Source organism: Camelus bactrianus, chromosome 20, assembly GCF_048773025.1.
Source record: "Camelus bactrianus isolate YW-2024 breed Bactrian camel chromosome 20, ASM4877302v1, whole genome shotgun sequence".
In the NCBI taxonomy this organism is placed as follows: domain Eukaryota; kingdom Metazoa; phylum Chordata; class Mammalia; order Artiodactyla; family Camelidae; genus Camelus; species Camelus bactrianus.
In genome coordinates, this window is record NC_133558.1 from 10,371,486 (window position 1) to 10,941,107 (window position 569,622).

At 43.1% G+C, this 569,622-nt stretch overlaps 3 protein-coding genes and 2 long non-coding RNA genes across 9 annotated transcripts; 4 read left to right on the forward strand and 1 right to left on the reverse strand.

Annotated features, from left to right (window-relative positions):
• Window positions 1-38,697: 38,697 nt before the first annotated feature.
• LOC123614062 (uncharacterized) lies at window positions 38,698-44,011 on the forward strand. The gene is made up of 3 exons (XR_006721529.2): window positions 38,698-39,062; window positions 42,850-42,970; window positions 43,740-44,011. It is a non-coding gene; the product is annotated as an uncharacterized LOC123614062 (long non-coding RNA).
• Window positions 44,012-115,069: 71,058 nt separating this feature from the next.
• MYLIP (myosin regulatory light chain interacting protein) lies at window positions 115,070-206,375 on the forward strand. 3 transcript variants are annotated; one of them, XR_012500975.1, is made up of 13 exons: window positions 115,070-115,375; window positions 116,471-116,661; window positions 128,921-129,106; window positions 129,794-129,991; window positions 130,481-130,645; window positions 131,543-131,963; window positions 133,320-133,763; window positions 135,064-135,224; window positions 193,037-193,168; window positions 193,395-193,507; window positions 194,223-194,318; window positions 199,090-199,263; window positions 206,028-206,375. XR_012500975.1 is itself a non-coding variant. In XM_074348134.1 (7 exons), exons 1-7 carry the CDS (start codon window positions 115,289-115,291, stop codon window positions 133,407-133,409), a joined length of 1,338 nt encoding a protein of 445 aa, XP_074204235.1. In that variant the 5' UTR covers window positions 115,070-115,288; the 3' UTR covers window positions 133,410-134,867. The 3 variants fall into 3 exon arrangements, 1 of the variants encoding a protein (XP_074204235.1); XR_012500976.1 differs by lacking the exons at window positions 193,037-193,168; window positions 193,395-193,507; window positions 194,223-194,318 and having other exon boundaries at window positions 206,028-206,369; XM_074348134.1 differs by lacking the exons at window positions 135,064-135,224; window positions 193,037-193,168; window positions 193,395-193,507; ... (1 more) ...; window positions 199,090-199,263; window positions 206,028-206,375 and having other exon boundaries at window positions 133,320-134,867.
• Window positions 206,376-206,549: 174 nt separating this feature from the next.
• GMPR (guanosine monophosphate reductase) lies at window positions 206,550-247,332 on the forward strand. Of its 2 annotated transcripts, none has more exons than XM_010945692.3 (9): window positions 206,550-206,727; window positions 215,518-215,637; window positions 218,177-218,260; window positions 220,966-221,139; window positions 229,312-229,393; window positions 232,938-233,044; window positions 237,618-237,660; window positions 240,340-240,499; window positions 243,746-247,332. In XM_010945692.3, the coding sequence occupies exons 1-9, from the start codon at window positions 206,641-206,643 to the stop codon at window positions 243,924-243,926; spliced, it is 1,038 nt and encodes a 345-aa protein (XP_010943994.1). In that variant the 5' UTR covers window positions 206,550-206,640; the 3' UTR covers window positions 243,927-247,332. The 2 variants fall into 2 exon arrangements, with proteins under 2 accessions (XP_010943994.1, XP_074204237.1); XM_074348136.1 differs by lacking the exon at window positions 206,550-206,727 and adding an exon at window positions 214,966-214,989.
• On the reverse strand, window positions 246,955-464,529 carry ATXN1 (ataxin 1). Of its 2 annotated transcripts, XM_010945690.3 has the most exons (5): window positions 464,400-464,529; window positions 416,218-416,279; window positions 382,518-382,646; window positions 268,473-270,537; window positions 246,955-254,732 (listed from the first exon to the last, which is right to left on the reverse strand). In XM_010945690.3, the coding sequence occupies exons 4-5, from the start codon at window positions 270,375-270,377 to the stop codon at window positions 254,202-254,204; spliced, it is 2,436 nt and encodes an 811-aa protein (XP_010943992.2). In that variant the 5' UTR covers window positions 270,378-270,537; window positions 382,518-382,646; window positions 416,218-416,279; window positions 464,400-464,529; the 3' UTR covers window positions 246,955-254,201. The 2 variants fall into 2 exon arrangements, with proteins under 2 accessions (XP_010943992.2, XP_074204234.1); XM_074348133.1 differs by lacking the exon at window positions 416,218-416,279.
• LOC141574130 (uncharacterized) lies at window positions 447,286-448,144 on the forward strand. Its single transcript, XR_012500819.1, has 2 exons — window positions 447,286-447,420; window positions 447,542-448,144. It is a non-coding gene; the product is annotated as an uncharacterized LOC141574130 (long non-coding RNA).
• Window positions 464,530-569,622: the final 105,093 nt, after the last annotated feature.

A 569,622-nucleotide genomic window follows, 5' to 3' on the forward strand; every position in this document is an offset into this window, starting at 1 on the left:
ACACAGCTTGGAATAGGATGGGATCCTTTACCAATATGGAGGCCTCTGCGACCCAATTCATAGGTAGATACTTGGCTTGCTTTATCCAGTGAATGGGATGGCTTTTGCACTGGCCTCTCTGACAAGTCTTCTCTGGACCATTGTTCTTGTTATTTTTGTGACAAGTTCAGTGGGGGTTAGGCTTGTAATTTGGATAAAGTAGTTCTGGATCAAGATCAAATCTTGGCCTCATTAGCAATATAACCTGTTCCACCAATGTAAGTGGTTAGTGGAATTTGTCCAAGAGCAGGTGAAGTTGGTACTTTCTATTTTATAGACTCCACTGAGGCCCCAGAGGCCTCAAAATACCTTTCCTTTTGTATCACTTTGGCTCATCTTGCCCCTCTAACAATTTCTGTTGTGTGACTCCACCAGGTTGCGGTAATTTAAGGTTAGCCTAGGAAATGAATACAGACTGTAAGGAGAGGCTGGCCTTGATGCAGGGGTAGAGAGTTTCCACGGAACTAGAAAGCAGGGTGCCATCATCCTTGATGGCTGTAGGTCAAAGGCAGGAGCCACCAACAGCTCCATGTGGGTAAGTTTTCAGGGCTGGGGTTCATTCCTCCAGGGAGACGCTCCTGCAAACCAGCCAGAGTTCTGCTCAGGCTCCGGGCTTCAGCTTCAGGAAGAGCCTGAGATCTCTGAGCAGGGCCACCCAGTTTACAAAGGACCAGGTGCTTGGACGGGAGCCTAAAGAAAGAGGAGGTGGCCCAACTTGATCTATTGCACAACTGTGCTCAGGGCCATTTCCCTAACAGAAGACAACAGGTCAGCTCTTTTTTTTTTTTTTGCAAAATCTAGGAGTTAATTGACCCAATGCCAGATCCTGGCCTGTTTGATCTTGCACTACTCTCCTTAGGTTAACTCACATTCTCCACTCTGATTTTCCCATCTCCAGAGGTACCTACCTCTCTGTTGATGGCCTGCCAGGAATATGGTTCAGGAAGCCAACTCAGGTATCTTTTGTCTACTAATTTTACTAGGTGCCAAATAAACGTTAGTTCAGAGATTTTTATTTTTCATGCAGAAATGGATGTCCTTTGAAGTGAACGCTGTAGTGCATTCTCCAGAATCCCTCTAAGGACCAAGGCACTTATTCTTCCAGCTGCTGGGAATGCTGGCTGCTGAGAGCTCACGGGGGTCCCTCCCCAGGGATCACCTTGCCTGCAGCAAGCTGCCTTGCTCAAAGTTATTTAACGAGTAGTCAGTGCAGGAGTACAAAGGCTCACGACCCGGGCCTCAGGTCAGGAAGTCATCTCGGAAGGGTCATCCCTTCAGAGCTCCCCGCGGGATGGGCTGAGGCCTTTGATGCAGCTGCACCACTGTTCGACTTCTCCTTCTGTCCACTCTCGCTTCCCTCATCTTCATGCAGGTCTGGCTCCTGAGAGCACTCCCCAGTGAATACCCCTCGCACACAAATCTTAGTCTGTTTTCCAGGGAACCTGGTCTATGACAGCTTTCAACTTGATAATATGTAGGGGAGAATATTGACCACACTTACAGGTATCGATATAGAATCTGAAATGCATGTAGTCAAAGGCAGGAAAACAAAATTCTAGCCTGTCTCTGCATCGTCTCTGCCCTCATCCTAGTGGCTGGGTCTTTAAGGTTCTACCGCTCCTCAGGGGGCTTACGAGTTCCCAGCACAGTGCAGCTGCTCAGTAAGTATTCACTGAATAGGGTAATGAAAGAATGTTCCTGGAATTCAGCTTGGTCCTGGGATGAGCTAAATAGGTCTTTCAAAGAGTTTTCTTTTCCTCTGTGTGATGAGAAGAGTCATCTTCGGAGGGCGTATTAATTTCCTACCAGTGCTATAATAAAAGGACACAAACCCAATGGCTTAAACACTGGAAATTCATTGTCTCATAATTCTGGAGGTCGGAAGTCTGAAATCAAGGTGTCAGCAGGACCTGCTTCCTCTGAAGGCTTTCGGAAAGGATGGGTTCCATGGCTCTCCTCTAGCTTCTGGTGGTTTGCTGGCAATCCTTGGGATTTGTTGGCTTCTAGACACATAACCCTCATCTTTGCCTTCATGTCCCCATGGTGTTCCCCCTATGTGTGTGTCTACACGTCCAAATTTCCCATTTATAAGGACGCTGGATATTGAATTAGGGGCCCATTCTACCCCAATATGACCTCACCTTGACTAATCATATCTTCAATGACCCTATTTCCAAACAAGCTCAAATTAGGACTTCAGCCTATGGATTTGGGGGGGACACAAGTCAATTATCTTCTACAGAAGTTCTATTTTTTTTGGATCTGGAATCTCAGATTTTCCACCAGTCCCTGTGTTAGAAATGCTGGGGCTGCAGAGGGACTAGGGGAGAGAAAATGTAACTTGCAGCAGTGGGGTCTGAGTCAGAGGGAGTTGGGTTTTAGTAAGCAGAGGAGTGAGATCTCTGAAAAGCCTCATCTTAGCCACCAGGGCCTGGCTGGGTTGGGAACAGTTTTCATGCACTTGGTTTTTGGACGCAAGCACATGAAAGATGTACCATCCTTTAACCGATGCAGGTACTCCACCTTTAAGGAGAGGAGTGTAACTCCTCACTCCTTAAGTGGGAGCTGCACATAGTGATTTCCTGCTGGCGTCTACTGTGCAGAAAGAGGAAAGAATAACTTTACAGTAGAGAAACCTGACAAACACCACTTCAGCAGGTGACCAATGTGGTGATAAGTCATGTTGATCGTAGGTACCACGACATGATGTGATGAAAATGGGACTTCACCTCCGTGTCCTTTCTCCCCAAAACACATAACACCAGTCTCATCATGAGAAAAACATCAGACATCCCGCAACCGAGGGACAGTCTACAGAATACCTGACCAATATGCCTCAAAACTGTCAAGATCATCAAAAACAGGAAAAGTCTGGGAAACTTACAGCCAACAGAAGAAGCCTCAGGCAAGATGATGATGAAGTGTTAATGGTGTCCTAGACGGGATCCTGGAACCGAAAGAGGACAGTAGGCAAAAACTAAGGAAATATGAATAATTATGGGTTTTAGTTACTATTAATGTATCAATATTGGTTAATTAATTACAAAAATGTACCATACTAATCTAAGAGGTTCATAATAGAGAAGCTGGGTAAGGGGTATATACAGACTCCATTTTCACAACTCTTCTGTAAAAATTCTAAAGAAAACTTCTAAATCTTCTAAAATAAAAACTTTTTAAAAACTGAATTTAAACAGTACCATCCTAAACTTCCAGTCGAAGGTGAGTAAGTACTAGGGATATAGTGCACAACATAATGACTACAGTTAATGCTGCTGTCCATCGTATATGAAAACTGTTTAGAGAATAAATCCTGAAAGTTCTCATCACAAGGAAAAATTTTTTTCTTTTTTTCCTTTTTACTATATCTATATGAGATGATGGATGGTAACTAAACTTATTGTGGTAACCATTTCACAATATATGCAAGTCAAATCGTGATGTTTTACTCCTTAAACTTATATAGTGATGTATATTAATTATATCTCAATAAAACTGGGAGGAGGGGGAGTACCATCCTTTGATTATGTTCTCTAAGTACTGAAAAGTCAATCCTGTGTTGAAAGGTTTACCTTTACTTTCACTGGACTTTGACTCTTTTGAGCATATCCTTAGCCATACACTAAAGTCTAATGGTGATACCATGTCTTTGTCACTAGTCTCTATCTTTAAGTTAGTGCTACCTACATATTTGAGATTCCCTCACGAGACATGTCTTTGTGCATCTAATCCAGGCTTCTGCAACTTTCTCTCTTCCAAATGTCTCAAGTTATCCACCTTGACTGCATATGGAATCACCTGGGAAGGTTTTGCAAACCTATTGCCCAGGCTCCACCCAGCTCCCAGGTGATCCAATGGGCAGCCCAGGTTGAGAACCATCCCCATGTGCTAGTCTCCCTTGGATGTGATCTATGTTATAGGTAGTTCCTACCTGTCCCACTAACCACAGTTCCACCTTTTACTCCTACTTTAAAAACTAGGTAATTTTGCATTTCAAAAACTTTAATAAAGGTTTTCTTTTTCGTTCTCTCTCTTTTTTTTTTTTTGGCAAACAGTTTTGTCTCACAGCTACTCAAGAGCAGAAGGCAGGAAAACGGTTGTTTATTCTCAGGGATAATATTTAAAAGCAAGCAGGCACACTGGCCAATTGGTGAAGGTAGATAATCAGTCAGTGGCATGGGTCGAATATTAGCCCTGTTGATTCCTCCCTCATCTCTGTTTAACTAGAGGAGATGCTATGGAGGGAAAAGAAAGAAATATGATTCTCTGTGCTCTTGGCTTGCTTAGAGTAACAGGAGGACTGAGGTCCCTGAGAAACAAAACCAGAGGTTTTAGCTCTTTTCTGCCCTAATGTTAGCAGAGGGGGACAACAGGTGGGACTTTGAGAAGGAAGCAAGATGGCGGTTACTCCATCTTGAATTAATTTGCTCCAGGTTTTACCCCTAAGATTATGATTTGTGACCTTCTGATGCTTTCCTGAAGTTATCGCCTCTGGGAAACATATCCAAGCCCCACCTTCACCCTGTAACAGAATCAAGGCTGAATCCAACGAAGATTCCGCCTGTTCCCTTCGCCAGCATGACACGAGGATAAAGAGGTTCAGAGCTCAGGTCTTTCATTTTTTTAACCTGGACCTTGGGAGCCAAAGCACAGACCTGCCCAGGTTTATCTTCCTCCATTACTGGTCAATTGTTTTGACCTCTTGACTTTGCATCTGGCCAAGAATCCACAGGCAGCTCCAGGGTTACTTCCTTGAGCAAATGTTGATCTAACCTTTTGGGTTAGACTGTTATGAAATCCATTCCGTCAGAAACTAAGTTGTTAAAAGAGGGAGAACTTTGTTTTTGTTTATTGTTTGTTATTCAGAGAGTATTTACAGGAAACCTCTCTATCACTCTGCCACACGAATCAACCCACCTGTTGCCACTTTCACAAGCTAGGACCGGAGGAAAGATAGTCTTTGTTTTAGAAAGAAGGTTCTAGAACTCAGCAAGATGGCAGAATAGAAAGATGCTTGTAGCTCACCCTCTCCCACAAATACACCAAAACTCACATCTACGGACCTACTCAGCCAACCAGAGCACGTGCTGAACTCCGACAGAACATCGCCCTCTTTGAAAGACAAAGACGCCAAAAATCTGGTAGGAGAAAAAGAAAAAAGAAAGAAGAAAAAGCAAAACAGTGCAGGACTGGTACCGTGGGGAGGGAGCAGCAAAGGAGGACTGGTGCTCATTTGCTGGGTCTCCCCTCTCCAATGGAGAGGCCAGCGGGATGGAGGGGGAGCCTCCGAGGCTCAGATCTGCCCCGAGCACCCCTTGACCAACAAAACTGAGTTAAATGGGCACAAAAGGTCCCTGCGACACCCAGCCCGAGATGCAAGCCAGCAGCTGGGGCCGGGACAGGGCACCCGAGCTGGGCAGAGGGCTGGGGCGGCTGCACTGAGGCAGCCCCAGGAGACTGCAGGGGGCTGCGCGCTGTGGCTGGGAGGGGATACGGAGCAGAACAACCTCGGTTCCCCATAAATTGCAAAAAAAAAAAAAGCAAAGCAACACAGGCTGGTGTGCCCTGGAGGGGAGGGGCACCGTAGCCTTTGTCTCCTCAGACAAAGATGCGCCGCCATTACTGGTGCATCTCGCGAGAAGAAAGGCGGGGCTCAGCCACAGCCACTGTCTCCTCCTGTGCACAGCGCCCGGGTGGGGGCGGGGCCAAGACCTGAATCCGCACCTGAGGCTCCGCAACCTCCTGTGCAGGAGTGAGACTTGTTTACAACCTGAGGCAGACAGGATCTTTCTGACCTGGCATCTCAGAGAACTTGCGCCACCAAGACAAACAAGGAGCTGAGATTTGGTATGGAGCAGGGGCGGGCCATTCCACGGTCTTCCCCGACCCTGCCTTCGGTGTGTCCACCAGAGATGGAGCGGGCAGCGCCAGGAAAGAGCAGGCGGCCACCCCCCTTCCTGGCAGGAACGCAGCACCTGACCATGGTGCTGGGAGGTGGCGCGATCTGCCCACCTGCCTCCTCCTGAGCGCAGCATCTGACTGCAGCATCAGGAGGGGGAGTGACCAGCCCACCCACTGGGAAAGAGCTCAGCTCCCGACTCAGTGTTAGGAGGGGGCTCGATCTGCTAGCCAATAGCCACTGGGAGCAGCACAGACGAGGGCGCCAACAGAAGGCCTCTGGAAACAGCAAGCTGAGTTCATGAAACAGGGCAGAGACACAAAGACCTCTCGATAAAATCATTAAAAGTACACCGTCTCCAGGAGAACTAGATATCTGATATTCCTTAAGCCACAGTGCCAGAGAGATATGAGCAATATGAAGAAGCAGAGGAACCACTCCCAATTAAAAGATCAAGAGAAATCCCCTGAAAGCACGATCGGAAATAGACATTGATGGACTACTAGATCAAGATTTCAAAAAAGGACTGATCAAAGTAATGAAGGAACTAAAAGAAATAGTGTTTAGAGATATAAAATTTGTCAAAAATGAAATAGAAGCTATAAAGAAGAACCAAGTAGAATTAGTAAACTCATTTGCTGAGATGAGAGCTGACCTAAAGGCTGTACAAAGCAGACTAGATAATGCAGAGGAACGAGTAAGTGACCTAGAAGAGAGGACAACAGAAAGCACCCAATCAGAACAGCTGAGAGAAAAACAAATAAAAAACAATGAAAACAATATAAGGGACCTATGGGATAATATAAAGCGTGCCAACCTACGCATAATAGGGATTCCAGAAGGGGAAGAAAGAACAAAGGGGATTGAAAAGGTCTTTGAAGAAATCATGACTGAAAACTTCCCAAACCTAAAGAAGGAATCAGATACCCAAGTACAGAAGGTTCAGAGGGTCCCAAACAGGAAGAACCCAAACAGACTCACACTAAGACATATCATAATCAAGATGGCCAGAGTCAAGAATAAAGGATCCTAAAGGCAGCAAGAGAAAAACAAAGAGTGAGTTACAAAGGAACCCCCATAAGGCTCTCAGCTGATTTCTCTACACAAACACTACAGGCCAGAAGGGAGTGGCAAGATACATTCAAAGTCCTGAATGAAAAAAAGATGTAGCCTAGGATACTCTATCCAGCAAGGCTATCCTTTAGAATAGAAGGAGAGATAAAGAACTTCACAGACAAGCAAAAACTAAAAGAGTTTAGCAACACTAAACCCATGCTAAAAGAAATATTGACAGGTCTACTCTAAATAGAAAAGAAGCAGGATGGTACAAAAATAAGAAACTTATAACTGGAAAGGAGATAACTGCCATGAATTACAAAAAGAATAAACACAAAATTGTAAAAGAAGACATCTAAATCATTAAGAGTGGGAGAGGGAAGCAAGGAAAGCCACTGTGGAAAACAGTATGGAGATTCCTCAAAAGACTAGGAATAGACTTACCATAGGACCTAGGAATCCCGCTCCTGGGCATATATCCAGAAGGAACCCTACTTCAAAATGACACCTGCATCCCAGTGTTCATAGCAGCACTATTTACAATAGCCAAGACATGGAAGCAGCCTAGATGTCCATCAACAGATGACTGAGTAAAGAAGAGGTGGTATATTTATACGATGGAATACTATTCAGCCACAAAAACCGACAACATAATACCATTTGCAGCAACATGGATGTTCCTGGAGAATGTCATTCAAAGTGAAGTAAGCCAGAAAGAGAAAGAAAGATACCATATGAGATTGCTTATATGAGGAATCTAAAAAACAAACAAAGCGTAAATACAAAACAGAAATAGACTCATAGACATAGAATACAAACTTGTGGTTGCCAAGGGGGCGGGGGGTGGGAAGGAACAGACTGGGATTTTAAAATGCAGAATAAACAAGATTATACTGTATAGCACAGGGAAAAATATACAAGATCTTGTGGTAGCTCATAGCGAAAAAAAATGTGACAATGAATATATACATGTTCATGTATGACTGAAAAATTGTGCTCTACACTAGAATTTGACACAACATTGTAAAATAACTATTACTCAATAAAAAAAAGTAAAAAAAAAAAGAAGGTTCTAATACCCTATTCCTGTTTTTAAATTTCTTTTTACATGCTTTCCTGTCCATTAATTCTGATATAAAATATTTATAGTAAGTAACAAAAACAAAAATTAATTTTGTCTGCATAGTGCCTTTCCTTTCATTTCAAAGGTTTTTAAATGAATCACATATATTCACAAGCTTGTTTTGTTCATTTCCTTTTTCCTTCCAGTCTTTTAAAAAATATTTTGATAAGCTAAAAACATATTTCTAACACTAAATATCTTTAAAACTTTAAAGGCCCAAAACAAAATACAATAACACAAGAAGCAAAGATGATATTTAGTTCAAATAAACACATCCTACTTTTTAAAAATTGAAGTGGTGTTCATTGTAATCTACATAACTGGTTTAACTGCATTTTCCAATAGTTTTACTGCCTGAATGCATCTGCTGACAACAGTTAATTCTGTCAAATATTATTACCCCAAAGTTTCCTTTTGTAGTTTCTAATTCGGTTTAATTTGGAGAAAGAATATTCGCCATAGATAGAACAACAATGAAAGATCATATTTTAGTAAAGCTTTATTTTATAATAAGTGCCACTTTATTTTATAATAAGTGTTTCAGCAAATTCCTCGTTACTTGTAATCTTTTTACTATCACTCGTTAATGAGTTTATGCAAAGCAGTAAGACTTTCGTAAATGATTCATTATTCACTTAAAAATTTTCGGGCTTTCTTAGTGTTTATCATAATGAATCTTTAAAATCTTTTAAAATAAAATCTTTATTTTATTGAAAACAAATTTAACCAAAGAATAGCTTTGCTTATTTTGAGTTGCATGTTGCAAAATTGCCATGATACTGACTTGATGAGATTTCCTTTTCTGATTATTTTTTAAATTAGGAAAGTAATATTTGCTCCTGTGTTTTGGAAGATTCAAACAGCTCCCCATTCATTCTCTTCTATTAAAGTTTTTTCTAATGTTTCTTTTTGGAAGTATAACCCATACAGAAAAATGTCCTAAGTGTACAACTCAGTGAATTAATAACAAAGCAAACACCCCACTGAACAACCATGAAGATCAAGGTGAAAAACATTACAGCAACCCAGAAATCACCCCTCCCAATTGCTGCCCCCTCTTCCTCCTCAAACACAACCATGCTCTGACTTCTAACACTAGAGATGATTTTTTTCTACGTTGTACTTTATGTAAATGGAGCCACACTATATGAATTCCTGTCTTTCTGACTTCTTCATTCAACATCAATGTTCTTGAGATGCATTTGTATCATCGTGTACGGCTAATGACATCCACTATTTGTGTGTTCATCTCACAAGTAAGCCGTCCTACTACTGATAGATAGTTTGGTTGTTTCCAGTTTCGGGCTTGGGATGGTTAATTTTGTATGTCATTTTTGACTGGGCTTCAAGAGGCCCAGATATTTGGCCAAACATTTTGGATATTTCTGTGAGGATGTTTTTGGATGAAATTAAGATTTAAAGCTGTCGACTGAGTCTACAGATTGCCCTCCTAACATGTATGGACCCAGTCCAAACAATTTAAGGCCTGAATAGAACAAAAAGGCTGACCCTCCCCTGAGTAAGAGAGAATTTCTCCTGCCTGACTACCTTCAAACTGGGACATCAGCTTTTTCCTGCCTTCAGACTCAAACTGAAACGTCAGCTCTTCCTGGATCTCAAGCCTGTCAGCGTTTGGACCAGAATTACATCATCAGCTGTCCTGGGTCTCCAGCCTGCAGATCTTGGGACTTGCCAACCCCCATAGCCACGTGAGCTAATTCTTTACAGTAAAATCTCTTTATAGATACAGCCTGTTGGTTCTCTGGGGAACCCTGACTAATCCAGAGCTCTTATTCATAATATCACTGAACATTTTTGAACGTGTCTTTTGGTGCACATGTGCATTCATTTCTCTTAGCTACATGTCTAGGAAGAGAACTGCTAGGTTAAAAGGTAAGCATGTATTCACCTTTAGTAGATACTGGCCAACAGTTTTCCAAAAGTGATCATGCTAGCTCTCCACCAGTCGAGCATAAGAACTCCCCTGGTTCCACACTCAGGCCAACTTTGGGGTTGGTCTTGGGGTTGTCAGTCTTCCAAATTTTAGCAATTCTGTTGGCTGTGTCAGGTATTGCACTTTGGGTTTAACCTGCATTTCGTTGATAACTAATGCGGTTGAACTCCTTTTCATGTATTTATTGGACATTTAGTTATTCCCTTTTGTGAAGTGTCTGTTCAAATCTCTCATCTATTTTTCTCTTTGGTCGTCTTTTTCCTTGATAAGTATGATGAAGTTTTTACACCCACGTATTGACCACCTTTGCTCAAAGTTGTTTCAGTGTTCACTTTAGTTAAAGGTAGTATTTTTGACTCATAATGAAAGATGAAAATTTTAGCCCACCTGTGCTGTCTCAAATGCTCTTCCTCTACCTCACAATTTGCATTATAATTGTTCTAGTTTTTGTCTTAAAATTTTACATACACTTAAAACTTCTATTTTGTGATCAAATTTAGAATCTACTGATTCCTATGTAAAATAAGTCACCTAGAAAGGTCCTTCGCTCACATTAGACATTCAGCTAACACTTGCTGAAAAAAAGGAGAGGGGGATTAAGAGGCTAGAGAAGATAATTACATCCATATTTCTCTCCCAGTCTTCTATACACTGATGCCAGTAATATCATTTTGTTTACATTTTCAGGGTTTATAATGTTTACATTGAGTTCTATATTATGGTTGCCTTCCACATTGTATCCATAGGTTGATTTTTAAAAATTCAAGACTAATGAAAAGCAATACTATCATTATGATCACAACCATCACTGTGATGGATTCCATTTCCCCAAAATGGCTGCAACAGTATTTCCAGCCCCACATGTTCCTTTAGAATCACTCTCCCATCAAGAGGTGGAGTCTGTCCCCACTGCCCTGGAACTTCAGTAGCCTCTGTTGGCTGTCTTGCCTAACAGAGTCCAGGGGAAGCGATGCTCTGTGGCATCTACTACTTAGCAGTCTAAGTCATAAAGGCAACAAAGCTTCCGAGCTTCTGCCTGGTTCTTTCTTGGAACATATGCCTTTGGAACCTTGAGCCATTATGAAAGAAGTCTGACTACCTTGAAGCTGCCATGCTGAAGAAACCACGTGGGTAGGGCTACCTCTACATAGAGAGAGACACCAAAGAATTCGCAGTCCTCATCTGTCAGCCCTCTCATCTTTCCAGCTCAGGGACCAGACATGTGAGGGAGGGAGCCTCCAGGATGACCCCAGGCCCAGCTGCCATCTGACTGCAACCTCACAAGATGCAATAAGCCAGAACCACCTGGCTGAGCCACTTCCAAATTCCCTGCCCACAGAAAGGATGAGAGATCATGATTGTTGTTGTTTTAAGCCATAAGTTCTGGAGTGATTTGTTATGCAGCAATAAGATAACCAGAACAATCACTTACTGTAAAATCAGTTAGGGTGATTGGATGCATAGAAAAAATGAAGATAGTTTTATTTCATTAAACTTGTCTCACTCAAATTCTAACTATTAAAATCAAATCAATGTTCTCTCCTTTTCTCTGTAGCTCCTCAAAATGATGTATATTTTAGTTTGTCTCATACCTGAGAAAAGGTTTTTTTGGTACAGATTTTTAAATTTTTTTGTTTTTTCCCCTGGCATTCTTTTTCCTTGTTAACAAAAGAGATGATTGCTTTATCTTTCATATTGAAATCTATTTTCTTCTTGAAGACATTTTTCAAAGAGTCCTTTGACTTTTTTGAACTCACTGTCTCCTGGATTTGCTGCACAATTGTCAAACTGAGATTTCATTTCAGTATTCTCTAGATTAGTACCTTATGTTTTTGAATCTCATGCTGTCCTTCCTCTTGGGTTCCTTGTATGTTCTGTGAGAACACACACTTAAGAAATTTGTTAAGGATGCATGGAACATAGAGTTTCTGCATCACTGTGTATCTGTAATCTCAGTTTTACCCTCATGCTTGATTGTCTAGACTCCAAATCCTTCTCCCTCAGTAGCTGAGACATTACGTGGTCTTCTAGCGTTCAGTGTTGCTAGAGGTCTGCTGTCCATCTTATATTTGTTCTTTGGTGATATCTTACTTTTCTCTCTGGAAAACTTTGGGATTTTTCTCTTTAGCCCTAGTATTCTACAGTTTCTACAGATGTGCATGTACAACCGAGGGTCATTTTATTCAAATTCTTGACATTTGTTGGGCTTTTTCAGTTTGTAGACCTGAGTCTTTTCTCAAATCAAAGCACTTTATTATGATAGATAAACAAAATTATACTGCATAGCACAGGGAAATATATACAAGATCTTACAGTAGCTCTCAGGGGAAAAAAAGTGACAATGAATATATATATGTTCATGTATAATTGAAAAATTGGGTTGTACACTGGAATTTATGCAACATTGTAAAATCATTATAAATCAATAAAAAATGTTAAAAAAAAAGAAAAAAAAATTCACCCTATAAACACTAAAACAGAACTGAGTGGTAATTACATTTCTTTCAGCCCTCACCAGACCAAAAAAAAGAAAAAAAGCACTTTATTATGTTTTTTTTATTACATTCTCTCTTTCATTGTTTTTATTTTTTTAACTTTTTAAATTGATCTCTTCCATTGTTTTTAGAACTACTTTTCTTTTCTTTTCTTTTTTTACAACTGCTTTTAAATGCTGAGTCTTTTAAAAAACCTCTTTTTACTGACTTAATTTTTCTCTTCAATTATCCACGTCTTTTTCTTTTTTATCTGGCTCCCTGGGATGTGTCTTCACTTTTATGAATCATATCCCTAATTCCATTCCACTATTTAGCTCTTTCACATAATCCTTGAAAATTCTGATAATCATTCAAATTTCTAGCATTTTTTTCTTGTTCTCTGACTGATCCACTTTACCCCCATAGCAGTCAGTACTTTCTTTAAGGATGCAATAGCCTCTTAAATCTCTGTGAAGATAATTAGATATTTTGTAAGGTATCTCTCACTGTTTTTGCTGTTTCCTCAGAAGCCAGTCTGTGTTCATCTGTCTTCATCTTGCTTCTTGTTGATTTTCCTCTAGTGCCTGGTGATCCTTTGTTGACCGTTCATACGTATGAAGAACGATGTTGATTAATATAGGTTGGTTGAGTGGATTTCACCAACAAGTGTGTTTACTCTGAATGGGAAAGCTGACTGTAGCCCTGTGTAAATGGATGGATTTGCCACAGTCAAGCTTCCATTTAGCCGGCAAGTTCAGGACCATCACAATTGCCCAAGGAGGAAGAGGAAGAGCTTATCCAGGGGTGGAACTCCACTTTGGAGTGGAGCTGGATTTACGTTTATTGAGGAGGCTGTAAAGCCCCCACAGGTTGGATTGTACTTCTGCCTCCACCCAAGTTCCCATTCCCTTCAGGAAGATCTTCTACTGTTTTCAGGATGCAGTCATTTATGCTCCAGGTGAGGGTAAAGAGCTGCTCTGTATGTGGAGTGGGGAGGGAAGGCCTGAGTGGACCAGCTGGTCTGTGGTTTATCTGTTATGTAGTTAGCTCCTCTGATCACTGCCCCAGGACCATGTTTGTTCTCTCTACCCATGGGCCCCAAGCCTGGAGCCTCTAGGTGAGGATCACAGCTGAAGACTTATCACTTGTGTGTTTTGGCTTGTGCATCACTCTGCTCTAGTACATTGATACGGTCTCATCTGCTCTCTGACTCCCAGACCTTTATCTAAGTCATTGAAATTTCTGCTGATGACATCCTATTGGTTTTCAGCATTCTAATAAACTTATTCATTCTTTTTTTAAATTGAAGTGTAGTTTATTTACAATATTGTGATAGTTTCTGGTATACAGCAAAGTGATTCAGTTATACATATATATATATTCTTTTTTGTATTTTTTTCCATTATGGTTTATTACAGGATATTGAATATGGTTCCCTGTGCTATATACCTTGTTGTTTATCTATTTTATATATAGTAGTTTCTAACTGAAAATCCCAAACTCCTAATTTATCCCTCCTCTATCCCCTTCCCCCTTTGGTAACCATAAGTTTGTTTTCTGTATCTGTGGGTCTGTTTCTGTTTTGTAAATAAATTCATCTGTGACATATTTTAGATTCCACATATAAGTGATATCATATGGTATCTGTCTTTCTCTTCCTGACTTACTTCACTTAGTATGATAATCTCTAGGTCCATCCATGTTGCTGCAAATGGTATTACCTCATTTTTTATGGCTGAGTAGGATGCTTCCATCTCTTGGCTATTGTAAATGGTGCTGCTATGAACATCAGGATGCTTGTGTCTTTTAAAGTTAGAATTTCCTCTGAGTATATGTCCAGGAGTGGGGTTGCTGGATCATATGGCAACTCTATTTTAGTTTTTAAAGGAACCTCCATACTGTTTTCCATAGTGGCTGTATCAACTTACATCCCTACCAACAGTGTAGGAGGGTTCCCTTTTCTCCACACCCTCTCCAGCATTTGTTATTTGTAGACTTTTTAATGATGGCCATTCTGACCAGTGTGAGGTGGTACCTCATTGTAGTTTTGATTAGCATTTCTCTAATAATTAGTGATGCTGAGCATTTTTTTCATGTAACTATCGCCATCTGTATCAGACTTATTCATTCTTTATGTATCTTTATTGACATTTCAATAGGATCTTGGGAGAAAGGATAGGCAAATACACATGCTCTGTCTGTCTTTTTGAACTGAGATTGTACTTATAGGCCTAAAATATTTTATTCAGTCAATAAAGCATTTCTACATTTTTCTAAAACAGAAAGAGAGGGTATAATTATACTGAATTTTTTCATGGAAAACCTGCAGGTCCAAAAAGTCAGAAGCATTATCTTGTCCATTATTACCTTCCCAATAATTAGAGTATCATAGTAATTAAAAGCCTGGTCTATGAGTCAGACAACCTACAGTAGACCTTGGTTACTCCACTTACTAGCTAGGTGAAAATGTGCAATTACTTAAACTCTTTGGACCTCAGTTTTCTTGTGTATAGAATGGGGATAATGATACCTTCTTCATGGGTGTTGTGATAATTCAAGTACTTAGCACAGTGCCTGGCACGTAGTAATGTCTTGGTGGTACCCAGCAGCTACAGTAATAGCACTAACATCCCATTTATGAGACGTTCTCCCTGTTATTCTAACTTCTCTTGGACACTGTTGTTCTAACTGATCAGAGTTATGAGACCTTTTTTGGGTTTGAGCTTTGTTTGGATGACCTTCAATCCCTGCCGTGGGTTTAATCTCCAAATTGCAGGGAGCATGGTGAAGATAACAGTACAAATTGAATACAGATGATGGAACAGCATGAACATAATAATAGTTTCCTATGTTTTTGTAGCAAAGATTTTCCAGCATTTATTTCATGTATTCTTTCAAAACATTATGATATATGTAGTTTAGGTATTTATTGAACATTTATCCGATACACTTTTTTTTGGAGCAAGTTAACTTTCTGGGTGTTAACTTTCTTTTGTGGAAGAGAGTAATAGTATTCCCAATTATCAGGATTTTCAAAAGACCCACTGATAGCAAACGTATTTCTCTGAATAATGGGGCTTTTGTTTTAAATGATAGATACTTAGTTTTAGTAGCTAAGAGAGGCATGCTTTGGTAAACATAGAGTAAAAGGCACTGTCCTACCCTGAGAGTTTAAACTTTTTGAACTCTCTCTTTTTTTTTTTTTTAAATAGGCCAATCCTACACAGAGCTCCAGTATATGAAATAGATGAAAATGGTGCTTTCCTGGTTGAAGAGGATCTGGGGACGAGAACTCTGCCCATTGGGCAGCCCTTTTCAGCTGCTGCCAACATGGTGGCTGCAGGGTCACATATTCACCCTCTTGGGCTCTAAGAAACAGAATTTGAAAACACTGATCTGACTTATTCCAAGGACAAGTTTTCCAGTTTCTATGAAAAAGCTACCATTTTTATGTGCCTTCTTTATGTGCCCAATCAATGTCCACAGCAGTTTTAATCCTCCTAATAACTGCTCCTGGAAGACACTTATTATCCCATTATTAAGTAAGGAAATCAAAGTTTAAAGACATGAATAACTTACACAACATCCTGCAGTTAATAAACAGAGGACTGGCTTTTTACTTAAGACTGGCCCCAAATTCTGTCTTTCTTCTGCCTCAGAATGAACAAGAAAATCTCTAAGCTCCTTTCTAATGATAAAATTTCATAAGTTCAAGATATCTTCAAAGAAAAGAGTACAAAACATTGATTAAAACAATGAACCCTGAGCCAAAACCCTGACAGAGAAGGAACTATAAGTACAAACAAAACATAAAATTTGAGCAGAGATTGAGAAGTCATTTTTAAGTAAATAGCTTTCTTTAGTCCATTGGCTGTTCCTAAATTTATTATAACAAGAAATGTCATTTTAGATGTTTCGCTCCCCAGGATCTTTGCTGTGTTTCCTCATTTTCAAAAAGAACCCTCATTGCTTACTTATTTTCCTGTTCGTGGCTACTGGGGTCCTGTTTAGTGTGTGGTTGATGATTTACTTTTGCACCTATTCTGTTCTTTACTGAATTTTCTGGGCTCTCACATGTGCAAGGCAATGCACTAAATGCCCAGAGGCATAATCCCTGGCCTTGAGGCACTTATCATCAGGTCAGAATAAGGGAGACATACCTGTGTGAGACAGCAAGGAACAAACACTACATACACCAGCAAGAAGCACAGAGATTATGGTAGGAATGCAGAGGTGGGAGAGGTCACTGTGCTCTGGTCCAGTCAAGACAGGCTTTGTGGAGGGAAAGGCACTTTAACTGAGCCTCTGGGATAGGTAGGGCTTTGCACAAGAGAGTGGAGGTAAGGATAATTCCAGGTAGGAAAACAGGCAACCAGGAGGACCACCTGGCTGGAGAAGAGGGCTGGTGTCTGCCAGCAGCACTGCCTCCTGGCAAGAGCGGAGGTGCTTTCTGCTGACCCTACTTCACTGTGGGAACGTAGGACCGGTAATAGCACCTCATTCCCTATGAGCTGATCTTGAGTCTTTGGACAAATAAAAACTAGTGTCTTATAAAAAGGGAGAAAAGAGTGCTTCCACATATGATGCTTTCCACCTTGTGTCTGCATTTCGGGGCAGGAATTGTGTGGGTCAAAATCCTCCTGAAAAAACACTTTGGGATTATATGAGTTTCCTAGAGCTGCCATATAAAAGTACCACACACTGGATTGGCTTAAAATGACAGAAATGTGTCCTCTCACAGTTCTGGAGGCCAGAAGTCTGAAATCAAGGTATTGGCAGGGCCAAGATCCCTCTGAAACCTGCAGGGGAGAGTCCTTCCTCCCTCTTCGAAGCTTCTGGTGGTTTGCTGGCCACCCTTGCCATTCCTTGGTTTTTCAGCTACAGCACTTTAGTCTCTATTGCATGGCTAAGTCTTCTTCTTGTACATTTCTGTTTGCTTCTTTTAAGCTGTAGTGGGCAAAAGCCCCCATCCCTGACTCCAGTGTGACCTCATCTTAACTAACTACATCTGTAGCAACCCTATTTCCAAATAAGGTCACACTTTGAGGCACAGGGTGTTAGGGTTTCAACACATCTTCTCGGGGGACACAAGTTAATGCGTAACAGGGATGAGCAGGATGATTGTGGATCTCTAAGAGAAGGGTTTTGGCTGAAGAGGAGGGGAGAGAGTTTGAGAGCCCATTAACATCTGCCTCATAGACTGGTCTTCTGGAGGGGCCCCCATGGACCTGTGTTTGGCTCCTTGGAGAAAATAGTTTCAGGTGAAACTGAAAGGGTTCTTTCCTCAGAAATCTCTGTAAAACTTTGGGGCTGTGAAGCAGTGAATGAAGCACAAAAGCTGCGAGAAGGAGACAGGGGAGGGGAAGCGAGCAGGGGGGAACGGACTCCCAAGTGGCTCAGAGTACTTGTTTGGCAGTACTCAAGATTGTCATTAGCACAACTTTGTGATGACAGAGCAGAATGGAGACATTACACAGACTACCATACAACATCACCTCAATGCTCATGAGATTGCCCAGCCAAACAGGAAGAATCTGGAATTTGTAGAAAAGAGAATATTTGAAAGAAGTTAGCTGTCACTTGGTGCAAGAGTAACATACCATATCTGCTACCATAGCTGATGACATAATTGGATATTAGTTCAACTTGAACCCAGTGGCCAAGTTGCAAAACCAGTCCTGGTGGAAAAATGCCTTATTGTCAGGGTGTCCATAGAAAGGACTTGGTAGGAGAATGATCCTGAACAACCGTGCACTCACGTGTCCTGTTTTAAAATCCCTGATGGATAGAGAACCTCAACTTCCTGCAGGCACATCCCAAAATCTTTCAGAATAATCACTGAGGCTTAGGGGGAAGGTTCCATAATCACTATGCAGAGACAAGCCTAAGAGGGATGTGCTGCTGAGTGTCTCCCTGCTTTGGACAAGGACTCTTTGTTCCCACCCCCTGTCCTCCCACCATTGGTATCTGGAGTGTGGTAGGTCCTTATTTCTTGCCAAATACACAGAACCTGATTTCAACAAAAATAAAACAGAGTGTGTACAGAAAGGCAACAACAAAGAGAAAAATCAGTAAATGGTGGCATTTAGCCTCAAATGTAGATAACTATTGTCCTCTCATTAAAAATGTAGTAAGAATGGGTAGAAAGACAAATAGAATGAAATTAAAAGTCCAGAAAGAGACAGAATACATTTAAGGTATGATAAAGGTGGTATCTCAAATAAAGGGGGAAGTTGCACTTCTTAATAAAAGATGTTGGGACAACTGAAAAATCATTTGGAAAAAATATGAAATTGGATCCATACATCATACAGAATATCAGGAAAAACTCCAAATGGTTAGAGATCTCAATGTAACAAATGAAACCCATTTATTTTTCTAAGAAAACGGGTAAATTTCCACTTAGCAGTTGGAAAGCCTTCCTATGACTCACTGTTCAGAAGAAATAAAGGAACAGATTGACAAACTTGTCCAAGCATTAATACAGTATTTTGTGTGACAAAAACACACGACAAATGACAAATTTGGGGGACTATCTGCAACCTACTTCAATAAGAGACTAAGCTCCCAAACAGTTAAAACACTCTTTAAAGAAATCATCATTCACAACAACAACAAAAGAAAAAATTGATGTAAAAATGGTCAAAGTGCACAGGCAGACAATCCATGAGAAAATAAAGGAGGTGGCCTTTAAAAATATGAAAAACAAGGTTCAATCAAGAAGAGAAATTTAGATTAAAATTGTACTGAGCTATTTCTCACCTATCAGATTGGTGGAAACTCCAAGAGCTGAACAATACATTCTGTTGGCTGGGCTTAAAGCATCTGGCACTTTACATATTGCAGGTGGGAGTGCACAATGGTGCAGCCTCTATGGAGAGGAGTTTAGCAACAGCTAACCAAATTACATATGTATGTACCTTGTGACCCAGCTTCTTGGAAACTGCCTGAAATACACCTGCCTCCACCAATATGAAACATATTTGCGTAAAGCCATTAAACACAGAATTATTTTGTAATAGCAAAGGATTAGAAATACAAATCTCCATCAGTGAAAACCAATGAGGTTAATAAACTAGTAGTAAGGGTCTAGTACACAATGGCGTGCTTGGCAGCCACATAAAAAGAATATAAAAAGAATGAGAGAGTTCTATAGACATGGAGTGTTCTCCAGGATACACTGCTAAGTCAAAAACTGTGCAAACAGCTATGCTTATGTATAAAATCAGAGAAAATAAGATTATAAATATACATATACAAATATATTACTTACGCATTCATGCATGTATGTGTGCATATGTGTTCTAGTTCTTTTGTAGAAAGAAATACTAGAAGAATAAGCCAGAAACTATGGTCACCTATAACAGATGTGAGGAGGAGTCTGGGGAAGGATAGGAATGGAATGGATAGGAATGGAAATGAGACATCTCTGAGAAAGGCTTTTTATATTGTTTTGATTTTGATTTTGAACCATGAAGATGTGTTATACAGTGAAAAATTAAATTAGGCAAAAGGGAAAAAACTAACAGGTCCCTAGACAATCATCAGAACCATCAGAATTCAGACAAACAACCATCAGAAATCAGAGATTCTTGAGTTGAAATTTTCTCTATAAAATGGCAATACCACACAACCCCTCTGGCACCACAGCAACCCCTGGAAATAGTAATAAATATGGAGGATGAGAACTCAGCCCAGGTGCCCCACAACAGGCATAACAGGGATTGCCTGGAAAGAAGCAAAGACTGCTGGCTCTGGAGTCATGGAAAACTTGGGTTGAATCTGCCATCTGGCATTTCCTGGAAGGTGAGTTTAAGGAAGCAATTTATAAATGTCCATCAGCAGATGACTGGATAGAGAAGTTGTGGGTTGTGTATATAATGGGACATTATTTTGAGCCTCTTCCTCATCTGTAAAGGAGCTGCAATAACAGCTTTCACATGGGTCCTGTAAGGATTAAGTGAAATATTGCACAACATAGTCCCTGGCTCACACAGTATTAGTCTCATCTTCCCTCTTTGTGGAAGGTCTCTAAATCCTAGGGACAAGAGGTGACCATGAGGCCAGGAAGCCTGTAGCCCACAGAGGAGATGGACTCAGGAAGGAGTGCACTTTGCTTTACGGCACACCTCTGATTAGGTGCTGGTCTCCCAGACCCACTGGAAACAGAAAGGTCTCCTGGAGGGCCTGCAGAGTATGGGGCCCCAGGAACACTTGTCCAGGGACCCAGAATTTCAACCCAGTCACTTCTGACCTCCACTGTCTGCTTCCTTTTTCCTCTGCAGTGTGGTTTCCCTTCCTTCATGAAATTATCCAGAAATTGCTGTGAAGGAGTTTCAATTCCTTTGTTTTCTTTTGACCTTTGACTGAGAAAAGTGATTCAAATTCTGCAACAGGGGAAGAAATAAGCTTTGAAAAGTGCCTGCAGGAGATTTGATAATCTTTGAGCAAGTTTGGATGCTACTAGGGACCAGACCTGGGATTATTTGTTTATTCATATAATTTTGTCTCAGGAAGAAGCAGAGACACAGATTAACCTCCCATTTCCTGGGACTGTTAAGATCTGTGCAATTGAGGGTCCAAGAAGGGCTGGGGATGCTGATGGAAATCAAGGGGCCCCTGGTCTTGGTTCCAAAGTCAAGTTGCTTCTAGTAGATAATGATTCAGGTATGACAATCAATTTCTGAGTCTGACTGACAAGGGAAAAAGAAAAGACAAACCCCAAAACAATGTTTGGTTAAATCAGTCTTGAAGCCAGACTGAATGATTGATTGAGCATTCATTCATTCATTCATTCACTTCACTCATCAAATAAACATGTTATTGAGTACCTGTTACACAAGCTTACATGCTAGTTGGGGAAGATAGAAATTGAGAAACCTGATTAAGGTACTTGCCATGGTCTAGAGAATTAAAATCAGAAGGGATTTCAGATTCTTACGTGTGGAAAGGATCTTAAAGGTCATTTCACATTACTCTTCATGTAGCCAATGAAGCAACTAAGGACCAGAACAGTCCTACCCAAAGCCATACAGCTGATTAATAGAACAGCCAGGAAAAGGGTCTCTTAACTCCAAGTCCAGTGCTATTTCCATCACAACTTGCTGGTTCAGAGAACAATTTTCAAGTGTATGAGAGAGAGAGAGGGGAAAAAAAAGGCTGGAAAATACATATTTATTTGATATGGTGAAGCAGGTGAGTTGAGACTTAATTCTCCTCCTTAAAATTCTGTAAGAAGAGAATTCTTTGAAGACAGGTGCTGGGTGGGTAGGGAAAATGTATTTAATTAATTATTCCAGGATCCAGTCACAAATACGGGCTTCTTGGAATAACATCCATTATGATCCTGAAGGAAGGCTTCGGCGTGCTTCGCTGCACTAATGAAAGATGAGTCACCTTACCATCTTACATTCTGGCTTCCTCTTCAAAATATGTCCCTTTGAATAAAAAGGCCTAGCTGTCGTGGTTGAACTCAGAGTCACTTGGTCTCCATGGCAACCACAGCGAATCCCCACAAGTTACCAGAAAAGGGCACTTGACACCTTGAAGCACAACAGACAGACCCTTTGTATTATAGTCACTTCTCTCACCGCTAGAAGGGAAGGAGACACCATCAAACACACATTCCACAGCTGCAGGATAAAAACCTCTCTGCACCTGATTCTTGAAGCTGTTGCCAAGTTCAAGAGTCACTCATGAATATCACTACTTGTAAGCTGACAATTTCAGATGGCTCTCTGACACTCTCCTCCACTACCCTTAGGCCAAGCCCAAACAGAATTGGACCTACTTATAATTTAGATCTATCAGAAATTGCTTCAGCTGCATAAGACAGACCATCCAAATGAGCAGTGGCTTAAACACACAAGGTTTTGCTCCTTCACTTAAAAAGTCTGGAGATAAGCAATGTGATGCATCTATAGCTACTCAGCAAAACCTTAAGGGAAACAAGGCTTCCTCCAGTAAACTGCTCCACCATCCATCCCTAGCATATAACTTTCTTCCTCGTGGTGCAAAAGTGACCACAACCTCACTCTGGTGGCAGGTGGCAGGGTGATGTAATGAATGCGTGCCAACTACCTTTCTAGGCGGTTCCACTGCAGTTGCTACACAACTTTTGTATTAACGTTTCCTTGACCAACACTTAATTACTTGGTTACATCTGGAACCACAAGGGAGGTAGGACAATATAGTCTTGATTCCTGATACCTTTGTGCCCTTTTAAAAGGCAAAGGTTCTATTAGAAGGATGGAGCGGAGCCATCCATCCCTGGTATAACATGAAATCTAGGTCCCTTGAAGAGCTTGGATGCCTCTCAGCACAAACTATAACTCAATTTTGGCTCCCAGCTGGTCCACAAGCTCTGGTCCACAAGCCCAGTGGTTAAAATGGTCTTCATATAATCATGAGCTAATGATGATCTGATGAGAGAATTGGTGGAGGGTTTACTTCTTAGTGTGTAGAAGCAGCGATGTCATGAAGGTACCAGGCAGGGGGGCCTCGGGGCTTCAGTGCATGACTAGAACTCATGGGCAGACAGGTCCCCAGGTGGATGTGTGCTCCTGTTCTCTCAGCATCCTGAGGACCAGCATACTCGGGCTGGGGCACACCTGGATACAACGTGATACCACTCCTCCCCCATGGACACGCTGCTGAACCCAGAGTCTGAGTTTGGGGAACAGCTGTTGAGGGGAGGCTGGGAAAGCTGGGGACTCCAGGACCTGGAGGCTCAGACCCCTGGAGGCTCAGGTGCATGGAGACTGGATTCAGGTACAGCGTCTTCTGCCCGGTTATTTATGGGATAATCTTGCTTTTCTCTCCCCAGGATTACAGAGGGTCATATTTTCAGCGTTTACAGCTTCAAGAAGGGATGGCCACAGCAGAATAATTTTGAATAAGATTTTTCAGCCTTTGAGTTCAAAATAGATTTTCGAACTCCCAGCAGATATAAGAGGTTGTCAGAAAGGGCTTTTGTGTCTCCGTGCCTGGCTCCTGGGTATTAAAAGAAAGTGTTTCTGCCATAAGCAACAGATTTGGAGAAAATGCCTGATCCTATGACATAAGAGCCAATGTGCTCAGCTCTTAAGTTTCAGTTCTGTCTGGGGACAAGGGGACAAGGAACATCAGGGAGAATAAGAGAGAAGCAGTGATGGGGGTCTGCACCCGGCTAACTCTGGCCCAGTTTGGAAGGCAGGGGGACATGGATCCCCTACATCAGTTTGAGCATTTTGTTCCCTGAATTTCCCTTGGGGCTCTGAGTGGTGGTAGGCACCCATGGTGTCTTCTGTTTCACTGTGACATAGGAGAGAGGGATGACAGCATGGGACACCTTGGGAGATGGGCCCAAGGTGCTTCCTCATAAGTCCCCTGGAGACCTATGGGGCACAGGGGCTGCAATGTTTTCTCAGAGGTCACAAAGGATGTGGCCAAGTGACAGAGGACTTGGGGCCAGTGCACTAAGGACAAGGGAATACATGCTGCATGTACCCAAGCCAGCCGACAAGGTCCACTGACCCCCTCAATGCCTCGCCTTTCCATAATGGTCTCAGAATTCAGACGGCACCCCGAAAAGATGGAGGTGCAAGTTCTGAGCTGACAGAGTTTAAAGCTGAAATGACTCAGAGAACTCTGACTTACCAAGCCATTTCTGCCATCAGGAAACTTCAGGCTCAAGACAAAAACTAAGTAGAGTTATGAAAGAACAAAGAATGCTCCATGTTTGGCACTTCTGAGTTTGTGGCCTGAGAAATTTGATCTTGCAACAAAATTGTTTATCAATCAGCTTGTTAAAAAAAAAATTGGGCTTTATTTCAAATCACCTGAATGAAACAGTAAGAGAAAAATGTTATTTCTGGGAGGGTCTCATGTGAGTGAATAGAGTTATTGGGAGGTTTCTTACAAATTTTTATGAATAACTTTTTTCTGCTAATCAAATTTAATCAAGTACTATTTAATTAGGCATTATTCATATTTTTGGATAAATAATTGGATAGAAACCTAATCAAATGATTATGGGCATAGTACCTGGTGGGGAGTCTTAGCAGTGGTTCTCTTATAGCACCTCACATCCTCACTGAATTTCATTCTCTAGCCATGGAAAAAATAGGCTATCTGTGAATGCCTTCAGTGGAGGGTCTTCCCTGGGCTCCTGTTCTGGTCACTTAATTAGGGATGATTCCACCTGCTGGCTGAGACCCTTGGAGTCACTATATCACCTGTCTTAATCTTTAATTTTGGGGGATATTCATGCTTTCTGCGAGGAAATGTTGTAGGAATTAACATAAATTTCAACACCTGGCACATAGTAGGTGCTCACTTATTTCCTCCCTTTCTTGATACCTCTTCTGAACTGGAAGAGAATGGCTAAGAGTTTCCTCTACCCTCCAAATCCCGTTGGAATTTTTGAGTGTAATCTGCTGAAGTTCTGCTATAACCAGTGACTTACTTTGAGGTCATCCACAAAACTGTGTATTCATAAATGATTCTTTATTTTTAAGAGACCTGAATATTTGACTTTTCTTTAGTAGGAATATTGGAAAGCCTTGTTTTTTGTCCAAGGGGAAAAGGATTCATCAGTCAGATAAGTGTGCCCAAGCTAACTGATGTCCAAGAGCCCACTGTTTCAATGGTAAGTATTGAATTATGTTAGACAAAGATCAGAACGCTGCCTCTTACTTCCCAATGGATGCTAAAAATAGCTGGGATACTGCGATTTCATTATCTGGAGCAGGGGTGAGGAGACTAAAAAAAAAAAAACCTAGCTGAGGGCCACTCAAAGTCAATCAAGGTCCATTTAAATAAATAGCAACTAAATGTGGTGGGCTTATACAAAGAAAGAGGAAAAACAGAAATCAGTTTTAGATTGGCTATTAAAATAAAGGACACAGAACATAAAACTCTATTCAACAAATACAGCAAAATATAAAACCATACACTGTAAGATTTTGATTATCAGGAGCCCTTTAGAAAGGAGCTGATAGCTGACTCTTCTATATAGCTCAGAATTTACATTTTCAAGCAATGAATTTTTAAGACTTTAAATGGAAATCTCTCTAAAATAGACCACACTTTTATACATTCTTAAACAGAGTATGAATAACATAATTTAACCTGTTCCTGACTTGGGATCAGGCTGTTCCCAGCAGGACTCCTGTCCTGCCAGATGCTTGAGATGTGTTTCCAGGAGGAGCTCTGCAATCTCCTTGGAGGTTGTGGGGCCCAGGGCACCTGGAGCCCTCTGGCCAGACTCTTTTTGCCTCGAGCAGCTTAGTGGTTTATCTCAGTTTTCTATACAAATATTATCACTTTCTATGTGTGTCCTGGTATGAAAAATGCTGAGAAGTACTGGTGTTAGGTGGCTAAACTGGATTGCAAGGGGCCATGTTCAGGGGTGTGGACGGCTTATGCCTTCCCTGACCTGCTATCTCCTGGCAATGCTTTGTTCTTGTCACAGTAACAGGGTCATCCATGTGACTGGGTGGTTGAAGAGTTCACTGTCACCAAGCCACTGACTCAATCCTCTATGAGACAACCAAGTTAGTCCTAATATGTGAGAACTGTTAAAAATTAAGCTCATTCAGAAAAAGGAAAACTCTTACACTGTTGGTGGAAATGTAAATTGGTGCAGCCACAATGGAGAACAGTATGGAGGTTCCTTAAAAAACTAAAAATAGAGCTACCTATAGGATCCAGAAATCCCACTCCTGGGCATATCTCCAGAGGAAACTGTAACTTGAAAAGATACATGCACCCCAATGTTCATAGCAGCACTATCTACAATAGCCAAGACATGGAAACAACCTAAATGTCCACTGACAGATGAATGGATAAAGAAGACGTGGTATATTTATACAATGGAATTTTACTCAGCCATTAAAAACAGTGAAATAATGCCATTTACAGCACCATGAATGGAACTAGAGATTATCATATTAAGTGAAGTAAGTCATACAGAGAAAGACAAATATCATATGATATCACTTATATGTGGAATTTAAAAAAAGGGATACAAATGAACTTATTTACAAACGGGAAATGGACTCATAGGCATAGAAAACAAACTTATGGTTACCAAAGGGGGAAGGGGTGGGAGGGGAGGAATAAATTAGGAGTTTGGGATTAACACATACACACTACTATACATAAAATAGATAAACAACAAGAACCTACTGTAAAGCATAGGGAACTATATTCAGTATCTTGTAATAGCCTATAATGGAAAAGAATCTGGAAAAGTATGTATATGTATACATAGAACTGAATCACTTTGCTGTGCATCTGAAACTAAAACAACACATTCATTCCACATGAGTTTATTGAGCAAAGACACTAGTACCAACTCTGAAGACATAAAGATGAGGGACATTGGACCCCTACCCAAGTGACCTTGAGAGGGAGACAGTGTGCGATGTGGTGGAGGAAAGCTCGACAGAAGTCTGGCCTTCATAGGGGATGCCTGTCCTTCGTTTATCTCACGGCCCAAACGGGAGATGAACATAACATGGTAGCAACACCCCATGGCATGTCTGAGTTCCCAGGTCAGAGTTCCATGTGGTATAATGAGTTGTTACATGATTGAAGTATGCTGGGTTCCTGCAGTTGCTAATCCTGACGTCCTACCTGCGGGCCTTCTAGTCCAAGTGTCTGGAGGCCTCCGGGTGTCTCTCACGTTTTGCCGCAGAGGCAGGAGAGCACATTTAATGCCCGGTCCCTGTCCCGCCGCAGCTGTAGACGTGAAGTCAGGGAGAAAGAAGGGCACAGTTCAGCAGTCTTCCTCTGAGCCTGACACCCAAGGTGGGCTTGTTATCTTTGCTCTTCCTTCCACTGAAACAGTTTGTTAAGCTTGAAAACTCCACACTGAGTGAAGTTGAGATTTTTGTTGCGAAGTGTTTGGAATGGAACAGATTGATCCAATTGGGCTTTAAAAAACAAAAAACTTAGCCAACCATTAGGAATAATAACTTTTGACCTATAAGAATGAGAGGAAACCAAACACGCAAACAAACCACATCCAGTGATGGCATCCTAAGTGCCTTGTTTTGCAAATCCAGGGACATTTTCAGCTTCAAAAGGGAATATGTTTATGTACGATTTGAAAGTTGTGGTTTCCTTCTTAAGTAAAATGCTTTGAGATTTTGTTTAGATAAGAATTAGGAGGGCTTGTTCTTCTGAAGACCTAAACTCTTTAGATTTAAGCTGGGGTTTCCCCTCTCTATCCCATAAGGACAAATAATGTTGAGCATTTGTTGGGGACTGTGCCAACTACTTACATGAATTATCTCTTGCAAATCTGAAATTCAGGGCATTATTGAGTCAAATTTTATATTGCTTTAGTGTTTCTTGAAAACATATTATTGCATGATAAAAGATTCAAGAGATACAAGAGAAAGAGAAATGGGCTATCTCTTGATATGCATGTGGCATCACTGTTTTCCTGGTGATTATCTGAAGTTCAAGATTATCCTTACAAATATGATCACTGCTCCTCTAAGACCAAGTATATTTTGAAGAGTTCACATGATCCAAGGACAGAAGCTATATTTGTTATGAATTTGGATTCTTTTTTTGTAATTTATAGAACCCAATAATGTATCAGCAATGAACTCAGGTCTCCCATGTTGAGAAAAATGTTACTTTGGCTGTGAGGTTTCATGAGGCAAAGATTTTTAGACACCCTGAGCAAAATTTTCTGATTTTTCCAGTAAAGGTTCCTGTTTGCCAGGAAAGGTTCAGATGTCTGGAACATCTGAAGTACAGGTGCTCCTGGATTAGTGAATATTCCATCTATTCAAGTAACTCAAGGGTTGTGTTGAAAACAGGAAGGCTCCTCAGAGGCCCGGACACCAGAAAGCAATGGCAGGGCTCTGCCTTTCCTTCTCCCAGGGCAGCCCGCTTACGGGGCTCCAGTCACACTGGCCTCCTTCAAATCACACGCCAAGCCTTCTCATGCCTCAGGGCCTTTGTACCTGCTGTGCCTGCTGCCTGGAAGACTTCCCTACCCCAGTCCTTTTTAAGCCTGATTATCCTCATTTCCCAGGTCTTACCTCAAAAATCAAGATGCTTTCCCTAGCTCCCTTATCTAGGGTAGAACACCCCAAGTGAAAACATTTATTCTAATCTATAATTATCTTATATCTTCACTTGTTTACCACCTGACTCCTTTCATCTCCACATAAGATTCATGACAGCAAGACCTGGGTCTTGTTCACTGCTGTAACCCCACTGCCAAGCATGGTGCTCAGCAAAGAGTCATTGCTCAGTGTGGAGTGAGTGAGTGAATGAACAAATGAATGAGTAAATTAATTAATGAATAAATCAGTAACATCGAATTTAGCTCTATTAACAAAATGAGGTATTATGAGATATCACATAAGCCTTCCTTACATTTATATTGTCATCTCTTTGAAAGATGTCCCCACTGAACATACAGCCTGTAACTGGGAGACTACATACAAGGGTGAAAATGGGCTAGGGCATAAGAAGTAGAAATAGCAAGATGGAGATACACAATTTGCCTCTTAAGAAGTATAAGGAAAGTCCGTTTGCCTCAAATACTCTTTAAGTCTGAAAATGTTTCATCTATCAACATCTTGTCACTCATCACTGTTTCCACTCCAGATATGATTTCTCCTGAGAAAATAGAAATGTCCACCCACATTCCTGATTGCCTCACACGTCCCATAAAAATTGGGGGTGGACAAGCAGGGGAGAAAGTATATTTAGGGAGGTGTTAAAAAAAACCCTTCTTTTAGGACCCTAATTCCACGATCTGTTTAAGGGGGAGAATCCTGTCTTAAGCCACAGGCCTCTGAATCTGTAGAAGTCTGCAGCTAACATGGTAAGCTGTTGGCTACTAGGAAATGAAGCAAACACATACAATGCTAACTTGCTGGATGGAGGAAGGAGGACATTTATTATGAGCAGCCTAGAGTTGCCTGCAGGCTCTGAGAGATTGCTAGAATCTGGGCTTCCGGAGGAGGGAGAAAAGATTGGAGGAGTCTGAAAGAAGAAAATAAATTTCTCTGGTCGTGAGACCTTCCCCCAGAGACTAAGAGCCTGAGACGGAGGGCAGGGGTTAGAGGGAAGGGACTGGAGCTGCAGTTGTTCTGGGGTCGGTGCTTCTAACCCCACTTGCAGCAAAGCTGTTGAGATTCTCCAAGGTTTAAGAATAGGAGAAGTGCTGCAGCCCAGAGTTTAAAGTGGCCTCAACTGTGTGTGGAGAAAGGTGTTGATGAGCTTATAGTTCCTTGTGTCAACCTACGAGTAAGCGGGAAGCTAATGCCCCGTGGCCGAGACCTGTCTCCAGGTCTTGGGGAGCTGGAAGCTGGGAAGAACGAGTCTGGGTTCTTCTCAGTGCATATGGCACAAGCATATCGGTGACAGGCCAGGGGAAATCCCTGCATGGCCACAGGCACCATGAGTGGGTTCAGTTCCGTTCGGTTTTCCCTGAACCCCTGACTCTGCACATGGCAGTGTGGACCAGGTGTTCTAACCCAGACGCCTGATCTGCAGCACTGTTCTAACCCAGGAGCCTGGGTGGTGCCACCTCATGGCCTCCTCAGGGTGGGGCGTGTAGTTTTCACTGATGAAGGAACTGAGGCTCAGGCAGATGGAGGCCCTTGCTTAGGGTTACGCAGTGGTGGACCAAAAACTCGAGCCCAGCTTTCGTGACACAGGAGAGAATCTTAAAGGAAGATAGTTATGCCGAAAGAGGAGGTGGAAGGATTCTAAGCTTCCAAAAAGCCTTGCTTCACAACATTGCTGGTGGTGGTGACTCTTCACCCTGACTACGACTTAAGAATCACCTGGAGCGCCTTTAAAACCCCCAGGGCCCAGGCCTTACCCTGGGCCAATTAAGACAGAGTCGCTGGAGCTGAGTCCGGGCATCAGCACTTTTTAAAGCAGCTCAGATGGTGCCATCGTGCATCCAAGGTTGAGAAGCCCTGTTTAACGGCAAGCTCGGGGACAGCTGTTGAAAATAAAAATACAACAATTTAGGAACACTGTCTAAAATTAAAAAATACTGTTAATTTGCTCCTTCTTCTTTGGTCAATCCAGGTTGTTTTCCAAGATAAAAACCTGGGTTAAGTGGGTGTAAAAGCAGGAAGAAAACTTAAAATAAATGACTAAGTGAGAAATAAAAGCCATGAATAATGTAAAAAGGAGAAGAGCTGGAACAAGTAGGGCAGGAAGCAAAGCCAAGGAAATAGAATAGGGGAGGTCACTCAGGGAGGCTCTGCGGGTCTGAATACCAATGGAAGAAGGAAAGCTAGCGAGCGGGTCCTGTCTTTTTGAAATTTCGGTGCAATGAGCATCTTGAATTCCAGAGGGAGATCAGCCTTTACAGATGATTGACAAGCTCCAGCCACAGACGGCCAGAGCCTCCCGGGAAGGGCAGCCACGGCTCAGCATGTCCAGGACTAAGCAGGAATGCTATAAAAAGCAGTAGAAATTCAGTAACACTAGCCTCAGGCCTTCGCTGAGCTCAAAGGTGGGGCGTGGGGAAAAGTGTATCAGAATTCATGGGGACAAAGACGGGAGAGGAGCCTTGTTCAGTTAGAAGAGCTCTGGAAGCACTCCTGCCCTCTCCCTTCTCTTGTCTCCTCCATCCCTCCACCGAGAATCACTGTCCCAACAAGGGCTCACCTATGTGACCAGCTCCCCTGGAGCCCCACACAATCAGGACATTGTTTGCACTTTCCAGGTGGCTCCCTGAATGACCCAGCTGGTAAGGGTAGCAGCGAATGGTTTCAAATCATTGTCCCTTGATGACCGACTTTAGCCTCAGTTGTGGTTCCATCAAAACCTCCCAAGGGGAGGATCACTAGTCATTGCCCTTTGATCAACAGTAAATCCTCTACAATTTGCTTCTGACAGATTCCCAGCAAGCTGAGACTGTGAATGAAGTTTTGTAAACTCCAGATATTTTATTAAGCTGCAATCACTTACTTGCTTTATGCTTTCAGGATAATCCTCTTAGCGCACTGAAGGGAGGAGTTCACAATGTAAGATTCATTTGTTTGAACTGGTGATTCTTCATCGTTATTAATTGTGGTTGAAAGTTGAGAAGGTACCTGCGATTGCCAGGTGTGGGAGGACAACTGGAAGTCACTGAGTTTCATAAATGACCTTGATGGAATCGTAGCTGAGCTGGGGCAGGACAGCCAGGTGCATATTTGGATCAACTTTGTCCTCAGGTATTGCAGGAGTTATGTGGATGCAGTTCCCTACCTCAACCTATCTGACCTGCAAAAAGCCTTCTTGAGAAGATAGAGGAGTTTAGATTGAGAAGTACTTGCTACACTATCTGATGACCTTGTCTATGAATCTAGAGTATGTAAACAGTTACTACCTGAATCTGGCTGAAACAGAAAAGTCAGCATGAAAGGTTTTTCCTACTTCCTTGGTATACTTTCGTTCAGTGCCAAGTGGCATTTTTCCCTGCTGTTAGAAAATGGTATTGTTATGGACTGAAAGTTCACATCCCCCACAGGTTCATATGTTGAAATCCTATCCCCAAATAGGATGGTATTAGGAGGCAGGGTGTTTGGAGGGCAATTAGGATTAGAGGCAGTCGAGGGGCTGGAGCCCTTAAGGATGGGATTAGCGTCTTCTAAGGGTCATGAGAGAGCTTGCCTCCTCTCTCTGCTCTCTGCCGTGTGAGGATACCACGAGAAGTCAGCATTCCAGAAGAGGAGCCTCATCAGAACCCAACCATGCTGGCACCCTGATCGCAGACTTCCAGGCTCCAGAGCTGTGAGAAATACATTTCTGTTGTTTGTAAACCACCCAGTCTATGGAGCAGCCTGAACTAAGACAGGTATGCTCTAGAATGTTCTCAAAGCATTGACTGGAAAGGCAGATATTATTATCAAAATGTGGCTAAAGATATCTACAACCTCAATGATTCACAGTGTTACTATGATTTCCTGAAGAAGGAAAAAAAGCTCCAAATTGGCAGATTGGCATAAATGGTGCATAATGAGATATCTTTTTGATTGCCTGGCTTAGGAAATGGGTGCCTTCGATGTGAGTGTGTGTAAACGTGCTTTTGACACCTGTGTGTAAATGCGTAAAGCAAATATTGTGGCCCAGCAGCAATTGTCATAAACACAAAAATTCCTACACATTTAGCATCACAACTCTACGAAACTAATCATAATGTTCCCATTGAACCTTCTAAAATAAGACGCAATCTCTTTTGCCCGCACAGAATTAGTCAAGCACCTCATCTATGTGATTACATCTCTGGCAGAAACTTCCTTTGGGCCTAACCCACTTATTTAAGCTGGCCCGTGTTGTATACTCATTAATGGGAAAGGGGTATCTTGTACCTCTTAAAAGCACAACAGGGCTGGGAAAAGGAGAAATAATCACAAGCCATTTGATTGGCTGCCAGGAGAAAAGTAAACCATGGACTCATGCATGTGTCACTGACCCCTGGGCTTGTCCAGAAGAGCACAGCAAGTAACATGCTTACTGATTAGAAGTTCCGGACCCCTGAAGCTGCCCAACCCAAAGTCAAGCCACATTCTGAGAGTCCCACTGATAGCTTCGAAGTAGATTCCAGCCTTAAAGAGAAATAGTACGAGTTGGCAACCTTTTTGGTAAAGGGGCAGAGAGTAAACATTTTAGACTTTGCCAACCATACAGTCTCTATCACAGCTCCTCAGCTCTGCCCCTGTAGCACAAAACTAGCCCTACACAATATGTAAACAAATGGTCGTGGTTGTGTTCCAATAAAACTTTATTTACAAAAGCAAGCCATGTACCAGATTTGGCTAAGGGTCATAGTCTGCAAAACCCCTCCCCATCTGTATTTTTGAGAGAGGTATGGATAAGTGGAAGGTGGACATGTTCACCAATCACAGAGTACACTTTGTAGAGGCAGCCTAGGGTAGTGGTTATGAAGCCTGAATTTATATCCCAGCTCTACCGCTTCCTAGCTGGACGACCTTGAGCACATTTACTAAACTGCTCTGTTCCTCAGTTTATCCATCTATACAGTGAAGATAATAATAGAACTTAGTGCTGTAGCTTAGGTAGGAAAGAGCCCTGTGTCTTCAGCATGTAGGAGTCCAGGTGGATGGAAGGTGAAGGGTTGGTCTTAACAAGAAGTAGGTGATGAAAAGACTGTGCTCACACAAGTTGGTTCTTGTTTCTAGGATTTATCAGCAAGTGCTTATGTAACAGTCTCTGGCATGGATCAGGAGCTGTAAGAATAAGCCTCTGGCCACTCCCAGAAGCTAGAGTAATGATCCAGAGTGGGAAGAGGAGGAAATAGCCATGCCTCCTACCTAACCTGACAAAGCACCCATGCTACTAACGAACAATAATCTTCAGAGACATTTTGAGACAATAGCATATATCCCAACCAAAATGCTTTTGGTTGCAACAAACAGAAACAAAACCAACTGAAAGAGGCTTAAATTATCAGAAAATTTAAGTAGTATCTCACAAAAGAAAATGTCCAAGGCTGCTAAATTCATTGGTTAGGAAAAAGGTCATCGAGGATCCGGACCCTATTCTGCCAGCCTGCGTGGATCATCCTTGTCTCCTGCTCACTCCCCTGTGGCTGAAGACGGCTGCTGCTTCTTTGTGCATCACACACAGATACAACCACATCCAGAGGAAGAAAAGACCATGTCCTCATGGGTGTCTCTTTTCAGAGTAAGGAAACATTTCCCAGAAGCACCCCCAGAACTTCTCTCTCAATTCATTGGTCACAATGGACTACAGCTCAGTCCTAAACAGTCCATGGGCAAGAGAAGTAGGACCACTGAGGTTGGCTTAGGTGGGTTAGGATTTGCCCCTGGAGTTGGGCTGGGATTGGGGTCAACTTCCCCTGATTCACACAAAGAAGGAATAGATTCCAAACCAAATTTGGAGCTCTGACAACAAGGAAGTAGGTGGAATGTTGCCTGGCAATCAACAGTAGGATTTTAGAGACATCACGAAAGCCCACCTGATACTCCTTTACTTCCTGCAACTTCCCCCCCGCCATCTGCAGGTGGTTAAAACCCCTTTAAATGTCCAAGGCCTGTTAACCCACAATTTCAAATGAAAAGCACAAAAATATGAATGTGGCTGAAAAATAGTGGGAGTTGGATGTTTGCCCTTAAATTGGGATGTATATCTCCCCTACCACTCTCTGAGCTCATTATGGGCAGGAGACTACTATTCATTGTGTCCCCAGGAAGCAGCATAGGCTGACACTTATTTGCTGTCTTGCCAAGCTTCCCAGGTGCACATCTTGGTAGGAACCGTGATGAGACACACTCAGCTCAGGCATGCATCCCAGACACGAGTCTGGCTTATCCTGGTCTAAACGGTTCCACCCCAGGCTGGGGTACCTTTTCTTGGTCCCCGTTCTTGACAACATTTTTTTGAGAGGATTTACCCAAATCTAATGAGACTGTCTCACATATATATACCTGCCCTTTAATCTTGCTCTGTCTTTTCTCCTGTGTTTTTAGTTATAGCCTCTCCATTTTCCTTTCCAGCGTCAAGTTCCGGAAGATACTTCTCTGCTTTATCATTAACCAAATAACAGTCTACAGATTAATATCTATTATTGTTATACCACTACAGTCTTGCTTGTGGTTGGATTTATCATTTCCATCTTTTTTTCTTAGGTTCACATTTCCTGCTTTCCCCATGAATTGTTTCCTCTCCTGAGACCTGCAATCCCCATTGTTTTGTTTTTGCTAATTATCATCTTATCTTTCATAAAGGAACATCCATCAAACTCACATTTCCATCAACATGCAAAAGATAATCTGTGTGTTCACAAATACAAAAGAGGCAGTCCCAGATTTATAAATGTCTCATACAAATGGCCAACTTGTATGTATACCACCCCTCTACTCCCCATCACATCCTTCAGTACATAGAAACTAGGGACTGCGACACACGTAAATTCAGCAAGTGCTGGCAGAAGCCTACCAAGTAGAAACCTAATGTTCTTGTCCCTTCTACAGCTGATCCTATCTTGTACCCATGCAGATGGACGCTGATATTTACTTAACTTTAAAGGGCTTATAATGTCCACAAAGGAATCTGACACCCAAATTAAAGTTGTATCCTTAGTTCACCTCACTGTGCAGCAGTATTGCAAAATATTTGGCAACATTAATTCCCATCTGGCCACCTCCACAATAGCTAACCACAGCAGGAGAACTTAGAGAAATGAATTCCAGGCATGCCTCATGATTTATTTGCTGTGTGAATTTAAGCAAAAGCCTTAGCTTTCGATATAGATTTGATTTGCAAAATAGGCTTCAGAAGAATAAAGTGGATGTAACTTCCACTGAGGTGTGACAGGCCATCTCAGGCTTCTTGGAGTCTGCTGTAGTTTTTGTGGACTCATGAGATTGGGTTATATTTTGCAAACTGTGTCTCATAGTGTTTATGTATACTATACGTGCAATGTAGGATCTTCTTTACTCCACTGTGGAGATTAATGTATAGGCTGTGACTGTCTACTCCCAGTGGAACATGCTTTCTGTTCTGGAAACAAAGAGAGAATGAGTTGATCAGACACGGGGTGTCAGAGCCTTTTTAAAGGCACAGAGACCAGTGGTAAGAATGAGTTTATGGGGATACTTAGTACCAGTCCCTAAGGGAGCAGCTACAGACAGCCTTTGAAGCTGCTTAAGGACTGGCAACATCGCAGACTGCTGTAATCACACCGGTAGTTGCACTAGATCAGCCTACTGCCGTTCTGGGCACACAGACGATGGATAAGAACCATCTGTTGAACTGAGCTGAAGCTTAAGAAGAAGGACTGAGGCTTAGTGCATGTAAGAGAGGAGGAGCGTCTAACCCTTTTTCAGAAATGAATTAAATCTCAGTGCTCTGTCTTCTATCCTCTTTAGAGTTTGAAGTCTATTTTCCTAAGGTCAGTGCTTAAAGGGGGAGGAATGGGTAGCGGAAGAAGATTAAGGAGGTGGTTATAAAGATACTAGCTCACATTTACTGGGAACTTACTATAGACCGAATATTATGATGATGCTTTACCAGGACATCAGGGGAATAAAAGAAAACTCTGGACCCATGTGCTTTTAACTAACTCTGTTCTTTAATTATGAAAATTAATTCCTAATATATCTTCATTGTATTCCAATCTACCCAGGCATTTTAAAATAAAGCAGAGGCATTTTACTTTGTTCTTATACTTGGAAACTCATGATGAAACAATAATGAGGGATTGCATTATGCCAATGAAATGAAGGCTGGGGATACAGCCGGGCTGATGTTAATTTATAAAGAAAAAAAAATGGCCAAATTTTAGCATGATCTTGGACATTAATCACAGTAGCCTTGAAAATAACTTATTCCAACCAGCCTGCCATTCTCCTCTGAGGAAGGAAGAAGCAGTGTGCTCGGGGCTGAAAAGGAGAGAAGGGCTTACCCATTCATTTATTTATTGAACAAAATTTTATTGGTTCTTATTAAGTGTCATGTGCTGTACTAAGCACAGAAGATATAACAATGGATAAAACAAAATCCCTCCTCCCAAGGGGCTCACGTCTAGAAAGGAACACAGAGAGGTAAGCAATCAATGTCAATCGAGTGTGAAAAAATTTAAACGGAGGAACTGTCAAGTATAAGGAGACGGTAAGAGGAGCATCTGGTCTCGTCTTAGGGAGGAAAGGGAGAGAAGAAGAAGGCACCTAAAGCAAAGTCCTAAAGGATGAGTTAGCAGGAAGCCAGGAGCAGGGGCAGGAACATTCCCGAGACAGGAAAGAAACCACCCCAAGATCATGGCTGGAGATAGGAAGAAACAAAAACCATAGTGGAGTCACGTGGTGAAGTAGGATGCTGATGTGGGCATTTGGGCCACATTCCTAAGGGCAATAGGACAATAACCATTAATCCAAGTGGTATAAATAATTGAAAAGACCACCAAAAGAACTAGGACATCAGACACATCAACTATATGTGGATCCCACCACTTTAGGCTCATGACTTGCACTTGTCCGTAGCGGACCATGTCAATCAAATAAAATGAACACTAAAAGCTAACATTTAATGATACGTGCACTTGTATAGAAGCACAGGCCTGTTTACCACTGAGCTGCACGCAACTGAGCTTAAATAACTACAATCAATAGCACTTTTACAGAGTTAAGCCAATTTTCTTTTCTCACTCTGTTAGCTCCTAAATATCTATTATCAATGAAATGTCATCTGTTGTTCTTTAGCTCATGCTCATGTGATTATACCCAAGTTAAGAGACAGAAATCCAGTAATACTATTTCCCTGGATCTCGATTCTTCTCATCGCTTCACATGCTCCGTGTTGAAATAATCTACGTGTGAGTGAATCAAACAAGGGAAGTACTGGACGGTTAAACAGCAGTAGCCTAATACAGCAGGAAGAAGACCGATTTTGAAACTACAATATTTTGGGGAGGGGTATTTTTACAGTGAGACATAAAAACAACCACAGAGTAAAAGGCTTCTAAGGAAAGGCCAGAGACCATCAGGATGCATGAAAACATGAGGGCTTATGTGGTCATTGATGCGACTTCGGCTGCTGTCATTTTATATCAGGTTTCTCTTTTCTTTTTGTGAGTGTTTTTACACCAAGGGGAGTATAGCAACAGAATAAATGGTGCAGTTCATAGCAATTATGAACAGAAATAATAAATCAATGAAAGTACAGTAGGCGAAGGCTTTACTTTAAAGATTACCATCTCAACAGTTGCAAGCACGGAAAGAGAAATCTTTGAAATTTGCACGCTGACAAGTACCAGCTCACTTAGGCTGATGGGAGCTACAATGTGACAAGTGGTAGGTCAGCAGATGAATGAGCCCTAGAGGGACTGCAGAAGCCCAGGGCCCAGGCCAACACCAGGACAGGCTTTCTCCCACCACCCCTAGTTATGGGTTCCATCATTATCCTGCTGGTGGGGGAAGGGGAGGGATGGATTGTCAGCAGTTCGACAACACAAGAGTTGTATCTGAACATTATTTCAAGTTTGCTATGTGTCTCCTTGTGCATGGCAGGATAATGTTCTCAGTCTCCTTCATCTGCTCTGTTTTTTTCCATCCCTGGCAATCTAAGATTATGCAATGAATGGCAATTAACGTCAGCAAGAATAAAATTTTCTTGTCCTTTTGAATATTCTTGCTTAAAACACGGACTGCAGACCTGCAACACTGGTATCACTTGGGTACTTGTCAGAAATGCAGAATCTCAGGCCCTACCCCAGACCTACTGAATCAGAACCTGTATTTTAACAAGAAACCAGGTGTCCCAATGCCATGGATGAGCCACTCTAAAGAATCTGAAACACCTTATGGGACTCTAAGAAGCCATCACCATCCTCCAGAAGGAGCCAGGAATGAAATGTTCACAACCTTCATGACAAGGGGCACCTGTAGGACGGAGCCAGGACACTGGGAAGAGAGAAGTCGGGCAGAAACAGAAAAATGGAGGGAGAGGAACGTAAAGGGCTGTCAGGAGCACACTGAAGCTGCCTTTGAATGAGCTGGGAGGTGACTTAGTGGGGTAAGTAATGTGTTTTATGCTCTGGACTCTTCTTATTTGTAACCAGCCTCTTGTAGAATTGTATTGCCTCTGTGTATGCTATTTTATGTTATTATGAGGCATAATGACTTACCTTTTGCATTTTCTGAGGGTAACTATTTTGTCTTGTTTTAAAATGCTAGTTTGGTAGTAAGAGCCCATACTTTGCTGGCTTTCTGTGCTCCCTGCTGCAGCAGGACCCAAGCTTTCTGCAATGTTTGCCCCAAAACTATTTGGGACACTTTCCCAAGGGAATTGAACATGTGCTCCCAAACTGCTACCATGTGGCATGTGTAGGACCTCCTAGTCTTTTCTGGGTAGACCCGCCTTCACTGGGGAGAGTTGCCAATGTTGAGCATGGTTACTGCTTCTGCTGGGTTCCACTGTGCTTGGAGGGCTGTGGCCCATGCTGACTGGACCCTTCCCCCACCACCGCTAGAGAGCTGGATCCCCGAGGGCCAGGAAACTGGTGAAGAGGGCGTACACTTGGAGAGTTACCAAAGCGTCTAACCCTGACACATGACAGAATTTTCAGTTTTCACCCTAAATCCCTCTGAAACCGCCGCTGAACTTGGCCTGTGGGCATCCCTGTTACACTGAGACTTTGTAAGTGGGTCAAGTTTATTGAGTTAGATTGAGTTCATGAGTTCTTTCCTTATTCTCACACGTGCACAGGCTTACGATGGGGACTCCCCGCCCCGCAATCCATCATCAATGCTCAGGTATTTCTTAATCCATGCAATTCTACAAAACTGAAGCTAAAGCTGGGACCACCCCACGACTACCTACAAACCATAGTAGAGAAGAATTCATGCCTCAGCATGGATTCAGCTCTCCTAAATGAAGCATTTTTTTAGATGCACTAAAATTTGTAAAAGGCACCATGGAATTCCATAGAGCTTTCCTTTGCTATTATGCCAGGGCCACCTCTCCCACTCAAGCCCTCTCCTTATGTCCCTCTCTCTTCCTTGCAGTGGGTTCAGGGACTCTCTGGCTTTCCTCTCTTCCTGGCAGAAGCAAGCAGCCTTGCTCTCCCTTCAAGACTGACTACTAAGAGAGGAGTAGTTCCCACAAATATTCCAAGTTCTTGCTGTACCTAAAAACTAACACACAAACCGTGTACATTTTGGGTTTCATTGCCAATCCCTTTACAAAACAGATCAGGGAAAATGAAACCTAAAACCATAGGGAAGCTTTAAATTATATAATCTTACACTGTTCTTTCCATTTTACTCTCTGGATAATAAGAATAGTAACAATAATAATAACTGAGATCTATTGGGCCTTTACTGTGTGCTACTTTCTTATGAGCATATCTAAATTGAACATCACAGTTGAAGTTGGGTCTCTGATTAACTCCATTTTGCCAAGGAGAAAACTAAGGTTCATGGAGATTAAAACCCTTAGCTAACATCCCACAGCTGGTCAGTGGCAGATCCACAGTCACGTTATTAACCTTCATGCTATAATGGTTTTCTACATCGTCTTTCTTCTGATTCACTTCTGAAACGGCATCTGGACGCTCTAATAAACTTCCCATGTTTCTATTCAACAGAGTCGTATTCAGTAAAGTTCTTCACCATCCTCTCCCACCCTCATCAGCTTCTAGCAGGAGAAGTTTATCAGGAACCAACAGCAGCGTCCCAGGAGCTATTGATACATCTTTCATTTATAAAATAGAGTCTGTGTTAAATTCATTTGGAAAGCATTGAGTTAAACAAAACTTGAGAGATTACTTTTCTGATGGCGACTATTGTATTCATGTGTAATTCACTAAAACCATGGTTTTTCCCTTCCTGAACCCTAACTAATACTGTGCAGAGCACGTGACAAAGAGATCCACGCTTCTCAAACTTTAAAATGCAGGCACGAGACCTGGGAGTTTGTTAAAATGAAGATTCTGGCTCCGCGAGTCTGGGACAGGGCTGAGAGTCTGCATTTGAACAAGCTTCCAGGTGATGGTTGATGATGTTCGTCTGAGGACCACGCCTAGAATAGTGAGGCTCTGGAATACAGTTTCATCAGTGGTGCTCACGGAAGACATGCCAGCAAAAGGCTGACATTGTGGAACCTCACCTGCAAGTACAACTGAGTCAGAATTACAGATGTTCCCTTGTCTCAAAGGAGCTTTTGACATCTCCAAGGTCCTCTACTGCTCCTCATTCTTCCCTCTGGATAATTCTCCACTACAGCTCAGTGACTGTTTAGAAGAGACACCTGAATATATATACTTGAAACTCTTGCCTGACATAGATGACATTTATAAAAGTCTTTTGTCATCTCTAAGCCACTGTATAGTTTTTTAAAATTAGTTTTATACATATTAGTTATATATAATATAAAATTAGTTATGTATATGACTAATACATAGTTTTAAAAACTAGTTTTATATAATATATGACTAGTTTTTTACACACCCTGACTTCTCTAAGGTTCTAAGTCCACAGTCTTATAATTGTTCATACTTTGTAAGGCACAAAATGAAAAACAGCATTTTATTTCAACTAAAATTTTGCTATTTATAACTGAAAACCAAATGGCCCTGGAAGGAGAGATTCGGGAGTATGCTGCTAGGAACATTCAGTTCTTAAATATAATAAAGCCCCTGTTTAAAAATAAAACTTAAATTAATGCAACTAGAAAAATTGTATGGCTAAACATGATTCCTGCTTCTAAAAGCTGTTCTAATCATGTCAACCAACAGATTATATTAAAATAGATATAATCTGAATACATTAAAAATTGTAAAAAGATCAGGACACCTGTTATCTTGATTTTGGTAATCAGATTATTACTTGAATTTCATTTCAGTTATTTTTTTCTCCCAAGTTTAAATGTGAGTACAAATATCTGTTCTTGTTTTTTCCTCTTGAGTATCCCGTGGAAGTGAAATCAAAGTGATGTAAAGTTCACCCTTTCTGTCACCTCTGGTCTTACAATCTGATAGACAAAGCATATATTTCTTTTCTCAGTTCTGAGACTACTGAACCCCAATAGACAAGAGTCAACTGTAAATACTTAACTAGAGCTCTAGGAGAAAACATCTCAACTCAGAATTAGTGATCTGGCTTTAAAATTAGGGGGCAGGAGAAAACTGACACTTAGCAGCTCCATTCTTGCTATCCCTACCCCACTCCTCTTTATTGGCTTATCTAGGAGCAAAACACCCTGGGTCCATGGCCAGCTAAGAGATGAGCCTCGTTGCTATGATCTTTTTCTAGGACACGTATCTGGAAGGCCAGTGGGGTGGGTCTTTTAATCAGTAAGCTGACATTTACATGAAGTCAGAGTGTCTCAGCTGTAACAAAAAGCTGTTCTTCACTACGTTTAGGGATGGCTGGCTGGCCTTATTCCATTTTCCTATGCCGAGTGCAGAGCTGTAACTCTATTAACATTTTCATTTCAGTTGAATTAGTGATCTTGTTCTTGACCTTGTACTCAGAGACCTGAACAATGGGGGGTTAATTTAGCTGAGAATATAGCATTTTGTTGTATTCATAACTAATACATTAGCAGACTTGAGTGGCGGGAAATATGAAAAGCTAAAAGAACATAGGAGCATGTCTGAGCACCTAGAGAAAGCCAGAATTAAAAATAATTTGGGGAACTGGGCTGGGTCTTATTAAACATATGTGATGTTTCCCAGTTGGGAAAAAACAGCTGCTGGGAAAGTGAGTTTCGAAGATATTTCAGTCTCACTGAAAAGCACTTAATTTAGTGAGAGTCTAACTATGCCTCTTATCTTCACCGAACTTTATTTCTATTCTAGTGGTCCTCAAGACTATACACACATATGATACTATGTAAAAGCTGTCTGTTCAGCTTCAACATCATGCTACATTCTTCTCCCGCTCCAGCTTTACTGAGATATAATCGACATGCATCATCATGTAAGTTTTAAGGTATACAATGTGATGATTTATACATATATATATAAACATATATATAAATACTTAGCACAATTAGGTTAGTTAACATATCTATCACCTCACAAAGTTACTTCTGTGTGTGTGTGCAGTGAGAACTTTTAAGATTTACTCTCTTAGCAAGCTTCGGATAAACGATACAATATTTAACTATAGTCATCATGCTGTACTTTATCTTCAGGACTTACTCATCTTGTAGCTGGAAGTTTGAACTACGCTACATTTTTTGGTGATTTTTATAGAGTATGGATTTTTCAATGTTGATAAAGATCTTTTAGATGATTCCCTTAAAGATTTTTTTTAACATACAAAACATTGAAACTTTCTTGACATAATAAAAGGCTGAAAGTCAAAGGTAAAATATTTCCCTAGTATAATTATGGCGCCATGTTTTTTGCACTATGGAGGGACATGCAGGGTAGGCAGAAGACTAGGATGTTGGCTCTTGAAGGGACTTCAGCGCTCATCTCAACCCTCCCATTTCACAGGTGAGAAACTGAGGCCTGGAGAGTGTTCATAACTTGCCAGAATCACATCCAGTTCTCATGACAATTCAGTAATTTTTATGCACTGTAATTATATCATATAATTGATTATATAACCATTATTTTAACAAGTTTAAACAAACATTATAATTAATACTTATACAATTAAATGATTTGCTTTATATTCTTTGAGAAGGATTAAAAACTGAAAAATGTATTATTACACAAAGCCTCTTTCCTCTCCCCAGGAATCAGACTCAACCTAATGGATCCTGATTTGTTGGTTTCCCCTCATGTTCAAAGCAACAGGAAATGTCCAGCTGCTTAGATAATAAAGCGTCATAGTTGTTTTAGAAAAACAGTTTACTTAATAAGCTTACCAGAAGCCTTTCAAAACTGAGATATTATCTGCATAAATAAACTATTTTGCTAAAAAAAATTTAAAATAAGGGATTATTGGGTTTCTATTTATCATGGCTCTGTATCTCTCAGGATTCTGGAAAAATAAAATATATGTCTTTCTTCCCAAATCCAGAGATAAAATTTCACTTGAATTTTCTTTCATGAAAAGAAAGAAGATTCAAAGCAATCCCAATCAGAAGCCCAATAGGCACTGTTTGATTTCCTTTTGTTTCATACAAAAAACTAACACACTGACTCTAAAATTTATTTATAAATGTTGAGGGCCACAAGTAGTCAAGGAAAGCCTTAAGAAAAACAAAGTGGAAGAACTTGCTTTACCAGACACCAAAACTTAGTACAAAATGGCAAAAGACAGCATGGAATTGTTACTGTGGTAGACGACCCAATGGAACAGAAAAGAATCCCCAAACAGTTCACGTGTATATGGTCACTTGATTTTTCACAAAGCTGACAAGGCGGAAGAGTGGGGAAAGGATGATCTTTTCAATAAATGATGCCAGCTGAAGTCCACATGGGAAAAAAAAAATGTGACTTCTGTCGTAGACCAAAATCCATTCTAGATAGATTATTAACTAAGGTAAAAGTACAACAGTAAAGCTTTTAGAAGATGCTGAATATAGAGATCTCTTAAACTAAATGCCAATAGGACAACTGTAAAAAAGAGCATTGTTGGACTTCTTTAAAAATAGGAGCATACGTCCTTCAAAAGGTACAATTGAGAGAGTTAAAGGCAACTGAGAAGAAAAAGTAGATCTGTGTGCTATCTTCAGCACACACAGAATTTCCACAGTTCAATGAGAAGAAAATAAACAACCATGCATGAATGTTCAGCTACACATTATTTCATTTCAAGAGTAAATCCATTTCTCCTCAGAATATTTTGAGCTCACTTTGGGCACAGTGTTTCCTACTCTTAGGAAACTCCCTACTCCTCAGGTTAAGCAGTAGATTCAAATAAAGAATGTGAGAGCCAGTAGATACGAAGAAATGGAACTTCAGTTACTTCGAATCTGTTATTCCGTGTGACCTCTTGGAGTTTTCATGTATGTTTACCATCAAAAAACAGAAACAAAAATACAGAGACACAAGGGAACACTGAAAGGGGTTGGATGTGGCTCTAACCTCAGTGATGGTGATGGTATGAGGGGACATGGCCAAATGCATCAAATTGTACACCTTTGGTAAGTGCGGTTCTTTATAAATCAATTACATCTCAACAAGGTTGGTAAAAAAAAAAAAAAAGCCTAAAACTCTCGTTTATCAGGGTTATCATCTCAAGTGGCAAAACCATAAAGAAAAGGAAGGAAGTGGTTACCATAGAGGGTAGGGTAGTGGACCACTTTGGTGGGCCTAAGTGGGCTTCTGGGAGGCTGAGAAGTTCATTCCTGGTTACACAGGTATGTGTTTTATGATAACTCACTGAACTGTACATTTGTATACAGTGCTCTGTTTTTATGTCTAGTTCACAATAAAAACTTTTTTTTTTAAAGTTAATGGGAAATGACAAAGAGAGAAAGTAAATCTCTCTAGACTTCTCTCTCAAGAAGCTTGCTTGAAGATTCTGCCCCAGCCTCTCGAGTGAATCAAACAGGCTGCATGAACTTATGCTAATGACATGTTATAGGCCAATTGGTTCAAGGGTGGTTCTTCTGGCAAACATAAATACCACAATAGTGGAAAACATTAGCCCTTCTGTGACGAAGTGCCTTAAGGAAAATTACAGATCATGTAACAAACCCTGGAATACAGCCCTGCCACCACCTCACTCTGGCTCCAGAATTCTTCCAGACCAGGTCTTTGTTCTCTCTCTGCTCCTCATTCCCCAACTCTCTGTCCATGTTGGCCTCATACTTTGTTCATTTCCTGCCTTGCCCCTTGGACAGATGGTTTTGAATTGCCTGGCCAGCCTCCGGCCCTGTGTCCTCTCTCAAGTCACAATTCTGCTGTTGCTTTCCAGCTCAGATGGGAATGTTTACACTACCCACAAAAGAGAGGTGCAGAAGGTGTGCCCAGTGTAATCAAAACCTTGCAGCTGTAGAGGTGCTTCGTGTGCAGGTCCTCACTTGGAAAACATATGAATCATGCATAAGATGCAAGTATTCTGGTCTAATGGGTTAGATATCTTGGGCTTGACTGGGTATCCTTTAAAACTATTAGCTCATAAAAATATTTTTAAATAACAAAACATTTTAAGGGAAATGTTCACCAATCAAATCACATTGCTGGAGCATTTTACAGGTTGATTCCCACTTCCAGCAGTTGAATGTATTAAGCATATGGTCTAATGTTATTATTTATGTTCTAGGAGAGTCAAGAAGAGGTAGCATATTTGACACAACATTGTAAAATGATTATAAACCAATAAAAAATGTTAGAAAAAAGAGGTAACATAAGCAGTAACTTTACCTGGAAATGTGCATGCTATAATAAAAGTCCATATAAATCATCTTAAATCCTGCATATAAATTTTTAATTCATTTCATTGGAAATCTTTGCATTTTCCTATAAATAAAAAAGGTATCGTTTTATTTTCCCATGTCAACAGGCACTTCCTCTGCATGGAAAGAATCACTTATTCTGGAATAGGTACTTAAAAATTCTGAAATAGTTAGAGTTGATGTTTTAATAATTGACAAATGAGCACAATGTTCTAGGCGGGTGTAACTCATTGTCTGATGTTTCATTTTAATCCAATTTTCAGCTGACTTATGCTCTTCTGGTATAGTCGAGCGGAAAAATGAAAGAATCCTTCTCCCTGGAAAGCTAAATATTTTAGTCAGGTTGAAAAAGTATGTGCATGAGCCCCATAACAGTAGTAATGAACGATGAAGGCCATTCTCCAAGGATTTGGTATAGCACGGTCATTTTTCAACGCTATTATTTTTCTGTCATGTCTTTAAAAAAAAAAAAAAACCCAGCCCATTGCCTTTTCATGTTATTACGTGTGACTTATTTTTCCCCCTCAAGATTTCTGGTTTGTTGCTATAGCAAAAGTAATGATGAAGTTTTGCCTAATGTTCTTTTGCTCTTGAATCTCAAATAAGGAACTCTGTGGCACTGCCTACATCCCTCGCAGTGACCACCCAGGCCTTCTTTATGCAAGAGAAAAAGTCGTCCCCAATCTTTAGCCAATCCATTTATTTGGGGGACAGTAATTTCACCAGTCAGCAACAATTTCACCATTTCTTCAACCCATTTCCATTGGGATAGAGAAGAAAGTTTCGAACTGACGTTATGTGGTACCACCTAAGCATCTTTCTCCGAAATTCAGTCAACGATCTCTGCAGAGCGTGTAGGGAAGCTTTAACTAACAAGAGTATATTACATTCGTTCATGATACAAACATTTATCATTGCCTACCATTAGCCAGGTACTAGGTACCAAGGATACAATGTGGAAAAGACAGACACAGTCTCCACCCTCATGTCACACCCAGAAAAGTTCACATGCCCCAAGTGTTGAGAAAAGCACAGGGTACTACTGGAGCACCAGGAGGGTTACTGGATCCCATTTTAGGGAACCAGAGAAGGCTTCCTGAAAGAAATGATAGTTAAGAGAGACATAAACTATGAATAGAAATTAGCGGCAAAAAAAAAAAACACACCAAAAAAAAAACAAAGAACCCTAGAGACAATATCAGTTACTTCAACAGGAGCATGCATTTCAGAGGAGGTGTAGAGAAGGCAGTGTGCCAGGATAAGGTTAGAGAGAATGCAGGAGCTGGAGGGCCAGATTTTGAAAGATCTTTTAAGCTGAGATAAAAACTTTGGGTTTGACTATCTGTCCAATGGGTAGAAAAACATCGGAATGTTTTCAGCATGTGCAGTTCTGATACCAGAAGTGGCTTCAGAGGAACAGAATCTTAAGGATGAGTTCTCTAAACTGGCGACTGTTCCTTTTCAATCCCACTGGAGTCTTCTAGAGCTGTCTAGAGCTGCTGGAAGAATTTTAGTGCTTGTAGGATTGTGGGGCACCCACTGAGCTGATGAACAGCACAAAGAACTGTGGGGTAGAGGCTGACATGGCTTTGGAATTAACTGTGTTTCACTCAACTGGGAATTTTCCTCCCATGCACTCAGGTTGAGAGTGAATTTGGAGGGAGGAAACTAATATTTAGGCTGCTCCGTACTGGAAAAGGTCAGGGCAGTCGTCGAGTTGTTCTTCCTGAAGCATCACTCGTAGTTGGTAAAAATAACATCAGCATTGCTCAGTAGAGAAAGGGTCGTTTGTAAGGCTTGTTTCTCAGCCTCCTGGTTTTCCACGCTGTGCAGGTTAGGGAGGCAGGTCACTGTTCAGGAAGCAAGGTGCAGGACCACTTCTATGGCACATAGTGGGTACAAACTCAAGAGAATTGTGTTCTTCATCACAATTTAGGCTTTAATTGAACACAAATTTCAGTGCAGGCCCTCATCACATCCTCATGACCGTAGGATTGAAAGAGACTCCTTACTGGCTCCTTCCTCCAGGCCACCCCCACTCCAGAGCATCAGCTCCCTACAGCATCAGTTCTGTTATGTTTCTCCACTGCTCAAAAACTACCAGTGGCCCTTCAGTGACTAAAACAGTGGTTCTCAGCTCTAACTGCACTTTAGAGTCACCTGGAGAGAATTTTTAAATACCAGTGGCCAGACTACTTGAATCAAGGATACAGACTGAATGCTTGTGTCATCTCCACAAATTCATATGCTGATATCCTAACCACCAATGGGATGGTATTAAAGAGTAGAGCCTTCAGAGGATGATTAGGTCATGAGGATGGAGCCCTAATGATCAGGATTAGTGCCCTTAAGAAGGAGACTCAAAGAGCTCTCTTGCCCACGTGAGGACACAGAAAGATGAGATGGTTGTCTATGAACCAGGAAACTCTCACCTAATCTGCCAGTGCCTTGACCTTGGACTTTCCAGCCTTCAGAACTGTGAGAAATAATTGTTCATTATTGAAGTCACCTGGGACATGCTATTTTTGTTATAGCAGTCCAAATGGAGTAAGACAATCAGCATCTCAGTATTTTTTCATATCTCCTCAGCTTATTTTAACATGCAGAAGGGTTAAGAATTACTGACCTGCATGATAGAATGTAAACTCCTTTGTTTGGTATTCAAAATCATCCAGAATCTGGTCCTCACATACATCTCAAATCTTACCTCAGTGACCCTGCATGTATCTCACAGAGCCCCACCTCTGAGCTATGGGTCCTGAGCGTACATTCCTGGGAAGGCTCCCCTCTCCCGTCTGCTTGTCTGCCTCCTCTCCAAGTCCTTCACCAAAACCCAATGCCACTCAGAGCCTGCAGCCTCCTGAGACCTCCCCTTTTGACTTCTTAGCATGTTGTTTTCTAAAAATATGCTTTCTCAAATACAACTTTATGATAAGTCATGATGGTGGCTTGTGTGATGATTGATATGTCATCTTATTTACTTTAGCCTATTTGTATGATTCTTGTACCCAACTCAATTCTTGAACATTCTCTCAGGGCACAAGGTCTTATACATGGTAGGTCAGTGAATAGTTGTTGAATTAAAGAAATGAATAAACACAATGACAACAATAATTGCAATGCTTTTTTAAAAAAATTCCTCAGATCAACTGTAGCTAGGGAGAGTATGAAGGAAGAGTTAACAGAGCAGGTCTGGTTGCTTAGTTCTGCTGTCTCCAGAAGAATCTGGAACCATGACTGACCCTTGACAAACCTCTGGGAATGTGGCTCTCAGAATATCCTTCCTGTTGTGATTGATGATTCTGTTTCGTACACCTACAGTGTCAACCCATGCCATGCTAGCCAGTCAGGTGGCTTTTCACAAACATCAAGATTGATGACATGTGCCTGGTTTTATTGTTGGGGTCCTGAGTTGCCATGGCTGGATGCAAAGCAGGAGATGCCTATGTGATCAGCTCCCCCAGACTCACAGGGGCTTCCTTGGGCAGAGACCTACCACACATGACCCTATGTTTCACTGCTAGAGAGGGGATACCAGTGCAGTCTCAGAAGGGAAATGACACACAAGCCTGAGCCTGGACTCTCTGGACACCAAAGATGCAAACCTCTTTCCTGCTGCTTTTGCTCTGTATCATTGCTATAATAAGCCTGATCCATGAATATAACATTTTTTGAATGAAAGAATAGGTGAATGACATGAATGCAATGAAGAATGAAATGAAACGGCCATCCAACACATGTGATGTCTATTTTTCAGTGCAGAATGGATAGATCTGTATTGAGAAACTTTTACTATAAACTGTAGAATCCACTCTAGCAAAGCGGGACTCCACTTGGGAAAATATTTAACATATATGATCAGATAAAAATTAACGAATGCCTGAGCCTTTCAAATCTTGGATACCTCTTTTCTTACTTAGCTCTGAAGAGACATTTCTTGGAGACAAATTTTTCTCATCAAATTGTTTGCCAAGGAGCCAGACTTCCCTATTGCCTCTTCTGCTTACCTATTGTGTATCCAGAACACTTTTCTACCCAGGATAAAAGGATGCTGCAGTTTCATGCCACATCCTCCATCATAAGGCGAGTCAGACATATGCCAGCATGTGAGTTACCTGACTGCTGGTGCAGATGGGGAATGGTTTAAATAAGAAAGGATAGAAATGAGTTTCATAGTATTTACTGATGAAGGCTAATGTTAACTGTAATGGGGAAAAACAGGTAGCTATCCTTTGAAATCTGGATTCTGTTCATACTTTTGACAGGGAGGATGTGGCAGGAGAGGAAGTGGAGCTGGTGATGGTCTGACTGGCATGACCTTTGGGAATGAAGAGGTGAGAGGTGAAGGAGAGCAAATGTAAATGTTCAGAGCCCTTTGTAAGATGCTTACTGATGCTCGTAATCGATGCTGATTTAAGTTTTTTTAAAAAATCTTTCTCTAAATCCCTCTGTCCTCTGTTTTAAGAAGCTGTAGCAGACATTTCCTCCTGAGGTTGACATTTTTATCAGAAGAGAAAGCCTTGGGACTTTGATAATAGCTGATCACAGGGATCCTGGATAACCAGCATGGGCTTCCCTCCTTGATTCTGCTCTAATTAGGTGATCACAGCCGTCTCTCTTGACATGTCTGCGCGGGGCTGGAGATACTTGGCAATGAACCTGTCAGTCATGCAGAGAGCACAAATGGGCTGGGTTACAGAGGCAGCCAGAGCCTTGCCTTTATGTCACATTATTTATTTGGAAATTGGTCCACAGGCATGAAAAGGAGGGTATAAACCACTGTAAACATATACTATATATAAACCTTGCCATATTTTATTCTAGGTTAGAAGATCTGAAATTTGAGTTATTTTATAGTAATAAAAGTGCAGGAAAATTTCACATAAACCCAGGGATACTAAAGAAAGCTATGAATAATAAACCGGGGTAAGTCAATACTGTTTTGATGTGCTCAAGTAACTTCCTACTTAAAAGAATTTTGTGATGAATATTTTTGTAATACAAGAAAACCTGTATGTTTCTCTGCAATCTAAATTGTTTCATAATTTTGATTTTTCTGGAAGTTGTATAAACCAAGCTACTGTTGGATAAAAGGCATTGAATTTTGAGTTGTGGTGGTTGCCCCTTTGTCTTGCTCTCTGGGCTATTTAAGCCATGATGACATACCTGAATGACCACAGATCAGGGACTCTTTTTTTATACTTAGCGCTAATGGTATGAGGCTCAGTTGTACTACAGCAGTGCCCTATGCAGTGAGGAGGCACAAATCTAAAGCCATCTGAGCATGAATCACTGACTCCTCTCTCCCTCCTGTGTCCTGCTCAATACAGGACTTTTGGTGTGTCTCCTACAGAGCTGCAGGTCAGGGACCCAAGAACGTTCCTTCATTGGGAGCTCTAGTGGGGAAAAAGGATTGTTTGACGGCCAAGACATCTTTGGCTCTAAAGCACACATTCTATAATCAGACCCAGTCTTTTCAGAAAACCAGGGACAGGGCACCCAAATGCAAGCCCACACCTTGCAAGGCTTGAGGTTTTCAAAGAAAGCAGGGAATAATGACTGTGAACGAGCCAGCACTGTGCTCAGTGTGGAATCCAGTTCCTCCCACTTAGTCCGCAGAGCATCACTGTGGACAGATGTTACTCTACCTCTTTGTTACAAGGCAGGAAATTGAGAGCCTCCGAGGTTAAACTATGTGCCCACAGTCATAGGCGGCAAGTAGTAGAGTCACAGTTCTCGCCTGGGGGTCTGGCTCCCGAGTAAATGCTCTAAAATGTTATGACCTCACCGGAGTTGCCACATGAATTCCAGCTCCGTGCTGAGCTGTTATGTCCTCCTGCATCCCTTTTCAGCTTTCTAGATCCTTTTCACGTAAGGACCCTAAATGCCTAGACTTGCTGATCATATATATTTGTATCTTTATGTATGTATTCCTGCATCCTTCTAGAATATGCTGCAAAGGAATGCTTATTTGTTTGCCAATTTATTACCCCTGACTTTAGACAACATTTTTAGGCCCGATAACAGTCTTCTTTTCCATCTGTCTTGAGGCAACGAGATGGAGAGGGAGAGTTCCCTCTGAGAGTTCCCGATGATTCCTGTCATAACTCATAAGCTCCACTGGGACAGAAAGCCCTCACTGGCTTTTCAAAACTTCTGAATTAGGCTTTAAAAAGAGCACTGGGGTCCAAGCACAAACAGCAAATCTTCCTTACAATTCTAATTTTAGACCAAACAGTTCTACAGTACCAGAGCACAGTAACGCCCAAACCCAAAGTTTGTTGTTAATTTTGATCACCCCAGGGAGTATCATTGTTCCAGCCACAAAGAACCCAGTTTACCACCGTTACTGAATGGTAATACAGGGTGTACATAAACAAAATTTATGTGAAAATAAGCTGCAAATAGTCTCAAAATACTTACTGTCAATCACTGGGGATGGAATACTGATCCTCACAACATAGCAGAGAAATAAGACAATACCATATAATACCATATAGCACCATATATAAGTGCAAAGACTTTTTCTCTTAGTCTTTTTCTTTTTTCTTCTCTTTCCCCTACTATCTACTACCCATGCTCCTGAATCTGTTATGCACCCTGTATCTTTAGACTCACAGCTGGCTTTCATGGGCCACGCAGTCTGATTTCCTATGAAGATCTGTTTTTCCAGAGTAGCAAAAATAAACCTGTCCCCATTTTATCTCACATAACAAAACTTAATCTTCTTGAGTTCTACTTCCTCAAAACGATTGATGGGCTCATCCAAAGGTGTTAATTCTTATGAAATCTTAACAATCATTTATATGTTAACAATCACTTGTAGTATCTTGACTCCTAGGAGCAAGACTTGAGCTGACAAAGACAATAGGTATTGAGAGACATGAACATACTGGTAAGAAGCTGAAATTTGTATAATTGTTTGCTTGGGCTTTTTATTTTTAACAACCTTATTTGGCATAATTTCTGTACAGTAAACTACACATATTTCAGATATATAATTTGATGAGTTTTGATAGATGTAAACACCTATGAAACCACCGCCACAATCAGGATAGCTAACATTTCCATCACTCCCCAAGAGGTGCAAATTTCGAACTCCTGATTTATCCCTTCCCACCCTCTTTACCCCTTGCTTGGGCTTTTTAACATGAGATTTCCAACCATGTCACATTTTCCAATTTGGAATACTCACTTATCTAGGCCTTCTAGAGACTTCTCTGATCTGTATATAACTTAAGAGGAGAATTTTATTTTCCTCCATAAAGATTGATTTTGTTAGTCAAAGGCATCAGCAGCAAGTTTGAATTTGCATTTTAAATTTAGTGTGATTTATTTCCAGTGAGAAGTGGATCACTGCTGCAGTTAGTCTAGGAGTGACAAGGGGACTAATAATTTATATTGAAAGACTATTAGAAATGTGAGCTTCCGTATAAAGGAAGATTGGCACACTTGACTTCATAATTTAAAACCTCTATATGACAAAAGACTCCCTAAACACAATGATGTGACAAACAGCAGACCTGGAGAAAAATCTTGGAACACATGTAAACAAAGGGTTAGCATCCAGGCTTCATGAGAAACTCCTTGCACTCAATAAGCAAAGGGCAAACAACCTAATTTACACAGGGAAAAGAATAAAAACCCCTCAGAGAAAAATACAAACGATGAATAAGCACACGAGAAGAAGCCTAATCTCAGAATCAAAGATGTGCAAACTTTCTGCTTATCAGATTGGCAAGGTTACTAAGATTAATATTTAGTGTTACTGCTGGCAAAGATCAGTGCCAGTGTCAAGTGGGAGAGTCAACTAGCCTCGCTTCCCTGTCGAGTGATTCGCCAATGTTTATCAAAAAGATAAGGGTCTTTTGGACTCAGCAAGTCTTCCAGGGATCTATTTGGCATAAATATGTACAAGAGTGGACAAACATGTATGTTCAAAAATCTTAATTGCAGCATTCAAATGATGAAGTGTTGGAAACAATCAACACTGGCCAGCAGAGGAATGGATAAATACATTAAGGTACACCCACACCACACAGGCAAAGCAGCTGAAAACTGAGAGTGTATGTGCATGGAAGGATGCGACCTGCTTTATTGTTTTAAAGTTCCAGGGCAATATATACACTATTCCCATATTTGCAAATAACAACAAACAGCAGAATCACGTACGTGGATGTAAGTGTGGGTGTGTGTTCATAGAAAAATGCTGGGGATGATCCAACCGTTAGCAGTGACCTCCAGGGAAGAGCTTGGGATTGGGACAAGGGAATATTTTTATTTTTTTACTTTATTAACTTCTAAGTCACATTTTAAAAATTACTTGAAAAAAAAAGAAAAAAGAAAAGCATGGGAATCCAAACTCATGTTATTATTCATCCTAAAGAACAAACAGACTGACAATTGCTACTAACTCCACATATGTGTTCCAAAGACTTCAGTTAACCAACAAAATCCTTATATCTGGAACGCACTCTGAAATGTTGTATTTATTTTTCTGATTTTTAAAAAATGACCATATCTTTCTGTATCCTTCAAGTTTTAGTCATTTATGGCCACTTCCCCCTTCCCCCACAAAAAAAAATCTCCTTTCCCAGGTTGTCCTGTATATTACAAAGTAACTGTGGTGCTCATCAACTGAACTTAATAACTGAGGATAATTGTGTAGTCACATTAATAAAATTATTTGCTTTCTTGGCAAAAAAAAATTTACTTTCATTATTAACATACTATTAAAAAGTTCTAGAATTTTCTTATAAAATAGTGTGCCAGATGACACAGATTCCATTATAGTACTGTTATGTTTTAGAATTCATATCTCCTTTCAAATGTTCCTGTTGATAATGCACATTTGCCCAAATTTCCCACTGATTATTTAAAATTCCGGAAAGTGCACTGCACTGAAAGTCAGGACATTCAAGTTCTAGTTTCTGTTCTATTATGACCTCATTGCTACAGGTATTAGCTTTTCAAAAGTTTGCTTTATGCCACTTCGGTTTTACAAAAGACCTACTTATCATCTGCTCTGGCTAAGGGAAAGAAATCCAAAGAGGATTTTCGCTTTTAGGAAAACAGGTGAAGAACGAAAATAGTTTTAGCCTCGGTTTTGAACGGAAGTTGTTACAGAGGCAGTGTGCACCTCCCCTCAACCCTCCCCAGCAGGAACAGCACCAAGCGCCTTCCTCAGAGCTCAACATCTCCGCATCCAGCCAGGATAGCTTCGACTTGTGTCTGTGAGCATCTGTGCCTTATCTCCGTTTACTCTCTGCATCCGTTAGCAAGATGCGTCCTAAGGTAATTGCTTCTTTGCTTTACACCATTTCGGCTTGCGAAAGGTTTCACAGGAACACTCTACTTTTGGGTAGTTGGGGAAACATGTATCTCTTTGCAGACCAGTCATTTCACATTTCCGTATCTTTGAAAAAGAAATTTGGGTACCATCTGTCATTTCCTAACTCTGCTCCCCACTGACTCAAGGGCTCTTCTCCTCCCAAAGATCTACCACCGACCACCCTGCTTTTCAACCAGAGCAATTCTGTTTCTCTGTTTTACTTACTTACTTATTCATTCATTCATTCACCTAAGATTTTTGTCTGATTTCTGAGCAAAAAATTATTGGAAAATATCCAGAAGAGATTATTTTAAGGCTCCTTTCAGAACAAACACTTCTTCAGTCTATGAAATCCAGGCTCTGGTCAGGAATGCAGACCCTTTGGTCAATCCTTAAATTATTCCAGCCTGAAACCGCCTGTTCTCCCCCAGAAACACAGACCTTCTTTATTTTTTCTAGAATGTGAAGTTGAGCTTTATAGGCACTAATGGAGATGAATGAGAAAGATTAACATGCATGTGTCAGGAAGCAAGAAGCAATGCAGACTGCTGGGATTCCCCCTCCCCTCTTCCTTCAAACCACCACTGGGTCAGTTGGCATTACTCCTGGCATGATGATTTTGCTTTTGCTTATGAACATGTTCAGAAATAACAGCTGGCAGAGAGCTCTGAGAATACATTCATTAGGGAGTTGTAATTCAGGCTTTACAGTTAAAGGTCAGACCAGAAACCAGCACCAGCTCTTAATAAGCAGCTGTGGGAGGAGAGAGTCAGGACTTGATCTTCACTCTCAGCACCAGTGAAACTGAGGACCTGTGTTCAGAGTCAGCTCCATTCAGCCCAGTAAGCTGGGTAAAATTTAACAACTGAATGGACTTTTCTTTGACTTGGGTGAAAAAACAAAATTGAGAACTTCTAGAGAGTTCCAAGTGGATGTAGACATAGCAGGGTTAGAGAAAATGTTACTGTACTGCTTCCACCTGTCAAATCCTTTCAAGACATAAGATACAGACACGACAGTGAGTCTCTGACATCCCTGCCTGCATCACGAGGTAAGGGCCCATGAAACTGTTGGCCAAAGTGAAAGGCCAAAAAATAGGGTCAAAATAGAGCACTCATGTGTCACATTCTCATTTCACAGCCCCAACATAATCTGTGAAGCCACCTTAGAAGTGGAACAAATAGGTTATTTATTCTATCATTCTGTTTTTCCTATAGGAAAGTCTTAGGAACATGCTCAAAATATCACACACAAAACCGACTTGACTCCAACACATTGAATTCCCTAGTTCCCTCTCAATACCTCTCTATATCCCACACGTCACCGAACCTCATTCTTATTCTTTGGGTTTGTGTTATTGAAGGGACGACTCTGTCCCCCATTTGTCTTATATCCCCTCAGAAGCCCAAATGAAATGCTAAATATAGCTAAATGTAAGTTACACCCAAATAAAAGACAAAAGAAAAGAAAAAGAAGGAAGGAAAAAGAAGAATCTTACTGAGATAATTGACACCCAAAGAGAATACCAACTAGATTTTTGAGAGGGAACCAGTCGAAATGACCCTAAAAAAAAATACGGGAAACTAATAAATAATAATACCCAAGAATATTCTGAGAAGTCTGAGCATTGAGAAGTCAGATCTTTCCAGATATTGTAGCACATTAGAAAGTTACAATAATTTTAAAAGGCCCTGCCACATCAATCGACAGACAAATCAACAGACAGACTAGAAAGGACAGAACTAGTCCAGAATCTATGTAGGAGTTTAGAACATGATAAAGGTGGCATTTCAGATCAGTGAAGAAATGATGGATTACTTAATAAATGGTACTGTGATAACTGGATAGTCCTCTGGAATTTTTATTATATTTCTAAAATATCCTACACTAAAAAAAAGTTTACTTCTATCAAAGATGTAAAAGTGAAATGAAACACTAATAGCATGTGAGCAAAACATGAGAGTATGTTTTGAATATATTCAAAATGAAGATTGTTCAAGGTTTGACACAAAACCCAAATCCCACTGGAAACCGGTGGAGGGACTGCGCAACACAGCTCAGAATTACCCCACTGAGGAGTGAGGAGGCCAAGTTATTTCCCCAGAACTCCTGGGGCATTAATTCCCAGCACTTCTGGCTACTGCAGGCAACCTCCACAGTAGGCCAAGGGGATAGGAGAGGCACCAATGGCACGTGATGAATATGAAAAGCAAAAATTTTTTTGTGTCATTCCTTAGGTGAAAGAGATAACTTTATCTCCTAATTCCTGAATTCTCATGAGATTTATAACCCACCCTCTAGCACGTAAGTGCTAGCTTTTACCAAGATATCCGGGGCACTTGATGCTTTCTGCTCAATTAGCACGGTCTGATCAATATAGTGGAACAGGGCCTTGTCCTCCGAGATGATGAACTGATCAGGGTCTCTACAGACTAGGCTAAGGTAGACGTCGGAAGGGATGTATCGCTGCTGCTTAAAAGCAAACCGCATTGAGTGGTATCTGCTTATTGGTTAGGAGAAAAGTGTTTGCTGGATTGACATCTGCATATCAGATGCCTGGGATTGCGCTGATTTGCTCCATAAAAGCAGATCACATCTGTAACAGCATCTGCAGTTGGAGTTACTACCTAGTTATGTTACATAAAATCTAACCACTCTCCTAGACCTCCAGCACTTCTGCACCGGCCAAAGAGATGACATTAAATAGGGCTATGATTGCAGTTGATTCCAGGACATATTTTCCAGGTCCTTGATATGGTTACTAATTCTGCAGTTCCTCGAAGGATGTGGCAGTGCTGCTTTGGAGGGGGGCTCCCATGTAGCCCTTCCTCCCATAGTAGCCCTCTTTCCAAGAGTCAGAGAACAAATGTGCAATTCCTTCAATTGCCAGGTTATTATACATTCAGGAATTAGAAAAAGAAATGAAGGGTGTGCACATAGAACCCACTGTGTTCACTGTGAGACAACCTTCTAATCATCTGAGAAGCAGGATTAAAACAATTTGGGGTCCTAATTCCAGAGGACTAGGGGGAGGGGAGGGTACAGTTTTACACAGATGGCCTTTGAATCACAGTTTGAGAAACACTGAATACTACAGACATGATTTTCATGGTCTCCAGTCCAGATCTTTCTCCTGGGCTCAAGGCCTGAAATATCAACTGCCTGATTAATTTGGACAAATCCTGCCACCTTAAATTCATCATGCTTTTATCCACCCACCCCAAATCTACAAAAGTGTCTTCTCCTACATGCTCACTGTGGTCCTCTCACCTCCTGAGACACGGCCACAAGTGTGCCAGGTCCTCTATAACTCTGAGCCCACCTACTTCCTCTCATTGCTGCCCTCTGCTCATTTCTAATGGCTTAAGTTCACCCAAAGATAGAAAGAGCCACTGACTTTATAATGTTCTGTTCTCCCCAGGTCTCTGAGTCAAGTCATTGCAATGGCTGCTACCTGCTTCAACAGAGAGAGAAGAAAACAGAGGAATAAATACATGAAAAGTTCCATGCCCACGTGACTTCCCCAAAACACTATTTATAAAAGGCAATTTGGTAGTCAATTTTTCTTGAAGCTTCAGAACTAACTGAGGGATAGTGAGTAAGAGCAGTGAGCAGGGTTACTATGCAACTGGTTGCTTAAAGCTGAACACTGTGCAGCCTTATTTTCAAAAATCCTTCCGTCAATCCCCCACCCCCTACCTTCTTCTCTTCTATCCAGGCCACACTTCCCACCATTTGAGCTTTCTTCCCTCTCCTCCACGTTCATCCCCTGAGACTCCCGCTTCTTGGGCATCCGTCCTGCAAAGAAGTGGAGCTGCTCCTTTATCTCACCTAAGCCCATCCCAAGCACATCTGAAGAGCAACCTCCCCAACTCAAATGGACCATCAGTGGATTTTTAAATACAGAGATGTTTCTCCTGCAAGAAAAAAAATTCTGCTGCCAGCTCTTAAACCAACAATTTTTTTTCTCCCTGTGTCATATCATTAACGGGCTCTTCTGAAATTGCTTTAATATTAACCACAGTCTGACCACAATAATGTTTTTTTATACCTTTCCTCTTGGGAGGGCGGTTAAGTCAGTTGCAACCAGATGTTAATGAGGCCGGCCTGGGGTTCAATCCTCCTGATTACTAGTTAGCTTTGTACTGGTCCCAGGGGCCAGGTCTTCCTCCTCTGTCCAGTAAGCAACCTTGTCAATGCATGGAAGGCCAGTGTCGGGGGAATAAAATGGGAGGGGGGTGGCTGGGGAGAAAAGGGAGAACTTTTTTCCTCATTAATCCTAAAATATTTAAAAAATTGAAACTAGAACCCATATTTCACTGAGAGTTCTGGTTAGGATTCCAGAGTTCTAGCCCCTGCTCAACTACCTCTTTACTGTGTTACCTCAAGTATGCCGTTTAATTTCTTCCATGCTCACCTTTCTTGTATAAATTAAATAAATAAATATATATATATGCTTTGAAAACTGGCAAGTGAAATGCAGTGTCAAAGTTTATATCACTATCATTATTCTTCACAAAGGAAGTAGAAAAATCCATCAACCCAGATATAAATAACTCAAATAACTCAGCTATTTCAATTACCTTGACTTTGGAAAACTGGTGGACACTTACAACTTAAAGCTAAAGTACAGCCAGTCAGTGTCTCACAATGTGATGGTGATAACCCCCGACCTTTCCTTTTCTGTGAATTTTTTTTTTAATCCAAGTATTTAAACTCAGTCAAAGCTCATTACAAATCAGTTGACCTAACCAGGCTTTATTGAAGAGATCCTTAGTGTGGAGTCCATGGACCACGGGTCTGTCAATGGGCTTCAGGATGCAGGAGGTTCTAAGAAGTCTCTGGAACTCTATGCAAAATTATATGAAGCTGTGTTCAAGGAGAGGGCCTGTAGTTTTCATCAAACCCTCAAAGAGATCTATGATCACAAAAAGTTAAAGAATTACTACTGAAGTTTAATTGCACGAGGAAAACCCAATGGATTTGTATTTACCTAACACAATGATAGGAATAGGGCCCAAAGATGTGTGGGAATGGGAATGCAGCTAGAAAGATGTTAAGAGTTGTCCAGGGAAGCATTAAGAAAGCCTGATCCAGGGATGACAGTGGAAACAGAAAGGAAAGAGGCACCTTTTAGACAGGCAATCCACCCTTGTGTGCTTTGTCATGGATGGATTTTCATGGATGAAGGATCCTCGTCCATCGCTGGGTATTTTTAGCTCTATCTGCAAGTTCTCTCTCTCTTGGTATAGGGTGTTCCATTTTCCTCCTAGCCTTGTAGCTTTCTGAAATGTAATCCATAAATAATTTATCCCTCATTTTGGAAGGATAATCTGAGGCTCCTAATATGTGAGTCAGGAATAAAAGATGTTTTGCTGAGTTTGATCTGAGAAGGAATATAGAGAAAAAAGAAGACCCATCTATGGGGAAAGTGACTGGAGAAGCTCCTGGAGGAAAAGGATTTCTGGGAGAGAGAAAGAAGAGGGACTAATCTTCAGCAAAAGGAACTTTGGAGAAAAGCAAAGGTGTTAAAAGAAAAGGAACATTTAAGAAGTTATGCTGTGTGGCATGCAATAGAACACTTCATGGTACTTTCTTACTGATGCTTCAGTAAAATTCACATTATGCAGACTGACATAAACCCATAGGCTAAACTAATGGTTTTCAACTTTGCCTATACATTATAATCGCCTGCAGAACTTCCAATAAATACCCAGTGTTGGCCCCATCCCAGATATTCAGATATGCTTGGTCTCAAGTGGGGCCTCAGGATAAGTATTTTTTTAGTTTTCCAGTGACCTAATGTAATTTTTAAAACCAATAATCTAGGGTCTGGAATAGCGGGTTTCAATCCTCCTCTGATTCCAATCATCAGAATCATGTTTTAAGCAATCTAGATGCACTGTTCCCCTTCCCCACCACCACCCCTCAGACCAATTAAATCAGAATCTTTGGCCATTAAGAATTTTTTCAAAAATGCCCAGGTGATTCTGATGCTACATGAGTTACAGAACCACTGGCTCTAGAAGAAAATTGTATCAGGGCCTAAAAGGCAGGATGAATCCATTAAAAACCCATGGAGATGGCTTCCTAATGGCACTCAGTAACAAATTCCCTGCCCTTGGGGTCTCACTCTCAAATGGTATTTATCAGCATTTTATTTCTAGCTAAAAAAAAAAAAAAAAAAAAAAAGTGAAAAAGTAAGAGGCTACACAACACTGACCCTACTCTCTGGATGAAAAAAAAGAGCAAGATGTTTGGGATGAAAGAAAACATCCAACATTTGTTAAAGAGTTGGAGCTTTAAGATTCGTTTCTTATTCAAAGGAGTTTGAAGTGGTAAATGACAGGAACTCTGGTTTGCAGTGATACGGGGTAAAAGAAAACGGAGACTATCTTTAAAGAGCTGAGGTCCTTTCCACATTGTTACTGTGTAAAATCGTGAAGGCTGTTGTTCCACAGCACAAAGGCCTCCCCATCACCCACCACACAGTAGCAGGGGACAATTACCACTGTTCAAGCATTTGGGGATCAGATTTATACACATACACAAGCATACACATACACACACACACACACACACACACAGTTGTGTGATTTCTTTTAGCTGATTCTGCAAATGCTGCTCTTGTTCATAGTATATGGAAGCAGTTAATTGTTACTACAGGGACTATTCCAATTATTAGGGTAATGAAACAAGTTGCCCACAAGCCATAAAGTCTCTTTAATTAAAAAAAAAAAAAAAAGCCAGTGTTTTGTTTTTTGGGCAAAATTAGTTCCTTACTTGCAGAGGACAGAAACGTAATGACACAACAAACCTGCATTTTGTCGCTCTGAAAGCTGCTGGCATGCCACGTGTTTAAAAAAGCACCATGATGATTATCCGCACAGTACCTGAATTCTAATTAAGAATTTTCAGTGCTGTACTTTCAGTATGAAAAAGAAAACAGAAAAGAAAGGATGAATCAAAAGTCTAATCCTGAGAACTGACTAGAGCTAGTGAGAGCCTGTGGGCCATTCTAGAGAAAGGAAGTTGATCTTTATTCGGGAACAGCTTGAACTTAGCTCAAAGTCCAAGAGACCAGTGCCACTGAGTTAAGATCAGATTGATTATCAAAATATCCTCAGAGCAGGAAGTATACTGACACAAAAAACGCCTTTCTACTGACACATGGAAGATAATTCAGGCACGATTTGTTTTGTTCTGTTTTACCACAACAAAGTAATAAATAAAATGAAAACCCTAATCATAATACCAACTGCCATTATGGAATTTTTTTAAAAAAATTGAGTATGAATACAACGGCACAGTTTCATGCTGCTTTTTTAAAGCACTACCTTTGATTCAGCGAGAAAAACAAATTTGTTTCCGGGACTGTGGTTACTTTCCCTTTGCTTCTGTGAATCAGGACAAGAGGGGAATTCAATCAGCATGTGTTTACTGAATGGGCAGAGGAGAGAGGAGAAACCATCCAGCCGGGGAACTACATGGTGAAAGGCATGGGTAGGGATGAGCAGAGCATGGAAAGCAGGATGACAGGGCTCTAGTGACATGACGGTTGGAGTTCTGACTCCTCCACCAGCTATGCAGCCCTGGAGAAGTTACAGAATGCCTGCACCTCAGTTTTCTCCTCTGTAAAATGGGGATACCAATAGTACCTACTTAGTGGAGTCGTTAGGAGGATCAAATGAGTTAATATGTGCAAAGTGCCTAGCACAGCCATAAACAAATGTTAGCCTCTGTTAGTCATCTTGGACTAATCCTTCTTCTACCTACTGCATCCAGCTCGTTACCAAGATGTACAGATTCTGTATCCACAGATCTCCTCCATCATCTCCACCTTTGCAATTCCCACTGCTGCTTTCCTTGTTCCTCATTATTTCTGATCTGAAATCCTGTCACAATCTCCACATTGGCCTCCTCATCCACTGCTTTCTCTCAGGTCCACTGTGCACACTGAGACCAAAGTAATCTTTAGAACCACAGATTGCAGCCCCCTGTCCTGCAAAAACCTGGGAGTGCCCAGTGCCCATAGAATGAAGCTCCTGGCACCAAGGCTGTGTACCCTTTGGCCCTAAAAGGCTTCCCTGCTCTGTCTCCCACTACTCTCTATACTTCAGCCCTAAGCATGAGGCATGTATCTGAGCAAAATGCTGCGTGTGCCCCCAAACCGTCTCCTGTCCTCTGCATGGGCTGCCTCTAGGTGTCCCTCCTCTTCTCTCTCCCCTACTCCCTCCCTACCACCCCATCTGAGCATTTCTGCTTGTTAAAATCATACCATTCTTTATCCTTGAGCTTAAATGCCACCTCACCTATGAACCAGCCTCCCTCCACCTCAGCAAACAGATTCAATATCTCATCTTTGAATCATTGTAGCACTTTCTGAATATTTCTCTAAAGTAATCCCTCCCTGCCTCCACTGTGGTACAGCCATGGGTATTTGTGTAAACCTCCTTTTGTCATTGTGAGCTTTTTCAGGACCTGGCCCTGTGTCTTACTGATCTTTGTCTCCGCCACAGTACCTAACTTCTATGGTAGCACTGATCCTGTATTAAGAACTCAATAAATGTTTATGGAATGAAAGATGTGCACTGCAATTAGAGGTTGAAGATTTTGCAATGACCAATGTAAACACACACACAAAAAACCCAAAAGATAGTTGGAATAACCTATCTCGAGAGGCCAAGACTAAAAATTTGAGAATATATTTCCAGTACTGAGCTGAGGCCATCTGGCAAGTACATAATTATTGTGGAGGTGGTGCCACATTGCCTCTTGAAGCACATGGAAGATACTCCTTAAGGAATTCTTTGCCCTTTGTCCTAATGTTTAATGAGTTTTCTCAGGTGCCTCGTTCCTAGGAGAGAGTACTACTCAATGGTAAACACCTAGATCTTCATGGCATAAATATTTTCCATAGAAAATTAATAAATTGGTGCTTTGGTCTGCAAACTATTGCAGTGTGGAATCTTAATTCAAGACCTGATCATGGCTGGCAAAGTGGCAAAGAGTTCTAGGTGGGCAGGCAGCTAAGATAAGGTTTGATCTTGCCCTTGGATGCCCTACTCAAGGCCTTAGGAGAAAGAACAAAAACAAAACAAAAAACACCCTTCAGGAGCTCACATCTCCTTTTATTAAAACAAGTTTTAAGGCTCCTTTGGGCCTCAGATCACTCCCGGACTTCTGATTCACTCCAAGCCTTTATAAGTCATCTCTCCTGCCCCCTCTACATTCCACTCAAGGCCAAGTCTAAAGATCAAAGGAGAAGACACAAGAATGGACGTCTGGGGCTAGATACTTACAGTGATCTGCTGGCCAGGGAGAGAGAACCAGCGAATACCTTCTGTTTCCCCAGGCCGTCTGTTTTTCCTTTAAAGCCCTCCCAATCATCCTTGTTCTCATGCAACCATCCCCTCCTCTCAGTCTTGGTTTGACTCTGGTTGGGAGTCTCTGAATGTCAGCCTGTGTGTGTCTGTGTGCATCTGTCTCTGCTAAACTGTGATGCTATTAAAGTTGTTAGGATTGTGTATATCAATATGCAAATTTATGCAACAACTAATGCATAACTTAGCATTTTACTTTTGAGCCAAAAGACAATACATGATTACTTTCAGTGATTTTATTTCCCCCTAAAACTTTTGGCTATTGAAAAAACCTCTCTGCAGCTTGTCTGGTATAGCCCTTGACTCTGTTGCTGTTTTGCCACCAAGAGAAGGCAGAGGGAACGTTAGCAAAAGGGCCAAACATCTTGGAATGGGCCCTAAAAAATTAAAGCATAAAAGAGAGGTATACAAACTGCTAGCATATGGAAGCCAAGAAGGGAAACTTTAAGCTGAAAACACTGAGCATAATCATTTTTAAATGGCACTATGTGAGTGGGAAATGTTTTGCTAACCAGTCCTTAGAGAACTGAGTTCTACACTAGAGAAGGAGGAATCAATAATCTTAAATGACCTGAAAAGAAAGCTAGTATGTGGCAACACTCACCCACAGCATAGAATTAATGAGCAAAACAGCCAAACTTTGCTACATGAGTCTAAGTATTTATAAGAATAGATTTTTCATGAAGGTAAAGTCCTTTTATTTCCTATTTATTTTATTACACAATAAATCAAGAAATTTAAAGGAGTTAGATATTTTAAGAACCTCATTGTTTGAACAAATGTCCAAAAAGTTTTTTTATTCCCAATGTTCTGCCCCTACCCTTCAAGGACAGCCAAGGTCATTTCTCACTGCTAGGGAAGCCACGTTCTTCATGGATAGAAGCTTAGGCTAATGATTCAGGGATTGCGTTTCTTTGTCAACTAGCCTCAAATTCACGTTGTTTTAAACTATTCTCCAAGGACGGCTGACTATCCAAGCAGCACGCCCCAAGCCTCTAAAGGAAGTCTTGGAGGTGCCCACTGGTGTAGGGGCAGTTGCATGATTAGGAGGTGAAAGGCAGCCTAGTCTCTGCCCTGCGTTTTGCCTACAGAGATGTCTGGCCATGCAGTTGATTCTAACACACCCAGTTTCTCTACTTCCCTGCCTCCTTTTCTCTCCTTAGGTGCAGTTGGTTCTAGATTCCCAGCTGTCAGGGCCTTTTATGCTTCCACAACATGTCAGTTAGGATCTGTTTGGGTCATAGGTAACAAAAAGCCAACTGCAGAGGCTTAGCCAAATCAGGCTTCACAGGCTGAATCAAAAGTGTCAGCAGCCCAGGGTAGAGATTTGAGGAAGTCATCAAGGGCCCAGGCTCCTTCCAGTTTCTTCCTCCACTGTCCTTACTGTGTGCTTTTATCCCAAGGGTTGCAGGATGGGTACCCCATATAAAGAAATAGTGTCTCCATTTCAAGTGGGAAGAAAAGGAAAGGAAAGAAGGGAAAGGGCATATGCCAGTTGAAACTATCCCTTCTTATCAGATAAACAAAAGCTTTTCTAGAGGTCTCTCCCTTAGACTTCAATTATGCCACCAGCTCTGGGTCACATGGCCACTCCCAGCTGCAAGAGACCCCTGAGGAGGTGAGTATTTTTTACTGGGCACATCATCATCCTAAACAAATCTGCATTTCTCTCTGTGAAAAGGAAGGAATGAATCTGAGTAAGCAGTTAATTAATCAAGAATATGGGGGTGCATGTATCACATGCAGGTAGTGGTACAGGGTGTTACATTAAACAGAAAGGAGTAAGACAATCACATTACTTACTGCAGCAACACAATGGGAGTTTGGGAAGGGGCAGGAATGCTGTAAGACCTGGCACTGGCTACAGCAGGAATCTGCAAGGTCAAAACGATTTCCACACAAAAAGATGCTCAACATCATTGTCATTAGGGAAATGCAAATCAAAACCACAATGAGGTACCACTTCACACTCACTATGATGGCTATTATCAAAAAACAAAAAATAAGTGCTGGTGAGGATGTGTAAAAATTGGAATCCTAATGCATTGCTGGTGGGAATGTAAGTGGTGCAGCCTCTACGGAGACAATTTGGTGGTTTTTCAAAAGGTTAAACATATAACTACCACATGACCCTAAAATTCCACTCTTAAGCAGAGATCCCCAAGGATTGAAAACAGGGACTCAGAGAGATATCTGCATGTCAAATTCATAGCAGCATTTTTCACAATAGCCAAAAGGTAGAAACAACCCAAGTATTTACCAACAGACAAATGGATAAACTCAATGTAGTATATATGTACAATGGGATATTATTCAGCCATAAAAAGGAATGAAATTCTGATAAATGGTTACACTTTGAAAACATTATGCTAAGTGACATAAACCAGGCCCAAAAGGACAAATACTGTATGATTCCAACTATATGAAATATCTAGAATAGACAAATTTTTAGAGACAGAAACTATTTTTATTTTTTATTTTACTTATTTTTTATACATTTTTTAAAGGTTGCACTCCATTTAAAGTTGTTACAAAATATTGGCTGTATTCCCAATGTACATCCTTGTAGCCTGTCTTACACCCAATAGTTTGTCACACTTCCTCACCCCTATTTTGCCCTCCCCTGGCAACTGGTAACCACTAGTTTGTTCTCTATATCCATGAGTCTGCTTCTTCTTGTTGTATTCACTAGCTTGTTGTATTTTTTAGATTCCACATATAGGTGATATCATACAGTATTAGTCTTTCTTTGTATTGAGACAGAAAGTAGATTAGAGGTTACCAGGGGCTGAGGGGATGGGGAATGGGCAGTTATTGCTTCATGGTTTGGGGCAGTGAAAAAGTTTCGGAACTAGGTAGTGGTGATGGTTGCACAATATTGTGAATATAATTAACGCACTGAACTGCACACCCAAATATGGCTAAAATGACAATTTTGGTTGTGTGTATTTTACACAATAAAAACGTAAAAGTAACGTTTTATAGTAATACTAGGGTATCACTTACAATATCTCTTTTGCTCTCACTCTCCTGCACGTCCAGTGGCGTCTCCCAGGGACTGTAGGATGGGTGATGACATCATTTCTCTGGTGGCTAACGCAATGTGTGCTTATGTGGTGCTGTGTTTTAAGATGTTCTGTTTTAATTTTCCAAAATAATCAGTATTGATAGCACCCACATAAACAAAGCCTTTTTAGGCTCCTCAATAATGTTTAAGGTCCCAAGGCCAAAAAGTTTTCAGTACCCCAGCTGCAGATTATGCCTTGAGCAAAGTACCATTTAAAGAAAGTTAAACTGAAGCAAGGGCCTGATAGAGGAGGTATAATTTCAGACCCTGAAAACTGCGAGGGGCTCAGACAGGGAGGACCGTATGGGAGGATATTTCAAACTGGGACAATTATCTGAATCTGTAGGTGCAATTATTCTTTTTCCCATCAAACACACTAGACAAATGATATATATAAGGGTGATGCACTCCACTATTTTTCTTAAGAAAGTGGGTATGAATACAAATAAGAGAGCCATCATCATAAGGGTACTCTTGAGTTCTCTTTAGTTTTTTTTTTTAATACGTCACTTACAAATATCAGTATTTTGAAATCTTACCAGTGACTCTGACTCTCTTGATAACAGTAAAAATTCCTCTTTTAGTTGCTCTGGTTTAAATACCAAGGCAGCTGCGTCTGGCACACGCTTTACCTTTAAACTCACTTATGAGGAAAGTCTTTTCTTTATAAACAGCACCTCTCTGAGGCTCAGTTTCCTCACTTGTCAAATGAGTCCCGTGAACCAATCTCGGATGTTCCTTCCAGCTCTAAATTTAAAACTGGAATTGTCACCGCAAAGCCCATTGAAAATTCCTGGGATGTAAAAATAGAATCTGGGTAATAAAGTCTCACCTGTTTTTTGTTTTTTGTTTTTTTTTTACTTTGTGCTTCGTTTAGTTTCACTTGCTCACAGGATGCCATGCGCAGAGGCCTCACCTCAGGCACTTCAGACCGGAGTTCCTGGTGCCAAACGGCGAGCGGACACCTCAGCTCGGCCGTGTGCAGACATGCCGCGCCGGAAACTCAGGCCAAGATGGCGGCGGCGGGCTGCGTGCAGAGCCGCTGCGCTGGGCACTGCGTGCGCTCTGCGCCGCGCAGCTCCGTCCGCCCCGCGAGAACCCTGCCCCTTCCCCTCCCCACCCACTTCCCCACCCCCCTTCCCCTCCCCCACTTCCCTATAAAGCAGCCCCACTCACAGCCTATCGCGAGAACACAAGCTCCAGAGCCCGAGCTGGCACCGCCTGGAGCTCTTCCTTCTTTGATCAAAGAACAAAGCTTTCCTTTGCTTCTGGACCATACTCGGTCTCGTTCTATCCTCTCCAACCACCCCTTGTTGGAGCCTGACTCCAAAAGGTCAGTAACAGAATGAATGTCACCCATCTTGAAATGGGCACCTAGGGGCCAAAGAGCAGTGCCTGCCCCTTGGCTGCTACGGCAGGTGCACACTCGTTAGGCCTGCGCTGACTTCCCAAACAGGTAACCTGTGCAGTCACAGCAGGCCCCACGCTGTCTTGAAATTTTAACAGGTCTTGAACAACGGATCCTGAATTTTCCTTTTGCACTGAGCCCTGCAAATTACATAGCTAGTCCTGTAGGTCGTTAGAGAAGAGTGATCAAGAACCCAGATGTTGAATAAGCATATCTGGTTCCAATCTCTGGTCTACTGTTTACTAGCTGAGTAATTACCACCAAAATTCTGGTTTCTAGGCTGGCTGTTCTATAAAGCAACATCCTTTATAGACAGTACTAAACAAGGTCTATTCCTACTTGAGATTGCTAAGTGACGAAAGAAAAAGAAAGAAAGACAGACAGAAAAGAGAGAGAGAGAAAGGGAGGGAGGAAAGAGAAAAAAGAAACACATACAATGTTGAATTACTATTTACACCACTTGATGATTTTTGTGTGGCCTCAGGGAAACCTCTAACTTTAAGATAAAAGAGATGCCCGGTGGGCAAATTGTCAATCATGAATTGTTTAAAATATAACTTCAAACCCCAAATATAATGGAGTCAGTTTTGAATCTTTTGCTGAACAAAAGTAAAAGAAATCATGAAGTAAGTATTATTTAACATTCTAAAGGCAATATCCTTGTAACTGGGATAATTAGATGTTCACAATAGAAATTCCAACCCAGCGTGGTGATTCAGTCTCCACAGTAAAATCTCAATAATTTAAACCCCGCTAATGCACGCAAGAACTGAGCTAAACTTTACCTTTGTACCATCTATGAGGAAACAGACTGCTTAGCAAATTAAATATGAATAAGGATTTAGAGGGGCTACTTAACTTATCAAGAAAGCAAAACACTCCTTAGTGGCATTATTTGCCTTCAATGTACTAATTACAGTACAAATTGCAAACTGCGTTGGTGTATATTACTGGCTTAAACTTCACTTATTTTAAAACACAGTGTTGAGTAATTCAGATCGTACTTTATTTTAAAATACTGAACTTTATATTGTATTAGGCAGGTTCTAGTTCTGGCTAAGGCTCATACAAAAGAGAATCTAACTGCTCTCTAAGGGTTGTCTTCGGGTTAGTGCAAATCATAGTTCTGTTCAGAAATTTCTCCTCGAGCTAACTTGCGACAGGAAAGAAGTCTCTGTGCAACACATCTTTGAAACCAACTTCTAAAAAGCTGACGTGGCAACTGTCAAGCTCCCACCTGAATTCTGGTTCCCTGGACATCCAAAACTATTTTTAACCAGCTTTGCACATCTTCTACTAATAAATGATTTCTCCAGCTCCACCGTTGTTCTGCTACTCATCAGTTTTCCTGAGCACAGTCCAGATGCAGGCATTTGTTCTTGTCATAAACCTGCCAGGTGGCTTGGTCTCCTCTGTGCGATATTGCCTGCGACGCACTGGGGCTTCTTTTCTCTACAGTGATACATGTGTGCACTTCAGAGCTGAGCTCTGGGGTTAATTGCCTACCTGTCGTGGGAAGCTGGTCAGCCCTCCTGGCTGTTTTTCATGCTGGCTGACCAGGTGGAGGCCCACCCTAATTATGGTGCTTAAAGATAAAGAACAAAGGGCAGGAAATGGCTGGTACACCATTTTCTTTGGAAATTAAAGGAATGGGATGATGTGTCTACAAGCAGAGTTGCCTCTGTGAACCTGTCAAAGGATAATTGAAGGGCATCAATCCTCCTGTAAAGAAGCAGGAGAGCATTGAGCTTTATCTGCTCCCCAGGTCAAAGGCACCTCCTTGTGAGTAAGTCTCTTTTCCGAGACAGACGCACAGAGACACATCATAAACAAAAACAGGTGGAGCCACAGCATCACTAATTGTCAGGGAAATGCAAACCAAAATCGTAATGGGACATCACTTTACCCCCATTAAAATGGCTATTATTTTTAAAAAATAGAGAATCACAAGTATGGTGGGGATGTGGAGAAACTGGTCCCCGTATGCATTGCGAGTGGGAATGTAAAATGGTACAGCTGCTGTGGAAAACAATATGGACATTCCTCAAAAAATTAAACATAGAACTACTCTATATGATCTAATCCCACTTCCAGGCATTTACCCACAAGAATTGAAAAAAGGGACTCAGATCTTTGCACACCAATATTTATAACGGTATGATTCACACTAACCAAAAAGGTAGAAACAACCAAATGCCCATCAATAGATGAATGGATAAACAAACTGTGGTACAGACACACAATGGAATATTATTCAGCCTTAAAAAGGAATGAAATTCTGACATATGCTACAACATGGATGAACCTTGACAACGTTATGCTAAGGGAAAGAAGCCAGGCACTGAGGGACAAATATTATGTGATTCCATTATGTGGAGTACCTGGAGTTGTCAAATTCACAGAGACAGAAGGCAGAATCATGGTCCCAAGGGTCTGGGGAAGCAGGTAATGGGAAGGTATTGTTTAATGAGGAACGAGTTTAAGTTTGGAATGATGAAAGGATTCTGGAACTAGATAGCCATGATAGATGCACAACCATGTTAATGTACTCATTGGCACTGAATTGTACACTTAAAATGGTTAAACTCATACATTTTATGTTGTGTATATTTCACTACAATTTTTTAAAAAGAGCAAATGGGAGCAAAGGGGAACAGGTGACTTCAGTAAGGTTCATTCCATTTGCAAAGGGGAAAATTACACTGAAAATTGCTTTTGCCTCTTCTTTACAGTCAAAACTTAACTTGTCCTTCATTTTTACAGGCTGAAAAGTCTTCAAAGAAAGTATTTGTCATATCAAATCTTATCCTAACATCAGATAAGAATGTTTAGGAATTCAGAACATCAAAGGAAATTATATAATTTCATGGCTAATCTAGATAAATTTTTTTTGTTTGTTTTATTGGTAGAGCCCACATCAGCTGTTTCCCCTGAGGACAGTGCAGCAATGGAACGCTTGGAGGGGCACCCCACTGTATGCCAAGTCAGGTAAAGTCACTGCCAGAGGCTCCACACTGGAGGTTGGGCCAACATGGAACACACCGTCAAGGATGCCAAGAGCAGGTGAACAGAACAGAACCAGGGCAGGGTCAATGTGTACCTGGGCCACGGTCCAGGCTTGTCAGGTGATCACCTCTGGGATAGGCTTGTTACTTTTAATCAGTCCTTCCCTGCCTTTTTCGTGATCACAGTTAGCCTGCTTTGAAGAGGCCAGTCCCGTTGGCGTTTGTCAAACCAGGTTTAAAGCAAAAGTATCCCTTACCCCTATTTTCTAAATAGGATTGATAATTTTTTAAAACTGTGGAAAAACTGGATAATGACTCTTGTCAAAAGCTCCAGTCACTGAAAATCTTCACATCTTCACAGTGGCATGCGTCAGAAAGAGAACGCCTTCAAGTGGGATGATTCATTTATTTTATGCACACAACTGTAGCTTGTTACCTAATGCAGGTCTAGAACATGTTTTACCTTGTTTGAGGAATCTCTAGTTTTCAGCTCTTGCTGCAGGAACATGGACTATTTCCTGCACTACCATAGACCTCTCTATGGCTATTTGAGTAACTGAGATGGAAAGTCTTTAAACTGTCATCTTTGGGCCCAAGAAACAAAGGGACTTAAAAAAATAACAGTGGCAGCAGTCTATAATAAGATGATCCCTCTTGAAGCAATTCTTTTTGATGAGTGATATGACTGTCCTCTATTAGATGGTTTTTCAGATTTTCATCAGAGACCTCAGTAAAGTGATTTTTCATTCTTGTGATGCACAACTGAATTTCACACTCAGCTTTCTGTCAACATCTAAATCAGCATCAAGATAGGATTAGTGCTTCTACTTTCATCTGGCCCTTGGGCTCCAGGAGATATTTGCTGTTTTTGCAGAAATTTAAATGACCAACACTCTTCAAAAAGCCAAGAACTTTCGAAAAATTGTGTCTGTTTCAGTCTCGTTAACACATCGAATGAAGGTGACAAGGAGTGTAAGTTTAAATGTCAGTTCTCTGAACAAGGCTCACTGTTCTGAAAGATGTCTTCGTTTTGTAGCGGCCCTTCCTGAGCCTGGAAAACCTGCAAAAAAATTTGCTAGGATAGAAATGACTAAGAGATTCTTCTATTTCTGGTAATATTGTAGGTAAGTTACTCCAGACAACCTTCCTTCTGAAACAACTAAAAAATGCTGGATAAGGTTTTTAAAAATCATTGAAAATGCATGACTGAAATGGCAATAATGAAAGGCATCCACAGAGGATGAGACAGGGAAGTTAAGAAAGTGAAGTGAGGATTTATTAAGGGATGGATGGTACACTCTCAAGGAGAGAGTGGGCAGACTCAGGTGAGCAGCTGCCCTGAGTTTCCTTGGCAAGTTGGTTACTTAGAGTGTAAAAATGAATGGGTGGAACATTCATTGGGGAGGGAAGAGTTTGGGGGTGTATTCTCTGATTTTCGTCCCAACTCCACCTTCCCTAAGGGAGAAGGGAGTTTTGTCCTTACTTAGTCTGGATTGGAAGTGTCATGGCATGGGTGCATGATGGGTACTTCTGATCTGCAAGGGTAATTTTATTCAAATGAGGGCATAATGAGGAAAAGGTTACATTCGGACACAGAGATTCCTGCCTTTTCCCATTTTTCCTTGTCAGCCTCCAGGTCACTTGTTACCCCCAAATTTGTGACCACTTATCAGCCCAGATGTTCTTGCTTTTCTTTCTCTGCCCAGTGACCCCTATTGTTTACGTGATGTATGGTTTCCTGTATTTGGTCCGTGCCCCTCCTTTTTGCTCAATTCCTGCCATTTGGCCTGCGTTCCCCCTTTCTCTGCTCATATCTAGCTGTCAGCCTGCTCTAACAATGGGAGGAAGTAAGTCGGCGTTCACCCTGGGAGCAGGGGCCAACCCTGGCCACTTGAAGCCTCTGCTTTGACAGCTGCATGGGGTGCAGAGACACACAGACAAAGACAAGGGTCCACCAAGGTGGGAATCTAATAGGAGACCCTGCAAAAAGCTGGGATGCCAAAGGACTATTCTCATTGTAAAGGTCTACCAAAAATAAACCTGCCTTACAGATGGGGACAGCAAGGAAAAAGGCAGCTTCCAGCTTAACTCTGTGGAAGGGAGAAAAATTCAACTCCAAACATTTATAGCCAAAAGCTGACTCTCTCGAAGACTTGCTGTCCAAATTCACACTGCCTATTTTGTCCTACAAACCTCAAGCTAATAAATTATTTTAAAATGTCATGGGTTGGTAATGCCCACGGTAGAATAGAAAAAGCCAACACAATAAGCCAGATAAGCCAGAGGAGTTGTGTATTGATCCTCAAAGAATTTCTGCAAATAAAGCATGAACCTTCAGTCACATATACATGCACAAATACACACACACACACACACACAGTCACACAACAAAGAAATAAACCACCAGATGCAAGAGCCATCAGGAGTAACACACAGCAAAATCAAAGCCACGAAAATTTTAGAGATTGGACAGAGACCAAAAATTAACTATGAACTGTTTGAAGATATAAAAGAGAGATTAAAAGTATAAATGAGACAATAAAAATGGAGGTTGAGAAAGGAAAAAATTCATTTTATTAGTAAAAATAAAATAATTAAAACATAAAGCTTTAAAGACATACTAACAGCAGAATTCGCCCAATTTAAGAAAGAATTAAGTGAACAGGAAAATTGATTTAAAGAAATTGCTCAAAATGCAGCATAGAGAGACAAAGAGATGAAAAATACGAAAGATTAATAGGAATCATGGAGAACTGAGTGAGGTCAGATAGACATCTAATTGCAGTTTATTTATCAGAGAGAATGAGGCAGAGGAGAGAATCAAAGAGATCGAATTTCTAAAATTGTTGAAAGATACCGATTTTCATATTCAGAAACCCAAAGGAGGCATAGTGGTCATACATTAGCTGCTATAAAATAATAACCATTCATTGAGTGCAGACCCTGTAACAGCACTTTATATATGGAGTAATTTCACAGCCATAGACTCAGGCTTCCACAAATGTATCTTTATGCTTGTAAAACTCTACGCAGTGTTCCATCTCTAAGCCCCATTCTGTTTGATGTGGACGCTTAATCCAGTGGCTTCTGTGTGAACTCAGTCTGCCTCAGCGACTTCCCAGTTAATTCTGACTTACTGAAATCCTCTTCTCACAGTTCCCCTGCACTTCTTTCCTGGAGGTGTCTGTCAGCTTCTTGATCTAAGTCAGCAATTCTCAACCTTGGCTGCTCATAACCATCAACCAGGGCGCTTTTTGAAATATGCTGAAGCTCAGGCCCCTCCGTCAAGACATTCTGATGTCAAAGGGCTGGAGTGGAGCCCCGGCACCTGTATTTTGAAACATTCCACAGGCTGAAAATCACTCATCTAAGCCCTACGTGGACCTTCTACTGCAGGTCAACCTCATCTCGTCTGGTTCTCACCTGTGACCATGGACAGCAGCCTTCTCTAACTTTAATGTGTGAATGAGCTCCCTGAGATTTTTGCAAATTGTAGATCCTGATACAGAAGGTCTGGGAGGGGGCCTGAGATTTTGTGTTTCTAACACACGTCCAGGTGGTGCTGATGCTGCTCGTCTGTGGACCCCAATTTGAGTAACTAGCAAGAGTGAACAGAACAGACTGAATCAGTGCTTCCCAACCTTGATTCCACATTGAAGTTACATGTGTAGTTTTTAAAACATGGTGATGCCTAAATTCTATCATCAGAGATTGTGATTATTTGGACTGAGGTACGGTCCAGGCATTGGGAAGTTTAGAAACCCCCAAGATTGAGAGGCTCTGCCTTAACTAATGGCCTAGTATGATTGTTAATTTTGTACGTTAACTTGACTGGATAACAGGATGCCCAACATTATGGTTAAACGTTATCTCTGAATGTGCCTGTGGGGGTGTTTCAGAAGAGATTAGCATTTGAATTGATGGAACAAATAAAGCACATTGCCCTCCCCAATGTGGGTGGGCCTCATGCAGGCTGTTGGCGGCCTATAAATAATGTGACTGTCTTACTCCTTTCTGTTTCACGTAACACCCTGTACCACTACCTGCATGTGATTCATGCGCCCCCATATTCTTGATTAATTAATTATTTACCCAAATTCATTCCTTCTTTTTTACATATAATAAAAATGTGGATGTATTAATAAAGATTAGAGGGGGATAAAGCTTTGTGGTCCATTAAAAGTAGCTACTTAACATTACAGATTCTTAGTCCTTTTACAGTCATCTTAGTTTGTCAGGCTCTAATCAACAGTGATGTGAATTTAGCTGTGAGTCAAAAATATTTTTACAATTAATATTCTTACATGTATTCTGGTTTACTTGAGGCAAAGAACGATGTTGGATAATTCCAGCTGTGTCTACACAAAGCAAATGTCTTAGGCTGAACAATGAAGTTATGACTGGGGTAAGAGTGGAGTTTTTTTTTAATTTTCTTTTCATCTTCCACGAATCCTGAGTATATGGAAAGATGCAATATGGAAATATTTTGAAGAAGATAAAACCACATCATTATGAAATCTCTCGGGAGTCAAAATTCAAGCCAGTAAAAGCAACAATTCTGGAACAAGTCTTTTCAGAACCGAAGATATTTATGGCAGGAAGCTTTGTTATCCTCACTTCTTGCCCAAAAGCTGTGGGAAGTTGCAGCAAGTACGGTGAGAAGCAAACTGGTAATAAAGTTCTCATTGGCTAGGGACTCCCATACTGAGAGCAACTGAGAAAGTTAACGAAGTCCTCTGGGTTCAGGAAGGGTTCACCTCACAACCAGAGAGATAGAGATTATTTTCTGTGTCTTCATGATGTTGGAGAAATAATTTGGTCACAAGCCTCTCCTTATCACAATGGCTTTTTAAAATGTTCAGTGTGAATATCTGATGCTCTCACTGTAATCACTGTATCCATGTGCCTTAGTCTGTGTTTTATCAGTACAGTTTCTAGTATGTCGCCTGTGGTACGATCAAGAATTAGTAACAAGTGCTAGTGAAAAGAAGTATTCTTTATGTTTATGATGCTTTTTAGAAGTTCAGAGCATGTTTCTTCTCTCTGCATATGGCCCCTCAAACATATATATATTTATGCTTAAGATGTTTTCTTAGCAGGAATTAAAGAACCTCACTGTGAAATGATAATCTGTGTGTTCATAAGACAATGAGAAGTGATAGGTACTTGGATTCTATTGCTGAATTTGGACCAAAATGTGACTCAGGAGCAGGTTATGGGACAGCAGGGGCTGAGGAACTAACTACATAGACTGGAGTCCAGTAGATTTTCCAGGGGCCTCTGCCTCCTCCCCCATCACAATAACTGGAAGGAAGTGGGTACTGACTGGTGTTGTGGTGGGCAGACCTTCCCTAGGCACTGTTGTGAGGAGAATCAGTTACTCCACATCTGACACTTCTGAATACCCAGCCTTCCTCAACTGAAGGCTTATCTGCTCAGTCACAGGAGTTCAACCGGAGCTGACATGCTCTTCCTGGATCGTCTGCTTACATTATCACGGTGGGTGGTCATTGTCACTTTACACTTTGGTCTATCCTGCTAGAACGTGAGCTCGGGAATTCCTAGGGCTCAGGAATTGTGCCTAATTTGTTGCTGTATCCTTAATACTTAGAACTGAGCCAGGTTCACAGTAGAGGCTCTGAAAAGCTCTGTTAAATGACTGAGTAGGTTCCCATAACAGAAAGACGGGATTACTGTGGGTACGGGAATCTCTCCCTTACGATGCCTTCGGCTACAAGTAACGGAAGGGCCGACTCAAAGTGGCTTCAGAGCTGATCGACCCAGCAGTTCCACGAGAGCATCAAGGCTCTGGGTCCTCTTCAGCTGTCACTCTGCCCTCCGTAGTGTCAGCTTCATGCTGGTTCTCTCCAAGGTTGCAGGCTGGTTTCCTCGAGGAAATAACATCATTCTCTGTTTGTGTTTGGGGCGAGGGAGTGCCAACAGTCCTTCCCTTCAGCCAGATTGGCCCATCCCTCAACCATGAGCTGCCACCTGGGGTGTGTCTGGGTTCCTGAATCAGTAACTAGCCAGGGGAGTGGGATTACCATGACTGATGTAAACTGATCAGGGTCTTTGAGATCAATTCTAAATAAATGAAGGCAGGGATGGAATAGAGGCTTCGACCACAAGGTCCATCACAAGGGTACAGGTGCCAATAGAGATTTAGATAACATCATTAATTTCTAAGTGAAGTGTTAGTGGTTGTCACATTTTCCCAATTAGTGTTAGTCTTTTTGCAAATACCAAAAAGTCTACATCAAATGTCTAGGCTGTATCTTTGCAATGCCACACAAGAAATGAACAAGTCCAGGGTTTGAAGTTTGGTCACTATTGTTGTTATGGCTGGGGAACCAGAAATTAAGTTCTACTTTATTAATAGATGCAGAAGAGCTCAAACCCAAGACAAGTCTCCTGGAAACGGGACTGTTTTGCTTCTACTCGCCCAACTTCCTCTAGATTTTAAATCTCATGCAAAGCATCCTGGGGTAAGGAGGTCAGGGAGCAAGCTCAAGACAGCAAGACCGTTTTACAGAGAAGATTACTCGCAGCTTCATGCAAGGATGAGATAGAAAATAAATGGAATGAACAGGGCTGGACTGCCCCTGAGATCTAGTCCCTGAGTAGATCTGAGACAAGAAACCCAAGAGTAAGAAGGAAGAGTTTGGACACTTACCTTCGGGACACAATAATCTCACCCATTGGTAAAATATAGCTCAATGAATGAACCAAACACAACCAATAATAACAATTTCTCCTCCATTATGGGGTGGGCAACTGAGATCCTGGTATTAGAGGTTCCCCCTCTCGCTATATCTGGGAGATATTACAGGTTAACCAATGTCTACAAGGCACTTGACAGTTTACACTCACAAACACTCTCTTATTCTGTGTGCAGTGACTGTTACCACCCATTTTGCAGATGATGAGAGTGAGATCCAGAACTCTTCAGATGTACTGATCCCACAGCACATGCTCTTGTGTCACTAGGCTCTGAAGAAGGAAAACAAACCATCTAAATTTAGGGTAAATGTTTAATGTTGGCAAAGGGACAAAAGGGACAAGGAGGGTCAGCTTGTCTGGGAGCAGGCTGCTCAAAGTGTATTTCATGGACCAAGAGCATCAGTGTCACCTGAGGCCTTGTTAGGAAGGAATTTCAGGCCCTCCCCCAGACCTAGGCAATCAGAATCTGAATTTAAACCAGTTCCCCAAGAGATTTGAAAGCACATTCAAGTATGAGAAGTTCTTGCTTAGAACGGGTAGCACCCCGTCTGGGGTCTTGGGTTACTATGGATCAGGAAGCAGGAGACCGAGCATCCTGTGAGGATGATGTGTGGGCAGACCTGCGGACTAGGAGATAACAGGATGCCTTCCAGGTAATCAGTGATGGAAACTAGACAGTGTTACAGCCCAGACTGAGGTCTCATATGGTAGCAACTGCTTCTGTGTCCAGAACATGTCTATGCTGTCCAGATGAACAAAGCACTCCATGGAAGATGGCTCTTGACATATTTTTGTTGGTGCAAGGTTGGCCCATTAATTGTTCAGGACTACTCTGGTTTGTGCCTCTGCTTGTGCAAAGTCTGCTACCATGATTGGAAAAACCCTTGCAAACTGCACGGTAAACTCCAGGCAACAACTAAGGAGATTTTTAACTTTTTCTCTTTCATCTCTTACATAAAAGGAGAAGCAAGATTATTTCCTTCTACGGAAGTGATAACAATTAAGACCTGGCTTCAACATTCCCCAAAGCAAGTTGAGTACATTTATGTCTCTTTTCAAGGAAGGAAAAGTTATCCCAGCATGCAAAGCGTGCAAAGCTTAAAACTCACATGGAAATGTAGTCTTCCAAGAAAATTGGATTTTAATCGTTGCCCTGTTGTAAAGCTGGCAGAGCAATCCGTGGTCAGGGAGGGGCCACTGTCCAGCAGAGAACCACAGACTACAGAGAGTTTCATATCTGCTCAGCTCCCTTTTGTGAGTTCACACAGCGAATTATGTTTCATTTTTATGCTTCACAAAAACTCTCCAGAAAAGACAGATTTCTAAAAAAACAAAATCTCCTCTTCTATTAAAACCCCTTTCACATAAGCAAGGCTTTTATTTCAGCTTTCACAATATTCTTTGCTCTTCTGTGCTTTGCGCTGAAATCTTATAAAACCAAGATTTGGCTCTTTTATAATTCATGGCATGTGATGTTTTCGGCCCTTGAATTTTCATGAGACAAGGAAAATGATTATACAGTTCCGTTCTGTTGCATGGGGCAGTGGGTCTTTATTTTTCTATGAAAGCTGAGGATTTAGACTTTTCTTGATTAAGTTTGGTACCTATACCCTGCTGCCTCAGAGCAAAGTCTAACAAAAAAATACAATCAAGTGTCACTTTTTTTTTTTTAAACTAACTGGGTGAGAAAGCAGACTAAATCAATAAAAAGTTTATTATAGACACCACTTTAAAGAAATACAATTTTATTGCTTTCCAGCACATATAAGCTCAAGTTAGGCTAATCAAGTGGTATCTGATAAAGGTCCTTTGAGGGCTTGCTTTAGCAAATAAACAACGATGAAGTGTAATTATCACAATTCATTGACTAATTAATATTCTTCAGTACCACTGGTTTATGATTAGCTCACCAATACCCTTGGTTTATTTTTATTTCACAACCATCCTGCTTCTCTAAGAAGCAAGCTTCTCAAGTTTATTTACCAAAGTAATTAAAAAATTCTCCACTGAGTCTTTTTTTACATGGTTAATTGCTTAATAAAGCGTGATTTCAACCTTACCATTTTATAGTCAAGGTTTAAAGGGACTCTAAGCATAAGATGGGTCTGCAGCTAAATGATCTTTAACTCTGATTTGATGATGCCTTTTAGTGAAGTGTGGGTTAGTGGAGGAAAAAAATCAAAAGACCTGGATTGAAAACAAATTATTAACCCTCTTTGATTTTATTTCTTCATCTGTTTGGGACTGATCCACACCCTCAAAGATTGTGTTAGGATAAAATGGATTTCAAGTATGTAGAATTGCTCTTTAAACAGAAAAGCACTATTCACATGTTGGGTGTTATTGCTATTTCAAAATCCGGGCTGCTGAAGCCCAAGTTAGTGGGAGTTTTTTTTTTTCATGTATGAAAAGAACTTGTTCAGTTAGGTTTTTCCCAGGGTGAATCACTCCTTGTGAGTAAGGAAACATATCAAGAAAGTCCTCCACCATTTTTAGGCCATTAACTTGGGCTTCAGCAACCTGGATTTTGAAATAGCAATAACACCCAGTTATCTTTCTGCCTCTTCTGACTGACTAGAGCCTGCAATTAGATGACATTCAACAATCACTGAAAACCGTCTAGAGAGAAGACCCCTTTGCTGAGTGCTGGGGTCGGGTTGAGGGGGGTGGGATCTGAGGTGGACAGAGGGCTGAAAGGCAGATTCAACAGCCCACCTGCCCAGTCCTCAGGAATTCAGTCTGTGGAAGGACACTTGTTGGACAGTCACACCATATCAGGCAAGTAGTGTTAAGTACAAAATAGAGATATAAAACGTACATAGAAAGGGGAGATTAATTCGGACTGAGAATGTCTAGGAAGTCTTCTTAGAGGAGATGAGATTCTAGCCAAGCCTTGAAAAATGTATGGGGTCTGAAGAAGAAGCTAGATCACTGGTTGGATCCAGTCTGGTGAGTTTTGGGGAGGGTTAGGACAACATAAGGTGGATGGAAGAGGTTGGAGCATGAGGTGGGATGGACTGTTGAAGCAGGTAGAAATCTGCATCCCCAAACTGAGGTGTGCAAAATGGCACTTCTTTACTCTGCTGAAATCAACTTAGCCCAGACTCTGAGCCCCTCTGCCACCAAGCAGGAGGGAAATCCCATCTGGCCATGAGGAGCTGCCTTCCCTCTCCCTTACACAGCAGTGTGTGGTGCTTGTGGGGTCCCCAGAAAATGGGGCAGGGACTGTCTATGCTCTACTCAACCAGAGTCACCATTGAGGTCTTCGGTGTCAAAGTCACATGAATGCTTGTGAATTTCACTTCGAGATGGAAGTGAAAGACATCTTTGCCTCCTCTGGGTGCCCAGCAGCCTCTCAGGGCCCACCATGCAGCCACATACTTCTAACAGCCCTCACCTTGCTCGTCTTACTTGAGAAGCAGCTACTCCCACGGCTTCTATCACCTGTGCACCCTGGGAAATTACTCCTTCTCTCCTCTTGCTACCTTCAGAGGCAGTCATATCCTTGTCCTGCCTCAGGGACCCCTAGTAGAATTGTATCAGTCAGTTCAGGTGGCTATAACAAAATGCTGTAAACTGTGTGGCTTAAACAAAAGACATCTATTTTCTCACAGCTCTGGAGGCTGGGGAGTCCAAGATCAAGGTGCTGGAAGATTTGGTTTTCTTGGTGGGGGCTCTCTTCCTAGCTTGCAGACAGCCACCTTCTCATTGTGTCCTCAAACAGCCTTTCCTCAGTGCATGTGATTTGAGTGATAGAGCTCTTCTGTCTCTTCCACTTTTTACAAGGGCACTAATCCCATCATAAGGGTCCCGACCTCATAACCAAATCTAAACCTAATCACCTCTCAAATGTCCCACTTCCAAATACCATGGCACTGGGCGTTGGACTTCAACATATGAATTTTGGGGAGCTACAAAACTTCAGTTAATAACAATAATGTGTACAATAAACTCAGATCTGTGCAAATAGCAAGAGTGCTGTTGGATCTGCACAGGAAGAAATAGAAAGGGCCCAGCTCCCTATTTGAAACAGGGGTGGAAAGGTGGAAATACAGAGGAAAAAGCTCAAGGTAATGGTATCTCAGGAAAGAAAGCAGTCACATATTTTATAGCTTTTCTCATATGACTGTATTTTGCTGTTACTCAATTCTTTATTTGGATTGATTTTTAAACTCAACTGTATTGTGTGTACCTGAAGGTCAGTAAACAGGTTTTATATCTGTTTATCCTCTCTGGCACTTAGGTGAGTTGTATAATCAGAGAAAGCACTTATGAATATCTGTTGAATGACAAGAAATGAATATTCTCCAATACTTCCCAGCATAGTACCAAGGGCCAGCCCTACATGGAGAGGAGTCTGTGACTTCTCAGGAATATAACACTCCTAACAATTGCCCCAACACACACACCTCAAAGGACACATCAATAAACAAAGACTTCAAAGGCACAGGATAATTTCCTATTTTGCAAGCTATTTCCTTTTTAGTGTTAGACGATGGAGAAATTCATACTTATTATCACTGTAAAAGGTTTTAATTTGCTGTGTGACCTTCACACAGGAAACTTACCCAAGAGAAACGTTATCAGATATTATAGAAAGACCATGGGCCCATGAAGCTGCATTTCCAAACATTGCTACGGTTGGGATCCAGGGGGAGCAGTAAACTGGATGTCTTTATTACCGTTATAACCAAGCAGATCTAAAAGATCACCTTCTCTCTCACACAGGCATGCACAGATATATAGATACTAGAATCCTAAATAGAGGTGGTATGAATTTTCCATGGCTGCTGTAACAAATTACTACAAAGGTGGTGACTTAAAACCATAGAACTGTGTTCTCGCATGCTTTTAGGTACCAGAAGTCTGAAATTAGTGTCACTAGGCTAAAATCAAGGTGTCAGTAAGACCCACTCCTTTCAGAGGCTCTAGGCTCTAGGATCCATTCCTGGTCTCTTTTGGTTTTGGTGGCTTCAGCATTGTTTGGCTTATGTCTGCATCACTCCAATCTTCAAGGTCAACTTCATCAAATCTCTCTCTGCTGTCTTCACATCACCTTCTCCTCTGCATGTGTCAAATCTCCTTCTGCCTCCCTCTTAGAAGGATACATATGACTGCTTTTAGGTCCTATCTGGATAATCCAGGATGATCTCTCAATCTCAAGATCCTTAATTTAATCACATCTGCAAAATCCTTTTTTTTTCCCCCAGATAAGGTAACATTCACAAGTCACATTGAGTAGGACATGGATATCTTGTTAGGACCATTTTTCAGTCTATCATAGAGATGTTTTTATGATTAATGCCAGGGACCCCCCTATTATAATTATTAATAGGATGATTACCCAGTGTGTAGACTACTTTGGTTTTTGCTTTTCTTTTCCACTTTTCTCTTCCTTTAGCTCTGTTATCCTGGGAGTTAGGAGATGAAACTCAAAGTCAAGTTAACAATTATCAACTCTGTTGTTTTTTTTTTTTAAATTGATGAGGAGCTTTATTGATTGACTAAAATGAAAATAATATTACTGAGGACTTGTTTATTTTTTGCCTAATTGAGCTCAGCCAATCAAGAATTAATGATATATGTGTAGTAGAGAACAGAGATAGATCAAAAAAAATCCTTCATTTTCTTTTTGTATTTTCTTTAGGTTTTTATATTGCTAGTTTAGCAAAATGCAAATTAATGAGCCATGGTGAAGTAGATTGTGAAATACTGACCTGAGAGGCAGGTTCTGTTTCTGACTATTTACTCTGGGCTTACTCTGACCAGTCACTTAACTTCTTTGTGGGAAGTCTGAAAAATGTAAAGAATGATTATATATTTTTTTCCACATATTGCATTAGGATTCTTTAAAAAAAAAAATAACAGATGTCCTGGACTCAGATTCTTTTTGTGCTAAAGCTCTAGAAAATAAAATATGATAAGCGCTCTTTTGTGTTTCTAATGAAATATTTAAAACTGTGGGTTGAAATATTTGTAAATTCATTCATTTATTTATCTGTTTATTCAGCAACTATTTGCCCAGTGCCAACTATGTGTCTGCCACTGTGCTGGTTGCTGGGTACTTTAAAAGCCTGAATGTGCCTTGTAGAGCTCTAAAAGCATGGCTTACATACTGGGAGAAGCAAGTGTAATTAATATACGCTGGTTTGCACTCCTAAGAAGAAGGGTGTTAGAGAAATCTGAGTCAATATTGGCCTTCATTTGCTCCTCTGAGTGTCCAGTGTGCTGCAGATAGGAGCACCTCTTTCCAGTTCCTCCCAGCCTGGCTGCATCAGAAAATAGCTCTAGGGCAGCCACACTCAACCTATCAGGATGGAGACTGGAAGGCATGCCTTTGGAGGGTTTACATTTGTGTTTCAACAGCCCCTGTGAAATAGAAGTCTGGTCAATTAACCGGTTGATTGAGTCAATGAAAAGAGCCAATCAAAATTATCCTAATTCTAGAAAGGAGTTTTTTACCTGAATAATCCACCTTAACAGTCTAATATATCAATCAACTGAATAGTGATCGTTATCAAGTCATGGGTTTAACTAAGCCTATGTGATTTTAGTGCTGCACAGACACAAACTCAAATTGTGTGTAGAGGCAGGCTCCCTTTCCTCTGTACCTCCTTCATGGCCCCACTTTGCATGCTTATAATTTTTATTATAAATAAATATCCATTCTAATGATAAGCTCATTTCTTTCTTTATTGAAACTCCTTTTTTTACAATTTAGTCTGTATTAGGATGGTCGGCTTTCTTAATTGGTTGGTGTGCAGTGGAAAAGAGAAGCAAATGAATGTAACTTAAAAAAAATAGAGTTAGCAACTGAGAGGAGGGTTAAGAAGGACATTGCACCATCCTGGTATTGAGAGTGTGTCTGACCCAGAAAACAGGAGTCCTCTCCTTCTGTTAGGAATGACTAGGCTATTTTCTGGCAGGCAAAACTGCCTACAGATTCACTGATCTCTTCTTTTCCTATTTAAAAAATGTGAATATTACATTTACTTCAAGGATAATCTCCAAGTATCAAAGACAAAAATACAAAAGCATCACCTTGACATTTGCATGCTCCAAACATCCTATCTACTTTTTTTCTTTTTAACCAAGAGTTTTATATCATCATAAGTGGGTGACTGGGTTTTACCTATTTGCTCACATGTGTTTAAGAAAACCATTGACTACAAGTAGGTATTAGCTGGGACACAATTGTCAGTTCCCAGCCTTTCATGGTCTTCTTTTCCTTCTCCCCCAAATTTCTTTTTCCGAATTATTGGTCAGGTGATCGTTTTATTACTTAGCTCAAATTTGTTGGATCCAGGCTGTCTGGATGACCTGGCAGAGCTGGCAAGTGTTACACTCTGCACTGATGTGACAGAGACAGAGGGGAGGATGCCAAGGGCTCTGGGGCCGAGCAGAGAGGAGCAGAAACTGGTCCCGCTCTTTGCTAGCTGCATGACCAGGGCCAACAGATCCACCCTCTCTGAACTGCCAGTTCCTCCACTAGAAAATGTAGGTGGTGGTAAGCCCAGTGATCGCTGAGTCGGTGTATTGAGACGAATGAGAGTGTTTATTTACCTAATGTGTGTGGTAAGTGCCGATTTGATAGCGCTTATCTATATCCTGTTCCTTCAGTGCCAAGCAGCCCTCCACACCTTGCCACGAGGAGAATTAAATAGAAGCGAGCTTTCTGTTTGTAGAAACCCTTTTTTTCCTATCAATCCTATACTCTGTCTCTGGTCAGTGCGTTTATGTAGTGCAGGTTTTACCTTTCCCTCTTGACTGTGAATTCCTTAAGGGCACAGATTTTGTCATGCTCATCTTTGTAGAGCCACCATCTTGCAATATATAGTCATTTCATAAATGTACACGACAGTGAAATGAAAAAAAGGATGTAGAACTCACCAGAAGGTTGTTTCTCTTTCAAATATGAGTATAGATGAATTTCTGCATTCATGCATGCATCAAATTATATTGAGTACTTTTTTACGTGAAACTTCCCAAGTTCCTCTTATCAACTGTAACACATTTCAAATATACAGAAACCTTCAGTTGCACCCAGGAGGGAAAATATACCTAACACTTTAAATGACTTATCTAAGGTAATTCAGCTATTCAAATGCCTTTTCACTGCAAAACACTGCTATCTATCTAGAGGTACCTTTTCTTACCAGGAGCCTCTTCTCTGAAGCCCCAGACAGCTCAGCTGACATTTCCCTTACTTGGAAGAACTCGTTCCTCATTTTCATTGCCTTGAGGAACTCAGCAAATTCTTCTGTTACTTTTATCACTGTGATTACCACATACCTTTACTGTCTTCTCTGCAGTTTTGCTTGGTCTCTCTCTGCTGTCTGTTTGCGTTAGAGCGTCTTTGCATTGCGTCCTCTGAGAGAAAAACTCACTTGCTAGTGAAACTGCCCGTTGTCCCAAATGATAAATAGTAATAATAATAACAACAGCAAGAGTATAGCTAACACTCACATAGCACTTAGCATGCACTGGGTGTTACTCTAACTACCTTACACCTAATAACTCATCCGCTCTCTGGGGCAGGTGTGACTGTCTCCATTTTGCAGATGAGAAAACTGAGGTGAAGTAACTTGCTCAAAGCCCCAGAACTGGGAAGCAGTGGAGCTGGAATTTGAACCCTTATCAGAATCAGTGCCTGTATCCACCATGCTCTACTGTCATAGGGTACTATGAACTCAGTGGGTCAGCTACATTCAGAGCTTAATCTACACGCAGACAACAGCTGCATGTGCAGGTGGGGAAGCCCTCTGAACCCTGCCAGGATGCTGGGAGTATTCTCTAGTTAATCTGTAAACCTGGAGGGAGTTCATGTTTCCACTGTACTGCCCTGGTGCCTAGCATCAGCACCATATTTGGTTGCAGCCCAAGATAGGGCTGTAGTCTGGATCAGGTGCTCAGTAAGTACTAGTAAAACACAAAGCCATGATTAGACACTAAAGGGAGAGAGCTTCAACCTTCATGGCTGTAGCCAGTAGACCTCCCTCTTATGAGATAAGGAATTACTCTATAATGTCAATGTTGTTTTACTATATATCCTTGTACTCAACATAATATGGTGACATTCTCAAATGGAATACAAGTGTTTGCTGCATCAAGTACATTACTCATGGCCCCTTTATTTACATAGAATTATTGTAATTTAAGTTGGCTGCCGTTACAGTTTGATGTTCAGCCGCTTGCAAACTTGATTAGCCAATGTAAACTATGAAGTTTGGAGTCAAAACGGAGATTCCTGTTTCCAATATGTATGCAATACAGTGATTTGGTGTGGGGGTGTCATTTTGAAAACTTCACTATCTGTTACCTAAATATCTTAAAAAGAAATAGAGTCTGTTTCAGTCTTATCTTGTAGACTGTTGTAATTCCAAATGAGATCATGTCTGTAAACTGTTTTGGGCTTTTTGGTGGAAAACACATTATAAACAGTATGTCTTCTTATCGTACATAGTAACTTGGTTGCTGGTAAAGAGCTCAAAATTACCTTACATGGAATGTGATTTGGAAATTAATGTCAATCTCCTTTGCACTGATTTTTGGAAATGGCAAGTTTTCTAAAATGAGAAATGGAAAATTCCAGGGTCAAGTGTAGACTGTTAGAGTAAAATTTTCCTTTATTTAAAATTCTTCCCAAAACCAAAGAAACAGAATCATCTGTGTGTGTGTGTGTGTGTGTGTGTGTGTGTGTGTGTGTGTGTGGTGTGTAATTCTCATGAATAAACTGGGTCCATTGATTTCAGGAACTACTCAGCCCCTATATGACGAGGGAAGGCAGGGGTTACTGCTGTTCTCTTTGTGTGGCTTGCTATGTTATTTTCCTATCATGCACGTTGATACATACCCTGAAGTTCATTCTGCATTGGCAAGCCACCACTCAAGATAACCTGAGTGACAATAAAGGGACCAAAGCATTGCAACTTTGTAACCATATGAGGTCTTGGCATACTGGGAATTGGCGGAGGCCAGTTCTGGACCCCTCGGGTCAGGAACTGGGATCCAAGGCCATCTCCGACCATGAAGGTAACGTCATGAGCAGACAGCGTAATCACCATGACTGATGACAGGCCCGGGAGCCATTCCAGAGCCTTTGAGAGGCACAGTCCAGGTGTGGAGTTGGAGTGGGAACCGAAGAGTGACCAAGGACCTGCAGGTAGAGACCCGTGTGGAGCTAGCAGAACCCTCTGTGCCCATTTCAACTGGCTTCTATGCCTACCTGCTCGGGCAGAGGCTTCCACTGTGAGGCAACTCAGGGGGACCAGATAAACTCTGGCCAGATATTTCGGGCAAGCAGAAGCAATTATACAGATTGGTATAGGAATTGTTTACTTTCTATGGCTGCATAAAACCTGGGACAAGGTCTTCCTTCCAGAATTTTCTAAATTTGTGTCTCAATCAATGTCATTAAAACAGAGCAGAGTCACTCAACAGGATAGATGTGGGGAGGAGGCTGATGTGAATGGAAAATCACCCACAGTTCTGTCTGGTGGGGATGCTGATAACACCAACAAGGCAATCCAAGGCAGGCCAAAGGTCTGTGTGTCCAAGCGAGGTGAGGTCAGGGGCTCAACACAAGGCCAGAGGAGTTCAGGACTTGCGGGGACCTTGGCCAGCAGGAAGGATCATTGTTGTCCATTTCACAATTTGACCTTGGATCTAAAGGGTCTGGGCGTGGATGGCCCTGAAGAAGCTTGCATTTCCTCTGCTTTTGGGCAAAGGTGGACTCCCTCATTTGAATTCTGAGGCTGGGAAAGAAAAAAAAAAAAAAAGACCATAACCATAGGGCTCAAAATATTTCACCTTGTGGAATAAATGAATTTGATCAAACCATGTGAAATTGTCATCTGTGACCTAACAAATTCATGTTGCTCAAACTAATATTCCTGTTGAGTGTTGTTTAATCATATTGGTATTGTTGATTTATTTATTGCATTAATGGGAGAAACAGAAACTAGTCAACGTAAACACATCAATAAGAGATGTTTCTGACTCAAGGGAATTATTAGTGGAATGACCTTATAAGTTGTCATTTCAAGTCAGACAAAGCCCATATAAAGAAACCAAGATTCAACTGAGTATAATTTTAAGTATTTTTAAGTGTTGTGTGGTCCTAAAATATAAAAGAATGAAAGAATCAATCAGGTTCCAAGATATTTACAATGGCATTTCTTAGGATGCCATCAAGTTCAAGGTGTAGAGTTAAAACGAGAATGACATTTATGTGTCTTAGGGACTTACCTACCTGAGTGGGAGCTGCAGGCTCCTCATGGTTGACAATAGAACAGGTCATGTGCTTACCTTGAATCCAGGGGAGGCGTGGGTGATCACTCCCCTCTTGAACTTAGGGAACCATTGACGAAACAACTGCAAGTAGGTTAAGCACCTCACCTTGGAGTCACAAGAGAATCCAAGCAACTCCCCACCTAAATCTCTGTTAATAAATATCATCAGTTGCAACAAAACAGGCCAATAGCAGCCTGAGGCCCTTCCAGGTATGATGATCATGAGGGTTAATTTCAGAGGACTCTCAAGTTTGACCCAGGAGGTTTCAATTCTCTTCCAGCTGTGGTCTTCCAACACTGAAAGGGCACTTGCTGCCATCATCAGTGATCACTTCCATCCCAAGTCCTTTCTATGTGAAAGTGTGGGATGCCAGGCCCACACTGGACTCTCACTAACATAGCCATATTGGCCAGGAGATAATGGCCACAAATATTCTGGGAAAAGACCATCTTGGCCCCAGTAAGCTGTGCCCTGTGAAATTCTCTTGACCATCCTCAAAGATGCATGCCTTTCATTGTGAGCTGGCCCTATGCTACTTACAGAGACACTTGGATAACAAGTGAAAACCACATCTAAATTGCTGTCTAAACAAGATGAGACTAGTATTCCAAAACACTCAAAAAAACCAAACTATCTGGCCGTTAGATTAAATAGACTTATTTATTATTCAGTTGGGGAGATAAACAGACATACACACCACCATTAAGGGATTGACAGACTGTACTAAAAATGTAATATGTACTTAGAACATTTCTCAGTAATCTGTGAGGTCAGTATCAACTGGATCTAGAATGTCCTGCACCTCAGATACTGACATTGAAACAAAGGAAAAATAATTTTGTTAAGGTTTTTTTCATTATTCCTATAGGAGAAGAGATGAGGCTGATTTGTGCAAAGTTGGAAACCGTTTAAGACCTCAGAAAAGTCCTAGAGGAACTTCCACAGCCTTGTGGCAGCTTCAGACTTCAGGTAAAGTGTATACACACATGACTTAACCAAGATGACGACCAAGTGTTGAAGAACTGGGTAGGGAGGCAGAAGACACAATCTCAGGGCTATCAGCATGAAATGGATGATCACCAGGCTAATACCAATGGTGGGCTGCACAAGTCTTGCCTGCAGCTACAGTTTGCTGCTCCATAAGTGGAAGATCCTCCTTCCTTCTTCTCATCTTTTGTTTGTTTGTTTTGTGGGGAAGCAATTAGATTAATTTTTTTTAAATGGAGGTACTGGGGATTGAACCCAGCATCTCGAGCTTGCTAAGCAAGCACTCTACCACTGAGCTATACCCTCCCCCTGATTTCTTCTCATCTTGACCACTTCCCTCAAGTGTCTCTTACTGTGATGGTGAATAATCACAACCCTTGGAAAGGTATGATCAGAGCTTCATGACTATACAGATACAACATGTGGTTTCATACATCCAGGGGCAGTGTGATGAGGGACACCAGCCTGCCCATCATCAAAATAACTTGATAACACATACCATATATTCTAAAGGTTTAAAACACAATTGACAAAAATATTCCTGATCTTTCACTCCCTCAAGGACACAGCCCTTTTGTTCTTCAATACATACCGTGACTCCCTTTCTTTTAAAATGTGTACCTATATCTCTCTTCAGGTACATACCTCACCTTGTTTATTACCCTTGCTTTCAAACTGTTGCTTGGATCTGGTTTCAAAACATGGGCTAGAGTTTGTATTATATGTTTGTTAACTTGTGAGTACAAAGACCTAACTCACTTCCCCTGTGGGTTGCAAAACAATTTCCAGAAAGATGGTGAGGAGAGGTCTTAGGTTGCACTCAGAACATTCACTAAAAAACATGTTAAGAATTCAGATGAGGTCGTGACCTGGTTCCTAGCTGGTGGATATCCCTCCGTTTCCTCCTGCATGCAGATTTTTTTAAGCGAAAGCCAATTAAAAAAAAAAAACACAAGTAGTGGAAGTGTTTGCAGACATAGATTTTTTAAAGACTTTAAAAGCTTATTTAATGTGTTCATAAATCCAAAGCATGTGTGAACAAAAGTGACGTGGAGACCTGATTCCAGGTGCTGTTATCTTTTACGTTTTTCCTGCAATATATATTATATCCGCAAAGACCCATTTCCCATATGAGGTCACATTCACAGGTTCTGGGGGTTAGGACTTCAACATATCTTTTGAGGGACACCATTCAAACCATAACAAAGGATGGCAAAGAAACAGTCATTGTTTCTGTTTAGTGTTCGATTTTCTTCAGTGCCCTGGAATACCTTCTATCCTTTGTGTTGACAACGTGACAGCAGGAAAGAGAGTTTTTCCCATAGAAAACCTGAGGCCATTGAATCTACACTAAGCAACACTTGGGCCAGCCCCTCTGAAAGCAGAGCAGTGCCTGGCAGGATTCTAGATGAGAGCTTATTTCCCTCTTTCTCATTGACAGTTTCAGTCAGAGAGGAGGACCTAGGGTTTCCCCCTGGCCATTTCTACATCTTCCCTTGATCGTCTATATTGATTGACAGCATGAAAATAAAAGAGCATGTTGAAATCCCTCCTGTCCTAGAGAGTGGCATGGGCATGTAGAAAATTGTCCCTGTGAAATATGCTATCTCCTTCCAACTCTGCCCCTTTCAGGTAGGAAGAAGTTCAAGGGGTTCATCATATGGTGTCTTTATTGAAACCTGCTCAACTGAGTTAACACTCTAGCTTTGGATTGGAATGGAGAAGTCTTCTTGGTTATGCTTGTCAACACCCAAAGGTTGGTACAGGCATATCTTGTTTTATTTTGCTTCACAGATGTTGTGTTTGTGTTTTGTTTTGTTTTTAACAAAGTGAAGGTTTGTGACAACCCCATATCAAGCAAGTCTATCAGCTCTTTTCCAACAGCATTTGCTCACTTTGTGTCTCTGTGTCACATTTTGGCAATTCTTAAATATTTCAAAAAGTTTCATTACTATTATATTTTTTATGGTGATCTATGATCAGCAATCTTTGACGTTACTATTGCAAAAATATTACAGCTCACTGAAAGCTCAGATGATGGTTGGCATTTTTTAAGCAATATTTCTTAATTAAAGTATGTACATGTTTTAGAGGCAATGCTATTGCACACTAAATACATTACAGTGTAGTGCAAACATAACTTTTATATGCACCGAGAAGCCAAAAGATTTGTGTGACTCGTTTTATTGTGATATTCATTTTACAACAGTGGTCTGGAATTGAACCTGCAGTATCTCCAAGGTCTGCCTGTATACGTTGCCACATCTGAATTATTTTATTTTCTTCTTGGTCTGTTAAACTTTTCTATGCCTGTTATGAGAAATAACATTTGAAAAGAAGGACATCCAGGGCTTCTTGATATTTATAAATATCAAATTATTTGCATGCATGATTAAAAATTTTTAAAAAATCACTTAAGATAACACAATTGTTTTGAAAAAAAGTTTTCAATTCTGAACTGTGAGCACATTGCAAGATCTTGGGCTGAAGACCAGGTGCCTGTAGCAGCAATGACCCAAAAGCCTGTGATGGTAACCCTTGCTGACACGTCTTAAAAAATGTAACAGTAGGGGCCTCACCTTCCCAGAGTCATCTTGGGCACTATTTTAATTGTTGTTGAATTGATTTTATCTTACAGATAATCAAAGAAAGTAGTGCATCGTGTCCACATTACTGGCTTGTTGAATATAATCGTTCAGCCTTTCTTTGTAATTGTAAAAGAAGCATGAAAGGCACACAGCACAGAATTCTTTGGCAGCAACAGTGCACGTCTGTGTCCCATATATACCTTATTGGGCTCCTTCCAATTGCTCAGAACCCTCAAGAGAGGCCACATCCACATCAAATCACTTTGACCAAATGAAGGTGTAGTCAATACTAACCTTTCAGCCCAGTTCGACAAGAATATCTGATCTAAAGTACAGGTGTGCAGTCAGCCTACAAATGATTAAAGCTGACACACGGTGCAGCTGCAGGTCAGTCTTGCTTCAAAGATGAGACAAAGTCCAGCAAAAAGACCAACCAACAGGTGCGTAAAGTCTGGTAGATTAAAGGCCTGACATCAGATATATTAAAATAGCCAAAGCTTTGGTTGAGACTTGTTAACGATGACAATAAGAGGTGAAAGTTGAGTTTCGATGTTGTTGTATTTTCTTAGTCTGTTCAGGCAGCTATAGCAAAAATACCATAGACTGGCTGGCTTATAAACAACAGAAATGTATTTCTCTCCGTTCTGGAGGGTGGGAAGTCCAAGGCCAAGGTGCTAGCAGATTCGGTGCATGTTGAAGAGGACCCACATTCTGGTTCATAGGCATGCATCTGCACGTGGCAGGATGCATAGGGGAGGTCCTGGGGTCTCTTTCATAGACATTAACTCCATTCATGAGAGTGGAACCCTCATGACCTAAACACCTCCTAGTACCAGCAAGTTGGGGGTTAAGATTTCAAAATATAAATTTGGGGGGAGCACAAAAATATTCAGTCCATAACATCCCAAGCATATTCCAAGAAGTTCCTTAACTTAGTTTTTTCTAATGCTCAAAGATCTTTAAGATAATGTCAATATGGCTGATACTTAAAGGTAGAGTTGGTTAGATGTGGGTTAGATCAAGCAAGGATATTTTTTTATCAGGCAATACATAAAGTAGGACAAATATATGAAATATGTAAATATAAAATATAACAAGATATGTGAGAACATAACAATTTCAGCTTTCCTTAGATCATTAGATGTATTGTTATGAGTTAGGCCAAGATGAAAATGTCTAAAGGAAGAATATCAAGTCCGTATAATACTTACCCTGGAAGTCGTGCTGTTGCTGTTGTTGTATGATAAAACTTCCCCCCCCAAAAATGAAAGCGTGACTTTTATAAGGACAAACAATGCAACATCTGAAAGCACAGAATATCTTCCCTCTTAAAAATGTTGTTCTGAATTAGGAGACTGGAACTGTTGTCTTAAAACTGAATTGCTTCCTCTTTTAGTCTAACATGTTACTGAAATGTACGGCTTTATCCTAAAGTAGAACTGTCTAAAATTTAGCATGTAGAAAAAGTATAAAGAGTTTTAAAATAAGCATTCAAAATCTAGGGGCTGAGAGGTTTCTGAGTCAGGTACCGTGTAATGGTTAGGGAGTGGAGCCGGAGCTAGCGAGGAAAGAACATTCCAAGGGGAGTTTTAGACAATATCTTAATTTTGGCTTCAAGCTAACATGTGATGTATAAGGGTAACTTTTTGTCTGTTAATTTTATTCGCCGTGGGAATGTTTTCCATTGTAGTGCTGGGAAGGGTGGAAGAATATCTTTTTTGGGCAGGCATCAGGTGCCAAATGGGATCGGCAGTCAAAACTTACTGTGGTACAGATCACAGAAGCATGCTGGGGGGTCACTTCTGTTTATATTTTCTGTATTATAAGTGGAAAATAACAGCCTAGTTGGTCATCTCTCTGGCCTCTGTCCCCACAGATGCTCTGCCAGCTGTCTGAGAAAGCACATGGTCAATTTGTTACCTAGAGGGTGGCATCTTTCTGATGTCAGTGTTTCCTTTTGCTTGTGGCCCTGGGTCTCTGGCTCTAATGCCATTGTAATCCTATTTGAACCAGTGGATGCTGGGAGTATCCCAACTAGAGGCTTTGTGATTTGCAGTACTGGGTGGTGCATGTCTTACCGAACAAGGACTGAGTTTTATTGCTAGCAAACTGAAAACAGTGATGGATGCAATTATAGCTGACAAGGAGCTTCCCTTCTTATCCCGGCCACTGTTTATTCCAGCATCTGCAAACGCTCATTTCCTTAAGAAATTGGGAATCATTGGTTATGTGTGGCAGCTGCAACAACAGAAAGAATTTTGTTGAATCTTTCGCATCCTGGTGAAGAAATCCAATGAGAAAAAAGCCCTTATTGTGGCCTGAAAGTTGAATTGTTCTCAATCTTCTTAAAGAAGCAAAACTTCACACTAATTTCTGTCTTACCGCTGCCCCTAGGTGAACATCAAGTTAGTGACGTATTGTATTATGACAATCATTTGTTGGAAAAGTACCAGCCTGGGCTGACGTGGGTAGGAGGACAGGTGGGATTGATCCTAACATGAAACCAGAGGTTTGTTTTGAAACAGACTGTGCCTGTGCAATTGAAGACTCGTTTTCTCGTTTTGGAGGTAGAGCCAGGAATAGGTTCACCTTCTGCTAAGCTGCTCAGGTTGTGCTCAGAGAGTGGGCTTGTACTCACCAGGTATAAGGGAAACACCAGCAAACCTGAATTCCAACCTGCCGTTAGACTGCGGGCAGAAAGTGGAATAGAGGTTCTGTTTCTCACCACTCCGTGGAGGGCACTGAGCATGCAAGGGGGTGGGAGAGGGAAGTATCCTCTAGGTCTGCAGGCACATCTCACGGGACACGCAGCACTCCTGCTACAGATCTCTGCGGTGGCTCAGACTGAGTGACCACTCCATCACATCAGTTGGCCCCAGAGAGAGGAGGCCACCACACCAGTTTCTATTTACGAGGTCATCCGTCATGGAGAATTCCCAGGCACAAGCAACCAACCAGTTTTTAAAAAATATATTGCAATACACCAGAAACATTCTTTAGGTTTTCATATAGCACGTGCAACTAAATTTAAACTGCCACCCTACACTCAAGTTGCACAGGCCAGCTGTATGTGTGAGGCTCACCCACTCTAGCTGGCCCAAGAGAGTCCGCCAACCAAAGGAAGGAAGTCTGTTACAAAGTGGTATTTGTTTGAGGAAAACGCAGACCCTCAAAGTTCCAGGATTCCTCTGCCAAAATGCAGCATTTACATCAAAGTCATCTGAGTTTCAGTGGACATTTGGAGAGTACTGGTTTCCATGGTGAGTCCAAGGAAGGCATGGTCTCCCCAACTGTTTACTCCTTGAGTACAACCTAAAAATTGCATCACATAGGAAAGCCTGACCCACTTCAGTTTAAGAGGCGTAAGGTCACTTTCTGATTAAAGCTGTATTAATTCCGAACCTCCTAAACTATTATATACACAGCGGATAATTAATGCCTGCATTCCTTTTCATAGAGACTGAAGGAAGCAGTAAGCTATCCGAAAGAAAATTCTAGGAGTGGAAGCCAAGGATTCTTCCACTGGCCCCAGATTTGTCATGTGACCTCAGGCAAACTCCTTTATATCTCTGGACCCAATCTCCTCCTCTACATAGTGAAAAATTATGTCTGGGTCTCCTAAGGTCAGACTCAGTGCTAAAACTTTAGGAACGTCTAATTGTGCTATAGCCTAGAAAAACTGTTCAGTATTCATTTTCAAGTCTTACATCTAGAAATATGCTTTCCAAGTTTCCTTTTCTTGTTGAATCAATATTTGCATAGGAGAACATCCACAAGAATATTTCAGATACAGTCACTCTATGCAGAAATGCAGAACTCTTAAGTGTTACACCGCGTTACATTTTTGTGGGTTTGCCCTGTGTTTTTCACAAGATCGTTTCTCCTTCCTTTTATCTTGAGCATTAAAATATTGTTAATGATTATGTCAGCCACAAGGCCACAGCTGCGAATTAGAGCTGAGTTTGCCTGCGTGAGAAAGGGTTAACGTTACACTTCTAGAGAGTTTTACTCTCTCCTGTCATAAATTCTGGATTTTACGACAAGGTAGGTGTAAGCAAACATTTTTAGACAGTCACGGGAAGTTAAAAAACACATACATATGGATGTATATATGTATGTACATAGGCATGTATGTATATGTATATATAAAAGCCATGCTAATTTTCATCAGAAGTTAAAAGCAAATTATCAGGCTCCATTTAAAAAATGCTCTAGGAATATTTATTAGGCAAAGCATACAATATTTATAAGAAAGAAGTTTTATTGGGCAAAAGTCCTAAACCACAAGATATCATATTCAAATCAAGACTATAAACACATTTAAATCTCTACCTGTCTTAAATCTCTACCTGTCTCATTTCAGGCCCCAGTAAACCAGCCTGACTTTTACTGGTTTTTACAGCTTGAAAAATGATTTGGCTTAAGTTTCTGAGGAGAGTCTATCCTGAGAAATCTCTCCACGGTCTCAATGTTATTGTGACGGTCTCACATCTAAGAAGGCTGCTGTAAGCAAGTCTAGATTTGGAGGACTAGAGATGTTCCTCCCCCAAACCCATACAACTCCAGACAGTTTTGAAGGGTGTGTGTGGTGTGCATGTGTGTGTATTTGCATGTGCACGCACATGTTTCCCCCTCTCCTTTTAGCTTAAGCAAACAAAGCAGTACATGCCAACTATTTATCTACAATTCCAACATAAATAAGACTCAATACAAATATTTTAACCTGTTTCATCACAGTGGTTGTAACACCAGTCTTCAAGTTGTATTCAGCATCTGGCACAAGTCATATTTATCTTAAACAGGAGAGGGATTTTACTTACATGCCCATAAAACAGAACCATTTTTAATATTTATAGTAGTATCATTTATGTGCTATACAAATATTTATGTAGCTCTTCATATATGCTAGGTCCTTTGCTGAACATTGAGTATTCAAAGAGCAAAAATCAAAAATACAAAGATGTTATACTAAAGGCTGTCACTCACGAGACACCCTATCAAAGACACTTGCTTCATTGAGAGCTCTCTCCTTCACCTCCCCTTCAGAAACAGATCCTAACATGCACAGAAGCCAAGCCATGCATGAGGTTCTAACCATACCTTCTTTCCATGCCTGGCTACTTTTAAAATATGCAAACTGTGTTCATGTCTGTAAGTAAGTTCAGAACCTATTCAGCGGGATTCCAATGTGCAAAACAGGAAATTTTATTTTATTTAATGGATCTTATCTTGCTATTGAGCTCAGAAGTGCTCCATTTTTGGTCAATTAGAAAGTGACGGCTTATTTTCACACGTGGTGTGGAAGAGTTAATGCAGCAGGTCTGAGACTGCTGTCTTTGGAAGGGCCAGCTTGCAAGGTTGGCTCTTGGCTGGAATCTGAGAATTTGGGTTTGGGGAGGGTTCTCCCCAGTCCCAGAGCTGATAAGAATGACTCATGGTTCCCAGACTGTCTAAGCAAACAACACAGTTTATGCTGCACACCTGCTTTGCTTTGGGGAGTCTGAGATTTTGGCACCTGCCAGGCAGAGGGTGCCTATGTGAGCAACTTGCAGTAAAAACCCTGGGTCCCAGGTCTCTAATGAAAATCCCTTGTAGACAGTGTTGCACACGTCCTGTTACAGCTCACTGCTGGATGAATTAAGGGGTCCTATGTAACTCGGCTGGGGGAAGACCCTGGGAAGCTTGTGTCTGGTTTCCTGGACTTTGCCCCATGTGCCTTTTCTCCTGCTGATTGTACCAGGTGGCCTTTCACTGGAAGCAGTCACAGCAGTACAGCTCTGTGCTGACTTCTGCCAGTCCTCCTAGCTAATCACCAGACCTGGGAGTGGTCTCCGGGGCCCTCAACACACCCATAATTATTGAGTATCTCCTATGTGCCAAGCACTTTTCTAGCAGCTGAGGACGGAGCAGTCAGCAAAACAAAAACACCTGCTCCAGGGAGCCAAGGAGAGGAGGGAGTCAGGCAATAAAAAATAAATAAGGAAATTATAGAATGTGCCTGTTGGTAAGAGGTGCTATGGAGACCAATAAAGCAGGGAAGAAGGTGTGGAATGTTGGGTCTGGGACTTGTTATTTTAAATAGGGGAGTCACACAAGGCTTTGAGTTAAGAGCACAAGGAAGTAAGGAAATGAGTTGTGTAAATATCCAGGGACAGAGTTTTCTAAGCAGCGGGAACAGCTGGTGCAAAGGTCCTGAGGCACAAACATGTTCAGTTCAGGAATAGCAAGGGGGCCAGTGTGGCTTCAGGGCAGTGAGCAACCAACAGAAGGGGTAGAAGATGGGCTGGAGAACATGGGGGGCTAGATCCCATTAACCAGCTTTTTGGCTCTTATTCTGAGTGAGACAGGAAACTATCGGAGGTTATGAGCAGAGGAGTGAGTTGATTTTAAAGCACCATTGTGGCTATTTACAAAGGATACTCTGTAGAGCAGCAAAAGCAGAAACAGAAATACTGGTTAGGAGAAGATTGCAATAGGCCAGGATCTGTGGATGGAGCCAATGATGATTCCAAGCTTTTAGCCTGAACAACTGATGAAGCTGCCATTTATTGAGGTGGGGAAACTAAAGAAGGAGCTAGTTTGGAAGTAGATCAGAATCAGAAATTTTGGTTTTGGGTGTGTTAAGTTCAAGATACCTAATAGTCTAGCAAAGAGGTACAATTATTTCCATTTTGTAGATGAGAAAACTGAGGCATAGAGAGGTTAAGTGACTTCTTCAAGATCACACTTGCAATCTTCAGAAGTAAAGTGACTCTCACGGTACAAGAATAAACACATTTTAATAATAAATACATAAACATTTAAATAATTATAACATAACAAATACAATAAAAGAAAAATATTCTTGTAATTACTAAGCTGCAGTTTATCAGCATATGGTTGGTGGCTAAGTGATCAACCAAAGTCCAGTTTTCCCCAGATAATTGTCTATTGGGAACAGAAGTTCCAGGATTGTGCATTGCCATTTGACACTGGTTTCCAGTCTAGGATCAGTGAATGATAGTTGGGGATTGTTGATATGTTTCTTCAACATTACTGTCAAGATGATTTAACATTTTTATTTGTGTGTAGTATACTTTTAGAGCTGTTTAACTTTAATATGGCAAAGAAAATGCAGAAATAATCTTAATATGCATTCCAATGCAGTCCCTGCACAGATATTTTAAGATAAATAATAAATTGAATAATTCATTTAAAGGAGAGAAGGAAATACCATTGGGGTAAATATTTAATCATTATCTGAATAAGTGGTATGCAATGGTTGTAATTAAAATTCAATACTTTTTATGTGCCAAGTCCATGTTTGTAAATATCTCATTTTGCGATACCTGGAGGCTGCATTGTTAGTTTTATTTTTCTTATTAATTAGAAACAATTACCTTAACCTGGTAAACATTCCCTTAACCAAGGGATCAAGGGCAGCCGTAAATCCCGTTGATATCTTCTACCCCAATAGGATGCAACGGGAATGGCACTTCACCTCCATGCGTCAAACTCAAATTGAGGGAAACGTTCTACAGAATACCCAACCTGTACTCTTCAAAACTGTCAAGGTCCTGAGAAATGAAGAGAGTCTGAGAAACTGTCACAGATCAGGGAGACTAAGGGTACATGACAACTAAATATAATGTCGTGTCCTGGAAAGGATCCTGGAAGAGAAAAAGAATGTTAGTGGAAAAACTGATGAAATCCCCCCAAAAAAGGTCTCTAGTTGCATTAATAGTAACATACCAGTGTCAGCTTCTTTGTTTTGACAAACATACCACAGTTATGCAAGATGTTAACATTAGGGGAAACTGGGTGAAGGGTGTATGGAAACCCCCAATACTATCTTTGCAAATTATCCTAAAGACATTTATTCTAAAATGACTCCATTCCTGTACATCTATTCATACGTTTGCTAAGATATAACTTGCTTTGAGAGTTTGAACATTTATTAATTCAAAATGTTTATGTACCCCTACTATTTGTCAGATAGTTCAGAAAGGACTAATTCAGCCTGCTGAATGCATTATTAAACAATGAGAACTCAGATTGTGTTAGTCCAGGTGACATCCCATTTTCTACTTCCAAGACCAGAGGAGAAAACATTTTGAAAGCTTTGGTTGGAAGTGGAGGAAACCAGATAATGAAACCACAGACACAAAATAACAAGCAGTAATGTGTCTACTCAAACTGAGAGTTCTGAAGAATATTAACTATGAATAGGTTGGACTGGTGATCGGGAAAATAACTTCAGAATGAGGGGGAAAGCCCATGCTATTAGATTCTTTTTCACAAAGATTGTGGGAAGCAGTTTTTTTAAACCATATATAAGGATAACAAAGACAAAACGCTTTGCTTCCTCACATCTGTGTAACTTTAGATTGTATGTCAGCTCACCTTTCAGAAAGCCTGTATAACGTATAGTTTAAGTCACAACCAGGAAAGTGGAGACTAAAAAAGGAACGCCATTTTTTTAAAAACTGAAATAGAAGGATAAAATAGGAGAAGAAAATTCCAGGGCCAGCATGAGTTTAAAGAATTGTATAATTTAAAAACTCTGCATTTAATCTTGAAATCAGGATTGCTAGTTTAAAAAAGCCACTTGGCATAACCTGTTTTGCTAGTAATTCCCTTTTTTCGGTTTGTGAAAGTTGAAAGCCTAGCTAAGCCAAATAATAATGAAACTGCCAGCATAACTGTTTAGTGATTTTTTTTTAGTACTGAGAGACAGGTTCATACAGAGATAACCCTGATTTAAAACTAGAGTCCACTCCAGGCCATCGACGCTTACCTAGATTAAGGTACAGTCTCTTATACATGATTTCGAAGTGCTTTTCTGCTGTTCAGCTGTCACACCACCTACTTTGATTATACTAGTAGCTATGAGTATGCTGAATAATTGTGGTCACCACGGAGGACAGCGTTGATAGACCTACTCTCCTTGAGCCCAAGGCAGGAGGGTATTTAGGACAACGCACCCAGTTCAATAAAATGATGAATCAAGTTCAACAACAACAAAATGCAGCCAAAGTGAAGTATTTTCTCACATATTCAATTAAAAAAGGAAAGGAAAAAATATAAATTTGAAACCTGTAGAATTAAACTCAAAATGAAATACAACTGGTAATTAGAACTTTGATAATGCAGTTTCAGAATATAAACACTCGACCAAAGTGATATTAATCATTTACCAAGTGAGTTTACCAAAGGTGAACATATTAGTGGCAGGTTCTTTTTAGGTAGCAGCAGGAAATCTCAGTAACAATTTTGGTGTAATCTAATCAACCACCCTCTTTTGCTAATTGAGGAAACTAGCCTACAGAGTTGTAATAATGGCCAGTAATTATTGGAAGCTTATTGGGTGCCGCAGACCCTGGATAATTTCATTCAGTCCTCACCAGAATTAAGCAAGAAAGTGAATTTCTTAAAGATGAGGAAATTTAGGCTAAGCAAGGTGAGCAATTTATGCATGATCATGTAGAGAGTGGCAGACAGGGATGCAGGAATTAGCCACAGGAATAAAGAGCATGGCTAATTTTCTGAAAAACTGTACATCAAGCTTGGTTTTATTAAAAAGTTATACTTTTTTTTCAGTTTAGCTGGAATCATTTTAATAATCTAAAATTCTGTTAATTCAAAATTCAGTTTTCTCCAAACTCCAATGTAAAGTTTAAGGGAAGGGAGTGGAGAATGAGATGGAAAGGTTGTGCTCTAACTGCTCACCCTTAGGAAGAGGGGCACTAAGACCCCTGGCGTCTAGAGACATGTGCCCTGCCCTGGAGAGAGATGCCCTGGAGAAGCCCCATTCTTGAAAAGAAGTCTCTGCTGTGCACTCAGCCCTCTCTGGGACCAGGAGGGAGGCTGGCTGTGATGAAGTGGTGGAAAGACGGGATTTTGGCCTTGGTCAGGAAAGAAATTAAGGCTTCACTGGTGTATTCTACCAAACATTAAGGGAAGAATTAACACCCCTCTTCCAGAAAACACACAAAAAAGAGAAAACTTCCCAACTCATTCTATGAGGCCAGCGAAACCAGACAGAACTATTACAAGAAAAGAGAACTCCAGATCAATATCCCTCACAAGCATAGGTGTGAAAATATTTTCCATAATATTATAAAATCAAATCCAGCAACCTGAAAAAGGAAATTAGGTCTGTTTGTATTTGCTTTAAAATTTTTTTTTAAAAATGTTTTTTGGTAATTTATTTCAAACATCTGAACAAGTCTTATTCACGTCTTATACAATGTGTGATTCTTTCCTCCGAAAGGGTAAATTTCGTTTCTTCCTTGTGCAAACCAGTGGGGGAGATGAGAGATGGCAGAGCTGCTTTCAAAGGCCATTGATGCTTCTATGGGACTCACACAGCGCTTGGGTAGAAAGCACCCTATATTCTGTATGACTCTTAAAAGAACACATGTGGATTATGATATCACTGCATAGCACATTGTTCTTACAATTTTATATATCTTATTTCCATTGTGTTAATGGACTTTAAGAAACAGAAAAATTAAGTCTATCTCCCATTGTACATTAAGAAAAATACATCTTGCTTTATATTTTGATAGTGCCTCTGTGTAACTTAATTTCAATCATGTAACAACCCAGTGTGTACAGAGAGCAGGCCTTACCCCCATTTTATAGGAAAACTGAGCCTCGGGTTGTGACTTGGATAAGACTTGCAAGATCAGCCTTAAAATCCACATGAGTGCAATTTCCTAGCCTAGCAAGCTGAAGGTTGGTGGATCTTCACTGATCAACCTTCAGCTTGATTTTTGCCCATGTGGATGTTGCATGAAGGACCCTGAATGAGGACTTAGAGCAGATTGATCTTACAGTCGAGGGACAGGCAGTATCAGAGGTTGGTTAACAAATGACCTATTGGTTCACCTGTTTCACAAGCTTTTAGTGTAAGCTTCACTTGACTTCTCTCTGGAAATATCTCAGACATTGTCATATGAATGCTGGTGTATATTACCCCACAAGGACAATAAGGTCATATTACCCTAGGTGTATATCTATATAAAGATCCTTCAGTATGCAAATCCCCTTGGTGTGATACAGCTGGTTCCTTATGTTAAATTGGTTCCTTCCTTTGTATCTGAAACCACATGTTGGTGTTACAGGAAGAATCTTGAAAAGGTTCTGTGCCTTAGTATTTGTCCTGGGGCAATGAGAAATTATAATTAACAAAGTTCAAAGGATTTTCAGGTAATTAGAATGTATGGTGTTTTAAAAAATAAGAAACACGGGTTTAGAAGAATTTAAAGACTATCAGAACTCCCTACTAACTTTCCAGTAACCTACTTTTCCAAATATAAATACCTGCTACACATTATTTGGGGAAATAACCTGAATAGTTAATTAGTACCTTGAATTGGCAGAGTGGGTAGAATAACATTAATATTTATCCTTTGAAGTGCAACTAATAGAATTTCAGTCTGTTCATAGTGGAGGTTCCTATCAAACTTCCATTTCTTTGGTTGGTTTAAAATACCTCATAAAATAGTTTGAGTAATGAACTATAACAAGACTATTTTTAGTATGATTTTTTAGATAATAAAAGCAATGGTGACTCATTTATATAAAGTTCTAAAATTTAAAATATTAGGTGTTTTTTTTTTAAATTGCTTTTTATGAATTCCTGCCAGCCAAAACAATCACGTGCAATATTGTGGTGTATTTCCTTCCAGGTTATTTTCATGTGTAGATTTGGTGTGTATTTTACATTTTAGTAATATTACTTCACTGGTTCTTAAACTTTAATCTGCAGTGAAGTCAGGAGGGAGAGGTGATCCTGAAGGCTCTGCCAGCTGCACCTGCTACTCCCAGATTCTGTCTGCTCTTTGTTCTCTACTGTTATTCGTGCTGCGTATGTGGGATGCTGTTCATCCTTGGAGTCTGCAGGAGAATCTTCCTCTTGGGTGAGCTATTCAGACAAAGGCTGAGGTACCTTGAAGGTGAGTACCCAAGGGTTAGACTGGGCTGAGGTGTCTGATAAACCATCCACACAGGACGACTGGGTACCACTTGATACTTGCCTCCTTTTTCTGTTCCTTCGGTGGATGTGACACTTCATTTTCCATTGCCACAGTGAAGAGAAGGAAAGCTGAAAACAGGAGCTCCAGCAAGAGCGCTGAGAAGCAGTGAAGCAGTGTCATCAAGTGACCGGAGTCTCATTATTGGGGATAGTAGAAAGGTCATCGAAACTTGTAAGCGAGTCACTCATCCCCAGCACTGAGGGAGGGAATGGTGAACCGTGAATCCTTTTCATAGTTTGATTTCTTTTGATGACAGCATCCAGTGAGGGCTTTGCAGCTTTGAAGAACCTGCAAATGAAGGTTAGTTTGGTGAAGACTGTCCAAGCCCTAACAACTGTCAATCGATCTAATTGGAATTTGATCACAGCAATTGAGGGCAGGTGTCTTAACCTTTTCTCCTAAGATCTCTAAATAAGATTTCAAGTCTGAAAGGCTTATCTATGACAGTTGATTTAGAAAACTGCAAAAATGTGTGAGGGGCATTAAGAAGCTTTGGCCTTTAACAAACCTTTTATACTTCCTTGGAATAGGTGTGTTACTGTAACAGGGAAGATCAGATCTGACTCGGTATTGCATCTGTTTCTTTTTCTTCAACCTTTGTATCCTATTGCTTTTGTTACAACTTAAGAATGTTGCCTATAGCCTGAAATATAGAGGATTGTCCATTCTGGAGGCTCTGACCTTTAAAGGTATAACACTTTTCCATTCATATGGGGATAAAAAGTTGCAGAATAGAGAATAACATTTGTCTTGTTGGAGGTTTACAGGAACATCGTGACCTGACCTACCTGGACAGTACAAGAACAAAGGATTCCAACACCAAGAAGTTTGCAACAACCAACCACACCCCCTCCCCTTTTAGGATAGAAGGAGCCTGAATTCTAATGGGTAAGATGGTTCTTTGAGACACTAGTCCACCATCTTCTCCATCTGCTGGCTTTCTGAATAAAGTCACTATTCCTTGCCCCAACAACTCATCTCTGGATTTATTGGCCTGCCCTGTGGCAAGCGGAACGAGCTTGGACTCAGTAACATTACATTGTGGTATCTTTGCTTTTACCTTTTTTCTCAACCTGAGGGATATTAGACGAGATCTATACTCTTCAAAATATTAATGTCATTAAAGACAAAGAAAGACTGAGGAGCCATTCCAGATCAAAGATGGGTAAAGACTAACAACTGAATGCAAAGCATAATTTAAAGGTTCTTGTTTTTTTTTTTTTTTTTTTTTGCTATAAAAGACATTAATGGAACAATTGGTGAAATATGAATAAGGTCTGGTTATTAGATAATAGTGTTGTATCAGTGTTAATTTCCTGATTATGATAATTCTATGAGATTCTGTAAGATAATATCCTAATTTTTGTATATGTGGATATTGATTTCTTAATATTTATCTTTGCAGTATTTATGGTTAAAGATAGCATCATGTCTGCATTTTACTCTCCAATAGTTCATAAAATAATCTTTACTGTATACATAAAGAAAGAGAAGGATAAAGCTAGTGTGATCAATATTTGAGGATTCTGGTGTGAAATTGCATGGAAATTCTTTGTACTATTCTTTCCTCTCAGTTGAAAATTTTGTCAAGTAAAAAGAAAAATCTAAATAGTAAAAGATAGCTTTTAAACCTTAAAAATGTTTAACATGGTCTTATTAACATTACATAAATATTGTAAGGCACCACTGTAAATACTTAGGATAGTTTTAATTATCGATAAAATATGTTTTCCTTTTCATGACAGACACTAAAATTCTAATGGCAAAACATGATTTTACATTTATAGTAATGAATGATCTAACTGGCCTTACTATATATCATCAGGAACAGCAAATCCTGCCAGTCATCCACCAGCAAGAATTGTCCCCTAAGAGAGCTGATTTACACAGCAGGACATCAAATAGATGATAAAGGCACAGAATATAGGTGAGCAATTTAAATGGGTACTCTCATTTTACCACTATACACTTGAATATCACTTTTTCTTTTCTAAGTATTTTTGCCTATATTATCTCATTTTATACCCTGCATTCATGTACTGAGATTTGCCATTTTTCAAGTAGGCATTTTCACAGCTAGATGAGATTTTTAATAATCTCTATATGTTTGAAGCTGGTTAAAAACAACTACAATCTGAGAAAGACCTCTAATGGACTGGAGCTAGAAAAGGAAGAGGAAGATTTTATTATCCTCAAAGCATCTAGAAATATAGGGGTTGCTTATTCTTAATCTGTCACAATGCTGAAAGCTAACACGTGCCTTGAGCATTCTATCTATGGTAAATCACAGTATCTTTTAATCATGACAAAAACAGTGATATCAACCCAAGTAGAATCTTATTTCCAGGAGTATATATTTGCTTTACTCTACTAAAATGAAGGTAATTAGAACTTTGTATCACAAGTCTTTCTATCTAAATCTGACCCCAGGATAAACAGATACTTTATTTTCAAACATGAAGAAAATAAAATGCAGTCATTTTGAACAATGGATATAATTTAGACTCTGCTGTCATCCCTCTGCCTAATTCCCCCCTTATTATCATGCTCATACTTGCCCCCAGTCAAAAAGCTTTTTCCAGTGGTTATTTCCTTTTCTGGGAAGGCTTTCCCCATGGATATTCATTCACAGGACTCCTGTCCATCCATTGCATCCTTTAGGTCTTGCTTCTGCAGCTTTCTCCATGAACCTTCCATGGCCAATTTCTCCGAAATTGCAAATCATAACCCACCCCTACTTCCTGTCCCTCTTCCCTGAGTCATTTTTTTGCTTAGCATTTACAGTTTTACTTGTTTATCTTGTTTATGGTCTATTTCCCTTCCTGGAATGTAATTTTCATGAAGGTGGTTTTGTTATGTGTTCTATCATTGGTGCCTAACACTTTCATGGCATATCATTCATCTGTTGAATAAACGAATGAGTGAATACTGAAGACCAAATGAATAATAGCAATAATAGTAGCTTAGCAATGAGTAAAAGCACTACTACTACTAAGAATAGCAGTGAGCAAATTTATGAACTGTGCACCGCCAAGGCTATCAGTTACAAGAATTTTGTTTCTGTAGCTTTCCCTTTTTTTTTTTTTTTTTTTTTTTTTTACTATTTTTAGTGTGAATAAATAAAAGTAAGTTCCACAGCAGACCCTCAGCTCAGTCAACACTTGCATCTCCTGTAAGCATGTGCTAGAAAGAGTTTTACTTTGGCTAAAAAGTTACTATGTTGTTCAATGAAAATGTGAACTAACCCCCGATTGATGAGTTATTAATAATTCTTTCCTTAGATCAATACTGAACTTATCCATTATATAGAAAATGTATTAAGATGTGAAATGTAGGGGAAAGTATATGGAATTGCTGCCTTCCTAAAAGCTATGGACTAAATTGTGTCCCTCCCAGTTCATATGTTGAAGTCCCAACACTCATTGTAATGGCATTTGGAGGTGGGACCTTTGGAGGCAGTTAGGGTTAAATGAGGTCATGAAGGTGGGGCCATCATGATGGAATTAGTGCCCTTATGAAAACAGACACCAGAGAGCTTGCTTCTTCACTCGTTCCATAATGTGAGGACACAGGGAGAAGGCACCTGTCTATAAGCCAGGAAGAGAGCCTTCAGCAGAAACTGACCATGCTGGCACCTTGATCTTGGGCTCCTAACCTCCAGAACTATAAGAGAATAAGTTTCTCCTGCTTAAGCCACCAGTCTACGGTATTTTGTTACAGCAGCCTGAGCTGACTGAAACCCTGAACAAAACTAAAACCAGATCCTCTAAGGTGGGAAATAAGAAGTAAACATTCCATATAGTGTAGGCAGGAGGACTCTCACCTTTCTCTAGAATCACTCCTTGTAATTATTATTGTTGCCTCCACGTTGTCCCGAGAGCGGTTCTATTTACTTTAAAACTCAGATCCAAGTGAGATCCTGAGGCCATCCCCACCATATTCTGTATGAAGTTAAAACAGGGCTGGGCTGTTTGGGCAAGTTTTACAAACAGTTAAGGGATAACCAAGGGCAATTACACAAAAACTAAATAGGTCAGCACAAGACCTGATTTGCAGTCTGGACCCAGCTCTTGGGTTGACACCAGTTTCCCACCATCCACTGAGAATTATGTGCCCAGACTCTTCTCCTGGAAGTCTGGGTCCTAGGAAGGGCAGGATCTCCTGCTTGTTCTAATCTGGGAAATTCCTACAAGACCCACCTAATCAGTGCTGTGTCCCTGGGCTCTAGCAGCTAAAATGTCTCTGATGGAGGAAAATGTAGGGCGAGGGTCTGAGATTCAGATCCACCAAGGCAAATTGGTAGAGACAAGGCTGCTTCCCCTCACCCTGGGAGGCAGATGGCTTCCTGTCCAGCCTCTCCTAGGAATTCTGAACCAGGGGAGAGAAGAGGGAGGAAAAAGCAGCCAGTAGAGGGTACTGAAAATTTATAGCGACTGAGAGATTCCCAGGGAGAAAGTAGACCTTTGTGTTCAAGTCAATTTTGAATCATCACAATCTCCAGAAACACAGCAAGGACAAAATATTGAATAACTGAAATACGGGACAGATTTGCATATGAAGTGATATAAACTATGCACATGTCAGCCATAATAAGTGAGCTGGGAAGAGGTGGTGTGATTGAAGCTTAGTGAGAAGTTGCCTCACCTTAAAGCACGCCAAGTTTTCTATCTTGTTTATTAAAAGCTTGTGGATTTTTCCAACATATACAGCTGATCTCATGTCCTTTTGCTATTTCTATAGCATTTCTAACAGTTGTCCCTTTATCTCTGGAAGACTGATACTCCCCCAATGTGCCACTGATTTTGGGAACGGCCACCCCCACCAAGTTCTGTGTCACACCCACTCACTCAGTGTATCATGTTGTCTCCTCTTTTACAGAAAGGCATGCTCAGATATGGTGTGAGGGGCAGGAAAGAGGTGTCGTTCCAGATCAGTTGGTTAGAACACCTACCAGTTAGAAGAGGTTTGTGAGTGTGAGCCTTGGGCACACTGGGTCTGTCCTCTGTTCCATGGCTCCCAAGCGCATCCTCAGCATGTATCTGCCCAACTTCATTCAAGATCAGAGTGACTGTACGTCTTGTGGGTGCATCAGCACCTCGTATCACCAGACTTTAGAAAAACTGCCTAATTATTAATCATCTCCATAAGTCAAAGACAGGTATCAAAATATTAAACAAAATATTTTTGTTGTTACACAAAATGTGCCAAACTGGAAGTTATTGCTCAGTTCCGAGCATCTCTCAACTGAATGACATGCACCAAAGAACTAAGCATATCACAAAGTATGACATTCCAGGGCATACTAGGAGTTAGAAGGAAAATAAACAGAGGAAAGGGTAATATTTCAGAAAATTAAAAAAAAAAAGAAGAGAGCTGAGAAACAGTAATAGTTGGAATTTGTTTCATGGCAGTTCTTTCTGTTTATAATTTTCCTAGTATTCATAACACTAGGTTTAGATTTGGAACTCCCCATCACAAGTGTCTTTTGCTGTTTTGATTTTTTCTCCAGAAGTTCATGTGCAGTTTTTATATCACAATCAATATTTAGAGCACGTTGCATGCAAAGTTCCAAAGTAAAAACATCAATACTGACTAGAAATGCCTCACAACATACAGGTACTTCGTTTTTCCCTTGTACTTTTCAGTCTTTTCCAACTAGACTACCGTAAACATGAACTACTCTGACAACTAGAAGAAACTAGAAGAAAATTACGTAAACTGCCTGCTAATTAAGACAACGCCATTTTACATTCCAGAGTTTGTAATTCATGTGTTGCCCATTCCTTCTTTGACTCTTTAAACAGCCAGTTTTGGAAATGAGATGCTCTGCTTTGATGGTAGGCCAAGATCAAATTAAACTACTCCTGAATTTCACAAGTCTAATATTTCAAATGAGAGATTTCAGCTCACTCCACGCATTTTAACACACTTGTGCTCGATGAAGCACTGCTTATAGAATAATTAGCTTGAATAATGTGTGAAAGCCAACGGACAGTTTTTTAGGCAGTCGCTAAGTGTTCTTCCCTCCATGCTCCCACCAGTGAATGTTCAGAGCTAAAGAGGGAGAAGGGCCTTTCCTTTGACCCAGCAAAGGGGTTCTGGAGCATTATGTGCAGTGCTCAGAGAGAAATGCGCACGGATAGGTATCCAGCCAGCCAGATCAGACCTTGTGCTCAAGCACGAGAAAAATTCTGCAGCCTGACTATCACATCACGTCCTACAAATATTATCTACTGCTCCGTCTTGAGTCCTCGTATATGGGACACCGAGAAAAAGTCCTCGTATATGGGACACCGAGCTTGGGTGTATTTGATCAGCCACTTAGTTGTGATTTCTATTTTCAAAATCTACCTTTGTGTAACTGATCCTTTTACTTTGTGGGTTAATTTTAATGCTGTCTTTAAAAGGTGATAGCTGACTGAAAGCAAAAGAAAGCAGACACATAAAATGTAGCGCCTCCCTGGCTAATCCGGAACTGCCTCAGTCACAGCTCCATCCAATCCAGTTCCCACCCCCGGGCCCGGGTGTGCAGGCTCTTATTTTGGAATTAGACCCAGCTGGGGCTTGAAACTAGCTCCAGACGTTTAGCAGCATTACCAGATGGTGGGATCCTCTAGAAAGTAATTCTACTGTGGGCTTTCTATTCCCTAAGCAGGTCTTTGAGCATAACGTGCTTTCTCACCCAGTCACCAGCAAACTCAGCCTTCTCCATCCTAACTAACCAGCCTCCCCCTGTCTCTACTCCAGGAAGAAATTAGGTAAGAGAGAGACCAGAGAGAGAGAGAGTTCAGGGTCCCATACTTCCTGTATTATGTTAGGAGAAGACAGTATTCTTTTTCTTCTTGGTCTTCATGATTTCTAGCCCCTCCCCAAGTGCCGTTTTTCCCTGTTTTTAGCTTTGTTTTGTTTTCAGAAATCCTTTTCCTCTGCGGTCTTATCTATTCCGTGATCAATTTCAAAAACAATTGGAATCCTTACCAACCATCCGATAGTTGGAGCACAATCTGGGTTTGTATTAAGAAACATCCTTGCCCAAACACCGAATATGCTATTTTAAAAATAGTTTCTCCACGAAATGAGTAGTTGGTTTTGGTGTTTGGTTGTTTTGTTTTTTTTATTTTTGTTCTTGGCCAATTAATATTTCTCCCTTTCCATTCATTTTCATGCCTAGTCCCCACTGATTCTGCGAATTCCCCAAATTTGTGCACTAAATTCCTTTTTGCTTAAATTAGACACTTTTTGGTTAGCTGGCTTTGGTTTAGCCAGCTTAGTCGCTCAATAAACAAATGCATTCACTATGCTGTACACCAGAAACTAATACAATATTGTAAATCAACTATCCTTCAATTTTTTTTAGTTTAAAAAAAAAACTGAAAAAAAATTAACCAACATAACTGCCCTCCATCTTACCGCTTGTCTCTTCTCCGGGTTCTAAAATTTCTAGAGATTAAACATGTATTAGATGACAATTATCCAAATGTTATCCCCCAGATAAATTTCCCAGATCAGTAAACTGGAATTAAGTGAATGAGGAGTTAGTTGATATAAGACGGGACTACTCTCAGCAGCTCAGAATCGCGAGGTGAATTCTTAAGACACAAAGAAAGACGTGAGTGCGCACGTCTGTCTGCAGCACTGAGGGTGAGGACTTGGTTTAGTTTTAGCCGTAGTGGGCTTTACTGAAAGACTGTGGTAGGATCCTATCTATCAGTCTTCTGCTCTGATAGCCTTCCTGCTTCTTCAGAAATAAAGGCCACTGGGACAGAGCTAATTGGAGCTCCGGGCAAGGGATAAGGGCAGGAGAGGTCATAGGCAGGCAGCCGCAGGATCTGACGTTAGGAATCTCCTTGTATATACCGGGTCGTTCAGATGCTTTCATGAGCACTGTGTCTGCTGCTGCTCTTCACAGCAGCGCTGAGGAAAGGCGGGGTAGATACTACGTTCTTCGTTTTACTGCTGAAACACTGAGCTCCAGAGAAATGAAGTCAGTTTTCAAGGGTCCAAAGCTAAAACCCACGTCTCTGGCTTCTTCAATAAGGAAACCAAAGAGGTAGACTGAGTAATGGCGTTGGCTGAAAGACACAAGTGGCAAATGAGAGAAGAGTTGTAGACCTCTAATTATTAATAGCTACTATTGAGTTTATACCACCTGTTAGGTTCTGAGATGCGTCCCTTACCCTGAAGATGGGGCTAACACCTGGTCGCCTGAGAGAAGGGACTGGCATTGGAGCTCGTGCTTACTTAATGTTTAATGAATAAATGAGATAAGGCGTAAGATGGGATGGGCAACCTGAGAGAGGGCCTTAGTGCCCTGTAAGGTGTTTTGACTCAGCACAGCGGGTAAATAGAAGCCCTTGGAGAGGGTTCACAGAGGAAGCGCTAAATCAAGTTTCCTGTACTGAACATCCGCAAAAACTTTTATACTCAGATTGTGTTTTTTCAATGACTAGGTGTAAAACAAGGAACAAAAAACCGCTTTCCAACAACCCACAGTGGCAAACCCCAGGGGAAACAGTTTTCTTTTCAGCTTTTGGGGTTGCTCTCGTTCCTATCTGCTTTCACCTCCCGAAGTGCGCTATTGGAGCGACCCAAGGCTTCTGAAGAACGGCGGCAGCTTGGAGGCGTTTAATCTTTGTAAATTCAAGCCAGACAGAAAGGCGTCCCCTCCTGGGAGCCCCGGGCGATCGCTGGCTCCGAGCAGCGTCGCCCAGCGGGCAGAGGCAGCGGCTGCGTTCCGCGAGCTGCCACCTCCCCAGGCGGCCGGGGGAACTCAGCGGGCGCTGGGAGGTCGGGCGGCGGCCGAGCGGGCGCCACTATTGGCTGGCGGGGCGGCGGAGGATGGGCGGGGCCGCCGTGATTGGCGGGGGCCCCAGCCGAAGGAGGCGGGGCCGCTATATCAGAGGAGTCCCTGTCGCGGCGCAGGCAGTCGGGCTGCGGGAGTGCGGCGCCGCGGCGGAGACCTGGAGAGCCGGTGGGTGGGCGGGCTGGCGAGGGGGTGGCGGGGAAGGCGGCAGGACAGGGGTCTGCAAGGCTGCAGCCTCCCGAGGGCCAGCCTCGCCGAGCCCGGAGCTGGGTCTGAGCCCCGCGCACACCAAAGACGAGGTGGCCGTGGCGGCAGCGGCGGCCCCAGCCATGCTGTGCTATGTGACGAGGCCGGACGCGGTGCTGATGGAGGTGGAGGTGGAGGCGAAAGCCAACGGCGAGGACTGCCTCAACCAGGTGAGGACGAGGGCCCAGACGGGGGCCCTGGCCGGTCCCCCGAGGCTGAGGGGCCTCGCTGTGGCGCCGGGCACTGGGACGCGCCGCTTGCCAGGGGTCGGCGGCGCGTCGGCGGCGAGGGGAATGCGCCACAGGCGCCCGGCCCGTGCGCCCTCCTCCCTGAGGCGGTGGGGTGCGCGGCCCCCTTCCCCGCGCGCCGGGTGCGCGTGGTGCGGTGAGGGTGAGGGACGCGGGGGGCGGGCTTGCCACCCTGCCCCCTTGCCTGGCACTTTCCCGGAAGAAGGTGTCCCAGCACACCTGAAGCAGGTGTGTGCGTGATGCTGCCTGTCCGGTCCCCGCGGGGCCTGGCAGCTCCACCTGCGTCCCGGGATGAGGTGGACGGAGGTGGTCGCAGGTCCCTCGGGTTGCTTGGCAGACAAGCCGGGACCTTGGTTTTGCTGCTTCTCAGACGGGGACCGTTCACCTACCTGCATCTCCCGATTTGCGGGGGACGAGAGGATGGTAGGTTTGGTTCATCTACTCCTCTGTTGTTCTTAAGCACGCGTTTCCTTAACAGTTAAAGAAGAACGGTTCCAAGCAGTGCATAGTGGTATGGCAGACGGCAAATTGGATCTCAAGTGAAACGCTGTGCCCTCAAAGCCCCTCGACTTGAATGTTTGGAAAACCTCCTCTAAAGCTTAGATGACACTTGTGGCGTGTTTCCTCACTGTGTTTGTTTTCTTGGAGTCCAGATGGTTAAAATTGTCCAGATAATAAGCTGCCAAATCAGCTGTGCAGTTTGTGCTGGTGGAGGGAATTCCGATGATTGGAGTAAGAAGGAAAACACCCCGTGGATTCCCCCTCCTCAGCCTTTCTGGAAGGCTACGTTTTGACAATTCCTTTTGAGCCTCTGTACTGCATCTAACGGTTTAGCATCACTGGATGCTCAGAATTTTGTTCTTCTGGGTGACAACAGGAATTGTAACACGGTGGTTGAACTTTGTAAAAAAAGAAAAAAGAAAGTTGTCAGCAATCTTAGACTCAGTTGGAATCCCTGGGTTTGCTTTGATTACATGGACCTCTTGCTCATCCACACTGCATTCATTTTTGTTTTAGGTGTGCAGGCGATTGGGAATTATAGAAGTTGATTATTTTGGACTGCAGTTTACGGGTAGCAAAGGTGAAAGTTTATGGCTAAATCTGAGAAATCGGATCTCCCAGCAGATGGATGGGCTAGCCCCTTACCGGCTTAAACTGAGAGTCAAGTTCTTCGTGGAACCTCATCTCATCTTACAGGAGCAGACTAGGTAAAGTGACTGCAAAATAAACCAATGTCAAATAGACCTCTGATTCCACTTAAGAAGGGCCATTGCACCCTCCCAGAGATGTTCACAGGCAAATTTGTTTTCCTAACTTAAAAGTTTTCCATAGCACAGTTCTTTAGTTGAGGTGAAAAGAGTTGCTGCATAGTTGGCCTGGGATACATTTTCCAACTCTTCCTGTGTTTTTCTTGTCTTTATAAACAATGGCAGAGCAGGGTTGAATTCTTACAAACATTTGAGAAGAGTGCCACAACGCAAAAAATTTTTAAAAAGGAAAGAAAGAAAGAGAAAAAAAAGACCCAACTGACTTCCTGATAGCAGCATTTACTGCCCGAAAGTAACCTCTGCCTCCGCGGTGTTACTATAGGTCATTGTAGACTGCTCTAACAGAAAGCAGGAAACAGTTCCTCTTGGGTTTCTTAAACTTGGTCAACTTCTTCAGCCTAGTGTCAGATTACAGTGTGTAGCAAAGAGCTCTGTCCGACTTAACGCAGAATTTTAAAAGTTTTTAAGTTTCTTGAAAACTTAGTAAGAAAACTCTTTTAGGGCCGGTAGTAACCGAACTCCACCCCACAGATATGTTACACGTGATGGTTGAGTTTAGATTGTTAAATTTATCTCTTTACTTCTAGAAAACCACCAGTAACGGTAGATAATTGGAGAATGTGGTTTCCTTTTTCAAGCAGAAAATGGTTTCTCCCCTGGACAGGCTGTAATACTTTTCTCAAGGATAAGCCAAGCTAGGAAACTAGTGTTTAATATTTACTGCGGAAATGCAGGACACCTAAATTTATAGTGGCATGTTAAAAAAAAGGGGGGGGGGATGACTCTTTTAAAACACAGCAAACTTTGGATCTAAGTTCTAATGTTTTTCATAATCCTTTGGTTTGGGACTTTGCCATGCACATGAAAAATGTAAGTGTGACATATTCTGAGTAATGATGAGTGAGCCTTTAAGAGTTTTTAACATGTCATTTTTTGGTTGTTGTTTACCAAAGAACAGATAGACACATATTTTGAAATACTGTTCATTTGAATTTGAAATCTCTGCCTTGTTTTATTACGGAGCTTTGAAGGGTGAGGGAAATGTTCAATCTCGTATCTGAGGGAAGCTAATGTATTGAATTCTTAGTGATCCTGAAAATGTCTTGCAAAAATATTCAAGTGATTCCAAATTTAAGGATGCTTTAGATGTCCACATCAATCAGAATAGGTTGGGCTTTATTTGTTTATTTATTTTAACTTCAAGCTGATTTCTGAATGCTTCCACTGTGCACGTCCATGTGATAACTTGCAGTCCGGTAAGAGAAAGAAACATATATACATATACATAAAAACACATCTTGGAATTTCCATTGTGTAGCTTTATCATGATTTTCCAATTATTTCAGGGCCTCCAGATGCAAATCTATTTTGATGACACACATTTATTTTTTAAATCTGCAGAAGTTTGTAGGACTGAATGCATCATTTAAACAATGGCTGCAGTCATAATAGTAAATGTACATTTGTATTATGAATGTTTACAGAATAAAACTACTAGATAGCCTTAACCTGTGCTTTCCTGTAATTGAGTTAATAACTATTATCAAATCCATTTTATCCATGCAAGAAATAGAGACATTTTATGAACTGGAATTAAATTTCCTACTTTATTGAATCAATTGACTTTGCCTCTTGAGATTTATGCCTAATAGCACTCAAAGAATGCACATACCTAGTTAGACTAGCTATTTTAATTGATTTTAATTCCTCTTGAAATAAAGAAAAATTTGTGTGATCTAAACTTTTGACTTTTAAGATATTGGTGAATTTTACTTGTTTTTGTGGGATTGTATGAAATACAGAATTTTAAGAAAATGCCACCTAAAGTTTATATGGCATTCTGCTTTAATAGCTAGATAAAGTGATTTATAATTGGCATCGTACCATTTCATCAGGATGAGACGTTGTACTGGGTCCAGTTTAGTTACAATTAATGTTTTTATGTGCATGATACAATAGAACAGAAAGGCTTATTTTCTCTAATGTTATGTTAGCAAGATAAAGCTGGCTGATAAACTTTTTGATGTTTATTTGTTATAAAATATTTATATAAAATGCCACAAAAGTAAAATAGATCTGTTTATGTAGTGAGTAAATTCAGCTTTGCCAGTCCAGTTATGAGAGGTGATGCTTTACCATCTCTCAGTCAAGTCATGAGGATACATTTAGTATCCTGAAAGTGTCTGGACAGTTTATTAAATGGTGCTGAAATATCCTGGCCAAGTTGTCCTCTGGAAAATTAAAGCAGCCTGCTCACCGTATAGCTGGCCCAACTGGGGGGCAGTTAATACATTAGTTTGCATCAGATTAGGGAGGCTGTGAGGCTGACAGGCCTGTTTGTAATAGGAGAGTTCCAGGGGCGAGGCAGAAGCCCTGCATTCTAAGTCCAGCCCAGCCACCAACCACCAGCGGATAGACTTCCAAGACTGAGCTCAGCTGAAAGCCCTGGAAGAGATTGTTTCTAAAATCCCTTCTGGCGGTAGACTGTTTTTTTTCTTTGCTTGTGCTTCCTCTCCATATTATTTTCTTAAGGCTTTTTCTAAATACATTTCTCTGAAGATAGAAAAAAACATATCCAGTGTCTGCTTAGATTGAGAGACAGAGTTAGTCTGTCTCTGATGTGGCCTAATTTTAGATTTGATTCTTTACCCTGATTATTATGTGTGCTCTTTAATGGGGGGCTCTGGGAAGTAACTGGAGAGTCTCATTTCCTTTCAAAGGCTCTCAGTTATTCACAGCAACTCAGACCAGATTTTGTCAATATTTTCAAAACCAGAGATTAAAGAATTACATGCTTCATCTTCAGGGGTGGTAATTATACCATCCACTGCCAACAAACTCTTTGCATTTCTCCTGACGTTTTAGAAGAGCTCTGTGATCTTTGCTAGGGGCACCCTACTTAGTTAAGACTTACCAACACCTGAATTCTCTATCCTGGAAAACAACCCCAATACAATTACATGTTCACAGAAATGCTGTAATCTCAAACGTTGAATCTCTTTAGGGTTTTTTTTTAAGGTGTAAAATTTTTAAGTATAGTCAGTTTACAATGTTGTGTCAATCTCTGGTGTATAGCATAATGTTTCAGTCATACATATACATATATATATATTCATTTACATATTCTTTTTCATCATAGGTTACTATAAGATATTGAATATAGTTCTGTATGCTATACAGAAGAAACTCATTATTTATCTATTTTTTATATAGTAGTTAGTATTTGCAAATCTCAAATTCCCAATTTATCCCTTCCCACCCTCTTTCCTTCCTGGTAACCATAGTTTGTTTTCTATGTCTGTGAGTCTGTGTCTGTTTTGTAAATAAGTTCATTTGTGTCTTTTTTTTTTTTTTAAGATTCCACATATGAGTGATATCATATGGTATTTTTCTTTCTCTTTCTGGCTTACTTCACTCAGAATGATTATCTCCAGGTCCATCTGTGCTGCTCCAAGTGGCGTTATTTTATTCTTTTTTATGGCTGTATAATATTCCACTATATAAATATACCACAACTTCTTTATCCAGTCATCTGTCAATGGATTTTTAGGTTGTTTCCATGTCTTGGCTCTTGTAAGTAGTGCTGTTTTGATCGTTGGGGTACATATATCTCTTTGAATTAGAGTTCCCTCCAGATATATGCCCAGGAATGGGATTGCTGGATCATATGGTAAGTGTATCTTTAGTTTTTTGAGGACCCTCTTTTCCATAATGGCTGCACCAAACTACATTCCCACCAGTAGTGTAGGAGGGTTCCCTCTTCTGTACACCCTCTCCAGCATTTACAGTCTATGGACTTTTTAATGATGGCCATTCTGACTGGTGTGAGGTGATACTTCATTGTAGATTTTTTTTTTAATTTTTTAAAAAATGTTTAATTTTTTCATTGAGGTATAGTCAGTTTACAATGTGTCAATTTCTGGTGTACAACATAATGCTTCAGTCGTACATGAACATACATATATTCGTTTTCATATTCTTTTTCACCATAAGTTACAAGATCTTGAATATAGTTCATTGTAATTTTGATTTGCATTTCTCTGATAATTAGCAATATTGAGCATTTTTTCATGTGCCTATTAGCCATTTGTATGTCTTCATTGGAGAATTGCTTATTTATGTCTTCTGCCCATTTTTGGATTGGGTTTTTTTTTTTGTTGTTGTTGTTGTTATTAAGCTGTATAAGCTGTTGATACATTCTGGAAATTAAGCTCTTGTCAGTTGCATCATTTGCAAATATTTTCTCCTATTACGTAGGTTGTCTTTTTGTTTTGCTTATGATTACCTTTGCTATGCAAAAGCTTATAAGTTTAATTAGGTCCCATTTGTTGATTTTTGCTTTTATTTCTATTGCCTGGGTAGACTGCCCAGGAGAACACCGCTAAGATTTGTATCAAAATGTTTTGCCTATATTTTCTTCTAGGAGATTTATAGTGTCTTGTCTTATGTTAAATTCTGTAAGCCATTTTGAATTCATTTTTGTGTGTGGTGTGAGGATGTGTAAAGATGCAAGCAGTGATGGGTATAACTTCAGACCTCAGCTCACTCATCCCTCCTTGGGGAAGCCTTCTCTAGGCCTGCTCAGGAGACTAACCTATCCCAAGACATCGTGTAGCTTTCCTTTGTAGCATTTAATGAGTATGTAACACTACATTTACTTACGTGACTATTTGTTTATTGTCAGCCAGTCTGATAGTTTAAATTCCATTAAGCAAGGAGCTAATCAACCTTGTGTCCCCAGAGTCTAGCAAGTGCCTGGTGCGTAAACATTTGTTGAATCAACTAATTAAGAACTTGGAAATAAATTAAAATGGTGTAGACTGCTACTGGTAATATACATTTTTCTCATCGATACTGAAATTCTTGCCACTTTGCTCCTGTAACCTGAAAGGCTTGAGACTGTTTAAAAGAAATCTCACCATTAAAAATGTTTTGCAATGGTTTTTCTCGATTAAGGATTTGCTCATTGCTTGACCTTCTTTTGTTTGCTTCCTTCCTTCATCCCCTCCACCCTGCGCCAGGCCATTTGTTTATTGTGGCTGTTCTTATCTCGAATGAACTACCACTGTCTGGACCTTTTATGAAGTGCAGATAGTTTTCAAGCTGCAGGCTCACTTTATCTAATTTCAACCACTTTGTAGGTCCGAAGTACTCATTAAACTCAGTTTTTCCCTGTCTCCCAGTTCGAGGGAAGATGGCATCACTGAAACTCACAAAGCAAATGCCGCATGCAAACTATAGGCAGATACGAGGTGATAATCTCAGATCAGTTCTGAGCTGAATCACCTTGATCCTAGGCAGTGCCTGTAATCATGTTCAAAGTCGTGTGAAACGTTGTCAGCCAGCGATGATTAAGGCTGATTGCATAATTTACCTTTGTGTGATTCAGGATGGGTAAATTCTATAGGACACTATTGCAGGAGTATTTATAGTCTTCATACCAACTACATTCCTAAGAGTGGAATGATACTTTTTTTTGGGAGGGGGTATGCCCAAACACAGCATAGGCTCCAAGAAAGTAAAAAAGGTAAAAACAGACTTGTATAGTATTTCCAAAGAGAGTATTAATAGCATTTCTGAATTCTAATTTGTCTGTTAAGTTCTTTTTGCTCAGAATATGGCGAGTTTGTGTTGTCATTATGTTTATTGAAGCCACGGATCTCCCATCTGGGCACTTTCAGACTTTTTGAATTTCTTTTTTTAAAAAGATATTTTATTTATTTAGTATTATATTATTTAATTATTTTATTTTCACAGGGGGGAAGGTAATTGGGTTTATTTATTTTTAGAGGAGGTACTGGGGATTGAACCCAGGACCTCCTGCATGCTAAGCATGCACTCAACCACTTGAGCTATACCCTCCCCTCTCTTTTTGAATTTCTGATATGTTATATTTGTAGGAAATATCAGAGAACATTGAGATATTGATTTTCATATAACCAAAATGAACTTTTCATTTTGAATGTTGTTATAAATAAAATTTGAATATTTATTTGGCACTTAGGGTCAGACTCCAGGTGACCAATGGGATCCGGCTCCAGGTGTATTTATTCTCTTGAATCGTGTCCCACTGCAGTCTGATCCCAGACCTGGCAGCTCTCCCCACTAATCTAGATTGTTGAGAAAGAGATTGTAGTTAACACTTTTAAACTCCACCATTGCCTGGGTTGTTGTTTGCCTTGGGACCATTATTCACTGTGAGGAAGTAATCATATTTTTTAGAAGTGCACATTTTATGCTTCCAAGAATTTTTCTGGTGTGAGGTGTCATCACTTTTGAACTTAGGGATTTCCCTTACCTGTATGCTCCTAATGTTTTAACTGCTTTGGAGCCTGAGGAGGAAGCAAATTTATCAGTGACTCCTGTTTTGCATTTGGGGCTTTGAGAAGGATTTCCTTAAGCCTGATTAGGGACCTGGCTTGGTGATTGTTGGGCTGTGACAGGTTTCTCGGCCGCCAGCCTTGCAGGAAGTGTGGTAGGTGTGATGGTTCCTTTTAGGTACTGCTCTTCATTTGAGTTCTGCTCCTTGACCCGAACGGATTTTTACTAGTAGTATTTTCTCAATCTCTTAAAATGAAAAATTTCAAACGTACAGGTAAGTTGAAGATTTTTACAGCGAACAACACCCAATACCTAGATTCTGCTGTTAACAGTTTAATATACTTGCTTTAGCACATATTTATCCATTTATTGATCCCTCTGCCCATCCATTAATCTATTTATTTGATGCTTTTCAAAATAGGTTGTTAAGTACACATCCCCCTAAATACTTCATTATGCATATTATTAACTAGACCTCAATATTTGCCTATGGTTCTTTTTTTTTCCTTTTTACATAACATTTACATATGATGAAATGCATAAATCCGAATTATACCATTTAATGAGATTTGGCAAATGGATGTACCTGTTGAAACAAAACCCTTATCAAGATTTAGAATATTACCATCAATCCAGAAAGTTCCCTCCTGTCCCTCTGCAGTCAGTCCCCGCCCTCCTTCTCTACCCTGGCCCACCCCAGTCCACAACTAGGTTGTATGATTTTCCAGCATAGATTAATTATGCCTGTTACACTTCACGTCGATGGAATCATGCAGTACCTACTCTCTTGTGTCTGGCTGCTTCTGTTCATCATACATTTTTTGAGGTCCGTCGTGCTGTTGTGTATACATCACTGGCTTGTTCTGTTTATTGCTGGGTAGTTGTTCCATTGTATGAACGTCCTGCTGTTTATCCACACTCCTGTTGATGAATACCTGTTTCCCAGCTGCCATGAAAAAAGTTGCTCTGAACATTCAAGTACAAGTCTTTTCTGTAGACATGTGTTTTCATTTCTCTTGAGTAAATAAGCACGGAATAGCCGGGTCATAATTGTTTAGTCTTATAAGTAACTGCCAAACCTTTTCCCAAAGCAGTTGTCCCATTCTGCACTCCTACCAGCAAAGTACTGGGGGTCAGTTCCTCCACATGCCTGGTGTGTGTAGTGGTGGCACATTGTGATTTTAATTTCTACGTCTCTATTGATTAATAATGTTTAACACTTTCTGTGTTTATTGGCCTCTTGTATGTCTTTTGTGAAGTATCTATTCAAGTCATTTACCCATTTTTACTGAATAGTTAGTTGCCTTTATTTTTGAGCTGCACACATTCTTTATATATACCAATCCTTTGCCTGATAATATTTTTTTTTCTTGTGGTTTGCCTGTTTTTTTTAATGCCTTTTGAAGAGTAAAAGTTTTTAATTTTGGTGGTCTCATATATCCGTTTTTTTCTTTTATGGTTTTTGCTATGTCCTGAGAAACCTTCACCTACCTCCAAGTCATAAAGTTACTCTCCCATGTTTTGTCCTGAAAGCATTAGGGTTTTAGCTTCAAAAATATAAGGCCTGTGATCCATCTTGAACTGATTTTTTTTAACTGGAATTTAAAATACAAAACAAACTTAACAGCAATTCTGTTTTGATTTGGTAGTTTTTAAATATAACTTGGCAGTTTGAGCTTGGTTTAAAATAAACCGATGTGGTTAAATGACTCATTGGACTGAGGCGGACACGTGAGTGATCTCAGTGGGGGCTCCCTTGGCTACAGTGGATGGCCAGGTTCAGGCAGGTCTCTTGGGGAAAAATTCAGTTCAGTTATTGGGGCTGGAGAGTTTTTAAACATAGCTACTTAGCCATTCTAAAGGTGTTTTAGGTTAGTTACTTACAATTTGAGTTTAATAGGGAATGTGGATGTGGTTGTTTTATATTTGTGTCGTGAAAAGCTCTTCAAAATTATGTAACTGGGAAGATAACTGGAGGACAGTAGCTGAGAGTAACCGCCCACAATGAGCAGATCGAGAACTCCCGGTTGGTTTGCAGAAAGTTCTGCTTTGATTATTAGATGATTTCTTTATGAGATAAACCGGGGTTTAGAGGAGAGTGCTCTGATGACAGTTTTTAAAAGATAAATGACCTCACTTTATTCCTTAACACCATGGAAAGGAATTAATTTTAAAAACAGGAAATTTGAAGTACATACTTCGAAAACAAAAACATATTAAGAATCTGTGACTTTGTTTTCATTAAAATATGACATATCCACATATTTAGCTCCATTTTTTGACTCTTCCCTAACACCGCAGTAAGTGTGAATTCGTCTGTACCCATGATGTCAGCTAGAATGTTTCACTTTGGGCCCCCAAACCTGATCCATGTATTAAGTATCCATTTTCTTAGTGGCTGGGTAAAACTTGAAGAATCATGAATTTCAAGGTGCAGCCACAAAAATGTTTAGAAAATGTGCTTATGTCTGTAGGACATACTAATAGACATTTGCTTAAGACAAAGATATCATTTTTTTCAAAGGTTTTCTGTCTGTTGATGATTCTAGCAAGTAGCCTACTTTGAATTAGATATGCCAACCACTTTTGATCTTTAGTTTAAAAAAAAAGCATTTCACTGCAGGCATGATTTCTTTGACCACATCTCCTTGTTTTGATATTATTGGTAACCTTTCACCCACTTTATAAAAAGGGAGTTGTGGGGGAGGGGGTATAAATCCATGAGCCAGACAGTTAGTTACAGGCTGATGGTTAGAGGGAAAATAATAGGAGAAAATACTTGACTCAGAACCACCCCTGACAACTGAGCCGTCACTGGATTCCTTGTTGGAAGTGTTTCTCCAAGCCCTGCCACCCTCCCTCTTGGAAAGAACACGTTAAGTGGCCCACCCCAGCTCCTGGAGGGCATCAACTTGTCACCCAAGAGCCAGTTTGTGGCCAGAGTTATTTTGATAGCATATCTTCCTTCACACCAAAAGGCTGTAAGTTCCACGGAAAAAGGAACTATCAGGTATATTCACCCTGGAATCCCCCAGTGCAGGGCTCGGTCCAGAGGCAATGCACGGACCAGTTTGTTGACTTGAAACGAAAAGGTTGCTTTATAGCCATGAAACGGCAAAATGCAGGAAGGGGCCTACCAGAAAGTTTATGTAAACCATAAGGAGGAGCATTTTTCTACTTAAGGGTATCAATTACAGTGCAGCCTAGAATGTGGAGTATGTAGAAAAGGCTGTTGTCCCCCTCCTACCCCGACCCACCCACCCCTTTTAAAATTCTGACTCACACACAGAGGATCAGCATTGCTCTCAAGCTGTTGACCACCTGTTAATATCTTGTTACTACTTCTTTGCCTTTGATTTTGGAAGCTGTCTGTCCAGAAGTGGGCGTGGACAGTTTGGAAAAAGAAATTGGGTCTATTTTGAAACCCTTCATTTGCAGGCTCTGCTAGTCTCTAAACTGATGCTTGGGAAATCAGTTAAAAGATTCTTTCACATAGGCAGATTCAATTGGGAAGACATAGTTCAGGTGATACTCTGAACCGGCGTATACTTTCTTCTTTAATGTCAGCATATATTTAGATTTTTGTTCCCTACTGACATGTCCTCTGATGAATGCAGAGATGAAGGTACGTTAACCAAGATGAAGTTTACCGAAAAGTCATCTAAAAAGCCTGAAGGCTGAAAGAGTGTCATAATATCGAGATTTTATGGGACTGCTAGACCTGAGTCCTCAGATAGCTATTTTAAAACAAGTTATTTGTGTAGTTATTTCTTTGCCCCAGTAGGGCCCCCTTCTCAGTTTAGCAGTATGTCAGAAATACTTTAAAGACCAGCAGATGTTTGGGTTAATAAAAACCATGCTTATCTTCTTTTGGTGCTATTATGCATTCTCACTGTGATTTCTTCATAGGGGGCTTTGAATAAAGAAAAAACTGCAGTGTTTGGCAGAGTCTGATAATTTTAAACATTTCTTTATCATTATAGAAGGCACAGAATGTTGAATTTAAACATTTCTTAGAGGAAGATTAATGCCTCTTGTCAGCCTGGAGTTTTGAGACTCTCAGCAGAGCCCCTCGTATTTCTAGTCTCACGTTCTCCTGTCTTCTTCTCTTGCATTGTTCACATTTTCCCCTTGACCTGGACGTCAGATACAAGACTAGCATGTAAATAAAAGCAGTGTTGAGGACTGGAGTAAGGGTATCCAGCTGAAGCGGGGAACTGAATTTAGGACTGCTGTTCAGAGCTTTACAATGGTGGTAACAATTCATTTGTTAGTGAAAGGAGTGCTGTGGCATTTCCGCATATTGGAGAGGCTGTAACACGTCATCGAAGAAAGGTTAGACCTATACATTTGCCAGGGACAAATTTCATAACCTAGACCAATCCGTCTGGCAGTTTAGATACTCTGTTCAGAATCTTAGGCAGTGTGGATTGGCAGGCAAAATATCTGAAGTTTTCCAGGAGTTCTAAGTCTCATACACCTTTTGGGAAATGTAGAATATAGCATTGTGTACAGTTAGGACAGGATGAAATGGAATGAAACTAGGGTGGGAATATAAACCAATTGCAGACAGTATGTAGTTTCACATACATTTATAGAACTCTCTGATGTTAGAACTTAGGAAGTCACTTTACCTGCAGCTAAATGTACTAGAAGTTAGAACACGTCAAGATTCTATAATAGAGGAATAAATAGTTTGCTTGTGATATAAACAAAATGGTATCGAAATGAGGAGATGGGGGAGGGGAATAATTCAGTGGCAGAGTGCATGCTTAGCATGAACAAGGTCCTGAGTTCAATCCCCAGTACCTCTATTAAAGAAAAACAATAGATAAAGAAACCTAATTACCTTCCTCCCCCCCCAAAAAAAAATAAAAGAAAGGACAGAAAGAGTGGCTTTCAGGACAGAGGGAACAGCAGGACCAGAGACATAGGGGTGTGAACATTTTTCCAGGAAGAGAAATTGTCCCTTCCCTGGGGCGTAGTGGCTGGAGGGAATGACAGGAAATGTGGCTGGAAATCTGGGGCCAGACTAGAGAACCCTGGGTTCACGCTCCAAGAGTTCTTCCTTGACAGTGGGGCTCCTCTGAAAGATTCTGAGTAGAGAAATGGCAAGTTTATACCAGAAGCACGCAGTTTGAAAGGTGGATTAGCACAGTCTGGAAGAGAGATCAGCTTAGTGGGTATTGTAAATTCTCTGACAGTTGAGAGCTGCAAGTAGGACAGAGGAGGTAAAAATGAGGGAAACACCTGAATTTAAAGAGTTTTCAGGGACAGAAAGTAGGTGGAAGTAAGATGAGGAGTCGAAAGTGAGTAACAAATCAGTCTCTGGTCTACACTGGGAGAAAAAGTGGGTTTGGAAAGGAAGACAGTTTGGTTTTGAACAAGGTGAAATTGGGATATTAAAGGGCTTCCAAACAGAGAAGTCTGTAAACACTTGGACATTTGACTATGATCCTTAGGAGAGAAGTTAGGATTAAAACTAGAGATTTGGGGATTATTTGAATATAAGTGAGGATCTTAAGATATCAATTCTGCATCAAGATCAAGTTTCTGATTAAGATAATTTATTTTAAAAAGCATAATGCAGAAACATGTATATAATTATTTTACATTTTGTAACTTGAATGTTACTGAACTTAGGTTAGATTTGTTTTGTTTGGGTTAGACTTTTTATTCCAGAGAAACTTAATCCTTAGACTTACTTTGCCTTCATATTCACGGTAGGAAAGTTTCTTTAACAGTTAGCATTTTCAAGGTATCTTTCTTCCTTGCTCTGTTTTCCTTATTTCAAAGAAATTATGAAATTGCTAAGCAGGTTGAGTTTGATACCAAGCTAGTCCCCAAACATAACCTCATTCTTGGCGTTGCTTTGCAGGCATATCTTTTTCTTGCATATCAAGGAGGCCCTCCTGGCAGGCCACCTCCAGTGTTCCCCAGAGCAGGCAGTGGAACTCAGTGCCCTCCTGGCCCAGACCAAGTTTGGGGACTACAACCAGAACACGGCCAAGTACAGCTACGAGGAGCTGTGTGCCAAGGAGCTCTCCAGTGCCACTTTGAACAGGTGAGTCCGCAGTTCAGACTCAGGTTTATCGTCACAGAGCTAGAAAAGTCAGCAATGCAAGTCAGAGAAGAGTGAGCCCCAAGAGGGATTCAAAGTCTGTTTATGACGTAATCTTGGAAGTGAGTGGCATCCCCCCACTTCTGCTACGTTCTGCTCTTTAGAAACAAGTCATTGATCCAGCCCATACTCAAGTGAAGGAAATTACACAAGGGTGTGAATACCAGGAGGTGGAGATCTTTAAGGACTTTATTAGAAGCTATCCGCCCCATAGATAAAATAAATCCTGCATTTTTCAGTTGCAAATGATCTACTCAGTCCCAAATAATGCTGTATTATAATGAAACTTATAAAGCAGATGTAGACAAATGCATGAGACGTTTGTACAGATAAATTTCTTATGTATATTTTTTAGAGATTTTCCATAATTCTTTTCATTCATCCCCAGCTGGCATCCCCAGTAGTTTTCATCCTGAATATTTAATAGTCAAGAACTTGAACAGTGTCTTAGAAATATTTTACAGTAAGTTTGCTAAATAAATGAAATATCAATAATATATAGCGTTATGTTTTTGTAATTCATAAATGACAGTGCCAGTATAATTCACTAGTGGAAATGATACAGATGTATCTCTAAAGACCGCATCAGTTAATCTCTCTGTGTACCTCTGTCTTTTTGGTGTCTTGCAGCATTGTGGCAAAGCATAAGGAGTTGGAGGGGACCAGCCAGGCTTCAGCTGAATACCAAGTTTTGCAGCTTGTGTCGGCGATGGAAAACTATGGCATTGAATGGCATTCTGTGCGGGACAGCGAAGGGCAGAAACTCCTCATTGGGGTCGGACCTGATGGAATCTCAATTTGTAAAGACGACTTTAGCCCGATTAATAGGTAAGTCTTCAGTGTTTGCTTAGACCTAAGCATGTATATACTTTTGTAGCTCTGATCGTGAAAATAGGAAATGGAGAGGGATTTACTAGACAGTCATCCTATAAGAATAACATGTTTTATTTTGGGTATGTATATTCATTTTATTTAGGCCCGATAACCATTCAGTTGTTTTTTTAAAAATACAAGTTCAAGTGTACTGATGTGGCAGAAATTAGCATTTTTCAAGGAAGTCATTCACTGCTATTCAAATCTTGTTTCACCTACACACCCCACCCCACCCTAAAATTCACTCCAGTGCTCTTCTCCACTTACCCACAGCTGCTTTTAAAGGAGCCGTTATAACTAGGGAGCAGAGTGACTGTGTGACAGACCCAGGCTGAGCATCTGATTTTACGGCCAGGTGGGGAGCACATGAGGGCCCTGCAGAGGCGCACACGCGATGGGAGTGACACAGCCCTCCTGGCTCACTTTTCTCTTCATGTCTTTCAGGATCGCTTACCCCGTGGTGCAGATGGCCACCCAGTCAGGGAAGAATGTGTACCTGACCGTCACCAAGGAGTCTGGGAACAGCATTGTGCTCTTGTTTAAGATGATCAGCACCCGGGCGGCCAGCGGGCTCTACAGAGCCATCACCGAGACGCATGCTTTTTACAGGCATGTACCCTGTTCACCCAGAGCCCCAGCATCTGCCTCAGCTCTGAGATTACCAGGTGGCCACGAGGCTGCTATAGTTGCTGGTATTTTTGTGTCCGTGAACCTTGCACAGAATTGAAGAAATCAGCTGTTTTCAGACTGTTCGTTTCTGCGGTAGCAGCAGAGTCCTTGTCAACATCGTCCTGCTCTGCCCGCAGGCCATGTCTGTGGGTGTGGGCTGCACACACACGTTTCACTGCTTGTCTGTTAACTCCTCCTCCCCGAGGTAACTGGTCGGGCCTGTTCTGCTACCGTGTTGGCCCTTTCTCCGCAGGATGTCCAAGGTCGGCTCTCCTTCCTGGGAGAGCTGCTGTCCTGAGTCCTCAGTATGTGGTAAAGCTCTCTTGATAACCATATTGATCCGTGCATTTCCAAGGGTGCTTTAGCATTCTGATTTGATTCTTATATTTGGAAAAGTAAAGCTAAGAAATTTAATTGGCTGAACCTTTTTTTTTAATGTTAAAATAGACACACATTCTGGAGCAGAGTGGAAATTTTGTAGAAATTTTTATCATAAAGCCAAGACTTAAAAGAAAAAAAGTCTTTTTTCTTGCTGTAAGCTGCTTTGGACTGTAGCTCCTCCAGTCCCTGGAAGTGGAGGTGCACTGTCACTGTCCTCTGGGGCTTACGGCTGTCTTATCAGAGGGCCTTCCTTTGGGGACACTTGAGAAGCACGGAGGTAGAATCATTCAAATACTTAACACATATGGAACTGAAAGAGTTTACTTTCAAGCACGCAGACCAGAGTGTGAAACATCTGCCAACACGAAGGCTCTTGTCCCCGGCAGCCTTTGCGGTGTGGGCGGTGGGGAGCCCGGGCTCTCAGTGCTGAGGTGGGTGTTCCATCCCCGCCCGCAGGTGCGACACGGTGACCAGCGCCGTCATGATGCAGTACAGCCGGGACCTGAAGGGCCACTTGGCTTCTCTGTTTCTGAACGAAAACATTAACCTGGGCAAGAAGTACGTCTTCGATATTAAAAGAACGTCCAAGGAGGTGTACGACCACGCCAGGAGGGCTCTGTACAACGCGGGCGTGCTGGACCTCGCGCCCAGGAGCGACCACAGCCCCCCGAGCTCCCCCCTGAAGTCGCCGGAGAGCGGCGTGAACTGCAGCAGCTGCGAGGGCCTCAGCTGCCAGCAGACCCGGGCGCTGCAGGAGAAGCTGCGCAAGCTGAAGGAGGCCATGCTGTGCATGCTGTGCTGCGAGGGCGAGATCGACTCGGCCTTCTGCCCCTGCGGCCACACGGTGTGCTGTGAGGGCTGCGCCGCGCAGCTCCAGGTGAGGGGCGGCCACGCAGGCTGGGGGCGCAGGCGGGGCGGGGCCGCCTCCACCCGGGGAGGGGCTTTGTGTTTGGTGACCGAGGGGGTCCCTTTGGAAACAGTTTGGACAACACTCTTTTCAACAACAGAATTGCTCTAAATCACAGACTTTTTTAAGTCCTGGAAACGAGACTCAGATTCATAAGGTAACGTGTCTAATCAGTGGCTGAGCCGGGGATCTGAATCCAGGCCTCCCGAGGGCTGGTCGGGGCTTCCGCTTCTGTTTCATGTTGCTTCCACTCCTTGACACTCAGAGGATGGTCTTTATAACTTACTTGCATTATTTGGGAAAAAAAACTTAGGATTTGGGGTGATAGTTAACGCTCAGTTATCCATGGGTGAGTTGTTGACTATGATTATTTGTGATTCATTTCTTTTTTTTTTTTTTTTTTTTACTGCCTGTGCCTCTCGGGGCGCCTTGGCTGTCACTTAGTAAGTCAAACTAATTTTGGAATTAGTATAAAAAATAAAACAAAAGCACTTCTTCCCTAGTATCTTTTTCTTTCTTACACCCTGCATTTCCTCTACAATAATTTTTTTCAATTCGTTTTCATTTCCCAGAACTGTTGGCTAAATGTCACTGTGGTTTTATATAAAATTAGCCCTACATAACTTTTAGGCCTTCAGAAGTTGCTAATTTCAGAATTATTTTTTAGGGCCGCATATGGGCCAACAGGATGCCTGTGTCCTTCCTAAGAGTAGAGCACACTACCCCTACGAGTTATTTCCCGAGCGTGGTCCTGAATTTGCCTTTTTCTGGCCACATAGTCTGACCCTCATGCCCAAGGCATTTTTTTTTCCTCTTACGGCTGAGGAAGGAATGTGCTTGCTGAGAAGCCAGCTGGGGATGTGGAGCTGTGACCTGTGACTAGAAGCAGAGCCATGCTCACTGGCCACATGGCATCGCCCTGGTGACACTAGCCTGAGTCAGCTGAGCCCAGGACACATGGCCTCTGGAAGTGTCTCCTGCACCCCTGCCCGAGGCTTCATCAGCCCGTGTAGGGACCACAGCCTCCCTGCCCAGCAAGAAGTCGTTCCTAATCACTTTGTTCATTGTGCCCGATTTTGAGTTTGACTGAAAACCTAATTCATTTCCTTCAGTGTATACTTTTTTTGTAATCTTTCTTTTTAACCCCTTGTCAAGTACAAATTTCCAAACTGGTTGGAAAGCAAAGAGCTCTCCCAATGGAAAGCTAGAAATAATTGTGACCACAACTTACTCAGAAAACACAATATAATAGGTCCCATGAGTGAACACTGAAGACATGCATCCTCGAAGATGTCCTAACCTGAGCTGTCGGCTTCTCTTTTGCAGTCATGTCCCGTCTGCCGGTCGCGAGTGGACCACGTGCAGCACGTCTACCTTCCCACCCACACCAGTCTGCTCAACCTGACCGTCATCTGACCTGTTGTGCACTTACCGGACTGCACTATTATAAACTATAAAAATAATAGATTGTGGAGAGAATGAATACTCCAACACCCATCTGCCATGCAACGTTTTTTTTTAAAAAAAAGGAAGAATAGAAAGAAAACAACTATTCCTCACCACCAAAACATACCATGCGTGGAATCAGCACCTCCGGGGTGGCGACCAGGAAGAGCTCTCGGACCCAGACACATTCCTTGGACTTTCCTTCTTTTTATGATCAAGTAAAGGAATCTGGAAAATCGTTGATGTTAGTTAAGTGGCAGTTTAGCCAAAAAGTGGGTACCTTTTAGAAAATGATGCTGTTATATCTCCTTAATGTATCCCAAGGTAAGTTTCCTACCTGCAGCCAATTTTGTAAGAATTCGTTTTAAGGATTTACTCGGTTCTCTTTGTACGGGTCCCGGAGCTCCGGACATTTTTCATAGGAAAATTTTTCTTAAAGAGGTAGTCGTCGTTTTAATGTCACTTCTGTTTTTCTAACTTGTTCGAGAATGATTGGGAGGCAAACAGATCTCAAAATCGATTCTGGGACTTTTTTAAAGTGGACAACAAAGTTGTCGGATTTAAACCAGTCTGGCTAGTGGAAAACAGATCACTCCACGTGGATGGTTTCCTGTTCCTTCTCCTCCCTGCCCCCAGCCGCCTCCCTTCAATTATAAAGTGCTTCCAGTTTGGTTAGATGATTTCTGTGGAGTCGCCAGGACTCCTTGGGCCTCTTGAGTTGGTGGAACATTTTATTTTAAGATTGGAAGGGGAGGGCATGTTCCTTGGGAAGGGAGGGCGTTGCTCGCTGAGATGAAGTTAGGTGGTGTCCATGCTCGGGGTGGTGCCTAGCCCTCCCACGCACCCTGCTCCAGCTTCACCCAGTGGGGTCGCTTTTGCTTGAGCCATCCAGCCTTTTACAGCCTTATCATAGATATCCTAGCATTGTGTGCTTTTTTTTTTTTTTTTCTTTTTTTGTAGTAAATGCTTAAGTATTAACTTTTTGTTGTCCCTCTGTTTAAGAGGGGTTTGGGGGTTTTTTGTTTCTGTATTCTTAATCATGTTTTCTATTCCCACTTGGGCATTTTGGACGCTGGTCAGCTTGTGGGTTTTCTAGGATGTCAGGAAACCTAGGTGACCTTACTGGGTGCAATACTAGCTAAGTTAAAGCTAGAAACCTACACTGTCACTTTACTGAGAATTCTGAGTATACTTTTCATATTGCCTTAATGTAGCAGTAATGTGTTTATGCATTTGTTTCTTTGCACAGACATTTTGTCAGATATTAAAACTCTACTTTTTTATGGCACATATTAGCATATAAGCCTTTATTCCAAGAGGTATTTATTTTTTCACTTGTAAAAAGTAATGTTTCCACATAAAGAACTCTGTTATATCCTAGAGGACTTCTGTCTTTTATATTCAGGATAATAAAGACTTTAAAGCAAACACGGGTGTTTGTATCATCACAGTTATTTTCCCTTAAGCCAGTTTTTATTCATTTAGAAGAAAAGAACGCTGATAACATCATGGTTGGTGTCTAATGTGGTCATGTGTGAAAAATGTGAAAGTGTTTAGGGTATTGGCTCTAATGGAGGAGAATATTTACCCCATGATTCACTCATCTATGTTTTCTGGTTTATAGGATTGGAATGTAGGTGAAAATGGGGTAATGTACACAAGCAGACGAAAAGTAAAAGTTGGGAAAAGAACTGGAAGGTATTGGAGAAGGAAGGGAATGGCGAAGTTGGAAGTTAAAAATTTAAACTCAGAGGATGCCGCTAGTGCGTCTCCTGGTCAGGACAGGTGAGTGCCGGTCTGGTCCCCGCAGTGGTGGTCTCAGGCTACACACGCCAGGGCTGCATTCTGTAGGATGGCCAGCCTGCTACTTCTAGGACCTCGCTGCTCTAAGTGTGCCTGTGTGTGCTCGTTTGTGTTGCTCAGGAAACACTCTGTAAAGAACGGTGCACATAATACATGTAACGCAGTACTATCTGTAGCTCTTGAGTAATTTCAGCTGCTGCAAAATTTCAGTTTGGTACAAGTGCAGTTATTTCAAGTAAATAATTTAAAAAAAATTTTTTTAATTAAAAAAATATTTTTTAATTTATTATGGGTAGGGGGAGGAAATTAGGTTTATTTATTTTTGAGAGGAGGTACTGGGGATTGAACCCAGAACCTTGTACATGTTAAGCACACGCTCTACCATTTGAGCTGTACCCTCCCCCCAGTAAATAATTTTTAAAAAATTGAGAGACAATATTTGCTTTCTACTATTCTTATACGTAAGCCAATCTCCGATCAATTTCTAGGAATTAATTCATTTGTTCATTCAACACGTTAATTGAGTACCTGCTAAGTTATTACTGAGCACTGGAAATTTAATCATGATCAAGACATGAATGGCACAGGATGCCTGTGTCATGTACTTAACCTCTAATTTACACTAGTTTCTCTGTATATGGAAGTTAAATAATGTTCAATATCATAAAATATTAGCACTGGACAAGATCTTAAGTGTGGTAGTCTCAAAATGCTGGCCAGAATAATGGATGGAAGGATGGGTGGATGGATGACAGGTCAACAAACAGATAAGATATTGTTCATCCTGTGGACCCCTCAAGCTCAGTGACTAACATGAAAACTACTATATTACAAGGTGACTCAATTGAACTATAGGTAAAGTGCTCGAAGACCTAGAAGGTAATAGTTAATTCTCCATAGGGGCCAAGGGCAAGGGTGCTTCTCAAAGGCCCGTTGAGCTAAGCCTTAACATTCTAGGTGGATTTTACCAGGTGGCACATACAGGGTTAGAATGCAGTTTCGTGGGGCTGTCAATGAAATGAAGAAATAAAGCTGTGAAGGGAATGTGGTTAGAGTTACGGTGATGGGTGACCTTGAATTCCAGGTTTGATTTGGATGTGATTCTCCACTGCCTTCAGAGCCAGGAATTTCAGGGGTGGGAAAGTGGCAGCTGTGATTCTTACACAGGGAATTCCTACCACAGAGGAAAGGATACACTAGAGTGGGAAGAGAACGGAGGCAGGGAACATCTATCGACATGAAAATGAGACAGGTCAAAAGAATTCAGAAGTATGATCAGTATTGAGTAAGACAGGCAAGTCATAGACAAATCCTGCTTCTAGCTTCAAACAGGTAGTCTTTAATAGAGGGACAAACAGAGGGGAGTGGGCCATGGGAGCAGAAAGGGAATTGAACTTGATTTTGAACAGGCTGCATTTGAGATACTTGGTGACTGGCAAACCTGGGGTCCATTGAAAACTTGGGTTGGAACTTCCAGAGGATGGAAAAAGTAAAGAGAAGCATTTGGTGGCCATTACATTTAACCGGTATTTGAAGACATGACAATATAAGAAGTCGTCTGTAGGAGAGCATTAAAGGGGGAAAAGAATAAAGCTGAAAATAGAAATCCTACATCTAAGGTGGATGGTTAGATTGTGAGGGAGTCTGAGAAAGACAAGGGGACGAGGGAAAATCAAGAGACTGAAAGCCAGTCCTGGAGACAACTTCAAGTGTGCAGGTCAGCAGAGTCCAGGAATTCGAGTACTGAGAAAGGACCATAAAAATGTGGCAATATTTGGCAGCCCCAGGTTCCAAGAAAGAGCAGGTGCGTTTGAGATTGAGGGGATACTCCCAGGTTGCCAGATTCTAGTGAGCTGAGTACAAAAGGGAGACAAGGATGTGGAAACGATAAATGGGGGTCAACATGCACTGGTGGTGAGTGAGGTGGAGTAAGTCACAATGGGACCGTAGGAGCAGGCTGGGTCAAGAGAAGCATTTTGATTTTGTATTTTAAACAGGAAGACGTGGGTAGGCATAGAGGAGGGGGCCACCGAGAGGTCTTTTTCTTAAGAGTTACAAAAATTAGTGGTGCAGCTAGAGATGTTTTCCCCCACCCTACCCCGTTCCCACATGTCCACCCTGTACTTACCCTGTCACACATGTGGAGCTCAGGTGCAATGCAGGAAAATTCTGAGGTTGGCCCCTTAACTCTGCCATTGAGCCCTGAGGATCAGGAGCCCCATAGAGTGACTGCTTTTGGGCAAAGCACAAACTCTTCCAAGTAAAATGTGAGAAAGGATTGCCCCATAGAATGGAAGTTTGAGCAAATTTCTAAACAAGCGTGGGGGAAAGTATGTGGACAAGTCACTGCAAGTAAGCAGTGGCAGAGGATGCTTGCGTGTTGAGAGGACTCGTAATAAACCAGGAAGGCCAGTGTTTTTAAAAGTTTTACCAAGCAATGGGGAAAAAAAAAGCCTAGACAGAGTTCAAGCACAATCCGAATTCAAGACAAAATGCAGCCATTTTGGTCTTTCTCACTACTTATCATATTCAGTGCCTTCTCACAGAAATCCTAAAACGTTGCAAATCACTTTTTTCATATTTGCAGAATCTCTTTGAAATGAGTTTGTTTAAAGTCTGCAAGATGTTAGAGTTAGCCCTATGCCTTTTAAAAACAAAACTATGTCAAGACCCCACCAGTTACACAGATTTAACACACCTGCCAGATGCATACAGAAAAAAAATTCACTTCAAGCAAAAGCTAAACATCTGTTGTTCATAAACTTGTGCTAAAGCTAAGAGGAAGAAAAAACTCAAAGGCATAAGTAAGGCGTCTATCAAGGGGTGATTCTTCCAGGTAAGAAGAAAATTCCTATACGCATATGTGAACCAAAAAGATAATAGTTCTAAGACCAAAATACTGTGTATACATGTATGTATAGAGATACGCATGTACACTATAGACCCTGTTCATAAATACTTAGAGAAAGTGAAGTAGGGAGGTCACTGGATTGGGTGCATTGGGGAAGGCTTTTTGAAGTGGCTAAGTTGTTCTTTGTCTTGCAATCAGTACAGAATTTGGGTTGGTGGGAGGGAAAATAAAGCATGAGAATGTGGCACATGCAGGTGAGGGAGCAAGGATGTGACAGAAAAGATAGGAAGAGAGTAGAGCCAATCCGTAAAGAGAAAGATCTTAGGTTTGATTTGATGAGTGTGTGAGAGATACAGTAAGATCTTGTTTCATCTGTTGGTTCCCTCGGTTTTTGTTTGGTAATTTGGACATTGATTTATTAACCTCAGCAAATATGTATTACGCACCTGGTATATATCAGGCTCTCTTTAGGGCTAGAACTGTGGTTCTCACCTGGGGTCATTTTCTCCCCCAGGAGGCACTGGGCAATGTCTGGAGACAATTTTTAATCGTCACATGAGGATAGGTTGCTACTGGCATTTAGTGTTGGAGGCCAGGTATGATTGTATCCTACAATGCACGGGACAGCCCCCGATACCATGGAATTTTCTGGCCCAAAATGTCAATACTGCTGCTCTTGAGAAGCCCTGGACCAGAGGGTTCAGATATCCCAGATAAAGTCCTTGCCCTTTCAGGATCACCAGGGGGAACTGACATTGTAAACTAATAATTCCAGTCTACTGAACTCCACAGTGAAGCAGGTCCTGGGTACTGTGGAGGAACAGAATAAGATGCCACTAACTTTGCTTACGTTGGAAAGATTTCTGGGAGAAAGTCACGATGGAGATGAGTCTTAACAATGAGTTAAACCTCACCTAGATAGGAAATGTGGGCTGAAGGAAAGTGTTCAAACATGTGACACATTTGGGACCAGTGGGCAGTTAGGCATAACTGGAATACAGGGTGTGTGGTTGGATGGGTTGTTGGTGGGAGAATGGTGAGAGACGAAGCCGGGAAGTTAGGTTGGGACCACATCCAGGAGGTAGGACCCCAGCCTGACTCAATAAAAAGGACAGTATCCACAAATGTCACGTAAGGGAACCTAGAAGTAGCTGGATTCTGCAGTTCCGTCCACAGCACTCTTGTCTGTAGATTTTATTTCCTTGTCTGGGCTCCGGTAAGCGTGTGTCCTCTGAGTTTTGAGTCAAGGTAATAGTGATATAAAACCCTTGCTGATAATTTGCCCTAAAGATGGAAGCTGTCAGATAATCATTCAGAATTTAAAAGCTCACCTCAGTATTCCTTCAGATGAAGGAAACGGCAGGATGAAAACATAGCAGAGCTTATTAGTAACATCTTACCCATTTTTTCCCTAAATGGTTAGAACATACTGCCTTTCCCCGCTCTTTACATCAGCGTTTCAGTTATTAAAGCTGTCTGTTTTTCAGCTCTAAATCCTGGGAGGATTTCCCCCATGAATTTAACATGACTGAGGAAACTTGCTCTAGGGTAAAACTTTGCTGCAAATGATCTGAGACCAGGCTGCTGAATAAAGAGACTAAAAATGAATCACGGCCTTTTTGTAGCTTCAGATTTGGAGTTGCCTTTCTCCTTCACCCCCAATTTCATGATTATTCATAATAGAAAGAGGCCAGCCTTATACAGTGATTGCATGCAACAAATGTCCTTTGTGTTCACAACCAGGGGCTGATGCTGCTACGGGCCAGGAGAGTGTTAGGGGGACGTGGGAGGGAGTTGGGGGTAGAGGAGCTACCATGTCTACCTTCGCAGCTTCTCCAAAGGCCACCCCTATGGGTGCGGTATGGTGCTCATAGATGGCAGGTGTGTATGACACCCGTAGGGTCAGGCAGTGCCTTCAAAATGGCACTCAGGTTATCTGTTCAGGCCCAAGTCCCTGCATGTGTATAGCCATGACTTTCCTGAATTTTAGTTATGATGTCAGCTCTACCAAAAGCCAGTGTAACTTACATCACAAACGTTTAAGTGGAATTACAGGTCTTTCTCAGTGCCCCCTCTTCTGTTTCTGCCTCTTGGCAGGGGAAAGAGGAAGGTAGACCCCACCCTCCAGTCTGGGAGCCATGAGCCCCACCCCTACTTCAGTAATTGATTCGGGAAGGCATTTCCCACTTCATAGCTCCCTGCTGTTTGAAAGTTCTTTTTCCTTTTGAGAAGCCACCAAGCTTCTGGTGTGTAACCTAAAATTATACACAGTACTACGTAAGAGTCTTTGCTGAGGATCCTTAGCACGGGGGCCCACGAGGTCCCGCCCTAGATGCTAGACCGGTCTAACGGCTTTATAGGAATCCACCTGTCTCATCCTCACAATGCGCCTGTGAAGTAAGTGCCCTTACGGCCTCATTTATAGACGAGAACCTGAGGCACAGAAAGATGAAGTGACTTCTTAAGGTCACAGAGCTAGAAAGAGGAAGAGCCAGGAGTCAAATTGTGTGATTCATAATAAAAAATATATATTTGGCCTTGGTCACCATTCCTGGCACAGAGCTCCTAAAACCCTTGGAATTGTTGTACTAAGTGATGAGATCAGTAAAGACGTCTTTGAGGTGACTTCTGGATCTCACCTAAGGATGGGACTGGTTGCCAGGGATCCCAACTATGAGATGAGAGGGTTGGAACTTTCAGTCCCAACCCCTAGCCTCTAGGGAAGGGAGAAGGGGCTGGAGCTTGAATCAGTCACTAATAGCTAATGAGTTCATCACGCCTACGTAATGAAGCCTGCATAAAAACCCCGAAGAAAAGGGTGCGGATGGTTTCTGGGTTGGTGAACATGTAGGGATTTGGGAGAGGGGCGTCTGGAGAGGGCGTGGAAGCTCTGTGCCCCTTCCCACACACCTTGCCCTGAGCATCTCTTCCACCTGGCAGTTCCTGAGTTACTTTTTAAAGCAATGAACTGGTAGTCTAGTAAGTAAAATGTTTCTCAGAGTACTGAGTCACTCTAGCAAATTAATCAAACCTGAGGAGGGGGTTCTGGGGACCTCTGTTTTACAGGCAGGCAGAAGCACTGTAACAGCTAGGGCTTTTTCAACTTGCATCTGAAGTGGGCGGCAGGGGCAGTCTTGTAGGACTGAAGCCTTACCTTGTAGAACTGGATGCTGTCTCTGCGTGGACGGTGTCAGAATTGCGTTGAATTCTCGGACACCCTGCTGGTATCTGAATTACTTGGTGTTGTGTGGGAAGCCCCAGCCCCAGCCCTCACGTTGGAATTAATTTACAAATGCCACCATGGCCACGGGAGCTCTGAAGCCCCACCCAGCACTGCTGCAAAACCGCACTGGGCCTCAGACGGGCTCACACAGAACATCTAAGGGACATGATGACAGATAAATGGCTTTGTTTCTTTGCTTTTGTTTTTTAATGAGTGTGACTAACAGTCCAAATTCTCTCCACCTCCTTGAGTTTGAGGGTATAACTGTGGATTGCAAGAATCCTCACTATTCATGGCTCTCACACCCTTCCCCTTTGAAACAGCCCAATTCCACCCCATGAAGCAATTTTGTTTTTAATCATTATGTGTTTTCTAGGAAAAAAAAAAAATACAAACCCTTTAACAGACAGTGGGAAGGTATTCAGATAGAAACAAATGGGATTAGGAGTCCGGGGTTTCCAGCACTGTGTTTTTGACCGACTGAAAGGATTGTTGACAACAACTGAAGGACTTAAATCTTGGCTAGCTCTGGAGCTTTCAAAGTATCAATGTTAATACCCATTTCTTTGCCAGCCGTCCTCAGCTGGCTTCATGTTACCACCACTAATCCCCGAGGAGAGAACGAGAGCCGGGGTTGCACAGGCCTTCGAGCTGGACCCGAGAATGTGTGTGCGCTGCATCCAGCTTCTGTGAGCAGGACGGCAGGTCCCTGGAGGGCCGCCTCCCTGCCCCATTCCAGGTCCACACCCACCACTCTAGGGCTAACATCTAGAGCCACCTCCGCAAAGCGTTCCTGAGAAATGGACACTTCACGCAAGACTTTGAGGAAAGATGGGGAAAGACTGACATTATACACGCAGTGTGGCAAAAAATGTCAAACCCCCATGCAGGCATCTCTGTCCTTCCTTTGCTGACACCATAAATGCAACAAAGAGAGGAGGCAAGAAAATGAGCCTAATAAAAATAGGGAAGGAAATGTGGAAGAAGAGGAAGAACAGGGAACGGGGAATATTTTTCTTTAAACTCAGGTGAACCAAATATCTTTGTTAGCTGAGTTAGCAAAGGGGAGTCAGCTGGGGGATGATGGTGAAACTCCTCAAAGTATTTCCTCCTCTTCTCTTTTGGGCTGTTTATTACTTATGAACCATGAGGGTAAATTGCAGTGCCAGGAGAGTGAAGATGGTGGAATTCATTCCCTTCCGTATGTCTCTGACCATCTACAGTCATCCCTCAGTATCCACAGGAATTGGTTCCAGGATCCTCCACAGATTCCAAAATCCGTGCACACTCAAGTTCCTTATAGAAAATGGCATCGTATTTGCATGTAACTTCGGCACATCCTCCTGTATTCTTTAAGCCATCTCTGGATTACTTAGAATCCCTAGTACAGTGTAAGTGCCATGTAAATAGTTGCCAGCATGCAACAAATTCAAGTTTTGCTTTTGGGAGCCTTCTGGATTTTTGTTTCTTTGAATAATTTTTGATTCACATTTGGTCAAGTCTTAGGATGCAGAACCCGCGGATACAGAAAACTGACCGTATGTGCAGTTGGTCAAGAGAAGACTCAAGCCACACCTCTTAATGCAAGCCTTCACTGAGGCTTGGTGCGAGAAATCATTGAGTTATCAACAGATCTCAGCTTTTCAGCTCCCGAGTTGCTCAACTACACAGTAAAAGGAAGAAGCTGTGAATCAGTCAGAGCCTCAGCTTACTGCCCTTGAACTTGAATATCAGTGGCTTGGGAATGAAGGAAAGATCATGTTTGAATGTAAATGTCTAGCTTGCTATTCTGAGTCGTAAGATAGAGCCACCTGTTTTTTAAGGGAAACCAGACTCTTGTTACCTCAGTGTTAACTGGGTGTCAGCCACCAGGGCCAGCATCACCCCAGGGATCTCCTGCACCTGGATGAGGCATCCGGCTGACACATCACTGTCTGACACACTGCTGTCTATACACACGTCTGCTCAGGGTACCCTCCATGTAAAATACTCAGTAACTCCCCGCTGCCAGCAGAGCTCAACCCATACTCCTTGGAAGTCAAAACTCTTCATCACTTGGCCTCTGTGTACCTTTCCAGACTAGGTTTCTGTTCCACCTGTCATCCCACCACTGCTGAGACCAGAGTAAACTGTTCGGCTCTTCTGAATGTGTTTGGTGTCTCCTCTCTCCTCACTCCTGGACCTTTGCTGACATGTTTTGTAATGCCTGGAGAGCTTTTTTTCTTGCCTCTTTGCATTGTAGCTACATTCACCTGGCCTAAACGTTCTTCAGGGTCCAGCTTAGATCTCCCCACGTGCACAAATTCTTCCCTCCTCTGTCAAAATGAATTTCTGCTTCCATTATAATTCCAGAGCACTTGGCACCAACACGTAGCATCAGAAGGTTTTGTTTGTTTGCTTTTTTAAATACATGTGCCTAGATTACAGTAGTTCCTCCATTGTCCTTCCCATTATCTAGCATACTATGTATTTACTTATTTATTTCTTTATTGTCTGTCTCCATCACCAGAAAGTACAGAGATTTTGTCTGCTTTGTTTATTGCTGTATTCCCAATGCCCGAACAGTGCCTAGCAGATAGTAGGTACTCAATAAACATTTTTTAATAAATAAACAAATGACTCCTGGGAGCCTAGAGGTCCCAGACGGCCCTCCTCATCTTTCCATCACCTCAGAGTGGCTGGCAAAGTGCTTTGCACATGTTTCTTGAATCCAACTGGATGGGAGAGCCAGCCACCTGGATCTGGCTATGTATATCTGCTTTGAAGAGGAGATGTGAATTTAACTGCAATTACACAGCTGTGGTGCTATGAAGCAGGCAGGCACGGTGGAGGGTGAAACTCTTATAGGAAAATTCTAGGTTAATGGGCAACCCTAATTGCTAAATCTAATTAGGAAGAGGAAATAAGTTAAATTAAGAATCCTTCGTGTAAGGAAACCACATAAGAAGCTGTTGGGCGAAATTTTTCATTCCTCATTCACTTCGATCAGCTTCCTCAGAGAAGGAGGCAAGATAGCAGGACTTCAGCAAGAGGGTTTTCTTGGCCCCAAAGCTATGCTGTCATGACTACAGAAACCAAGAGGAAAGGAAAACCTGGTCTCCGGCCACTGGATTCCTCTTTGGCATGTGCTCAGGAGGAAGCTGCCACCTCATCTCTCCTAAGATCAAAAGGATTATCGCTGTGAAAGCTCGGGCTCTCACGCTTGAATCTTTGCCAACAAGCTTCCAGTTTGGAAAACTAATCCTCCTGAGTGGGCACAGGCACAGCCGTCCCCACTCAAACAGGCGGCGCAGAAGCACCGTGCAGGTCACGCCTCCTGCTGAAACAGTCACTTGTCTTCAGTCATTTTGTCTGAAAAGATAGATTTTTTCCCCCCTTAATAGTTGTAGTTTTAATATGTTTACGTCCTCATCTTCTGCCACACCTTAAGTATCACAGGGTCCCCTCCTTTTTTACCCTGAGAAATCCAACAAAACTATATTAAAGAAATACAATAATATGAATATCTCTAAGAATGACCAACATCAATTCCAACAGAATTGTTATAGGTAAATATATGTATTCAGAAGCAGAGTGGGAACTTTAGTATCAGCTCCGTCAAGATGCTGGCTAAGCTCTGTCACTTATTAACAATGTGAATTAAGGCAAGCAATAACTTTGATTTCCTCATCTGTGAAGTAGGGATAAAAATCATGCCTGTTCACAGTTACTTTGCAAAGATTAAATGAGATAATGCTCATATCGCACTTAGCATCTAGAATATAGTAACCACTTTGTCAGTGTCGAATGAATACATTGAAAAACTGCCAGGTATCCTTCAAACCCCTGATCCGGACCTGCTACATTTCTGAGACAACAGACTTATGCTCCAAACAAGTGGGTCCCAAGCCTACTGTTTATGGCCGTGCTGGTTGTAACCTAAGGGTTACCACTCAAAGCTCATACCCCAAGGATCTGTGCATTGATTACAGTTTTACTGCATATGACAATGTTTTCCTAATAGATGGATATAGAGTCGCATGGGAAGGGGAGACTTTTTCTACTTTGCACAAAGGCACTACACGGGCAAGCGCTAGCCCTGGGCAGTGAAGACAAGCATTGGCGCCAGCTCTCTGGATGAAAGCAACTCGGGCTAGACGACTGTGGTTTTAGCCACAGTTGGGCTCATTCACGGGACTCTGAACACTGTAAGTATTGTTGAACGGGGCTGAAAAGCTGCTCTCGCTGGGCAGTCTTTTGGTTTGTCAGTTAGCTACTGTGTTTGCTGTCCTTACTATAATCATTATTTCATTTTACTGTATTATTTATTATGTTCAAAGTCATCACAGAGACCACGCCTGTCTCTGAAAATAGTTTGTCAGCATCATCTACCTGCCATAATGAAGACGAAAAGGCAGGCCCCAGTGAGCATTGTGCCATCCTGGAGCCAGCCATCCCTCTCTGGAATGAGGCCCTCTGCAGACCCAGCCTCCCTCTTTAGACTGAAAATAGATCCTGAATCTGGACAGAGGACCTGAACCATGCCATCTGGCTAACGGGGGGATGACAAGAAAGATGGGGAAAAGGAACCAAGGGTTGTGAGTGCTGGGAAGCAAAGTAAACCATCAGGTCAAACACGGAGCAGCAATCAGAGAAGGCCTTACCACAGCAAGGTGTCCTGGGAACCATAAATAGTCACAAGGACAAGATAGGTGATAGCCCAGGATAGGAGTCTCTCCCTTCTTTAAACCCCCATAACATGCTATTTGTGCCTTCCTATATTACACTTAACACAGTGCCTGGTCATCCTCCTGGAAGTGTGTTCATAAAGGGCGAAGGATGTAAGAACCATGATTCCTGTCTCTTGTTTGTTTATACCATAACAAGTCTCTGCTGATTGATCCACCCACTTTCATAACACACTTTTCTGTATCTTAGTTGCAATGGTGGTAGTGGTAGAATTATACAACTCTGCATTTGTCAAAACCCATAGAACTGTATACCACAAAGAATGACTTATTGTGTGTAAATTAAGAAAGAGAGTTTGTGGCAGACACCATTGTTGCCTACCCAGCAGCCTTCCTCCCATACCTTTCTTCCTTACTAATTAAACCCTGACCTTATTCAGGTATCTGTTGGTTTAGGGGAGGCTGGACCCTCCCAGCCTCTCTTGGAGATATATCTTGATTAATCTAAACCAACTGGTAATCCAATTCCTCTTGTCATGGGTTGGTCTAAGAATGGCATTTGAAAATGAAGACACTTATGTCAAAGAGATATCTACATCTCCACATTCATTGCAGCATTATTTATGATAGCCAAGACATGGAAACAACCTAAGTGTTTATCAACAGATGCATGGATAATAAAGATGTGACATATATACATCAGAATAGTAGTCAGCCGTAAGAAAGAAATAATCCTGCCTTTTATGACAAGGTGGATGGGCCTTGAGGACAGTATGCTAAGTGAAATAAGCCAGACAGAGAAAGGAAAACACTGAGGCATTTGACATAATTCTTACCAATCTAAGATGTGAAGGTCTGGAAGCTTCTGCTTGAGTTCTGTCTTTTCTTTAGAAAGGGACTTCAGGGGGCTCATGTGCCCTCTTTTGTGGCTTTCAGTATTGTGTGAGGATGTGATGCCTGGAGTTGTTACTACAATCTTGCAGAGAGGAGGGGAGCTAGCACACATGCAGACAATGGCCCATCAGATGGATGGAGAGAATCTGGGTCATCGTGACAGCACTGAGCTGCTGAGTTCATTGATCCTGGAGACCCAGCCCACCCCAGCCCACCCCAACCACCTCCTGACTTAACCGCAGTGCGATGGAATGCATTTTTTTTCCTTGTTGTTAAAGCTGCTTTATTTGGTTTTCCTATCACCTACGGTCAAAAGCATCCTGATGAATACACTGGCCCCATGCTGTTAGGGATGGGTCAGGAGTCCTCTTAGAGAGTTGTATCCAACAGCAAACTCACGGCAGGTGTCTGTTATGCTGTCGCCAAGGTACATTGTTTGTTCTGTCACAGAATTGTCTCCTGATTGCAAGTAGGCTTTTGCTACGTATGGAGCCACTTGTACCTAATTCAACCAGCAAATGCTAGAAACTCAAGCCAACAGTGCCTTTAAAGCTGTCAAAACTTGTCTCGGTTTCTATTGTGATAAATTTCCTTTTCCTCCTCTTTTTCTGGGCCCTTTCCTGCTGGATGCCGAACACTCTGTTTCCAGTTCCTTTGCTGAATTTCCTCTCAATGGGCTTTCTGATGACGTTCTGTTGTCTTCATTTTTCTAAAGCATCATCTTTCTTTGGCATTTATTTTTATCTAAAAACTCCCTATTTTTCCTTTCCCTCTTGATTTTACATAAAATCAAGGTAGTTCATTGAAAGTTTTAAGAATTCATGTGAATAAAACAATCTTTAAATCCTTTCTGCCTTTTTAAGGAACCACTTTATTCGTCACCTTTGTTTTACTTTTGTTTCTCATACTTTTCTCTTGATTAAAGATGCTTATCATCTGGGTCACTGGAAGTCTCTTTATTCCTATTGAACTTTTTCAGAGTCAACATCTTTGTCCTTTATTAACTCAGATTTGATGATTTCCTTATTAATCCAACAGAAAGGGCTACTCCTCTATCCTTCCAGCTCTGCAATTGTAAGATAAAAAATTATCTGCCACCGGCATCTTGCAGTCAATGTGCCAAGCAGGCAATACGCCAAGCAGGCAATACATCAAGCAGCCAATGTTTTTCATCAGAACTCAACCTCTTTCGTATCTCTCCCTCTAAAATGCCGAGTGTAATGATTTGTTGCATAGGTGCTCAATAACTTAAATTTTTTTTTTAGTACAATCAGATTGAATATTTATAGTCACTGCTAGATGACAAGCAGCACGCAGGAATTTTGGCTATTTTGGAAGGCATGGCAAAGGACCTCAACACTGGTAGCATCTTGAGATCCCGGTATTTATTTTCAAGCAACTCCGGACAGTCAAGAGCTGAATATTTATGATGTGAATTATCTAGTTCTAGTCCATTGTTTTGCCTTCTGCTTGCTGACACCTCTGGCACCTTTTATTCTAATATATAAAATATCTAGTATCTATCAATTAATTAATTAGTTAAGTGCCAGGAGTTTGGCCCTAAGAGTAAAGTTTTGAGGGTGTTGGAGGAATTGCAATATTCAGGATCTTAGCCTTCATAAGGAAGGAGGCAGGATGGGATTTGTATGAAGATTTTCAAAAAGTCTACCCAGTTGACTCTTATTTTTGACAGCAGTATGATCATATACAGCCTTCTCATATCTTACTTTTTGTTCCTTCTGTCACAAGTCCTCCGTTCTCACCTCTGATGGCAGCCAGATTTCATTTCATTCATTCATGCATTCATTCATTCATTCATTCAACAGTTATTGTGATCACCTGGGGAGCCAAAACCTGTTCTGGGTACTGAGCATATAATAGTGAACAAAGCAGACAGAACTCCTGCCCTCCTGGAGTTTACATTCCAGTGCGACAGACCCTGGAAAGTAATAAATCCATAAACTCAGGAAGCGCTCATTCTTTTTAGGTAGATAAGGCTAAGTAAGGAGCTGTTGAGAGATGACCTCTCTGAAGGGGTACTGTTTGAACTAAGGCCTGATTTTAAAAGAAGACTTCATATTTTGGGACATTCTCTAGATAGTTCCTTCTTTTGTTTTCTGTTAGAGGTATCTTGCAGCAAGGAATAGAAAGACTGAAGTCTAGTGATGTGACATCAAGAAAGTCCCTTTACTTCTCTAGTCTCACTTTCCATGACAGCAAAATTAGGAGGCTGGATCATCAATAACAACACTTTGTTCCTACAAAACACACATAAGAAATCCCTGTAGCTATGATCTGACTTTTCCAACCGTTAACATCTTTTTTTTTCATTATCAGAAATCTAAGTGGTCAATATTCTTTTTTTTTAATGAGTTGTCTATGGGCTTACTTTGTTTTGTAAGTTCTTTAAAGAGAAGTAGATACAATCCTAGCATTTTCACCAATTAGGGAACATGATTCAGACATTTTTGTTAAGAAGCATAATTACTGGGGATGTATCTTCCACTGGAGTTTAGATTGTCAACACATTAAACCAGAGAGGTGTCTAAATCTCATCTATTTCGCTTTCTCTCTCCATTTCTTTTAAGGGATGAAAAGTTTGGGAAACTCAGGAGAGAAGTAAGTAAAGAAATAAATATTGAGATCTCTTAAGGCAATTGTATCTAACCAGGAAAATCAACCACTGAAATATTTGTCAGTGCAAGGAGGGGAGGTAACCGTTTTGATATTTACAGAGCCCTGGTGCTCATTTCCCTCAGGGAACTTTATGGGCGTAAGTTGTCACTCCTCACTGCAGTTAGGGCTGCCTGCTTAAAAGTCAGGTCTCATGATCTCCCGGGTAACAATTCACTTTCTTAAAACGGAAGACCCAGACCCAGATGTAATCCTGTCTTCAGGCTTGAAGAGAAGCAAAATGCTATTTTAATCTAATCCATAAATCAAAGCAGGAAAATCCTCTCCGGAGAGTGGGAGATGTTCATGGTTCCATTGTACTTCCTGACTGTAAATGTGTGAAAGAAACCTTCAGGAGAAAATGTTCCCCAAAGTAGGCTTTTTAAATGTTAAACCAGCGCACTTTGGAAACCCAGATAAAGAGCTTTGTACTCCGAACTATTTCTCCATTCCTTTTTCCTGAGCTAACCCTCCTGGGTAATAGTTTCTTTGGTGTGCTTTGTTCTGAAGAGATGTTTCATGCTGCTGCGCTGCCTTGTGTCAGTAATCAAAGGCACACTGAGTCAAACTTGGCCTTTGGAAAACAACCCAGATAATGACTGCCTGTAATTATATAAATGTTTAAATAACAACAGATTTTTAATTTAATTTAATGGAAGTAAAACTGAGCACATCCTTACCCAATGCCTCTTCTTGTGAGTGGCCGCCAAGTCCTGTAGGTAACTCAGAACCTGGTAGCACTATCAGAAACATAGTGAGTGCTTTAAAAATACTCAGCAGATGAATCAATGAATGAATGAGTGACTGAATGCTTAAGAAACGTGCTTGGTCTGATCCTAGAACAACTTTTTCTTCCTTTTAGAAATTCGGCCTCTTAGTCATCATTTTTTGAAGTGTTTATTTCAAAAGCATGTGAATATTGAAGAGTAATTAACAACAGAAAGTAATCAACAATATGTCTTATTAAACGCTGCCCCATCTTCCCAAATAAGCTCCTAAGATATGGCTCTTCAGAAATGGATGGAACAAAAGCTGCTGAGATGCGACTGTCTGATGGCTTTTCCCCTCGTAAACCGTCTTGGGTTCAGAGCAAGGCCACAATTTTGGTGGCCTCATCCAGGCTCCCTGCAGACTTTCTTAACTTGTCTAGCAAAGCCTGAAGTCACCAACCTTCAGGGTAAATTACCCTCATCCCCAGCCCTCAATATTCCCCAAGATTTTTCTCAGATTCAGTTAATTCTGTTTGTGAAAATGGGAAGTGTGCTTGGTCTTACCACTTGGGAAGCCACGTGTTTTAATACATTCTTTGTGTATCCTCCAGAAACACAGTCTTCTGCAGTTGACCAGATCTTGCTTTGAAGTGCTCCCTGGAGTTAGCCAAACAAATGGGAAAGTTTTATGTAAACTATGCAAGAATGTCAGCCAATGAATAACTGGATGATCCTAGCAGTGCTGGAACTTGCCTGACCCAGGGGAGAGGGCAGCTCTGAGAGAGGAGTTTTTAGGTCAAGGCCCCCAGGGTGCTGACCAAGAGGGCGGCAGGTATGGAAGAGGAGTAGAGGGAAGTGCTTAACCCCTGAGGTGTCTCTTTCTTGTGTTTATTCATTTATTGACAACGTGGAGGACCCTTTAGCATTCCTGGAGAACCCGTGTGGGAAAGTGTGCAGTGGATGTGCATGTAGGAGTGTCCATTCTCCCAGACACCCTCCCCTTTTCTCCTCCCTTCTCACTGATACAGAATCTACAGGTACAAAATCTACTGGTGATCTCTGCCACCAGCCACACACAGCTCCCCCAGAGGGCAAATGTGACCTCAGTATTACTTTTTAAAAAAATAAACAACTATTATTTAACTTATGGGAAAAAATTTAACAAACAAAGGCACAGAAAATAATAAGCAAGCACCTTGTGCCCACCACCAGGAGCAAGCAGATGGAAACGTCTGGCTTATTCATTTTAGTTCTTTTCTCTTTTCCATTGAGAAATAAGATTTTATAATGCTGAAGTTTTTCCTCAGTTTAAGTGTCCCCACAGCTCTTCTTATTGTGATTTCTTTTACAGCTTGCTTTGATTTTAATTATGAGCAATTCAAAAGTACAACAAAAGAATAGAAAATAATCAGTGGATCTCTAAATACCCACCATCAAGATCATTTTGCTTTATTTGTTTTAAATCTTATTCTTTTTATTGCAGAAAACGTCAGTCATGTACAAAAGTAGGGAGAACAGTATAATGAGTCCATGTACCCATCGACTAGCTTCGATGATAATCAACTCATGGCCAATCTTGTTTTATCTGTAATATAGAGAATATAGATTCTATTCCTCGATTCACTTCCCTCCCGCATCATATTAGTTACCTATAAATATTTCAATGTGTATCTCTTAAAGACAAGACCTTAAAAAAAATCTGTAATACCATTAGCATACTTAAATATAATGATAATTTACTAATATTAGCCTATATCCAGTTAGTGTTCAAACTTCCAAATGTCTTATAAAAATTTTTTTACAGTTTTTATGCTTGAATCAGAAATCAGATAAGGTCTACACATTGCCGTTGATTTGATACAACTTCTAAATCTCTTTTAATCTTTTAAGTGTCTCTTTCTCTATTCTCTCCTCCAATCCCTGTCTCTTGTAATTTATTTCTTAAGAAACTAGGTCATTCATTTTTCCTGTAGAATTTCGCACAATGTGGATTTCTTTAAGCATCCCCGTTGTGTTGTTCAGTATGTTCTTGTGTCTTCTGTATTTCCTGTAATTTGCTTGTTGGGTCTAGAGGCTGCTTGAGGTTCTAGTTATTTCTGCAGGGCTAGACAACTTCATGGAGGCAGGGTGCTCCTCCAACAGCAGACAGATAATGTCTGCTTATCTCTTTCTGTGACACAAGCAGCCTTGCTGCTCAGTGCCTAGATGCATTCACTCATCGCGTGCTGCAGGATCACTTATTTCAATTCTTTCATTCCTCACACTTACAGCAAGAATATTTCCATGCAGAGAATATTCCCTGCGTCTACTATTTTGACCATCAGTTGCACGGTTCCTTGGGAATGACTGGACTAGTGCTTAACCAGGTTACAAAATAAGATTATTTGTTTCCTTGTATCTTCCAATGATGATTGGTTAGGTTCTTGTTTGTTTGTTATCATTATAAACTTATGGATTAAGAACATATTTGATGTGTTTCAATCCATTGCTGTTGTCATTTTTGATGGTTAAATTGTCCCATCTTTGGCCAGTGGGAGCCTCCTTTGGTTGGCTCCTGAATCATTTGAGGTGACTCTTTGATACCTTCCTTACTGTCTGGTAAACAAGAAGTTTCCAGCTGCTCTTACACATTTCCCGCCCCACACCAACAATCAGCGCACTCTTAAGTGGGAGATGCTATTGGAAACCTCAGTCTGGGAGCTCAGGTTGCTTACTGCCTCTAGGTGGTCATTATTTCTAGGCTATTTTGGTGAACAAAGTTGGAACATATACTTACCTTAAGATGAAATGTATCAGGAGTTTATGCATGCTTCCAGTTCAGATTCCAGTCCAGTTCTTTGATCTTCATCTGGACCTCCTTTTTCCCTCATGGAGAATCTTGAATCTCAAAGCAGCAGAAATGCTAGAATTTGAAATATAGCATAATTACTCATTTGCTTTATCCCACAAAACATGCCCAACAGTTTCAGCATAATAATATCAACTCTATCCCCAACAATAGGGTTATTGAAAACAGTTCAAGAGAGTTTTGTGTGTGTGTGTGTGCTTTGGAAGATCTTATTTTTCTTAGAGTGTCTTCTGCCCAGGACACGTTGTCAAACTCTTGTATGTAAAATCACTAAATAATTTTTACTGTGTGGTTTTTGCCACCATCCAGATACACATTCAGGTTCATTGTTTTCCTTTTATTTTCAGTTCTTAGGGATTATTACTTTCAATTTTAAATTGTTCAGCTAATTCCAGATTTTGTAATTATGTGTAAAATACTTACATCGTGCTGGAGTCAAACGAACAAGACAATGTTTATTCAGAGAAATCTTGCTTCTACACCTTTACCCTTCTGTAATAAGATTGACATTTTTAATGTTTAGCCTTCCATTGTTTGTTTTTAAATATGAACAGAATATGCGTGTGTGTGCACGTGTGCATTCGTGTGCTGTTTATTAGCTGAACAGTGTTATACCCTACATACTCCTCTCTACTTGTTTTTTTTTTTTAATCTACAAATATACCCTGGAGATCACTCCAAACTGGCATAGAGAGATGTTTCTCAATACTTCTTCAGCTGCATAGTACTCCGTTACGTGGGTGTACCCTGGTTTATTTAACTAGTTTCCGAACAATCGAGATTTGTTTCCAATCTTTACATACTGAAAGTAGTCCAGTAATGACAAGCCTTGTACACGTGTCTTTATATGTTTTCCTGGGGATCTTCAGTGGGACTCTCTGAGGTTGCTGTGTAAAAATGCACATGTCATTTTGCGAGATGTTGCCAAGTTCCCCTCTATCTGGGCTGTACCATTTTGCATCCCCATCAGCCAGGTATAAGGATGCTTGTTTTTCCACAGCTTTACCAATATAGAAAACTGTCAAGCTTTTAGATTTTTGCCAGTCTTTTAGGGAGAAATAGTCCCCAGTGGGATTTTGATGTGCATTTCTATTTGAATGAGTTTAGGCAATATTTCATAAGATTAAAAGCCTATTTCATTTCTTTGTCGGCAAACTCTATTTCTCGAGTACTTTTGTTTATAGCGGTGCTGTCCAATATAATTACAGGGCTGGAAGCATTCTATACCTGCACTGTGTGGTATAGTAGTCACTAATCACGTGTGTTGCTGAATATTTGAAATGTGGCAGGTGTAACTGAGGAACTAAAGTTTTTATTTTACTTAATTTTAATTAACTTAAATTTAAATAATCGTATGTGCCTAGTGGCAGCTGTTTTAGACAGCACAGGTACATTGGGTTTTTAATCTAGTCTTTCTTTTTAGAAGTTCCTTGTATATTAGAGATATTAGTTCCAAGAGAAAGAAAGGTAGCCCCTAACGGAGCAGGGGCCTGCCACAGCCAGACCTCAGTGCTGCCCGGAGTTTGCCTGGTACTGACAGCTGGACCCAGTGTCCCCCTGTTGGATATAAACAACCTCCTAGAGCACCAGCATTAGACAATGCCACTGTGCAACTGTGACAGACAAAGCAAAGCAACACAAAACAAAACACCATTTGAGAATCTTGTCTAAATACAGACAAAAACAAGGTTACTGTGTAAGCCACAAAAAACCAAAACAAAAAACAAAAAGCCACACACATCTTCCTATATTGCCTCACATGGGTGACTGCTGCTTCTCAACCAATTATTGTTTTAGCTTTGATTCATTTCTCCCGCCCTAGAGATGAGGTTTATTAATATATTTAATAGTAAATTTGCTTTTTTTTTTTTTTTTTGATAGCATCCAATCCAGAGCAAAGCTCCAGTTCCTAGAACCCTCTCCAAAGTTGCCTAACCAAAGCCACATGGTGTATAGTCTCCTTTGTTACAAGGTGCTTTAATCCTAATGTGTTCATCCACAGGTGTGTGTGTGGTGGTGCTTGGCTGGAGGGCATTGCCAATACTTTGTGATTTCAGTTGTTGATATGTTCCCCGGTTTGTCATTTTCCATTTTACTCTACTGAAGGCATATTTTTTCCTATGCAAGTCTGTATTTTTAAGAAATAAAAAATAATTTTAATTGTTCCAGATTCCAAATCATAGCAAAGGAAAATTTTCCCATCCCCAGGCTATAAAGGAATTTATTCATATTTGCTTCTAGTATCTGTATGGTTTCATTTTTTACATTCAGATCTTTGTTCATTTGGACTATATCTAGGTATATGGTGTGAAAAAGATGTAAGTTTTTCTATATGGTCATTCAATTATCCCAGCACCACCAATAAAAATCCAACTTTTCTTCTCTGATTTGAGATGCCACCTTTGTTGCATCCTACATTTATGTATGTAATTAGGTCTATTTCTGTATTTTCCATCGCAATATCACACTGTTTTAATATAGAGGCTTCATAATATGTTGCTTTTGGAAGGGCTAGCCCCCGTCCCTGTTCTGCATTTTGGGGTTTTCCTACTATTCTTGTTTTTTTTTTTTCCTTCTAGATGAATTTATAATTGAGTTTTCCTGTTCTATGGAACAGCCCTAATGTAACTTTATTGGGATACATTAAATTTATAAACTAACTTGGTGACAGCTAGCATGTTCATGCCACTGAGTCTTCCTACCCAGGACTATGTTGTGCCTTTACACTTGCTCACGTCTTTTTTTGTATCTTCAGCCGTGTTATCAAGTTGACCTCATATAAGTTCTGAGTGTTTAAGTTCCTGGGGTTGTTTTTTTGTTTTTGTTCTTTTATTGTCAAAAACAGTGTCTTCTCTCCTATTATATCTTATATTTGATTTTAAGTAGTATATGAGATAGATACTGGCTTGGTTTTTTTTGTTTTTTTGTTTTTTTTGGAAGATATTGGTTCTTATATGTTAATTTTGTACTCAGAAACTATTAAATTTTTCTCGTTAAAAATAGTTTTCACTGGTTCTTTGGAATTTGATTATTTGTAAAATTGTGTCGCTTGCAGAGAGTTTTACCACTTCCTTTTCAGTTTTTATCCTTCTAATTGCTTTTTCTTGTCTAATTGTTTTGGCTAGTACCTCTATGCCAGGGTAAAATTGTAGTAAAGATAATGTGCATCCTTGAATTGTTCTTCATATTATTGAAAAGTTTTTAGTGTTACCACAGTAACTAAAAGTTTGGTTTTCGATTGTAGAAACTAGGGGGTCATCAATTTCTATTCTCTTGAATACTTTCAACATGAGTGAAAGTTAACATTATAAAATGCCTTATCTACCTCTGTGGAGATGAGTATATGATCTTTCTCTTTAGTTCTCTCTCTTAATATAAAGGATTATATTATTGAATTTTCTGATAATGAATCACCCTTGCTTTCTCAGAATAAATCCCACTTGTTTGTTATATGTTATTTTTAATAAGCTACTATATTATGTGTTTTAATATTTTATTTAAGATTTTTGCTATGGTATTCATGTGCTATTAGCCAAGAAGTGGAAATAACCTAGGTGTCCTTCAATGAATGAATGGATAAAGAAGATATAGTGTATACACACACACACACACACACACACACACACACACACACACACAGAGGAATATTACTCAGCCATGAAAAAGAAGGAAATCCTGCCATTTGCAACAACATGGATGGACCTTGAGAGCAATTTGCTATGTGAACTAAGCCAGACAGAGAAAGGCAAAATAAATGTCATCTCTTATATGTGGAATCTTGAAAAAACAAACTCATCAAAACAGAGAACAGATTGGTGGTTTCCAGAGGTAGGGGATTGGGTGGGAGAAATGGATGAAGGTAAAGGTACAAACTTCCAGTTATAAGAGAAATAAATTCTGGGGATGTAATGTACAGCATGGTGACTACGGTTAATAAAACTGTGTTGTATATTTGAAAGGTGCTGAGAAAGTAGATCTTATCACAAGAAATGAAAATTCTTATCACAAGGAATGAAAATTGGCAACTGTGTGAGGTGGTGGATATTAACTAAACTTACTGTGATAATCATTTTGCAATATACACACATATCAAATCATCGTGAGGTATATCTTAGAAGCTAATACAAAGTTATATATCCATTATAATCCAGTAAAACTGGGGAAAATGTAGAATTATATACTTGAATTTCCTATCTGTTTTTTCAGACTACTCACTGGTGTCAGCTCAAGGAGCAGTTTGCTTTTTCATTTAGAGGTATATTTAGGCTTGTTTTGGTGAAGAAGTGTGGCGGGAAGTGAAATGGGGAAGTGGTTTAGAAGAAAACCAAAATGCAGAATCAGAGTCCCGGGGGGACAGACTACCTTCCTTTCACGAGCATTTGCTGGTCTTCAGCCCTCTTTTCTTTTCTCTGATCCTTATCTGTCTCTCCTTTCTTTTTTGTTCTGGCGACTTGGCAGGTCAAACTTGCAAAGTAAACAGAAACACCACCACCTCAAGGCCTTTCGAGCTCCCAGTCATGAGGATGGAAGAGGCTGCTTTCTTGTCAGTCTGTGGTGGCTCCGTGTCGTGACACACTTCTCGGGTTCCGGTTTATCCTTGGCTCTGGTTTTCCACAGCCTGTCCCAGAAAACATCTCGGCTCAGTCCTCAACCCTGGTGTCTGCGTCAGTGTTTCCCGGAGTCCCGGCTTTCATTGCCCTGTTACTCTGCTTGCCCAGCATAGAGATAAAGCTGTCTTGTTCTTTGTAAGCAGCCTGGAGTCACCACCACCCAGAAGATGTAACTGAATCTTCCTCAAGCTGTCCATAAGGAGGGACCCGGCCCAGTTCCTCAGACACATGTCAAAGACATGAAAGCTGCTTTTACTCTGTTCTAGAAAATCATTTAAGGGTATGGTGCTCGTTCAGGAAACCTGTGACAAAATCCATTGCAAAAGAGTTCATTCTTTCAACCAGGGAGCAAAACTATCCTGAGTTTTGTGACATATCAAAGTACACGGGTCAAAAGACACAAACATCACCCAGGCTTAGATGGCGTCAACAGCGGCTGTCGTCCAGACAGCTGCGGGGCCCGGGGCGTGCCGGCTGCCCGGTGCAGCTGTAGATTTCAGTCCACTGGGTATCTTGACTTTGGCGTAGAGTGTCCTTAACTGCAGTTTAATTCCCATTCCTTTTGCATTCAGATTCCATTCAGTTCTTTTTTTTTTTTTATCATATTTTCTGTGAGTAGAATGAAAAAGGACCATTTGTGGTTTGATTCTGGTACAAGACTGGGAGTTTGTTTGGATTAAAAATGGTTTTAAAAGGGGGATATTCTTAGACTTTTGGGGATACTATGCAATGCCTTTTAGAAGGAGCAGCTCTGGTGTTCAAATGATCACAGCATGAGAGAACAGGGTTTTGCCTTTAGCATTTTATTATGGAATATTTCAGTAGTATATAAAAATAGAGACAATTGTATGTATAGTGAACCCCCAGCCTCAACAAGTATCCCCTTAAGGCCAATCTCATTGACACATACTTCCAACCACTCCCTGAACACCTTCCCTCCGCCTGCCCCTTTATTCTGAAACAAATCCAAGACTTCAATTGCATCTAGAAAGATCTGCATCTCTAAAAGAGTAGGACTCTTTAAAAACATAACCACTGTTGTTATCACATCTCACAGATGGACAGTAACTCCTTAATACATTCAAATATCCAGTGTTCAAATTTGCCCATTGCTTCATAAATATTTTTTGTATTATTTACTCATTTATTTTCATATTTTGTTTTAATCTGGATCAGAATAAGATCCATACATTGCAGTTGTTTGACATACCTCTTAAGTCTCTTTGATTTATAAAATTCTCTCTTCCTACCTCTTGTTGTGGGTGGGCCAGGGACACGGGTTGGTAAAGAATTACCAGAGGCCGAGAAGAGTTTAGGAAAGTTTAACAGGGATGCTTCTATGGGCAGCAGCTGGCCACACAGGCGAGAGGTGCCTGTGTGAGCGCTGAGGGCGGGCATGCAGGGTCTGTTATTGGGGGGAGGGGCTGTGCACACAAGGAGTGGGGGCTGCATGCTCAGTTTGTGCACAGGTACCTGATTGGTTGTAAAATCTTTCAGGACTTCTCTGAACAACAGGTTTTACGACTTTGATAAGAGCAGGGTGAGGCCTAGGGTATTGTGAGCCAGGCTCTCTCCTGGGGCAATGAGCCTGCCAGGGTAAACACACATCCAGAGATGTTTTTATCCTGCAGAAATGCAGCTATGTGGAGGGTCCTGCAGGGGGGAGTGGGGGTTAAGGTGTCAATGGCTCCAGGCACACAGGGGGCACAGGAGTGGGGGTTTTATGACTCCAGAGTGCGAGTGGAGCTCCACACCTCTCTTGCATTGCACAACTTTTTCTAAGAGAAACCCGGTCGTTTCTTCACTGTCTGGGCAAGCTGGAATTTTCCCACAGTCTAGATTTTACTGTCTATATCCTCTTGACATCACTGAACATGTTACTCCATCCCCTCATAATGGACACACAAATCTTTTGTTCGTTTTTTTTTTCTTTTTTAACTTGGATGCAGTGAAGTAAAGCTTTTGAGCTGAAACTCAAGGACAACAGATTACACGGACTATGTTCCCCTTGTTTTTGAAAAGGTGACTGTCCTTGATGTTGGGAGCCGTTTCCCTTCTTTCCCACAGACCCCACCGGTCTCGCAGGTCCCCCCCTAATTTGTCTGGAAAGGATAGCAGTAAATTCCAGAATACAAGCAGAACCGCCTATGTATTTTCCAGAGTTTTAAATAGAAGCACCGAGGTCCTGAGTTTCATGCAATCAGCATTTGTCTACACAAAGCATCCTCTACTTTACAGCAGCATCTGGTTTTTAAAAATAACCTAATTTTACTCACTTGCCCCACCCTACTCCTGCTTGCCATCCGTCCAGCCACAAGTTAAAAAAAAAAAAGTCTGTTTAGGTTACTTCCCACAAGCTTAACACAAACAACCTGCAATGTTGATTCTAAAACAGCACAGCAGGCTCCTTGCCAACTCCAGGCCCCTCTCTCCTTTCCCTTCCTGTCCCATCAGCCCCTCAGTCCCCAGATGGTTCAAGAAAAAGCAAAGGACCAGCATTGTTGAGAAGGAAATGCTGAACTGGTTCCCAACTTGCGAGTTGCTTCAGATCCCTGGTCCACACTCCCCGACCTGATAGAGCGGTGACCTCGAAAAATTAAGACTGTTGTCCACACACCCTAAGTTTCCTCTCCCATTACGGACCAATTATCAGTTCAGTTCTCTCAAATTCTAGGGAGTTAATCTTTTCTTCCTTCTTAAGCAAGGTCAGGTCTGGCCATGAAGAGCCCACAGAAGGGGCTGGAAGAGGTTTTCTAGAACACTCCGCAGAGCCTTTCGTGATGCCTGCTGCAAAGCAGGCTTAACTACGGTCTCTCCAAGGAGCCCCTCCTGGGGGCCTCTGTGCCCCACGGGGGACTTTGCTGGTACTCCCCACCTTCCTCAGCACCCAGCACCTGCTCTATCCCCACCTGGCTGCACTTGGGTTACAGATTCCTGGTTAGTCAAAGGAAAACAGTAGCAGGTCAAGGAACCTGCCCTCATGGTGTTACTTCTAAAACAAAGGGCATCTCTTGAATTAGAATGGGAGAGAAATGGAAAGAGATGCTTGTGTTTCTACTAAGATCTGCTGTTTCAGGGGAGTTGGGTGAATGAGGAGTGTGACCCCCAGCCCGGCCTGCTGTGGTGCTGGGGATTCCACAACCTTTGTGGTCAAAGCCTTGACTCTAGGAGAAATGTGAACACCTCAGACAGTACAGTGGTGAGTGGTGTATGTGCTCTGGAATCTTAGAAACCTGGAATTAAATTCTACCTCTGCCATTTATGACCTTTCCTACTTTGGGCAACTTTACCTCTCAAAGCGTCAGGTTTCTCATCAGGAAAAAATTCAGAAAAAATTGAAAAGCAGGAAATTGAAATATATACTTCATGGGGTGCCTCTAAAACATTCAATTCTCCATCCAACAGTATGAAATTGGATTGTTGTAAGAACCCTGTTTTTCAGCCAAGGAATCTAATGTCCATGAGTAACTTGCCTGAGGTCAGTAGGTTAGTATGGCTGCTCAGCGAGGAATCCAGCTCAGTCTGCCCGCTCCAAAGTCCACCTTCTTGTAGTTGCCACACTCTGCTTTGCTGTGACAACAAATGAACAGCATACCAAAGTTCTTCGTAGGCGCTTAGTAAACATTCATTTCTCTGAATCCTCCCTTCCTTCTTCAAAACTTGTATGCAGCTCATCATTTTTAGTGACTGGTCCTCATCATAATTTCAGGGCCGGAGGTTCCAAGAACTTCTGTCTTTTCCCAGAGGAAAAGAAGGTCCAGGCCAGTTTCTGAATACACACGTGTGCGCGCGCGCACACACACACACACACACACACACACACACACACACACACAAAACGATACACAGAACACACACAGAATTCAGGGCTAAAGGCTAAATGGGAATCCACGACATCTAACAGGTCCACATTAAAGTATTATGGACCCCCTTCCCCCAACAGTAAGTAGATGTAGTTGGAGAGATTCTGGAGGCAGAAGACTGGGAGGAAGAGAGAAAGTGTGGAAGAGTTTGCTGATGTGGAAAAGTAGATACTGTGTTGTAGGCGCCATATGTATGCTTTATGAAACCAACCTGCAGCTCCAATGAGACTGCATGAAGTAAATGGCATATTTCAACCATTTCAGTAAAACTGGATTCCTATATATTTCTACTTTCATGGAAATACATTTAGGTTAATTCCCTTCTTCCCTGGTTGCCTGCGGGGTGTAGCTTTACATATCCTCAGGGATGGAATGACTCATTCTCAAAGATGTTTGACTGGGTCCTTTGGTAGAGATAACTTGTTTTCCTTAGAGAAAACCAGGTGTAGATGTTCCAGTTCAGCCTATAAGATTTTGATGTTGCCTTGTGTTATATGAAAGACTCACTTGCCTAGGAAAATTATCTGAAAGCTTTTAAACATCTATTTTAAACTGTCCTTAAAATGGCAATCCTATATCAACTAGTGTATTTTTTTTCTTTCTCGTGCATGTATAATTTTTAAAGTCTCTAAAAAAGCATACATGAGGTGTGAAATGAGAACTAGCGTGGGAGAAAATGGCCAACACAGAGGTCATTACCTTTGAGATTCACCCGTCTATCATTTTCTGTGTCTTTCTCCCTGCTTTTATATTTTCCAGTCTCTTCTTGTCCTCCCCTATTTATAAATTTTCTATAAACCCAGGGAGTCCCTATCCTGCACTTCTCTCTCCCCCTGCTTTTTCCCTTAACAAAACCTATTATTTATTTTATTTCAGCTCTGCTGTAGTTGGAAAAGCTACAGCAGACTGATTCACTTTACTGACTCATAAATGGTTTACTCCATTATCCCTTGAGGGTGGGGGAAGGGAGGGAAGTTTGGGATCAGAGTTGCTGCTTGTATAAGCAGAAAACAGCAGCCTGGCCAGCAAATCTCAGCAGAGGGCTTTGCACATACATAGTAGGTGATCAAGAACCATCTGTGGAATGACACATTCAATCTGGCTACTTTATTAGCGGTTATAGCTTGCCATGCATACAATTAATTTGGCTACAGCTATTGTTTTTTAGAATGAAGTTGGCTGAAATGAATAACAATTGCTCTGGTCTAGTTAACAAATAAGACTAACAAGTGAAGGCTGGTACTCAATGTAGGGTGTTCCCTGTCCTAATTCCTGAGGGGAACTGGAGTCATTATCTAAAGCCTGAAAGGGTCAAATCCTTCCCAGTACATAGCCTAAGACTCACTGAGAAGTGCTAGTCAGAGTCTGGTTGCTCACACCTGCAGAGAAAGAGGTGAAGCTCTTCACAGCATATCTAGGGCTGTGTTTTGGAACTGGTGTCCTGGGACAGGCTGACCTCTAGAAAGACAGCGTGTATATTATATCTGCTCCTTTCCTAAATTGAAGTTGAAGAAGAAATGGGGACACAAGTGTTTGTGAACAACTATTGTCAACTGTTCTTTGAAAAACATTTTTTTGGGAGCCTAAACACGCTTAGGAAGATATGCTTCTTAAGCATTTTTCCCTCCAAAATTTAAAAAAAAAAAAAGTATATTCTGTAAGAAGTCTAACCTATATGCTTATTTCCTTTACTCATCAAACTGATGCCCAGCTAATGGGAGTTGATGACCAAAAATCTTTCCATCATAAACATGAAAATATATTTTATTCACTCAAAACAGATCAAAACTTGAAGATGTTTGAATTTGGTTTGAAGTGTGTTGCCCTAAAAGTGAAATCTAAACTTTAAAAAAAAAGCATTTTCCAAGCCTTGCTCTCAGTTTCATGGTTGGCTTTCAGAGCTCCTTGACATGCACAACATATTTTACTGAGAATCAGGGGGGGAAAGGTGATACTGAAACCACAAGACAACAGTCAACCTCATCCAAGTCCTGTCGATTAGCTCTTTAAGATCCTATAGAGCAGTTTGAGGAGTAGCTATTCAAGCTGGTCATAAAAATGGTTGGAACCTTTACCACCACCTAGAGGTCATTGAGCTGAACTGCAAAAACAAGGAAAAAATGTTGCTCAAGTGACTGTAAAGTCCTATGCATATTATGGTTTTTCCATTACCATATTGAACTGATATAATATTAAATCCCTGGGAGAAACAGATGATTCTCAGAAAAGAGACAATTTCCAACCTCTCAGACATAAAATAGATCAAGGAATGGGAAGACCAGCTGGAAAAGAGGCTATTCCAAGAATATTCCTGACTCCAGTGTAAGTTGCCACTTCCTGTACCAGCAGCTACATTTTGAAGAACGTATGTTCAACACCTGCTCCAGAGAGGCAGTCATTAATGCCATCGTGTTGCTTCCTGGTAGAGGGTGATGTAAGAGGCAAACAGAAACAAAAACGTTGGGATCCAACCTTTTTGCAATTGTAGAATCCCACCACACGATTTTTTATATCCTAGAACCTAGACTCCTGGTTCATTCTTGATGTATTTAGACAAGATCAGAGGATGCAGATTTAATATGTCTCCCATGATTTTATTCGATTGAAAAAAAGAGGCATTTTCTTTTAATGTCTAGGGATCAAATCAAAAACCTCCCATCTGAGACATTTGAGAGAAAGAAAAGGGGGAAAAAAGAGTAAGAAAGGGTCTCTTTTTCCTCTACATTATATTTTAAAAGAAATATGTCTTCTGTGATTCAGCCTTTGCCTCTCAGTAAGGGTCTCAGTCCATTTTGCATCTTCACAACAATCAATTAAGACTAAGGTTGCTAGTGACTGAGACCATCTTAGGTCTTCTCTGGGTTTGGGTGGGCTTCTTCTCTGTGGAATTCCAGCAAAAAGGCTGGTTCTGAGCCATTGGACACCAAGACCCTTTCCACAACCAAATAGACCTTCTGGTGGAGATTCTAGAATTGACTGCTTTCTGCATTTCTGCATGGGTGTTAGAACTTGTGGCCAAGGGAGCAGGTTGTTATCCACTTTGTAGGAAGCTCACCAATCCATAGCTACTTAAGCAATGACCACTGGGATCCTCCCAGGAGACCAGGGAAGCCTGTGGATACCTCCCCTGCTCTCTGCCTCTTGCCCTTTCCACGTCACCAGTATTTCCCTGGAAGGAGCTTATACACATGTCGGGTGCCCTGGCTTTTGTGGCTGCTGCCCAAGGAATGAGCTTTGGATTGCCTGGCTCTGATAGCCAACAGGGCTTGCATTTATGAATCCCACAGGACTGTAGCAAACAAAGAAGCAGTTCTTAACAAGCACAGGAGCACCACTCGCCATGGCTATCCACCTGGGCCAGTCCCAAAGAGAGCAAGCAAAACTCTCCATCTCCCTGGAAGGGGTCTAATTACATACTTTTCAAGCTGCTGTCTGAAAGTCTGAGTTCCAATCAACCAGTATCCTGGTGCTGACTGTGATTCTCTCTTTTGGGACACAGACAAGCCTTGGCACGCCCTCAGTGAGTGGGAGGCACCAAGAACAAAGAAAGCATCTTGGATAATCACAAAGATTTGAAAGACAACCAAGAGCTTGGACGAAGCTGATTGACGAGGTTCACTTCTACATAAAACCAGTCTGTCAAGACTGGAAGAGGTAGCTGTTTTGTCTAATGCATAGAAGCCAACGCAGAGAGTTAAGGAAAGTAAAGAGAGGGATATGTTCCAAACAAAAAAAAACAAGATAAAACTCCAGAAATGGACCTTAATTAAACAGATATCAATTGATCTACATGATAGAGAGTTCAAAATAATGGTCATAAAGATGCTCACCATGGTCAAGAAAACAATGCATGAACAAAGTAAGACTTTCAACAAAGAGACAGAAAACATTAAAAAGTACCAAATCACAGAGCTGAAGAATACAATAACTGAACCGGAAAATTCAATAGAGATGTTCAATAGCAAACTAAATCAAGAGGAAGAAAGGATTAGCAAACTCAAAGACAGGGCAGTGGAATTCATCCAATCAGAGGAGCAAAAAAGGAAAAAGAATAAACAAGAGTGAAGAAAGCATGAGAGACTATGGGACACCATCAAGCAGACCAATATATATGTTATAGGGGCCCCAGAAGGTGAAGAAAAAGAGAAAGGGGCAGAAAGCTTATTCAAAGAAATAATGGCTGAAAACATCCCTACCTAGGGAACATAGATCCAGGAAGCTCAGAAGTTCCAAACAAGATGACTCCTAGACCCGTATCAAGACACATAATAATTTTCAAAAGTTAAAGACAAGGAGAGAATTTTTAAAACAAGAAAAAAGCAACTTGCTACATACAAGTTCATAATACAATAGTACATAATATAAGTCTCATTAGACTATCAGCAGATTTTTCAGCAGAAACTTTACAGGCCAGAAGGGAGGGGGATGATATATTCAAAGTGTCAAAAGAAAAAACTGCTAACCAAGAATATGCTATGAGGCAAGCTTGTCCTTCAGAGTTGAAGGAGAGACAAAGAGTTTTCCAGAAAAGCAAAAGCTGAAGGAGTTTAATCACCATTAGACGGGGCTTACGAGAACTATTAAAGGGAATTCTTCAAGCTGAAACAAAAAGATACTAATTAGTAACAGGAAAACTTATCAAAGTCTATAACTCATTGATAGAGGTCAACGTATAGTTAAATTCTGACACTTTAATGTCATATTGGTGGTGAATAAACTGCTTACAACTCTAGTATGAAAGTTAGAAGACAAAAGTATTAACTTTAACTAGAACTAGAATTAGAATAATTTGTTGATGGATATACAGTGTAAAAAAGATGTAAATTGTGACATCAAAATCACAAGATAGGGGGCAGTGTATAAATGCAGAGCTTTGTCTATGTTCAAAATTAAGTTATTATCAGCTTAAACAGGCTCTTACTAAAATAAGATGTTTTATTTTAAAATATAATAAAATAAATGACCATCAGAGGACCACATCATTACAGCGCCACCTGGTGGTCCAGCCTCTTGCCCCAGCAGCCTGCTGTGAGTGGAGCTGAATGGAGCAATGCCTATGGATGGGCTCCTTGGAGCATGAGGAAGGGGAGGGCATGCAGACCTCCTGTGTCTTCTGGGAGCTGTGTGTGGTGTAATGAATGACTGCTCAACATCCAAAGCGATTTGAGGTTAGTGAGCAAAATTAACCAGTAGACTTCAAAAACTAGTTTTCTTCCCAATTGGAAGATTTCAAAATGAACTGCCTGCAGATGGTTTTCGTTGCATATAACTGGAAAGTGTGTGCTTTTGCCAGGTTTGCTGGCTTTTGTGACTGGGACGATGGTGGGGTATCGAATGGTCTACTGTGGTTAGAACGTCTCTCCTTTTATAGTAATGCTAGTGGCAGAGTTGGCTCCAGGGACCACAGGGTATTCATCTTTCCACTCAAGAAAATTGCCTTCCACCCAATGTGCTTCTTTGCAACACCAGGACAATACAGTTCACTGAGACACTGCTAGTAACTAACTGCCTTGGGGCCCAGGATTCTCAGATGGGAGCTCAGCATGTTTCTTTCATTTACAGGAAAAACATTCAGACCTCCTTAGATGAAAGCAACCAGGGTTGGAAAGAATTAGTATACTTTAGAAATAAGCAATTTAGAAAAGCAACAGACAGTAGGTTGGAGGCATCTCTTTGAAATTAATCAAAGTGCGAATGGCGAGAAAAATGCGACAGGAGAGGTATGGGCGGGTTGTATGTTTCTGACAAATCCTGGATAACAGAGAAAAAAGTGTCACATAGATGTCAGATAGGGTCAAATGAATCACAATTGGTTGAGAATGGCATTGATTGTGTTGGAATCATATGAAGGTGAGGGTCTCTTGAGTGACACTTGGTGGTTCTAAGCCTAGACTAGGACAATAACAGAAAGACCAGTCCTATGCAAAGAGAGATTCTCAGAGATGTCTCCTCAACCATGGGTAAGCCAAGACAAGCCCTGAAAGTCAATGAGTTTGACCGAGGACAGGTTGCTTTTTGTAAGGGAAACTTTGCAGCCTATAAGGGAAGCCAGAAGGGAGAAGGTAGAAGCTAGTTGGGTCCCAAAGCATCCATTGCCCTGGTGCTAATTTCAAGAATAATCCTTATTAGAATAACCCTTTTTCATCCTTTAAGGGCTATCCAGACTCTGTGTTTGTCATTAAGAAAACTTCAATTCAGAATCTATTTAAATTACACTGTGAAAATTGAGGCCCTTGAGCTAAAACTTATATAAGCTTAGGTCTAGTAAAGTGGTTCCAAACAGAAATGCTTGAGAAATTTGATTCCTTTGGCGGGGGGAGGGGGATGTAGGTTTGAGGGTAGGAGGAAGCAGGAATAAAAACGCTTGAAAAGTACCTGGGACTAGGAGGGGAGGGTATAGCTCAGTGGTAGAGCGCGTGCTCAGAGTGCATGAGGTCCTGGGTGCAATCCCCAGTACCTCAGTTAAAAAATAAACAAATAGGTAAACCTGATTACCTCCCCCCTTAAAATAAATAAGTAAAATAAATATCCTTAAAAAAAAAAGTACCTCAGACTTTATTCTGTGAAGACCCAGCATTCCTCTAGGGTTTCAAAGGGAGTGTTTGCTCTTCTATGATGATGGTGATTGGTGGTCAGGCTCATTACAATTAATTATAACCATTTGGGAGATTGCTAGGCACAGCATAAAGCAATGGACTCATGGGCTCTGTGGGATAGCCTGCTCTAGGGAACGTGGTGTTTTCATCTTATGCGCTCCTAGTACTTCAAAATGCACCAGTTCCCAGGCACCCCTTTAAAACATGCAATCAGAAATACTGCACTACACACAGAAACAATGACACACATTCTTATGTGAGAGATTCAGGGGAGCCCAGAGTGTCCTCTGACTGGGGACGTTGCTCCTGACTCTTGTCCTGTGACAGTCACCGCTGAATACATCTCTCTCTCCCAACCTTCTTCCTTCCTGTGGTTCTGTGTAATGAGGTCTAGCTTTCCTGTGGAATTAAAGTTATGTTTGTTTGGGCCTATGCTAACCTCACGTTTGTGAGATGGCCTGGTCTTGAACTTCCAGGAGACAGTAACATCCCTGCGTAGGGGGATGTGCCTGGATAGGCTGCAGTCTGTGTCCACATGTTCCTACATTACCAAAAAGCCTGGATTCCCCAATGGTTTTTCCATTTTAGCATTAAACTAAACTTTCTAGAAGATCAGCCTCCCTCTTCACCTCCATACCACAGAAAGCACGAAGAGTTAACAATTCTTTAAGTTGAAAAACTGATAAGGAAGGACAAGTCCTATATTTAGAATTAAGCATTCTCAATTTGAAGGCTGTCCTCTCTTTCCTGCAGCCCAGAGTCTATATGCTTGATCAGTAATAGTGACCCAAGCTGCTCCTCTGGCAGGACCTTCCCAACAGGTCTGGACCCCTTCAGGTCAAAGAAAAGTATGGTCACCTTGTCCAGTTTCCCATTCTATAACTGGTTTATAAAAATTAAAATTGAATTGAGTTGAATTGAAATGAATTGAATTGGAATGTTTAGAATGATGGCTGATTCCTGCTTGGGGAACAAACATTCATTTACGCAACAAAATTCTGCCCTCATGAAGCTCACGGCCAAACAAATGTCTTTCAGAAAAGAAGCCCAAGTGTACAATGCGGATGGAGACAGCATTTGAAAATCCAAAAAATATAGAGCCCAAACTTGCCAAGTAAGAATGACAGGGTCAACCTTATCACAGCAGTAGAGAGGGAACAGTATTGGAACCAATGAAAAACTACATCTATAATTTAGCAACTTGAAAAATTTTCAGTTTTATTTATGGAGGCTTATGTTTCTGCACAAAGGATTTCAAAAAAGGGCCACATCAGAGGGAACTTGGGGAAATGCTTTAAAAATAATGAGGCTTTTGAAAGCACGAGTATGTATTGCAGAGTAGGCTGTTCATTTGGCTTTCGGGTGGAATCATTTCCAGAAACACAGACCATCTGAGTTCATCAAACAAAAGCTTGGGTTCCAGACATATGGACTTTGAGCAGATTTCATTACTCAGTCCGGAACATAAACTTGCAAGGAAACAAACAAAGCTTTTGGCGCATCTTCAGGCTTTCCAGGGACAGACCATTGGTGCTTAGAAATCCGGGGTAGAAAAAAGGGGTACTCTAGCTGGAATTATTAAGTGTGCTGTAACATCTCCCCTGTTAGCAGAGGAATGAGGTACCTCTCTAACCTCAACCCCCCCCCAACCTTGATTTGGGGCCCTTGGCAACATTTACTGAATCCTGGCACCATCAGAAAGCCCAAAGGGACAACTGCTCATTTTATGCAGATGGCAGAAGGAAAGATCGGATGGGAGACCTGCTTTGATACTCTGCTGATTTTCTCCAACAAAATTTCCACAGTGCTTAAGACAACATACTTTCCTTTTGCTTGGTGGAAGCAATGTCAGTTTCTGTGGCCTTGACATACTTATATATTATGGAGAAGAGGGAAGGGTGTCCCTGTGTTAATCTTAGAATATCTGAAAACTCAAAGGCAGAGACAAATGAAGCCCCAAAGGCTAAGGGCGTTTAGTTTGGGCAATCATTCTGGCTCTCTATATAAAGTGTGAACTATCGGTAATACACTGCCCTCTATATAAGAACACTGAGACTCAATAAATAAGTTCAATAAATATTTGATAAAGAATGAATGAATGAATGAACAAATGAGTAGTGAAATTTATGTGGTACAAGCCAGTCAATATTACAAGTAATCAGGGGGTGTTTTGATCCATTCTCCTTTTTAAGGTCCATAGGTAACAAATTAAAGTTGAACTTGTCTTCAAAGCTTAGCTTGAAGGACATGGGTGAAATGAGTCAAAAATTAAAGCACCAGGTCTAGATCAGTCACAAAGTGACTAACAAGCACAGCCATTATTACGTGTTGGCCATAGTTTGGCAACGAATGTGGTTGGAGTCTTCTGAGAAATAGGGATGGTTTGATGGTTAGACTCCTGGGGTCAAGAACCAGAAGGAATCCATGTTCCCTCTGCTCTAGGTGCCCAACAGATCTGCACCACTTTCTCCACAAACATCGTGACTCTCCGTGTCCCCATTTCTTTACTGTCATGATCCCAGACACTTGAAATGCCCTCACTTAAAACCTCTACCTGTTGAAATTTTTCCCATGCTTCATTGCCCAGCTTGCTCTAACACTGCCTCCTTCATGAGTCCTTTCCAGTCTGAAGTTACTTCTCCTCCTTTTGAGCCTCTATCGTATCTTTGTATCTCAGGGTATCTTTGTGTCTCAGGTATTTCCTTGCACTGGTATTATTAGTGAGCTTGTCTTATCCGTCCTATGAAATTATAAGTTCCTGGAGAAAACAATTGTGTGTGTGTATACATATATCTTATCAATACATATTAATAATATGACTCAGGAATGTAATGGATACCAAGATAGCAATGGATGTTAATTCAACAAACCAAGCACCCGTGCCTGGCACAGGGAAAGACCCAGCTACAGGAAGGCACATTAAACTTTCCTCTAAGGATGTAATTTCTTAGACCCACTCACGTAATCAAGAGGTCGGCAGAGTCTCCCTGCCTCCTGGTGCCCAGAGATCTGATAACCTTGTGGAAACCCTAATTGTATGGCCTGAGATAATGCAAAGCTTTCCTCATAATTTCTGCAAATTCTTGCACCTTGTTTTCTCCTGTCCCTCAGCCTTAAAACTCTCACCTCCAGGCCTGCCGACTCCATTCTGCGTCACCTTAAACAGCTAGCCAAGCTGTCTCTTCTCTCATTTCAGCAGGAAGTTCAACCCTGGCAAGCGTCCCTGATGGTTTTGTAGACACCATGCGGTTGCAGCACAGGGGCGTTCAGGCAAGTTCAGGCTCCTCTGTACATGCCCCTCACCCCTCCTCTCACCATTCTCGAGTTATAAATAAATCCTTCCTCCCTTGCCTCATGCAGACAGCTATGCCCACACCATGTCCCTTGGGATTCTCACCTGCAAGCTCAAAGGGCTTGTTGAAGTATTTCTTCCCAATCTATACTTTGGTCTTATGAGAAGATTTCTTGAGAATATTTCCTCCATTCATTGCCTGCCAATGTGCCATTGTTTTGGACCATGGTATAAGAAGCCTGTCTGGGGTCTTCTGGTTTTCCATATTCTTAGAACCAGATTAATCAATATGGTGTGCTTTGTTTGCTTTTTCCTGTCAGTCTTTGTTGTTTACAATTCTTAGTTCCTCGTTCTTATTTCATTTATTCATCCATTTATGTGAGATACATTTATCAAGGACCTACCATGTGCCAAGCATTTATTTTATTAAACGCAAATACGACAAATTCCCTGTCTCCAAGAACTTGGTTAAAACTGAGCCTGCCTTACCTATTTGCTCACCAAGTCCAGGGGAAATAGTTCTGGGTGTTTCCTCTTATACTAAAAGGTAACTGCTTCTTATACAGCCCAGGTACCATCAGCCTACCCTTTTGGTAGACACTTGGGCAGGCTGTGGCTTCAGTGTCTTGGTTTAGTGGAAGAAATTTTAATAAAATTAAGCCTAAGCCTAAGCCTAACTGAATATTAGACCTAAAGAAATACCTGAAACCCAGAATAACTAGTTGAAAGTTCAAGAATGGGCTAATTTATTCAATCCATTTGAAACAGATGAAGATACTCTAAAAATAGCCTTCCTTTTATGACCTTTAAAATGTTCCCATTAAGCCCAAATATTTCTCATCCTTGAATAGAAATACTTTCCTTTAAGTATCCTTGAAGTGTTTATCAACCTCTAGAGCTAAACCCCTATGTACCTTCATTACTTATCAAAGAATGAAACAAATATTTTGAAATGCTTGTAATATTTTTAAACTACTGTATCAGGATCCAACTTACTTTCTGACTCACTGAATTGTAGAAAGAAGAGCACGAGCTGCTTTAAAAAATACGGTGAGTTTTGCTGGTGCTGTCAGGGAAAGAATGGAAGGGAATTAACAGTCACTAAGTGTTTCCCTTGTGTTGAGTGCTGGGCAAGGCACTTTGTATGCTGTCTCGTTTAATCCTGAGGGGAAATCTCCTTAAAGTAGATATTGCTGTGTAGTTGTCCTCACTTTAGAGATAAGGAGACCCGAGGTGAAGATTGAGTCACGTCCGTGACTCCAAAGCTCATTCTCTTTACTGGTGATTCGGTTTAAACAGGGGATTTATTTGTCTCCTTACAGAATGAACTTTTCGAGAGTTAATTCTTGAGCACTCCCAGTCAACACTCAACTGCAGAATTCCAAAGATACTTCGTCTACAGATTATTAAGCTACTCAGAATTTCATGGGTAGTTTTGTTTGCATGAGGATTACAGTTAAGACTCATTGGTAGGAGGAAAATACATTTCTTGTGTTTCCTTAGAGGGGCGAGGGACGGGGTCACTTAGAGTCTTCTATTATCTGACTCTTGTCACATTTTGTGTTAAATAACATCACTAACACAGCAGCTGATGAAATCAATCGCTTTGAAATTCAAAGAGATTCTAGAGGTAATCTAGTCCGGTATTTTCTCAAATGTTGGTCTGTTTAACACGGCCTTGCTTAACAAGCTGCGGGAGCTTGTCTGCCCTGTTCCTAATTACCTCCATCAGGGCCCCTAATCACCAGAAGGCAGGTGCCGTGCTCATGTTTCCTTAGCTGTCTTATGTCTCAGGATTGTTGAATTCGAGTTGCCTGTGGGATCATCTTGGAAGAATTATATGGTGAACAATTTGTAAATACAATATTATTATCAGGAGAGAATCAAAGCTTGCATTGTTGGTTTTTTCTTTGTGCTTAGCTCAAATAGTTACTTTCAAATATTCGTGCTTAACCCACTTCTCTATAGGTTGATTATTAATTTTTGAGTTGATTATTGACTTTTGATTCATGTTCTTACTTTTTTTGGCCTGGGCTTGTGAATTCATTTACAGAATTTTTAAATGAATTAATTTTAAAACATTTGATTTTGAAATAATTTTAAACTTACAGAATTTCCCTCTACCCTTTACCCCAGTTCACCAGCTTTTACCAGTTTCTGTCACCTGCCACACTGAACACGGTGCACGCACACACTCTCCCTCTCTCTCTGCACACACACAGGTCGGTTTTCTCTGAACCGTTTGGGAGCACTCTGCAGACATCGTGTCCCTTTACCCCTTAATAGTTCAATGTGCCTTTTCCAAGACCAAAGCAGTTACCAAATTCAGGAAATTTAATATTGACATAATACTTTAATCTACATCTTATGTCAATTTCCAGCCCAACAACACACTGATATTCTTCAGAGGCACTAAGAAAGCCATACATTATTTTGAAAGCTTTTCACTGTCACAAATTTATTTGCAATGTGGGCTTTTCATAAAGTTTATTCAAAAATCAACCAACCCATTCCCCTTAAAGAAATCAGTCCAGTCTTAAAAGGACCAGGTTTGTGATGATAAATTCCCTTACACGTTCACTGAAGCATCAAGCCAAAAACAAATTATTTTAGAGGGAAGACTTGGAACTATCTGTTTGCTGTGTGCCAGTGGCCTAAGAGGTGAAGGAAAACCAACCTGTCTCCCACTTCTGTCAAAATCCTGACGTGTGATGGACCCTCTGTTTTCTCAATTAATTGCAGAATCCTGACTGATGAATGGGCATTTTTTTAACCCATGTGGACCATTTGAAATTTAAAATTAGCAATGTAATTCTATTTACTGGGGCACTGATTGAAGGGAAATTGCACTCAGCTGATGAATTTACATGTTGTGAAATGGGTCATGGCAGCAGATGGCCTTCCAAGAAGCAGAAAATAACTCTGGACTGGGTTGCTCTTTCTCCTGGCTTCTTTAATTAAACCCTGCTGCCTAAGAGTGTGACTGCTCAAATTAGGTCAGGGAAATTTGGGGTGTCAGCATAGGCAATCAAAGGGAACTGTGAGTTGTCAAAGACAATAATTTGATCTTAAAATATATCACCATATATTGAAATCTAAGTACAAAACGAATGCTAGGTGTTTAAATCACAATTAACACTTATTTACTAAGTACTCACTGTCACTGGCACTATTCTAAATACTTTACATGTATTGACTTGTTTAATCTGTACCACAAACCTATGAGTAAGGGTTATTATAGTCTGCATTTTACAAATGAGGGAATGGGTTCAGAGAGTAAATTGACCAAGTTCTAAATAAATGTCTTTCTCTTTTGTTATATAAAACATTTCATTGAAGCTCTAGGAGATTTTATTTATATTAAGCTCCTAAAGGTCATATTTATATAGTGTTTTCTAAATACTATCTCTCAGTTAAAAAACAAAACAAAATAAAACCAGGGCACCTAGAAGAAATGACTCATTCCAGGTCTGGCACTGGAAATGTACAAGAAGAACTCAGTACACCTTGTCATACCAAAAAAACAGAAATGTATCAAAAGCTATTTGGATTGTGTCAAAAAGATTTGGGAGCATTGGGAAAAGAGGGACAAATTTGAACACCAGTAAGTGTGATAAATTAAAAAGGAGTTAAACACATAGAATATGGCTAAATCCAATGGTTCATAATAATAACAAAACAGTAACACACTGATTCTTTAAAGCCTCAAGGGAACTAATGCACTACTTGGAAAACTTATCAGTAGAAAGAATCAAGCTTGTTTTCCTTGCCTTTACTATAGGAACTGTATCTCAATGTAACCAAGTATTTAATAGAGGAAGTTTCCTTTTACAGAAGTAATCTAGCTAATAAATGAAGTAGGAATGATAGAAATAAGACAGTTTGAAGCTCCTAATGAATTAGTGTTTCCAGGCAGTGATCAACCATGGCTGATAACGCCAAGAAAGGGACATTATATAGTGGAAGTATTCCACCCTACCTATATAATAGTCTTGCCAAAGAAACCAAACCAGCATCTGTTTAAGCCACTGTATCTTACAGAAAACACAGAGGACAGAGGAACATACTAAGAGACACCAAGGGGATGTAATCTGGGCTGGAGGAAACTCAGGACAGAGGGCCCAGTTGTTTTTTGTTTGTTTGTTCTGTGTTTTTAAACAATAGCAAGAGCAGAAGTGTAAGGAGGGAGAATTTTTACATTAAAACAGATTTAAGAAATTATTATCAACCAATGGTAATATATAGACCTTTTGGGATCCTATTTCAAACAAACTGTAAAACAAAATACAGCAAAACAAACTAAAATTAGAACATTTATAGACAATTAGGAAAATAGGAACACTGATATTGAGGGATTATAGTTGCAGTTTTTAGGATATGATGATATTGTAATTATGTTTAAAAAGAGCCCTTGTCTTCAGAGACACACACACTGAAACTAATTTTCAGATGACATATATCTACGATTATTCAAAATACTTGCAAGCAGTTGGAGAAATGGGTGGTGATACAAAGAAAAAGGATAACTAATGACAATTATTGAGTCAGGTGATAAGTTCATGGGATTCATTATATCATTAATACTACTTTTGCATATGGTTGAAATCTTTCATGTTAAAAGCATGTTTTTAAGGTGGTTCATACATCTAAAATTGGAAGTTTATTTATTTATTTGGCTATATGATATAATGCAATGTTTCTTAAAGTACATTCTTTAGAACATTAGTTCTGAAGATGTTGATAGATGTCCTTCACGTCACAGGTTCTGCGATTATATTAGAAAACACCAAATTAAACAGGTTTCTTCACTACTCAGAATTTTAAAGATGTTAGTGTAATTCTCCAAGAGGATATACTGTGTGAGGATTCCCAGCTTATTTGGTCCATAGAATTCTTTTTCATATAGCCTTTTGTGGGACTAATGTTCCACAGAACATGTTTTAGCCAACACTGGTGTGATGGACTGAACCACAGATGAAGAGTCCTCAGAACTTGATCCTTGTTCTGACTCTGTTAACGCTGAACTGGGTATAGTGTCATCTCCCTGGCCTTCTTTGCCACCTAGGAAAAGAGAGCATGAACAGGCCCCTAGTTATCAGAGATGGACTGAGCACTGAAGTTCTCCTGTTCTGCTTCAAGATACGATTTCCTCATCTCTCTGAGCATTCCAAGCATAACTATTTTTAGGTCCTTCTCAGAATGCTCTTTACAAGTTTATCCAGAATCAGTTTGTCTTCTGATTTTTACTTTTGGAAGCTGTTTTTGTCGTCGTCATGGTTTTTGTTGGCTCAGTGATTGTATTCCTTGATGTGTTTTGGAATTGAGGTTTGTAGGATAATCTTTGTCTTAGACTATTTCCGCATATCATTTCTATGCTGACCCCTCCCTGTCTGTAGGGTTTGCAGTTGCCTCTATCATTACAAAGTCTGAGTGGGCCTCTTCTGCCCTTTGATGATAATGGTGAAATCACAGACACGAATGGAAACTTGCCTCAGTTTCTGATCAAGAGGCTGTGTCTATGTCCATCTACCTCCCCAGTTGGCAGTATTTTATGCATAGTTCTATCAGGCAGCATTTTCAACATACTTTTTTCTTGAATCAGAGACTCAAGCAGTGAGACTATTCCCAGACTCTCAATTCATGTGAAGCACTGTTAGCACTGTTCATTCGCCAGAAGCTGAATCTTTTTGCCACCCTTTATGCTTGCATTTCTGTAGTGCAGTGGCCAGTGACTTTAATTCCTGCTTATTGTTTTGTGGTTTTGCTTTGCCATTGGCTTATGGAGACATGTATCCCCATGGAGGTGTTTGGACCATAAAGTTGTCTGACTCTGTAGGCAGACATTTTTGTGTTTACTAAAATCTGTTTCCTCTATTTCCAGGGCAGGAAACTAGATGACATTTATAATCTCCTTTGCAATTAGGTATGGCCATATGACTGAGTGATGGTTAAGGAATGTGGGCAGAAGTGATACATGACATTTCTAGGCCTGTCTCAAAAAAAAAAACCAAAAAACTTCCATGTCATGTTCCATGCTTGCTTTTTTTGATGTGAAGGACTCTTAAGAGATGAGAGAATTACAGAGTTGAAGGAGCTTGGGCCCCTGAGTCACTGCATGGAAAGCAGCCTCTGGACATCTGGTCAAAATTTACGTGAGTGAGAAACTATTTCTTATTATACCACTGAGATTTCAGAGATGGTCTGTTACAGCAGCGAGCATTAACAACGCACAATGTCTTCCTAGTTTTGTTTTCTATATTTATGTATTTAAAATGTTCTGTTTTCCTATTTTATATGTTATGCTGTGTGTTTGGAAGAAAAGGGAATAAATCTATACGGCCATGTTGGCTACATTTCTGATCAGACATTTTGAATAATCTCTACATAACATTTTCTGTTCTTGATCAAGACAAGTATCAATCACAGAGGAATGTGAAACGGTGTTGTCACTGAAAGCTCATAATCACGTTTCTGTGAATTTTATCTCCGCCACTCGCAGCAACACACTGTACTTGCAGCAAGGCACAACTGCCAGGAGCTCTTGATTCATTTGCTGTTATTTTAGGAGACATTAAGTAACAGACTCCTCAGCACAAACCTATCAGTTTCAAACTGCTTGACGAGACATGTCTTTCCCTAATCCCTTTAATATAGGTTACTGCTAGACCAGTGCCAGCTTTGTGGCAAGACCCCAAGGTACACTAAATACAGTAGCCTCCCAAAGCATATTCAGTCAACTTGTATTTAACCACGCCATTCCTTAGCAAGAGAGGGCTGCTCTTGTTTTATTAGGAATAGGCAAGAAATCTGAGTCATCTTGACCACTCAGGGTAGGTTCTCCCTTGTGGCTCAAACATATGTCTGCTCTTTCTTTGACACACGGCAGCATCTCAAGAGCATACTCAATATGTTGTCCGAGATTTCTGTTTAGAGATGACAGCAGAGGTAAACTCCTCTGCCTGTCAAGTCTGATTCTGTCACAGAGCATCTCCTGCTGGGGTCTTTTAAATTCAGACTGTCTCCTCCCAGCCGTCCTTTCACTTGCTTGCTTCAAATTGTTGTTGGCATCGTTGCACTGTTTCCAAAAAGCAGTTCTGCAGACCACTTTACTCTCAGTCCTCCCTTCCCTGGGTGGGGCTGAAGTTAAGACAGAATAAACTCCCACCTAGTGCTACTGTTGGAGGTTTCCCATAATCTTCTCCTGCATTTTCTTCTATGAGTTTGCTTATTTTCACTTTTTATACTTCTGTTTCCTTTGAGACCTCCCACTGCCTTCCTTTCCTGATTTTTTGGTAATCCTTCACTTCTTTATGTGGATAATAAAGGGGAAAGTTTCCAAATCCTCCTTAAAGCTCACCTCCCAAGGATGTAACTATAGAACCACAGTTTTGCTTCAGAACACTATCTGGAGTAGAACAGCTTTGGGGATTTTGTGTTCATGTGGACTTTTTCATGGGAGGAAGTTTCATGAATTTTATTAGACTCTCAAAGTCAACTGAGATGAAAGAAGTTTAAGGACCATTATTGTTGTCAAACTAGTTTTTCCTGCAACATCCTAGAAGTGAGGGGTGGAGAAAGCTGTTAGGATCAGTTATTCTAGTTTATAACAAAGTTTGTCTTTGGTGGGTGCTTCTCTCAATCTCACCAATAAAAAAATTGATCTTTGAACCAAAAGCCTTGAACTTTCTTAAATTTGATAACAAGGGGGAAAAAAATCATGAGCATGGTTAAAGACTTAAGACTGAAATGTAATTCTTGTTCTGTTTCAATTGCAATAAAAACTCTTTCACTGTGAGTTAAGCAATGAGATTAGAAGAAAGGACAAGAGCGACAGAGCAGGGAAGCCCTCTTTGAAAAGCTCGGTTTGAATTATTTAAAAATCCTAATTACAAATTTAAAGTATAACTGCAATCATTTTATTACATGCATCATATAAATTAAAAATATAAATGGTCACTAATAAAGGAAAGTGAGAGAGGTTAATGAAGAGATTACATTTCAAAGTAATGACATTAATCAGTCCTAAGCCTTCAGTGTATTAACATAAAAGAGCTAGTTCCTTCTAAGAAATCTTTATTAAAGTTTTTTTTTATGTCATAAGACTCCTCTGCCACTCTTTTTATGAAAGGTCACCCCACTTTCCTTCCCAGTTGTTCATGCAACTTCTCCTGTGGAGTAATATGTTCATTTTCCATTTCCATGACTTTCTTGGGGTTTGGCCTCACCAGATGTCCTCACAGATCTGTATTTTTGCTTCTGCCCTCTGGGCATTTGTTACTGACCCCCTCAAGTCACGATTACCAAGTGTCTGATCATTTGGTGTCTAAGAGCTGGATGGAGCTGGCATCCTACCGATGACAAATCCTTAGCTGGAAGCCAAGCCTAGTCAGAGCCCAGATGTTTCTTCGGGCCCCTTTTTTTTGCTTGACTCTCTCTGCTGTCAACATTCCTTACTGTGAGCCCAACTGGCTGCTCTGTCTCCCTGCCTTCACTTCATGAGCATTGCCTTCCAGAACTTTCTTTCCCCGGTAAATCTTCTGCAGAGTCCCAACGGCAGTAGGGGCACAAGACACCACACGTAGAGAACAGAGAAGGAAATGCTCCCAACCAGCCCCAGGTTCAATTTTAACCACACCGTTTGCTCCCTTTTCCTGATCAGATTGTTAGCAGGACTTGCCCACACTTGGCAAAACTTCTTTTATCCTTTTTTCATTCTTTCTACTGTTTGGGATCCCCTGAGCAGCAACATCACCAAAAGTCAGGAAAACTTTAAAAGGGAAGAGAGGCCCAAGGCCAGTGAACCCATGAAATGGACAATTGGCCCCTGAATAACCAGGATCTGACTGTACAGTAAACAACCCCCTCTCCTTTTTGGGAGCCAACAGCCAAGCACAGCCAAAACCTCTCTCTGCAGGAGATCCGAGAGAGTTCCTTCTGCACACACCCTGCTCCCTAACCCTACCAGGCATTCAGGACTGTAAACAATTCCCCTTCAGCACAGACACATCTTTCCTCAGATGAGTAGATTTTCTGGACTTGAATGTGAATGCAACTCACTGGCTTAGAGTTTGCATAAGTACTGCTTCATGGCTCTCTGAGTTTGGCCCAGTGGACAGATTTTACATCTGCTGGCAAAGCGAGGCAGTGGCACTCAGAGGGGCATTTGAAACCACATTTTTTGGCTCATTAAAGCTATTCTACCAATGTTGCTCCCCATGTCATTCAACCTATTTTCAAGCCGTTTTCTCAATGGTGCACTTCAGGGAGGTTGGGCATGGATTTTGCAAAAAACTGGATCGTGTCCATAAGCCTCATCAAAGCCAGTTTATTCTCCAGCCCTGGCAACCTTTGAATAGCTCTTCCACCTTTGCAGTCCCCCCCACAAAGCCTGCTTTGCACAGTTGGCCCATGAACCAAGATGTTTATTTCATCTTGTTTTCTGAAGTCATGGGGGCCGCCATGTTGCCCCCAACAAGGGAGCAGGGTCTGTTTCCACCTCACAGCAAAGAGCCACCACAAATAGGCACAAACTCAGAGATCTCTTTGTTTAGCTTCCCGAGCCCAGCCAATCAGAGAAGTGCTAGAGGCACAGAATGCTTGAAAGCATCAGAAAAACACGCTTGACTTGGAGCTGTCTCATTAATGAGGACGGCTTACAGAATTTGTCAATTCCAAGTCCGAGAGGAAAGGAGCTTACTTGGTTGGTAGGCTGAAAAAGCAGTGATTTTCTTTTCGTTTCTATTTCAACCTGCAGCGGGCAGTGTGGAAGGTGGGCAGGAGCTGGGCGGTTTGTCCAGGCTGTGGCTGTGGTTCTCTGTATATGTGGGTCCCCACCTCTTCCTCGGTGAGCTCTTCCATATCCCTCTCTGGCTGAGATCCTAAGGGCCTTAGCCCTCACAGAAAGGGTTCCACGTCCAAAGCTGTTCCTCTTCTCTTTCTTCCCTGATATCCCAACACTCAACCTGGGAACACTGTCATAAACTGTCCAAGCACATGCCTGATTAGTGCCGGAGACTTGTTTTGAAATATACTCAGAGACGTGTGTATCTCTCCATGTGGGTGGTGGGCTGAACATTAGGCATTAATTGGCTGGCTAAAGGTACCGGGGTACCTAATTCATCCTCCTGTGATGGCTGATAACAGAAGTTCGGCTCCTTAGACAGTTGAGATACAAATGGCCTTAGCCAGAATGAAATAAAGGAATCCAGGTTAGAGAGGAAGAAATTAAACTATGCCTATTTTCAGACGGCCTCATCTTAGTTATAGAAAATCCTAAGGAATCCACTAAATAACTGTTAGGATTAATAAGTGAGTTCTGCAAGGTTATGCAAAAATCAGTTGTCTTTCTATGCAGTAGCAATGAGCAAACCAAAAGTGAAATTAAGAAATGAATTTCATTTTTAATAACATTAAAGTAATAAAATACTTAGGAATAAAAATTTAACCAAAAAAGGACAGAACCAGTATACTTTGAAAACTACACACATTGTTGAAAGACATTAAATAAGACCTAAAAAAGTGAAAAGATACCCCATGTTCATGGATCAAAAGCCTTAGTATTGTTAAGATGGCTATACTACCCAAACCAATCTACGGATTCAGTGCAATCTCTATCAAAATCCCAGCTGACTTCTTTTCAGAAATCAACAAGGTATCCCCAAAATTTATATTGCGATTGAAGGGGTCCAGAACAACCAAAATAATCTTGAAAAAGAAAAAGAACAAAGTTGGAGGAGTCATACTTCCCAGCTTCAGCATTTATTGAAAAGCTACAGTAGCCAAGACAGTGTGGTACTGGCATAAGGACAGACATAGATCGATAAGATAGATTTGAGAGTTCAGAAATAAACTGTTACATTTACAGTCAATTGACGTTCAGCAAGGATGCCAAGACCATTCAGTGAGGAAAGAATAGTTTTTCAACATACGGTGCTGGGACAATGGATAGACATATGCAAAAATTTTTAAACTTAAAACAAGAATTTAGACCCTCTCACATGCCATATACAAATTAGAATGGATCAAAACCTATGTAATAGCTAAAATGTAAAACCTTTAGAGGAAAACATAGGTGTAACTTTTTGTGACCTTGAGTTAGGCAATGGTTTCTTGGATATGACATCAAAAGTATAAGCAATTAAAGAAAAGATAAACTGGGCATAATTAAATTGTGAAATTTCTGTGTTCCAAAGGATACCATCAAGAAAGTGAAAAACAAACCCATAGAATGAGAGAAAATTTTTGCAAATCGTCTGTGTAAGAGATTTGTATCTATAATATATAAAGAACTATTGCAACTCAACAACAAAAAGACAAATAACCCATTTTAAAAATGGACAAAATATCCGAACAGACATTTCTCCAAAGAAGATACACAAATGGCCAACAAGCAGATGATGCTAAACATAACTAGCAATCAGAAAATGCAAATCAAAGCTATAGTTAGATACCAATTAACACCCACTGAGAAGGCTATAATTTAAAAAGAAAAAAAGCAGAAAATCACAAGTTTTGGCAAGAAAGTAGAAAAAAAATGGAACCCTCATACACTGTTGGTTAGAATATAAATGGTGCAACTGCTTTGGGAAACAGTCTGTCAGTTCATAAAATGTTAAACATAATTATCATATGACCCAGCAATTCCATTCTTACATATATACCCAAGAGAAATGAAAACGTATGTCCATGTAAACATTTAGACACTGACATTCAAAGCAACATTGTTGATAATAGTTAAAAGTGAAACCGCCTAAACGTCCATCAGTAGAGGTACAAGGGTTTTGAAGAGAACAGAACCAATAGGATATATTTAAGTGTATATTTAAGAGGAGATTTATTATAGGAATTGTCTCACGTGGTTATGGAGGCCAAAAAGCCCCATAGTCTGCCGTCTGCAGGCTGGAGAACCTGGAAAGCTGGTAGTTAATTCAGCCGGGGCCAAAGGCCTGAGAAGGAGGGGGCTGCTGGCATAAGCCCCAGACCCGAAGGCCTGAGAACCAGGAGCTCTGATGTCCAAGGGCAAGAGAGGAAGTACGTCTTAACTCAGGAACAGAGAGAGAAAATTTGTCCTCCCTTTGCCTTTCTGCTCTGTTTGGCCTTTCAACGGATTAAATGATGTCTGCCCACACTGGTGTGGACAAATCTTCTTTACTCAAGTCTACTGATTCAAATGCAAATCCTGGAAACACCTTCACTAATACACAGAGAAGTAACATCTTGCCAGCTCTCTGGCATCCCTTAGCTCAGTCAAGTTGACAAAAAAAATTAACCATCACAATGGCCAAATAAATAAACACGATACAGTATTTCCATATAATGGAATATTTTTCAGCCATAAAAAGAAGTGAGGTACTGACACATACTAAAACATGGATGATCCTTGAAAACAATATGCTGAGTGAAAGAAGCCAGTAACCAAGGACCACATTATATATGACTCCGTTTATATGAAATGTCCAAAATAGGCTAATGTATAGAGACAGAAAGTAGATTATTGATTGCCTAGGACTAGCAGGGATGGGATGGGGCGGGATGGGGAGTGATGGCTAAGGAGTGTAGGGGATTTCTTCTTAGGGTCATAAAAATATTTTGAAACTGATTGTGATGATAGACACATAACTGTGAATATACTAAACGCCATTGAATTGTACACTTCAAATGGCTGAATTCTGTGGTATGTGAATTGTATCTCAACAATGCTGTTTTTCAGAAAGAAACCAACCAACCAACAAAGGCCAGTCTTTGCCTTATGGCTAAATACTGGATTAGACTGTTCCTCGTAGGCTTGCCTATGCAATGCTTTTGCAGGGTTTTCCTTTTCCCTCTAGAAAGTTCTAGAAAAGGGATCTAGAAACCTAAGGAGTTGAGCAAGGTGGTGGCAAAGGACCCACAATCAGCTCAGAATTCCAAAGGATTGGAGTCCCTGGAGTTCAGGGGCATGGGACAAAACTATGGAAGGCAATCATTTTTGAGCCCAGACTCTTCACAAGGGTAACTGGGCAAATGATTGCACTCATGTTTTAAGATGGAATTGAAGTTTCCAGCAGAAAGCACCACAACACATTTATCATCCTCTCCAATCAGCCTGTCCTTGCAAGCAGCCTGAGGATGGGAATGACACTCCCATCTGCAAGTGGTAGTTTGGACCACGTGAGGCTGCCATTTCTGTAGGTTGGAAATGGTCCGTCATTGGCAGTTTCACGTGGTTCAGTCTAACAGGTGCTATGTTGGTGAGGACAGAGGTGATGCCACTGCGCCGGAGCTCCCTATTCAGGGGCCTGTCATATGATGCTTCTAGCTCACTCTTTTGGGGCTTGTGCAAGATTCTGGTCCCTCTTGCTGCAGAAAGCTGGCCACAGGTATACACACCCACCTGCTCACTTCTGTTCCCAGCAGGAAGATCTGCAGCATTTGTAATACTAACCATCTTTTCTGGCATAGCTTTCCTCCAAAAGATTAGCTCAACCTTGTTGAGATTGTATCCGACTGGGAGTCCTCTGCCAACAAGGGGGATGGAATTTTCAGTGCTGAAAAGGACCTCACTGAGTGTGTACCAAACCTATTAAAATGCACTTACCTTAAATATTTAATTCTTAACTCAAGAAATTGACAAGATGTTCATCATTTTGCTTCAAAAAAATCATCTGTCTATGAATAACACATCATTTACAATTAACAGTGACTTCAGTACAGCCGACTCAGAATTACTGTAAAGTGAGAAAATCTAACCTGATAAACTCTTTTTTAAATTACGGATTTTAAAAATAGGGATTTAAAAATGAATGAACTGGACACAATAACAACATCTTACAGACCCATGTCTTTCAGTCTGGCCATTTTCTTTTTTAAATTTGTTAGGGGGTGATGTCAATATTTTCCAGCCCCAAACAATTTTGTAGATCCTTCAAAAGCTCATGGGCCTGGAGGCTGCCCTTCTCTTGTGTAATGAGGTTCCTGAGTGAGGTGACTTGTCCGGGATGCTGCAGTCAGACGCCATCAGAACTAGAAATCGGGGGTTTGGGCCTCCAAGCAGTTGCTCCGGCCACTACTTCCGTGTGCGATGTGCGTGTTGTATCTGTACAAGGTCAGCGTCAGCCTTGTCTTATTTGGATATTCTTATTCTCCTCTACGCCTTGAAAACCCTCCTGGTTTGTAAAGAAAATGATCTCAAGTCAAAAAAAAAAAAAAAAAAAAAAAGCCAAAGTTGACGTTTTCTCTTGTTGTGCTTTGTTTTCAAGGCTCAGGCTAGCAAGCACAGGCAACAAAGAATTGCTGGACCTCACTTCCTGTCTGGTTCCCCAGCTCCCTGGAGACTTGCATCTCAAATAAATGTTTCTGTCAGGAGGCTGAGCTCCCAGCTGTGTAAATTGGTCACAGATGTAATTGCATTTGCCCTCTGCCCTGGAGGAAAACATGCCTGTGGTTGGGGGTTTAGACGTCTCAGAATGAAAGACATTGCTCCTGACTCCGGGTAATAGCCATGAGGCCCAAAACCGACTGCCACAGAGACGGGCCGAAGTGCAGCCAGATGTACAGGACGGTTGCTAGCCAGACTCCAGGCCTGGGCCTCCAGTTACCCAATCAAGTCAAGAACCAAGTTTTTTCACTGGCTCCTTTTACTTCCAAACAGGACTCCCACCACCCTGCACCCCCTCCCTCCCTCCCTCCCTTCCACATGCCCACAGGACCTCTGCCAACAGCTCCAATCCCTGCTTCGTTGCTCAGCAGGCAACAGCAGCCCCAGTACATCAACACCGCTGGGTCGCAACTGCTAGAATCTAACGAAAATAAACAGAGAAATACGCTGCTGACCCCCACCCAGGACCTCGAGATCCCAACACAGGGTTGACTTAAGCAAACAGCATTTCAGTGGCGCCTGGCACAGAAATCGAAGCCTTCAGACCTCAGCAGGAGGCAATGAGGCTGAGTTAGACCAACTCTTTGGGCATTGGAAGCCCTGGACATAGGACATGGGAGGCTGTCCAGGATGGAGGGTCAGAGCCAGTCTGGACTTTGCTGGAATGGAAAGGATGAGAAACATTGCCTGACAATCCCTGGAAATACTGCAAAAAGGGCTTTCTTACATCATGGCAATTTCTCCAGCTAGCTCTCTAAAGATCAGCGACCTGGCAACTGGGTAGCAAGTCTCCAGGAGACCAAAGATGAGTTGAGTGAACTTTTAAACAACGTTTTTGGAACTTTCCTATTTCTGGGGTTTAGCTCTCATTAAAGAACCAGCTGACAAATATGTGCTCCAAGCCCTGGGACAGAATTGGACCAGCTTGTGCCCCCTACTGTGACAGGTCATGGCCGGGAGTGCAGGCTCTGGGGTCAGGCTGTCTGGCTTTGAATTCACGCTTTGCCATCTATTCAGTTTGTGACTTTGTGATTCAGTCTCCTTGGTGCCTCAATTTCTTTGTTTGTAAAATGGGAATAATAAAAGGCCATACTGCATAGAGTTGCTAGGAGACTGCAAAAATAATCCATGTCCCGAGCTCTGGAGGGAACCTGGCAGGAGGGAGAGAGAGGGACAGAGAGCTAGAGAGACAGAGAAAGGAGGGGGAGGAAGAGGAAGAATATCATCACATGATTCTTAGCATATAATCCTGAGTTCAAGGAACTGAGTTATTTGCTGTAACAAAAGTGTATCAGTTCTCATCCAGCTATTTATACGAGCTAGTTTTTCAGTGTTTATACTTAGTTATAAAAGTAAGAATGGAAATAGAATTAATGTTTAACTATATCTCAGTGCTCTAAAAGTAATTTTCATTCATAGGTATATGAACTAAATGGAGGAAACATGCATCTCCTTAATAGATGAATCTCCCATGCAATTTTTACTGTTACGCATTGTTATCCTTTTCGAAGTATACAAAATAGATACGTTGCTTTGATCAATTGTATAAGAATAATAAATTCATAATAAACTCAATCCAGATTAATGTTTAACAGTTTAACGCTTAGTCACAGGAACTTTTAAAAGAACCAATTTCATTTTTCTACTGAAGAAAAATATAATAGGGTGATCAGTAGAATTCTCTGGAGTGTAAAATGTATTATTACAAAAGGATATAATTCTATGGAGAAGTGGAATTGAGTTGCAATTTCAAGGAGAAAAAGGAGCAATTTAAAATTTATTCTCATTAAAGAAAGAACTTGTCAGTTTTAAATGGTGATGATTAAATGAGTAATGTTCACAGTCTTATTATAAAATTTTAATACTCACAGTACATCAGACTAGGCAGTTAATCTTTTGCAACAACATAAAACTTATGATAAAGCCTTTTGGATGACAGTCTAAAAAATGCAAGGAATTGGATAGTGTGTCAAAATTACTGTGGTATGTGTGAAAAATGTTTGAAGATGACCTATTCTATATTCCGTGTGTGTGTGTGTGTGTGCGCGCACATGGTGATTCCACTGAGACTTTCTACCTTTAGTAAGTCCATGGAAATATAGAGGAAGTCAAGTATTATTTTTTAGATCTTTTTTTTCCCTATAGCAAGGATCCCCAGTCTTTTCTTGGTGTTACAGACTGAGTTGTGTCCCCCCAAATGCATATGTTGAAGCCTGAAGCCCCAGTGTGATAGTATTTGGAGATGGGGCTTTTAGGGAGGCAGTTAAGTTTACATGAGGTCTTAAGGATGGGGCTAACCTGAAAAGACTGATAAGAAGAGGAAGAGATGTCAGAGACAGCGCACACTCTCTCTCCACACCTTTCTCCCCCTTCACGCATGCACAGAGGAAAGGCCATGTGAAGACACGGAAAGAAGGCGGCCATCTGAAAGACAGGAAGAGAGACCTCACCGAAAACCAACCCTGGCAGCACCTTGTTCTGGGACATTCAGCCTTCAGAATTGTGAGAAAACAGTTATCTGTTGTTTAAGCCCGTCTGTCTATGGTGTTTGGTTTCAGTAGCCCTCGCAGACTAACATACCTGGCGAAGGTCTTTAAATGGGCACTTGGAAAGAAACAGTGATAATGCAAGCTGCTGACACTCACAGGCGAGGCTGGGTTAGTAATTAGGCTGCAAGATCACCTGGCAGCCGGTGATCAGACTGCTGGCAAACATACGGTGACTCCTGTATCACTAGATTTCCTTAAAAATGCAGTGAGAAGAGAGGACTCAGTACAGACAGGATGGCTGGGGGTATTTCCTCGAGGACATGAGGTGAGCAGTGAAAGATGGGAGAGTTCTAGGGGTGGTGTTTAGGATGGAAAGATAGTAAGACCAGTGGCTCAGAGAAGACGCCATGACTGTGCCAACAGTGAGTAGACCTCAGGCAAACTTGACCAGCTGAGGAGTGACGGGCTCTGTCCCTAACCCTGAGATTCACCAGCAGTTACGTGGAGTTGCTTTGTGCAGGAACACACTTTGCTCCCCAATTGGATTTAACCTTTATCAGGCTAAGGACTCTTTGACTGACTCTCTTCTTCCAGCTGTGGGGACCTTCTGCCCTTCTGCATTTCCATCTTGGTATGGAGGTCATCACACCCTCCCGAGACTTGACTTCTCACCTCTATTTCTTTATTTCTCCTTTATTTCTCTATCCTTTAGGACATCTTATGGCTGCCCACTACCCCAAACTACCCCCTGCAAGCTCTTCATTCATCAGCTTCCTCAGTACCTTCAGGGACCTCACACAGCCTGTGAATATTCTAAAAGCCATTGAATTGTACACTTTATGATGACGCATCTTATAGTATATGAATTATATCTCAACTTTTTAAATTTGACTACTATATTGAAAACAATTGTCCCTATAAAAAATGCAACTAAGAAACAGATTGAAGTACAAAATGATTATTATTCTGCCTAGATTAAATGTTGATGTTAGATAATCAGTATAAAGTTTTATGATATTTGTTTTAATATTAAAAAAAAAACCCAGTTGGTAAATAATTGAATGAAGAGAGTGGAAAACATGGGAGAAATGAATGGAATGGAGGGTGTTTCTGTAGGAATGAGTCTGGATGAAGAGAAGGAGGAGGGAGGGGATGGGAGGGCCAGGAGGGGGATCTGTCCGGGAGGAGAATAAATGCTGGCTGAATGAATAAAGTTTTCCATTTTTGTATTAGAGTAAACAGGAAATTAACAGCAATTGCTTGCATTAACATTTGAACAAGTTGTAACAGTGCTGTGCATGCCAATGGAGCCAGTTTCAAAGACTAAACCATCTTGTGTGGAACATGAGCTTGAAAATGGAACGATGAAGAATTCTGAAAACATGTGCTGATGTCAGTTTTTACCAGCAGTGTTTGAATTTGCATTTTAATGTCATGAGAAATGTCGTTAGTGAGTAAAGCCTGTGCTTCTGGGTAAAGGATATTTTGCCCTCTACCAGAGGTTCTCAACTCTTTTACTCCCTGCTTCATTTGGCAGTTCCTGGACCTTCCACGTTCTGAAGTGGGGTTCCTACCAAAGCAATCACCACCTCGTAAAAGGTACAACAGCTGGTCTTTTTATTGAAGGGAACAGCAATACCAGCTCAAGAACGTCCCTTTGTTTCTCCCTAGATGAGCAGGAAGCATGTGGGGGTGAGTAGGAAAGTCATGAAGTTGGAACTAGAAAACATGTTAATGGCATAGTGGTTACAATCCCCCAGTAATCCTGCAGTGACCATAAAAAGGCAAACAAGAATTAAATGTCATGGGATAACATTATTTTTTGAGCTTAAAAGATCTTGAGAGGACACTACAGACCAACTTGCTCATTTAAAATATGGGAAAATTGAATTCCTCCTCTGGGAAGATGGAGAAGTACTTTTCGCTCTCTCTTCTGCTGAATACAACTGAAACCCCTGCACATTAGAAATAAGACAAACATAAGAAAACTCTGAACAGTGGAGAAAAGAAGGCAGACTGGCAAAGGACCTCAGGACCAAAGGACCAATTCTACACAATCTCTTCCAGAAAACAGAATAGGAAAGATCATTTCCCAATTCTTTTTATGAAAAAAATTATTACCCTGATTACAAAAGCACAGACAGTACAAGAAGCTACAGATAACACTGTACCTAATGTGGGAAGACTGATTTCTCCCTAAGATTGGGAATGAGGGAAGCTCTCTGCTCTTACTAATTTTATTCAACATAATGCTCAACTAAAAATGCGAAATTAAAAGTACAATACTGCTTGTAATCACCCAAAACCCCAAAATACTTAGATGTGACTCTAGTAGCACATGTATAGGATTTGTATGCTGAAAACTACAAAAGGTTGGTTAAAAAAAGATCAAGAAATATGTAACTAATGGAGAGACACACCATATTCATGGATTTGAAGACTCAATAGAGTAGCAATGTCACTTGTCCCCAGATATATATACAGAGTTAACACAATTCCTATCAAAATACAAGCAAGAATTTTTATAGATACAGGCAAGATTATTCTAAAATTTATATGAAAAGTCAAAGGAATTAGAATAGCTAAAAAAACTTTTGGAGAAGAATAAAGTGAGGGACACCAGTAATATTTAAGCATCACAGAGTATCACTGTACAGGCAGAGCATTTCATTAGAGCTAGTCTGTAGACACAACAGACACACGGAACTGCGAGTTGGAGAGTCTGAAAAACTATGGACTCGAAAGCAAGTGTCAAAGTGCCCTCTAGTGGTGCATACAAGCACACGCACCCTCAGTGTCCTTTATCCAGAGCGAAGGGAACACAAGTTGCAAAGATACAGGACTGTTGGAAGCGTGGCTTTTTGAATCCTGTTTTCAGTTTCTTTCAGAAACCCTGAGGTTCAGACAGGATGTGACACGTGAAGATTTAAGTCAATTAAAAGAGGCTTCTGGCATCCAAGCCCAGGGAGTAATCATGAATAAGGAGAGGCTGTAGAAAATGAAACAGCTTCCACTGTACGCTGAGCATAAGCATCCTTGGCGAAATTTCTTGCCAGTCTGCTCAGAAAAATTGAGTTCCGGTAGCAGTTTCTCAGCCAGGAGTGACATGCTTTGATTGGCTAATGATTTATTGCTTTATTACACATTGACCTAGAGGGGGCACCTCCGCTAAGCCACTTCTTCAGTTTGATGACAAATAATCGACTATCTAGAATGACCAAGAAATATTCCTTTCTGAATTCTTTGTTTCTCAACATGGGGTTTAATTTGGAGTATTCAAGTTCTTCCAGTATAGGTAACAAGACTGTACCATGCTCATTAATATTTTTAAAGCCAGTAAAAATTATCTATGGTTGATTAGAAACTTTTAATATAGTAACTGATTTCTTACATGAGGGGAAACACACTCTTCCGAAAACAACACTGGCCTGAAAGCATGGGGACGTGGACATTGGCATTGCCTCTGCCACTGACTAGGTGACTTCGAGCAAACCCTTTAACATCTCTGGGCCTCAGGTTCCCCAATAATAAGTGACAGAACTGCACTAACAGCTGATTTGCTTTTCATCTCTAAACTAATCAAATTTATAAAATTTCAAAGTGCTATGTTTTTTGTGTGTATTTCCTTCACCGGCCCCAGGGTCCCCTCTCCTGTCCCACTCCTAAGCAAAAACCAAGCTTCAAAGAACCAGCTGAACTCAGGGAGACAAAGACTAGGATGGTAGCCTGGAGAGCCCGCTTTCCTCTTCCTGAACCTAGAAAATAATAGGGGCTGGAAAAGGGTTAAAAAGAGATAAAATGGTGAATTACTCAAATGAGGACAAAAGGCCAGAGTGGGTGGAGCTATGGGATAGCAAAGAGGAGCAGGAACTTTCTAGCTTGGGAATCAGGACCTAGAAAGGAAGGGACTCAGAAGGGTAATCCTCCTTGTGTGTGGCGGCCCACAGGGAGCCCCGCTGTCCTGAACAGAGGTGGGGCATGGGTGCCTCATGTGGGGTCGGGCACATCTCCACGACAGGGCCCAGCGCTTCTGGATGCAGGTGTGCTCCATCACACCAGTGATGGAGAGGGGGATGTGTGCACATCCATTTTTATCAATAGGTCATATTTTAGAGGAATTTTTCTATTTCCTTTGTAAAATGGGAAGTAGCTTTGGCTATAGAGTTAATTTCCTCTCTTAATTAAATTAATTATCCCCCAAGAATCTAAGGCTTCCGTAATCTCTGATAATCAGCATTCGGATGTGAAAAATAATTATGCCAGGACTTCTCAAAACCCAAGCTATTATATATTGTGGCTTAAATTAGGGTTAATTGCACCAGAATTTTACTATATGAAGTATTACTCAAGATGGGCAGCTCAGCACCTGAAATGTTGGATTCTTTCTGTTATATGGCCAGGTTGTGTGTAGTCAGGGTTTTTGTATTAAGTTTCTATACGAAGCTGTCAGAGATGGGGCAGATGCCACAAATTAATTTTAACGTGAATATAAATGTACTAAGAGAACACATTCAATCAAATATACTAGATGCCACACACAAAAACAGGTAGTCTTGAATTTGATTAGAGACAGAGAAAACTGCACAAACCTAAAAAAAGGAGGCGTTTGTTTCATTACTAAAGAGAAAGTTAGTAGATATGTGTATTTGTAAATGTTTGAGTTTTTCCAGGAAGAGTTTTTAGGAGGTAGAATTTTCATCTGATGTTTTTGTTTTTAAAAAGGGGTTGAAAGAAGGCAGAGAGATCAATAAAACCCTCCTGGCTGTAAAAAAAGGAGCTGTTTCCAGGGCAACAAGCGAGGATGAAATGTTACGGATTTGAAGGAGACAGCATTTGACTAATACAAAGAAAGAGGTGAGAGGAAACAGAGACCAGACACCGGGCCAAACTGAGAATAAGAAACATGGGACTCAAGTCTTGGCAGCTTCTCTATTTAATGCTGCAAACTGCCCTCCCCCAGGTCCCAGCACCCATCCCCACCCCCACCCCCCAACACAGCTTCCAGAATCTCTTCTCCCTCCAATGAAATTTCACCTCAGAAAAAGACCAGAGACACACCAAACCTCTCTACTTCTCACAGAGTCTGTGGAATTTCGACATGAGGGAACATCTCATGCTAGAGTTTCTCCAAGTATGGCCATCACTTCTTGGGAGCCCAGGTGGCCGGAGCCCAAGGCTGGGGAAGAGTGAAACGTATGTGAAAGTCTGTGTTTATAAACAGGTTCACATTCCTTGTTAGTTCATCTGAGTTCATTTTTATATAAAAGAATACTAACAGTAACCTATTCTTACAGCTACCATGTATTAAATTATATGTTCCAGGCACAGTGAAAAAGACTCTATACACATATATATGTACTTTTTCCAATTCCTTTCCATTATAGTTTATTACAAGATATTGAATATAGTTCCCTGTGCTGTATAGTAGGACCTTATTGTTTTTCTGTTTTATATATGGTAGCGTGCATCTGCTAATCCCATACTCCCAATTTATCTGTCCCCCCTTCCCCTTTGGTAACCCTAAGTTTGTTTTCCATGCCTGTGAGTCTGTTTCTCTTTTGCAAATAAGTTCATTTGTAAGAATGCGTTTTTATTGAGCCTTGTGACTGCTGTTATTGGCTCATTTATTATATCAATGAAGGATACAGAAAGTAGAAAGTTAAAAATTAAAAAGCATTATCTGACCGAAAGAGAGCTTCAGTTGACCAGCTGTGTAAGTTATAACCTCCAGTCAGTGAAGTTCACATAAAATAAAAAATATATTTACATATAATGTTCGATATCATCTCTTTTTTACATATGAAAGAATGGAAGTTTCCATGAGAACTGGAGCTCTTTAAACTTAGTAGAAACCCATCAAATTTAAAGGTCTTCAGGGTTATATGAAAAAACATTGATATGTCTTCAGTTTTTCAGTGAGGTGGGAGCTGGGGCCTCCTCCGTACTCCTCCTGGAGAAGACAGAAGAACTAGGTCATGTGCAAATTTTAAATCCAGGGACAGGGGTAAGTGACCATCCTCTCTTGTTGTTATGGAATCATAAAGGAATAGCAAGAACCAGCGTGTTCCATCATGGTCACAAGTGAGAAACTAGGCAACCTTCAGCTGTGAGTCTCCCTCAGTAGAGAACGTCTGTTAACTGTAGAGTGACCATCTTCCTTAACTGCGTAAGTGTTTTTCAACCTGGTGAGATTCAGAATTAAATGTAGAAATGCTTAAGAGGATCAGAACACTAGTAGCAATACACTTATGTTAAGAAGGGGTCTGCATATTTGGTATTTATCTTTTCACTACAATTTGAAACGTGTGTTTGTGCAGTCAATTTAAATGTGTGTTTGTGTAGTCGATTTAAGTCAATTTACGGTTTTAAGGTGAAATCTTCCATGTCATTCTCAGTATTGAAACATGGAAGAGAACTTTCGGTTTACTTTAGTTTATTGGATTTGTAACAATTACTTGGTGCTCAGGAAGGTTTTGTTTGGTAAATCAGGTCATCGACGTCTTAGAAGGGAAAAGCTTGGGTTCACACAGCTGCTAAAGGCCCTTGCCCCACAAAACATCCTCCCACCACCTTGGCGCCTTTGCGGTTCCTGATCCAGCCCATGCCGCCAGTTGTAAGAGGGGCCAGCGATAGAAAAGGCTGCCTGCACTTCAGCAGGCTTCTCCCTCCACCTGTTCACAAATGTGAACTACACCCAGCTGGGTTTTCCACGGCCCCTATGTCCTCTTTCCTCTCCAGGGCAATGCATTACACTCAGTGGCAAGGTTGGGCGCAGGGGGGACAAGGGATCAGATCAAAAATGCTTCTTTGTGCCTGGCTTTTCCAATCTAACACCTCCTCATGTGCTTTGCCCTGTTTGTGCCTGATGTCATTCAGGGAACCCCGTCCCACCCTGCATAGCACCCAACTGTGACGTTATCATACCTGCCCCCACCTGGCAATTGACTCTTCTAACCTTCCTTGGTCACTGCGCTATTCCCATGTCTCACTTGTAATACTTCTAGTCTCTGGATAGCCCAAGGCTTTCCCCTGCAAGAAGGCAATGCTATTACTGTAGCAAAAATTGCTCCAGAAAGAGTCTCACCAGGGAATTTCCTTGCTAGGAAATTTCTCTTCATGCAGACTCAGCCCAAGGTTCTCACTCTAAAAGACACATTTTCCAACATGTATGCAAATGTCAGCCGTGTAACTCATACCGCCCTGGGAGCTCTGGCAAGGTAGAAAGGGCAAAAACTAAGACCTCAAAGCAACGTTTAAGTAAACTTGTTTTAAATGGCCTGAGGCCCTTCCAGGAATCATGATGAACAGGGACCCGCAATTCAACTGACCAAACACCCCTTTCAAACAGCCTTTTTGAAACTTCCTACCTTACATCTCAAAGTTCCACTTCGCCCCCATCCACTGAGTGACGCCATGTGTCTTCCGCTCTGATCCTCCTCCCCTGCTGACCACAGGCCAACCTTGGAAAAGCTCATAGGTCCTCATGGGTACTCAGATGTCGGAGAAATCGTGCAATTCAGATGATTAAGGAACTGAGGCATAGGAGTCCCCAGCTCCTGGCTGTGAGCCCTCTTCCTCTTTTCTGATACAGAATTTTTAGAAATGGCAAAGTTTCAAAATTCCAAGGCTGAGGTCTTTTTTTCTTGATCGGCCTCTGTAAGAAAATTCTTTTTTTCAATTTGACATACTTAGAATGATAAGAGTCAACTAAATTTAAAAGCTTAAGAAAAGATGAGATTTTATAATCTGCAATTTTAATACATTAAATATTAACTTTCAAAACCAAAGTAAATCTCTGAATAGTCTCTCTGTGCACAAAACACTCTCAAAGGTGCCAGAAAATTTACATTTATATAAAATATGTATGATTCCCTCCGGGCCACTATCCATAAAGTGATAGTTTGGTAAATTGTTTTACAGCTATTGCCAGACATGAGTAAAAATTGGTGATTATGTAGGATTTGTAAAAGTGGGGATGTTCTTTTGTATAATGTAAAGCAGAAACTATTCTCAAAGAGACAGTGAGGGGTACTAATTAAAAACTCGGACTTTTGAGTTTGTGACCTCTATCCACACCTGAACTTGCCATCTGCTCGCTACTGCCATTGGGTAAATCACTGAAGCTCTCCGTGTTAGTTCTCTGGGTTGCCGTAACGAAGTACCACAAACTGGGTGGCTCGAAAGAACAAAAGTGTATTGTCTCACAGTTCTGGGGAGGAGGAATCCTGCCTCGTCTCCTCCTAGCTTCTGGTGCTCTGCCGGTGATCTTGGCATTCCTTGGCTCACAGATACATCACTATAATCCCCCCTCTTCACATGGCATTTTCCCTAAGTCCCTGTCTTCACATGGCCATATTATAGGGACCCCAGCCCTACTGGATTAAGGACCCACCCTTCTCCAGTATGACCTTATCTTAACTAATTACATCTGCAATGACCCTTTCCCCCAACAAGGTCACATTCTGAGATACTGAAGGTTAGGACTGCAACATGTGAATTCTTGGGGGACATAAATCAACCTATAGCACTCTCCAAGAGGGGTTACTGCCTGGTTCAAAGGTCTGCACAAGGGAAAATTAGATTACAGGTGCAATACACAAGGCATATCAGCTAACAGAGCATACACACGATGAAAGTAATTCGTGTAGAAATGGACCAACATGAAATTTCTGCAGCTAGGTAAGATACAAATGACAAAACGTAAAAATTAAAAACAATTGTATTTTCTATGGAAGAATTGTGGAAGATTTTTTTTTCTCTTAAAAATGTATTAAGTATTACTCATGTTGGCTGAACTTTTATTACAATGACTATGAACATGAGGTACTGGTTAATATCAACAGCATGTCAACATAGAATCCATCAAAAAAGTAGAAGATGGGCACGCAAAGAAGTGACAGCAACACCCCAAAAGCAGCAGTGTGTGGTGCAAAACTCACTGCTTTGGTGCTGAGGGATTTAAAATAAAACATACAAGTTTTGATTCTTAAGAGGCTAAGTATCTGTTCTGTGAATTATGGACGTCCTTCTCGGACACTTAAGACTTTCAGACTCTGCTTATTGTAAGCAGCTCTGCCGTCCTTGTTAAGGCATTCCTCACCAGGTGCCCGGTGATGGAGTGGAGAGGAGTGAAATTACTGAATTTTGAAGTAGATGTGAGTTTCTGGAGGATTTCCTGTTTCAGTTATGAAAAATGGTTAAGGAATGTAATGGACTGAATGTTTATGTTCCCCTCTCTCCCAAATTCACGTGTGGAAGCCCTAACCTCCAACATAATGGTATTTGGAGGTGAGGCCTGTGGGAGGTGATTAGATTTAGATGAGGTTATGACGGTGGGACCCTGGTGATGGTATTAGCGCCCTTACAAGAAGAGGAAGAGACCGGAGCTCGCTGTCTTTCTGCCGTGGGAGGATACAATGAGAAGCTGGCTGTCTGCAAGCCAGGAAGAGAGCCCTTACCAGGACCCGAATCTCCTAGCACCTTGGTCTTAGATTTCCCAGCCTGCAGAACTGTGAGAAATAAATGTCTGTTCAAGCCACCCAACTGATTTTGTTATGACAGTCTGAACTGACTAAGACAAAGGGTAGAAGAATAAAGGATTAAATGTTAAAACAAGAAGGGACCTTAGAAAATATCTAATCTAGCCCTTAATTAGAGCTGAAAAATTTAAGTCCCCAAAAGGTGAAGTGTTCTTCTCAGGGTTACATGGTTTGTTAGAAAGCATGTTAGAAAAAAGCCACATAAGAATCTAGGTCCCCTAAACCACATACCACTGAATTTCTAGTCCTTTGGATCAAGATGTGTTGAATGAATAAAGAAAAAATAAGAACTTCAAATATGCAATACGATAGTACCTGAAACAGTGGGAGGAAATTTATACTCTCACGGGTTTGGGCAGTGAATTTTAAAGCAGCACACTTAGCACTGGGGTACTTGGACCCCAGGGTCACACAAAGGCATTCTAAGGCAGATGTAGGCTTGGGTGGTTTTAAGATGGAATCAATTTCCATCCTTATGTTCAACTTCCATCCACCAGTGCTGGGGGAGCGGGTTCTCTTTTCAACCATGCCCTTTCATAGTTGCACAAATGAAGTTCCCTACTTCCCAAAAGAAAGGAAATCCTTCTGCTCAACCTGGTCTTTACATGTGGCATTGCCCTGGCCTATAAAACCCCTGGGTGCTCTTTGAAATATTCACTTGGGTTTTGGGAGTGGGGATGATTCTTACCATAGGCAATAGATCCTTTGGTTTCTAAGTTTTGCTTTCAAGAAAAATAAAGGACATAATCAAGGTGTCCGTTGGAAGATCATTGTAAGTTAATGTTTGTGTTAGATCACTGACGGAATTTTAGCGGATAACTCAGAGGACATCAGAGAACTGAGTGGCACTGCTAAGACAAAACTCCTTCATTCCCATTTACTTATGTGACCAAAGTTTCTCATAACTTCTGTCTATAAAGACAAGCACAGTAATAGGAATGGCATTGATGCTGAATTCTGTCTCGTTCTAGCAAAAAATTGTAGTCATGAACGGGTACACGAATTAATAGGGGAGTGGGAGGGAAGTCCTGGTTATCTACGTAGGGCTTCACAGGAATTCTAGCTCTTTACTTTTGGCTACTTGAAAGATTCACATTTCCCCAGCTCCCTTTAAAGTTATGAGCCCACGTCACTTGCTTTGCTAATGAAGTGCGAAGGGAAGGGACAAGGATCACTTCCAGGAAGAGGCTGCAGAGCTTTTACACTGTTTGCCTTGTTTCCTTTTTCCTGCTTCAGTGATTATGGAAACATATGTTGAGATGAAGCCTCTAGAAGGCTGAGTCCCCGAGTCACCACCAGGAGCAGTGCCTCTTGCTGAATGGAACAGTCGTAATAGCAAGAAGTACACTTGTGCTGTGTTGAGTAACTGAATACGATCCAGCCCATCCAGATTGACCGTGTTCATAAAAGGTACATCTTAATGATATTTTACCTTTGATGCTTTATAATTATTTATATATGTGATTTATTTAAGTTGTTTGGATAATTGTGTCGTATAAAAGTTATAATGCAACCCAAAAGAAAATGTGAATGATTAGATCATCATGATCACAGGAAATATTAAAATAGACATTTTGATTCCTATGATTTTGTGGCAGAGGAGTGTGAGGGGGTGATCAGGAAAAGCCGTTTCTCCCAGTGCAATCCATTTCATAAAATTTGAAATGGATTACACCAGAATAAATTCCTGAGGGGGACACGGACTGGAAATTGGAATTCAAGGACAAAGAGGAACAAGATGAAATTTCAGCTCTAAAAGTAGAGTTTTTTCATGTGTTTTTCAAGTGAAGGATGATGGACACTAAGTAATCCTGGTGTTAGTCTTCGTGTGCTATGTTTACAAATGATATAACATTTTCAGTTGGAATAAGCTAAGAATCACATCTTTTGCAACTACACTTATAATTTAAAATTTTAGATTTCAATTAAAAATATGCAAGAGAATAAGCAGCTTTACAAAATCTTGGAGGTACACTTGAAAAAAATTGAAAGTGCCAATTCTTACCTGTGTAGGACAAGGTGTCTAAACCCCAGTGCTACTGAAATTTAACGTTGGATAATTCTTTGTGGTGGGGGCTGTCCTACACACTGCAGGGTGTTAAGCAGCATCCTTGGCCTCTCTCTACCAGATGCCACTCGCTTCCCACTTTCCAGTGGCGACAACCACAAATGTCTCGAGACATTGCCAGATATCCCCAGGGGAAGCAAAATTGTTCCCAGTCGAAAACTTGGTCTGTAGGTAAAATATTTTTGTTGTTGTTCTTCCTGTTTCTACTTTCTTCAAAGGCATGAGTTATCCAAAAACACTGACAGTGACCCTAGAATCCCCTCAACCTTATTTCTATTCTCCTCCAAGCTTAAGAGAAGTGGCCAAGAAATGATGGCTTACACCAGGACCAGTTAACTCATGCATATTTCCTGCCTGCCCCTGCTCCACACATGTGTTTGCGATCCTGGTGTAAATTGAACTCAGTTTTGATGAAGAATGAAAAACGTGAGTTAGCACTGCTCAGAGCTGTCCCGTGCCTAACTACTTCATGCCCAATGTTGTGTTAGCTAACGTGAACACACACAACACGACACAATAATCAACGTGCCCAGGAGAAGAGAGATGTCAATTTCTTGGAGATCTTACTGATTCTTAACAAATGGGGTATTGTTAGTTCTTGAGGAGGAATAGGTAGGGGGGAAAATTTTATGAATCAATGGAAAGGAAAATAAAGGCAGCTCGTGAGGGAAATGGGCTGAAGGTCAAGAGCCAAGGGGAAAGAAAGAAGAGCGGAAGTCACCTTGTTCTGTACAACCTGCCCGTGAACTTCATTCATTCATTAATACAGGAGGAGGGAACATTGTGGTTAGACGTCTGCAGAAGCCAGAGGCTATGTGGGTATTTAGCTTTTGTTTTTGGTCTGAGTTTGGGGCTGTTTTTCTTGCAACCCTATTGAACAACTGCAGCCCCGTGAGGACAAGAAGAACAAGGGGAAGAAACTCAGCTCTTGGTTTGGAAGGTCTTGAGAAGCTACTTATTTAGATACCTGAAGGGTTATGGGGAAGAGCCAGGAGACCAGATTTGATTTGAGTTTGCCGCCTCTGGTATTGGAAGAAAAAATAATCTGCTGTTTGAGGAGCCCAGAATAGCTCAGTGCTTCATTTCTTACTATGCTCTGCTCTCAGAGGAGGACTCCTTTGCCTTTAAATATTATAATAAATCAAAAGCATGGAGGGGGGAGATGAGAAGAGTGTTGAAATGCTCCCTCTTGCTTGCTCTCTCTCTCTCTCTCTTTTTTTCCCCTCCAAGTTTTCATCACCTCAAAGGAGTAAAAAGCAAATTAGTTATTGGCTTCTCAATAGCAGAATGAAAAGCTTAACTCTTCTTACTGCTGTCCCAGGCCACTTAGTCACTAAAGGCAAGAATGCAGCAGTCCTGGCAGCCAGTGGATCGCAGACATTAGAAAGCAGACAGGTGATTTTCTCCTTTTGTTAAAGCTATCCGGAACACTAAACGATGCTTGAGAAACGAGGAGAGTTGGGGTATAGCCCGGGACACCGCATGGAAGAAGACTGAGCTAATGGGATAATCCAGTCTCCCTGCAACTCAGCTGAAGGTTATCACCAAGAGACTTAACAGCACCTTGTATTTGAAAAGATTCTAAAATATTTCACACAGTTTACCAAACATGTGTCCCACACTCAGAAATTTTGTCATTCTATTTGCTCTCTGCAAGACATTTTCTGCCTAAAATAGCTCTCCCATGCTCTGGGTTCTGTTACAAATCCCAGAGACTCATTCTAGAACTCAAGCTCGATTGCTTTTTGTTTAAAGTTTTTTGGAAGCACTGGAGAATGGTGTTCTATGAATCAATGAATCCAATAGATATGGAGTGAGATTGTCATCATTGTCATAAATGCCTGGTTAATGAGGACAGAGGTCTACAGGGGAAAAAAACAGGACACTTTGATTTATGCCCAACCTGACAGTGATGGTCAGTGAGGTCTGGAGAAAAAGAAGAGCATATCTCACATGAGAAGATCCTAAGATCTGTAACACTTAAATAAGAATCTCAACCCAAATGTCTTGCAAAAAGGCCATGATTCACTAGGTTGGCTTCTGTATCACACAAACCTCGGTGAAATGCTCACGTTGGTGGAGCAGGGAATAACATTAACCAGCTGAGTAATAATAATAAAAGGCAGGGTGTATGTTTATCAAACAGCAATAATTAACAGGTATGAAGTCATTTGGGAGTTGCAAATAAATGTCTGCGGAGGTCAGGCAAGCAAAATAAACATGTAAATCAGGCGGGGGGTGGTACAGCAGAACCTGGCGGGGTCTGCCCTGTACTGGAAAAAATATGTATCATTTGCTAACAGCATGCACTTTCCATTACAAAAAGAAAGAAAGAAAAAATGAAAAGCAAAACAAAAGACAAACAAAACCACTGTGCTAGTGAAACCAGACGATTCAGGTTTGGGTGAGAAAGCGAATCTGCAAGCCCTGTAAGTAGCTCTGGCTCTCAATCACCAGGTTCTGCCCTGGTCCCTGGATGAAAACCTGTCCCTTGGAGGACAGGTTAAGCGTATGTCCCATTTATGGAAACGGCTTAGTGACTCAAGTCAAGAAATACTTATTCAGTTATATAATAGAGCCCTTCACCTACAGAATTGTTTCTCCCAAATTGCGCGGTGGGTGTACCTGGACAGACAAGTGTCGTAAGTAGATGTCATGTGAAATTCCTCGTATTTCCATCCACTGCATCACACAACGTTCTCTTGACAAAGAGAGTTTATCATTAGCAAACGCTCAGTAAAAAAATTCTAAAGAATAATCTTCAGAGTAAGAGAGTTACCCACATAGTAGGCCTGAGATTCGAGAAGGATAAAGTGGTAATATGTGGGTAAAAGTAACTAGATGGTGACTTAAGAGCACCAACAATACAGTGGCAATGATATTATTTACTGACCTGCTGGGGTAAAAATAAATAAATGACAAAGAGACTCAAAACGACACACAAAAGTAGCATGTAAGTCAGGAACAGGATGAATGGACTCCGTGTATTATCTGGGGACAGGCGTAAAGATTTTGATCATTTAAGAACTTAATAAGCTAAACACACATGTTATGATTTCTAGGGACTGAATAAAAGAACAGAAACAGAGAACATAACTTTCATATTAGTAAAGGAAGTAGAAAGCAAATGATAAAAAATTCTCAATCATGAATGCCAAAATTAGAAGAAACTTTAATGAGAAAGAGGATACTTGTATAGCCTCCAAACGGCTCTCCAAATTTATTTGCTAATTACTGGGCGGCATTAACATACATCCACAAATTCTTTGATACTCCTTCCTCCAAGGGGGAGCTAAATCCCCTCTCCTCGAATGAAGGCTGGACCGAGAGACTCGATTCTAGTGAACGGAGCACGGAGACAGGAAAATGGTCACTCTGCAGTGGAGAAACCTGGCAGACACCACCTTAACCAAATCATCAAGGCTCACATCTCCAGTAATAAGTCACGTTAATGTTACGAACCCCCTGATACAAGGCAATGAGAAGACTGCTTCACCTGTGTGGTATCCCACACACATACACCCCCCCATAAGTCAAGTCTTATATTAAGAAAACATCACATAAACCCAAACTAAGGGACAAGATACATGACCAGCTCTGTTCAAAAGTCTCAAGGTCATGAAACACAAGGAATTGAAAGAGACTAAGGAAGCTCTTGGTGATGACTGCATATCAAAATTGCAATATCCTGGTTTGAATCCTGGAACAGAAAAAAAAAATTAGTAGAAAAATTGGTGTGACAGACAGGCCTAGGGGTGTCCCTATCATCCCCACCTCCTGGAGTTCATGCCCTTTTATAATCCCCTCCTGCTGAGTGTGGGTGGGACCTCTGACTTGCTTCTATCCAACAGAATACGGCACAGTGATGAACTATTACTCCAGGGATGACATTCTGTTAAACAGGACTCCATCTGGCTAGCAAGCTCAGACTCCCTCTATTGCCAGCCCTGAAGAAGCATGCTTTCAGGAAGCACGTGGCCATGCTGGAGAAGCCTGGATAGCAGGGATCTGTAAGCAGCCTTTAGGGGCTAGGAGAGGCCTCCAGCTGGAATCTGAAACCCTCACTTCTGCAGCTGCAGGAAATGTATTCTCACAACCATCTGAGGAAGCTTGGAGGCAGGTCTTTCCCCAGTTGAGGTTCTGATGAGATCATCCTTCTGGCAACACCTGGGTTGCATCCTGATAAAACCTTGAAGCAAAAGAATCCAAGTAAGCCATGCCCAAATGTCTGACCTATAGAAATTATGTTTGTAAAGCTGCTAATTTTTTTGTAATTTGTTTATAACGAATATAAGTGCTAAAATCCACTCCCCCCCAAAAATTTACACTTTTAAAACCTTAAATTCTTTAAGCTTTCAAATTTAGGTTCCTTGTCATATTATTCTAAGTTTAGCAAATTTTCCCACGAAGCCTTTGAAAATGTTTAGTCCTATTTATAAATGTTATTAAATTTCTCTTAAACGTGTTACACTGCATATTTAAATTTAATATATTCTTTTTCCTTTTAGTGCTTCAATTGACTTAACAAATAAAAATCTTCCCATGTATTTAAATAACTCATAAATCTACTAAATTAAAAAAATATAAATATGTTGAACCTTATGTTCTTGTGACTGTTGCAACTTTGCATACAGACTTGGTAAGACTGTAACTTAAAATAACAAATCGTAGGGGAGAAAAAATAATTTCCCCTCTACCCTTCTGAGTTCTTAGCTGAGATCCCTGGAACATGACTTTGCGCCTGGGAAGAAGGCTGGTATGCTGGAACATGTTCCAGAAGGAAGGGAAATGGACTGTGCAAAGTGAACTTCTGTTTCTATTCTAACAGAGAGGGAGAGGGCAAGAAACCTAGAGGTAACCCAGCAAGGTCAACCCAAGGAGACTTTTTCTTTAAGACGCTGTAGGTAACAATGACTCTAAAGCCCTGTACTTAAACCCCAGGCAGATGCTTAACATGGTTAGTTTTTTTTCCCTCTTGGGAGAGTAAGTTTTAAATAACCATATAGTAATTATATTTTACTTTTATTTTGTTTTTAATTAGAAACTCAAGATCAGAGTTAAGTTCCCTTTCACTACTTTGGTAATAAACAGCCCATCTGCCTGACTCACACAACGATTTGATAAGGGTCATAAACATGTCATTTGCCCAACTAATTGTGGCGACTTTCATCCTCTCCCAGATAACTTTCGTTTCCTCCTGTGAAATTTCAAGAACTTCCTGTAGGGCAAAGAGAATGAGAGAGCAAGTGGGATGGGCGAAGTCCTTCATCAGGTGCTGACATTGTGTTAAATGATTAATGTGATGCATCTTTATGGTCAGCTGTACCAAATATGAGTTCTTGACAACAGTTCAAGCCTGTAGACACCTGAAAAAGATGATCCCTGTCTTCGCGCAGTTTGCAGTCTAGTCTGAGGATATAAAACACAGAGTAACATGACCCCAAATAAATAGCTACCATTTACTGAGTAAGTATGGAACACAGACACACATTTATTTATCACAAGAGCCTGGGAGAGGATAGCATTAAACCTTTTTCTTCCTCTCTCTTTTAACTTATGAGAAAACTGAGGTTTAGAGAAATTGACTCCCCAGAGGTCACCCCGCTAGAAAGTGGGGGGGTCAGGTTTTGAACCTAGGCAGAGAAAGGTCCCAGGACAAAAGCAGCTTTAGTTAAGGTTGTAGTACGTTTTAAGGACTGAGAGATTTATATTTAACTTTACTGCGACCTTGGGCAAGTTATTTCGTTTCTATGGTCCTCATTTTCCTTATCTGCAAACTGGCTCCTTCTTCATTGGGTTGTTGTGAGAATGAGCGAGAAGGTGCAGGCACTTAAGCACATTCCTAATGTGTAATTAGGGCTCCGTGTGGTCAACAAGTGAATTAAAAATAAACTGGCCTCAGCGGTAACTCTCAGAGGGACTCAGGTCCCTGGAATCCCAGGATCTGCGCTGACTGTCGACTCCACTGCTTTTACCCAAATGAACAAACTAACCCACCAAACCCCGAAATCCAAAGGGGATCCAAAAATTGCCTCAACAAGCCCACTGCTGCTAAATAAATTCACCTGCGCACACTCTTGTCCTTAATTCTATCCATTTTCCCAAGGGTTTCTTAATTTTTGGCACGTGAGACGCGTGACTCAGCACTGGGTGAGCACTTGAGGCTTGAAACTGGAGAAAGGAGAAGGGAAACCTCTCAAGGAGTGGACTTCACCTTTGGGTAAGGCAGTCATATGCCAAGTCTCCTCCCTATGGGGGACCTCGGTGACAGGCTAGACAGTGTGCATTCCCCACCTCGTCCCCAACCCCCGCCACTTCGGTCGCCGCACGAGAAAGGCCGTAAACGGGCGGGCTGCAGCTTAAAATGTCACACAAGCGGACTTCTTATCGGGTGTCTGGTCTGGCCCCTACTCGCCCATTCCCCCCTCCCCTCTCCACCTGGGGCCCCTAGAGCCGGGGCGGGGGCGGGGCCCACAGGGAGCGGGGGCGGGCCGGGCGCGGCCTGGGGCGCCAGGCGGCCTTAAGGGCGCAGCGTGCGCGCCCGGCCGCCCGTAAGCACCCGCCGCGGCACAGCGTTCGCGCCGCCCCGCCCCGCCCCCCGCGCTCCGCGGGCCCCGCCCATCCGCACGCCGGGCCTCTCCCGCCCCCTCCCGGCGCCGGCGCTGCAGGAAGGAGCTGCCGGCTCCCGCTGCGCGGGCCAGAGCGCGCAGCCCGGCACCATGCCCCGTATAGATGCGGACCTCAAGCTGGACTTCAAGGATGTCCTGCTCCGACCCAAACGAAGCAGCCTCAAGAGCCGAGCCGAGGTGGGGCCCTTCGAAAGCCGCGTTGGGGTGGGATTTTTTTTTTTCCTGGGTGGCACGGGGGAGATCGGTGCAAGGCGCTGGGATGTGCCGACCTTGCCAACTTTTCTGTGTGTCTGAAGGTAGATGGGGCGCTGACCCCCTTTGCCCTCCCCACCACCAGAGACAAGGGAAAGCCAGCTGGTTCCCTGCCAGTACAGGAGGTGTCTTTATGGGGCCCGGCTCCGGTTGGGTGGGCAAGGGGAAGCGTGCAATAGAACTAGATGCCAGAGGAGTGAAGATCAAGTGGCCAACTGATTTAGAAAGAATGGAGGGAGTTGTTTAGATGAGTGAGTATAGAGGGGAAAGGACACGGTAGAGTCAGAGTACAAAGGGAGAGGGAGAATTCGAGGAGTGCCTCTTAGTGCGGAGAACTGCTGCTGCGTTACGGGGGAAACTCCAGGGCAAAAGTTCAAGGTTTACTTTCTGCATTTCAGTGGCTTTCCGGGAATGCGCCTGGGGACATATGCCTGGTGGCACCTACTTATTGGACAGCTGCAGTCCAGCCTAGTATTTGGGGAGCTGAAAGCACTGGGGTGCGGGTGTTGAGGGTGGGGGGCAAAGGCACCGCTGAGATGGGCAGTTTTGCTGGTTCTGCCTTAATGAGGTCAAAGCCTGAGAAACAGGTGGAGACCAGAGTGGAAAGATCCAGGGTGTGGGGGCAGGAGGAAGGTCAAACCATGAAGGGTAAACTAGTTGCACAGAAAGGCAGAGTCCCCTGGAGGCCTGTGTGCTAGGGACTGTGGTTTTGCCTGGTTGGCTGAGAGCTGGAGAGGAAGGTGAGGAAACTGCTGGGTCTGGAGGCAGGGGCTGCAGAAGTAAACAGGAGAAGGCTGAGCCAGCACCCCGCTCCATCGGTCCTGCTCCCAGAGCCATAAATAAATCCCCTCCAGAGGAACTGGGCTGCCTGCCTGTGTCCCGGCCTAAGTCCTAACTGCAGTGCCTGGTGCTGCCAGCTGAGGGCTTGTTTCAATTAAGGAAGCCTCCTGCTTTAGCGGATGACCAGAAGCAACCAAATCACCTTCTTAAGCTGGAGGGTTGGCAGGTGGAGCCAGAACTAGATGAGGCAAAGAATGATTAACACTTATCACCCTGGATTGGTCAACTCTGTTCCTGTCCTTCAGCGTGTCCTTTCAGGTGCTACAGAGCAGGGCAGACACTCAGAAGAAAAATAAACAGCTTTGATTGCAGGCTTGGGTCTCCTGAACTCTAAGCGGTAGCTGGTACCTAAGTCCAGATCAAGATGAGATGTGGGGATTCTGGGCAGACTGATTTGGTGGCCTCAGTAGTCTGAGTATTTGTTCACAATGCACTTAGTAGAGAGAAACTTACTTTAAGAAAAACTGTATGTTTAAAAATGAAGGTATATGTATTGTCTGAAGCAGAAAACCTCTTGAGAAGGTAAAACAGTTAGGATTTATGTAACAGAATGAGTTACTCTTTCCCAGGGAATAATATGACATCGTGCATCATTCGGCTTCATAATTTGGGCTGATTGAAACTATTAATGTCCCAGCTTCCCAGGACACCTTGCAGTCTTCATGTACACATAGCAGTTCGATCTCTGTGCCCTTGAAGTGCTTTCATATTTCCACGTTTGTGGGAGTTTGCCAGCTCCCTGCCTGGAAATCTGAGTTGACTGGTGTTGCCTTTCTAGTTAGTTCCTGTCCTGGTTTAGCTCCTTGGCTTGTGACCCCCCCATCATCTGACTGCCTGCTTCAGAGATGCTGAGGGATCTCAGTAGACCTCTAGTCCCCCCTCAGCGTTTTCTCAGTTTGCTTGTGGACACCTGAAATTTCTCGTAGGCAGATAAAAACTTGGCCTTGTGCAACCGGAGAGAATCCTAAAATGTATGCCCCTAGGTGGAATGATACCTAAATGCAAATTGGAAACTAAATGGTTAGTGACCAGACTTTGAGCCTAACCAGAGAGCAGATCTGAGTGGAGCCAGGAGAGAAAACATTGGAACCTGGAGAGAAAACATAACCTGTTACATCAGTCTGGCTGGGACTGGAGAGTTTTGATCGTTGACAAGATTTATCACTGCAGCAGTTTTGCCGAGAGCCAGGCCTGCACCGGATCATCAGGCAGTCAGCAGGAAATGGGGAGAAAGGCAGAGCGACCTCCCACTCAGAAGTGTAGTTCTTCTGCAAGGGTAGTTCCACAGGTGTCACATAAAATGAATTTGAAGTCAACTCCCAGAGGCAGAGGGACAGGTGGAGATAGCCAGGTGGCCTTACTGTGGTTGCACTGGATTGACAGTCCACCTCAGCTGTCCATCCACTACATGTATTAATGTCCTCACCCATCCCTGGGACACAAGGATGAGGGGCCACAGGGCTGCGTGGCAGCATTTGGGTCGTCTTTTCAAAGGAGATGATGTGTTGATTGGCAAGACCTTTGTCCTTGCTTGACACACTGAAGAGGTGATGTCATTCCTTGACTCCCCCCCCCCCCCCGAGCATTTTCTTCCTTAGGACCCGTTCCTGGATCTCATGTCCCACCCTAGTCCTTAAGCTAGTAAGATTTCGAAAAGAACCCACAGGCCTAGCAACACAGCCCGTAACTTGGGAAGTCAGACAGTGAAGGAACTTGCAGCAGAAAATTGGCCACTTACTTGAAGGGACAGAGAAGACATGACCCCAATGAGTGATCAGTCTCCTTAAGACTCCATGGTCATTTTTTCACCAGTGGTCCAGTGAGAAGTGGACTAGCGCCAGTGAGTTCTAGTCCAGCTTAAGTGGACAACAGGCTGGCCCGAGGGGGATGAGACCATGGCAGAGAAGAGAGACTCTTGGGCTGGGAGAAAGGAGACCTGGGTTCTGTTCCAAGCTCTGCACTAATTGTTTTTAAATTTGGGGGGGGGGATGTTAAGTTTATTTATTTATTTACCTTTTTAATAATAAGAGCAGCATTTATTGACTTTACCATATGCCAGGCACTAAGTCCTTTGTGTATATTATCTCATACATCTTTTTTTAAACTTCAGTTTTATTAAGGAGTAACTGGTACATAAAATTGTAAGGTGTTTAAAATGTACGTCGTGATGATTTGCTACACTTGTACACTGTGAAAGGATTCTCCCCATCTAGGTAATTAACACATTCATCTCCTCATGTATTTATTTATTTATTTATTTGATGAAAACATGTAAGTTCTACTCTCTCAGTGAATTTCAATTATACAGTACCGTTCTACCAGCTAGGGTCATCGTGTTTTACATTAGGTCCTCAGACCTTATTCATCTTATAGTGGAAAGTTTATGTACTTTTACCAACCTCTCCCTATATCCCCTACTCCACCTCCTAGCAACCACTTTCTGCTCTGTTTTTAAGAATTCAACTTTCTTTTTTTTTTTTCTAGATTCCACATATAAGTGGCACTGTGCAGTGTTTGCTTTCTCTGGTTTATTTCGCTTAGCATAATACCCTCAAGTCCATCCATGCTGTCTCAAATGGCAGAATTTCCTTCCTTCTCATGGCTGAATAGTGTTTAATTATACATATATATGTATGTATTATACACACACACACCCCCCACCCCACACCCCACATCTTCTTTATCCACTCATCTACTGATGGACATTTGGGCTGTTTCCATGTCTTGACTACTGTGAATAGTGCTGCAATGAATGTGGCAGTGCAGGTATCTCTTCCGTATCTTATTTGTATTGCCTTTGTCTGTATACCCAGAAATGGGATTGCTGGATATGGTAATTATATTTTTAAGTTTTTGAGGAACCTCCATACTGTTTTCCATAGTAGCTGCATCAATTTACATTCCCACCAATAGTACACAAGCGTTCCCTTTCTCCAGATCCTCTCCAACATTTATTTGTGGTCTTTTTTGATGATTGCCATTCTGATGGGTGTGAGGTGATACCTTATTGTGGGTTGTTTGCATTTTCCTGATGATTAGTGATGTTAAGCTTTTTCTCATGTCTGTTGGCCATCTCTGTTTTCTTCAGGAAAGTGTCTATTCAGTTCCTCTGCCCATTTTTATTCATTTTTCAGTTTTATTAGGTAGAATTGTTACAATTTGACTGCACATATACAATATATTGCATGTAAATACATATATATAATATACTGCACATTCTTTTTAGTTTACATATATGTACAGACCTTTGTTTCTAAGAACAGTTTAGAGCTTTAGCTTTTTAAACTTATATAGTTATCAAAGGAATAAAGCCAACCACAAAATAAGAATCAACAATGTGGTAATCCAATCATAAAGGACAGTCAGATATGCTTACACATATTTAAGAGATCAGTCATCTAAGTTGTAAATAAGTAGTTCACTTGTGTCCTTTTTTTTTTTTTTGATTCCACATATAAGTGATATCATGTGGCATTTTTCTTTCTCTTTCTGACCTACTTCACTTAGAATGACAATCTCTGGGTCCATCCATGTTGCTGCAAATGGCATTATTCTTTTTGATGGCTGAGTAGTAGTCTGTGTGTGTGTGTGTGTATCTATATATGTATATATACACCCCACATCTTCTTTATCCAGTCATCTGTTGATGGACATTTGGGTTGTTTCCATGTCTTGGCTATTGTAAATAGTGCTGCAATGAACATTGGGTGTCTTTTGGAATTTTATTTTTCTCTGGGTTTAGGCCCGGGAGTAGGATTTCTGGATCATATGGTAAGTCTATTTTTAGTTTTTTAGGGACTCTCATACTATTTTCCATAATGGCTGCACCAAACTACATTCCCATCAACATTGTGGAGAGTTCCCTTTTCTCCACACCCTCTCCAGCATTTATCATTTGTGGACTTTTGAATGATGGCCATTCTGACTGGTGTGAAGTGACACCTCTTTGTAGTTTTATTTTTTTAATGGAGGTACTGGCGATTGAACCCAGGACCTCGTGTGTGCTAAGCATACACTCTACCACTGAGCTATACCCTCCCGCTGTGCTGATTGTTTTATTACCTGGGCTCTGTATGAGTGTCCTGGGGCTGCTGTCACAGAGCACTGCACAGGGTGGCTCACACAACAGAAATGTATTGTCTCCCAGCACCTGAGGCTGCAAGTCCCAGATGAAGACATCAGCAGGGCTGATTCCTTCTGAGGGCTGGGTGGGAGGCTCTCCCATGTTTCTCTCCTTCCTTCTGGTTGTTTACACACAACCTTGGTGTTCCTTGGCTTGTAGGTGCATCACTGGGATCTCTGCCCTCCTCTTCAGTCAGCATCCTCCTCTGTGCGTCTCTGTTAAAATGTCCTCTTTTTATAAGAACAGCAGTCATGCCGGGAGGAGACCTCCCCTAATGACCTCATCTTACCTTGATTATCCACCAAGACCCTGTTTCCAAATGAGGTCACATTCACAGGTGCTGATGGTAATCTCAGTGCCTTTTTGGGGACACAGTTCAAACCATACAACCTCTGTAAATTTTGCTCCCTAACATTCAAGGGTTTGGCTTGTCTTGTTCTTCATGAATGCATCAGAATAACCTAGGGAGACACTCCAGAATACACACGTTGTCTCTCACACAAAGGTTCAATTTATTAAGTTTGGGGCGGCCTGAGCATGTGTAGCTTGGGGATCATCCTGCTGTGATTCTGATGCGCACGCAGATGCCGTGGACTGGCTGCCAGGGTCTCTGTGTTTGTGGACCCTGTGGCTCTCTGGTGACGGGCAGCGGCTCGCACTTCTCTGAATCCTGACAACTGACAGCGAAGCTTCCAGGGTACCGAGCGTGTTCAGAGGGCCACCCTGGGGTCCGCCGAGCGTTGCCCTGAAAGGCTAGGGGCCAAAACACAAGCTCCTTCTTATCCCTTAGCTGGACATGAATGTATTCCACCCTTTTTGAGCCACTAGGACTAAAGTGATGAAAGGCATTGTCCCTACACTTGACCACAGCTTACAGGTGAGATGGGTAATGAATAATTGATTTAATAAGAGAATTGCTTTAATCAGTACCATCCATAGCTTTAGGCAAGAGGCCCCTGTCCTGGACCCCACTTCTGCACCCGTCCCCTCCTCACTGGACGGAGCCAAGGGCGGGGCCTTTCCCTCTAGGCTGTGCTCTAGGTACTCAGGGTCCTGGGCTTCCTGCCCAAATGCGTGGAGCTGACTCCAAGGCCTGTAGGGGCCCCTTCCCCAGGTGTGTTTCCCCAGGGCCAGCCGTGCTGCTCACGTCTGAGCTGAGAGTGGCCAGGTGATCGCTGTTTGTGGGAGTGGCCGTGTGTGCATGGAGCTTGGTGTGCAGACTGGGGTGTCTGTGTGTGCACAGGAGGATGTGGGTGGGAAGAGAAGGGGGTGAGGATGCGGGCGTGGGGGCGGTGGCCGGCTCCCATGACTCTACGTGCTGTGCTTTCCAGGTCATTAACGAAGCTGTGTTGTCGAGGTTGGAGGACAGAACAGAATTTGCGTAGCAGCTTCTTACACGTTACTCATAACCTGGCGGGGTTTAGACACGTGGTCGGTGGGCCTCCATTTGTACTTCCAGGCCCCCGCAAGTCGGGCTGGAGGACTGACGAAAGCGAAGGTGTGTCTGAAGAGCAGCAGAAACATGTATTTCTGAGGTGGGGAAGGGGTGACTCATTACTTTCTGTGCCCTTTGCAACCAGGCTTAGTGAGGTAGGCATTTGGAGGCGCTATATTTGGTGCATTGACCGGCTGTGGCAGAGTAAATGCCAGGTTCTGTTCCTGGGAGGCTGGAATATTTAAAGTATTTATCTCTCAGTGAACAGCTGGTCTATTTTGGGCACGTGTGTTTGTCTTTCTGACCGTGTGGATAAGGCTGGGGAAGATACTTTACTTCTCACTCCTAGAATTAAGGCTTGCGTAGCCCCCGCCATGTGGAGTAGACCAGAAATGAGGGGGATAGTTCATTGTCAAGGCTGACCTTTTCCACGAGAAACTCTGATTTTCAAGTACTGCTGATAGGTTTTGGAGTGCTGGGGAAAACCCGCTGTGAGCTCAGCCGGGTGCGGAGTGTAGCAGCTCTCTCCTGGGCTTCTTGGGAGGAGTGTAAGTAATTTGAGAGCGAGGATTTCTGATTGTTTTCAGTCTGTGGAGCCACAATGTTAGAGGGCCATTAGCAGCACAGAAGGTTGCAACGCTGCGGCTCCTTCAGCTGTCTTTCAGAATGTAGATCGAACTTGCTTCGCTGAAGTAGAGCTGAGCATGACAATGAAGGAAGTCGGGAAAGGGATGAGTTGCCTCCCACGTGTGGTCCCGCAGTGGCAGCATCTCATTTCCCCTCGCTGATAGCTGGGTAAGGCCAGTGCCGCCACATTATGGCCTCTGTCGCCCAGGAAGCCTTCTGGACACGGAACGCTGTGAAAAGGCTGAAAGATCTGAAACGTTCTCTGCTGTTGTGACGTGTTGATGGCAAAGTGAAGGTGGTCTCCCATGAAAAAGAATAGAAGGCGGCTCTAGGTAAACACTGGTAGGGAATGATTATTATTACTGCTGTCGCCAGTAAGCCAGGATGAATGCAGGTCCAAATTATTTCAGAAACTTAAGATTCACACCAGTGTTTCTCCTGCCAGTTCTCCTTGGGAAAGCACCCAGTTCCAGGGGAGTCTGTATCCCTCAGTGTCCAACTGAGGAAACAAACAGTGCTGAATAGTTACAACAGGAAATTTAATCCAAGGCATTGTGATACAGCTTAGATACCAGACAGGATACTGAGGGATGACCCCAGAGACTGGCAGCGGAGAAACCACTTCCAAAGGGGAGGAGCCCAAGGGTTGGGACCATTCTGAGCTGGAACCAAGACCATGCAGGTCAAGGTAGAGGGGGTCTGGGAGCACTACTCTGACCACATCCATGCCCATCTCCCCCACTGTCCTCCAGTGTCCCACCCAGGGACTTTGCTGGCCAAACCTAGCCAGAAACCAGCCTGGGAAGTGGAGCCTGCAGGGGTGGCTTCCTTGTGATAAGAGCAGAGCAGGGGAAGGATGAGCACTGCATCTGTGAGCACAGGGGCCCGGGATCTGATTTTGATTCTGCCAGTTCTTGGTGAGCGCCTGGCCCTTAGCACTGCTGAGCCCACCACCCCGGCCTGGCTCATGCTCTGGGTTCCTAATTGTGGAGTTAGTTACAAATGTCCTGAAGTTGGAGTTACCACAGCATTAGAGAGCCCTCCCTCCAGGTCTTTGCAGGTCAGAGGAACAAGTGGTTTTGTGCATAGACAGAGCTACAGTGTTCTCCCTCCCAGCTCTGAAGGATGCTGATCATTCTGAAGCAGCTGAGAAGGTTAAAAGGTAAGGGATTAACGGTTTGCTGCTCACCGCAGGGTGAATTTGGAGTGCCTGGTCCTCTGGGAAGGTGAGAATTAAAGGGAGGGCCTTGGTTGGCAGGGTCGAGTGGAGTGGATTTTCTCAGAAGAGGAACAGTCCCTCCGTGTTTGGAAGTGGGGGAAGGTGACTTGGATGTAGGTGTGTAGGGCTGGAATGAACCAGACTGGGGACAGAAGGTGGCACTGGGCTGGGAGAGGCTATTGAAGGAGAGAGTTTTCAACTCGGAGGCCGGACTGGATGGCAGAACAACCAGTGCCTTGTTCTTGCTTGAGGATGGTAAGGAGCCCGGTTCAGTTTTTGTACCTGGATCACAACCTGTGACTCCGGTTCCTCAGGGACTCACTGTCTTTGGAACACCTGTTCCAATCCCTAAGAGGATCCAGGGACCCGAGGGACACACACATCCTTTGTGTCTTTCCATTCGCTCCAAACTGGAGAAATGCCGTACCAATCACGTCAAGAGCCAAGCCCTTCTTTTCCCTTTTGCAATAGGTGGATCTTGAGCGAACCTTCACGTTTCGAAACTCGAAGCAGACCTACTCAGGGATTCCCATCATCGTGGCCAACATGGACACCGTGGGGACGTTTGAGATGGCCGTGGTGATGTCACAGGTAGGATGGTGGGCTTTTTCTGTCCGCTGCTCATGCACCGGTTGGGGTGTCAGGAGCTCACCTTGGACTTGTTCAGACACAGGGAGGGAGAGAGAAGGGAGACCCTTTGGGTCATTTGCTGTGGCCGAACTATGTAGTTCTGAATCTGAGTGTTGCTGGAGACACTTCTTTTTCTCTCTTCACCCAGAAGATGGATGGAGCCTGGACGTCGCATTCAGTGAGATGTTCTAGATTCTGCATCCATTTCTTCCTTGAAAACGCCCACGAGAGTTTTGGAAATGATAGAGATACAAAAAGAAGTTGGATATTGTCCTGTATTATAAAGTTAGATGAGTGTCATATTAATAGGAGAGTGACAGCACCTGTAAAATTAAGACAGAACCGCTTCATCTGTCCTATAGCATCTACATCATTATGTAGAAAACTTAGGTGCCAGACTCTGGATATGATGTGTATGATGTGGTCACAACTCCAGCGGGCAGCTTCCTGATACAGATGAGGAAACTGAGGCAGAGAGAGAGCGAGGAGAGTCATTTGGCTCAAGGCACTTAGCCAGGTAGACACAGAGCCAACGTTTGAAGTCAGACTGACTCCAGAATAAGGGATTTCCCCCCCAGTTTACACTGACAGATCATCATACAAGCTCATGGTCCCTTGAGTCGGCTGCTGTCTTGTTTCCTGCAAAGGGAGTGGCTAGTATTCTGGCCTTGGGAAAAATAAAGGGCAAGTTATTTGTGGGCAGAACCTTCATCTCGCACATCTGTGTCTGAGGTTGAGTGAGTCTTATTCATCATAGATGTGAAGTGTTTGCTTCTGATGCGGGGTGTCTGTGCATCTATTTCTGTGCATGGTGCCTGCCAAGTGAAAAGATAAATCCAATTAGTTGAAAGAGTGTCTTGCTGTGGGCAGCACGGCTAACCCCAGGAGGTGCTGGGATTCATTATTAGCCAGTGATTAGAAGGAAGATTTTCAAACAAATTATTAACTCACATAATGGAGTAGGGGGTGGTCTGTCTGAGTCCAGGATCAGTTGTACCATCTGTCTACCCTCAGCCCCCACCAAGCTTTGGGCTGGAGGCTAATACATTAATTGCTAAAGGAATTGGTATTTTTTCTCCCTATCTTTTCCTCGCTCTGCCCTGTGATGATCAGCCATTGCTACTAATAGGTTATGTATTAGCGTGAAAATTCGTGGAGTCAGGAAGCAGTAAATAGCCCAGATTAGTTCACATATCAGGTTACCAGTCCATGAAAAACGTGCTACTTGTTCTGCTCTCCTCTTGTGCACAGGGAATGAGACAATGTATACCAAAGTAGCTAACTATGTGCAGGTACTGTGGATTTTCTTTCTAGGATCCACTGAATTAATTCCTTGTGTTAATGTAAGTCATAGAATTTTAGGATAGGAAACTGTAGGTGGGGAAATAGACGGAGAGAAGTTAGGAGTGAGGCCCTGATCCTGGAGGAGGAGCCTGGGTTCTGCATTCAGATTTGCGTTTGACTCCGGCCTTTGCCCCATTTTGGCCAAGCAGTTGTTAATTTCTTAAACTTAAGTTTCTTAAGCCCCATTTCTGCCCATAAAGCTAATATTGCTGTACAGAGTTGTTCTGGGAGGTAAATGAAATAATGCGTGTGAAGTGCTTGCTTGCTGAATTGACAGTCAGAGATTCAGGACTATGAGTTATGTACTTCCCTCCATCAAGGATACCAACTGCCTGACGAGTTAACGCTTTTAGCAAGAAACATTCAGGTTACGAACACAAATAATGAACTCATGTACAAAAGAAAGACTCAAAGACATAGTAAACAATCTTACGGTTATGGTGTGGAGGGAAGGGAGTGGAAAGGGATAAATTTGAGAGTTTGAGATTTGCAAATGTTAACCACTATATATAAAAATAGATTAAAAGCATTTTTTTTTCTGTATAGCATAGGGAACTCTTCAATATCTTGTAATAACCTTTAATGAAGAAGAATGTGAAAAGGAATATATGTGTGTATATGCATGACTGGGAGATCACGCTATACACCAGATAGTGACACATTATAACTAACTATACTTCAATTTTAAAAAATTTTTTTCGGAAAAAGAAAACAAACTTTTGGGTAGAAGTTGAGGTTCCTGTGGGTTGACAAGGCAGAATTTTGCCTTCCATCTGCCCTGCTAATGAACCAGCAGGGGACCAGCTCTCTGTGCTGCTCTGGGCCTCAGTCAGGTGTGGGCTGGGCCAGGACACTGAGGACTCTCCCTTGCTCCCCGCAACCCACCTCGCCTCCTGGCATCGCCTCCCAAGTCCTGAACACTGCCTTGTCTGAGCAGATTAGAATGGAAAACACGGTTTGGTGGTGATTTCCCTGGTTACACCTTGGTCTGTTTTGGGCTCCTAGGAGGCTCCTGTTTTGGGCACACAAAGCAAATTAAGTGTGAATGTGGGAAGGCAGGATGCTTTTGTATTGTCGGATCACCCCTGCCATATGGAGGAAGGGAGAGCGGGCCTCGCTTGACTTCTCGTCCTAATGGTGCTGCTTTGTTCCCTAGCACTCCATGTTTACCGCAGTTCATAAGCATTACACCCTGGATGACTGGAAGCTCTTTGCCGCTGATCACCCAGAATGCCTGCAGGTATGACTGCACCCTGGTTATAAGTGACATCTGTTGCAGAGGGAGGAACATTGTCAGGGTTGTCAAAGGGATTTGAATTGGCAGCAGATAGATGTAAGTCCCCAGAGAGACCAGGGAAGGGCAGTAGTGGTACCCAGCCCTTCATCACTGCCAGGAATTTGCCTGTATCCTATTTTGAAAATATTAGGATTTAGCTGTTTTTTTCCCTTGAAAAAATGCAGTGCTGTATCAGGAGAGCTTGCGGAAGACCTGGCAGTGTTTCCTGCCAGGGAATGGGTCCATTCTGAGCAAGCCTTTTGGCTGTAGGAAGAACACCTAATTAGAACAAGTGGTTGTGGGGTGAATAAACAATATGCCCACTAGGGTGGCTTCAATCAAAGAGACATAATAAAAAAAATGCTGGCATGGATGTGGAGAAATTGGAATCCTCCTACATTGCTGGTGGGAATGTAAAAACGGTGCCGCCGATCTGGAAAACAGTCTGGCAATTCCTCTGAAGGTTAAACATCAGAGTTACTGTATTACCAAGGATTTCCATCCCTAGTCTGGACCCAACAGCTACATATATGTTCACATAAAACCTTGTACACAGATGTTCATAGTAGCATAATTCCTAACAGCCAAAAGGTAGAAACAACCCAAATATCCACCAGCCAATAAATGAATACACAAAGCCTGATCTGACTGTACTGTGGAAGAGTCAGCTGCGGAAGGGAATGAGGTGTTATTTATGCCACAACACGGGTGAACCTGGGGAACATTTTGTTGAGTGAAAATCCAGCCATGTTATATGATTCCGGTTACATGAAATGTCAAGAAAAGGCAAACCCATAGAGACAGAAAGTAGGTTAGTTGTTGCCTGAGGCCGAGGGCTGGGAGGTGTGAGGGTGAGGGCTAAAGGGGGTGGCCTTCTTCTTTGGGGTGATGAAATGTTCTAATGTTGTGATGATGGTTGCACAGTTCTGAATATACTAAAAGCCATTGAATTGTGCACATTAAATGAGTGAATTGTGGGGTATGTGACTATATCTCAGTAAAGCTGTTACTTTAAAAAAAAAAAAAGGCCCTTTGAAAATAACAAAAGCCCCAGGAGAACACACCTTACTTGGATCCTGGCACATTCGGGAGGCACCACACCAGTGCCCTCTCTGCGTTAGAGATGCTCCCCGTGGTCAGGTCGTTTGTGATTGGAAAACGACTTCATGTTGTACTGCTTTCGATGTTACATTGGCTTTTTGTTATTTTGCTGTGCCTAAGGGGATGTTGATGGGTGAGAAGGTGGTTTCTGAGACAAAAATAGTGATTCCTTCCTTCCCGCCATGTTTTATTCTAATGAATGACACCTGTTTCACCTTCTCTTCTCGGGAAGGAGTTTGGGGAGCAGGAGTTTCTGGCAACGCGCTGTTAATCAGAACCTTGGCTTTCATCACCACGTGCGATCATTTCACTTCCTCCCCCGCCCCCACCAAATTAAAGCAAATGAAAAAGGGAAAGTGTTTAAAACTCAGTGGCACTGAGAGAAACTAAGTGATCTCGAGTTCCACTTGCCAAAATTTAACAGAAATGAGGGGGGAAATAAAGAAGGTAGCAGAGCTCCAGGGAGGGAAAGAACAGGTGGATTCGGGCACCGGTCAGACTGTCGGCATGAGGAGTGAAAACCGGAGTGCGTGTCGTGTCACCAGGCCGTTTATGCTTAGTGTCTACAGTGTAGCTACATTGTTGTGATTTGGGGGGAATAAAGAAGGTTGTTGATACGGCCCTCATCTGTGGTTTATAGTTTAGAGATAGGAGTTAAAGTATAAATATTAAATAAATGTATAAGGTTTAAAGTGATGAAATATAAATATCTCATAAAAGGTGAGATGATGACTCTAGGCACGTTCCAATGGCTTTGTTTTATTAAGGTGTAAATTGCTAAAGACCAGAGAGCAGATTTTGAGAGGAGCAGAGGGCTGGGGTGGAGGGTGGGGGCAGAGGCTGTCACGGAGGAGGGTGTGGTGGCTTCAGGTGTAAACATGTCCAAGTGAAGATGGGAAGGGTCATTATGGGCTCATTCATTCTTGCACTTTGGGACCTTTTGCTCTTTTAATAGGGACACTGAGACTTGCAGCAACGTGTGCATATTATGATCTGCATGTTGTGATGGTGTTGTATTGGGAGTAAAGATGGAAGCAGGAAGGAATTTTATCAAAGGAGTTTTACACACCTTTTCCTCCCTCTCCCTGCCCCCACCCCAGACACACACACACACACACACACACACACACACACACACACGCACACACACAAGATGGCTCAGGGTGACAGCCACAGCTCTGGAATCAGGAAGCCTGAGCTGACCGGCCACCCTGGTTCTGCTTGACCCTCCTGCACCGGCACCTCCACGATTCCGAGGTCCACACGGAGAGCTTGAGGAAATTAAACAAAAGCGGAGGATAAGATTCTGTGGCTGAGGTCCAGGGCCAAGGATATGTGCAATTTAATGGTGGGAAAGGCGATGAAGTCAATTTGGATAACCAGTGCATCTCCCTCACCTCTGCTGCTCTGTGTTTACTGAGCCAGGCCACTGTGTATCTGTTTGATCAGGGGAAATGTCCGGGGGTCACTGCACTGTCCCCAGGAGGGGCAGGTGGCTGGGGGCAGGGTCTGACTTCTGAGTGCTTCTTACTGTTCCCGTCTTGCGCCTCTTGGTGTGTCTGGTACAGCATGTAGCCGTGAGTTCGGGCAGTGGGAAGAATGATCTGGAAAAGATGAGCAGCATCCTGGAAGCCGTGCCGCAGGTTAAGTTTATCTGCCTGGATGTGGCCAATGGGTACTCGGAACATTTCGTGGAATTCGTGAAGCTCGTCCGTGCCAGATTTCCAGAACACACCATCATGGTAGGTGTGGTGGGACGACCTTCTCCGGATGGGGAAGGAGGAGGGAGTTGTGCAGTGGGTTGGGGGGAGCTCTATTCTCTTCAGAGCTTTTGGTGCCTTCTTATGTGAAGACTACTTGAAAATCAGCAGGAAAGGGGCCAGCAGCAGCTAAGGAAGAGCTGAAAACTGGCTCTGCTCTGTAAAAGATAAAAGCCAGATCAACGCCTTGTCTCTGCTAAATATCAGCTGTTTCTTACCCTGTGAGACCTTTAAACCACGGTCTGTGTCTTGCTCCTTAAGAGAGTATATTTTTAAAGATGAAAACAACATAACTGGGTCTGTTTATCCTAAGTCACCTCTGCCCCACGCGCTTGGCCAGTAGAAAATGCTGCTGCGAGATGTGAAATCCACAACATGAACGTTGTGCAGTGGTCACCTATTACTTGCACATCGGTAGGTGTGTTATTTTATCTAGGATCTTTATTTTTGCCTTTTCCTGCCCCCCTTTTGGGTAATTTTCCTAATGTTTAACACCTTCACTAGTTAATGTGTATCTGTTATTGCTGGGAAACATGGATTTACAGGAAAAGGAAATAGAAGCTTTAGGGTTAAATTTGGGCTTTTGGGAAATCTGCATTGTAATTGTGTGCATCTTTGCTGGTCTTAACATGGGAGTTATCGATTGACCACTAGATAATTTACCTAACTCTCCTTTAAAATCTTTTTCATTTAATTTCTCCTCCCATTTCCTCCCTGTTAGGAAGTTGGGAGACAGGAATTAGTATTTCTGTTGACAAAGTTAAGTCTTGTGTTGAGGATTTCCAAGGATTTTTAAGAGAAGTATTTTCATGCTTTCCAATCACATGAGAAGGAGGGATTAAGAATTGTCCCAAGGTCAACCAGCTGTACGGTGTCGGACGTGGGGTGGGCAGCAGCAGAGCTCACTTCACCTACATAATCGGGCTGCCAGTGTCACCATGTTTCTGATAACAGGGACACCGTTCATTGAGCACCTAGCGTGTTTCCGGAGGTGTATGGCTGCTCTTTCTCTTCTTTACAACATCTCTGTAAAGGGTAGGAACTGTTGTCCCAAGTTTAGCACAGAGGAGGAATCCTAAGCTTTGATTCTTACTAGACTTTGGGATTTTCACAACGTCAAGCCATGTTGAGCAGCAACGCTGGGATTTGAGGTCAGGTCGGTCTGAATGCGAAGCCCAGGCTCTGCCCACTGAGACCGGTGCACGTGCTCCGTCCTTGTTCACTTTAGGGCTAAAGCCCCCTTCTTCCCTTCTTCCACTGGGTGATATGTCTGTGACCTGCTCCCCAGTTCTGAGGTTGGGGCGGTTGACGCTCTTCAGGCTTGTGCTGGGGGTGATGGGGTTACCCTCTGTCCTGGCCCAGGGATGCCTGCATATCTAGTCCCGAGGCCCCAGCTGGCTCTTCTGAGAGAACAGAAAGCTGGCCTCCCGGGAGGGCCGAAACCCCAGCCCCGAGCTGGGACCTGGTAGCCCTAAACGGCGTTTGGCCCTAAACGTAAATTCTGTGAAACTGGGATGGTAGAAAGAGCAGGACAAGTATTGGAGCAGGAGAGGAGTCCTCGCTGACTCTTTCCCTGGAGGAGGAGGTTACGGCAGGGGTTACTGTTGACATTTCTCCTGATCTGAGGTGGTGGGATATAGATCTTTCCAGATCTTTCCAGTTCATTTCTAGTGTTTAAATTGCCCTGGAGACACAAGGGAGTGATAAACCTGGGAAGCTGCACTGTACATCTGTTGGCATTTTAGGGTATAGGAGTAAGTCATGAAGGCTTAGGAATCAGAAATTATACTTATTTAATGAAGCGACCTAGTGGCCCCACTTTTTTGTCTTTAATAATGCACGTATCCAATTGTAAAATGTGACGTACAGACCAGTGCAAGAAATGTGGGTGTCCGATAACTAGTCATAAAAGGAACAGCCCTTCAGCGCCCCCGCTCCCACCTTGGACGGCAGCCCCACCCTGACCGGTGATCATTTCCTTGCATTGTCCTTGGTTTTGCCACTGACTGATGCATTCCCAAACAACCCCAATTCACTTCTGTTTTTGAACCTTATATAAATGGCAATCCTACTGTATGTCTTTCGGGGTTCCATCCCACATCGAGATGCACCTACGTTGTTACATGGAAGCTGTGCAGTAGGTAACCCACTGTTCCTGGAACGAACCTCAGTACCATTTTCCAGATACTTCCCTGGCCCCTGCCTCACTCTGTGTACATCACCGAGTGTCCCCATGAGGTGAACCACGTTGGGGATATGACCTACCTTCTGAATCTCATTCTCCTCCCCTGTGAAAAGGAGGTCAAGGATGAAAATGGTTGGAGAATTATCTTGGGGATCAGGTGGGCGATGTTCAGTGTTCACAGAAGTGTGTGTTGTGAGGGTCTGGGCCCTGAGAACTGAGCCGGAGGCAGAAGGCTGATGGAGAAGAGGAATGGGGCAGGGTGGGAGGCATTCGTCTTTAGGAAGAACAAACATGTAGCACTTTCTTAAACCAGGATAGCGATAGCTGAGGTTTGCTGGAGCCCCCGAGCCTCCATGGCATCCTCCTCGTGGCTGGCCGGCTGGCCATGGGTTTCAGGTCCTGGTTGGCCCTGCCCAGGGCTGAGCATGCTGCGGGTTGTGGGGCCTGTGCTCCACCCCTGGGGGAAGACCAGGGGGCAGGGGGCGGTGCAGGAGGGAGGCAAGCTGGCAGGACAAGGGGAAGGGTGGGCGTTGTGGCCAGTGCAGAGCCTGGGGCTTCCTCTGGGGCGTGAGGCGGGGAGGGGGAGATGGGCTCTGAGTTCCCACAGCCCTCTGGGCAGCCACCAACAGCCCGAGCCTCCCCAGTGCCTGTTGGGTGGCCCAGGGAACGTGTTCTCATTGTCCGTGTCGGTTTCCCCAGCCACAAGCAGGAGGCTTTGGCGAGGCAGATGTTTCTTCCACAGCCCTTCCTTGCCTGCACTGACCTCTGAAATCTGTGCTTCATTTGGAAACCTTTTGGTACCCTTACATCTTGGTTTTTAGAAATGTAATTTCTCTATGGTTTTGGGGGCATCTTGAGGATGTATTTGTCCAGTGTTGGGGAACTGAAAGGTATTTAATACGGGTGCTGTTACCCTGATGGTTACAATGCAGCGAACAGAAGAGAGGCTTAGACGTGTTTTTAGCGGAGTGTGGCAACTCCAGGGTGTCGGCATCGGGTGCCCAGAACGTCCTGGATTAACCTGGAAACCCTTTTTTCTTGCCTTTTACCTAAGACAAGCACTGCCACAGGTTGGGAGGGAGGAAGCAGAGAATTTTAGAAAATGTCATTGGCAGAAAAGTATCCAAAAAGATGCCGACTGTTGGGAGAGTGTGACCAGTCCTACAGTCCTTTGCCTGGTGTCTTTCGGAGATGAAAAGGAATGGTGTGTTCTGGGTACCGTCCTGAGTATGTACTGTGGAAAAAGGCCCTAGCAGGGACCAGGTGCTCCTCTTAATAACAACTCATCTCTGAATAAGGATAAGAGCACTGGCTTTAGTTGATGTGAAACTTCATTGTTGAAGGTCAAGAGACTTTTTGAGGCTCCTGCAGCCAGTGAGGGGTGGGCCTGAGGTTTAGCTCTAGGCAGCCTGTCCCCAGGGCCTGGCATCTCCTCATTACACCACGTGGCAGTGCTGGGACACAGGTCCCTGGGTCGGGGCTGGGAAGTGCTTTTCTGACCTGGTACCTAGGACGTAGCCTGTGACCCCTCATGTGTTGAGATTAGGCTGGAGGCCCTGCTCTGCTCCCCAGGGGAATGCGTGTCAGCCACTGTTGGCTGATCTCCAGATAGCCAGGGCATGTCCTTGGCATTTCCGTGTGTGGCCAGTGGCTCGGTCACGTGCCTGCGTTCTTTCTCCAGCAGTCATGGTCTGAGCAGGTTCCAGGCCACTCAGAGGCACCTCCCTGTCTATACCTTTTCCCGGGGGGCAGATGCTCCAGTATTCTGTGCAGGTGTTGCCCGTGGGCAGCCAGACATACCTCCCTCAAGTACGTAAGCCCACTCAAGCCCAGTTACCTGGATTTTCTGTTTTCACCCTCTTTCTGGAACTGGTGTGACCTAGAACTTGGTGGAGGCTAGGAAGGGCCTCAGAGATTCAGCTGATATTTGTCCCTAAGAGTCACATGGTAAACTCAGTTGAATGTGACATGAAAGATGGCTTTGCCTTGATAGCATCTCGTGCTCCCGATTCCACAGGTAGGTCGAGGGACATCTTCGTGTGCCTGGGAGAAGGCCCTGGCATTCATGTCCATCCTCCTGCACGACGAGCTGGCCCATGGGCAGGTCCTGCTGCTGTTTGCCTACCCCCACCTTGGCAGAGGGCCTCAGAAGAGCCAGGAGAAAGCGGCTGGAGAAGTCACTGCCTAATGAGTGTGAAATGTCAGTTAGGGATGATGCCAGAGTGCTGGTGATGGGTGTGGGGGAACTTTCTTTGTAAACCTTCCAGTGACAATGACAAGTGGGTCTGATCAGCCCCGCTCTGTAGTGGAATAAATGGAGACTCAGAGTTGAAGGGACTTTCCTAATGTGACGCGGTGAGTGGAAGGGCCATCATTCAACCCCAGGGCTTTCTGAACCTATTTTGCCAGAGATGTCCGGATCTAAAGGAAAGCTGGAAGAATTGGGTCCGGTTTTGGTTTGGGTTCTGGCCCAGAGGACTTCTTAAAATGGCATCGAAGTGCTTGAAATGTTGGTTTTGTCACTTTTTATGTCTTTGCCCTGGGCCCTTGCACCTGTCCTTGATGTGGTTAGGGCGGTGCCAGGACAGTGCTTGGCCTCCCCAGGGAGAGGGGGTGCCTAGCGGATATCTCCACTTGCCTGCGTTGGGGCCCTGTTGAGGGTCTGTAGCTTTCATTTTGCTGTGGCCGCCTGGTCGTGACTGGGCCAGATGAGCTGCCCTAGGCGGTCACATTCTGAGTCTCTGGTATCCGCCCGGGACAGGAGGTGCATGAGGCCAAGATAAGCCGACTCCCCGCTAATCACCCTCGGCCGACACCCCCGCCTGGCACATCCCACCCGGAGGCCAAAGCCACGTGGGCTGTGGGCTGTGGGCTGGGCTTTCCTCGGAGCCCGACCACACTTCCCTTTGTCATTCGCATTTCCTTTTTGCCCCCCCCCCCTTTTTTTTTTTTGACCTTCTTGGTTTCAAACTTGGACAGACAGCTTTTTGTTCCTGCAAGTGGAAACTCACCAACCTCTTTGGGTCATCGGCTTTCTCGCCGAGTGGTCCTCATGCTGGAGGCTTTCGTAATTCCACTGGGTTTTCCCACCCTCAGTGCTCTCTGCAGGGACCGCGTTCTGACCACTGGTTCAGGAGCCACGCAGGTAGCTCAGGGGACACAGGGCCACCTAGGGGAGCCTCTGGGCTCTTAAAATAGCATCTACTTCCTCCATGCTTTTAGACTTACTTTGACTTCACGTGGTTGTACCTGGTATTTCCATCCTGAACTGATCTGAATTAATTTATTTGGTGTGAAGTAAGCAGTTTTAAGATAAAATGGTTTGTAAGCAGCACCAGATCAGGGGAAAAAATGTCCCCTGAAAATGAAACTCTGTAGGGAGCTCAGAGTAGCTTCTTAAAGTATTTTATTTTAACTTATTTTTAATTAATTTTATATTATAACTTTATTATAAAAATTTATTTTGAATTTTTAGGAACCAGGAAGGAAGAATGAGAGCTTGGCATCTTGTTTTTTGGGTTCCTACTAAGTTCTTTTTCAGGTTCAAAGTTCATGTTGGTCTTTGTGCTTAAAACAAAAACAAAAAAACCCTAAAAAGACAAACTATCACTTTAAAAAAAAAAAAGTTTTTCAGCCACAATCTACTCGTTGCAATGGCTCTGAGAGGTACTGTGCTGGAGAGTATCTTTTGACACTTAACATCCTTTCTTACTCCTTTCTTTTTTCTTAATGGAGGTACTGGGGATTGAACCCAGGACCTCATGCATGCTAAGCATACACTCTACCAGTGAGCTATTCTCACCTCCCGAAACTATCGCATTTAATTATAAAAGTAATGCAGTTTCTACTGTAAAATCCAGAAAATTGTAAAGACTTATTAATAAAAGTCAGAATATTCCCTCATGTGCACATAATTTGTTGGCATTTTGGTACATGTTTTCATCTACATATATGCTTGTTTTGTTTTAACAAAATGAGGTCTTACATTTCCTTCTGTTTCCCTAAATTTCCCTGAAAGGATTTAAGCATTTTCCCATGCAAAGATATCACATAGATTGTTGAACCATTCCCATCTTGGGGAATGTATTTGCAGTTTTGCAGTGTTATCAATAAAACATTTTTGTAGTTAAATCTTTGATCTCATCTATGATTATTGCCTTGAGAGAGAATCCTGGAAGTTATTGGATCAAAGGCTCCACATACTTTTGCGTTTCTCTAAATGGACAAATTGCTTTCTAGGAAAACTTGTACTTGAGTAGACATTCCAACAGCAGAGAGCGAGTGTCTGTTTCCTCTTCAGCATTTTAGTCTTTATAATCATTGATAATTTAAGTGAAAAGTGCTACGTCGCTGGTATCTTAATTTAAATTTGATTACTGGTGAGGGTGAACACTTTCCCTGTGTTTTTTGGCCACTTTAATTTCTTCCATGAGTTTGTTCATGTCCTCTGGCAGTTATTCTGTGAGGTGGCAGCATTTTTCTTGTAGATTTGGAAAAACTCTTACAATGTTAGTACTCTTAGTTTGTCATAATTGCAAATATTTTCTCCATCGGGTTGCTGATTGGTTTTGCTGTTTATATGTATGAGCATGTGTGTTTATATGTACAAGATTTTTTTATTTTTGTGTAGACAGATCTTTTTTCTTTTTTTTCCACTTGGATGCGTATTACAAGTATTCAAGGTTTTCTTCTAAATCTGGGAGGAGATAGCTCTTAGTTTAGCTCTTTCGTCCATCTGAAGTTTGTTTTGGTGAAAAGCATGAGTGATAATCTGTATGTGTCTGAAAGGTCCCTTTCCCCAGCTCTGTCTATTGAAATGTTGTTCCCTTCCTCAGTGACAGGTAATGCCACCTTTCTCATGTCCTGTATGCTCTCATATGTTCCTGTCCTTTTTCTGGGCCATCCATCCTTTTCCAGTGTCAGATGCTGTTTGGATTAAAGTAGCTCTGAGCCCTCATCACTCTTTCGAGAGATCCTTTTATACAAAGTTAAAAGTCACTTTGCTTAGATGGAAAAAGAAAAAGTCCCTCTGAGAATCAATTCACCAGAAAGACACTTGGGGCTTCAATGCCTAAAACTCAGTCGCAACAGTTAGGGATGCATTTCCCAAAATAAGACTTCGCACAGTTGTGAAAATTCAGACAGGCATCTTGCCAAGTATCCTGCGTACCAGCTGAAGAATCCACAGGGCAGTGAATTGTAATAAAAAGGGCTATTTTTGCATTCCCAGACTCCTGCAGTGAAAGAACATGTACCATTTTCAAACCAGATGCATCCTCTGGTTTTTAGATTTTGTCGCTTCTTGGCTTATGTGTTTATTCTCAGGGCCACAGCTTTATGTTCTGGAAAGAAGTACATCCCAGTGCTGTTGGTCCATAAGGGTTCTTCTGCCCTTTTATGTGTCGGGAACCACGGAGCCCAGGGTTGGGTACCCAGGTATCTTCTCAACTGTGAGATGACCAGTGGTTCCCTAATCCTGGGTCCCAGGGGTTCCATAGAAGTTCTTCAGGGCTCTGACAAATTGTAAACAACAGTAAAGATTTTTAATCAGCCGAGAGAGTGTTTAATTGGTTATTTTTATGTATTTGGGTTCTCTGTAAGATTTTGTTTTGTCATCCCCTGAAATGTTCAAAAAGCCCTGACTAGGCAGCCTGAAGTCTCCTGGAGCTCTAAAATCATGCAGTTCTGAACCTTCTGATGCTATCAGCTCCCCCAGGGTAGCCTCGGGTGTCCAGTTCTGTGCTCTTGTTAATAGAGAAGAAAGAAAACCTGGAGAATACTCTAGCCCCCCAATTTCAGGCTTAAAGTAGATTCAGGGAATTGATCCATTGTTTTTTCCTTTGTCCCCTGGCTGGCTGGGGGCTTCAGAACATGCTCACTCTTGTGTTCAGGTGTAGAGTGCGTCCGTGACTCATCTTTGTCCCACCGGGATCAGTTCATGATTGCAGGCTGTGTGCTTTCTGTCCCAGGCAGGGAACGTGGTGACGGGAGAGATGGTGGAAGAGCTTATTCTTTCCGGAGCAGATATCATCAAAGTGGGAGTTGGACCAGGTAAGACTTGCTGGGGGCACCGCAGAGGTGGTGTTGTGGGGAGGACTGGGGTCTAGGGCTGGGGGTGGGGGGGATTGGAGATGCCCAAAGGGAACCAGGAGTGATTCATCACAAGTTTAAAGCACATTTCTGTTGGAAGTATCTTTGGGTGCCTGCTCAGAAGAGGCTCCTGATTAACAACGTCACTGTCACTGAGCTGCTTTCTGATGTTCTGAATGAGCTCGAACCCGGTTCACGTGCGAGGTCCCGGTTCCAGAACATGAATGGGGAGGAGAAGAATGGGGTTTCTTGAATGATACTGTTCACCCTGAAGGGGAAGGAGAGGGCTGAAGAGTCCGTGGGGACAGTTAGTGGCCACGAATAGCTCAAGTTTATGTGGATGTTTGAGGGACCCCACACGTTGCAAACAGACGTGCAGCTGTGAGGCCACGTTTGAACTTGCCCCATGGCCCATGCAGTTATCACCTTTGGCTTCTCACCGTCTCAGAGTTTGCTGCATCCTCCCGCGCACTCGCTCCTAGGACTGCCACTGGCATTTCGAGCGGAGGAATGGGATGGAACCTTCCACCCTGTACCAGGTGGCTCTGTTTTCTCTTGGGGCTGATTGCTGGCCTTCCCCTTTGGCCAGACGGGAGCCTGAGCTTCCCTATTTTTTAAATCCTTCATTGCCATGTTTTAAAATTCTTCCGTGCATATCCATTATTAACCAAACACTAAAATTGGAGAAAAGGAAAGGAGAAGATAATACACTTACAGTTGGGAATGAGAAACAGCAAAGATTTTTTTATAAATATCGTCTGGCCAAAAGACACTACCAAAAAAGGCAGCAAACCATGAACCCGTTTGAGAAGAGTCTGCGGAAAAGTGCTGCTGGGAGGCAGGAGATAGCGTTTGTTGTGACCTGGCACAGTGGTCAGCCTTGAGGGACTAGGACGTAGATGACAAAAGGGCCCTGTAGGCTCGTCAGAGTGCCTAAGCTTCTAACACACACGGAGGTTTTCAAGATGGGGCTTTTTCTGTTGCCACTCTCCTAAGCCAATCTGTGACATTCTGAGCAAGAGGAGAGACAGCTTTGGTCTTTACTGAGTGTCCGTCATTACTGAAAAGCCACGAGGATTTTAAGGCCCAGTTCTGGCTTACGGGGCGCTCTCCCCACACTGAGGATGGGCTGAAATAGACCAGGCTTGTGACAGAGTCGAACAGGCTAATCATAGACCAGGGAGACTCTTTTTTCCCCCCAAAGCAGAGTGTGCACCATCCCCTGTTCAATCAGAGACACCTGGAGGGTCTCCTGGCTGCCGTGGTGCTGGGGCGCGGGCGGTCTTGGCGCTGAAGGAGCTCTTGGTGTAATCTCGCGCATTCAGCCTCGTTTCCTTCATGTACATCCTCTGTGTGTACAGTCTCTTCCCCTGAAGACTTACTGCCCTTCTGCTGTGTGCCTCCCAGGCTGTCTGTTTAGAAAAGACGTGACGAAGGGGAGTGAGAGGCCTCCCCTGAGCCTGATGTGTTGGAGCCACTTCTGTAAATTGACTGGAGATGTTTACATCTCACGAATTCTTTAGAGCGAAAACACTGAGTATTCCATATCTAAATGACAGCGTTTAAAAAAAAAAAAAAGGTTCATTGTGGAAGAACTCCTGGGAACTGGGAAAAAGCATTTAAATGTCCCCCTGCCGATCCCCAGGCTAGGAGGAAACGGGTACCCCGTTTCTTCTTTCAACCTGTCACAACCACACCCTCGCCCACGCCTTCCCCCGTGTCTGTGCAGAGCTCTGAGGCCCTTGATTTCCCTTGAGGATCTAGCGTTGAGTGGGAAACGGGAAAAGCCAGGTCTGAACCAGAACCAGGGGTTATAAAACTCCAGTTGTGCCTCCACAGTATGCATCTGGGGCAGAGCAGGGCTTGGTCAGGAGAGAAACTCACTGGCCCCAAGATAGTGAGTGACCACGTTGTAAGGATGGACATAAAGTGATGGGCTCCACCCCGTGGCTGGGTGCGGGAGAAGGCCTCTCCCCTAGTCCTGGTTTTCCTGCTGGAATCAGGCCTGAGTGTAGCCAGGGTTCTCTGTCCCTAAAGAGCCCCAGGGAAAGTTGGAGGAAGCTGTGAGGCCATTGGTGCTGGTGGGGAGCAGGAGACGGACCTGCCCACAGGTCTGGTGGGAGTGGAGGAGTTCACACCCAGCTTTTACACTGGCCCCAGGGCGCCCTGTGGGCGGTACCACCAGACACCCCGGGGGGGACTGAGTGAGCGGTGAAGCGGTGGAGACGGGGACACGGGCGACTCATTCATTAGTGAGTTCGTTCATTCTTTAGTGACTGTGGATAGTGCCCCGGTTACACACGAGGCTCTGTTCTCAATGCTGGGTCTACAGCGATGACTCTCCATGCAGCTCACCACCCAGCAGAGAAAACAGACCCTTGGTTCTTACACAGATAATTATTTAAAATTTTTTTTTTTTTTTTTTGAAACGAGTGCTGGGAGGAACAACTTCCCTGAGGCAGTGACATTGAAGATGAACCCTGAAAGATGAGAAAGTGTTGGCTGCATCAGGGGTTGGTAGAGAGGGGAGTGCTCGGACAGAGAGAACATCGTGTATGAGGATCCCTGGGGTGGGAGGGACTGGCCCTGCCGGGGGAGCTGAAAGGTCAGGGTGGCCGGAGCGAGGTGAGCAGGAGCCAGAGGAGAGGAGGTGGGAGAGCTGCTGGATGTTCTGGAGCTTGATCCGGGTGATCTGGCTGGGTGCTCCCTGGTTGCTGGAAGGGAGAGGAGAGGCTTGAGCAAGGGGACCGAGGGGACATGTGCTAGAGATGTTGGCACGACTCGGCTTGGACCTAACTGGGCTAGGACTCTGCAGACGGTCAGCCAGGACTGGAGCTGACTGTGGGAAAGGCGGAGGGCGAGGGGCTGAAGGCAGCGAGGTGGCTGGTGTGAGTCCCGCAGTGGAAGCGGACGGGGTGGGAGGTGGACTTGCAGGAGCCTGGGGAACAGGAGGACAGAGCCGAGGGAGAGGGCAGGGCGGGAACACCGCGCTGCCGGCTCCCCTTCCTCGGGGGCACGCTAACATCTCTTATGTCACAATCTCCACCACAGCCCTACAAGGGCAGTGCTTTTATTTCCATATTACAGGTGAGGCACTGAGGCTTGGGGAAGTTAGTAATTTGACACAAGCTGAAGGGCAGGAAGGCTCAAGGTAATGGGAGGGATTATTATGGGGAAAAGGGAAGGAAGGTGGGAAAGAATCAGAGGCAGCAAGTGGGAGCTGATGTCAGAGGGGAGAGAGGCCGTGACAGGGTGTAGGGTGGAGTGTCCTGGACATCAGCATGGGATGGTGATGAGGACCTGAAGGGACACGTGGCCAGGTGGTGGTCACAACCACCTCCACTGAGCTGCAGGGCAGCCCCATCCTGCCCCCGTCCCCACCGTGGAAAGTTCGCCCCCAGTCAGTCAGTGCAGGGCTGTGTGACGGTGATGGAGGCTCAATTTGTGTCACATTCTGCTCATTCATAATCATCTCTCTTTGGGGTCTGCCTCTTCCTCCATCCAGGTTCCGTGTGCACCACCCGCACCAAGACGGGGGTGGGTTACCCCCAGCTGAGCGCCGTGATCGAGTGCGCAGACTCGGCCCACGGTCTGAAGGGGCACATCATCTCCGTGAGTCTCCGAGCCTGGGAGGCCTGGGGCGGGGGGATCTGGGAGCCTCTTGGGACTTCGGGGAGACCCCTGCTGGTCCCTGGCCACCATTCACCTGGTTGGCATCTAGTGGGCTCAGGAGTGAGCCGGGCACCCAGGTCTCAGAGGTGACATTCAGCAGAGACGTAGACCCTCCTCCCTGCTTTACTCTGCGGCAAGGGAGGCAGCACAGGGGTCAGTTACAACTCTAGTCAGTAACAGCTTGTCGTGGTGGGTAGCGCGATGGGAGATAGGTGGGCAGTTTTGCAAAAATGAGGACCCACACCTTAGTCTGCCGCGGCTGCCATAATGAAGTACCCTAGGCTGCGTGACTGACAAAGGCAAATATATTCCCACAGTTCTGGAGGCCAGAAGTCCAGGATCCAGGCCACCAGGGCCAGGGGGCCTTGAGGGAAGAGTCTGTTTCAGGCCTCCCACGCTTCTGGTGGGTCCTTGGCTTGTGGCCCGGGACTCCAGTTCCCATGTGGCGCCCCCCACCTCACCACGTACATGTCTCCCTTTGTGTCCAGATTTCTCCGTGTTACAAGAACATCAGTCATGTGGGACTGGAGGCTCACCCTACTCAAGGGTGACCTCACTGGGGCTAATCACACCTGCAGGGGTTGTCTGATGCTGCCAGCCCGTCACTGGTTACTGTAGTGAGCGCAGATTCAGTAGCACGTTGGGGGCAGAAGGTGGATTTTTGTGGGTTGAGGAATGTAGGGGAAGGAGGTGAGGAGAGGCAGAGACAGTGGTCTTAACCACACTTTCAGGAAGCTCCTGGAAGGGCAGCACCACAGCACTCAGACACTGAATGTTAAGGATTGAATGTCAGGTTAAAATCCTCAGTTTATCTCTAATTCTCCTCCACCTTTACCATCGTGACCTTCACTTAAATAGTTAGCACATCTCCCCTTCCAGATGAGATGCTCAGAATAGGACAGAACGTGTCAGGTAGAATTGGATGGGCTTGGACAGAGCCGTGGCTTCCACTCATGTGGGTGACACAGACATACATATATATTTTAAAATTCGGAAGTAGTGGCATATTTTTAATGGCCATATAATAATGGACTCATATTGAATACAGGAGGTTATTTTCAGTTCTCAGGCCCCATCCCAGACCTACTGAATCAAACTTGGAAGATGAGGCCCAGGAATCTTTTAACAAGCCTTCCAGGTGAATCAGGTGTGCTTTCAAGTTTGAGAACCACTGGCTCCCATCCACAGGCCGGGTCCGTGGACCAGAGCCGGGACCGTCTGCTGGCACTCGGGGAACAACTTCTCTGAATTTGTCACTTAGAGACAGTGACAGTCCAGGCTTCTGGTACTGATGCTCTAAGGTTGTTTTTCCATTAATGGTGAGAGATTTCCTGGATGGAGTTAGAAGTTCACTTTGTAGCCAGAAGACCCAGGGAAGTTCGCAGACTTACATAAGTTCTGCAGCCTTGACTTCAGCTCATTCCTTCTAACCAGCTGAGTGTCTTGGGGCCCACAGCAGCTGCTTGCCCCACTGTCCTTTTGTCTAATGGAGTTTCACAAGCGGGCCTCTCCCACTTGCCAAGAGTCCTAAACCCACTGGAAACCCATCAACTGGTTAGTGCTGCCACTTTGTCCAGTTTCCTTCCAGCTGTCTCATTTTACACTCGAGTTGCTGGATTAGCACATCTGTTCCACTGAAGTTCAGAAGGAGGTCAGAGCTATGGGGTCTTCCAGCAGGTACTTGCCAAGAGGCTAGAGTGGAACCAGGTTTCTGTTTATTGTGGCCGACGTGGGCTTCCGAAGGCAGAGAGCTGAGACATTCAGGACACCCCCTGTGGAGGTGAAGATTAAGGTGTGACCAGTTAATTTTGTCTTGTCATCTGCTAGGGACATGACACAAAGGGGAGCATTTTAAAGGTGGAAGCAGCTTTAGAGGAAGCAATGGTGGTCATGCATTGAGTGTCTACCATCTTCTGGGGACAGTAGATACATCATCTCTAACCTTTGGAACAACCTGGCAAGATAGCTGTTATCTTTGTTGGATAAGTGTATTAGGTTCTCCAGAGAAACAGAATCAGGATATGTGTGTGTGGAGAGAGACAGATTTATCATAAGGAATTGGTTCATGTGATGAGATGGTTGAGAAGTCTCAAGATCTGCAGGGTGTTGGCAAGCTGGAACCTAGGGGAGCTGATGGTGGAGTTCCGCTCTGAGTCTGGCAGCCTGAGAGCCAGAAGAACTGGTATTCCAGTTGGAGTCAGTGTCCAGTGTCAGTTCAAAGCCAGTCAGACAGGAGGGATTCTCTCATTTGGGAAAGGCACGGCCTATTTGTTCTGTTCAAGCTTTCAACTGCTTGGACAAGGCCCACCCACATCAGGGAGAGCAATCTGCTTTACTCGGTCTGCCGGTTCACCTGTTAATCTCATTCCCCAAACACTCTCAAAGAAACACTCAGGGTAATAATTGAGCAAATATCTAGTAGTGACCCAGTCAACATGACAATAAAATTAACTACCATACTCAGTGAGGAAACTGAAGCTTTGAGACCTTAAGTAACTTGTTCAGCCCCACGCTGCTGATGGGTGGCAGAGCCATCACTGAAACTGAGGTCTGTTCAGCTCCAGGTCCCACTCCTCTGCTTGACTGCCCTCATTTAGAAAACGTGGAGACTCCAGGGCAAAGGGCTTGCTGAAGTCACCAAGAGTGCAGGTTTGGCCAGGGTCTTGGGTCTGCTCCTTTCCAACCACATTGCTGTGGCAGACTTTAGCTTAATCTGTGCCTGTAGCTCATCCCTTTCCCCACAGGGTCCCCAAGCACGTCCTCCAGTGGAGAGATCAGAGTCAGTACCCAGAGAACCCTGAGAAAGGGGAGGGATTTGAACGACCAGATGAGTTCACTGTCCACTGATACCCAAAAAGGGCTTGGACTTTGTAGTGCATCATAAAACCGAAAAAAAAGTTCTCTGGTGAGGACCACTACCATACGTTTACTCAAGGCCAACATTTTAATCAGTGCGTTTTATAAAGACTTAGAGAGCATGCTTCACAGAGGTCAAGTGGATTCAGAGTAATCCCCACCCTCCTCCTTGTCTGCACCCAGTCATTAGGGCTCTCATCCCACTGACCCCCTGCAAGGAAGGAAGGATTGATCAGCAAATTTCCTATAATTTTGTTGATTTAATTTAGTAGTTTAGGAATTGTAAGACCATTTGTTGGAAGGATCTAAAAAAGTCATTCAAAGAACTTAATTTTGCTTGAGGCTTGAAAAATTCCCCAGCCAAATAAAGTTAGCCTAGACAGAAATATAAAGGAAATAAAGATGACTAGAGATGCCTTATTAAGATAACCACTGCTAATATATGTATGCTTCTGGACATTTCTAGAGTTTATTTAACCAAGGTTCTAATCTTGTTCCTCCTTTATTATAGCTGTGTGACCTTAGGCAAGTCACTCAACCTTTCTGAGTCTCCCTCTTTGTTTTCCCCCACATACAAATTATCAGCTTCAGGTTCTTGTGGAGTTTGAATAGGAAAATGAAGTTTGTGACAATCCCTGGTCCATAGTTGGTGCTTGATTCGAAATCCCTCTGCCTTCTGCACGCTTGCTGTCACGGCCCCTTCTTTAGGGATGAGCAGGTATTTTTAAGAATGGGAGGTAATGCTGACAATTCAGATCGAATCACCACTCACGGTATGGTGCCTTTTCTATGTTAACACTCTTGCAAAACAAAAGTAACCCTTGGAATATTTGCACATTGTTTTCTTAAAAACTCCCTGTAGCTATGCATGTTCATTTATGAAAGTAAACGTGTGTCTCAGATTGCAGACGGTTTCCTCCTCAGACCTCATCGGGGCCCCATTGCCAGTAACAGGTAGCAGCCTGGTTGTTTGTCCCCCTAGTACAGAAGCACAGTGGGTCTGCGTCCCAGTAACCTTGCACTGGGTCCCTGGTATTGAAAGTATAACAGCCCCCCGCCACCCCTATCCTGGCTGAACCGTGCCTGGCGGCGTAAGATGACAGGCCGTCCTGCCAGGCCCTGAACCAGCCAGGGGGGCCCTGGCTGGGCAGAGTGGGTGTCAGGAATGTGTGTTTGCGAGGTACTGGGTACCTTACAGGAAGGTGACTAGGAGACACATGGAATGGCTGGGAATATAAAGGAGTGAATTCAGTGTTCTTTCTGGCTCTTAAAATACTTCAGCTTTTGCGCTAAATAAATCTCCCCTCACATTGGGCGGTGGGGGAAGTGACTATTGCGTGGTTGGAAGGGGGACATCCAGTGGCTGGGCATGGTGTGTGAGGGCTGGCGGGGGACGAGCTTGGCGGCTCCCGCTTCCTGCATCCCAGACAGCACATTGATGCCCGCTGGAGGGCAGGCAGTGGCGTGCTGGCCTGAAATGGGACGGAGGGGGCCTGGGGAACAGAAGGTGCCATGTTGAGGGGAGTGTTGGGCCTCCGCTCTGAGGGTTGTGTGCCTGGCTGGGGGCTCAGCGAGCGGGTATCAGCGACTCACGCCAGGGGAGGGGGACAGCCTGGCCCAGCTCCCACTGACACCCTCTCTGCTCCTTCCTCTGCAGGACGGAGGCTGCACGTGTCCAGGAGATGTCGCCAAAGCCTTTGGTAAGTGGCCGCAGGGGAAGGGGATCCCTGCGGGGCTGCCGAGGAGGTGGGACCCTTCGGGAAGTTCAGGGCCTGTCCTGAGTTTCCTCTCCCTGGATTTCCACCCACATTGGCCCAAATTCTGGCATCCGTTTGGCTCTGGTTGGTGGCAGAGCGCACTGAGTGCCCCCAGGGTAGATGGAGGGTGACATCCTGCAGCCCAGGAGGGAGTGATGTCATGGCCTAGAAGTCACAGCTGAGAAGGCTCAGGGCACACGTGGAAGAGGACTGTACCCGGTCTGATGCCTGGAAACTTCAGCCAGGGTCTCGGGGGCCTAACTTGGGGAAATCCTGTGGGAGGGACAGGAGTCCCCACGGCTGTTTCTCACCAGATGCTGAGAAGCCTATTGCCCACCAGGGGGCAGTAGCGTCTGGCTGTGGTCGGTGTGGCTGGACCGCGGGGCCCCAGCCAGGTGTTTTCTTGAGGAAGCACTGGGAAGTCCAGCCTCTCAGCCTGCTCCGACCTGTGCCTGTCTCTTGTCAGTGCTGCCGCACAGCCGGGGACTCCCAACTGTGAGGTGGGGGATGTGCGTACCTGCAAAAGGCAGAAACAAAACTACCCCTACCCCCGCCGCCCTCCTTTCCTGATGCCACAGCCAGGTTTGCTGAGGGTGTATTTCTGTTTTTCAGTGGAGGGAAGCTTTCTGCCTTGGGCATTCCCCAGGGATGCCAGTGGTTCCGCCCCTTACCTGTGTGAGGTGACGCCTGCTTAGTACTACTTTTTCTGTTTGTGTCTATGCCAGAGAACGCCTTTGGCCTGGACATTGGTTCGTTTTTGAAATTACTTTTAAAGCACTGATGGTGACAGAGGGAAACCTGAGGCAGTGTTCTAGCAGCTGGGTTTTATAGCAACCCTGGAGAATGTCCAGGGGACTGGGGCCCCAAGAGGCAAGCGACAAGGTGAGGGTCCCGCAAGCAGGGGCAGAGCAGGGCCCCACGGGACTGCTGCTGCGTGAGTGCGTTCTCAGCCCTGTTAGAAGGCTCATCAGCCAAGGGCATGTCTGCTGTTGATTTCTGAGCTGCTCGCACTTAAGACTGACGGGGGTTCCACCTCAGGCTCCCTGCTCACTGAGCACACTGCGTTCCGCACAGAGTGGCCTTTGGACCCATGCTCTGGCGGCTTTCCCTCCCCGGCTCCCCTTCCAGAAGTGCAGCCAGGCCTGTGCCAAGGCTCAGTGGAGGGAGAGGACCGGGTCAGGGAAAATGCTGGTCAGGAAAGGACACGAGAGCATTCAGAAATGAAAATAATGGGAAGCCATGTCAGAGCATCGTTTGCGTGGCTCTGGGCTCTGTGTTCCTGCTGTTTACAGCTGCTCCTGGGCTTGAGGGCAGCAGGAGGCCTGGCCGGACACCACGCATCCCCTCCCCTCTTACCCTCGTGGCAGGAGGCCGAGGAGCCAGTGTTTGTGTGAGAGACCCTGAGGGGAAGAGTCTGCAGAGCTTGCCACCAAGTAGAGAGGTCCTGTTGTGCCTCACCTGCCTGACTGCCAGGCCCGGGGCCAGCCCCGCAGAGCCCGCCTTTCTGTAGTGCTGAACGGAAGGGACACCCCAGAGTCCTCTTGTAAATATTTCAGTGACTGCAAGGAAGCGGTCGAGGCCGCATTCCAGGGGATCCTGTGTCTGCTCCTTTGTCCTGCACGCCGATCACTTAACGCAGTACCCTGATATCCTTGCATTCTCGCTGTGAACCCCCCCTCAGTCTCACTCGGGGAGAAGTTGGGGTCATTTCTTCCTTTCTAGTCAGTGGAGAGCTTCTGCACAGTTATCCGCAGACAGGATGATTTCTGTGTCTTCCACAAATATACACTTTACTTTCCTGACAACCAGTTACTCCTTGTCTGCCGCAACCCATGCACTGTGACAAACACTGAGGAGACGGCCGTGAGCCAGCTCTGCTGTCCCCACTGTTCTTGGTCCCGGTCCAACAGAGCCTACAAAGGCAGCCTCGATATTGCAGCCTCCCCTGTACCTATCCTGCAGCTCCATGTCATTCAGTGATTAATAGGAGGTATTTTATACTCCGCAAGTCAAATGTTTATCACAGCAGAGGTGTAAGTAGAGTTTTGCAGGTTGTACATAGATATCTATACACACACACACATATGCACACAGGTGCTGTCCTTCAGGCCCAAGCTCTAGTGCAGGAGGTTGTCTCTCCTGTGGTCCTTTCATATTTACACAGAGTATGAGTGCTGAGCGCCTCAGGTAGACCAGATGGGCGGTGGGGACAACGCAGAGGAGTTACCAAGTATGAGTTGGGATGAGCTGCTGAGATGCTGCCCAGTTCTTAATGTTTCTGTAATTTTGAGAGAGACCTCTGGCAGGTGGTCAGAAGGGCTCATCCATAACCACTAAGGACTGTCCACAGGAAAAAAAAAAAAAAAACTGTCCAGCGTGTTAGCCGCCAGCTTCCAGCAGCACTGTTCCACAGTGTTCAGATTTGTTGCTCAAGTGTCCAGTGTCCATCTCCCTGTACACGGAGGCGTCTTAATTTTTTTCTGAAGGGGGAGGTTGAGCTTTTCTCTGACTATGGCCAGGAGGAGGGAGGCCGAGTTGGCAGCACTTGGATTTTTCCAGAGCTGATTGTCTCTGAGCTCTTTTCTCTGCTTGCTTTTGTCCCCCACCACTGTTGGCCTATAGGAGCCGGAGCAGATTTTGTCATGCTGGGAGGGATGTTTTCGGGCCACACTGAGTGTGCTGGAGAGGTGATCGAGAGGAACGGGCAGAAGCTCAAGCTCTTCTACGGGATGAGCTCCGAGACAGCGATGAAGAAACACGCGGGCGGGGTCGCAGAGTACAGGTACGCGGGGGCTGTCACTGGTGGGGTCCCGTTCCCCTCGCTTCTTACGGAAATGGTATGGAAGCAGGTCTCAAAAAATGAGTCTGTTTATAGGATAGACTATGGGAGGGAGCTAGAAAACATGTCTTGCCTCTTTCAAAACAGCCATGATTTTTATCCAGGTAGCCTTTGCAGTGTGTGGGGCCCTCGAAGGGCAGTGTGGTACAGAGGTGTTTGGGGATGAGACGGGACTGGAACCCAGCGGTAGGTGAGGAGGTGGACTCCTGCTGGGGACCGTCCGGACTTCCAGGGGGTGGGTAGGAACGTCACTGCCTTGTCCTTCTGACAGTCTGTGCGGAGCCGGGGACCAGTTCAGGCTCCAAGAGTCAGGTTGAACAGTGGGTCTCCCACTGCCTCTGAGACTGGTGTGGTCGAGACCACCGCATGGAGCTCAGGCCTTTCTGGACCCTCCACCTGCCGTAGCTCCTGCAGGACTCTCACCTGCCTCCAGGCTCTGACAGTTGACACAGGCAGCATTTTTAGCCGTTTAACGATGTCGCTCCACAGAAGGGGTGCTCTCATCTGTTTGTCTGTTTCACTTCCATTCTGACTGTGGTGCACGTGTGTGTAAGAACGTCAGGACAGGGTCCATCCACTGCCCTGCCTGGCTCCGTAGAGTCTGCCGTTGCTTCTCAGCAGAGCTGGCACTGATGACGAGCTCTGCAAAGTAGACTGGACAGGAGGCCCTGCATCCTCAGAAGGATGTCCACTGTGAGGGGGCTGGTTGCCTTTCCCCAGGAAGCCTCAGGCCCTGGGATGGTCAGCCCCCACCCCAGCTGATACCCTCCCACACTCAAAAGCTTACTCTGAGGACATGGCATTCAGATGCATTGGGTAAGGTTTGAACCAGGCTAAAGGTAAAAATCTCAGCTCCATGGAGATTTTCAGGCCGGCAGGAGGGAGGTGTGGGGTCCCCCACCAAAGTTCTGTTCTCTGGTTCTGTGAACTGACTGCAGCTCTCATTTCTCCCCTCTTCTTCTCTCGGTGGGGAACCTCAGTGAGGATGGTGTTGCAGGGAAGAGGAGCAGGGCCCTGCATTCACATCTTCATCCTGGAAACTTCAGACAGAACAAGAGGGACCCCCCCCCTTCCCAGGCGGCCTCTGAAGGCCCTCTTTCTCCCAAAAGTGATGGAGGAGGCTGTACAGTTTGTCAGGGGGCAGAGGAAGGGGTTTACTGCCTCAGTTCCAACCTGGCCAAGCAGCTTAACGCTTTACCGGCAGCCATTGTCACCGGTCAAGGGCCTGTGTACGGGCCCTCCGTGCTGCTATGCAAGTGGGGCCATCGGGCCAGCCAGGGGCTCTGCCTAGAGTCCATTTTCTGCCCACCAGCTGTTGCATCCGTTCTGGGTTCTAAGCAAAGTAGGCAGGGACGGCCGGACCAGGCTGTGGCCCAAACAGAAGCCACGGAGCTGACGGAAAAATCATCTCCTGTAATCTCCGCCAGGTTTAGACAAAACAGAAAGTGGAAGATACGGAGTATCAAGACTCAGTGCGGATTCGAGTCTTAGGAAAGTGCTGAAGGAAGCAGTACCTTAGTCCACAGCCAGCCTGAGCCCTGCAGGCTGCGTCCGTGTTCCCTGTCTGTCTCATTCTGCCTCCCTCCTACCATCTCCTCCTCACCACCATGATCCCCTCCTGAGAGCAGTTCTCCTGCTTAGACCTTATATTTAAGTAAGGCAGAGTTGTGTATGTTTCGCTGGTTCCTGCCCAGTCGTTAACCGCTTGGTGCTCATGCTGTCCTTGGGAGACAGATCAGAGCCCTTCATTTTACAGGTGAGAAGACTTGAGCATCAGTGATAAATGACTTGCAGAAGGTGCCATCACCCCTTAGCACAGAGGCAATGATGAGGATCTGGGTAATGTCCAGTAAGCCCCAGACATCTGTCTTCAGTGAACTGGCCATCTTTTCCGGCACCTGGGTCTGTGTTGGTCTCTGGTCACAGAGAGCAGTGATGCAAGTCACTTCGGGGGTGGCCGGTGAGCTGGGTGCTGTAAACCAGCCGCTGGTCTGGCTGATGGCCTAAGTAGCTGGATTTCACTTGAATTTAGTCTGGCAGGTGTAGATTTCAGTGCACAAGAGTTAACACCCTTTTGAAATGCTGGGGAATGAGTTTTTGATGAAGAGATGCTGTTTTTTTCAGTTGAAGAGACCAGCTCAGGAAAGCTGCAGAATTTGGTTAACTGTAAGAATTTCTAGATTGCCTGGCCCTTAGACAAGGGCTGGAGTTTTCCAGCGATTGGAGATGTCCTTCTTGGAGTGCCCCTCCAGAAGCAAGTCCAGACCCTGCCTCCATTTTGCCGGAAGGGGACCTGGTGTGGACGCGAGCAGTGGCGCTTGGTGGCCTTGGGAGGAGTGGGAAGAGGGCTCAGCGAGGACAGTTAGACAGGGCTTAGTGCCCCTGCCGTGGGCCCGGCCTTCTGAATTTCTAAATGTGCCCCTGAAACTGTGAAAGATGCTTACCAAAGCCCTGAAACCTCCAGTGTGGAGAACGTCCTTAGTTCTGCCCTGGTTCCACCTTGCAGGGACCCCACGCCACGCCCACGACGATGGGTGTAGTGACTTGTGCAGACGCAGGGAGGTGAGCTGGGGGGGGGGTGTGCCCGACAAGGGGCCGGGCACGTGGAGCTACTTATCTTAGTAGTGGAGGTTTCCGTGGTCCGTTTTATCCATCCTTTCCCTGTCTTGGTCATCCCGTGAAGTCACTGTCTCATTGGAGAGCTGGCAGGGGGTGCTCTGGGCTTGTCCTGCTGTAGATTGGGGAGGGCAAGTAGGAGAGGGGTGGTGGGGGTCCTTCAAGGGTCTCTTCCCCAGTCCAGAGGGATTTGGGGCTCTGGGTCAGTGGGAGGTTGGTGTATAAGTGAAGGCAGGAGGGGAAGGTGGGGCACGCTGCTGAGTGTGTCACTGTGCAGGGTGACAGGCATCGGTCTGTGACTTCTTCGTTTTGGTGATGGAGACTTGCCTTTCCCTGGTGCTCTGGGCAGCCAGCAATGAGGTCGTGCATTTTGGGCAGAGGAACGTGTTTACCTGAGATGCTGGCGTGATCAGCCTGGCGTTGGTGGCGGTGCTGGGCTGGCCGTGGGGCCAGAGATGGCTTTCAGCTGCCTGGTGCCCTGGGGCTGCTGCAAGTTCTACAGATGGACTCCTCCTGGCTGGGTTTTTGAGGGAGGAGAACCAGATTGAAAGAGAAACCTCCTTTTTCTTCCAGAGCCTCTGAGGGCAAGACTGTGGAAGTGCCTTACAAAGGGGACGTGGAGAACACTATTCTGGATATTCTCGGGGGACTGAGGTCGACCTGCACCTACGTGGGGGCCGCCAAACTCAAAGAGCTCAGCAGGAGGGCGACGTTCATCCGGGTGACCCAGCAGCACAACACCGTGTTCAGCTAACCTTGAGGATGAGGTGACGTCTGGCTGGTGGAAGCTTCCACGCACGCCTGCTTTCCCATCTCTCTCCTTCTGTCATGGCAGTTTCCAGCTGCTCCAGGTGGTGGCAGGCTGCCTCCGCCTCCTCTCCCGCCACCCGGGGGCTGTGGGGCTCCCCCGGTGCCTTTCCGGGGCCGGGAAGCCGGGCACGCACTGGGGCAGCGGTCAGAGCTCAGCTGCCGGGAAGGCATGCCTCACTGTTAAAACTAACACTCGCACCTTTTTCTTTTCCTTTTTTCTTTTTCTTTTTCTTTTCTTTTTTTTTTTTAAGAAAATGGTTTCACTTTAATATAAGGCTACTATCTTAAGACTTGCTTGAGTGCTGGAGTTTGCATTTGCAGGAACCCAGTTGTAAGGGGGGCTGGGGGAGGCCACGGCAGAGTAACCGGTATCCCCTCCCTCCAGAGTCTGGTTGCTGGAAAAGAACAAAAGCAATTGACCGGACAAGTGAACTTGAATTGTTTTTCTGAGGATGCCCCCCAGGGTGTGGTGACATGTGTCCAGCACCTGCCTTACACGTGTCTTTTGGGAACAGATCCTCTGGCGCTGTGTTTGGGGCTGCTTCGAGGAAGCGGTCGTGGTCCTGGGTTTTCGTTTCGTGTGTTTTCCTCCATCTCTTCCCTCTCCCTCCTCAGTCCCAGCTTGTCAGGCTGGCCTCTCTCCTAAAGAGATGATACATTATTTTGAAGTTCCATGGGGTCTGTCACTGAACGACCCACCAAAAAGTTGGCAGGTGGAATCCCACTGAAAAGCAGCCAAAAACCTGGACTTGTGACTTCCTAAAAGGCATTAGTTTAAAATCCGAGGCAGAGCCATGCCCTTGTCACGGCTGTTAGTACTTTCCCAGGAGGGACCACTGGGCACTGCTGTCTGTCAATCAGTTCCCTGACTGGTGACAATGGTACTTTCTCGGAGAAAGGACCCGTGACTTGGTGGGAATCCCACTGTGACCCTTGTTTAAACAGTAAACACAGGTGGGTTAAATTTGAGTAACAGGACTGGGAAGTACATGCCGGCCAGGGTGTTTTACTTCATTTACTTCTAAAGGAGGCCAGAGAAGCAGATAAACAGGCATAAACTTTCTTTGAGAAGACAAGCGATGGCCCTGGAGTGGTGAAGGGCCACGTGGTCCCACTGTGTGATGCCAGAGTAACTGTCTCATGTCCACGGTGACCTCCGCCGCACGAAGAATCCAACCAAAGCGTCACACTCCAGGAACTGAACAGGTCCGCATTTAGTCTAAGAGTACATTCAAAGATCCAGCAACTTGAACTCCAGTGTAACTTGAACTCCCCCAAATCCATTCAGAATAATTCTTGTAGAAACATGAATGTGGCTTCATGTTTGAGATGAGAGTCGAATGGATGTTGAGCATCAAGCGCGATGTTGCTGGAGGCACCCCACCTTTCCTGTTCGCTTGTCTGAGGTATGAGCCCCCTGCTGTCCCTGTGGGAGATGTGTTTTATACTCGAGCCCTTGAGTTTGTTTTAAAGAGATTCTTCATTGCAAAATAAGGGAGAGGAGTGAAGGAGAGGAAATCCTTTCCAATGGGCCAGCAGCAAGTAGTAAGGAAACTCCTAGAACAGCGTCCTCCATACTCCTGTCTCAGCTTGGGGTCACCAGTGTCCCGTCCTGGCATCAGGCCCTGTTCTGCACCCCGGTGAGCAGTCCTCTCCACGGTGGCCTAGGCCTGCTTGTCCATCTGGTGCAGAGACAGCAGACGATGTGCTCTTGGAGTAAGGCAGGTCCCTCTCTCATCCAGTTTTTACGGAAGTGAAAACATTAGTTTTTGGCTTTTGCAATAACTTGTCAGGATCATTTTGAAGCAGAGGTTTCCACCTCTAAGGCTCGTCACCTTTGCAAGTTCCATCTGTGCCTCCAGGAGCAGTGGATTTGGCGGGCCGGTGCCGGAGTGGCCCTCAGATCTGCCGACTTCAGGGCGTCCTGTGCAGGGTGGGTGTGGGTAGAGAGGAGAGCCAGTGGCTGGATGCCACTCACCTCGGGCTGCCCTGCCGTGGGCTTCTGCTGCAGAGTGTGAAGCAAAGGCTTGTCTCTGACCAGTCTGACTGGTTCAGGCAGGTTGCACAGCTACCGGACCCCAAACTTGTCAGGACCATTAGCATCTAATATTAAAACAGCAGGGAAGCCAGCGATTCAGACTGCTTCGCCAGACGTGCCGACATCTGCCCAGACGGCTCTGGAGGACAAGGAGGGCTAGGGCAGCCGTCTCATCCGGGCTGTGAGGCTCAGCTCATCACTGCTGGTTTACGCACTAGCATTCTCTCACACGCTAGCAGTCACAGGGCATCAGGATCTCAACTCGTAAGCCCTAAGTGGAGCATCTTGTGAGATGTCCCCAAACATACACCTAACCAAGAAGACAGTAAGGGGTTACCCATCTGTCCCTGGGCTAAGTGAAAACTGCATTTAATGCTGAGCGTTCTTGTCCACCTCTGCAAACCTTAACGCTAGAAACCTTAATGCAAACCCATGCATGCAGATGGGAGCAGAGGGGTTCACCTGCTTGGGTCCTGGAGGCATTACTTCCTGGGACAACTGCAACGTCTAAGAGCAGGCAGAGTGCTGCTGAGTTTCAAACTGGCACAAATTTACAGAAAGCACGAATGAACTCTCCACCTTTAGACCACTAACCTGGGTATAGCCAGACTGTACAGAAATGTACTGATAATGCTACCTGAGTCCACGAAGCTGCCAGTACTGTTGAGGAACAAAATCATCTCTTGGAAACAGCCGTGCTGAGCTAGGAGAAATAAACAGGAACAGAACAAGCCAAGACATCAGACGGTGAAACACGCCCTTTATCAGAGTCTCAAGCAGGACTAACCCTCCCATCCCCTCAAATCAGTAGGAGAGGCACCCACCCCCACCACAACCTACCCAGTGATCACAGCCGACTACGTAAGGAGGAGGAATTACCACCCTGTCTTCAGGCTCATCCTTCTCCCAGGACCTGACGCAAGGCGAGGACACGTTTGCAGTTGGCACTGTTATTTTATTAGTACGAGTATACTGAAACAATAAACTTGTACTGGTATACAGACAATTTATTTAAAACAATTTTGTTCAAATTTTGAATCAAACATTGTTTTATTATAATAATGAAATAATTTCTACCTAGAAAACCTGCAAGCACCATCAAAGAAAGGGACCATAAAATTCAATAAACAGACTCGAGTGTATCCTACAAATAGACACACCACGATTAGAAAATAGAATATGAATTCTTCCATTTTTTTAATATTTGTTTTAAAAAAGCTAGTGCAAGTACAATATTTTACACTGGAATTACAGAGAATATGCACGCATATGGAAAAAAGTTCTCCTGTCACAATAAAAGCTCTTAACTATGTATGCACTTAAAATTTTCTTTTCAATAAGGTGCAAAACATCATTCCTTCCCTAGTTCTCCTCTGTACTGGCCATGTCAGTCTGATAGTGCCCTCAAAGTTCTGGTGTCTCTTTTCCCTTGGCCGGTGGGAGGCCTACAGTTGGAAGTTTGGTGGGTAATGATCTGATACTTAAAACACAAGGGTGCCAATCTCAGAGATGGCTCTGGGACCAGGACCCCATGGGCTAGAAATTTGGATTCTGTCTTAAGGACCACCATGAATACTGGCAGGGCGCTACTGAAACCTTTCAGCTGACACTAATTTGGGTTTACAGGGAGCAGTGAAGGTTGAGGAGGGAGAAACCTCCCCCCAAGGCCAAAAGGGCAGTATTCACAGAACCAAATGCACAGGTATCAAGTTTAAGGTTCACTGATGAAAGAAGTCACCCCACTCCTGGACCAGATCATTTAAGAGTAAGTGGTTCGTGTACGAACCAGAGGAAACCTACATACCCAGCTTGGTAACCGCTCAGACTTGTGATTCCGGAGGACAGTATGTTACCTCGGCAAGGATTACTGTAAACAGCGCTTCCAAAGGGGGCCTTCAGACTGGCCATGGAAAAGGAGACAGGCTCATCGGCCATCCAGACAGCAAACGAACAAACTAAAGGGAAAGAAAACTTGAGTGAAGTCTCCAATGATCTGCAGTGGAAGACTGGAGTCCTTTCAGATAAGAAAAGTTATGGAAATTCTTCGAGATTGTTACTGTAGAGATACTACCTGTTGGCCAAATGCACTTAATTTTAATACAGCTGAACCATTTGTACACAAATCATGAGGCTATGAAAACCTGAAGCCGCTGTTCCCTCCCTCCCGCCACAGTTACAGGTGAAGTCAGCTACCAGAAACATTGCATTTAACGGTAAAAGAGGGGCTGAGATTCTGAATTTAAGAATTGGTGGGGGATTTGCTCAATATCCCCACAGCTGTCCAGTGTTTGCTGGCTGGCTTGATTTTTTTTTTTTTTTTGGACAGTATAGGACTCTTCTGAGAAGTTGCTCCACATTTATTTTGGCCTCTTAAAGAAAAAAAAAATCCAAATAAAACCAAAGTAAAACAAGGCATTTCAATTGAAATTCATGTTTTACCCCCCCATTGAAATGAGGTGTGGGGGGCGGGGGAGAGAGGGCTGAACATTTGTGTGTGTGTGTGTGTGTGTGTGTGTGTGTGTGTGTGTGTCCTCGTGATCAGTCCTGGTAGCTAGGATCCCTTGCTATAAACACTTCTTGTTCAGAATTATATTCTTTGGGTTTATTGGAACAGGAAGTGCTGAAAATGTCAAACATCATCTCTGAAGAAAAAGGAGTTGCAATGGCTTAAGAGTTTCAACTAAGAAGGGAGCTCGGAGAAGTACTTTCAGCACAGGAATGAAGAGTATTCTCAAATTGCAGAATACAGAGTTGCTCTCCCTCCGAAGAGGGGTCTATGTAACAAAAACATAGAGGAAGCATAGGTGTAGTTGAAGAGCCTTTTACGTAGTAATTCTTCCAGGCCATAACCATACAAATCTGATCATTTAGACATGACACATTTCTATATACAAAAAAAAAAAAAACCAACATGTAACTTTCAACCTTTATGCTTCTTTGTTTTTACAAACAAGGTATGAAACTCAATTGTTTCAACAGATCCATCTCTTTCAAACACTGAATGAATCATTTCGACATTCATTTTTCTCTTGTGCAATTTTTAAAAACATTACCTGTACTCCTCAAAGTGAGTGCTTCAAAGTTTTTTTTCTTCAGCGTCTCAAATTAGGTGTACATTAAAAAAGAAAAAATTCCCACAAGGTATAGTGCTACAAGAAAAGATCCTACCGGTAAGGTAACATATTTTGAAGCGAGGTCATCTATGTAAAAGAAGCGTCAGCTCCGGAGTAGAGGTGTGCAAACAGTTTGGAGTTCCCCTAGCAACAGAAATGCAACACTGTGGAAAAGAGAGGAAACCAACCCAACACGATGGCATATGCATGTGCTTTATAAAAAAAAAAAAGTATATTCTCTGTATAGTTATTACTGGAGGTGTTCTTAAAAGTCTCTATTTCAGAATTTCTGGGTTGAAAACAAAGGTGGAAAGCAAAGACCTCCATTCCACTTGAAAAACCAAAAAGCGTAATTCCCTTTGCTTTGTCATCACCACCAAGCAAGCTGGATGGGGCCCCAGAGACTGCTGGCCCTTCTTTCACCTGGGATCGTCCCGGGTGACTAGGAGACAGGAAGTGCAAAGGGTTTGAGGAGAAAACAGACCATGGTTTGTTGAGCTGCTTGCTGTTCCTGAAACCGTAGCCATGACAACCAACACAGCTCAAAAAGCCTGGCCTTCCAGCCCCAGAGCTCTGCCGCTTCACCCAGATCTGAAATAGCATGGCATTAGTGTCTTCAAAAGCATTTGAGATTTTTATTTTCTATGAAAGAAATAGGTTTCCTTAGTAGTCACAGGTGGTAAAGGGTCTTGTCAATTGTTTCCTTAAAGAAACAAACAAAAAATTCCAAAGTTACACCACAACAAAAATAAATTTTGGCAACGTATTTCAGTAAAGATCAAACTATGTGCAAAGAGTGGATTTTAGGATTACTAGGAGCTACTGTTCATCTTGAACATGCAGCATTATATTGCAATCTATGCAGTATCTAAGGAGGAATCCACAAGATGCAGGAAATCCAAACATTCCTTAAAGTTGTACAACCCTACTCCAGAACAGTCAAAGTGCTGCTTCCGGACACGTCAGTGTACCACACACACGCCAGCCCCGTCCCTGAGTTAGAGGTGTGGAAGTTTCCGCAGAGTTCCTTAGAGGGGAGAAGGAGGGGTGCTGCCACTTCCCGGTGGGGGAGAGAACCCAACACACTCACCTAACAGAAAACACACAGGGTCACGGTTCAGAGTTAGAAATGGGATTGACGACGGCCACGGAAAGGAAAAGGAAAAACCAAATCATCCGAAACCAAACTGGGTCAGTTGAGAAAACAAAAAATTGACTGACATAGAAAAATGATCCTGAACGTCCAAATGCAAATGCAGTTTCGGATTTCCACTTGAAAAGATTTGAGGTAAGTGGCATCCATCTCTGTATCCCCCCCGCCCCCAATGTGGCCCAGACAAACCAAAAGAATTCTTAAACATTCTAAGGAACAGTCATTGTATATACTTAGAAATCCCTATAAAGAGAGGTTCTTGTTTGTTGGTTCATTATTGGTTTTTTTTTTTCTTCTGTTCGCCCTGACTAATTTCTTGGTGATTGTGTTCCACTGTAAACGCAAAAGGCCTGCTGTTATTAGTTGAAAAATGGGAAACAGTAAAGAAAGAAGAACAAAAGACAGGTTCGGTAAATATTGCAAAGTGGACATTAGTACAGAGGCACATGGCTGATCCTCGTAAGCTGCACGGCACCAAAGAATTTCTCTGCCTGTCATGGTTAGGTCTGCTATGCAGGAGCGGTGACCAAGGCTGCCCTGGGAGCCTTGGGGCTCGCCAACGTCTGCAAACAAGAGGAGGGCCCCTGTCCTCTGGATGTCCTTCCTATTTGAAGAGAAAGCTGCCACAAAGGAGTGGTGACCAGTGTTCACAGGTGGCCCCCTCCACAACCAGTGAACGGATGCTCAGGTCACGCACACCACAGGCCACCACGCTTCCTGCCCATGCTCAGAGGCTCCAAGTCTCAAGGACACAGACCTGAGGAAGGGCCTGCCCAGTGGCGGAAAGGACCGTGGAAAGGGTTGATCCTGGCTCTATTGCTCCAGAGGGTTCCTTAGAAATGACTCCGCCTCCTTCCTCTCCACACTGCACGGTCACCATTCCTCACGGTGACAGGGGAAGGGAAGTCCTTCCCCCACATCCCCTTCGCTGGCTCTTTCTCCAACCAGGCGACAGACAGACACCCAGGGCTCCCGAAAACTCCCTGCCCCAGGACTCAGCATCCGCAGCAGGGGGAACTCGCAGCGGGCAGCTCTCCCCTTCCTGGCTCCTTCCTTCCAGCCCTTCTCTGGCCAGGACAGGAAAGATGGACGGAAGAGGGAAAAAGCCCAAGGGGTCTGAGCTTTCTCTAGAGCACACCGATCAGACTACTGGCACAGGAAGTATTGCACATGCTAAAGAAGCAAACGGGAACTGGAATAAGGTGTAGAAAGAACCGATTAGTTGATAATTCCTATACCTGAAAACAGAAGCACACAAGTGACGATGATGTTCCTATTGCTCCAAACCATGTATGTTTCCCCATTTTAGTGTTGATGTTGTGATCCGGTTAGTTCACTACTCGAAAGAAGCCAAAAGGTGGTGGGTGTTTCTCTGAGTCCACATGAGTTGCTGTCATCAGTGGCACTAATGAGGACAGAGTCTCTGTGGCAGCCCCGTCTTCCTCTTACCATCAAAACAGAAAGAAAAACAGAACCTAGTAATTGCAAGTGCCCTGAGCAGAATATATGGAAGATTAAGCAAGTTCTCTGAACAGAAACGTTTTAAAAAAAAAAAGATACAGCACTAAATAAGCAGTATGACTGCAAGAATGGGTCCACCCAGCTCCCTGCTAGCACACTGAGAGGGTGAGGAAATTCGAAGAGAGTCCAGGACCAGTTCTAGCTGTTCTAAACCCATGCAAATGTTTTTGGTACACCCCAGAAAATGGTTTATAAAAATCATTAGTTCTGGTCAGAGCTAAATGTGGAGGAATACTAGACAGCCCAAATGGGGGTTGATATTAGAATTTTTTTTTTTTAACTTGTGAAGTGGAAAGAGTACTATTTCCAATGCTAAAAGAAAAATCAGGTATTTGTTCAGATTAGTTGTAGCCATTCCAAGTAAGAATATTTAAAAAGGTCTCCTTCCTTATAAAACTTTTTTTTTTTTTTTAAAGCATTTTAAGATGCACACTCAAACCCCACAAATAATAGTTCAGATCTCTGGCAATAAAAGATTTTAAACTGTGAAATACCCTTTCTGGGTTTGTACCAAACATTAAATCTTGATTTGATTTCAGATGGGAAAAAAAAGTCATTCTGAAAATAACATTAATAACAACAACAATAAAGTAATTGTTTCCTTAAAAAAAAAAACTTGCTCACAGATATGTCTTTATGGAAAACTCTCTCAATGAATCTGAAGAAAATTCTCAGAGTTGTCCTGCTAAGACCTGGTTTCATGTGACAGATGCGGTAGAAAGACCAAAATAAATTTTGAAAGGAACATAACCTTATAAAATGGCCTAGAGTTTAGGCAGGTTAGAAAGTAATTTTGCTACATTTATTTATGCTCGTTCAGTCCCCCAAACCTTTCCCACAATGTTATTGGATAAAAACTGCAGGAATATCACACAAATTATAAACTCAAGATGTGCAAATTGCAAGGTTCTTTAAAAGTTCATCTTAAAAAGAAAAACACTGGACAAAAGTGAGTATTCTTTTTTCCATCCCTTTTCTCTCAGTTTCTCTGTCAGCTCTGCATATGCTTTTAATTCTTTCTCGAACATCAAAGTGAAGAGTGCCTCCCGTCAGGCTGTTCTTGGTGGTCATTCATTGTCACATACTCATAATTCACATTCATCCCTTTAAACCACATTGAAACTTTCAATATCTTGCTCCGTGAGAAACTCTGCAGAGCTGAAATGTAGTTACAGTGTTGAAAAAAAAAAAAAAAAAAGAAAGCAACTTGTTTTTTTTTTTTTCTTTTTTTGTCTTTCTTCCCAAAGAGTTTAAAGTGAGATACAGTACTTGTTGAATGATAGACCAAGATGCTTGGTAATAAAGTGTGAACAGCATTTTAAGTGCTTAGAGATAGTAATATAGATGCTCATCTTCAAAATCTAATTCCTCACGTCACACTGGAATCTGAAAAAAGTGGCACCCGAGTTGTCCATAGTCATGAACTATAAACAGTACTAGAGTTAAAAGACAAAAGATTTGCAAACCCAACGCGAAGAGCTTCCGTGGCTCTCTCGAAGGGCAGTTTTCATCTATCTCTTGGGAGCAAAGTCAATGCAATTAACCTGATTGGTTTTCCTAACACTGCACAGAATCCAGAGTGGGTGTTCACTCTCCCCCACCCGCGCCGCCCACCACGTGGAGCGATGCCAGCAGGGGCTGCCCTGCCCACCACGACGCCCTGCCCACATCACTGCACTAGTAAAGCAGAAACGAAATCCCACGGGTGGCAGCTGCTCCTTAAAAAAATATCAGTGCAGTCAGGCCCCATGGGGGAAATATATATCTCTATGATTAAAAGTTGCTTTTATTGTAAAATAATGTTGGAGGAAAAAGAATGTTCTTTCACACGGTTAGCATTCCACCTGCTGTCTGATCCCTCTCTACGCTGCCCTGAATGCAGCTGGGTTCCTGACGTTGGTTTTGCACGGGAGAACCTCCCGAGGACATTCCTCTGGACCTCCGACCCCATGCCGAGAGCAAGAGAGAGGGAGACAGGAGGAGGCGGAGAGAAAGAGACCCTCACTCGCCGTGGCACCCGCGCACCCCTAGACGCACACACGCACGCACTCCCCCGCAGCTCCCTTCCCGCAGAACGTCCTCCCCAAACCCGCAGAAGTCGGCGCCCAGTGGGTGCATCCGTGCGGCTGGAAAAGGCAGGCGCCGTGAAGCCATTCATTTCCACCAGGATGCCCAACCCGAGCCTGGACTGGGGCCACCCCGGCCCCCCGCTCTCGTGGAAAAAGCATATGCACCAGTCTCCTGCCCGACACCCGCTGTAACTCTAAGGACAAGGTTATAACAGAAACCTAAAGTAAGAGGATAACATGTAAATACTGTGTTATTTAGCCTACAGTACAGTAATCTGGATACAAACGGCAAAGGAGGGCCGGACTTCCTGTCCCCGCGCTGCCTCTACTTGCCTACGTTAGAGCGGCCTTCAATGCAAATCTTAACCTCCTGAGAAATGAGAGAAGGCTTAGGAAGAGTCAAAGGTGGCTCGTCTTCCGACTTCTCCAGTTTGCGGGTCTCCGGCGCCGACCACCTCCTCTTCCTCGTGGCCGTGGGCTTGCTGGGTTCTATTTTGGTGAGCAAGGGCGCGGCCGGCAATCCTATTTTTTCTGGAAACTTCAGTTCGCCGTTCTCGGAGAGCATCTGGGCACTTCCCTGATTGATCCCGTTTTCCTGCTGGGCATACCTGTGTCTACCGCCCGCGAGGCCGTCGGTCTTTGAGTGCTTCAGCAGGACGCTGGCAGGATCAACGGGCTGGCCCTTTTTAACAGAGCCGTTCTTCAGGTTTTTGAGGGTGAGCGAGATGCAGACATCCCCAACGGAGAGTTTGGAACACGGCAGGTCAAAAAGCTGGCTGGTTCTCTCCGGGCAACAAGATGACCAGCCCTGTCCAAACACAAAAAAAGGGTACTCTACCAAAACTTCCACGCTGACCTGTGGAAACAGCGAGAGACAGGGACAGGGAAAAGGAAGGAAAGAAATGAAGACATTTTACTCTCTTTATTTTATACACACACGTATGCATAGAAGCTGAATGGAAGAAAGTAAGACTTAGTTCCACGAACCTCCTCCACCAACACACGCAAATGAGGCTCTGAATGTACCTGTACCTGCGGTACTGCTCGTGCCACTTACAGATGTGGGGCAGAAGCCAGGAAAAGTCCATTCGGTATTCAAAATACTGTTTTACCAAGTACCAGCTCTCTGGCTGGTCTCCGTTAAAACAAGTCAATTGACCCCCAAGGATGACGGAACATCTGCTAAATGTTTAGCACCGGGCCGGGCACAGCACGCGACCCAAGCCTGAGGTATGCTCTTGTGCTTTATTAGCTCACTGGATAGATGCTATTCTCCTATATGACAAGGCAAAATATGGGTCAGAGTTAGACTGTATTTAACCTCCACAATGCAGGCACTTGTGGGCTTATCATTTGTGTCCCTTGTCCCCAAAAGAGTACCTGGCACGTGGTTGAAACTGAACATTTATGGGACAAATGAATGTGGACTCTAGCAATTTAGGGGGAGCAGAATCAGTGAGGGCTGGAGAAAGCAGAGAGGGCTTTCCCAGGACCCCAAAGGATGGGCAGGATTTGGAGGGGTTTGAGGGGAGGACAGTGCTGGGAAGAGGGTGAAATGGATACAGCTCAGATGCTCGGCCATCTACATGGTCAAGCCCCAGGGACTCAAATCAGTCTCTTCATTTGTTTGAAAAACAAATATCAAAAATGAGGGACTCTCCCTTCAATAGCTGCCCTTTTCTCCATGCTACCACGTGCCATGCACTGTGATAAGGAAATAAATGGAAAACAGTCCTGGTCCCCAGGGAGTTCACTATCCAATGGGCAAAAGAGGCACGTGGACAGTAACTACCATCAGTGTGGTGAGCGTGGTCACAGAGTGAGGCTGTCACACCTTGCACAGTACTCAGTTGTTGGAGGGCAGAGGAAAGGCATTGGAGAGGTGAGCAAGGAAGTCTTTCTGGATGAGGATACACTGTGCTGAGTTTGTAAAAATAATGGAACTGGAATCGAGGAATGGTCACAAGGGAAAGAATCTCAGGGAAGCAGTGATCTAGGAACAAAGGCAAGAAGGTGGTATGTGTAGGGATTTGCACACTGGCCAGTGAAAAATCTTACTACTGCCATTAAATCAGGTTGAAATGCACTTGAGCTGTTTCCCCCAAGGGTATCCATATATTCCAAAGTAGGGCAGTTATGAAACCAAGGGGGCTCTGGGTAAGCCCGAGAGCATGGGGGGTAGGTTTCAGGGGGCAGCGAATGGAGTTCAGGGTACACCACAGGAGGGTGCTCTCTGGTGAACGGCAGTCTTTTGGGCTGTGACCCCCAAAGCACTGAACCCTAGAAGTGAGATGAAGCAGAAACAGACAGGCCCTCGCAATGTCTGAAGCTCAGATTTTCATCATCTCAGTCCCTAACATTGGATTAAGGTCTTGAGTTATTTCCATAATTTTTCAAATAAAAGATATTCAATTGAAAAAGGGGGAGAAGGCCCATGAGCAGACCTGAGGAGATGAATAAAAATCAGCAGGAACAACAGATAATATAAACAGACCCACAAAAGCTTCTGATACAGAGTCATCAGATATAAACTCTGAAATGACTAAGTTTACAATATTTAAGGAGATGAAAGACAAACTTGAGGATTTTGATAGAGAACTAGAATCTATTTTTAAAAGACCCAGGGAAATCCTAGGATTAAAAATAAAATACATCCACTAAGATCAAGAACGCAATGGATTTTTCCAACAGAATAAATATGGTTGAAGAGAGTCGGTGAACTGGATTCTTTAATTAGAGATTTAGAAGAAACAAATCCAGAGACAGAAGGATAGCTAATATACAGAGGAGAGGGTAAGAGACACGGAAGACTCACTGAGAAGATCTAATAGACACACAATCAGAACAAGGAGGAAAGAGAGATCACAGGACGGAAGTAATTCTTGAGAGGATAACAGCTAAGAATTTTCCAGTACTGATGGGAGACAATAAGCCACAGGTTCAAGAAGGCCTGACCCCTAAGAAGGAAAAATAAGAAAACTATGACCTGCTGAGGTGAGAATTAACTGCTGTAAATCAGAGACGGGGAAAAAACCTGTCTCCGAACAGAATCTACATTACCTCCAAATAAGCAACGATTAAACTCATAGCTGACTTCAGAATTAAAAAAAAAAAAAAAAAAAAAAAAAGGAATCTAGAAGACAATGGAATATCTTTAAAGTGCTGAAGAAAAAGAATTGCCAACCAAGAACTCTCCATCGAGCAAAGAGACCCTTCAAGAATGAAGGCTAAGTAAGGACATTTTTCAGACAAATAGTAATTGGAAGAATTCACCATAAACAGATCTGCACTAAAGAAAGTCCTTAAGAGTGTTCTTTGGGTAGGGGAAAAAATGAACTTAGATGGAAGTTTGTAGATGCAGGGAGGAATGAAGAGCAAAGAAAATGATAGATATGTGAGTAAATTAAAATAATATGATGGTGCCTCAGTATCCACAGGAGGTCGGTTCCAGGACTACTTATGGATACCAAAATTCAAGGATGCTCAAGTCCATGATATAAAATGGCATAGTATTTGAATATAACCTATGCATATCCTCCTGTGTACATTAAGTCATCCCCACATTACTTGTACTACAATGTAAATGCTATATAAATAGTTGCCTAGTGTGTGGGAAATTCATATTTTGCTTTTTGGAACATTCTAGAATTTTTTCCCATAAATGTTTTCAATCTGTGGTTGGTTGAATCCGCAGATACAGAATCCACAGATGTGGAGGGTAGACTGTATTGACTGAATACAATAATACTTAAAATATTCAGCTGAATTTATACACAGGCACACATACAGAAACACATAAGTAATTAAAATATCCCACCTTAAAAGTAGTAAATTTCCATGTAATTTCCATGGATTATGGCTTTTCTATTTAACCCACTTTTACCTTTTTTTGATAACTATGATCTAGTTTTAGACACACTTCTTGAATGATATACTTTATATGCTCCATGGAAGACATGAATGTTCTTAGAAAGAACTAGAATGAACTTATATGGAAGCCTATTATTATAGTGTGTGTGTGTGAACACGAGCCCATATAAATGTGCGTATTATCTGAGGAAAATCTCATTGTTCTGGGCTATCTTAATAATGTAAGGAGAACTAAAATTTCTTGAGGTCTACTATCTGTCAAGCATTTAGGTACACTTTACAAAAAGTATTTTGTTTAATGCTCATAATATGCTGTTGTTCCCATTTTATAACTAAGGAACTAGAGTTTCACAGAGATTATGTGGCTTCTAGTGTCACGGCTATAAACTGATGGGCATTGGGATTTAATCCCAGTCTCTTTGGCCCCCAAACCCATTTCTATTTCCTACACTTCTGCTCTCTGCCCCGTAATACCACCAAAAGACAGAATTTCACGCTCCCACTGCCTCCAACAGTGGTGACTATTACTTGAAATAAACAGGATCCAATGACACGAGATCACGACTTTGTCTCATGATACAGAAAATGGTGACACAGCATCAGCCTTACATCTACTACACAATACTAGTCTCTGTAAGTGTGTGACGAGGCTAATTGCTCAATTACAGAACACACTGACATCACACAGACATATATGTTTGCATAGACATGTGTGTAAATACACTTACACATTACAGCATCAGCTGGGGATGCCCGCTGAGTTCCAAGTGGAAGAACCAACCCGGAACTAGCTCCATAAATCCTGTCCCAAACCTCTTAGAGCCACTAACATCATACAGCTGAGCAGAAGGAACAAACCCTGCTTCCAGTGAGGGCCGTCTAGCTGCACTGCCTAGATGATCCCCTGCTCCTGGGCAGAGTCTCGCTGACAGACGGCCCCCCACCTCCTAAGGAACAGCCTCTTGCTGTGTGCGCCACATTCTACACACTCCTCAGAGCAGCCAATATTTCATGTCATGAAAATAACATCTAGTGTATACAAATCTATCTGAAGACTTCCACACGTTGCCAAGTGTCTGCAGACTCATTGAGAAGAAACGTCTTCAACGTCTTTGTGACAAGTAATATTACTGATTATTCTGGAGGCTCTGACGCAGACGCATGTGCTCCCCATTACATACCCCACAATGTTTGGGGGTGCTGTGAAAGCCCTTCATGACCCCCTCATCTCAGAACTCTGAAGGCAGGTCTTAGAATTAAAAGCTGTGAGGTGGCCGATAGCTTCAAACACTCTACCTAAAAATTGATGAAAGAAAAGTGACAAGGATAGAGGAGATTATTTAAGAAGTGTGCTAAAAAGAGCTGATGATAATGGAATTCATTTTAACCCGGACAGGTTTGGGGAAATCTGCTCCACTGCTTTCAAGCTGGCCTTTGGTCCCTTCCTCCTAAATGCTGGCTTTGTCTTCCCCGCACAGAAACTGGGAGAAGGCGCCACGCCCTCGCCTGGGTCCAAAAAACTGGGAGCAAGAAAGTCAGCTAACCTGATCACCGTAAGCCATGGACCGGACAGCTCAGGCCGCGTGTTCTTTTCCTCCTAATTATTTAACCTCAATAATATTTATCCTCACAAATATTTTTTCTAATTACTTAGCCTGAATTATCTAGACAATGCACTTTTTTTAAAGTCTGCACATATGTTAACTAAGTTCTTTCTTTGATAAAAATTAAACTCTTGTTGCATGTATCTCAAATGTGCCCACTGAAGTAGTCATAAAAATTCTATTTTTATTTCATAATTAGGTTTGTCAGGACATAAACATTCTTAAAGGTTAACTGATCATTAACAGTTAATGAAGAAACCACACTCGGGGATTTTTCAGTGAGGATATATGTGGTTGGGTCTGCCTGCTCGAAACTCCCTCGGAGAGGCACACTGCCTGCCTGATAATGCTGCTGATGCTAACGGGTACTGTTCTGGGTGTGAAACAGAGATGGCGAGGCCCTGAGACATGATGTCACTATAAACCAGAAAAATGAGTCTGAATTCCTTGAACCTGAGGCCCACGTGGGTCTTCCCTTTGGTGCTGAGAGCTTCAGAATACTATTAAGTGTTCACACTCCAGGCTTTGCCGTTTTAATAAAGTTTAAAATGTTCACTGAGCACCTGCTAACTGTTAGGGACTCACCAAGACCTAGTTCCTGCCTTCAGAGGGGAGCCAGAGCATGCATGCAGAACAAGTAACTTCACCAGGGTATGTATCTGGATACCGGCAGCCTTGCTACCTGGTGATGTCCACCTGAATGTCTACTGGCAACTGAAACTTAACGTGCCCGAAACAGACCCCCTCACCGTTACACCCCTGCCCACTGGTACATCCTGGGTTGCTCCCCATCTCCAGGAACGGCATTTCCTGTCTTCCAGTGTCCGAGTCCATGGCCTGGACCTCATGCTTGGCTCGATGCCGTCTCTCATACCACACACGTCCAAATCAGAAGCATGTCCTATCGGGTTTCTCTTTCACATATATCGAGAAGAAACCATTTCTCACTGCCTCCAACACCACAGTCCTGCCCAAGCCAGCGTCTCACCAGGAGGAAAAGCCACCAGGACCCAGCCCGGCGTGGGCTGCATCCCACCCCCTGCTCCCTGCACTGAACGTAGTGACACCAGTCTCCTCGCCAGTCCTTTCACTCCAGAAGACACTTGTGTCTCTGGGTCTGTGCATCTGCTGTTCCCTCCATTTGGAATCCTTTTGGTCCTGCGTACTGTCCCCTCCGCCTCCCCTTCTCTGAGAGAGCATCACCGAGCACGCTATTTAAGACAACGACCCTCCACCCCTATTTCCCTTATCCTCTCTGGGCTGCCTTACTTTTTCCCACAGCACTCATTATCTTTTGATGCATTGTTTTCTTTACTTACATATTTGTCTGTTTCACTTCTTCCCATAAACTCCCACAGGACTCTGTGTTCCATGGGGGCTGAGACAGTGTCTGGTTTGCTCCCTGTTCTATCCCCAGGGTGCAGAATACCTCCTGGCACGTCATAGGTGCTCAGCACACACCTGGAAGATGAGTTCTGTGTTTGCCTCTCCTGTGTAAAACCACCGCAGTGGAACAACCGGCCGACAGAGGTCAACGTTTAGATGCTGGAGAGGCTCTGCCCGTCCTTGCTTCCACCAGCCAGGACTCAGCTGGGCTCAGAGTCCCCCCCCCCTCCCCCCCGGGAGAGGGGCAGCGCCCTCCCTGGGCCCTGCTCACTCCCTCCCAGGCAGCTTTCTGGGCCGAGTACAGTAGCTGCCTCGCTCCGCGTCCTCCTGGTGGGCGCTCAGCTCAGCCTGATCTCACTCAGTAGCTGCCTCGCTCCGCATCCTCCTGGTGGGCGCTCAGCTCAGCCTGATCTCACTGAGTCGCACTTCAGTTGCTCCCTCTCCACTCCTGAGGCTTCTTCCTGCTCTTTCAGCTGTCCCAATACTTAATTCGCTCTGTGACCTTGTCGGGGTTCAAACAATGTCTGATTACACCCCAGTGGAAACACATTCCTGGGGGCAGTACCAGATAAAATCGAAGCATGTTGTTACATAACTCCTGGCAGCTCAACACAGCCCTTTTTTTTTTTTTCATCCCATAAATACATCCTCTTCCAAACACTTTAAGCAGTCCAGAGGATGAAATGGGAGCATGAATAGCCTTTGTCCTGGTGTCAGCTTGAGACCCCTCTGTCCTTCATCTCCGGGCGCCTTGTATCCAGAACCTCTTTGTGAGGGGCAATCACCTTCCATCCTCCTGTGCCCTTTCCCGCCCTCCTCCTGCAGCTGCAGCCACACCCACTGCTCACCGCTGCTCCCAAGAGAAATCTGCCCACCCCTCCCTCCCTCCAGCCCCGCTACACCAACTCCTCTTTTAAAATGGTCACCTCCGACGTCTATTCAGGATGGAGACACCAAGACAGGGAGGCAACACCTCCTCACTTCTGGGCTGATGATTATTTATTCAGTGTTGCCTTCCTGATCTGGCTAATGACTGCTTGTACCATCATCCTTAGCTCCTCCATAAGTTCAGTAAATTTCCTTTAGCAACTTGGTTTGCTTTATCTAAACACTGTGTGTATATACACATATTTATGCTGTTTGGTTGTACTTTTCAACCATAGATTGGTGCTATGTCTACACACACACACATATGTATATAACACCAAAAACAAGATACAAAGGAAACAAAACGTCTGTTGTTTAAATTTGTCTCCCTTTTCCTTCACAAGAATCCCTGTTTTCACAAATGTGAAGGGCATCTGTTTTACAAAACATCTTTGCTCGATCCCATCCGAAATGTACAATTTCTGCCCGTCTCCGGGAGCAAGGACATGGCTCAGAAGCTGGGTCTCTGACTACGTCTTGCTTTTGGTGAAATGGTTACGCTGAGAATTCCTCACTTTGTCTGCAAGTGAAGTTCCTGGTCCTGTTTCACCTGGAGAGAAAAGCCAGTCTGTTTTCCCTGAAGGGCAGTTTGCATCACCACATTCTCCACATCCAGAAAATCTGAAAACCCTGGAGCAAAGATTAAGGGGCTAACAGAGGGACCCGTGTACTTAGATGTTGAAAACTCATTAATGAAAGCAGTCACACCTCTTCAGTCGAGCGTAAGAGAATCTGCGAGTCTTCTATTTAAAATACTTAATCACGTTCTCGCTCAGCCTGACTCAGTCTTTGGTGGGAGCGTTTCAGGCTGTTCATGAAACTCACAACCCAGCGCGTAGACGCCTCCGAACACAAACCGCCCGTGTCGCGAGCTGGGCTCTTCTCACGCTGTCGCTTGGCTCCCAGAGCCTCCACGGCGGGGAGGCCCCGCGGGGCCCACGTGGCAGGTGACCGGGGCAGCTCTGGGGCACACAGGTCTACCCCACTTGCCTTCTCTTGGGTCTTAACATGTGTGCTTCGAAGAACAAGGACGTATTATTCAGTGCTAAAAAGAAACGAGCTCTCAAAGCCACAAAAAGATATGGAGGCATTTAAGGAAATGCCCATTTAAGTGAAATTGCCAGGCGAAATGGCTACACACTACAGGAGTCCAACCACGTGACATTCTGGAACAAAACAGATGTAAACAGATCAGTGGCTGCCAGGGGTGTGGGGTGGGGAGTAGGACCCATAGGTGAAGCCTGGAGGATTCTTACGGTGGTTGAAGCTATTCTGTAATGCTGGATACGTGACGGTACACACTTGTTACAGCCACAGAACGCCCAGCACGGCGTAAACCTTAGTGTGAAGAATGGACTTTAACTTCTACTAATGTGTCAATATTGGCTCATCAACTGTCACCCATGTTCTACACAAACAAAATATTTCAATCTTGGAAAACTCTAGGTGTCTAGGAACTCTCTCTACTTTCTGCTCATTTTTTTGTAAACCTAAAACTACTTTAAATGATACAGTCTATTTTTTACAAAAGCTACGAAAAACAATGGTCCGAGAGAATCTGCTTCAGTAACTAGGATCCCCAAGTTGGAGACACTTGTATCACACACAGGCTAGACGGGAACCTGATTCTTCTTTTTAGGGAGGTGCACGAACACAAATGTGTTTGAGACCATTTCTCGGCCGGAGCCTTTCCAGTGTTAGAGCCGAGAGGATTTTCCCCAGTCACCGGACCCCGGCCCAGAGATGAGCTCTGCACCGAGGGCAGCCACCACCTACTCCCTGACTCATCAGGGTTCATTTCCACCAACCCCGCGTGTAAAATCTTTGACAAGCGGGTCTGCCCTGGCTGCTAAGGGACTCTCCAGGCCTGTGTGCTGCTTGCATCAAGGCTCTGGCTATTTTTAGGCAACAGCTAATCCATTAAACACGTACTGCTGCCACTGATGCCTCACAGAACACAGCAATCAAATTAAAAAATAGTGGAATGAAAGAAAAGCCATTGGCAGACCTGCACTGAGCACGTCACTAAAACACAGTCTTGAGTGTGTGTGTGCGCGCGCGCACACACACACACACACACACACACGGACCACCAGGAGAAGAGAAAGGCACTGAATATTAAGCGAACTACCAAGGAGGTAAAAGGAAGCAGTCACCTCGGGAATTTGGGAAGCGACAATCCTCATAACACAGAGCCCAGCACTTTGGAAAGGAGCAGCCAATGATGAGCATCACCCCAGAGCACCTCACGAAAAAGTACTACAGTTCTGCTGAGCAAATTCTGTGTCTTCCTCAGAAGCGCTCAACCTGGGGGGCACCCATAAAACACTGTTTTCCGGACAGAAGCCAAGGGCTCCCCAGGTAGGGGAGCAGGACGCTAAGATCCTCTCTATAGGAGAGAAATGCAGGAGCCCCTGTTTTAGCGATGGTCCTCTTCCTGATGTGCAGGGCTGGACCATCCAACCATCCTTCCAGTCCAGCTCACACTCAGAAAAACAGATGGTATTATATGCACCCAGGCTAGCGTGAGGTCATTTCACCTTCCTTATAGGAACAGTAGGAGGGGTGCTCCTGGGCCACTCATGGGAACACATCACCGGAAGAGAGGCCGGGGAAAAAATGGCTTATTGTGCTCACTGGAAAAGCTCAGCCTTCTTCCGAGACTTTCCTAGGCTGTCTCTCCTTCCATAAAACTCTTTTTGTAGAGCATGAGCCTTTTATTTATCTTTCAGAAACTAACGTTTCTCTTCTTAGGGATGAAGTCACCCACACTGAAGCAGGGAAGGGAAACCAGCGTTGGCGAGGGCCTACTACGTGCTCCATCCTGTGCTGGTTCCTTTGAATGCATTTTCTCTCATTCTTACAATAACCTTTACTTTTTGCACTACAACGAAAGCCGAATGGAAGGCTCACGTGTCACTTGCACCATGAAGTATTTGTCAATAACCTGTCCAAGATGTGCACAAGGTCCAGGGCTATGGCGTGGGGAGTGGTGGAGGAGAGATCCAGGCGTGGGTCTTTTTGGCTCCAGGTCCTGCATTTTCTAACCAGCTAACCTGCTTCCCACCCAAGCAGACGATGCTCTATCTTCATACTGAGTCACACCGGCTCCCACATTGATGCTAACGCCCGGGGATCCCTTCGGGGTCTCGCCACAGACTTATGGACTTGAACTTGGAGAATGTTAAGTGGTTTATATTTGGCAGTGAGGCCCAAGGGAAGCGATCCCGCCAGGATCACCAAGCTCAAGAGGACAGCGGCATGGAAGCAGTGACTCCTGCCCACCTTGGGTGGAAAGGCTACCTGTCCTTCACCAGAAGAGGAAGGAGACCGCAGGTGTCCACCCAGAGGCTTTGTGCGGTGCACAGAGCGCTGACAACACCTGCCGTGACCTTTTGCTTTCCCACTGCACAGGGCAGGGGACCTGGGATGCAGGGACATTTCTGGGTATGACAAAACCACAGGGTGGTGACAAATACGCAAAAGTACTTTTCTCCTACGCTGCCCCCTGTGGAGCTTTAGCCAGAGACCACCCTGGAGGCGCCTTCCCACAGTAATAATTAGGAATTCGGCTCCTTAAAATAAGCCTCCCAATGAAAACTCTGTGAGTTCCATACAGGATGAGCTCCCGCCTACGAGGTCCAGGTGCTTCATGCTTCATTAGCATGAAGTCAGGGAAGTTTCCCTTTACGTCCCTGACTCTGGTTTTTGGCTAGTGGATGCTAGTACATTTTACAAGGGCTGTTCTGCAAGGCGGGAAAGTGAAGGGTTACAAAAAGGAGAGGTGGCCCGAGAAAGGCTCTCCTATCAGGGATCATATGCCGGTTGGAGAGATGAGAAAAACCCCAGCTCTGGGAGGTCAGACAACTTGTCTCACCACCAACCAGACCCCAGGCTCGTGGCTCCGCCCACCAGCCCGTGCGCTGACGGGATGCCTGTGGTAGGCTACCTAGTCATGCATCCCCCTGGTCCTGCTTCTGTGGAGGATTCATGCCCGGGGCAAAAAGCCATCTGCCCTATAGAAAACCACCCCTTCCTTCCACAACTGCACCAATGAAATGTGTGATTTTTGCCAATTAACTCATATACTTAGCACATTTCTAAATCTCCCTGTGGGTGCAAATGCGAGTGCTTTCTAACGAGCTGAGAAGCTAGGACTGGTTCTCCAGGCCAGGGGGTGAAAGCCAAGCGACACTGAGGAGGGAGGGAAGCCCTCCGCCCTCGGAGGGTAAATTAAATCCAGACGTTCGTTCTCCCCAGCCCTCCCCTCTCTCCCTCTCGCTTTCTGTCTCTGATTCTCCACTGACTGCGCCTGGCACCTGTGGCAAACACAGCTGGGGGAGTATTTTAGCTGTGATGATGTCAGCCCGTTTCTGATAGGTTTCTCGCTCGGTAAAATGGATACATCATGGGTTGTGTCTGGGCCCCGCACTTCTGTTTCTACAGCCTGAAGCCCCAGCCAGCCCTTTTCACCAACCAGGGCGCCCTCCTGCCTGTCTTTGCAGAAGCCCTTCCCGGCGCGCAGCACAACCACACAGGGGCCGCCCGACAGCCCTGCGAACAGGCCGCGACAAATACGCTGCCTTCTCGTTTGCACCTTGGCTGTCAGCAAAGAGACTGGTGGTTTGGCTACAGGGAAGGAAATGAGACTTCACACATGGAAGCCGATTTCTCGATCGTTTAAGCGTTCATTCTGCAAAGCATTGAGCAGGGAAAACATAGAGAGATGCTTCCTCTCTAAGACCTGCCAGGTCGACTGGAAACCTGGAGGTCTGTGAAGTTCTCATCCGCGGAGGCTGCAGCGGCCCACGGATGCCGCCCACAGCTCAGAGCTGCTCTTTATTTAAAGTTGAAAGAGGTGCCTGGCAGGGCCAGTAGCATTTCAAAGTAACCCCTCCTTCCATGCCCACCTCTGTTCACAGGAACGATTAAAGGGGCTACAGAAAAACACATTTACTTTTCCCTTCTTGTTTATTTTCCATGCTCCACCTGGGGTGTGTTAAAAGACAACTTTGCTAAAGACAGCCCGTTCTTTCAACTAATACCCGCCCTCATCCCTGGAGGAAGGTGGTGGTGAGCAGCAACTACAGATGGGCAGTGGATTCTGAATAATGACGCCCTTTCCCAAATATCCTGCTTTTTGCTTTTTTTTTTTTTTTAATCAGAACTTTGAGAAATCTCTCTAGGGCCTTACCAAAGCCCACAGTGACATCTCACCATAAAAAAGAAAAGTCTTTGGGACTAAAAGCTCCTGGCAACGCGGGCCCCCTGAGATTGTGCAAGGTCCCATGTCTGGACAGTCACAAGCAGTTCTGGAGAACACTTTGGAAAATCACTCTCCCCTCCCTCACTTGGTTTTGTTTTTTTTTTTTTTTTAACATACTCAGAACAATGCAAACCATTAACTGGTTTGTCTTTGTTGTTTATTTTCTTGGAATGTCCCAAATACCAGCTACGCCATGACCATTTTTCGACTCATTTCAACCTGAAGGAGGTGCTGTCACATCTCAGTGTTTCAAAGTCCTCGTGGAACCATTCCCAGAGTGGGTGCGGCTCCACAGCCAGGGAAGTTCCTGGTCCGGGAGTCAAATCTGCTGGACTCCAAGCAAGCTGGGCAGTGAAACTGCTGTTTCATACAAATAGGTGGAATAAATGCATTCAAGCGATTTAAGAGACTGGAAAACAGTGGACTGAAGGAACTCATGGAAATTAAGAGAGTTCATCAAAGCTGCAGTTTTAACACGACTCAGCTGGCTGGGCTGCATCTGACCCTTGCCCTTGGGGCTCCTATTTACCAGAAGACCTAGGACAGCCCTGACTTTCCAGATTACATGAACCATGCTTTTTATTCTCTGTATCTGATGCTTTGATATCTTGGGGCCCTGCTAACTCTGAAGGGACTGCCCTCCCAGGGTTAGCTAATTACTAGAGATCACTAACAACTCACCTGCCTAGGGGTGTGTCCTTCATATGCAAAGCAAACACCCACATCCCAGCCACTACCTCCAAGGGGCTCTTACTCTCTAAGCCACTATCCACCTGCCCTAATCACCCCAGGGCCACATACCAGACACCAAGGGACAGCCCCTTATGCCCAGAAACTGCTCAAGTGATTCAAACTCACCAATCCCGTTTACCCTGCCTCCTTCCCAAGGAAACCACAAACCACAATAAAGGCTCTTGCCCACGGCTTCTCCTCTCTCCCTGTGCCTCCTGACGGACCCTGGTGCTTCTGCATGTTGTCTTGCATGGCTGGGCATGCCCCCTCCTCTTGGGATCTGAGTATAAGAAACTATCTTTTCTAATGGCAGTTTTATCTCATCTGTTGGCCTAAATAACAAAACCTAACAAAACCTACATTTTAAAACACGGATATTGGAATAAGATGTGGTGACTCTAGGTACCTAACGTTCTCATCCAGCACTGTCTCTTTTGGATTAAAAAAAAAAAAAGGCAGAATGACTTTTTAAAATGAGGGTTCCTCATCTAAACCACAGAACAACAAAAAAAATAACTTCAGTGGTGACTTTCTTAATTGTCCCAAGGATCGTACCCGACTAGCCCCACTCTAGATGCAGAGAAGTTAACTCATTACAAACAGTAGGTGCCTTGGTGCATTAGGGCTTAATTCTCTTAGAGAACTTGGCCGGGAAAGGTGATGTGTCTAACCTCTAGGTATACGTGAAATCCCTTAATCACCCCCACAGCACAGACAGGTCTGCCTCTTGGAAGAAATTCACTGGGCCAGAAAATGCTGAAGGCGGTGCGGTGGGGCGTCCCCCTACCTGCGCAACCTGGATGAATGTTACCTGTGCTCGGTGATCCCCGACGGCAAACTGTATCACTGCGACGCCCGGGCTGGGGCTGTCCTCGATCCTCTCCACGGTGCTGGAGTCAATCTTTAGGTCGCTGCTGATCTCTGCGCTCTGGATGAAGTCTTCCGTTTTTAAGTCCTCCACCTTCTTCAGCTCCCCGTTGGCCAACTGGATGATGGAGCCTTTCATGAAATAGGGAGGCAGCGTAGGGGGGGCTGCTGCGGGCGATGCCACGGACTGCACCACAGGCAGGTGGATCTGGGCCTGCACCATGGCCGGATAGGCGGCCTGGGTGACCAGGGCCTCTGGGCTGAAGTTCTCGCTCTTGGGAAGGGCGGTGGTGACGAACGTGTGAGGCACTGCAGCAAACTGGGGTGATGAAGTGACTATGGCCGAGGCCGCTCCGGACCCCTCCATGTCAGCACTGCCGACCGGGATGAGCAGGGGCTGGGTGCCGGGGATGACCAGGTGCTGGGGCAGGCCGCCCGCGTACGTGATTGCTTGCTGCTGGCTGCTCAGGTAGCCGATGACAGGCGGCTGGGTCCCCGCGTAGAAGGCCGTGGCCGGCAGTCCGACCGGGAGTGGCTCTGAAGCACTGTGTGTGGTCTGAATGACCGTGTGGGGGGACAGCGTGGCCACGGCGGCGGCCTTCACGCCTTCCGGGCCCAGGGCCTGTTGGGGTGACAGCGCGTAGGATCGGTGCCCCGGCTTCCCTAAGTGCAGGCCGCTTTTGTCGTTGAGGGTGGAGGGGGAGGCCTCCCGGTGCGTGACCTGCTGCACCTCCAGGTCGGAGGCAGGGGTGCCGCTGTTGGGCAGGACCATCACAGAGGCCCGCACCCCCGAGGAGTCTCGGCTGCTGTAGTCGGCGGGGCTGGGGTGGACCACCACGTGCCTGGACTCGTACGGGTGGGGGTGGGGCACGGACTTGCCGCCCGCCTTCACCAGGCCCAGGTCGGCCGAGGTGGGCGGCCCGTACCGGCGGCCCTTCTCCAGCTCCCCGTTCAGGAGCTCCTTGGCCTGCACAGCCTGCTGCAGCCGGCTGCTCTCGGCTTTCTTGGTGGCCTCGCGGGTGACAAAGTGGCTGCCGGAGTCGGTGTACTGCACGACGACCTGTGGGGAGGGCCCCAGGGTGAGCGTGTGCGGGATCATCGTCTGGTGGGGGTGGAGGTGGACGGGGAGGGCCGGCGGGGAGGCCGGGCGCGCGGCGTTCTGCGGAGAGCTGGAAATGTGCACGTACTGGTTCTGCTGGGTGGGTGGTGGGGACCCCGGGGGGAGGAGCCCCGCAGTCCTGCCTAAGTGCTGCTGCTGCTGCTCAGCCTTGTGTCCCGAGGCTTGGCTCAGACTACCCATGTTGGCCAGCAGAGTGGAATAGGCCTCCAGCTGGGAGCGCTGGGATGGAGTGGCGGCCCCGGCGGCAGAGGCCACCGCACTGGTGACCGGGCTGGCCGTGGGGGAGATCAGCTGGGAAGGGATGAAGCCGGCGTAGGGCCCGCTGTACTGGGAAGACCCGATGAACTGTAAAGTGTGCGGCAGGTGGGCGTACTGCACGGGCGACACTGGCGCCCCGGACTGCGGGGGCGGGTACGCCGCGGGCAGCGTCGTGGTCGCCGGGACGGACCGGGGCGCGCTGGGCGGGGAGTAGTCCAGCCCCGCGGACAGCGCTTTGTGTAAACCTATTCCCTGTTGTAAACCGAGCTCCGCCGGGGGCCCCGCCGGCCCGAGCCGCCCGCCCGCGTGGCCCCGGCTGCCAGCGCTGCCCGGGAGCCATGCCACGCCCTCCGCGCGGTGGTTGTCGCTGGGCACGGCCGTGGCCTTGTCCTCCGAGGGCCGGCTGGTGGCGGGGATCTCGCGCTTCTTGGGAGGCAGGCATTCGTTGCTGCGCTCTTGGTTGGATTTCATTTTTCGCCGTCCCCCCTCCACGGTGACTGTTTCACTGTCTGGCGGGCTCTGGTTTTAGTCTGATAAACGGAAAGTCACATTTGATTTCGGTAGGGGATCCAGGCTCTTCATGAGGAATCATCTCCCCGCGGGTGCGATCCGCCAGCAGCCTCTCTGGAATCTGGGAAAACGAAAGGATGGGGACAAGGGGAAGAAGGGAGAGGGAATCAGAACATGAGCACCGGAAAAGACCGCCCTGCGCGACAGTAACACTAGGCTTCTGGTTTCAGTGGGAATTCCAAACACCCTCCACGAGCCCCAGTGTCAGAGCAGGGCAAAGGCTGGCCGTGTTGGATAGCACATCGGGAAGACTATGAAGACACGGAGCAAGTCAAAACCTTTGGATGGATTTGGCAACTCTCCTAAGACATCTCTCTCAATACCCTCTCTTCTTCTTCTTCTTCTTCTTCTTCTTTTTTTTTTTTTCTCTCTTTTCTTTTTAGAGGGCAGATAGAGAAGTTTCTTAGTTTCCCTTCCAGAAATGCTGGTCCCACTCCTCATCTCTTTGCTACCTCACTGGACAATTAAAAGGAAGCCCACAAGGAGGATGAGGACCAGTGAAGGCCTGCAGGACCTGCCCTCTGAGCCGGGCACTGGGAGGACAAAGTTAGGAACTGGAGACTCCTGTGTTATCTATGGTTCCTCCTCTGCCACCAGCACTACTTAAAGATTCCTCTGACTCTGGGTCCATTCCTGAATCTACGCATAATCTCTTCCCCAACACACACACAGGCCAACTCAGCAGATGCAGCCCCCAATAACCCTGTTCTCCACAAGTTTCCAAACAATTTCCTGTACAGCTACTCATATGGTAACAGAAAGCCAAAAGGAATCTGTGAGACAGTTAAAACACCAATGAGGTAACGGTTTTAAAAAATGGAATCATCAGGCTGATGCACTGAGGGTGCCCTGAATGAAGGTGACATGCTTGCTTCATGCCTACCTCTTCTTTTTCTTTATAAGTGGTCTTTGAATTTTCTCTCTACACTCTCCACCCCTTTCTCCTTGGAAAAGGCCAATCCACTCTTAGCCCCAGAGATGAAACCTCTGCCCAACCAATCAGGCCTGTGTGTTTCCACCTGGACATCCAAGTAGTGAGCCTGGAGCCACTTCACATGGACACACGTCTCAGTCTTTCAGGAACCACCTCACTCCAAGTGACCACGGGCAGACAGACATCCACCTGGCAAGAGGCGATCATCAGTGGAACCATCAGGAACCAGGCTAACAGGCAGCAGATGTGAGGGCTGCCTACAGGCGGGTGCAGCTGTCTCCGTGGGCAATGAATGTCAGGTGCTGTGACCCCGGGAAGCGGGGGATGGGGCTCTGGGAACCCCAGGCCCTGAGTTTTAGCATTTCTCCTACCCAGACCCCTCTTCTCTATGGTCTGAGGTTAAAACAAACACAAGCAGGCAGCAGTCTCTGGCATTTGAACCTTGTCCACACCGAAGCGATGGCAATGCCCCTTACTTATAACACAGCTCTTTTCTCTCTGCCACCCTGTGCTCCCCTCCCTGCATCAGCTCGTCCCACATCTCTGCTTGACAGCTTACACTTCCCCACTCTCATCTGAAACTTTTTATTTTTGGCCAGTGATTTAGTGGCCCTTATTGGTTTGGTTCCACATCATTAATGAACATTATGATGAAAGGACAAATGACATATACAAAAATTCTCCATCCTTCACAGTTGTGACCAGGTATTCAGGAAGATAGAGGTTTAGAAATCTGGTTTTTCAATCCAAAGGGCATTTCCGTAAGAATAAGGCATCTTACATGGCAAGGGAGGCACTTTCAAGACTGGGATGGAAACAAAAAAACAAACAAAAGAAGAAGATCTAAAATATTAACGCTGAAGAAATATCTGTGTCAAAGGAGTAATGTCAATTATTTTCCCTCATGACCTAGGGCTTTATAAGTCCCAGATAACTATGTTCTGTGTAGCCATCTCTTGTACGGCACGTAATTTACACCCCATAGTGCAAATCAATTAAGATGACAGTGCTGTTTTCAAAACAATGATAGAATAAAATTAAACTGCAAAAACAGAAAACAGTTGCCCATTTTGGCTGCTTAAGAAGTACTGATAACGATCTTTTATCTCTAGATTTCAAGTCACTCTAAGAAAGAGAACTGTATACACTTTGACATTCCCATACCGACTAGCAAAGAAAAGTCATTTAGGGGATGTACTGAAAACAAACTGCTCCACGCGCCCCCTGCTGGCTCTACAATAGCACTGATCTAATAAAACCTCACAGGATTTCATTAGGGATGTTCAGGCAAGAGGGGTATGTCAGAATCCGGAATGAGAGTATTTGCATATAGTAGCCCAGCCAGTAAGGGAATAGGTTAATTAGCCCACGGCAGCTCCAGGGAAGAAGAAAAAACAGCAGCATAAAAGTCCTTTCAAAGCCAAACAAAATGTCAAACACATTCCGAAAGAGGTCTATTAGCAATGCAAATGTAAAACTGTCTGTACGACCAAATGCATGAGACACAAAACTAGAAAACCCCACTGAAGGTACTTTTTAAAAAAGAACTCAGCTTTAGTGAATTTGAAAAAGAATGCTGGCTTGCTCTTCAATAGTGCCTTGGTTTGTACACACTTTTATTTGAGAGACACTGGCTTAGTGGGCCCCAAAGATCTCAGTATAGACTTCGTGGCTGGTCTTCTGCTCATGGACCGCTAAGATATACTGGCCTTAACACACAAATCCAAATGTATTCTTCTGAAAAGCTGTCCACTGATAAACATCTTTTCCAGTTAAGACTAATGATAAATCAAAGATACAAAGATTAACTGGAGTGACCCGGGACCAGACTGATACAAATTTCAACTTACCCTCCTCTTAGATTTAGAAAGACCACGTCTCCTATTTACAAGTGCAGCTTAGAGGATTCGGGGCTCTTTTGATTCCAGGGCATGTGTCTCTTCTGTGTGCTTCATTAGCTCTCTGTACTAGCTGTATCTCCCACCAGGGGAAATCATTGTGAGGGTAGGGACTGTCTTGCTGTATTTTCAGTGAATCACGAGAGGGCGCCACAGTACACCACCGTGTCTCTGGTACACTGGATGATAATTCACGGGATTAAAAGAATGGAGAGGTAAATTATGAAGGTGAAAATACAGTAGGGAGAAGGAAGGGAGAGAGGAAGACTAGGGAGAAGAGAAGAAAAAAGTGGAGCGGGATGTCTGCTTTTAGGGTCTCTTTCTAGCTGTAGACAAATGGCCACTGTGTCCCTAATTGTCATCTCAGCGCTGAAACACACCAGCGGCTCAGCAGGGCGCTGAGATTTCACCTCTGGGTGTACCTGCCACGACAGAAAGATTTCGTGGAAACATGGGGCCACATATGGTTATAGAAATGCTGTTATCAAAGAGCCCCGTATGCAGAACATATGTTTAAACATTATGATTAGGAAAAGGAAAGTGAACAGGAATTAATAAAAGCATCAAGACAAATTTATTTAGGGTTGACTAAGTACGGTTTGCCTGATCATCACTGTTCTGAATACATTCATCTTTAGCATCTTTATACCTACATTTCTCTCTCTCTCTCTATCAGTGTTTGGAAATTTAGCTCAGTGACATAAGGCCTTGCTCTTCCAAGTGTGGTCCTCAGACCAGCTCCCCCAGTAGCTTTAGAAATGCAGAATCTCAGGCCCCACCCAGACCTCCTGGTTCAGAGCCTGCATTTCAACAAAATCTCCAGATGACTCCTATGCATAGCAAGGTGTGAGACACTCAGCTTGTACTCAGAAGCTCCTGAATAAAGCAAACATCTCTAGCCTCTTTCTAATGGAGCAGATGCTGGGAAACAAGCTAGATGCTGCCAGCAAACAGCACTGATGGAGCCTCGGACATACGCAGCTAATACTCAGGTAGAACTCAGCGGCTGACTTTGGGGTCACCTTGACCACCTAACACAGTTCTAAGTAGCAGATGCTCCTTTCCATCTTCAAAAACTATGGGAAAACACACTTTAAAAAGGCTATCATCATAAATTTTTATATATGACTCAATCACCTCTAGGAAGAAAAACAAACTTTAAGGAAGCCCCATACATCTATCTTTGCTAGAATTCAGAAACCCCCGCCCTCCCATTACCGTGGATTCAGATGGTTTCAGAAGTGATCCCCACGGACTCTTGAGTCGTGTAAATAACAACCAACTGCTTTGAATGGGAGACATGCCCAGAATATGATAAAGTCTTAAAATGCATAAACCGGGTTGCTCTGACCAGCACCCTCCATCCTGTGAGTTCCTCAGCTTGAGTGAAACCCGTGACTGGGTGGCATGTATGTCTATGCACAGCAGAGGCATGATTTCGGTTTCAAAGAGGAGGAAATGCAGCCTGGTGAGCTTGGGTCAATTCTGGAAAAACCATATGACCACTGAGGAGACAGAACACCTGGACCTGGTGGGAGAGGTCACTAGGACACAGGAAGGATTCTTCAAGTCCTGACATGCAAATCTCTTGTTTTACTATATTATTAAACAGGAAGACCTGTGTCGTGCAAGGGCAGAAGGCACTCCATTTACATTGAATATTAAAAAACAGGTCTGACCCTAACATCCTTGGGGTTTCCAGGATGGAGAAAGACAGGCTGGATGATAGGATAATTAGTTACCTTCATGGCTGACTGAACAAGCATGCCCCCAAAGAAAGTGGATCACATATTCATTCATCAAACACTTACTTTGTTTCCAGTACATACAGTGGACCTCAACTGTTCAATGTTAGTGTGGAGCAAATGGTATGCCAAAACTCTATTTTTAGTTCTATTCAACATTTTATTAGTATTTCGGTTATCATATTTAGAGGTAACAGAAAGCTGGAATGGAAGCTCCATGTATTACTGCAATTAATATCCAAAGATACCTTGAAAAGCTAGAAGTGAGCGCACAAAACCAAAAAAAAAAAAAAAAAGGAAAGAAAAAAAGAAATTAAGATTAGTAAGAATAAATATAAATGCCCTGCCCTGGGTTTCAATAGCTCAGTTAGTCTAGTAGCAGGGTTAGAGAGATTGGGCATAAGTCAGATCAAAGAGCCTAGGAATTTTCTGTTTGACTATCCATTCAATATGAACCAACAGTCAGGTATGGTGCCTACAAGTTGGTGTTAACTGTAAACTTCATTTTAAAAAAAAAAAAAGCACAATGTTCCCAATAAGGTAATAAACAGTGTCACAGTATTTGGCAACAGTAAAGCCACAAAGCACTGAGGCAGGAGGACACTGGCAGGCATGTCCAGGGTGGGGTGATGGGGTTGGTGGGAGGCCTGGACTCAAGACAGGCAAGTAACAGCTCAGGCAACTGGAGGGTGTGGTTTGGGGAAGGATGGAAAGAGCTGGAGCAGAGGTGCAATGCTCAGATCCCTACAGGGCCACCCGTGGAAGGCAGAAGAAAAGAACTGAGCTCCAAATTACACTGATACACAGCTGACGCTTGAAGAACATGGGCTTGAACTGCACGGGTCCTACTCACATGCGGATTTTTTTCAATAAATACACTACAGTACTATGCAATCTGTGGTTGGTTGAATCCATGGATACAAAACCATCTACACAGAGGGCCAGCTATGGGACTTGAGCATCTGCATCTAGTGGTACACACGGGAGCTCCTGGAACCAATCCCCATGGATGCTGAGGGATGACTGTATACGCAAGAAATGAGAAAGTAATCAGAACAGTTAAAATGGGCCAGGCCGCCTCACGAGGTAGGGATCCCTGTGTCTCCCAAGCGTTGAGGCAGAGTTTGGAGACTCCAGCTGATGGCCTCAGGTGGGAAAGAGGCAGAACCCGTAGGGATGAGCGGGACAGACCATGCCCAGGGCGGCCCTGGGCCCCACATGGCACTAATCGTGGGCTTGGGGGCGTGGCACTCAGTGTTAGAGGCTGAGCTGGTTAAAGAAACGAGATCAAGCTCTTCCGACTTCACAGGCAAGCGAGCCCAGGACCCCTAGCACCACACAGCACCAAGCTCAATGCGCCCACCTGATGGTGATCCGGCTCGCAGCAGAGCTGAAAACCCAGCGGGGGATCCTGCACGGGTCAGACATGGGGAACCGCGGACACCACCCTGCGGCGTGAACAAGCTCTGTCTCCCTCCAACATCACACAACAGCCGCGAGCTCAGGTCTGCATCAGGGTGCAGGACCCCTCAGTCAGCGCGTGATGCACACCACACAGGGCTGTCCTTAGAGGCGGGCACCTGCCACTCCCGCAGACAGCTGGGATCCCAGTGGGCGGGGACCGGCGGGGGCAAACAGGCCCCTTCTGTATATTACTAGCACCAGGAATAACAGTTTGGAGGGGAGCCCTGTTCATCTGTAGATCTGGGAGCCATGAATGCAATGACTACATGTAATGCGATAATTAAAAAATTTAAATCCACCCATAAGAACGCAGCCACATTTGGGTGCTCCCTGGCTGGGGGAAGCTCTGGGGACAGCAGAGTGACACAGAGCCACTGTTCTGGTTAAAGGCCTTGACCGGGATGCTGAAGGGGATTCTGCAGGACGCACTGCTGTTAGCCTATCTGGTCCACGCGAGGGAAGCGGCGCCGGGGGTGTTTCTAGCGCGTCTGGCCACCTCTGAAAACACAGGGAGATCTGTTCTGCGGGTGGCATCCACCGCATGGGGGACACAGCCCATGTCTGCGTCCGCAGGAGGTCGGGCCTGAGGGGGAGGGCAGAGGGCCGAGGCCCGCAGCTGGCCGGGGCTCCCCCCGGGGCCGGCTCACGTGCGACATGGCCGCAGCATCTGGGCAGCCAGTGTCCCCTGGCAGCCTGCCCGTGCTGGGATTCCTGGAAAGGCTCAAGACGGAAAAGTAATCACTTGGAGGGAGAACCATCTGGATCAAAACCGCTCCCAAATGAATTGTCCGAGAGACATTGAGTTTGAGTTTTTAAGAAAAGCTGGAAATGCCTTTCTGTCAAGACCTTCCCTGGTTCAATACATAAGCAAATACCTTTCTGCTCTCAAGTGTCCTGTGTGCCGAGTCGGGTCAGCTCCCTGGGCACCCAGACCTCTGTTTATCCACCACTCTGGCTGAAGGAACTTTCCACCACACCCCGTCCTCAGGGGTTCTCATCCCACTCCTGGGTGAATTGCTTTAAGGAAGGACAGACGGACCACTGGGACAAGAGGCAAAGAACCGGCCATAGTAACATGGTTAGACCTGGGATGAGGAGATAAGACTCTCATTTTTTTTACTTTCAATTTAAGGTCCTTAGCACTGCAGTCAGCTGTCATTAAGCATTCACATCCATCGGCATATATGGAACATCAGGATAAAATATTATTATTACTAATACTGATAGGAAGGTTGCATATGAAGAGTCTTACTAGTACCAGTGAGGAGGACACAGAGCAGCACAAAGGGGCAGCTGTGGTTTTAGGTGGCATACAAGTTCAAAACCTAGCTTCACTCCGACTGCCTGTGGAATCCTTGTCTTTCTTTTAACGTGATTTTTATGTTACTCCAAGTTATACATGCATCCAGTTTAGGGAGGTATTTCAACCATGTTAATTACTACCTCTGCCTATACAGTCGGGAGGAAGTCGCATGCCCGTGCCCGGCGTACTGCGCGCGCTCAGTGAGTGGCGGTCGTCCTGACTGGAATTCAGCAGAGGTTTCCTCACGATGCCCTGGTTTTCACCCGCACTGACTTGCGGCCATTCTGTCCTGGTTCCGTGATCAGATCAACACAATACCTTCAAAACCCTCAATCCTTTCCAGCATACCTGTTTTTTGGTTTTTTCCCCTCACACCTGTGATTTACACTAAAGAGAAAGTCCTGGATGTTTGAGAATTTATTTTCTTTCTTCAGCTGATAGAAAGGATTCTATTTATAACAGTTCCCAACGCACAATCCCCCATTCACACCAAAAAGCACGAAAGCCACTCAACAAAGACAAACAGAATCAACGGCAAGGTGCGATGCTCAGCGCGTCTCAGTAAGGGTTAAGGGTAACGGGCCCTGGTTCCACCCTGCCTGCTCTCTCACAATACTTAGATGCCGAGTTCCCCAAGGCCTGCTGAGGAGATGCAGGATCTGCTCTCCACAGCCCACGGGAAAGGCTGCCAGCTGTCCGCTCACACACTCTCATCAGCTCTGCTACACGCCACAAAGTGGCGGGCCAGCAGCGGCTGGAGGAGGCTTAGTTACATTCCACCAGCTACCAGGGGGCTGGGGCTTCGGGAGGTGAGATAGCCCACGTTTACAAACAGACAATGTGAAAACCTCCATCAAGTCAGAAAAATGCCTCTCTGGAACCGAGGTATTCTGAGAGGGTCGTGAGGCATCCACTGGCCTTGACAGTGGGAGGCTCCGGATAATCATAAACCAACCAGTCCTTCCTCTTGGAAGTTCCCCAGTGGCGTTTCCAGTCTCTGGGACACTACAACTCTTCCGTCCTCTTGATGGCAAAGGCCCTGAGTCCTCCTGGGACCCAGCGTCTTAAGGCAAAGCAGGTGTGATGGAAGCCCCCACGGCTCTCCTTGTGTTGACTGCAGCAACGCTGTCATCCAAGCAACAACCGGGGTATGATGTCCCTTGTCAAGATGAGGACACTGAGCCTCAGCCTGTTAAGTGACCCCCTTCAGGTTACATGGATGGCAGAAGACGGACACCTTGGCTCATCTGATACAAACACCGAGCTCCAGTTCCTGGGTTATGCAGTGGATCTGCTGGGATGTGGTGCAGGGTTAACCTCATCCAAAGAGTTCTGGCCTTTGCCCTTGGCTCCTGGGAGGTAATCTTGAGGCGGCTGGAATGTGCTGTCTGATAGGAGTATGTCTGTTCACCTGGGGGCTTTGGCCACCAGACAGTCTACAATGAGATTTATGATGGGAGCTTTGGGCCCCATGCGATATCAGTTGCAATGTCTGGAGGAACCAGTGACTAAAAGCACTCAGCCAACCTCGGGGTGCAGCTGGGGATGTCAGCACGTGGGCGGTGTGTGGCTGAGCTCCAATAAAATCTCTAGACACGGGGGCTCAGGTAAGCCCCTCTGGTGGCCTCCTCATTCACTGTCGTACTTCAGGGCTGCCCCCCGTGAGCGGAGGATGCCTGGAAGCCCTGTGTTCGGAACCCTCCAGACCTCTGCCCTATATGCCTCCTCCTTGGTTGATTTTAATCTGTATCCTTCTCTGCAGTAAATTGTAACCATGAGTGTAACAGCTTTCAGTGAGCTCTGGGAGCCCTTCTAATGAGCTGCCGAAACTGAGGCTGGTTTGGGGAACCCCTCCCCCCACAACTTGTAACTGGTGTCAGAAGCGAGGGCAGTCTCGTGGGAACTGTTCTCTACCTTTGTAAGTGGATCATAAACCCCTTCTTACAGCTCACGATGGTTCAATGCTTAAGCTAAAATAGATCACGTAATAAAATAAGCATAATAAAGGCCATCAGGGTTAAAGGATAAGAATGTATCGCGAACCAAGGACTAGATCAATCCGAATTCATACGCCCCAAAGCAGTGGCCAGTGGCCAGGCAGATGCGTGGACCAGCGACAGGGAGGGGAACATGCTGCCCGGTGTAATCTGATCTGGGCTGCGCCCTCGCAGAGAAAGCCTCCTCATGGGAGTGACCCCGTGGCACATACACGCAAGGAGCACTGAGGGTGTCACTTTTCTGGGTGCAGAGTTCCAAGTGTTGGAGCAGCGGGGGCAGCTGGTCAGCTGACTTGCCGGTGTCTCAGTCTTCCCCGCAGCAGACTGAGGAGTGACTTACTAGGAATCTCCTCTGGCCCCAGGGATGCTGAACGTCTCGATGGACCAAAGGGAGGGCTGGGCTTCACCTCTGGCTCTCCAGAGTTTTGAGGAAGTGCCACCCCCACAACCCTGCGGATGCTGCGTGTGGGCCTGGGACAGTCTTGCTGAACAATGAACGTCTCAGTGGCAGCCGCTCTGGGCGGAGAGACAGGAAACCCGGGAGCCCTGGTCTCAGTGCTTTGCCCTCCTCACCTGCAGACGAAGAAGTCAATCCTGGCTGCACAGCGGACTCACCGGGGGAACTTTAAAAAATAATACCTATGTCCAGACTCACCCCAGACCACCTGAATCAGAGCCCCTGAAGGTGGAGGCCAGCATTGGCATTAAAAAATGTGCAGCTGGGGGAAGCACCCCTGGTATAGGCGATTGTTAAGTCCGCTTTGAAGTCTATCACCCCCTGGCAGGAAGTCTGTGATGTTTAAATACAGCCTCCAGTCCTTGGCGCCACCCCTGCCAGCATAAAAATGGTGTCCTCACCTCCCTTAACTGCACTTTAAAAATAAATTACACATCCACCATGAGATACCACTTCACATCCATCAGGATGGCCATTATTTAAAAGAAATACAGATAAATAACAAATGTCAGTGAGGATGTGGAGACACTGGAACACTTGTGCATCCCTGCTGGGAATGTAAAATGGTGCAGCTGCTTTGGAAAACAGTCTGGCAGCTCCTCAAAGAGTTAAACATAGAATTACCATCTGACCCGGCAATCCCACTTCTGCGGATAGACCCCAAGGAACTGAAAGCAGGGACTCAAACAGATACTGTGTGGCAATGCGCACAGCAGCATCACTCACAGCACACAAAAGGGAGGAACAACCTGAGTGTCCGTGGACAGAGAAATGGATAAACAAAACGGGGTCTATCCATTCAATGGACTGACTCAGCCTTCATGTTGAGTGAAACTCTGACATTGGCTATCAGATCACTTCACAAAATGTTATGCTAAGAGGAAGAAGCCTGACACAAAAGGACAAACATTGCACGATTCCACTTACATGACGTACCCAGAACAGGCAAATTCACAAGGTGCCTTATCACGTATACACACCATCCTGGGACTGTCGGCAGCCCCCACCCAAGCTAACGCTGCCACCACCTCCACGCCTTTGCCTGCAGTGGGCCCCTGACTGCGACCTCCCTTTGTAATCATTCCTAAAATCCTGACAAAGCCGCTCACGACCACTGCCACACTGCACATCCACCCCTTCCTTCTCCGAGGCTCGCCAGCACTTAGACAATGTGGTCGCTGTATTTTTTTAAAATTTATTTTCATGCATCGTTCTCATGAGACTGCAAACTCCCTGTGCTGGACGCAGGCAGAATTTCTTAACACCGTGGGATTCTAGGGCTGGGTTCCTTCCTCTTTCTGGTTTACTGTTCTTACCCTGTGCCTGTCTACTGCTGTCCGGTCTCCCTTGGAAGTTGGCTACTAAAAGGCAAAGTGTTTCTGGATCTTCTAAATTTCTGGATGTCATCGTTCAGTGTTGGATCAGAAAGGGAACTCATGACAGAGGGACATGAAATATGGTGTATCTGAAAGGCACTTGCGCTTGGAGATTCCATTTCTCGCACAAATTCTCATGTGAGATTATGAATCCCGGACACTTCCCGTAGCAGGAAGTAAACGTACGCCGTGTGAGACGCTGTTAGGGATGTGTGCTGCACGGGAAGGCCCCTAAAAACCCACAGCCTGTTGCCCAAAACTGTGTCCAGACGGTCCGCCCCTTAATCCCAAGGAAATGCTGCTGATTGTCTTTAGGTCTACTGGACGGAGTATGTATTTACAAAGACAACAATTTTATTAAAACCAGCCTAGATCAAGCGTAGAAAGAACAGGGAGACGAGCTGGAACCATCAGCCAGGATAAGAATTCGCTCTGAAATGTTTGTTTTAAAATTAGGGGTATGACTCACACTCACTGAATGGGTGGCTGAGTTCTGACCCTCCAAAGATGAATGGCTCATTTTGAAAAACAGAGCAAGTGGGAAACCTACTTTCTACCTTTATTATTATTATTTTTTTTAATCCAGCGTGAGGCTGCACAGTGGCATCCGAGATGCCCCTGCGTCGTTTCCAATCACCAGCAAAATGGACCATGGGAATGGCTCGCTACCTGCAGCTGTTTTCCATCGAAACGCTGAGTGATCACCACAGCCGCCCCCAGGGGGCTCACACGGGGCCCGGCACGAAGCCGGTGGAATATTAAGGACGCTGAATGAGCTGCCAGAAATTTGGCTGCCAAACCGCTCCTCCTCACCCTGGCTCAGCACCGTTAACTTAATCAGGTGTTCACTCAGTAAGGACATCTTCCACGCTCCCTGGAAGGGTGCCGCCACCCTCTGATCGAGGCACACTGACAAATCGACAGGATTCAGCAGGAGACATCAGGGATGGTTTTCTATTCTTTTATTTAATTTAGGGTCTGGGAAGAAGGGAATCCCTCTCCAGACAGGACTTTTTGGATATGCAAGGAAGGGAGGTTACAATGAAAAGCTGGTCAAACACTAAAGAGAAGACGGACCTTGCTTATCCTATGCACTTAGAGACATTCAGCACTTTCTGCCACAGCTCTTACTGCTGGGCGGTCAAGAGATGGTTGACTCTGACGTCACAGAGTCAACCTGGGCTAGACTTCTGGCTTTTGGCATTCGGTGACTGGTGACTTTAGGGAAGGCGTTCAACTTGCGAAGCTCTGGTTTCCTCTTCAAGAAAACGGAGGCGACAGTGAGCTCTGTTTCACGGGGTTGTCAGGGAATTGCATTCTCCAGCATGCAGGCTGGAGAACCTCAAAGGAAGTTTCCCCAAGCAGTGACCCACTCCCACGCATCAAATGACCTCCTATCGTGGCCGTTGCGGGCACAGGCTTGGGATCCTAATTGCCAGAGTTGGAACCCTGGCTCCTTCACCCACCGGCTGTGCCTCAGGTTCCTTATCTCTAAGGTGGGAATTATACCAGTGCTCAGCCCACATGGGCTTGTTGTGAGTTACACATTCAGAGAAGTAGACCAGGGCCTGGTCCAGTGTACCGCCTGTAAACACCGGCGGCTGACGTTACCATCCCCTCTTGAGAAGCGCCCTCCTCCCCACCTCCTTCACTTGGGTCGTGTTTTCATCTGTATTAAAATTACACATTTTTCCTCCCTTGAGTTCTTTCCCAGGTCACTTCACGCAACACATGTGCCAGTCAATTGCAGCAAAGATGCCGGCTGAAACAGTCTCTAATTACAAGAGAGACTCTCCTCCGTTAATGAGGGATTTCCAGTCTAGGCAGTTCAGAAAGTTCACTAAGTCTCTAAAACTTCTAGAAAATAATCCATACCAGTGCACTGATAGCTCTCCCCCCCTGGCCGGACTAAAGATTTGTCTATGGGACAAACGGTCTGTCACGTCTACATTCAAAACTAAAATTCAAATGCACTCATGTTTTAAATTTGGGGTTGTTTGTCTTATCTGCTGTTTCTTCCTGCAGTATAAATAGAAGCTCTCTGGCTTATTGGAATACAGAGCATGGCACACATTTTAGACACGATTACTCATTACAAATTAAATCAATCCCTTTCCTGTTTAACCTCGTTAGAATCCCCGCCCCCTCATGAGAATCACACAACACTAGAAATGCACAAAAAAAAAAAAAAAAAAAGAAAAGAAAGAAAGAAAGAAAAAAAGAAAAAAGGCCAGCTATTTTCTTTAAGACCCTAAAAGCAAGTGAGAGACAACAAATGCTGCTGCTGTAGGCTGGCAGCATTCACTGACTAACCTACATCGATCAGCAAGAAGACGTCAGATGGACACACGGAAACGCAAAGAAAGGGAGTCGGTGCCCCGCTGACAGCAAAGCTCATTTTCTTTACTAGCGCCGTGGCCTTGGAAGACAGTTAACCTGGCTGAACCTCAGTTCCCTCATTTGTAACGTGTGAAGGATGATGATCACATTTTCAAGAGATTGCCATGAGATGAAGTAAGAGGATGTACATGAGAAAGGGTGACGTTTATCACTAAACATCCAGATTTGTTCTCTTCCCCGAATGTCAGTCTCAGCTTCAACTGCCTGTCGGGAATCTTCACGAAGCTGCTCCAGCCTCCTCTTATTACCCTTCTCGAACCAGCATCTACCCTGGTTCCGCACTGGCGCCGCTGTTCTGGGCTGTTTTCCCAGGGCTAAAGGCAGAGCATCGATGCGATGCCTCCCTCCCACTTAATTGCTACATCCAGCTACTCCCCTGCGGGTGTCAATCTCTCTTCCAAAACATCTCAGCCACCCGCGAAGAAGCCTCACAGCTGTCCCCTTTTGCCCCATCCCACCGTGGAGTAAGGAATTTGGCCACGCCTTCCCCCCAAAGGGCCAGCTTTTGCCTTCGGCTTCTGCATCTGTGTTACAGCTAATAGGAGTACATAGGGTAGGGACTCTGAGTCACATCAGGTTACTTAATTCAAACCTCTGCTTCATTTTAAAATATCCACCCTGCTGGGTTTGGATGACCATAAAATGAGATCACCTATGTTAAGCACAGCATATGCACTCTATGTTAGCTAAAAAAAAAAAAAAAAAAAGGCTCCTTGCATTCAGTAGGAACCATATCCATATTAATTTCGTTTCCCCTCATATTTACGAAAAGATGATGGTCAGAACACGCTGAGAATTCTGTCAACAAAGTCAGCATTTGCATTCTTTGCTGACGTGGTATTTTCATTTTAAGCTTTGCTGCTGTTCTTCTAGGAAATCTATTATTTTTCCCGATTGATTTTTTTAGTTCTGCTTCAGTCGGAAGTATGGAGGATCAATAAGTTTCCCTTATAACGTGGTCCCAACCGAGTGAAGGGAAGAGGGCCCCATTTCAGGGTTTTCGGCTCCCATCCACCCTCATCCCTGACTTCACGATGTGCGCTCCAAACGCTCCTTGGTGCGTGCCGAGGGCCGCCTGCTTCCGGCTCTTCCAGAGTGGACTTTAGATTGGGATGTGGGAGAAAAGGCCTTCATTTCAGTATGAGACAATGTCTTAGAATAAATGAGTTAGGCTTTTCCTAAAATAAAGAAAAATGCAAATAAAAAGGGGCTTCCATTAGAAAAATGACTTAATGTTACGTAGGAAAATGCACCCCTTCGTTTTGAGACAATATGATCTCCATCTCTGATATACTCTTATTTTTTTTTTTCATAAGAACATGTCTCAAAAATCAGGATCTTTCTCCCGTCTCTATGTTTGAATAATCTCCAGTCTGCTTCCGTTCTGCTGTGGGTAAGTCACAGGGGTGGTGGATGGGATGGTGAAAACCAGCAGGAAAGCAGTGACTGAGTCAATTAATAACGTTTCCAAGGTAAACAATGCGATGAACCCATCATAAACCTATTTAGTAAAATATACTATTAGCTCCCGAGACCCTCACAGAAAACTCTCAACAGGAGATCAGAAAGGGACCAGCCAGGGAGGCTCACGCCAGCCACGAACAGCCAGGCACAGGTAACGCTTTAGACGGGTGGGTTTTGTTTCCTACTTCACAGCTGATTTGAAACTTTCCTCTAGGACAGTGTGGAGGATGTGCTAATTCAACGCCTGGATATACAAGCTCCCCTCCACTGACTGCCTGGATCATTTCATGCTGAATGGATCTCAGGATGGTGGGAGACCTTTAGAGTCAATGACCAGAGCCAGACACAGCCCGAAAACCTGCTTTGTGGTTCAGCAGGAGCACAATGGGAAGGTTACCGTCAGGCTGCAGCAATGGAGGCGGCAGTAGGCATCTCTAGATGTGGGGATCCAGGAAAATACCCCACAAGAAAGGCATTCTATCTTAACAAGGCAGCAGACAAGTTCCCAGACAGAAACGTGGTCGGGAAAAGAGCTGGGAGAGTCAGGGGAGCGGTTGGTCGGGTCGGCAGCCCTCGAGCACTGGGAAATTCTCACTAAAAACGACTACGAACACACTTGGCAGCTACCCAGAAGAGGGAAAGTGGCTTTGCTCATGAGAATAAAGGAATTAAAACTGCTAGAAGCATTACAGTTTCTAGATCACAATTGTGCCCGAGTGCATTACATGGGGAGCCCCCAGGTGGGTTATGAGAAACCCTGTGACTCTAAGAACACCCATTCCTTGTCGTTTTCCCAGACTCAGCAGATCCGTGCTGGGCCCCAGGAAATCTACGTGTTTAAAAACTCCGCTGGTGATTCTGACCGGCAGCTACGTTGGGGAATCTACTATCCCAGACCCATCGGCAGCATGTTAGAAACATCTGGGGAGATTTTTTTTTTTAAAGTCCTGCTGGTCAGGCCACACCCCAGCCCACCATGTCCTAAAGCCTAGGGTGGGACCAGGCGTCCAGAATTTTAGCTGAGGCAGGGAATCACCACGCAGGCCCGAGGTTCCCTGAGGGAGGAACGCACTCATTTATGTATGCCCCACCCCAGCACCTAGGACGGGGCCTGACATAAAGCAGGCACTCCCCAATAAAGCCAGAAGCACTGTTTCCAAAGCCTACACACATTCCAACTACAGAAAAATGCAAATGAAATGCTGAGTTCCAGAACAATCTATGAATATACTGAGCTCCAAGTTGATTCATCGGCCCATACGGAATTTGCTTTCATTCAACCACGCTTTTTCCAGGAAAAAAAAAAAATCTAGGTTTTTTTTTTTTTTTTTTGAGATGTTTAGAGGACAGTGTGATTTTCTATGATCTTGGGGCACAGAACTCTGAAAGGAGCCCTGAGTTGCTCAGAGGTCAGCCTCTGGGTCAAGAGGAAAGGCTGGCTGGAGCCTGATGCCATCTGGGCTGTGACAGGGACAGGAAATACTCCCCCACTCATGTCAGGCCCCCAGTTCTCTTATGAGCAGGAAGCTAGGTGCAGCAATGGCCACGTCCCTTACACCTTACGGTCAGGAGTACAGACAGCCAGGCTGAAACTAACAGGGGACTCTGCTGCCAGGTCTCGACAGCTCCGTGCTCCTGTGTCCTGAGGTCTGCCGTCAGCCCACCCCAAGTCTCCAAACCCCGTCAGACACGTCCTTCCTCTTTCTCCCGTTGGTGGAGGGATGTTTATTTCAACGAAGACTCCTGCAGTGTAGACTGTTTGGCTGCCTCCAACGCACTGCGCAAAATAGACGGAAGGTCCCCGGCCTGACCCAGGCCTGCTCTTGCTTCCTGTGGCTCACAGCAGAATCCAGCCAACTGTGTCGCCCACGGATGCTACTGTCCTTCCACACGACCTTGTGCACGGAGCCCCCGACTCAGGGGAGCCAAGTAAGGGTCGTTCGATTGTGTGGACAACTGCGGGGATGCTTCACTGCCACCTGCCATTTTCCTCGGTGCTGAGAACACCTACTCCCAGTGACAGGTGACTGTCTACCACATTCCTAGCTGGCTCTTCTAGGTTAAGAAACAAAATAGAGCAGTTTCAGCCCTGATGGATGAGCCTGGTAGGGAAGAGGAGGCTCACTCCACGAGAAAGACATGCCTTTTCCCTTTCCGCTCCATGAATCATCACCCATCCTTTAGACTGGCGACTGGAGCCGCCCCTCCTGCCTCCCCCCGTGACTCCAAACACCACTCCCTAAAAAGAGTGGATGAAGGGCTGACTCTGGGTTGGCAACTGAACGGGCTCATTCCTTCCTTGGGACCGCTCTCCATTTCTCCTTCTGAGGGGTCTGACATCACTGACCACCAAAATAACTGATTTGGGTATGTGGCCTCATATGCTCCTGTGCTTACATCTGTGCACCTTAGACACAGCACATAAAGCAAATGCCTGGATTTCTTACCTCTGGAGACACGGGAGACACCCAAGAAGTGATGCCCCTCCTCCCTCTATGCTTCCTGCCCACAGTGTCCACTTTTGGACAAAAGAATCAGGAACTAAACAACGGCCCAGGTCACAGAATTTTTATTTCTTCCCCACTCACCCTCTTGCCTTGGAAGTTTCAACATAAATGTTTTTCTGACCTAATTTGACCTTCAGTGGAAAAAAGTTTCCACTCTTCTCTCTCGAGTTTCACAGCTAAGGTGAACTAAAGCAGGGCTGTATTTAATTCCAAGCATCATCTCTTTGCTGTTGGCAGGGCTCTGGGAATAATAGTGTATTTTGCCCTTCAGTGAACACATTTTTCAGAATCCACAGTCAAGGGCCAAATGACTGTTGGTGTTTTCCCCATACTGCTTTACAATTTTCCTTGGCAGGGAGGTGGATGACATTACAATGCCTCAGTTTCTCATTTCATATAAACTACTGAGACCAACGTGAACTGTCCTGAAACCAAAGAATCATCAGGAAAAAATGAGATGACGCCGGGAGAGCTGCCTGACATTCTTCAGAGGGAGGCACATAACTTATGCAGATCACCCCAGATTACCTGATTAAAAAAAAAAAGTCCCAGCATACTAACTATGTACAAACTTCACGTGAGCCAGGTTTCTCTCCAAACAGTAGCTCAAAGACAGCCAGCTCACTTTTAATTTAGGTTATCTGTCAAACATTTTTGGGGAAGATAAACTTGAACAAACAAAATTTTGATCATATTCAGGAAGAACACTAAGAAAGAAACAAAAATACATGCATCAAGTGTGGCTGCTTTGGAGTTCTAGATTGAGAAGGCAGGAATCACGGAATCGACTAATATAAAGTGTTGTGTGTGACTGTGAAACGGACTGTAACACTATCTTTTATCTTTTTCATCAGCATCCTCAAATGCTGGTTTCAGCCTAAAGCCAAGAAACCCAAAGCCATATGGAATTTATACAAACTCCATATAGGTTTATATTTATTTATAGTTATTCCATTTATAAAACATAACTTCTTACCCTTTAGGTGGCAAAACTGAGACCCAGAGACCTGATGGGGATGGTCAGGGTTAGAGAGCATGTGGTGTGTTTTAACAAAATGCAGAATCAGGACCAGAATTCAGTCCCTCCAACCCCTACTCAATCACGCATTTCACTCCATGCCCAGCTCCCTGTGCACAAGGCTGCTGTCAAATCCATGCAGGTTTCTAGGGTCTAGGCTACAGTAGGAATGGTGAGTGTGGAAGACAGGTAAGGATAATTAGCAAGGCTTAGTGACTGACTGAATTAAGCTGAATTAAGCCAAAGGAATCAAGAGTGCTCAAGTGGGAATAAGAAGGGTACCACTGCTATCAGATGAATGGAATGGGAAGGATGCTATTCTGGAGGAGGAGAGGATAATCAGTTTAAGACTCATTCAGTTTTACGTGGCTCCAAGACGGACACATGGCACTCGCCTGGGAGAATAGAGAGCAGGTACAGGGACCAGGATTTCAGAAGCAGTCCTAATTAATATCACAGGAGGGAAATTGAGGCTGGGAGAGATACTGGAGGACAGTAAGAAGGGAGAGCAAACATCTAACTATGGTTAAAGAGAGGGACGGTAGTCAAGAAGGTAGAAGAACACAACACAGCTAGGTTAGCTGTAGCAGAGAAACTGAGTCAGACACGAACTAAGGAAGGCCACTGAGCCAACAGAAACATGAAAAGGTGCTCAACATTGCTGATTATCAGAGAAATGCAAATCAAAACTACAATGAGGTATCACCTCACACCAGTCAGAATGGCCATCATTAAAAAGTCCACAAGCAATAAGTGCTGGAGAGGGTGTGGAGAAGAGGGAGCCCACCTACAGTGCTGGTGGGAATGTATATTGGTGCAGCCGCTATGGAAAATAGTATGGAGGTTTCTTTAAAAACTAAAAATAGGCTTACCATATGATCCAGCAATCCCACTCATGGCTATATATCCAGAGGCAACTCTAATTAAAAAAGATACATGCCCCTCAGTGTTCACAGCAGCACTATTTACAACATCTAAGACATGGAAGCAACCTAAATGTCCATTGACTGATGACTGGATAAAGACATGGTATATTTATACAATGGAATACTACTCAGCCATAAAGAAGAAATGAAATAATGCCATCTGCAGCAGCATGAATGGACCTAGAGATTATCATACTAAGTGAAGCAAGTCAGACAGAGAAAGACAAATTATCATATGATATCACTTATATGTAGAATCTAAAAAAAAATGACACCAATGAACTTTTTCACAAAACAGAAACAGACTCATAGACATAGAAAACAAACTTACAGTTACCAAAGGGGAAAGGAAGGGAAGGGATAAATTAGGTATTTGGGATTAGCAGATACAAACTACTATATACAGAATAGATAAACAATAAGGTCCTACTGTATACCACAGAGAACTCTATTCAATAGCTTGTAATAACCTATAATGAAAAAAAATATGTATAACTGAATCACTCTGCTGTACACCAGAAAATAACACAACATTGTAAGTCCACTATACTTCAATTAAAACAAAAAGAAGCCATTGATTAGACCACTGGTTCTCAATCCACACTGAACATCAGAAGCACTGGTAGCTTCTAAAAGATGCTGATTCAGAATCTGGGTTAATGAGGGCTGGATTAAACTGTATGACCACAGGTGACTTCAAAGAGAACAGCTTTATCGTCCTACTTTAAAGTAAGGGAATGAATATACGTACTAGGTGACACTTAACATGTTTTCTAGCCCCTAGATTGTATGGCTAAATTTGCATTATTGATTATCTTATTTTAAATTTACATATGTCAATGGGCAATAACGTCCTTAAATAATGTCCTCAGAGTTTGGAAATCTCATGCCAGGGATGACACTGGCTCCCACGTCATCAAGCAAGTGCTCGAATAAACAGATGGGCTTTGTACAAGTGCCCTGAGAGCCAGGGAACAAAACTATGTTTCAATTCAAGGGAAGTAAACCTCTTGGAAAACACTGTTCTTGTGGCTTGCTCCCTTTTCAACTGGTTTTTAAGCCCAGGGCTCATTCATGGGAGCCCTTTAGCCCATCTCAACTCCAACTCGGTGTGAGGTAATGCAGAGCATTACTAGTAACGTGTTCTTGTAGGTTAATGTCTGAAGAGACACAGTGGAGACCACACGCCAACACCCGACTCCCAATACTTAACCCTGTCTCCATCACCCCAACAGATCACGAGTCTTTTCCTATAGTCGAAAACTACAGGAAAATTGACTATAGTCAATTTATGATGGAACAACCCACCCAGGTAAGAAGTTTGAATCCAGCAAGTGAGAAGGTCTTTCCTTGTTCTAAGTAACTCCCAGGAAGTAGCGTGTAGCTAGCAGCTTCTTTAATGTTGTTGCACATTTACAATAGGCAACTGACTTATTTTAGGTAATTAAAATGCTCAGTAGTTAATATTTCTCTGGGCCCTTATGGAAAGCTAGCAGCCTAAAATCCAAACACATGAAGCAACTGAAAGGCAGAAGAATGAGTGAGAAGGATGTCTCTATCGAGGGACATTAACTTCAGAGTCAAGAGGCCAACTGTGATTATTACAAAATCCGGAGTAAGACGGGGAAAAAAGAGAGAAGACAGAACTTAATGTTTCATTCAAGTTCTGTTATGAAACAGGATTCAAAAAGGATATTGTACCATTTGGTATTAATTACTTTGGTTCGTGCACAAGGCTAATTATTTCGACAGCATTTAAGATCTCTTTAAAACAAACATATTTTGCACATACACACCCACCTTTTAAAATATGCCTTTTATCCCCTTTTCCAGAGCCTTGAGGAAATTTCTGGGAGTGAATGTGGATTGTATGCTAAAAATGTAACTGGCCCCTAAAACTCGTATAAACAAATTAACGAAAAGGACATTGCAGCATTGAGGGTATAAACAAAATGACTCTCAACTTTAACTTGCAGATTTTTTTTTTTTTAATGTTCACTGATGAAGTTTACTCCCAGAAGATTCCACTGTCCTCTGTCTTCTCAAACGTCTCCTTTCCCCGACATCCTTCTAGTTGTCTTTATGTCGGACCCACAATTCAGTTGTCCGTTTTGAACTCCTTAAAGGAATCCTTGCACTTGATTTTCCTGTGAGGCCAACCTTGAGTGAGGACCTTCTGATCCTAAACGATCAATATCTGTGGACCCTGAGAATCATGAAGTTAAGGAGTTTCACCTTTTTGAGGCCCTGTGTACCCAGCTGCAAGAACGTCGTATCACACTGCATGATTACCTGGTGAATTTGGGTGACTCTAGAAAATGTCACAGATTCCTTTACCTGAATTGCCTGGTCTGGTGTGGATGGCCTTAGTTCCTGCTAATCAGCTGGCTGAGTCAACCTTCCTGTGTCGCGTCCTATCCGCAGAACTTCAGGACCCAGTGCCCTGTGGGACTGCTGAAGTTTGCTTCAAACCAAAGCACGAATCAGAGACAATGGAGGCCATTCCTGCCTCCCCTGCCTTCCCCTCGACACATACACACCCACCCAACTAATTCTCCTGAGTGGATCGCATTGAAGGCCCAGCTCTCGAAGCTATTTACAATCTTCTGGAGCACTGCGCCCCTAAAGCAAGAGGCTTGTTCTCATCTGGGCACTTTAGAAAAAAGACAAGAGCTGGCATTGGGAGACATTCCAGGGAAGTCACTCCAGTGTCTGCTTGTTAGCCCTGTCTTCACAGACTCACACTCTCCCACACTGGTGCTGGTCCCCACCCTCCCTCTCACTGCCTTGGCCTCCATCACCACCGTCACTTCATTCCTGTCTGGTCCCTCTCCTGTTCCTGCTAGAAGCACCAAGGAGATGCTGCTGTCATTTCTTTGTAAATAGAAGCTGATGTTGGGCAGAGAAACACGATTGAAGCCTCCGCAGTTAAGCTAAGATTTCAGATCATTTTTGTTAAGATATAATGAGAAAATTTTACTCTCATTCATACTATACAAGGTTCTCTATTCATACAGATATTATGCTCAGTTTATGTAGAGGCTTAAATTCCAGCACTCAGTTTCATTCTCTATCCACTCATTTAACAAGGCTTTTTGCAGAGCCTACAATGTAGCAACAAGAAGTAGGAATAATCATAGCTAATATCCGTAAGGCACTTCCTACATGCCAGTGTTTTATAAGGAACATCTCACTTGAGTAAGCACTCCCCTAGACGCCATGATAAAATCTGATTAAGTGAGATGATTCATAGGTGCAAGTACGGAGCTGTGTGACATGCACGTGAGTAGCTCCTTTGTAACTATACCCCCCCCCCCATTTCCGTCCCACCCCTGCCTGTTTGTCTCATTTCCCCTTACTACATTATCTCATCCCTAACAGAGTTTTTCTGGAAAAAAAAATGGATGCTTACTAGATGTCAGTTGGCTGTTCAGTTTCAGAATTACAAGTGGAGGGACACAGAACATCTCTAGACCCTAACATCCCAGACGGTGTAAGCAAATGTCTTTCCTTTTCCCCAACACTAATGCCGTGGCACAGTGCCTGCCACACATGCTACCTAACTGTTACACAGATGAATTCCATGATGTGCTAAGTATCGTGTCTCGTGATAATCCTGAGCGTTTAGTAATATTTGCCGACTGGGCTCTTCTGGTGCCTGAGGTGCCGCTGAAAGACACACACCAAAATCAGGGGTCAGTTCAAGGTTCCGCTAAGAGTAAACAACGTATGAAGTGGGACTTAAGCCAGGGTTTAAATAAGCAAAAGCTGATGCTCTTTGATATGAATTGATCTGTTCAGCAGGGTTGGTCTAACCACAGGAGGAGGCAAGGTTTTTCCTCCACGCAGAGAATGGAGTTCCTTCTGAGATTTGTAAAGTGGAGCAAAACCAGGGGCAGTGTTTCCACCCCCTACCATTTAAAATTAGCTGGTTTTCACTGCATTCTCAAATTTGATCCACTTTTTTCCCTCCTTGTAACCCCTCCTCTTTCAATTCTAGCTTGTCTCTTGGATTGACTTAGGGTGGGGAGTGGAGGCAGGAGTGAGTCTGGAAGCATTTCATCTCACCCCAGGTAAAGGGTGACATGATGTACCTGGCTGTCAGAACCAGAGAGAACTGATAAATACGGGGCCGTGACATCGGGTGAAATCTTTCTGTTAAGTGACTGAAAGACAGTCCCAAACGGATACGGCCACATCTGTGGGTATTTCCTGGGGCATCCACGTTAAGCAGGCCCTAGAAATCATTTTGATTATGAGACAATGCATTTCAGCATCAGGCACTGGCTTTAATTTCCGAGCTTAGAGCTTACAATTGTCCAGTTTACTAAGTCACCACCTAGTGTCTACTAAAGGTGGGTCTCGAATGATGACTGAAGACCTTCTGGTATTTTAATTACACTCAATACTGGCACTTGGGTAGCTGATAAAACTGAAGTCAGACTATCAGGAATACCTCATTGACAAAAAATAACTCCCCAAACTGAATTCCTTGTGTTTGATGAAGTGTGGGGCATAATTTTTGAAATGCTTTCATGCCAAAGTTCTGGATATTTTTTAGGCTGTAAGACAAAAGCACGGTTTCCCCCCAATAGCCCAGTAGAAAGCTGTGGCAGCGCACAAGGGCCACACTGTTCATGAACGTAACCTCCTACTTATGCCCCATTATTAATTAGAAAGTGACCCATTCATTTAAATTATTCAACAAACACTGTACGGACCAGGTAGAACAAGAGGGTTGTGGCATATGAAGTAGCATATGACCTGGTGCCTTGTCTCCAGTCCAGAACTGGGGACAGGGGGCACGACTGATGATTACAGTCCGACTCTTTCCAGCATCACGGTGTTAAAGAGAGAAGCGTGCACGGCGTGGATGGAAAACAGAGATGTGTTGTGTAAATCAGCACTGATTTTTTTTTTTTTTAAAGAGTAGAACAAGGAGGACTCAAACTGCACTACTGGCTTTCAAAGTGTCCCTCCTTCTTCTGCTTTATACTAGAGGAGCATCAAACTGACACGGTGGGGCCTTAACTTCCCGTGGCCTTAGCCAGATCCGTTAGCGGCAGAAAATAACATAATCATATCGAAACTCTCTTGAAAAAAATAGTTTACTTTTTCATCTTGTTTTCCATTCTAATCAATTCATAGCACAGAATAGAGTCCAAAAGCACATTCAAACTTGCAAGCTGTTTATAAGCCGCATTTAGGTAAGACAACGGGGGCCCTATTGCGTCCAAACGACCTGAAATGACCTCAAGTTTAACAATTACCCTTTCTTTTCCTTCCCTTCCTCCTGCCATAGAAGCCTCCTGCTGCTTCTCCATATTTATGTTGAATTACTTCTGTCTGTGTCTACGTATTAATCACATCTATTTGCACACACCTGCCTGTAGTGGGTCCAGTCTCCCCTATGTAGCATGCCGTCTATACCAGTGTGAAAAAAAATTATTTTTAGCTTACTTGTTTGTTCCCCTGACTTCCTGACCTCTTCTCAGCATCAGGGATTACGTTTATTTTTGTGGCTATATCTTGCTCAGACCAATAGCAACACTAAAAAAAAAACAACTCAGGTGTCCTTTTATTACCTATGAGGCCTTGTTGATATTTGGAAAGGGGACCTCTGTGATGAGTTTTCATGACATGTCTGCCAGCTCAAAACAACAACAGTTCCAGCACCACCTCCACCTTCCTGACCACTTGTCCTCCTGGAGGTGAGCAGGATACTGGCAGTTTCCTAGGAAATGACATTGTATCACACAGCGATACCACATGAATTGAATCCCCCACTCAGCTAAATTCTCGCTCTGGTATCTATGAGCTGACCTCTTCGCTACAATCAGGAGCAGAAAAGGACTTAGAATATTAGAAGAGAGACTCCTGGATTTTGTTGGCTGATCAAAATCTCAGGGACACTTAAAAAATATGCATGCATTGAATAAAACAGACCCAAACCTCCAAGCAACCCACGTATAACATATTCACAAACATCCCATGGAGATTCTGGCCCAGAATAGAAGAGTCCTGGCTTTAATTAGCTACTAAAAATGGGGGACTGACTTTAAAAAGTACAAATGTGTGATTTCTTTTCTCTCTTCGACTTTCAAGAATGATCTTACGCATAGAACCCAAATCAGAGAGTTGTAACTCTTCGTGACTTTCTCCCTCAGTTATCCTGGGGGACTCTTCCCTCCCTCCTCAGCCACCACACCTGACTTAACAGACAAGCCACAGAGCATAACACAGCAGTGCTGCAATTATTAGTAGCCTTTGTGGCCCCAAGTAACCTTAGCAGGTGCATACAACTCTTTGGGGAAGCATACATTTCCCAGTCACTATTAATCACATGAAGTATTGACAGTGTGAGGTCAACCTTGTGGACACTGACCCTGGGGAGGAAGGTGGAGGGACACACAGGGGCGGCTATAAACTGCCGAGTGACTGTGCTTACATTCATCACATCATACATAAAGATTTCTGACGCACACACACAAATCAACTGAAGGAGTTTGATCTAGGCCTAGAAATACAATCACAGGTCTAAACGAGGGGCAGAGCTCATGAAGGCATATAGTCCAAGTTGCCTGACTGGTATACGCTTAGTATACATTCAGACTTGATTGCACAGGTCAAATTTTCCCAGAAATATGAGATCATGCCTTTTTTGAGCTCAATATTTGTGACTAATCCTTGCTTACCCCAGTATCCATTCTCCCTCTTTTCCTTAGAAGTACAGACCTTGATTTTGAACTGGACACATCGCTGTCCAGCTGAAAGGCATGATCCTCAACTCCCCTTGCAGCTAGGTATCCTGAGACTAAATCCTGGCTGACCCGAAGTAAACAAACACGTGGTACGGTACCTCTTGCAAGTATCTTTGGAAAAATGGCTAGGCCTTCTCCCCTCCTTCTTCCTGCTTTCTGGAATGCTAATGTAAACGCTGGACCTTAAGCAGCCATTCTGTACCTGAGATATACTACAGATGGCAAAACAGCAAAGACAGGATTGGATCCCTGAGCTGGTTAGCTGCCATATCTGCCCTGGAATCCTACACCTCCCAACCTCTTGTATGTGAGAGAAAAATAAATGTCTAATTTTCTTAGCCTCTGTGTGTGTAGGAGTGGGGGGAGTGGGGGGAGCAGATGGCATGAAACTACACCTAATCCTGTTACAAACAGACCTTAGAGATCATAATAGACTTTATTTTACAGATAAGGAAACTAATGAGTAAAGATCAACATTGATAAATGTCTCAATCAGGGAAGCAGAGTCGGCGAATTAATTACACTTCTGTTTAATCTTCTACTTCTAAAGATAGATGATGGCAGCTCTATTTTATATGCCCATCAGTATCTGTTAAATGAATATAGTTTTATATTTCACATGTCTTTGAATTTCTGAACCTCCAAGGTCTTCCAACTGGCACATTTAATCCCAAATCACACATACTCAAGGAGTAAGATATTAAACAATAAAAAAATGTGAAGAGGCCTAGTAATGAATAGACTTGAGAAATTTTTCTCTCCTGTTATGTTCATTAGCTGGCTTGTGTCTTAATCGGCATTTTAGTCCATAAATCTATAAAATGATGCTAATTTGCACTGATGTTTTAGAGAGTGCTAAATGGAGATTTTCAAATTTAGGGGATGAGTCAGTATCTGAAATGTTAAAAAGTATCTTTATTTCCAATATGTATGCAAAGTAATCGATATACTCCAGCCATAAAATACACTCCCAGATGCTTTTACAGAATAAGACTGAAACGAATGGATTTTACTAAACTGACAAAACTCACTACATCCAATTACTGAGAAAAAACAAACTAACTGCCTCTACCTGAGGCACCCCCATGCCCCCACCCCTACCATCCTCACTTCCACAAATCACTCTATGGCCATTAAAAAATAGAAGGAAGCTTTTCCCCTTTATGTTATAGTAACTTCAAATCAGCTACCTAGTCTTCTAAAACACCTGTTTTTTCCCCCTAACAATTCAAAATGAAAATGGTAACGGGGGATGGGCAACATGTGGTTTTCCCCTATTCTGTTCCCCCCTCCAGTCACTTCTCTGCCCGCCCCCCGCATGAACAAATAAACCCAATATCCAACAGAGGTTCTTTTGCCCTCTAGTTATGACCCCAAAATTTGGAAGGACAGTGTGCATCCTTGCAAATAAAAGCCATGAGCCATGGAGTAGCAGAATCATAATCTTGCCCTGTGTGATGTGATCAATTAGATTTACTTGGAGAATGCCTGTAGGTGGGGTTAACCTCTCACACCAGCACACATCTATGGTTTCACTCTTGGCTTCTGAGCAATTACAGACATTTAAAGATGTACCAAAGGACATCCGTTTTCAATACCCTCTGCTGTTCACAAGCGTCTCTGATATCTCCAGCATCTGCTTAAATGCTAGCTTACCTTACAGATAGACTTCCCTTCTTTATTTCATTCCACTAGGGCTGAGTCCTTGACTTGAGACTATTTGCCTCGGAAAATTTTTCTCTACCTCCGCAAAGAACGATTGCTGTGTATAATCGTCTCTGAAATACTACCGTAAACCAAGAAATCATGTGTCATAAACTATGAGGCTATTAGTTATGAAGAGCAATATTGACATTTACCTTCTGACTCGTCATGCTGGAGGGCAAAGCAGAAAAAACCTGCACTTCCCTGGCTCCTGTGCCAAGATAAAGAACCCATGTGCATCTTACCTCTTCTGCCTTTTTAGATGGGGGAATAACACTAGTGGTGATAATAATGCCATGATGTTCAAAGCACTTTCATATGCATCACTATCTGATTTGCTCCTCCCAGGAATCCTGCACAAGATGGGTATTATGAATACTATAAGGTCCAGAAAAGAGAACGGATGCAGAAGTTTAAATGATATGTTCCAGGCAACCCAGACGGAGGACGGCAGGACCGCTGCTTCCACCGTCAAGTTCAGCAGGAGCTGTTCTTTCCACGTGAACCACTCGCACCTCCGCCCACACTGGACATACTTCTTTCAATGCAACTGTTTTTCATTTGGGTCCACTCTTTTATTCCCTAATGACAATCAGAGCTCTGAAAGGTACAGCTCTATTACAGAACAGAATAGGCATGAGCCATGGGGCAGCAGAGTCATATTAAACTACAAAAGCTTAGCAGTTAGTAGTGGAGGAGCTACTAAAATTGCTTTCCCCTTGGTTTTATAAAGTTTCAAGAGCAAACAGTAAAAACTGAGTAATGTAATAAAAAGAACTAGCAAACAAAGATGGTCTTAGGAAAAGTTGAGACAACCATGAGAGAAGAAATAAGTGTTTTTTTTTTCCAGATGTCTAGGTTATCATGAAAACTAATATTTGTAATGTAGGACTAAAATATTTATTTTTTCCAATATAAAAATAAAATATGCTCACATTTGGAAATACAGAAATTTCAAAAAATTCTATAATTCCACCAACCTGCTATATTCATTATCTACATTTTGATTATTTTTTGGCGTGTGTATATATAAAACACGTAATATCTATGTGTAATATATGACATACTGTATATAACATATACTTAAAGCTATCATTTATTTATGTATATTTACAGAATTAGAACAATTCTGAATATATAATTCTAAATTCTACTTTTCTTTCACTTAGTGTGATCTGAATTACAGGATGGAATCAACTATTTTTTTTTTACACTAGTTAAAGGACAAAATAAAACTGGAAAAAGTTTGCAACTAACTGTCAAAAGCATTTGGTAAGTAGTTTTGGTATATAAATTAATGGAGCTAAATCTTTATCAATCAGCAAATACCAGTTGAGTCCTAAGCAGCGGGACTCATTCTAGGAGGCAGGCTTGGGGATGTGCTGGTCGGTAACGCACAGTCCTTGAGGCTGGGAGTTGACATCCCAGAGCCTCAGAAATCAGGGAAAGGCAATAAATTTGAATGAACTGGGCTCAGTTTGCTTTCACACTACCTAGAAAGAACAGTTTTGCAAGGCAAACGAATGGTATAAACTGTACTCTAAGAATAACATTTTATTTATTTATAAGAAGGAACCATAATCACTTAAAAAATACCCAACTGCACACAAATATTTTAATTAAAAATGCGTATCTACCCAAGCACCTATATGTGCTAAACATGAGCTAATACAGGAACTAAAAATGATGTAGGTATATTCCTTTTATGTTTTTGGCTTTCTCTAAGCATGTGAGTAAGTGAGGACTTATTGTGCCAAAAGAACTTACGATCTTTGCAGATGTTTGTATTTCTAATTAGCGCTAGTCCCATTTCAGCTGGTCAGATAAGAGGAAATGTGATAACAAAAGTCATACAATATGCTGATCTGTTATGAGAAATACTAATATTTAAACTGATTTGATAAAAATGTTTTAATTTGGTGTCTAAAAAGGTCCCAGAAATTCACACATTTCTTTGACTCCTTTCTCTACTGGACCAAGTGACATGGCAAAATTTCTGTAATGTAATAACTGTTTGATTAAATCCAGGCAGACCAGAGTCAATAAGTCTATGCAATGTTGTTGAGAGACCTTTTCCAAAATCACATTTTCTTAAAATCAACCAGTCAAGGCATTTTGCAAAGCCGACCTACTTCTCTTTTATAAAACTGGAAGGAATATTAGGAAAACAGAAAGTTGAGCATCTCAGTGGATGCCAAGAAGAAGACTGCTTTGGAAGAAAGGTTGGCATGGAGCCTGAATCCTCCCACATCCTTGGTCTCATCAGACCCGGGGCCAGACCAATGAGACAGAAGAGAAGGCAACTGAAAGAAGCAGAAGATCTGGAGAGAAAGAAGAGAATGGAAAGAAGCTGAGAGAGAACAGGCGAGGACCTCACAGGTGGAACAGACGGGTGAGCTAGGAAGAACTGCAAACAGGTAAATCCCTCCAACACAGAAATGCAGTAACTCCATCTAACCCATCAAACATCTAGCCCCAGACCTGTCAAATGGAGAAAGTGGCTTCCACTTGGCAATGGCTGGCAGGAATTGTCATTTCTGAGATGCTGAGAGCCCACGTACACAATCCACCGACTCCTTTACGGTAGTATTAATAGCCAAGAGCCTAAAAATGTGGCTGGCGTAGAGTGGAGAAGGTAGGGACGAGAGCTGTCTATGGCAGAAAGGAGGCACGTGATATGAGGCTTGACAAGAGGTCCAAGGGGATGTTCTGGTCTTGCTACCTGAGCATGTCTCTGTTTAAGGCTGGGAGTCTGCATCCATCACCTGTATTCTTATATCCACTATGGCTTGATAGTAGGGTTTTACTTACAGATGATCCGGGTACCGCTTGAAAATGATTTAACATTTCTTGTTTGTGCCTTAGTTTTTCCATTTATCCAATTGTTACCTATCTCATTTTCTGTCTGCCTCATGGACATGTTAATGTGCACCAGCAAAAGGCAATTATTAGCAACAGCCAAGTGAAAGGTAAATAGCAAATAGACCTTTTGATCCGTTCCACCCACATTTCTTGGTAGAAGAATCCAGCCCATTCCAGGAGGCGGTTTGGAAGCCACACCTTTATCAGGTTAATGGCATCACACGCAGGTTAGACCTGTTTATCCCCTCAACATCCATGTGAACTTTGTAGTGTTCTTCCTTTTGCTGATAACAACCTAGTTACGCGTTAATATGTAATACCAGTGTTTTTCTATAGACACAACACTGCACATGAATCATGATGACATAAACCATGTGATAACATTGTAACGACAGTCTAACAATGTAGCAATCGCTCAATAAACAAGTTCCTTAGCAGCTCTGCACCCAGAACTGTACCAGAAGCTTTCAGGATGGGGACAGGACCGAAAAAAGAGATGGTATCCCTGTTAAAAAGGAGTTTACAATCCAGCTGGAAAAAAATAAGGCTCACAGGTAACAAAGTTAGAGGACAAAATCATATTCAGTTAAGTGCAAAATCGCAGAGTACAGTCAATTAGCAAGCTACAGGTTTATCAGAAGCAAGAGTAGCTTAACAACTTTTCTCACTGTAAAACCCTAGTTCGGGTCAGCTTAAACATTAAATTTGGTTTCCCACAACTGATTAACCTGAAAATGGTTCAGCACAACACTAATCTGTTAATTTCACAAGCTATAAATGCCATCTATAATAAGTTCCACAGAGCCCTTTCCTGGATTCACGGCGATGAGGCCCTGATAGCACGCTCTCCGATGCTGGCTTTAATGAGCACCTCTGGACCTTAATGAAATATCATAGGTCCAACTGAGCATCAATTAAAGAGAAAATGTCTCAAAAGGTATAAATGGTGATGCATCAACAGTGGCACGCTGCTCCGGGTTAGCGCTGTTGAAAGGATGCTGGGAGGGCTGGAGGGTAAGTGTGCCCTGCAGACCAGCGCCTCCCACCTCTGTCTAACATGGAGATAAGCTGCGGCAGGGATAGAAGGAGGAAACCGCAGCACGCAAATGTTCTGGGGATACTGTTGAAGGAGAAACTGTGAAAGAAGAGAGATACATCTGTTCAACATATAATACCCTTGGTGGAACCTGCATGTTTGCTTCTGTTTTTCCAAGGGAAACAGGAGAGCATGGCATTAGCCAGAGCTGCAGAAAATGAATTTCGCAGAAATGCGAAAAGGCATCCCCTGCCAACTCTGCTTCAGAAGAACACCTCTTGGGCTGGCAGAGAAAAGGCACCCACCACCCCACCCCCGGTTCCCCACGTACCTGGTGGCTTGGCAGAAGTGCCACAGAGGACAGACGATGAGAAGAGCTAGACCAAGCCAGGACAGTCGCCCGCCCCAGCACACAGAGCCCAGATGTGCTCAGACTCCAAGACCACATCAAAAGAAGACCAGAGAGAGAGGCGTGCTAAGGAAAGCTCCAGACTCTCAGGAAGGATTCGGAAAGGATGTGTTCTCGTCCAGGCTCGACTCCACCGATTCCCATGACTGAGCCGTCTTCAACAGAAAACTCCTTTTCTTTTTCAAGCACAAATAGTTAAACTTTTAGCCCTGTTGCTTAGGGTCCAAAGCAAATATCTGCAGGAAAAGTGTCTCTGAGGAAACAGCTGTCAACAATTCTGCAACTCCTTTATCTACTACAGATGTGAACATGTATCCACAGCCCCCCAGAATGTCCCTCCCGCGCCTGCTTACAAAAACAGCAGGATTGACAAATTCTTCATTCCTGATACCACGCGAGTTTCTGGGGACCTGGATGGAACTCTTCATTCAATTTTAGATCGTGAGAAAAGGCTGGGCAGTATGAACTCCTTGTGATTTGTACATAAATGCTGGGTAAATTCCCCTGGTAATGATGTCTGTATCTTTGTTTTTCCCCCTATTTCTTGCCCTTCTATAATTGTTAATAACTTAAGGGCTCTCTCTACCCCAAATTTAGCCATCTGTACCCTGTTCTGATATGAGCTGGCATCACCCATGTCAGACCAACATTGACTTGAGAATCAAAATAGTTCAAGCTATTTGCTTTGGAAAATGCACTCCACTGTGAATCTGCTCCATGGCCTCTGTGTTTCCTTCTGCTACAAGAAAAAAAGACTGAATAGGGACAGAAAGAAAGAAAAAAAAAGCCTGATAAAAATGGACTCTCTGTCCAATTAGCTACAGAGTTTCCAACAGGGTTTTGCTTCAGACACTGTGCAATTTAATGCCATCCACAAACCTGGGCACTGGCGTTTCCCGCCCCCATGGCACGGCTGTCTGCGGGACGGCACATGTACACTAATAGCACACTTATTATTAGATTTTCTGCATGGTTACATAAGTCTACAAAAGGGGAAAATGTAAATGATTCAGGAAGAGATTCTTCATGTGGTTCTCATGAAATCTTCAATATCCTCAGACTTAGGAAGAACCCTCCTGGCAAGATACAATCAATTTTCACGCTTCATTAGGGAAAAAAGTCCTTTCAGTAATGTCAGGGAAATGGCTACAGGCAAAGGAGGAAAAAATTACACCCTGGACTGAACAAAAGCCCAAGGCACTTTGGACTAAATCCTTCCTCTGTGCCCACAGCATATCTGAAATGGAAAGGGATATTCGCTTGGGGTCGGTGGGGATTGTGTTTGGACGAGTCAGTCTACCCACAGGCTTTCGCTTAATCCGGCAGAACTCATTATCGATCGGCCAATTTTTTGTGAATCTGAATAGACTGCAGGTTAAACCGACCACAGGGCCCGCCTCCAAGAAAAACGCACTTTGCAGTGACGCGAAGGAGAGAGCCAACGTGGGGCCTCTGGGGGTGAGGAGGAGAAGGTGAGAGGGAGACCCACACACACCGAGTTTCCTCTAAGGGGAAAAAAAATTCATCACACCAGAGTATTAGTGTCCTTTTCATTAAAAAGCTACACCTTTTTCCAGACAGTGAGTCCCTTCATTTCTTAAAAATCAAGGATACGAAAATTCATTTCTTAAGAATGCCTTTTGGTGTTTTCTGCCCCTTGACTAATAGTGGGCAGCCTCTGAAATCACTTCTTTTTTTTTCCCCCTCTCTCAACCAGGTGTTGACACCAAATTTTCCTTTTCGGTCTCAAAATAACCTGTCTTTAGAATTGTTCAATTTAAAAGCACTGTCAGACTGTCACTACGCTCACTCAAGGAAGTTACTGTGCACAGACAACTGTAGACATCCTTGAAAGATGAAAACTGTACCCAGAAATACCTGTCTTCTAGACTAGGGACCTAGCCATCTCATTTCAAAATTGTTTAATTCATTAAGTCATCCATTCACTTACACGAGCATCCTCAAAGGGAAGGCAGCAGTACCTGTGCCCACAAATACACGGGCAGATAGAGATGGGTCATTTCTGACGAGCTCCTCGAGACAGGGATATACTTAATAACTGGCTTAGAAAGTAAGGAAAGAGGGAGGAAGGGAAAACAGGAAAAAGGAACAAAGTCAGAAAACACAGGAAGGCCAGCATGGGTGATGCACGTCCCCCTGGTGGGGAGCGGAAGGTCTCTGCTTTCCAAAGGTGTGCGCTGGTTGGGCGGCAGGATTTCCGACAGGCTGGGACGTGTGCTTCTCCGACTTCATTCAGGATGCAATCCAGGCACCCATCACTGACTTGTGAGCACCCCAATAGGCTTAGATTGTGCGCAGAGTGCAATGCAGCCCTGGGAACAACAAATCAGGTCCACCCTTCTTAGAAGAGAGGCCGGGAGAAAGGGGACCGATGCAGGATCCAAACCAGGGGACTGAGACCCCATTTCTCATCTGTTCACAGACCTTCAGTGGGTGTCTCCTGCACGCCAGGCGGACTAAGAACATAAAAACTAAGCTTAATAATTCCTAAATTTTACGAGGTAGCAGGCATTACAGCCTCATCCCAGGTTAACTGAGAGGCTTGATTATTTATGGTCGAATATCCCTGCAGGTCCCTGTGGCAGGATCTCCGTGTTTGGGCTCTTTTAGGGGGACAGTAAGGAACTGGCATCCACGTCATTTTTTTTTTTTTTAAAAAGTTTCTCTACCTGAAAATGCCAGACACACTTCAGATGTCAAAGGCATCGCGGGGCTCCGGGAGGGCGACTGATGCACCTGACGGCTCTTTAAGTGGGTGTAGAAGCCTGTCTGGCTGATTGTCTTTTCTGCACACGCGCACTCCAGTGCTCACAGGCTTGTAGGCCATAAATAGCTCTTAGGGGAGTGTGAGATTACATCACAGACTCGAGAGGGCCCTGTTCCCTGAAATCAATGAATGCTTGACACCCGTCTCCCTAAAAGGGGACTCTGTTGAATGAAGGGCTGCCAGACTCAGCCTGACCCCTCAAAATCATCACTTGTGAGCATTGTTAGGGGACGAACTGCATCCCCCTGAAATTCACATTTGCAAGCCTTGACCCCTCACATCTCAGGACGGGACTGTATCTGGAATTAGGGTTGTTGCAGATGTAATTAGTTAAAACGGGGTCAAACCAGAGTGGGGTGGGTCAGAGACAATGTGGCTGGCATCCTGATAAAAGGGGAGATCTGGAGTTATGCTCCCACAAGCCAAGGAACAGAAGGGCTGAAACAGACCCTTCCCTAGCACCTTCGGAGGGAGCAGGGACCTGACGCCACCTTGATTTTGGACTTCCAGTCTCCAGGGCTGAGAGAGAGTAAATCTCTGTTGTTTAAGCCACTCAGTTGGTGATGCTTTGTCACAGCGTCCCTGGCAGACCAGCACAGGCATACGATGTTCTCTGTGTGTGAAAGAATGACTTCATCCCCCAGCGACTGAGAGTCAGATATCAAGCCATAATATCACCATCTGAGCCCCTCTCAGTTTCTACTGTGCCCAGGTACCCAAACCGCAGGACTCTCACTGAACACTAAAGACAGGTGCACTGTATTCCCCAGTGACCTGAGCGGTCTCTCTTCCAGGATGGACAGCTACCGGCCAGGTTATCCACACCAGGCATCACGATGCACTCCACTACTTCTCAGGGAGGCACCAAACCTCCCACCAGCTCGAGAAATTCCCAATTGTCAGGCAAATGTGGGGTATCATTATCAGCATATTCAATCTAAGAGCCACTGACATGTCTATGCTGATAAATGTCTACGCTTACAGCTTTAAAAACCCTGATTTATACAGAGTGGACGTTTATTCAAAACAGATCCCACAGCCCGAATTGAGGCTCCAGTGATTGATAATTGGCTATTATTAGTGATCTTACCCAGTGAGGAACTAAGAATCTCTTTGGAAGATTTTGCTTTTTCTGGAAACAGGATCAGCTGAGAAAATCAATCATGCACAGAAGCTAGGGGTAGGGTAAGGTGAGAGGACAGCGATGCTTAAACTGTTACTTATTAAACTGTGTAGTTTTAAAAATTCAGAACTTTTAAAGCAAGTCTTCCAATTCCTCCATGACAGTGAACATGCTGACATTCAAGGTCTGTGACTGTAACCCATGTCGAGGTAGGGGCTGGTCTCTCATGATGCGTGTCCCATTTATAGGAAACATAAATCTGAGGCCAGGAAGAGCTGGTGTCAAGTTTTTAGGGAGGGCTTGGCCAAAGTTTTCTGAGCAGGCATGGGGAGCCCGGGGGGATGGAGGGCCGGGGAGCAGGGAGGGTGTGGCACCTACTAGATGGCGCCACACACAGAATGACTTCCTAAACCGACTTTTACACTCACCTCATCCCTCCCTGAGTTCTGACTCACCTGGCAATCACTCCTCACTTCGTCCGCCATCTCCCCCTACGCCCTCTCCGAGGCCCTGACCCTGGCTGTTCCCATGTCCTTCCCTGCTTTGCTGCCGTATTTCTCTTGAGGGGCAATTTGGTCTAATCTCAGCTTCATCATTCACCTTTCTGATCCTACAACAAGAGAGCCGGCTTGACAAGCAGAGAACTAGTCTCCTGAGATGGGGAGGAGGGGACAGGATGCACATGTTTATGGTTTGTAATTTTTTTTCTTTTATTTGCGGCAGAACGGGGAGGGCTTGTACTTAGGGATACTTTGTTGCACCAAACTTACTCCGCTTGAGCTCTTTACGCTTACTAAATGCACTTTAAAATTCTATTTCCTTTTCTTTTTACAAACTATAAAATTTAGTCTTTCACTTAATGGGAGAGGCAGTGGAGCTCAGTACTCACAGTAAACGCTCAATATATTTCATCTATTATTGATGACAATTAATATTGGATTTATACCCCAATAATTCACCACTTATTAAAACATAATTCTTAAAATATAAGTCACCCACACACACTGTCTTGTTTATGGTCATTAGATCATTCCGCTAATAGCTCTGCCTGAACAATTTATTCATTCAGCATCTGAGTGCCGGGCACTCAGCTAGTAACGTGGAGACAAAGATGGCTAAGAGGCATCGCTCCTGCCTCACGTGGATGATGGGCTGATACGCCAGGAAATTAGTTTGACTTGGGACACTCTTTCGGCCGTTGAGGTAATGGCCAGCACGCTAGCACAGAAAGAAAACATTAACCTGTCTTCAAAAAGGTTACGAATGCAAGGCCAATGACAGGACACCTCACTCTACTATCATGAACTTGGGTCAATAAAGGAAGTCTCCATTTAAAGAGAAAACCCGGGGCAACTTTTCTAATCTGCGAACAGAAGATTAGCCAATGCCAGTTCATACCGGCAATTTTCAATTGGTCACGCCAAGCTTACATGGAGTACATGGGCTCCAGTCCTTTTGTACGTCTTAAGTTCTATTTTGTACTTTCAGGTAATTCAAGGGACTCATGCACCTCACACAGCAAGACTTTGATGTCACGTTTTGAACGGCAAGGTGATTCCATCTCTTTCACTACCAGAAAGTTGTCTTTGCTTCTTCAGATACACCTGCCTTTTCTGACTTTCTCCATGTATTCAGGACAGTTAAAACCTTCACAAACACTCTTCCGTTGATTGTTTGGGATACAGATCCCATATAAAGAGTCGTGACAAAAGAATTGAATGTGGGATGAGTCCCCAGAAGGTTCTCCAGAAACAGAGTGTGACCTTCCTCGGAATGGGGTGACTGTGAGACACGAGACAGAACAAAGGGCACAGATGGCTGGGAACATGAGTGTGTGACATCTCTTCAGAGCCATTCCCACTTCTATTCAGCCTCAAGACTTCATTCATTCATGGAATAACTGCTCACTGACTGCCTACTCTGTTCCAGACACATGAAATAGAAGATCTAAAAGACAGTTCTCGAGTTCATAGTACCTATTCTCAAGAAGACAGTGAAATCCCACATGATGATTTCATTGGCAGGAAGCACAGCATAGCTCAGTAAGACCATAAGGGAGAAGTCAGGCTGGACTTCCTGGAGGAGGCAGCAATGTTGAGCTTGAAGAATACACAAGAATTATCATATATGAAACCAAGGAGAATAGCTCTAGACAGAGGAAGGAGCGTGTGCAAAGGCACGTGGAGTCACATGGGGGAATAGGTTACACTGGGGGAAGTACAAGTATAGCGTGTCAGGAGGGGAGGAAGGAAGGAAGCAAGCAGGGCCCCTCCCTACCCAAGACATCTCCTGAAGGCAATGGAAAGTCTCCAAAGGGTTAAGCAGGGTCATCTTCATATTAGAAAGGTCACTCTGGTCACAAGATGGAGGATGGTGGGAAGGGACCGAGTTGTACAGGCAGAGAGAACAGTTGGGAGGAGCTTGCTCCAGTGCCATCGCGGTATCACGAGGTCCGAGCTGGCGCAGGGGCCGTGCGGATGGCGAAGAGGAGGCAGAGAGGAGAGAGGCTGTGCAGGCAGAATGCACACCATGGTTACTCCGTGGTTGGATGTGGGCCCACGAGGAAGGGTGGGGGCTCCTGGCTGGGCTGGTGTTATTCACACAAGGGATACAGGAGAAATAATGTAACACCTTCTTTGTAACCCAGTGCTTTCATTTCCCATGTTGGTTCTAGGATCAAGTTAAAAAATCTTTTTAACTTGCAACGAAGGCTCCAACACCCCCACACAGTGGGTACTCAATGTACATCAGCTGATTTGGAGACCTGAACAGACACACCACAATAATTTTTTCCATCCGACAGCCCATCAGCATTTTCTGAATGACTGCTTTGCCTTCGTGAAAGAAGAGAAATAGCTTTGTAACTTATTCCGAGAATCAGTGCAAACATTTCTCTGATAACCTGCTCATCTCAAACACGTTTTCCCTTCTGATACAGGATTCTAGCTCGTTCATCTGACCATTACCCACCATGATTCCTATCTTCCTCTTGGCAAGGGTCCCTGTCCCCTCCTTCACATAGAAGGCTATTCATCTTCCACAAGATAAATTTCTAGGGAGAGACAGATGCTCGTTCTAAGAGAACAGTCATCCCCACACGCAATGACACATTGCAGGCTCTACAGCAGTCTGCATTATTGGATTGTTAGGTTCTTTTCCTGGCAAAGAAGCCACGATGCAGGAGCCGATGCAGAAGTAATTAAGCGGAGGTTGCTCCTCAAAGTTCCCATCCATCACTCCTCCTTGCCATTCTCCCCTCCCAGGGATGACACCATGTCAGCTTGCTTGTAGGGGAATCTGCAGCAAGTTCTTTGCGTTGCTTCTGCTGCTGCTTTGTAGACTGCTGGGGAGTGCTGACAGCCCGTTAACCATGAAAAATGGGAGTTCGGGACTGGAGGTGGCTGAGAACATATTAACATATTTGCAAAGGCACCAGAGTTAGAATAGTTATGCTGAGAACTTAAACATTCCCTTTCAGATCCAACTGAGCCCTCGACTTGGAACCTTTACATAAAATAAGGATAAATCGATGATAAAACAACACATGGGCAGAGATGCTGTGTTCTTCTAGAAAGTCAGGAAGAGCAAATGCGAGGGCTCCCTGAGCTTTCCTGACCTGTATCAGGCCACCTGGATAACAGCTCCCTGGCAAAGGAGAAATGGCTTTTGTAAGGAGTACAGTGGGAGACAAAATAAAAGAAAGAAATGCATGTCAGGACTAAAAGAGGTTCCTATAGAGCAATTAGCATAACTCCTTAGGCTGACAGGCTGAATGCCTCTAAATAGGGACAGAACACCATCCTCTTATGTCACTTTCTCAGAGATCTGTTTCCTTATTATCTAAGGACAAAGGTCATGTCTTAGTCATTATAAATATGATGTGTCTAACAGCACCTGACATATAATAGATGCATAAAAAATATTAGTTTGTTAAATAAACGCATCTTGAACAAGAGATCAAGGCAATTCCTGAATTTCAGATTGACTAGGAAGATCAATGGTCACAGGCCAGCACTTAAACTAACCAAGAATCCTGCTCAGAGTCTGCGCATCCAGATGAAGCAGAAGGAAGGTACACTGCCCCTGTTCTCTGCAGGGTCCCGGGAAGCTTAGGCACGGCCCCTCCGGAAGCACAAGGTACACCTGGGCGCTGAATGAAACACACAAGGTAAAGAGACCAGAACGTCTTCCCTCGTAAGCTCAGAACTACGCCCTCTCCACCGGCCACTGGGTGGAGGTGGTGCCAAGCTCAGACTGCTTGCCAGTGATTCTCAACCAGGAGGGTGCTACCCTCCCAGGGACACCAGAAAAAGGAACAGGAGCATTCTGGATTGTTACAGAAACTTGGGGACATGACAGAATGGAGTGGGCAGGGACAGACCAGGGTGCTAAATCTACTGTAAAGAGCGAGACAGTGCTTGCCGCTGAGGACTGTCCTGTCTGCTTCCTTATGGGACACTGGCAGTTTACACATTCTCTAGAATAGATGGCACTGTCCTAGGGCCCTTCTGTATTCAATGCTTTTCTCTGCATGAAATATCTAACATCCTCTGTCAGGGTCTCATATCTGAGGCTATGTACAATAGTAATACTGAGAGCTGCCCCTCTTGAGCAATCTCTATATGCCAGCTGGTGGACGTCTCATATGTAACTGAATCTTTGCAACAACAAATTTGGTAGATACTATTTTTAATTCCCAGATAAGTAAACTCATTCAGAGAGAAAAACGCAACTTAACAAGTAGGGGAACCCAAGGTGTGAACCCAGGTTCCTCTAACCCCAAGTCCATAAACTTGACCATTAAACAACAATCCTGGTTTTAAGATTAGGCAAAGACCTCAAGCCTGGTCTGCACAAGGGAGCATGGTGATGCCTAGGAGCTGGGGCAGAGCCCTGACCACGGATGGAGTCTCCTAACCAAAGAGCCTGCAGCCAAGGTGAAGGTGGCTGCCGGTCCCTGGGCGATGCTGTCAGGTGCAGCCCTGGGAAGAAGCCCCCTGCAGCAGCGGTGCACTACTCACTGTGTGCATTTGACTCATTTCTTGCCAAGGTCTCAGCTACCAAAATATAGAACTCGCCTGAGAGCAATTCTTCACATAGAAACAACACATAAAATTGCTGGAAACAATGAAGGATCCAAAGGTTTTTCTTTTGAGCAGCACTAGGCAATAGCTACTTCTGGCTACTTCTGTAAGATGCATGGACTCTCCCAAAACCCACGACCACAGGGAGGTTGTACTTCTGAACTCCGGTGCAGAGAAATCCTGCCGATTCACATGAGATGCATTAGGTCAGGTCTAGTATTTATCTTTTAAAGGAAGTCTGCTGTTGTTCCCACTGGGAATTCCACAAGTGATTTTCATGGGCATGTGATGGACCATACCAGAAAGCTGGCATGACCCAATGGGATTAGGAAAAGATGCAACACCAGGAGGCCATGAGATTTCACCCAAGTCCAGCTAGAAGGATGTACCTTGGTGCAGCATTCCCCCGCCTCTGTTTCTGGGTTTCTTAACTTTTCTAGCCCAAGATTCCCTGTACTCCACAGCACCTACAGCTACTTCACTGACTTGTTGTGAAGATAATATACAGTGTATATGTCCCTACACTCTGGATATAAGATTGTAAGAAATATGTTATGATCATCGTTTTTAAAAAACAGACAAGAGACTTTCTATTCCACTTCGTTTTTCATTGCCCAATGCTACCTTCGTTTGTGTAATTACCATTCATCATCCTTCTCTTTTCCTGAGCCTGGCAAGCCCATATTAGAAAGACATTAGCATCCCTTGGTGGCAAACATACGGAAAATTTCCACTTAGACATGCATTTCCAGAAGCAACTCTAAAAGGCAGGCACTGAGTGCCTCGCTGACTACAGACCTGCCTCCCAATTTCATCTGACTTCCTTCTGTTGTCTTGAGAGCCCTTAATTTTCTTGTCTCCTTGAGGCTGTGAAACTACTGAATGAATGAAGAGGAGGCAGCAGTCTTGGTTTCTGGGCTGACTGGTAACCCTCTCACTAGAAGAGCCATACAGCAGATAAGATGCTAGCCTGTGACACGCCTCCTGTTCATTCTCCTGGTGAAAAAGCAAAGAGCAGCAAGAGGAGAGGGTCAACGGGAAGCATTAACTAAGCACTCAGGGGCCCCCGACTACCGTGGGCATCGCATCGCTCTATTCCAGATGAGTGGGACCAGCCCACGGGGCTTGCGGGTTGGCGGTGTGTTCGCTGTGCTGTAACTAACTGCTCAATCTGCTCCCCATGTAAGGAGGTGCCACTCGCAACTGTGTTACTGACCCAGGATCGGTGCTAAAGAGTCCTGAACACTCACCTTCTGCCAAGCCTCTCCCGACTCACTGCATTAAGCCACGTTCCTGCTGTTCATTTGCCAAAGGTAGGTTTCCTCCCTGCGAGGATTGTATACAGTCTATTAATTTGTCAACTCTAGATTTTACAGCTGAGCCGAGTGAGGCTGGTTATGAGGTGATGTAACAAAGTATGTGTACCTTCTGGTCAACCTGAGCTTCCTGGACTTTAAATTCGCAGTAGGTCCCAGCCAGCAGACTCAGAGCCACCACTGTGCTGGTATTCTAACTATGAGATCCTTGACCCATAACCCCAAACTCTCGTTTTAATTCCTAAGTGCTGGCAATGGAAATCCTTATCTCTGAACTCTGAGGTTCTCATTACCGTATCTTCAGTATCTCTTGCCCTTGTCTCCTTCTCGACCAATCTCTATTACCTTCTGTGGCCCGGATCTTGGACCTCACCAGACCTCTGTGTGCACGCATGCATACGTTTGTCTTGTACATTTCTGTGTTTGGTGTGCATGCAAATGACGTCCTCTTGTGGCCTGGTCGCTCTTTTGATGCTTGATTCTGGACTATATCCATAGCTCCCGGTCGTGCGGTAGATGGACTCCAGCCCTGGTCCCCGCTTTAGAACCGGGGCTGTCGGACCCTTGGGGTGTACCTGAGCTTCCGGCTCTGTGTTCCGTTTGACTTCTCCACCTCTACCTATGCCCTGATCATCTGTGGGAATGGCAGCCAACTGTCCATGAGAAGGAAGACGACAGACTCATGGTAGCAAAAACAAGTAACTGTCAAAGCAAGCAACAAAGCTGGGATCCTGGAAAGCACATGAGACGGGGAGCAGGAAGCCTCCCGACTCGTCTGGCTCCGCTCCATACCTGCATCTCAGACATAAACGGTACCAGTAACCCGCGTCCTGTCCTCTACTTCCTGGAAGCATTGTAAGGAACACAGAACTCCCGTTATGAAGGTCTTTTGAAAACAAGAGAATACTACTCCGTTCAAAACTATTATAGTTATGGATTCTGGTCTTTCTAAAAGAAAGAAGCTTTTCTTTGAATTTCCTTTAATGCAGCAGCTGCATCACCATAACCTTCAAAACCAAGCACTGTTGAGTCAGAAGTTCTCACACCGGCCCGCCCTTCGGAACCACCACCACAGCTTGCAGGATACCCAGAGGCTCTGACAGCCACAATCACCCATGGAACTTGAATTTTCTGGGTTGGTACAAAGGAAGAAAAAATTTTTTTAATTCCCCAAAGGATTCTGATCAACTAGGTTTGGGATCCACTGTCTAAAAATAACAGGTTTCTCTGTGACAGAAGAAACGTAAATATAACCATGACTCATGAATTTGTGATTTGTTCCATCCTGCAGAGGATATCTATTTAAATGTAAGTTTTCTAACTGGAACTCTGGAGTCTAACAACTTGCCTGGCAAGAGTTTTCAGGAAGCATGCGGGCTCTGGAAGGCACTGGAAGCCTCTGGAAAAAGCAACATGTCCTGTGGACCAGACCTTGGCCTACAGGTATGTCAGGAGGCGGGTGTGCATGGCAGTGGATGACCACAGGGACTTTACTGCAGCCTCCAGGCCTCTCATCCCTTTCAGAGTCCTTCCTTCTCTGCCCTCCAGGCCCAGGAGCGCAGAGAGGAGAAGTCAGCATCCTTCATCACAGCCAGATGCTTCCACCTGGCCTCTGGTGGCCTCCTCCGCCCAGCAGTCCAGGGATTGATTCTCAGAATGAAAACGCAGCAGCCAGTTACCAGGATCAGACCTGTGAGATGATTTTAGAGGGAGGAGCAGGGAGGCAGAGAAGCAGAGCTCAAGGGCAGAAAACTCTCTGATATCCCAAAGGAACCATGCAACTCTCTCCAGGGGTGACCAAGAACATGCTGGAAAGCTAGGTCTGCCTGGTTGGCAGTAGAAATGATCCTAGCTAGCAATCACCAATAACCTCTCAGCCTTCTTTTCAGATGGCTATCCTGGGGGAACATTCCAGTGCTTCCAGTGGACACACGACACGTGGGGAGCGTCGCTAAGAGCAAAGACAGAACTCGGTCTCCCCTGCTGATACCCAAGGATGAAGAAATGGGCTAGACTAAAAGTCCTTAGAATTGAGCTGAGTGGCAACTGTAAACTGGATAACTGCCAGTTACAAATTAAGTGTTTCTAAAATGGCCTAGCTCCCTCCCCTCCCCCTTAGAATTCTGAACGCCTGACGAGCTATTAATGGTCATTTTATGCTTACCGACTTGCTAGACCTTTCCCCAGCCCATTTTTTCCTCTCTCAAATCACTAGTAGGTGGTTCTCAAAATGTGGTCCTCAGGGTCAGGAGGATCATGATCACAACTGTTAGAAACGCCAGCTCTCAGATTCCACTTCAGACCTACTGAATGAGAAGCTCGGGGGCAGTGCGGTCCTGCAATCTGAGTTTGAACAAGCCCTCTAGGGGATGCTGACCCACTAGAAATTTGAGAGCCATTACCATAGAGGTCCTCTTAATGTAAACACACCAAAAAGAAATAAGAACCATTTTCTTTCAAGAATCTTTAACATCTTAAAACAGTTTATCTGAGTGAATTCACAGGCAAAATAATAACACATTGACATATTTGCTTGATGAAGACTTGTTTTTTCAGAACTACTAAAAGCTCACATATTTCCCCAACCCCAAAACAGCATATGACTTACAAATTCTTAAGATAGGAGAATTAGGGCGAGTTGTTTTATTTTAAAACGCATGACTCCACCACCACATTATCTGCCTGCAAATATGTTTACCAAATTCATGAGGTGGCCGGTGTGTTTGAAAATTGTGGGCTTACGGCATTCATGTTTTAATGTCCTGCCCAGGAAAACAAAATGCAGTATTTCATATGAGAATTAACTCTAAAATATGCATAAAGTATAATACATTTTCATATCATGTATTTTCATTGTGGGATTCTAACACGGAACCATCATCTCTTTTCCTGTAACTCCCACCCCGCCACCCATACTAAACCCATGCTTGACCCGAATAGCACAGGCTTATAAATTTTTTGCAGTTTTCTCCTACATTTCTTCAAAAGAAGCCCAATGTCTGGAATACACCTAGGAGTAAGTTAATAATCAGTATCTGAAATACTGGTTTTGTTGGCTTTTCAGTTTTTGATGGTGTTGATGATAAAGGCTGCCCATAAATGTCCCTCCTCTGTGCTCCCAGCTGAGCTTCTCAAATTCTCCTCAGTCACAGTGTGGCTGGGCAGACACGAGGCCTCCATCTGAAGGATGATTAAGAAAGGAGGCCAAGTCATCTGGTCATCTGAAGGTCCCTTTCCCAAGCATGTACATTATGAGGGGGCTAAAAATTTCATCCTTGTCTCCCCAGTGCCATTGCCTCCTGGACCTTTTAGGATAGCTAAAAGAAGGAAAAAAAAAAAAAACCACTCTTCTCTCCTTGGAAATAGTTTCTAGATTCTCTTCATGACCAACCAAGAGATCCTACACAGTTTGGCTCTAAGTCTTCACTATATTTCAAATAATTAAAAAGTTGAAATGATTTCAAATACAAACCCTGATAATTTGATCCATAAACCATTCTCATAAACCAGGCAAGACTCACTTTGTTAGCCAAAGGGAAATACAGTAGAAAACGTGGGACCAAGAGCAGATGGCTCATCCAAAGTCCACAGAAATAAAAATCCATTTATGGCTGCATTTTTTCCATTCTGGCTTTCCAAGATGGTCCCAAACTTGCTGATTCATGGTACAAGCCTTTGCTTTAATGTAGCCAAAGAGAAACAGCAGCATGTCCTAGCCAGCTTGTCCTGGGCAATCGCTACATTTGTGAGCTGAGTGTCAGACACAACCATTGTTAAAAACTGAATTACATAAACTCACAACTAAATAAATTATATTCAAAACTCATCACTCCCTAATTATTTGACTGTATTTTACTATTCTCTGTATGGCTGAGGTTAATTCCACTACTTGAGTAGTGGAAACACTACATAATGGTGAGTTACTACACATCCCTTCCCAACCTCACACTGGATGATGTCATGTTTACATCACAGAAATCAGCAAATGTTACAGATCAGAACCCCTGTTATCCCCGAGCCAGTAGCTAAACTTTTCACGGTGCCCTATGGCCTCCATTCCAGCTTTTTCTTAAGGGGGCTAGAAATAGACTTCTGAAGGAGAAGACTAGGACCAGTGGACTTTCCATCACGACAGGCACAGGCATGTACCACCAAACCTCCTACCACCAAATCATTACCGGCCCAGAGTTTCCAGTTAATCTGTCACTGACTTACTATTTCCATTATCTGTGACCAAAATTAGTCTGACTCAGAAATGTAATTGTGTGTGCATCAGCAAGAACTCACATAAGAATGATATCTGCAAGGGAAAAAAGGCGACTTGACATTTGTATAATCCTTCACCACATTCACATAATTTGATGGACTAGCTCGTTGAGTCCTCATAACCACTACTATGTTGAGTTTCATTATCCCCATTTAACAGATGAGAAGGGTGAGGTTAGGTGGCCTGCCAAAGGTCACAATCTAGTAAGTTGCACAGCCACGACTCAAACCCAGAAACCCAAGCCCAGTGTTCTTTAGTCTCGGCCACAGATTATTGCTTTTATGTCAATCTGTTTTGAAAGTGCGAATTTTTTTTCAAACGATCAACACATGGGTTCACTTTTCTCCTTCCTTTAGTTAGTAATGCAGCCAATGATGACGCATCTGCGTCTACATGGATGGATGACGACCACCACCCCCACAGCCCTTCTCCCCTCCTGACCACAAGCAGAATCTATGTCCACCCTGCAGTGCCACAGATAAATCAGGTCCAAACACACTTCAACTGGAATTCCTACAGATCCTGCAGGCGTGTGAGCATGATTAGGAAGTGTTCTATACTTTGGATCTAACTTATTCAAATTCAGGAGAAAGGTCTGTGGTATCCAATTTAAATCAAATTATAATAGTGAATTAAAAAGCCAGCTTCTTGTACTCAATGGATATATATGCATGTGTGTGTTTGTTTTATACAGTTTATTTTACACATGCGTACGTATGCCATTGGGGTGGAAAACAAACTATATACACACGTATATATACACACATTTATGCACACACGTGTGCACATATACACACATACGTGTGTTTTCCCCCATAGTTTGTTTTTCTCCATCCGCAGGGAGCTATACAGCAGAAAAGAATAAAAAAAAGCACTGCCCTTTATCAGATATGTACACATTTTATCCTTGCAATATGTCTCAAATGATTTTATGACTAAATCCTGGGAAAAATGTGAGGAATGCTTGGCCTGATACACACTTTTCCAGTAAAAACACAACATCGCTTATTAACTGTAGCACTTGGAGAAGCCTTTTCAACATGATGTACATTTTTGTTTTAGCTTGAGACTAAATCCCGTTTGGATCTAAGTTTTCTTTGGCTTTAAGAGAAAGTTGGACTGATTGTACCAGACGGGCCCTCAGGCCCTTCACCACGTGGTCACCGCCCACAAAAGAAGTGTTAGTTCATTCAAGGGCCTCCGTCCCCAGCCCAAGCCAGGGTTAAAACCTTGAGATGTCTTCTCAACATGTTGAGCGGAAGTAACTCTAACAACGGGAAAATGGCAAACGCGTCTGTCCCCTTGTCGGGATTTTTGAGACTTGTCCACTGACTGACCTTGTGGCTGGAAAGCACTTTAGAGGCGGTGGAAGGAAAGTTCATTGTGGCCGTGGATGGATCCAGAGAAATTCTTAGAGGCCAGGAGAGAATTACTAATGCTGGGACCCTGAGAAGAGATTATGGAGTTTCCACTTTATCTCACAATTTTGGTGGGTGTGTGGTGATGACTTAAAACCATGTTAGGTGACTGAGCCAACATTTTCTTGGAAAGAAATTTCCCTACTGTTCTACTCAAACTGTAAGTAAATGGGGCTGAGGCACTGGGCTGGGCTGAGGACACTTGAAAGTGATCAGGCTGTCAAATTAACAGCAAACACTTTCTCAGTATTTGTGAAGACTGAAATAGTGAAAAGTGCGTTGCCTTTTAAGTAGATTAGAATTCAGTCATTCTGCCTCATGGTTCCAGAAGACGGGGGGTGGGGGGTGGGGGTGGATGTGTATTGAGGGGGCCTCTAATTCTTCCTCCAACCCACTGAATCTCAACCAGGGGCAATTTTGTCCCCCAAGGGACATCTGGTAATGTCTGGAGATGTTTCTGTTGTCACAAATGCAGGGGTCAGGGGGGAGCGCTACCAGCATTCAGTGGGTAGCGGCCAGGGATGCTGCTACAATCCTACAAGGCACAGGCAGCCACTCAGCCCTCCACCTCCCACCTCCAGCAAAGACCTACCTGGCCCCAAATGTCAAGAGTGCTGTGGTTGAGATTCCCTGCTCTGACCGGAAACAGAAATGATCAGCTCCAACAGAATTTTCCATTGACATTCTAATCGGTTCCCAGGCTTTCTGCACCCCTTCGACACCCTTCTCTTCCATGACCTAAATACTTGCTACTTGCATGTGGTCCACAGACCAGCGACGTCAGCATCGGCACCACTGGAGAGCTAGCTAGAGACTCAGACCCTCAAGCCCCCACCTTGGCCGGGCCAAGGGAACCAGAACGTGCATTTCAACAAGAGCGTCAGGTGACTCCCACACACCTCACACCTGGAGAAGAAGCACTGTGTGAGCGTCTTCCCACCGCCTCCCTGTCCTCTGGTCCTTCCCCTGCTCACCCAGCACTAACTCTTTCCACTCTGCCCTCTGATGAAGCAGATCTAGTAAAAAGTAGCTCTCCTCTCCCTTCAACTTTTTTTTCCCACAACGTTCATCCAATGGCCCTTTCAGGAGAAGGCAGCTCATCCCCCACAGCTCCGTGTGGGCTCTACCAACACCTCTATCCTCAATCAAAATTCCCTTCTCTTCCAATCACACGGCCAGGCCCAGATGACATGGCCAAGTGCATGTATTTATTGCTTCAAGGTACCAGTTTTTAAGTCACCTTCAGCCTTTACAGATGCTCTGTGGACCTGGCTGACTGGCATTCCTATTTGGTGTCACCCTGACTGTGGAATTCCTCAGTGACCACAAAGATGGACATCTTATACAAGAACTCCTGATTCCTTAATCTTTTCTACACTGACAACCACCACTCCCCCCCACCCCCCTAACTGCAGAACATTCAACCATTCAACAAACACTTATGGTGCACCTGCCTTTCATACCCGTCTCTGTGCTAAAGATTATTAATAGCATATTATCCTTGTCCCCAAAGAGCTTACAGTCTAGGAAAGGGAGAGGGCAGGGAAAGTCTTTTATTTGGGCACTAGAAGGAGCTTCAAGGATTAATCAAAGAAGGTGATGGTCTACTCTTGCTTGGGGTGGGATATTTTGGCCATTTTTGTTGGTCAACACTCTAGCCCAGTAGTTCTCACATGTCAGTCTGAGAACCAGGGTCAATTCATAGAAACAAAAATACAGTGTAGCGAATATATCTTGACACTAAACTACTGTGATTCATTCTGAGATTACATCATTCTTCCTTTGGGGATGTTAAAATGCCCTTCCCTTTTTAAAAAGATTTAAGTGTCCTTATATTAAAACAAAGATTTGACATACATATGTCAGTTCCCCTACTGGTTTTACAAAACTCATCCTTGAAAGCGAGCAGTGGCTCTCAGGGTCTGCACAGAGGGGCTTGCTTCGGTGGGGGATGGTCCAGATACAGCAGGTTAGACAGACTTGCTTTGAATCCACAGTTGCATGGCCTTTCATGTAAGACAGAGAAATCGCCAATTTTCTGAATTTGAGAAAAAAAGGGGGGAACTGATGGAAATTATGAGAATGCTTAAGTGCCTGTGCACCAGCCCGAGGTTATTAGCACCGCTAACAAAATGTCTGATAACAACTGTGCACAGCTAGCCACGGGTTTAAGTTCCTCTTACCCCCCCTCCTAGAGGCGGTGGGGCTCAGGACTTTGGGGACAGTGGTGGCAGCTTCAATGTGCCGAGTTAAGAGGTAAAAGCCCTTGAAACCATATGGCTTTTTCTTTCTTTTTCTCTCTCTCTTTTTTTTTTTTTGGAAGGGGATGCTTCTCTTAGAACTTGCATGCGAGCTTCGGGGCTGCCTCTGGGATGGAGGATGTCTCTGTCCTGAGAAGGCCCGAGAGTGAATGGTCAGCAAACGTGACTTCTGCTCTTGGGCTTAGAGAGCACTTCCTGTGGCCACTCTTTCCCTTGGATTTATCTTTCCACCTCTTCTCCTGACAGAGATGGTTCTACGCTGAGGGTAGAGAGAGGAGGGTGAGCCTGTGGCCGGGGCAGCGGTGGGTAGCGGGGCTCGAGTTTGGTGAGGGCCTTAGGTCCGGGCTCCCTGCAGGCCCCCGCCTGCTAGCTGTCTCCTTGTGTTTTGGTGGGAGAGACTCTCCTGAATTTTCCAGCTTGCTGACCACCCTTCCTTCCTCTCCCTTGCTCTTTTCCTTCTCTGTTAACATGAATCCTGTCCTTGGTTTTTACATTATTCCTCGCTCTGTCCTTTCTCTGGGTGGCGTTATCCATTCAGAACTTGACCACTCAGCTCTGCACTGACGACACCACATCGCTGATCTCCAGATTCACACTTCCAGCTTGTATCTCACCTGTCTGTCTCCACAAAGCCCAGAAACATCCAAAACAGAACTCAGCATATTCCTCTCCAAGACTGCTTCATCCTCTTCACTTCTTATACCTTTATGATTTTTTTTCCCCACCAGACAAGGAGCATGCCATTTATAGAAAAACACCAAAAGGCAAAATAATTAAATTTAAAAAAGAAATCAGGTGAGCCAAAAGATAATTTTTGAAAAACATCTGAAAAGTCAAGGTACTCAATAGCTACATTCATCTACCTGTCTAATGTTGGCTACACAAATGTATCTTGCTTTCTGGTTGCACACCAGCTTTGTAGAAACGTGACTTTCTAACTAGAATCTAATCTACTCATCCCTGAGTTTCATTAGAGGCAAGGTATCAAACAGGAAAGGACAGAAAATTCTTGGAAGAAGTTCTAAGGACTATGTGAACTGCATTCTCTCCCTCATTCCTTTGCCAGGTTCTCATCAAAACATAAAACTTGGTTTAAAAAGGACTGGAACATAACTACCACATGATCAGGACAGTAAGTCTCGCTAGCTCAACAGGAAGCTTATTTCATTAATATTTGTACTTCGGTGAATAGGGGGTCAGTTTCTCTTACTAGGCACACGACACATGCCGTCATAATCTGGACAGTCACCATCTCCCGAAGTCAAGTAGCTGGTGAGGATGTGGGACTTATGCTGACAAGAGCTGAACACTTCACATGCTGGTATAAACTACTTATGCACCAGCAAGACTGCTTCTAGGACATGACACTGGTATTGTCCCAAAGCTTTGCAGAGTGGATGCAGGGAGAGCTGTGGCCGGGACTTCTCCCTTAGCTGGAGCAGATGAGATGGTGTAAACAGAGGTGTGGTCAGCAACAGAAACCACCTCTGCAGGTTCTGCCTCCAGGAGGAGTGCCCACTGGTGGAAGCCCCCTTGAGGCTCTAGTTGAAGAGGAAAGTGATGAATCCTGACTTTTCACTGCTCAGTTCCCAGGAGCTGCAACAAAAGTACAGCTGACCCTTGGACAGCATGGGTTGAACTGTGCAGTGTCACTTATACGTGGACTTTTAAAAAAACGTGCAGTCGGCCCTCCGAATCCGTGGCTTCCTCAGCCGTGGCTTCCACTGATCAATACACTATTGGTGGTTGCTTGAATCTGCGGATATGGAACCTGCGGACACAGAGGACTGACCAAGGGACTTGAGCATCCCTGGATTCTGGTATCCACGGTGGGTCCCAGAACCAATCCCTCACGGATACTGAGGGACAGTTGTATCATGTTTAAGTCTCATGAGTGTAACCGAGTATTCTTCTCCCTGTAGAGCCGTCAGCTTTGCCCTAGGGATCACCTGGTTCTCAAGTCTCAGGCTGCTACGTTCTCTCAATCACCAGCTGACCCACGTGGTTGCAGAAAGTAAGCTCTTCCTATGCTGTCCGTTACTTGTCGTTAGGCCAGTCATTTGCTGGTCATTTATTTCCCCAGAATCCAGAGTATTCTCTATGCACATTTCTGACTGTTCCCCTTTCATTTCCCCTTTTCACGTAGTTTCCTAAAACAGGGGCGTTGTATGTCAGCCAGGAAGATTTTATGGGTTTTCTAACTGGTTTTTTTCGCAAAGGGAGAGACAACTGATACAGCAGTTTTAACAACAGACACACAACCTACGAGCCAGGAATGACAGCAGAGGAGAGACAGAGCGCCTCCCTTCTGCGGTCCAGGCCGCCGGGATCAGGTCTGCAAGGCACACACGGGCTTGGCTGCAGCAAATTAGGAGCTGTGTCTCCTTTCAAGTGGGAACCATTTCCACGGACCCTGACCTCTCCTGTTCTCATTTGCTCCGCTTCCAGCTCTCAGTGACGCTAAGCAGGGTTTCCAAGCTTTGATGGGACAACACATGAGCTCTGGCCTCGCTCCCCCCACATCAAACGGTGTCTTACGCCTCTAGAAAGGTCTTACAACCCCCAAAACCTGTTTCATGGCAACCAAATGAGGGTGGCGGTTTCACCCCAGGCTGAATTCAGATTTATTGATAAAAGAATTTGTAATAACTCTATTAAAACAATGTTTTGGATTTTGAACGTCTTGTTGATTATGTATGCATACACCCTTGTAGGTGCACATGTATGTGTACATATAAACACATAAATATAAACACACACATGTGCACACACAACCCTCAGGAAGACTGGGACTTGGGAATATAGCCAATATTTTGTAATAACTGTAAATGAAGTCTAACCTTTAAATATTGTATAAAAATAAAAAATAAAAATATATATTAAAAATGTTAAACTCTATCCTCTGTATTGCAAACACACACACACACACACACACACAAAAGAAGAAGAAGACAGACTGGGACTCTAGCATTAAGTAGAACCCCACCAGATTCCAAACCCAGCAGCACACATCCAACTGTGGACACGCACCACTGCCTTCACAGCAGAGTCATAAACATAAGGCGTTCCGTGCTGCTTCACATGACGGCAGGCAAGAGGATGGAATCCCAGGGCCCTGGCTTCCCAGCTGAAAGACAGGCTTCTTCTAGTTCCAAAAGAGGGAGAACTGACAGGCTCTCGAAGCAAAGCCACTTTTACAACATGTTTATCATGCTTTTCCTTCCCAGGGTCATCCTCTGACCCCTTCTTCATCCTCCTCTGCCCCCCAGACTCTCCTGGTCCTGAAAGCAGCACAGAAATCAGGGACGGCTGGTCTGTAGGCTCTAGGGATACCCGGGACGTTTCCAGGCTTCATGTGCCGCTCTTGAAATAAGTGTAAAGAAAATAAAATGCTCTCCCTGCTATGGTTAAAGGAGTAACAGTCTTTAAAAAAAAAAAAAAAAAAAAGGCTGAATATAAATATAACCACACAGTGACACTGGAGGGAGCTCTAAACGTCTAGTGATGGAAAAAAACGTTGAAATTATAGATTCTAAAATTAAGAAGAGAAGCTAACACTTGAGGGATGGATAACGTGCTGAATTCTGACTTTTGCTGGTCAGTGTGTCCATTCTTAATACGGACCCGGAACAGCTGACTGTTAGTGAGATCAATGTAAGTGTGAGCATGGGGGCGGGGGAGCCAATACAACCATCCTTAAGTTCACTCCTTGGCCAAAAAAGGAGGCCAATTATTCTTGGCTTCCATATGACCTCTAAAAAGCATTTCCTGGAAATCTTTTCTTGGAGAAGTTCTTCTAAGCAAGAGTATTTAAGAGACGGAGAATAACACAAGGGGGATCAGAGCAAGTGAAGCTTGTGGAAAGTGGGCACGTTTTACTTCTCCATTTTCCAACAGAAGGTGCTTTGGGAGGAATGTGTCCCCTGGTCCCCCACTCCCCCTCCCAACGCCCCCAGATGAAGGGGCATCTGGCTCACATCTGCCCGGGGGTTCCGAACCTAACTAGACACAAGCTCTGATCTGACAGGCCATGCAAAGTGCGGGGTTAGGGGCCATTTCAATGCTCTTGGGGCCCCTCACACTCAGCCTTCTTCTTGCCTTTAACGTGTACGCTTGCTGGAGCAGGGCCGGTCCCCTGAGTGCAGTCTCGTCCTCGGGTGCATGTCCTGGGGTTGTATTCCAGCTGTGTCCCCAGTCCCCGACCTGTGTGCATGCAAACACACGCTCCAAGTGGGCCGGTTTCTGATCCAATTCCCATGAAACGCCAGCACTCCCTGTCAAGTGGCTCATCGTTCAGCCCCAGGGCGATGTCTGCATGTGAGGGGCTGTGGGATGGGCTAGAAAGAGTGTCCAGCCGCGAAGCACGTGCTGTATTTTGTATTCATAATAATCGTTTTCCCAGTCACCCACTTTCCGTTTAGAAAACTTTCTTCCTTCATTTCACGCTATTTACTGAGCATCTAAAATGTTAATGCACTGCACTAGGCTTGGAAGATGTCCTGGTATTTGTCTAATTTCTTGAAAAGAAAGCCTTTCTCATTTGGATCGCTCAGAACACCAAACATAACCTGTACACAGGAATCCACATTCCAACCCCTTGCCCTGCCCGGGAATAAAAGTCGTTCCTCGGAGCACAGGGCAGAAGATAAACCTGCTCTGGGTACATAAGCATATCGCAGGCACACAACACTCACTAGTCAACTTTTGATTAAAGACAGTCTCTACTTTTAAGAAGCCGTCTATGTATATTATGGTAATAAAAAGCCCAAAGCCCTAGCTGTATGCTATAAATGATGAAATAGTGAGGACGAGAACAGTGTGTTATTCTGTATTTTATCCCGAAACAGCTTTACTTGAATTTCCCAGCCTGTCTCCTTTCAATTCCACTTAATACCGGTTTGACACTGTTTCCCCAGCGTCCGCGATGAAGTCATGCACCTTGTTGATGGAAATTACCCGAGCTGTGATCCAAAAGGCTCTCAGTGAGCCGGGCACAGAAATCAGACTGGTAACGCAGGAAGCACTCAAATAACCCACTTTCTAAAGCCTGGGTTTTATAAAATGTTAGCCCTGGACTAGAAGCGATCTGAGAGGCAAACTATTCCAAGCTCTGCTTTCGGCGGCTGACACGCCAGGTTCCTGTCGGCCATGGTTGACTGCAGGGCCGCCGAGGCCTCAACCACAGCTCCTGCCTTGCGCTCTTCCCACAGACTACTCCCTTACAGCACATCCTGTCCCTCGGTCTTGGCTAGTATTTATGCATCCCATGTGCAAAGTCCGCTAATGTCCTTTACAGAACACTCATGAAGTCAGTGCTTGGATGAAGACGTGAAGTTTACTGGAGGTGAAAGATGAGGCAGAAAACGGGGAGAGGACCTGGCACTGGGGCTTTAACCCTGCCCCCTACTTCTTCATGGAATGGCTGTGTATGAACCAGCACGGGAGGGAGCGTGTACCCTGCGCTGTCCATTTTTGGAAGGAAAGATTATAAAGATGTGCTTGGGATGCTTTCTTTTGCTTTAAGATTCTTATTTATTTATTTGTTTTTCGGCAGGGGGAGGGAGGTAATTAGGTCTATGTATTTATTTACTTTTAGAGGAGCTACTGGGGATTGAACCCAGGACCTTGTGCATGCTAAGCATGCCCTCTACTACTTGAGCTATATCCTCCCCCATGCTTTCTTTTGCTTTAAATGCAGATGAAGCTGATGGTTCAATATGCATCTCATGAAACCACTCCTCCTCAAACCCTCGTCTTCTCTTTTCTCCCTCTTAAGTTTTCCTTTATTAAATTAAAACAACAGGACACTAAAGAAGTGGAACTCCTGGAGGAATGGGGAGGTGGATAAAATTTTTGGATTCCTCTTCTCTCTAAATTCATCATACCAAGAAGAACCCAAGGGCAGCAGCTTTCCGAGAATCTAGACGAAACTTTCCGTAAGCCCTGCTGTGATTCACTCCCAGGCAACTCCGAGTTGAGCCATCTCTGTTTTCAAGGTAACGAGGAGATGAACGAGCCCAAACTAACATATTCTGCATTCATAACCTCTGAAGGCACTCCTAGATGTTCTAACTTCCTTCCGTATCTGCTGCAGGGAGTCAGCCTGGTGAAAGTTCACAGCAGGAGGAGATCAGAGATCATCTAAGAGGAAGTCGTGGCTCAGAGAGATGAGGAGACAGACATGCCCAAGGTCACGGAGGAAGCAGCAAGGATAACTTGGCTCAGGTTTAAAGGATCACGTTACAGGGCATTACCCTTATCGAAAAGTTTTAACTTCAGGTTACTGACAGAGGCACATTATTGAAATATTTTTAAAAAATCTTCTCTCCTAAGGATAGGCCTTCATGACTCAAAATAATACGGATTCAATGGCTAGAGCGGGACGCTGCCCTGCAGACCCATGCCTAAGTGGACACTGGAGTGGCAGTAACTCCTGCCCCTGGGGCAAGCGGAGGTCACGAAGGGATGACCTTCTCAGGGTCAGTCTGGCCCTAAGATGATGTTGGCACATGTTCCTCAAAAGTACCTGTCTCACCCTCTGGACGCTGAAGATGGTTTCATTTACAGTATCTTGTTTGTTTACACGTCATTTTCAATTAGCAACTGCAAATAAAATACTTATAGAAGTATTATTTACCATAATACTTATATTAAAACCATATTAAGGACTATAGTTAAAGAAGCGGGGAAGCAAGGAGATGACTAAAATGCCCAAGGGCACCATACTGCCAGCTAGTCGCCAACTTAGGCTAGAAATCTACGCTCTGAAATCCTGGGTCATGTGTTGCTGGAAGCTGGAGGATGTGAGCTGCCTGTGAATCTGGGTAAGTCTGGGCGGTAGGTGGAGAGATGTTCCAGCCGTGCAGAGGCTGCTTGCTGAGGCTCGTGGCAGAGAACGAACAGCGGCTGACACATGGTATCTGAATGCCGGTGCTTCTCGGACCCTCTCTGGGGCTTGTGGTTTAAAGAAGGAAACTGACTCTGAGTAGAGGGTTGGGGTAACTGTGAGGAACACTGACGGGGGCAGAGCAGAGCCGATACAAAGGGAGGGAGCAGTGGGAGCACCTACCAACCCAGCCTCTTGGGGAGGGGACAGTGGGGTCACAGAGAACCAGAGCCTGCCATGTTCTGTGGCCTGAGAAGAAAATCTGTAACACTCAGGAGGGAGGGGACACATTTCCCCATTTCTACTTGGCACGAGAGTAAAAGAGGGATCAGTCAAGAAGTCTTCTGACATCAAAGGGCAGAATCAGGCACTGATGAAACATTCCAGAGGGAGTCTGGGGACCACACAGACAGCACAGGGCGTGATGTCAGGAGGAGAGGGGGCACCACGAGCCTGGCAGGAGAAGGGCTGGGAGGCCCTTGGGAGGACTTTGGTGACATTCCAGAAATAGGCAGGAGGACCAATAGGCTGGGAGTGGACGGGGAAGGAAGCATCACCTTACAGGGCCTCACACACACTCCTCCAATGCATCCTTGGGAAGGTGCAGCCTCGGGAAATCTGAGTTAGTGTCCCTTTGAAATAAAACTAAATAATGTCTTTGCCAAAGCTGGCTTTCACATTTGCTCCCTCCATTTCTAAATCCAGTTCACTGTTAAACCTGTTAATGTTAAGCATTGTCTTAAACATTCTTTCACCAAGTAGGTGCCCTAAAAGTGAGAATGAGGAATGTGATGAGGATAAAGGATCTGAAAGTGATGGTGGTAAGAAAAGGTAATGATAACTCAGGCCTTGCTCTCTGACAGGCACAGCTGAAACTCATGACATGTATTTTGCCATTTAATTTTCAGAATAACCTTTGTGGTCTTCATGGAAGGAAAGTGAGGATGATATGGTCAGCTACCTCATCCAAATTCTCACAACGGAAGTGGAACTCGAATCTGTTGTGTGTCTAATTCCAAAACCTATGTCTTACCCTGGCACCCACCAGAATGTCTGGCACACAGTAGGTGCTTAATAAATGTCGGCGACCAAACAAAAGAACTGGCTAAAACAATACACGGTTTCTAACACTTGGACAATCCAGTGGTACACTGAGAGTCATTCTTGGCCTAAATTAGTTTAATATCCCTCATCATTTAACACAATAGAAACAGTCATTACAATCGAACAGTGTCACCAGATCGATATTTCCTGCTAAGGAATAAATGACTCTGACGTGCTTTGACATTTTTTCCCCCAAAAAACCCAACTCCGCTTTGCCCCGACATTTACAAATCGGGGGGAGAGGGTTACCCCGAGCAGCTGCCTCTTCCACAGAACGGCCTCTGCTTCTGCCTTCTCTCTGTGAAGCACAACGGTGACAAAAGCAAATTGAAAAGAAAAAAACAAAAATAAGGAAAGATAATAATTGTAGCTGTTACTGTGTACTGACTTTTTAAACCTAGTTAAGAATCTGACTTGTAGTTTCTATAATTTAAAAAGCTAGTTGATGGAGGTCTAGGGTGGCGTTAGGACCATCTTAAAAAGCTCTTAGACATGCAGAAGGCAGATCCTTCTTGGCCCCTTCCCCTCACACATCTTGGTCTGTGCTTTTTAAGCAACAGGGGAGGTTTTATACACGCTCCACGCCGTGGGACTCCCCCTGCTGGCCTGCTGTGGAAGTGAGGCCGGGGTGGCCACTGCCACTGGCTGAGAAAGGTACACCAAAGCCAGGAGCAGGTTTCAGTGGGCTCTAGCGCGTGCTTCCGAATGAACCCTTCAAGAACTGAGCTTGGCTTCCTGATCTGTGGCTGAGGAGGCTTGGTATCAAATCACCAAGGATGTATGATGAGCTTGAACCCAACGGCGGCTGTGGGATGGAGGATGGCGTAGGGGCAGGCATGGGGAGCCCTGGGTTCTCGTATTATTGCTCCAGCCTCTTATTCTCTGTGACCCTGGGCAAGTCACAGCCGCTTGCCACCTTCCTTTCCTTATTATTATTTTCAATGTTTGAAATACCATGACTCCCCAGTGTACTTAATTGAGGTCTTTTCCCTGATGGAATCTGTAATCCGGTTGATGATACAAAACCTACTCTCACGAGCCAATTAGAGGACCAAACAAGCACTGAAAGGCCTTTCATGGAGGTAAAGAAGCTGAAATGATCTTTGAAAAAAAAAACGATTTACAAGGGTGAGTGTAGGAGGGCAACCCCGCCGATCTTGCACTGGGACTGGCTCACTTCACAGGTTATGTCCAGATTTTTTTTTTCCATGTAGCAAGATTTTGAAGACTATTTAACCAGTGGTTTGTCTAAACCCGTGTAAGGAGATGCCTTTTAACACATCATCCCCTGCTTTAAGTGAAGCTGATACGCACAAAATTCAGAGACATAAAATGGTGCAATCCCTTGCTTTACTAAATTTTTCCTCATTTTCTAAAGCCTTCGTTATGACCTTCCTTTAAATTGGGAACCTCCGATGAAAGAAAAGCATATCAGAATCACATATATTCAGGTCAGACACAACATCAGTGGAACAAAGTGAATTCAAGTTCAAGTGCCCTCTCAAGCATAACAGTGCCTGTTCTGAATGGGAATGGCTGATGCTAAAGATGTGAAATCCTTAGAAAACAAAAGTCGAAAGGATGCTTGCTGATACTAGCTACAGCCTGTGCTCCTGAAGAAAATGACTTATCCCAGGCATCATCAACAGTAGTTACACAGAACTAATTTTCATGTCTCATTGACTCTAGGTATTGCTGTCTTGATTAATCTTGCTAATACCACATGTTACTTCAACTTATGTTACATTAAAGTCATTGGTAGATCTGTAAGAAATGAACAAATATGCAAAAATGGGCAATTCAGGGTCTTCCTCATGGGTAACACTCAGTAGAAAGCCTTTGATGACAGTGGTTGTTGCCGCAGCCTGGAGCAAGTTTATTAGCATGGACCTGGTATTTTCCCATGAAGACAAGCAGGAATCCAGGAACCCTAAACCCAGATTCTTCTAGTCATTTTCTTGAAGGTAAAAACAGACAGACAAACAACCATGCTGACTGCATCAGGATCTAAGAAACGAGGGAGAGGGTAAGGAAAGAACAGGAGAGAATGAGCGTAAGGACGTAGATCAATGAGGAGGTTCAGGGCTGATACATCTCCTGCCCATAAATGACCTGGGAGAAAATGAATGTCCTCGTAGGGTGGGCGTTGCTGGTTCATGGCGGGAAGAGAGGGGATCTGGGTTTCTAGTCCTGGCTCAGGCGTATCTCATGCCTTTCTCTGATTTCCTCAGAAGGAAGTAATTTCTCCATCCACTAAAGTCCAGTACCTCTTGATTCACAACAGATGATTCAACGTTGGCCTTGTGTCTAAGTTGTTCATACAAATGTCTTACCTCCCTAAGTAGACTGTCATAGCCTTCTTAAGGTCAGCCTGCACATTTCGATTCATGTCTCTGTCTCCCCAGATCTCGCTCTGGGGAGATACTAAATATCAGTTGAACAAATGACTAAATGCAGGCTATACAGGTTTGCTAAGTCAAGGCAGTATAAATGCTGTTGGATCTTGGGTGCAAATTCTGAGATGTTATCATCTGATTAAGTTAATGCAAATGCTGATTCCCTGAATGGTAAACTGTGGAATATAAACTCTGCCAAATAGCAGAAAACTTTCTAACAGCTCTGCCTTTTGCTGTGCGTGGTCCCATGTACCCAGTCCAGACCTTGCATCCAAACACCCAAATGTAAGAAATTTAGTTTGAAATAAGTCAGGTCTCAATCGTGAGAGACTATTAAGATTAACAGACTGCCTTAGGCAGCCTCCTGTGTGTCCTTATCTCCTGAGGGTTTACTCATATGCAACCCACTCTCCCTTGTCTCTGAAGCCCACACGAGAGCATTAACCTGACTGCCCACACTCCCCTCTGCCCGGACTTACATGACTTTAATTTTCCCTTTCAGAAAAACAAAACAACAAAATCAGACTCCACTAAGTACTTAACTGTATTCAAATATCCATACAATCCTATCCATGACAACAGTCTCCATCTTTCAGAAATTTAATTTCCAGCATCTCCCACCTCCATGGACAACGGAAGAAAATAGGCCTCAGTGTCACAAACTTTAGCACCTCTCAAGGAACTAATTAAATCTCCTAGGACTCTGGCACCCACACCCTAAGAAATTTGAAGGGTATGCAAAATCCCAACCCAATTCAACACTGTTATAATAAAAGCCCTTTACTTTATGTAAAGCTTCATCTTGAATTTCTTTGTCTCTTCCCCCCACAGAGTAGTAGATTTCCAAATTCCCCAAAGGTCATGAGTTTGGCAATGGAACAATGGTATTCCGAGATGGAGAGCCCTGGTGAGGGCTGGCCTCTCTCCGGGCCACGCCGTGGGGCTGTTGTCTCTCTTGGGAGCTTCAGGCGTCATCAAAGTGCATGAACACGGGTCACAGCGGGGAAACTCAGACTCTGAGGTGATATCTCTGCCACCCAGGTGGGGAGGCACTGAACCAGACCTTTGGGCATCAAGGTGCCACCCGGGGGGGGGGATGCATGCGAAGGGACGTCCTACATTTCTCACGTGTCGGCGGTGTTGAGGTTTCTGTCTGTTCACAAGAGGAAAGGAGTTCTCCTGATTCCAACCCAAACCAACTTGGAAATGAAGAAAAGGGCAGGGAAACAGCACATGCTGGACGCTTGGTTTAAAAGTGCCAATCATCACGCTACATGTTTTCTCTTTCATCTTCACACAACCCTACAAAGTAGGAACGATTATTCCATTTGAATCTCAAAAGACACAGCTAGTACATTACAGATGCAGGATTCAAACCCACGCCTGCCTAGTTCTTAAATTCATGTTCTTATCATATACCACACTGCCTTTCAAAAGGGAAAACTGGTTTTTAGCTGCAAAATATAGTTTTGTCCTTTTTGTAGAAGGTGAGACTCCTGACTCATCCTTTTTGCTACAGACTTGGGCATCACATCTACTTATTCTCAGTCTGACCCTCTTGTACTGGGGGCTCATCTCCATAAAATGGGAGCCTAGTAATGGAAACATATCTAGCAGTTATATCATAAACAACAAACGTTTACTGAATGGATGAATGAATGTGAGTCGGTGGGTGAGAGAATCAATGAATGAATGATCTGACAAGTCCATACTGAGACTGAAATCAGCAATCTTTGTCTTTGGTGCATTACCTTTTTTTTTTTTTTAAACCTTGGTGACGTGACATTTTGGTGTCTGGAGAAAAAGCCTGTGTGTGTGATGGTGGTCTGGCCTTTTTCAATGACACAGCAGCCCACCTGACACTACGCTCATTTCCATGAGCCACTGAACTCAGCCTGAAGCCAAGATTTCCTTTGGAAGGATGCAGCTTAAGAAAATAGATACTAAAGAGGTGGTTATTTGGGCAAACGAGTTAATTTACATTCCTGTATGCTTTTTAAAAGTGAAACACATTCTCAAAAAGTCAGAGAGTAAAGAAAATCCAACACTGCTCCATTCTGAGTCTTGAAAATAAAATGTTGACTCTTAATAGAAGAGATGCTTACTGTGGAGGATGAACCCTGAACTGCATTCTGTAGCCTAAAGGAGCTAATTAAAACATGACCAGGCAGTGATTATGTACTCAGAGGCGTCCCCCAGGCCCTGAGATTTCCACAGCTCAGATAATCTCACTGCTGGCTATCATTTATACCAGGTGTTAGACACTTGATACAGAAATGAACTTCCACCCTTCTCATTTCACGGTTCAGGGAATCCTAGTCAATTCTTCGGCATATTGTACATTAAACGAGGTGGCGAGACACACTTAACCAAGTGAACTATCGGTGAGTGAGGTTTGGATGCTTATCAGCCACTGTTAAAAACCCACCCAACCCACTTTGGTAGGATCCCTGTAGTTACTAAGCCCTGGCCTTCATTCTCTCTCCACTCAGAATTCACGCTAAGCTATTATAAGGAAGCCAAAGATAAAACAGCTTCTGCATAATGAAACACTAATCCCCAGAGTGTGACGCCCACGACACAAATGAATGCTAGACAGAAGATAACCAAATGTCTAGACTTATTCAAACTCGCTTCTCGCAGTTCAAGCTTGTACTCACGGCTTTATCAGCTTACAAAGCATAACCTGGTTTAAAAACACAACCGAACAACAACCATAAGGAGCTAAACCCAGCAGAACCCCTTCACTTGGGCCTCCCTGATTTGAGTAAGTCTATGTTTATCCGAACACAGCAACGCCTTCTTAAGCTGATAGCAACTTATTGAAAACAGTATACAGTTTGAAGCCTCTGAACGTGATGCCCTTTGTCCTCTTTACTAAACATATTGGTAGCCTGGACCATCTCCTAGTAAGTCCATTTTTCTGGCTCCTTAAAATTAAATTAATAAAATTGCCCAATTTAACAATCTGTGGGTTTGTGTTCAGTACAGTGGACTGAAAGGATGGCTCTCTGAATTTTAGAATGAAGATGTCATCACATCTCAAACATTGTACCAGCAGCCTCATTATATCTTAATAACAACTCTCCGAGGTACCCAATTTCCTACCTAGGACACCAACCAAGTCCTCTGGCAAGTTACCTTACACCTTGGTTTCTCCAACAGAAATGAGAATCGTAAAATATGAAGGATTAAATGAAATTGAAAGATGGCCAATTCATTCATCTTAAGCAGCAAAACAGCTGGTAAGGAGGCATAAGTAACTTTCATATAGGTAAATTCACTCTTCTTTTTATGTCTTTGTCAAGATCCAGCTCAAAACTTCATTTCTAATCAAGGTAAAAACTGCATTCAATTTTGGAGATCACTTCGAGAGAAGTTAGATATTGATCCGGAAGGCCTCACTGATTTGTACCCCAACAGAATGTACGGATTCATGCAGGCGTTTCTTTAACCTTTTGTCATGCACAGAAATCAACTTCACTAAGAAAGGTGACAGTTCAAGCATATTCTCCACCTCTTTCACACAAATATTTTCACTGTACATTGGGGGTTCCAGAGGAGTTATTTCAACATCGAAGTCCTAGTTTCTCCGAGGCAGGTGGAGGAAACAGAAGCAGCTGAGAAAAGCATCTGGGACTGAGTCTTGGCCCGTTTCTGCCTCCCAGGACCCCAGCCCTGGGGAAGAGCAGGGACGCCACAATGTGGCAACTTTAATTTATCCTTTTTCTGGTGAAGACAAGGTCAGTTAAGTAACATTTTTTTTTTAATCCCCAGTTTACTGCTTTTATTTTTATTTATTTAGGGTTTTTTTTGTTTGTTTTTGTTTTTAATGAAAAATGGAACTAATTCATTACAGGTAATAAATCTGTACACAGAGTTTGAAATACAGTTTGAAAGTACTGGCCACCATAAGCTGTTTCCCAGCAATTTGACTTCTAGATATTTATTTACAATACCATAAAAGTGCCTGACTGCCTCTAAGGTTTCATCAATTAGTTGCAGATATAGCATCACTGGACGTAGAATCTCACCTGAGATTAGAGAAGCACTATGTAGAATGAGCATATAGCTTGACCTTGGAGTACCCTGACCTTGACTGTAGTAAGTTTCAAAGAGCAGATGAACAAATTAAGCTCAAATAGGGAAAAATAAATTATTCTGGGAGTGACAGTGAGGTTTTGAATTTTTAAAAAGTTTTATATTTTTTTTATTGAGGTATAGTTGATTTACAATGTTATGTAAGTTTTAGGTGTACAACATAGTGAGTCACAGCTTTTAAAGGTTACACTCCATTTATTGTTATAAAATGTTGGCTGTATTCCCTGTACTGTACAGTATCTCCCTGCAGCTCATTTATTTTATACCCAGTAGTCTGTACCTCTTAATCCCTCACCCCTATCTTGCTCCTCCCCACTTCCCTCTCCCCATTGGTAACCACGAAGTTACATTTTTATTAATAGAAAAAAGCACCCCTAGTTACAGCCAAAATAAAGACCTCATTTGTTCTGTTGTTGTTTAGGGCCCCCCTGCTCCAAGGATGGAACCATATGGGGTTCTGGGAGACCCCCTCTCTCATGTCTCTTCTGGAAGCAAGAATTATCTCAAGTCTGGAAAAAGAAAGTGACGACATTTTTAATTTTTATTCTTCCCTTCAAATCAATGAGGAGAATTACGCCCCGTGAGGGAAATAGGACCAGTACATAAGTTGGTAATGTAAACAGGACTGTAGTTAAACGTTTAATTTATTCATAAGAAAAAAATACCAGCCTTTTCTTGAGCATCCATTTTTGCGTTCAGTGTGTTCAGAACAAATGGTCATTATCTAGTTTCTGTAAAGCAGTGTTTATGAATTGGAAAAAAAAACTGTAGTCAATAATTTACATGTCTGGGAGTAAAGTAACACAAGTTATTTTCTGAAAAAGATTGCATAATTTAGACTGCATTAATGTAAAATGACTTTCTCCCCAAAAAATCTGACTTAGAGACATTTTACTGGCCCAATAATTAATACTGAATGACACACCTACTTCCCTTTGTAGCCTCTATCCCTGTTGCCTTTTAACATTGGCAAAGCTTTTGCTCGATCCATGAAGCACACAATAGAGCCACCTTAAAATATAAGAAGGAATAATGCCTACTATTTTATAAGGTGTTGTCCAGATTTAATGAGACAATTCACGAAAAGAACTTAGTATAGAGCTTGGTACCTATTAGATATTCCATAAATGTCATCTGTAATTATTATTCCTCTCAGTGTATAAACTTCTGTTTAAATCTCCAACTTATCCTGTACACCCTAACTTTTAAAATAGTTTTTCTACATATGCTATCTCAGAGCCCTCTACCTTCCACAGTTCCTCTCTTTCTCCTTGTATTAGGGTGTGCACATGATCTGAATTCTTCTAGCAGACCTTAGTTTCTGGAAAGCAAAAATCCTATTTCATTTATTGTATGCTCAGCAGAATATGGCTTAGCACCATGTACAGTATAGAGTTTTAATAAGTATTGAGTGAATAAATGAATACACGAGCAAATAACTAAATATATGATGGCATAAATCCTGGGGTCCAATAGGCTCTACCCTACTGATATTTTAATCTTCTTGTCAACTTCCTCTAAAATGAACATTTAATGCTTCTTTCACATGCCCCAAATTGTTAATTCTCTAGAATTTACCTTAAAAGAAGAAGAAGAAGAAAGGTCAACTGTTAAAAGGAAAAGGTCTATCCCATCGTGATTCAATTGTTACTAATATTAGTGGTCCTACCCCCTGTTTGGTTTATAGATTACACTTCTGGGATTTCTGGAAGGTTTTGTTTTTGTTTTTGTCATGAAGGCAAAGCAAACACCAGAGATCATTTCTAAGCCAGAGTCCTTAAGGGAAATCAGAATAAGAAGGAAATTAAGACTACGTGTCTACTTTAACAAACAGAGGGAGTTACACCTGGTTTGTAACGGCCTATTCTGCTCTGCAGTTTGTGAATACTGTATCTAGCTACCAAACGACTGACACCTTTTGGGTTCAAAGAACAAATCCACGACTCTGTCCTTAAGAAGGCTAACCGTAAATTAACATCTCATACTTAAAGGACGTTGCCATTCCGTGCGGTGGTACCCTGCACACTGAGCCCTAGCCGCCAAAGAAGTAAGCGCATGCTCTGCAGAACGCTAAAACCAAACTCCACACATCACTGAACAGCAGACCAGCAATGATGATCAATTCAAGTCAAATTAGATTCAGGAACAGCAATTTACATGAATATGTACTTTTTGACAACCTACAGACTCTATTACAGAAGGGCAGGACCACGTAAGCATGGGGTGACTGGCTGCAACTGGTGTGGGATTTCTAAGTTTTAGCTTGTTACCAAGAAGAGATAATTTGGAGCAAGCAGGACTTCTGTGTTTAGAACACAATGCTCCAGTCTTCCAGTTTGGAATATAATTCTTCCTTTAAAGACCTGGTTCTAAGTCAGCTTCTCAGAAGCCCTCCACATTAATTCGTCCTTAACTTCAGGGCTCTTGACGTTAAAAACTGTGTGAATGAATGAATGAATGAGTCAATGGAGTAGTAGTGAGCCAGAGTGATTAACGTGTGTTTCAGATCACTCTGGTAAGCAAAAGGCTGAGACGCGAACACTGTCCTAAAGCTAGCAAAAGATATTTGGCACAAAACAGTGCTTAAAATGTGTATTAGATGAAAACATTAATGAGTAATTCTTCCTGGTGAACTGTATAAGTGTAGAAGATGCAACTGCACAAATTATCGTCATTATCAAGGTAGATATTGTTCCCTGTGCTATTATTTTCTTCCTCTGAACGTTGAATCCCTGGTTCCCTGTGAAAAGCTTTTGCAGTGTGCAAAACTGGAACAGGGAGGAGTGCAAACTAAGTGGTACTTCTCTCTGTAGACACATTAACTTCCCCTGCCATCACCCCCCACAGAGCACTTTCAGAAATGCTTGGTCTTTGCAATAAAGCAGCAAGTGCAGAAATCCACTGCATACTTGGCATGGGTGTGTCAAATCCAAGAAACAGAGACACATGAATCACTTATGAGAATGGGATGTCTGACCACACAGTCCTCCAAACACTAGTAACTATAGGTAACAACTTAGTGTAAATAGTATTGCAAATTTCTACTTCTTCCTTAGACATAGGACGTGAACATCAGTCAGGGTCTGGAATTTGGCCAATGTGTGCCTATCTCAGGATGTTTCAGGGGATGGAATGTATCACACATCATCTACGCGGAAGCTCCATGTTTGGTCCCCAGCCTGGGACTTTACGCTTGATACACCCACACAGGCTTCCCTAGTTAGTCTTCACGAAACAGCTCCTCCGTTTAGTAGCTATGACTTTGTTCAAGTTATGTAACCACCCACCCTAAGCCCCCATTTCCTTTTCTACTGAATAAGGATCACAGGAGTACATGTATCTCGCAGTTGTCACGAGCTTCTGATGAGCTGATGCTTGTAGGTATTTTAGCACAGTGCTTGGCACACAACCAATGCTTAGTAAATGTTATCTGTTACAGTCATTGTTGTAATTAATAACCAAGCCTATTCTTACGATCGCCCCATTACTACTACTCACTTGCCCTATAATTGTCCAATTTTAAGTGTATTTTATAAATTTTTATCTTATTACTTTTTAATAGAATTATAATTGACAGTTTCAGATGTAGTGATTCAATATTTTTATACATTACAAAGTGATCACCACTATAATTTTTTAAATAGTATTTAGAATGAATGAAACAAAATGTCCAAATGTCTTGCAACAAAAGGGATATTCTCCTGCATGGCGGGATGTGGTGGTGAGCACAGGAGAGGACCTCATGGAGGCCATTCTCAGAGGTGTGAGTGAGCTGGACCACATTCTTTGGAGAAATCAGTAAATATGACAACCAAGGGTGCACAGAGGGCCCTTGAGGGGAAAGGCATACAGGAAGCACAGCTGGACGTGTCTGGTGGGCAGATTTCGAAGTCTGCCATGGAGGCACTGGAGCAAGAGATGTTAAGCTGGGAGGGAGGGAAAAAGCCAGTGACACATCTGAAGGACTTCCACGGCTTTCTGCCCCAGCCCACCCCAGCTCCCAGTGGAGGGCAGTGGGAGTGTGTGGGCAGTGACAGACTGACAGACAGTGACAGACTGACAGACAGAGAACCACTCATGCTCTTCTCCATGGAGCTATTACAGGGTGAGCGTGTGTTCCGCGGCCCAGCTGGCCATGATCGAAGCACATTTATTCTGGGGTAGAGAGATACAAGCACAGAGGACGGTTTAGAGGGATAATAACTTCTGTGTAGCCCGAAAATACATTGCTGCAACATAAATACACCCTTAAAATGACAAAGTCACACATCAATGCAAATTACGTAAATCCTCACTAAATAACTCAACTCAAATGGAAATTACAATGGCACCAAGTTCTCCATAAACGTTGAGTTGGAGTGTTCTACGCTGCATTCTGCTTCTGTGTTGTGAAGGTGGCTAGAGATACGGTGGTAGGGCTGTCACTGTCCCTGGAGACCTTCAAGCAAACACGCTATCTTGAGAAGCAGTCCCAGCATGCCAGCTTGCTAAATAAATATTAAAACACATTTACTGTCTGCATCACTTAAGAGGTTGAGGAAGCGGGGCAGGGGCATGATTCCCAATCCTTGCATGTTTTTATTTAACAGCAGCTCAGCTACTAGGCGATCTAGAGCATTAGGAAGACGGTCTCAGAAGTTACACGTGTGTTCTGAGTGTGTCTCCACAGCCTGCACGGAGGTGGCCATCCATAAATAATCTTGCTACTCTGCCCCAAACGGATGAAACTCAGACCCAGACAATCCACGTTTAGTAGTACCCTGATGCTGACTAATTTGTATTCGCTGTGGCAAGTCCTTACCCTCAGACCTGAAGTAATTATTAGAAAGTGAGAAAACAGACATTCCTTTTGGGAAGCTGGGAGATGCTTTTCTATTCTAAGTTGCCACTGGATAGAGTGACCCATAAAAATAACTTGGAAGGCTATTACCTCACAACCAGGGCATATAATATCTAACAGTTACAGACAGCGCCTCTCTCCTGTGTATCTTAATTAAAGATTTAAACTGCAAAGAGACAAAAACTGAAAATGTGTACATAATCCATCTAATTTTGCATAATTTCTCATTAGTTGCATAGCTGATTGGCACCCTGTCTGACCCTGATTTACATGTGATATATGCACATTTACTGGCTTATGGCATTAAAAAAAAAACAACAACGCTCTGGCTGGGTACCAGCGTTCCTCTTTTTGATTTGCACGTGAAACCATAAGGTTCCCAGCTGGAATTCAGTAGAAGCACGTTAGGAGAGGGGCTGGTTTTGTACTAGGTTCATCCAACTCAAGCTGCCAGGGTAGCATGAGCTTTTTCACAACTGTTGTTTCTGGCCTTCCTACCTTAGGTTTTTCTCTAATACTGTGTCAGAAGACAGAAGTTTGCGTGCATCTGAGGGTGAGACTATTCAAAGTAAGAGGAACACAGCACACGTCACCCACATATCAATCAGCAGTGTCATTTCAACAGAGGCAAGGACACAGAAGAGAAAGTACGAAGCAAAACCATGTACTGCACTCCCAGTTACATCTGTCCATCCCTCCTTGGAGAAACAATAACTGAAATATGTCATTTTTGAATAACGCATTGGTGCAGCTCTGAGACCAGGAGACGGAAAGGAACGTACAAATGCTCAGACTTTTGTGGGTTGGAGTCTTTCCTTTTCTTCTGAAGGGGCATTTTTCAAAAATATTTTGAATGTGAAAAGCTTTGCACACTAGGCTGCCTCCCACTTTATAAGGTCATCCCCAGGCCCCCTGGGGGGTAGGCAGGGCAGACACACACGAAGCTTCAGAAGTATGCGGGGGCAGGGCGTGAGTGTGCACACACATGCACACGTTCCTGTGCACCCAGGCAGGAATCAGGACACCCTCACTATGACAAATTCAAACGCACCACATTTAAGTCCCGAACTGATGATAGTTTTCTATGGAAATAAACAAGGAAAGCAGTAAGGTTTAGCCAAGATTGACCTTTCAGCCCAGTTCGTGGCCACCGCACAGGTATTTCTTCTAATACCCCAATCGCAGCACCCACCACGAAGACGGCGCTTACACAGGATATACACAGGTTTGTGTTTTTGCCTCTGGGTGCGAAAAAGATCAGCGATGTCATACACCTACTCGTTCCAAGCTGGAGCAGAGCTGCCTCGACTTGCTGCCGACGGTTGTCCTCAGAGAGGGCCACCCAGTTTGAGGCGGGGGTTGCCTCTGCATCAAGAACTATCACACACACAAGCGCTCTGGTGACGCAGAGTGGATGTTTCTGCCAACAGAGAGCTTCAGCAGGCTCACAGCGCGGGTGAGCGGGAGGGGGCTGTGCAGAGCGAGTGGGGGCGAGCGACGCTGTTCGCACCAAAGCACAGATCACACCTCTCCCCGACACCTACCTGGTGTCACCATAGCTCCTGTTCTCGCTCCTCTTTCTGACAGACGTGTTAGCTAACACTACGGTGGCAGTCATGCTGCAATATGTAAACATATCAAATCAACACACGTATTTTCAACTTACACAGTTACATGTCAATTACATCTCAATAAAAAGAACAGCACTGTCACATGACCTTGGATCTGATTCGGGTAGCGAATTTTGGAGAAGGAACTCTAAAATTCATTTTTAATGAAGGGATAATTCACGACAGGGCTTGGGGTCGGGGGAAGACCTTTCCAATCACACATCAATCTCTGAATAATATTTCACCTGTTAATCTGCAAGTCTGAGGATCGGAGTGCTTCCTGTGTGTACCCCTTAACTTATTACCTAGAAAAGCTTCAAATATATTAATCTGGAATATAAAGTCAGTTATAAATCCAGGTTACCCAGTAGTGAGCCACAGAAAAGCATAATTTTCACTCCTTGGATTCTGCAGATTTTCCATATCTTCTTAAATCATCCTTCAGGTTTTCTTTTCCCCTTTAAAACCGCAGATTTCAGATGTTTTTATAAACCTTTCCCATTGTAATCTGGGTTCCTAAGGTGTCTGCTTGGACATGTACCTTGTAAATACCAAAGAGTTTATTACTAGATTTACTTTTTGGTTGTCACGATATCCCTCCCTTCTTGTGTTACTTGCTTTTTCAAAATTAAGGAATGAGAAGTCATTCAGGAGAAGGTCCCACCCGTTCCCATCACAAGCTTCCTCTCGCTCAACCACAAACGTGGTTGCAACAGCAGAGTTAGGGGTCCACATCCCACACCTGATTTGCCAGTGAGAGAGGACCCCGTGTTCCGGAATGAGGAGGCAGTGTGCACCATATTGGCATGATGACCCTGGAGTCAGACTTCAGAGCCAGCCTCAAGATGATCACAGACTGATATTAACCACGGTCTGCTGCAAGCATATGGGAAAAGACAGGCTGGAGCAGATCACCAGGAAAGACTCTGTGGCATATTTGCCCACAATACTGCTACAGCTCGGAGAGAGCAAGACGCAAGGCACCCATCCACTATCTCACTCTGAAAGGGGATCACGTGTGTCGGGGGGAATCTGCGAACCTTGTAAGGACAGAAGGCAATATTGCTTGAAAGTTATGACTAATGAGCCGTTTAGGGGAAAGGAAGTTGATTCTGTCATTCACTCTGACAGGGCTTCTTAACAGGAAAGGGGAGGGTTGAGGGTGGGGGGAGACACAGAGAGGACAGAAGGGTGAAGCCAGCCAGGCAAATGAGAATGAGACACTGCAATTATGGACCTTATGGAGGAGCTGCTGGTAAGCTACTCTGGCCAAAGGAAAACGTTGATTGGACCAGTTTTCAGAGGGAAACAGACAGCCCTTCTGCAAGCAGATGGATGACAAATCTCTGGGAGGAGGCTGTGTTGTTCATGTGTGAAGTGGTCTTAGCCAAAGAGTAAAAGCGCCAAGCCATGTATGTAAGCAGGAGCCACCTGGTCTGCATGTGGTGGCGGTGCTGTGTGTGCGTGCGTGCGTGTGTGTGTGTGTGTGTGCGTGTGCGTGTGTGAAGGATGGAGAGACATTGATAGCAAAACCTCTAGCTGAAAACTCCAGGACCATTACACCAAGCCAGTCTCCATTTGTGTATCTCTGTCTCTTTTTTTTTTTTTTTTTTTTTTTGCTTTCTTGCTTCCCCCTCCCTCCACCAGCATCCTCCTGCCCTATCTTGTCTGATGGAACTCTAAAACTCAGTAACTGGAGGCAAAAACTCAAATCCAGGGCAGGATTGAGATTAAGGGACCAGAACTAACCTGCCAGCAAAGGACAGAGTCAGAAGGAGCCCTTCTCTCCCCATAGCGCCTGTCCCCGTGGACTGAATTTACCAGGGAGGAAGAGCAGGAGGGATTCTGCAGAGGTGCATGGTCTGGATCTGGAGGCGGAGCTCCACGTGGCCTTCAGTGAGCTCCTTGGGGCTCTCTCCCAGGGCAGATGGAGTAGACATTCTTCCCCGGCAATTCTCATTGTTCTTTTTAGGTTAAAGTGAACCAGGTTTCTCAACCTCAGCGCTACTGACGTTTTGTACCGGATAATCCTCTTGTCGTGGGGGTTGTTCTGTGCATTATGCATGTTGAACAGCACCCCTGGTCTCTCCTCCCTCACGCTGGTATCACCTCCCCATTTGTGACAACCAAAAATGTCTCCAGACGTTGCCCAATGTCTCCCAAGGGTGCAAGATCAAAACCACCAAGATAAACTTTATCTAAGATTGGCTGGTTCCAAGTGGAGATATCCTCTTGTTCTTTGCATGAAAGTTAACCACACACATACACACTCAAACACACTCTCTCACGCACAGTATTATTACAAAGACTCTAAAAAAAAAGTGGTTCTCACTTCTGAATTTTTTCATACTTTCATCCATCTGATTTGCTATAAATGCTTCTAAAGCCTGAGTAGACCTTCAAGGGCTCCATTTTCCAAGTGCCCTCAACTCCTCCAGTGTTCAGCACACTGAGCCCTAGAAACTGGGATGGAAACATTCAGGCAGGAGAAACCTCTATTCTTTCATTCAATTCCTGCAAAATACTGCCACATACGTCTACACGCCTTATCATCGGGCTCTGCTAAGCGTTTGCACCCGAAAGAGAAAGCAGACACATCAACACGATGGGAGATGTTTTCCACGAGGCTCTGACACTGTTCTCAAATTTTCTGATTCCTCACAGATTTTCAGTGACTGGAGGGATGGGGCTGTGGGAGGGGAGGTGTGCTGTACTCTGAATTATTCAGCTGACTCAAGTGAACAGGACTTATATGGCTAAATGTACCTGAACTGGTTTGACACGTATGGGTTGGGTCTTCGTGTGAAGTACAGCTGCGAGGGCTAAAGGCATGAACGAGAGGCCGTCATAGCAGTACTGAAGGCTGACCCACAGCGGCAGGAGCTGTTCCTTCATGTAACCCCCACAACGCCTTTGGGAGGGAGCTATTAGTAAGCCACGTTTGCAAATGAGGAAACTAGACAGAGGGGCTAAGTACTTACCCCAGCTACAGCGCTGGTGGATGGCCTAGGAAAGGGGGATTCGAACCCAGGCAGGCTCAGGCCAGCGTCTGCACGGCTAACCAGCATTCTGGGCTGCCCTTTTCTGCTGAAACACACAGCAAACTACACTACCCGGCAGGCTGTGCTAAGTATTATAAATAGCGAAGGAGGACAAATACTGAAGGGATCTAAGAGCCCCCAAAAAGGGACAGACTAGCTGGCCTTGCAGGGGGAAGGGTTTCTGGAGGAGACCGGTGGGAGCTGGTTCCTGAAGCCTGGGGAGGAATCTGATGGGCTGGACCAGAATGAGGGGCACTTGGAAGCAAATGCGCAGGGAATGCTGGAATTACAACAGGAGTCAGGACTGGCTGGAATGTGGGTGTCTGATGGGGAGTAGAGGGAGGCAGGCCAGGGAGGCTGACAGAGGTCACTCTGGCTACCAGTCACTGCCCTTGTCCCCTCCTCGCTGTGTGCTGAGAGCACAGGGGTTTCTGAGTGGAAGAGGGACACGTTCTGAGCTGTCTCCTATGACACACTACGTTTAAACCCTGCCCCACTACTTCTTTTTCTCCATAAAGAGACATCCCCCAGTTCTTTCAAATTCTTTTTTCTTTACTGACTGGGGATTCTCCAAGTTTCTCACCGGCACTACCCCCATCACGTTTTTAAGTACACATGCCTGAAAGGCTTGCCAATCAGGCAAAATCACAGTGAGTCTCAGAATAAGTAAAGCAACTAAATTCGCCTGGAATGACATTATTTTCGGGGGGGGGGTGTTGAGACTGGGAACAGAGTTAAACACTGAAGGGCAAAGACTTCCTGAAGCTGACTGATGAGTTGCTCCGACCTCCATTTCCCCACTCCCAGGATGCAAACGGTCAGATCGGGGTGATGGCGGGGGTAGAGGGGAGGGGAATCTCTCTGCTAGTACATTTCAAGATGTGAGTCACCAATTTGCCGTTTCTGATTTAATTTCTCAGATCGTGGCAGCTATTGAAACAAAGCTATACGGTTTGTTCAACAAGAACCAAAAAGAATAAAGGAAGAAGGAAAGGAAGATAGAACAAAAAAGAAGGAAAAAAAAAAGGCACACTTGACGGAGGCCACGAGTTATTAAAGAGCCCAGTCTGTGGTCCCCAAAGCTGACAGTTATTATGCGTAATTAGCTCAAAGCAAGGTTCTGTATACACACTATCTCCAGACATGTTTTTGAAACAAGGGCTCTGCCTTTTACCACCAATAATTTGTCTTGTTGTATGTTGTTACTTACACAGATGTTCCATAATTTTTTGCATATGGCTCAGCCAAAGAAAGCTTTCTTCCCTTCCATTTTTGGGAAAGATGCAACTGCCTATGTGAAGGAGAGAAGAATGTCTAGTTTTTACATAATTTCTATGGTGATGATAGGGGCGGGGGTGGCTGGTGTGTGTGTGTGTGTGTGTGTGTGTGTGTGTGTGTGTGTGTGTGTGTAGTAACAAGATTCTCTACCCAATCCTGCCAACCGCACTTTATCTGACTCTCTTTACTGAGTCATTCCAATGGGATTTGGGAGTACTCAGTACATCTTAGGTTCATGGTGTTTGCTTGGGATAACACATTATCAAAAGCCTCTCTAAGAAGGGTTTGAATATTTACAGAAGAAAAAAGAGGCGGGCGAGATGTGAATGCATTTGAGATTTTTTTTCCTTCTTTCTTGGCAGTCTTTGCAACTGAAAACAGCAGAGCCCGCTCATGTTTCTCTGACCTTGCTCAGCACAGTCCAGTATGCACATATACGGTATCAGAGGACGTCTCTGCTCAACGCTTTCTTGGGAAGGAGGGTCTGGGCGGATGCGGCTTATCACGCAGATATCAGAGGGAGGGGTGAGGCGAAATCCAAGCATCCTGGGTTTTTAAGATAAAGAAATACAACTGGCTGCAGAGAAGGGGGAGAAAGGCAGACTGAAAAGTATACATCTTCCCTTTTATTGCGGTACCACCAATTGAGAGAACATTCTGCTGGGGGGGATGTCTGCCAAGGACTTCTAATTCAGTTTGTTCCACCGTTTTATTTTTAAATTCAAGTGCAGATTTTATTCCTGGAATGTTATAGGATCGGTGTGGGCAGAAACGGGCAAATTTACTTCAGAGGTGTTTTATAACAACTTGGAAGAGACCCTCTGAAATTCTCCAAGTGCATTTTCAGGGGTGAGTTTTATTTCCTTTTTGTTCTTCAGAAAGCTACCTTGATGTTTTCAAAATTTTTCATTTTACAAAGTACAGCTTGATTATAATTTGGAAAGCATTTCTAAACAATGATACCATTGATTAGGTGTTTGTGACAAGCCAGGCAGTATGGTAGCAATTTGCATCCTCTCCATCACTGAATGCTCACAGCTCCCTTATTATCCTCACTTATGGGTGAGAAACCAAGGCTGGAAGGGATGACAGAGCTGAGTTCAAATCCCGGTCTCGATAATATCAAAATCCTTCTCAGCCACTATGCAATTATGTTTCCATATATCAATGTCTGGCAATTAAGTATATACACAGCTCAGCCAATAGGCTACTATCTATTATTCTAACAGGTGGTGGCAAAAGCAGATTCCTTAGCTTGCTTTTCTGGTGTTGATGCAGCCAAAGGAGGCTTGCAAAACTTGTCCAGTCCCTGGGCACAAGTTTTGGTAGTGGGCGTGCAGGGTGATCAAGGGAGCGGCGGAATTGGTGGGGATATACTTATTTTGGAATGCCAATGGCACCAATACTAAAATTTGCTCACCCGACCCTGGCAACGCTAAAGACTGGTACAATGTCCTCTCATACCCGCTGTCCTCCAAAGGTATTTACTTTAAAATCGATCTCCTCTGTCACTATTTATTGCTGCGCGTTTTGCTCAGTGGTCTGAGAAACCTCATGGAAAATCACAATGTTACACTTGTTAACTTGACCCTGCAGGGAGCTCTACCACTAGTACATGCATCATCCCAAGAGGTAAAAAGGCAAGTCTGCCAGGCTCATGCTGAGAATATCATCGTGAAACCAACAAGGATATGCAAATCTGTCTGTTCTAGCTCATTTGCATAGCCTTTCATTGGTTTTGTGGAACCTCTACACTAAATGTCAATTTCCTTTTCTTTCCTAAAGCTTATTAGCTGTTTGTGATGTTTACAGCTTGAAGACCAAACAGATTTAATAGGTAAAACATTTAAACTATATAATTAAAAAGCATCTGAGGAAGAGAAAGAAAGAGGCTCTGATGTAGATCAAACATGGAGCTGTACTTGTGCTGTTAAAATATGCTTTCCAAGTTTGGAAGATGCAGAGGCCTCGTGCATGTCTGTGCACGCATAAGCACCACCACAAAATTTGCTTAACCCTCTTTTTTTTTTTTTTTTTTACAATGATTTAGAAGAAGCAGAGAGATTTGCTTATAAACGACCAAGGGCTTGAACCTAGTTGCTGAGTACACATTTTACTCACGACAAAATCTGAATGGAAGTCTGCCAACATCTGGGCTGACATTCAAACATTCTGAGTTTCTATGTATTCCGACCCCTCAAGACTAATGTTTTAAAACTCTGGATATTTTCTGAGGCACTACAGAGCTCAATTCTCACCTCTCAGTTCAGAGTGAATATATAGAAATAATATTCTGCTCTAGAGAACTGCAAAGGCGGCCTTTCCCACGCAACATTTATCTACAGCATCAATGCAACAATTACAAGATGGGTTTTAAACCAAATTATTTTCCTTTCTGTGTCAGATTTAGAAACTGGTGAAGGTTTGGTGAAATCTTGGAAATGTCTATAAATATTAGGTATAAGGTAATAAGGTAATCATCTAAATAGGAAGCAATATCTTATAGACACACCAAAGGAACCAAGTGTAGAATCTTATGCACTTCATGTGGCAGCTGAGTACAGTACCTCCTGCTACCAGTTCTTAGTTCAACAGCTCTACCAAGAGGTAACTGGTGATCGACAGCTTTGAAATATTTCTTTACTGGCAACTTTAACACAATTAGCTGATACCCCAAATTTCACATGGGCTACAGAAGAAACACCTGCTCAACACTAAATTAAATTTTATGATTGGCTTTAAGAAAAGAAAAACGAAACACTCTTGGAGATTCTGGAGGTGGGCAGGAAACAGAAACCGGCCACGACAAAGAAAGAAGTCCTTCCGGGGGCTGAGGAACTCCTTGCCATGTGAAGCCCAGCTGAAGCCGTGATAAAACACCATTGGAGAGTTTTAATTTAATACCTTTGGGGCTACAGGCACATTTGTGTCGATGAAATTCAGCTGTACAGCTCCTTACTGTCAACTACAATCCATCCTGTTTGAAATTCCACCCCCGTCTAAATGTGATGGGCAGCAGGATGAAACAGGATGCACTAAACGGCATGAAAGAACAGCAGCAAGAAAAGTGCTCCAAGTCAAGGCAGCAGTAGTGATGCCAGAGCCACAGTCCACAGACCAAGGTCTCGCCGGCTCCACAGATGAGTTATTTCCAAAGCTCAGGCAAGCCGGTAATTGCCACTATGCCTCTATTTCCTCATCTGCTCAACAAGGGTCACCACACATCCTTTGACCTCAGAGAATTTTTATGAAATTGAGAAGCTTAGAGAAAAGCCCTGCAAACACGGATGCCAAACCATTATCTCACAATTCAGTGTGCCCAAATCAGACGGCGACAAGTGAAACCCCAAATTAATCTGATACCATATGCTACGGGCTGCATTTTCCAACAGCCTTCAAAAATTGGCATTTAGAATATTTGTGGGTTCATCCTTTTCCGTGTACAGAAACATGTGCACACATCAAAACAGACCCAGTTAAATCTTAATTATCCAGTGGAGGATTATCCAAGATTCTCACTGTTTTCTCCTTTTTCCTGTTGCCCATTTTTTTAGCCTCTCTGGTAATTCTTCTATGACCAAGGGAAGGAGATGGCAGGTAAATCGATAAAGCCCTTTCCTTATTCACCATAACTCCAATGATCTGTGCCCCCTCAGCCTCCACTGGCACAAATAAGCGAGAAGGCACTGTTTGTGCTCACAGTTGGATATAAACATTTATCTGCATTGTTGGGAAATGAAGTAATCACATAAACCTCTTCACTTTCCAAAACTTTACCTACCAAATGGAAAGTTTGTCTAAGATCTATTTCTTTCACAGTTCTACATCTAGGTACCTCCCTTTTAAAATAGAGAATAAATTATAACCTTTCTTTGATGACTCAGTATAATCGATAACCATCCATTCATTACGATACTGTACTGCACAGAATAATTTCTATTTGCTTTCAAATAGTCTTTCTTCTCCCTTGATCTCAGCCCATCAGTTGATTTTTCATTCAACAAACCAAATGCATATGTAGCATCTCCTACATGCCAGGCACTGGGCTGCCAGGAGCTGAGAACGAATGAGGAAGACAGGCACGGTCCCCTACCCTTGCAAAGCTTACATTCTACTCGGGGAGAAAAGACAGCAATGACATAATCACACAAATATATCTGTTTATATGTGAAAATAGCTCTCAGAGAGAAGTACAGGATGATGGGGAACAACTGAAGGTGGTATAAGAAGGCAGGGGAAGTTGGGGCGCCTAGGGACAGACGGGACGAGAATGGTGGCCGAGGAGATGGAGAGAAGTGGGTAGATTCAAAAAATATTCAAGAGGTGGGATCAGTAGAACTTGGTGACTGATGTAGAGGAAGAGAGAGAAATACTCTTGAGGATGACTTTTAGGCATCTGTCTTGGGAAAAAACTAGAAGATGCCAATGGTTGACTTGGTTGGAGGAAGATGAGGTTTGGTGATGGAGAGACATAACTTTGGCTTTGAACATGGTGAGTTAAGGTGCCTCTCTGATATCCCAGTGGTGCTGCTGAGCAGGCAGCTGGATATACAGGTCCAAGACAGAGGAGAAATCTGGCCAGGAGATACAAATGTTGGAGTCTTGGGGCTGCCAAGCAGCACTGAGTTGGGATGAGATCTTCGAGGGGGAAAAACTTAACTTGTGAAGTGCCGTGGACCAGGGACGAAGCTGCGAGGATTGCCAACATTTAGAGGTACAGAGAGCAAGTAGAGGAGGAACACCTGAAAACAGCATTAAAAAGGAAGGACCAGACAGGTAGGATGCAAATCAGAAGAGAATGGTGCCAAGGAAGCCAAGGGAAGAAGGTGTTTTAGAGAGGAGGGAGTGAGCAGCATTGGCAAAGCTGTTGAGATATCAAGTACAATGAGAACTACTATTTAAAACTCACAAAAAGAACCAATGACACAGAATGACATGGAACTCACAAATGACCTCAGCAGGAGACAAGGGTGGGGACCGGCAGGGGCAAAGGCCAAACTGGAACCACTGAGAAATGTTGGTTGGAGGCAGTGGTTGGAGGATTCAGGCTCTGGGGACAGACCGTCACGGCTGATGCTCTGGTTCTCCCCCTTAACCATGAGGCCTAAAGTACGTTACTTAATTTCTCTGGGGGTCAATATTCTCATCTGCAGGTGGTGAGTAATAATGCCTACCTTTTGGGTTGCTGGGGAACTGAGAAGTGTAAACCACTCAGCACGGTGCCCGACACATACTAGTTGCTTAATAAATGCTAGTCTTTCATTATTACTGACACTCTCTTAACCATGAAGTCGGTATTAATTGAGTCTCTATCTGTCAGGCACTGTCCTAGACTCTGGGAAAGAACAACAACAATAAATAATTCTCGCTCCATATGGAATTAAGGAAATTATTTCACAATGAAATATTTTCTGTTAAAAGGCGATAAATGCTTAAGGAGAAAATGCAGCCAGAAAAGGGGACTGGAGCAAGTGGTCTACATTACAGGTTTTTTAAAGTTTGTCAAGAAAGGCCTCACAGGGACATTGGAGCAGAAGTCCGAAGAAAGTAGAGAAAGCAATGTGACTTAAGGAAGAGACTTTCAGGTTCAAGGAAATGAAGGTACAGTGGGGTGGCATCCTGCCTGGCAGTCAGAGGAGGGGCAAGGCAGGTGAGGGGGGAGGCTGTGTGTCTGGGGCAGAGCAAGTGATGGGGAGGGGGGAGGGGGGAGTGACGAGGATGTGCTCTTTAGGCCCTGATAAGGTCTGTGTACAATGATAAAAAACATGGCAGGGCGGGCACAGCTCAGTGGTAGAGCGTGGGCTTAGCATGTACGAGGTCCTGGGTTCAATTCCCAGTATCTCCATTTAAATAAATAAACCTAACTACTTCCCCCAAAATTAAAAACATGGAGAATATGAAAGAAAAGAGTAAACTCACTACTGTACACCTAAAGTAGGGGTAAAAGGATATTACTTTAAACCAAATGATGGGGAGAGGAGGCGAGAGGAAGAAAGAGTTACCTGGAATGTCAGTGTTTTTTCCCAGTTTGCTGAGATAGAACATAGAGCACAGTGTATGTTTAGGGTGTACAGCATCGTGACCTGACTTATAGGCACTGTCAAATGGTTACAGTTGGTTTAGTTAACATCCATCACCTCATAATATAGACACCAAAAAAAAAAAAGCTTTTTCCTTGTGATGAGAACAATCTTAGGACTTTCACTTACAACTGTTACAACCGTACCGTCAGCACCTTACGCCGTACAGCAGTGTTAACTAAAGTCACTGTATTGTGCACTGTGTCCCCAGTACTGACTCAAATTTTATAAATAGAAGTTTGTAACTTCTGACCACCTTCATCCAACTTCCCCATCCGCTACCTCATACTTCTGGGAACCACAAATCTGATCTCTTTCTATGAGTTTGGTTTTTTGTTTGTTTTTAGATTCCACATATATGTGAGATCATACAGTATTTGTCTTTGCCTGGCTTATTTCACTTAGCATAATGCCCTCAGGGTCCATCCACGTTGTCACAAATGGCAGGATTTCCTTCATTTTAATGACTGAATAAGATGGAATTTCAATATTGCTCATAGTAGGAAACCAACAGAAAATGGCTTTAAAAAAAAGAGTATGTCGGTATTAAGGGTATTACAGTAAGAAGTTAATATAAATATATCTATTATAGCAAAAAATATAAAAACTTATCTAAATAATATACTTATATTGAAAAATGAAGGCTACACATTAAAATGGTTATTTATGTAAAAGGAGAAAACAGATGAGACAGAAACAGACTTCAACAACTTCACTTTGGTTTGTAGATTAGATTTTTTTTAATTTATAAATATTTTTATGTAATTACTGAACAAAAATAATTTTCTAAGATACTCCTTTAAAAACCTCAAACAAAATAAAAGAACTTAAATGTATATCCAGTTACTGGCATAAACATAGAGTGTTCACATGACCCCCAACACACTACTATGTTAACTGTATATTCCTACCCCAATGGATGAAAAACCCAAACAAAACTGAACAAAAAAGTTAAAAGTTTTTAGTAAGCATATTGTTGGGATATCACTGGCATTTTTACTCAGAAATTATGGTGAGTGTAGTATGGAATAAAGTAAAAGAGTAAACTGTGTTGGTGTGGTTGAGAACTGCTATTTTCGGCTTGAGAGAAAGGAAATGCTGATGTAAGATGAACGGTGTCAAGGAGAGTTTTGTGGAGCACACCAGTATAAACCCAGGATGTGTTATGCATACACCATACACACACACACACTACACATACACACTTCCTCTCTCTATAAATATACAGAGAGAGACGGATTAATTTCCTAGCTCTGGCCACGCCCACTGAAAAGACCGAGAAACAGCGGCAAACCCAGTTGCAATAAGTACCCCTGGACCGTTGAAAGCCTGGCCTCCAAATACCACTTCTCACTGATAGGAACCAGGTCTGCAGCTGGAAATGTACTAGTATTGTATTGAAAGGACTCAGCAGTCAAACTGAACAGGTTTCTAATCAATGGCTAAAATGAGGCTATTTGAGTATCAGTAAGATTAAAAAAAAAATACAATGGCTTGAAATACATTAGATTTAAATTCATGAGCTTACAGTAATACTTTAAAGAAATGGTGACTTGGGAGGGCATTATGAAAAAGTTTTATTTTGAAAACTGATAAAAATAAAGGGAAAGAATCAAGTATTTGCCCTGCTTTTTGTACAAAACCTAAAGCATTGAGTAAACAAATAGTAGATGAGGGGAAGTTTCTCTTCATGGACCATGAGTCCTGCTAATAAATTAGTGAACAAAGAATAATACAATTAAGGAGGGGGATACAAACTTGTGGTTGCCAAGGGGGCAGGGGGTGGGAAGGGACAGACTGGGATTTCAAAATGTAGGATAGACAGACAAAGTTATACTGTACAGCACAGGGAAATATACAAGATCTTGTGGCAGCTCACGGTGGAAAAAAATGTGACAATGAATATATGTATGTTCATATATAACTGAAAAATTGTGCTCTACAGTGGAATTTGACACACAGCATTGTAAGACTATAACTCAATAAAAAAAAGTTAAAAAAAAAAAAGAATTAAGGAGGGGGGAGTATAGCTCAGTGGTAGAGTACATGCCTAGCATTCATGAAGCCCTGGGTTCAATCTCCAGTAATTCCAGTAAAAATAAATAAATAAACCTAATTACCTGCCCAACCCCCACCAAACAGTACTACAAAGAATGACAGATTTAGATTAGTACCATTTTGAAGTCCCCTGTAAATTTATGAATTTAAACAAAGATATCATTGCAAAAGGGGTACAATTAACAAATGACCTCCTGACGGAAAACATAAGACCAATTATGAAGTTGTCAGGCAGAACAAAGCAAAGCCAATCAAATGATGCCTCTAGGACTGCCTAGAACTTCCTAGAAGGGCAGGAGACAGGAATATATATAACACCACCCAGAGATACGACCATCAAAATCCAGATGCTGGGAAATTCTACTGGACAAATATCATTTCTTCAACAGGAAAAAAAAAACCCTATAAAAAATAAAGGAATGGATCTCATAGCTTTAAAGAAGCTTAAGGTTCAGCAAATGGTGTTGGGAAAACTGGACAGCAGCATGTAAATCAATGAAGCTAGAACACTCCCTTACACCATACACAAAAATAAACTCAAAACGGATCAAAGACTTAAACATAAGACAAGATACAATAAACCTCCTAGAAGAAAATATAGGCAAAACATTATCTGACATACATCTCAAAAACGTTCTCCTAGAACAGTCTACCCAAGCAATAGAAATAAAAGCAAGAATAAACAAATGGGACCTAATGAAAATTACAAGCTTCTGCACAGCAAAGGAAACCAAAAGTAAAACAAAACGACAACCTACGGAATGGGAGAAAATTTTTGCAAATGAAACCGACAAAGGCTTGATCTCCAGAATATATAAGCAGCTCACATGATTTAATAAAAAAAAAAAAAAAAACCCAATCCAAAAATGGGCAGAAGACCTAAACAAGCAATACAAATGATCAATAGGCACATGAAAAAATGCTCAATATCACTAATTATCAGAGAAATGCAAATCAAAACTACAATGAGGTATCACCTCACACCAGTCATAATGGCCATCATTCAAAAATCCACAAATGACAAATGCTGGAGAGGCTGTGGAGAAAGGGGGACCCTCCTACACTGCTGGTAGGAATGCAGTTTGGTGCAGCCACTGTGGAAAACAGTATGGAGATTCCTCAAAAGACTAGGAATAGACTTACCATGTGACCCAGGAATCCCGCTCCTGGACATATATCCAGAAGGAACCCTACTTCAAAATGACACCTGCACCCCACTGTTCATAGCAGCACTATTCACAATAGCTAAGACATGGAGACAGCCTAAATGTCCATCAACAGATGACTGGATAAAGAAGATGTGGTTTATTTATACAATGGAATACTATTCAGCCATAAAAACCGACAACATAATGCCATTTGCAGCAACATGGATGTTACTGGAGAATGTCATTCTACGTGAAGTAAGCCAGAAAGAGAAAGAAAAATACCATATGAGCTTGCTTATATGCGGAATCTAAAAAAAATAAAATAAAAACAAAAATACAAAACAGAAACAGACTCATAGACATAGAATACACTTTTGGTTGCCAGGGGGATGGGGGGTGGGAAGGCACTGGGATTTCAAAATGTAGAATAGATAAACAAGATTGTTCTGTGTAGCACAGGGAAATATATACAGGATCTTGTGATGGCTCACAGCGAAAGAGAATGTGACAATGAATGTATGTATGTTCATGTATAACTGAAAAATTATGCTGTACAGTGGAATTTGGCACAACATTGTAAAATGACTATAACTCAATAAAAAAAAGTTTATATAAAAAAATTTAAAAAAAAGAAGCTTAAGGGACACAGACTCCATTTGTATCCTGATTTGAGTAGACTATTTAAAAAAATTCTACATCATAACACAACTTTGTATTTATAAGACAACTAGGGAAATACAAAAGCTGGATATTTGATGATCTTAAGGAATTACTGTTAATTATTTTTTAGATGTGATGATGGTATTGTGGTTTTGAATGAGAAAAAGAATCTCAATTGTTTATATGAATATTAAAATATTTACAGACGGTATGATGTTTCGAATTTGCTGCAAAACAGTCTGGGTACAGAGCGGGGCGGGTGGAGGTAGATGAAACTGTGTTGATGGCTGCTGAGGTGGGGTGATGCAGGCATGGGAGATCATTTTATGATCTACTTTAGGATGTGTTTGATATTTTCTGTAACACAAAATGAATGTTCCTTTAGGAAGTCAACAGTGTTTCTCAAGTGTGGTTCCCCACAGCTGTCACTTGGGGTTCTCTATGTCAGTTTACTTGGGGTCCTTGATGATGTTTGAAGTCCACCCAATCCTAATTTCTGACAGACTCCTAGGAGTGAAGCTCAGAAACTTGCATATTAAACACAGTGTGCAGGTGGGTCTTCTGCACACCCCAATCTGCATGAAATAAATTATTTCCTTTTTCAAAGGCTTTCAAACAATTCAATCTCAAAACTTTTCCCTACTTAAAAAAAAACAAAACCTGGAGTAACCTAAAATATCCTTCACGTTAGGGTTTAATTTCAATAAAATATTTCCTCTCCATGTTGTACATCAACAAGCAAGAGATTTAAAAGATTTCCTAAGAGACCAGGGTATCAGATCGTACTTTCTAAAGCTTGCTGAGCACTTGGGGTTAATTAACCAGACCAAAGAGCCTATGTAATGTGGATGAAGTCACAGAAATGTGCCTCTTTTATGGAGGACAAACTTGGTGACAGGAAAGATAAACAAAATCCAAAATAAAAAAACAAAAGTGATCCCCATCCAGCTACAACTTCAGCTCAACAACTGTCCCCAGAGTCAACAAGAGTTGCTTCCCAAAAGGAGGGTCCACTATCCTTAACACAAAGAACGGACTTCTTTCCGACAGTGGTACTTTTCATTAGAAGCTAGCAGTTTGTTGAAGGACTCAGATTCTTCCATAAGCAAACAGTTTACCGGGAGGATGAACAATCACCAGCCAGCAGCAGCAAAGGCGTGGACAAAGAACACAGAGCAGAGACGGACAGAATCAACGCTGCCTAAGCACCACTGAGTGCTAGCTGCCGTCGAAGAAACCCTTGTGTATGATTTCTAACTTAACCTTTATTGAAGCCTGTGGCTTTTATACTTGTTAAAAAAAAAACAAAACCAAAAAACCAAAAAACCCAAGCATTCTACCAAGGGGCTTCAGAGCATCTGCGTTTTATTTGTAAATTAAATGTCTCACTAGTTAGTAAGTCATTTTTAAAAAGCATTCCATGTATCACGCAGTGGAACAGCACTTACCACCAGGCTTGGTTCTGAAGTTCCCACCCAGCACAAAGGGTGTGCGGGTCAAAATCATCCTTGAGATTTAAAGGTGTCAGATGTGAACACTCTCCCACGAAAACCTTTCAGGGGCATCGCACCACGTGCACGGTGCAATCTATAGTCCTGGTTCTCATCAAGGCTTAGAATACACGAGCTGACTCCAGCTGTGTGACACCCCCTTATTTCCTGCCCACTGCCCTCTGCTTTGCTCTGGCCCCCACGACGTCCACGTTCTGTACCACAAGCCAGACACAATCCTGTCCTCACCCAGAATGCTCTCTGGCAAATCATACAATGTGTTCTCTTCACTCGAGTTCTGCTCAAATGTTGTCTCTCCCTTTCTCAGAGCCCAGCCCTCCCTCTTTCCCCTGCCACTCTGATTCTCCTTAGCCCACTTTACATTCCCCTCAGAGCATCCATCACAGCCGGCATTATGGTCCTTGTTTGTTTAATGTTTGTCTTCCACACCAGAACAAAGCTTCTCAGAGGCAAGGACTTTGTTCACTGCTCTGACCTGGCACCTGCACAAGTCCTGGCACAGGGAAGGCACTCAGGAAGCATTACTGAATGAATGAAAGTCCCTAAATGGTCCATCAAGGATAGTGTAGAAGGTGTTTGTTTATACCACCCTGTGCAATAATTATCTTAAACCCTGAAGTTTGGAAACCACTGAGCTAGGCTAAGGCATGCAAGGAAAGTTTGCACCAGGGGTGTGTCTGGGCACCCCAAACCATTGTGCCTCTAACATCCCTGGTGGAGAGAATTCTGGAGTGCTCCTGACGCCATAAAGTGTTTCCTTAATCCCATTCTGAGAGTAAGTCTCCATATCTTGCGTATTTAATTGGTTTGGTTGTTGGCGCTGCTGTGAGGGTGGAAGGAGATGACAGAGTTCTTCAAAAGTGAGATTCTTAGTCACCCTGGTAATTAAAGGAAACTTCCATCCCGACACGGCAGAGATTACTAATGGGCCAAAACGCTAGCAGATCCGTGCAGATCTCAAGTAACGCTTTGCAGCGCATATACTCCATCCTTTAATTAGCAAGGTTGTAGCTCTACCTTAATTTTTTTTCCTTCTGTAATGTATCAACTTAACGTCTCCCTACGGCCATTCACATGAAATTTCACAGGTAAGCACACCGGCAGTGTGGGTGCATCGCGTTCAATTACCGACTAAGGCCAGACTCCACGGCCTGAGTTCTTGTCCTCAGTGGATTTCAGCATAATAAGTAAGTATGTGGCATAAAACGGTGAAACAAAATTGAGGCACTGGCTTTGAAGTGACCCAGGTAACCATGCTTATGGTAGCAAAATGTCAGTATGAAATTCAAAGATTGGACTCACTCAAAACAAGGTTAAACTGTGCCTTCTGAAATTGAATTGACAGAGACAGGCCCCCAGGCTGGTAAGTTTTGTCGCCTTTTTTTTGTTGTTGTTGTTGTTGTTTTAAGGACATCAGTGAGCATCTCATTAATGTTATAATCTGAAAAGTGTTTTCTGCCTCTAATGGAAGATTTAGACTAGCTGAGGAAGCCATCATTGGTTCCCTAAATTGCAGCCTTACCAATTAAAAAATGCAAATTGTTTCATATTGCTAATGATTCCAACTTTGAAAGAAGCTGTTCCTACTGTTCCTTTTGTTTTAAGTGAATAAGTTTAAGTGGCTAAGTTTAAGTGAAAAAATATCCCGAGATTGCAAGGTAGCTGTTTTCAAAAAAAAAAAAGATACCCTGTTATTATTGCAAATATTATTCCCTTATTTCAGGGAACCAAGATTTTCTCAATACTGTGCAACAATATTAAAAAAAAATCAAACAACAACAAAAGGGAATAAATTGGAAACTGAAGTTAGAAAAGCCTGCAGCTGTCATCCGTAACACTGATTTCAAATTTCTGTGTTCATCACAAAGCCTCATTGTTCTTTTTTCTTGGTTTTATAAAGTCAGAACTATACATTGAAATCTAACAAACATTATACGAACAAAATCTTCCTTCATCAGTTTTATATACTGAGGTTTCACATTAGACTGTATTTGAAAAAGGAGTTGATACTGAAAAATAACAATAAAGTGGAAAGAGCCCTAGGCAGGGAGATTCTTTAAATCTGGAAAGCAAACAAGAGAATGATGTCTGCTGATCTGTTTATTAGTGCATTAAATTCTATACTTGTTTTTAAAAAATAACTTATCACAGCATGTAATGTACTATACCATGGAAAATACCAAGTCAATGCCAAAAAATAAACATTTTGGACTCAACTGCAAAGAAAGAGAATAAAGAGTTGATACTGAAAGTATTTGTAAATCATCAAGTAAAAGCAATATATGATACGTGCCCTGTGGATGATGGCTGCTGTAGCTCTATAAAGCCCAAATACAGGAAAGAACAGCAAAAGGGAAAAAAAAAAAAAAAAAGTTCTTGTGTAACTTTCCACCCACAGGATAACAAACACTTGGATGTAAGTAATGTATCCATGGTCCATTTAAACTTTGTTTTCATGTTTGAAGTTAATTAAGCAAGCAAAGGGCTGGAGCCACCATCGATGCAACGTGTTTGCGCACATCTTTGCACAGGATCTCAGAGAACAGAAGGGAGGGGTGGGGGTGGGGGAACAGTTTTTCATCCGCCTGTGATAACGTGGCCCCTGCCATCACCTCTCCCATTGAGTACTTTCTGAGTCAAGGGAAGGAATGCACCGTGGTAGAGAGCGCATGGATTTTATTACTCAGACTTAGGGTCAAAACCAGCATGCTTATTATTAGCAGGGTAACTTGAGCTGACTCACTTCCGTCTTGTCTAGCCTCTCATGGAGCTGGAGATACCCACCAAAGTGTTTGTCAAGATGCCTTTACATCTTGTAAGAAATAACACAGAAGTCACCTAGCCCCTCAGGCAGTGTTCAATAAATAGCTTCCACCCTGTGCTTGGGACCTTGGAGGAACATCGGCCAGGCTGCTCTGGCCACAACGATCAAAGCTCCATCTCGGGGAAGACCTTTCCAGGCGGGAGAACAGGTGTCGCCCACCCTGTTCCTAGGGTCACGGTGAGGCCCTTCCAGAAATCCAGCCACATGTCTCATCCTAACCTCTTCAAGCCCCACGTTCGTGGTTGTCTGTGAACACACCTGACCCAAGAGGAGAAAAACCAAACCGAAAAAAAAAGGGTAGCGGGGGAAGAGGAAGAGACTCCTCCAAGGGCCAACGCCAAGGAGAAAGGAACAGCGGCTCCTTGATACCGATCACCCAGCACTAGGCCCCGGAGAATATTCCTTTTGCTTAAGTGGAAGTCAGTCTTTTTTAAGTAATAGATGGAGGCGCCTCTCTCCATGTTTAAAAGCTAGCACTTGCCACTTGAGCGGTACAAATTACACAGGGTTGAAAATAGTATGGCTGAGAGAAACAGGGCCTTTGTAATTAGAGCTCTCTCCCTCTTTTTTTGTTCCCTTTCTCCAAGCAAACAGGAACAAACTGAACTGAAACATGGCTGATGAAAAGGTTAAAAGGTGGTCACCCCTCCTGTGTTCTATTTTCAGCCTTGCTCTTTGTCTAAGATGCTGAGGGTAAGTTTCCCTGATGCGTAGGGAATCGCCCGTGCGCGCGGGCAGTGGCGGGGGCAGTGTCTCTCTCAGCATCCCTGGGGCAAGTCCTCTGCCCAGGAAACCAAACATCGAGCTATGCACAGATCCTGTTTCCTCTTTTCTCCAACTCGCAAGCTTGTAAGGTGGTTGATGAGCAAGATGGATGCAGACTAAGCAAGGAGAATTCGGCAAACAGCGTTCAGTTGTATCTGCGGAGAAGCAGCTTGGGATTTGGTAGAAGAGAAACAAGATGTTTGGTGAACCAAGAACCAGAGTCAAGACTGTGAGCTTCCTCAGGCCAAAGATTCTCCCTTCCTTTCCAGGTACAGGGCCTGTTGCTGGCATTCACTAAATATTTGGAGAATGAATCAAAGCAGGCATGAATACGCGGTGTCCATATTATGCCAGTATGCTAATGAACTGTACCCTGTGAGCAAATCTTTCTCAGATTTTGTAAAGAGTAGAAAGTCAAATTCCGCTGACAAAACGGGAAGATTTAGGGGGAGCTACCTCATGTCCCAGTGATTGTGTGTCAATCTTCAGCGGAAAAATTAAGTACTTCATTAAAAAAAAACAAATAGGAGGGGGGTAGTTTCTGAAAACTCATTTGTGAATCAAAACCAGAGCAGACCAAAGTGACAACATTCAAGCCAAAGAGTAAAACAAAGAAGAGAGATTGCTGATTTTTCCCCCTTCTCACTGGTATGAGATTTTAAAGACATTTCTTCCTGTCAGAAGGATGGCATCAAATGTATTTAAAGGATCCACATGAACTTGCCTCTTCAACATCGTTGTTTTCACAGGACATCATCTCCTCTCATTTCACCTCACCGAGTTCTAGAATGGCATGTAGGGTTATGCTTTTATCACTTTATCTTTTGAAAATGTCGCAGACAATTAATTCACATTAAAACTCCACTAATTCAGAGCCTCAAGAGTTACATTTAAAGGTTCTCACTAGTGTTTAGCTCAAGCTTACTGTTAGCTATTTTTTTTTCTAAAAAGGTTAGGAATGTTGACCTCGTTTAAGCATTCTTCAGTTTACTGTGTCACCATCATTTGCATCAAATAACATGCTAATTGAAAGTGACGTAGTCTTTAAAGTGAATCCAGATTTAATTAATCTATAATAATGGTCTGTATGGATGAAAAGTTCTTGGTGATTTGAAGTAAAAAGTTAAAATATCTGGGCTCAAGTTCTGTTTATGATTGTACCATGTGTGCCACCTTACACAATCATCTAACTCTGCTGAGCACCAGTTTCATCATTTATTAAAATAGGAATAAAAAGAAACACTTGTCTAAGAGTTTCTCTGAGGATTACATCAGTGTAAGGCAATAAACTTTACCAACTGTATGCAAATTATATCCTTTTTGTCATCACAGTCATCATCATTATCATCACCACCACCATCATCCGTGCTTAAAAATAATTCAGATGAGAGAGGGTAAGACAGAACCAATGGGCCCCCTACTCTGTACCTGGCACCCTGCTATTGACGGGCCACTTCAGGTCACAACAAGAGCCCTATTATCTATGTATAAATTTCAATGTGTTATATAGAAATAAATTACATTTCCAATTCTAGCAAGTGAGGACCAGAGAGGGTTAAGTGACATGCTCAGTGAATTTATTATTCAAGTACATTTCATGAATCAAACCGATAAACATTTATTGAACACATGTGCACCAAGCACTGTGTGAGGTATGAGGCTACAGCAGTGAGCTAATAAGCACACAGAATCTCTGCTACCAGAGAGCCGACAATGAACTGGATACTTGTGAATTCTAAATCATCTAAATCACTCCATATTATGCCAAAGTGTGCTGTCCTCTCTCTGTCCAGTGGCACAATTTACAGAGAAAAGAACATCTGGGCGGCAGCTCACCAGCATAAATGGTCAAGCCCCCCCATCCCAGGGGCTCTGTAGCCTGTGTTCAAGGATGCCCAAGGGCTGACAGACCTGTAGCCCATTTGTAACACATGGGCTGGGAAGCTCTGCATTATCTAATAATGAAGTCAGTGATTCAGGAATTTCACTAATTAATGCCGACTTCCTCCCAAGTTCATTATTAGTGCACATACAGAACATGCAATTTCTCATACTGTATACAGATCAGCTTATACCTTCTCACTTATGGCCATCAATTTACTGCTTTCAGTGTCAGCAAGATGAAGTTACAAGATTTCTGTAGTCAGCAGGTAAAACTTAGGCATCAGAAACAACATTTCAAAAATATGCTATTAAATCATTAGAGCAGAGAATACAACTTAGTCATTAACGAAAGGAATTTCTCAAACTTAACACCAGATTCAGAAATGGACCTAAATGCTATGATCTATGTTATGCAAACCACTGTCTTCTACCTCCTTGACTCTTGCTTTTGCCTTGGACCTTGTAACACTGAAGCAGCCTGGACACAAAGAGGACCTCTGAAGTGACCACCACTCTGGGAGGCAGACGGGTTTCCTAAGAAAGGGAGCATGCCTTCAGGTAGCACATAATCTAGCAGAGCAGTTAGAACCAACTTGATGTAAAAAAGAGATAACAACAAAAAGAGAGCTACAGAAAAAATGACACTATTAGAAAACAGACAATCCAATTTAAAAAACAGGCAAAAGACTTGAACAGACACCTCACTACAAAACATCTACAGACGGCAAACAAGCAGATGAAAAGATGCTCCAAATCATATGCCATTAGGGAATTTCAAATTAAAACAACAAGATACCGCTACACACCTAGCAAAATGGCCAAAATTCAGAACACTGACAACACCAAATGCTGGTGAAGATGTGAAGCAACAAGAACTCTCATTCACTGAGGGAGGAAATGCAAAATGCAGGGCCTTTCTGGAGGACAGCTAGGCAGCTTCTTAGAAAGTGAAACATACTCATACCACATGATCCAGCAACCACACTCCGTGGTATTTATCCAAAGGAGGTGAAAACTTATGTCCCTATAAAAACTCGCATGTGGAAGTTTATAGTAGCTTTATTCATAACTTCCAACACTTAAAAGCAGACAGGATGTTCTTCAGTAGGTGAATGGATAAACTGTAGTACACCCAGGCAACGGAATATTATTCAGGGATAAAAAGAAATGAGCTGTCAAGCCATGAAAGGATATGGAAGATCCTTAAATGTACATTACTAAGTGAAAGAAGCCAATCTAAAAAGGCTACGTGCTGTATTGGTCCAACGACGTGACATTCTGGAAAAGGCGAAACTATGATGACAGTAAAAAGATCAATTGTTTGGTGGCTGGAGGGGAGGGATGAATAGACGGAGCATTAGGGGTTTTTAGGGTGGTGGACCTACTCTGTATGACACCATAATGGCAGACACCTATCATTATACACTTGTCAAAACCCACAGAATGCTCAACGGGAAGAATGAACCCTTCTGTAAACCCTGGACTTCAGTTAATAACAATATATATCAATACTGGTACCACTCTAATGCAAGAGGTTAACAATGGGGTACACTGTGTTGAGGGGGGTGAGGCAGGAAATGTGGGAACTCTCTGTACTTTCCAATCAATTTTTCTGTAAACCTAACATTGCTCTAAAAAATTAAAGTCTGTTAACTAAAACAAAACTGTAGTGTCAGCTGTTTGAGGTTTTCCCTCCAGATGTCTTTTGAGATATTGGCTAAAGCCCAGTGGAATTAATCAGAGAAGATGCCATCAAGATGACTCCTGGCCAGGGTTTGAAAGACTAGCGGCGACCGGTTTTAATGGGTCAAGAACGGGGAGGACAGTGTTCTCAGATGGAGGTGATGGTGTGGGCAAGGTTTAGAGGTAGAAGACACCGGGAAGAGTGGTGAGCAGAGCACTGCACTTGACCTCAAGACAAACATCACAAGTTGACAGATAACTGGAGGTAAAGAGTGGAGGTACTGAGCTGTGGTTAGGAGGTCAACATGGAATCTGAAAGGTGAGTGGAGTCACTCCGGACAACTGGGAAGGGACATGGAGTCCAGATGAGGTGCAAGGAAGAGTCTCTACCAGGTCCTGGCCAAGCTAGAGACACAGGAGAGAGGAACCCCACTACAGGGGAGGTTATGAGTCATCAGCCCTGAGGGACACTAAACAGAAGATACCAGAAATCCAAAGGAAAGTAAAATTTCCAAGAAAAGACATGCTGAGCTGTGTTAAGGAGGCCAAGATGGAAGAGTAATGATTTCTCAAAAGTCCTGGCCAGGAGGAGGGAACCCAAAAGTGTAGCTCTCCATCAAGTAGGGTTCCCAGATTTTCTCCTCATTCAGGCTCCTCATCGGACCATTGTTAAGAGCAGAGCACAAGGTCTGCACTGGATACCGGAGAAAAGAGAAAAATAGGGAGGGGAAATGGTGCTTACAAGCAGTGAAGTCAGAATTTTCACCCTCATATCCATGTACTGGAAAATTAAAAAAAAAATAGCAAAGATCTATATTTATTAACAAGGAAAGATGTTCACAATATTTTGTGAAGTGAGAAAAGGAGGTTCAGAAAAGTCTATCAATTATGATTCCATTTTGGTAAAGCTACATCTATGTGCATCTGCACAGACAATATTCTGGAAGAAAACACTCAAACGCCAACAGCGGTGAACAGCTCTGGGTGACAACACGCGGTAAGTGTTTTGCATGTTGCTACTCTGTAGCTTCCTAACTCCTCTTCAAGCTATCTGCAGAGATTACTTGCAAGAGACTAATTTTTTTTCAAATGAAAAGATTTAACGCTCTTTCCAGCTCATAATTCAAGTTTCCAATAAGGTTCTCCCTGTTAAGGGTAGACTAGCCAGTGCCTTACACAGAAGCCAATGCTTGCTTTAGATAAGTGTGCTGCAGCCTCTCATTACACAAATGACTTTAACAGCCACGTCCTGATGCATAAGGGAAAAAAGGCATGGAAATTCCAAAAAACTAAAGTTACAAGAAGTAACAGCGAGAACAGCAGCAAAGGGAAATGCCCTGGGAAGAAAGGAGACAGATCTCGACATATTCTTAGTACGTGTCTCCTCGACTCTGGAGGAGGTTCCTTGATTAGTCTATTTTTAAAAATTGTTATTGTAGAAACAAAACCCTGGCTAAAAATAACATTAAAATGCACAAGATATGCAGAAACACCCCATGATGCAAATTATTTATGAAGATAATGTAGCAACGTGAGCAGGAATTAGCATGAATCACAGTTACTCCACAACTGAGATGTGTTCCCCATCGACAAACCAGAAGGATGCGTGGTCCAATCACCACGGTGGGATTTCAGGGTTTGCTCTTATCCATCAGAACTCTTGGTGTACACACAGAGGAGGGTGGGAGGGTGGTCCCTGGGGTAGGGAGGAACAGTACAGAAAAACAGGTACCCCAGCACCAGTGTTTTTAAAGACAGATTATATTTATCATCTTTCCTAAAGTAAGAATTTCCACTTGAAATCTGTTACAAGAAATAACCTTTAATCAAAAGCCATCTGTTTCAAATTCTCCCTTTCTATGGGCATCAATTCACTATAGCTATTTACTGTAGTTCAGTAATTAGGGAGATATCTTCCCTGTAACTTACATTTCTACTGCATTAAAGTAGGGATGCGAGAAAGCCAGAAGGGAAAACTTAAAACAGGTGACTTTAAACTTTACTATCTGCTAACAACCCTGTCCAAAAGTTTAGTAGAGAAAAAAGCCAAACTATTGCCTAAAAGAAGACTAAAAGATTGTCTGAAGACTCCACTCATTCATGCTTTTTCTGTTCCTTATAAAACATGGCTATGCTCTTGGGTAGAGATACCCAATTTCTGTTTCAGTCTAGTAACCACTGAATACTTAACTCTGCGTACCTACCAAACAGAGAACTGCAGCGATAACCTTACGGTAACAGTATAGCCGTGACCATATAAATCAGAGCTATTCTTTGTCTCCTATTAGGCTTAATAGTAACATCACTGAGAACTAATAGACTCTGAGGCTAGAGCCTAAAGTAATAATTTAGTTTAGGACACACACATTCATTTATAAGATAATAATCATTACCTTATCCAGAGGGACATACTATAAGCAAGTGTACGTTATCCCCGGGCTATGAGTTGCTGGCATACAGTGAGGTACGCAGTTTCAACACAGAGCATCTTAAGCAAAGGGATTGAACCTCCTCTCCCCTTCTAAGGAGACTGCCGTTAACAACGTGCTAAGTAAACACAATGCCTTTATAAATCGTCTGTGCCTGATACTGAAGATACTAAGATTTAGAACAAGCAGAAGTTCTCAGAGCTGCTGGATAGTGTACACGGAATCTTTCCTCAGCAGCAAGGGGAAGAAACAGTACACAAGCAGTCACGTCTAGAAGGTAAAAGGGACAGAGTCTCATTGTCTTAATTTTGAATAGAAGAATGTAAACTTACTTAGATTGCTGCTGCTTCTGAACGGAAGCAGGAAAAAACTGGGTAGCTTTGTGATTTAAAGTAAAAAAAAAAAAACTATCTCAGAGGTTGAATGACTCATCTGGATCAACTCACTGCGCCTAAAAATATAGGAAGGTAGACCTGAAGGTTTCTAAAATCTTCCAAAGCTGTGCAGTGGACAGCCTGGGTCCTTTGGTCACTCTAAACTTCTAGAAAGGCAGAATTTCAAGATTCAGTTGCAGACAGAGTGAGCACTCAATAAATGCCTGATGAATGAATAAATGAATGTTTATTTAGAGTTGTCTGGGTGGAACATTTTACTAGGGCTTGAAAAACCTAACATAAATCATACAAGGGTCCTGTCCTTAAGAAGCTTTTATTTTACCAGAAGAAGGAAAATACAAATGAGTAATTTTAATACAGTATGACACTTGTAATAATAATGCAAGGCTATCCATGTATTTATATATTTATTATACAAATAAAAACCAGATGTAATAAGGAGTCAACAAGTTAAGAATTAGAAAGGAGGGCAGAGAAAGCTTGTAAGGCAGGATCTGATGAAAGTAATTCACACCGGGATGCTAATACCTTATCTGTGGCTCTGTCCCAGGGTTATTTGCATTTTAGTGGAAACAAGAGGAAGGTTTTGCTGGATACTTGAGGGCTATTGAGGACTAGTAGTGGCATTTCAGGTTATCAGGTGAGAGACTGGCAGAGAAGATACCTCATACAATACTATTTGGGCAGAAAATCTACCTAGTTCTATCATTTAAAAGGCTCAAAGAGGGTAGGTGCGTGTCTTCTTCAAGGACTTGTACCTGGCAAGCACATAAAAGAGTCACACTGCCCCTCTGTGGGTTGTCTTCCCTAGAACATACCAGGGGTGTGTGTGTGTGTGTTTCAGAGAGAGAGAGACAGACAGATTCAGTGATATCAGGAAAGTTCACGTTTAAAAGGGGGAGAAGCAACAATATTCCAAATCGGGACGGGACAGCCTCTCTCTCTCTGAGATACTCAGGACACGTACAGGCATTACTCCATCAGAATCCACACCATCTGTCAGACCTCAGCTTGCACTGACTGCCTCTGTATGTTAATCAAGGAGGCATCAAGGGTAGCTTCAAAGAAAGTTCCCCTGGTTCAGACTTCAGTGTGTTACTAAAGCTTCTTAAGAAGTATACAGCAGGAGGTGGTTTTGATGACAGGGTTCATTTTAATTGTGTATCCGTGTCCCTTGTGGATTAGCCTGGCTACACTGCTTAAGGTGCCATAGAAAGCACAGGTGGGTGAAAAAAAAAAAAAGCTAAACGAACGCAGGGAAATAACACACAGGTGGCAGAACACACACCTGCATGTTCACCCCGCTTTCAAAAATAATTCTGTTTTCCTCCTCTGTACTCTGTATGCTCTAGGACAGATTGAATAAGGGTTATGTAAAGAGACGTATTATTTTGATGAATAGTTCATGGCAAACCTCCTGTAAGGTCCTGGGTTTGTACAGAGAGAACAACAGAGTTGGCCGTTCCTTTGCCTACACGGCGGGCCTCTCTCCTTCACCAGGCACTTTGCTGGACTCTGTGCGGGAAGCCACACCAGACGGAGCACAGCAAACCGTATCTTCCTTTCAGTATTGGGTGCAATGAGTCAGTGTTTGCTCCACGATCTGCTATTAATGCCAATAAGCAGAATCAAGAATTCCAAAACATGCCCTGTTTTCATTGCCATTTCACACGCTGATGGAGCTCGCCAAATCGGAGCATTTAAAATTACGAGGTCCCCTTCCGCACATTTATCAGTCTTCCACATAATTAAGACGTTCTGATCAAAAATGTCTAAAATGTCTTCTCAGCAGCAAACAGACGCCCTTAGCCTCTGACCCAGCAGCAGGGTTTCTCAAACCGTCTTCTGTCTGAAAATGTGTCCCCCATCTCAGGAGCGGTGCCTGGCGGTCACACCTGCAGGCACAGGAGCTGAGCCTCTAGCCCCAGGGTCGCAGAGCATCGCCATGACTGACTTCAGTGCTGACCTAACACCTGTATCAGTGAGCACAAAACGAAGGCCTAATAACCATCATGTACCCTCACCAGAGGCTGGTTTACACAGGCTGTTAAAACTCTCTAAAGTGGAGAAAACGTAGGACTCTGACCTACTAAGACGGCCTGCTGGCCCCCAGAGAATGATGCTCTGGGTTTTTAGTCCTCCACCTCCCTGTCTTCCTCTACCCCCTTGATTTCCACTTGCTGTGGAATTAATTACACGGTCAGGGCAGGTGTCCCTCAAGGCAAAGAGCACAAGTCAGAGGCCACCCCCAGAGGCCTGCACCGCCCTGTCCACACTCTTCTGTACATCCTATTTTTTTTACTGAAGAAGCAGAAAGAAAACATGGCAATTTGTTATCTGCTGAAGGCACATTTAGGTGTCCCCTGCCCCCACGTTTTATCTATGAAAGATAGCATTTTCCACACTGGAGTTATAACCCCGGGGCCTGAACAGAACCTGTGACTCCCATCCCGTATCGTGCAGTTTCGGCGACAACAAACCGGCTCCCAAACGGGCCGGCGAAAACCACAAGTTCTCGTTCTCGGTGAGTTGAGTTTAGTGAAATGAAACAGCCACTTCTATTTTAGTAGTTTTAAAGAGTGACACTTAATAGCACAGTTGAAAGGTCAGTTCTTGAAATTAATGGGTGAGCCCTGGTCCCGTCCAAGGAAAGAGAAGGATTTTTTAGAGGGCCCTTGCAATACACTGCCTATTTTGAGGTCACAGGGAAACCTGCTGGAAAGAAGAGTCTTCGGCTCGGGGGATGCTGTAATGTCACCTACGAGGAAAAGACTCTTCATGGGGCTTTCAATCAGCCCCTTGGCAGGTATTTGTTTAGAAGCCCCGGGACACAGAAGTTGGACAGGATCCCACCAGGAAGTGATGGAACAAGGCTGCCTGCAAGATCCAACTTTAAACAACTACAAATAAAATCGATACACAACGAGGTCTTACCATATAGCACAGGGAACTCTACTCAATACCCTGTAATAACCATAATGGAAAAGAATACGTACATACATATATAACTGAATCACTGTGCTGTACACCAGAAATGAGTACAATATTGTAAATCAACTATATACTTCAATAAAAGAAAAGATCCAACCCCCTTAAGGTGTTCCAGGTTCTCCCGGCAGACTTGACATGGACACTGCTCATGACCTGAGCCTCTGTCTTTCCAAACACGCCTTGGAGGATCTCCATTCTCTTTTCTGGTCCCACTTTAGAAAGCACACATCTACCTGGAACCATCTCTCAGCTGTCGTATTTCTGTCTTCTCCAGCGATCCCTGGGATGTCTCTTTAGAAACTTCCCTGAATTGTCTCAGCTCACAAATGCTTTTAGGCTTTTGCCATTAATCATGTTTTTACATATCTTGTTGATTATGTCAACATCCTGCCTAAAATCTTTCAAGAACTCTCCACCTGTTTTCAAAATACATTCCAAACTCCTCAGCAGAGCTTACTGAAAAGATACTCTGACACTCTTCACCTGCTCTATTCCAGCCACTCTGCACTGTTTGCAAATTTTCCAACATGCCATCTTCTCTCACCTCTGAGCTTTGCACACATAGTCCACCAGGTGACTAGAGCTGGCGTTTCCCCCATCCCTTGAAGCTGGACTTACTAGGTGACTTGCTTTGGCCACAGGGAAATTAGCAAAGATCTTGCAGCAGAGGCTGAAAAGCACACGTGTGCTGAGGTCTGCCCTCTCTTGCTGCTCCTGAGATCACAATATGAAAGCTCAGACTAGCCGACTGGAGAACGAGAGACCACGTGGAGCAGGGACAAGCTGTCCCAGCTGAAGCGCCCCTCTCCCAACCAGCCTCACAACAGCTCAACACACGAGTGAGTCCATCCCAGACCAATCAGTCCCAGCCAAGCTGGCTAGACTGGAATAGCCTGGCTGACTTGCAAAATCAGAAGAAATAATGATGTTTGTTGTTTTAAGCACCTAAAGGTCGAAGTGGCCTGTTACATATGTGTGCCGCCTGATACACCCACTTTGTTTCCTGGTTAACATCTGTCAGTCCTTCAGGTCTGAGGATGAAGGCTTCCCTGACTCGAGAAGCTGCCACACTGGCCCGCATACATGGCATCCCCTGGGTACCTCTAAAAGAGCACCAGCCATGGTGTAAAGGAGTTGCCTGTTTTCTCATCTCCCTTCCCACTGACTGAAAGCTCTTTTTAGCTGTTGTGGATGCCTGCCTTAGAGCACACACTCAGTAAATATTTGCTGAAAGAAGATACAGGAACGTATACATCCATCTTCTGGCTTTTTCTATCCTTAATTTCACCCATCTTCTGGCTTTTTCTACCCTTTATTTCATCCGTCTCCTGGTTTTTTCTACCCTTTATTTCAAACAATTAGACCAGATCATTTTCACCTACCACCACACAGACACAGTTAACTGCATCAAAATATTTTAATGCTTAATTTTTTCGAGTTCCACTCATATCAATAGCCTTTGGGAATCTCCCTATTCTTTTTATAGATCAGACTATCATATCTTCCAAACTCACTGTGCCTTTCAGTTTGACTAATACCAAAAAATTCACCTAAAATTCCAAGGCCCCTCAAAATATGCACATGGATAATTCTGACAAATGTTGTCACCTTCACCATCATAATTACTTTACTATGTATGTCAAAGAAGCAGAAGATTTGACAATACATAACTGACTTCACTGGCAATACAATGACATTGACAGTTAATGACAATTCATATTATAGAGGGAACATCTTTACCACAAAGAGACTAGCAGGTTGCAATTGTTCACCTGCTCGTTTCAGCAACACATCACGGTCAATTTTGTTTGGTGAAATTTATTATCCTAACAGCATTATAGATGCCACGGTTACTAGGGAGCAACCACTGGGCTAAAACTTAACACACGTTATCTCATTCAATTTTCTCAACAATCCTGCAGGGTAGGTATGATCAGCCCTATTCTACAGATGAGATGAGACTCAGAGAGGCTGGGCAATTTCCCCAAGGACACACAGCTAATGTGCGGCAAGGCTGGGATCTGAAGCCAGATGAGTCCAAAAGCCCTTATTTGGCCTAATGGCTTTAAAGCTGATGCTGTTGAACAGAAGCAAGAATTACCTTCCTCTGGAAGACAAGGAAATAGAGGCACAGAGACGGAAAGTAGCTTGCCCATGGTCTCAGAGGGGTGGGAAGGGGCAGAAAACCCAGATGTCCATTTTTTAGCCTGATGCTCCTGCTCTTGGACCAAGTCCCAGTCACCTCCATCTTCTCCTTAGTTATTAATATTTAGATTCACACCTACCTCTGTGACTGACAACAACAAATTCAAGAGGGAGAGACAACAGGTTCTTTCTATTCTAGGTGTGCTTCCAATTACTGTACATCTAGATTGGTTGTGAAAAAAAAAAAAGTATAAAGCATGAAGCTCATGAGACCTAACTGGGCTATCATCTGCTTTACTAAATTTCTTTCAAAAAAGCAACCAACCCAGAGAAGGATTTTAATCTAAGTTTAATGGAGTTCACATTCTGTATCTATTATTCATATCAGTATGAGAGAACCGACTTCATTGCCTGTTTTACCACGAAGAATGATGAATATTTAGCATTAAATATTGAATTAAGAGTTACATAATGATCTTTTAAAAACAAATAATCAACCCTACTTCTCTACCATATTAAAATGCACCTAACAGGTATTTATTGTTCTAGAGACACACAATGTCTTCTACAGTTTAAACAGTTTCAGTGACTTAACATAAGGACCTGCTGGGCACAGCACATGCTTGTCAAACAACACTGATTTATTTCATTTAAGAAACATCTTGAAAACAGAGGATGCCCGAAGTACAAACAACTTCCTTGGAGTTTCTTTTCCGTCCAAATATTATTTCTCTTAATTCCAGTTCCAGATCTTCAATATCTATCCTTATTCCGGGTATGAAAGGGGGAATGAATATATAAAGACTATATAAACTGTTCTAGAAATGTTCAGTTACACCCGACCTGGCTTCCTCGTCCTGAAGACACAGGTGTATGCTGTCATCTCAGCTAAGTATGGTCATTCAGTGGAGCAAATACTAAAAGGCCTCAGAGTACAAGAATTTTTTTAGTAATGAAAGGTGCTAAGAAGGTTTTATGTCATTTGTGGGCTTCAGATGTTCTGGGGACATTCCTCTCATCAGATTCCCCTGCTCCCCTGCTCCCAACAAGGTTTGCAGGTAGACCCACGTTTACTTCTTTCTTTGTGAAAAACGTCCTGACATCTCCATGCCAACAGAGACAGACGCACTCCTGAGGAGAAAGTGTTAGCCACAGGCACTGGCCAGGGCCTTCTCTGATGAAGTGGCTGTGAAGTCAAGTCCCCAAGACATCCACTGTCCACTGACTGCTCGATTTTACTTAACCTAAGCAAGGCCAACTAAGTTAGAGGCTTTAAAACATAAGACTTCTGTGTTCTTTTGGATCCAAATCCAAAGTGGGGAGGAAAAGTCATTTAGTGTCAATTCAATGTGACATAAAGGAGGAGGAGAGTAATTAAAGAGGCGAGGACAAGGTGAGGAGTGTTCCCTTGCAATCCTGGGGACATGGGTAAATTATTGGAGCCCCGTCAGAGAGCTCCAGTTACACTGAACTGCTTTCAGGCCAGACCTGTCAACAGCAAAAGAAGCCAAGATCGACTGCACTGGTGTTTCTCTGCATCCTCCTCCCCTGACCTCTGATTCTTCCCCAACATCTACCTCTGCCCCCAGGCTCTAAACACCGATGCTGATAAACAACAGGAACGTTAACCCAATTCACAAGAAAAACTGATACCATCTAGTGTTGTGAGATCACCTGACATCCTGGCCTGGCAGTCACACTCTGCTTGGACTATCCATCAATCAGTCTGTTACCCTCCTTGGGATGCTGTCTGTACCAGGAAGACCATGTGGTCCACGACCCTTAGTAAATGACGCGCCCATGATACTGACATGACTTCCTGGAGGCCTGCCCAGATGAAGGAAATGGAAACTCCTCTTTGAGCAGGGTGAATGTCAACTCCCCTCTGGAGGCCACCCTCTCCCACTGCCATTCCCCTGCTCGCCTTTAGGGAAGTGCCAGCCAGCAGGTTGCTAGGACAACCGGTGTCATCGCCAGGGCACAGAAATAGATCTCCAGCAGAGCAGGGAACCTGGGCTGCAAACTCCGATGGCAGCAACAAGATACCAGTTGGCAGCTAATCTGCTCCGCTAAAGGACTGACAGACTTACCTTGCCCAGCGGACAGCTCTCACCTTGACATACTATCCTTTAATCCGCACTTGTACTTGATGCGGCGGTGACAAGAGAAGGGGTAAGAAACTAGCTGAAGAGAGAGGCTGAATGACTCTATTCCGAATAATGTGAGCTGGTAGACATGCAGGAACCAACTGACATGTGTCTGTTTGTTAGTTTCCTGAAAGTAGGGGGAGGGAGGCTGTTCATAAACAGAAGCAGGAGAGCCAGAAACAGGTAGAACAACTGAGGTTGCCAAAGAGAAGGGGAAAAAAAAAATCTGTTTGTACAAGCAATAGCTGTCCCCGTCCTAAACAACAACATCCTAACCTCACATCCCCTTTCCTCGGAGAACAAGGAAGAAAAGGAAAGGGAGACGGGAAAACTAGGGCCGGCCCTGGTCCAAGACGGGAACAGTCTTTGTGTCCAGTCCTCTTTGCTCTGCAGGGTAAGTTTTACAAAGCTTCTAATGGGTAGTACCTCGCAGGAGCCCCAGACATTAAGACTGCCTGTCAGAGTCTTCGATTTCAGCCCTGGATAAATGACAAGTTTTCAGTTCTCTGTGAGCTACAAAGGCTTGTAGGAAAAAAAAAGATTGAAATGAGGAGCAACCTCGTGGAGAGTTTTAGAAAACAATTTTAGCAGGTGCGTTTTCATGTCCAGATGAGAAAAACAGGGTATCCGGATGTCTGGGAAGATGGCTTACGTGCAGAATGAAAGCAGTAACACAGCCCAGTACCCGTACAGAGGTCCTAAGAACCGAATTCTGTTGGCACTGTGGCACTGCTAGACACTCGTGGCTGGAAGGGAGATGGTCACAAGACATGTGTGATAAAGGAACTGGGAGAGTAGTGAGATTTAGAGGCAGACAAAGATGGCTGAGGGTCCAAAGACCACGATAAGGACTTAGCTGAGTTTTGGAACTAAAAAGATTCTGAAGGAGATTGCCATTTGTAGCCCATGAATATTTCCACTTCAAGGGATTCTACTTAAGCCGTTTCAGAATGTAAGCTAAGCACACACAGAAAAATTGCACTGAAAAATCAACTTCCTCCAACGTGGGTTTCAAACAGCTAATTTTACTATCTCACCTAAAAAGCATCATTTTAAACTTGTTGAAGATGACTTTTTCTGAATCATGTAACATTATTATTCAGGTGTCTGCAAAGGTTAACAGAATCCTCAGGACACAGAGAAGATGGATTAACTCTTTCAACCCAAGATTCCACCTAGCCTAATTTATTAATATAGCTAGCACTAGAAATCTGATACGAACATACGTGGAGGGAGGGGTTAAACGATCTTCTGATCTGAAAAAATGGTTGTTTTACAAAAGTGAAAAAATTTGAGTGAGGAATTAAAAAAATGAAATCATCTTTCTATTTAACTTTTTTTTTTAAGTCTTTGGGCGGGGGTAATTAGGATTATTTACTTTTTTTTTTAATGGAGGTACTGGGGACTGAACCCAGAACCTCTGCATGCTAAGTACATGCTCTACCACTGAGCTATATCCTCCCTGTTTCTATTTGTCTTTTTACATTAGCCCCAAAGAACAATTTATTTGCTGATAAGAACCATCAGGTTTTGTTTTGACTTTATGACAAACCAATTTCATTTAGTGCTTATTTGTGCCTCACTTTTTCTGCAAGAAAGAAAAGGAGAAACAATCTTTTACGGAACAATGAAAATAGTTTAAATACTCTGAGATGATATACTTGGAAAGAAAAGACATCGGTCATATTATATATGTATTTATATAGGCGTATTCGTTCATATTTATAATAAAGATGGGAAACGTGATCAACCTTCTAAGGTGTCCGAAGTATGGGAATTACTTGATCTCTGTCCGGAAGAATTTTCAGTGGCTTCCGATTCCCCCTTCCAGGGCAGCACCCCCACCCTCCTCCTTGCCCTTCCTCCTTCTGTGTATACTGAGTCTTCCACAGCGAGCACTTCAAAGATACACCACTTGAGAAATACATTTTTAGTTTCGGGTGTGGTTTCTGTCTGAAGTTTAGTTGAAAACACTACCTTTTACACGGATTGGAGAGGCACCATTTCTTTAAGTAGCCCAAGTTCTGGCTTCAGCTTTTGCACATAAATAGATGAAATGACCCTAAAGGAGAGTGGTTACCATGTGCTCCAAATCTCTATTCTCCATCTTTGTCAGGGGTCACAGCACAGCATTTCTGATGGGAGGATGTTCTGGGCTCTGAGGTCTCAGTCGCCCAGATGAAGAAGCAGTTAAATAAAAGACTAGTTTTATCTTCTCTCCCTCCTTCCCTTGCCTTCTCAATACACACACTTATATGGGGTTGAAATCCAACCTGTTTCAAGGACTAACTCAGATGCTCAGCAGTCCTGGAAGCCTTCCCTCCTGGGAAACCCAAGTCTGAGGACCCTCACCGTCACATCACCACTTGCGGAGTAGCTGGCCCCCTGCCTCCACCCCTCCCAGCGCTTGGCAGGAGTAAATCCCACAGGGCAGCGAATGCAGGCTACTCACCCCTGCATCCCTAACAGATGTCAGCACAACCCTGGCACACACAGCAAATCTGATTCACAAATTCACAGTCTTTTCACAAATCTGATTCACTCAGGGAATTCAAAACCTAAAGAGGAAACTCAAATAGGACAGACAAACGTTCTACTTCAGCACTTTTCAGTTAAGAAGCAGTCTGACCAGCCTGTGGCTGCTTTCTCCCCGCTACAGAACACGAATCCAGGAGAAGATACACAAACATTCTTCCTTCCACAACTTCTGGGTGTTCTGTGTATTTCCCTTCTTCCCTCCGAGATGCTGAGAGGAGGAGGCTTGGCACGTGGGGAAGACGGCGCCAAGGGGATGTGTGTGGCTGGGATGGGCTACCCTCTGCCAGCTGACGCAGGAAGTGGGGCTGACAGCAACTCTCAGAAGGGGCAGCTCATGCAAAGCTCCCCCAACTCACCCAAAAGTGGCAATGGCCAGGAACGAGGGTGGCCATCAATAAGAAGCAATGAATATGAAAAGGAATCTACGTATGTGTATGTATAACTGAAATATTATGTTGTACACCAGAAATTGACACAACATTGTAAACTGACTACATTTCAACTAAAAAAAAAGGAGGGAAGGAGGAAGTCTGGGAAAGGGGGACGAAAACTCTAGAAGACTTGAAGATACACAAGAACACCCAGTGCACTTGCATGGGACATGCTATCAGAGCCTCTTTGCCTTCAGAACATGCAGGCCAAGTGCCAGGGCCACTACAGGCAAGGAATTTTAAAAATGAGCCCCCCCCCCCCCCGCTCATTTATCTAATAGTAAAATCTCCCCTTCTCTTCTGACCTCGTTGTCTACTTCAGTTTTTTTGTTGTTTTTATGATAGCACTAGAGATTATTTTAAAAGAATATGGTATCACAGATGGCAAGTCTAAGAGGTACAAATTGACGGACACATACGGAAGTTCCCAAATCGCTCTTATTAGGGTGCGTATGGGTAATTCTCTGACTCTGGAGACTAGAGATTCAGCTCCCATTTTTCAAAGCTTATAAAGACAGCATAATGCTGTCTAAATAGGCACAGAGGTGTTTATTTCAGTCTTTCCACTTCTTCTGAGGATTAATGTCACTCCTACTCTCAGAGCGGTTACTCTGAAAAGTGGTTTGATAAACACAGAGAATTCAAGAAACCTTGATTCTTGCCATCCTCAAAAGCAACCAAAGCTCATGACTCCCTAAGAAAGCTTTGGTCAGTCACCCCCATCACACCACAGAGACATTGGATGGACTTCATTTGTATCAGCACACTGTTTTTTCATTTCAGATTGTGCATCAACCAAAAGTAAGGAAAATGAAAATGACGCTATTCAGTAAACGGGGAGTTTCCAGGCAGATTCGGCACTTCAAGTTTGTCTCCCACTTTTGAAATAAATGTAAATGTGGATGGTGCTAAAATGATGTGATTACAAGACACAACAGCACCACCTTTCACAAGGTCAGGGCAGGCTGCTCACAAATGACCCATAAAGCAAACCACTCAGATGGAAAAGGAGAGAAAATATACACGGTGCAGAATGTTTTTTTTTTTAAAGTATCAGAAAATCCCCCAACTCTACTGATTGTACAAAAAAGGGGGGGCACTTTATAGAAGTGTTTCCTTTCTCACATTTACTTAAACACATCACAGACAATTATCACCCACTTCTAGGGAAAAGACAAGGTCGTTTCTCCGCGCCACCCTCTCTACCTGACCAACCTACTATCAGATTCAAGCAATTCAGATCAGAACCATGTTTGTGGTCCTGTTCCTAATGGCTTAGGCCCACACCTGAGAAGCCCAGACATACATTTACTCTTTCCTTAGACAGTCACTCAACAAATATTTACTGAGTGCCCAGTACGGGCCAAGCAGCATTTTAGGTTTTGTGGACTCGCCAGGAATAGCAATAGTAATAATAATATCCCTGCTTTCATGGAGCTTGTGGTCTAGTTGAGGAGATGGACAATTAACAAATACATATATAATAGGTAAGGCCTTAAAGGGAAAATAAGGTAGGCTGGAGGATACAGAAGGAGTGGAGTGGGTGCTGCTTTATAAAGGTCAGGGAAGGCCGCTTTGAAGAGGCAACTGGAGAAGTCCTACTTACAGAAGCAGAGAAGTTTTAGAAAGAAATAGAGCACATAAGCAAGGAGGCAGTGATCTAAGTAATAAATTTGAGTGAGTATGGAGGTGGACAGTTTTTAAAAAGTTAATTTCAAAAGCATCTCATATCCAATTTTCACAAAGACCAAGGAGTATGGATCCTAGACTTAAGTGACTCTAACTCTATTCTTGGAAAGCACTCAAATGAACACCTTTCAGTTGTCACCCGGTACCTGGAAGGGTCCTGCAGAAAGGGCAACGTGAGGGTGACATATAATTATTCTTTTTTTTTTAACCACAAGACTGTGCTCAATGTTTAAAAAGCACTTGTAAATTGAAGTTCTGCTAAATCACTGACTTTTAGAAGCTGAACAAGGTAAAATGAAGGTCCAATCTGCCTCATCCAAGGCTGGGACTTGAAGCAATGCTAGACACTTAGCAGAATCTTCAGAGCTCCTTTAACTCAACTTTCTCATGTTACTCATCATGAAATGGGTCCCCGGGGCTTTTGGGGGGCTTAAGGTTCTACAGTTAACTTCAGCATCATGTGTACAACCCAGGTCTCCTGACTCCTAAGGTCAGTTTTTCTTGCCACTCCTCTCCTGTAAGAGTTACAACACCTTAGAGACAGTTTGAGACACTTTCAGGAGTAAAAACCATCTGCTAGAAAGATGGTGGCAGATTTGAGAGGTGGTTAATGAGGACAGAGGAGAACTACAAAAGTAGTGAGTTTGGGGGGCAGTCTCTAAGAGCTTCTGAGAATGGACACCATTAATTCCGCTGCCATGATTATTACTCGAATGGTCATATACCCACCACCACATCCCCTCGTGCAAGCACACATTCTCTGAAAATCTCCTGCCTTCCCTACTATAATGGCACAGCCTTGGGGCACTCAGGACACCAAAGTAAGGGGAAAATATGAATTAAAAAACACACCAAGATTACAAAGGGTTATTAACTTCAAAATTTACTAAGAAAAACTGGAACCTGCCCCTTCCCCAAGCAAATACAATTTGGAAGAAAAAGACTCTAGAGTTCAAAACAATTTAGCATTTTCTTCCTCTCTCTCAACCCACTCCATTTACAGAAGGATTTTAAAATGACTAAGTTGGCCATGTGGCATCTTAAGTTTACACTTCAGAACTTCTTTGAAAACCTCACTTAATGCTTGAGGTCTGGCATGGTATCACATGGGTAGTTCAAAGCAAAGATTAAATAAAAAAAAAAAAACAAAAAAAACACCAAAACATCATCAGATTCAAAGCAAAAGCCATCTTGATTATAATAACTGCACTGTTCTTTTAAATGTAACCTGAAACCTAAAGCATTTTTCCATAAGATACTTGTTTCCTAGGATTAAAACGCTAAAAAAACAAACAAACAAACAAACAAAAAACCCCAAAACAAAAAATCACCAGGAGTGCATTCTACCAGCTACCTGATTGGGAAATACCTTCTAAAAAGACAAAACAAAACACTGCTATTGCAGCACACAGATCTAACAGGGTCCCCAAATTATGACTTAATACTGATAGAAACTCTTAGAATAAGATTTTTTTTTTTTTGGAAGATTAAAGTGTGTTACAAGATGCTCTGCTCCTTATGGGGATCCCAAACTAAGATGGCGACTTATCAGTAAACAAGAAGTGTGGAGCAACACACAGACTTATAAACCAACCTCATGGGCCTCAGGGACTTGCCCATCGTTTTGAAGTTACTTGACCTTGACCATAGGACCAGGAATAGAATTTAGGTCGATAATTCCAGGAACTGTGTTTCCACCAAAACCAATGGGATCATACACACAAAAGGAATGCGCATGAAAATATCAACATTTCCCATCACCCATTTACTCAAGGCAATGAGACACTTTGAATTCAATAAGCTTATTTCAGTATGACTGTTCAAGCCTCAGGAAACATGGATAAATAGTCATATTTAAGACAAAGTTTTAGAAAATCAATTAAAAAATTCAGTGCAAATTTTTCTTTTCAATGGTAAATGCTTTTTCTCTCTGATATATTGCTTCATAATATTGTATGTTGTTCTTTCAAAATCATTTATGCAACTGGAAAAAAGCAAGTAATAAATGCCTGGGAAAGTTTCCTGACCGAATTAAGAAACTGAAAACTCAACACAAAGTTATTTACATATATACACACATACATGTTTGTGGTGCTTAGTTTCCTGAAATTTGAAGGTAATACGTTCATAGGCCATCCTGGGTTTCCTGAAGCTGGACTCTTTCCTCCTCAAATCTCTTCTAAACTTTTGTTTTTATGACACAGTCTAGCAACGCGGTGAAATCTCTAGAAAGCAGCAGAGCTAGGCAAACCAAAAGTTCCGTGGAAGATAAGCATCTTGAAGCCCGCTGTGTTAGGATTCAATCCTGGAACCTAAAACTGCCCCTGAGGGATGACCAGCAGCTGCCACACCAAAACTACTCATTTCCAAACCCCAACTCAGCAGTCCGATAAAAAACCGACCCATTAGCCAATTTTGAATAAGAGAAACACCCAGAACAGCTGACCGTCCTTGCATACCTTCGATTTTTGAAAGCCAGAAAAACATTGCATTCCGATCAAAACCTCTAGATAACTAAAATAACTGCAGGATGGAAATCCTGGTGGGTAATCCTCAGCCTGGAGGATTTTCCCCTCCTACCCACCAGCCAAAAGGAACTGCTGTAGCCCAGTTTCAGGAGGCTGCTATGAACTTGATAGCATTTAACTGCCCCAGGAGAAAGGGCGTTCCTACACGGAAAGGATTTTTATTCAAAGGAGATAATGAGCAGCGCCCCATGGAAACTCAAAGTCAAGTTCACAGCAAATGAAAACAGAACCTCTCCCATAAAAAAACGAGGATCACCTAGAGCTAATGCTAAATACCCCCATCAGCACCCCAGCCCGCGCATCCAATGATTCACAAATCCTTGCAAGGCAAGCCCTGCGGACAGAGCTCTTGTTAACTTACAACATTCACTGTGCGCTGTTCACAGGTAGGCCCAGCCTCTCCTTCACCATGGAGACTTCCCCCGAGAAGCTGGAGCCCTCCTGGGCTCAGACGTGTCCTTTCTTCCTTTCACAGAAACAGGAGAAATCCCTAGCGTGGGAATGGAACAGAAGACAAAGGAAAAGGTGAATGCATCGTCAAATCCCTCGTTATCTCAACAGATGAAGTTCACGATCAATTAGACTGATAGATAATTCACCAAAGACCATTTTCCAGTACGCTTTGCTTAAAAAGGAAATGCAGTATTTTTGCTCTTGCCCCAGGAGACAGCCTGGTGAGGCCAAGCCTCTCCCCCACCACTCCCCCCACCCCAGAAAGTTGAAGCCAGTTCTGGGAGGCTTCAGATGCTATCCCAGCAGAGATGCAGACTTGCAACACGGCCTCAAAATAAGCCCTCTTGCAGGAAGGAGGGGGCTGGGATGATCACCTTTTGCCATTTTCATACCTCACTGGGTTGTTGGGAAGATCAGTAAGATCTCTCTGGCAAGCACTCACAGTTCCCGAGAAGAAAGGTGCCACGTAAACACAAAGTGTTATTAGTGATCAGGAGCCTGTTACTGAGCTCTGGAGCCAAAATTAAAAGCCAGCTTTGGCAAGGCAACCACAATCAACCATCCCCGCTCGGGGCACCCAAAGAGCCGAATGTTTCGCCTCCCACCGAGGATCAAAGGAAGCAGAAGACTGAAAATGGAGGCCTCTGGAATCTCAGGGAGAAAGAAAGGAAAGGCCTGGAGTAGGAAATGAAGAGGGAAGAAGGGATGAAAGCTGGTGAGAGGCGCGTGCAGGGACGTGATTATTCGGTCCACGCCACACGGCTCCCTGGGATGGCTGATTTGCAGCGCTGAGTGTGCCGGCCGTTTGCAGGGCTGTGAAATTTTCCACTTGGCCACCTGCCATGTCCAACCACCGACGACAGCACTTATACACACAGCGGCACACTGAGGCCCTGCTGAGAAGGGCTGGGTGATTTCTGTTGGTTGCATTTAAAGATCTGTTCATATCCTGATTGCATTTACTCTCAATATCTCATTAATATTTTCCACACCTCGATTTCTTGGTTTTTTTTTTTTCCCTCCTATAATACAGGGCCAGGAACAACTTTTCCTAGGCCAGTATCATTAAGGTATTTTGACTTGTGTATTCTTGAGAAGCATGCTTGAGGTACAAGAACTTACAGGAGCAGCTTTGGGGACAACAAGAAACACAGAATTTAAGTGCTGTGCTAGAATCTAGAATCAAATAAATCATCCACAAGTGCCAGTCATGTTTTCCTTTCAGAGTTATAAATGCACATTGAACAAAAATGGAAGTCTTGTATTAGCATTGTGGGTGTACTAATATTTTCGAGGGGAAAAAATGTGGTCTCCTACCTCACAAAAAAAAAAAAAAAAAACCCAAGAGTCATACCAAATTTTAGATTTGGAACTGGCAGAACACTGACAAGTAGACCTCAAAGAAGGAAAAATATGGAGAGGAAAAAAACTAGGACAGAAGGGAGAAAGGAAGTGCCTGCTACTAATATAATTGACCATGACTTTTATAGTGAATACAGTTTACGAAGTGTCTTTTTAATTGAGGTATAATTGATATATAACATTACATTAGTCTCCAGGGTACAAAGTACTTTCTTATTAATTCATTCACTGGACAAATTTGTGTTTGGTGCTTCGTATCCACCAAGTCCTATGTTCATAATGGTGATCACAATAGACAAAGGACGATGATGCCTTTAAGGAGCTCATTGCCTCAAGAGAAACAGACATTAAAGAATCAGAGTACACTATTTTTAGCATATGCATAAAATGTGAAAATTGAATAGGCATCAAGAAGGAAAACTAAATACTGTGATTTGCAGTCATAATGGGGTACCTCATTTAGAGAGAGGGGCTTTTTTGAAAAAAGTGACACTTAAAAACAGGGAAGTAAAAAGATAAGCAGAAGTTAGCCAGACATCGAGTTTCCAGGTAGAGGAAACAGCCTGTGCATTATGTGATCTGACCAGAACTGTACAATTAACTTGTTATTTCATCATTTTTTTCTTTCCGGACCATTTCAACAGGGTCTCCTTGAACAAGAAATGAGTGACAGAACTGTTCTCAGAAACTTGAAATAAGAAATGATTCTTCTTTCCAAATGCAGGGCCATCAGAGCAACAGACACTAGGAGTTTCTGCTAGAGGAATGTCATTCAGTGCATGTTTTACACCTGATCCGACGGCAAAGCAAGACCCTGGCTTCCCAATGCAGCTTATGTCACCCCATCGTCACAGTGAAATAAAACGAAGCTCCCTCTTAACACCCACGTGCCACAGCTGGAGTTAAGAAAACCCTCCCTCAAAAGAGCTAAAAATAAATCATGTTACATGTAAAGTTCCGAAGAAGGAAAAAAAAAATCTTAATACCTTGTAGTACGTCTGAAATTTGCTGGCTTCCTTTTGATCATTATGATGTTTTTATTATTTCTCTTCTGGACCAAAATGGCATTTTTTTTTTTTTTTTTTGCCCACTTTCGAGTGTCCTGGTAGCCTTCTCCTTTGGTTCCTGGTGTGGTACCTATTTATTTTCCCAGGTAAGCAGCAATGATACAAAGAAATAAAAAGCAATGGAAATGCTGTGTTCATCTGAAGTGTTTTCTGGTTCCCTATCATCCCAGAGCTGGTACCACTTAACTTTTCCACTAAGAAAAATCAGTAATTTGCTGCTTTCAACCTACAAAATGAAGGCATCCTCAGACAGGCTCATTCACGTTCTCCCATGAATGAAGTAAGCTTGAGAGTCTGTTTGAAGTGAATAAGCCAAACTTCTCTTTGAGTCTCTTTCCATTTGAGACATAGGATAAACTGTAACCTCTCCTGCATATTTGGTTTCTCATATAACCCAAAATATTAATAATCCTCCAAGTGCAAAGTCATGAAAAAGAAACCCTCCCTTCAACTTCGTAGTTTTGACAAACTTTAGCAAGCTCGGGAAGAAGAGAAAGAGCAAGAAGGAAAACTTTTTGAAGCCAAGTTGTCCAAAACCCCGCCGTCAGACCTGGGAAATTACACCGGGCTGACAGTCTCATCCTCTGTCCAGAGATAAAAGTGACACAATGCCAATTTCTCCTTCCCTTGACTGCCCACAGCGCTTACAGTCTCTACCACACATTCTGACCCCAGGTCCTTTCCAGTTCAGCACTCTGTTATATTGTCTTTTTATACTCCACTGGATTTAAGTCTTGAAGGCCCCAAAATTTTATAAGCTCCTTGATGAAAGAAATCCTGCCATGGCCTTCTTTTGCAGCCTCTTAACAGTGTCGAGGAGAAGAGCCTGAATTTAAATGATCCATATCCAAAACCAGTTCTACGACGTAACACTTACTCCTAAGGAAGCACTACTCTGCAGCTGTAATTTAAGCCCTTCCCACTCTTCTCTGTCCTCCAGGGGTTTGGAGGTCCTATGTGCCTATCATCCAAATGACAGCCCTGCATGAACTCGAGAACAATTAAGTGAAAACTTAGCCTTCTCTGTTCTGTTCTTCCAATCCATTACATTTTTAGTCACTAATGGCTTTTGAACAGTTGCCATGTCCTTTCAAGATTTACAACCCCCTCCGCTGCCACCAGGAGCTTTCATCCTTGATTCTCCCAGCTTTACAAAAGCCACTAGTAAGGAAACCCTGGTGGCATGCAGAGAGGAGACATGGATGCTCTGAGGCACTGGCTCTCAAACTGGAACTGCCATCAGAAACACCTGGGGGTCTTGTGAAACCACATTGCTGGGCCCTACCCCCAGAATTTCTGATCCAGTGGGTGTGGGGTGGGGCCAGAGAACTCATATTTCTATCAAGTCCCTAGGTGATGCTCAAAGGGACCAGACTCTGAGAACCACTGTTCTGTCAATTACACAGCCAGACAGAGGCTAAGGGTCTTTTGAGTATATTTAACTACTGTAAGATGCATTGGCAGGAATGATACCTGTTCATTCCAAAGAAGTGACAAATGACCAAACAACCCAAAAAGCCCGCACCACTTTATAATCTGGGAAAACTTTTTGTGGCTCTTTGTCTCCTACTGGCACCAGGTCCTGTTGGGGTCAACTCTGCCTTCTGTCCCTCCTTCAAATCTCTGTCCCACCCTCACCAAAAACAACTTCTCAGCCTACAAACATACTCAGTCATTACTACCCTTGAAAGACCTTCCTCGGACCCAGATACATTTCCAAATGGCTGTCACCTCTCTCCTGTTCACCATAAAACATGTTAAAAAAGAAAAAAAAGTACTATACATTCAGCGCCAGTATTTCATCGGGTACATCTTAAACCCTTAGAGTTTGATTTCAACACTTTCTTTTTAAGTGAACTTGCTTCTCTTTCAAAGCTCAGGAATGGCTTCCTGTCTTCTAAACGCAGTGGCCCTTTCCTAACTGACTCTCTTAGAATATTTGATAAAGTAGTTCCTTCAATTTTTTCTTTTCTTTAGTGGACCAGCATTTTTGCCTGAACAGCATCTTTTTTGGAACAATTTCTCCCCCATTTTCCTCGTTATTTGGTCTGAGCTGAATTTGTGCCTTGGGTCCAAAGGTGGGCATATGAGCTCGGCCCAGAGAATCAGAATACATACCCCTCTCGCCACAATGACTGACGTAGGGACAGGCATGTAACCAAAGCCACGCCAATCAAATCTCAGACTGGCTGGGACTAAGGAAAGCGGTGTCCTCTCCATGGAAGCATGGTCTACTAAGAACTACTTCTACCACCTTGTGAGGAAAGCCCACACAAGAATGATGCTTGACAGCAGGGAACAAGGCTGAACGACAGGACGTCTGAGTCCTGACAACTGTGAGGTCCCTTGGACCCAGCCATGCCAAAAGTTAGATTCGCCCCTAAATTTTTTAGCTATGTTGTATTAGACAAAATTCTAAAGTGGTCTCCAAATTGCCCTGTCCCCTAGTGCACACACACCCTCTCCTAGTTATCGCATCAAACACCACCTGGTGCTGCTGCTGCTGAGTAGGGATGCTGCAGATAAAATTAAGGCCCTAAATGAATTGATCTTAAAATGGAACACTTATCCTTTGGTGGGGCTGACCTAATTAGGTGAGTCCTTCAAAGGGACAGACTTTTCCAGGAATGAGATTCAAAACATGAAGGAACATATTGGGGTGGGGGGTGGAGTTCCACGTGCCGGGGAAGTGGAGATGGACACCAGGGGCTGAGAGTGGAGCCCATCCCATAATCAGCAGAAACAGAACAAAGGCCTCAGTCCTACAACCACAAGAACACAAAGTCTACCAATAACCACATGAGCTTGAAAAAGGACTGCAAGCTGCAGATGAGAACGCAGCCCAGCTAACACCTTGATTTCAGCCTTAGGAAACCCTGAGTGGAGAATCCAGCTAAGCTGAGGCTAGACTTTTGGGCTGCAGAAACAGTGAGACAACATGATTTAAGCCAGCAGGGTTATGATAATCTGCTCAACAGCAACAGAAAATGAATACGCATGTGATACAAACGATCTTCCACTCCATCTTTTTTTTTTTTTTTTTTTTTTTGCTTAAATCACTTCAACTTTTGCCTCTTGCAACCACAATCTCCTAGTAGTCTTGATTCCTGAGACAGTGCTCTGCAGGTGTTCCTTACATCACTCTGCTGCTCCTCTTTCTTGGCTTTTATGTCTTCCTGTTATTCCTTCTAACCCTAGGATATGTACTCCCCAAGGTTACATGCTCAATTCTGTTTCCATAATAATTTCCTTGAATTCTATATGGTTCTTACATCTGTATCCTGGACCCTGGCATCTCCCCCAACAAGCTGCTGGATATATGCGATACAAATAAATTATGTCTACTTCCATTTCCCCCACCAAACCAGTCCTCCTCTTTTATTTCTGACTCATGTTAATAGCACCATGGTCCTCTCCTCTTTCTCCCTCAGTCCATCACTTGTCACGTCCTGTTAGGTGCGCGCTCTATCCCCATGCTGCTACACCAGTTCAGACTCTGTTCCTCCCACTGCAGCCTGCTAACTGGTCCTCTTGCCCTCAGCACTCTCCCTGAAACCATGTGAGCCATCCCTGCTGGCTCCTAGAATAGATTGTACAATTTCTCCAGGCCATACCCTCATGGGTTCCTGCAGCTTGTAAAATCTTCTAAAATCTGATGCTTCAGACCCTCACAACTTGTCCCCAACGAGCTTTACCAACTTCATTTCCCACTTCTCCCCTTATGCACGTTGTACCAGCCAAACCAAGCTTCTCTCTTCATCTCCGAGAGCTCCCATTTCTACTCTACGTGCTAAAAGTCAAGCCAACCGCACCAAGCCCTGCTCAAATCCTACTTTTTCCATCACTCTCTTTCATTATAATAACCTACACCACAACTTTCTCAATCAAAAGGACTTTTTCTTTTCTTTTCTTTTTTTTGATGTGAACTCCTGTGGTTTTTATTCCTTTTCCTTAGGGTACTAATCCTTTTATTCCTTATCCTAAACCAGGCACCCTTTCCCCAGACAGAGTGCAGTAAACTCTATGAACGCAGGGTCGGCGTCCATCTGCTTCTTGTTGAGCCTCATTGTGCTTTCGCTGATAGTAACCCTTTGATAAATACGTGCTGATTCACTGAGACTGTGGGATTTTCCCTTCACTCTGACTTGTCCTCAAATCTCTTACTCTGTGGTTCTTAAAACAGGAGGGTTCCCTTTCTGGTGACTTGGAGAAAAATCATTACAACATGAGCCAATACAGGAACTGCTCAGTCAGTTGACACCAGGACCTGGAAGAGCCTCTTTTTCCAACTCAGGACTGAAGCTGCCTCTTCCTATTTTCTTTCTGAGGGAGAGAGAGGAGCAGTCAGGGCTGCGGGTGAGCTCAGCCCAGCGGGTCCGGAGCCTCCGTCTCCACCCGGCAGAGCTCCCCTTCCCCAGGAGCGGTGGCGGTGGCGGCGGCAGCGCACAAGGCCCCTGGGAGTCCGGGTGTCCAGTCAGATTTCAAGAAGAGCTGGAGGGACCTGGCAAGCGGAATGAAGCCCAAACCCAAGGTATTCTGAAGACGATGGATTCGATCATCCTCTCATCCCATCCCTCTTCTCTTCCATCAACCATCTGACGATCTCTGTGACTTACTCCTTGTAAAATCGTTTTTCCAATATGGCAGTTCTTGGCTGTCTAGCATGTACTCGGGCCATTTTCTACCGATATTAACTGGTCTGTGCTTAGGTAATTAAAAACTAAAATTAGTTGTCTGCCTAAAGAACGCATAACCAGAGAGAGAAGTATGCTGGAAAAAATCCTACTCTCAAACTTTAAAACAATTATAATTCATGTTGCTCCATGCCTCTGCTTCCTGTGGATGAACACAGCTTATGACATAAAGGTAAGGCTTTATCCACACATGTACAGACCTGCAGGTGTCTGTGTGCTGGCTGTACCTCCTTACTGGTATAAAGCAAAGTTTGCTAAGAAATCTAATGATGCACCCCAAGAAAAGTACGTCTGCATATCAAGAAAAAAAAAAAAAACTACGAGAAACACCCCATCTGCATGGAGTAGCCACAGAATGACGTCTCCAGGAAATTGTGATTTTTAAAGACCAAGATGGCATGTGGTTCTTATCGACAATTTCTCCCGGCCTCATGTGTTTAATACTCAGCTTCCAAATGGGGTTGCAGAAGCCCAAGAGAAGGCACCGTGGCCCAGGAGACAGAACACTCAGGGTGCAGAAGTGTGGAGACCCATCTCCTGGGTTCCAAGGCCCTTTCGGGCTGCCAGGAGTCACCACACACCTTCTCCCCGGAGGAGAGCCGTGGTCACGCTCGTTGGAGAAGGTCACTGATCAGTCTGCATGCATGCCTGGTGAAAACGGGGGAGGTGGGGGCAGAGGCTGTGCTCCATGCCTCGATCATTTACGAAGTGTTTATAAGTCCTGAGCTGCTATGGTCCATGACAGGACTCCCCTGACTTTACGTTTGCCCTCCTTTCTATAACAGAGTTAGCAAAACTCCTAGGATTACATATGTCCCTCTCACTCTCTTTTTGCTGGAATATTAGGAGTTACAGGATAGTATTCTCAAGTATTTCATTGGCCTGACTTCACAAAGTACCAAATGGTGAGTCAAAGTAAAATGACAAGTCAAAATTCACATACACCCCGCTCACCCCCCAAACCCAGCCACATCCTCCTGGACAGATACAATTACCAGAATTCACCAAAGGTATTAAAAGCAGAACTTTGGAACCATCCTATCAAAACCACAACTTCCTTTCCATTTATTACTACATAAAAGCACGGCTACACCCGGGACCTCCAACCATGCTTTAAAGTTACATTATCGTTAACGTGATTAAAGGCTACTCAGTGGTTTTTGAAGAACAGAATTATGTCCCAAAATTCAAAATCAGCAACCATTGTAACTATCCAACTTTGTATATTTGGACCAACAGGATTTCCATAATTATATTAAATCAACCTCATCTGTCTTTTCTTTTTTTGTCTGTTTTGTTAAATTAAAAGGCACAAAAATATAACAACTCTATATTTTAACCTTTTTTTTTTTTTTAACACTATTCCAGGTAGCTGCCCCCTTGTTGAAATATCACAACTTTCTGATGCAATCAGAGCAAAAGTATTACAAGACAAAGGCACTATTGAAAACTTCTCTTCTTTGGAAGGAGGCTTAAGAACACTACCCTAGCTTAAAACTGAGATTTCAATGGTCTCAGCTGTGAACACCAAGTAATAGAAATGCCACTTGGCATTAAGTCTAGGGATTACCTGTTGAAACACCAAAGGCAGGGAGACTTTGATGTGAGTTACGTGGTGCCGGGAAAGTACCAAGAAATACAACTCTTCCTTTTCTATGAAGGTGGAGTGGAAGAGCTGATACCGTGTTCGAAGCAGAGATCCGTTGTGTGGAGGGTGGGAGGAGACGGGATCGGGGAGGGAGGCTGGGAGCAGGCACAAGCACATGCCTGCTCGAGCCAGATACAAGTAATGCGGTACCTCCTGTTCCACTTGCCATAGCATTTTAAGCTCAAATTAAAGGTCATATCAACTACTACTTTCGGAGCAAAGGACCCCAGCAAGCTACAGAGCCAGCTGGCCTTCAGAGTCCTGAAACTCAATTAAAGCATGGATGACAGGGCATGGGGCGGGGGTATAGGTCACTGATAGAGCACGTGCTTAGCAGGCATGAGGTCCTGGGTTCAATCCCCAGTACCCCCACTGAAATAAACAGTAAGTAAACCTAATTACCTCTCCCACCAAAAAAAAAAAATAATAAATTTTAAAAACTACAAAAAAAATACCTGATGATCATGTTTCATTAAAAATTGCAAGGAATTTCCTCCCATACAGAGCATCTTAAAAGTTTCCTCCATCGCTTTATAATTAGCACCATGTCTCTCCCACCCCTCTGGAGCACATATTCCAGGGAGGTACCCCCATCCCTATCAGAAGAATAGGCTTTGTCCCTGCACCTTCGTCTTCCAGGGTTAGGGGCCGATATTAACATCGTGGCTCGGGATTCTCAAACTCAGAACTCCTCACACATCAAAAGAAGAGAAAAAACCTCTCGCTCCTTAATTGTTTTGTCGAATAAGCTCTCTAAAGTTCATTTTTGTTACCTTTTTCAGGCAAAATAAGAGACCTCTTACAAAAATTCTATTGCTAAAACAATGGAATTCTCCTGGGAATGACTTCGTTATGGAAATGAAGTGACAGCTTCTTTTATCTAGCCAGGCAGAAAGTCTGCATTTATAAAAGGCATTCAGAACACTCAAGTGCTGTGTGTGGGAGGACAGAAAGTGCTATTTTTAATTCAGATTGCAGCATTCCTCCCATACAGGTCTTTCAGTATAATCATAATCATAATAACACTGATCTAAAAAGAAAAAAAAAAGATTCCCATTTCTGCTGACCCCAGCAGAAAAAGAGGGAGGGGGAAAAAAGAAAGAAATTAAGAGAATGATGAACACAGCTTCCTTCCACTTTAGGACCACTCTGTAGGCTTAGAGATCAATCTGGCTATCAGAGTTGACAATTATCCAGAATTAAAAGGACTTAAGGTCTGCGAGTAACAGCATTACACCTCCTCACCCAACTTTACATTTTTGTACGGATGACTCTCACTGTGCTGAGTTTGCAGGAATCACCTGGGCCCAGGAGGAAGGGCGGTGAGGGTTCTCCCATCTGTCCCCAAGAGCTCACATTCCATGGTGATGCCACAATAGATGAGTCCAACTGCCACACTGGAAACCCAATTTCGAATTTTATAGAAGGCCTCCTGGATAAAGCAAGAGGCACCTGAACTTGGAAAGCAGCTCTTTTGCCCATTTCTGTCCCCCTCTAACCTTAAAAGAACCTAATTATAGGAATGAGATCACTAAGCAATTAAAATTAACTCCTGACTTATGCTCTCCTGAATGCACACCACGTCTTGCCTAACCTGTTGATTCGTTACATAGATAAAAAAGAATTAAGAATTATGTAGTTAAAGAATGATCAGCTTTCTACCCCAACAGCCCTATAGCAATCCTGCAGGCAGATCATACCGGCAGGGAAACATCTGAAGAGAGTCAGCCAGCCTGCATGCATGCAGTGGAGAAGGATGCAGAACCCCACCTCCTGCCTTGATGATTCACTGAGATCCTTCCCATTTTTTCTCTTTAAAAACTGTTACGGAGGCTGAGCGGAATCACCAGAGCTGGTCTCTGGACATGGGTCCACCTTCTCCCCAGATAGCTGGCTTTTCTGATTGAGGCATCTTTCCTTTCTACTGACACTTGCCTCTTAAATGATTGCTTTTTGAGTGGTGAGCAGGCGAACCTGAACTCAGTAACAAGTGCTGTGTGGGCAGATGCAGAACTTTCCGGGTCAGGTGTGGCATCTGCAGGTGGATGTTTCCCGTGGCTGCCATGTTTACACTGGCTCAGTTGAGGACTGGAGCCTGAGTGATGAGTGAAGTGCTGGTGAGGAAGTGAGACCAGAGCAGACGACTCTTTGCAGAAGTTGACATTGGAGGAAAAAAGGTATAGGAAGAGAGTGGAAATTACAAAGATAACTGATGGAACAAGACCCTTTAGTAATGGCTAAGTGATTGGTTTAAGACCCAAAGTGCAGGATTATAGAACAGATGGGGTCACATGCTATTTTTCAATTGAGGTAAAATTCACATTACATAAAAATTTGCCATTTTAATCATCTTTAAACACATACAGTGGTTTCTTAAATCACATTCATGATGTTGTGCAACCATCATGATGATCTAATTCCAGATTTTCACGTTTCCCCAAAGAAACACCATACCCATTAAACAGTCTCTCCCCGTTCCCTCCTCCTCTCAGCCCGACTACCACTCATCTGCTTTCTGTCTCTCTGGACTGACCTATTCTGGATGATGCATATAAATGGAATCATACAACACGTGGCCTTTTGTGTCTGGCTTCTCTCACTTAGCGTGATGTTTCCAGGGTTCATCCATGCTGGATCAGTACTTCATTCCTTTTTTTGGCTGAATATTGGCTCCAGTGCATGCATATACCATGTTCTGTTTATTCATTCATCAATTGACAAATACTCCAGTTGTGTCCACTTTTTGGCCATTATGAAGAATGCTGCTATGAACATTCTTGTGTATGTTTTTGTTTCAATGCCTGCTTTCAGTTCTCCTGGATATATACCTAGGAGTGGAACTGCTGGGTCATATGGTAATTCCATGTTTAACAGTTTTGAAGAACTGTCAAGCTATTTTCCACAGTGGCTACATCATTTGAAAGCAACGTGTGAGGGTTCTGACTTCTCCAAAGCCTTGCCAACAGTTGTTATTTTCCTAGTTTTTTTTTATTATGGTCGTCCTAATGGACACGAAGTGGTATCTCATCATGGTTTTGATTTGCATTTCCCTAACCACTGAAGATGCTGAGTATCTTTTTATGCTTACTAACCATTTAAATCTCTTCTTTGGAAGAATGTCTTCAAGTCCTTTGTCCATTTAAAAACTGAGTTGTCTTTTGGTTGTGCAGTTCTAAGAGTTCCTTACATATTCCAGAAACTAGACACTTATCAGTTACATGATTTGCAAAAATTTTCTCCCATTCCATGAATTGTCTTTTCACTTTCTTGACAGTGTCCTTTGATTCACAAGAGTTTTTGATTTTGATGGAGTCCAATTCATGTATTTTTTCTTTTGTTGTTTGTGCTTTTAATGTCATATCTAAGAATCCATTGCCAAATCCACAGTCACAAAGATCTAATCCTATGTTTTCTTCTAAGAGTTTTAGTTTAGCCCTTCCACTAAGGTTGCTGATCCATTTTAATTTTTTTGTATAAGGCATGAGGGGTCCAACTTCATTCTTCTGCATGTGTCCAATGTGTCTTTTCCAGCTCTTCCAGCACCATTTGTTGAAGAGAGGTCAGAGAGATTTTGAATATGGAGTGATTCTAGTTCATTTTTTGAAGTTTTTAAAAAAATACATCATTTTGCAAATTAACTGACTTTTGGTTACAGTGAATACCACTGAATAAACTTTTTTCCCTCATCCCACATTTTGAAGACGTAGCAAGTTTTCAAGCATCTTCACCCACCGGGGCCATACTCCTGAGCTTTCAGGGAAGTCAACCAGCTCTTGGGTGACCTTTTGCAAGGACTAATTTCCAAAAGCAACAAACAGCTTGAAATTGCTGGGTTTTCCTGTGTTTTCATTCCATTTGTTTCCATGTTTCTTCCGCTCTAGTGAGATGCTCTTGTCCTCAGCTTTCTAGAGACCTCTGGTCTGTTCCCACACCAAGACCCATCTATTAATATTGGCTCTTTGCAAAGAACTTAATAACCTAATTCATACTAAGTCAGACATAATATACTTTTAGCAAGATGCTTAAGTCCTTGTTTTATTTAATCAAAATGAATAAAGTACAGGTTGCAGAATTCCAGGTATCACCCTTCCAGCCCCTGGAAGAACTGGAGACTTTCAAATCCCCCTAAAGCATCATTTCTCAAACTTGGCTGTGCTGTGATCACCTGGAGAGCTTTAAAAATACTGCTGCCTGGGATCCACCTACAGAGATCCTCCCTTAACTGGTCTGGGGTGCAGCCCAGGCAACGGGATTCTAATGTGCAGGCAAGCGGGGAGCCAGCTCCCTACAGTCAGGCATCAGAGTTTGCTACTAACTCCTCCGGGGCTCAAAGCCCGTTCTTCCTGCCACCACCCACCCCTGGCAGGCAGTTAGGGATGTACATTCATCCACTTTTTTTTTAAGTTTTATAATTTAAGATTAAAACAAAATCTGAGTTCTCTATATGAGTTCTCCTTTCATCTTCCCCCAAAAGCCTGGGAAGGGAGGTTTATTATTTCCAATGAGCACTGAGGACTCAAATTCAGAGACTAAGAAACAGCTCCAGATCAGAAAATCTGGAAAGTGGCAGAGAAGAGATTTCAATGCAATGTGTTCCAACCCCAAAGTCTGTATCACTTATACTGTCTCCCTCAGTAATTTTAAAAGAGCCAAAAGTTATGAATATGGTCATGTAATCTGGTACCCGGGCCCACAGGGGAAACAACTTTCCACCTTTCATCCAGCACCCTGCCTGGGGAATATAACACTCACTGAAAAGAATGGCGGGCACTGCCCTGGTTATTTACTGTTCTTTCTCTCTATTGTCTGTTCCTGGCCGTGTGTGGGGGGCTGTGGGTGTGGGTGTGGGTGTGGGTGGGTGGGTGGGGGGCGTCTGAGTGTGTGGCCATACAAGGGAAGTGAGCCTCCAGGGTCTATCTGAATTCAGGAAGGTGTGACATGACTCCAAAAATGTAGCTGGTTAAGGGTTTTCAGAGATGGGGGAACAGGCATTCTTTCCAGTGTGTGGTGAGACTAGCAACAGGCCACAGAACACCTTTATTGCAGTACAAAAGTAACAGACACCGAGGACACTTAACATTTATTCACCTGTGATTTTAATCTGATGCCTAAATATGACTACAAAGACCCATCAGCTGAAAACAGCAAGACTCAAGGATACCAGGCAAAACTTCCAATACTTAAATAGCCAGACTCTTGCAGTAGAGTCTTGAATCACCTTGCCTGCCGAAGTTACGGGGCACATTAACAAGCCTTTCCACAAGAGCGGAAGAGTAGAAGTGAGTGAGAATTGGTAAAACAGGTTGGTTATGGAGGAAGAAGCTGGGAAGTGAGTGTCAAGTCATTTTTAATTCTTCCTTCCAATTGGTGCACTCAGATGTGTGGGTGTATGCATGCATGTGTACATGTGCACACACAGCAGCCTTGAAGGAAAAATACATTTCAGTCCTGTCATTTTTCACAGGCTTAACTTACTCATCCTTTCAACTAGGGGCAGTGGGCTGTGATGCTGTTTTTCTGTATCTGTGTGTTACCACATAAGGAAACTGGAGAATTTCTATACAATAGATTCGGGAGCTGGAAAGGAATAAGAATTTGCTGGAGGTTTTCTTAGGCCAGTGTCAGAAGCTGGTTAGATGAGAAGAGTTTTCACAAGTGGGAGTCGTTCCTGCTTGTCTCTTAATTGTAGAGAGCCTGTCAACTTTCTTCCCATCGTGCCCAGACTTTACTCTTCAAAATCATTCTCGGTGTGCTCTGAATTGCTGTACTTTTAAGCTAACTACTTCTCAAAGTGCTGTTTAAAAACTGACATCTTCAACCGTGTTCTGGGCTTAGAATGTATCTAAATTTGCAAAGTCTCATTGGCTCTTATGAGAATGCTACTTAAAAAAAAAAAAAAAAAGATAACACTTGACAGCCAATCTCTTGAAAATGATCTGTGCAGAAATTGTGTTCAAATTACTTTATATCAAGAGATTTAAGAGAAAATGTGGTTTTCTTTGTAATAGGCTAAAAATAATGATATCCTTTATCTTCAACTGAACATGTACGTATGTTGTATAAGCTGTTGCGTTTAAACAAATTGAAAAACAGTAGGATTCTGGCTAAAGTCCATAAAGAAACAAAACTTGCTCAGAACATCATTTTAAGCATTAAAAAGTACCATTAACTATTATTTTCCACAAAGTTCAATCCTACATACAGAATCAGAGCTGTCAACCAGGTCCAAGGCATCACATTATAAAAGCTACTATCTCAACAGACAGGAAACTCAGAAAAAAAACCACGATCACAGTACAATTTTACATAAGGAAAAAGAGAATAAGGGGAAAAGGTAGTTCGTATTTCTATGAATTCCTTTTGAGTTACTGGGAAGTATGTTATTTAAATTCACCCCTATGGCAACAGTACACAAGTCATGTCCCTTAAATAATTCCCACTGAACATTCTATTGGATGTTCACCACATGCCAAGTGCTGTGAGGTGAGGTCCAGAAATGGATAAAACACGCTCATGACTTTGAATGCTGAATACTGATTTTTAAAACACAAAACTAATTGTCACCAACTCTAATGATTTTTAGTGATTCCTCATCACCAACAACAGTGATTTGCAAATGTGTTTTTCTTTTCACCCAGACCCTTGCCTTCAAATGGCATCTTATATAGACACCTAAAACATAAAATAAATGAAGCTGAGGCTATTCACATTGAATTATTGGTTTCTCCATCCCCTCCGCACCCCCCATCACCACTATGGACTTCTGGAGGCAGCCCCATGGGAGTTCAGGGGGATTTGAGAAATCCTGAGGCCACTGGAGAATGTGGTCTGAGAAGTCTGAGCCCCTTAACATGGTGTAAGGGACTCTCTACACCTTGCTCCTTTATGTCACAGCCTTATGAGCTCACCAACCCACCAGCCACACGACACATCAAGTTATCAATAATGGCGCACCGTTTCCTGCATGCATTATGCACCACAATGTTTATTCCCCATGCTTTGTCCACGTGTCCCTCAGCAGGTGAGCCCTTCACATCCCTCACCTACATGAGTGCCAGAACATCCCATAACTCGGCACAGCTGGATACTGTCTTAACTCCATACACACATTCATTTCTCCCTCACCATGATGGGTGGTAGTTATTGTCTACATGGCATTCATATAAACTAGCTTGTAAATAGGTCAAGGACAGAGTATACTGCATTTACAACGGCACAATACAATTTAGCGCAGGTCCTGGCATATAATAAGGGCTTCATAAAGGCTTGTTGAGTGAATAAATGAAGACGGACGGTTGGATGAATGACATGGCTTGAACCATTTTCATCAAACCCATGGAAAATATTTACTAAGAATACATATACATACACAGGTACACACATTTTTTTTTTAATTGTGGCAAAATATACAGAGCATAAAATTTACCACATTGGCCTTTTTTAAGTGCACAGTTCAGTGGCACTTAAAAGTACATTCACACTGTTGTGCAATCACCACCATCATCCACCTCCAGAACTCTTTTCATTTTGCAAAACCGAAATTCGGTAAATACGTTGTAAAAAAAAAAATCTTAATAATGTAGTTTAATGAGCTTCGGTGTGGAATACCCGGCTTCTTCACTTCCCCTTCGCCCCACCTGCTGTCTATCTCACGCCTTCTCATCCACACTTGGGACCTTCCTTAGTGAGAAATGTGGTCACTGTGGTTGAGATGGATGGTCAATGAAACTCCTAGCGACCAGCTTAGCTACCAGCTAGCAGTTTAGGCGGCTAGAAATGAATTTTCTGGATTTCTTTCTTAAGCCCTCACTTATCTCTATCAACAAGAACTGTTAGGAGTCAGCTTTCACCCCAGGACTGGTTGGGGCTTCACGGAAAGCACACCTTTGAGGAGCAGACGTGTGTAAGAGAGCTTGTGTCTAACACCCATGGCTTATATGTGATGTCCATGTGATTTTTTCCTATATTTTAACGTTTCTGAACTTAGGACTTGTTTTTATCTCATTAGCACATAAAAAAGTGATAGCATTTCTTTTATTTCCCCAGGAGACTAATCATTAAATCAATGGTGCATCTTATCAGCGGATCAGAGAAATGAAAGCTGGTACCATATTTGTACAGAAAGACTTTTAGTTTAAAACGTTTGCATATCATGATCACATTTTCAGTCTTACACTCAGAGGACTGTAAAGTCAAGTCAAGTAAAGGACTTTAAAAGGGTGACAAGTCATTCTGGTGGCCGGTAGAGGCTGGCAGAGGGCAGCGGGTGACCTGGACGCCAGGCTGGGATCCGATGCTAACTGCTACCCCATATGAGTCCCCTCTGCTCTGGCCTCGGGTCCATCACGTGTAAATCACATGGTGTAAATGAAAATTCAAACAGGATGAAGCTATTCCTGCCCTTCTTCCTGCACCGGCAACCAGCAGCTCTCTGACTTTGCCACGAGTCCGCATGGGGAAGGGCTGAAGCACCAAGCAGCCTGCTGCGCACGGCTGGTTGGGGTCCAGCTACTAGCAAGAGCCCCCCTGCTTCCACTTTTGTAGCTCCTGTAGCTCTAGCTCTGTTTTCCAGCCTGGATCACTGCTACTGCTTTCCACTTCGTATCAGCTTCCTACGTCCTCCCTCCGGGGAACCCAGACACTGAGCGAGGGGCCAAAACTCAGCCAGGCACAATCCCACGTTCGCCCTCTCGGCTGTGGTCAGCCTGTCAACGCCCATCAGGCTGGCAACCAGCCCTCATTTGGAAGAGGGCAACGCGTCCACACCGGTAACCCAGATGTCAGCCTTCTTGCCTAGAGTATGCCTGTCAATTGTCACGCTGAACCAACCAGCACCATAAACCCCCAGACTTTATTTTTACCCCAAATTAACTAAACAGTGTGAAAAAGGTCCCTGCTGGGTGTTCCTTGGGTGCTGGTATCAGTACTGTTTCTGAGTTTCTATCAGTAGGTCAGGCTGGACACCCCAAACCTTTAAAAGTTAACGAGGGAAGGAACGCCTGAGGGCTTCGTAGGGAAGGGTAACTCCATCGGCCACCTACTAAAGCAGAAAGTTAAATACAGTGATGAGACCTGGAGATTTCCCCTTCCCAAAGGGGGGGGGCAGATTTAATACAAACACAAGCCAGATTTGCTGAAAAAGCAGTCTCTGTTCCCCAACAAAACTGCGGTTGACTGTTTGCAGAGTACTTACATTTCCTGAATCAAGGTACCATAACCGACCTGTGTGCACTGTCACGAGGCCCTTATTCCAAAAGCACATCCAGGGAGAGAGCAAATTAGGGTCTCAGTGATAAGCTAAGATGATTGGGAACATATACTCCTGAGCTTCTATCCTTTAAACATTTACGTAATTTTAGTGTTGTTTCACTGGTCAGATGAAGGGAGTTAGGAAAAAATCTCTGCTTTGTCATAAAAGCCCCCACGTAGCCAGGCAGGGTGAATGATGTCCCAGAGGAGGGTGCACTGTCCCGTTTCCTCCCGTAGGAAATCATCCTCTTTTTGTGATTCTGCTTTTCACTTCATCTGCGGGACGGTGCCTCCTCCCAGGCTGAGAGCGTCAGGGTTTTGGCAGGGAACTGACTGAAAAATCTTGGCACGGGGTTTACTATAAGCTGAGTTACACAGGAATGGAAGAGCACTGGAAGCCTTGGGAAAACGAGAAATATCTCCAGGGTAACAGAGAGGTTTGGCCTTTTAGCTGATTTGTTTTCATTCGTTCACATCGTTTGGGTGACTGCAAGCAGGCAGTATCACTTCAAGTTTATTATTTTATTAAGTACCAAGTCCGATGAAGAAAGTGTTTTAAGGAAGATGGTCATTTGGGGATTCTAAGGATTTTTCTCTAGAGTGGCTTTATTTAATATTTTTACACGAGCAAAGCTGATCCCCTCCCCCACCTTTTTAATTTCCAGAAAATAAGACATTTCTGTGTAGGTCAGGCCACCAAGCAGGAGTTCAGAAAAGGACGGTTTTAGCCTTAATTCTTCCCCTCACTCCTAATTTAATGGTAGCCAACACATTTCGATTCTCTGGAAAACAGAATCTGTTTGTACACTGAGTTCAAGAATCTTGATGTTTTGCTCAGAAATGTTAGGACGACTGATGAGTTAATGCCAGTAAATCACTTTGCAATTCCCTGGTCAAAGACGCGAGACCACGATTACTTGTTTTAGTGGAGTCTAAGTGATGAACTTGGTCTAGCAGGTCTAAGTAGGATACAAAACTTGGAGGTAAGAGAAATAAAAATTTTGCAGGTCTTACTTTTACCTAATTCCCTGCTATGCTAAGAAAGTAAAGGGCATGTCCATGATTATTGATAACATCACTCAATATCATGTAATAAACTGATACAGCTAAAAATAAACACAAGGAGGGATGGACAGGCAAATGGCCAGCTAGAAACCAAACCCATATACTCCTACCAAGTTATATATTAAGGCTGCTTCTTTAGAACCCTCTTTTCCTTACCCAGCTTACCACTGCAGAAACAGATCGTCATGTTTTGAGACTCAGAATGTAATGGAATTTCTGAATCAAACCTATGAGATTTTTGGTTAAGAATGTGATAGATGTTTGTCCAATTTTTGAAGTAAGACAAATCTTAAGTTTAATATTTTTGCTATTCTTTCCTCTGCTGCCTAAAGTGATTTTAAAAAGTGTTCCTAAATATTGTACTTAGAAATTCTCTGAACTATAGAAGGTACTTGAAATTAATGAATAAATAAATGGATGCACAGATGGGTGAGAGGAATTACCCAATCGTAGCTCTGCAAAGTCAGAAGGAACCTTGAAAGGTTTCTCATCACTTTAGGAAAGACTGAACTTCAAGGATGCAGGACAAGTATCTTTCTTAACGAATATTTACGAGAAATGGGCTCAATCACAATTTTAGTGTTGAAGGACTTTTACTGTATGGAAGCTTTTCCTTAAGTCTCTAAAGCCAAGTTTATAATATACCGTGTATGCCTGAATACAAGGTAAGGTTTTTCCCAAATGTTTCTCCTCAGAAAAGACTGAGTTCCCTTACTTCGTGAGTCCACAGAAAGCTTCTCATACCATTTGTTGCTCTCTTAAATATTTTATTTTAAACAACAAAGTACTCTTTATGGAAAATATGTTCTCTTGAAACCACCCCCATCAAAGCTAGTTTTGCATACTTACAAAAGTCACCTAACAAAATCCACTGTGTTTGCTTTTTTTTTCTTTTTTCTCTTTTCAAGGAAGGAAACAGATTTAGCTAGTAATTATTCTTGCGAGTATGACTTTGCAGTTGCAAACATTGGGTGTCATTATAAATCAAAAAAGCATTTTAAAGATTGCTTTCTAAAGCAACGCAGTAAGTAGTTAAGTTGTATACTTCATGAACACTCATTGAAAAAAAGAGGAAAAAAATCTCTCAATTTTGTTTGGTACCTGTATGTTATAGTGGTGGTTCCCAATATATTATGTCTCCCTGAATCCATGTTCACATTAACTGTGAGCTTGGCTCTGTGATTTCTTTTGGCCAGGAAGGTATTTAAAATGTAATCAATAGATAACAGGGATGGGTGCCTGTGGCTTAGGATAAAGTTCCTGGTGAGAGCATCACACACAGATTCAAAATATATTGTATCTCAAGCGACACTGAGGTCAAGATAATGTGCTCTGGGAAAACTATATTAGATGACTTATAAAGTGGTTCAAAAGATGATGAAGATGCTCGTACTGTAGATAAAAGTTGTAAATTCTCTCACAAAACATTACAGTAGAAAAAAAGGAACATTTTTAAGTGAATCTAAAGATGACTTCAAAAAGGTTTGTGAGGCTAAATAGTTCAAGTACAAATCTGATGCTTTTAACTAAATCTCTTAAAATGTTTACAGTCAAATTGGAAAAAACAAACAAACATTGGAAGGATGGAAGATAGCTTAAATTTGAACTTACATGATATATCTCAGACCCAAACCTCTTCTTGGTCTGTAGACCTGAAATATCCACTAAAGAGAATGTCCCACCACGCACAGCCCTTAAGACAGCTACCATCAAAAACACAGAAAATCACAAGCACTAGCAAGGATGTAGGGAAACGAGAACCCTTCTGCACTGCTAGTGGAATGTAAAATGGTGCAGCTCTTGTAGAAAACTATATGGTGGTTCCTCAAAAAAATTAAAAATAGAAATACCATATTATCCAGCAATTCCACTGCTGGGATTTCAAAGAATTGAAAGCAGGAACTTAAACAGCTATTTGTATACCCACGTTCATAGCAGCATTATTCACAAAACCCAAAAAAGTGGAAGCAACTCAAGTGTGAACAAAATGTGGCCTATAGGTGCAAGGGAATATTATTCAGCCTTAAAAAGGAAGGAACTCTGACATATGCTACAATGTGGATGAACCTTAGGAAAATTGGGCTAAGTGAAGTAACTGTTTGTCCTTCTGTGACCAACTTATGTGAGGTCTCCAGGGTCCACTTCTCTGAGGTATTTAGAGTAGTCAACTTCACAGAGACAGAAAGCAGAACACTGCTTGCCAGGGGCTCAGGGAGGAGGAATGGGAAGTTACTGTTTGATGAATGTGGAGGGTCAGTTTTGCAAGATGAAGAGAGTTCTGGAGATTGGTTGCACAACATGTATGTACTTAACACTACTGAACTGTACATCTAAAAATGATTAAGATGCCAAATTTTATGAGTCTTTTAGGACAATTTTTTTTTTAAATAAAAAAGAATGTTTCACATACACCTTAAACTCAACATTTCCAAAACTCTGTTCTGCGCCTGTCCTCCCCATCTCCATGAAGGACACACTCATTTCCTCGGTTTCTCAAGCCAGAAATCGGGGAATGATCCTGGTAACTGCCTCCCTATTCTTCACCCACTTCAGATATCTACACGTTCTGCCCAGCGGACCTTGAGAACATACTGCTTCCTGAACCGTCGACTGCTCTCCGGTGTTGCTGCCACCACTCAAGTCCAAACCACCATCACTTCCTCTCCAGCCAGTTACAAGTTTTCTGCCCCGCTTCCCTGCCTTTCTGACCGTCCTCCAATCCACCCTTATGTGACTTTCCAGGTACTTCAAATTAAATCCGATCTCCTTGTCAAGTCCAAGGCTCTTCACTATCTGCGGTTTGCCAACACTAACTTCATCTCTGCCTCCTCTTCTTCTCACTAGCCCTGGCCTGCAGCCACACGGGTTCGAGGTCAGGTTCTTGGAATGCACCCAGCACTTCTCACCTCAAGGCCTTTGCATGTGCCATTTTCTCTGCCTCTCTGCAGTTTCATGTCTTCTCTTAAGCAAGGCTTTCCCTACCCACCCAAGCCATCGTGGGTCCATCCCTCCCACCTTGTTATTTTTGTCTCATGTCTCTGTTCTTTCCCCCTCATTTCTAATTATATTTCTTTACACATTTATTGTCTGTCTCTTTCAGTCGACTATAAGCTCCTTGAGGGCAAGGGTTTCAATAGTTGGCCTAAGTAATTAAAAAAATTTGTTTTTCTTTCTCTAGATGCTTCAGCTGTAAGGTCAGGTTGTTTGAGATTTTTCTTGTTTCCTCATAATATCAGAGAGAAAAAAGTGTTATGGAAAGAGCAAAGCAGGGTCAGAAGCCTGGGGTACTATTTTAAATAGAAAGCACAAGGACAGCCTCTCGTAAGTGACCTGGGAGTGTTGTTCATCCAGGTCATCTTCCTGTTCAAACACACTCAACAGCTCATTTTGACTTTCCTATTTATGGCAATTGTGCAACTAGGCTTCTAACCATCCAGGATTAAAACTCCAGCGTCCTTCGGGAAGCCCTCTGATCCTTCTTTCTCCACATCCTATCTCTTCTCTCTTCTCCCTGCTGCTAATTTTAATGTTATCTGTCCTATCAACTTCTTGTCTGGAAGCTGTTGTCACTCTCGACTCCAGTCTATCCTATATGCGTGCCAGATTCATCTCCCCAAACTATAGTTTCAATCAATTTTTGTTTCAAAAATCTCTTGTTGCTGGTGGTTCCTTTTTGCTTTCTGATTTAAGGCTGGTTTTTTCATCCTACACGGCCTGACAGTCCACAGTATCACTTCTATTTACCTTTTCAACTGTATCTCACACTTTCCCCATCACGGGCAAATGGGCTGCTTCTTGTTCCCTGGACATACACTTTGTTTCCCAGAATGTGTATCTGTGACCCAGCTGCCTTTGCCACACCTACCCATTCCTGTTACAGAGAACCCAAACCTCACGTTCAATTTCAAAATCACCTTCTCCATGAAAAAATCTCCATGCCTTCCCAATCAGAAGGGACAACGTCTATCTTCAGTGCCCTGAAGCACACTTTTACTTTGACTGCACGTTTCATCACATTCTGTCTTTTGCCATAATCACTTGTCTACTTTTTCCCAGTCCCTTTTCAGAGCATAAGATTCTAGAGGACACAGTGTCTACATCACCTACCATCTCCTTACTCAACTGCTATTTTGTTTCTTGAAGTCTGGTCCTTGGACAAGCAGCACTGGCACCACCCGGGAGCTTCTTAGAAATTCAAAATCTTGGGCCCTATCGGGTCAGAACCTGAAATTTAACAAGATCCCCAGGTGACCCCTACGCTCTCAATCAAGCTCACACTAGCTGCTCATTTAATACTTGACTGGTTGAACTGGCTAGGAAAATAAAAGTACCAAAAATAAAACATAATTTACACAATTCATTCAAAGGTAACTGTGAGTGAATTATGCCTTTATCACATAAAATTATATTAAAATGATAGTTAGCAGAAGGTTAACTCTACCAACCTTCTAAGTGAGGAAAACCAATTTTGCCTTGGTCAGCTGAGATTTTGTAGTTTTATAAAGCTCATCTACTTACGGGCAAGAAGCCCGCAGAGGACTTGCCCACTATTATCAATGGTATAATTTTCCTTTAATGCACTGGCTGGCCTTGAGAATATTTACTTCAAAGCTTTAAAGAGTCTTCTGCCACCTCCAGTAGACTTGCAACAGATGTGCTACAGATGTAAGATGGATCCTCATTTGATGTACCAAGAGCCCTACTGTGCTGCTCTGTAACAAAGCTTTTGAGTTCCTCCTACGTGGTAGACAAAGCATAGCAAGGAAATACAGACTTGATGTGACATGAACTCAATTCCTGCAAAGTACGGGTTTCGTTCCCTTGGGGGTGAGAAGAGGTGGCAGTTGGGACTGGTCTCCCTAAAGGGCACCATGCCGGCCACTAGGGGGCATTCACATGGGAACCAAATTGTCCTGATTTCAGTAATTCAGAAAGAAGATACAGCTTGCATGGAATTTACAGGGCAACTGCTTCAGTCTTCCACTCCCCCTCATAAACCCACAGGGAGAAAACACCTTCGGTGATGTGGAATTATCCTTTATCTCCTCTGTCTTGTAACACGAGAGACAATAAGCGAGTAAGCTGGAGTCTACTGCAGGACTGGGGCTTGACAAAGGGCGTGGCCTGCCCGTTGCTCGATTTCTGTTATTCACATGTCTCCGCCCATTCACTCTTCCTTTCTCCCTCAGAACCATCCCAGCCACACACAAAGCCAGAAATGCCCACCTTCCCTGGACTGCTAACTCATGATCTTAGAAGTTCCAACTGATAATATACCTGCTGCATAAATGTCTTTTGGGGAGCAGGAGATAGAGAAGCAAGGTCAGAGGGGCCTGGAGCAAACAGCATTCACTATGAGAAGAGTCAGAAGTGAAAATAAATGGTCAGTCTCGGGCCCGAGCACTGCCTGTGTGGTCGGCCCACAGCTAGAGGAGCCCCCCAGGCAGCCTGGCTTCCTTCTGCACCTGAGCTTCTACGGGTGGGGCTCTGACCTCGCTCCCTCAGCCCTCATCACGTCCCTCTAATCTTTGTGCAGACTCAAGGGTAGGTTTAATTACAGGACAGGACGCCCTGAGGCAGCCAGGTGTTAGCTGGAGGCAGAACACAGGCGTCCCTCCCCATGGCCTCAGAGAGACTGGGATGCTGTTATCCTCAGAAGTCCTGCCACCCAGGCTGGTACGGAAGGTCTGACCACAGTTTTCATACTTCCTCAGAAAGCACCATTTGCTTGAGTATCTCTAAATACCTCCTGCTGACGACACGCTCTGCTCTGATGCTGTGGACCCAGGGAATGTATGACGATCACAGAACCAGGACACAGCCGGACGTGACAACAGGAGCATCTCAGATCACCTCTCCACTCCACGGAAAGTGGTGCATTTTAAATTAAAAGGGAAGCCACTGCTTTGTTTACTCTTCTCTCAATGAGAAACCTGGACTCCATGGACACCCGTTTTTCAAATACTAAAATTTAGAAGAACAGTATTTAAGTTCTAAACATTGAAAAGGCACTCTTTTAAGACAGAAGCAACTTTCAAATGCAAACCTCCCCCGCCCCAACATGTCAAAAAGCCAAGAGGAACTGGATGGGCTGAGGAAAGTCTAAGGCTGGCCCTGGGACCTGCTTTCTCAGAGTTCTGCCTACAGGTTTTCAGACACCAAGAGCAGGAGTCCTGTGACTCAGGGTGAGTGAGAGCCGAAGCCAGGGGCCGCAGCACGAGTGGAATATGCATTAAAACAGTGATGGGAAAAGTGGCTTAGACCCCCTGCCCACGACGGCCACCACCTAACCAGAAACGAACAAGCATCACTTTCTAGGAATTTGTTAGTGGCTGTGGTCACGTGTCCTCCCTGAACTCAGGTTTCCTTTGACCAAATGTTAACATAGCGTCAATGTGGTTGAGAGGCCCCTGGGATTCACCATTGAAATAGAAGGCTTTGTAAGTGACGTACCTGGTCAGCATCTGTTTTCTGTTTGTTTGAGTTTTGGGTTTTCTTTTTTTCTTTAAGCACAAGTATATTTCAAAAGTTCAGCCAATGGTTAGGGAGATGTTTGGGGCACTGCGAATCCCCTCTCTGGCAATGGGGCTAATCTCACATATGAGTTTTTCAGTCCCTGAGTTGAGAAGACAGATTAAATACCCAGCAATGTGTTTATCTTCATTAAACAGCAAATGCACTTTCAAACGACATCCGACAGGACAGAGATTACTGTTCACGATAATGGAAAGTGATCAAAAGCCCAAGATGCTCTAGTTAGCTTACTCTGAAGCCTGTTTCTGCTTGAGTTTCTCTGCAAAGCACATCAAAAGAATAGAGCTATCGCGGGAGACTTGAAACGTTTAAAGCCTTCTAGAAACAAGGGAGAAACTACGCTTGAAACCAGACAAGATGGGGAACAAAACAAAGGTGACTTCCACCTTCTCCCCGAAACACAGTGTATCACAATCTATAAATAGCTCAGCCTCTGTTTAAATGTATACTCCTTCCCGACCCCAGGCAAGATCGAGGCTTCCCATCATCTTACTATTTCAAAGAAGTCTTACTTAAGGGGCAATCTAACAAATCGTGGTGGTCTTATGGGTTTGTAAGAGGGCTTGAAATGACGAGGAATGCCAAGTATCTCCCATGCCAGGTAGGGCCCTACTCCTTGCTCAGTTTGGAGAAGGGGTAAAGCTTTCATAGAGAGCAGAAGCCCAGACGTCAATGAATGCAAGCGGGGGAGGGGGGTCTACCCAAGGGCAGCATCAGAAGGGCCAAGGGCATCTGGGGGAGAGGGACGATGCGTTGAAGCCCTTCCCCTCTATCACTTTCTGCATCTCTGGCCAGAGGTGCCTGTTTCCCAGATCCACACGGAAAGCGAGGAAGGCAGGTGGTTAGGAGTTTTCTCCCCTGCTAGCATCTTCCCAGCTCCAGCCTATATTCAAGGAAGAGGGACCTGGGGCTGATGGACTCCTGAATCCCAGGGACCCGGCACTCACTCTGGTCCCCGGGAGCTGAGAGTTGAGGTGTGTGAGCTCCACACAATTTAGCCTCCCTCGTCAGACTGTTCTCTGCCACTAGAGACAGGCGCCTATAATAAAAAGTGACACAGCCAGCCCCAGAAAGAAAAATGGGAATGCAATACATTGCTCCTCTCTCCCATCAAACTGCCTGCTTTCTTCTTTTCTCACATCAAAACTGCCACTGTCCTGTCAGACCAAAAAGACAGAGAAAGAAGGCAGTGCTCAGGGGCCTCGTAAAGCCGGAAGAACTGCCAGCTTGCAAAAATTTGACCAACAAAATGTTCGTTACCATGCGGTTCCCAAAGCTGTGGGGAGTTTGTGTCTGATAGTGAGACAAGCCAGCAGGAGAGAGTGACAGTTCTCACGGTGTGGACGGTGAGCCCTCTCTTACCAGGGGCTAGGTGTGGCAACATTTAATTCTACTTTCTCGCCCACACTTAAACCACTTTATCTCCACTAGAGGGCCAGGATGGGGGTGAAATTTCAGCCTGATGACTCTGCGGCTGAGTTAAGAACTGATCCCAAACCTTGGGGAGGCAGGGAAGGAAGAGCTGTGAAAAGGTTGGGGTTAAGACAACATTCAGTTACTCAAAGGGGACTTATCTTGGTCTAAGGCTATTCCCCAATTCTACCCAAGAAGGCTCAACTCACAGAACACTGTTACTACAATCAGCTCAAAAAATATAAAATAGGGCACCCCCAACAGCCTCCTGGGCTCAAAGAATCAGTTATCTCAACTCCTTCCCTTGTTTATGTCCAAGCAATCGTCCTGTTTTGATCAACTCTTTGTCTTGTCGACCACACTGCCCTCTTCATAAGGCTCCCAGTTATCAAAATCTTATCTCCTTCTGCCTGTAATCACCTCCTGACCAGGGCCCCAGGCTCTGGTATCCCACCCGCCCCCATCTCCTGGGCCACGAACACAGCTGTAAAGCTAATCTCATGGAGACATGGTTGGTTACATCATCAGCTTGCTGAACATTCCCCAGTGATTACCAACCCCCGGTTGAGGACCCTGTCCCACAGCACTGCCCTGTCCACACTGAAACAGGGACAGGCAGGGCACTCAGACCCCTCCCGCTCCACCACCCGCACCCCTGCCCCAAACCAGAAACCAACAAGCTCCATCTCCTAGGAATCTGTTAGGAGCTGTCATCACAGGTCCCCCTGGCATTCGGGTTTTTCCTGATCAAATATTACACACGGAGACGTGGTTGAGGGGCCCCATTCTTTGGTCTGACACGTGGTATGCCCCCACCCCACCTGGCTACAGTAACCGCGGTGTATACTTACCGCTCTCCTCCTCACTCTAACTCATTTCCTCCTGTCTGCCATCCCCCGCCCCCAGCAAATCTCACCGTGAGCCCTGCACGCAGCCACTGGTTAACTCAGAACTGACGACTTAATATTTTCCCATTAGGAAAGAATCTCCCCAAACATAATGACAATTATTTACTTTCATTAACTAATACCACTCTGCTGGCACGGGATAACTAGGGATTAAGCGGAGAGCTGCCATAAGACCTGAGGGACTCATCTGGGGACTGACGTCAGCCACGGCCTCAGGATTCTCTGTCAACCGTGCCTAATCACAGGTTGGCCTGGTGACCATTTCTTGCTTATTCGTGTTGATCCCAAAGTTTGTGGCCCTATTTAATAACATAGGCCTGGGCTTCTATAGGATTCCCATTCATCCATTTGTCCATTTATACAATCCTCCTGAGAGGAAGCAGGGAATAACAGCCCTGGAAATAGACTATCTGGGAGACCGTGGGCTGGTCCCTGCCTCTCTCTATGCCCCAGTCTCCTCATCTGTAAAGTGAGAGTTAAGTGTATCTTATAAGGGTGTTGTGAGAATTACACAAGCTAATATACGGAAGGCACTTAGAAAGTTATTTCAAGCACTAAGACAGCAGTACATGGCACGTTGAAAGTACTTTAATGCTAGTACTATTTACTGAGCACCTACTACATGGCAGATGTTAGAGAAACAAGGATGAATAAGGGGTTGCCCAGTTCCAAGTTTACAACCACTTAAGATGGTAAGCATAGCAACAAATGAGTGAATGCAAGTGTTACAGAGCCAGATCCAGAAAGAGGGAGAATACGCAAATGCACACTCACACACAGAGATGCATGCTCACACACATGTGTACAGCTCTTAGCAACTGGTTACAAATGAGCAGGTGCTCCTTCCCCTTGGATGAAGGGAAGCCAGAAAGTTCCACAGAGAATGTGACAGCTGAACTGAGTCATGTGTGTGCGCGCGCGTGTACTTCTAATTCAGTTTTAATACTTGTGAAACAATGTCTTAAAATCTCATTTTCACCTATTTTTAAAATTGAAGTACATTTGATTTACAGTGTGTTTTGTTTCTGGTGTGATTCAGCTAGATAGGTTTTTTCATATTCTTTCTCATCATAGGTTATTACAAGGCATTGAATATAGTTCCCTGTGCTGCCCAGTAGGACCTTGTCGTTTACCTAGTCTGTGTATAGCATGAACTGAACTGAGTCTTATGACATGACTAGGTGTGTGCTAGGCAAGACGGGGCACAGGACATCCAGGCAATTAAGAAGTGTGAGAAGAGGCATAAAACAACATTTATGCACGTACTCATTCAACAAGTACTTATCAAGTGCCTCCTATGCGCCTGTGTCACTTTATGGACTGGGATCCGGCGGTAAATGACACCAATGAGGTTTCTGCTTTCAGTGAGCTAACATTCTAACAGAGGTGGCAAGTGATAATCCAGTGGACAGATACACAAACCCAAGAGCTATGAAGAAAACACAGTGGGTAAGATGGTTAGACGGAGACTGGGAACCAAAGTGTAGACGGTGAGAGCCAGGAGAAAAAGCCAGAGGCAAACCCCACGCCCACCACTCTGTTTTCTGTGGGAAGGATTTTCCCTAAACCCTCCTGGCCTCTAACTCCATTCTTTTTTTCTTCCCAGGGATGTAGGGCGAGTTACCCGGCTGGGAGCTAAAGCTGGCATGGACCACGCCTCTCCTTGGGGGAATGTTAACTCCACTGGGTAGAATTAGATTAATTAATCTATCACTGGGTAGAGTTAAAACATTGAGCACCTAGGGGGCGGGGGGGTTTGGTCTCTTTTTCCTTCCTTCTTCAGGGCCACAGTGGCCTCGGGACGCAAACCTTCCCTGCAGGTGGGCTGTGCCCAGGCCCAGTCGGGGCGTGAGGAGGTGGGAAGCTCTTGCTGGCTCTCATCCTAAAACACAAACTCTAACTCAGTTAACTGTTATCCGTCACATAGGTACATCCTGGCCTCCATCTGCCTTCTTGTCTTGTTTCTTGGTTGGCTCAGAACTTGAGAAGAGAAGAGTACTCTTTTCAAATAAAAGTTTTATATGATAAAAACCTCCTCTTCCCAAACGGACCTCAAAACTAAATTAGGAACCACTATCATAATCTATCAGACCTGTCACCTTAATGAAAATTCCTTCCAATCTCTTCCTTAGTAGCTCAAAGACATTACTAGGGGTTTGACTGAGAAGTCTGGCCCACAAGGTATAAGGCAAATTCCATAGAAGGAGTGAACCCTGGGGGTGACGAGGCGGAGGACGACTTCAGTGCCACTGAAAACCCTGGGGTACACAGTTCATGGTCGGTAGCCACAAAGAGGAAGACAAGGAAATGCGAAGTCTTTAGATATACTTACCTTGTGATTTCACATCTACATTTTTTTTTAAACCACACCAGTTAAAAGAGTTTCTTGAATTTATCTTTCTCTGAAGAATTTAAAAGAATTTTCAATACATTTACACACTTGCCTCACAGCTTCCTTATGAGATCGGATGAGACCATAGCATTATTATCAAGAAATATTAACGACATGTTACTGTCTACGGGGTTCAGTTCTGAGCATCAGAGAAATTTTTTTTAAAAAAGATAAAGAACAAGATAGATGGCTCCTGACCTCAAAGGTCTTACCCTCTACCTAGAAAGACTCCTCAGGCCCCCAAAGCATGATGTATCAAAAAAGGAAAAACACAAAAACCAATGTCAAATAGATGGCGAAGATTTTTAAGATGTTTCAGGAGTTCAGGGAGACAAAGCATCCGTTGAAATCAAGAGTGATTACAATGGTTTCACAGAGGATTTCAGAGATGAGAAAACATCAGAGACATGTTAAAACCCCAACCACACACCCTGGAGCGACTGCATTTAGAAACAGCACCTCCGGGGGAAGCTCCTCGAAGCCATGCCATGTGCACTGTATTTCTCGGTGCAGCCCCACCATTCCTGCCCCAGGAAGGGCCCCCTCAATGCGTATGGAGCACATTAAATGGGTCCTCTGTTTCCCGAGATCTCACAGAGCCCCATTTCAGTGCCTAATATCCAGCCAGGAGCAGCGGACCGCGATGTGCAGGAAGCGCTCTGCCCACAGTGCCATTCTCACAGGGATGATGAAAAGAACAGACTATCCACCGACTCGGGTCTGCTAGGGCAGGGAGGTTCTGCCAGCCCTGCTGGCACACCCAGGGGCCTGCAGAATTTTACTGCAGACCCTGCCTTCTCCCTCATCAGGTCCCCAGCTGGGTGGGGACAGGAGGCAAGTGTTCACGGCAGAGATCAACAGTAACAATTACGCAGCCCACGCTTTCCAGGAGGGCAAAGGCAGCTCAGGATAAGGTGGAAAATAAAAGGGGGCATCAGGGCTGTGCTCATCCTGCCCAGGATACCCCGGCTGCCACACTCATTTTATTCTTTTCTGGCTGCACAGACATGTTGCTATGGAACCAATACACGCCACTGTTCCTTGGCCTCCAGCAAATAAAATCGCAGCGCTGGCAAGAGCCTTTCCCTAGATTTCCCTTAAAGGGATACCATTGATGGCGAGCACCATTCGACCTTGGAGACAGCAGAGGCATCTTTTCAGGGTCCAGCCGGGCCGCACACCAGGAGGTGGAGCCCAGCGACTCGTGTTTTACAAGGCGCTCACGCGTGCGGCACGTGGACCTGCGCGGTTCCAACCCAAGGCACGGGGTCAGCCTCTGGGCTGCTTTTTAAGTAAGACACACATGGCTCTGGCGTGTGTTTAGTTCCCCACCCCTCAACCGGTAAAAGCAATCAGCTTGTAGTATTTGAGGTAATGATTTGATGCCTCCTGACGGTCGACTTCCAGCTGCTTAAGACCCCGTAGGAGACCCAAGTTACCAAGAGTGGTCGACGTGAGGTCAGGTGGTCCTTGTTTTCTCGCTTTACAGCTTCTTGCCTCACACTCTACCAGTTTATTCACTTAAAAGAGTAGCACGAGGTAGGCATGGACCTTGGCGCATTTCCCCTCCTCCTAAGACTAAAACAGGGCACAGCTGAGGGCCTTATCAACCTGATTCCACAGAGACCCTCAGATTCCCCAGCGCGCAGCAGATCGCAAGGTCCAGCGTTTTAGTGTGCTGTGCTCCGGGGATAAACTTTTCGGGCCTTCCTTGGAGAAGTTGAGGGAATGGAAATCCTCAGGGTCACACTTCTAATGATGCACATTCATGCCTACCGAGTGAGCACTGAGCAGGGGGACTGTCCCTCAGCAATCAGCAACCCACGTTTTAAATTTCATACAGTACGTTGGCAGAAAGCAGACGATCTCTGCTCCCCGATAAGATTTATCAAGTTCCTTATTAGTGACTCCAGGAAGGGCAGAAGGAAGGCTCCATTTGTTAAGATAAAGTGATTAAGTTGACAAGTGGGATAAAATAATGGACCCAGACTCTCAATACCACACTTAGATCAATCCGCAGACGAGATGAAATGTTTTGGAAATACGTGCACTGAGATCATCAGCCTAAATGAACGTTACCCAGAACTGACACAAGCATCTCAGGAGAACCACAGGAAGAACCTCCTGGGACCCCATGTTAGCACATTCTCCATCATACCCCACAACCAGGCTCTCGTGTAAAAAGTATCAATGTTTCTGTGAAGCAGTGTTTCTCTGAGAGTGTCCGTGACCGGGGTCACATTTGTACCGCACTGCAAGAAACCTGTTAAGCGTCACACTGCAGGTGCAGGCAGCCCCGAGGTGGGGGAGGGGGGGCGCCGGCCTGCAGCTGGCCAGCACACACCCGCAGGTGCCCGTGGCTTCTAGCTGCAAAACAGGTGGACCCCGCATCTCAGCACGTGACACGGGGTATTGCAAATGCCGTGGTTTGGGAAAGGTGCAAAGGAAACGAAAAATATGCTGAGATGAGGTCCATCGTGGGAGCGTCCTGGGCACATCCACTCCATTAATCTCTCGTGGCAGTAGCCAAGGGTGATTACTAGAAAGTTAAGCAGCCGGAAGACATCACTCCCGACACTTGCACGGGAGGGGTGCTAGCATTAGCTGACTGGTATAACATCAGGTTGAACCACCTCTAACTGTATCCTCAGAAGGCATTGAGATTCAAAAGGCAGCTCTGTGCGGGGGGGAGGTGGGGGGGTAGGGGATGACCGCCAGAAACTGGGAGTCAAATGCCTCGCTCATAATCTAGGCTCAGACCGGGGGCGGGAAGCGCTTAAGGGGCCTGACTGCCCTGTCTGCACACGGGGGCTTTGCCAGATGAGCAATAAGGTCCCTCTAGTGCTCACACCCTATTATTCTCTGCCGTGGTGTCAAAATAAAACAGTATGTCACATGAACACAACATATGGGGTCTCCCTGCCCAAGGCCGGGTTTCTGTGCGTCAGCTACTGAAAAAAAACAAAAAAAAACAGAGGAAAACCCTCTCTCAGCCACTCTGGGAGCTGAACAAGGTAATAGCAATGGTGGTAACAACTCAGAAGAGAGGAAACGTGTGAACAGCCAAAAGAAATGGCAGAAAAAACACAAGAGAGAAGCACTCAGCTCTGAAGGGAAGAGGAGGTCTGATGAGTGAAAAGAACAGCCTGGTTCCAGGTGGGAGAAAATTTGGAGAGAATGAGCACTTATCAAGCACTTTTTTTGGAGCACCACAATAACTGGATAAGTTGTTGCTGTGAGTAGAAATACACACAGAAGAGTCAAAGGCTCACTCACCCTGTGAGAACAGCAGATTGGTCTCCTCTCCACCCAGAAAACGGACTAATTTCTTTGGAAAACTGTAAGAGAAAAGGTTAAAAATGAAACATTAAACCCCTCCTGTAAGTCAGCACAGGTGTGCAGGCCAGGAGATAAGGAATCCCAGCTCCTGGCCCTTTGGCACCTACTAGGTGCACAGCTAGTGTGTGAAGAGTGTGGACGCACGACTGCTTGGCTGACTACGTGAACTTACAAAACAGAGCCCTGAACAATTACCGTGTAGAAAGTGATTCCTTTATCTGGAGATGAGTGAACCCTACGACAAAGGAGTGTTATCGGCAAAGAAAGAGCCCAGAGACAGCGACAGAAACACCAGCGGCTTATTGGACAGGGGGAATTCTTACACAAAGGTCCTGGAGCGACATCCCACCGTGTGCGGCAGACGGCGAGCAGGAGACAACACCAACCCCCACCACTCGGGGGAGGAGGAGGAGGAGGCTTCCATTTATAGGGGGAATTGGTGTCAGGTGGGCTCAGTTACCAGGGACGACTTAGGCCCCATAATTAAGAGGATTGGATAGTCATGTGAGCCAGGCAGAGCCTGGTCGAGCAGGGGCCATGTAGAGAGAGCAAGAGGACAGCCATCTTGAACACAGGCGTACGCTGTGGTGCCTGGGAAATCATTTTTTAGGTGGATCTTTTAAAATCTCGTGTCTGCACCCCCACAGTGGGGCTAACTGCAGATGTCTTCATAAGTAACCAGAGCGCCCCACTTCTGCACTTTGCACTTCCCCAAAATGGTGTGCCCACAGTTCCATTCATCTCCTCCCGAGTCAGCGACCCCCCAGGGGACCTGTAATGCAGCGCGGGAACATGGGCCTGGCAGAGAGGCCCTGGGGGCCACGTATCAGGCGGACTGAGTAATCCCGTGAGGAAGCCGCGGTGACTGAGATAACGTGTGGGAAAGAACCGAGATGATGTGAATGTTGGAAGAGGAAGCCTGAGAGACAAAGGGAGATAAGGGAGCGACAGCAGCAGACAGTTTAATCTGCATCACATAAGGAACTAACCCCGAGATCCAAGTTTTAAAAAATTTCCAGAGACTGCTTTAAAGGCTCTCTGCAGGTTCAGGAGGGAAGGAGGGAGCTCAAGTCTAGCTCCCGAGGTTGGCAAATTTCACACGACCCCAGAGGGCTGGGGATTAAGTCTCCAGCTGAAAGAAAGCCACTGCTTTTCCTCCCTTTTCCGAGAAGGAAAAGAGGGCTGCGGCCACCAGGGCTGTGTGGGGGGTCTCTTCCTCTGAACGTGTCCATTGGAGACACATTGCCAGACTCAAGTTTCTCAGAACCTTCTAGATGCGCCTCACAGTCCCAGAGAGCAGCCCACCGTCAGGCTGTGCTGGGGGCGGCGAAGGCTACTGGGACCACGTGCTTCCTACCCCTGAGAAGGTCATGCTCTAACTGAAAACACTACAGGGTGCGCGCGCGGCCAAAGACGGCCCACGCTGGTAAAATCTCCAAGCACCTTCTTTTTAAAGCAACACTTTATAAACCACTCACATACATTCACCTTTTCATCCTCACGGCAAACCAGAGGTCCACAGCCAGAATCACCAAGACCCCAAACCCTGATTTCAGAGGTGGGACCAAGTCTCAGTCTCAGCTCAGCCACCTACCAGCTGTGCCATTCAGGTGACATAAACTCTCAGAACCCTTTCCTCATTTGCATGATGGCGGTAATAGTATCGACTTCACATCATGTTTCAAGTTCTTAGGGCAGTGCTTCGCATGGAGAAGAGACTTAATAAAAAGGAAACGCTTGAGTGCCGTGTGGCAGAACACGTCTACAGATCTGGGGCAACAGGGAGGACACAGGAGAGCTTTTTTTTTTTTTTAATAATTTTATGACTTATCAAAATGCGGGTACTTGTGTTCTCTCTTTCCCCACCCTCCCAAAATTACATCAGAGAAATGAGAACAAAGTAACACCATTTACTGTGAACAATTAGAAAATACAGACGGGATGGGAGGGGACAAATAATACAAATCAGCAAAAGTCCCAGTAATAATCACCGTGAACATTATGGCTCTCTCCTGTATACAGAATAATCAAGTATACAGAATAATCAGACAGACACTTACATAAGTAAAATTACATACAGACAATTTATTCGTAACGTTCTCTGATAGCATTCACATTGTTCTGCAGTCTGATAATAGTTCACTTGTTATATTGTAAACCTCTTAACGCCAATAAATCCATCTCTGTCATAATTGTTAACCAATCCGTGTCCCACAGTTATGAGAAATGACTACACGTGTGGTAGGGTGTGGTCCTTTTGCTTTCCGCACTTTCATCAAGATTGAGAAAGGCTGCTTGTATACAGATCAGAAGTCTCGGGAAGAAAAAACTGTTTGCATTTGAGTGGGTGTAGCTGAGAATACAAACTAGCACATATACCGCAGGGAATAATATCACAAATCACAATACTCAGTTAGTTTCCAACATGGTGAAAGGGGACAGAATTTTAAAGACTAGGGCGAATGGTGGAGAGAGATGCCTATTTCGAGTATGAAATCAGAAACCTGAGGTTGAAGAAATGTCCTTGTTTTCAGTCCGGTCACGGTAGAGTTACTTAATGATACAGAGAAAAGCAAACTGAAAACTGTAGACTCTTGAGTGAACCTAAAAATTATAATCACATTATATGAACTTGAAAACTTACCAAAAAATCAGAATTTGCCATATTTACAAGATATCAAGAGTTGGAATGTTTGTGGAGTCTCAATATTTCTGATCTAATTTCCTTCTCGAAGAGAACAGTTGGTTTGGTAAAACATATGTGATATAGCTTAATTGAGTTGCATGACACATCCTTGTCCTCCATCAAGAAAATCGTGCCATACCTATAAATGTGACTGACCAGCAACACTTCAGGAAAATACCACTTTTGCAGGGAGGCTGGGGAAGTGAATGTATCCCCACAATTGGCAGAGTGTAGAGCGACTTCATCCTCCAGTTATGAGTGTAACCCTTTAAAGTACCACCAACATGCTCCTACAAGCCGGCAGGAGATGTGGGCTTGCCAGCGAGTAGCCAAGAAAGACAGGACATACCATGGCAGCAGAGAAATGCCAAATCAGATACCCGCCAGGAAATCCTGGAGAGACCAACAGTGGACAAACATAGAGTTGGACTTGAAAAACCAGAATCTACAGTGAATGCATAGGTGATAACCCCTCTGTAGGCTACCTTTCAACAAAAGTCCCCTAAAAGTTCATGCCTTGTCTAGCTTGTGCAATTTTTAGGGGAAGTGACAATCTGTGGTGGTGGGGGGGTCACACCTTTAGAGATTTCATGTGAAGTAGAATTAACATTGGAAGATAAGAACTCAGACCTTAAGTTTTAGCACTGGATAAAATCAGAGAGAGCATCTCTTTGGCAACTCCCACTGGGGTCTTTACTGTATCATGGAATATGGACTGAGCTGCTTTTAACAGATCTCTTTTGATGGTATGATTCAGGAACCAGTGAGCTGTTCCCAGATCTGACCATGAACTTCTTCCAGGGACAAAGTCTGTGTTTTGCTTCACTCTCTCATGGCCACTGCTTTCTCCATGAGAGGAAACCAGATGGTGAGGCTGGGCTGTGTGCTCTCTAACGTCTCTTTTATGCAGGGAAAGCTACATAATGCACATTCTTAACTTCACTTTCAAAGGGCCCTTTGCATCCTTTGATGGTGTACATGGGGTGGCCTAGAGAACATTCTGTACAGCAGACCTAGCCATGGAAAACGGTGGCTGAGATTCTAACGTCCGCATCCAATTGTGTGTCTCCAGTGAACATCACCTAGCCAGGAAAACTGGCTGATACTCTACATTCCACACTTACAATATATTTTTGGACTACTGACTTTGGAAAATTCTGTCTTGCCGTTGTATCATGTCGTCCTGAGTAAGAACTAGATCCCTTAACATCAGCTACTACCATTTACTGGGTGGCTCATTATGTCCACAAGTTTTTACCTGTTATCCCGAATCTTCACAAAATCTCTGTAAAACGGGTCCTTTTAGCCCTCTGGCGCAAATAAGGAAAACAAGCTTCAAGATGAGTGACCTAGCTAAGGTCACCTAACCAGGGAGCTAACTAACAAAGCAAGAATTCAAAGCCAGGTTTGTCTGGGTTTCACGGCCAAAGAGAAAAGAGATGAGCCCCGTGGCAACGTGCATGTGGATTTTACATTAAAGCCCAGGATGCAGCATTTTGCCAAGAACGAAAAACAAGCACTGGCTTTCACTAAATGCACAGATACTTCTTTTTCAGGTTATTTCTTTTTCAGATTATAAAATATATGGCGGCAGCCAGCTAGGATGCTAGAACAAAAGCCATCCAGGACACTGGCGAGTCATGCTTTAGCCGTCTGTCCAGCAGGTGCTGGGCCAGCGCTCGTCAGGCAGAGCAGCAGGACCGAAGTGCTGACAGTTGCAATGACACAAAATGTAGCCTCGGCAAGTCGGCCTAACAATTATTTCACATCATTCTGATTATGAGCCACAAGCATGCAATCAACGGCACAGAGACGCTCTTAAATGATCTCCATCAGCAGTTTCCTTCAGCTAGCAAAGCGTGGCAGATGGAACACACTCTCATCTGACCTAAACGCAGTGTTAATGACCCAAACACACAGAACGTGCAGGGACCACGGCGGCACGAGGGTGCTGGCCTTGCTGGGGGCCATTGGTTATGATAGATGCATTTTATTTTGTTCAACTTTTCCATTTACTATCTCAGAGTAAATAAATAACTCTTCATGTGTTTCTCATCTGATACATTTAGCCACAGTCTAACTCAATTTAAAGACTTAAGCTTACAAATTTCCCAGACCTAATACTGCATTGTTGTACTATCTCTGTAAGGAGCACGATTCATATTCCATCGTAAATTTTTATGGGTGTGCGTCTCCCAGACTCAGTTGTGGCCCAGCTCTGAGAGCATGGAATTTATATCATTTATCTCTGTATTCCTAACACCTAGTGCCTGGCATATATGGTAGACAATCAAAATATGCAGAAATGAATGAATTCTCATCCAACCATAAAGAAGGCACATTTACTGAGTGCGTGAATGACCCTCAAGTTGTTCTGAGAAGTCTCTAGTATTTCAAATGGCAATATCTGAATTCCAAAACCTGCCTACCAGTTGAAAAGATGACTGTAAATATATACCAAGAAATTCAGTAGAGATCTGTTCTTAGGAAGTAAAAACACATAAAAATAAGGAAATACTACCCTGGTATCCAATGAAGAAAATCATTTGCAAAGGGCTTCCCACCAGCCTGTAACTTAAGGGGGAGACAGTATTTTGGGAGTGGTTTCCAAGGAGAGTAGTTAAAATCACTATGGGTTAGAGAACCAGATCTGGAAGAGAAACAGTGCAAATGGGCAAAGGACTTGAATTGACATTTCTCCAAAGATCATCTACAAATGGCCAATCAGCACATATAAAAAAAATGCTGAGCATCACTAATCATTAGGGGAAGGCAAATCAGTGCCATAATGGGATACCACTTCAAACCCCTTAGGATGGCTGTTATTAAGAAACAACAACAAGCGAACAAAACCAGAAAATAACATGCACTGGCCAGGATGCGGAGAAACCCTTGTGCATTACTGGTGGGAATGTAAAATGATGCAGATACAGCTACTGTGGAAAACAGTATGATGGCCCCTTAAAAAATTAAACCACCGAATTACCATATGATCCAGCAATCCCACTTACGGGTGTAGATCCTGAAGAACTGAAAGCAAGGACTTGAACATACATCTGAACATCCATGGTCATCGCAGCATTATTCACAAAAGCCAAAAGGTAGATGCACTCGAGTATGAATAAACCAAATGTGATACATGCACACAATGGAATATTTAGTGGCCTTAAAAAGGGAGGAAACTCTCACACAGGCTGAGACATGGAGGAACCTGGAGGACATGATGCTAAGTGAAACACATCAGTCACAAAAGGACAAATACCGCACGATTCCACTTATATGAGGTCATCAAATTCATAAACAGAAAGTAGAATGGTTGCCGGGGCTGGGAGGGGGAGTGAGGGGGAGTCAGTGCTTCATGAGGACAGAGTTTCCGTTTGGGAGGATGGATGGTGGGGATGGCTACACAACGATGTGAATGTACTTACTGTCCCACCGTGAACTGTACACTTAAAAATAACCAATTTTATTTTATGTATATTTTACCACAATTAAAAAAAAAAAGTGACTTCCAATCACTTGGCCCTTTAAGGGAGGTTTGCAGGTGATCTGTTTGGACCAGGTTATCCCAAGGAGGTCCAAGTCAGTCATGCTCACAACAGCTGGTTTACGAGAGGCAGCTGAGGAATTGCAACCTGGCTTGAGGGTTCCAGGAAATCAGGTAAAATTTGACAGCTTCCACATCTAGGAATCATTTGGACTAAAAGAGCATATGACTCTGAGCAAACTTGGCACCTAAGAGATCCGTGGTACGGTCAGAACGCCTGCAATATTCTTTTCTAAACGCTGCAACCTCAGAGATTCAGCTTGACAGCAGATCAGGAGTACTGTCAACGACAGGTAAGAAGAAAAGTTAGGAAAGTTTACCTCCACGACGGAGGGACACAGAGAAGAGCAAAGAAAGGTAAAACAAATCCCTATAATGGAGGCAAAGCAACTCGACCTTTCAGGACGACACTGAAAACTTACAATCTCCAGTTACGGGTAAAAGAAGTCTTCCCCTCTTCTAAAACTGCTCTCCCTAGACACACACGTCTGACCACTTTTAGTTGACTCTTTCGAAACATAAGCACCTCTGAGTGTAATTCTGCACAACGCTCAAAACCACAGGCCATGCACAAGAGGTGACCTCATGAAAACTGTCCGTATTTGCACAGCACTATTTCGGGGATTACTCACATATCCTCACAGCCTTGCAGAAGTCAAGCTAGTGGAGTGCTGTGTTGCCTACCACAGGCGGGAGGATGCTGAGTCACGGCTTCCCAGCTGAAGGACAACGATACCCCTTCTTCCCACATTCTTGATAAGAAATAGGAAGATTCTTCCAAACCAACACAACCATGAGGAAGGGGCAAAGTCCTCCAGCCACATTGCTTGTATATGACACCGATGACCACCCTCAGGTGACGACAGATCCCCTCCCGCTGCCAAAACAAGGAGGAAGGCTGGGTCGTGCATTTCCAACTCAGTTATCTGGAATGGCCACCAGAGGGTCCCAAGCATCCCAACTGACTACAACGTTTTCTGGCAATCAAAGTTTTAGCCAACATGCGATAAAATGCAATTTTTGTTCAAGGGCACACATCTCTATTGTAACTTTTTTTTTTTTGACGGTTCTTGTCAAAGAATTCAAAGGACTGAAGGAAAATGTGTATATGGGGGAAAAAAACTGCTGGAGAGAAGATTAAATTCAGGGTAAGGGCATACACCAGATTTTCAGGTAGCTAAAGCCATTGGTAAGCAGGGAAATGTTTAATAACACTTAATAACAATAATGTTGCAGCTTTCTGTAAACACTTCCACTGTGGCTGACTTTAAACTACAAACATGATGCCAACTTGCTCTCAAAATTCCTAAAAACTGAACAACTGGCTCCTGAGCCCAGGGGCAAGTTGGCTTCAGCACACCCCTGGCTGAAGCCCATTTCCCTCATCCCACCAAGATCAACAGGCCCTGTTTCATACCTGAAATAAATCCCCAAAGCTAAAGCCCTTCCTTTATTTCAGGCCTCTTCTTATCTATGGAAAGCTACCTGCTCACATTTCTGCATCTTTGCTTCCAGTCTCCTCATCTGGAATAAACCTAGCTCAAGGCCAGTCTTGTATGAGAAGCCTTCTTCAAATGCTCTTAGGTTGTACTAGCTTTTCTCTGTTCTGATCTCCTGCGGCACTTACAGATTACTGTCCCCTCTTGGGGTCTAGAGGGTTGAGTTCCACGAGGGCAGAAAGAGTTTTCACAGCCTTAGCCCAGCACAGAGCCTGACCTGGATTGAGCTGAATGAAGTCCGTGGACTTGGACGGCTGGGATGACATCGTCCAGGGGCTCCTGTGAGCCAGGCTGACCCGCTGGGACCGGGTGAGTGACTGAGGAGGACCTGCTCGCCCAAGGGTGCTCACTGCTGTACATGCCAGACTGCCACAGAAGGCAGAGAGGAAACTAACATTTGTTGAGCAGGAAATTTCTGCAAACCCCAGTGCCCAGATCTTGGTTTCTAACACCATTTCCCAATAAAAGGAACCCAGGCTCCTTGGAGAAATGGCAGATTCTAGGACTGGGGCAGAAAATATTCAAGATGAGTGTGAAGGGAATGCTCAAAACAAAACAAAAACAAAAAAATCAAAAACACAATGATGGGGGCATATGAAAGAGAAACGGGAGACAAGATCCTAATATTCCCAAAAGAGCTGCCAGTGGCCAAAACTGGAACAACTTAAGATACAAAATAAAAAACACACTACTGAATTATAACCTAAAGTATAAAATAAGTACCCATGAGTTCATACTGACACAACGAAATGACTGAGTAAATAAATAAATGGGAGAGAACTGGCAAATCTGCGCAGAAGAATTCGGAATAATTCACGTAGATACCTCGCCCTTAAGGAGGCTAACCATCCCTTAGGTGTGGTTCCTTCCAAAGAACACAGTGTGGAAGGTGGGCGGGCAGGGGATGTGTGTGTGAAAAGAGTAACTCTAAAGTGGAGAAACAGGACAGACATCACCTCAGCCAGGTGATAAAGGGCAACATCCACAGTGATAAGTCAGGTTAAGGGCATGTAACCCAAAATATATATGATGTGATGAAAATGGCAATCTACCAGCTCTGAGGAGTACTAATGGTCTTTCTGTTGATTGTCCTTCCATTGGGGTTTTTCTAATCATAACAAAAACATAGGAAAAACCCCAATGGAGGGACATTCCACAAAAATGATCAGCACTTCTCAGAATGGTCAAGGTCATCTCAAGTCTGAGAAATTGTCACATTGGAGAGGAGCCTTAGGAGAGGTCACAAGTAAATGTAACATGGTGTTCTGGATGGGATCTTGAAACAGAAAAAGGACATCAGGTAAAAACTAAGGAAATCTGAATAAACTATGGACTTTAGTTAATAATAATTTTAGACATTTTTGCCAGGTACTCTAAGTGATTTACAGATATCATTTTGCTTAATCCCTATAATGTTGTTCAATAGTTTCATTCCCATTTTACAGAGGAAGACAATGAGAAAAAAAAGATATTACTATTTTACTCAAGATAACAGAGGTAGGAATTGTTGGAATTCAAGTTGAAACTCATGTTGAATTGTTTTAAGAGCTTTAGAAGTTTTAACTCATTAATCTTTACAACAGCCCGATAAAGCGAGTAGGACTATTATACGTCCCTTTTCAGGTGAGGAAACTGAAGCACAGAGAGGCAAGGTAAGTTATTCAGGGTTGCACAGGGGTAAGTGGCGGGGTCAGAATTTGAATCACAAGGGACCAAAAACAAATGGCAACTCCATTAAGAACCTGCCTTATAGCCCCGACCTCACAATGCATTGGGGAAATAATCACTAATAGTGACAGTAAGAAACATTGTAGAGTGGATTACTACATGTCGGCCACTGTTCAAATTACTTTACAAATATTAACTCATTTAACCCTCCCAACAACCCAATGAGTTTGGTTCTATTATTATCCCCATTGTACAGATGGGAACACTGAGGTGCAAAGGAGGTGAGTATATGGGTGTTAACTAGACAACTCTTTCAACTTCTCTGTATGTTTGAAGTTGTTTATAATAAAAAAGTGAGAAAAAAGTTTCCCGTGAAACTTTTTGCTTGGTCATCATAAAAAGGTTTCTCAGAAACTTTATTTGGCCCAAATAAACATGTATCTGATTATTCTGGGGCATCTCATCAAAAATAAAGTTAGTTTCCTGATTTGTCCTTTTAACCTCTTTTATAGAAAATCCCCCTCTCCCATCAGCAGTGAAAGCACGTTTGCCAAGGCGCTGCAATTAGCCTATTAAGTAACAGTCAGGAGGCCAATGTTTATTAATTAGCAAAAAGCCATATAGGGTATGAGCTCTAGACTCTGCAGAGTTTATGTTCCAACACCGACCCTCCAGATCATGTTTGTGGCTTGGATGGATTTCAACACTTGTACTTACCACAGATCAAAAACATCATTTTTGCTCTGGTCAATAAACATCTTAGGTAACTAGTGCATTCACACTACATCTATTTCTTTGGTAATTTCCATAAACTTGGTTATTGACTCACTGTACCTTTAATTCTTATCTGGCCTTCACCACTTGAGGACTTTCTGTTTGTTTGTTTTTCTTAATATGAAGTTTTTCTTGAGAGATTGGAGCTAATTAAAGGATTTAGGGGAATTGTGCCTCTTCTGACTCTAATACCAGATAGTTATCATCTTAGAGCAAAGTTAAAATCTCTTTCAGATCATTCTAAGTGTGCACCGTCCTGAGTTAGATGCTTGACAAATTCATTAGCGCCAGTAAATGTTCAAGCTGTCTAGAATGCCTTCCTGCTCTCCTACCTGCAAATCAACGGTCTCACCAAGCGCCCCAGGAGAAAAGTGTTTCTGTTCTGCCAAGAGATGCCATGGAGGGCAAAACCAGCTCTCTGCTCCCCCTCACAGAAAGGTCCACTGCACGACTATCTGGATATTGGTGATGACTTTCTAATCAGAAAATAATCATGGTCCAGGCAAAAAACAGATGTTTGACTGGGAGGGGGAAAGTCTTACTTCCTAGCAGTGATGCTGAGAGTCCCCACATGCTCCCAATCAGATCACGATGAGTTTAATGGCAACTTGCCAGGTCAGGACATTTGCTGAAATCCTTTGAAAGAATTCAGTTCCTTCTACCTGCACAAGAAACAGGCCTCCTGAGGACAGGAATTCCCTTCTTTGCGCCTCCAAGACCCCGACAGTGAGAGGCTAGAAGTGGTCTGGGCACCAACTCTGGAGCCAATGTCGGGGTCTGAATGACCTTGGACAGAGTACTTAACCTCATTGTTCTCAGATACTTCATTTGCATAATAATGGTTATAAGGATTAAAGGATTAATAGATTAAAAAGCACTCACAACAGTACTGGCCCATAGTAAGTACCATATAAGCATTTGCTATTACGGATAAACATCAAAACAGCTGACTGCTATCCAATGATTCCAAAATAACAACTCTAACCTACCCTCTCGCCACTACTTTCCGACCCCCACCCTGCCCCCGACAACCCTTCTGCCCACCTGCTCAAAGTCTGTTCATTTAAGACTTGCACCTCTTCCAATGTCACAAGGCCCGGTCTGCAACCACAGGGATGCTGGCAGATAGAAACTCTTAATTGCACAGCTGATATGTTTATCCAGATTAGAGGTATAGTGAACTATACAGTTCACTTCTCCTTTTTTTTTAACAAGGGTTTTTCGCATGCAGATTTTATCATCATGCTTACTTCCTCTCTTTTCTTGTATTAAAAAAATCTTTTCATCTTCTGCTCTGTCCCACCCTGCTGGTGAATTTTAAAAAAGGAAAGAAAAAGCAGACTAGCCAATTAGCTCAGAGGCCTAAGTATTCTGCTCTGAACTTCACACTGACAGCATTATACCCTGTCCTGGCAGTTTCACAGAGAATTGGAATCTAATGAGAAAAGATAAGAGAGGAGCAACAGATAAAGGAACTCTTGAAAATCAGCCCCAACAGTCCCACCAAGGCCTGGGTGGCCTCAGAGCTTATTAACATACACCGCCTCTCACCAAGGGGCAAGTAATTCACTTGCCGGCCTTTCTTTACAACTATCAGTCACCCGCACACCGATTTACCTTCAAACAAGGACATTCTGCACCCAGGGATCCACCTATGTGGCTTAGTCATCCGATCGGCCTCAAGATCACTGGCTTGAGAAACACGATGAGAATGACCTCATTCACCCGCTATAGAACCGTGATATCACCAATCAATACAGGAGGCTTCTGCTCACCATCAGCAAAGCCTTCTCCAGGGAGCACCCCGCGCACATCAGAAACAAGTCACACCCTTAAAGGCAGATGACACACGGAACAGAGAGACCCCCTCTGCAAGGCAAAGCCTCTGGTCGATGTGAGAGGAGGACCAACCCAAGCTCAAAACAAGGGAGAGAGAAAAGAGAGAGAAGAGAATCTTTGACAGGACGTTTCTCTAGAGCGCAGGACGCATCTCTGGGGACTCACAAGGTAGGAGGGAAGACAAAAATGGAAGTGCAGTGACAAGGGACCGTGATGCTGAGGACCAAGAAACAGCACACCTGGCGCGTCCATTAACAACGTGCCCTAGGGCACCAATTTCACAGCGCACTGGTGAAATAATCACAGTTAACGGTAATAAATGTAGGAGATCACTTACTATGTCCTAGTCATTGTTCTAATTCGTTTATAAATATTAACTCTAATTTTAGTCCTCAAACAACAAAGCGTGATAAGGTCTGTTATCATCCCCACCCTACAGATGGGAACACTGAGGCACAAGGAGGTCACGGAAGGGGCCTGAAGTCACACTGGTGAGTGGTTGGAATTGGGATTCAAACCCAAACACTTAGACTCTGGAATCACTACATTCAACTGTCTGGTTAACACCCTACCACCATCACCATCACCTCCAAGAAGTTATCTTGGTGGGGTTCTTGCACATGCTTTATCCCTCTTCTTGAGATAACTGTCCCACACACTTCTGAATTTCTCTCCCAGTAGAGCTTTCCACAGGAGAGGTGTTCAATGCATGTGTGTGGAATGAAGGTACGAATCACCGGCTCTAATTAATCCTTCCCTCATTCTGTAAGACAGACGGAGAACTTAGCCTTGTTCTCAGATAAGGAAAGGGAGGTTCAGGGAAATCAAGTGACTTGTCTAAGGCCATACTGCTTCGGTATGTGCTCTTCCTCAACTTACCAGGGGTTTTTAAATTTTTAAATACTATGGAACTTTTTAAGAAAATAAGATCTACATAACCCTAAAATATAACGGAGATAAAGGAAAGAGGCCGAGGCCAGTGCCCACGGGGCTCTGCAGGACGCAGCTGGAAAATCATGACAGCTCCACGCAGCGCTGCCAGGATGCCCAACCGAGAGCAGAGCCCAGGAGCAGGGGGCACTCTGCCCAAAGCCCCCTAAACTCTGAGAGAGGGTGAGCCACCATTTCCCTCAAGCCTCACAGATCTTCTGAGCCACAGAGGAGGTCCATCCTTTCTCCTTTCTCACCCTCAGGGTTCCGTTTCTCTCTCCCTTAATAGAGTGGGGCTCAGAGACACCCATCCTTCACCTCCTTTCTCATGCATCTTTCTGTTCCCCTCTTTGGAGCTGTTCTGTATCTGTTCCTTTTTCAGCCCTGGGGGTTTCCCCTCCTGATAACTGGAAAGGGGGCAACCTCTTGTGACCCAGTTTTTCATCACCAACCAGAGCAGATGAGGGCAAAGCATGCTCAGGGGTTTTGTAAGCTGCTCCCTGGGATGGAACACCTTCAACCCTGGCAGACTTCGCTCCACGGTGGTGGGGTTTGATCAGGGAGAGGGAGCAATTTTGCAAGGACATTACTGCAGGCGGACCTGCCTCCTGCTGCATCTTGTCATGCTGAATCTGAGGCAGAACATCCGAGCTGGAGAGGACTGCACAGAGCCTTTGGTCCAGCCTCCCATTAAACAAACAGGCCAACTGCCTCCTACTCATGTAAGGTGACTTAGCCAAAGCTAGACACTGGCCCAGCTCCCACTAGGGACTTCTGACCTCCTGCCCCAAACACTCTCTAAGGAGAGAAAGTAGGAAGTGACTCTCAGAACCAAAAGGACTTTCTCGCCATGTCAAATGATGAGTGATGGTAAAACGCTCAGGTTCAGACTGAATTCATGTATGCATCTGTGTAAACCATCTCTTAAGACCTCTGGGAAAATTTTAAAAACCACACTACCCAGAATTTCTTGAAGGCTTGTCAAGTGCTTTAAGGCCCTATAGTGTGAGGTGCAACACTGAGAGACATCAGGAAAAAGACAGCCTTTTCCCCACGGCCTCAGTTGCTCTGGAACATCTAATGAATAAATGGGAGACAGACGGGAGAAGCACCCAGGTTTCTGACCGGCTCCCTGTTTCTGCTCGAATGTGAGATGTGGCCATGCAATCATTAGCATACCCGATTTGCATTCACTCCAGATGAGATTTCATCACTGCATCCTATTTATTCATTCCTTAATATAAATCTAAATTGCGCTCTTCAAATAGCAGAGAGCACTCTGCCTCAGTCGGGGAAAGAAATGATCACAGAGAGGGATGTGCATCTTTATCTGCTTTCCCACCCCCACCCCCGGCCCCTCCCTGGCTCGTCCCAGGACTCAGAAAACATGTCTCGGTCCTGGCTGTTTCATGTCAGGGCTCTGGGCAGCCGGGAAACCTGGTGGCCCTCCACGGTCCCAAATGCTGCGGGAGCCTCAGCTACGTCCTGTTCTAGGTGAGCACTGGTGCCTGCCCAGCAGCCAAACGCAGGAACTCACAAGGAGGAAAAAGACTAGTCTTTTTTAAAGAAGGCTACAATCAAGTATCAGAATCTCGAAACGTTAGCTGGGAAATAGAGAACAAATTCTTTACGGAAAGTGAGGCATGAAAACGCGGCATGTCACAGATCCACACTACTACATATAAAATGGATGAACAAGAAGGACCTACAGTACAGCACAGGGAACTATATTCAGTTGCTTGTAATAACCTATAATGGAAAAGACTCTGAAAAAGAATGTGTATATATATATATATGCACATATATACACACATATATATATATAACAATCACTTTGCTGTACACCTGAAACTAACACAGCATTGTTAATCAATTATACTTCAATAAAAAATTTTTAATAGAACAAAATTTTAAAATTTTAAAAATATGGCAGGTCCACAAATGATCTTTGGGAATGATGTTCAGAAAATGCCGAGCACACGGGATCACAGGGCTTTCTGCTAATTCCTTCCCACCATGGCCACCCCTCTATCTGTTGAGGAAGCAGCCTGTCTACCCACGAAATCACTTTTCCTGAAGAAAAGTAATTTACGGTGCCTTTTTCTGTGAAAGAAAAATTGATATCATCATCTGGAAGTTTACATGCAAAAGCATTGTTCCTAATTCTTTGCACTTTGGGGTAAGACTTTTTCCCCCCTCCTCTTTGTGTATTTTGAAAATAGTAAAAATCTTAAATGAAAATCTTTTATTGGCTTGCACGTATGCTAAAGGAAGGTCCTGTAAGCCTGTCTGGAGGAAAGCATGTTAACAAAGAAAGAATCATCAATTACCAATAAATTGAACTCCTCAGTGTGCCTGCAACCAGGGCGTATGTGACAAATCTTATCCAGCCATTCTGTTTTCATGTGTCTTAATCACTACGATTTCAGTTATTTTTCTAAAGAAAGAGTTCAAGTGTGGCCATAGCTCGGAGGAATTTAGCTGCTTTCAAGCCTTGCTCCTTGAGTGCTTTTAGAGCTTCATGCTTGAGTTAAAGATGAACACTTAAAAATTAACTCTAACTTCTAGGTTTGGGGCTGGAAGCCAACAACTTCCCTGAAGGTCCCGAGGATGCTGTTTGCTGGCCAGACGCATCCTGGTGGTGCTTAAATGTCCCGGGCCCAAGTACCAGAGATGGTCACTCCTGAACCTGACTCAATTACAGCAAGTAAAAACACACAAAATGCGACGTCTTTACCAATAGTACCTTTTCACTCCAGGTCTGAAACATTCAAGATGCTCAGAGAAACATTACGGCACTGGACAGGGAGTTAGAAAATTTCGGTCCTGGGTCTGCCATCAACCTGCCGATGGGCTGGAGCCAGTCTCAGAACTTCTCTGGGCCACGGTTTCAATCAGTAAAACAAGAGAGTTGATGGATTTCTCAAGTCCTTCGCACGCTCCCAGCTCTGCTTCCGAGCCCCTTGGCTGTCCCTCTGCCAGCAGGGACTGAGTGTGTCAGGAAGGTTGTGCATCTGACCTCGGAGGAATGTGACAATGGCCTTCCCTGCATTGTTCCCACAGTAACCAGAGCCAGCTGTCCACGCAGGCCGGCCAAGTTAGGGCACAGCGTCGCACACAACTGGGAACTCTGCTCAGAGGACTCTCCCCGCGTCCTCAGGGCCCTGGTCTGCAGGTCGCCACACAAAAAGGGGTCTGTGATCTTTATTAAACACCATTTGAGGGCTGGAAACCTGGAGTGTAGCCACAACTACTTGGGACTCCCTCCAATCACAGCTAGAGGATTCTTCACTTTCCGGGTCTATGAACCCACCTCTGGGGTGCTAAGGAGCCGGTGTCACTGACAATTAGCAGGTAGTTCCCAAACGTGTTGGCAGGTTCCGACACGAAGGAAGAGATCTGGGGATTAAAGTGATAGTGAAAAATCTCCAATGACATTTTCATCTGAAAATCTTGGGCTGAGCTAAGATTTGTAGACATGCACTTCTAAGCCTGGCCAACAACGAAGGCTTTCCTTTCTGCCCGCAGCCTGCATCTGAGATATGAGTAAGGGGGGACCACTGGAAAGCATTACCATTATTTTTAGCTTTGGTAAGGGAGGGAGGAGTTTTTGAAAGGGCAAAATGGAAAGGAATTTAGGGCAAGGGTGGAGGGAAAAGAGAAGATTAGGAAAAATAAGGACTTTAAGGAGAGATAAGTAGCTTCCTCCTCCTTTCTTAATGGACCAGCTACAGCATCAAAGGCTTTGGGTCCAGCTCTCTGGAGACAAAGTTGCTGGAAGGAAATCATTCTTGTACTAGTGTCGCAAACATGCCCAGATGCTGTGGGATTTTTCACTTTCCAAAAGAAGCAGATGAATCCGCTCATAGATTTTCTTGGGAAAGGGTTTGGTAATTCATGTTGCATTTGAATGCTGCTTTAACTTTCATAGACCCTAAAGAAACACCCTCTTTGGATCTACAGAGATCACAAATGTTCCAGATTAATGGGAGATGAATGAATCCTCTTAAATGATCTCCTACATCTAAAATAGCAAGGTGGAGTCCAGCAGCTTCTGGGGAGACCATCGGACGGGCCAAGAACATAACACGTTGCAAAATGATTCCTTTCTTCCCCTTCTTCTTCTTCTTCTTTTTTTATTTTTTTGGCAACATAGTAAAATATCTCCTAAAAGAGCTGTGAAAGCTAAGGCATGTATTCCTCAATTGAGGCCGCCTAGTAATTGCTGGCACTACAAATTCAAATGCCATTGAGTTCATAAGGCTCCTTATAAAACACAAACCACTTCATCACAATCTACTTGCTTGTTAAAATTTTTGAAGATTGCAGAATATTCAAGTAATCCACCCTGTGGCATGACCAACACAGGCCCAGAGTTAACAAGGGAACACTAGGATTCGTTCCCCACTTCCAAAGTAGGACCTGAAGAAGTTTGTGCTCTAGAAGAAGAGTTGCTGCATTTTGTTTAATGGAACTAAATCTGTGCCCATTTAAATCACGAGCAGGTGGCACTCGGCAGCAAAGAAAGCCCTGAAAATATTCCCATTTAGTGAATGCGGTTGTATGTATAATTAGCCGAGATTTATTTTAAAGTCCTCTAATTCTTTGTACTCTTTCTACAATGCAGAATGGTGAGGAACAGAGGGAGGAGATTCTGAATTTAGAATGAAAGCCCAGCCACCGTATTATCCGTTAAAAAATTTTTAAATGGGTGGGGAAGGTGTCAGAAAGTCTCTATTAATCTATTTGCATCAGGCCGAAGGAAAGGACTTGTGTTCCTTCAGAGGAGTTTGTGTTCAGGAGCAGTGAGTTAACGGAACAGCAGCGTCCTGTAGGAGAGGAGATGGGTATATGCCAGAGGTATACATTTTAGATGCAAACAACTTTATCTCAACTTTTTTTATGGAAAATTTCAAACCTGTACAAAAGCCTCGAACACTGGATGTTCATCACCCAGCATTAGTGATAATCAACTCATGGTCCATCTTACGTCTTCAAGCAAATCCCCCCCAAATCATTTAATCCCTAAATGCTTCCCTAAATAATCCCAGTATGAAGCAGAGCATTTTTAAGCTCCCTCATCTTCCTGAGGTCCTTAAGAAGTCACATGCCCCAGGGCCAGGCTGTCAGACAGTGAGAGTCAGGCTGGAGCCCGGGCCTTCACACTTGATCTCAGTGATCCCACCTGCAAAGCCCCTCTATCTCTCTTGCCCTTCTAACCCCATCCCCACGCCCTCACTGAACCCTGGACCGCAATAACACTAGCATGGAAAACAAGCGTTAACACTGGTTTGCAAATCAAGAAATCTCGCATTTCAGTTTCTGAACCTTAAGTGCCCCAACTACTAAGTAGGGATATGAAATTGCCACTATGAGACACAACGACTTATGACATACTTGGAAAATTAGTGGACTTTCAACTTAAAACAGTTATTTTTAATGCGTTTGCACGGAGTTTGGGAAAAGTTGTTAGAAGCCGTGAAAGCTTAGAAAACGCCCGTGAGGGGAGGTCCCTCCCATGTTAAAGAGTTGGGGCGGGCGGGCACACATAATTATCATGCGGTTGTGCCCCAAGAGTATTTCCATGACAAGTTTATTTATTTTTCACATGTAAATTAGAACCAACTATTTCAACATTTTGAAATGAGAGTTTCTATGAAAAACACATGTTTCATATAAGTCGACATTTCACAAAGAGGAAAGAGGTGGCCCCCACCCTTCCCCCAACCCAAAAGGGGAGGGGAGGAAGGCTCCAACATCTTTCAGAGACAGAACAAGCAAGCCCGAGGAGCGAGAAAATTAAAAAGAAACCTTCCCTTTGTCAAGGACTTGCCAAACCTTTAGCCGGAGGAGACTCAGAAGAGAACACCAAATAATCCCAAGAAGGTGCCCAAGGCTGGAAACGCAATAATCGAACGCACGGTTTTGTGTAAGTGACTGAAATACCCAGCTCAACTGCACCCTTTTCCCTTCTCAAACACACATAAAGGTCGTGCAGTTGAGGAAATAATGGGAGCGAGGTCGCTGTAACCTTTAAGAAATCCCATTCTAAGTCAACCTCAAACCTTAAGATTAGACTTTAAATGCACTTGCTTTCAAAAGCCAAACCACAAGAGAGCTTGTCATTTTTAATATACGCTGGCAACAAATACATACCACGTGTAGCCTTGCCATAAATCCACAGAGAGAGAGAGAGAGAGAGGCAGAGGCCACGGGTCACAGAGAAGCAGGTGGGTCTGGGGAAACGGCCCACCCACCCGTATGAGTTTGCTGGGGCTGCCATGCAAAGCACCACAGACTGGGGGCCTGATCAACAGAACTCTATGGTCTCACATGCTGGAGGCTAGATGTCCAAGATCAAGGCGTGAAGAAGGCTGGCTCCTTCCGGGGGGAGGGCGGAATCTGTTCCCGTGCCTCCCTCTCTCCTAGCTTCTGGTACTTTGCAAACCATTTTGGGCGTTTATTGGCTGGTGACAGCGTAACTCCAGTCTTCATAAGGCATTCTCCCAGCATCTCTGCCTTGCTGTCCAAACTTCCTCTTTTTATAAGGACGCTGGTCATATTGGATTGGCGCCCATCACAAGGACCTCATCTTAGCTTGATCATGTGCAAAGACCCTATTTCCAAATAAGGCCACATTCATAGATACTGTGGGTTAGGACTTGAACATCTTTTTGGAGGGACACAGTTCAACACACACTACTACTTCATCCCCACTGAATTTCAGAGAGTTAAGTTGGGGAGGCTGAAGCACCTCCCATGGAGGTTCCTGCTATCCCACTGAATATGCCACCAGTGCCCTAGGCTGCCCACTGCTGCTTAGAGGGAACACTCAGGAATAGGCACGTCATAGGCCTATGGACACATCTGGCTTTATCATGATATCATAGCCCCTTCCACCGCCTTCCCTCCTGCACCCATTCTCAGCTTTGGCCATGTGGCTCCCACGCAATCTGCATGTCAGCCTGGTCCCTTTCAACCTCAGGATAGGAGAGACGGCCATCAGAGCCTTCTGCCAACTTTGTATCCTCTTCTATTGCACACCCCCTTTTATCTCTTGTACATTCGGGGCAAGCAGAGAGGTATCTTAGAAAAGGGAACCAGAATATATGTTTGATTTATTTCAATAGTCAGTATAATTAGTAGGTCACAAGATAAACCATGATGGTTATTGTGGAATATGCTCTTTGGCAGTTTCAGAAGTGCTTTTCAAGTGTGACAGTTGCAGAATATAATTATTCAACAACCCTAAAGGATACCAACAACATCATTATTCCCAATTTATGGAGGAGGGAAATTAAGCTCAAAAAGGTTAAGTAATTCAGTAATGGACACACTGCCAGTAAATCAGAGCCAAAATATGGACTCACCTCCTCTGATGTCAAGTTCTGTAATTTTATATGATACATAACATGGCATAGTCTACATTAAATTATCAAGAAAGAGTGAAATGGTTTTTGACTGTAAGCAATATGGTAGCAATCACAAAGCCTTATGTTTATATTCCACATTTTAAAATGTTTTTCAAAATATTTCAATGTTAGGTTTCATTTATCTTTATGAAAACCAGGCATGTTCTTCTTGGGCCCATTTTACAGACAATAAATGAAGGTAGAGGTTATGTCATTTGTCTAAATGAACCAATGAGCTGACAGTGGAGCTGGAGGAAGCATCTCTGCATTCTAACTCAAAAACTGGTGTGACTTTACAAAGAGGAAAATGCAATACAACTTCCTTGGAAAGGAAACATCTGGGAAGAAAATAATGGCAATGAAGGATAAAAAGAAGAGAACTGGACACTTTTCCATGCATCTTACTGCAGGCAGAAGCACACACACATGTGTCATGGAGGTTAGAACGGATCCCTGTGCCACCAGAGAGGCCATTCCAGGCGCAATGTCTCTTAGAGTGAGTTCAAGGCTACTCCAAGCACGTCACACAAGGCCTGTGACCGGTACAGGAGGAGATACACTCTTTCTAGTTCATTAAAGGCCCCAAGATTCCCTTTGGTTTCTTACAACCTGAATTCATGAGAGAATGCTTCCAGAAGACAGTGGAATTTGAGCTAATTCTAGAATAATAAACAGCTTTAGAAAAGAGAGGTAACAAATATGTGATCCAGTATGGTCACCAGACCATTGTGGCTGGAGGTGCGTGTGAGGGCGGGGGTGCAGCAGTGGGACACGTGGTGGGAAAGAAAAGTGGAGACCATATTAAGAAGGATCCCACAGGCCTGTTGGAGTAATTGAGATGATTCTCTAAAACTCTGAAGGGGTTTCAAAAGGTCTACAGCAGGGGAATGATCTCATCAGAGGCACTTTGTCTACTGCTCTAAGTGAGGGACTCTCAAAGCCACAAGTCTAGCGAGCCCTGACTCCTCTTCCAAGAGCCAGATGTGTTTCTCAGAGCACCTGCTGGGCATCTCTCCATGTGTCCTGCTGGTACTTCCAACTGGGCGTATTACATCTCTACAGCCCCTTCCAGATCTAAAGGTCTGGGATTCTAGTTAAAATTGACACTTCCCTTGGGAGACTGCCAATAAATGAAAAACAGAGAAGTCGTAGTCAAGAGGCAGAGCAAAAAGAGCAAAAAGAGTCAGTTGGGGGGGGGGGTCTGTGTTAGTCATCATCCCTCTCTGCTAAGCCCTGGCTCTTAACTACAAAACGCATCTGAGCGGGTATGAGAAGGCGCCGTGTGCACCTTCGGCGGGGGTACTGAGGGGGTGGGACTAAAGCTTTCTCCAAGGACACATGCTCCCGATGACAAGTCCGAATGGCTTTCCTGCCACTCAGAGCTGCTCCGTTGTATCTGGAGAGGCTGGCTCTACAAACAACAATTAAAGTACAGAATAAGAATCCCTCATTGCTAAATTTTGTCGGCGTCCCATGCTTCTAGACCCCAGGCAGCTCCTGCTCATCACTAACCGACTCAACGCTATTTCTAAGAGCAAGTAGCCCTGATTTCCTGTGAGGCTATGTGCTAGGGGATCTCCCCCAAGGACGGGTGAAGAACCCCCAAGGTGTCCCTTTCCTAGGAGCAAATGTGTTTCCCCCTTAAACTTTCCCTCTGCTGCTGCAAAAGAAACAATATTGTGAAAACCTCACTTAAGAGCAGACGTGGCGCATGAATTCACACAGCGTGTTTTGAACAAGGTGCAGTTTACAAGGCAGAGACATTTCGCTTCTCTTTTCTGGACACAGCTTCCGAAAGCAAAAATTAAGAGTGTGGGTGGGGTGTCACTCCATACTCTGAATTCATAAGATACCCACCTCCGTGGGCTCCCCATCCAACCTGCACCTCGGCTGTGACAGAAACCACTGCTATCCACTGTCCAGTCTTGGCCGGAGGATTCTGGGGTAGTGTCACCTTTATGTCCCTGTACCTGCAGGTCCACACCAGTGCTGCTCAACTCCTGCTTTTCCACATCTGTCTAACTTTCACTCACACTCAGCCCAGCACCTGGGTCACCAACTGGATTCTCACTGAGCATAATCCCACCTGGGCCTGTCTGCCTAAGGGTGTCGCTGCTCCATGTGTTCCAGACGATGTAACACTACCTCATTAAAGCCACACAGAGCAAGATGGCTTCGACTTCAGGAACTCACATAAGACCATGACTTACAGGTCTCTTCAGAGACATTATTCAGATTCCACTTTCTTTCAGGCCATCGACATCCAGGGCCTGTGCTTCTTGGCCAATTGGCAATGCCAAGACACACAGTGAAGAAAACTCTGGTTTGGGTCTGACAAGAGACCTGACCCTACTGACTCACATTACAGCGGCCAAGCATACATTCCAAACATTGTACAACTCGACGGCTATTTTGAAGGACTTATTAAACATCCATAATAAAACCCGTGATACTCCATTTTTTTCCTTATAGATAAGGCCTATGACCCCCGAACTCTCTAAGGTCTGTCTGACTCCCCTTCCTGTTCAGGAGACTCTCTGCATCTCCCTGGTCCTCCCTGGCCTCCCAGGTGAGGGCAGGTGCCAGATGCCCCCACCACATCCTGTATCTCCTCCTCACACTGTGTATCACAACGGATTGTAACTGACTAGTTACTTTTTAAGCTACTGTGTTAAAATAAAATAACTAACGTAGCGCTGTGGGGTAGGGACTGTTTGCCTTTTGTCTTACTTTAGTGCGTTCAGTCCTTAGCATCTTACTTGGCACACAGTGGAATCTCAAAGAATACTATTTGACCGATGGACAATACAATCCATGCTTCTGCATAACTGCTATTTATTTATCAGGTTCACGATAGTTACAATTACCTGTTACTCCATCTAGCACGAACTGTGGCCCTCAATGGCCTGTGGCCGCAGTGACTGCTTGTGGCCACCTGAATTAGGAGGGTATCATCACCCCAAAATGAGACAGTCAGCTGGCTCTGCTCGAAGTCAATCAGGAGCTAAAAGCTTATAGAGCTTTCTCCTTCAAGAGAGCCAGGAGGCTTGAAAGAATCTTAAAACAAGGAAAGCTTCGAAAGAGAGTATGGGCGAAACCTACAGCACTTAGGGCAGGGAACAATTATCCCTGTGCACATAAACTGTTTTTGGAGGGAGGGAGTATTCCTGTGAGTGGCAATTTTCAAGCAGTTCTAGGCTGGCCCCCTTTAAATAAGAAGATATCTTTTATGAGACAGATGATTGCATAATAAATTATAAACAGGTTAGGGTAAGTTTATGCCACAACACACAATCATTTATGATCATTTAATCGAGGGTCAAAAATAATTGGGGGGGGGGATGATCGAAGCCACAGGAGAATAATCTATGGATGGTAAAACAAACGAATCATCAAAAAGATGATCCTGGGAAAACAACAGCTTCTGTTGAAGTCCACCAAGTCATTTTTCCTGAAAACCTACTATGTGCTCAGCACTACGCAGGATCTGTGGGGAATATGGAAGGAATCACTGTCATGGTCCAGAGCCCATCTTCTCCCGCTGGCCTCTAAACCCACCCCACTGACACTGCTGCCATGTTTCCGAAATGCAAATGTCATGGGGTCCCACGTTTACGGCCACCACCATCATAACCATAATCCAACAGGACAAACTACTCCATCTCAAGGCTGCCAACCTCTCCTGTCTTGCTGCTCACAACTCTCCACCCATAACCTGGGGCTCAGCCACACTCTCTCACTCACACTTTCCTGGGTTTAAGACTCCTTGACTCCTTCAGCCTGTGCCTTTGAAAACACTGTCCTTTTCTACCTAGACGCTCTTTCCTGGAATATCTAGCCTGCCTAGTCTTCATAACTCATCTTTCTGAGAACTCCTTCCTATCAACACCCCTTCCGCCTCAGTCCTGAGGTGCTAACTCTTTACGAGTTTCCCCAGGACCCTCTGGACATCAGGGTCATGGCACTGGACGCATAGAATGGCCCCTCCCTTCCCTCCACCCCTGCTCCCCCTGCTCCATCTCTGAGCTGAGCCATTGCCCACTCCCAGCCCCCATCCTGTGCGAGGTGCTTTGGGTGCAACATCTCTTAATAAACCCGCAATAAAACCCTTGAATTGTAGGCATGACTGGCTGATGAGAAACTAAGATCAGAGAGGCTCACACAGCCGGCAAGTGGCAGAGTCACATGCTTCTGCTCCAAGCCCTTGTTCTTTCCTCCTCAACACACCACCTGACAAGCAGGCGTGAAGCCTCGCCTGAGATGCCCGTGCAGAGCCCAGAGGTTCTCACGATATGAAAGTCACATGTGGGGTTTTGACACGAGGCCCACAGGAGCAAGCCCGGGGTGTGCCTGTCCGAAATCAACCAGAGGGGTGCCCCCGGGGCTTCTTCTCTGCTACATGTCATAGAGGCGACTCTGCAGCGAGCCCCAAACACTACCCGTCAGCTTGTTTAATTTATGGAGTCAGTCTAAACTTCCTTTGTTTTTAGCACAACTGCACCAACTCTGCATCAAAGCTGCAATTGTTACTGTCTTTTGTTTTGTTTTCTAGCTCTGCTAATGTAAGGGACAGCCTGTCCTTCTATTCTTCACTACTCGAGCGGTGTCAGGTTCCGGGTTAGCACATAAAATACCTCTCTGGTTTCTTTGCAAAAGATCAAAACACTTTTATTTAATGGCAACATCAAAAAGAATCAACATGTAAACATGTTCCAACAGGCATTCTTTTTCCCTACAGTGATTTCTCAATATTTGGAACCATTTACCACTCTGTTTTGCTTACAAATGGTAAAATAGTTTACTATTTCTTTTAAGTCTTTTCTGAGACTTTTTGTCACATTTGATGACAATTAGTACTCGGTGCCTTTCTTTAGATAATAATATTTTGGGGGGAAAAAAAACTACCCTAGAAATATTTTGGTTTATCATATGGCTTGATTTGGGGGCACAGCCAGGAAGGTGGCATATATTTTTTACCTCTTCTTTCTTTCTGTCTGTTCTCCCTTCCCTACTTTTCTCTTCTCCTTTAGCCTTTACTTAATCTTCATGGTGCTACCTCTTCCTATAGCTTCTTAGTCTTTTCACTTGATTGGCAATAGAAACACAGCATGAGATTTGAGTATAATTGCTGCCTTCTTCCTTTAGAGCATGAACTTCCCACTCAAACTCCTGTCCATGCTGGTGGGGAGAATCAGCCTACTGTTTTATCCCCGCAGGAGAACTGGCTGGCCAAGCCTTACCCCTCTGCAGCCAAGTGAGCCACTCCCAGCATTGCAGAAAGGCTTTTTGCTCATGAGAAAGCCCTGGAAATGCCCAATGAACATGAAACATGTCCAACCCCAAAGGCAGTCTCACTGATAATGGGGAAACACGAGAAGCATCTGTAAAAGCGAGGAACCATGCAAGGCTGTCCAACAGCATCGCTGTTACTTACCGCTGTTCTGGTGAAAGGAACCAATTTAATTACACAAGGGAAAGAAAGAAGGGGTCAAAAAATTGGGAAAGAGGCAGTAAAATGATCATTGTCTGCATACGCCGTGACTGCAAATCTGAGCGAATCTGCTGAACCACCATTATAGACAATTAGAGAATTCTGTAAGGTAATTAACAAAAATAATGTGCAAAAGTCACTAGCCTCCCTAAGTGACAAGTAAGAAGATATATCATTTTTTAAAATACCAATAAAAACATAAAATGCCTAGAGATAAACCTGATGAGAAACGTGGAAGATCTATGCGAAGAAAAAAACTTCCAAACTACAGAGGGACAGACAAGGTACGTTAACTGGAAAGTCTAGTCCTCGAAGAGGAAATCACTAATTCTTCTCAAAGTCACTGATAAACGTGATGCGATGTCCAAAAACACCACGAGAAAGCTAACGCTATTAAAGTAAGTAAGTAAATAAATAAAGGGGGAAAAAAAGCTGCCTCTAAAGTTCAAATGGAAAAAAAAAATAGAAAGGAACAGCCATTAAAAAAAAAATGCAACAGGAAATAAGGAAAGACCAGCATACCAGATATTTAAGATATTATAATGCTCCGGACATTAAATCAGTATGCACTGATAAACAAGTAAGAAGCAAGATCAACAGAAAAGGAATAGACCCAAATCCACACTGGAGTTCAGTGTATGACAAAGTTGGCAGAGCATTTTAGTGGGAGAAAGACTGACTTTCAATAACTGGATGGCTCCCTGGACAAAATAAAGTCAGATGACTAGTTCACGTCCTATGCTAAAATAAATTCCAGAGCAACCAAGGATTTAAATGTAAAAAATGAAAGTATAAAAATACCAGGATAAACCAGAAGCTACGTAGAAGAAACGAGTCACATGAGACTACGTTCAGAATAGGCGAATCTACAGAGAAGGAAAGGAGATGAGTGGTTACCAGGGGCTGGGGGTGGAGGAAACAGGGAGTGACTGCTTAATGGGTATAAGGTTTCTTTTGCGGGGTGATGACAATGTTCTGAAATTAGATTGCGGTGACAGTTGTACAGTTCTGTAAATAGACTAAAACCACCAAATTGTGCACATGAAAATGGTGAATTTTATGGTATGTATATTACATCTCAATAAAGCTAAGATTTTTAAAGTACGATCGAAAAATATGAGACAATTTTGAAAATAAAATGTTTGAGCGGACAAGGCCTAAGTACGTCAAAAGATTAGAAGCCAAAAAAATAAAAGTCTGAATAAGACTTCATAATTCTAAAAACAAATCCTGCAAGAAAGAAATATAAGAAGCCAAAAAATAAACGGAAAAATAAAAAGAGAGACAAAAAAGACTGATTTTTTTAGTTACTTTGTGCTCATTAAAAAATGAATTATCTGGAAAAGGCCAGAAATCCAGTAAAAAATGGGCAAAGAAAGTCACTACACATTTCTCAGAAAATAGGAATGGCTCTTAAACATATGAAAAGATATTCAATCATCACTATAATAAGCAAAACTCATATTAAAGCTACTGAAAAACAGTAGTTTGCACCCCTTAGATTGGCAAAGATCAAGTTTAATAACACTGTGGAGAAAAGGCGTAGTCACACAGTGCCGGGGGGAGCATTCGTTAGTACAAATGCCAAATAGGAGGGCAATTTGGCAAGGGTTACCAAAATTAAAACTGCACATTCCTTCTGATCCAACAGTTCAGTTCTACTGTAGCAATCTCTCCTCCCAAGTTCCTCACTGACTTATAAAATGCTATTTATAGAAAGCAATTCGCTGAAGCATTGTGCAATGTATAAAATGATTGGAAACAAGCAAAAGTCCACCCGTGTGGAGCTGAATAAGTTATGGCAAAACCATACAATGGAATACTCATTAGGTACTCAAAAGTAAGACGGCCCACTATATTCTGACAAGAAAGGTTTTCCAGACTACATGGTTGGGTGAAAAAGGTACAACACAGAAGAGTGTGTATGGTATAAACATTATGCTAAAAAAAAAAAAAGCACAGTTTTGCTCCTATAGTTATAAAATATTCCTAAACAGACCCACAAGCAAATGGAGCTTGCCTCTAGGAGTGAATCTGGGTGACTTGAAACAGAAATAAAGAGAGAGGCTTATTTTCCTTTGTACATCTTTTTGCACCCTTTTGTACTTTGATTTAAAACAAACCAGTTAATTCTTTTAGTTAAAAGAAACAGAAACAAATATGACAGGGAAAACTGAAATACAAAATGACAAAATATGCGGTCTAATGCTGGAGAGCTCATTCGGTTATTTTTGATGAAGGTATATTTAAGAAAGAAATTAATAACTTACAAAAAAATCCCTCACAAGGGATCAACCAGGAGACTGAGTCAACTTCGGCTAAATGCATTCATTCAGCCATGCTTCCTATACATGGGCCTTTGGTACGACTCCACGTCCAACACACGCCCCTCGGAGTGGGTAGGGCTGCCTCCAAGACCAAGTGGATAATTCAGGCTTTGTAATTCACTTAAATTTGGCCTCTGCTGCAGCTGGAGACGTGCCAACTAGACAGGCTCGTTTAAATTCATTCTCAGAGAAAAAGACCAATTTTGCCTATCTGTACTTACTGGATTGTTAGGTCTCCCACTGGCCATCAGTTGAATTTAGCACAAAATAGCTGTAAAAACGTCCTGACAAACTCTACAGTGAATTCGTCAGACATTCCCTTATATGCTTGTTCTAAGCGGGCCGGAGGGGAGGAGGCCTAAGGATTAAAGAGTGGAGACTTATGGGCACCGCCCGGCTCCTCTCCACCTCCCCTTTGAAGGAGTCCTGGGGGCTCAGGCAGGACAGACTGGTCCGTGGTGATGGGTCAGCAAAAGTACAGGATCCTGGGCTCAAACAAAACTTTTCATCTTAACCCTCTCACAGAGATGACAGCACATCTATACAGTTTTAACCTCTCCCGTTAAGCAGAACTTTTTGGATGCCCTTGAAAACACACATCTATCATCGCAAAAGAGCTGGCAAGGCTTCCTTTCCCCCCTTATGAACTTCCTAAACCATTACCGTCGATCTTCCATGGTCCACCTGATAGGATGGAGGGCAGGGGTGGTTGAAATTCACAGGTTAATCCCCAACTTTAGTTCAGTCAAAGATGTCAATGTCCTCTTTCACAGATGAGAAAATAACACCTTTCAGGCCCTCTTCTCCTCTGTTCACAGAGGTGAGAATGGGCGTGAGCCACGAGCGTGGCTTGTTCACAGCTTAGAGAAACTGCTGAAGAAATAAAATCAAAAGAATTTTAAGAAACACCCTGCAAAACTCTGCCTTCCCACCCAGCTGGACTTCAGAAAAATTCCTCTGAATTCTTGAGGCCTCAGTTATCCAGCATGTGGTACCTCTGACATTAAGAGCTCAGAGCCACCGTAGGTCAAAGACAGCGGGACGGTGGTGATGCACAAAACTGAAGGGGAAAGGAGAGAGGTGAAGAGTTCACGTCCGGGTCCCCTGAGATTCTCAAACAGCAAGAGGAATAAATAAATGTTCTTCCATAGACGGTAGGAGTCACGGTAAATTCTGGAAATGGGAAAAGTTCAGAATAAGTCCCAGGGGAAACGTGCCAGCACATCTGCGAGAGAAGCAATGAAGACCCGTCTCAAATTAAAGGGTGAGAACTGACATCAGGACCAATGCACTGGTTTGGGGGACCTCTGAGCAAGCGGGGATCACCCAGCATTGGTGCCTGGAAAGGACTGCATGATACTCAGCTATTGAGAAAGCACAGTGAAACATAAAAACCATGAGACGCGGGCTGGGTGGGGAGACAGCAAAGCCTGAAGGAGGCTGAAAGAGTGAGGGGGATGACTGGGTGCAGCGGGAGGGAGGGAGAGCAGGGGGCCAGGAGGCTGCGACCAGAGAGGGGACTGGCAGAGTCTGAGATTTCAAATTCTGGAACGCTCCAATGGATGTTGGTTCAAATTGATACCTGGGTCGTAGGTGTAGCGGTATTTGCAGGTGGCTGACATGAAGGAGAGAGGAAGTCTTCAGATGAGGAGACAGAAACGGGAGGGCAAGAGTTGGAAGAGTCAGGCTGAACTGCCCCCCCCCACCCCCAGCTAGCACCCAGCTTCCATGATGCCCTCACTCAAACACACAGGGAACATCCCACAATCATTTTGTCAGGGGAATACAGATGCTCCAGGTCCAAGGGCCTGCGATGAAGAGTCTTTGAACTATATTCCTTATTTTTCATGACCCAATCAGAGAAGGGCTCATACGAAAGAGAATCCCCAGAGAGATGGACAGGTGTGTGGCCTGAGTTCTTAAATACATCATGAGGGAGGCAACAGGGAGCACCATGACTAAGAGTGAAGTAGATACGGGCCCAGATCCCAGCTCCTCCGGCCGCCCAGCTGAACGGCTTCGGGCTCGACAGAGCCCCTTTAAACCTCAGCCGTCGCGTCTGTAAAGCGAGCGCCCTCTGAGAAACACCGTGACACACACAGGATGCTCAGGAGAGAGGCTGATGGTTCACGATGAGTAAAAGTGAACTGATGTCCTTACTCCTCTGCAACTCCATACTCAAGTAAATTATTTTTAGGAGAGTGAGATGGGTAAGAATAGAGAAGAAACAGCAGTGAAGCAAACAAATGTACAAAGGGAGAAAAAATCATTCACTATCTTAATTTATAACTGCTTAAAAATCCGCTACCCAGAGCAATGAAAACACGTCCAGACAAAAGCTTGTTCAGGAACATTCACAGCAGCATTAGTCATCATGGCCAAAAAGCGGAAACAACTCAAGTGACCATCAACTCATGGGTGGATAAACAAAATGCGGTCTAGCCATACAACGGAATATCATTATCATAACAAGGACTGAGCACTGATAATGAACTACAATGTGGACGGACCTTGAAGACAACGTTCCGCCAAGTGAAAGAAGCGAGGCATACGCATCATGTGATTCTATTTATATGAAATGTCTAGAAGAGTCAAAGCTATATGTAAAGCAAACAGACTCATGCTTTCCAGGAGCTGGGGGTGAAGGATTGGAGGAAAATGGGAACTGACTGCTAACGGGTGCAGGGTTTCTTCGGGGGATGATGAAAATGTTCTAAAATGGACTGTGGTCAGACAGTTGCACAATTCTGTGAATACAGTAAAAAGCACTGATTGTACATTTTTTAAAGAAAAGAATGTTAGCTGTACAGTTCTTAATGCTGCCTGTTTCCCATCTCCTGACTAAAGACTCTCCATCTCCCCTGAGAGGTCCCGATGGGCAGAACTCATGAAATGGAGAATTCCAGCACTTCGGTCACTTGTGAATATCAGAAGGTATCGATCCACCTCCTCTGGAGACCTTCTCAGGTGGGCGCTGGCAGGTTATTTCTCTTCTCCTTTCTCTCTGCTTCTTTCAGTCTCAGCTACTGCATTCTGTGTCCCCGGGAACACGGTGGGTAAAAATCAATCTCTGCTTGATCTTTCACAGGCCAACGCTTTAAGGTGGATGGGCTTTTTATACCCAGTTTGAAGCTCCTGAAAACTACGGAGCGAGGGCTCAGAAGCATTGGATTTCCGCTTCTCCACATCACGAGAACAGAGTCCCTAAAAGCGATGCTTCCTCCAAACTACTCCACTGAACAGGCAACACTGTTTTCTTTAAGTAACAAACTGCAAGGAGAAAGTATTGAAAAACCATTCCCCACAGTCCATTTGATGTTTGATTTATCTGATAAACAAGCCAATAATTGCCTAAAAAGTAACCTCACAATACTGGTGCCAGGAAGCCAATCTTCTTCATGAAAGTCAACAGTGGTTTTAAGGGAATACTGAAGTTAAAAATCAGAATGCTGATTTATTCATTTGCAACAATAATCATCATCACAGTAACAATAATTATGATTATTATTGTTACTATTTCCACATGACTCTGAGGGTCTCTGGGTGATGCTGGCTTTTGCCCACAGCCACACACACAAAAAATGCCTTTGCTGTGTGAACAGTCCAGGAATCAAATATGAAAACACCACTCAAAGAATTTCCCTGTAAACCATTTTAATTCATGGGGTTAATAAAGTCTTCTGAAATGTTAGTAACATCTCTTCGTTTGTCAGCCTCAGCGCTCAGGACAAAAGGTAAAACAAATGATAAAGCATCATGTTTTATAACACGTTACTCTGGTCAATGGCGTGTCAGCTATAAAGCATAAACTTCTACCGAGGCAAGCACATTTGCTGACTATAAAATAGCCCACTGGGCCCAATTTCCACAAAAAGATGCCAACCCCATTAAGTGTATATAATCTACAAATGAATCCAAGCGCTATCAGAGCTGGTAAGTGCATGAATCTAGGCTGGCAGGGGGCTGGGGGGAGGTGTCTAGAAAGAGAGAAGAAGGATTTTTCATGACATTGGAAACTAAGAGCAGTTTACACAAGATTTAAGTTGAATAACAAGAATACAGCTTTCATGTGTCTCTAGGCATCTGGAAATCTGTAAACTTGAGCTGGTCATAAAACATAAATCCATTACACTTAACGACATACTCTACACTCAGCATTTCATGCTTTTGCATCCGGATGTAGTAAGTCCAACACGCTCTTCTGCTTTTGCTTGGATTGAGTAAAAGTATTCAGATGGTACCATGTTTCTTGTGGGGTCTTAAAGAGGTGGCTTCAAGGGTTCCCCCTTAATGATTTTTGTTGGCATCTTAGAACACTTGGCTGTCCCTAAGTATCCTCCTGCAGTACTGGACTAACTTCTACCTAGCTGACTTCTCATAACAGCATCAGAGGTACTTACGGGAAAATATAAGTTGTCTTTCATATATTTTGACAGTCAATGCGCAGTAGGAACCTGAGAGTACTGAACTGAAATGCTTCACTTTTATATAGTTCTCTACGGTCCCAAAAGTGCTTTCTTTCACAGTCCTGTCGGCTTCTGTGTATTAAACCACAGCGTTACTGTTCAGTTTCTGTAAAACCCCTTCAGAGGTATTAGTCAACTGCAGAGCATTTAACATAAAGGTGATCTGGAATCCATGAGGACAATTTGGGGGAAACTGACTGCAGACTGGGGATGGCAGAAAGATCATGGCATCAAAATTAGTCTCATAGTTTTGACAGTCAAGAAACACCATCAAGAGATACAACAAAACATATAAACTTAAAACTAAAAGGAAATGTTTCTTACAGGGGCTTCAGTACTGTTTTAAACAGAAGGGAGCAATCGTTAAACATCACTGCTATTCACTAAATTTTAACTACACAAGCAACAAAATATGGACCTGCAAGTACAAATCAGAATTAACAGCTGAAACAGTTTCTTAACATTGCAGGGGTGCCCCTGCATGTTCGGAGTCGGGGGGAGGGAAGTATTCCTTTTAATACGGGAGCATTTTGCCCTGACAGTCTAACTAGGACAAGCTTACACAGTCCTAGGCTTTCTATTTCTCCCTCCTCACAGCACCAGTAACGTTTGTGATCATTGTCAGAGGCTCTGCTAAAGGCAGAAATTTTTACTTGTATATGGAGACTAAGTTGCCTAAGAAGGAGCAATTCTAAGACCAGGGTTCTACCTTTTTGTTTGACAACTTGATGCTAAAAGAATACATCTGTGCACACGTTACACGTACATACAGATTTGAAATAAAGAAGGTTTGTAATCTGCAAATGGGCTCCATGGAGCAAGTAACTGGTTCATCAGATATCTGTAAAAGCAAATATAAAATCCACCAATTGTGTCGCTGTGTTGACAAACTATCAGACGCCCAGAACTTTTATGTTAACAAGGCACTTCGCTTCAATCTGTCAGATTTTTCCCTTTATGTGTGGAACGCACACAAGAAAGAGAATTAGAAACTTCAGAGTTCTTTAACCTTTACAAACCAATACAGTAATTATATTGCAAGATATCTGACAGCCCAGGGTAATATAAGAAAAGAATTCTTTTTTCCCCCTACTTCCTTTAAATAGTTCTCAAATTTTTCTACAACTGAAATACTGCTTGCACAAAAGATTTTCATAGCCACCAATCCTACTGAAGATAAATTGGGAGATAAAATAAAACCACTATTCCAATTCACAAGAATATTGGAGACACCTCCAAAGGAAATGTTTCTCAACACATAAAGGCAGTATTAAATTTTTAAGAGCGAGACTATCATCAAAATGAAGGCAGAGAAAAAACATAAGTTAATTTGACAGGCACATACTGATAGAGCAGAGATAAATGTTATCTGTGGGTTACATGCCTCATACAGGCAGTTCTTAATTTATGAATGAGGTGTGTACATAAAGTTCATTTGTAAGTCAGTTGTTTGGAACTCCAAACTCATTTTCTCAGAGAAATGATGTTATAAATAGGGCTTGATTCTGTAGGAAGGCAAACAAGAGCTATTAAGCCCATAATGTAGACAAATTCTAGTAGTGACAGCTCTCAAGCTAGCTGTTTGTGTTCAACAAACCAGCTTCCCTGACACAGAGGCTGACATTCCCCAGCTTTCCTTGCAGCCAGGTATGTCCATGTGACTAAATTCCAGACAGGGGAACGTGAAGGAGAACCAGGTATGCCGCATCCACTAACAAGCCTCTGATGAGGACAGTCACTCTCTCTCTTTCCCCAATTGCTGGCCAAATGGCTGCAGGAGATCCTTAAGGTCTCCCAGTGACCCAGGGAATGGCTGAGCCATGAGATGGAAGGACTCCTGCATCCACCCTGCATAATCCACTGAGTTGGTTTGTGTCCAAACTAAATGGCCCCCCCACCACTGAGATTTTATAATGCTTTGAGTTTTTCTAGTTTTTCTCTGTCCTTCACTGTGGTCCCTACATTTAACACTAGAGAGCCTTCTTACTCCTTTTAATCTACTTGGGGAACTGGATAAATAAACTTGTTAAATCATTAACCTTACTTTGCCTGTCCTTCTAAGCCAGTAGGGCGCTAGGTAGGTATCTCAGGGCCTCATCTACAGGGTCAAGTGCAGGATTTCTGGTCTGTCATTTTTCTCTTTGCTGAGAAGGCTTTTTCCTATTATTTCCCAATTTCGTAAGTAGGTTAGAGCCGCAGAAGTATGTGTGCTGGAAAACAAGAAAACTAGGATGGTATCATTTTTATGACAAAATTTACAGAAGTGGCATCACGTGAATTTTGTTAAAAGCAGCCTGGCTGGCAGTCATCGGATTTAGCAGAGGTCTTCTAAGGTCTCTGAAGATCTCCGGCCCTCTCTCAGTCAACATTTCAAGTTACGTTAACAACTGAGCTCTTAGCCCCTCTTTGATACCAATCAGTGATTCTCTCATCCATTCATTCAGTTTACTTTGAATGGGAAAAGGGAAGAGGGAGACCAAGGAAAGATGAGTGTGAGGAAGGGAAAGAATCTGTAACCGTCCCCCACCTCTTGCTCTGTAAATACCTCCCTTATTTCATAATTGAGTCCTTATAGGGTACAATAAAACTCTAGTGTAAATTTAAACAGGTTTTGTCTAATCCTAAAACTTGGCTTTATAGCCTTGCTCCTTCCACCGCAGTTTTCTGGCACTTTCCAGACTCATCTCTACGCTGCATCTCTGAAGGGCCCACTGGGTTAAGCAGTCATGCACTTAAGAAATACTGAATTAACCTGTTGGATTATGTGTGTAATGGATGGCGGGACAGGTTTCCCAGTCCTTACGGAACCCTGCTGATGGTTACAGAGCAGGCATTCTACCTGCCTTCAGCTTGCAACTTTTTTGGGGAACGAGCTCAGCATGGTTCCCCGAGGTCAGCATGCAACTCCCACTTCTGCAGCCAAAAGGAAACCAGGCACCCTCTGTGGTAAAAGCACTCAACAGCTTCAGGTGCTCTTGGGAAGGAAGGAAAACTGACTGGCGTATATGAGGCTGTGGGAAGACCCATTGGACACAGTATTTTTCTGTAGAATCTTTATATGGAACCATTGACTAATTACAAGTTTGAAGTATGTTTCCTATGAAAAAATGCTGTGAAGTCAATACAGCATTTAAAAAGGACGTAAGAAGATTCTTTACCCTGCCAGTCTGAACACACGTGTTTCCACAGCGGGGCCATAAAGGGGGCCAAGGAGTCACTTCCCAGAGTTTCTCTCAAATGGGCGACATGACAGCAAACACGTCAAAAAAGACATCGCGCCTGAAGACTAGGAGTGTGCACTAAGCACACAGCGTACTTTTCCTGCTTCTTCTCCTGTCAAGTTCACTGGGCCTGTATGGTATTTTAGCTTTCATGTTTGGGACCTCGGGGACCCAGGGACCTCTACCTTGGCAGAGTTAAAGGGGCACGTGTGGGCTTTTCCTAAGGAAAAAATGGTGATTCACTAGAGAGGCTTTTGTGTGAGTTGAGTCTGAATGGTAGGCTTGACATCTTTCTCAAGCAGAAAGAGAAATGCCAGCATTTAGTTGTCAGATCTCTAACACTGTTCATGGCTGCTGTTAAAAATAGAGAAATCCCCCCCTTCTTTTTATTTGGAGGACAGGGACCCCTTTGGTGGGTCTGACCTCAGTCCACCTCAAGCCATGGACTTCCCTGCTCCATGTCTCACTGTAGGCAGACATTGTGTTTGTAGTCTTTTTAATCCTCTTTATTTACCTAGAATAAATAATTCTCCAACGTAGGCACTCAAATAGCTGCTGAATGAGTGATTTCAATTAGGGACACCAGTACCACCTGTCTGTATGCTTGACCCGGGAACCATCCCTCCCCACCCTCCCCAACCCAGGCCTCAAAGGAATAGGCTCTCATTACCTATTTCTAACCCTTAACCCACCGACCTCCATCTTTCCCAACTCCAGCCACCCTGGATACCCCATCACCAGTTGATATATATCCTGTCACTGAGCCACTTCCTTGAGCAAGACCTTGTACCCCTGCATCACTCGCCCTACGAACTTCAAACTCATCTGCCAGGTCTTCATGATCCTCTATGCTCTGTCTTCCCCAAAGCTATCCAGTTTTCTTTCACACTGATCCCCAGCAAAAATGCACATATCACTTAGCCAGCCTCCCAAAACACAGGCCACCTGCATCCCTCTCTCATGCCTTTGTCCTATTGTCCCTGTACCTAGAACAACCTGTCCGTGTGACCACCCATCATCTCTACCTCTCCTTTCAAGGTGCAAATTAGGTTTTCCTTCTGTATGAAACTCCTCCTGACCGAGCCAATCCCCAGCATCTCTCATTCCCCCCAACACCCACTCAGCCCAGAGCTGACCCCTCCATTGCAAGTTCTAACCCATACAGTCACGTATGGCTCTGCACTTGGCTTCCTGTGGATTGGGACTGCATCCTCAACTAGACTTCATAAAGACAATTCTAGATTTACAGAGAGTGGCAAAAATAGTAGAGTTCTCTTGGACCCTCCATGTGGCTTCTTCTTAAGTCAACATCTTCCATGACTGAAGAACAATGGTCAAAAGACTTAGAATTGCCAAAACATTACTGAAGAAAAAGAAGGAGGCAGAGGAATAACTCTCCCAGACTTCAGACAATACTATAGAGCTACAATCACCAAAACAGCATGGTATTGGTACAAAAACAGACATATGGACCAATGGAATAGAATAGAGAGCCCAGAAATGAACCCACAAACTTTTGGTCAACTAATCTTCAACAAAAGAGTTGCAAGAATATACAATGGAATAAAGACAGTCTCTTCAGCAAATGGTGTTGGGAAAACTGGACAGCAGCATGTAAATCAATGAAGCTAGAACACTCCCTTACACCATACACAAAAGATAAACTCAAAATGGATCAAAGACTTAAACATAAGACAAGATACAATAAAGAACAATGGTCAAAACTAGGAAATGAACCTTGGTCAATACTAACTAAACCACAGAACGGACCAGGGCATCACCAGTGCTTCCACTGATGTCCTTTCTCTGTCTCAGGATCCCATCTCGGATTTCACCTGCATTTAGCTGCCAGGTCTTTTCAGTTTCTTCCAGTCTAGCCATTCCAATCTAGACTGGCCGTTCCTCAGTCCTTCCTTTTCTTTAAAGAATCTTGACACTTTTGGGCAGTACTAGTTTGACAGGGCTTGATTGATACTTTCTCTTGATGAGAGTGAGATTATACGTTACTAGGAAGGACCACAGAGGTGGTGTGCCCTTCTTAGCACTTCATATGATGGGGCACATGACGACGCCAATATGTATTACTGGTGGTGTTCACCCCGATCACTTAGTTAAGGCGACGTCTGCCAGGATTTACTAAATTACTAAGTAATTTGTAATTACTAAATGATGGTAATTAATATCAATAATTACTAAGTATTTTGGAAGGAGAATACTTCAAAACTCTACAAATATCCTGTTTCTGCTTAAACTTTTGCCCATGGATTCTAGCATTCATCACTGGAACTTTCCTGTGGCAATCATTACTATGGGTTCTAACGATGCGTGTTCTGATGGTCTAATGTATTAATTGGAATTCTTCTGTAAGGAAGTTGTCTTTTTTTGCCTTATTTATTTATGTATTTACAGCAGTATGGACTCATGATTATTTATTTTATTCTTTGGGTTATAATCCAATATTTGTTTTATTATTCAAGTTGTTCAAACACTGCTAGGTTTTGTACCACTTCAGAGCAGACATGATCGTGTCTTGTACTTCTTACACATGGTCTGTTGTGTCTAAGACAATGATTAGTGCACAGCAGACGTCTGATTCATAGATGGATTCACTCATTCATTTATTCATTCAACAAACTATGTTTAGGGCCTTGTCTTAGGTGCCAGAGTGACAACAAATAAAATAGCTCCTCTTTTCAAGCGGTTTATGGCCTTGTTAAGAGATTCACGTGAACATCTATGAGTCTCTGATAAACGTATTTGGAGACTACAAGTACCCCCCACGTTTCAACAGTTCACATTATGACAGCTTGGTTTTACGAGAGACCTACATTAGCACCTGTTTTTGCTAACGGAAAGAAATCCAAAGAGGATTAGGGCTTTTACGAAAACAGGCAAAAAACGAGAACAGTTTCGCAGTGGCTTTTGCAGCAGCTGTTACAGAGCCGCGTGCGCCCCCAGCAGCAAGAGCGGCCCCACCAAGCTCCTTCCTGGGAACCGCACTCAGCATTTCAGCCTCCAGACGCCAGAGCTCTGAACTGTTTCCTTGAGCATCTGTGCTTTGTCTCGATTTACTTTGTGCAGCCATTAGCAAGATGTGTCCTAAGGTCATTGCTTCTTTGCTTTAAGCCATTTCGGCTTACAAAAGGTTTCCTAGGAACGCTCTACTTTCAGAGATGGGGGAAACCTGTATACTAAATTTTACCTAGAGAAGAAAAGGGAGGGTGATGGGTAGGTAGGAAAGACTTTCTTAAGAAAAACAGTATTTTATCCCCCTTTTTACTCTATTGCTCACCCTATAAAAAGCGTGTGGGCACATAAAACATCTAGAGACAAATACTATCACACAGTTAACAGGTACACCATGCCTCTGTATCTCTAAACTAATTCCTAAAATCAAACCTCAAGGGCACACTTTTTGGGAAGATTTAATGAAGTAAACATAGACTCTTTATATAGTGACTTTCCGCTTTACTAGAAAAATTGCAAACACTTAAGGTAAAAAAATTCTGAGAAGCCATTTGTCTTAACCCAGTTTTCAAATCCAATTTCATAGTTTTTATTCCTTTACAGGGAATAATGAAGAGCAAATAAGAAGCATCATCAATCAAAGACGGACTAAGTTTCTTTACTTAATTCAATTTTCTTGCACCGCTTCTACTGTATTTTCCAAACAGAGCTGTTCTTTTCCACATGTGATACTTTTGCCCTGCAAACACTCCCAGGAATAATAAACAAACAATCGGGGCACATTTTCTGCCACAAATTACACTCTGCAACATTTTTTCTCCAAAGCATTTTGAATTCCAAGCAAGCAGAGACACGTCTGCGTTGCAAGACCTGCACACAACAGAGAAAGTGTGTTTTTAGACACTTACTGACACTTAAACCTGTTAATATTTAACTCCTACTATTGTTCTAAAGGATGAATAAGCAAACTCTCCTGCACACGACGTTACATCACAGACTTTAATTATAATAGTAAATGCTGCCAAAAGGAACTTTACTTTCACTATTTTATATCACCCTGTTTAATTAATGTCAATGTGTCTTTTCTATGTTAGGGTGTATATAACAGATGCACATACGGGCTGTGTCTATGGATATCCACACAAGTGCACATTAATTCATGAGTGCAACACACAAATACACTCACATTCATCCAGATTCGCCCCCATGTTAGTATCCACTCATAAACATAGCTTGTTCCACCCCGCAACATGCACGTGAATACCCACAAACAGCATCTAATCCATTTGATTTCCTTTCAGTCATTTTTGTAGGAGATTAAGATAAAATGCTAAAAAAAAAAAAAAAAAGCCAAGTAGACACTTCATGGAGTCTGTGATTAAGAGACAGATGGATGGCAACATAAAGGGAATTTCAGCACGCCCGCCCACATTTTGGAGAGATTCACTGTGCTTCACCTTTTCCATTGCAAAGTCTCCATCTTTTAGCATCCTGCTTACCAGACTCTTGTTGCTTGCACAGACCCCCTCCTATTTCTGCCCAAATCTCCTGAAATGAGGATTATTAAATAAAACATGACAACATTCTTTTTCTTTCGTCTGTTATTCCAGGCTTACTCAGAGGCAATATTTACTATAAAATCATGTGGTTTCTAGCTCAACAGAGACTGGACAACTGTTAGCAGACCTCACTGGAAAATTTTCAGAAAAATCCCATAAACAGAGAAAAATTTCTGGGCCAGAAAAAATAATGAGCAGAAAAAATAATTCAGATATATTTTTAAATTCTTCACAATAGATTTTTCCTCTATGTGACTGGTCCTCTAAGTTATTCTCCCAGGTGACCACTGTTCATAAGTGATTCTCAGTACTACAAAAACTGCATATTTACAGAAATAACATATGTAGAGGGCCTTACAACCCATAGAACATTTTAATGCATTCCAAGACTTGATCCTCACAGCATCCCTGGTAGATAGATATGATTATCTCTATATTCTAGATTTTTTCAAAAAACTCAGATTTTAAATGATTTCCCCAAGGTCACAAAGCAAATAAATTGTATAACTGAAATTCAAAACTAGAATTTCTTATACCAAATCTTATTTTTTTCATGAATTTTATTTAATTTTCCTTGAATTCATTTTCAGTTCCATCTTATAATAGTAGAAAACTCTATGAACTCTGTTCATTACCTAAAGATTTATGTGCTTTTAAATGAAACTATATATTTAAAATTTTTTTTCCCTTTTTATATATTTAAAGCTCTCTCTTTTCTGGTTAAATTAAAATGCCAGGGTTCTTTTAGCATCTGCTTCCTTTACTCCTTGGAATCTCCCTTTTGAGAGATTTGACGTCCCATCATCTGATGATCTGATTATTTCTACTGTGTTGGCAAATCTTCACCTTTTTTTTTTTAAACTGCTATTGTGTACATCGCTCAGTATTTTTCAATTTTATCCACTATGACTTCCATGTTCTTATTCTAGTATTTATCTCAATGGTTACTCCCATTCCAGAAAACCTAAAGAATTCTACACTTTAATTCAAGTGCATTTGTTTACTAGGTACATTTCTTGCATCTTTCTTCCCAGTCATTGTTATTTCCAAGATCTCTGAATTAAACAGAAGGGTTGTCCTTTCTGATCTGGAAGTTTATCCTGCCTGAGCCATTCAAAAGGCGCTTTAACATGACGACTTCTTAGGATAATATGTTCTGATGTCATAAATACTGAACCATGATATCCTATGTGATGGGAAAAGAAGGAGGTGGCTCTAAAAGACAGATCAATTGATGTGACGACACAGCTTCCTCATTAGACTACGGGGAAAAGAGAGGGAAAAAAAAATCACAAGATTATAGCCCAGTGGGACATCAGGAAAGCCCCCTCTCTGGGTGTGTGCAGGAGATTCTTGACCGTGGTCACCATCAAGCTTCTGGAACTGAAGTCCACATTGTGTAATCGGGAGAGATAATCCCACTTCGGGGCATAACATCCTCCCTTCCTGTTGCCCAACTCTACTTTCCCGGTTCTTCTAATTGGATTATTTTGGAATCTGCTATTTCTGTCTCACTCCTTTCCCCAAACTGTCATATAAGTACTGCAGCTTGACTCTCACACAGTTGCCAAATTTCACTCCCAAGACGGCTGTATTTCAGTGGCAAGTGGAGTGATGCTCTCTGTGCCATCTGAGTACTAGCTTAAGGGGTTAGGCGTTTGGAAGAGGTTGCTTTTGTTCAGGAAAGAAGTGTTTTGTTTTGTTTCATTTTGTTTCACCATCATCACTGGAGGGGCAGGTCACCTGCTGCCCCTGAACATGCGGGAGGAAACAAGCCGAAAAAACACTCGACGCATATACACAAATGTGTGGACAGAATGTAAACAGTGACTGGGACTCCTCACAGGTTCTTTCCTACAGGGACTTCAAAGCCTTAAGACATCAAGGATGTAAGATGGTGACCATATTCAGAAGAGGAACAAGCATCAGAGAGTAACGCACTCCTGTTAGAGCTGTAAAACCTGGAGGCACAGAATGAATGCGTCCCTTGTTCAAAGCTCTCCTGATCCCCAGACACAAGGTGTTCCACTTGAACCTGGGGTCAGCCACGGATGTACTTAGAGGATCACACCTGTGCCAGTGGAAGCGAACATAGCCCCAGCTTCTAAAGCATGTGCTCTCAGTACTCAATCTCTTGTTTTGTTTGGTTACATTTATTTATTTTAGACACTCAAGAAAATCTCCGCAGAAAAAGAAGGAAGTGTGAAGTAGCTGGGAAAAACAACAGAGTAAAAGTAGTAGTAATAGATGCTTTAACTGTGCGCCAGGCCAGGAAATGTCCTAAAGGTTTCTATGTCTATAATCCTCCCAGTGACCTGCTGTCCTCAAGAAAAGAAAAATGACAGATAAAAAAGGAAGAATCAACAGGAGATAGAATAAATTGCTAAGTCATGGAAACTACCTTCCCAAATTTTACTCACTTAGTGAAAACCTAAATAAATATCAATGACATATATTTCCCTCTTAATCTCAAGAGGTACTCTTTCTTCATGCTGTTTAGCATCCAGAGGTGTGAGTCTTGTTTCTTGCTAACTCAAAAAAAAGGTACCTTACTCCCAGGAAGTTCTGCATATCATTTCTAAATCTTACCATGACAGTAATCTTTCAGTAATCAGTGAACGGTCACTAATTCACTATTTGAACCCTGGTGAAATGAAAAGCACGAATGACAGACACCTGAGGGGTCCTGCGTCGGGGGCGGCGGGAAGGGGGACAAAATGATCTTCACACTCGTTCCACCTCTAAAGACAACGACACCAAAAGCTGTAAATACGTAACATTCTAGAATTTAGAAAGCATCTTTAAATGCTTTCATCTCATTCGATAAACCCTAAGAGAAACAAAGAGAGTGATTTGAGAAGCACCATGGAATACTGACACTTTGATATTTCCACTTCTCGTCATCACTGCTCACACTTCACACAGTACAGTTTGCCAACACGCAGAGCAGCCTCGGTGTATTAGAAGGGGGGAAATTTCTGCAGCATGTCTGCCCCAGCGTCCCAGCATGGGGAGACAAAGCGGTAGACTTTGGGATCAACCATTTTCTCATGTGTCTGACCCCGTCAGATGACAAATATTCTACCGTATTTCATGAAAGGGAAAAGTACTCTGTGAATGTTTGCACACTGACACAGCAAATTATATAACGTGTAAGACTTGTCAAAGAATAAAATGCTTTATACAGAAGTCTTGTAAAGTATGTCAGGCCCTCTTAATACACTCCAAAATAGTTTTGAAATCTATGCCTACATATAAAACACTATGTACCCTTAAGCCTTTGTCTCTACCATTTTCATTTTGCCATGAAAAACATCAAATGTCTCGAAATAATACCTTCCCCCAAACTGGCTATGAGGTTTGGAGGCTACCTCCAGACTAAAGGAACTGGAGTGGCCAAGGGAAGAACATATTTAGGGTAGTTTTTGAGATGATCTCTATGCTAAAGATTTAATGAGTATCAGTAGGGTTTTTTTAATCATGGAAAGGTGCACTGTAAATCCCGAAATACACTCTGTGTGTGTGTGTGTGTGTGTGTGTGTGTGTGTGTTTTGAGTGCTTGGATGGGTTGGGTTGGGGAAAGGAGATAAATGAAATAAACTGGGCTTATGGAAGAAAGGAAAAGGATTTGAGTAAAACATACGGCACAACTTCGAGCCCTCAAACAAAGCAGTTGACTAGGGAGGGATAAAACAGAGAAAAAAGGGTCCCCCCTCCATGATAGTAAATCCAAAGCCAAAAATGTAGCCTTTACCAAACTCATGTTGAAGGTCAAAGGAGATAAAATAAATCTCTAAGTGGATTTCATCATTTAAGAGACCACTAAAAGCACCCAGGAATGGAAGGAGGAAGGTAAGAGGAACCACAATCCCACAGACAAGCTGAGTGGAAGGGCACCAGAACACTAAAGAGGCCCAGAAGGGACAAGTGAGGAGACGATTTTGATCTAGAACTTAAATCTGTTCAAAGTTAACGAAGTGAAGTTAATTGTGCTTATGCACAGAAGGGAGAATTAATTATGTAACTCGTCTCACTCTCTAACACGAACGATGGTGGATAAGATGAGGACAGGGATGCAGTTAGTCAAAGTGAGAGTAAGGGAAACGTGTTCTGGTGAAGCCACCACCTCAGTTCTTCCTTTTGGGTGATGGTTAAGAAAAGCCAAAGTACCACCCACTCTCCTGTCTAACATGTTTACATAGTCAGAGAGTAAAACACATCCATTTCACGTGTTAAGTGCGGACTGTCAATAACATGCATTATTTCGATTACCTAAATTGGGAGCTCAGTAACTGCACGGTTTTCCCCGGCCCTGACAATTGTGCATTTATACTTGTCTTCTCTCGGCACCTTCTTCACTTCCCAATCTGGTCCTGCCCTCCATAATCACACCCTCACTGCCAGTCCCTGACTACTCTCTGGTTCTTCCTGCCTGTGCCTTCCAGATCAACAGGTAATCCTCCACTGGTTTCTCCAGTCTCTCATTTCAGATGCACTCTGATTCTTCTTTAGGAATGGCCCACTCGCGGAACAGCTCCCCAGATCACCCAAACCAGATTAAGATGCTGTTGACTGTATCCCCCTTAGAAACGTAAACTCTATCCGGGCAGGCCCCGTGTCTGTCGTGTTCCATTCCACACCTCCAGTGCCTGGAAGCACACGGTATGCTAGCACACAGGAGCCCCCAAAGAGCTATTTGCTGAATGAATAAACGAGGGTAAATGACTAAATGAGATCAGAATTTAAAGACATCATCTCAGTTTCTTCCAGTTCAAAAGCTGTGCTTTCTGCCTGTACTGGCAAAGCCTGAAGGTACCCCAAAGCCCCTGCGGGACTCTGTAAATCGAGTTTTCAACAATGATTTGGCCTGGTCTTGCAGAGAAGTTTCCCACATGATTGTAAAAATGGTTTGATTATGGAGACAACCCCAAACTGCTGTTAAATACAGTTAAATATTCCCACATCTTCTCCCTCCCTAGAGAAATTCATCTTGGTGCCCTTGCTAATCAACATGTCTACATTTCTCCCCACCAGCCAGCGATGCACAGCAAGAGACTCGTTTCTTCCTCTCTCTTAGAGTAGAGGAGGAATCCCAATACCAAGTGCCCCATATGGTAGAGTTATCACCATCCACATGACCGCGACCCAACGCCTTTCTACCTCCACTCACTGGAGGCTGGCAGGACACGATGCACTCTTTCCCTGACCTCCATTTGCTGATACATTTCTTGACCCTCCTCCTCCCTTGATGAACTTATTAATTCTGTTGAAATAGCATATGAATGGCATACAGGCAAATTTTACTTTCTTACTCATTCCTGTAATCATTTCGAGGAGGATAATTTATGGCCCATTAAAGAGGAATTCTTAAGCTAAACTGTCTTAATTAGGAATTCAGATGTTCCTCTTTTACTGAAAAAAACAGAGAGCTGTTCAAATTAGACTGGAAATTTGGGCCAAAACAAATGTACATCCACAAAGTTGCAGAGCCTCCGGTGAAAAGCACTGGCCGAGGCCAGACAAGTCACTGTGGGCTTGTCTCCTTCACGCCAGACCAAGCTCAGATTTTTTTCTCCTTCTACATTTCAAGCTTATGATGTGGCTCAAGGCTTGAGGGACTCACACTCCCAGGGTTTTCCCTTTTGGGCTTTTGCAGGATAAAATATACATTTCCTAAGAGATGGAGATCTCTGATTCTACCTTCTCGTGCGTTTATTTAAAGAAAGGAAGCTACTTTAGCACTGGGGGAATGAGAGGAGCCCGCAGAGCAGCTCAGACGTGGAGCTGGATGATTAGAGGTTCAGTGCGGCTCCGAGAGGCCAGGAAGCCTGCCTGCCCCAAGGTACTCGCTGCATCTCAGGAGCAAGGCAGCCGAGGGTTAGGATGCGGCTCTGCTCTTGCACAAGGGCTGCTCCGAGGGGCCCGCTGGCCAGGTGTCACAGACAGCTTTGACTTCAGAGCTCTGTGGCACATGGGTCTCTGACTTGCAGACTTCGGTCAGTCAGTTTCTCCAGAACTGGGGTTTCACCATTCATTCTAATTATAGACATTCAGAAATACAGTATACCTTTTTTTGGGGGGGGGGGAGAATCCCAGAGGAAAAGGAAAAGAAAGAGGGGGAAGGGAAAACATTAATTTTACAGGATTAGGATTACACTATGGTTAGTGTCATACTTTGCCTTTTTTTTACTTTGACCATGACCATTTTCTCATACCGTTAAATATTCTCTTGAAATAGGGCTTTTTAATGATTTCACAAATAGTTGCTTGCAACAACACCCTATGAGATAGGTACTAGTACGATCTAAATGTTATAAACTTAGACATGGAGCTGTAAAGTAATTTGCCCAAGGTCACACCTCAAGAAAACAGCAGAGCTGGCATTTAAGCCCAGGCAGCCTGGAGCCTGCAGTCCGACTGACAGGGATCTCCAGCCTCTGAATCATATGGTGTTACCATAATTATGTTGCAGCAGACTCCCCATATGGATGTGAATACACACACACACACATATCTATGTATACTTATACATACCCATACACACACACATATATACTTTAACTAATGACTAGTACAACTTTAGATCCATTAATGATGGCTGTTTATTAAATACCTTTTAATTCTTAGTGAAAAATTAAAAAAAAAAACTGTTTTCCATTGAAAAAGCATTGCTAACCAGTGATCTCGCAGTTGTCTAAAAATAGCTAGCCAAAAAAAGGGAAAAACTTAAAATTCCCAAGGATCTTTCCACACCTTCTTGATTTAGTATTATTTCTCAAATGTCAATTACTAGTAAGTTTCAAGCATGCTACTGGTCTACAGAAGAAAGATTCTTCAAAACAGTATGATTTATAAATAAATGTCTCCCTTTCACCATCCTCCTCCCCCCACCAAAAAATAACACATGGAGACACCATTTCTCATCATCAACTGGCAAAGACTCTTTTTGTTTTCAAAATTCTCAGCACTGGCAAAACTGTATGGAAGTAGGTCTCTCACACACTGTGCCTCTGGAAATATAAATGGTATGACTTTATTGGAAAGTAATTTGGCAACAAGTATCAAGAGTCTTAAAACTTGAAAACTCTTAGCAATTTACTGCTGAGGAAGTATCCCAAGGAAGCCACTAATAATGGCAATTCACATGAAGCCATAAGAACACTCTTGGCAGCATAAAAGCAAAGAAATTAGAAACAACTGAGATGTCCAACTAGAGGGGATCAATCAAAGAAATTAGAAATAACTTAGATGTCCAACCAGAGGGGATCAATTTGGGTACATATTCAATGGTATACTATGAAACTGCTAAAAATCACATTGTAGATAAATAGCTGTTGCTACGAAAGACGTTCATTATTGCATTGTTAAAAGGAACAAAAAAGCTAAGTGATAGCATATACTGTATTGTTCCCTATGACCATCTGATGTCAGTCTCTCTAGCTGAATTTCTAAACACGATCATCAGAGTTACCCCTTTCTTATCAATGCCGTGTCATCATCCTAATCAGTGATCTCAAAATAAACAGAAGTTACTTTCTTTCCCACAAGAAAACAAGGGTTCTGCTTTTATAAAGAGGAAGAGTAAATAGACGGAGAACATATGAATCTATAGATGTATGTTTATGTTTTGTGAGTGTGTGTATGAGAACAGATATGTATACATCCCTACCACTATCTTGAATTTTACAATTAAGTAATAGTTATTTTTGGTTAAAGATTTCGGAGACACTTACCTGTACCACGTGCTTTCATCACAATGGAGAATCAGAAGCAGTCAGGTCCTTCCCAGCAGATCTTTTCACACAGATTTTGCTTGAGCAGGAAAGGGTGGCAGTAGAGAAACTCAGTGTAAAATGCCTAGACCTGTAATTATAAAAACAATATTCCCACTGAGTTAGGCAGTTTTCTGTGGTCTTCATTCACAGTAGCTGAATTCTCAGAAAAGAGAAACATATTTGCATAATCTCTCTCTCCCCCTCCCCTCCCCTCGCCCCACACACAGTTCTTAATTCAGAATGTCAAAAAACTCAGCAAGGAGACACAGCTGAGGATGGGAGGGCTCTGCCCCAGGGCTGCTTCCCATCCCGACCCCTGACTTTAGGGATGACATCATCAAAATAATCCTGTTCCTTCCCCTTCTTCTCTGCCTAACGATTCCCAAACTTCAGAGAAATGAAAAACAATTGTTTCTTCCCCAGAAAATGTCAGCAACATGGCTGAATCTGCTCCTCTCTAAGATTCCTCCCAGCCACAGAGGTAAGCCAGTTCAGCACATGTGTTTACCAAAACAGCCTGACTTTCACTTTCAAAACTCTACATGCCTTTCTGTGGATGACTCAGGTAAAGCACAGTATCAGGGATATTCAAACTCATCACAGACGTTGACTGAACACTGACTGTGTTCCTGGCACTGTGTGACAGACCGCTTTACACACAATACCCCACTCCATCGCGCCCTGTGAGGTAGCTGGTCATTATTATCTCTGTTATTGACAAGAAACTGAGCGTTTGTACGGCTAGCAGATGGTAAAGGCGGTACGTAAGCCACTGTCTTTCACAGAGGCTGTGCTCATAATTCCAGTGCTATACCATCTCTCCAAAGCTGATTTGATTATCAACACTCATACTTATGATAAAAAGTTAAATATTAAATCAACACCACTCTATTTCTCTCCAGAGTTGATATGTCACCTAAGTTTTAGCATGACTAACCTTTTTCTGGATTTGACTGTCCCTTGATTTTAGTTCTCAAGCTAAACTGAAATCAACATGTTCATATTTCCATCAGGAGTAAAGTTATAGGTATTTCAGTCAATTAAAGATGCTGATTAATCCCAAATCCAGATGCCAAACCGCTAAGAAAAAACCTAAAAATCCAAGTCTGACCCAAATGGCTAAATTTTATTAGAAAGAAGGCAGATAACATAATCAAGAGCCGTAAGTGAATCTCTAACTTAAAATATGGAAGTAAAGAGAGGAATTTCTCTATATTATATGTCTATGGTGTAAAAAAATATTTAAACATTTTTATCTTTTTAGAAATTGTTCCTACTATGGGTCTTAGAATGACTGCAACACAAAAACAGATATGACAGTGTCAAGAAACCAACAAGTTGAGGGAGGGTATAGCTTAGTGGTTGAGAGTGTGCTTCGCATGCACAAAGTCCTGGGTTCAATCCCCAGTACCTCACTTAAAAATAATTAAGTAAGTAAACCTAATCACCTCCCCTCTGAAAAAAAAAAAACTTAAAAAAAAAAAAGATCCAACAAAAGTTATTTATGGGTCACATATTAATTTCCTTTTTGTACCTGTGTGCATGTGTAGTTATTTATTTGCACCATTTCGGTTATGCTCCTGTGCCTTTGAACATACCACTCCTTCTGATTAGCATGCCTTTGCCCTCCCTGCCGTCTAGAAAATGCCTACTCATTGAGACCAACTTCCAATCTCAATTCCTTTTGATGTCTTCCTCCACCTCCCCTGGAGTTTTCTGGAAATCCAAGCAGAGTGGATCCTTCCCCCTCCTATGTTTCCCTAGCTCAGCAGTGGTACCGACAACATTCTGACAACTTCCTTTTCTAAATTATGTCCCATACCCAACCATCGGGCCACTGATTCTGCCACCAGCACACTACCCCCTCCTACCACCTCCTCCCCTCCAGGCCGCCCACCATCACAACTCAACAGATTATTACGCTGGCCTCCCAGTTGGTCTCCCTGCTTCCGCCCCTGCCACCTTGCAGCCTGTTCTCCCACAGCCCATCCTTAGCTCCTGGCTGAAGCACTGCAGTGGTTTTCCAGTGAGAAGAGGAGGGAGGAAGGCGAGAAGGACATCCTTAATCATAACTGAATGAGTGTTTGTTGAGTTAATTTGCTGATTACTTTTCAACACACAGAGCATAAGGTCTGCCCTCCTTAGAGCAGCAGGCCATGCTCCTTGTGATCTGACCCCAGCCAGCCGTGACCCTCCTCCAGCTGCACTTAATGCTCACCCTCTCTGAATCCCTGTAGCCCCCTGACCAAGCCTCCCTCACTCTGGCTCATGTCCACACCCCATCTATTCCATTCCCTCTGCACTCTCCCCTCTGATCATCTTTCCAAACTCAGACTCATTCTTCAAGTCTTCTGTGAAGGCCTCTCTAATACCTTCCAGGAAGCTGAGGTCCTCTCTCCCCATTTTTCTACAACACTCTGTACCTACCCCTATGAATGCAATTATCATATTTTCTAGTACTTGTGTCTTAGGCAAGTCCATCTCTCCCAGTACATCAAACATCTTAAGCCCCTTAAAGGCAGGAGCAGGGTGGGTATTACCTCATCACCCTATCCCCACAGTTTAGCACAGCAGCCTGGCACATAAATAGTCAATAAATAAATACTAGTTGAATGAACAAAAGAAGACTTACATGTATATATGAAGTATGTGTAAAGCTCCCAAGTTCTGTGTTTAAGATATACTATTAATATAGTATATTTAAATTATTATTAAATATTGTGAGATATAATAGTTACAAATTCATCTGTTAAACGGGCATTACTACACCCACTTCACATAGTAGTCGGGAAAATTAAATACCAGCTACTAGTGAAATGTTTAGCACAGAGCTCAGCACCCTGGAAGCACTCTAAAAACAGGGCAACCAAGGGAATTTATAATTCACGCTTCAAATTTAACAGTTTTATTTGCCAACATTTTTTCCCATTAAAATATTAATTAGCATTCACATCTCTGTAAGGCCGTAAGAGAAGTCATCAGAGAGGCCCTCAGCAAACTGAGGGTAAAGGAGAGGTTTGTTCACTGCAGCTGAAGGCCAAATTACTGTTTCAGTAACCTGTAACGTATGTGTAGGGGCACAGACGTTTCAAGAGAAAAGAAATACTTCCATCCAAAGCTTATCTATAAAATCTAAACGACAGAAACAACAAATATTATCATTCAAGCACTATAAATATTGCTGAAATAATCAGAAACGCTTACTGCGAATTATTTCTTTTCCTAAAAAAAGGCAAAGTAGTGACGCATACTCATCCATTCCTTTTAATTACTGGACAGACTTTATAAATATTATGTATTTGTCTAATGAACATGCCATAAGACGTTCGAATTAATAGCACACACATTCCACGTGTTGTCTATTCGATGCTATTCTGAGTTAGAATTGCTAAAACTTAATGAAATAGGGGGAAGGGTATAGCTCAAGTGGTAGAGCGCATGCTCAGCATGCAAGAGGTCCCTGGGTTCAATCCCCAGTACCTCCTCCAAGCAGAAATCCATGAAGAAATCTAATTACCTCCCTGTCAGAAAAAAATTTAGTGAAATAGACTGTGCAAAGAGGTGGAAAAGAAGAAAGACAATTTTGCAACAGGTTTTTCAGGAAAAAATAATGTAGGAATGAATTGTTTACAAGTGCTACCAGTACACAGTGGAGCAGATGTACTGGTAACAGCTTATTCTGAAAAGCAAACTTGTAATTTTGTCTTATATTGCTCCTTCTGTGGTATACGGCTGAATTTAAATAACAAATACTACAGTACTTTATAGACTGCGCGCTATGGAAATGTAAGGTCCTATCATTGCATTTTGAGATTTCTATTCTCAGTTCATCTTTATCTCTGTGATAAATGATAAAACAAGACAGATTTCTATTTGGGATTTAACACCATTTTCTGAGAAGTACAAGAGTTACAGAGGGAAGTATTATAAAAATGCTAAACTCTTAATTGTTTTTCCACTAGGGTTTTAAACTACTTTTAAACTGAATTAGAATTCTATTCATTGGCTACATCTCTTAGCCAGTTTAACATAATGTAAACGTATTGTTCTTTGCAATATAATTAAGATGAAAAGGTAGGGCAAACAAATTTAGCCAAAAAAGCCTTAATTTATTTAGATATTTTTATCTGAATTTCCTAGTCATTTCATTACCATGATGTTTGTGTCATAATATCCAATGAAATTTTAGAAATTTATAGGGCAAAATGCCTTTTTTTTACGTTGGTCCCTCAATTGGGAATGCCCTTCTTACTCACTCAAATGTTACCCTTCCTTTCAGATTCAGCTCAGATGTCACCTCCTCTGTGACAAGCTTCCACATCTATTGTATTTGTCCTGTCATGTAATGAATGATCTGTTTCCCTCTCTAGACGGTGAGATCCTGAGAGTCATTTTTCATAACAACCTGCACAGTGCTTTGCACGTAAATCTGCTCAGCAAATACTGGTCCAACGTGTTCAATGAACACACACGCTTTGATACTCTTAAGACTTACACTGAAAATGTCACTAATCGTGATCTAAAGTTAAAGGTTAAAGTAAAAAAAAAAAAAAAATTCCATTTTTAGTGAAATGAAACTCTTAGCATTTTCACTTCCAGATGCATCAGCGTTACATAAAAGATGTTGAAACTATTTTAGTAAATAGACATTCTGCACATTTTCCTGTCTGAGAGTTCTTCTGAAAAAGACCAAGCGACCCAGGGGCCCCTGGGTGTTCTCAGGACAAACGCTCAGTTAGGCATTGACCCCCCACACTCATTTAATGGAAATCAAGAGTAAGACTCAGCCTCCACCACCCCAGCATGGCACACGTCACTCTCTTCAGTTGCTTAAGAATCAGCTGATGATTCCTTGGAGAGGTCTGCCCTCCGCTCCCACGAGCTCCCAGGACCGGCCGGCCCTTCGGCGATGACGCACCTCAGCGGGAGAGAACTTCGCTCCTTGGAGAAACACCACACCGGTCCCGGCGTCCACTTCCCACTTGCATTGTCATTCTTATTCCCACATGGACCAATTTCTCACATACCCACTTTTAATTTTTCAAGACTGAGCCTTGGAGCCTGTGACAATTTGCCTGGCTGCGTAACCTGGGACGTCATCACACACATGCCAAATCCTGCCTCCCTCAACGGGCCAGGTTCTGCTCAGAAGAGAACAGTGGGCAGCGAAGGAACAAGTTCCTCACAGTGTGCTATCCAGGCTGATCGTCCCCATTTGAAACTAATCATCACTGTCAGGACAAGAAATAATGGATTTTCCAAGAGATCATGCCAAGCCTCGATGGGCTCTCCTCTCTCCATGCCCCAAGATCTTCCAGGCATTCTGTAGGAAGAGTAGTACAGAGGGCTTCTGTGTCTCCTGCTTGATTCCACTGAGGGGTTACTGTCAGCCTCGCCTCTATCTTCAGCCACCCAAACGACCCCAGGGCTCTTCCTGCTGTACCACATCTTTTAAGCACTTCTTTGTGATGCCATGACACTGGGGACCATGAAAAGGGACTATGATATGAAATTGGTAAAACATGGGCGCAACAAAGGAAAAGTCTGGTTTATGTTATCACCTTAAATTGTTTGCATTTTACAAGTGTAATAATGTACACCGTGATGACTACAGCAAACATTGCTGTATGACATAGATGAAAGTTGTTAAGAGAGTAAATCTTAAGAGTTCTCATCACAAGGAAAAAGATCATTTTTTTCTCCTTTTCTTTTTTGCATGTATATGACATGCTGGATGTTAACTGAACTTATTGTGGTAATCATTTCACAACCTAAGTAAGTCAAATCATTATGCTGTACACCCTAAACTTATATAGTGCTGGATGTCAATTATATCTCAATAAAACTGGAAAAAACGTTCAATCCAAAAAGTTTTATTTGTATTATGCAAAATTTGAAAACTACCAAAGAATGCATGCAACATGTATATAACCTTGAAGCATAACAATAAAATGAACACCCGTAAATCTACCATCTTTCATTTAAGACATTACCAATATTGACGTATCTACCTACTTTCTACTTCCCTAAGCTCTCCCCTACCTCTTCTCCAGAGGTAACCATAGTCCTGAATTTTGTATGTATCATTCCCTATATCTCTTAATTTTGCTTGATTTTGAACTTTACAAATAATTCTGATTGTATGTAGTATTCTGTGGCTAGTTTTTTTTTCCCACACAATATTGCTTCTAACATTTAACTATGTTGTTGCCAGCAGCTGTAGTTAATTCATTTTCATTGCTGCATAATAGTCCCTTGTGTGAAAATTTTAGTGTTCTTCTACTAATGGGCTTTTTTTAAACATTTTTTAATTGAGTTATAGTCATTTTACAATGTTGTGTCAGATACCAGTGTAGAGCACAATTTTTCAGTTATACGTGAACATATATATATTCATTGTCACATTTTTTTCGCTGTGAGCTACCATAAGATCTTGTGTATATTTCCCTGTGCTATACAGTATAATCTTGTTAACCTATTCTACATTTTGAAATCCCGGTCTGTCCCTTCCCACCCCCCGCCCCCTTGGCAACCACAAGTTTGTTTTCTATCTCTATGAGTCTGTTTCTCTTTTGTATTTATGTTTTGGGGGTTTTTTTAGAGGATTTTTTTTTAAATTTGAGTTTATAGTGTTATTTATATTTACTTATTTTTACTAGAAACAATACACAAGCAAAGTTTCTCTAGGGTACCACCTAGGGATGGACTGACTAGTTCACAGGGGATTGCATAATACTGCCAAAGTATCTTCCAAAAGGGCTGTGACAATCTATACTCTGACCAGCAGTACACCCCATCATTTTTTAAACTGTTTAACCATTTTAAAATCAAGGCAATCTGTGTGATCTAAAGCTGGTGTTTTTATTTTATAGGCCCACATCATGGATAACCATTAAAAAAAAAAAATCCTACACCTCTCGCTAACATTGATGAGTTTATTCTTTGCTCCTCACTAAGCATAACAAATGAGAACTACTTCCTAAGTTATGTTTATTTTTCTACCTTCAAGTGTGGCAGTAACTAACCATTTAGATTGGACTGAAGATAAACGATTTGAAGACGCTACATGGCTTTATTTCCCAGTCACTCAATTCTTAAGCAAGGTGGCTACAAAGATGTCAAAGAATGTTCTAGAATACTAAGGACCCCAGGAACCACAACTGCCCACCTGGAACAGGAAGTCATGTATAGACTTAAACTACACAAAACTACGGCAAATTGAGAGAATTCTTTATTTCCTTCAATATGAAGGAGAAACAGAGGGATAGATAATTGAAACAGATGAAGAAAAGCTTTTATAACTTTTATTGTAGAACAGCCAAAAAACAAAAAAAAAACACAAAAACTTTGTAATTGGGTTTTGCCAGGCTAAGAGGAAAAGGCTTTTCTCCTCTCCAAAAGACCAAGGTCAAAGCTGGAAGCTACTGAACCTTTGGCTCCAAGTTTGAGGTCCACATCATCCTGTTCGACATCTCCCCTCCATGTGGATCTACAAACCAGGCTGAGTCCGAGTGTAGAGTCAGCCAATAAAGGGCAGGAGGAAAGGCAAGGAATCATAAAGAACAGACCCTCTTTGGGGCAAAATAGTAGCAAGGGGCAAGATAACCCATAGGAGACCCTGAAGGTGATCAGGAGAGGAACTGGTCTGCCTTCCTCTACTAACAGGACCAGAGACCAGGGCAATGGTCTGTGAAACATCGTCAGTATGGGCCGATATTGTCAAGAGTTTCAGCTTTCTTCCCCACAGCCACCGTGGCAGTAACCACAAACTGAATTTTAAATGACCTTGACCATGTTCTCGCATTCTTTCTGCATTCTGGTCTTACTGGTTAGCCCCAGCAAGCAGGGAGATGTGTGAAAAGCAGACAGTGAGTGGAGGAGGGGGAGGTGGACGCCTTCACCCACCAAAGGGGTGTCTCTGAACAACCAGATGTGATAAAAAGTAAAGCAAGCAAGTGAATGTTGTCGCTGCCTTAATCACCTGTTTGAGAGTTTTTGTTGTCTATTAGCGAGGTCTTATGCTTCTTATTAGATTCTCACACTGTTTTAATTAAGCAGGGCCAAGGGGCCTTATTTTAATCACACTGGTGATGCCGTCTCTTTTTAGGCCAGTGAGCTGGAACCTAGCCAGACAGCGTTAAACCAGCATTTCCTTCTTGATCAAGAAAGCTCTCTGACTCCCATCAAAACAATCCTATTTTGCTATTTAGTGCTGGATGCCCAAAAATACGAGAAGGAAAAAAAAAAATTCGTCTGTAACCTCAGGTGAAACTCCAGATTATGAGACAGCTTTCAAGACCGGCAAAAATACTAAAATCATCACATTTTAAAGGATCCCTTTGTCACACTGATATGTAAAGACCCTATTAAAACAGTCATTTCCCACAACTACAAAAAGCTTTTATTTAAAATGACTTTGTATTCTGATGTTATGTTAAAAGTGTGTCTAGCTTTCTATTCAGCGACTAGATTATCTTTTCAGGAGAATGACTGTACTTCGTTGTAAGTGCTTAATGAGGACTAATTAGTCCTTCCCCTAGCCCTTTAAACTCCTATGGGAAATGAGGTCATGCCCAAAGCACCAGGTGGAGGTGACATCAAATACTACAGCGGCCGCAAAGGTCAGCCCTTTCCCAAGGCAAAAGAGGTATGAGGGCAAATCTTCAGCAAGGGCTCGGTTCTCCAAAGTCAGGCAGCGTACAAAGGGCTAAGCGTTTACGGTAAGATCTTGCAAAGGAGCTGTCGCTGCAAGCTGGCCCACCCAAGCACACGTTCATCCCGGCTACTCCTCGCCTTGACTTACTGCCACATGGCCGCCTCCCCGCTCCCTGATTGGCTGGCCCGCTGGCCGAAGAGCTCACGTCCAGGGAGCAGGGCCACGGCTCCAACCCGCATCCCTCCTGCTCCCCATCTGCGTCCCCGCACCCTGGGGGGAGCGCCACCGTTCTGGGACACCAGCCCACAGAGGCTCTGTGGCTGCCTGCCAGCGGCTTGAGCTGCTACTCCTTTCTACAAGAGGCATGGTGAGCAAATTAGAGGTTATAAACACCTCTGGTGGAGGGAGGAAAATTCCTTTGGGATTTGTAAGGGAACTTCGTCAGTGGCGATGTCTGCAAGGTAGAAGACGGAGGTGCCCACCCACGGCCCTCAGCCCCGCCGGGCGTGCTGCTCACAGTCACCATGGCAGGGCAAGAAAGTGTTTCTTTGGGAAGAACGTCTCTCATGTTCAAAGATACTGCGGGCCTGCACATAAGCAGCACAAAGCTATTTTCAACGTAAGGTAAAGCATCTTCCTAAACGTAGTGCTGCCAAATTCATTCTGAGAGAGAAGGCTGAAAGTAAAATATTTGGGCTCCCAACGTAGGTTAAAGTTTTATTAGAAAACCAGAAAAGCACACATCCCTGGCCAGGGACAGCAAAGAGAAGCAGCTGAGTTCTAAACTGTGCTGGAAATAGAAGCATCCAGTCTAGGATTAAGTAAAAGAAGCAGAGTCAATTAAGAATGGTGTTTTGATGCGTGTTACATAGCTTGTCACACCCTGCAGGGGCCGGTTGCCAGTGGGGTGTGGTTTTGAGATCACAGCCCTCCAACAACTCAGGGATACCTGAAATTCCATAATTAGAGCCTTTCCTTTGATTTATGGATTCCTTCTCTTTAAATTTCAGAATAATATGCTATCTTGGAAGCAGAATACCCAGATATCAAAAAGGAAAAGAAAAGAAACACAGGCAAACACATATGGAAAGAGAACAGGTTTTGAATCAAAGCTGAGTGTTAATCCTAGCTTTACCACTTTCCAGCTCTGTAACTTTGGCAAGATATTTATGGGCTTGACTCTCAAGTGCATCAGCTGTGAAATGAGACAAACACCTGTCTCAGAAGGTTGGCGGAAACTGTTCAATTACGTACATCAAAGTACGTGGCCCAGACCACACGCATAGCAGACATTCAGACCCTCCATTTTTTTTTTTTTCCCGCAGAGCAGGTCATAACAGAGGGACAAGGGCTGGCTGGCTTCCTGATGTGGAAATGATGAGAAGATCAGCAAAGATGGAGAATGGGGAGGGGGGGACGGGACAGGAGAAAGGACCACTTAGGACCCAGGGACAGAATCTGTTTCATAAACGTGCTGAGGTCAGCTCTGCGAGAGGGCACATGGTGGCTGCAGACTGACACTGGTCTGCAATGTTGACTGGCTGGCAAGACCGAATTTAGAAACTGGCCTTTGTCAAAGCGCCATGCCTCACCCCTCCCAAGGCTCTCCCTTGCTTGGTGTCCAGCTGGGGAGATGAGGTGTTGGGGTACACTGGAACAGCAGTCCTACGTGGTCACCTGCAAGGGAGCGGGTTAGATGACGCTCTGAGTGAGTGGCAGGCAGGCAAGCCAGGAAGAGAGGTTAAGGGCAGCTACCAACTTGCTGAAGCCCAGTGATGTCAATCAGACCCCACTGCCCCACAGACCACGTCAATGGAGCTCTTCCTCCTGACTTACCAAGGGCTGGCCCCACACCGAAGGAGGCAGCCAGAGATGGTTTTCCTTCCCCAGGCATCAGCACCTCCACACCTAGCGGTCACCCCTCATCTCACCCTGGAGAGCTGGCCGTTACTGACTTCCAAGGCGTGAGCTGAGCAATCCCATCAATCTCTCAGGTGAATAGACCAAACTGAGAGGCCTAAAGATGGGAGGAGGGCTGAAGATGGCAGGCTCTAGAGCAGGCTGAGAAGACTTCCAAAACCCAAGAGGCCACTACTCAGAAGATAAACCTTCCAAAAATTTCCTTCTGTAATTGCTGCCCATAAAAACAAGCTTAACCAGAATGAACAGGAAGGAGAGAGGTCTTTTTAATAATAAACAGTGACAGCTAATACAAGTAACAGGGACATCATTTAGAAACATTCATAGGTCAGGACACCAGCCCTTCTGTTTCCCCAACAGGCCTCCTCGCAGGACTAGTAACATGCACAGCGGCACATTCTGGAGATCGCAAATCTGACGGCGTTGATTGCGGCAGTGTCCCTGGGGCGTGACTTACGCAGACTCACTTTCAGAAAATTTCAAAATGCAAAACTGGGAAACAATAATATACGTACATGGAAATTTTGTAAGTGGTTTATTTATTGTGCTTTTTTTCTTATGCAACAGTAGTGAATGATTGGCCATTATTTTCTATTTTAATAAACCAGGCGAATCATCTTGGGTTGTTCCATTCTGTGGACTCTCTGTAATAATTTTTAAAATTCTAGCTGACCTTCCCACAACGACCAAGATACCTTTAAACCATTCCCTCCTTCCTTCCTAGGATGAGTTGTGGGCACCCAGAGTCTGACATAATTTTAATCCTTGTCTGGACAAAACCACCATGGAAGGTAAATAAAAGCAGGATACTTAACAATGCTTCCCAAAGCCAGAGGAAATGATTTTGGAGTCTACACATCACTGATTATATTCCATCAACACAGATAATTAAAAATTGACTACAGGATATTATTAAATAGCAGGCACAACTTTTTGAAAATTTCTCCCTGGTATTAGCTATGCAAAAACACTGACTGAATGTTCAATGCTAATCAAATTCATCTCTTAAGAGCAGAGTATAATAAATGGGTAGCCTAAAAGGAATGCTTTGAACAGAATGCTTCACTATTGTCTGATTAGTCTATATTTAACACTCCGACAAAGGCAAGGATTATTCTCCTTGAGGTTCAAGATTCACAAGGATTTGGTAATGAAATTCCTTTAGGAGAGCAAATTTTCAAAATTGCTATCTACAAGCTGCCAATGTTTTATGTCTGTGTAGTGTTTTTAAATCCAATTCATTCAATAATAAATGTTTGTCTGAATAAATGAGCGAAAGAAAAGGCCTCAAAACACAAGTTTAATCGCCTCTAAGTTTTGAATCAGGCAGCAACTTTAATCACCCCAAGCGCACAGGCTGCGCCGGGTAAAATGTCAGTTCTCACCAAGCGGGCCAAAGCCAGGACTGGAAACTGAAGTCGCGTCCTTTGATTCTTAGAAAATGGCCCAGCTGTTAGGGCCTGCTGCTTAGCTGTCTCCCGGCAAAGTCTCAATACAATTTGGAAGGCATGTTACCCAGGCCAGGTGAGGTAAGATGAAGGAAATGTAACAAAGCCGGGCTTGTTCCTGAAATTATTATGGATAGTCAAAAAAAAAAAAAAAAAAAGGAAAAGGGGGAAAAAGAGGAAAAGGGGGAAAAAAAGGAAAACCCCCATCAACATGCTGAAACTAAAAATGAAAAATTTTTAAAATTGAACCAGAGTCAGTTACAAAGTCTCAATCTCTGATGCACAGCACAATGTCCCAGTCATGCATATATACACACATTTTCAGCTTTTTCATGAACGGTTATTACAAAATGAAATTCTTAATGTTGCTATTAACATCCTCACTCTGATGGGCACCTAGAGCAAATTACTCAGTGCCATAACTGATATTATACCAAGAATGAGAAAAAAACCAACGTGCCCACAGGTTACTGGGTGAGAGGAAGGACCCAGAGCCGCCCCAGGGGGCCTGCGAGTTTATTCTTCCAGTAACATTGCTAACACCCATCTTTTTCCGTTCTGACCTTCTAACAGGATGCACTCCGTGAGCCAGCCAGGCACTTAAAATCTATTTGTTTCAATAACTCAGAGGAGAAATACAACTAGGAGATTTTTCACAAGCGGCATCTATTTGGCAAGCGGAACCAGTTTCTATGAGAAAATTCTCCTGTGTTTCAGAGCGAGGATTCTCAAATCGTAAATCTTAAAGTTTTTGAAATTTCTGCCAAGGGAATGAATATCAACCCCCATGCTAAGCTGTCCTTTGTGAACTAAGTGTAAGTGGCAAAGCTCACGCCCCAACAGCTCTTTTTCTGATCCTAGAGGAAGGCGGAGCAGAGCCCTCCCAAATCGTGAAGGAGGTAAAGTCTGTCACGGGCTCCCTCCCCTCTGGTCCCCTAAGGTGCCTCCTCCGAGGCCACAGGGTTTCTGGTCCCCTCCATCTGAACCCTGTCAACATTAACACCAGTGAGACATCACACTGTTTCAAAGTGAATGTGCACCGTTCATTGTTCTGCCTCCTAAAAATATTCGTTTAAACCTTTTAATTTTTTAACTGAGGAATCAAAAGCTTTTCTTGCCCTGAAATTCCAGCGTCGGCTAGCAGCCAACCTTCTGAATTGGGAAACGGGATAAAGTAACTCCCCTATTTTTAAAAGCTTATCTTGTTTCGTGTTCAGGCCTGCCATAGAGACGGAAATCCGTTGAAATCGCAGGCTGGGTTCATACTTCACTATGACCATGAGCAAAACTCTGTAACTGAGCCTCGGTGACTTGTGTATAAAGTAAGAATTATTATCAGAGAATGTAATGTTAACAATAATTACAAGACAATAAAAAGTGGCTGGCACATTGCTTTCTTAAAGGCCATACTACCCTCGGAAAGGACACAGTGGTTCCCAAATGTGGCCCTGGGTTGACTCAGCCACATCTGCTCAGGGCCAGTTACCTAGAATCACTGGGAACTGGAGGAGCCTGATTCTTAGGTTCTCCAAGCTTGTGGCCTCAGGCCATGGAGCCAGGCGCCCCCTAAAGGCAGGCTTGGGGGTAGTCCTTCTCTGCTACAGTTCTTTTCCCTGATTCTTCCTGCCTGAGAGCATCATGGCCCTTCCCTCCCCCTCTCCTCTCCTCTCCTCCCCTCCTCTCCTCTCCTCCCCATCCCCCTGGTCCAGGAAGCCCAGAGATACCGGGCCATTCCTCACTGCGCTACCTGACCTCCAGTCCCCACGCTCCATCCTGTAGTAAGTAGTGTAGACGTAACTTTGATATGCACTGGGAAACCCCAAAATTTGTGTGACTCACTTTATTGTGATGTTCCCTTAATTTTCTTTGTCTGGAACTGAATCCACAGTATCTCTGAGGTCTGCCTGTAATGGATTTTTCATGGGGAAACCTCTAACAGCCCCACAGTTGAGTTTACACAACCCTGAGTCCCTGGCAGCCAGAGCCTAATATAAAACAAATTTCCCACAGGAGAGGACCCAGCAGAGGGAGAGGCACCAGCTCATCATAAACGGTGGGCCAGGTCTTGCAAAGCACTGGCTGTGGCGCGGGCTTCCTTTAGAGGTCCGAAATTTTCAAATCAAATATCCCCATTCTGGCGAGGTTTAGAGAGGCAGGAGAGGATAAAAACCCAACAGAACAGGGAGGCTTCAACCAGAAGCAGGGGAGGCACTAGACATGCTGAGCAGGGCAAACAGGCTGCCAGGCAGAGATGGGTCTGGAAGCGGCAGAGCGAAGGGAAGGAAGCTACAGGGCTGGAGTACAGGAGAGACGGGGGACTCCGAGGCAAGATTCAGAGACGGTGATTCAGGGCATGCCCACAAACAGCGCCCCAGGGGATCCCTCTCAGTCACAACTGCAAGGCATGAGGGATGCAGACGGGGTCCCCATTGGTCCCTGTGTCTCTGCCAGGATTTTCAGCATCCAGAGGCACCATCTCCTCGAGCAGCAGCAGCATCTGATAGGAAGGGGCAAGGATGCTGAATCCACAAACCAGGGGTCTCCCCATCTGGTCCTCTCCCAGGATAGGACCTTGCAGAGGGGAGACCACTGGACCAGGTCTGAACCTGGCGAGAAGACAACAGGGAGCAGTTGTGCTTCACAAGAACCCCTCAATAAAAAGTCAAAGAAGAGTGGGATAGAGAAAATGCTTCACCCTTGGGCCTTGGAAGAGGCAGATATGGGGCAGCCCAGCTGTTCCAGGCTGGAGCCAGGACATCGACCTGCTAGCCTAGGCGGGTGACCTCCACGCACATGTATGTATCCTATCGTACACTGTATTGGGAGAAAGAAAACTGCACTGATCATAGACATTAGAAAGCAAATCCAGGAGTGAATAATGATAAAAAATGATTTTAGTTGTGTAAAAGTGATACAAATTAGAGTCATTTACAAGAACTGCTTCCACTAATGCCCAATTACCATGAGCACAACATCAACGCAATGTGTCACAATCGGTATGTTTGATTACTTCACTTGTGTAAGTTACATTGTATGACAACACTAAATTCTGTCTTGTATGTTCAGGCTTCCTATTTTGCCATGCATATGACTGCAGAATCTGGGAGCTAGGATGGACCTTAGGGACATCCCTTACCCTCACCCTCTCATTTGTCACGAAATGGTGATGGAGAAGCCGGGGCTTAGAGAGGGCATGGCTTTCCCAAGGCCACAGGAGGACTCGTTCAGAGAAGAGCAGTGGATACAAGAGCTGCTCGTGACCCCTGCCTCACTCCAGGGCGGTCCCTGAAAGGCTGTGCGCTTCAACAAGGCTGCAGGGACTCAGTCCCTTCCCCCAAGTTCTGCAACACCATTTGCTCACAATTCAGAAGGATTCAAGGTCTGGAAAAACGGGTAGGATGCTTGGGAGGAGGGGTAAGCTCCAAAGTACAGATGTTGGAGCTCTCCTTGACTTTGGGATGATACGATCTTGAGAAGAATTTACCATCGCTCTCTCTCCGGTAAGGAAATCAATATTAAAGTCAAGGTAGTACAGCAGGAAAAATGTAGGTTATGGAGTCAAAGACCCCAGGATGAGCCTCAAAGCTTACCAGCTTCATGGCCTGGGACACGTTACAGAAACTTTTTAAGCCTGTATTCCCTTAGTCGTAAAATGGGCATGATAATGGTACTTATTCAAAGAACTGTGAGATTATATGAAATGATACATGAAGAACACCTAGCACAGAACATGTGCTCAATCAATATTCAACATTCAATCAGCCTTTTTTTACTACAGACTCCTTGCCTGGAGTCACTGAGAAAGCCTCACCTTCGTTGAACACCTGGGGTGTGTCCCTGCATGAGAAAAGGTGTTTCCAAGGCCAGGCATACGTGAGAGCTTGTTCCAAAGTGTCAGTCTTATATTCATGTATAATTTCAAAATGGAATGTCAAGGTGGAAAACCTAAGGGAGGGGTGGAAAAGCCAAGTCTGTTTCCATCTGACATGTCAAATGTCAAAACACAGGTAACTGTGATCAATCGTTAGAAACCTCCTCTTGCTTTACGTCAAAATGAGTTTGTAGAAAATAAAAATATAAAAATAAGGATATAAGAAAAGTCTGCTGAACTGAAGGAATACCTGATTCCCAGACGAAAAAAAAATTAAAAACATCCTCACTCTGTACAAGAAAAAAAAAAATTAAGGAAAACTGATACATACATACACACAGCATGCACGCACACGCGCACACACACATATATGTATAAAAATTAATGAAAACTGTCCTCTAGTTACCTTCTGGTAAAACCTTTGAATTTTGAGGTTAAATTAAGAAGATCATAAGCATCAAATGAGGAAGGGTTCCATCAGAACAATACAGTTTGTTGTTTTATTTCTTTTTTTTCCTTTTTTACTGAAGTACAGTCAGTTACAACGTGTCAATTTCTGGTGTACACAATAATGTCCCAGTCATGCATATACATGCACAGAGTTGTTTTCATATTCTTTTTCATTAAAGGTTATTACAAGATATTGAATATATTTCCCTGTGCTACACAGAAGAAATTTGTTTTTTATATTGTTGTTTTATTTTTTTTGTTGTCAAATAGAAGCCTGAGGTCAGTGGGATTTTTCTTAGTGACCTGGTTACTTATATTTTTTCCTTCCTCATATAAAACAACAAACTGTATCATTCTGATGGAAAAGGGTTTTGATACAGGAATTCTAAACTAAGTTTTCTGTTGAGGTGTGAGAGTTAAAAAATGAAAAAGGCATTATTGGATGCAAGAGATCAATAATAAAATGTACTTCATAAAAATATTATTTGAAGAAGTTTCTAGACAACCAAAAGGTTTAGCTTAAAAAAATAAAGCAAAGGATGTTTTAAAATAATTTATAGTATGTATATACAATGGGCAAGACATGGAAACAACCTAAATGTCCATGGACAGATGACTGAATAAAGAAGTTGTGGTATATTTATACAATGGAATACTATCCAGCCACGAAAGAATAAAATAATGCCATTTGCAGCAACATGGATGGACCTAGAGATTGTCATTCTAGTGAAGTAAGGAGAAAGAGAAAGAAAAATACTATATGATATCACTTGTATGTGGAATCTAAAAAAAGAAAAAAGAAGACGCTAGTAAACTCATTTATAAAACAGAAACAGATTCGCAGACATAGTTAATAATCTTATGGTTACCGGGAGGAAAGAGGGTAGGAAGGGATAAATTGGGAGTTGGAGATTTGTAAATATTAACTAGTATATCTAACACTATCACATAATAACCTTTGATGAAAATGAATATATGCATGCACATGTATGACTAGGACATTATGCTGTACACCAAAGAGACGGACACACTAACTGACTCTACTTCAATTAAAAAAAAAAACTTACAGTATGTAACCAAACCATATAGACAATGAACAGCTAAATATAGCTAGAAAACAGATTACAGGTTATCTAGGTAAATCTTAGAATTTGCATAATAATAAATGGGATCAAAATATCTATATATCTATCTTTGAAAAGGAAAGGAGAATTTCAAAGGACAATGAAAATATGTTAATCTCATCTTACACAAGGAGGCAGCATGGTGAGTAAGCTATAAGCTTGTTGACATGTTCATACAGAAATACAGGTCTTTTTTTTTTTAAATTTAAGAAAACAACTAGAAAATTAAACAAAATGTATAACCTGAACATTTTTAGAGAATAAATTAAATCATACGAAACAGAAAATCATGGAAACATCATAAAAGCAAAAAAAAAAAAAAAAGATAACAAAAATTAGAACAAGTATATCAACATGAAAGATAGGTATTAATTCTCTTTTAGGAAACAGAAGAATCTCAGGTAGAGTCATAAATTCAGTATGACCTCTATGTTATCGCAAGAAATCCATCCAAGTTAAAAGAAAAAGGATTGGGGCAAAGGAATACGGAAACAGCACATTAAAAATCGATAGTTACAATGTTAGTATAAAATCAGAGTCAAATATTGAAAGCATTAAACAGGAGTGTCAGTTTTCCTGACGAGGGGTACGTTGTAAAGTTTAATTTGTAAAGGAAAGTTTAATTTGTATGTTCCAAGATAATACAGCTTGGAAACATATAAAGGAAAATAAGCAGAGGCTGAAAGACACGCAGTGGAGTTGTTGAACTCTACCCCATTGCTTCTGTTTAGTCCTTGGAAAAAAGACAAGCAGATGAAAATTTGATAAGGATACAGAGAAGTAGGATAAAATAATAAATAAGGCTGATCTGATGACCAGATAAACCTGATGATCAGAGCATGCCTTTTCCGCACAGGGACTCACGGGACGTTAACAAAACTAATCACATATCAGAACATCAAGGAAACGTTTACTATGTCCTCGATACTCGGTGACCACAAGGCAGTAAAACCAGCATAATAAACGAAAGCATAAAGAATTCAAATAAACTTGTACATTTTTAAAATGTTCCTCTAAAGAGGCTTAGAGTCTGAGGGACAATTATGCAATTGCAGATTGAGATAACACAACGAGAACATGATGTATCAGAGTGCAGGCAACCGATGCTCAGAGGCCAAGAAGTGAAATAGTTTCATCATAGAGCAAAACTCAAAATAAAAGAACCCTCAACCCAAGAAATAAGAAAAGGGAAATTAATCTAGGGGAAAAAAGCAAAATGGAGATAAAACACACAAAAAATAATAACGGAAACAAGATCACAATTTTAAATAGAAAAGATTTCAAAAGGTGGTCCTTAAAAATACCCAAAAGTAAAATGGACTTACTGCCAGATAAACTAATGCTCCAAAGAAAGAAAAATTCGATCAAATTATAAAGAAGTAGGATAAAAGCAAAAATATTGATGATATTTTTAAGAAGATGTAATGTTTCACTCTGTATTAGTAATATTTTAAATATAGACAGCAGATTTTCTAGGAAAATTAAAATCTTTAATATTAACTTCAGAAGTAAAAAATCTTGATCAGTAAAGTCACCGTGGAAAAAAATTGTAAGTGGGAGGGGAGGTGGGTTTTCATTAAAAAAAAAAAGAGACTTGCATCAAATAATTTGGAGGACAGGTAATTTCAAAGTTTCCAGGAATGGACGTGACAGATAAATTACATTATGTAATTCATAGCATTGCCAGTTCAACAGGAAAAAAGTATCATTATTAAAGATGTTGAAAGACATTTTATAAAAAATTCTTTGGGAAGTGGTATCGGAAATTTGAATAGAATACTACTTATTGGCCAAAATAAAAGATACTTGCCACAAACCGATAGCCAACATCATATTAGAAGTTAAAAACAAGAGTCCACAATTAAACTCAGGAAGTCAAGTATACTTGCTCTATCGTTATTATTCAACATGGCACTGGGATGTTCCAGAAGAAACGAAAGCTAAAAAACATTGAAGTGTAGGAGACAGTATTTTCACTATTAGAAATGCTATTATTGACTAATTGGAAGACTAGGGGAATTTGATGAAAGATTACTGGAACACAACAAGGTCGATAAGATGGCCAGTTATTAGAAGCTAGATATGTACACACACACACACACACACAAGCATATATATATATTTTTTTTTTCAAGAAACCAGCAATAAGCAAAAAATATAAGGGAAATAAAGATCAAATGCACAATTATAACCAACACTGTAAAAATTCTAAGGAAAACTTAACAGAAACTCAAATCCTATGAAAACAGGAATGTAAACTAAAGGACAATAAAAGTCTTGAATAAGACCACATACATGAATCAGAAGTTGCAAGAGTGAAAAGACTGAATTCTCCCCATATTAATACGTAATCTATTTATTTTGGAAAAAATGTTTTAAAATCTGACCAAATTAATCTTACATTCACATGGAATAAATGAATAGGCTGAAAACAGCTGAGAAATTTGGGAGGGGAAGTTAAATGGAAGAATCTAAGATTGCTTCTGTTAAAAACTACTAAACCTGCAGAACCACAACTAATGTGCCAAAACACAAAGGTTGAGAGAACAGAATGCAAAGCTCAGAAATATACTCAAGTTTATAAAAATATTTAGTACAGGATAAAGGTGGCAGCTCCGATCAGTGGGGAAAAGAGTATGAAATAAATGGCATGAGATGAACTGATAATCTATTTGGCAAAAGTTCGTTTGATTCTCATGCCTGAGATCACACATCAAGATAAACTCTAAATATAAACTATGGGGTAATAAAAGACTAGACGAAATTATAGGTGAATATTTATCTGAGCCTAGTGAATTTCTAAGTATAAAAGCCAAAAAAGATCATTAATATAGTTTGACTACACAAACATTTTGAATATTTGTAAATCAAAATCACCATAAATAAAATTCAAAGGAAAATATCAAAGTGAGAAAACAACTGTAACTCTTTATAATTGACAGAGTTAATATCCGTAATACGAAATGTATAGATATAATGAGTTAAAAATATGTCCTAATGCAAAAATAGTCACATAGTCAATTTAAAAATTTTAAATTTAAAAAAAATTTAAATTTAAAAGCACAATTTAAAAAGTAATATAAAAAAATAGAAAACATAAGAAAAAATGCCCAACCTCATTCAAAACCACACCAAAATAAGAAGCAAATTAAAACAAGATGTAATTTGTTACTTTATCAAATCGGCAAGGTTTTTCTTTGTTCCTGTTTTTCAATTATAGTATTTAGTGTTGTCCAAGAATGCAGACATATGGACATTCTTTTTCATGGTTGCTGAATGCTAAAATATAGTACTTTAATAATATATGTCAAAAATCTTAAAAAGGCTCTTAATCTTTGAGCCAGTGGTTCTAGTTCTAGAAATGAATCCTACGGAAACAATTGGTAATGTCCAAAAAAGGTCCACGTTCGACAAAATCCAGCACAGCGTTACTAACAATAGCAAAAAATCTGGAGAATTAAATGTTGGACACATTAGATTATTCATGTAAATTATAGTATCTATAAGAGATGTGAAACTTACATAAGCAATAAAATCATGTGAGGTGGAATTGAAAATGTCATGGCAACACGTTCATAATATATGAACCAGTGATAAAGGCAGCTCACAAACAGGATAATCAGAGTGATGCCTTCGTTTAAAAATGGGTATGTCTAGAAACACTAAAGATGTCTGTGGTTATCTTAGGGGTGATTTGCCCTTGATTCTTTCCTGTATGTCCGGTTTTCCTAAGTGAATATACGTCACTTCTGTGATCACGGGAACAAGAGATGAAGCAGGTTCTGGAGTCAGACTGCTTAGACTCAAATCCTAGCTGTCAGTTTAAGCTCTGCAGCCCCAGGCAAACTGCTTATCCTCTCTGAGCCTCAACGTCCTCACCTCTTCAATGGGACTAATAACATAACCACCTTGTCGGGTCGCTGTGACAATCAACTTTTACAGTGTACACAAAGCACTGAGTCCAGGATCCGGAATATACAAAGTGCTTGATAAACATTAGTACTATTTTGATTTTAAAACAACAATTACACACACACCCCCAAAAAACTTTTGTAAAAGAAGAAACTTTGAATTTATTCCTATGCCAGAGGAAAAGGAGAAGTCTTCAAAGGTCATACTGTCCCAAAAATGTTAAATATTCATATTTACTCCCTTTCCCCTTCTCTCTGTCCCTGTCTGTCTCTCTCTTTCTGTCTGCCTCCTCTCTCTCTCTCTCTGTCACACACACACACACACACACACACACAGTCACCAAGATTAAGATCCTCATGTCTTAGGATCTGGAGAAGTTTAGTCAACAGCTAATATGTAGCCTTAATGGAGATCAGTTGAGCTCTGCCAAGAGTCCACTACAGTCAGCCAGGGTCAAAGAGAGATGGCTCTGGTAAAGAAGGAGATGATCCAGGGGGACAGAGGCTGCTGATAATCAACTGGCCAACATGTGATCCAAGAAAAGGCCCTTCCTGTTCCCCAGCATGTATGGCTCTACAGCTGGGACAGCAAAGTGCTAGGGAAGGAGCCCCAGAAATGGAGTTGGGACCCCCAGGTTCTAGGACCCCCACCACTCCGCTCACCAGCCGTGCATGTCCTCCTCCTGCAGGACCACACGTCCTCCTCACTGACTGAACAACAGTGCTCCAGGTCCCCACTAAGATTGGGGGTTCTATTAAAAAGGGTGACAACCTCAGTTTTGAACACTTGTTTTATTTTTAACTTCAAAGCTGGCTCCTGTATCCCAGAACAAGCCAAAGCAAATTAAAAGAATAAATAAAGCATTTCAGACATCTGTAACGTTTATTTCGCTTTCCCCATCCATGTTATTTCCGTAAATCTAGCAGGGCAGAAGAGTGACAAATGAGTGCAGATTATAAGGCAGCACATGTTCAGGACAAGGTCATTAGATGCCATCAGAAATGGTCTGATGACACATGCATTTAGGAGATAAGGCAGCTCAGTCGGTTATCTATAAATCGTTCCACTCAAAGTCTCGTCTGTTGCTCTCCCACACCCACTGTGGTCTCCGAGACGGGACAACAGCACTAAACAGGGCATGAGATGTTAGCTGGAGAAGGTAAGATGACCAAAAAAAAAAAAAAAAAAATTTGACTGAATCTGAAATGTAGGGGAAAGCTTTGCACATGCAAAACAAAAATAGTCCTAAAAAGAGACATAATTATTTGTGATAAAGGTGCATTCAAGTGCATTCATCTGAAAAGAAAGGAGAATGCTCTATGCAAAAAAAAAAAAAAAAAAAAAAAAAAAAGTCACATCAGAATCAGTGACAGATGACAGAAGGCAGAAATGTGGAGCAGTTAGAACAGGCTTTGGTGTCAGACACTCTGGCTTTAAACTTCAGCCGCCATCACTCACCAGCTGAATGAATACGGGTAGGAAGTTTACGTTGTCTGAACCTCCATTTCTTGAAATCTGGAGAATGGCAGTAGCAATACCTATCTCAAAGAGTTACTGAAGTGATTCAGTCATTCATTCACTCATTGCATAATCACTGGGCTTCTAGGTGTGCTGAGCTCCGCGCCAAGTGCTGGAGCTACAAGAGAGAGGCAGGCAGAGCTTCCAATATACAGACTTTACGTCTTCCTTAGGTTTTAGTGGAAGAAGAGAGTCAAGCAAATATATGTAAGGAAAAACTAAACCAGTTAAAGAGATGGAAAGTGATGGGGGTGTTATTTCACTTAAAGTGACATCTGAGCAGACAACCGAATCAAGAGAGAGAGTGAGTCATCAGGAGGGGGAAGAAATCAAGCAGAGGGACTAGTAAGGCAAAGACCTGGAGGCAGGGACCAGCTTGTATTCAACGGGGTATTTGTAAAAAGCTTATTAGCTCCGGGCTCAAAAAAGCACGTGTCCCTGATGATGAAGATGGTGGTGGTGGCGGCGGCGGCAGTGACGGTGATCAGAATGATAACCAAACAAGCAGAGCACAAGGGATGTGAGAAGCCCTTGTTAACTGAAGTCACAGAGTGACAAAATTAGTATTGAACACAGGAAGTACTGATTAGGATTGGGACTAATTTTCATTTATTAAAAATTGCAGCTCTATTTTTAGTTATATCCTTTCCTCTAACTTCATTCAAGAAAAGCTTCTCTCTGAACATTCTATTTCAGCAATGTAACAATTTTTAAATAAAAATGTTCTTTATGCATGATTTGTTTTCTCCCCAGCCATCTCTCTGATGCTTTTCAGTCTGCTAGTGTAGCATGTACGTGGTATTTGAAAGAGTTACTAGGAAGGGTCCTTAGAAATTTCATAGGCGTGTAAGTGGCAGAAATAGCTGGTAGCTTTCATTTCCACATAGACCGCTCAGACAGAGGGAAAGAGCTTCAACACCTGTCTTTCTAGCCTTGTAGCCTTTTCTCACCTGTCTCAGGATGAAATCCTACTCTGCTTGTTTAGTTACGGATATTTTTGAAATTTGACAAACTGACTCATTTGTATTGTAAGAATTTTTCTGCAACCTAACATTTTTCTTGTGCTTCATATCACCGTGTCGAGACTGATCTGTATTGCTCTACCTAGTGTTAGATCATTCCATTTTCATCACTGCACTATATTCTATCATTTGATTATATTACAATTTGCTTATCCATTTTACTTTGATAAACATTTGGGTGGTTGGGATTTATTTTTAAACAATTATTAATGTAAGAAAAGGGTGATAAACAGCATATGTGTTGTCCGGTACATGTGTACACAAGGAAGATTTCCTAGGAAAGAAACTTAAGAGAAAAACTGCCTTGTCATAGGGTATATACGCTCATCTTTACTGGATAATGCTTAAGTGTCTTCCTCAATGTTTGTATCAATTAACACTCCCACCACAATTAGATAGGCATGAAATACCATTTTTCTAACTTAGACCAAAATACCCTCTTTGCCATTGGGGATTCCAGATCTCAAATAACTCAAGTACCACTTCCATCTATAGCCTCACTCAGTTCAAAATGGGGCCTTTGAACAAACCCCGACTGAAAGAAATTTCAGTTCTGTTGAATTTCTGGCTAACTCATCACAATCAACTTTGCAAGCAAACAATATCCCCACACAAGAGCAATAATCAATAAGCACACGTTGCTGGCACCAGGATTCAAAGCAAAGATGTCCCAATTAAAACAAACATGCTTACAAAAATATTTCAGTTATCTGAATTAATCTGAACCAAGCTAAGCATAATCAAGATGCTTGCTCCTAACCTTTTATTAAATAAAGCTGCCTTTATTTCATGGCATTGTTATAAATGGACTTGCTAGATAAAAAAAAAAAGTATGCATTTTTGAGAACTAAGACAAAACTTCCAAAATATATCAATTATGAATATACTTTACCATAGAATTGTGTACTATAAAGGGATGAATTTATGGTACGTGAATTGTATCTCAATAAAGCTGTTCCTAAAAGTATATCAGCTAAGCAAAATAAGCCAGTCGCCAAAGGACAAATACTGTATGATTCCACTTATATGAAGTATCTAATGTAATCAAATTCATAGAAATCAAATTCATAGAGACAGAAGGTAGAAGGGTGGTTGCCAGGGGCTGGGGGGAGGGAATAGGGAGTTATTGTTGAAAGAGTACAGAGTTTCTGTTCAGCAAAATGAAAGAGTTCTGGAGATGGATGGTGGTGATGGTTGCACAACAATGTGGATGTACTTAATGCCGCTGAACTGCACACTCTAACACGGTTAGGATGGTAAATTTTATCTTTGTGTATTTTACCATAGAAATTTATATAATCTGAGCAGTGGAGGTGGCTGTGTTTCGCTTCAGTATTAGGTCATGTTCAAGCAGATACATAGTTCTTTTTTCATAAAGTCACATTATGCATCAGAGATTGAACACAGTGCTGCTTTTTTTATTTTCATAAGCAATACGGAATCTCAGTGCACAAATGCTCCAGCAGCATATACTGTGGGTGAGAAGAAGGTTTAAAAAAAATCCTGAAAGTCTAAAGTTACTGCTCACATTGCAACCTTGACACAACGACTTTGCAAAAACAAGGGCTTACATTTAACAGAATATGCCACAATTCAGAAAATGCTACTACCCTATGCCTGAGGGGACTGAGTCACGCCTGCAGTTTGACTTCAGCTCCTGAATTTTTTGACGTCCTGTATGTTTAAATTCTCATCACACTACAGCTTCAACCTCTGTTTCTGCCACTGATCATATAATGCATCTCATCGTTTGACATCATCACTACCATGAAATACTTATTTTTAAACAGCCCTGAGGTTCAGAGGACACTTTTAAAAAATGTTAAACAATAAAAACTGTCAGTGATGGCTGGAAATGGAAAAACAGCCCAGCCTCCTTTGATGCCATCTTTCCGCCTGGAACAACCTTCCCACTCCCACTCCCACGTCCATCAAGCGAGCTACATCTCTTCCTTCTTCCAGAGTTCACCTTAATTCACTTCTCTGCGAGTCTATAATGAAGGCAGCTGTGATTACGGCGGAAGTGGAGAAGAGTTCTGTCTGCCCGCCGCCGGCCAGCAGCGAGTGATCATTTATGTCCGTAAGTCTAAAGGGGGTAAACTGCACAGATTACATTTTTAATGTATATCTGGGTAATAACCTATATCTGTTTCTTCCATCTTGGCTCTAAGAATCTTGCAGGGTCCCTGATGCAGGGATGACTGGCTACTATCAAGGGGCTGGAGGATTTAGGATAGCCTACCTGTCACTTACAAGGCACTGAGTCAAATAGATAAGTGTGTGACTCACGATGTTCCTGCTCAGAAGCCCACAATCTTTCTGGAGAGGCAGGGCATGTATCACATGCAGAAAGCTAGTAAGAGTAGGCGATTTTTCAGTCCACACACATTGATTCAGCAAATATTTACTGAAGACCTACTAAATGCCAGGCACCACGCCAGCCATCCGGAATAAAAATATAGCTAAGACGTGGGCCCAGGAGAGAGACAGATGGGGTTCAGTGTAGAACCGTTTTATCGTGGAGCCATCAGAACACTACTAGAGGGTAAAAATAGCAGCCTTCCCCTCTCCAAAAAAATGCACTGAGCACACATAAGTGATACAGTTACTGAGTGAGCATTCTGGCCATGAAAGCATATATTTGGGATGAACGCAGTGATATCTTCTGATGCTTGCTTTTTTTTTTTGCAATTTTGTTTTTTTCACTTTTTTAAATTGAAGTATAGTCAGTTTACAATGCTGTGTTAATTTCTGGTGTACAGCATAGTGATCCAGTTGTTCATATATATATTCCTTTTCGTATTCTTTTCCATTAGAAGCTATTACAAGGTATTGAGTATAGTTCCCTGTGCTCTACAGAGGGACCTTGTTGTTTATCTATTTTATATATAGTAGCTAGTACCTGCAAATTCCAAATTCCAAATTTATCCCTCCCCCGCCCCCAACGCCTTTGTTCCCTGGTAACCACAAGTTTATTTTCTATGTCTGTGAGTCTGTTTTTGTAAAGAAGTTCATTTGTCTCTCTCTCTCTCTTTTTTTTTTTCAGATTCTGTGGGGCCAAATGACATCCCTCCAAGTCTAACAACCCCCATTCTTGGGCTCTCAGATGTCTGCCTGTGATCCCTCAAAGGATAAAGTACATTCTTTACTGGGCGTGTTTGCCCTCACAAACTAACAGCCCCAGGTAATGTCTAATCTCATAATAGCTCAGGCTGGCTTGTTTCAGCCCACCTTATCAGAGTCATAAAGCCCACAGCCCTTCCCAGACCCTAAACCTCTCACCTTAACTACAGTGAGAGACTGGTGCACAAGCCAGTCAGGCATCTTGTGACCCCACCTATAAAAGACCCCAACAGCTGGCCCTCGGGGCTCACACAGGCACCCCTTGCCTGTGTGGCCCACTGTTGTCTATGGCAGTGCACTCCTAATAAACTCCTTTTCTAGTCCCCGCTTTCATCTCTAGTAAATTCTTGTACCAACTCGCGTAACTGCATCATGAACCGACCACCGTCGTGTCCCATAACAGATTTCCCATATAAGTGACATCATATGGTATTTTTTCTTTCTCTAACTTACTTCACTTAGTATGATGATCTCCAGGTCCACCCATGTTGCTGCAAAAGGCATTATTTTACTCACCTGCATGCCAGACTCACCAAGGCTCCAATAACCATTGAAAGGCAAATGACCAGCGGACCCACTGCAATCACCCTGGGGGAAGATTTGAATGGAATCTAGAGAGGACACTTCCTCTTTCATAACAGTCTTCACAGATCCCTTTTTTTTTTTTTTTTTTTTTTCCCTTGTCTTTTCTGTCTGCCTTCCCTGACAGACTCTAACCTCAGAAAAGGCAGGAAGCAAGTCCTGGTGCAGAGTTTTCCCCAGTGGCTAGCACAAGGCCTGGTACAGAGTGAGCAATTAAAAACATGTATGGCATTAGCATTTGAAATTACCTGGCTGCATATTATGGTAAAATTGACATCTGAAAAACCTGTTGAGATGGTCCTTTAAAGACTGGGTAATGAATAGAATCCATAATCAACCAATTATGAAGTCAATGAATGAATCAAATCCTTTTACAGATACTGTTATGGGCTAAGCCGTGTCATCCATACAGACCCCGACCCTCCACCCCTTCAATCTCCCACCGCCAAACTGGTGTTGAAGTCCTAATTCCCAGTTCCTCAGAATGGGGCTGTATTCGGAGACAGGCCTTTAGAAAGGTAATTAAGATAAAATGAGGTCATATGGGTGGGGTCCTTATAAGAGGAGATCAAGACACACAGACACAGAGAGAAAACCATGTGAAGACACAGGGAGAAGCCAAGGAGAGAGGCCTCAGAAAAAATAACCCCGCTGAAACCTGATCCCAAACTTCCAGCCTCTGGAACCATGAGAAAACAAATGTCTGTAGTTGAAGCCACCCAGTCTGTGGTGCTTAGCTGCAGCAGCCCTGACAGACGAGGATCCCTGCTAAGGACGGAAAGACAACATAAAGTAGCAGAAAGTGCGTGCTAGACTGGGAACCAGGGGCCCCTCCACCCACTTCAGGGTCCCTTCTGAACTCTCAGGTCAGTTTTTCCTTCTTTAGGTCTTGTTCCTCCTTTTAAGACAGAGGTTTAGATCACACGAGCTCCAAGGACCAGGTGACCTAGAACTGTATGATATCATGCAGTGAGCAGGTTGCTGACTTCTAGTGAGGTGGGAAAGCCCCATGAAGAAAACAGCAGGACCCCCAGGCAGGGCCACTACCCTCCTGCCAGCACCATTCGGCTCCCTGGCCCTGCAGCATTATTTCTCTTTTTAAACTCTGAAACAGCTTTCTTCTAGGAAAGCAGAACTTACCCCTAAGATTCTATTGGTTCCCTGAGCTAACTCCTGATTGGTCCATTTGTAGTGCTTCATTTACACGGAGCTCACTCCTGATTGGTCCATTTCCCTCACTCCTGATTGGTCCATTTCCCTCACTCCTGATTGGTCCACTTCTACAAAGCTTGCTCCTAATTAGTCACCTTTGTTATACCTTATTTGCATATGATGTTACAAAATGTTGCAAAGTCTACACTGGTAGCCTATAAAAGCCTGTATAAACTTACAGATGGGGTCCAGAGCTTGCAGTGTTAACTCCTCTGGGCCCGCTGGCATAATGAACCTGAGTTCTCCAACCCTCTGAGTGCTGCTTGGTCTCTCACCCAGATCCAGGTTGCTGTCACAACTGAGCTATAACACTGAGCTGTAACACACTTTGCCGCAACACTAGGAGATGACAGAAATGCCGAGGAGGTGTGTCTGCTTTTCCTTCACTACATCCAGCCATTACAAGAGGCTCCTCAATCACCTTCCATCTGCTTCTTGAATCATTTCATCAACATCGCCCAACACATCACTCCAAGTACAAGACCCTCTCCCAGCAAATCTCCTACCACTAAAAGGACAGACACTGTGACTCGACTCCGCTGGACCAACTTGTGGGAACAGGCCAAAGAGAGGGGAAGAAGAAACAAGAACAAGTGGAAGCAGGGCTCCACACACTGGGTAATTTTAGCACATTCCAACCAGGGAAGAACCGATCATTCTGAGAAAGATGTTAAGGAGCCCTGCAACCAGAAATGACCACACTAAAATGACAGAGATCTTAATTTTTTTCCTCCAGCAATATTAGCACTAATGATCACAAAATCTTCAACAGCAGTATAAGGAAAGATAAAGACACAATCACACACCCTTGGTACAGCCTCAGTAGAGACATGCACTAGACTGTCCGTTCAGCATCCGTTTTTCTGGAAATTGCCGATCCACACAGGTGGGAGCAGTGCTGTTCATACTACGTGACTCAAACTCCAGATATGCCGTGGACTGTCAATTTGGGTTTTCGGTTTGTTTGTTTTGTTTTGTCTTTCAGCACCTAAGGCCCAGCTGCCCCCTCCTTCTTTAAAATCCGTGAAACACCCTCTTGTCCTTATCAAAATCCCCCTTTCTTTGAGCTGCCTCTGGTGAGTTTCCCTTCCTGGCAATAAAAAGAGTACTAATCAATATAACCATACTTCAAACACAAACAGAAAAGCAATAAGATTTTCTTTAAAAATCTGGTATTAAGAAGAATGTTTGTCAATGTTGTCTGCTGAGAGCCTTTATAACACCCTAGTGGAAGAGGCAATTTAAAAAAATCCTAACCCTTTATTAGATATGATCAAGGTGAGGATGAGAACTCCCTGAGTGGGTGCCTGCCATGTTTCTCCTGTCCTATGAGCCATGTCCCTGCTGGACTGGATCTTAGCGGTCCTCCTACAGGGGAAACTTCCTTCCAACCATGGGCATTTCTGCAGCTCTCTCTAACATTCATTAATTCATTCAATAAGCATGTAAGCACCTCTGTATTTTGTGATTCTCTTGCTGGGGGTCAGAAGCAAACAGGAGATCTTCCTTAGGCTAACGTTGTGAGGCCAATTTACAGACTCAGTCTCATCACTCAGCAGTGTACCTCACATACAGATAAAGAAACCCAAGGGCCTAAGTGAGTGGATGACAGCGTGGGCCAAAGGTATCCACAAACGTACGCTGAACTACAGAGTAGGCTGATCCCCAGGGCATTCGTTAGACAAAAGTTGATAAAAGCAATCACGACAATGCACACAGGTACAGAGAACCTAGTTCTCCAAGCACCACGATTACCAGGGCATTAGACGCGCATCTGGAACCTGCACCTGAGAAAATAAGCAATGATCATACCCCTAAAACTCTGACATTAAAGTAATGCATTATTAAAAATGAGCTGCTTAAGGTAAAAAAAAAGAAGCTGCCTAGGTAGTAAACCAACATTCGAAGAGTTCCTGAAATCAGAAACACTAGAAATGAGAAAGACCTAGCGGTACTTGTCAGAAGATATGAAGAAGACACGGCAATAAAAGGGATCTGTTCATAGAATGATTCGAAATACAAAATGGTCAGACTGATACTTAGAAGGGTGACTATTAATAGAAATAATATGAGAGAGGTCTCATTATGCAAATGGCTTATACGTCCGCCAGCCATGTACCCAGCAGTAATTTGCATTTTTGCTGCAGCAGAAATGTCAAGGGTTTCTCTCGCTGAGTTATGAGGGACCCTTTCATTGGTATACCACAGCTTTTATGATCACAATAAAAAAGACCACTTGTGCTCTTAGTTGTTCTTCGATATCAATAACTCTCAGCTGATAGTAATACTGAGGTCCTCTGATGTGCCGGGCACTGTGCTGAGTGCCTTACATGCAGCAGGTCTGTCAAGGCACATCATTATCCCCACCTTATCACTCAGAGAATGAAGTCACCTGCCCAGGATCTCATACTTATTAACAAGTGTAGGCTGGATTTGAATTCTTGTCTCTCTCCTGGACCTCTAGCCATGCTTCTTCCCATTGCCATGAATATCAAATGGTCCAAACTCTGGAGATATCATAACCATGATGCTTCAGATGGTAGACAGTGCCCTTGTAGTCAGAAATGGGTCTAGAAAGATGGGCACCCCTCATCGCCCCTTTGTGTGAACCTCACTATCTGCTCCCTGAGATCCATGGATGTTGGCACCACACTCTGGTTGGGTCATGAGGTGGCGCTGAGCACTCAAATCACACAGGTGTCACAGGTCAAAATCCCAGATCCCTCCAAAGCTACATCATCTGTCCCACATCTATCCTGGAGGTCACACTGAACATCAATCTCTGAAGTCAACTGGATTCCCTCCTCACCACGCTACAGCCAGATCCTTGGTTTCAGGCTCCATGTTTCTACAGGACACTCCCTGCCTTAGTTCTCAGTTATTAAAATCAGAGTCCTGAAATCCCAAGGTGATTATAAAACTCTTATCTTAGCCACAAACCTTCAACAGAATGGCCAATCAGTAACAGTTTTCTTTGATACCTTTACTTGTCTCCCACATACGTCCTCAGAGGAATTTTTCAATTCTCCATGAAATAATCAAAACTTGACATCAAAAGGAAAGAGGAAGAGAAAAGCTCTAACACTTGAAAGTAGAGTGTGAGTTTACAGCAGAGCTGGCTTCCAGTCCTTGTTCTATATATTACATGGTAGCTATTAATCTTATTACTTAACCTTTGTCCTGTATCATCTGCAAAACAAAGGCAATAATGCTCATCTCCTGGGGTGGTTATAGGAGGTTACAGGTAATGCTCCGCGTGGGGTGCCTGGGCCAGGGTTAGCCTCCTCCCTTCTCTGAAGTGCATTTCCTTTATCCACTCTTCTTCCCTCTCTGCCTCCTCACATACCCCCAGCCCGTGGCCTGTGTCCCACAGGCTGGAGGTATCCCTCCTGAGGCAACGGGAGAGGGACTGAGTCAGGCTCGTCACCCCCTAAGGGTGGCCTGCAAAACTGGCTCCCCTGTCACACCATCACACAGCCGCACACACACACAGAGCCATTAAGAGGATGTGACTTGGCGACATGCGTGACAGCCTGATAAATTAAGGTAGAAGGTAAATGCTAGTTACACTATGATTTCCATGAGCTTGGCGGGCAGAAGGAAGACACTGAGTTTTTGCTCTCCACAGCTCCGATCTGAATTCCTACAGGCAAGATTTCCGTCAATGACCCAGAACCACTTAAGCTTCCAGGGAGCCAAGCAACAAAGCAGAGCAAGACCAGATAATGAAGCCTGCAAATGGGGGCTTAAGGAGGCGGTAAGGGTCCCGCAGTCAGAGGTGGTGGCCCCAGAGCTGCGTTCACAGCGCTCCAAAAGGCAGGATGGGCGTGAAGAAAAACAAAAACCAAGAGTTACCATGTCAGCACTAGAGTTTCACAAATACCAACCTCTACAGAAACTAGAACATGTGAAATTGCTAGACCATCTGAAGTTTAAAGGAAAAGCACGTATTTTCTTTAAAGTGGAAGACTGATGAGAACAGCCAATACGTTAAGTTCTCATTTTTGTCACCTTGTACTGATATATCGTCATTTTGCTATAAAGAAACATTTAAAAGAAATACAAGTAGCCCTGCTAACTTGGCTACTTCGTAAGATTTTCTTGTTTGAAAGATTTAAGGCACTGCCATAAATCTTTCAAACAAGGAGGATTATAAACAAACTAATTAGTTAATTAATTAATTAGACAAACAAACCCACCATTGACAAGCCTGAGGAAATCCCTCTCAGTACTTATTTTTTTTCTTTTTCCAGTTTTGGAGGGAAAAATCTGGGAAACAGACATGACCTACTACACACACAGTTCCTCACTTTAATGCTTTTCCCCCTCAAGCACCCACAAATCCAGGTCACCCCAGCTTGCTTCCAGGTCTTGTCCAAGTTTAAATCTCTTACTCAGTGCTTACCATCTGGAGACTCCAGGGGCTGCCACTGTGTTCTGTGTCTCTCACCGAGAGGCACCGGCAGCACTGGAGTGTGTAACGTGGCTGCCGGGACATGTCAGACACGTCAGAAAAGGCAGATATCCCCCGCTGTCCAGAGGGGTTGGAGCATGTATGTCCTGAACAGCCTCCAATGATTACAGACCAAGGCTCAGGGCTAATTAATGGAAACTGAAGCAAGGACGGTGACAGCTCAAAGCCAGGGTGCGAAGCTCATGTCATCTGGTGGAGAGAACTCAGGGAGAAATCTCCTAAGGGCAGGACACTAATGCTTGCACTTTATTTGCTCTGCAGACTAACACATTTCTGTTGGAAACATGTCTTTACACCTTGAGAGATTTTATAAGGTGTTGACCTGCTGCTAATTCGAGCAGTGCCTACACTACAGCTAACAAAGCCACTCCTCTCTCATCGGATTCCGACTGCCTGCTTGTCATCGTAGGAAGGGATGTTCTGCACTCCAAGTGAACAAACCTACTTGTTGTCCAGCGTCTGTACATTCAGTCCTCACAAGCAATCAACTCCAGCCTCTGTGTCTTCCACTTCGCGCCATCATGACTCTTTCTTCCTATGAAACACAGTTTGAGCCACGTTCTCCCTTCATTTCATCTAGGCCAATCCTGCCTAGTTCTGATACCCACGCAAGCAAAAGACTTAGCTCTGAGTTCCCACTAACACACATGTCTCTAGTGAAAACACGAATCCAACAGGCCTAATGTGTAACTCTGGGCAAGTTACCTCTTTCTGGGCCTCAGTTGCCTCATCTGTAGAAGGCAGATAAAAATAATCCCTGTATCAGAGAGCTGTGGTGAGAATAAAACATTTATTTTTAATGTGTGTATGTGTGTGGACACACAAACTTAGTACTTGCAAGAGTACCTGGGTACACAGTAAGCACTCAGAACACGTCTACTGCTTTCAACAGCATGACTCTCATTACTGTTACTCTGTTACTCGTGCTAACATTTGCACTGGTCTTCACCACCTGATTACTAAACTCTTGAGAAGAGCTATTCTTACACACTCACCCAGAAACTGAGGACGTGACAGAAGCGCAGTTAAGTGTTAACTAAACAACTAAGTGGCAACTTGGCAAAAACTTGGGCATTTCAGACTCAAGATACAATGCTGATGACAAAAGCTCATTCATATGTGTGAGTTTAGGCAAGAACAAATACAATTGTATCTGATTCTTTAAGTAGGACAATGGTAAGATAAATAAAAACGTCTGAATCTGCAGAGAAATGAATTGTGAGAGGCTTCAGAACAAGAAAGAGAATCTACGGTGGGTCATGAACATCTCCAGAAGCATCTTGAAGATATGACTGAAGAAAAGGTGAGAAGGTGGCCAGGAAGCCAGCTCAGCACTGAGCACAAAGACGCAGCTAAACCTTCCGTGCTGGGGGAAGGGCAAGGGGCACAGCCGTGCAAGGAAAATACAGATCCTTGGAAGGTATTTTGCAGGTGCAAGTTAGTTACCCCAGGGCTCAACCCTAACCTCCGGCAGTGCTCAGTTCTCCCACTAAAAGTCACCTGCTCGTGGGGAGAGACATCCACCTGAATTTACACCGTGGGGATTTCTCACTTGTGTTCTAGACCACCGTCTACACACCTGCCTCTCTTCCACCTGTTCTACTTCTGTTCTTACTGTGTTCATTTCCCCTGCAAGTCTGATGTCTCTTAATCTTCAGTGACAGAATGTCCCAGGCAGAGGGAACCTTCAAGGATTATCCAGGCTATTACTGCCCTCCTCTAATAGAGAAGGAAAATTCTGGAGAGGTCAGTAATTTTCCAAAGGTCACAAAATTCGTGGCATAGGCAGGAACTGAGACCTAGATTGTGTGACGACCTGCCTCCTCCCAAAGCAATCCAGTTTCCAACTCCCAAGCATTATGGCTGCTGGCTTCTCCCTTCTTCCAGCCCTTCACTGTGGCTGGTAGCTCATCAAGGTAAGCTGTGTTGTTAAGCAGGCCACTGCAACAGGCCTCCTTGTTTTAGGAGGACAAAATACATTTGGCTGTTTCTACTCTGTGGTCACTCTGCTCTGGATCTCACATGGGGACCTCCCACCCACACCAGCTGTCAGTCACCCTTAATCACATCTCCCTGAGATTTCTGACTAATAAGAAAGGTAAATGGCTACTAAATCATATCACAAATTAATTTAAAAGCTTTTTTAGAGATAAATACTTTTTTTTTTTTTTTAGACAAGGGGTTATATTTTCTTAGGGTCCTTTCCTTCCAGGCCATCAGCAGGAAATGTTATACTTTGAATACCAGGTGCATTAAAAAGAACTACACTAAATTAGCTTTTACACCTAACAACAGACTGGGAACAATAAAAACACTCTCTGGAAAAGGAAGAAAGAAACTAATCTAGCACATCAGAAATCCACAGCTGCTTCTCAAGTCAAAGTTATCTGGACCAAGTGACTGCTTAGCAGGGAGAATTATTTACCTTCAAGTAACCGTGTCAAGTTAAGGGGAAAAAAAGTTTCACCAAATAGCCACTCAATTTCTCTTTAGGTGGCATGGGGACAAGAGAAGAAGCTATACAGCTCAATCTTACTAAACTCCAAAGAAACTCAAGATATACTGTCCAGGCAAGTGCCACTCTAGGCAAATGGCAAGCTGGGGGAGGGGGATTCCCAAAAGCATGTGAATCATAATTCTTAGTCATCAGTTTGGGAAATTTAGGACACAGTCACTGTTGGTTGAACATGTTATTATTTGCTAAATGTCCAAGATATAAAATTTCTTTGGAAACAACCCAAGATAGTCAAGGGTCTGAACAGCCTCTTAATTCTCCTATTTTGTGGACTGGCAGATTTGCGGGAATTTCATATACTAGTGTAAAGGAGAAATGAATATATTTAATTAAATGCATAGGCACATTTATACATCATCCTAATCAGAGGCAGATCAAGTTTGTGGTGTCTGAAGCTTAGAAAGTCAGGCAAGGTATGGAGGAGTGAGTATGGGGGCAGGGGAGGGTCTTTTAAAAAGAGCTCACAAAATTATCTGCATAAAATGAGATACCTGGCCTTAGGAGACTGTACAAGTGAGAGGCTTTGAAGCTGGAGTGACATCAGGTTCGAGACAACCGCACCTGGTCCATAACCATTCATGTGTGTGCATCACAGGGTGGGGACGCCTGCAAATGGCCAAGTGCCACAGATTTCATGACAGTCCTCTTCGACATCAAGTGTTTCATAAATGCTTTCACCCACATTTCTGCTGAGTTCAGGTGGCCATGGCAGAAATGTTGACACAGTATGTTTTCAATGAGCTGTTAAATGAATTCCAGTACGTGGCTTTACAACGGTGTCAGGAAAACCTGTCGTGCACAGTAATTTATTAGGCAGTGAGGCAGTCTCTGGAAACCCATCTAAAGGTCCCTGACAGAGGATCTCAGATCAGCATCTCCGTGCAACAAAACTCAGCGGTTACAATTAAATGTGGACGACGCGGGCAGGGACGGTGCCAAGTGGTCCAGCGCAGGGTCCCCGAAATCAGCACGCTTAGGTGTGTGCTCAGGCAAGGCTGGGGAAAGCGCCATTTACAACCAACACTGCTCTGGAACCACGCCGGGAACCCGGTGCAGGGAGAGCCCTCCAGTACATCTGAATTTTGGCAGGAGAAAATGAGAAGAGAGAAACATTCTCTGAGCACCTCAACTTTAAATCAATCCACAGAGCCCTTGCACCAGAAGCAAAAAGACGTACACTGAGAGAAGATTCGAGAATCACAGGCTTCCGGGATTTGGGGCCAGTCTGACCTTCCCCCAGCAGAAAGTCATTACTGTTCCATCAGCTTTCAGGAAGCAGACTAGCCCCTTCCAAGCTTCCTTCCTTCAGGCTCCTGCAGCTCCAGGTTGCCAGCGGAGAGTGCCGCTTAGATCCGCGGCGTGGCTAGAATAGAAATCTGCAAATAACACCATCCCTCTGACACGCCAACTCACTACTTTTAATTGTGGCTCATTAGAGATGTAAATAGAAGAAGAATTATGTTCACCTCTACTACAATTTCACTGCCGCAGTAAAATGACACTGCTTCTGCCTCTATGTGAAAGGAACTACTTCTGCTTTGCGTAATATCACCACGGGTGGAGGGCTAGGATTCACCCGTTTTCCAAAGCAGCCATCACATGTTTCTGCCGGTTGTCGGACAGAGGCAGGTAGATTGGACTAATTTAAAAATCAACCAAAAGTAGAAGAAAAGTCAGTCAAAAGACGGTATCTAAAAATTCTGAACTCTTCCCAGTAGGCATTACAGAAACGCAAGCCTGCCTGCAGAGATTCTGCAAAGAATTCAGGCCAAATAGGGGCTAAGCCCAAAGTGAGGAAGAAGCTATGCCAAAGAGGGAACGTGAAACTACCTGACAGGAGTCTGATTTTTGTCTTAGAAATATTATTTTCTTCAGTTACGAATGAGAAAAAAATTCTTCTATAGCTTGTTTACCCATATTCTTACGGACCCAGTTTCTTAAATCAGAATGAGAATTGTAACTTATTGATGATTACTGTTACAATAAAGTACTGAAAATACTTTATCTTCACAAGAAAAGTATCTCTGAACCAGTGTTAAAAATTAAATTAAGAACCAGCCACAAAAGGACAAATACTGTATGACTCCGGGTATAAGTCGTACCCAAAATAGGCAAACTCATGCAAGTAGAAAGCAGAGTAGAGGTTACTAGGCGCGGGGGAGAGGGAGCAACAAGGAGTTAGTGTTTAATAGGTACAGAGTTTCTGTCTGGGAAGAAGAAAGAGCCCTGGAAGTGGACAGTGGTGACGGCTGCACAGTACCATGAATGCACCTAATGCCACTGAACTGTTGTACCCTGAAAATTGGCTAACGTGGCAAATTTTACGTAACATATACTCACTGCAATTAAAAAATATAGACATCAAACTTAGGGCACTTTCAAATCAAACTTAGGGCACTTTCAAAGTGAGGTGCTGGATTGATGGCAGGGTTCCTAAAAACAGAGTGCTGCTGGCTCTGACTCTCCCACGTGGGTGATGGTCATGCAGGTGAGGGAAGGCGTGAGACCAAGGTGGATGCTCACCAAGGAACAGAGGCCACAATGTCCACAGCTGCAGGTGAGCTAAGCCTCTGAACGCCGGCACCAGCACAGGTGCCAAGTACCTACAAGGCCTGATTTAAATGCACTAAACTGGTAGTTTGGAGACTCTTACTGCAGATCAATTTCATAGAGCAGATGACTGCTCCAAAATTTGTCATGTTAATAAATTTGGGTTGAATTTACATACTATGTGCTTGTAGGGTCACTGGCCATGACCTTGGATGGCTGGAGTTGAACTTCCCCTTTCACTCAATGTCATTCCAAATTCCAGGCAGCGTTTGGAAGCTTGCGCTGCTCTGTGCCAGTTGCTAAGCATTTTTTAGTATAATAACTTTGGTTTCAATCAGATGGAAGAAGCAAAAGATCTCAGGTTCTTGCAATAGGAGTTCTTGCACTCACTCCTAAACTCTATTTTACTATGAAGAGCAGGTTCACTCTGCAGGCCTACCCAACACATGACCCCAGGCTCTTACACAACTGGCCAATTTGATAGGCTCCTAGAAATGGCCACCTGCCAGCAGGGTCGTTGAGAAGGATGCTGGTCCTGAGAACAGTTGAAAGGAATTTCTTTCCCATCAACCTCCACAAATTAGATCAGGTCCTTCCAGGGCCTGAGTTTCTCTGAAAGCAGCAGAGTGCTAGTCAAGTGGCCTTAAACCAGTGGAAGGAACAACCCTAGTGGAGACTGGAAATCAGAAGTGGTTCAACGGAGGTCAGGGCTGACCGCAGAGGACAAGCAAGGGGTCAGGGATTCCAGGGTCTGAATCCAAGCTTTTTTCCTGTAAGCCGTGTGCTATTCATCAGCACCAATTACCTCATCCATTATAGTAACATGCAGTCTGAATGGAAAAGTCATACTCAGTATCTTTACATTTTTTATGAGGATCAAATGAGATGAAACATGTACAGGCACAAAGAAGCCCCCTCCTCCCGAGGAGGCTTTTGAAAAGAGACCCCACCAGTGTTTGTGGAGCGTTCACCCTGCTGAAGCAACAGCGCCATTCCCTGTGGGAAACAAGGCGGGTGTAAGACGTGTCTTTAATTTGGGGGAACTTTTAGAGTCTAATAGCAGATAAGTAAATTACTGCTAAGTCTGATCGTGACCCTCTTCCATTCCAAAACCTTCAATGGCTCTCCACCACTTAAGAAAAAAATTCCAACCCTTCACATGGGGTTAATTCAACTGTTCACCTGTGAAATGGGGATGACTGTTGCACGGAGTTGCGATCAAGGCTAATTTACATAAAGCACTGATCCCGGAAATCTGGTGTAAGGTGGCTATTCAATTAGTAATCCACATTAACTATCATCATCATCACCCTCATGATTAAATCAGCCTCTTCCCTCCTAATCTCATCATTCCACTTCACACACCTCACACTGGACCTCCAGCTGTCGTCCCCAGGTTCCTCCCGCACACACGGCCCCCTCCCTCCTCACCTCTGTCACTCGCCGTCCTGTCCGGAACCCCTTGCTCCCATCTCTGCCAGGATCGTAGCCAAGCTTCCACGTCTAGCCCAAAACACCTCCTCGGTGTCCTCATTGCTCCCTCACTCCTTCGTGTTCCCACAGCATTTCCTCAACCTTCCCTGAGTATAAATTCATAAACTCAGTTTGAAGGGAAGCAAAGGCTGGAGGAATGTTATTACAAACTCAGGGACCGTCTAGCTGAATACCATGAAAGTGGCACGCTCATAACAGCTGACGTTTTACGGAAGCTTTCTGTGCATCAACTCATTTAGTTCTCACGACTCTGCTAGACGCTGCTCTATTTTCCTACATCATGGATGGATAAACCAAGACCCAGAGAGGTTAAGTAACTTGCTCAACATTACACAGCCAATGGGGATGCTTTGTATTCTAATCCAGAAGTTTGCCTCAAGAACACATGCTCTTAAACTGCATTTTATTGCTTCCCAACAGCATTGTAACAATTTATTATGCACTATTAAAAAACTCTATGGTGACCGTGATCGGCTCTCTCAGGGCTACATTTTAAACCTTAAGAGCCATCAGGGTATCCTGTTCTGGGTTTAGATCCTGAAAGTCTCGGCAAGAGTGTTCTTCTCCTTTGCAGCCTCCTTAATATAGGTGACTACAGCTTACAGACACATCCGCTTGTGCTAAACAACGCTAAACAACCCGAGGAAGGCCACAGCCACTGCACCGCCACGTGGACCCTATACGCGGTCTGCAGAGGGCAGCTCAACACAAGCACCTGCCACACCAGGGGGCCCCTGAAGCTGCGCTGGAGTTTTCCTCTCTGGGGATTTAGGGTGCTCTGGAGTACCGGCTCTCACAAAACAGCAACTGGGCCGTCAGTGCCTCCTGGTAAATGCGCTGCAGCAGTCACCGGGAAAGGCTGCAGCCCCCTGGACCGTGCACCAGAGAATAAACAACAGGGGACGGCGAGTCTGCATTCACCCACCTAAGTCATGGTCTGTTTCTCTACAAATCTTCTAGACAGCCAAAAGGTCAGGCTTGGACATGAATGTGACACTCAGGACAGAAAAAGAAGAAAACTCAGCAAAGGTTCCTCACTGTGCTAAACAGACAAAGATCAGCTTACATGAAATGCTGAGAAGTGATGTGGTATTTAAACATTTCGTCAGTAGTCAATGTTGCTGACTGATCAGTTTCTTAATTTGGTCATCTAACGATGGCTCGACTTTTGGCATAATTTTATAGGCAAGAAAACTGGAAGTTGGGTAAGAATATCATGCAAAAAAACTAGCAAACTGCAAGTTGAAATTCTCTATTCCCAACTTACTGAACATCAATAGGAAAATGTAATATGTATCATAAAATAATATATAGTATTAAACAATCTTTCCCTGATGTCAAAATATTGTTGAAAAAGATGTGTGACATGCCTCGTGCATTCATCTCCATCAAATCCCATTCTGAATTCCTTGCTAACAAGTGCAAACATTGACTTTTTAGTGGCATTTTTAACATGTGATATTAAAAAAAATCCTACTCCTCCCTTTGAAAAGGAACTTCCGAGGATGCCAAATTAATTTTGAAGATGCCTTTTCATTTTATTTCAGCCAAGATATTTTTTCTCCTTTGATATTTTACCCAAATAGAATTCTTAGAAATGGGGAAAAAAAATAGTAACAAGTGTATTTCCAGAGTAGAATAGCCTTTCAGAATTGAAAATGTTACATTAATCCTTTCCTGTTATCCAGTCTTGGCTTTTTAAATTCCCTTAAGAAGAAAATACCACACATTCATATTATGTTGCCAGCACTGGATGTGTTATTTCTTTGGATTTCTGATTTGGCCGATAAGAATTTTCATGACATGAAACAGTTAAATAAGCAATTTCTAGTGACTTCACAAATACGATCCTCCCTGATGTGGGAATTTTCAATCAAAATCCACTCTAGTAGTTGAGTGAAAGCAGTATGACACTGAATCTAACTACTTTTGTAAAAACTGTTTAACCCCAAACAACAACTTTTTGTAAGTTTACAAGGTAATGAGCACTGAGCTTCTCCGAAAAACGTTAAAAAAAAAAAACTCATGCAAAGGATTCCTTGTATATTTAGAAATGAATTCCTTCATTTCTTCTTACCTTCCATGAATATTTATTAACCTATATTATGTATAGGAATGGGCTTAATACTTGGAATACAAGGTTTAAAATAAGCCAGGGTCCACTCTCAGGAGCCGCCCACAGAGAGCGCTCCAGAAACGAAGAACTGCAGTGCCCAGCAGAGGGAGAGGGGACATTGCCAGCAGGCCCTGGTGAGTGAAGAGGTCACTGGGCAGAGAAGCAGCATTTCATGCAGGGGGACCCACATGAAGAAAGGCATGATTATTAAATACGTAGTATGTTTAGAACAGAAAGAAGTACTGTGTGGGGAGCTAGGAGGGATAGCAGATGAGATGTGACCTGTAAGCTGATAATGAATTCCTAGAGGGTCTTAAAAAATCACACAACAAAATTCAAATTTTATCTTCTAGGGAAGGAAAAGCTAACAAAATCTTTTAAATTCTGCCTTTCACGTCATCATATTCATTCATTACTAAGGTAAATACTAAAAGAGTATAATTTTTCAAGAAAAAAATACTAATCACCCTCATGCAACAAACATCTTCATTTTTGCTTTATTTACTTCTAGTCTTTGTTGACAGACACTTGTTTCCCTCACTACTTTGTAAGCAATGTGTTTACAATTTTCAAGTATTTTACACTTAACACTATTCGTTTTTCCATACTTTGCCATACTTCTACATACTGTCAACAGTTTTCAGGAATAGAATAATTCAATCAGACCCTTTCTTTAAGAAGGTGAGTCTCAAAATAGTAGGATGGACAGAATACAGAAAGGAAACACTTAAGGCAAGCACGCCCTTTTGGAAGTGGCTGCAATGGTCCAGGGCAATGATGCTAGTGAAAGAGAACAAAGGCAAGGAGACAGAGAGGCGTGGGTAGACGGTAACATATCTGAGAGACGAAACTGCAGCGTGTGGTCAAGGGACGAAGTGCAGGAAGAGGGGACGATGTTGAGGGCCAATGACTGGCTGGTTCTTGACCCCATTTCTCTCAATAAGGAACCCATAATGGGAGACAGGAGAGTGACAGGTGTAGGTTTAGACTCAAGTTGAAGATACCTTTGAACATTCACATTGGAGCCATCAGGGAGGAAGCTGGAAGCCAACGACCTCAAACTCCAAAGAGAAAGAGAGAGCTACGTTAGTCATTAGGGAGGAGCTGGTAGTGATGCCACGAGGCGAGGGTGCCTTCAGGGAGAGAGTGTGCAGGAACCAACTCGGGTGAGTTTCAGTTTTCACTCCAACAGCGTGCAGATGTGGCAGTTTCATTCTAACTTCTTTTGATGCCGGGCAAACACCTCCCTTCAAAGCACTCAAACTGTCACCGAGGAAGGGTACCTTCCAAGTAAATCAACATCTGTTTTGACGATGCCTATTAGAAGACAATTCACTGGGTTTCCTGAGCCGGTGTGGCTTCGCTCACAGCTCTACCAAACCACACAGCTGCTCTGAAGGACGGAGGTAACCATAAGCCTGCGATAACATCAGGAGAAGAGCGAGTTATAACACATTTCACTGAAGGCAGGCCTGGGACTGCTGTGCAGAACATCGGCTTAGGGACGTGAAGGGTAACTAACTCCTCTAAGCTCGAAAGCATTTAAGAGCTTTCCAATGATGGACTTCAAGGAGGGTACCGGGCTGGCTCCCCTCTTCCGTCTGCCTTCCAAAAGCAGGGCCCATGATTCAGATGGCCCTTTGGAAACCCTGCAATCCTCGAAACCGTGCAATCCTCAAGACTGCCTCACGGTAAATAACACAAGTGACATAGTTTCTAACTAGACAAATGCCTTTTTTAAAACCAGTTTTTCTCTTTTGCAGCCCTGGATGGTGACCTGTCAGGAGCTACCCCAGGCAGCACTGAAGACCTCCAAAACAGCAACACCAGCGTCTCGTATTTCACTAAAGTCATGTGCTTTACTGTTTCTTTCATTTTCTCCCTAGTTATTCTTCCACCTTAGAGCCTTGAGCAAAGGCTCAAAGATACTTACATCAACTACATCTGGAAGAAGCTAAGCAGAGGAAAATCTAGTCAGGTCTCCACAAAGCACGTATTAGAAAGCCTCTTTTGCCCTTAATAGTGCCTTGAGAATCTTGCTTTTTTTTTTTTTTTTTCTTCCCTTCACTGATAATCTGAGAAAAAGCCCAGTCCCAGTTCACTCCGTGACACTTTCCTGCTTACCAAGCCTCCGGGAGTCAAAATGAGATGGAGACCCAGAGGAAGATAGTTCCCTGTCACTGTGCTTGAATGTTGTCTGTTAACACAAACTTAACTCAGCTTTGGCACAGCTTTGCTAAACAGTGACGGAGCAAGAGTCAAAAAAGAAAAAAAAAGTTGTAAGAATGAAGCTGGAGGAATAACCCTCCCAGACTTCAGACAATACTACAGAGCTACAGTCATCAAAACAGCATGGTATTGGGCACAAAATCAGACCTATGGATCAATGGAACAGAACAGAGAGCCTAGAAATAAACCCACAGACCTACGGTCAATCTCCAACAAAGGAGGCAAGAATATACAATGGAGAAAAGACAGCCTCTTCAGCAAGTGGTGTTGGGAAAACTGGACAGCTGTGTGTAAATCAATGAAGTTAGAAAACCCCTCACTCCAGACATAAAAATAAACTCAAAATAGCTTAAAGATTTAGACACTATAAATCTCCCAGAAGAAAACATAGGCAAAACATTCTCTGACATAAATCTTAGCAATGTTCTCCTAGGACAGTCTACCCAGGCTATAGAAATAAAAGAAGAAATAAACAAATGGGATCTAATTAAACTTTAAAGCTTTTTCACAGCAAAGGAAACTATAACTAAAAAGACAACCTACAGAATGGGGGAGAATATTTGCAAATGATATGACTGACAACTTCCAGAACATATAAACAGCTCATACAACTTAATAAAAAAAAACAACCCAATCCAAAAAATGGGCAGAAGACCTAAACAAGCAATTCTCCAATGAAGACATACAAATGGTCAATAGGCACATGAAAAAATGCTCAATATCACTAATTATCAGAGAAATGCAAGTCAAAACTACCATAAGGTACCACCTCACACCAGTCAGAATGGCCATCTTTCAAAAGTCCATGAATGCTAAATGCTGTGGAGAGGGTGTGGAGAAAAGGGAACCCTCCTACACTGTTGGTGCGGACGTAGTTTGGTGCAGCCATTATGGAAAACAGTAAGAAGATTCCTTTTAAAAAAATGAAAAATAAACTTACTATATGACCCAGTAATCCTACTCCTGGGCATATATCTGGAGGGAACTCTAATTCAAAGAGATACATGCACCCCAATGTTCATAGCAGCACAATTTACAACAGCTAAGATGTGGAAGCAACTTAAATGTCCATTGACAGATGACTGGATAAAGAAGTTGTGTATTTATACAATGGAATACTACTCAGTTATAAAAAAGAATAAAATAATGCCATTTGCAGCAACATGGATGGACCTGGAGATTGTCATTCTAAGTGAAATAAGCCAGAAAGAGAAAGAAAAATACTAGATGATATCACTTATATGTGGAATCTAACAAAAAAGACACAAATGAACTTATTTACAAAACAGCAACAGACTCACCAACATAAAACAAACTTATAATTATCAGTGGGGAAAGGGGGTGGGAAGGGATAAATTGGGAGTTTGAGATGTGCAGATACTAACTACTATATATAAAACAGATAAACAACAAGTTTCTACTGTATAGCACAGGGAACTATATAATGAAACTACAACGAAAAAGAACATGAAAAGGAATATAGGTATGTGTATGTATGACTGAAACATTATGTGGTACACTAGAAATTGACACATTGTAAACTGACTGTACATCAATAAAAAAAAGAAAAAATTTAAAAAGAAAAAAGTTGTGAAAAAAAAAAAAGGGCAGGGTTTAATGCATTTGGTAGTGGTTATCTTAACAGCTTATCAATTTCCTGATTACCTTTCTGGTGCCCTTATAGGCTGCCTGGGCCACGGTGAGGTCTTCTGCTTGGTTTCCAACTTGAACTAGCTGTCAGATGTTCTACTAGTTCTAAATCCACCAGCAGGGGCCTCCAGGAGTTACACCAGAAGCAAACACCACCCTGCAAATCTCTTCTGGATCATCTAAGGCCAGGCTGGCCCTTGCCTGAGCAAGCGGAGGAGGGAAGGAGGGCGCCCAGCGTCACCATGGCCATCTGTGAACATCAGATTCAAATCCTGAATCTCCGCTGCCACTGTGGGTGCTTTGATGTGTGGCCACTGCAGCTTAACTTTATCCCTTCCAGCAAGGGGACTGCTCTCCTGCTACCCAAACTGACAACCTGCGAGCCCTGACAGCTGAAAGAAATACCACTCAAAAGGAATTGCCAAGGGCAGCAGGTGTGGCTTTGAGAGCCAAGGACAGAGCTGCGAAGTTCCCACAGCACTGCGCCCATCCTCAGATCCTTCTCCCGTTCGGTCACTCCGGTCCAGCTCCCCACAACTGCTGTTCCAGCTCTACTAGACTCGGTCAGGGCTTCTGCATTACTAGGGACAGTCAGAGTCAACGGTTAAAGGGAGAGAGACCTAAAAAGGTTTCCAAAGGAGCCTCTGACCTAGAAGAACACTTCACACATTTAGTCAAACAGGGGTTTCTCAGAGTTCAGAGAACACACTGATATCACATCCCCAAAAGGAAAGGTTGGGTGATTGAGGAGTGATTGCAGCCATCACTGCTGGATGCTGCCTAGATCAACAAGCCAATACTTCCTGGGCATCTACCATGCGCTCAGAGCTGGGCCCTCTGCTGCGGGGGAGGCAGCTTAGCGGAGGACGAAGAAGTAGCCTCAGGCAGTTGCTCACCAGCCTCAGTGCCCGAGAGCTAACTGTGGTGAGTTTCTCGGTCTTAACCTCCCCAGAAATTCTGATTCACTGAGCCTGGCGGTGCTGAATCTGCAACTGTGACACATCCCGGTGATCCTGGTGGAAGTGGTGCCAGAGCTAGACCACCTTTGGGAACCACTGGGCTGTGATCTGATTCCTGCCCTCAAGCAGTCTGCAACCCACAAAGCCACGCAAAGCCACAGAGGCTTTTTACGATCAGGCTCCACACGTTATAGGAGTTCCTAAGGAGAAGCCAGTCAGTGAAGTCCTGAGCATTCAGGGTAGACTTTGTGAATGTCAGCCCAGCTTGGTGGTCAGGCAGGACTTGGACAGAAAAAGCCGGCCCCATGCAATCATCTTAACCAAACCCCCGATTCAGCAGGACAGGGAGGCCACAGTGGGCAGCATAAATAAAGATGGATGCAGAAACTATCAGACCGCCCCCAAACAGGTAAAGAGGCTTCCCATGTTGAGTGCAGGGAGGAGACTGTCACCAGGAGAATCATAGAACTGGTGTTTCCAGATAACACCATGTTTGCATTTGCATTCTGCCGCATTCATGTGGTTTCCTGCACTTCATAATTTTAACATTTGTAAGAGAAAAAAAAATGCTGTTATGAAACCCAAATAATGCACCGCTCTGAGGCAGCCAGCTGCTAACAAGAGTGACATCTGAGCATCATTTCAAGTGTCGTTCACAGCTCTGCTTCAGAACAGGGACATTTAGTAAGAAGGAGAAATAACAGATTCTGTTCAATGTAAAACAAAGTTAGGGTTCCACAGCATGAAAGAAAGTACTGGCAGAGAACCCAAACACAGGGACCGTGGACACAGAGAAGGAAGACGTGAGATCTGCAACAGAGATAATAGAGGACAGTAATTCAAAAGCAACCTATCTCGTTTATTCAAATACGATATTCATATAACACGGTGCCATGTTTTCTTTCATGCGGCAAGGGAAAAAGTGGTGAACAAGACAGTGCAAGGCCTGCTTGACCCAGGGGCTGGGCCACAAGATCAGTGCCAGCACGAAGAAGGAAGCATAGGTGCCTGCCCCTTCTCTCCACACCGGCTGGTCCAGTGAGCCCCCTGTGCCAGTGATGACTTGCCGAGGGCACACAATTCAATCAAGCAAGGATCAAAGGGTACACCTATTTAAGTAATTTCACAAGAGTGAACTGTGGAATTTAAAATCTACAAGCAACCTTGGACATCACCAAGGCATGCCCTGGCATTTTTACAGGTGACTCATTCCAGGAGGCTGGATAAGCTGTCCGAGGTCACCAAGATATGTGGGCAGAATAGGGCTTCCTCTGAGGACTGTTTCCAAGAAATACATTGAACGCGGCTGATAAAACCTTCCTTGGAAGTCCACGTCATTTTGGTGTCGAGTTTGGAATTTGTTTATTATTTATTTCTAGTGTTTGAATTCCCCCCCCCCCCAAATAAGACTGTCATTCTGGGCACTGTGTTTCGTTAAAAGGTTCTCGATAAACACTTGATGAACAGGATTTGAAACTCCCCCAGACCTCTCACCTTGCTCAGCCCCATACTTCATTTCTAGGGTAACAACTTGCCATCAGATTGAATCTACCATCCCTTGTATGATTAATCCCTTGGACTCTCAACTAAAATAGAATATATGGAAGATAGAGTTGGTTTGCTGCTTGTGTGTTTAGTTGTCTGGGTCCTCCCTCCCCCACCTCTTTTGGTCTTTTCTAACCACAAATGCATTCTGCTCACATCGAATTATTCTGCAAATTTCAGAAATGAACACACCAAGTAAATTTAGTTGCTCTCTAAACTTGAACAACGTTTTCTCAACATCCTGTTGCTTGGGTTGTAGAGAAATAGCCATGTGCTTGAGTAAGATGTCCCAGGACACCAAAGAAATGATGACTGATGAAATTTAAAGCTAACGAACGCCAAGAGCTTCCGATGACTTACCCGAGACCATTTGTGTTTCAGGACCATTCGTGCAGGCTGGGGTCTGCCCCTTCTCTCTTGCTCGTGGTCTGCAGCAGGATTATTTTTGAGGCCTCAGAATAAACTCTTTCATTTTGTTCCAGAATGCTGCAGTCAAACAAAACAAAATGCCAAGTCAGAATGAAAAATAAATGCCACTTCAAGCAGTTAGTTGATATTCAGGGGGAAATCCCCGGCCTTTCTCAGATGTATATTTTATAACCTCAAACAAGCATGTTAATTACCAGAACGATGTTATCACACAACAGATCTCCATATGGTGCCCTAAAATGCTGGAGAGGAGGAGGGAGGAAGGGAGAAAAAAGACAACAAAGCACCTGCTGGGACAGGCACTACCTCTGATGGTATGCCATATACCACTGGCCGTGTGCTTGCAAAATTTCAAATTGACTAACTGAAATAAGTAACTAAAGGAGGATTCATTACGTTGAAATAGAGATACTACTGTGCAGTCATCATGAACAGAAAGTGGAGAAAGTTCTGTTTCAAGTTAAAATTCATCTGAATCTGCCCATTAAAGACTCAGACTGAATGAGCTAATGTTAATATTTTTAAATAAAAGGCTATCGGGATTGAACAGAAAAGGCAACATGTGGGAGAGAGGAAATTTTCCTTTTTGCACCACAAATAGGTAATTGGGTTTCTGTTCTGACTCGATGTATCTGGATAAAGACCTTCCCCACCCAAGTTGGAAAGTGGCGTTTACTTTACACACTGACCGTGAAATGAAGGGGTAAAATCTGTGTGCCTGACTTTACCCCACTCCAAGCAGCTGCGTGTGACAAGGTCGCTCTGAGAAGTTCCCTTCTGCCTTGTGAGCCTCCAAGGCTCACTTGTCACAGGGTGTTGTTCTAGCTGCTTCTGCTGCTTAGTCAAATCCACCCCACTGTTTGTTCCTTGACAATGGCCATTTGAGAGCCTGGAAACGGTCTTCAAAAGATGTCTGCATCCTTTTTGAGCCCTTTCTGAGCTCTTCAGCATTGATTTTGAAAGCCCATTGGAAGGTTGTCACCCAGTTCCCTGACTACGGTGACTGCATCCTACTTGTAACTCTAAACCTTCCATGAATCTCCAAAGGTCCCGAGGCAATCGCCAAAGATTTTCTCATCAAATGACCCACTTGTAAGAGAGAGGATAGACTTTTTGTGCTTCACGAGGTTGCTGTGTGAATAATCAATTCCTTGAAAGCCTTCTGGGGCTATTCCTTTATAGAATACTCAATGTTTTTTAAAAGGACTTTTTTTTGTTGGGGGGGTGTATACTGGTTAAATTCATGTAGGCACTTAAAGATCTGGAAGAGGAGGTGAAAGCCACTCTTGGGTAATGTTTAAACAAGGGAGTTGAGTGTAAGGCCATTATATTTTCAGTCTGGCTGGAAGAGCAACTGTCTGAAAATGGCAAAGGCTTTTTTTTGATGCTATCAATACCCACTGAAAGTGGGGTTGTAACGATTTTATTAGTTTTCTGAGCAGTTTTCATGAAATGCAACTCAGCTCCCACTCAAATGTGTAACAGTAACACATTGATACAAATTAGCACAAGCCAGGAAGTTCAAAGCATGACAACTTGTCTTTTAGCTTACCGTTTTGGTAAAAACAGAATTTGGAGCGAGAAGGATTTAAGCGAGCCCACTCAGAGTTATTGGCTGGTATCAATCTTCTTTTACTAAAAATGAACTGTTGCTTTTCTCTTATTTGTTGCCAGCTTTATGTCTTGGTATTTTAGAACTGGAGATGTCTTTGTCATCTAGTCTACAATTCTTCTGTAAATAAAGCTGCTGGCTCAGAGAGGTTGACAGACCTCTTAAAGTCACACAGCAAGTTACTTTGTGCTTTGACTAGACTGGGGATTAATCACAAGGAATCTTAATGGACATAATGTCACTGAATGAAATGGAATGTGTTGGTCTGAAACGTTGACCAGCAGCACAATACTTTCTCATAGTACTCTTCCTCTCTTTTTCTGTTTTATTTTTGCCCCTAAAGAAAGAAATTAATTTCTGGATTATATTCTTGTCACCAAGTAGAGCAAAATTTTCTGGGAGAGGCAGAACGGCTCCATGATTAGCTCAGGGCCCTTCACCAGCTACCAAAGCCAGGTGTCCAGAGGAGTAAGGCTTAGATTACTTGTAGAGGAGGGGAAAAAAAAAAACAAACTCATCTAAGTGGCAAGATTTTCCATTCTTGTCTCTGTAGATGTGAATAAGGTGGAAGTGATTCACCTTGTGATTTATAGCTGACACTCAACTACACATAATGCAACAAGTATGAGACAATTTTTTATCAAAAGAAAACCATTGAAAATTCTACACACCTCCTTTTAAGCAAGACTTGCAATAGATGCCCCTCCTTCAGCAAACTTTTCAGCAGTGCTGCTAATCACCCAGAAAACAAACTGGCTTGAGTTTAATCTCCTTTGCCTGCCTGTTCTTGTTTGCCAGTTGAAGTTATAAATAGAGATAAGACCAAAAGTCCAGAAAGGAGAAAAGAATGCCAGAGGCTGAGAGCATTCACTGATATGCCTGAACACTGAAAGTCAGCTACATAAACAAGGATTTCACTCCAGATGATATCCTTGCAGAGTTTTAAAATTTGATAAGCATTTTTGTGACAATTTTCTGAATAGCTTTAAGCAGCTGCAGCATTGTACAGTATATCAACATAAGTTAAAAACAGTGGCCAAGAAGCCATGAAATTTTTTTTTAGTTTTAGTTTTGCAGCCAACTGGATTTTTACATTTAAGTCACAATCTCCTAAAAAAAAAATAAATAAATAAAAATGAAAACAAGGCAATATTCCTCGTGCTGTACAATATATCCTTGTAGCAAGGAATATAGCCAACATTTTATAATAAAGGAAGTATAACCTTCAAAAATTGCGAATCACTATATTGTACGCCTGTAACTTACATAATATCATACAGCAACTACACTTCAACAAAAGAAAAGTGTTCCTCTTAAAAAAAATAATAAAAACAATCTCCTGAGTAGAATTAGTTCCTTACCTATCAAATAAAAGAACATAAGTAAATCCTCTCCATAATTAATTCCCAATGATAATTCAAGCTGTTCTTACACAATTTGAGCATACCATATCAAATAAAATCTCTACAAACACAATTACATCTTATATGATCTATTAGGTACTTCTTTATCCTAACTCCAACGAGACACAGATTGCATAGAAAGAGAGTAATGGGTTCATGGTGGAATCTCACCTCAGTGGGGGTTGGGAGTCACAGAGAAGTTCATCACTTGCCCAACACCGCACGTATGTGACAGAGGAAGGAAGCAAACTTCAGGTCATCTGACTCCAGAGCTTCAGCTCGTAATGACTGCATGTCAAGACCCCACCAGAAATTGACACAACATTGTAAACTGACTGTACTTCAATTTTTAAAATGAGGAAAGAAAAGACCCCTCTAGAATAACTTAATTCTCCTACTTTGGATGTGAAGACCTGCAATGTGACTTGCTACTGCAAAAAGTCTTGGCATCCCATAGTTTACACAAGCAATATTCAATGCATATGCATTTACACCAAACGTCTCAACCTGCCTCATGGCTCTCGAATTCTTTAATTTCCAATATCCCAAATATACTACAATCTGTACTCAACTGTCCAAGAAGATGGAAAGGCAGTCTCTTGCTGTTGGAATCATGATCTTGGACTGGTTAATGTGAGTCTGGTTAAACTGGCTGATTTTAGTATCAGAGAATTTCCAGCACAGTTTGCAAAAGCCCTAATATATTTCTATAGACCAAATGTCATCCTTTTGCACAGAGAGTTCTCCCTAAATCTATTTACTAAATAGTAAGGAAAAGAACAAGATACTGAATAAGAGAGCCACAGTAAATTCTGCTTGAATTTTTTTAAATAATAAGGGAAAATCTATTTTCAGTTGGCAAGAGAAAGTCACTAAGGATTCCAACAATATTAAAGTTCTTAAGTAGGAGCTGGCAAGACCAAAATATAAAAATCAAAAGCTCTTGCATTGTATAAATTACAATGGCTGTTGTTTCTTTAATTATTATAACAAATTAAGACTTTTCCATTCTTTCCCTGACGCAGACACGTGAACTACAGAAAGGGGAAGAAATGACCTCGGATTTCTACCTCAACACAAATTTAGAACGCCATTGTTGTCAGAAAGGACTGCTGCTGGTTAATGCATCGTTCTTGTTTTTTAGAAAGGAAATGTCCCTCAAGTAGCCAGAAACATGGTCCCCATCCACACTGTGGAGTCCTTTTGTTTTAACTGTTCGTACTGTGCCCACAACCAATGGAAGCCAAAGAACTGGAAAGAAAGACTCATAAAAAGAAATACAACAAAACCTACTGCCATTTATAAATCTTTCTGTTACAAACAGCGACTGTGTTTTATAAAGGCATATGATCATCACCAAAGGTAGCTTTCGCCGTTTAAAAATACCAAACGGTAGTAACAGCTGCAAAGCTAGGCTGCTGGGACTTAACCTGTAATTTGGACAATTGGTGTGGGGATGACATTACTTTGTCTTACGACGCAAGAGGAAGACTCTACTCATGAACACGCAAAAATGTCTAAAATAGAGTTTTAAGACATGGGAGTTTGGAAACGGAAGTTTAAAACAGCCTTAAAGATTATAAGCAAAGTAGTTTAATACGATGAAGTCTTTAAAAAGAGAGGCAATCAGATGAGGTGGTAAACTTTCCTGGGCCTTCCTCCGAATAAAGTAAGAATTTGAACGAAAGTACCTAATAAAAGCCACTTTTTATTTTTGAAAAACGAGGAGAGGGTAACATATATTATATATTAGCCAGTGTATTTAATAGGTTGATCGATTCCATTGTAAACATTTTGTTATCCTAAAAAAAAAAAAAAAAAAAAAGGAGAAAAAAAGGTTGGAACAAATTTGGGAAACACTTTTGAGGGACTCTGGGGATTACTATGTATTATAAATCTCTAAAAGGGGGAAAAAAAAGCATGCATCTCGGCCCAAAATATATTTGACCACAGGACACTTTTCCCAGAAGAAATAATAATCAGTAGACATGCACTGACCAGAATACAGCCTGGTAAACTACACACTAGGCCACTGGTTCTTAAAGTTTTTGGTCTCAAGTCCCCTTCATACCCCTAAAATGTCTTGAGGACTCCAAAGTGCTTTTAATTACATAGATGATACTTAACCATATTTATTGCATTAGAAATTAAAACTGAATTTTAAAATATGTATTAATTCATTTAGTTTGAAGAATAATATACTCATCATGTTACCTAAAACAGCATATCTTTATGAAAAATAACCATATTTTTCAAAACAAAAAAGTCAGTGAGAAGAGTGACACTGATTTAAATTTCTGCAAATCCCTCTAATGTCTGGCTTAACAGAAAATTCTCAGATGTGCCTCTGAATTCAGTTTGCTGTGATGTGCTGTTTGGTGGAGGCAGAGGGAGAAAAATCTGGCCTTCATTTTCAGCTAACTGCGGATGCCTTCCTTCATGTTATACCGAAACCTGACAAGTGCTAGTTTCTTCAAGGGTAGGAGCACGGCGGAATCTGAAACTTATCAATGAGCTCTTTGGACTCTGCTGGATTACAATTCACTGGTTTGTCTTGCATTTTGGCTGGTTCACTTCCCGGGCCTGATTCTGCCACACCATGCACGGGTCACTGGCAGACAGTATTAGTTCAAGGACTTATACAGATTTTCCAAATGTTCATTATACAGCAACATCCCACATCGTGGAGCCTCTGAAAAAACCCACCATACACTCCTGAGAGAATGGCAATAGTCCTAGTCCCAGTATAAAAATAGTTTTGACCTTGCAGGACCCCACCCACCCACCCAAAAAGGTCTTGGAGGGTCTCATAGTGAGAAGTGCTGACGATGCAGACCCTCTGACCTCTACAGATCCCTCCCAGAAGCAAGCGCACAGAACTTTCATCCCTTCTCGCCTGTGGTTTCTGTAAGTCTGCACAAGGCCTGGTAACCTAGGCTGCCATGAGGGGCAGTGGGACACGGTTAGCTGTGAAGAAAGCATTTGGTTACCTGGATTCTGCCAGGTAGAATCTGTGAAAGGTGCACATTTTAGGCATCTTTGGCAAACACTTTCTTCCACTTTAGGCCTTAATAATCTGGGAAGGATTTAACTGAAGACAATGAGCTTTTTAAGTATCTGGAAAGATTCTCAAGGGCCTGTTTTGTGAAATCAGTTAATGAGGTAACTATGTAGTTATAAACCATTACCTATTTAAGAACTTAAAAAAAAAAACCTACTGAACAACATTGCTTATCTTTGTGTGTCAATGTACACATGTAATAATAATAATAATAATAATAATAGTTAATATTTTGTGTGAAGCCTTCAAATGACACTATCTCTTTAAGCCTTACAACCATCCTAGATGGCAGACACTTTCCTTTGTTTAATGAAAGAAGAAATGGAGGTAGACGGGGCTAAGCAGCGTACTCCAGGGGCGGAGGGACTAAGGGACAGATTCAGGACGCTAAGTTCTAGCCGTCGGACACCAAAGGTTCACCTCCTCCCCGTGTTGCCTCCTTTCCAATTAACCGTTGACTGGACTTCAGTAGTCCAGATTCTTCCTCTGGTGGTTATTCCCCCGAATCATGAAATCCCCTCAAAACTTTCTTGTTGCAAAGTGAGTTGGTGCTCAGTGAACTGGTGCAGAGCCCACCCCAATAAATGTACCGAGCAGAAAGAAAGATGCTTTTGCCTCCCAAAGAAGAATGGCTCTCCCGTGGAAAAGGAGGTCTCACTCAAAAGCCACATACACAGGATGCTGTGAAGTCCAGTCTTTTGATGCTCAAAAGATCACAAGGATGGAGCACTGGTAATGGCGCTCTGTAGACAAAACCCAAGGTGCCCTCAGCTCTGATTCCCCCTTTATCCCTCTGGAAGCACATTTATTAAACAAGGGCAATGAAATGCCTGCCATCGCTAAGGCACCACAGTAAGGCAAGGGGGTAGTATGCTCCTTTCCAAGTGCTCTCTAAACCCTTAGCTCCTCTGAGTCACTAGACCCCTAGGTCTACTATTTCTCTTACATCGATGGCTTTTCTTCTGCTAACCAAGAGTCATTAAAAACATACTGAACACCTTTCTAGATTAGAATGAATCATTCTCCAATGTCCAGCTCAAGACATCACTCCTTCCAGAACTAGTCAAGCTCTCCCCTCCCTCCAAGTGCCTCTGGCAGGGACCCCGCCGCCCCAATCCATGTGGGACTCCTTGTGCACGACTTGACAGCAGGTGATGTCACTTCATCTGTGTGAGTCGCGTCCCTGATAACTATTAGTAGATGGCGAGTGAGCTCAAGACCTTCTGGAGAACCTCTCACAACCCTTCCCACAGTGCTGAACACAAAATCTCGTTTTAGCTTCTATTTTTCTCCAACTGGGTAAACATGGAAGCACACAGGAATGTATTTTTATGTCAATTTTATTTTTGAACATCTTTCTCTTCACTCCCAAGATTACACAAAATTAGCAGTGTGATTCAGTCAGAAGTTTTAGATATTTTGAAAGAGAGTAACAGTCTATGCTACAACCAGTGATATTCACTGAGCCCGTTTATCTGCGACACTCTCAGAGCAGAGAAACTTAACTCCATCCTAACGTGAACTGATTTTAGAAGAAAGCAGGATAGTATATACTAACTTTTGGCAAAAAAAAAAAAAAAAAAAGGTGGATTTGGGGTACAACCCAGAAAGCCATCCATCAAGTCCTGTGCTTTCTAAATGTTCAGCCATTGTTAACGACATCCACTACCTGCAGTCCCATGTCTGTACATCTCTTGTTTTCAGTATGAATGCCACAAACTGTCATGGAGCTTTTTAATGAATATTAAGAAGTCTGCGGACTGAGGCTACAGGATACAGAAGAATCCAGCTCATTCTCTTGGCATGATAATTAACTTTTTAAAATTGTGCTACATACTTGGTATAAAATGATAAAATCTAGTATCAAGTGGTAACAACAATCCTTCAACACTATGTCAAACTCATGAGGCATTTCATTCTTCTCCAAAACTCCCCTCTCTCTCAGACAAACCAAGTAAATTCAAGCTTTGTGTATTTGCAAGCTACACGGTTAGGAGCAGACCTGTTTTGTTTTGTTTTGTTTTGTTTTTTTACCATGCCAAACTTCTGTACAGAAGTTAAGAAAGGAAAGCCACTGTAATGGCTCACATCTAATTACGATGACAGACTACCTAACTTAAATATTGGATTCCCATTTGTAAGCTCCATCACTGGATTTTAATTTTGAAAATGAAAGGCCATGAAAATTTTGGCCTTCCTCTGCAACCAAACAGCCTGACTTTAACCTTCTTTGCATATATCATTCTCGGTGGAAATTTTTGAACAACCACAAAGGTGGGGGCAAAAGGGTGTGTCACATACTGACTTCTTAGTCATATTTCCTGATGTTGCCATTTTCGTATATTTAAAATATTTACTTATGGTGACATTTAAGTAATTATAGTTTATGAAGCACTGTTCTCTTCTCCTCTCCTGGTAGAACCCCCTCAGTGGGCTGTAGCACAAATGGAAGTTCTCTGAATCAGGCATGCCTTAGCAAAGGGCTGATGCTTGTACTGGTGAACACCAAACTTCTCCCACTGCTCTTAAAATCTGAAGTGAGTAATCTAGGTTGGTAAAATTAGACTGCCTTTCACGTTAAATACCGGGACAGCTCTAGACTAACAGTTCTTTTGCCTCCACATTTACATCAGCAGTGCCCATACACCTCTGTTCTCACTCCTGAGCACCCGACACCCCAGACGCCCCAAGACAGGCTGAAGGAGCCATTAGCTATGGTCTGCAATGAAGAAGGGGTGAGCTGAAGGGTCATCATGGAAAGCAGGGAAGCAATATTGGGTGACAGAAGGGACTCTGGGTCCCATCACTTTTATGGATCCACAAAGCCTACTCTTGGTACCCCGACATCACTGAGTTGCCCAAACTGGAAGCACCAGAATCCACACCTCTGCTTTCCCCTGACTCCTCACGGGAACTGTACCAAATTCTAACCATTCTACTCCCTGGTGATACTACTTGAATCCTTCCCTTTCTGTCCCTCCAGCATCTCTGCCTCTGCTCACATCCACCTCTCCTGCCCTCCCACCCAGATTCCCCATCGCTCTCGTGGTCCTCTAGTCAACTTTCCAGATGGTCACCAAAGCTGCTTCTGGAAAATGCAGGCCTTATGGCTGTCCTCCCCAAACCAAAAACGAAGGGCAACTACACTACACTCTTCAAACACAGGGAACTATATTCAATTTCTTGTCATAACATATAATGAAAAGGAATCTGAAAAGAAAAAAAATGTATGTATATGTATAACTGAATCACTTTGCTATATACCCGAAACTAACACTGTAAATCAACTACACTTCAATAAAAAAACTAAAGAAAAAAAAAAACCCCAAACCACCTGTCACTGAAGAGAAAGGGGAATGCGATAAATACAGCAATAGAACACACTCTGAGGTCCCCACCGCCCTTCCCCTTTTGTTGTGACAGGGCAAGAAAGAAGCGATCTAAAGGAAATAGACATGGAGAATACACAAAGGGCCAAGAACCAACATTTCAGTCACAGATTTCTTTCTGGGTTTACTTGGCTCAACTGTATTTTGGGTCTTAAAAAAAAAAAACAAAAACTCAACTTGACTTTTAATCATTAAAAATAATCCTAGAAGCATATCCTGTTATGCATTGTCAAGTTGCATTGATGCATTTCATTACTTCTTAAAAGGCTACACATTAAAAACACTACTAGAAGTCAAGCTAAAGAAAATAAAATGATTTGCGATATTTTTTTAAAGCAGTTACTGAAACAGAAACAAATGTTATTTTTAATCTCTGGCTCACTGTAAACTGACAAGATATGAATATGAATTTTACCAAGTGATGTATAATAACTGCTTCCACTCGCCACAGCCGCATGCCAACAACTCAATGTTATAGTTCATTGGGATGTGACATGTGGAACATGTCATCTACATAACAAACCCTCCTCATTACAGTAGACTTACTCTAGCGAGTTTCTGATACTGTGACTCATTAACATAAAAAAGCTTAGTAAACAGCTATTCTCAAATTTGATTCTTAAAAAGTCATTGTGAAAGTTTTCCCTTTCTAAACTAGTGAGAAACAGTATCTGAAAAATTGTAAGATGAGGCCGTAATTGTCTAAACGGTAGTCAGTTCACCAACATACGTATGGAATATGTGCTTTAAAAAGAAATTCTGCCAGGTGCTTGGCTGTGGTACAAAGTATGTGATCGAATGGATCGTGCCCGCGGGACATTCATCCTCCATCTGGGGAGAGAGCATGTATACAAAGGGCACAACCTCTTTGCAATAAAGTAAGAGAATAAGAGAAGAGCTTTGGAACTTCAGAAAATGAAAACCATTTTGCGCAGAAGCGGGTATCAGGAAAGATGCCATAGCAGAGGTGGGCCTTAAAGACTAGATGGATAGGAATTCTGAACTCTTTAAGTGTCTGTTCCTACAATGAAAGTCCCAGAAAAAGCACAAACTAATCATTTTGTTTCTAGAGTGAATGTTTATTGAGCGACTATTATGTATGAAGAAATTCATAAATGTTATCTCTATGCCTCCAAACAAGCCTATAATGACAGCTTGGTTATATCTGATTTACAAAGGACTCAGAAAGTCACTGACACTCCCAAGAGTCATTAGTTCTTGCTGAACATTAGTAAGCCAAAATTGTATTTATCCCAACACAACAATTCATCACGCAGAGAAGATGACAGTCTTAACAAGAACAACCAAGGGTCAAAATCACTATATACTTTGAATATAAATATGGGTTGATATAATAAGGATTCTATCTAGTATTCCAAAAGCAAATCGCAGTCCCCCAAATGTCACTGAAATGACAAGAATGTCAAGAACTTAATACACTCAATATACTTATTTATTCTGTTCTCTAACATCAGTATTATGCAATGGTTTCATTTTACACTCAATTATTAAAATGTGTATTTGTTTTAAAATCATTATTCACACTTTGTTTCTCAAACTGTGACCCAATAACCTTTTATGTTAAATGTATCACAGGAGAGTAATCATTAAAAATAAAAACCCAGGGCCCCACCCCTAGTCCACTTAGCCAGGCTCTTAGGGCTCAGGAATCTGAATTTTCAGCAAGCCTTCCCTTTTCCCCCAAAGTGAGTATTCATCGCACATTTAAGTTTTCAAATTCTTTGTCTGAAGTTTCCTCCACTACCTGTTTCCCTCTTGGTTTCTCTTCCATTGGCATGTCTTTACCAATTTAAACAATGACTTTCAACATCATCCAAACGTTAGTCACATTACTCTAACTGAAAGAAAAGTTGCTTTTGAAAACACTGAAATTATACTACTGAAAAGAGGACTGTTTCAAACCATTTTTATAAACCGTTTTCTACGTCTAGCTCGAGTCAGCAAAATGTAGCACTGGGAAATGCTCTGGGTTCTACGTAGGCGGAGTAATGCCCCCCACCCCCAAAGATGTCCCCATCTGAATCCCCACAACTAGTAAATGTTACCTTCCATGGAAAGAGGGATTTCACGGATGTGAGTCAACTAAGAACCTTGAGATGAGGACGGTATCCTAGATTAGACAAGGGGGCCCAATGTAACCAAAGGGTCCTGAAGAGTGGAAGAGGCTAGCAGAAGAGGAAAGTCAAGGGAGATGTGACTACAGGGAAAAAGGTACAGGGAGATGCAGTGTTGCTGGTTTTGAAGATGGAGGAAAGGTGACCACAAGCCAAGGAACACAAAGTGGCCTCTAGAAACCGGAAAAGGCACTGATGTGGATTCTCCCTGCTGACACCTTGGTTTCAGCCTAGTGAGACCTGTGTTGATGTCTGACCTACAGAACTGGGAGATAATAAGTGTGTGTTGTTTCAAGCCACCAAGTTTGCGGTCCATTAGTTACAGAAGCCCGAGAAACTAATACAGGTTCTTTGAAGAAAAGAAAATAAACAGGTTACCTATAACACAAAGACGGCGGCCCAGGGGCCCACATCCTTTTCAGCCTCCCCGAGCACATAAAGACAGAATCCCAAAGGTGCCTTTGGGCACAAATGAGATGTGGCCCAGACAGCTTCCAACAACATGGCCACTTCTTTTATCCACCTCTCTCCTGATCCTGCTCTTCACGCTCAGTGTTTCTATGTTATTTGTTGTAATTTCTCCATTTTCCTTTCTTATTTGCTTATTTGTGCTCTTTTTTCTTCTTTGTGAGTTTGGCCAGAGGTTTGTCGATTTTATTTACTCTTTCAAAAAACCAGCTTTTGGTTTGATTGATTTTTTTCTATTGTTTTTTTAATCTCTATTTTATTTATTTCCTCTCTGATCTTTTATTTGCACTCAGATCTCTAGCTTATCTGCTCACTTTCCACCAAGACAGACTGGTTTACCACCTTGGAAACTACAAAAAGGAGAGGGTCTAAGTCAGGGTTTCTCCACTCCAGTACTATTGACATTTGGGCCCAGATAATCCTTTAGTTGTGGGCTCTGTTCTGTGCGTTGTAGGGTTTGTAGGGTACTCAGCAACATTTGTGGCCTCTGCCCACTAGAAGCCAGCAGAACTACCCTTTCTCCCAGTTACGATCATCAAAAACACCTACAGACCCTGCCAAGTGTCCTATCTAGGGGCTCAAAATGGGCCCAGGATGAGAGCCACTGGTCCAAGGCATGTGTCAGTTTACCTGGAGCTCTGCGCTCTCTCCAGCTCCCCGTCAGTTCCTCCCGCGGAGGAGACAAGCCGCCAACCTGTGTGTGTATTTCACTTACATTACAGCTGGTCCCATTCAAATCAAGTTCCCCATGAACTCAGCCTGCTTGGCATTTTAAAACAACTCTAAGTCAAAACTCAACCACAGGCCTTTTTAAATGGCCCCACTGCACTCACTCCCAGCCACAGGCCATGGAAACATGGCCGTCCCACAATGACCCACAACCCACGCCTGCCAACACACTCACGATCCATCCCGTCGTTATAAAGGCCAAAGCGCACTATTCGCCTGTTACAAAGAACACTCTGATGCTCTCTGCAATTTATTACCTCAATATCATCAATAAAAATCCTTTCAATCACAAGGTTTAACACTGCATAAATCAAGCATGCAGATGATTGACTGAAAGCCTGACTCTGATGACAGAGCAGATGTTTGGGAATCACATCCCAGGAAACAGTCACTGTCCTGGAAGAAGAAATCAGCCTACTGGAGAACCAGAATTTCCTCAAGTTCTCTCTAAGAAAATGACTTAAGCAAAGATGTTAAAAGATGTTTTATGCACTTCTTAATTCTGCTCAGACTTTCCATTTCGATTTCAAAATAGCAAAACAGTAAATGGGACACACAGCTCTTTAAAAACTACAGCTTCTAAGATTGGATATTAAGTTCACAGGCTCGCCATCAGTCTATCCTAGATGGAGGTGGCTGTCTGAATTGCAGCGACTGGTGACTTTACAGCATGTTCTTCCAGGAATGCCAGCATACAGATCCTTGGTAACTACAAGTAAACAATGGCTTTTTAACAGATCAACTTAACTGTGACCTTTGCACATGAATCCTCCATTCTATCGCCATATTAATTAATTCTAAGACTTTAGGATTTTACGTTTTTCCTCTCAGGGGTCTTTCTCCAAGTGCACAATATTCTTATAAAGTCTGCAAATAATAGCATGTTACTCCTAAGATCTTAGGGCCAAGTCCTGAACCAAATCCCACACTCCTTTTATGTAATGAAACTGGCCTTTTTGGCAGTCAACACTGGTAGCCACAGCCTCGTATTTCCTCTTTTACCTTTTGGGAAGGTGTCACACATTTTCTATTTGTTTTGAAGATTTGAAACTCAAAACATTCAAGATACATGAAGAACAGAGGGACAAGGAAAGAGTTTTCAGGGGGAAGTGAAGACGAATCTCATCAATTGGGTGCAGGGACCGCCAGGGAAGATGACAGGGTAGGGTGGGGAGAAAAGAAACTTAGACATGGTCATACATTGCCTCCAAGATGCAAAAATACCAAATTCCAAAGTGTTGCTTGATAAATGAAAACATCAAGACAGCACAGAGCCCGAATCTCCAACCTGGCTCCCTCATCAAGCTGTCAGTGACCCCGCCTTGAGTAGTAACGTAGGAAGTGTGGGTGAGTTTGCAACCTGGTGAAAACAGATACAAGCTAAGATTTCCAAGAGACGATTTACTAACAGGCACTCACCATTTTCCTGTGGCTGGTGGAGAAGGACAGGGACATGGCCTTAAATTGACTGAGCTGCAGGGTTTTAGTCCCTGCCAGACGGAATATCCCGTAACTGTCATTTTTACTTTGAAAGCGATTCAGGTATACAACACACTTTTATAAAAATAATGTATAAAGTAGCTCCTTATTTCTAAACCCACAATTACCAGCATATGAAACCAACTCTTGTCGGTCTTAGCACTGGTTTTATATATCTTGTTAGCTGTTAGGGAAACTGAAGCATCTTATTTCTTCATTCAGCATTTGCTGAGTGCCTACTTAGTGCAAGGCCCCAAGGATACGTATGAATAAAACACAGCCCCTGCACTCTCCACGCGGTGGTGTGATAATGAACAGGGGAGGAGAAAACAAGGAGGCAGTACAAGTGCCAGAATGGATTTTTTTTCCTATTAAAAAAAGAATATCAACTTGAATTTCCTACCCTAATTCCCAACTCACAAATTATATTTTCTTTTGTGGATGGCTCATGGGGACCAAAGCGTTTCAGCATGATTGCTTTTTGGTTGGAAATATCTCTGGAACAGATTTTAACTACAACATTGGCCTCTACGCTGGAACGTTCAGCTGACAAAGAAAACTTTCACACCAGCATCAATAATTGATTTTCTCCTACTCCACCACAAGATCTGGCATACTGTGTTCACTTTCTCGTGTGTCTGCTGCACCCTCTACACTTTTTTGTTTAACATTTCAGAGCTGAGCTTTTATCTCATTGAGCTCTTTTATTTTATTTTCACTTACAAGCAAACAATTTTTTTTTAAATCAATGAATAATGTCTGAGTAGCCCCAGGGAGTGCAGCACCACAGGAAGTGTAAAAAGGAACAAGGGTTTGCCCTTGTCCTTAAAAAAGCTTTCCAACCTTAGTCCGGGAGACAAACTCCATAAACAAACAATAAGCCATGAACCAGGGGAATGTGGATGAGTCCTGGGAGATGACAAGCCATGAACTTGGCAGGTGAAGGGTTCCAAGTTGGAACACAGGTATTAATTATGTGCCGGCCGAGGGTAAGAAATTTTCTATTTTTAAATCTCCCTCCCCAGAATGAGTGCTGTTTGAAAAATCCCACCTAGGTAAGGGGACAGGGAGTCACATAATGCTTGGCCCATAATGCCTGTTTTTAAAACTCATATATGCTACTCTGTTTGATTATAATACTTGAGATGAAATTAATTTTCAGCTCTTGGCTTATTTTTTCCCTCTGTACTCTCATTATTAGGTCTGGAGTGGTTTCTGGTAGTTTTTTCACAAAGGGCTAGGTATGGGAAAAACATAAAATTGGGGGGGAAACTGTTATCTACTACCTGGAGATTATTTTGCAATGTATAAAAGCAAAAGCCACAAAATGTGTTTATCCCTAGTTGGGGCAGTACAGCTTCTAAGCAAATCTATCCTAACACGTGTAAAAAGATTTTATTGTAAGAAATGCTATACCACAAACATATTTTTGAAGCATTTTGTTATAAATGTCTAAACAGTATTAGGGTGGTCAAATAAATCATAGTAGAAATCTTTTAAAACCCGTGTATCCCAGGATTTTTCTCCAAATCCTGTTTATTTTACCCATTCTACTTGTCCCCGGCTTCATTCAGACCAGTAAAGGTTGACGTGTTTTCAAAGTCGTTGTTTTGAAGGTTACTCTTCCAGGTAAATTCAACATGAACATTTGTCCTTTCAAGCAGCTAATTCCTTTTTAAGCAGCTAACTGTTCTCCTACATTTGTTTTTCACTAGATAGCTGTGAATGTAAGCAAAAGGCAATTGATGAAATTCAGATATAATTGTCTACAATTTTCTATTACTGCTCTTAATTCATTGTTTTAGCCAACCATCACACCCTATTTTCTGTATACCGTGCACTTCAAATTGTCTGTGAAATTTTAAAAAATTAAACGGTTGTCTGAAAGTGTTTGGTGTATGATGAAACTGAGATAAGAATTTTTTTTCCCTTGCAACTTTCATCCGTGGCTGTTTGCCTAAGACCTTCTGCTCGAGCCAAAATGTTGGTTTTTTTTTTTTTCCCCAAAAAAAATTCTGGCCATAACTTTAGATGTAGCTTTCATTTGTGCCACTTCATTTTAACAATGGCAAAAACAAAGGCTTCTTTACTGGACTAAATGACTTTAATTCCTCCAGTCAGAAATGATAGAAATAATTTTACGGGGTTGGTGTCACATGGCAAAAATGCAGCTGAAGTTACTCTTCTATGACAAGAGATATATAAATGAAATATGTGCAATGCCAATGTTTAAATTACTTTCAGGATTTTCACGGATATTCTTACTCCCTAATCCCACTTCTTGGGTACTAGTTAAATTTCTTTTGATTTTTGAGAAAATGCACATGTCTGTATCACAGAAGTCTTAACCAACTATGGAAGGGTTTGAGATATTTATAGGAAAATCTTATTTTCAAATTCCAAATAACAATGCCATTTACTCTACTATGTCAGTCATTACCATTTTCACTCTGTCTTATATCAGACGGTGGCTTTTAAGCCAAAATGTTATTTTTTTAATCTACAGATGGTTTATATGCTTTGCTGCACAGAGAACCTGGCTGTCTTTTGGCTGGTACACTTTTCCAGCTAAAAATGAGAAACCGAAGACAGAAAGTTGAATAGGAACGCAGGATGGGGAATTCAGGTAGAATTTTACAGAATATTTTTATTATTTATTTTCTCTAAGAGATCTGAATATTCAGTATGCCAGTAATTTTCTGATTTGAATATAAACAGACACCACTATTTTCATTTCACACACACAAAAAAATCTGTGGAATTTAATTCACCAAAAAGGGAGGGGAAAGAGGAAAGAAAGGAAGAAAAAAGTAAGGTAAGGGGGTAGGAAAGGAGAGAGGGAGGAAAAAAATAGTAGAGTCAGGTTTTGTGTGGGAGGTTAAGTTCAAACGTTAAGCCAAGGTCATACATAATTCAAACTCACTTTGAAAATCTCTTAACTTTCCCAGAAGACACTGCAAACACGATTTTGTGTACGTAACTCTTCACAGCAACTTTCATGTACACAGAAGCTTGGGAACCACTGAGACCATGGGAAGAACACATCGGAGGGTCACACAATAATGTCTCAACGATTCAAACCGTTCCTCTCTTGATGCAAGTATTACATCCCCAGAGTGAAGTGGAAAGATTAGATGAAGAATGCTAGAGTGTGCTTTCCAGCAGGTTTTACCTCATTGTGTTCTAACTGTAAGCGTCTTTAACTTCAATGCCTATTCATCAATTTACTTTTGTTGTAGTTTAAAAACAAAACAAAACAAAACTGTGGCTTCCCATCTTGAGATCTGAATGTAGTGGTATGTAGACTAACTTCAAAAGTCATTCGTCTAAAAAAATAGTTAATCTGGTTGCTATTTAAAAAACTTAAACATGGAACCAAATAAGCGCCAAGCACTTTCCAAAGCCCTTTATGTCTCTTTTTTTGCCCCTTGGTAATCCATGTTTTGGAGTATTTTACCTTCGGTCTCCCACATCCAATATAGATCATAAAACTCTAACAGGATGTGTGGGACTTAAGGAAGTAAGGAGGGGATGCTGTCCTGCCTCCAGGCTCTGTACCCCAGCTTTCTGGTGAGATCAGCCCTAAACTGGCCTGTGAGGAGGGGCAGGGGCAGAGCTGCAGGCAGCCTTGGGACAAGGCTCCTTAGCCCTCGGAAATCTTCATTCTACCCCTCTCTTTCTTTTTTGTCATTCCCTAATCCACCAAATCCTCATCCACTGTACTTTTCAGCTTCTTTTTTGTTCTTCTGGGAGGACTAACAAATTAAGATACAAATATCACAACGTGTAGAACATTCATCAGATCTTTCAAGGGAAGAGGGCCCCAGGCATTCCAGGGTAAGGGTGGGGTGTCACCCAAGAGAGAGTGTGAAGGACGACAGGGTCCTAGGAGACACGGAAAACCGATGACTGTCCTGTGATCCAGCAGCTTAAAACTTAAAGTGAAACCAGTAACATTGATGAGTGTGATTCACTACTACACGTCAAGAAGCCCGTTGGCCATTTAATTCTTAAACAGCCAGAAAGAACAGTATTACCATGAATGTGAGACATGGAATTCATGAAAGGACTCTTTTTTTTTTTTTTTTTAACCTTTATGAATGAACCAGCATGAGCCTAAGATAACAGTCCATTATTTTAGAAAACATAATATTCCATCATTATTCATTCCTTTAGGGATGGTTTGAATAATTACATCAATGAGAGGCTAGCTTCCAGAGACTGAGGGATGTCATGTCATCAGAAACCTAAAAAATTAAATTAGTGGTCGAGCTCAGAGACAGAAAATGTATGGGGAAAAGGCTGGGTAGAGGAAGAGGTGTAGAAAGTTGGTAGGGGGTTATTTAGTAAATTCTGAAGGAAAGGGGACATGACAGTGATGATTGTTGTTACCCCTCCCTGGACTTTTCTGTGCTCCAAGCAGACACCTGGGGGTCCTTTTGGGGAAGCTCAGTCCCTGCAGAAAATCTACCTCTGCGCATCTCAGCTGGATGTATTGGAAGGAAAGGTACCGCTAAGGAGGACAGAGCTTGTCCATCAACCATGCACCGAGGTAAGCCATGCAGTCCTGTTTGCACAGTCGCCACCGTAATTCTATTCTAAGAAACAAGGGCTGGGGTGACGCCACAGAGGACACGGGAGACAGGCTGCCTGTCCAGAGCTGCCACAGTCAGTCGCATTTAGAGGAAAGGCAAAAAGTTGTCACCCATGTGTCGTGCACTTCAGGGAACACCACCACGTAAGAGCCGATCAGGACGACCCTGGAGCACTGCAGACTCGCGCACATGCCCGAGAATGCACCCTGCATGAGCAGGGCTGCCCGGGACTTGCAGGAATGCTCTGACTTCAGTACCTCCAAGATGCCGCTGCACACCTCCGTCTTTTCAGTTCCCATTAGCTCACCCTGGTCTGGATGAAAAGAGCTCAGTGAATCAATGGCTTCTGTTGAACTGTTTATGTATCTTTCAGGTCCTGATTAGGCCATTAGTCACCGAGCATACTGCACAGTAAACTAGGAGTAGCTGCAATTATGCAACTTCCCAAGAACATCCCCGGAGCATTTACAGTGAGACCACAGTGCCAGCAAAATGTGAAATGGAGATTATTTGTCAGCAATTTTCAGAGCCGCGCGCTTCCATGCCAAATGAAACAGATGCGTGGCAGTTAACAGAAGCTGGGAGAAAACAAGAGGAACGATGAACCTATGGATGTTTGCTCTTCCGAACACAGCCGAGACCTGAAAAGGAGAGCTCCCTGTACAACAAATAACTCTCAGCAAGTAGTGCTCCAAGTCATCTGTCCCCCTTTCCGGTAATGTCCGTCACAGCCTCGACGTCCTGCAGCCATTGAAGGCACAGAACTCCTGGGAACTCAGTCCCGGTGAGCAGCTAGTCCCCTTTCAGAGCGCCCCCCGCAGCTGCCCGCATCTGTCTCCCAACGTGGTGAGTATCGGGTCCCACAGGAGGCATGTCCCTTTTCCTTTCTGCTACAGGGTCTCACTTTTCCTTTTCAAAATCAGCAAAAATTATATAATTGTATATTCGAGGCTTTCTCATCAGAAGGAATAAAGAACATTCCTAGAGGAAAGAGAAAGGACCATGGAAAAGCAGCACTTAATTTCTTGCATCAGGAAAATGCAAGAAATTCTTCTACACACACTGCCTGGGATAAACCAATGACAAACATGAGTGCAGTCTTTTTCAAGAGAATTTGCAAGGGATGGGCTATTCGCAACCTCCCGGCAAGGAAACGGGAAGTGATGGACCATGAGAAATGGGTCAGCGCTTCTGCATTTGCTGGACAAGTCATAACAAGCAAGAACCTTCCTAAGAGTGTTTTACAGTATTTTTCATGGCAAGACTGATACTTTTTGGTCAGTTAATCCCCACTTTCCTATTTCTATCCGTATACTTTACATGTATTTATTTGTTGATTTATACATTTTCGCTGAACTTGAAGTGACAGTTATTTTTAAGAGGTTGCCAACCTGGGTCAGGAGGAACTCAGAAACCTGGTTTGCAGTGTCTCTGGCAAAAGGAGGCTTGACAGCTGAAAGCAACCAGAAAGCTGAATAGATCCAGGTTTCCAAAACACTAGAAAAAAGAAAAGGCATCCTTTGCTTTCTTCCATCTGGCCTTTTTAAAAAAAAAAAAAAAAGCGTTATTTACCCAAAAAGGACTTCTTTTGTAATGTCACCAACCACTTCCTTATGTGTTCAGAGCACAAGTCTAGATGTCCGTGTGTCAGTCTAGCTTCAAAAGCAAGATGCAACTTTCTTCACCGTGGACCAGGACAAGGCGAAGAGCGATGGTGCCCAACGGGCCAACACACCAGAGGCATCCAACACAGCTGCTTTCTAAATTCACAGCCCTGAGTCTCTCCACGGACAGCCTTCCAAAACTAATTGCGGCTGTGAGGATAAAGAAGGCAGTTTCTCAGCTTCAGTGCCTTTAAGGTTAGTTCAACTTTCCACCTCTGTTAACTCTCCCGCAGGAACTTTTGACACACAGCCCTCCTTAACATTCACAGGCAGAGACGTCCAGAAGAAAAATGTCTCGCTCCTCGTTAGAGAGCTGAAGACCCGAGTGCTCTGTCTCCCCAATTTAGGAGATTACAGTCAAGGGGGCTGGGGACAACCTGCGGGCATTTATGACAGACAGACTCCTGGATTTAAGCTCGGGACAAACCAACCTTTCACATGAGTCCTCAAAAACAGACAGTGTTCTGTTTGAATTTTTGAGCCCCATTCTAGTACAAACATGCTTGGCACCTCGAGCCAGAGTTTTCTTCTTGGCGAGCTGCTCACGCCACTCTGGGTATTACCCTGCAGGGTCCCTGCGCCCCGTCCCCGTCCCCCCGAGATGGGGGGTACTGTGCAGCTGGGTGCCAAGGCGCTGTCAGCGCCTCCGGCTGGAGCACGGTCCACACCACAGCTCTTCTCCCAGCCCCTCCTCAGTCTGGCATGGTGGCCGAAAATGGCAACTTTTTCATCATTTGTCTGTTAACTCAGATGCAGACCACAGGGCCGATACATCGAGCCCATGGTGGACAGCCTGAAGGCATCTAGAACTATCTTCAACTCCAGGGACTTATTTCTCTCTTATCTCCTGGTTTCTCTTCCCTGGGAAGAAGGCAGAGAGTAGTCAGCGTTCTCAGCAATCATCTCTGTTCCTCTGGGAAGAACCTGGACTCGTCCAACAGCGGGCAAGCAGCGGCCCTCGGAGATGATCACATCCATCCTCCTCTTCCCATTTTCAAGTTTCCATTACTAGAGGCTCGATTTCTTACTGAATTGCTTTCAAATGACCAAGGGCTACTTTTTACAGGGATTGAAACACAGAGCTGGAAGCGGTCTTAAAGATCATTTGATTCAGGGGTTTCATGAACTGAAGCTACAGCTATTATAATACAGAGATCCCTGCGCCTCAGTCTGCCCCCCTTCCCCGTCCAAGTCCTTGGTTCATTCAGTAAGAGGCTGGTGGGAGACCTAGAACTCTCCAGGGGTTTCTGAAGCCACATTCAAAAACCACTGATGTAATCCAACTTCCTCATTTTCCTAAGGCCCGGAGAAGTCAGGTTATTTGCCAAAGGCCACACACGGTTAATGACAGGCCTGAGACTTCAACACAGTTCCTGGTGGGCCAGACCAATGACATTCTTTTCCTGTACTTCCTAAGTATTTAGTGTTCTATAAAACCTTAATCGTTGAGTTTCTGCCGATACAGATAACATCTTTTTTGTGCATATATAATTCAATTTCTTTGAATTTATTATATAACCTACACAGTTTTAAGAGTGTCACCTTTCTTCAGTTAGGAGTGTTTCCTAAAATAATTAAGGATTCTTAATTCACCTTCATATGCTAAAGAGACTTCATAGGAAACAAATCAGAAGCACACTGAATGAAATTTTCTTTTGGAAAACCGAGGACACGGTCAATGGGCTAACATATTTGTTAACTTCTACAAACAACACACGCACACCCTCTTCAGCTTCTGGCTCCAGGAATTACTTACTATGTGGGAAAAAAAATTCAAAGCTTTCACTGTTCTGTCGGGTGAATGGGTAAGTGCACTGGCAATTTCGTTCATGACAGCACTCCATTTTGATCACTGGTGCTACTTCCATATTAGCTTGTAATATCTACTCATAGCAAAATAATAAAACTGCATTTTGCTGACTTGTTCTAAAATGAAGGTTTCTGTCGAATGGCAGTGGCATCTCCAGCCCACCATCCCCCACCCCCGTTATTCAGAATGAGTGGGGTACCAGGCACTGGGTTTCCCCTTTACTGGCGAGGAACAATTGAATGAGTAACTAGTAAGGGCTCACAGGTAGTTCCCCCGCCCACAGACCCGGACGCATCTTTGCACATTCTGAAAGGCATGCACGGCATGGCTGCTGCACCCACAGCACACGCCGAAAAACCACCCCTGCTAAAGTCAACTTCTTACATAAAATCCAGCGGTACTCCCTGTTAGAAGCTGAAGAAGAGGAATACTGCTTTTTGTTAATAGTAAAATGCATCAAGGAGGAGTTCTACACAGTGAAATCGGAGTCTAATTTACAAAGCTAACATAGAATGTTTACAGGTGATTGAAAAAGAAGTGAGAATTTACTACAACGAAACAAATCAGGAAACAGAAACCAGTCATTGCTCAATCTTTAAACTGTTCAAAGCTGAGACAGTCTCCAAGTGTCATCAAACCCTCAAACAAAAATATAATTTCACAGAGTAAGATTTTTTTTCCTATAAACTCTTTTGAGAGCAGAAAGCATTGATTTTAGCTCTACCTGTATATTTATTTACTATCTCTGTTCTATACAGAAACTTCCAAAAATGGAATATTTCCAAGGACAAAAAATTAAGTAACAGATGATTAATAGAATTTTATATAAATTTTAGATATTCAAATAATTTAAAAATATTGTAATCCTGAATTTCCTTAACTGAAATCTCTATATTTTGGAAGAATCTTCCATATATCCATGCAAATTCACAAAAAAGCAAATTAAGAAAAATTACTCCAAACATATTGACTTTTAGCTTCTTGATACTCTGTCTTGCAGGGGATGAGGACACCAGCAATAATGTTTCCAGCAATACCTCATTACACAGATTATATATAATCATCCTACAGTAAATAACACAGAGTCTAAAATATAAAAACCGTATCAGATTCTGAAATCTATGTGTCTCCTTCTGAACTTGAACCTTACAGTCTTCTGAAGTAGTATGTTTAGAGGCATGAAAAACAAGAGGCCATTTCAAATCTGCTAACACACCACGAATTAGTGAATCACCTTCATAGTTCTTGCCCTAATTAAGGTCAGTAAGAAAGGCCTCCATCCAATATTCCAACAGACAGCTAAAGTTTCTGCCTGTGCAATTATTCACCTCTGGGGGTCCACCTCAAGGTACGAGACACACAGGTTTATAAGGATTATGCTGGGAAGGGATGTTTACGGAAGAGGAATTACTTAGGATAGATGGACTTGCCCAAAATAAAGACTCTTGGCCACTAGAACCACTCACTGTTATACTCTAGGCTAGAAACAAAAAAAAAAAGATTAAATAATATATTCATATGGGGAGCCAATTTTCCTGTCAATAATAAGCAGGAAAACTTACAAGTATTTTAAAACAAGATTTTTTTAAGCCCTACAAATACGTCAGTACAACCTCCCCAGACCTTTTTTTAAAAATATAGTTTATTTAAAGACGTAAATGAAGTCAATCAAATAAACAACAAATATTTACTGAGAACCTTCTATGTGGCCAGAATTATGTTTCTAAGTCCCATGACCTTTCAGGATATTTACAAAATTATTTAACTTTATAATGTATTTCAATAAATAATGCAGTCTTCCAAAATGTGCCTGGGGCTGTAATTCCATCTAGTTTCTATGATGACACTATAAACCTTGGATGGAATTACAATCTTAATGTGGACAATCAGGGTGTGCTACTCAACATGCTTGGGGAATCCATGATGAACTCAACTTCTAAAATAATAACCACCAAGCCTTTGGCATGTAATTACAACCAGGAAGCCAAGCCATCTACTGGCTGGTACATGAGAAATGTTCGATTGAAAGGACCACTCACCTCACTGTAGCAAAATCTATTTAATATATCTGAAAACCTTCTTCATCTCCAAAATTAAACTTTGTACCTTTGTGATAAGAAAATATCGACACGGGTTTCCTTCATAGATGTTTTAATATATATGGGTGGTGACTAGACTATGTGGATATTACCAGTAAAATCTTAGAATCTTTTCATTTCACCTTCAGACACCTAAAAGGTAAACTCCACAAAGTGCAATATGTTAAGAAACAAGGGGAAAATCATACTCAAGAGCCCTATGAAATTACCGGCATTTCTTCTCATTCTTTAAGAGGATCCTGACATCTGTTAACATAAACAAAGCAAAGTACCTTGTAGCTGTAAGAGGAAAAATAATAAAAGATTTATCTAGAGAGATTAAACTCAGGGTTGTAGAAAAAATGCACTTAGAAACAAACCCAGAGTTTCCCTGGGAAAACAAAAGACAATGATACTATGAATCAGCGTTTTTGTTTTGTTTTTTTTCCTAAGCAGCTTGGATAAAAGAAGAAACACACATGCACACGCACGCACGTGCACACGAGTGCACACAATATTACAAGCATCAGAGAGAATGAAGACAGATGCACACACATTCAACCTATATATTTGTATTTAGGACACACATGGCTTCCTTCATCATACCTAACTTTATTTGGTAATTGCAGAGGTCACCAAAGCTCTGTAAAATCAGTATTGCCATAGCAACCCGGAGGCTAAAAAAAAAGATCCTCTGCCAGAAATCCTCACCAAACACAATATAAGGCATAAAGAAACTGCCCTCTCATATGGATACCTTTAACCCCATCATGCTTCTAATAGTGAAAGTATGTGACATTCCCATGAAAACCCTGTTCCTCCAGGGACCTCTTGTGGATTACGTGTCACCGGGTTTCTGAATCACTGAGAGTTAAGAACTTACTAATACCATTAGCTCTTAAGTTTATTTTCAAACTCCAGGGATTTATGTACACTGTTATCACAGTGATTACCTAAAGTAAAAGGTAGCCAGATAGGAGACACAAGGCAAAAACAATTTTGATGAATCTCCATGAATGTGAGACATTATCATTTCGCAACCTTACTTTAAAAACCTTCGTATTTAAAAAAAAAAAAAGAAAAGTGGACTAACGCAATTCTTATCTTCTGGGAGTCCATCCCTCCCTATAACTTGAGAAAATACACTTGGTAAATAAAGAAGTAATTCTTGAAATAGCTCTTAAGTGACAGAAAGGATAAGTAGAAAGAAGATCCTAAGCTTAACTCCAGAGGCAAGCTGGGACTAGAAACCTAAGTCACAGGTTCAAGGCTTCCCTGGTTGAGGGCTCTATCTCAGTGACAGACAAAACTCCTGCCTCCAGCCTTCTCCGTAGAGTACCAGGGAAATTCAGAAATGGTCAAGTAAGTACCTGCTCAACACTGAAGCAGGTTAACACTGAAGGCTGAACAACCTCTGACAAGTTGTAACCTGCTGTGGATAGAACAGAGCCAGCCTGACTCAACATAATACACCAAACCAAAAAATACAATGAATAAAAGTAATGGGGAAAGAGGAATTTCTTCTGTGTCCACTTTCTACAGAATATTCTTGGTGATGAGCAGGAGGAAAACAGACTGGGTGATGACAAACAGGGCTACCTAAACAGCAGTGCCATTCTAAAACTACCAATAAGCTACTTCATAAAATTAAATTTACTGTCTTGAGATTTCCCACTAATGACCACCATCAAAAGCTGTCAGACAGCTCTTTCCTTTCTGTAGGTGCTTTTTCGAAAGGAAGGATGGAAATGCTTGGTGTGTGTGTGTGTGTGTGTGTGTGTGTAACACACTACCATTCCTATATGCAGCAGGAATTTCCTGTCTGGTATATTTTAGAGCAAATCAAGACAATACTCTTCAGGACAGAGCCAGTGAGTCAGGCAGCGTTCTGGGACTAAAATGCTTGAGTCTGCTTAAGTCATAGGAAAGCAAGTTGAAAGGCCTGGGGCTGTTCCATCCCAGATAGAAAAAAGAACAGGAAAGAAGGTGAATTGTGTTGGGCATTAAAATTGTTTCTTGACAAATATTCTCATTTGTTTCCTCATTTGGAGTTTTTAATCCCCCCTAGGAGAGTGAGAGGAAATAAACAACCAAAAATGGCACCAATCAGAAGCATGGAGGAGTAAGTTGGGTTTTTTTAAGTATTATCTGTGCTCTGATGGGAGACCCTCTTGAAGAAAGAGGACAATCCTGATGAGCTAGACCATGATGCTCAGTACTCAGCACCATCAGCACCTTGACTTTCCCCACTCTCTACAGCCCAGGACTGTTACGCCTCCACCTGGAAACTAGATACATGAGGGACATTTCTTTATTCACATTACTGAAGAGATTAACTCCAGAGTTCTCCCGAACGTTTGACGGGTCTCCAGCAGTTCCTCACTCTTTACAGGTAATTAACCTCTTCATGGGCTTAGAGCAGCCACAATGTCAGAAGCCATAACACACTGATGATAAGTTATAAACCAGGGGAGAGAATAATTGCAAAACAGACTTCCAGGCTCAATGGAAAATAAATTTCCACTTATTGGAAAAAAAAAAGTACACTCAACTTTTCAGGAATATATGAATCACAGAAACTGCAGCATTGGCAGGGACCTTAGAAAATCATTCTATTGCAACTTCTCATACTAAAACAAGAAAATGGAGGTACAAAGAGGAAGAGTGACTTGCCCAGACATATTCTACTGGACACACATCGGGTTAGCGCTGCCTAAAGCCAGACCTGACTACACAGCGTGGAAGACTCTGTCCCACCCAGTCCCCTTTATAAATCACGCCGGTGCCGTTCAGACAGCTGTGTTTCCTGCCCTCAGGTCAGGATTACATTTTAGGAAAGGACTGGGAGATCATGACCAGGGCCTGAAAACTAAGAATGGGACAAAGGAAAAAAGGGGAGATAAGGAGAGACACAATAAAGAAAGAGTCAAAAGACCACTCATTTTAGTGCTTGCAAACACTACTTGTGCTTTTCCTTGCATTTAAGTGCAAGATGAAATAACATGATACGAGCTTCGGGTATTCCGTAGTGAGGAGGACGATTTCTGGCTGGAATCTCATGGAAGGTGTCACAGAAATAGTCCTTTGGAACCAGGTCTCAAGTCATTCCTTGCTCCCTTCCTCACTGTCATCATTAGGTATCATGGCAAAGCTCCCCGAGGGTAGGAACCTGGTCTGTCTTGATCACTATTTATTTCCCAGAACCTCAGGACTATGTCACACAATGCGAGCACTCTAAAATTTACTGAAAGAATGACTGTCAACTCCTATGAGGAAAGAAGAAGAAATATGTATAATTTGGAAATGCATATGCAATATTATCATTTTCTGTAAGGAAAAATGAAAAAATTACCTATTTGATGTCGACTGACAGATGACTAAAGAAGTTGTGGTATATTTATACAATGGAATACTACTCAGCCATAAAAAAGAATGAAGTAATGCCATTTGCAGCAACATGGATGGACCTAGAGATGATCATATTAAGTGAAGTAAGTCAGACAAAGAAAAATACTATATATCACTTATATGTGGGATCTAAAAAAATGGCACAAATGAACTTATTTACAAGACAGAAACAGACTCACAGACATAGAAAACAAACTCAGTTACCAGGGGAGAAAAAGAGGGGTGGAGGAATAAATTGGGAGTTTGAGGTTTGTAGATATTAACTACTATATATAAAATAGATACACAACAAGATTCTACTGTATAGCTCAGGGAACTATATTCAATTATTTTGCAGTAACCTGTAATGTAAAAGAACATGAAAAGGAATATATGTATGTATATGTATGATTGAAACATTATGCTGTACACCAGAAATTGACACAACACTATAAACTAATTACACTTCAATAAAAGAATAAACAAGGAAATAACTAAATAAAATGCAAAAAATAAATACCTATTTGAAATGTAAACAAATGTGAAAAGATAGGTTTTTTTTTTTTAAATAAAAAGATGAGGTCAGTCAAAAATGCAAAGCCACCTACCAGAGCAGTTACCATCAGTTTCATGGTCTAAGTAGGTAGCATTAACTGAGCCAACACTGTCCCTGTGTTATACAGAGCTTACAGCCTGAAGCACAATGTCAAGAAAACATGTTAATTAAAGGGCAGTAAATAAACAGCCACTGGGAAGATACCCTAAACAAACAGAAGTTTTTAAAAAACCAAATGTAGTTGGAATAGAGTATAAATGGAACCTCTAGGCACTGGGTATTCAGACAGAATAGAAGTGATCATTGTGTATTTTCTAATGAGCTCTATGTAGTTTATATAACTGACCTGTTTGCAACCACGGAAATCAACAACATTTCTCTCTGTGCTTCTTAATTCAAACCTCTACTTGAGCCGCTGTATTACAGCCACAAATAAACTATCTGACAAGTAATTTGGACAATTACTTTAGGTCCTCAGCAAGCTCTCTAACAAACTAAACTTTTAAATTAACTATAGGTAGGTATAATAATATTAAAAAAAGTCATTACAAGATTTACTGATTTTAAGGACTCAAAAAAGACATTTAGATCCAATTACTACACACATTCACACAATGGGAAGTAAACACAAACAGCTTATTCTTTTAAAACGTTTAATATGATTTTTGGCCATTGTGAATGCATAGTAATAACAGTAACCAAAGCAACAACCACTTAAAAAAAACAGGGAGTAAGCTAGGGAGTAAGCACCGTGGTGGGTTCTTCACAGGTGTCCCACCTCATTCTTTCAAGGACAGGAGATGTTTTACATGTTTGCTTTAGAGATGAGGAAACAGGTTCAGAGGCTTTACAAGGTGCTTAAGATCTCAAATGGGCAGATCTGGGTTCAAAACCTCAGTCAAAATGACCCCAGACCTAGCACAGGTATTTATAGTCTGGAAGATACCTTTAGACGCATCTCTCTTGATTTACTTAACAGCAGTGGATCTGTATCCTGAGTAGCCGTGTGGTATAATGCTGAGAGCTAGGCTTTGGAGCCCAAGCCCTTGGGGTTCAGGTTTCAGCTCTGCCACTCACTAGCCATATGCCCTGACCTCTCTGTGCTTCTGTGTCCTCATCTCCAAACCTGGGAATCATAACAGCACCAAAAGAACCACTATCTACCAACTCCCAGGGCTGTTCTGAGGACTAAGATTTAATTCCTATACAGCACAGAGAACACAGTGAGCACTCAAAACTGTCAGTGTGTGCAAAGGTTTAGCATCCTTTGGAATGCTAAAAAGAACACCGAATTTGGAGTCAAGCGGCCTCGCATATACACATATAATATGCATATACATATTTAAACCATGTGACCTTTCCCAAGTCACTTAAATTTTCTGAGCTTCACCTGTAAAAACGAAATGTCAGCTACCCTGCTTTCTTCCCAGGACTGTCATGAGAAACAAATAATGGACGACAAGGGATATGATAGCACTTTGGAAACTAAAAAGTGCTATGTATCTTACCACATCCATGTGAATTGTTATGATCAACTTTCAGCCTCTCAAAACCAAAGAGGTCATCTTTATTACACTGTCTCCTGCCTGAGAATTTAACGTTAAGCACTGGTTCCAAAGTCTTAATGCTGGACTCCCTCTAATAATAGAACAAATGTCTGGTCTTTCAGGACTCGATCAAATGGAACTCCATTAAGTACCTCCTTCCGTACACCCACTGTGAGAAGGTAATTGATGTTCACCATGACCCCAGAGCACTCCAAGACTCTGAAGTCCCTTCAGGGAAAGATTAAATTATGTTCAGCCTGGTTTATTATGAAATGTATTTAATTATACTCAACCTCTTTGAGAACTGGTGACCTAGGAAAAGCACAGAGAGTAAGTCACAGGTTCCCTGGTCACTGCAAGCCTCTGCTCACCAGCCAAACCCCAATCCCTCTTTATCGGAGTTTATGCTAAAATACAGCCCACTCTGGGGTAAGAAAAACTGGGAATCCAACATGCTAATGATAAAAGTCAAAAGAATTTTGCCCCGCATAATCCTCAGGACCACTAATGTGCTGAAATATTAAAGTCAAAATCTTAAAACAATGAAAATGTAAGCTGTGTAAGATTCCAACATGTTTTGAATATAATTTTGGTTTTGCTAGTAAGGAATTTAAACATCTGAACAAGGAATAAGATAAAAATATACCAGTAAATATCTTAGAAGTATAAAAACAAGTAAGTAGTACCAAATATTACACGCCTCAGAGCAGGAAAATAACATTTTGTTTGTTCGTCTTGCCCTGTTTTACAGAAATTATGCATAAGCTAATGAGGAACATAATATATAAAACAAAAAGTTGTATTATATTAGGAGCAAGACGATTCACCTTTGTTAAAATTACTTCAATGCTGTTATCTTATATTACCTTTTCCGATTAAAAACAGGGACACCAATGTGTCTTAAGTACTATATTTCAGTGTTGGGAAAAAAAGTAGTATTCATCCACTATAACCCTCTGTGCAACAGACACGGCTCCCCTCTGGAGAATTCCAGAGAGTGAAGGAAGCCCTCCCATCTCTGCTTGAACATCTTGGATGACGGAGGTCTCATTCCCTCATCAATCAGCTTGTTCTATTTTTAGGCCATCTTGAAGTCAGAACAGTTCCTCCTCAAGTGGAGTCCAACCCTCCTCACCTCTAACTTCCTTCCTGTTCTCCGGACCCACTTCAGTGAGTGAGTTCACTTCCCATCAGGCCCTTTGCCGGTTTCCCTCATTTTATCAGTTCAGTCCTGACCTGCTTCTAACTCACATTTTTCACTGTGAGCCTGCAAACCACAAAGGCCATTCCTTATAACCCCGTACCAGCAGCTGAAGGGGCCCTTGGGCACCAAGGCTCCATGGAGACACGGCTGGGCGTGGTCCTCGGGCCATTATAGGACTTTGTGGCCTTTCAGGGGACCCAGCTATCACATTCAACTCTTTCTCTGAGAAATATATTCTGAGTTCCAAAGGTCAGACTTACAATCTTTCTGAAAAGAATCCATTTATAAACTACTGCTTCTACTTATGGGGAAAATATGTTTCAAAAAAAAAAAAAAACCTACAAGGTATAATTTATCACTGTCTTCTTATCTATCTCATGAGCCAAGTGAGTATTTTGGTGTGAGCATTAAAATCCCACAGCTCCTCCTCCCCCAGCTACAAAAAGCTGACTAGAAACAGAAGTGGCAGAGCCAGCAAACCCGTGCTAAACCCACCTCTCCTGTGCTTCCTGGGGTAACAGGGGCTCAAGGGAAAGGCCACGGGTTTCTCGAAGTCACCAGTCTCCCAGCTGTTTCCACCTAAGGACCCCGACAGGCCAGCCAGGCACGTGGGACAGATCCAGAGCCCTGGGCCCCCGGACCTGGCACTGAGATCGCTTCCGCAGCTCTCGGTCTCTACCTAACAGGCCTCCAGTTATGCCCTGAGGCAGGCAGTGAGGGCCTATAAAATGGCAGCGGTAGCTTCATCTTAAATCGTAAATGGTTTAAGCAGAGAAGTGACGGTACTTGTTTTTATTGTTTTATCCAATGCCCATTTAGGCTGTTACTAATTTCTTTAAATGTCATGCACACAGATAGCCCTTACTTTACATATTAATGTCCTATTTAGCCTTGAACTGTCCTATAATCTCTCAGCCTCCATCACCCAGAACATGGCCGTGACTGCCGTGGGCCAAACTGAATAGCTCGGGAGAGTAAGGGTGAGAATTAAAGTATTTTTTAAAATTTTTCTTATTTTAGCATAGTTGATTTTCAATGTTGTGTTAGTTTCAGGCGTATGGCAAAATGATTCAGTTATACATACACACATACACACACACACACACATATATATATATTCTTTTTCAAATTCTTTCCCATCGTAGGTAATTACAAGATAGTGAAAACAGTTCCCTGTGCAATACAGTAGGTCCTTGTTGCTTATCTATTTTATATATAATAGTGTGTATGTATTAATTCCAAACTCCTAATTTATCCCTCCCCCTCTTTCCCCTGTGGTAACCATATTTGTTTTCTATGTCTGTGAGTCTGTTTCTGTTTTGTAAATAAGTTCATTTATATCACTTTTCTTTCAGATTCCACATGTAGGTGATATCATACGATATTTGTCTTTCTCTGTCTGACTTACTTCACTTAGTATGATAATCTGTAGGTCCATCCATATTGCTGCAAATAGCATTATTTCTTTCTTTTTTATAGCTGAGTAATATTCTAGTGTGTGTGTATGGCACATTTTCTTTATCTAGTCACCTGTTGGTGGATATTTAGGTTGCTTCCATGTCTTGGCTATTGTCAATAGTGCTACTATGAACATTGGGGTGCATGTATTTTTTCAAATTGGGGTTTTCTCTGGCTATATGCCCAGGAGAGGGATTGCTGGACCATATGGTAACTCTACTTTTAGTTTTTTAAGGAGCTCCATACTGTTCTCCAGAGTGGCTGCACCAGTTTATATTCCCACCAACGGTGTAGGAGGGTTCCCCATTCTCCACACCCTCCCAGCATATATAATTTGTAGACTTTTTAATGATGGCCAGTCTGACTGGTGTGAGGTGGTATCTCACTGTAGTTTTGATTTATATTTCTCTAGTAATTAGTGATACTGAGCATCTTTTCATGTACCTATTGGCCATCTGGATGTCTTCTTTGGAAAAATGTCTACTTAGGTCTTCTGCTCATTTTTTGATTGGAGCCCATTAATTTTATAAGCTTGCTTATCTGGCTTCCCTGAAGTTTACAACAGATCAGACACAGGCAAATGAAAAGAGCTTTAAGACATGGCAACCAAGAAAAGCAGGTAAGACAGAGGCCACGGCATCAAGAAGAATTATGAGCTTCTCGGCATCATGACTCTACTACATCAGGGTAATAACTTTAGAGAAATGACAATAAATCTCCAAGGAAAAGGAGTTAAATTATGTTCACTCTACTATACTCTATTTAGGAAACTTTATACTGCCATTCACAATGGTTTCTGCCTGACAATGTTGAGCTTTTTTTTTTCCTTCGAACAATGTCAGCACTTGATGTATTTAAATTTTCTGAGTAAATATAACATCTGAAAGCAGTTAATTCCAGGAGTACACAAAATTAAATATTTAAATCTTTACTAGAGAAATACAAAGAACAAAAGTGAATAATCATTAAGGAATTCTAAAGAACCCTGGGCTTGCCTTCTTTTGTGAAGAGGAACATCTGAAGGAAAGAAATTTACTTTCTGATCTATATTGGTCAGAGTCCAGCTGTCATAAAGCCCCTAGGTTTAGGTGGACCGAGAGAGTTTTGAAACCTCTCTCACAGGAACAGTGGGAGAGAGGTTTTCTCCCCTTCTCATTTTCAAGAAAAAGGTAGTTTTGACTCTAAAAGCTAAGATAAGAAAAGACGAGGGCTGTTTTTAGTGTAGTATTTTCTCACTCATCTCTCCCTTAAGCATCCTTGCTTTGTGGATATGGTATTTCCATCACTAAGACTTGTAGGGAAATTCAGGCAAGGCTCCTTCACTCCTCTAAGATACTGCCCTGGCACTTAAGTAGTGCCAACACTACCCTTTTAAAGTGGAAATGCCCCAATGGGGTGGGGGATGGGGAGAGGGAGTGGGAACTCTGAGACTAATATACTTACTGATGCATTTTATTTTAAGTGGATTTCAATTGCAGCACATTACATGAGGTAATTTTGCTTTAGATTACAAATCAGGAAAATTCCTTAGCATATTATTAGCATACAGTTGGGCCCCCTTTTCTGCGAGTTCCGCATCCACGGATTCAACCAACAGCGGGTCAACAGGATTTGAGCATCCTCGGATTTTGGTCCGAGCATCCTTGAGGGGTCCTGGAACCAACCCCCATGGATACCAAGGTTAGACTGAATTATTAAGTATTAAGGACAAAATGATTCTAAGTACAACAAAGTCCATTATTACCAAATTGTTACAATCTCCACTTCTTTAAATACCTGTTTACCTTTTCACCCTTGGACTCCTTAAAGATCCTTCTCAGGCCTTCTATTGCCTTCAAATCCCAGTTATTGAGATGCTATTTAGAACACAGCTGTTTATTCATCTCTTTAACAACACTTCTTCCATTCTTTTTTTGTACTAAAAGCTCTTGAAAGCTTTTATTAGCTGCTTCTTTGCACTTAAATCTATTTTTTTTTTTAGTGGCAGTGATCTCTAGAGAGGTAATCCTAATTTTTTTTTCCTTTTTTAAAATTCTTTTTTTCTGTAACTTTTTCCCTAGAGTTTCCCTCCATTCCCCAAATCTCTCATTAAAGAGACAAAACTCTCATTGGGCTTAATCCTCAAATGTTTTTAATTTACTCATGTGGTACTGCTCCCTTTAGAGAAATGACCAACCTGTGCCTTCCCAAGGGGACCACACATTTCTTCCTCCTGAATCTTTTTTAACACACTTCTAACAAAGCCAAACATGGATTAAATAACATAAAATGTCTCTTCACAACACCTAAGTACGAATCAATAATCAAGTCCTAAGTCAATGGGTACTGTTGCCATCAATCAACAGCCCCACCTGCCAGGAAGAGCCCCACTAGACCCTGGGAAGCTTTGCCCAAGGTACCGAATGAGGTCCTTTTTTGCATTTGTAGGGCCACTCTGCAGACACAGCTCACCCACAGTGCTTTCCTAATGCTAGGAGCTCCAGGACAGAGTTATCTACCCATTCCAATCATCCGCTCCAAAGGCCCAGCAAGAGAGAATGCCACAGAGATACTGGGGGGCAGTGTAACCTTTTAGGGTATAACCTTTAAAAAATGTAAATGTCTATGTGGTATATCTGAAAATTACGTAATATTGTACATTAACTGTACCTAGATTAAAAAATTTTAAAGAATGATGAGAGAGGAAAAAAAAAAGCGAACAAAGTGGCAACCAGTTCCATCTCTCAGTGATTACTAACTTTTCACCTGCACTGCAAATTGACTACGTTCATTATTTGAGCAGCGTCTAAAACCTTCAAGTCTAAACACATCACTCTATCATTAGTGAGTCTCCTTGAAGAAAAACTTCACTGATACATTACTGTGTTAACATGCGAGGAGGCTAGAACAAAAATGTGTTTGAGCTGCCTACAGGACCAGCCACTCCCTACCCCTCCCTCTCTCACTGCCAATACCAGGAGGTGATGCTTTGTTTTGTTCTAAGTCTATACTTAACACTGGGGCTTTTCTTAAACAAATAAACCTTTTCCTAAAGAGGGATTAAAACATCTAATAGCTACAGCACACTGGCAGTCATTAAAACTCTGTTCAGTATCTGTATATCTACTTTCCACATTATAGGGTAATAACATGCATATACATTTCAATTAGGTTGAAATAATACATTTTCAATGCCAACCCATTGGAAAAAAACTCAATAATTAAAAAAAAAAAAAATCCAAAGCTGAAGCTAAAAACCCTGTGTCCAGTGAAGAAAAAACACTCATCTAGATGTCCCTGGAGAGCTGTTTTTCTCAGTCTCAGTTTGAGCACAAACAAGCTGTGTGTTGTATGGTTGGTCATTTAACCTCACTATGCCTCAGATTTCTCATCTGTGAAATTAGAACATTAGGTTAGATTAAAGCCCTTTCAGCTCTAAGATTCTGATTCTATGACTATCCTTTCAATTCAACAAAATAAAATAAAATAAAATAAAATACACTGTTTAATACGGCCTACTTTTCAATGAAAAGCTCAGATAGGTCAAGAAAATGCAACCAGAAAATAATTTTTAAACACTTAATCCGTGTAACACCAAACTACAGAAATTAATATCTGATCTTTCCTGGCAGAAAACATTCCATTTTTGTTTTCTTTTGTGCAATGTTCAGTTCACCACTAGACAAGAAATGTGGCATGCCTGTTGGAATTCATCTGTATTTGCTGATCTGCTGTGTTCCAGGGTTCAGCAGCTCCCCAGCAGAAAGCAACTTCTCTATTACTCACTGTTAAACTGCATTTTAAAGACCAAGAAAAACAGCTCAGAAATAAGCAAGCAAAATCTTGCTGTCATCCCGTCTGAAACTGTTACAAATTACAGGCTAATCTGTGAATCTGTGACCTCACCCACTCAACCTTTGACAAATTGAGTAACTGTTTCCCCGTCAGTGACTACCAAAATGACAAAAATAAAACTTAAAGGAGAGTGGGACATGGCAGGTTAGGAGTAGGGAAACGGAAAACGATCAGGAAAACAAACACATCTAACTGAATTCAGAGGCAAATTCCAAGTGGCTTTCAGGGAGGGCTGAAGTCAGAAAAGTAGAGATGCTGTTTCACTGTTTATTCATGGTTTTACCTTTGGCTGCTTAGAGTGAAGTCTGAACACTGTTTGTGAGTCATAGTAAGAGAGTTCTAAAGCACAATGTGACTTCCAGGGAGAGCTAAGCCAGACCACACCGCCTGAGCCGGCAGAGGAGATACAGAAAGGTGAAAAGCAGAAGACGCGCTTGTTTTTATGAACAGAAGCCCTCGCCAACTTCCTCAGACTTCCCCAAGTGAAATGTCAGACTTGCCTGACTTTGAATAAGAATCAGCGCTGCCTCGCAGCAGAAAAACCTACCAACTTCAGGACCTGACCACATAGACTTTGCTCATCCATGTTCAAATAGAAATATGTGTAAACTTCCTGGGAGGAAGCAACACAGCACAGGGCTGGAAAAAAAAATGAAATTCTTCATCTGCTCAGGATGAAACACACTACTTAAAATACACTGAATGACACCTAAAATGATCCGCTGAATGAAAAGCAAAGCTATTCTGAGTCAAAAAAAAAAAAAAAAGCTATTATTTAGCGATGGAGGCTGACTCTGTAACCTTCACTCTCCTCATCAATTACATTTCCATGAAACACATGTGGCAGACAGTTCACGCATGTCAGTTTCCCCAGCTGTACACACTCTAAGGTCTTCCTTGACTCTCCTGGCTGCTCCCTCCTGCTGGTCCAGCCGGTCATCTGCAAAGGCTCTTTGGAGGGGCTCAACCCTTTAAGGACCAGTGCTGGCAAGGATCTGGGAATGCACTTCTCTGTATCTGGGGTACAGAAGAGAAAACACTCCCTGTTCTGCCTCTGTGGTCATTATGTTTCTGGTGGGTACACATCCCACCGTGTTCTGGACTCCCTCCCCATGTCCATTCCTGGCCGACGATGTGATCAAAGAAGGGCGGGAGGGGAGGGCCAAGTTTAAGCTTACCAGGAGATCAGATTGTCTGGTGCTGAGCAGAAGTTGCGAGATAACAGCTGAATCCTGGCCATTTAGAGCAACACAAAACTAGTCCTGTTCCCTTTACTGCTGTGGTTGCCATGGCTGACCTAAACAATATCCCCCAGCTTCTCCCCTCCAGCCTCCTAACCACCTCCCACAGACCTCCAGCGTGGGCAGGAGGAGGTGAAAGTCCTCGCTGACAGGAATTTAGAAGCTGGAGAGGACTGAAGGGGAGCTGAGTACAGGCAGGTCAGCCCTGAGGGGTAAAGCGGTCAGCAGACGTTCTGTTTTCTGCTACAAGGTTCTGCTTCCCTGAGTTTTCACCTCATTTCACGTGGAAAATAGATCTTAAGAAGGAGAAGAAACTGGCTAAAAATCTCAACTTGGGGAAATAACTAACACCTTTAAACTTTGATTTTACTACAATCAGCCAAACAAATGGGGGAAAAAAAGGGAGTAACATCCTGGATGTAGGAATATCTGGACAGAGGCAAGAGGGGAGTCTCCGTCATGGGTGATAAGCCCTGGGGATAGCACGAATGTTATGATTTTCTTGTTTAAAACAAATTCCTGTTGGAAGATGCCATTAAAAAAAAAAATCCAGACACAGAAACCACACAAAGAAAGAAAGAAAGAAAAATAGATTACCCTAAAAATAAACCACAGATGAATTTTTTATAATACATTTTGAAACTAAAGACAGACCAGCCCAGAGCAGGGGGTTCAGGGAATGGAGCACCTGGACACCAGACCCAGCTCAGCCAATGTCCAGCTACTGCCCCTTTTGACCACTTGTTTCCTACTCGAAAAGAAAAGAAAAGAAAAGAGTGGAGTGAAGCAACTTTAAATTTCCTAACAACTCAAAAATGCTCTTTATCACCTCTGTGAACAATACTGCAAACAGATTTGAACAAAACCATACGCAGAAGAAAAAAGAGGCAGAGACTTACATCTTAACTCTTAACAGTGGTTAGGCTGCACCATAGGGTTAAGGGTGACGCTTCCCCACTTCTCAATTTGCTTACTTTGGGAAACTTGGGCCTGAAATAAAAAGACAACTACAGGATGGTGGTGACATACAACACTGTGGATGCACTTAATATCACTGAACTGCACATCAAACATGGTTAACACGGCAAGTAGTACGCTACGTATGTTTTCCCACAATAAAAAAATATAAATCTATATAAAAGAGGGGGAAAAAAAACTGTGATGGAACCCACACTGCCTGAACGTTTTGAAGGTGGGCCCTGAGTTAAAAATAAAACACACGGAGTTGAGTTTTCATTGCCTATCTAATTTGGTCTCCAGGGTCCACTGAGCCCGGCTTCCACTTCTACCCGCAAATGAGAGAAACGGTTTATCTGCTGTTTCACAGAGCGGTTCCTTAGCCATCTTTGCCTCCTTCTCCCCTTCCCCACAAAAACTGGCTGCCACGCTACAGAATCAGTCAAATGCTATAAATCACTCCTAAAAGCTCCTGTGAGGCCCTCCGTCTAAGAATCTGAACAGATCAAAATCTCAAGTGCTTACTTGCCTAGAGACTGCCATAATTTGAGGTGCTGCTTCTTTTTCAAGAATACAAAAACAGATGCTCTGAGCTGATGAAAGTAAATGTCCTTTCAACACATCCCTTCTCTCGCACCTGAAACTCTTACCAACAAGAAGCGCTTCCCACACTCAGTTCGGTAGTTCTGCACTTTTTTTTTTTATTTGAAGTGGCCCTGCAGTGTGATTCTCTACCTGGGGTAAAATGACGCCTAACGGTGAGCGTACTGAGGGCACCCCAAACCAGGCATGCAGGCAGAGACAGCTGCTTGGATTCCCGGGTGACACCCAAGGATACCGTCTCCCTGCGTCAGAGCTAAAGTAATCCAGTTCTTCTTGACAAGCTTACACAAAGTCGCAAAGTTACACACACGGGCTTAGTCATTTCCAAACTTCTGCACAAATATATACCTAAGAACATTTCTGCCTTGCTCCGTAAGCCCCTCTGCGTGAACTCAGTGAGGGAGACAGAGGAGACAGCGCCAAACAGACCAGTGAGCTGAGAGATCTAATCTCAGCCCTACCCGTCCTTTGGAAGCCTAACAACTTCACCAGGCCTCTTTTCTTATCTGTAAAACGCATAGATTGGACCTGATCATCCGAAAATCCCTACAAGCTGGAGCACTCATATGAATATGACAACTGGCCACAGCCATTTACATAACAAGCCAAAATTGAAGTAGTGAGCTCACACCCAGCCAGGAGAGGGAAAGGGACCAGAGGGTGAGTGCTGAAATCGATGGGACTGGATCCCAGATCAACATAAAACAATAAACCCATGGTTCTGCCCAGCCCCATACTAAGTTCTGGGGAGACAGATATACAAAGAAGTGTGGTTCTCACTGAAGCCACTCTAATAGACAGAGACTCAAATTGAATCAGGGAACTGAATAAAATCCAGTAGGTTAAACGTCTAGTTCACTTCTTTCATTTAATAAGCAAGTAAGCTGCAGAAGCCCCTGCAGGGGTCTGGACCTGTTTATCCAAGCACATGCCAGACACCTCCACCCTGAGGCCCCCCAGTTCTGCGGGGCCCCCCACCACAGTCAGTGGTGTCATCATCCACCCGGTCATCCAAACCAGAAACTCCTCCCTCTCACTCACCTCCAAAGTCTAATTCATCATCAAGTCCTCCAGATGCTGCCTCATTTACATGCCTCTGATCTGCCCAGTCCTTCCAGCGTCACTCCCACTGTCACCACAAGCTCTCCAAGAACCAGAGCCCTGTCTGTCAGGGTCCCGGTGGGCTCCCCAGCACATAGGTCAGTGATTAGCATGGGGCGAGTGCTTCATGCTTGTTGAGTAGACATTCCTCTGTCATTTCTGGAACTGTTTCCCCTCTGGTCTTCCTGCTCACCACCTGGTCCCTTATCAAGCCAAACACACAGCACAAGAATAATAGGATTTCTAAAACACGCACCTGATTTTTCACATCCCTGCTTTGAGTCTTTCAGTGGGTCTGCATTCCATTCTGGATGAAATCCAAATTCCTGAGTTTGGCACAGCCCTCCAGACCTAGTCCTTGATCTTGCCCAGCGCTGTCAGGCTAGCCTCACTTCAGTTGCCCCATCAGTCGGTTTATGTATCATTTTGCCGTTTCTTGCCATTTTTTGCACATGCTGCCTAGATGACTTTGCACTTGCTTGTCTAAACTACTTTTCATTCCAAAAAACTTAAGTTTGATAGACCTGCGTCCCGAAAGCCTTCTCTGACTCCCTCCTCCCCTCAGTCAATCTGATTTCGATGCTCTTTCTCTGGGGTCCTGTAACATACCTGTTTCACAATGCTTGACACAGAGTAATGGCTGGAGCTGCTGCCTGCTCCCAGCACCCGAGGTCAAAGCTGTATCTTATCTGATGCTCTAACCTCAGGACCTAGAGCAAAATCTAACATATAATAGGTATTCAAGAAATATTTATTGAATTAATGAAGACTGGTGGGGGAGGGGAAGTGAGCAAGGGAGAAAGGGCTCAAAAGGGCTCAAAAGAAAGTGAAGCCCCTGAAAGGTTTAAGTGCTTTTCCCAAGGGTAAGTAAACCAGTTAGTATCAGAACCAGTTATTAAGAACCCAGTTCTCCTGATTTTCTCTGATGGAGAAATCCTATCAATGTTTTTTCAAGGACCTCTTCTCTATCTCAGCCTGTCACCTCCTCCTAGAATTCTCCCTATGGTTTTATTCACTATTTTCAAATCCCTCTCTCCTATCAGCTCTAGACTTATATATTCAATTACCTGCTACCTAGATGTCCCATTGGTAGCCCAAATTTAAAATGACAAGAAATAATTTCCCCCTGCCCTCTGCAGGAGGAAAAAAAAAAAATCCAAACCAAACAGCAAAACACTAGTTCCTTCTAGATCACCTGGGCCTCCCTGTGCCCATTCATACAATCACCTGAGACAGAAATGTGAAAGATAGCATTTTTTAAATTCTTCATTTTTAAAAAAATTATCACTTCCATACTAGGACATATGCCATGTATTTTATGTTTTTGCCTCATTTAACCCTGCCAATAAACCCTGATAAGAAATCATGTAGTAACTAGAATTCAGAAGGAATAGAGTAGAAAGAAAGAAAGAAAGAGAAAGAGAGAAAGAAATTTAATATATTCGCCACTCATGCTGAGCACTGTTCACCTTCTCTTTCTCTCACACTCATCAAGATCTACTGATCGTTCCCCACTCCTCCCACTCTGACAGCCACTATCCTAACCTAGAACCTCTGAAACTCTTGAACTATCGCAGTAGACCCCAGATGCTATTTCTGTTTCCGGTGTCACCCTAATCAATTCAGTCCTCCACTTTGCCAGAAGAATGAACTTTCTGAAGGTGCCAGTCACTTCTGGTTGTTGCAAACAAGATGGAGACGTTGCACAGGCTGGAGATTGATGCATCTCAGAGTTACACCCAGTAACTAATGTAAGTATTCAGGGAAACTCTTGGAGAAAAGAAGGTAAGTAAGCCTCAAAAGGGGAAAACTGGGGAAAATAGCGACTGAGACTGGAAAGGTCTAACGGTTATGAAGTGGGGAGTGACTTGGGGAACAGTGAGGTTACTGACAGGTCTTAGAGAAATCTAAGTTTATGTTAAGATAAAGTTAAACACTATAAGAATAAAATAAAATAAAATAAAATAAAATAAAATAAAATAAAATAAAATAAAATAAAATAAAATAAAATGTATTCTTTTAAAATTAGCAAAAGAAAATTCAAAAGAAGGAAGGAAAGTGGTTTTTAAAAAAGAAGCAAAAAGAAATGACAAGTAGAAAACATTAAACAAGGCTAAAAAGTTTTAATAAAATAATTAAAGAAAGTAAAATTGGGTGTAAAGTTACTAACCAAATAACAGATAGTACTAGTATTACATTTAAACTATACACAATATGTAGGGGGAAAAATGACCCATTTAAAATGAAAGTATAAAACAAAGTTGAAAACAAGGAGTTAAAAAAGAAAATATGAACAAAAATAAAAACAAAATCCAGGATAGTACTTTTAATATCAGATAAATGAAATATAAGGTAAAAAGCATTACAAATGATCATAGAGGACTCACACACCAGCAAAAGGAACAATCAATAAAGAAGATTTTATGATCATGAACATATAAGCATCTAACAAAATGGCCTCAAAATTATTAAAAGCATCAACTATAAATCAAAAATGTAGTTGGCTATCAAGAAAAAAAAAAAGGAAAGCTTAAAAATCCACCATTTTCTGGGAAGTAAAATGCCTACTATTAACCTGGGGAGGAAATGAAATAGAAATAACAAAATACTGAGTTAAATAACAATAAAAGTATTATATATCAAAATTTGTGTGGTGCAGCTAAAGCATGAGGATTCACCCCAAATCCCTGGCTGAAGTCTGACAAGGCTACAGCTGTTATGACCGTATCCATTTCTGCAGCCTTGTAGACAAGGAGAATTACCAGAGTTAAAGAACAATTTCGTAATAATTAAAGGGTATATTCACTAGGAATCTATAATTCATTAGGAAGATACAATCCTAGAAATGTATGCACCTGTGCACCCAGGGAAAGAAAAGAATGAAAATTTCAAATCAATAATCTACAAAAGGAGAACAAATTATACCCAAAGTAAGGACAAAGAAGGAAATGATCAACATAAGAGCAGAAATCAGTGAACCAGAAAATCAGCAACAGTTTGTCCTTTGATTAACTCCTAGCAAGACTAATCACAAGAACAAGAGAAAACGAAAGAATAGTATTTAAAATGGAAAAGGAGATATTGCTACAGATCCTACAGATAATAAATATTATAAACAACGTTATGCCAGTAACTTTGGCAACTTAGATGAAATGAGCAATTTCTTGAAAAGTGGAAACATAACTTACCAAAACATAGCCAAAAGTAAGCAAAAAATTTGATATCTGTTATCTGTTAAAAAAAAAAGTTGAATTCATTATCAAAATCCTCTGCACACTGTGATATAACTGTGGTATCCTGATTGTGGTGACAGTTATGCAACCCTACACATGTTTTAAACTCAGAACTGTAACCAAAAAAGGACATTTTACTGTATGGTGTTTTTCAATTAAATTAAATACTTTTAGAACCTTTGCACAAAGAAAACTCCAGGCCCAAATATTTTCAACTATCAAATTTCACCAATTATTTTTAAAAGAAATAAAATCTTACAAAAGCTCTTTCAGAAAACAGTAAAAACAGGAACACTCCACCACATATTTTATGAGACCAGAATAACGTTAATACCAAAAGCTAGCATATGCTATACAAGAGAAGAAAATTAAAGATAACTCTTAATGTGCATAGTTGTAAAAATACTTAATAAAATATTAGCAAAAAAAATCAATCATAGGTGAAAAGAATAATACATAATGATAACTTTCTTTAACCCAGGAACTCAAGGTTGGTTTAAAGTTTAAAATCAATCAATGTAATTTACTAGATAGAGGAGAGAAACCATATGTTATCTTATCAGAGGCAGAAAGAGGATGCCACAATATTCAAAATCCAATGCTGATAAAAACAAACAAATAAACTTCTCTGAGAAAACTAGGAATAGAAGGACTCATATTCAGAATATATAAAGAAATTTTATACATCAAAAAAAAAAAAGGCAACCAACCCAATTTTAAAAACTGTCAAGGAATGTGAACAGACACTACAAAGAAGATACACAAATGGTCAAAAAGCACATAAAAAGATGCTCAACTGCATTAGTGATCAGGAAATGCAATTAAGACCATGGGATAGTACTTCATTTAACCATTAGAAGAGCTGAAATGAAAAAAGAATGAGAAGGCCAAATGCTCACGAGGAAGCGGAGGACTGGAACTTTCATCCACTTGTGGAGGGAGCATAAAATGCTACAGCCGCTTCAGAACACAGGCAGGCTCTTATAAAGTTACACACCTACCCTATGTCCCAGTAATTCACTCCAAAGAGAAATGAAAATAGATGTCCACAAAAAGACTTGCACAAGAGTATTTACAGCTGCTTTCTTCATAATAGCCAAAACATGGAAACAACCCAAAAGTCCATGAGCAAGTGAATGAATTAACTGTAGTGTGTATATATATGTATGTGTGTGTGTATATGTATGTGTGTGTGTATGTGTGTGTGTGTTGTGTGTGTGTGTGTGTGTATGTGTGTGTGTGTGTGTGTATATATATTTCCCAAGCAGACTCCTGGTCAGAATTTTTAAAAATACAGTGATCTGATACATGCAACAGCGTGGGTGAATCTCAAAAACAGTAAGTTAAACAAAAGAAGGCAGATACAAAACAGTACACACATGATTTCACTTATATGAAGTTCAAGAACAGACCAAACTCATCTATGGTGAAAGAAATCAAGGCAGTGGTCGATTATGGGGGGATAGGCAGTGACCGGAAGCAGAAAGGAGGCCTCTCTTGGGGGTGGTGGACATGCTCCACTTCTAGAATAGGGTGCTGGCTACACAGACATATACAGTTATCAAAACTCACTGAACTGTACATTTAAGACATGCGCATTTCACTGCATGGAAGCCCTTCCTGAATAAAAAGGAACTTGTGAGTTAAAAGATGTACTTCCCATCTGGAGCAGCTGCCTCTGGAGAACCTGTGTTCTTTGTAAGGGAACAGTGAACAGAGACGTGCTTCAGTGGAAGAGGCCACGCAGGGGAGACTAAGCAAGAAGAACCAAAGGCAGAGGAAGAACCAAAGGCAGAGGAAGAACAGTGGTCTGGTCGAGTGAGAAGAGAAATCGAGAAGACTGAGTCAGAAGGGGAAGGCACAAGCCAAACAGGAAGACGTGAGTGAACTGAACGTAAGAAGCAGAAAATAAGACACACAGTCGTGTTTCAAAATAATCTAGCTGCCACGTTACACCCAAAAAAGAACTGAAGGCAGTTTTATCTGGAAATTATCTTCCTCCCTCAACACCTCTGCTAATCAAATGGGAAACAAGGAGAGGGGAATTGAGCGAAGGTAGGAACCTGAAAGCATCCCTTTCTTTTTTTCATTAAAAAAAAAAAATCAACCACCTTCAATATAATGCCCTTCCAGGGCAAGCATCCCGCCTGTGGCATCTGATCATTGATAAACTTCATGAGGTCACATGCTGCCATTTATAGATCTATGTATGTACATGCTAGGATAATGAGATTTGCCATCTATTCATTCCTTCACTAAGTGAATGAAACTACCATCACGCGTCTCTCCGAGGGAGTATCCTAGTTAACTGAAGCCCAAGCTGGCCTTGGGAACCAGAGATAACATTTCTCCTCCTTCCAGTTGAATTAATAAGACAAGCAGGAGATGACTCACACGAACAGTTGATGAAGCAATTAATGCCAAGTCTCTCTCTTACTCATCCCCTCCAGTGAAAGAATTAACCCTGGCTGAGAAAGGAGACACCATGTGAGCAAACTGAACTTTACCACACATCGGGGCGATAAGGGACGAGTAGGAGAGGGTTCCTGTCCAAATTCTCTAAATCTAGAGAGACCTCGACATGATTAAGCCGCAATCAGACTGCGTTAATCAGCACTGTTTCCTCTATTTCAAGTTAACCATTGCTGGCTTTACAGGAATAGCTTTCTGAGACAGTCCTACAGAATTACCTCACTCACTGAATTTTTCAAAAAGGAGAGCAGAGCTGTAAGACATCACTGGCCTCTGGGGCACATACATATGTGAATAAGCATCCCTGCATTCGAGCTGATGCCATGTAATAACGATTTGTCAACATTACTTAGGGTACTTGTGGGAGAGCTGCTTAATCCAAAGTCACTCCTTGTTTCTACCGGCGGAGGCATCAAGAGAGAACCAAATATTCAGGAGAAGGAAAGAATCTCAGAAAACATCTCGTCCAAGTGATCTCATTGTGTGTGTATGGGGGGAGCTGGGTAAGAGGAGAAGGGGTTAAATATTAAATTCCAGTTGGATGCTTTTTCATAATACATACAGTTCTCTCACCTCCCTACTATCCACCCTCACCCTTAACGTGTGGTCCCTGGGACCAAAAGCATCAGTATCTTGGGAGAATTTGTTAGAAATGCATATTCTCGGGCCCCAGGCAATGACATCAGAAACCCCGGGGCCCAGGAATCTGCAGTTTCAAAACTGTGCAAGTAATCCTGATGCCTGCTCAGTTTGAGAACCACTGCCCCAGGGCATGCTCCTCCGACCCACTGTTGCTGAACCCCATCACCCAGAGGTGTGCTGGATGGATAAAAAGTTAAGATTCAGTTGCCTTCGTCTTGCAGTACCAGGTCCAGAGAGCTTAGGTCACTTGCCCATGACCACAACATTAAAGAGTGGCCAAGCCAGAATGACAAACAACCCTCATATGCACAGCATCTTACAATCTGTTCAAAATGGATTTCCAAAATAACCCTGTTGTGATTATCCCTCATTCACAGATGAAAAAAGCTGGGCACAGGGAGGTTAATGACTTGATCAAGTCTATTACCAAACTAAGTAACAGACCTGAGACCAGAACCCCTGTTTCCTGATTTCTGGGTCATTGTTCTTGCTGCTTCTGGCAAGGGCCTGGTAAATCACAGTGGGTACCCCTGCACGTGTGTAACCCCCCACGGTTGTGAGAAATCTGCAGATTGAGAAATTGTATCTTAGTCTGGACTCTAACATTCAAAATAATGCATTAAATGTAATAGTCACATTCTGACTGGCCCCATCAGTACATACTATTGCTACTCTAATTTCTCACTTCCACCCACCTTTATGAGCTGGCCCTCATATCACCACATTTAGAAGAACACCATCTGACTGAAATACAACACAGTTGGGAGGGCACGACTACCACCAGCATTTGTAAACAGTTACTCGAAGAGAGGGCGATGGCAAGTTCCCGTCAGCCTTTCCTATCCGTTCCTTTCTGTTGTTTTCCTTCTTCGCATTTTTTAAAAATACATATATTCATTTCGGAAAATGCAGAAATGACAAAAGAAGGAACTACAGATCTCTCAGCTGACAAGTGATATTTATCCTGATTTTTTTCTAAACACAGACATATAAATAATTAACAATATGGAAATACTACTGAATTTTTTAAAATTTGGAATATGTCACACATTGTCCTGTATACATTCCTTTGAAAGCTCTGTCATGAGTACAGGCAAATCTGCAGAGGTATACTACATCAGGACGGAACAAGACACGTATGTTCTGATTCTCGTTTGAACACGTTCCAAGTTCCAAAGAGGGGTTATTAATCCATTAAACTAAGAAGAAAAAATTTACCCTAGGTGAATTCTCATCTAGATCAATTCCAGGAATTAAGAGCCATGGAACTTGCCGGATAATTCACACCAGACAGCACCAGGAAATCACAGACACAGGGCTTCACTCGGCTCTAACCTCTGCCTAGTCCATTGCTTTGGGCATGAACAGAAGTTGGTTTCTTTCATTTTCCACATCACGACCTGCCGTACACTCTCCCATATTCTGCACATCCCCTCCCTCCACCCATTCTGGGCTCCATTATTACTCATGTGGATCACAAAAGGTCTTACAACCCTCCCCTTGGAACTCCTCCTCCACACTGGGTCAGACCTAAGATACATCTTGCATGTGCCACCCAAACTAATAAAAATAGCTGACATCACTGGGCACATCTCACAGGACTGGCCCCATGCTACATGCTTTCCACAGATTAGTATATCGTTATGACAATCTTAAGAGGCAGATGTTACCGTGTTACTATTACAGATAAGGACTCTAAGGTTTGGAGACATTGTATCATTTGGCTCAAGTCACACAACTCATAAGATTTAGAACGACTTGACTCTGGAAACTATACCATTTATTAACTCAAAAAATTTCATGCTTATCTGTCATCAACAGCAGAAGTTTCCAATATTATTTTTTAATCCAAAATTCTGCAGACCTCAGGCAATAGATATTTGATTCTTAATATCTGTTAATCAAGAAAATATAGAGTGATTAAAAAGATACTATTAATTTAGTAACACTTAAAATGAATTTTTGGTTGATGAATCATCTTATCAGCCAGCTACGTATATTTGGGAGAAAGCTCTAATTTCCGTTAGTGATATTAATGATTAAATCTACAGATAATGCTTACTGTGAATATGGACAGGGAGGCCCTCCTTTATAAGAACTGTGGCCTCCCATGCGTTTTGAAGCCACAGGCTAGAAGCCCCCAGAATGTAAACTAAAGTCCTTCTCATGAATGCCATGGGCTCCACACTTTGGGCCCAACCTACATTTCCCACTGTGTTCCCTATCCCGCCCCGCCTCGAACTTTACACCCTGCCTCTGGTGGTGGTGGACAGGGGTTCCCAAATTACTGGACTTCATGCCGAGAGGCCCTCAAGCCATTTCCACTGCGATCTTCTGCCAAAAGATCTCCCTCTCTTTTGAGACACAGCTCAAACATCTCCAACTCTGTGAAGCCACTTCTGACGACGCCCCTCCCCCCTCCCCCCAAGGCCGAATTAACACACCCCTTTTCTTCTCTTTTCTTTTACAGGATCACAGCCCTATGATGACATTCAATACACTGCAAATAAGAGAATGTGCTAATACCTGACTACCCCTCTCCAAATTTCCTGAGGGTAAGGATGGTATTTACTCATCAGTGTCCCCAGACCTTATCTCCACTGTTAGCATCTGGTAGGTGCTGTTTGTACAATTAATAAATTAATATCTATGCCAGCCTGGCTGGTGAGTTCACCTGGAGAAGTCAGTCCGGAAAATAGGTCCTGCCACTAAAGAAGCTTTATTTCCGTAGGTTGTAATGGTTGATCACCTAAACTGTAAAGCTTACAGTGTCCCGCCTCCAGAAGTAGGAGGCAAGTACTCACACCAGGAATCGGAAAATCTGAGTTCAGGTTCTGGCTCTCCCACTAAGCAGCTCTGTGACCTTTACGCAAGTCTCATTCTTTCTCTAATCCTCCATTTGTTCATTGAATTTGGGTAGGAGGAGGGGGACTTCTAGTCCTTACTTGCTGCAATTCTATGACTTGCAAATTCTATACACCAAGGTTGGCAAACATTTTCTGAAATGCACCCAACAGTAAGTATTTCAGGCTTTGCTGGCTTAGGATCCCTTTCGCAACTCTTCAACTCAGGTCTGTGGTTGTACTGGGAAAGCACCCACAGACGTTAGAGAGGTGAAGGGACATGGACGTGTTCCAATAAAACTTTATTTACAAAAAACAGGCAGCAGGCCAAATGTGGCCCTCAAGCTCAGTTTGTCTACTCCTGGTCTGGATGAATGTCTCTGTACTGCTATGCAGTTCACAGTGCTTGATCTGAAGGTGCAATTCATGGAATGTTTATCTCAAAGTCTCCAAGGATCTTGTAAAGAGTAAATGAAGAGTATAAAAAACACGCCACTACATTCCACCAGGAACTTGGAAATGGGGGGGAGAGATTGCCCAGTCAGAGGCTGATGGTAAGAGCAAGACTTAATGGATTAAAAAATGCACAGGGTCAAAGAAAAAAGCAAAGCACCACCTCCACCACCACCGCCGCCGCCCCCTGCCCCAGCCAGCACCTGATGAATCACATTCATATATTTAAGAAAAGACTGTGTCTTCAAAAGGGGGCAGTGGCTGGCTCAGCCAGGGAAGTATGGTCACGAAAGCTAATGTGGGCAGTGCCAAGGCCATTGGGGAAAAGAAAGTGGCTTCACTTGGCTAGACCATCCTAGTGAGATGACTGTGGCCAATGACTGAAGTGTTTTGGGTCCCACTAGAAAAATCATCCTTCTCCTGAGATGAACAGTGCAGCAGGCGAGGTTAGCTTGGTGCTACTGAACAGTAACTCAACCCACTTCCTTGTTCAGATTCCTTGCTCACCAAGCAATTATCCAACTCCCTATGAAACATTTCTTGAGGACACGTGGGTGCTGTGACCCTTACTGCTACCTACATCCAGAGAGCAGCGATTTCCCCAGGTGAATTAACAGAGTAGCTTCCAATGATGATTTACATTCCCAGGCAGCTTGACACAGAGCATGTGTGGATCGTGGGAGCCCAAGAATATCTTAGTGATATGTTTCATTGTAGATTACCTCGCTGTATAACGATGCCAGCTCAGGCTTAGACATCGCTGAGCTCTCTGGGTCAGCGTGGCAAGGCCTGGACCACCTCGGCTAAGGGGCTGAGGGTGGCAAGCACGTGGAGGTCCAGCCGGCCCTCTCCGATGGCAGGGCTGACACACCACTTCCAGCTCTGCTCGCTTTCAACTGATATCCGCAGTGCCTGTAGGACAACGAAGCCGAGTCTATGTTTGCATCCCTATCCTTGTGTAAGGATGAAACTCGGCAGCAGATTGAAGGAAATAATCAAAAAAACCAGAGCTAAGTTAAAAAGTGCAACAGCCAAATAGTCATCATCCTAATTAGGGCCTGACACAGCCACCATCATAAGGTGCAATGAAGTTTATACGAGTTTTTTTTTTTTTTTTTTTCCTAAAAAAAAACCTTCAATTGTGGTGAAGGGTCAATGATGTCCAGAAAATGCTAGCTCTTTTGCCCTGTTAAGCTGAAAAACAAAGTCTCCCTAATTGAAGTCGGAAAAGTTTTCCCCACCAAAATACAGCTGTGAATTTTGCCCAGGAATATGCCTGGAGTGAAATCAAGAGAGGGCCCCGGAAAGTCAGCGCCTGCTTCCCTAAATCATGCCAGGATCCGAGGCCAACCGGTCTGAGCCCGAAAACAAGAAGGAAAAGCAGAAGAGGGCCCCGGAAAGTCAGCGCCTGCTTCCCTAAATCATGCCAGGATCCGAGGCCAACCGGTCTGAGCCCGAAAACAAGAAGGAAAAGCAGAGCTCACTCTGCAGGAGGAGGAGGATCAAGCACCTCCTTTCCTGCCCACTGCGACCTGATCCAATTTCCTCCTTCTGTTCCAGAACTTCTAACCGCCAGGTCATGCACAGACTCACAGAAGGCCCGATGGAGCAAGTGAACTGCTGGTTCCCCAGGAAAGCACTTCCTTTCACAAGTGCGGTGTGTTTCGTTGGAAAGACTGTTTGGCGGCACAGTTCAGTTAGGAATGAGATATTATATGCTCATTGGTAAATTATCAAAATGCAAACCAACAGCTACAGCGGAGATGATCTGAACTGCCAAGAATTGCTAGTGAGCTGCTAGTGAGAAAGAACATTTCTCCCCTTCTGTCTGGTCTTCAGCTAGGTTTGTCCTTGACTGCAAACATGCTCACACGTGTGTGTGTCACGTACACACAAAGACGACCATGTACTTTTGTTCCTACTTTTTCACTTGGAATTTCCAAGTAGGATTATCCTAAGTGCAGATATGCAGCAAGATAACACTGTCATTTTCTCAGTATTTCTACCTATCCTAAGTTTGGAAGTGACTTTGTTCTCCTGACTACTAGACTTCTTGGGGACTGTATTAATTTCCCATCACATTTAACCTAGTGCCTTGCACACAATGAGTATTCAATAAACATTTGTTAAAGGGCTGACCAATTCCCAGAAAATCCAGCCTTTCAAGTGAACTTATGACATCAAGCAAAATACCACCTGATGGAAAATGTTAATGCTCTGTAGTCCTCTATTTTCTTGTATAAAAAATTATTAAGTATTTCTACACCAAAAACTCCCCAGGGCAGAGCAAACATGCATATTTCTCTATATCCCCCAAAGCAGAGGATGAGAGAGCGAGCTGACTGCACCTTGTGCAGACTGAGAAGTCACCTTTTGAATTCATGCTGAACAGCTAAATGGAGCAGCAGACTGTCAAAAACTGTCGGGAGAAATAATTCTTGATTGGAGCATTAAAATTAAAAATGAATGTAGGTTAACAGATGAAGATGGCTTTAAGAAAATGCTTCTAATCTAAAACTAGAAAAATCAGACAGTGAACCTGCCAATCAGGCTTGTCGGGCTTAGACGGAAAGATTTCAAAGAAAGCAAAGATGAAAGAAAAATTAACCACACGACGGCCTGTGTGACAGCCTAGGATACCTGAGCCAGGCTTCCCTGACGGTCTGCGTCCCACCCACCTCCCCTTCTTCAGACACTGACATAAATGCCGGAGGCTGAGCTGAGAGATTGAACCTGATGCTATCAGCTCTGTGATCTTCATACTAATGGACTGAATCACGGTCTCCACTCCATGGTCTCCACCTGGATAGGGGTGTCCTATAGTATTGAAGCGGTGTCCTTCAATACTATCCATCTCTAGGCCAACAAAGCTCAGATTTACATACAATTGAGGTGGGAGGGTATAGTTCAAGTGGTAGAGCGCAGGCTTAGCACAGTTGAGGTCTTGGTTCAATCCCTGGTACCTCCACTAAAACAAAAATAGTAAATAACAGAATAAACCTAATTCCCTGCCCTCACCAAAAATTTACATACAATTGAGCTGCAGATCCATCGGTCTAAGTTAACACCCAACAATCTCTATTTCTCAGTTCACATACCCAAAGCAGGACCCCGGATGGCATCAGCGCTGGTCCTGTCTGTTCCTGAACCAGTCCTCCCTCTCTCCGTGAAGGGCACGGCCATCCTGAATGTTCTCTTTCCTGTCCTCACTGCTTCTAATCCATCAACAAGTCCCATCTGAGCCCCTGTGATCAACGACTGAAATCTACCCATTTCACTCCCTCTCCTCCCCTACCAGCTCCCATCGGGCTCGCTGCAATAGCCTCCCGACCAGTCTCCCTGGTTGATTCTTCATCCACCTACAACCACTCTCCCAGAGCACCAGAGCCATCTTTTTAAAACATACCCAATGCCATCACTCCCTCTGCTTAAACAGCCTCCATGGGTCCTGTGGGTTGAACGGTGGGCCCCCCAAAAGACGAGTTCATGTCCCAGAACCTCTGAATATGACCTTCTGTGGAAAAAGGGGTTTTGCAGATGTACGTCCTTATGAGATGAGATCATCCTGGATTAGCTGGGTGGGCCCTTTCCAATCCAATGACCAATGTCCTTACAAGAGACAGAGGAGGACAAGACACAGACAGAGAGGAGAAGGTCATGTGAAGACAGAGGCCGAGGGATGCTTCCACAAGCCAGTGGAGTCACCAGAGGCTGGAAGAGGCAAGGAAAGATTCTCCCCTGGAGGCTTCAGAGGGAATGTGACAGCTTGATTTCAGACTTCTACCCTCTAGAATCATGAGACAACAAAATTCTGTTGTTTTAAATGACCAAGTTTGTAAGAATGGGTTAGGGCCGCCTTAGGAAACTAATTCAGTCTCCTATCACATGTAGGATAAAGGCCTGTTGCCTGTCACCGCAGACTTACAGGCTCTTCCTGACCTCAGGGCCTTTGCTCAGCCATTCTCTCCACCTGCAGTACTCTTTGCTGATTCTCATCTCACCCCCACCACTCCTACACATCACTGAGGCCTCTGCACAAATGTCACAGACTATGAAAGGCTCTCCCTGCCTGCCCCAAATAAAATCATCCCTTTGGCTGCCCCCACCACCCTCTCCCCCCAAAACAACCTGCTCTGATACGGAAATACAAAATACACCTACAGATTTACTTGCTTTACTTGAGAAAGTAAGCTCTCCAAGGGCCAGAGCTTGCACTGCATTTATTCAGTTATATCCCCAGCACACACACTGTGCCTGGCCAAGATTGGACAGTCAATAAATATCTGGTTGTATAAGATGAAATAAATTATTTTTCTTTTCTTCTGCTAAATTATAAAAACCTGACTTGATAGCACCATCAAGAGATACTCACTTAAAATTTGGTGTAGCCACTATAGAAAACAGTATGAAGATTCCTTTAAAAACTAGAAAGAGTTACTATATGATCCAGCAATTCCACTCCTGAGCATATGTCTAGAGAAAACTCTTATGTGAAAAGATACAGGCACCTTAATGTTCATAGCAGCACTATTTACCATATTAAAGGCATAGAAGAAACCTAAATGCCCATCAACAGATGATCAAATAAAGATGCAGTGTAAATACACACACACACACACACACAGGAATATTACACAGCCATAAAAAAGAATCAAATGCCATTTTCAGCAACATGGATGGACCTAGAGATTATCATAAGAAGTGAAGTAAGTCAGACAAAGATAAATATCATATGATATCACTTACATGCGGAATTTGAAAAAACGACACAAATGAACTTATTTATAAAACATAAAAAGACACACAGACACAGAAAAAAAACTTACGGTTACCAAAGGGGAAAGGTGGGTAGTGATAAATTAGGAATTTGGGATTAGCAGATACAAACTACTATGTACAGAATAAACAACAAGGTCCTACTGTATAGAACAGGGAACTATATTCAGTAGCTTGTAATAACTTATAATGGAAAAGAATATAAATGTATAACTGAATCACTATGCTGTACACTAGAAACTCACACAACACTGTAAGTCAACTATACTTCAATTTAAAAGAAGGGGATAATCACAAGATTTTCTCTCTGTTACAAGTCACACACACTACTGTGATTTTTGAGACTCTGAGGGTTATAACTGCTCTCTCACTCTCTTCTCTCAAAACTCACTTGGTCAAAATGTGGCTTTTCCCTTTTTATCATTGGGGTGAAGATAAAGCACAGGGTAAAGGAGAGGTCTAGATCCTTTCGCTACCAGCCATGTGAACTTAGGTAAATAATTGCCCTCTCTGAGCCTGGAAATGAAATGCAGAAACTGGCTGTGTCTGTATCCACAGGACAGCCCTGAGAACCAACTGAGGTCATTTATTCAACAAAATATTTCTTCGGTTTTTGCAGGCCAGATGTTGTGCCAGCACGATGACACAGCCAGAACCACAGAACCCAGACAAGGAACGTCGGCCCTTATCAAGCAGAGATCCAAGTGTACCATTTTGTAAACTGAAATGTGCAAACGTCAAGGTGGGTGCGATGTGTGCCTCACGCACTGGAGTTACCAACTCCCGCTTCCAAGCCATTCAAGCCTTCCTGCTCCACCGGCTTCTCAACACAAACGTAAACCAGAAGTCAGGTCTCTGTAAGTAAGGACAGTGATTACCCTCTTCACTCAATCAGCCGCACGTTTCCCAAATGCGCCTCGTTTGTCTCCCACTGAGCGATTTCTAACGCAGAAAAAAATTCAGAGCTGCTGTGAACAAGGCTACGTACGGTATCAAGTCATCTCAAAATGGGGATGCTTCAAACCGCAAGCCGTTATTTTTTTCATTATTTCAAAATGAACACACTGTGTTTTAAACGCGTACCAGGTATGTCTGCAATGCCGACTTAATGGAGTTCATGTGTGGCCGTGTCGTGGTCATTTTTAATCTTATAAAAAAGGTAGCCCCTGGCTTGTTTTCTGTAACTCAGACTTAACATCTTATCCTCGAAGATAACCTTCCTTCCCTTTCGCGTCTACACTAGCAGACCTTTAGAGGGACAGAGAATTCTTTGAGGATCTGATGAAAGCTACAACCCTCTCCCCAGAAAATCATGCATTCACATCATGTCATGTAAATACAGTTACCGGGGGATCTGGGGGGCATTCTGAAAAAGTTCAGCCACCAGAAATACAGGCCCTGCAACCACCTGATCGCAATGTCAGCCAATGGGCCCTGGCCCAGCATCCTCACCCGACCACCCACCTGTATTGCTGCCCTCCTCTCCCCTTGTGTTTGTGGGTGCTGAACATGCAGTCTATAATAATTTTGAAAATCCAAAATAATGGGAAAAATCTAAGGTTATACAGAGAAAATATATCAAATTATAAAGCATCGGAGTCATTATAATAACTGAGCCTGATTCTATACCAGCTTTACTCAGCATTATTAAT

What these genes read in the sequence shown, in the direction of transcription:
- MYLIP (XM_074348134.1), top strand. Translation starts at nt 115,289, where the DNA reads ATGCTGTGCTATGTGACGAGGCCGGACGCGGTGCTGATGGAGGTGGAG. An exon ending in TCCAGTGCCACTTTGAACAG is followed by an intron (nt 129,107 to 129,793) that starts GTGAGTCCGCAG and finishes GGTGTCTTGCAG; the next exon opens with CATTGTGGCAAAGCATAAGG. An exon ending in GAGACGCATGCTTTTTACAG is followed by an intron (nt 130,646 to 131,542) that starts GCATGTACCCTG and finishes CCCCGCCCGCAG; the next exon opens with GTGCGACACGGTGACCAGCG.
- ATXN1 (XM_074348133.1), bottom strand. Translation starts at nt 270,377, where the DNA reads ATGAAATCCAACCAAGAGCGCAGCAACGAATGCCTGCCTCCCAAGAAG. An exon ending in TCGGGGATCACCGAGCACAG is followed by an intron (nt 254,733 to 268,472) that starts GTAACATTCATC and finishes CTGTTTCCACAG; the next exon opens with GTCAGCGTGGAAGTTTTGGT.
- GMPR (XM_010945692.3), top strand. Translation starts at nt 206,641, where the DNA reads ATGCCCCGTATAGATGCGGACCTCAAGCTGGACTTCAAGGATGTCCTG. An exon ending in GCCTCAAGAGCCGAGCCGAG is followed by an intron (nt 206,728 to 215,517) that starts GTGGGGCCCTTC and finishes CTTTTGCAATAG; the next exon opens with GTGGATCTTGAGCGAACCTT. An exon ending in ATCACCCAGAATGCCTGCAG is followed by an intron (nt 218,261 to 220,965) that starts GTATGACTGCAC and finishes TGTCTGGTACAG; the next exon opens with CATGTAGCCGTGAGTTCGGG.